We start from the raw sequence: 576716 nt of genomic DNA, 5'->3' as shown, positions 1-576716 counted from the left end.
TGAAATTTTTATATGAAAAACTTCTTTTGTCCATATCTCCTAAACTAAGCGTCCTAGAGCGAAAAGGACTTCAATTCGTGACCACCCCCAAAAAGTTGAAAAATCCACCCAAAACTTTAAAAAATTGAAATTTTTATATAAAAAAATTTTATTTTACCCATATCTCCTAAACTAAGCGTCCTAGAGCGAAAAGGACTTCAATTCGTGACCACCCCCAAAAAGTTGAAAAATCCACCCAAAACCTAGGTTAGGTTAGGTTAGGTTATCTCCTAAACTAAGCGTCCTAGAGCGAAAAGGACGATAATTCGTGACCACCCCCAAAAAGATGAAAAATCCACCCAAAACCTTAAAAAATTGAAATTTTTATATGAAAAACTTCTTTTGCTCATATCTCCTTAAATATGCGTCCTAGAGCGAAAAGGATTTCAATTCGTGACCACCCTCAAAAAGATGAAAAATCCACCCAAAACCTAAAAAAAATTGAAATTTTTATATGAAAAACTTCTTTTGCCTATATCTCCTAAACTAAGCGTCCTAGAGCGAAAAGGACGATAATTCGTGACCACCCCCAAAAAGTTGAAAAATCCACCCAAAACCTAAAAAAAATTGAAATTTTTATATGAAAAACTTCTTTTGCCCATATCTCCTAAACTAAGCGCCCTAGAGCGAAAAGGACTTCAATTCGTGACCATCCCCAAAAAGTTGAAAAATCCACCCAAAACCTTAAAAAATTGAAATTTTTATATGAAAAACTTCTTTTGTCCATATCTCCTAAACTAAGCGTCCTAGAGCGAAAAGAACTTCAATTCGTGACCACCCCCAAAAAGTTGAAAAATCCACCCAAAACTTTAAAAAATTGAATTTTTATATGAAAAACTTCTTTTGCCCATATCTCCTAAACTAAGCGTTCTAGAGCGAAAAGGACGATAATTCGTGACCACCCCCAAAAAGTTGAAAAATCCACCCAAAACCTTAAAAATTGAAATTTTTATATGAAAAACTTCTTTTGCCCATATCTCCTAAACTAAGCGTCCTAGAGCGAAAAGGACTTCAATTCGTGACCACCCCCAAAAAGTTGAAAAATCCACCCAAAACCTAAAAAAATTGAAATTTTTATATGAAAAACTTCTTTTGCCCATATCTTCTCAACTAAGCGTCCTAGAGCGAAAAGGACGATAATTCGTGACCACCTCCAAAAAGTTGAAAAATCCACCCAAAACCTTAAAAAATTGAAATTTTTATATGAAAAACTTCTTTTGCCCATATCTCCTAAACTAAGCGTCCTAGAGCGAAGAGGACTTCAATTCGTGACCACCCCCAAAAAGTTGAAAAATCCACCCAAAACCTACAAAATTGAAATTTTTATATGAAAAACTTCTTTTGCCCATATCTCCTAAACTAAGTGTCCTAGAGCGAAAAGGACTTCAATTCGTGACCACCCCCAAAAAGTTGAAAAATCCACCCAAAACCTAAAAAAATTGAAATTTTTATATGAAAAACTTCTTTTGCCCATATCTTCTAAACTAAGCGTCCTAGAGCGAAAAGGACGATAATTCGTGACCACCTCCAAAAAGTTGAAAAATCCACCCAAAACCAAAAAAAATTGAAATTTTTATATGAAAAACTTCTTTTGCCCATATCTCCTAAACTAAGCGTCCTAGAGCGAAAAGGACTTCAATTCGTGACCACCCCCAAAAAGTTGAAAAATCCACCCAAAACCTAAAAAAATTGAAATTTTTATATGAAAAACTTCTTTTGCCCATATCTCCTAAACTAAGCGTCCTAGAGCGAAAAGGACGATAATTCGTGACCACCCCCAAAAAGTTGAAAAATCTACCCAAAACCTTAAAAAATTTAAATTTTTGTATGAAAAACTTCTTTTGTTCATATCTCCTAAACTAAGCGTCCTAGAGCGAAAAGGACGATAATTCGTGACCACCCCCAAAAAATTGAAAAATCCACCCAAAACCTAAAAAAAATGAAATTCTTATATAAAAAACTTATTTTACCCATATCTCCTAAACTAAGCGTCCTAGAGCGAAAAGGACTTCAATTCGTGACCACCCCCAAAAAGTTGAAAAATCCACCCAAAACCTAAAAAAATTGAAATTTTTATATGAAAAACTTCTTTTGCCCATATCTCCTAAACTAAGCGTCCTAGAGCGAAAAGGACGATAATTCGTGACCACCCCCAAAAAGTTGAAAAATCCACCCAAAACCTTAAAAAATTGAAATTTTTATATGAAAAACTTCTTTTGCCCATATCTCCTAAACTAAGCGTCCTAGAGCGAAAAGGACTTCAATTCGTGACCACCCCCAAAAAGTTGAAAAATCCACCCAAAACCTAAAAAAATTGAAATTTTTATATGAAAAACTTCTTTTGCCCATATCTCCTAAACTAAGCATCCTAGAGCGAAAAGGACGATAATTCGTGACCACCCCCAAAAAGTTGAAAAATCTACCCAAAACCTTAAAAAATTTAAATTTTTGTATGAAAAACTTCTTTTGTTCATATCTCCTAAACTAAGCGTCCTAGAGCGAAAAGGACGATAATTCGTGACCACCCCCAAAAAGTTGAAAAATCCACCCAAAACCTAAAAAAAATGAAATTCTTATATAAAAAACTTATTTTACCCATATCTCCTAAACTAAGCGTCCTAGAGCGAAAAGGACTTCAATTCGTGACCACCCCCAAAAAGTTGAAAAATCCACCCAAAACCTAAAAAAATTGAAATTTTTATATGAAAATCTTCTTTTGTCCATATGTCCTAAACTAAGCATCCTAGAGCGAAAAGGACGATAATTCGTGACCACCCCCAAAAAGTTGAAAAATCCACCCAAAACCTTAAAAAATTGAAATTTTTGTATGAAAAACTTCTTTTGTTCATATCTCCTAAACTAAGAATCCTAGAGCGAAAAGGACGATAATTCGTGACCACCCCCAAAAAGTTGAAAAATCCACCCAAAACCTAAAAAAAAATGAAATTTTTATATGAAAAACTTCTTTTGCCCATATCTCCTAAACTAAGCGTCCTAGAGCGAAAAGGACTTCAGTTCGTGACCACCCCCAAAAAGTTGAAAAATCCACCCAAAACCTACAAAAATTGAAATTTTTATATGAAAAACTTCTTTTGCCCATATCTCCTAAACTAAACGTCCTAGAGCGAAAAGGACTTCAATTCGTGACCACCCCCAAAAAGTTGAAAAATCCACCCAAAACCTACAAAAATTGAAATTTTTATATGAAAAACTTCTTTTGCCCATATCTTCTAAACTAAGCGTCCTAGAGCGAAAAGGACGATAATTCCACCCAAAACCTAAAAAAATTGAAATTTTTATATGAAAAACTTCTTTTGCCCATATCTCCTAAACTAAGCGTCCTAGAGCGAAAAGGACTTCAATTCGTGACCACCCCCAAAAAGTTGAAAAATCCACCCAAAACCTTAAAAAATTTAAATTTTTATATGAAAAACTTCTTTTGCCCATATCTCCTAAACTAAGCGTCCTAGAGCGAAAAGGACTTCAATTCGTGACCACCCCCAAAAAGTTGAAAAATCCACCCAAAACCTAAAAAAATTGAAATTTTTATATGAAAAACTTCTTTTGCCCATATCTCCTAAACTAAGCGTCCTAGAGCGAAAAGGACTTCAATTCGTGACCACCCCCAAAAAGTTGAAAAATCCACCCAAAACCTAAAAAAATTGAAATTTTTATATGAAAAACTTCTTTTGCCCATATCTTCTCAACTAAGCGTCCTAGAGCGAAAAGGACGATAATTCGTGACCACCTCCAAAAAGTTGAAAAATCCACCCAAAACCTTAAAAAATTGAAATTTTTATATGAAAAACTTCTTTTGCCCATATCTCCTAAACTAAGCGTCCTAGAGCGAAAAGGACTTCAATTCGTGACCACCCCCAAAAAGTTGAAAAATCCACCCAAAACCTACAAAAATTGAAATTTTTATATGAAAAACTTCTTTTGCCCATATCTCCTAAACTAAGCGTCCTAGAGCGAAAAGGACTTCAATTCGTGACCACCCCCAAAAAGTTGAAAAATCCACCCAAAACCTAAAAAAATTGAAATTTTTATATGAAAAACTTCTTTTGCCCATATCTTCTAAACTAAGCGTCCTAGAGCGAAAAGGACGATAATTCGTGACCACCTCCAAAAAGTTGAAAAATCCACCCAAAACCTAAAAAAATTGAAATTTTTATATGAAAAACTTCTTTTGCCCATATCTCCTAAACTAAGCGTCCTAGAGCGAAAAGGACTTCAATTCGTGACCACCCCCAAAAAGTTGAAAAATCCACCCAAAACCTAAAAAAATTGAACTTTTTATATGAAAAACTTCTTTTGCCCATATCTTCTAAACTAAGCGTCCTAGAACGAAAAGGACGATAATTCGTGACCACCTCCAAAAAGTTGAAAAATCCACCCAAAACCTAAAAAAATTGAAATTTTTATATGAAAAACTTCTTTTGCCCATATCTCCTAAACTAAGCATCCTAGAGCGAAAAGGACGATAATTCGTGACCACCCCCAAAAAGTTGAAAAATCCACCCAAAACCTTAAAAAATTGAAATTTTTGTATGAAAAACTTCTTTTGTTCATATCTCCTAAACTAAGCGTCCTAGAGCGAAAGGACGATAATTCGTGACCACCCCCAAAAAGTTGAAAAATCCACCCAAAACCTAAAAAAAATGAAATTTTTATATGAAAAACTTCTTTTGCCCATATCTCCTAAGCTAAGCGTCCTAGAGCGAAAAGGACTTCAATTCGTGACCACCCCCAAAAAGTTGACAAATCCACCCAAAACCCAAAAAAATTGAAATTTTTATATGAAAAACTTCTTTTGCCCATATCTCCTAAACTAAGCGTCCTAGAGCGAAAAGGACGATAATTCGTGACCACCCCCAAAAAGTTGAAAAATCCACCCAAAACCTTAAAAAATTGAAATTTTTATATGAAAAACTTCTTTTGCCCATATCTCCTAAACTAAGCGTCCTAGAGCGAAAAGGACTTCAATTCCTTCAATTCGCTTAGTTTAGGAGATATGGGCAAAAGAAGGTTTTCATATAAAATTTCTATTTTTTAAGGTTTTGGGTGGATTTTTCAACTTTTTGGGGGTGGTCACGAATTATCGTCCTTTTCGCTCTAGGATTCTTAGTTTAGGAGATATGGGCAAAATAAGTTTTTCGTATAAAAATTTCAATTTTTTTAGGTTTTGGGTGGATTGAATTGAAGTCCTTTTCGCTCTAGGACGCTTAGTTTAGGAGATATGGGCAAAAGAAGTTTTTCATATAAAAATTTCAATTTTTTAAGGTTTTGGGTGGATTTTTCAACTTTTTGGGGGTGGTCACGAATTATCGTCCTTTTCGCTCTAGGATGCTTAGTTTAGGAGATATGGGCAAAAGAAGTTTTTCATATAAAAATTTAAATTTTTTTAGGTTTTGGGTGGATTTTTCAACTTTTTGGGGGTGGTCACGAATTGAAGTCCTTTTCGCTCTAGGACGCTTAGTTTAGGAGATATGGGCAAAACCACCCAAAACCTTAAAAAATTGAAATTTTTATATGAAAAACTTCTTTTGCCTATATCTCCTAAACTAAGCGTCCTAGAGCGAAAAGGACGATAATTCGTGACCACCCCCAAAAAGTTGAAAAATCCACCCAAAACCTAAAAAAAATTGAAATTTTTATATGAAAAACTTCTTTTGCCCATATCTCCTAAACTAAGCGCCCTAGAGCGAAAAGGACTTCAATTCGTGACCATCCCCAAAAAGTTGAAAAATCCACCCAAAACCCTAAAAAATTGAAATTTTTATATGAAAAACTTCTTTTGTCCATATCTCCTAAACTAAGCGTCCTAGAGCGAAAAGAACTTCAATTCGTGACCACCCCCAAAAAGTTGAAAAATCCACCCAAAACTTTAAAAAATTGAAATTTTTATATGAAAAACTTCTTTTGCCCATATCTCCTAAACTAAGCGTCCTAGAGCGAAAAGGACGATAATTCGTGACCACCCCCAAAAAGTTGAAAAATCCACCCAAAACCTTAAAAATTGAAATTTTTATATGAAAAACTTCTTTTGCCCATATCTCCTAAACTAAGCGTCCTAGAGCGAAAAGGACTTCAATTCGTGACCACCCCCAAAAAGTTGAAAAATCCACCCAAAACCTAAAAAAATTGAAATTTTTATATGAAAAACTTCTTTTGCCCATATCTCCTAAACTAAGCGTCCTAGAGCGAAAAGGACTTCAATTCGTGACCACCCCCAAAAAGTTGAAAAATCCACCCAAAACCTAAAAAAATTGAAATTTTTATATGAAAAACTTCTTTTGCCCATATCTCCTGAACTAAGCGTCCTAGAGCGAAAAGGACTTCAATTCGTGACCACCCCCAAAAAGTTGAAAAATCCACCCAAAACCTAAAAAAATTTAAATTTTTATATGAAAAACTTCTTTTGTCCATATCTCCTAAACTAAGCGTCCTAGAGCGAAAAGGACGATAATTCGTGACCACCCCCAAAAAGTTTAAAAATCCACCCAAAACCTTAAAAAATTGAAATTTTTATATGAAAAACTTCTTTTGCCCATATCTCCTAAACTAAGCGTCCTAGAGCGAAAAGGACTTCAATTCGTGACCACCCCCAAAAAGTTGAAAAATCCACCCAAAACCTAAAAAAATTGAAATTTTTATATGAAAAACTTCTTTTGCCCATATCTCCTAAACTAAGCGTCCTAGAGCGAAAAGGACGATAATTCGTGACCACCCCCAAAAAGTTGAAAAATCCACCCAAAACCTAAAAAAATTTAAATTTTTATATGAAAAACTTCTTTTGCCCATATCTCCTAAACTAAGCGTCCTAGAGCGAAAAGGACTTCAATTCGTTACCACCCCCAAAAAGTTGAAAAATCCACCCAAAACCTTAAAAAATTGAAATTTTTATATGAAAAACTTCTTTTGCCCATATCTCCTAAACTAAGCGTCCTAGAGCGAAAAGGACTTCAATTCGTGACCACCCCCAAAAAGTTGAAAAATCCACCCAAAACCTAAAAAAAATTTAAATTTTTATATGAAAAACTTCTTTTGCCCATATCTCCTAAACTAAGCGTCCTAGAGCGAAAAGGACGATAATTCGTGACCACCCCCAAAAAGTTGAAAAATCCACCCAAAACCTAAAAAAATTGAAATTTTTATATGAAAAACTTCTTATGCCCATATCTCCTAAACTAAGCGTCCTAGAGCGAAAAGGACTTCAATTCGTAACCACCCCCAAAAAGTTGAAAAATCCACCCAAAACCTAAAAAAATTGAAATTTTTGTATGAAAAACTTCTTTTGTTCATATCTCCTAAACTAAGCGTCCTAGAGCGAAAAGGACGATAATTCGTGACCACCCCCAAAAAGTTGAAAAATCCACCCAAAACCTAAAAAAATGAAATTTTTATATGAAAAACTTCTTTTGCCCATATCTCCTAAACTAAGCGTCCTAGAGCGAAAAGGACTTCAGTTCGTGACCACCCCCAAAAAGTTGAAAAATCCACCCAAAACTTTAAAAAATTGAAATTTTTATATGAAAAACTTCTTTTGCCCATATCTCCTAAACTAAGCGTCCTAGAGCGAAAAGGAGGATAATTCGTGACCACCCCCAAAAAGTTGAAAAATCCACCCAAAACCTTAAAAAATTGAAATTTTTATATGAAAAACTTCTTTTGCCCATATCTCCTAAACTAAGCGTCCTAGAGCGAAAAGGACGATAATTCGTGACCACCCCCAAAAAGTTGAAAAATCCACCCAAAACCTAAAAAAATTGAAATTTTTATATGAAAAACTTCTTTTGCCCATATCTCCTAAACTAAGCGTCCTAGAGCGAAAAGGACTTCAATTCGTGACCACCCCCAAAAAGTTGAAAAATCCACCCAAAACCTAAAAAAATTGAAATTTTTATATGAAAAACTTCTTTTGCCCATATCTCCTAAACTAAGCGTCCTAGAGCGAAAAGGACGATAATTCGTGACCACCCCCAAAAAGTTGAAAAATCCACCCAAAACCTAAAAAAATTGAAATTTTTATATGAAAAACTTCTTTTGCCCATATCTCCTAAACTAAGCATCCTAGAGCGAAAAGGACGATAATTCGTGACCACCCACAAAAAGTTGAAAAATCCACCCAAAACCTAAAAAAAATTAAATTCTTATATAAAAAACTTATTTTACCCATATCTCCTAAACTAAGCGTCCTAGAGCGAAAAGGACTTCAATTCGTGACCACCCCCAAAAAGTTGAAAAATCCACCCAAAACCTAAAAAAATTGAAATTTTTATATGAAAAACTTCTTTTGTCCATATCTCCTAAACTAAGCATCCTAGAGCGAAAAGGAGATAATTCGTGACCACCCCCAAAAAGTTGAAAAATCCACCCAAAACCTTAAAAAATTGAAATTTTTGTATGAAAAACTTCTTTTGTTCATATCTCCTAAACTAAGAATCCTAGAGCGAAAAGGAGGATAATTCGTGACCACCCCCAAAAAGTTGAAAAATCCACCCAAAACCTAAAAAAAATGAAATTTTTATATGAAAAACTTCTTTTGCCCATATCTCCTAAACTAAGCGTCCTAGAGCGAAAAGGACGATAATTCGTGACCACCCCCAAAAAGATGAAAAATCCACCCAAAACCTTAAAAAATTGAAATTTTTATATGAAAAACTTCTTTTGCTCATATCTCCTTAAATATGCGTCCTAGAGCTAAAAGGATTTCAATTCGTGACCACCCCCAAAAAGATGAAAAATCCACCCAAAACCTAAAAAAAATTGAAATTTTTATATGAAAAACTTCTTTTGCCCATATCTCCTTAACTAAGCGTCCTAGAGCGAAAAGGACGATAATTCGTGACCACCCCCAAAAAGTTGAAAAATCCACCCAAAACCTAAAAAAATTGAAATTTTTATATGAAAAACTTCTTTTGCCCATATCTCCTAAACTAAGCGTCCTAGAGCGAAAAGGACGATAATTCGTGACCACCCCCAAAAAGTTGAAAAATCCACCCAAAACCTTAAAAAATTGAAATTTTTATATGAAAAACTTCTTTTGCCCATATCTCCTAAACTAAGCGTTCTAGAGCGAGAAGGACTTCAATTCGTGACCACCCCCAAAATGTTGAAAAATCCACCCAAAACCTAAAAAAATTGAAATTTTTATATGAAAAACTTCTTTTGCCCATATCTCCTAAACTAAGCGTCCTAGAGCGAAAAGGACTTCAATTCGTGACCACCCCCAAAAAGTTGAAAAATCCACCCAAAACCTAAAAAAATTGAAATTTTTGTATGAAAAACTTCTTTTGTTCATATCTCCTAAACTAAGCGTCCTAGAGCGAAAAGGACGATAATTCGTGACCACCCCCAAAAAGTTGAAAAATCCACCCAAAACCTAAAAAAATTGAAATTTTTATATGAAAAACTTCTTTTGCCCATATCTCCTAAACTAAGCGTCCTAGAGCGAAAAGGACTTCAATTCGTGACCACCCCCAAAAAGTGGAAAAATCCACCCAAAACTTTAAAAAATTGAAATTTTTATATGAAAAACTTCTTTTGCCCATATCTCCTAAACTAAGCGTCCTAGAGCGAAAAGGACTTCAATTCGTGACCACCCCCAAAAAGTTGAAAATCCACCCAAAACCTAAAAAAATTGAAATTTTTATATGAAAAACTTCTTTTGCCCATATCTCCTAAACTAAGCGTCCTAGAGCGAAAAGGACTTCAATTCGTGACCACCCCCAAAAAGTTGAAAAATCCACCCAAAACCTAAAAAAATTGACATTTTTATATGAAAAACTTATTTTGCCCATATCTCCTAACCTAAGCATCCTAGAGCGAAAAGGACGATAATTCGTGACCACCCCCAAAAAGTTGAAAAATCCACCCAAAACCTTAAAAAATTGAAATTTTTGTATGAAAAACTTCTTTTGTTCATATCTCCTAAACTAAGCGTCCTAGAGCGAAAAGGACGATAATTCGTGACCACCCCCAAAAAGTTGAAAAATCCACCCAAAACCTTAAAAATTAAAATTTTTATATGAAAAACTTCTTTTGCCCATATCTCCTAAACTAAGCGTCCTAGAGCGAAAAGGACTTCAATTCGTGACCACCCCCAAAAAGTTTAAAAATCCACCCAAAACCTAAAAAATTGAAATTTTTATATGAAAAACTTCTTTTGCCCATATCTCCTAAACTAAGCGTCCTAGAGCGAAAAGGACGATAATTCGTGACCACCCCCAAAAAGTTTAAAAATCCACCCAAAACCTTAAAAAAATGAAATTTTTATATGAAAAACTTCTTTTGCCCATATCTCCTAAACTAAGCGTCCTAGAGCGAAAGGGACTTCAATTCGTGACCACCCCCAAAAAGTTGAAAAATCCGCCCAAAACCTAAAAAATTGAAATTTTTATATGAAAAACTTCTTTTGCCCATATCTCCTAAACTAAGCGTCCTAGAGCGAAAAGGACTTCAATTCGTGACCACCCCCAAAAAGTTGAAAAATCCACCCAAAACCTAAAAAAATTGAAATTTTTATATGAAAAACTTCTTTTGTCCATATCTCCTAAACTAAGCGTCCTAGAGCGAAAAGGACGATAATTCGTGACCACCCCCAAAAAGTTGAAAAATCCACCCAAAACCTAAAAAAATTGAAATTTTTATATGAAAAACTTCTTTTGCCCATATCTCCTGAACTAAGCGTCCTAGAGCGAAAAGGACTTCAATTCGTGACCACCCCCAAAAAGTTGAAAAATCCACCCAAAACCTAAAAAAATTGAAATTTTTATATGAAAAACTTCTTTTGCCAATATCTCCTAAACTAAGCGTCCTAGAGCGAAAAGGACGATAATTCGTGACCACCCCCAAAAAGTTTAAAAATCCACCCAAAACCTTAAAAAATTGAAATTTTTATATGAAAAACTTCTTTTGCCCATATCTCCTAAACTAAGCGTCCTAGAGCGAAAAGGACTTCAATTCGTGACCACCCCCAAAAAGTTGAAAAATCCACCCAAAACCTAAAAAAATTGAAATTTTTATATGAAAAACTTCTTTTGCCCATATCTCCTAAACTAAGCGTCCTAGAGCGAAAAGGACGATAATTCGTGACCACCCCCAAAAAGTTGAAAAATCCACCCAAAACCTAAAAAAATTTTAATTTTTATATGAAAAACTTCTTTTGCCCATATCTCCTAAACTAAGCGTCCTAGAGCGAAAAGGACTTCAATTCGTTACCACCCCCAAAAAGTTGAAAAATCCACCCAAAACCTTAAAAAATTGAAATTTTTATATGAAAAACTTCTTTTGCCCATATCTCCTAAACTAAGCGTCCTAGAGCGAAAAGGACTTCAATTCGTGACCACCCCCAAAAAGTTGAAAAATCCACCCAAAACCTAAAAAAAATTTAAATTTTTATATGAAAAACTTCTTTTGCCCATATCTCCTAAACTAAGCGTCCTAGAGCGAAAAGGACGATAATTCGTGACCACCCCCAAAAAGTTGAAAAATCCACCCAAAACCTAAAAAAATTTAAATTTTTATATGAAAAACTTCTTTTGCCCATATCTCCTAAACTAAGCGTCCTAGAGCGAAAAGGACTTCAATTCGTAACCACCCCCAAAAAGTTGAAAAATCCACCCAAAACCTAAAAAAATTGAAATTTTTGTATGAAAAACTTCTTTTGTTCATATCTCCTAAACTAAGCGTCCTAGAGCGAAAAGGACGATAATTCGTGACCACCCCCAAAAAGTTGAAAAAGCCACCCAAAACCTAAAAAAATGAAATTTTTATATGAAAAACTTCTTTTGCCCATATCTCCTAAACTAAGCGTCCTAGAGCGAAAAGGACTTCAATTCGTGACCACCCCCAAAAAGTTGAAAAATCCACCCAAAACCTAAAAAAATTTTAATTTTTATATGAAAAACTTCTTTTGCCCATATCTCCTAAACTAAGCGTCCTAGAGCGAAAAGGACTTCAATTCGTTACCACCCCCAAAAAGTTGAAAAATCCACCCAAAACCTTAAAAAATTGAAATTTTTATATGAAAAACTTCTTTTGCCCATATCTCCTAAACTAAGCGTCCTAGAGCGAAAAGGAGGATAATTCGTGACCACCCCCAAAAAGTTGAAAAATCCACCCAAAACTTTAAAAAATTGAAATTTTTATATGAAAAACTTCTTTTGCCCATATCTCCTAAACTAAGCGTCCTAGAGCGAAAAGGACGATAATTCGTGACCACCCCCAAAAAGTTGAAAAATCCACCCAAAACCTAAAAAAATGGAAGTTTTTATACGAAAAACTTCTTTTGCCCATATCTCCTAAACTAAGCGTCCTAGAGCGAAAAGGAGGATAATTCGTGACCACCCCCAAAAAGTTGAAAAATCCACCCAAAACCTAAAAAAATTGAAATTTTTATATGAAAAACTTCTTTTGCCCATATCTCCTAAACTAAGCGTCCTAGAGCGAAAAGGACTTCAATTCGTGACCACCCCCAAAAAGTTGAAAAATCCACCCAAAACCTAAAAAAATTGAAATTTTTATATGAAAAACTTCTTTTGTCCATATCTCCTAAACTAAGCATCCTAGAGCGAAAAGGAGATAATTCGTGACCACCCCCAAAAAGTTGAAAAATCCACCCAAAACCTTAAAAAATTGAAATTTTTGTATGAAAAACTTCTTTTGTTCATATCTCCTAAACTAAGAATCCTAGAGCGAAAAGGACGATAATTCGTGACCACCCCCAAAAAGTTGAAAAATCCACCCAAAACCTAAAAAAAATTAAATTTTTATATGAAAAACTTCTTTTGCCCATATCTCCTAAACTAAGCGTCCTAGAGCGAAAAGGACGATAATTCGTGACCACCCCCAAAAAGATGAAAAATCCACCCAAAACCTTAAAAAATTGAAATTTTTATATGAAAAACTTCTTTTGCTCATATCTCCTTAAATATGCGTCCTAGAGCTAAAAGGATTTCAATTCGTGACCACCCCCAAAAAGATGAAAAATCCACCCAAAACCTAAAAAAATTGAAATTTTTATATGAAAAACTTCTTTTGCCCATATCTCCTAAACTAAGCGTCCTAGAGCGAAAAGGACGATAATTCGTGACCACCCCCAAAATGTTGAAAAATCCACCCAAAACCTAAAAAAAATTGAAATTTTTATATGAAAAACTTCTTTTGCCCATATCTCCTAAACTAAGCGTCCTAGAGCGAAAAGGACTTCAATGCGTGACCATCCCCAAAAAGTTGAAAAATCCACCCAAATCCTTAAAAAATTGAAATTTTTATATGAAAAACTTCTTTTGCCCATATCTCCTAAACTAAGCGTCCTAGAGCGAAAAGGACTTCAATTCGTGACCACCCCCAAAAAGTTGAAAAATCCACCCAAAACCTTAAAAATTGAAATTTTTATATGAAAAACTTCTTTTGTCCATATCTCCTAAACTAAGCGTCCTAGAGCGAAAAGGACTTCAATTCGTGACCACCCCCAAAAAGTTGAAAAATCCACCCAAAACTTTAAAAAATTGAAATTTTTATATAAAAAAATTTTATTTTACCCATATCTCCTAAACTAAGCGTCCTAGAGCGAAAAGGACTTCAATTCGTGACCACCCCCAAAAAGTTGAAAAATCCACCCAAAACCTAGGTTAGGTTAGGTTAGGTTATCTCCTAAACTAAGCGTCCTAGAGCGAAAAGGACGATAATTCGTGACCACCTCCAAAAAGATGAAAAATCCACCCAAAACCTTAAAAAATTGAAATTTTTATATGAAAAACTTCTTTTGCTCATATCTCCTTAAATATGCGTCCTAGAGCGAAAAGGATTTCAATTCGTGACCACCCTCAAAAAGATGAAAAATCCACCCAAAACCTAAAAAAAATTGAAATTTTTATATGAAAAACTTCTTTTGCCTATATCTCCTAAACTAAGCGTCCTAGAGCGAAAAGGACGATAATTCGTGACCACCCCCAAAAAGTTGAAAAATCCACCCAAAACCTAAAAAAAATTGAAATTTTTATATGAAAAACTTCTTTTGCCCATATCTCCTAAACTAAGCGCCCTAGAGCGAAAAGGACTTCAATTCGTGACCATCCCCAAAAAGTTGAAAAATCCACCCAAAACCTTAAAAAATTGAAATTTTTATATGAAAAACTTCTTTTGTCCATATCTCCTAAACTAAGCGTCCTAGAGCGAAAAGAACTTCAATTCGTGACCACCCCCAAAAAGTTGAAAAATCCACCCAAAACTTTAAAAAATTGAAATTTTTATATGAAAAACTTCTTTTGCCCATATCTCCTAAACTAAGCGTCCTAGAGCGAAAAGGACGATAATTCGTGACCACCCCCAAAAAGTTGAAAAATCCACCCAAAACCTTAAAAATTGAAATTTTTATATGAAAAACTTCTTTTGCCCATATCTCCTAAACTAAGCGTCCTAGAGCGAAAAGGACTTCAATTCGTGACCACCCCCAAAAAGTTGAAAAATCCACCCAAAACCTAAAAAAATTGAAATTTTTATATGAAAAACTTCTTTTGCCCATATCTCCTAAACTAAGCGTCCTAGAGCGAAAAGGACTTCAATTCGTGACCACCCCCAAAAAGTTGAAAAATCCACCCAAAACCTAAAAAAATTGAAATTTTTATATGAAAAACTTCTTTTGCCCATATCTTCTCAACTAAGCGTCCTAGAGCGAAAAGGACGATAATTCGTGACCACCTCCAAAAAGTTGAAAAATCCACCCAAAACCTTAAAAAATTGAAATTTTTATATGAAAAACTTCTTTTGCCCATATCTCCTAAACTAAGCGTCCTAGAGCGAAAAGGACTTCAATTCGTGACCACCCCCAAAAAGTTGAAAAATCCACCCAAAACCTACAAAATTGAAATTTTTATATGAAAAACTTCTTTTGCCCATATCTCCTAAACTAAGTGTCCTAGAGCGAAAAGGACTTCAATTCGTGACCACCCCCAAAAAGTTGAAAAATCCACCCAAAACCTAAAAAAATTGAAATTTTTATATGAAAAACTTCTTTTGCCCATATCTTCTAAACTAAGCGTCCTAGAGCGAAAAGGACGATAATTCGTGACCACCTCCAAAAAGTTGAAAAATCCACCCAAAACCAAAAAAAATTGAAATTTTTATATGAAAAACTTCTTTTGCCCATATCTCCTAAACTAAGCGTCCTAGAGCGAAAAGGACTTCAATTCGTGACCACCCCCAAAAAGTTGAAAAATCCACCCAAAACCTAAAAAAATTGAAATTTTTATATGAAAAACTTCTTTTGCCCATATCTCCTAAACTAAGCGTCCTAGAGCGAAAAGGACGATAATTCGTGACCACCCCCAAAAAGTTGAAAAATCTACCCAAAACCTTAAAAAATTTAAATTTTTGTATGAAAAACTTCTTTTGTTCATATCTCCTAAACTAAGCGTCCTAGAGCGAAAAGGACGATAATTCGTGACCACCCCCAAAAAGTTGAAAAATCCACCCAAAACCTAAAAAAAATGAAATTCTTATATAAAAAACTTATTTTACCCATATCTCCTAAACTAAGCGTCCTAGAGCGAAAAGGACTTCAATTCGTGACCACCCCCAAAAAGTTGAAAAATCCACCCAAAACCTAAAAAAATTGAAATTTTTATATGAAAAACTTCTTTTGCCCATATCTCCTAAACTAAGCGTCCTAGAGCGAAAAGGACGATAATTCGTGACCACCCCCAAAAAGTTGAAAAATCCACCCAAAACCTTAAAAAATTGAAATTTTTATATGAAAAACTTCTTTTGCCCATATCTCCTAAACTAAGCGTCCTAGAGCGAAAAGGACTTCAATTCGTGACCACCCCCAAAAAGTTGAAAAATCCACCCAAAACCTAAAAAAATTGAAATTTTTATATGAAAAACTTCTTTTGCCCATATCTCCTAAACTAAGCATCCTAGAGCGAAAAGGACGATAATTCGTGACCACCCCCAAAAAGTTGAAAAATCAACCCAAAACCTTAAAAAATTTAAATTTTTGTATGAAAAACTTCTTTTGTTCATATCTCCTAAACTAAGCGTCCTAGAGCGAAAAGGACGATAATTCGTGACCACCCCCAAAAAGTTGAAAAATCCACCCAAAACCTAAAAAAAATGAAATTCTTATATAAAAAACTTATTTTACCCATATCTCCTAAACTAAGCGTCCTAGAGCGAAAAGGACTTCAATTCGTGACCACCCCCAAAAAGTAGAAAAATCCACCCAAAACCTAAAAAAATTGAAATTTTTATATGAAAATCTTCTTTTGTCCATATGTCCTAAACTAAGCATCCTAGAGCGAAAAGGACGATAATTCGTGACCACCCCCAAAAAGTTGAAAAATCCACCCAAAACCTTAAAAAATTGAAATTTTTGTATGAAAAACTTCTTTTGTTCATATCTCCTAAACTAAGAATCCTAGAGCGAAAAGGACGATAATTCGTGACCACCCCCAAAAAGTTGAAAAATCCACCCAAACCTAAAAAAAATGAAATTTTTATATGAAAAACTTCTTTTGCCCATATCTCCTAAACTAAGCGTCCTAGAGCGAAAAGGACTTCAATTCGTGACCACCCCCAAAAAGTTGAAAAATCCACCCAAAACCTACAAAAATTGAAATTTTTATATGAAAAACTTCTTTTGCCCATATCTCCTAAACTAAGCGTCCTAGAGCGAAAAGGACTTCAATTCGTGACCACCCCCAAAAAGTTGAAAAATCCACCCAAAACCTACAAAAATTGAAATTTTTATATGAAAAACTTCTTTTGCCCATATCTTCTAAACTAAGCGTCCTAGAGCGAAAAGGACGATAATTCGTGACCACCTCCAAAAAGTTGAAAAATCCACCCAAAACCTAAAAAAATTGAAATTTTTATATGAAAAACTTCTTTTGCCCATATCTCCTAAACTAAGCGTCCTAGAGCGAAAAGGACTTCAATTCGTGACCACCCCCAAAAAGTTGAAAAATCCACCCAAAACCTAAAAAAATTGAAATTTTTATATGAAAAACTTCTTTTGCCCATATCTTCTAAACTAAGCGTCCTAGAACGAAAAGGACGATAATTCGTGACCACCTCCAAAAAGTTGAAAAATCCACCCAAAACCTAAAAAAATTGAAATTTTTATATGAAAAACTTCTTTTGCCCATATCTCCTAAACTAAGCATCCTAGAGCGAAAAGGACGATAATTCGTGACCACCCCCAAATAGTTGAAAAATCCACCCAAAACCTTAAAAAATTTAAATTTTTATATGAAAAACTTCTTTTGCCCATATCTCCTAAACTAAGCGTCCTAGAGCGAAAAGGACTTCAATTCGTGACCACCCCCAAAAAGTTGAAAAATCCACCCAAAACCTAAAAAAATTGAAATTTTTATATGAAAAGCTTCTTTTGCCCATATCTCCTAAACTAAGCGTCCTAGAGCGAAAAGGACTTCAATTCGTGACCACCCCCAAAAAGTTGAAAAATCCACCCAAAACCTAAAAAAATTGAAATTTTTATATGAAAAACTTCTTTTGCCCATATCTTCTCAACTAAGCGTCCTAGAGCGAAAAGGACGATAATTCGTGACCACCTCCAAAAAGTTGAAAAATCCACCCAAAACCTTAAAAAATTGAAATTTTTATATGAAAAACTTCTTTTGCCCATATCTCCTAAACTAAGCGTCCTAGAGCGAAAAGGACTTCAATTCGTGACCACCCCCAAAAAGTTGAAAAATCCACCCAAAACCTTAAAAATTGAAATTTTTATATGAAAAACTTCTTTTGTCCATATCTCCTAAACTAAGCGTCCTAGAGCGAAAAGGACTTCAATTCGTGACCACCCCCAAAAAGTTGAAAAATCCACCCAAAACTTTAAAAAATTGAAATTTTTATATAAAAAAATTTTATTTTACCCATATCTCCTAAACTAAGCGTCCTAGAGCGAAAAGGACTTCAATTCGTGACCACCCCCAAAAAGTTGAAAAATCCACCCAAAACCTAGGTTAGGTTAGGTTAGGTTATCTCCTAAACTAAGCGTCCTAGAGCGAAAAGGACGATAATTCGTGACCACCCCCAAAAAGATGAAAAATCCACCCAAAACCTTAAAAAATTGAAATTTTTATATGAAAAACTTCTTTTGCTCATATCTCCTTAAATATGCGTCCTAGAGCGAAAAGGATTTCAATTCGTGACCACCCTCAAAAAGATGAAAAATCCACCCAAAACCTAAAAAAAATTGAAATTTTTATATGAAAAACTTCTTTTGCCTATATCTCCTAAACTAAGCGCCCTAGAGCGAAAAGGACTTCAATTCGTGACCATCCCCAAAAAGTTGAAAAATCCACCCAAAACCTTAAAAAATTGAAATTTTTATATGAAAAACTTCTTTTGTCCATATCTCCTAAACTAAGCGTCCTAGAGCGAAAAGAATTTCAATTCGTGACCACCCCCAAAAAGTTGAAAAATCCACCCAAAACTTTAAAAAATTGAAATTTTTATATGAAAAACTTCTTTTGCCCATATCTCCTAAACTAAGCGTCCTAGAGCGAAAAGGACGATAATTCGTGACCACCCCCAAAAAGTTGAAAAATCCACCCAAAACCTTAAAAATTGAAATTTTTATATGAAAAACTTCTTTTGCCCATATCTCCTAAACTAAGCGTCCTAGAGCGAAAAGGACTTCAATTCGTGACCACCCCCAAAAAGTTGAAAAATCCACCCAAAACCTAAAAAAATTGAAATTTTTATATGAAAAACTTCTTTTGCCCATATCTTCTCAACTAAGCGTCCTAGAGCGAAAAGGACGATAATTCGTGACCACCTCCAAAAAGTTGAAAAATCCACCCAAAACCTTAAAAAATTGAAATTTTTATATGAAAAACTTCTTTTGCCCATATCTCCTAAACTAAGCGTCCTAGAGCGAAAAGGACTTCAATTCGTGACCACCCCCAAAAAGTTGAAAAATCCACCCAAAACCTACAAAATTGAAATTTTTATATGAAAAACTTCTTTTGCCCATATCTCCTAAACTAAGTGTCCTAGAGCGAAAAGGACTTCAATTCGTGACCACCCCCAAAAAGTTGAAAAATCCACCCAAAACCTAAAAAAATTGAAATTTTTATATGAAAAACTTCTTTTGCCCATATCTTCTAAACTAAGCGTCCTAGAGCGAAAAGGACGATAATTCGTGACCACCTCCAAAAAGTTGAAAAATCCACCCAAAACCAAAAAAAATTGAAATTTTTATATGAAAAACTTCCCAAAACCTTAAAAAATTTAAATTTTTGTATGAAAAACTTCTTTTGTTCATATCTCCTAAACTAAGCGTCCTAGAGCGAAAAGGACGATAATTCGTGACCACCCCCAAAAAGTTGAAAAATCCACCCAAAACCTAAAAAAAATGAAATTCTTATATAAAAAACTTATTTTACCCATATCTCCTAAACTAAGCGTCCTAGAGCGAAAAGGACTTCAATTCGTGACCACCCCCAAAAAGTTGAAAAATCCACCCAAAACCTAAAAAAATTGAAATTTTTATATGAAAAACTTCTTTTGCCCATATCTCCTAAACTAAGCGTCCTAGAGCGAAAAGGACGATAATTCGTGACCACCCCCAAAAAGGTGAAAAATCCACCCAAAACCTTAAAAAATTGAAATTTTTATATGAAAAACTTCTTTTGCCCATATCTCCTAAACTAAGCGTCCTAGAGCGAAAAGGACTTCAATTCGTGACCACCCTCAAAAAGTTTAAAATTCCACCCAAAACCTAAAAAAATTGAAATTTTTAAATGAAAAACTTCTTTTGCCCATATCTCCTAAACTAAGCATCCTAGAGCGAAAAGGACGATAATTCGTGACCACCCCCAAAAAGTTGAAAAATCTACCCAAAACCTTAAAAAATTGAAATTTTTGTATGAAAAACTTCTTTTGTTCATATCTCCTAAACTAAGCGTCCTAGAGCGAAAAGGACGATAATTCGTGACCACCCCCAAAAAGTTGAAAAATCCACCAAAAACCTAAAAAAATGAAATTCTTATATAAAAAACTTATTTTACCCATATCTCCTAAACTAAGCGTCCTAGAGCGAAAAGGACTTCAATTCGTGACCACCCCCAAAAAGTAGAAAAATCCACCCAAAACCTAAAAAAATTGAAATTTTTATATGAAAATCTTCTTTTGTCCATATGTCCTAAACTAAGCATCCTAGAGCGAAAAGGACGATAATTCGTGACCACCCCCAAAAAGTTGAAAAATCCACCCAAAACCTTAAAAAATTGAAATTTTTGTATGAAAAACTTCTTTTGTTCATATCTCCTAAACTAAGAATCCTAGAGCGAAAAGGACGATAATTCGTGACCACCCCCAAAAAGTTGAAAAATCCACCCAAAACCTAAAAAAAATGAAATTTTTATATGAAAAACTTCTTTTGCCCATATCTCCTAAACTAAGCGTCCTAGAGCGAAAAGGACTTCAATTCGTGACCACCCCCAAAAAGTTGAAAAATCCACCCAAAACCTACAAAAATTGAAATTTTTATATGAAAAACTTCTTTTGCCCATATCTCCTAAACTAAGCGTCCTAGAGCGAAAAGGACTTCAATTCGTGACCACCCCCAAAAAGTTGAAAAATCCACCCAAAACCTACAAAAATTGAAATTTTTATATGAAAAACTTCTTTTGCCCATATCTTCTAAACTAAGCGTCCTAGAGCGAAAAGGACGATAATTCGTGACCACCTCCAAAAAGTTGAAAAATCCACCCAAAACCTAAAAAAATTGAAATTTTTATATGAAAAACTTCTTTTGCCCATATCTCCTAAACTAAGCGTCCTAGAGCGAAAAGGACTTCAATTCGTGACCACCCCCAAAAAGTTGAAAAATCCACCCAAAACCTAAAAAAATTGAAATTTTTATATGAAAAACTTCTTTTGCCCATATCTTCTAAACTAAGCGTCCTAGAACGAAAAGGACGATAATTCGTGACCACCTCCAAAAAGTTGAAAAATCCACCCAAAACCTAAAAAAATTGAAATTTTTATATGAAAAACTTCTTTTGCCCATATCTCCTAAACTAAGCATCCTAGAGCGAAAAGGACGATAATTCGTGACCACCCCCAAATAGTTGAAAAATCCACCCAAAACCTTAAAAAATTTAAATTTTTATATGAAAAACTTCTTTTGCCCATATCTCCTAAACTAAGCGTCCTAGAGCGAAAAGGACTTCAATTCGTGACCACCCCCAAAAAGTTGAAAAATCCACCCAAAACCTAAAAAAATTGAAATTTTTATATGAAAAACTTCTTTTGCCCATATCTCCTAAACTAAGCGTCCTAGAGCGAAAAGGACTTCAATTCGTGACCACCCCCAAAAAGTTGAAAAATCCACCCAAAACCTAAAAAAATTGAAATTTTTATATGAAAAACTTCTTTTGCCCATATCTTCTCAACTAAGCGTCCTAGAGCGAAAAGGACGATAATTCGTGACCACCTCCAAAAAGTTGAAAAATCCACCCAAAACCTTAAAAAATTGAAATTTTTATATGAAAAACTTCTTTTGCCCATATCTCCTAAACTAAGCGTCCTAGAGCGAAAAGGACTTCAATTCGTGACCACCCCCAAAAAGTTGAAAAATCCACCCAAAACCTACAAAAATTGAAATTTTTATATGAAAAACTTCTTTTGCCCATATCTCCTAAACTAAGCGTCCTAGAGCGAAAAGGACTTCAATTCGTGACCACCCCCAAAAAGTTGAAAAATCCACCCAAAACCTAAAAAAATTGAAATTTTTATATGAAAAACTTCTTTTGCCCATATCTTCTAAACTAAGCGTCCTAGAGCGAAAAGGACGATAATTCGTGACCACCTCCAAAAAGTTGAAAAATCCACCCAAAACCTAAAAAAATTGAAATTTTTATATGAAAAACTTCTTTTGCCCATATCTCCTAAACTAAGCGTCCTAGAGCGAAAAGGACTTCAATTCGTGACCACCCCCAAAAAGTTGAAAAATCCACCCAAAACATAAAAAAATTGAACTTCTTATATGAAAAACTTCTTTTGCCCATATCTTCTAAACTAAGCGTCCTAGAACGAAAAGGACGATAATTCGTGACCACCTCCAAAAAGTTGAAAAATCCACCCAAAACCTAAAAAAATTGAAATTTTTATATGAAAAACTTCTTTTGCCCATATCTCCTAAACTAAGCATCCTAGAGCGAAAAGGACGATAATTCGTGACCACCCCCAAAAAGTTGAAAAATCCACCCAAAACCTTAAAAAATTTAAATTTTTGTATGAAAAACTTCTTTTGTTCATATCTCCTAAACTAAGCGTCCTAGAGCGAAAGGACGATAATTCGTGACCACCCCCAAAAAGTTGAAAAATCCACCCAAAACCTAAAAAAAATGAAATTTTTATATGAAAAACTTCTTTTGCCCATATCTCCTAAACTAAGCGTCCTAGAGCGAAAAGGACTTCAATTCGTGACCACCCCCAAAAAGTTGAAAAATCCACCCAAAACCCAAAAAAATTGAAATTTTTATATGAAAAACTTCTTTTGCCCATATCTCCTAAACTAAGCGTCCTAGAGCGAAAAGGACGATAATTCGTGACCACCCCCAAAAAGTTGAAAAATCCACCCAAAACCTTAAAAAATTGAAATTTTTATATGAAAAACTTCTTTTGCCCATATCTCCTAAACTAAGCGTCCTAGAGCGAAAAGGACTTCAATTCCTTCAATTCGCTTAGTTTAGGAGATATGGGCAAAAGAAGGTTTTCATATAAAATTTCTATTTTTTAAGGTTTTGGGTGGATTTTTCAACTTTTTGGGGGTGGTCACGAATTATCGTCCTTTTCGCTCTAGGACGCTTAGTTTAGGAGATATGGGCAAAAGAAGTTTTTCATATAAAAATTTAGATTTTTTTATTTTTTGGGTGGATTTTTCAACTTTTTGGGGGTGTCACGAATTATCGTCCTTTTCGCTCTAGGATGCTTAGTTTAGGAGATATGCCCATATCTCCTAAACTAAGCATCCTAGAGCGAAAAGGACGATAATTCGTGACACCCCCAAAAAGTTGAAAAATCCACCCAAAAAATAAAAAAATCTAAATTTTTATATGAAAAACTTCTTTTGCCCATATCTCCTAAACTAAGCGTCCTAGAGCGAAAAGGACGATAATTCGTGACCACCCCCAAAAAGATGAAAAATCCACCCAAAACCTTAAAAAAATGAAATTTTTATATGAAAAACTTCTTTTGCTCATATCTCCTTAAATATGCGTCCTAGAGCGAAAAGGATTTCAATTCGTGACCACCCCCAAAAAGTTGAAAAATCCACCCAAAACCTAAAAAAAATTGAAATTTTTATATGAAAAACTTCTTTTGCCCATATCTCCTAAAATAAGCGTCCTAGAGCGAAAAGGACGATAATTCGTGACCACCCCCAAAAAGTTGAAAAATCCACCCAAAACCTAAAAAAATTTAAATTTTTATATGAAAAACTTCTTTTGCCCATATCTCCTAAACTAAGCGTCCTAGAGCGAAAAGGACGATAATTCGTGACCACCCCCAAAAAGTTGAAAAATCCACCCAAAACCTTAAAAAATTTAAATTTTTATATGAAAAACTTCTTTTGCCCATATCTCCTAAACTAAGCGTCCTAGAGCGAAAAGGACTTCAATTCGTGACCACCCCCAAAAAGTTGAAAAATCCACCCAAAACTTAAAAAAATTGAAATTTTTATATGAAAAACTTCTTTTGTCCATATCTCCTAAACTAAGCATCCTAGAGCGAAAAGGACGATAATTCGTGACCACCCCCAAAAAGTTGAAAAATCCACCCAAAACTTTAAAAAATTGAAATTTTTATATGAAAAACTTCTTTTGCCCATATCTCCTAAACTAAGCGTCCTAGAGCGAAAAGGACGATAATTCGTGACCATGTGATCCAAAAAGTTGAAAAATCCATCCAAAACCCAAAAAAATTTGAAATTTTTATATGAAAAACTTCTTTTGCCCATATCTCCTAAACTAAGCGTCCTAGAGCGAAAAGGACGATAATTCGTGACCACGTGATCCAAAAAGTTGAAAAATCCAACCAAAACCCAAAAAAATTTGAAATTTTTATATGAAAAACTTCTTTTGCCAATATCTCCTAAACTAAGCGTCCTAGAGCGAAAAGGACGATAATTCGTGACCACCCCCAAAAAGTTGAAAAATCCACACAAAACCTAAAAAAATTGAAATTTTTATATGAAAAACTTCTTTTGCCCATATCTCCTAAACTAAGCGTCCTAGAGCGAAAAGGACGATAATTCGTGACCACCCCCAAAAAGTTGAAAAATCCACCCAAAACCTTAAAAAATTGAAATTTTTATATGAAAAACTTCTTTTGCCCATATCTCCTAAACTAAGCGTCCTAGAGCGAAAAGGACGATAATTCGTGACCACCCCCAAAAAGTTGAAAAATCCACCCAAAACCTAAAAAAAATGAAATTTTTATATGAAAAACTTCTTTTGCCCATATCTCCTAAACTAAGCGTCCTAGAGCGAAAAGGACTTTAATTCGTGACCACCCCCAAAAAGTTGAAAAATCCACCCAAAACTTTAAAAAATTGAAATTTTTATATGAAAAACTTCTTTTGCCCATATCTCCTAAACTAAGCGTCCTAGAGCGAAAAGGACGATAATTCGTGACCACCCCCAAAAAGTTGAAAAATCCACCCAAAACCTTAAAAAATTGAAATTTTTATATGAAAAACTTCTTTTGCCCATATCTCCTAAACTAAGCGTCCTAGAGCGAAAAGGACTTCAATTCGTGACCACCCCCAAAAAGTTGAAAAATCCACCCAAAACCTAAAAAATTGAAATTTTTATATGAAAAACTTCTTTTTCCCATATCTCCTAAACTAAGCATCCTAGAGCGAAAAGGACGATAATTCGTGACCACCCCCAAAAAGTTGAAAAATCCACCCAAAATCTTAAAAAATTGAAATTTTTGTATGAAAAACTTCTTTTGTTCATATCTCCTAAACTAAGAATCCTAGAGCGAAAAGGACGATAATTCGTGACCACCCCCAAAAAGTTGAAAAATCCACCAAAAACCTAAAAAAAATGAAATTTTTATATGAAAAACTTCTTTTGCCCATATCTCCTAAACTAAGCGTCCTAGAGCGAAAAGGACGATAATTCGTGACCACCCCCAAAAAGATGAAAAATCCACCCAAAACCTTAAAAAATTGAAATTTTTATATGAAAAACTTCTTTTGCTCATATCTCCTTAAATATGCGTCCTAGTGCGAAAAGGATTTCAATTCGTGACCACCCCCAAAAAGATGAAAAATCCACCCAAAACCTAAAAAAATTGAAATTTTTATATGAAAAACTTCTTTTGCCCATATCTCCTAAACTAAGAATCCTAGAGCGAAAAGGACGATAATTCGTGACCACCCCCAAAAAGTTGAAAAATCCACCCAAAACCTAAAAAAAATGAAATTTTTATATGAAAAACTTCTTTTGCCCATATCTCCTAAACTAAGCGTCCTAGAGCGAAAAGGACTTCAATTCGTGACCACCCCCAAAAAGTTGAAAAATCCACCCAAAACCTACAAAAATTGAAATTTTTATATGAAAAACTTCTTTTGCCCATATCTCCTAAACTAAGCGTCCTAGAGCGAAAAGGACATCAATTCGTGACCACCCCCAAAAAGTTGAAAAATCCACCCAAAACCTACAAAAATTGAAATTTTTATATGAAAAACTTCTTTTGCCCATATCTTCTAAACTAAGCGTCCTAGAGCGAAAAGGACGATAATTCGTGACCACCTCCAAAAAGTTGAAAAATCCACCCAAAACCTAAAAAAATTGAAATTTTTATATGAAAAACTTCTTTTGCCCATATCTCCTAAACTAAGCGTCCTAGAGCGAAAAGGACTTCAATTCGTGACCACCCCCAAAAAGTTGAAAAATCCACCCAAAACCTAAAAAAATTGAAATTTTTATATGAAAAACTTCTTTTGCCCATATCTTCTAAACTAAGCGTCCTAGAACGAAAAGGACGATAATTCGTGACCACCTCCAAAAAGTTGAAAAATCCACCCAAAACCTAAAAAAATTGAAATTTTTATATGAAAAACTTCTTTTGCCCATATCTCCTAAACTAAGCATCCTAGAGCGAAAAGGACGATAATTCGTGACCACCCCCAAATAGTTGAAAAATCCACCCAAAACCTTAAAAAATTTAAATTTTTATATGAAAAACTTCTTTTGCCCATATCTCCTAAACTAAGCGTCCTAGAGCGAAAAGGACTTCAATTCGTGACCACCCCCAAAAAGTTGAAAAATCCACCCAAAACCTAAAAAAATTGAAATTTTTATATGAAAAACTTCTTTTGCCCATATCTCCTAAACTAAGCGTCCTAGAGCGAAAAGGACTTCAATTCGTGACCACCCCCAAAAAGTTGAAAAATCCACCCAAAACCTAAAAAAATTGAAATTTTTATATGAAAAACTTCTTTTGCCCATATCTTCTCAACTAAGCGTCCTAGAGCGAAAAGGACGATAATTCGTGACCACCTCCAAAAAGTTGAAAAATCCACCCAAAACCTTAAAAAATTGAAATTTTTATATGAAAAACTTCTTTTGCCCATATCTCCTAAACTAAGCGTCCTAGAGCGAAAAGGACTTCAATTCGTGACCACCCCCAAAAAGTTGAAAAATCCACCCAAAACCTACAAAAATTGAAATTTTTATATGAAAAACTTCTTTTGCCCATATCTCCTAAACTAAGCGTCCTAGAGCGAAAAGGACTTCAATTCGTGACCACCCCCAAAAAGTTGAAAAATCCACCCAAAACCTAAAAAAATTGAAATTTTTATATGAAAAACTTCTTTTGCCCATATCTTCTAAACTAAGCGTCCTAGAGCGAAAAGGACGATAATTCGTGACCACCTCCAAAAAGTTGAAAAATCCACCCAAAACCTAAAAAAATTGAAATTTTTATATGAAAAACTTCTTTTGCCCATATCTCCTAAACTAAGCGTCCTAGAGCGAAAAGGACTTCAATTCGTGACCACCCCCAAAAAGTTGAAAAATCCACCCAAAACATAAAAAAATTGAACTTCTTATATGAAAAACTTCTTTTGCCCATATCTTCTAAACTAAGCGTCCTAGAACGAAAAGGACGATAATTCGTGACCACCTCCAAAAAGTTGAAAAATCCACCCAAAACCTAAAAAAATTGAAATTTTTATATGAAAAACTTCTTTTGCCCATATCTCCTAAACTAAGCATCCTAGAGCGAAAAGGACGATAATTCGTGACCACCCCCAAAAAGTTGAAAAATCCACCCAAAACCTTAAAAAATTTAAATTTTTGTATGAAAAACTTCTTTTGTTCATATCTCCTAAACTAAGCGTCCTAGAGCGAAAGGACGATAATTCGTGACCACCCCCAAAAAGTTGAAAAATCCACCCAAAACCTTAAAAAATTGAAATTTTTATATGAAAAACTTCTTTTGCCCATATCTCCTAAACTCAGCGTCCTAGAGCGAAAAGGACTTCAATTCCTTCAATTCGCTTAGTTTAGGAGATATGGGCAAAAGAAGGTTTTCATATAAAATTTCTATTTTTTAAGGTTTTGGGTGGATTTTTCAACTTTTTGGGGGTGGTCACGAATTATCGTCCTTTTCGCTCTAGGATTCTTAGTTTAGGAGATATGGGCAAAAGAAGTTTTTCGTATAAAAATTTCAATTTTTTTAGGTTTTGGGTGGATTGAATTGAAGTCCTTTTCGCTCTAGGACGCTTAGTTTAGGAGATATGGGCAAAAGAAGTTTTTCATATAAAAATTTCAATTTTTTAAGGTTTTGGGTGGATTTTTCAACCTTTTGGGGGTGGCCACAAATTATCGTCCTTTTCGCTCTAGGATGCTTAGTTTAGGAGATATGGGCAAAAGAAGTTTTTCATATAAAAATTTCAATTTTTTTAGGTTTTGGGTGGATTTTTCAACTTTTTGGGGGTGGTCACGAATTGAAGTCCTTTTCGCTCTAGGACGCTTAGTTTAGGAGATATGGGCAAAAGAAGTTTTTCATATAAAAATTTCAATTTTTTAAGGTTTTGGGTGGTTTTGCCCATATCTCCTAAACTAAGCGTCCTAGAGCGAAAAGGACTTCAATTCGTGACCACCCCCAAAAAGTTGAAAAATCCACCCAAAACCTAAAAAAATTTAAATTTTTATATGAAAAACTTCTTTTGCCCATATCTCCTAAACTAAGCATCCTAGAGCGAAAAGGACGATAATTCGTGACACCCCCAAAAAGTTGAAAAATCCACCCAAAAAATAAAAAAATCTAAATTTTTATATGAAAAACTTCTTTTGCCCATATCTCCTAAACTAAGCGTCCTAGAGCGAAAAGGACGATAATTCGTGACCACCCCCAAAAAGATGAAAAATCCACCCAAAACCTTAAAAAAATGAAATTTTTATATGAAAAACTTCTTTTGCTCATATCTCCTTAAATATGCGTCCTAGAGCGAAAAGGATTTCAATTCGTGACCACCCCCAAAAAGTTGAAAAATCCACCCAAAACCTAAAAAAAATTGAAATTTTTATATGAAAAACTTCTTTTGTCCATATCTCCTAAACTAAGCATCCTAGAGCGAAAAGGACGATAATTCGTGACCACCCCCAAAAAGTTGAAAAATCCACCCAAAACTTTAAAAAATTGAAATTTTTATATGAAAAACTTCTTTTGCCCATATCTCCTAAACTAAGCGTCCTAGAGCGAAAAGGACGATAATTCGTGACCATGTGATCCAAAAAGTTGAAAAATCCATCCAAAACCCAAAAAAATTTGAAATTTTTATATGAAAAACTTCTTTTGCCCATATCTCCTAAACTAAGCGTCCTAGAGCGAAAAGGACGATAATTCGTGACCACGTGATCCAAAAAGTTGAAAAATCCAACCAAAACCCAAAAAAATTTGAAATTTTTATATGAAAAACTTCTTTTGCCAATATCTCCTAAACTAAGCGTCCTAGAGCGAAAAGGACGATAATTCGTGACCACCCCCAAAAAGTTGAAAAATCCACACAAAACCTAAAAAAATTGAAATTTTTATATGAAAAACTTCTTTTGCCCATATCTCCTAAACTAAGCGTCCTAGAGCGAAAAGGACGATAATTCGTGACCACCCCCAAAAAGTTGAAAAATCCACCCAAAACCTTAAAAAATTGAAATTTTTATATGAAAAACTTCTTTTGCCCATATCTCCTAAACTAAGCGTCCTAGAGCGAAAAGGACGATAATTCGTGACCACCCCCAAAAAGTTGAAAAATCCACCCAAAACCTAAAAAAAATGAAATTTTTATATGAAAAACTTCTTTTGCCCATATCTCCTAAACTAAGCGTCCTAGAGCGAAAAGGACTTTAATTCGTGACCACCCCCAAAAAGTTGAAAAATCCACCCAAAACTTTAAAAAATTGAAATTTTTATATGAAAAACTTCTTTTGCCCATATCTCCTAAACTAAGCGTCCTAGAGCGAAAAGGACGATAATTCGTGACCACCCCCAAAAAGTTGAAAAATCCACCCAAAACCTTAAAAAATTGAAATTTTTATATGAAAAACTTCTTTTGCCCATATCTCCTAAACTAAGCGTCCTAGAGCGAAAAGGACTTCAATTCGTGACCACCCCCAAAAAGTTGAAAAATCCACCCAAAACCTAAAAAATTGAAATTTTTATATGAAAAACTTCTTTTTCCCATATCTCCTAAACTAAGCATCCTAGAGCGAAAAGGACGATAATTCGTGACCACCCCCAAAAAGTTGAAAAATCCACCCAAAACCTTAAAAAATTGAAATTTTTGTATGAAAAACTTCTTTTGTTCATATCTCCTAAACTAAGAATCCTAGAGCGAAAAGGACGATAATTCGTGACCACCCCCAAAAAGTTGAAAAATCCACCAAAAACCTAAAAAAAATGAAATTTTTATATGAAAAACTTCTTTTGCCCATATCTCCTAAACTAAGCGTCCTAGAGCGAAAAGGACGATAATTCGTGACCACCCCCAAAAAGATGAAAAATCCACCCAAAACCTTAAAAAATTGAAATTTTTATATGAAAAACTTCTTTTGCTCATATCTCCTTAAATATGCGTCCTAGAGCGAAAAGGATTTCAATTCGTGACCACCCCCAAAAAGATGAAAAATCCACCCAAAACCTAAAAAAATTGAAATTTTTATATGAAAAACTTCTTTTGCCCATATCTCCTAAACTAAGCGTCCTAGAGCGAAAAGGACGATAATTCGTGACCACCCCCAAAAAGTTGAAAAATCCACCCAAAACCTAAAAAAAAATTGAAATTTTTATATGAAAAACTTCTTTTGCCCATATCTCCTAAACTAAGCGTCCTAGAGCGAAAAGGACTTCAATTCGTGACCATCCCCAAAAAGTTGAAAAATCCACCCAAAACCTTAAAAAATTGAAATTTTTATATGAAAAACTTATTTTGCCCATATCTCCTAACCTAAGCATCCTAGAGCGAAAAGGACGATAATTCGTGACCACCCCCAAAAAGTTGAAAAATCCACCCAAAACCTTAAAAAATTGAAATTTTTGTATGAAAAACTTCTTTTGTTCATATCTCCTAAACTAAGCGTCCTAGAGCGAAAAGGACGATAATTCGTGACCACCCCCAAAAAGTTGAAAAATCCACCCAAAACCTTAAAAATTAAAATTTTTATATGAAAAACTTCTTTTGCCCATATCTCCTAAACTAAGCGTCCTAGAGCGAAAAGGACTTCAATTCGTGACCACCCCCAAAAAGTTGAAAAATCCACCCAAAAAATAAAAAAATCTAAATTTTTATATGAAAAACTTCTTTTGCCCATATCTCCTAAACTAAGCGTCCTAGAGCGAAAAGGACGATAATTCGTGACCACCCCCAAAAAGATGAAAAATCCACCCAAAACCTTAAAAAAATGAAATTTTTATATGAAAAACTTCTTTTGCTCATATCTCCTTAAATATGCGTCCTAGAGCGAAAAGGATTTCAATTCGTGACCACCCCCAAAAAGTTGAAAAATCCACCCAAAACTTTAAAAAATTGAAATTTTTATATGAAAAACTTCTTTTGCCCATATCTCCTAAACTAAGCGTCCTAGAGCGAAAAGGACTTCAATTCGTGACCACCCCCAAAAAGTTTAAAAATCCACCCAAAACCTTAAAAAATTGAAATTTTTATATGAAAAACTTCTTTTGCCCATATCTCCTAAACTAAGCGTCCTAGAGCGAAAAGGACGATAATTCGTGACCACCCCCAAAAAGTTGAAAAATCCACCCAAAACCTAAAAAAAATGAAATTTTTATATGAAAAACTTCTTTTGCCCATATCTCCTAAACTAAGCGTCCTAGAGCGAAAAGGACTTTAATTCGTGACCACCCCCAAAAAGTTGAAAAATCCACCCAAAACTTTAAAAAATTGAAATTTTTATATGAAAAACTTCTTTTGCCCATATCTCCTAAACTAAGCGTCCTAGAGCGAAAAGGACGATAATTCGTGACCACCCCCAAAAAGTTCAAAAATCCACCCAAAACCTTAAAAAATTGAAATTTTTATATGAAAAACTTCTTTTGCCCATATCTCCTAAACTAAGCGTCCTAGAGCGAAAAGGACTTCAATTCGTGACCACCCCCAAAAAGTTGAAAAATCCACCCAAAACCTAAAAAAATTGAAATATTTATATGAAAAACTTCTTTTGCCCATATCTCCTAAACTAAGCGTCCTAGAGCGAAAAGGACGATAATTCGTGACCACCCCCAAAAAGTTGAAAAATCCACCCAAAACCTTAAAAATTTGAAATTTTTGTATGAAAAACTTCTTTTGTTCATATCTCCTAAACTAAGAATCCTAGAGCGAAAAGGACGATAATTCGTGACCACCCCCAAAAAGTTGAAAAATCCACCCAAAACCTAAAAAAAATGAAATTTTTATGTGAAAAACTTCTTTTGCCCATATCTCCTAAACTAAGCGTCCTAGAGCGAAAAGGACGATAATTCGTGACCACCCCCAAAAAGATGAAAAATCCACCCAAAACCTTAAAAAATTGAAATTTTTATATGAAAAACTTCTTTTGCTCATATCTCCTTAAATATGCGTCCTAGAGCGAAAAGGATTTCAATTCGTGACCACCCCCAAAAAGATGAAAAATCCACCCAAAACCTAAAAAAAATTGAAATTTTTATATGAAAAACTTCTTTTGCCCATATCTCCTAAACTAAGCGTCCTAGAGCGAAAAGGACGATAATTCGTGACCACCCCCAAAAAGTTTAAAAATCCACCCAAAACCTAAAAAAAATTGAAATTTTTATATGAAAAACTTCTTTTGCCCATATCTCCTAAACTAAGCGTCCTAGAGCGAAAAGGACTTCAATTCGTGACCATCCCCAAAAAGTTGACAAATCCACCCAAAACCTTAAAAAATTGAAATTTTTATATGAAAAACTTCTTTTGCCCATATCTCCTAAACTAAGCGTCCTAGAGCGAAAAGGACTTCAATTCGTGACCACCCCCAAAAAGTTGAAAAATCCACCCAAAACCTTAAAAATTGAAATTTTTATATGAAAAACTTCTTTTGTCCATATCTCCTAAACTAAGCGTCCTAGAGCGAAAAGGACTTCAATTCGTGACCACCCCCAAAAAGTTGAAAAATCCACCCAAAACCTAAAAAAATTTAAATTTTTATATGAAAAACTTCTTTTGCCCATATCTCCTAAACTAAGCATCCTAGAGCGAAAAGGACGATAATTCGTGACCACCCCCAAAAAGATGAAAAATCCACCCAAAACCTTAAAAAAATGAAATTTTTATATGAAAAACTTCTTTTGCTCATATCTCCTTAAATATGCGTCCTAGAGCGAAAAGGATTTCAATTCGTGACCACCCCCAAAAAGATGAAAAATCCACCCAAAACCTAAAAAAATTGAAATTTTTATATGAAAAACTTCTTTTGCCCATATCTCCTAAAATAAGCGTCCTAGAGCGAAAAGGACGATAATTCCTGACCACCCCCAAAAAGTTGAAAAATCCACCCAAAACCTTAAAAAATTGAAATTTTTATATGAAAAACTTCTTTTGCCCATATCTCCTAAAATAAGCGTCCTAGAGCGAAAAGGACGATAATTCGTGACCACCCCCAAAAAGTTGAAAAATCCACCCAAAACCTAAAAAAATTTAAATTTTTATATGAAAAACTTCTTTTGCCCATATCTCCTAAACTAAGCGTCCTAGAGCGAAAAGGACGATAATTCGTGACCACCCCCAAAAAGTTGAAAAATCCACCCAAAACCTTAAAAAATTTAAATTTTTATATGAAAAACTTCTTTTGCCCATATCTCCTAAACTAAGCGTCCTAGAGCGAAAAGGACTTCAATTCGTGACCACCCCCAAAAAGTTGAAAAATCCACCCAAAACTTTAAAAAATTGAAATTTTTATATGAAAAACTTCTTTTGCCCATATCTCCTAAACTAAGCATCCTAGAGCGAAAAGGACGATAATTCCTGACCACCCCCAAAAAGTTGAAAAATCCACCCAAAACTTTAAAAAATTGAAATTTTTATATGAAAAACTTCTTTTGCCCATATCTCCTAAACTAAGCGTCCTAGAGCGAAAAGGACTTCAATTCGTGACCACCCCCAAAAAGTTGAAAAATCCACCCAAAACCTTAAAAAATTGAAATTTTTATATGAAAAACTTCTTTTGCCCATATCTCCTAAACTAAGCGTCCTAGAGCGAAAAGGACGATAATTCGTGACCACCCCCAAAAAGTTGAAAAATCCACCCAAAACCTAAAAAAAATGAAATTTTTATATGAAAAACTTCTTTTGCCCATATCTCCTAAACTAAGCGTCCTAGAGCGAAAAGGACTTTAATTCGTGACCACCCCCAAAAAGTTGAAAAATCCACCCAAAACTTTAAAAAATTGAAATTTTTATATGAAAAACTTCTTTTGCCCATATCTCCTAAACTAAGCGTCCTAGAGCGAAAAGGACGATAATTCGTGACCACCCCCAAAAAGTTGAAAAATCCACCCAAAACCTTAAAAAATTGAAATTTTTATATGAAAAACTTCTTTTGCCCATATCTCCTAAACTAAGCGTCCTAGAGCGAAAAGGACGATAATTCGTGACCACCCCCAAAAAGTTGAAAAATCCACCCAAAACCTAAAAAAATTGAAATTTTTATATGAAAAACTTCTTTTGCCCATATCTCCTAAACTAAGCATCCTAGAGCGAAAAGGACGATAATTCGTGACCACCCCCAAAAAGTTGAAAAATCCACCCAAAACCTTAAAAAATTGAAATTTTTGTATGAAAAACTTCTTTTGTTCATATCTCCTAAACTAAGAATCCTAGAGCGAAAAGGACGATAATTCGTGACCACCCCCAAAAAGTTGAAAAATCCACCCAAAACCTAAAAAAAATGAAATTTTTATATGAAAAACTTCTTTTGCCCATATCTCCTAAACTAAGCGTCCTAGAGCGAAAAGGACGATAATTCGTGACCACCCCCAAAAAGATGAAAAATCCACCCAAAACCTTAAAAAATTGAAATTTTTATATGAAAAACTTCTTTTGCTCATATCTCCTTAAATATGCGTCCTAGAGCGAAAAGGATTTCAACTCGTGACCACCCCCAAAAAGTTGAAAAATCCACCCAAAACCTAAAAAAATTGAAATTTTTATACGAAAAACTTCTTTTGCCCATATCTCCTAAACTAAGAATCCTAGAGCGAAAAGGACGATAATTCGTGACCACCCCCAAAAAGTTGAAAAATCCACCCAAAACCTTAAAAAATAGAAATTTTATATGAAAACCTTCTTTTGCCCATATCTCCTAAACTAAGCGAATTGAAGGAATTGAAGTCCTTTTCGCTCTAGGACGCTTAGTTTAGGAGATATGGGCAAAAGAAGTTTTTCATATAAAAATTTCAATTTTTTAAGGTTTTGGGTGGATTTTTCAACTTTTTGGGGGTGGTCACGAATTATCGTCCTTTTCGCTCTAGGACGCTTAATTTAGGAGATTTGGGCAAAAGAAGTTTTTCATATAAAAATTTCAATTTTTTAAGGTTTTGGGTGGTTTTGCCCATATCTCCTAAACTAAGCGTCCTAGAGCGAAAAGGACTTCAATTCGTGACCACCCCCAAAAAGTTGAAAAATCCACCCAAAACCTAAAAAAATCTAAATTTTTATATGAAAAACTTCTTTTGCCCATATCTCCTAAACTAAGCGTCCTAGAGCGAAAAGGACGATAATTCGTGACCACCCCCAAAAAGATGAAAAATCCACCCAAAACCTTAAAAAAATGAAATTTTTATATGAAAAACTTCTTTTGCTCATATCTCCTTAAATATGCGTCCTAGAGCGAAAAGGATTTCAATTCGTGACCACCCCCAAAAAGTTGAAAAATCCACCCAAAACCTAAAAAAAATTGAAATTTTTATATGAAAAACTTCTTTTGGCCATATCTCCTAAAATAAGCGTCCTAGAGCGAAAAGGACGATAATTCGTGACCACCCCCAAAAAGTTGAAAAATCCACCCAAAACCTAAAAAAATTTAAATTTTTATATGAAAAACTTCTTTTGCCCATATCTCCTAAACTAAGCGTCCTAGAGCGAAAAGGACTTCAATTCGTGACCACCCCCAAAAAGTTGAAAAATCCACCCAAAACTTTAAAAAATTGAAATTTTTATATGAAAAACTTCTTTTGCCCATATCTCCTAAACTAAGCATCCTAGAGCGAAAAGGACGATAATTCGTGACCACCCCCAAAAAGTTGAAAAATCCACCCAAAACTTTAAAAAATTGAAATTTTTATATGAAAAACTTCTTTTGCCCATATCTCCTAAACTAAGCGTCCTAGAGCGAAAAGGACTTCAATTCGTGACCACCCCCAAAAAGTTTAAAAATCCACCCAAAACCTTAAAAAATTGAAATTTTTATATGAAAAACTTCTTTTGCCCATATCTCCTAAACTAAGCGTCCTAGAGCGAAAAGGACGATAATTCGTGACCACCCCCAAAAAGTTGAAAAATCCACCCAAAACCTAAAAAAAATGAAATTTTTATATGAAAAACTTCTTTTGCCCATATCTCCTAAACTAAGCGTCCTAGAGCGAAAAGGACTTTAATTCGTGACCACCCCCAAAAAGTTGAAAAATCCACCCAAAACTTTAAAAAATTGAAATTTTTATATGAAAAACTTCTTTTGCCCATATCTCCTAAACTAAGCGTCCTAGAGCGAAAAGGACGATAATTCGTGACCACCCCCAAAAAGTTGAAAAATCCACCCAAAACCTTAAAAAATTGAAATTTTTATATGAAAAACTTCTTTTGCCCATATCTCCTAAACTAAGCGTCCTAGAGCGAAAAGGACTTCAATTCGTGACCACCCCCAAAAAGTTGAAAAATCCACCCAAAACCTAAAAAAATTGAAATTTTTATATGAAAAACTTCTTTTGCCCATATCTCCTAAACTAAGCATCCTAGAGCGAAAAGGACGATAATTCGTGACCACCCCCAAAAAGTTGAAAAATCCACCCAAAACCTTAAAAAATTGAAATTTTTGTATGAAAAACTTCTTTTGTTCATATCTCCTAAACTAGGAATCCTAGAGCGAAAAGGACGATAATTCGTGACCACCCCCAAAAAGTTGAAAAATCCACCCAAAACCTAAAAAAAATGAAATTTTTATATGAAAAACTTCTTTTGCCCATATCTCCTAAACTAAGCGTCCTAGAGCGAAAAGGACGATAATTCGTGACCACCCCCAAAAAGATGAAAAATCCACCCAAAACCTTAAAAAATTGAAATTTTTATATGAAAAACTTCTTTTGCTCATATCTCCTTAAATATGCGTCCTAGATCGAAAAGGATTTCAATTCGTGACCACCCCCAAAAAGATGAAAAATCCACCCAAAACCTAAAAAAAATTGAAATTTTTATATGAAAAACTTCTTTTGCCCATATCTCCTAAACTTAGCGTCCTAGAGCGAAAAGGACGATAATTCGTGACCACCCCCAAAAAGTTGAAAAATCCACCCAAAACCTAAAAAAATTGAAATTTTTATATGAAAAACTTCTTTTGCCCATATCTCCTAAACTAAGCGTCCTAGAGCGAAAAGGACTTCAATTCGTGACCATCCCCAAAAAGTTGAAAAATCCACCCAAAACCTTAAAAAATTGAAATTTTTATATGAAAAACTTCTTTTGCCCATATCTCCTAAACTAAGCGTCCTAGAGCGAAAAGGACTTCAATTCGTGACCACCCCCAAAAAGTTGAAAAATCCACCCAAAACCTTAAAAATTGAAATTTTTATATGAAAAACTTCTTTTGTCCATATCTCCTAAACTAAGCGTCCTAGAGCGAAAAGGACTTCAATTCGTGACCACCCCCAAAAAGTTGAAAAATCCACCCAAAACCTTAAAAAATTGAAATTTTTATATGAAAAACTTCTTTTGCCCATATCTCCTAAACTAAGCATCCTAGAGCGAAAAGGACGATAATTCGTGACCACCCCCAAAAAGTTGAAAAATCCAACCAAAACCTTAAAAAATTGAAATTTTTATATGAAAAACTTCTTTTGCCCATATCTCCTAAACTAAGCGTCCTAGAGCGAAAATGACTTCAATTCGTGACCACCCCCAAAAAGTTGAAAAATCCACCCAAAACCTAAAAAAATTGAAATTTTTATATGAAAAACTTCTTTTGCCCATATCTCCTAAACTAAGCGTCCTAGAGCGAAAAGGACTTCAATTCGTGACCACCCCCAAAAAGTTGAAAAATCCACCCAAAACCTAAAAAAATTGAAATTTTTATATGAAAAACTTCTTTTGCCCATATCTTCTCAACTAAGCGTCCTAGAGCGAAAAGGACGATAATTCGTGACCACCTCCAAAAAGTTGAAAAATCCACCCAAAACCTTAAAAAATTGAAATTTTTATATGAAAAACTTCTTTTGCCCATATCTCCTAAACTAAGCGTCCTAGAGCGAAAAGGACGATAATTCGTGACCACCCCCAAAAAGTTGAAAAATCCACCCAAAACCTAAAAAAATGAAATATTTATATGAAAAACTTCTTTTGCCCATATCTCCTAAACTAAGCGTCCTAGAGCGAAAAGGACTTCAATTCGTGACCACCCCCAAAAAGATGAAAAATCCACCCAAAACCTTAAAAAATTGAAATTTTTATATGAAAAACTTCTTTTGCTCATATCTCCTTAAATATGCGTCCTAGAGCGAAAAGGATTTCAATTCGTGACCACCCCCAAAAAGATGAAAAATCCACCCAAAACCTAAAAAAAATTGAAATTTTTATATGAAAAACTTCTTTTGCCCATATCTCCTAAACTAAGCGTCCTAGAGCGAAAAGGACGATAATTCGTGACCACCCCCAAAAAGTTGAAAAATCCACCCAAAACCTAAAAAAAATTGAAATTTTTATATGAAAAACTTCTTTTGCCCATATCTCCTAAACTAAGCGTCCTAGAGCGAAAAGGACTTCAATTCGTGACCATCCCCAAAAAGTTGAAAAATCCACCCAAAACCTTAAAAAATTGAAATTTTTATATGAAAAACTTCTTTTGCCCATATCTCCTAAACTAAGCGTCCTAGAGCGAAAAGGACTTCAATTCGTGACCACCCCCAAAAAGTTGAAAAATCCACCCAAAACCTTAAAAATTGAAATTTTTATATGAAAAACTTCTTTTGTCCATATCTCCTAAACTAAGCGTCCTAGAGCGAAAAGGACTTCAATTCGTGACCACCCCCAAAAAGTTGAAAAATCCACCCAAAACCTTAAAAAAGTGAAATTTTTATATGAAAAACTTCTTTTGCCCATATCTCCTAAACTAAGCATCCTAGAGCGAAAAGGACGATAATTCGTGACCACCCCCAAAAAGTTGAAAAATCCACCCAAAACCTTAAAAAATTGAAATTTTTATATGAAAAACTTCTTTTGCCCATATCTCCTAAACTAAGCGTCCTAGAGCGAAAATGACTTCAATTCGTGACCACCCCCAAAAAGTTGAAAAATCCACCCAAAACCTAAAAAAATTGAAATTTTTATATGAAAAACTTCTTTTGCCCATATCTCCTAAACTAAGCGTCCTAGAGCGAAAAGGACTTCAATTCGTGACCACCCCCAAAAAGTTGAAAAATCCACCCAAAACCTAAAAAATTGAAATTTTTATATGAAAAACTTCTTTTGCCCATATCTTCTCAACTAAGCGTCCTAGAGCGAAAAGGACGATAATTCGTGACCACCCCCAAAAAGTTGAAAAATCCACCCAAAACCTTAAAAAATTGAAATTTTTATATGAAAAACTTCTTTTGCCCATATCTCCTAAACTAAGCATCCTAGAGCGAAAAGGACGATAATTCGTGACCACCCCCAAAAAGTTGAAAAATCCACCCAAAACCTTAAAAAATTGAAATTTTTGTATGAAAAACTTCTTTTGTTCATATCTCCTAAACTAAGAATCCTAGAGCGAAAAGGACGATAATTCGTGACCACCCCCAAAAAGTTGAAAAATCCACCCAAAACCTAAAAAAAATGAAATTTTTATATGAAAAACTTCTTTTGCCCATATCTCCTAAACTAAGCGTCCTAGAGCGAAAAGGACGATAATTCGTGACCACCCCCAAAAAGATGAAAAATCCACCCAAAACCTTAAAAAATTGAAATTTTTATATAAAAAACTTCTTTTGCTCATATCTCCTTAAATATGCGTCCTAGAGCGAAAAGGATTTCAATTCGTGACCACCCCCAAAAAGATGAAAAATCCACCCAAAACCTAAAAAAAATTGAAATTTTTATATGAAAAACTTCTTTTGCCCATATCTCCTAAACTAAGCGTCCTAGAGCGAAAAGGACGATAATTCGTGACCACCCCCAAAAAGTTGAAAAATCCACCCAAAACCTAAAAAAAATTGAAATTTTTATATGAAAAACTTCTTTTGCCCATATCTCCTAAACTAAGCGTCCTAGAGCGAAAAGGACTTCAATTCGTGACCATCCCCAAAAAGTTGAAAAATCCACCCAAAACCTTAAAAAATTGAAATTTTTATATGAAAAACTTCTTTTGCCCATATCTCCTAAACTAAGCGTCCTAGAGCGAAAAGGACTTCAATTCGTGACCACCCCCAAAAAGTTGAAAAATCCACCCAAAACCTTAAAAATTGAAATTTTTATATGAAAAACTTCTTTTGTCCATATCTCCTAAACTATGCGTCCTAGAGCGAAAAGGACTTCAATTCGTGACCACCCCCAAAAAGTTGAAAAATCCACCCAAAACCTTAAAAAATTGAAATTTTTATATGAAAAACTTCTGTTGCCCATATCTCCTAAACTAAGCATCCTAGAGCGAAAAGGACGATAATTCGTGACCACCCCCAAAAAGTTGAAAAATCCACCCAAAACCTTAAAAAATTGAAATTTTTATATGAAAAACTTCTTTTGCCCATATCTCCTAAACTAAGCGTCCTAGAGCGAAAATGACTTCAATTCGTGACCACCCCCAAAAAGTTGAAAAATCCACCCAAAACCTAAAAAAATTGAAATTTTTATATGAAAAACTTCTTTTGCTCATATCTCCTAAACTAAGCGTCCTAGAGCGAAAAGGACTTCAATTCGTGACCACCCCCAAAAAGTTGAAAAATCCACCCAAAACCTAAAAAAATTTAAATTTTTATATGAAAAACTTCTTTTGCCCATATCTTCTCAACTAAGCGTCCTAGAGCGAAAAGGACGATAATTCGTGACCACCTCCAAAAAGTTGAAAAATCCACCCAAAACCTTAAAAAATTGAATTTTTATATGAAAAACTTCTTTTGCCCATATCTCCTAAACTAAGCGTCCTAGAGCGAAAAGGACTTCAATTCGTGACCACACCCAAAAAGTTGAAAAATCCACCCAAAACCTAAAAAAATTTTAATTTTTATATGAAAAACTTCTTTTGCCCATATCTCCTAAACTAAGCGTCCTAGAGCGAAAAGGACTTCAATTCGTGACCACCCCCAAAAAGTTGAAAAATCCACCCAAAACCTAAAAAAATTGAAATTTTTATATGAAAAACTTCTTTTGCCCATATCTTCTAAACTAAGCGTCCTAGAGCGAAAAGGACGATAATTCGTGACCACCTCCAAAAAGTTGAAAAATCCACCCAAAACCTAAAAATATTGAAATTTTTATATGAAAAACTTCTTTTGCCCATATCTCCTAAACTAAGCGTCCTAGAGCGAAAAGGACTTCAATTCGTGACCACCCCCAAAAAGTTGAAAAATCCACCCAAAACCTAAAAAAATTGAAATTTTTATATGAAAAACTTCTTTTGCCCATATCTTCTAAACTAAGCGTCCTAGAACGAAAAGGACGATAATTCGTGACCACCTCCAAAAAGTTGAAAAATCCACCCAAAACCTAAAAAAATTGAAATTTTTATATGAAAAACTTCTTTTGCCCATATCTCCTAAACTAAGCATCCTAGAGCGAAAAGGACGATAATTCGTGACCACCCCCAAAAAGTTGAAAAATCCACCCAAAACCTTAAAAAATTGAAATTTTTGTATGAAAAACTTCTTTTGTTCATATCTCCTAAACTAAGCGTCCTAGAGCGAAAAGGACGATAATTCGTGACCACCCCCAAAAAGTTGAAAAATCCACCCAAAACCTTAAAAAATTGAAATTTTTATATGAAAAACTTCTTTTGTTCATATCTCCTAAACTAAGCGTCCTAGAGCGAAAAGGACTTCAATTCGTGACCACCCCCAAAAAGTTGAAAAATCCACCCAAAACCTAAAAAAAATGAAATTTTTATATGAAAAACTTCTTTTGCCCATATCTCCTAAACTAAGCGTCCTAGATCGAAAAGGACTTCAATTCGTGACCACCCCCAAAAAGTTGAAAAATCCACCCAAAACCTAAAAAAATTGAAATTTTTATATGAAAAACTTCTTTTGCCCATATCTCCTAAACTAAGCGTCCTAGAGCGAAAAGGACGATAATTCGTGACCACCCCCAAAAAGTTGAAAAATCCACCCAAAACCTTAAAAAATTGAAATTTTTATATGAAAAACTTCTTTTGCCCATATCTCCTAAACTAAGCGTCCTAGAGCGAAAAGGACTTCAATTCCTTCAATTCGCTTAGTTTAGGAGATATGGGCAAAAGAAGGTTTTCATATAAAATTTCTATTTTTTAAGGTTTTGGGTGGATTTTTCAACTTTTTGGGGGAGGTCACGAATTATCGTCCTTTTCGCTCTAGGATTCTTAGTTTAGGAGATATGGGCAAAAGAAGTTTTTCGTATAAAAATTTCAATTTGTTTAGGTTTTGGGTGGATTTTTCAACTTTTTGGGAGTGGTCACGAATTATCGTCCTTTTCGCTCTAGGACGCTTAGTTTAGGAGATATGGGCAAAAGAAGTTTTTCATATAAAAATTTAAATTTTTTAAGGTTTTGGGTGGATTTTTCAACTTTTTGGGGGTGGTCACGAATTGAAGTCCTTTTCGCTCTAGGACGCTTAGTTTAGGAGATATGGGTAAAAGAAGTTTTTCATATAAAAATATCAATTTTTTAAGGTTTTGGGTGGATTTTTCAACTTTTTGGGGGTGGTCACGAATTGAAGTCCTTTTCGCTCTAGGATGCTTAGTTTAGGAGATATGGGCAAAAGAAGTTTTTCATATAAAAATTTCAATTTTTTTAGGTTTTGGGTGGATTTTTAAACTTTTTGGGGGTGGTCACGAATTGAAGTCCTTTTCGCTCTAGGACGCTTAGTTTAGGAGATATGGGCAAAAGAAGTTTTTCATATAAAAATTTCAATTTTTGAAGGTTTTGGGTGGTTTTGCCCATATCTCCTAAACTAAGCGTCCTAGAGCGAAAAGGACTTCAATTCGTGACCACCCCCAAAAAGTTGAAAAATCCACCCAAAACCTAAAAAAATTTAAATTTTTATATGAAAAACTTCTTTTGCCCATATCTCCTAAACTAAGCATCCTAGAGCGAAAAGGACGATAATTCGTGACCACCCCCAAAAAGTTGAAAAATCCACCCAAAAAATAAAAAAATCTAAATTTTTATATGAAAAACTTCTTTTGCCCATATCTCCTAAACTAAGCGTCCTAGAGCGAAAAGGACGATAATTCGTGACCACCCCCAAAAAGATGAAAAATCCACCCAAAACCTTAAAAAAATGAAATTTTTATATGAAAAACTTCTTTGGCTCATATCTCCTTAAATATGCGTCCTAGAGCGAAAAGGATTTCAATTCGTTGCCCATATCTCCTAAACTAAGCGTCCTAGAGCGAAAAGGACTTCAATTCGTGACCACCCCCAAAAAGTTGAAAAATCCACCCAAAACCTAAAAAAATTGAAATTTTTATATGAAAAACTTCTTTTGCCCATATCTTCTAAACTAAGCGTCCTAGAGCGAAAAGGACGATAATTCGTGACCACCTCCAAAAAGTTGAAAAATCCACCCAAATCCTAAAAAAATTGAAATTTTTATATGAAAAACTTCTTTTGCCCATATCTCCTAAACTAAGCGTCCTAGAGCGAAAAGGACTTCAATTCGTGACCACCCCCAAAAAGTTAAAAAATCCACCCAAAACCTAAAAAAATTGAAATTTTTATATGAAAAACTTCTTTTGCCCATATCTCCTAAACTAAGCATCCTAGATCGAAAAGGACGATAATTCGTGACCACCCCCAAAAAGTTGAAAAATCCACCCAAAACCTTAAAAAATTGAAATTTTTGTATGAAAAACTTCTTTTGTTCATATCTCCTAAACTAAGCGTCCTAGAGCGAAAAGGACTTCAATTCGTGACCACCCCCAAAAAGTTGAAAAATCCACCCAAGACCTAAAAAAATTTAAATTTTTATATGAAAAACTTCTTTTGCCCATATCTCCTAAACTAAGCGTCCTAGAGCGAAAAGGACTTCAATTCGTGACCACCCCCAAAAAGTTGAAAAATCCACCCAAGACCTAAAAAAATTTAAATTTTTATATGAAAAACTTCTTTTGCCCATATCTCCTAAACTAAGCGTCCTAGAGCGAAAAGGACGATAATTCGTGACCACCCCCAAAAAGTTGAAAAATCCACCCAAAACCTTAAAAAATTGAAATTTTTATATGAAAAACTTCTTTTGCCCATATCTCCTAAACTAAGCGTCCTAGAGCGAAAAGGACTTCAATTCGTGACCACCCCCAAAAAGTTGAAAAATCCACCCAAAACCTAAAAAAATTGAAATTTTTATATGAAAAACTTCTTTTGCCCATATCTCCTAAACTAAGAATCCTAGAGCGAAAAGGACGATAATTCGTGACCACCCCCAAAAAGTTGAAAAATCCACCCAAAACCTAAAAAAAATGAAATTTTTATATGAAAAACTTCTTTTGCCCATATCTCCTAAACTAAGCGTCCTAGAGCGAAAAGGACAATAATTCGTGACCACCCCCAAAAAGTTGAAAAATCCACCCAAAACTTTAAAAAATTGAAATTTTTATATGAAAAACTTCTTTTGCCCATATCTCCTAAACTAAGCGTCCTAGAGCGAAAAGGACTTCAATTCGTGACCACCCCCAAAAAGTTGAAAAATCCACCCAAAACCTAAAAAAAATTGAAATTTTTATATGAAAAACTTCTTTTGCCCATATCTCCTAAACTAAGCGTCCTAGAGCGAAAAGGACGATAATTCGTGACCACCCCCAAAAAGATGAAAAATCCACCCAAAACCTTAAAAAATTGAAATTTTTATATAAAAAACTTCTTTTGCTCATATCTCCTTAAATATGCGTCCTAGAGCGAAAAGGATTTCAATTCGTGACCACCCCCAAAAAGATGAAAAATCCACCCAAAACCTAAAAAAAATTGAAATTTTTATATGAAAAACTTCTTTTGCCCATATCTCCTAAACTAAGCGTCCTAGAGCGAAAAGGACGATAATTCGTGACCACCCCCAAAAAGTTGAAAAATCCACCCAAAACCTAAAAAAAATTGAAATTTTTATATGAAAAACTTCTTTTGCCCATATCTCCTAAACTAAGCGTCCTAGAGCGAAAAGGACTTCAATTCGTGACCATCCCCAAAAAGTTGAAAAATCCACCCAAAACCTTAAAAAATTGAAATTTTTATATGAAAAACTTCTTTTGCCCATATCTCCTAAACTAAGCGTCCTAGAGCGAAAAGGACTTCAATTCGTGACCACCCCCAAAAAGTTGAAAAATCCACCCAAAACCTTAAAAATTGAAATTTTTATATGAAAAACTTCTTTTGTCCATATCTCCTAAACTAAGCGTCCTAGAGCGAAAAGGACTTCAATTCGTGACCACCCCCAAAAAGTTGAAAAATCCACCCAAAACCTTAAAAAATTGAAATTTTTATATGAAAAACTTCTGTTGCCCATATCTCCTAAACTAAGCATCCTAGAGCGAAAAGGACGATAATTCGTGACCACCCCCAAAAAGTTGAAAAATCCACCCAAAACCTTAAAAAATTGAAATTTTTATATGAAAAACTTCTTTTGCCCATATCTCCTAAACTAAGCGTCCTAGAGCGAAAATGACTTCAATTCGTGACCACCCCCAAAAAGTTGAAAAATCCACCCAAAACCTAAAAAAATTGAAATTTTTATATGAAAAACTTCTTTTGCTCATATCTCCTAAACTAAGCGTCCTAGAGCGAAAAGGACTTCAATTCGTGACCACCCCCAAAAAGTTGAAAAATCCACCCAAAACCTAAAAAAATTGAAATTTTTATATGAAAAACTTCTTTTGCCCATATCTTCTCAACTAAGCGTCCTAGAGCGAAAAGGACGATAATTCGTGACCACCTCCAAAAAGTTGAAAAATCCACCCAAAACCTTAAAAAATTGAAATTTTTATATGAAAAACTTCTTTTGCCCATATCTCCTAAACTAAGCGTCCTAGAGCGAAAAGGACTTCAATTCGTGACCACACCCAAAAAGTTGAAAAATCCACCCAAAACCTAAAAAAATTGAAATTTTTATATGAAAAACTTCTTTTGCCCATATCTCCTAAACTAAGCGTCCTAGAGCGAAAAGGACGATAATTCGTGACCACCCCCAAAAAGTTGAAAAATCCACCCAAAACCTTAAAAAATTGAAATTTTTATATGAAAAACTTCTTTTGCCCATATCTCCTAAACTAAGCGTCCTAGAGCGAAAAGGACTTCAATTCCTTCAATTCGCTTAGTTTAGGAGATATGGGCAAAAGAAGGTTTTCATATAAAATTTCTATTTTTTAAGGTTTTGGGTGGATTTTTCAACTTTTTGGGGGTGGTCACGAATTATCGTCCTTTTCGCTCTAGGATTCTTAGTTTAGGAGATATGGGCAAAAGAAGTTTTTCGTATAAAAATTTCAATTTTTTTAGGTTTTGGGTGGATTTTTCAACTTTTTGGGAGTGGTCACGAATTATCGTCCTTTTCGCTCTAGGACGCTTAGTTTAGGAGATATGGGCAAAAGAAGTTTTTCATATAAAAATTTAAATTTTTTAAGGTTTTGGGTGGATTTTTCAACTTTTTGGGGGTGGTCACGAATTGAAGTCCTTTTCGCTCTAGGACGCTTAGTTTAGGAGATATGGGTAAAAGAAGTTTTTCATATAAAAATATCAATTTTTTAAGGTTTTGGGTGGATTTTTCAACTTTTTGGGGGTGGTCACGAATTGAAGTCCTTTTCGCTCTAGGATGCTTAGTTTAGGAGATATGGGCAAAAGAAGTTTTTCATATAAAAATTTCAATTTTTTTAGGTTTTGGGTGGATTTTTCAACTTTTTGGGGGTGGTCACGAATTGAAGTCCTTTTCGCTCTAGGACGCTTAGTTTAGGAGATATGGGCAAAAGAAGTTTTTCATATAAAAATTTCAATTTTTGAAGGTTTTGGGTGGTTTTGCCCATATCTCCTAAACTAAGCGTCCTAGAGCGAAAAGGACTTCAATTCGTGACCACCCCCAAAAAGTTGAAAAATCCACCCAAAACCTAAAAAAATTTAAATTTTTATATGAAAAACTTCTTTTGCCCATATCTCCTAAACTAAGCATCCTAGAGCGAAAAGGACGATAATTCGTGACCACCCCCAAAAAGTTGAAAAATCCACCCAAAAAATAAAAAAATCTAAATTTTTATATGAAAAACTTCTTTTGCCCATATCTCCTAAACTAAGCGTCCTAGAGCGAAAAGGACGATAATTCGTGACCACCCCCAAAAAGATGAAAAATCCACCCAAAACCTTAAAAAAATGAAATTTTTATATGAAAAACTTCTTTGGCTCATATCTCCTTAAATATGCGTCCTAGAGCGAAAAGGATTTCAATTCGTTGCCCATATCTCCTAAACTAAGCGTCCTAGAGCGAAAAGGACTTCAATTCGTGACCACCCCCAAAAAGTTGAAAAATCCACCCAAAACCTAAAAAAATTGAAATTTTTATATGAAAAACTTCTTTTGCCCATATCTTCTAAACTAAGCGTCCTAGAGCGAAAAGGACGATAATTCGTGACCACCTCCAAAAAGTTGAAAAATCCACCCAAAACCTAAAAAAATTGAAATTTTTATATGAAAAACTTCTTTTGCCCATATCTCCTAAACTAAGCGTCCTAGAGCGAAAAGGACTTCAATTCGTGACCACCCCCAAAAAGTTAAAAAATCCACCCAAAACCTAAAAAAATTGAAATTTTTATATGAAAAACTTCTTTTGCCCATATCTCCTAAACTAAGCATCCTAGATCGAAAAGGACGATAATTCGTGACCACCCCCAAAAAGTTGAAAAATCCACCCAAAACCTTAAAAAATTGAAATTTTTGTATGAAAATCTTCTTTTGTTCATATCTCCTAAACTAAGCGTCCTAGAGCGAAAAGGACTTCAATTCGTGACCACCCCCAAAAAGTTGAAAAATCCACCCAAGACCTAAAAAAATTTAAATTTTTATATGAAAAACTTCTTTTGCCCATATCTCCTAAACTAAGCGTCCTAGAGCGAAAAGGACTTCAATTCGTGACCACCCCCAAAAAGTTGAAAAATCCACCCAAGACCTAAAAAAATTTAAATTTTTATATGAAAAACTTCTTTTGCCCATATCTCCTAAACTAAGCGTCCTAGAGCGAAAAGGACGATAATTCGTGACCACCCCCAAAAAGTTGAAAAATCCACCCAAAACCTTAAAAAATTGAAATTTTTATATGAAAAACTTCTTTTGCCCATATCTCCTAAACTAAGCGTCCTAGAGCGAAAAGGACTTCAATTCGTGACCACCCCCAAAAAGTTGAAAAATCCACCCAAAACCTAAAAAAATTGAAATTTTTATATGAAAAACTTCTTTTGCCCATATCTCCTAAACTAAGAATCCTAGAGCGAAAAGGACGATAATTCGTGACCACCCCCAAAAAGTTGAAAAATCCACCCAAAACCTAAAAAAAATGAAATTTTTATATGAAAAACTTCTTTTGCCCATATCTCCTAAACTAAGCGTCCTAGAGCGAAAAGGACAATAATTCGTGACCACCCCCAAAAAGTTGAAAAATCCACCCAAAACTTTAAAAAATTGAAATTTTTATATGAAAAACTTCTTTTGCCCATATCTCCTAAACTAAGCGTCCTAGAGCGAAAAGGACTTCAATTCGTGACCACCCCCAAAAAGTTGAAAAATCCACCCAAAACCTAAAAAAAATTGAAATTTTTATATGAAAAACTTCTTTTGCCCATATCTCCTAAACTAAGCGTCCTAGAGCGAAAAGGACGATAATTCGTGACCACCCCCAAAAAGTTGAAAAATCCACCCAAAACCTTAAAAAATTGAAATTTTTATATGAAAAACTTATTTTGCCCATATCTCCTAAACTAAGCGTCCTAGAGCGAAAAGGACTTCAATTCGTGACCACCCCCAAAAAGTTGAAAGATCCACCCAAAACCTAAAAAAATTGAAATTTTTATATGAAAAACTTCTTTTGCCCATATCTCCTAAACTAAGAATCCTAGAGCGAAAAGGACGATAATTCGTGACCACCCCCAAAAAGTTGAAAAATCCACCCAAAACCTTAAAAAATTGAAATTTTTATATGAAAAACTTCTTTTGCCCATATCTCCTAAACTAAGCGAATTGAAGGAGATATGGGCAAAAGAAGTTTTTCATATAAAAATTTCAATTTTTTAAGGTTTTGGGTGGATTTTTCAACTTTTTGGGGGTGGTCACGAATTATCGTCCTTTTCGCTCTAGGATTCTTAGTTTAGGAGATATGGGCAAAAGAAGTTTTTCATATAAAAATTTCAATTTTTTAAGGTTTTGGGTGGTTTTGCCCATATCTCCTAAACTAAGCGTCCTAGAGCGAAAAGGACTTCAATTCGTGACCACCCCCAAAAAGTTGAAAAAACCACCCAAAACCTAAAAAAATTTAAATTTTTATATGAAAAAATTCTTTTGTCCATATCTCCTAAACTAAGCGTCCTAGAGCGAAAGGACGATAATTCGTGACCACCCCCAAAAAGTTTAAAAATCCACCCAAAACCTTAAAAAAATTTAAATTTTTATATGAAAAACTTCTTTTGTTCATATCTCCTAAACTAAGCGTCCTAGAGCGAAATGGACGATAATTCGTGACACCCCCAAAAAGTTGAAAAATCCACCCAAAAAATAAAAAAATTGAAATTTTTATATGAAAAACTTCTTTTGCCCATATCTCCTAAACTAAGCGTCCTAGAGCGAAAAGGACTTCAATTCGTGACCACCCCCAAAAAGTTGAAAAATCCACCCAAAACCTAAAAAAATTGACATTTTTATATGAAAAACTTCTTTTGCCCATATCTCCTAAACTAAGCATCCTAGAGCGAAAAGGACGATAATTCGTGACCACCCCCAAAAAGTTGAAAAATCCACCCAAAACCTTAAAAAATTGAAATTTTTGTATGAAAAACTTCTTTTGTTCATATCTCCTAAACTAAGAATCCTAGAGCGAAAAGGACTTCAATTCGTGACCACCCCCAAAAAGTTGAAAAATCCACCCAAAACTTTAAAAAATTGAAATTTTTATATGAAAAACTTCTTTTGCCCATATCTCCTAAACTAAGCGTCCTAGAGCGAAAAGGACTTCAATTCGTGACCACCCCCAAAAAGTTGAAAAATCCACCCAAAACCTAAAAAAATTGAAATTTTTATATGAAAAACTTCTTTTGCCCATATCTCCTAAACTAAGCGTCCTAGAGCGAAAAGGACTTCAATTCGTGACCACCCCCAAAAAGTTGAAAAATCCACCCAAAACTTAAAAAAAATTGAAATTTTTATATGAAAAATTTATTTTGCCCATATCTCCTAATCTAAGCGTCCTAGAGCGAAAAGGACGATAATTCGTGACCACCCCCAAAAAATTGAAAAATCCACCCAAAACCTAAAAAAATTGAAATTTTTATATGAAAAACTTCTTTTGCCCATATCTTCTCAACTAAGCGTCCTAGAGCGAAAAGGACGATAATTCGTGACCACCTCCAAAAAGTTGAAAAATCCACCCAAAACCTTAAAAAATTGAAATTTTTATATGAAAAACTTCTTTTGCCCATATCTCCTAAACTAAGCGTCCTAGAGCGAAAAGGACTTCAATTCGTGACCACCCCCAAAAAGTTGAAAAATCCACCCAAAACCTACAAAAATTGAAATTTTTATATGAAAAACTTCTTTTGCCCATATCTCCTAAACTAAGCGTCCTAGAGCGAAAAGGACGATAATTCGTGAGCACCCCCAAAAAGTTGAAAAATCCACCCAAAACCTAAAAAAATTGAAATTTTTATATGAAAAACTTCTTTTGCCCATGTCTTCTAAACTAAGCGTCCTAGAGCGAAAAGGACGATAATTCGTGACCACCTCCAAAAAGTTGAAAAATCCACCCAAAACCTAAAAAAATTGAAATTTTTATATGAAAAACTTCTTTTGCCCATATCTCCTAAACTAAGCGTCCTAGAGCGAAAAGGACTTCAATTCGTGACCACCCCCAAAAAGTTGAAAAATCCACCCAAAACCTAAAAAAATTGAAATTTTTATATGAAAAACTTCTTTTGCCCATATCTTCTAAACTAAGCGTCCTAGAGCGAAAAGGACTTCAATTCGTGACCACCCCCAAAAAGTTGAAAATCCACCCAAAACCTAAAAAAATTTAAATTTTTATATGAAAAACTTCTTTTGCCCATATCTCCTAAACTAAGCGTCCTAGAGCGAAAAGGACGATAATTCGTGACCACCCCCAAAAAGTTGAAAAATCCACCCAAAACCTTAAAAAATTGAAATTTTTATATGAAAAACTTCTTTTGCCCATATCTCCTAAACTAAGAATCCTAGAGCGAAAAGGACGATAATTCGTGACCACCCCCAAAAAGTTGAAAAAATCCACCCAAAACCTAAAAAAATTGAAATTTTTATATGAAAAACTTCTTTTGCCCATATCTCCTAAACTAAGCGTCCTAGAGCGAAAAGGACAATAATTCGTGACCACCCCCAAAAAGTTGAAAAATCCACCCAAAACTTTAAAAAATTGAAATTTTTATATGAAAAACTTCTTTTGCCCATATCTCCTAAACTAAGCGTCCTAGAGCGAAAAGGACTTCAATTCGTGACCACCCCCAAAAAGTTGAAAAATCCACCCAAAACCTAAAAAAAATTGAAATTTTTATATGAAAAACTTCTTTTGCCCATATCTCCTAAACGAAGCGTCCTAGAGCGAAAAGGACGATAATTCGTGACCACCCCCAAAAAGTTGAAAAATCCACCCAAAACCTTAAAAAATTGAAATTTTTATATGAAAAACTTCTTTTGCCCATATCTCCTAAACTAAGCGTCCTAGAGCGAAAAGGACTTCAATTCGTGACCACCCCCAAAAAGTTGAAAGATCCACCCAAAACCTAAAAAAATTGAAATTTTTATATGAAAAACTTCTTTTGCCCATATCTCCTAAACTAAGAATCCTAGAGCGAAAAGGACGATAATTCGTGACCACCACCAAAAAGTTGAAAAATCCACCCAAAACCTTAAAAATTGAAATTTTTATATGAAAAACTTCTTTTGCCCATATCTCCTAAACTAAGCGTCCTAGAGCGAAAAGGACTTCAATTCGTGACCACCCCCAAAAAGTTGAAAAATCCACCTAAAACCTAAAAAAATTGAAATTTTTATATGAAAAACTTCTTTTGCCCATATCTCCTAAACTAAGCGTCCTAGAGCGAAAAGTTGAGAAATCCACCCAAAACCTTAAAAAATTGAAATTTTTATATGAAAAACTTCTTTTGCCCATATCTCCTAAACTAAGCGTCCTAGAGCGAAAAGGACGATAATTCGTGACCACCCCCAAAAAGTTGAAAAATCCACCCAAAACCTTAAAAAATTGAAATTTTTATATGAAAAACTTCTTTTGCCCATATCTCCTAAACTAAGCGTCCTAGAGCGAAAAGGACTTCAATTCGTGACCACCCCCAAAATGTTGAAAAAACCACCCAAAACCTAAAAAAATTGAAATTTTTATATGAAAAACTTCTTTTGTCCATATCTCCTAAACTAAGCGTCCTAGAGCGAAAGGACGATAATTCGTGACCACCCCCAAAAAGTTTAAAAATCCACCCAAAACCTTAAAAAAATGAAATTTTTATATGAAAAACGTTTTTTGCCTATATCTCCTAAACTAAGCGTCCTAGAGCGAAAAGGACGATAATTCGTGACCACCCCCAAAAAGTTGAAAAATCCACCCAAAACCTAAAAAAATTGAAATTTTTATATGAAAAACTTCTTTTGCCCATATCTCCTAAACTAAGCGTCCTAGAGCGAAAAGGACTTCAATTAGTGACAACCCCCAAAAAGTTGAAAAATCCACCCAAAACCTAAAAAAATTGAAATTTTTATATGAAAAACTTCTTTTGCCCATATCTCCTAAACTAAGCGTCCTAGAGCGAAAAGGACGATAATTCGTGACCACCCCCAAAAAGTTGAAAAATCCACCCAAAACCTAAAAAAATTTAAATTTTTATATGAAAAACTTCTTTTGCCCATATCTCCTAAACTAAGTGTCCTAGAGCGAAAAGGACGATAATTCGTGACCACCCCCAAAAAGTTGAAAAATCCACCCAAAACCTTAAAAAATTGAAATTTTTATATAAAAAACTTCTTTTGCCCATATCTCCTAAACTAAGCGTCCTAGAGCGAAAAGGACTTCAATTCGTGACCACCCCCAAAAAGTTGAAAAATCCACCCAAAACCTAAAAAAATTTAAATTTTTATATGAAAAACTTCTTTTGCCCATATCTCCTAAACTAAGCGTCCTAGAGCGAAAAGGACTTCAATGCGTGACCACCCCCAAAAAGTTGAAAAATCCACCCAAAACCTAAAAAATTGAAGTTTTTATATGAAAAACTTCTTTTGCCCATATCTCCTAAACTAAGCGTCCTAGAGCGAAAAGGACGATAATTCGTGACCACCCCCAAAAAGTTGAAAAATTCACCCAAAACCTTAAAAAATTGAAATTTTTATATGAAAAACTTCTTTTGCCCATATCTCCTAAACTAAGCGTCCTAGAGCGAAAAGGACTTCAATTCGTGACCACCCCCAAAAAGTTGAAAAATCCACCCAAAACCTAAAAAAATTGAAATTTTTATATGAAAAACTTCTTTTGCCCATATCTCCTAAACTAAGCGTCCTAGAGCGAAAAGGACGATAATTCGTGACCACCCCCAAAAAGTTGAAAAATCCACCCAAAACCTTAAAAAATTGACATTTTTATATGAAAAACCTCTTTTGCCCATATCTCCTAAACTAAGCGTCCTAGAGCGAAAAGGACTTCAATTGGTGACCACCCCCAAAAAGTTGAAAAATCCACCCAAAACCTAAAAAAATTGAAATTTTTATATGAAAAACTTCTTTTGCCCATATCTCCTAAACTAAGAATCCTAGAGCGAAAAGGACGATAATTCGTGACCACCCCCAAAAAGTTGAAAAATCCACCCAAAACCTAAAAAAAATGAAATTTTTATATGAAAAACTTCGTTTGCCCATATCTCCTAAACTAAGCGTCCTAGAGCGAAAAGGACTTCAATTCGTGACCACCCCCAAAAAGGTGAAAAATCCACCCAAAACTTTAAAAAATTGAAATTTTTATATGAAAAACTTCTTTTGCCCATATCTCCTAAACTAAGCGTCCTAGAGCGAAAAGAACGATAATTCGTGACACCCCCAAAAAGTTGAAAAATCCACCCAAAACCTAAAAAAATTGAAATTTTTATATGAAAAACTTCTTTTGCCCATATGTCCTAAACTAAGCGTCCTAGAGCGAAAAGGACTTCAATTCGTGACCACACCCAAAAAGTTGAAAAATCCACCCAAAACCTTAAAAAATTGAAATTTTTATATGAAAAACTTCTTTTGCCCATATCTCCTAAACTAAGCGTCCTAGAGCGAAAAGGACTTCAATTCGTGACCACCCCCAAAAAGTTGAAAAATCCACCCAAAACCTAAAAAATTGAAGTTTTTATATGAAAAACTTCTTTTGCCCATATCTCCTAAACTAAGCGTCCTAGAGCGAAAAGGACGATAATTCGTGACCACCCCCAAAAAGTTGAAAAATCCACCCAAAACCTTAAAAAATTGAAATTTTTATATGAAAAACTTCTTTTGCCCATATCTCCTAAACTAAGCGTCCTAGAGCGAAAAGGACTTCAATTCGTGACCACCCCCAAAAAGTTGAAAAATCCACCCAAAACCTAAAAAAATTGAAATTTTTATATGAAAAACTTCTTTTGCCCATATCTCCTAAACTAAGCGTCCTAGAGCGAAAAGGACGATAATTCGTGACCACCCCCAAAAAGTTGAAAAATCCACCCAAAACCTTAAAAAATTGAAATTTTTATATGAAAAACTTCTTTTGCCCATATCTCCTAAACTAAGCGTCCTAGAGCGAAAAGGACTTCAATTGGTGACCACCCCCAAAAAGTTGAAAAATCCACCCAAAACCTAAAAAAATTGAAATTTTTATATGAAAAACTTCTTTTGCCCATATCTCCTAAACTAAGAATCCTAGAGCGAAAAGGACGATAATTCGTGACCACCCCCAAAAAGTTGAAAAATCCACCCAAAACCTAAAAAAAATGAAATTTTTATATGAAAAACTTCTTTTGCCCATATCTCCTAAACTAAGCGTCCTAGAGCGAAAAGGACTTCAATTCGTGACCACCCCCAAAAAGGTGAAAAATCCACCCAAAACTTTAAAAAATTGAAATTTTTATATGAAAAACTTCTTTTGCCCATATCTCCTAAACTAAGCGTCCTAGAGCGAAAAGAACGATAATTCGTGACCACCCCCAAAAAGTTGAAAAATCCACCCAAAACCTTAAAAAATTGAAATTTTTATATGAAAAACTTCTTTTGCCCATATCTCCTAAACTAAGCGTCCTAGAGCGAAAAGGACTTCAATTCCTTCAATTCGCTTAGTTTAGGAGATATGAGCAAAAGAAGGTTTTCATATAAAATTTCTATTTTTTAAGGTTTTGGGTGGATTTTTCAACTTTTTGGGGGTGGTCACGAATTATCGTCCTTTTCGCTCTAGGATTCTTAGTTTAGGAGATATGGGCAAAAGAAGTTTTTCGTATAAAAATTTCAATTTTTTTAGGTTTTGGGTGGATTTTTCAACTTTTTGGGGGTGGTCACGAATTATCGTCCTTTTCGCTCTAGGACGCTTAGTTTAGGAGATATGGGCAAAAGAAGTTTTTCATATAAAAATTTAAATTTTTTAAGGTTTTGGGTGGATTTTTCAACTTTTTGGGGGTGGTCACGAATTGAAGTCCTTTTCGCTCTAGGACGCTTAGTTTAGGAGATATGGGCAAAAGAAGTTTTTCATATAAAAATTTCAATTTTTTTAGGTTTTGGGTGGATTTTTCAACTTTTTGGGGGTGGTCACGAATTATCGTCCTTTTCGCTCTAGGATGCTTAGTTTAGGAGATATGGGCAAAAGAAGTTTTTCATATAAAAATTTCAATTTTTTTAGGTTTTGGGTGGATTTTTCAACTTTTTGGGGGTGGTCACGAATTGAAGTCCTTTTCGCTCTAGGACGCTTAGTTTAGCAGATATGGGCAAAAGAAGTTTTTCATATAAAAATTTCAATTTTTTAAGGTTTTGGGTGGTTTTGCCCATATCTCCTAAACTAAGCGTCCTAGAGCGAAAAGGACTTCAATTCGTGACCACCCCCAAAAAGTTGAAAAATCCACCCAAAACCTAAAAAAATTTAAATTTTTATATGAAAAACTTCTTTTGCCCATATCTCCTAAACTAAGCGTCCTAGAGCGAAAAGGACGATAATTCGTGACACCCCCAAAAAGTTGAAAAATCCACCCAAAAAATAAAAAAATCTAAATTTTTATATGAAAAACTTCTTTTGCCCATATCTCCTAAACTAAGCGTCCTAGAGCGAAAAGGACGATAATTCGTGACCACCCCCAAAAAGATGAAAAATCCACCCAAAACCTTAAAAAAATGAAATTTTTATATGAAAAACTTCTTTTGCTCATATCTCCTTAAATATGCGTCCTAGAGCGAAAAGGATTTCAATTCGTGACCACCCCCAAAAAGTTGAAAAATCCACCCAAAACCTAAAAAAAATTGAAATTTTTATATGAAAAACTTCTTTTGCCCATATCTCCTAAACTAAGCGTCCTAGAGCGAAAAGGACGATAATTCGTGACCACCCCCAAAAAGTTGAAAAATCCACCCAAAACCTAAAAAAATTTAAATTTTTATATGAAAAACTTCTTTTGCCCATATCTCCTAAACTAAGCGTCCTAGAGCGAAAAGGACGATAATTCGTGACCACCCCCAAAAAGTTGAAAAATCCACCCAAAACCTTAAAAAATTTAAATTTTTATATGAAAAACTTCTTTTGCCCATATCTCCTAAACTAAGCGTCCTAGAGCGAAAATGACTTCAATTCGTGACCACCCCCAAAAAGTTGAAAAATCCACCCAAAACCTAAAAAAATTGAAATTTTTATATGAAAAACTTCTTTTGCCCATATCTCCTAAACTAAGAATCCTAGAGCGAAAGGACGATAATTCGTGACCACCCCCAAAAAGTTGAAAAATCCACTCAAAACCTTAAAAAATTGAAATTTTTATATGAAAAACTTCTTTTGCCCATATCTCCTAAACTAAGCGTCCTAGAGCGAAAAGGACTTCAATTCGTGACCACCCCCAAAAAGTTGAAAAATCCACCCAAAACCTAAAAAAATTGAAATTCTTATATGAAAAACTTCTTTTGCCCATATCTCCTAAACTAAGCGTCCTAGAGCGAAAAGGACTTCAATACGTGACCACCCCCAAAAAGTTGAAAAATCCACCCAAAACCTAAAAAAATTTAAATTTTTATATGAAAAACTTCTTTTGCCCATATCTCCTAAACTAAGCGTCCTAGAGCGAAAAGGACGATAATTCGTGACCACCCCCAAAAAGTTGAAAAATCCACCCAAAACCTTAAAAAATTGAAATTTTTATATGAAAAACTTCTTTTGCCTATATCTCCTAAACTAAGCATCCTAGAGCGAAAAGGACGATAATTCGTGACACCCCCAAAAAGTTGAAAAATCCACCCAAAAAATAAAAAAATCTAAATTTTTATATGAAAAACTTCTTTTGCCTATATCTCCTAAACTAAGCATCCTAGAGCGAAAAGGACGATAATTCGTGACCACCCCCAAAAAGTTGAAAAATCCACCCAAAACCTTAAAAAATTGAAATTTTTATATGAAAAACTTCTTTTGCCCATATCTCCTAAACTAAGCGTCCTAGAGCGAAAAGGACTTCAACTCGTGACCACCCCCAAAAAGTTGAAAAATCCACCCAAAACCTAAAAAAATTGAAATTTTTATATGAAAAACTTCTTTTGCCCATATCTCCTAAACTAAGCGTCCTAGAGCGAAAAGGACTGCAATTCGTGACCACCCCCAAAAAGTTGAAAAATCCACCCAAAACCTAAAAAAATTTAAATTTTTATATGAAAAACTTCTTTTGCCCATATCTCCTAAACTAAGCATCCTAGAGCGAAAAGGACGATAATTCGTGACACCCCCAAAAATTAGAAAAATCCACCCAAAAAATAAAAAAATCTAAATTTTTATATGAAAAACTTCTTTTGCCCATATCTCCTAAACTAAGCGTCCTAGAGCGAAAAGGACGATGATTCGTGACCACCCCCAAAAAGTTGAAAAATCCACCCAAAACCTTAAAAAATTGAAATTTTTATATGAAAAACTTCTTTTGCCCATATCTCCTAAACAAAGCGTCCTAGAGCGAAAAGGACTTCAATTCGTGACCACCCCCAAAAAGTTGAAAAATCCACCCAAAACCTAAAAAAATTGAAATTTTTATATGAAAAACTTCTTTTGCCCATATCTCCTAAACTAAGCGTCCTAGAGCGAAAAGGACTTCAATTCGTGACCACCCCCAAAAAGTTGAAAAACCCACCCAAAACCTTAAAAAAATTTAAACTTTTATATGAAAAACTTCTTTTGCCCATATCTCCTAAACTAAGCGTCCTAGAGCGAAAAGGACTTCAATTCGTGACCACACCCAAAAAGTTGAAAAATCCACCCAAAACCTAAAAAAATTGAAATTTTTATATGAAAAACTTCTTTTGCCCATATCTCCTAAACTAAGCGTCCTAGAGCGAAAAGGACTTCAATTCGTGACCACCCCCAAAAAGTTGAAAAATCCACCCAAAACCTAAAAAATTGAAATTTTATATGAAAACCTTCTTTTGCCCATATCTCCTAAACTAAGCGTCCTAGAGCGAAAAGGACGATAATTCGTGACCACTCCCAAAAAGTTGACAAATCCACCCAAAACCTTAAAAAATTGAAATTTTTATATGAAAAACTTCTTTTGCCCATATCTCCAAAACCTAAAAAAATTGAAATTTTTATATGAAAAACTTCTTTTGCCCATATCTCCTAAACTAAGCGTCCTAGAGCGAAAAGGACTTCAATTTGTGACCACCCCCAAAAAGTTGAAAAATCCACCCAAAACCTAAAAAAATTGAAATTTTTATATGAAAAACTTCTTTTGCCCATATCTCCTAAACTAAGCGTCCTAGAGCGAAAAGGACTTCAATTCGTGACCGCCCCCAAAAAGTTGAAAAATCCACCCAAAACCGAAAAAAATTTAAATTTTTATATGAAAAACTTCTTTTGCCCATATCTCCTAAACTAAGAATCCTTGAGCGAAAAGGACTTCAATTCGTGACCACCCCCAAAAAGTTGAAAAATCCACCCAAAACCTACAAAAATTGAAATTTTATATGAAAACCTTCTTTTGCCCATATCTCCTAAACTAAGAATCCTAGAGCGAAAAGGACGATAATTCGTGACCACCCTCAAAAAGTTGAAAAATCCACCCAAAACCTTAAAAAATTGAAATTTTTGTATGAAAAACTTCTTTTGTTCATATCTCCTAAACTAAGCGTCCTAGAGCGAAAAGGACGATAATTCGTGACCACCCCCAAAAAGATGAGAAATCCACCCAAAACCTAAAAAAAATGAAATTTTTATATGAAAAACTTCTTTTGCCCATATCTCCTAAACTAAGCATCCTTAGCGAAAAGGACGATAATTCGTGACCACCCCCAAAAAGTTGAAAAATCCACCCAAAACCTTAAAAAATTTAAATTTTTATATGAAAAACTTCTTTTGCCCATATCTCCTAAACTAAGCGTCCTAGAGCGAAAATGACTTCAATTCGTGACCACCCCCAAAAAGTTGAAAAATCCACCCAAAACCAAAAAAAATTGAAATTTTTATATGAAAAACTTCTTTTGCCCATATCTCCTAAACTAAGAATCCTTGAGCGAAAGGACGATAATTCGTGACCACCCCCAAAAAGTTGAAAAATCCACCCAAAACCTTAAAAAATTTAAATTTTTATATGAAAAACTTCTTTTGCCCATATCTCCTAAACTAAGCGTCCTAGAGCGAAAAGGACGATAATTCGTGACCACCCCCAAAAAGTTGAAAAATCCACCCAAAACCTTAAAAAATTGAAATTTTTATATGAAAAACTTCTTTTGCCTATATCTCCTAAACTAAGCATCCTAGAGCGAAAAGGACGATAATTCGTGACACCCCCAAAAAGTTGAAAAATCCACCCAAAAAATAAAAAAATCTAAATTTTTATATGAAAAACTTCTTTTGCCCATATCTCCTAAACTAAGCATCCTAGAGCGAAAAGGACGATGATTCGTGACCACCCCCAAAAAGTTGAAAAATCCACCCAAAACCTTAAAAAATTGAAATTTTTATATGAAAAACTTCTTTTGCCCATATCTCCTAAACAAAGCGAAAAGGACTTCAATTCGTGACCACCCCCAAAAAGTTGAAAAATCCACCCAAAACCTAAAAAAATTGAAATTTTTATATGAAAAACTTCTTTTGCCCATATCTCCTAAACTAAGCGTCCTAGAGCGAAAAGGACTTCAATTCGTGACCACCCCCAAAAAGTTGAAAAATCCACCCAAAACCTTAAAAAAATTTAAATTTTTATATGAAAAACTTCTTTTGCCCATATCTCCTAAACTAAGCGTCCTAGAGCGAAAAGGACTTCAATTCGTGACCGCCCCCAAAAAGTTGAAAAATCCACCCAAAACCGAAAAAAATTGAAATTTTTATATGAAAAACTTCTTTTGCCCATATCTCCTAAACAAAGCGAAAAGGACTTCAATTCGTGACCACCCCCAAAAAGTTGAAAAATCCACCCAAAACCTAAAAAAATTGAAATTTTTATATGAAAAACTTCTTTTGCCCATATCTCCTAAACTAAGCGTCCTAGAGCGAAAAGGACTTCAATTCGTGACCACCCCCAAAAAGTTGAAAAATCCACCCAAAACCTAAAAAAATTGAAATTTTATATGAAAACCTTCTTTTGCCCATATCTCCTAAACTAAGAATCCTAGAGCGAAAAGGACGATAATTCGTGACCACCCTCAAAAAGTTGAAAAATCCACCCAAAACCTTAAAAAATTGAAATTTTTGTATGAAAAACTTCTTTTGTTCATATCTCCTAAACTAAGCGTCCTAGAGCGAAAAGGAAGATAATTCGTGACCACCCCCAAAAAGATGAAAAATCCACCCAAAACCTAAAAAAAATGAAATTTTTATATGAAAAACTTCTTTTGCCCATATCTCCTAAACTAAGCATCCTTAGCGAAAAGGACGATAATTCGTGACACCCCCAAAAAGTTGAAAAATCCACCCAAAAAATAAAAAAATCTAAATTTTTATATGAAAAACTTCTTTTGCCCATATCTCCTAAACTAAGCCTCCTAGAGCGAAAAGGACGATAATTCGTGACCACCCCCAAAAAGTTCAAAAATCCACCCAAAACCTTAAAAAATTGAAATTTTTATATGAAAAACTTCTTTTGCCCATATCTCCTAAACTAAGCGTCCTAGAGCGAAAAGGACGATAATTCGTGACCAACCCCAAAACGTTGAAAAATCCACCCAAAACCTAAAAAAATTTAAATTTTTATATGAAAAACTTCTTTTGCCCATATCTCCTAAACTAAGCGTCCTAGAGCGAAAAGGACTTCAATTCGAGACCACCCCCAAATAGTTGAAAAATCCACCCAAAACCTAAAAAAAATTGAAATTTTTATATGAAAAACTTCTTTTGCCCATATCTCCTAAACTAAGCGTCCTAGAGCGAAAAGGACGATAATTCGTGACCACCCCCAAAAAGTTGAAAAATCCACCCAAAACCTTAAAAAATTGAAATTTTTATATGGAAAACTTCTTTTGCCCATATCTCCTAAACTAAGCGTCCTAGAGCGAAAAGGACTTCAATTCGTGACCACCCCCAAAAAGTTGAAAAATCCACCCAAAACCTAAAAAAAATGAAATTTTTATATGAAAAACTTCTTTTGCCCATATCTCCAAAACTAAGCGTCCTAGAGCGAAAAGGACGATAATTCGTGACCACCCCCAAAAAGTTGAAAAATCCACCCAAAACCTTAAAAAATTGAAATTTTTATATGAAAAACTTCTTTTGCCCATATCTCCTAAACTAAGCGTCCTAGAGCGAAAAGGACTTCAATTCGTGACCATCCCCAAAAAGTTGAAAAATCCACCCAAAACCTTAAAAAATTGAAATTTTTATATGAAAAACTTCTTTTGCCCATATCTCCTAAACTAAGCGTCCTAGAGCGAAAAGGACGATAATTCGTGACCACCCCCAAAAAGTTGAAAAATCCACCCAAAACCTTAAAAATTGAAATTTTTATATGAAAAATTTCTATTGTCCATATCTCCTAAACTAAGCGTCCTAGAGCGAAAAGGACTTCAATTCATGACCACCCCCAAAAAGTTGAAAAATCCACCCAAAACCTAAAAAAATTGAAATTTTTATATGAAAAACTTCTTTTGCCCATATCTCCTAAACTAAGCGTCCTAGAGCGAAAAGGACTTCAATTCGTGACCACCCCCAAAAAGTTGAAAAATCCACCCAAAACCTAAAAAAATTGAAATTTTTATATGAAAAACTTCTTTTGCCCATATCTCCTAAACTAAGCGTCCTAGAGCGAAAAGGACGATAATTCGTGACCACCCTCAAAAAGTTGAAAAATCCACCCAAAACCTTAAAAAATTGAAATTTTTATATGAAAAACTTCTTTTGCCCATATCTCCTAAACTAAGCGTCCTAGAGCGAAAAGGACTTCAATTCGTGACCATCCCCAAAAAGTTGAAAAATCCACCCAAAACCTTAAAAAATTGAAATTTTTATATGAAAAACTTCTTTTGCCCATATCTCCTAAACTAAGCGTCCTAGAGCGAAAAGGACGATAATTCGTGACCACCCCCAAAAAGTTGAAAAATCCACCCAAAACCTTAAAATTTAAATTTTTATATATTTTTATAATTCGTGACCACCCTCAAAAACTTGAAAAATCCACCCAAAACCTTACAAAATTGAAATTTTTATATGAAAAACTTCTTTTGCCCATATCTCCTAAACTAAGCGTCCTAGAGCGAAAAGGACTTCAATTCGTGACCATCCCCAAAAAGTTGAAAAATCCACCCAAAACCTTAAAAAATTGAAATTTTTATATGAAAAACTTCTTTTGCCCATATCTCCTAAACTAAGCGTCCTAGAGCGAAAAGGACGATAATTCGTGACCACCCCCAAAAAGTTGAAAAATCCACCCAAAACCTTAAAAATTGAAATTTTTATATGAAAAATTTCTTTTGTCCATATCTCCTAAACTAAGCGTCCTAGAGCGAAAAGGACTTCAATTCATGACCACCCCCAAAAAGTTGAAAAATCCACCCAAAACCTAAAAAAATTGAAATTTTTATATGAAAAACTTCTTTTGCCCATATCTCCTAAACTAAGCGTCCTAGAGCGAAAAGGACTTCAATTCGTGACCACCCCCAAAAAGTTGAAAAATCCACCCAAAACCTAAAAAAATTGAAATTTTTATATGAAAAACTTCTTTTGCCCATATCTCCTAAACTAAGCGTCCTAGAGCGAAATGGACTTCAATTCGTGACCACCCCCAAAAAGTTGAAAAATCCACCAAAAACCTAAAAAAATTGAAATTTTTACATGAAAAACTTCTTTTGCCCATATCTCCTAAACTAAGCATCCTAGAGCGAAAAGGACGATAATTCGTGACCACCCCAAAAAGTTGAAAAATCCACCCAAAACCTAAAAAAATTGAAATTTTTATATGAAACACTTCTTTTGCCCATATCTCCTAAACTAAGCGTCCTAGAGCGAAAAGGACTTCAATTCGTGACCACCCCCAAAAAGTTGAAAAATCCACCCAAAACCTTAAAAAATTTAAATTTTTATATGAAAAACTTCTTTTGCCCATATCTCCTAAACTAAGCGTCCTAGAGCGAAAAGGACTTCAATTCGTGACCACCCCCAAAAAGTTGAAAAATCCACCCAAAACCTAAAAAAATTGAAATTTTTATATGAAAAACTTCTTTTGCCCATATCTCCTAAACTAAGAATCCTAGAGCGAAAAGGACGATAATTCGTGACCACCCCCAAAAAGTTGAAAAATCCACCCAAAACCTTAAAAAATTGAAATTTTTATATGAAAAACTTCTTTTGCCCATATCTCCTAAACTAAGCGTCCTAGAGCGAAAAGGACTGCAATTCGTGACCACCCCCAAAAAGTTGAAAAATCCACCCAAAACCTAAAAAAATTTAAATTTTTATATGAAAAACTTCTTTTGCCCATATCTCCTAAACTAAGCATCCTAGAGCGAAAAGGACGATAATTCGTGACACCCCCAAAAAGTTGAAAAATCCACCCAAAAAATAAAAAAATCTAAATTTTTATATGAAAAACTTCTTTTGCCCATATCTCCTAAACTAAGCGTCCTAGAGCGAAAAGGACGATAATTCGTGACCAACCCCAAAACGTTGAAAAATCCACCCAAAACCTAAAAAAATTTAAATTTTTATATGAAAAACTTCTTTTGCCCATATCTCCTAAACTAAGCGTCCTAGAGCGAAAAGGACTTCAATTCGTGACCACCCCCAAAAAGTTGAAAAATCCACCCAAAACCTAAAAAAATTGAAATTTTTATATGAAAAACTTCTTTTGCCCATATCTCCTAAACTAAGCGTCCTAGAGCGAAAAGGACTTCAATTCGTGACCACCCCCAAAAAGTTGAAAAATCCACCAAAAACCTAAAAAAATTGAAATTTTTACATGAAAAACTTCTTTTGCCCATATCTCCTAAACTAAGCATCCTAGAGCGAAAAGGACGATAATTCGTGACCACCCCCAAAAAGTTGAAAAATCCACCCAAAACCTAAAAAAATTGAAATTTTTATATGAAAAACTTCTTTTGCCCATATCTCCTAAACTAAGCGTCCTAGAGCGAAAAGGACTTCAATTCGTGACCACCCCCAAAAAGTTGAAAAATCCACCCAAAACCTTAAAAAATTTAAATTTTTATATGAAAAACTTCTTTTGCCCATATCTCCTAAACTAAGCGTCCTAGAGCGAAAAGGACTTCAATTCGTGAACACCCCCAAAAAGTTGAAAAATCCACCCAAAACCTAAAAAAATTGAAATTTTTATATGAAAAACTTCTTTTGCCCATATCTCCTAAACTAAGCGTCCTAGAGCGAAAAGGACGATAATTCGAGACCACCCCCAAAAAGTTGAAAAATCCACCCAAAACCTTACAAAATTGAAATTTTTATATGAAAAACTTCTTTTGCCCATATCTCCTAAACTAAGCGTCCTAGAGCGAAAAGGACTTCAATTCGTGACCACCCCCAAAAAGTTGAAAAATCCACCCAAAACCTAAAAAAATTGAAATTTTTATATGAAAAACTTCTTTTGCCCATATCTCCAAAACTAAGCGTCCTAGAGCGAAAAGGACTTCAATTCGTGACCACCCCCAAAAAGTTGAAAAATCCACCCAAAACCTTAAAAAATTGAAATTTTTATATGAAAAACTTCTTTTGCCCATATCTCCTAAACTAAGCGTCCTAGAGCGAAAAGGACTTCAATTCGTGACCATCCCCAAAAAGTTGAAAAATCCACCCAAAACCTTAAAAAATTGAAATTTTTATATGAAAAACTTCTTTTGCCCATATCTCCTAAACAAAGCGTCCTAGAGCGAAAAGGACGATAATTCGTGACCACCCCCAAAAAGTTGAAAAATCCACCCAAAACCTTAAAAATTGAAATTTTTATATGAAAAACTTCTTTTGTCCATATCTCCTAAACTAAGCGTCCTAGAGCGAAAAGGACTTCAATTCGTGACCACCCCCAAAAAGTTGAAAAATCCACCCAAAACCTAAAAAAATTGAAATTTTTATATGAAAAACTTCATTTGCCCATATCTCCTAAACTAAGCGTCCTAGAGCGAAAAGGACTTCAATTCGTGACCACCCCCAAAAAGTTGAAAAATCCACCCAAAACCTAAAAAAATTGAAATTTTTATATGAAAAACTTCTTTTGCCCATATCTCCTAAACTAAGCGTCCTAGAGCGAAAAGGACTTCAATTCGTGACCACCCCCAAAAAGTTGAAAAATCCACCCAAAACCTAAAAAAATTGAAATTTTTATATGAAAAACTTCTTTTGCCCATATCTCCTAAACTAAGCGTCCTAGAGCGAAAAGGACTTCAATTCGTGACCACCCCAAAAAAGTTGAAAAATCCACCCAAAACCTAAAAAAATTGAAATTTTTATATGAAAAACTTCTTTTGCCCATATCTCCTAAACTAAGCGTCCTAGAGCGAAAAGGACTTCAATTCGTGACCACCCCTAAAAAGTTGAAAAATCCACTCAAAACATAAAAAAATTTAAATTTTTATATGAAAAACTTCTTTTGCCCATATCTCCTAAACTAAGCATCCTAGAGCGAAAAGGACGATAATTCGTGACCACCCCCAAAAAGTTGAAAAATCCACCCAAAACCTTAAAAAATTGAAATTTTTATATGAAAAACTTCTTTTGCCCATATCTCCTAAACTAAGCGTCCTAGAGCGAAAAGGACTTCAATTCGTGACCACCCCCAAAAAGTTGAAAAATCCACCCAAAACCTAAAAAAATTGAAATTTTTATATGAAAAACTTCATTTGCCCATATCTCCTAAACTAAGCGTCCTAGAGCGAAAAAGTTGAAAAATCCACCCAAAACCTTAAAAAATTGAAATTTTTATATGAAAAACTTCTTTTGCCCATATCTCCTAAACTAAGCGTCCTAGAGCGAAAAGGACTTCAATTCGTGACCACCCCAAAAAAGTTGAAAAATCCACCCAAAACCTAAAAAAATTGAAATTTTTATATGAAAAACTTCTTTTGCCCATATCTCCTAAACTAAGCGTCCTAGAGCGAAAAGGACTTCAATTCGTGACCACCCCTAAAAAGTTGAAAAATCCACCCAAAACATAAAAAAATTTAAATTTTTATATGAAAAACTTCTTTTGCCCATATCTCCTAAACTAAGCATCCTAGAGCGAAAAGGACGATAATTCGTGACCACCCCCAAAAAGTTGAAAAATCCACCCAAAACCTTAAAAAATTGAAATTTTTATATGAAAAACTTCTTTTGCCCATATCTCCTAAACTAAGCGTCCTAGAGCGAAAAGGACTTCAATTCGTGACCACCCCCAAAAAGTTGAAAAATCCACCCAAAACCTAAAAAAATTTAAATTTTTATATGAAAAACTTCTTTTGCCCATATCTCCTAAACTAAGCATCCTAGATCGAAAAGAACGATAATTCGTGACACCCCCAAAAAGTTGAAAAATCCACCCAAAAAATAAAAAATCTAAATTTTTATATGAAAAACTTATTTTGCCCATATCTCCTAAACTAAGCGTCCTAGAGCGAAAAGGACTTCAATTCGAGACCACCCCCAAAAAGTTGAAAAATCCACCCAAAACCTTAAAAAATTGAAATTTTTATATGAAAAACTTCTTTTGCCCATATCTCCTAAACTAAGCGTCCTAGAGCGGAAAGGACTTCAATTCGTGACCACCCCCAAAAAGTTGAAAAATCCACCCAAAACCTAAAAAAATTGAAATTTTTATTTGAAAAACTTCTTTTGCCCATATCTCCTAAACTAAGCGTCCTAGAGCGAAAAGGACTTCAATTCGTGACCACCCCCAAAAAGTTGAAAAATCCACCCAAAACCTAAAAAAATTGAAATTTTTATATGAAAAACTTCTTTTGCCCATATCTCCTAAACTAAGCGTCCTAGAGCGAAAAGGACTTCAATTCGTGACCACCCCCAAAAAGTTGAAAAATCCACCCAAAACCTAAAAAATTGAAATTTTTATATGAAAAACTTCTTTTGCCCATATCTCCTAAACTAAGCATCCTAGAGCGAAAAGGACGATAATTCGTGACCACCCCCAAAAAGTTGAAAAATCCACCCAAAACCTAAAAAAATTGAAATTTTTATATGAAAAACTTCTTTTGCCCATATCTCCTAAACTAAGCGTCCTAGAGCGAAAAGGACGATAATTCGTGACCAACCCCAAAACGTTGAAAAATCCACCCAAAACCTAAAAAAATTTAAATTTTTATATGAAAAACTTCTTTTGCCCATATCTCCTAAACTAAGCGTCCTAGAGCGAAAAGGACTTCAATTCGTGACCACCCCCAAATAGTTGAAAAATCCACCCAAAACCTAAAAAAAATTGAAATTTTTATATGAAAAACTTCTTTTGCCCATATCTCCTAAACTAAGCGTCCTAGAGCGAAAAGGACTTCAATTCGTGACCACCCCCAAAAAGTTGAAAAATCCACCCAAAACCTTAAAAAATTGAAATTATTATTATTATTATTATTAGTTTATTTAAAATCATAATAAATTATGAAAATAAATACAAAAAAATGAAGGTACTAACAACTAAGGTTTTCGACCTAAGAAATTTTTATATGAAAAACTTCTTTTGCCCATATCTCCAAAACTAAGCGTCCTAGAGCGGTGGTCAATTCGTGACCACCCCCAAAAAGTTGAAAAATCCACCCAAAACCTTAAAAAATTGAAATTTTTATATGAAAAACTTCTTTTGCCCATATCTCCTAAACTAAGCGTCCTAGAGCGAAAAGGACTTCAATTCGTAACCATTCCCAAAAAGTTGAAAAATCCACCCAAAACCTTAAAAAATTGAAATTTTTATATGAAAAACTTCTTTTGCCCATAAACTAAGCGTCCTAGAACGAAAAGGACGATAATTCGTGACCACCTCCAAAAAGTTGAAAAATCCACCCAAAACCTTAAAAATTTAAATTTTTATATGAAAAACTTCTTTTGTCCATATCTCCTAAACTAAGCGTCCTAGAGCGAAAAGGACTTCAATTCGTGACCACCCCCAAAAAGTTGAAAAATCCACCCAAAACCTAAAAAAATTGAAATTTTTATATGAAAAACTTCATTTGCCCATATCTCCTAAACTAAGCGTCCTAGAGCGAAAAGGACTTCAATTCGTGACCACCCCCAAAAAGTTGAAAAATCCACCCAAATCCTAAAAAAATTGAAATTTTTATATGAAAAACTTCTTTTGCCCATATCTCCTACACTAAGCGTCCTAGAGCGAAAAGGACTTCAATTCGTGACCACCCCCAAAAAGTTGAAAAATCCACCCAAAACCTAAAAAAATTGAAATTTTTATATGAAAAACTTCTTTTGCCCATATCTCCTAAACTAAGCGTCCTAGAGCGAAAAGGACTTCAATTCGTGACCACCCATAAAAAGTTGAAAAATCCACCCAAAACCTAAAAAAATTTTAATTTTTATATGAAAAACTTCTTTTGCCCATATCTCCTAAACTAAGCATCCTAGAGCGAAAAGGACGATAATTCGTGACCACCCCCAAAAAGTTGAAAAATCCACCCAAAACCTTAAAAAATTGAAATTTTTATATGAAAAACTTCTTTTGCCCATATCTCCTAAACTAAGCGTCCTAGAGCGAAAAGGACTTCAATTCGTGACCACCCCCAAAAAGTTGAAAAATCCACCCAAAACCTAAAAAAAATTAAATTTTTATATGAAAAACTTCTTTTGCCCATATCTCCTAAACTAAGCATCCTAGAGCGAAAAGGACGATAATTCGTGACCACCCCCAAAAAGTTTAAAAATCCACCCAAAACCTTAAAAAATTGTAATTTTTATATGAAAAACTTCTTTTGCCCATATCTCCTAAACTAAGCGTCCTAGAGCGAAAAGGACGATAATTCGTGACCACCCCCAAAAAGTTGAAAAATCCACCCAAAACCTAAAAAAATTTAAATTTTTATATGAAAAACTTCTTTTGCCCATATCTCCTAAACTAAGCGTCCTAGAGCGAAAAGGACGATAATTCGTGACCACCCCCAAAAAGTTGAAAAATCCACCCAAAACCTTAAAAAATTTAAATTTTTATATGAAAAACTTCTTTTGCCCATATCTCCTAAACTAAGCGTCCTAGAGCGAAAAGGACGATAATTCGTGACCACTCCCAAAAAGTTGAAAAATCCACCCAAAACCTAAAAAAATTGAATTTTTTATATGAAAAACTTCTTTTGCCCATATCTCCTAAACTAAGAATCCTAGAGCGAAAAGGACGATAATTCGTTACCACCCCCAAAAAGTTGAAAAATCCACCCAAAACCTTAAAAAATTGAAATTTTTATATGAAAAACTTCTTTGGCCCATATCTCCTAAACTAAGCGTCCTAGAGCGAAAAGGACAATAATTCGTGACCACCCCCAAAAAGTTGAAAAATCCACCCAAAACCTTAAAAAATTGAAATTTTTATATGAAAAACTTCTTTTGCCCATATCTCCTAAACTAAGCGTCCTAGAGCGAAAAGGACGATAATTCGTGACCACCCCCAAAACGTTGAAAAATCCACCCTAAACCTAAAAAAATTGAAATTTTTATATGAAAAACTCCTTTTGCCCATATCTCCTAAACTAAGCGTCCTAGAGCGAAAAGGACTTCAATACGTGACCACCCCCAAAAAGTTGAAAAATCCACCCAAAACCTAAAAAAATTGAAATTTTTATATGAAAAACTTCTTTTGCCCATATCTCCTAAACTAAGCGTCCTAGAGCGAAAAGGACGATAATTCGTGACCACCCCCAAAAAGTTGAAAAATCCACCCAAAACCTAAAAAAATTGAAATTTTTATATGAAAAACTTCTTTTGCCCATATCTCCTAAACTAAGCGTCCTAGAGCGAAAAGGACGATAATTCGTGACACCCTCAAAAAGTTGAACAATCCACCCAAAAAATAAAAAAAATCTAAATTTTTATATGAAAAACTTCTTTTGCCCATATCTCCTAAACTAAGCGTCCTAGAGAATAGTTAAAAAATCCACCCAAAACCTAAAAAAAATTGAAATTTTTATATGAAAAACTTATTTTGCCCATATCTCCTAAACTAAGCGTCCTAGAGCGAAAAGGACTTCAATTCGTGACCACCCCCAAAAAGTTGAAAAGTCCACCCAAAACCTAAAAAAATTGAAATTTTTATATGAAAAACTTCTTTTCCCCATATCTCCTAAACTAAGCGTCCTAGAGCGAAAAGGACGATAATTCGTGACCACCCCCAAAAAGTTGCAAAATCCACCCAAAACCTTAAAAATTTAAATTTTTATATGAAAAACTTATTTTGTCCATATCTCCTAAACTAAGCGTCCTAGAGCGAAAAGGACTTCAATTCGTGACCACTCCCAAAAAGTTGAAAAATCCACCCAAAACCTAAAAAAATTTAAATTTTTACACGAAAAACTTCTTTTGCCCATATCTCATACACTAAGCATCCTAGAGCGAAAAGGACTTCAATTCGTGACCACCCCCAAAAAGTTGAAAAATCCACCCAAAACCTAAAAAAATTGAAATTTTTATATGAAAAACTTCTTTTGCCCATATCTCCTAAACTAAGCGTCCTAGAGCGAAAAGGACTTCAATTCGTGACCACCCCCAAAAAGTTGAAAAATCCACCCAAAACCTAAAAAAATTGAAATTTTTATATGAAAAACTTCTTTTGCCCATATCTCCTAAACTAAGCATCCTAGAGCGAAAAGGACGATAATTCGTGACCACCCCCAAAAAGTTGAAAAATCCACCCAAATCCTTAAAAAATTGAAATTTTTGTATGAAAAACTTCTGTTGTTCATATCTCCTAAACTAAGCGTCCTAGAGCGAAAAGGACGATAATTCGTGACCACCCCCAAAAAGTTGAAAAATCCACCCAAAACCTAAAAAAATTGAAATTTTTATATGAAAAACTTCTTTTGCCCATATCTCCTAAACTAAGCATCCTAGAGCGAAAAGGACGATAATTCGTGACCACCCCCAAAAAGTTGAAAAATCCACCCAAAACCTTAAAAATTGAAATTTTTATATGAAAAACTTCTTTTGCCCATATCTCCTAAACTAAGCGTCCTAGAGCGAAAAGGACTTCAATTCGTGACCACCCCCAAAAAGTTGAAAAATCCACCCAAAACCTAAAAAAATTGAAATTTTTATATGAAAAACTTCTTTTGCCCATATCTCCTAAACTAAGCGTCCTAGAGCGAAAAGGACTTCTATTCGCGACCACCCCCAAAAAGTTGAAAAATCCACCCAAAACCTAAAAAAATTGAAATTTTTATATGAAAAACTTCTTTTGCCCATATCTCCTAAACTAAGCATCCTAGAGCGAAAAGGACGATAATTCGTGACCACCCCCAAAAAGTTGAAAAATCCACCCAAAACCTTAAAAAATTGAAATTTTTATATAAAAAATTTCTTTTGCCCATATCTCCTAAACTAAGCGTCCTAGAGCGAAAAGGACTTCAATTCGTGACCACCCATATCTCCTAAACTAAGCATCCTAGAGCGAAAAGGACGATAATTCGTGACCACCCCCAAAAAGTTGAAAAATCCACCCAAAACCTTAAAAAATTGAAATTTTTATATGAAAAACTTCTTTTGCCCATATCTCCTAAACTAAGCGTCCTAGAGCGAAAAGGACGATAATTCGTGACCACCCCCAAAACGTTGAAAAATCCACCCAAAACCTAAAAAAATTGAAATTTTTATATGAAAAACTTTTTTTGCCCATATCTCCTAAACTAAGCGTCCTAGAGCGCAAAGGACTTCAATTCGTGACCACCCCCAAAAAGTTGAAAAATCCACCCAAAACCTAAAAAAATTGAAATTTTTATATGAAAAACTTCTTTTGCCCATATCTCCTAAACTAAGCGTCCTAGAGCGAAAAGGACTTCTATTCGCGACCACCCCCAAAAAGTTGAAAAATCCACCCAAAACCTAAAAAAATTGAAATTTTTATATGAAAAACTTCTTTTGCCCATATCTCCTAAACTAAGCATCCTAGAGCGAAAAGGACGATAATTCGTGACCACCCCCAAAAAGTTGAAAAATCCACCCAAAACCTTAAAAAATTGAAATTTTTATATGAAAAACTTCTTTTGCCCATATCTCCTAAACTAAGCGTCCTAGAGCGAAAAGGACGATAATTCGTGACCACCCCCAAAAAGTTGAAAAATCCACCCAAAACCTAAAAAAATTGAAATTTTTATATGAAAAACTTCTTTTGCCCATATCTCCTAAACTAAGCGTCCTAGAGCGAAAAGGACGATAATTCGTGACACCCTCAAAAAGTTGAACAATCCACCCAAAAAATAAAAAAAATCTAAATTTTTATATGAAAAACTTCTTTTGCCCATATCTCCTAAACTAAGCGTCCTAGAGAATAGTTAAAAAATCCACCCAAAACCTAAAAAAAATTGAAATTTTTATATGAAAAACTTATTTTGCCCATATCTCCTAAACTAAGCGTCCTAGAGCGAAAAGGACTTCAATTCGTGACCACCCCCAAAAAGTTGAAAAGTCCACCCAAAACCTAAAAAAATTGAAATTTTTATATGAAAAACTTCTTTTCCCCATATCTCCTAAACTAAGCGTCCTAGAGCGAAAAGGACGATAATTCGTGACCACCCCCAAAAAGTTGCAAAATCCACCCAAAACCTTAAAAATTTAAATTTTTATATGAAAAACTTATTTTGTCCATATCTCCTAAACTAAGCGTCCTAGAGCGAAAAGGACTTCAATTCGTGACCACTCCCAAAAAGTTGAAAAATCCACCCAAAACCTAAAAAAATTTAAATTTTTACACGAAAAACTTCTTTTGCCCATATCTCATACACTAAGCATCCTAGAGCGAAAAGGACTTCAATTCGTGACCACCCCCAAAAAGTTGAAAAATCCACCCAAAACCTAAAAAAATTGAAATTTTTATATGAAAAACTTCTTTTGCCCATATCTCCTAAACTAAGCGTCCTAGAGCGAAAAGGACTTCAATTCGTGACCACCCCCAAAAAGTTGAAAAATCCACCCAAAACCTAAAAAAATTGAAATTTTTATATGAAAAACTTCTTTTGCCCATATCTCCTAAACTAAGCATCCTAGAGCGAAAAGGACGATAATTCGTGACCACCCCCAAAAAGTTGAAAAATCCACCCAAATCCTTAAAAAATTGAAATTTTTGTATGAAAAACTTCTGTTGTTCATATCTCCTAAACTAAGCGTCCTAGAGCGAAAAGGACGATAATTCGTGACCACCCCCAAAAAGTTGAAAAATCCACCCAAAACCTAAAAAAATTGAAATTTTTATATGAAAAACTTCTTTTGCCCATATCTCCTAAACTAAGCATCCTAGAGCGAAAAGGACGATAATTCGTGACCACCCCCAAAAAGTTGAAAAATCCACCCAAAACCTTAAAAATTGAAATTTTTATATGAAAAACTTCTTTTGCCCATATCTCCTAAACTAAGCGTCCTAGAGCGAAAAGGACTTCAATTCGTGACCACCCCCAAAAAGTTGAAAAATCCACCCAAAACCTAAAAAAATTGAAATTTTTATATGAAAAACTTCTTTTGCCCATATCTCCTAAACTAAGCGTCCTAGAGCGAAAAGGACTTCTATTCGCGACCACCCCCAAAAAGTTGAAAAATCCACCCAAAACCTAAAAAAATTGAAATTTTTATATGAAAAACTTCTTTTGCCCATATCTCCTAAACTAAGCATCCTAGAGCGAAAAGGACGATAATTCGTGACCACCCCCAAAAAGTTGAAAAATCCACCCAAAACCTTAAAAAATTGAAATTTTTATATAAAAAATTTCTTTTGCCCATATCTCCTAAACTAAGCGTCCTAGAGCGAAAAGGACTTCAATTCGTGACCACCCATATCTCCTAAACTAAGCATCCTAGAGCGAAAAGGACGATAATTCGTGACCACCCCCAAAAAGTTGAAAAATCCACCCAAAACCTTAAAAAATTGAAATTTTTATATGAAAAACTTCTTTTGCCCATATCTCCTAAACTAAGCGTCCTAGAGCGAAAAGGACGATAATTCGTGACCACCCCCAAAACGTTGAAAAATCCACCCAAAACCTAAAAAAATTGAAATTTTTATATGAAAAACTTTTTTTGCCCATATCTCCTAAACTAAGCGTCCTAGAGCGCAAAGGACTTCAATTCGTGACCACCCCCAAAAAGTTGAAAAGTCCACCCAAAACCTAAAAAATTGAAATTTTTATATGAAAAACTTCTTTTCCCCATATCTCCTAAACTAAGCGTCCTAGAGCGAAAAGGACTTCAATTCGTGACCACCCCCAAAAAGTTGAAAAATCCACCCAAAACCTTAAAAAATGAAATTTTTATATGAAAAACTTCTTTTGTCCATATCTCCTAAACTAAGCGTCCTAGAGCGAGAAGGACTTCAATTCGTGACCACTCCCAAAAAGTTGAAAAATCCACCCAAAAACCTTAAAAAAATTTAAATTTTTACACGAAAAACTTCTTTTGTCCATATCTCCTAAACTAAGCGTCCTAGAGCGAAAAGGACGATAATTCGTGACCACCCCCAAATAGTTAAAAAATCCACCAAAAACCTAAAAAAAATTGAAATTTTTATATGAAAAACTTCTTTTGCCCATATCTCCTAAACTAAGCGTCCTAGAGCGAAAAGGACTTCAATTCGTGACCACCCCCAAAAAGTTGAAAAATCCACCCAAAACCTAAAAAATTGAAATTTTTATATGAAAAACTTCTTTTGCCCATATCTCCTAAACTAAGCATCCTAGAGCGAAAAGGACGATAATTCGTGACCACCCCCAAAAAGTTGAAAAATCCACCCAAAACCTAAAAAAATTGAAATTTTTATATGAAAAACTTCTTTTGCCCATATCTCCTAAACTAAGCGTCCTAGAGCGAAAAGGACTGCAATTCGTGACCACCCCCAAAAAGTTGAAAAATCCACCCAAAACCTAAAAAAATTTAAATTTTTATATGAAAAACTTCTTTTGCCCATATCTCCTAAACTAAGCGTCCTAGAGCGAAAAGGACTTCAATTCGTGACCACCCCCAAATAGTTGAAAAATCCACCCAAAACCTAAAAAAAATTGAAATTTTTATATGAAAAACTTCTTTTGCCCATATCTCCTAAACTAAGCGTCCTAGAGTGAAAAGGACTTCAATTCGTTACCACCCCCAAAAAGTTGAAAAATCCACCCAAAACCTTAAAAAATTGAAATTATTATTATTATTATTATTAGTTTATTTAAAATCATAATAAATTATGAAAATAAATACAAAAAAATGAAGGTACTAACAACTAAGGTTTTCGACCTAAGAAATTTTTATATGAAAAACTTCTTTTGCCCATATCTCCAAAACTAAGCGTCCTAGAGCGGTGGTCAATTCGTGACCACCCCCAAAAAGTTGAAAAATCCACCCAAAACCTTAAAAAATTGAAATTTTTATATGAAAAACTTCTTTTGCCCATATCTCCTAAACTAAGCGTCCTAGAGCGAAAAGGACTTCAATTCGTAACCATTCCCAAAAAGTTGAAAAATCCACCCAAAACCTTAAAAAATTGAAATTTTTATATGAAAAACTTCTTTTGCCCATATCTCCTAAACTAAGCGTCCTAGAGCGAAAAGGACGATAATTCGTGACCACCCCCAAAAAGTTGAAAAATCCACCCAAAACCTAAAAAAATTGAAATTTTTATATGAAAAACTTCTTTTGCCCATATCTCCTAAACTAAGCGTCCTAGAGCGAAAAGGACGATAATTCGTGACACCCTCAAAAAGTTGAACAATCCACCCAAAAAATAAAAAAAATCTAAATTTTTATATGAAAAACTTCTTTTGCCCATATCTCCTAAACTAAGCGTCCTAGAGAACAGTTAAAAAATCCACCCAAAACCTAAAAAAAATTGAAATTTTTATATGAAAAACTTATTTTGCCCATATCTCCTAAACTAAGCGTCCTAGAACGAAAAGGACTTCAATTCGTGACCACCCCCAAAAAGTTGAAAAGTCCACCCAAAACCTAAAAAAATTGAAATTTTTATATGAAAAACTTCTTTTCCCCATATCTCCTAAACTAAGCGTCCTAGAGCGAAAAGGACGATAATTCGTGACCACCCCCAAAAAGTTGCAAAATCCACCCAAAACCTTAAAAATTTAAATTTTTATATGAAAAACTTATTTTGTCCATATCTCCTAAACTAAGCGTCCTAGAGCGAAAAGGACTTCAATTCGTGACCACTCCCAAAAAGTTGAAAAATCCACCCAAAACCTAAAAAAATTTAAATTTTTACACGAAAAACTTCTTTTGCCCATATCTCATACACTAAGCATCCTAGAGCGAAAAGGACTTCAATTCGTGACCACCCCCAAAAAGTTGAAAAATCCACCCAAAACCTAAAAAAATTGAAATTTTTATATGAAAAACTTCTTTTGCCCATATCTCCTAAACTAAGCGTCCTAGAGCGAAAAGGACTTCAATTCGTGACCACCCCCAAAAAGTTGAAAAATCCACCCAAAACCTAAAAAAATTGAAATTTTTATATGAAAAACTTCTTTTGCCCATATCTCCTAAACTAAGCATCCTAGAGCGAAAAGGACGATAATTCGTGACCACCCCCAAAAAGTTGAAAAATCCACCCAAATCCTTAAAAAATTGAAATTTTTGTATGAAAAACTTCTGTTGTTCATATCTCCTAAACTAAGCGTCCTAGAGCGAAAAGGACGATAATTCGTGACCACCCCCAAAAAGTTGAAAAATCCACCCAAAACCTAAAAAAATTGAAATTTTTATATGAAAAACTTCTTTTGCCCATATCTCCTAAACTAAGCATCCTAGAGCGAAAAGGACGATAATTCGTGACCACCCCCAAAAAGTTGAAAAATCCACCCAAAACCTTAAAAATTGAAATTTTTATATGAAAAACTTCTTTTGCCCATATCTCCTAAACTAAGCGTCCTAGAGCGAAAAGGACTTCAATTCGTGACCACCCCCAAAAAGTTGAAAAATCCACCCAAAACCTAAAAAAATTGAAATTTTTATATGAAAAACTTCTTTTGCCCATATCTCCTAAACTAAGCGTCCTAGAGCGAAAAGGACTTCTATTCGCGACCACCCCCAAAAAGTTGAAAAATCCACCCAAAACCTAAAAAAATTGAAATTTTTATATGAAAAACTTCTTTTGCCCATATCTCCTAAACTAAGCATCCTAGAGCGAAAAGGACGATAATTCGTGACCACCCCCAAAAAGTTGAAAAATCCACCCAAAACCTTAAAAAATTGAAATTTTTATATAAAAAATTTCTTTTGCCCATATCTCCTAAACTAAGCGTCCTAGAGCGAAAAGGACTTCAATTCGTGACCACCCATATCTCCTAAACTAAGCATCCTAGAGCGAAAAGGACGATAATTCGTGACCACCCCCAAAAAGTTGAAAAATCCACCCAAAACCTTAAAAAATTGAAATTTTTATATGAAAAACTTCTTTTGCCCATATCTCCTAAACTAAGCGTCCTAGAGCGAAAAGGACGATAATTCGTGACCACCCCCAAAACGTTGAAAAATCCACCCAAAACCTAAAAAAATTGAAATTTTTATATGAAAAACTTTTTTTGCCCATATCTCCTAAACTAAGCGTCCTAGAGCGCAAAGGACTTCAATTCGTGACCACCCCCAAAAAGTTGAAAAGTCCACCCAAAACCTAAAAAATTGAAATTTTTATATGAAAAACTTCTTTTCCCCATATCTCCTAAACTAAGCGTCCTAGAGCGAAAAGGACTTCAATTCGTGACCACCCCCAAAAAGTTGAAAAATCCACCCAAAACCTTAAAAAATGAAATTTTTATATGAAAAACTTCTTTTGTCCATATCTCCTAAACTAAGCGTCCTAGAGCGAGAAGGACTTCAATTCGTGACCACTCCCAAAAAGTTGAAAAATCCACCCAAAAACCTTAAAAAAATTTAAATTTTTACACGAAAAACTTCTTTTGTCCATATCTCCTAAACTAAGCGTCCTAGAGCGAAAAGGACGATAATTCGTGACCACCCCCAAATAGTTAAAAAATCCACCAAAAACCTAAAAAAAATTGAAATTTTTATATGAAAAACTTCTTTTGCCCATATCTCCTAAACTAAGCGTCCTAGAGCGAAAAGGACTTCAATTCGTGACCACCCCCAAAAAGTTGAAAAATCCACCCAAAACCTAAAAAATTGAAATTTTTATATGAAAAACTTCTTTTGCCCATATCTCCTAAACTAAGCATCCTAGAGCGAAAAGGACGATAATTCGTGACCACCCCCAAAAAGTTGAAAAATCCACCCAAAACCTAAAAAAATTGAAATTTTTATATGAAAAACTTCTTTTGCCCATATCTCCTAAACTAAGCGTCCTAGAGCGAAAAGGACTGCAATTCGTGACCACCCCCAAAAAGTTGAAAAATCCACCCAAAACCTAAAAAAATTTAAATTTTTATATGAAAAACTTCTTTTGCCCATATCTCCTAAACTAAGCGTCCTAGAGCGAAAAGGACTTCAATTCGTGACCACCCCCAAATAGTTGAAAAATCCACCCAAAACCTAAAAAAAATTGAAATTTTTATATGAAAAACTTCTTTTGCCCATATCTCCTAAACTAAGCGTCCTAGAGTGAAAAGGACTTCAATTCGTTACCACCCCCAAAAAGTTGAAAAATCCACCCAAAACCTTAAAAAATTGAAATTATTATTATTATTATTATTAGTTTATTTAAAATCATAATAAATTATGAAAATAAATACAAAAAAATGAAGGTACTAACAACTAAGGTTTTCGACCTAAGAAATTTTTATATGAAAAACTTCTTTTGCCCATATCTCCAAAACTAAGCGTCCTAGAGCGGTGGTCAATTCGTGACCACCCCCAAAAAGTTGAAAAATCCACCCAAAACCTTAAAAAATTGAAATTTTTATATGAAAAACTTCTTTTGCCCATATCTCCTAAACTAAGCGTCCTAGAGCGAAAAGGACTTCAATTCGTAACCATTCCCAAAAAGTTGAAAAATCCACCCAAAACCTTAAAAAATTGAAATTTTTATATGAAAAACTTCTTTTGCCCATAAACAAAGCGTCCTAGAACGAAAAGGACGATAATTCGTGACCACCTCCAAAAAGTTGAAAAATCCACCCAAAACCTTAAAAATTGAAATTTTTATATGAAAAACTTCTTTTGTCCATATCTCCTAAACTAAGCGTCCTAGAGCGAAAAGGACTTCAATTCGTGACCACCCCCAAAAAGTTGAAAAATCCACCCAAAACCTAAAAAAATTGAAATTTTTATATGAAAAACTTCATTTGCCCATATCTCCTAAACTAAGCGTCCTAGAGCGAAAAGGACTTCAATTCGTGACCACCCCCAAAAAGTTGAAAAATCCACCCAAAACCTAAAAAAATTGAAATTTTTATATGAAAAACTTCTTTTGCCCATATCTCCTACACTAAGCGTCCTAGAGCGAAAAGGACTTCAATTCGTGACCACCCCCAAAAAGTTGAAAAATCCACCCAAAACCTAAAAAAATTGAAATTTTTATATGAAAAACTTCTTTTGCCCATATCTCCTAAACTAAGCGTCCTAGAGCGAAAAGGACTTCAATTCGTGACCACCCATAAAAAGTTGAAAAATCCACCCAAAACCTAAAAAAATTTTAATTTTTATATGAAAAACTTCTTTTGCCCATATCTCCTAAACTAAGCATCCTAGAGCGAAAAGGACGATAATTCGTGACCACCCCCAAAAAGTTGAAAAATCCACCCAAAACCTTAAAAAATTGAAATTTTTATATGAAAAACTTCTTTTGCCCATATCTCCTAAACTAAGCGTCCTAGAGCGAAAAGGACTTCAATTCGTGACCACCCCCAAAAAGTTGAAAAATCCACCCAAAACCTAAAAAAAATTAAATTTTTATATGAAAAACTTCTTTTGCCCATATCTCCTAAACTAAGCATCCTAGAGCGAAAAGGACGATAATTCGTGACCACCCCCAAAAAGTTTAAAAATCCACCCAAAACCTTAAAAAATTGTAATTTTTATATGAAAAACTTCTTTTGCCCATATCTCCTAAACTAAGCGTCCTAGAGCGAAAAGGACGATAATTCGTGACCACCCCCAAAAAGTTGAAAAATCCACCCAAAACCTTAAAAAATTGAAATTTTTATATGAAAAACTTCTTTTGCCCATATCTCCTAAACTAAGCGTCCTAGAGCGAAAAGGACTTCAATTCGTGACCACCCCCAAAAAGTTGAAAAATCCACCCAAAACCTAAAAAAAATTAAATTTTTATATGAAAAACTTCTTTTGCCCATATCTCCTAAACTAAGCATCCTAGAGCGAAAAGGACGATAATTCGTGACCACCCCCAAAAAGTTTAAAAATCCACCCAAAACCTTAAAAAATTGTAATTTTTATATGAAAAACTTCTTTTGCCCATATCTCCTAAACTAAGCGTCCTAGAGCGAAAAGGACGATAATTCGTGACCACCCCCAAAAAGTTGAAAAATCCACCCAAAACCTTAAAAAATTTAAATTTTTATATGAAAAACTTCTTTTGCCCATATCTCCTAAACTAAGCGTCCTAGAGCGAAAAGGACGATAATTCGTGACCACTCCCAAAAAGTTGAAAAATCCACCCAAAACCTAAAAAAATTGAATTTTTTATATGAAAAACTTCTTTTGCCCATATCTCCTAAACTAAGAATCCTAGAGCGAAAAGGACGATAATTCGTTACCACCCCCAAAAAGTTGAAAAATCCACCCAAAACCTTAAAAAATTGAAATTTTTATATGAAAAACTTCTTTGGCCCATATCTCCTAAACTAAGCGTCCTAGAGCGAAAAGGACAATAATTCGTGACCACCCCCAAAAAGTTGAAAAATCCACCCAAAACCTTAAAAAATTGAAATTTTTATATGAAAAACTTCTTTTGCCCATATCTCCTAAACTAAGCGTCCTAGAGCGAAAAGGACGATAATTCGTGACCACCCCCAAAACGTTGAAAAATCCACCCTAAACCTAAAAAAATTGAAATTTTTATATGAAAAACTTCTTTTGCCCATATCTCCTAAACTAAGCGTCCTAGAGCGAAAAGGACTTCAATACGTGACCACCCCCAAAAAGTTGAAAAATCCACCCAAAACCTAAAAAAATTGAAATTTTTATATGAAAAACTTCTTTTGCCCATATCTCCTAAACTAAGCGTCCTAGAGCGAAAAGGACGATAATTCGTGACCACCCCCAAAAAGTTGAAAAATCCACCCAAAACCTAAAAAAATTGAAATTTTTATATGAAAAACTTCTTTTGCCCATATCTCCTAAACTAAGCGTCCTAGAGCGAAAAGGACGATAATTCGTGACACCCTCAAAAAGTTGAACAATCCACCCAAAAAATAAAAAAAATCTAAATTTTTATATGAAAAACTTCTTTTGCCCATATCTCCTAAACTAAGCGTCCTAGAGAATAGTTAAAAAATCCACCCAAAACCTAAAAAAAATTGAAATTTTTATATGAAAAACTTCTTTTGCCCATATCTCCTAAACTAAGCGTCCTAGAGCGAAAAGGACTTCAATTCGTGACCACCCCCAAAAAGTTGAAAAGTCCACCCAAAACCTAAAAAAATTGAAATTTTTATATGAAAAACTTCTTTTCCCCATATCTCCTAAACTAAGCGTCCTAGAGCGAAAAGGACGATAATTCGTGACCACCCCCAAAAAGTTGCAAAATCCACCCAAAACCTTAAAAATTTAAATTTTTATATGAAAAACTTATTTTGTCCATATCTCCTAAACTAAGCGTCCTAGAGCGAAAAGGACTTCAATTCGTGACCACTCCCAAAAAGTTGAAAAATCCACCCAAAACCTAAAAAAATTTAAATTTTTACACGAAAAACTTCTTTTGCCCATATCTCATACACTAAGCATCCTAGAGCGAAAAGGACTTCAATTCGTGACCACCCCCAAAAAGTTGAAAAATCCACCCAAAACCTAAAAAAATTGAAATTTTTATATGAAAAACTTCTTTTGCCCATATCTCCTAAACTAAGCGTCCTAGAGCGAAAAGGACTTCAATTCGTGACCACCCCCAAAAAGTTGAAAAATCCACCCAAAACCTAAAAAAATTGAAATTTTTATATGAAAAACTTCTTTTGCCCATATCTCCTAAACTAAGCATCCTAGAGCGAAAAGGACGATAATTCGTGACCACCCCCAAAAAGTTGAAAAATCCACCCAAATCCTTAAAAAATTGAAATTTTTGTATGAAAAACTTCTGTTGTTCATATCTCCTAAACTAAGCGTCCTAGAGCGAAAAGGACGATAATTCGTGACCACCCCCAAAAAGTTGAAAAATCCACCCAAAACCTAAAAAAATTGAAATTTTTATATGAAAAACTTCTTTTGCCCATATCTCCTAAACTAAGCATCCTAGAGCGAAAAGGACGATAATTCGTGACCACCCCCAAAAAGTTGAAAAATCCACCCAAAACCTTAAAAAATTGAAATTTTTATATGAAAAACTTCTTTTGCCCATATCTCCTAAACTAAGCGTCCTAGAGCGAAAAGGACTTCAATTCGTGACCACCCCCAAAAAGTTGAAAAATCCACCCAAAACCTAAAAAAATTGAAATTTTTATATGAAAAACTTCTTTTGCCCATATCTCCTAAACTAAGCGTCCTAGAGCGAAAAGGACTTCTATTCGCGACCACCCCCAAAAAGTTGAAAAATCCACCCAAAACCTAAAAAAATTGAAATTTTTATATGAAAAACTTCTTTTGCCCATATCTCCTAAACTAAGCATCCTAGAGCGAAAAGGACGATAATTCGTGACCACCCCCAAAAAGTTGAAAAATCCACCCAAAACCTTAAAAAATTGAAATTTTTATATAAAAAATTTCTTTTGCCCATATCTCCTAAACTAAGCGTCCTAGAGCGAAAAGGACTTCAATTCGTGACCACCCATATCTCCTAAACTAAGCATCCTAGAGCGAAAAGGACGATAATTCGTGACCACCCCCAAAAAGTTGAAAAATCCACCCAAAACCTTAAAAAATTGAAATTTTTATATGAAAAACTTCTTTTGCCCATATCTCCTAAACAAAGCGTCCTAGAGCGAAAAGGACGATAATTCGTGACCACCCCCAAAACGTTGAAAAATCCACCCAAAACCTAAAAAAATTGAAATTTTTATATGAAAAACTTTTTTTGCCCATATCTCCTAAACTAAGCGTCCTAGAGCGCAAAGGACTTCAATTCGTGACCACACCCAAAAAGTTGAAAAGTCCACCCAAAACCTAAAAAATTGAAATTTTTATATGAAAAACTTCTTTTCCCCATATCTCCTAAACTAAGCGTCCTAGAGCGAAAAGGACTTCAATTCGTGACCACCCATAAAAAGTTGAAAAATCCACCCAAAACCTAAAAAAATTTTAATTTTTATATGAAAAACTTCTTTTGCCCATATCTCCTAAACTAAGCATCCTAGAGCGAAAAGGACGATAATTCGTGACCACCCCCAAAAAGTTGAAAAATCCACCCAAAACCTTAAAAAATTGAAATTTTTATATGAAAAACTTCTTTTGCCCATATCTCCTAAACTAAGCGTCCTAGAGCGAAAAGGACTTCAATTCGTGACCACCCCCAAAAAGTTGAAAAATCCACCCAAAACCTAAAAAAAATTAAATTTTTATATGAAAAACTTCTTTTGCCCATATCTCCTAAACTAAGCATCCTAGAGCGAAAAGGACGATAATTCGTGACCACCCCCAAAAAGTTTAAAAATCCACCCAAAACCTTAAAAAATTGTAATTTTTATATGAAAAACTTCTTTTGCCCATATCTCCTAAACTAAGCGTCCTAGAGCGAAAAGGACGATAATTCGTGACCACCCCCAAAAAGTTGAAAAATCCACCCAAAACCTTAAAAAATTGAAATTTTTATATGAAAAACTTCTTTTGCCCATATCTCCTAAACTAAGCGTCCTAGAGCGAAAAGGACTTCAATTCGTGACCACCCCCAAAAAGTTGAAAAATCCACCCAAAACCTAAAAAAAATTAAATTTTTATATGAAAAACTTCTTTTGCCCATATCTCCTAAACTAAGCATCCTAGAGCGAAAAGGACGATAATTCGTGACCACCCCCAAAAAGTTTAAAAATCCACCCAAAACCTTAAAAAATTGTAATTTTTATATGAAAAACTTCTTTTGCCCATATCTCCTAAACTAAGCGTCCTAGAGCGAAAAGGACGATAATTCGTGACCACCCCCAAAAAGTTGAAAAATCCACCCAAAACCTTAAAAAATTTAAATTTTTATATGAAAAACTTCTTTTGCCCATATCTCCTAAACTAAGCGTCCTAGAGCGAAAAGGACGATAATTCGTGACCACTCCCAAAAAGTTGAAAAATCCACCCAAAACCTAAAAAAATTGAATTTTTTATATGAAAACTTCTTTTGCCCATATCTCCTAAACTAAGAATCCTAGAGCGAAAAGGACGATAATTCGTTACCACCCCCAAAAAGTTGAAAAATCCACCCAAAACCTTAAAAAATTGAAATTTTTATATGAAAAACTTCTTTGGCCCATATCTCCTAAACTAAGCGTCCTAGAGCGAAAAGGACAATAATTCGTGACCACCCCCAAAAAGTTGAAAAATCCACCCAAAACCTTAAAAAATTGAAATTTTTATATGAAAAACTTCTTTTGCCCATATCTCCTAAACTAAGCGTCCTAGAGCGAAAAGGACGATAATTCGTGACCACCCCCAAAACGTTGAAAAATCCACCCTAAACCTAAAAAAATTGAAATTTTTATATGAAAAACTTCTTTTGCCCATATCTCCTAAACTAAGCGTCCTAGAGCGAAAAGGACTTCAATACGTGACCACCCCCAAAAAGTTGAAAAATCCACCCAAAACCTAAAAAAATTGAAATTTTTATATGAAAAACTTCTTTTGCCCATATCTCCTAAACTAAGCGTCCTAGAGCGAAAAGGACGATAATTCGTGACCACCCCCAAAAAGTTGAAAAATCCACCCAAAACCTAAAAAAATTGAAATTTTTATATGAAAAACTTCTTTTGCCCATATCTCCTAAACTAAGCGTCCTAGAGCGAAAAGGACGATAATTCGTGACACCCTCAAAAAGTTGAACAATCCACCCAAAAAATAAAAAAAAATCTAAATTTTTATATGAAAAACTTCTTTTGCCCATATCTCCTAAACTAAGCGTCCTAGAGAATAGTTAAAAAATCCACCCAAAACCTAAAAAAAATTGAAATTTTTATATGAAAAACTTCTTTTGCCCATATCTCCTAAACTAAGCGTCCTAGAGCGAAAAGGACTTCAATTCGTGACCACCCCCAAAAAGTTGAAAAGTCCACCCAAAACCTAAAAAAATTGAAATTTTTATATGAAAAACTTCTTTTCCCCATATCTCCTAAACTAAGCGTCCTAGAGCGAAAAGGACGATAATTCGTGACCACCCCCAAAAAGTTGCAAAATCCACCCAAAACCTTAAAAATTTAAATTTTTATATGAAAAACTTATTTTGTCCATATCTCCTAAACTAAGCGTCCTAGAGCGAAAAGGACTTCAATTCGTGACCACTCCCAAAAAGTTGAAAAATCCACCCAAAACCTAAAAAAATTTAAATTTTTACACGAAAAACTTCTTTTGCCCATATCTCATACACTAAGCATCCTAGAGCGAAAAGGACTTCAATTCGTGACCACCCCCAAAAAGTTGAAAAATCCACCCAAAACCTAAAAAAATTGAAATTTTTATATGAAAAACTTCTTTTGCCCATATCTCCTAAACTAAGCGTCCTAGAGCGAAAAGGACTTCAATTCGTGACCACCCCCAAAAAGTTGAAAAATCCACCCAAAACCTAAAAAAATTGAAATTTTTATATGAAAAACTTCTTTTGCCCATATCTCCTAAACTAAGCATCCTAGAGCGAAAAGGACGATAATTCGTGACCACCCCCAAAAAGTTGAAAAATCCACCCAAATCCTTAAAAAATTGAAATTTTTGTATGAAAAACTTCTGTTGTTCATATCTCCTAAACTAAGCGTCCTAGAGCGAAAAGGACGATAATTCGTGACCACCCCCAAAAAGTTGAAAAATCCACCCAAAACCTAAAAAAATTGAAATTTTTATATGAAAAACTTCTTTTGCCCATATCTCCTAAACTAAGCATCCTAGAGCGAAAAGGACGATAATTCGTGACCACCCCCAAAAAGTTGAAAAATCCACCCAAAACCTTAAAAAATTGAAATTTTTATATGAAAAACTTCTTTTGCCCATATCTCCTAAACTAAGCGTCCTAGAGCGAAAAGGACTTCAATTCGTGACCACCCCCAAAAAGTTGAAAAATCCACCCAAAACCTAAAAAAATTGAAATTTTTATATGAAAAACTTCTTTTGCCCATATCTCCTAAACTAAGGAGAAACGTTGAAAAATCCACCCAAAACCTAAAAAAATTGAAATTTTTATATGAAAAACTTTTTTTGCCCATATCTCCTAAACTAAGCGTCCTAGAGCGCAAAGGACTTCAATTCGTGACCACACCCAAAAAGTTGAAAAGTCCACCCAAAACCTAAAAAATTGAAATTTTTATATGAAAAACTTCTTTTCCCCATATCTCCTAAACTAAGCGTCCTAGAGCGAAAAGGACTTCAATTCGTGACCACCCATAAAAAGTTGAAAAATCCACCCAAAACCTAAAAAAATTTTAATTTTTATATGAAAAACTTCTTTTGCCCATATCTCCTAAACTAAGCATCCTAGAGCGAAAAGGACGATAATTCGTGACCACCCCCAAAAAGTTGAAAAATCCACCCAAAACCTTAAAAAATTGAAATTTTTATATGAAAAACTTCTTTTGCCCATATCTCCTAAACTAAGCGTCCTAGAGCGAAAAGGACTTCAATTCGTGACCACCCCCAAAAAGTTGAAAAATCCACCCAAAACCTAAAAAAAATTAAATTTTTATATGAAAAACTTCTTTTGCCCATATCTCCTAAACTAAGCATCCTAGAGCGAAAAGGACGATAATTCGTGACCACCCCCAAAAAGTTTAAAAATCCACCCAAAACCTTAAAAAATTGTAATTTTTATATGAAAAACTTCTTTTGCCCATATCTCCTAAACTAAGCGTCCTAGAGCGAAAAGGACGATAATTCGTGACCACCCCCAAAAAGTTGAAAAATCCACCCAAAACCTTAAAAAATTGAAATTTTTATATGAAAAACTTCTTTTGCCCATATCTCCTAAACTAAGCGTCCTAGAGCGAAAAGGACTTCAATTCGTGACCACCCCCAAAAAGTTGAAAAATCCACCCAAAACCTAAAAAAAATTAAATTTTTATATGAAAAACTTCTTTTGCCCATATCTCCTAAACTAAGCATCCTAGAGCGAAAAGGACGATAATTCGTGACCACCCCCAAAAAGTTTAAAAATCCACCCAAAACCTTAAAAAATTGTAATTTTTATATGAAAAACTTCTTTTGCCCATATCTCCTAAACTAAGCGTCCTAGAGCGAAAAGGACGATAATTCGTGACCACCCCCAAAAAGTTGAAAAATCCACCCAAAACCTTAAAAAATTTAAATTTTTATATGAAAAACTTCTTTTGCCCATATCTCCTAAACTAAGCGTCCTAGAGCGAAAAGGACGATAATTCGTGACCACTCCCAAAAAGTTGAAAAATCCACCCAAAACCTAAAAAAATTGAATTTTTTATATGAAAAACTTCTTTTGCCCATATCTCCTAAACTAAGAATCCTAGAGCGAAAAGGACGATAATTCGTTACCACCCCCAAAAAGTTGAAAAATCCACCCAAAACCTTAAAAAATTGAAATTTTTATATGAAAAACTTCTTTGGCCCATATCTCCTAAACTAAGCGTCCTAGAGCGAAAAGGACAATAATTCGTGACCACCCCCAAAAAGTTGAAAAATCCACCCAAAACCTTAAAAAATTGAAATTTTTATATGAAAAACTTCTTTTGCCCATATCTCCTAAACTAAGCGTCCTAGAGCGAAAAGGACGATAATTCGTGACCACCCCCAAAACGTTGAAAAATCCACCCTAAACCTAAAAAAATTTAAATTTTTATATGAAAAACTTCTTTTGCCCATATCTCCTAAACTAAGCGTCCTAGAGCGAAAAGGACTTCAATACGTGACCACCCCCAAAAAGTTGAAAAATCCACCCAAAACCTAAAAAAATTGAAATTTTTATATGAAAAACTTCTTTTGCCCATATCTCCTAAACTAAGCGTCCTAGAGCGAAAAGGACGATAATTCGTGACCACCCCCAAAAAGTTGAAAAATCCACCCAAAACCTAAAAAAATTGAAATTTTTATATGAAAAACTTCTTTTGCCCATATCTCCTAAACTAAGCGTCCTAGAGCGAAAAGGACGATAATTCGTGACACCCTCAAAAAGTTGAACAATCCACCCAAAAAATAAAAAAAAATCTAAATTTTTATATGAAAAACTTCTTTTGCCCATATCTCCTAAACTAAGCGTCCTAGAGAATAGTTAAAAAATCCACCCAAAACCTAAAAAAAATTGAAATTTTTATATGAAAAACTTCTTTTGCCCATATCTCCTAAACTAAGCGTCCTAGAGCGAAAAGGACTTCAATTCGTGACCACCCCCAAAAAGTTGAAAAGTCCACCCAAAACCTAAAAAAATTGAAATTTTTATATGAAAAACTTCTTTTCCCCATATCTCCTAAACTAAGCGTCCTAGAGCGAAAAGGACGATAATTCGTGACCACCCCCAAAAAGTTGCAAAATCCACCCAAAACCTTAAAAATTTAAATTTTTATATGAAAAACTTATTTTGTCCATATCTCCTAAACTAAGCGTCCTAGAGCGAAAAGGACTTCAATTCGTGACCACTCCCAAAAAGTTGAAAAATCCACCCAAAACCTAAAAAAATTTAAATTTTTACACGAAAAACTTCTTTTGCCCATATCTCATACACTAAGCATCCTAGAGCGAAAAGGACTTCAATTCGTGACCACCCCCAAAAAGTTGAAAAATCCACCCAAAACCTAAAAAAATTGAAATTTTTATATGAAAAACTTCTTTTGCCCATATCTCCTAAACTAAGCGTCCTAGAGCGAAAAGGACTTCAATTCGTGACCACCCCCAAAAAGTTGAAAAATCCACCCAAAACCTAAAAAAATTGAAATTTTTATATGAAAAACTTCTTTTGCCCATATCTCCTAAACTAAGCATCCTAGAGCGAAAAGGACGATAATTCGTGACCACCCCCAAAAAGTTGAAAAATCCACCCAAATCCTTAAAAAATTGAAATTTTTGTATGAAAAACTTCTGTTGTTCATATCTCCTAAACTAAGCGTCCTAGAGCGAAAAGGACGATAATTCGTGACCACCCCCAAAAAGTTGAAAAATCCACCCAAAACCTAAAAAAATTGAAATTTTTATATGAAAAACTTCTTTTGCCCATATCTCCTAAACTAAGCATCCTAGAGCGAAAAGGACGATAATTCGTGACCACCCCCAAAAAGTTGAAAAATCCACCCAAAACCTTAAAAAATTGAAATTTTTATATGAAAAACTTCTTTTGCCCATATCTCCTAAACTAAGCGTCCTAGAGCGAAAAGGACTTCAATTCGTGACCACCCCCAAAAAGTTGAAAAATCCACCCAAAACCTAAAAAAATTGAAATTTTTATATGAAAAACTTCTTTTGCCCATATCTCCTAAACTAAGCGTCCTAGAGCGAAAAGGACTTCTATTCGCGACCACCCCCAAAAAGTTGAAAAATCCACCCAAAACCTAAAAAAATTGAAATTTTTATATGAAAAACTTCTTTTGCCCATATCTCCTAAACTAAGCATCCTAGAGCGAAAAGGACGATAATTCGTGACCACCCCCAAAAAGTTGAAAAATCCACCCAAAACCTTAAAAAATTGAAATTTTTATATAAAAAATTTCTTTTGCCCATATCTCCTAAACTAAGCGTCCTAGAGCGAAAAGGACTTCAATTCGTGACCACCCATATCTCCTAAACTAAGCATCCTAGAGCGAAAAGGACGATAATTCGTGACCACCCCCAAAAAGTTGAAAAATCCACCCAAAACCTTAAAAAATTGAAATTTTTATATGAAAAACTTCTTTTGCCCATATCTCCTAAACTAAGCGTCCTAGAGCGAAAAGGACGATAATTCGTGACCACCCCCAAAACGTTGAAAAATCCACCCAAAACCTAAAAAAATTGAAATTTTTATATGAAAAACTTTTTTTGCCCATATCTCCTAAACTAAGCGTCCTAGAGCGCAAAGGACTTCAATTCGTGACCACCCCCAAAAAGTTGAAAAGTCCACCCAAAACCTAAAAAATTGAAATTTTTATATGAAAAACTTCTTTTCCCCATATCTCCTAAACTAAGCGTCCTAGAGCGAAAAGGACTTCAATTCGTGACCACCCATATCTCCTAAACTAAGCATCCTAGAGCGAAAAGGACGATAATTCGTGACCACCCCCAAAAAGTTGAAAAATCCACCCAAAACCTTAAAAAATTGAAATTTTTATATGAAAAACTTCTTTTGCCCATATCTCCTAAACTAAGCGTCCTAGAGCGAAAAGGACGATAATTCGTGACCACCCCCAAAAAGTTGAAAAATCCACCCAAAACCTTAAAAAATTGAAATTTTTATATGAAAAACTTCTTTTGCCCATATCTCCTAAACTAAGCGTCCTAGAGCGAAAAGGACTTCAATTCGTGACCACCCCCAAAAAGTTGAAAAATCCACCCAAAACCTAAAAAAATTGAAATTTTTATATGAAAAACTTCTTTTGCCCATATCTCCTAAACTAAGCGTCCTAGAGCGAAAAGGACTTCTATTCGCGACCACCCCCAAAAAGTTGAAAAGTCCACCCAAAACCTAAAAAAATTGAAATTTTTATATGAAAAACTTCTTTTCCCCATATCTCCTAAACTAAGCGTCCTAGAGCGAAAAGGACGATAATTCGTGACCACCCCCAAAAAGTTGCAAAATCCACCCAAAACCTTAAAAATTTAAATTTTTATATGAAAAACTTATTTTGTCCATATCTCCTAAACTAAGCGTCCTAGAGCGAAAAGGACTTCAATTCGTGACCACTCCCAAAAAGTTGAAAAATCCACCCAAAACCTAAAAAAATTTAAATTTTTACACGAAAAACTTCTTTTGCCCATATCTCATACACTAAGCATCCTAGAGCGAAAAGGACTTCAATTCGTGACCACCCCCAAAAAGTTGAAAAATCCACCCAAAACCTAAAAAAATTGAAATTTTTATATGAAAAACTTCTTTTGCCCATATCTCCTAAACTAAGCGTCCTAGAGCGAAAAGGACTTCAATTCGTGACCACCCCCAAAAAGTTGAAAAATCCACCCAAAACCTAAAAAAATTGAAATTTTTATATGAAAAACTTCTTTTGCCCATATCTCCTAAACTAAGCATCCTAGAGCGAAAAGGACGATAATTCGTGACCACCCCCAAAAAGTTGAAAAATCCACCCAAATCCTTAAAAAATTGAAATTTTTGTATGAAAAACTTCTGTTGTTCATATCTCCTAAACTAAGCGTCCTAGAGCGAAAAGGACGATAATTCGTGACCACCCCCAAAAAGTTGAAAAATCCACCCAAAACCTAAAAAAATTGAAATTTTTATATGAAAAACTTCTTTTGCCCATATCTCCTAAACTAAGCATCCTAGAGCGAAAAGGACGATAATTCGTGACCACCCCCAAAAAGTTGAAAAATCCACCCAAAACCTTAAAAAATTGAAATTTTTATATGAAAAACTTCTTTTGCCCATATCTCCTAAACTAAGCGTCCTAGAGCGAAAAGGACTTCAATTCGTGACCACCCCCAAAAAGTTGAAAAATCCACCCAAAACCTAAAAAAATTGAAATTTTTATATGAAAAACTTCTTTTGCCCATATCTCCTAAACTAAGCGTCCTAGAGCGAAAAGGACTTCTATTCGCGACCACCCCCAAAAAGTTGAAAAATCCACCCAAAACCTAAAAAAATTGAAATTTTTATATGAAAAACTTCTTTTGCCCATATCTCCTAAACTAAGCATCCTAGAGCGAAAAGGACGATAATTCGTGACCACCCCCAAAAAGTTGAAAAATCCACCCAAAACCTTAAAAAATTGAAATTTTTATATAAAAAATTTCTTTTGCCCATATCTCCTAAACTAAGCGTCCTAGAGCGAAAAGGACTTCAATTCGTGACCACCCATATCTCCTAAACTAAGCATCCTAGAGCGAAAAGGACGATAATTCGTGACCACCCCCAAAAAGTTGAAAAATCCACCCAAAACCTTAAAAAATTGAAATTTTTATATGAAAAACTTCTTTTGCCCATATCTCCTAAACTAAGCGTCCTAGAGCGAAAAGGACGATAATTCGTGACCACCCCCAAAACGTTGAAAAATCCACCCAAAACCTAAAAAAATTGAAATTTTTATATGAAAAACTTTTTTTGCCCATATCTCCTAAACTAAGCGTCCTAGAGCGCAAAGGACTTCAATTCGTGACCACCCCCAAAAAGTTGAAAAGTCCACCCAAAACCTAAAAAATTGAAATTTTTATATGAAAAACTTCTTTTCCCCATATCTCCTAAACTAAGCGTCCTAGAGCGAAAAGGACTTCAATTCGTGACCACCCCCAAAAAGTTGAAAAATCCACCCAAAACCTTAAAAAATGAAATTTTTATATGAAAAACTTCTTTTGTCCATATCTCCTAAACTAAGCGTCCTAGAGCGAGAAGGACTTCAATTCGTGACCACTCCCAAAAAGTTGAAAAATCCACCCAAAAACCTTAAAAAAATTTAAATTTTTACACGAAAAACTTCTTTTGTCCATATCTCCTAAACTAAGCGTCCTAGAGCGAAAAGGACGATAATTCGTGACCACCCCCAAATAGTTAAAAAATCCACCAAAAACCTAAAAAAAATTGAAATTTTTATATGAAAAACTTCTTTTGCCCATATCTCCTAAACTAAGCGTCCTAGAGCGAAAAGGACTTCAATTCGTGACCACCCCCAAAAAGTTGAAAAATCCACCCAAAACCTAAAAAAAATTAAATTTTTATATGAAAAACTTCTTTTGCCCATATCTCCTAAACTAAGCATCCTAGAGCGAAAAGGACGATAATTCGTGACCACCCCCAAAAAGTTTAAAAATCCACCCAAAACCTTAAAAAATTGTAATTTTTATATGAAAAACTTCTTTTGCCCATATCTCCTAAACTAAGCGTCCTAGAGCGAAAAGGACGATAATTCGTGACCACCCCCAAAAAGTTGAAAAATCCACCCAAAACCTTAAAAAATTTAAATTTTTATATGAAAAACTTCTTTTGCCCATATCTCCTAAACTAAGCGTCCTAGAGCGAAAAGGACGATAATTCGTGACCACTCCCAAAAAGTTGAAAAATCCACCCAAAACCTAAAAAAATTGAATTTTTTATATGAAAAACTTCTTTTGCCCATATCTCCTAAACTAAGAATCCTAGAGCGAAAAGGACGATAATTCGTTACCACCCCCAAAAAGTTGAAAAATCCACCCAAAACCTTAAAAAATTGAAATTTTTATATGAAAAACTTCTTTGGCCCATATCTCCTAAACTAAGCGTCCTAGAGCGAAAAGGACAATAATTCGTGACCACCCCCAAAAAGTTGAAAAATCCACCCAAAACCTTAAAAAATTGAAATTTTTATATGAAAAACTTCTTTTGCCCATATCTCCTAAACTAAGCGTCCTAGAGCGAAAAGGACGATAATTCGTGACCACCCCCAAAACGTTGAAAAATCCACCCTAAACCTAAAAAAATTGAAATTTTTATATGAAAAACTTCTTTTGCCCATATCTCCTAAACTAAGCGTCCTAGAGCGAAAAGGACTTCAATACGTGACCACCCCCAAAAAGTTGAAAAATCCACCCAAAACCTAAAAAAATTGAAATTTTTATATGAAAAACTTCTTTTGCCCATATCTCCTAAACTAAGCGTCCTAGAGCGAAAAGGACGATAATTCGTGACCACCCCCAAAAAGTTGAAAAATCCACCCAAAACCTAAAAAAATTGAAATTTTTATATGAAAAACTTCTTTTGCCCATATCTCCTAAACTAAGCGTCCTAGAGCGAAAAGGACGATAATTCGTGACACCCTCAAAAAGTTGAACAATCCACCCAAAAAATAAAAAAAAATCTAAATTTTTATATGAAAAACTTCTTTTGCCCATATCTCCTAAACTAAGCGTCCTAGAGAATAGTTAAAAAATCCACCCAAAACCTAAAAAAAATTGAAATTTTTATATGAAAAACTTCTTTTGCCCATATCTCCTAAACTAAGCGTCCTAGAGCGAAAAGGACTTCAATTCGTGACCACCCCCAAAAAGTTGAAAAGTCCACCCAAAACCTAAAAAAATTGAAATTTTTATATGAAAAACTTCTTTTCCCCATATCTCCTAAACTAAGCGTCCTAGAGCGAAAAGGACGATAATTCGTGACCACCCCCAAAAAGTTGCAAAATCCACCCAAAACCTTAAAAATTTAAATTTTTATATGAAAAACTTATTTTGTCCATATCTCCTAAACTAAGCGTCCTAGAGCGAAAAGGACTTCAATTCGTGACCACTCCCAAAAAGTTGAAAAATCCACCCAAAACCTAAAAAAATTTAAATTTTTACACGAAAAACTTCTTTTGCCCATATCTCATACACTAAGCATCCTAGAGCGAAAAGGACTTCAATTCGTGACCACCCCCAAAAAGTTGAAAAATCCACCCAAAACCTAAAAAAATTGAAATTTTTATATGAAAAACTTCTTTTGCCCATATCTCCTAAACTAAGCGTCCTAGAGCGAAAAGGACTTCAATTCGTGACCACCCCCAAAAAGTTGAAAAATCCACCCAAAACCTAAAAAAATTGAAATTTTTATATGAAAAACTTCTTTTGCCCATATCTCCTAAACTAAGCATCCTAGAGCGAAAAGGACGATAATTCGTGACCACCCCCAAAAAGTTGAAAAATCCACCCAAATCCTTAAAAAATTGAAATTTTTGTATGAAAAACTTCTGTTGTTCATATCTCCTAAACTAAGCGTCCTAGAGCGAAAAGGACGATAATTCGTGACCACCCCCAAAAAGTTGAAAAATCCACCCAAAACCTAAAAAAATTGAAATTTTTATATGAAAAACTTCTTTTGCCCATATCTCCTAAACTAAGCATCCTAGAGCGAAAAGGACGATAATTCGTGACCACCCCCAAAAAGTTGAAAAATCCACCCAAAACCTTAAAAAATTGAAATTTTTATATGAAAAACTTCTTTTGCCCATATCTCCTAAACTAAGCGTCCTAGAGCGAAAAGGACTTCAATTCGTGACCACCCCCAAAAAGTTGAAAAATCCACCCAAAACCTAAAAAAATTGAAATTTTTATATGAAAAACTTCTTTTGCCCATATCTCCTAAACTAAGCGTCCTAGAGCGAAAAGGACTTCTATTCGCGACCACCCCCAAAAAGTTGAAAAATCCACCCAAAACCTAAAAAAATTGAAATTTTTATATGAAAAACTTCTTTTGCCCATATCTCCTAAACTAAGCATCCTAGAGCGAAAAGGACGATAATTCGTGACCACCCCCAAAAAGTTGAAAAATCCACCCAAAACCTTAAAAAATTGAAATTTTTATATAAAAAATTTCTTTTGCCCATATCTCCTAAACTAAGCGTCCTAGAGCGAAAAGGACTTCAATTCGTGACCACCCATATCTCCTAAACTAAGCATCCTAGAGCGAAAAGGACGATAATTCGTGACCACCCCCAAAAAGTTGAAAAATCCACCCAAAACCTTAAAAAATTGAAATTTTTATATGAAAAACTTCTTTTGCCCATATCTCCTAAACTAAGCGTCCTAGAGCGAAAAGGACGATAATTCGTGACCACCCCCAAAACGTTGAAAAATCCACCCAAAACCTAAAAAAATTGAAATTTTTATATGAAAAACTTTTTTTGCCCATATCTCCTAAACTAAGCGTCCTAGAGCGCAAAGGACTTCAATTCGTGACCACCCCCAAAAAGTTGAAAAGTCCACCCAAAACCTAAAAAATTGAAATTTTTATATGAAAAACTTCTTTTCCCCATATCTCCTAAACTAAGCGTCCTAGAGCGAAAAGGACTTCAATTCGTGACCACCCATATCTCCTAAACTAAGCATCCTAGAGCGAAAAGGACGATAATTCGTGACCACCCCCAAAAAGTTGAAAAATCCACCCAAAACCTTAAAAAATTGAAATTTTTATATGAAAAACTTCTTTTGCCCATATCTCCTAAACTAAGCGTCCTAGAGCGAAAAGGACGATAATTCGTGACCACCCCCAAAAAGTTGAAAAATCCACCCAAAACCTTAAAAAATTGAAATTTTTATATGAAAAACTTCTTTTGCCCATATCTCCTAAACTAAGCGTCCTAGAGCGAAAAGGACTTCAATTCGTGACCACCCCCAAAAAGTTGAAAAATCCACCCAAAACCTAAAAAAATTGAAATTTTTATATGAAAAACTTCTTTTGCCCATATCTCCTAAACTAAGCGTCCTAGAGCGAAAAGGACTTCTATTCGCGACCACCCCCAAAAAGTTGAAAAGTCCACCCAAAACCTAAAAAAATTGAAATTTTTATATGAAAAACTTCTTTTCCCCATATCTCCTAAACTAAGCGTCCTAGAGCGAAAAGGACGATAATTCGTGACCACCCCCAAAAAGTTGCAAAATCCACCCAAAACCTTAAAAATTTAAATTTTTATATGAAAAACTTATTTTGTCCATATCTCCTAAACTAAGCGTCCTAGAGCGAAAAGGACTTCAATTCGTGACCACTCCCAAAAAGTTGAAAAATCCACCCAAAACCTAAAAAAATTTAAATTTTTACACGAAAAACTTCTTTTGCCCATATCTCATACACTAAGCATCCTAGAGCGAAAAGGACTTCAATTCGTGACCACCCCCAAAAAGTTGAAAAATCCACCCAAAACCTAAAAAAATTGAAATTTTTATATGAAAAACTTCTTTTGCCCATATCTCCTAAACTAAGCGTCCTAGAGCGAAAAGGACTTCAATTCGTGACCACCCCCAAAAAGTTGAAAAATCCACCCAAAACCTAAAAAAATTGAAATTTTTATATGAAAAACTTCTTTTGCCCATATCTCCTAAACTAAGCATCCTAGAGCGAAAAGGACGATAATTCGTGACCACCCCCAAAAAGTTGAAAAATCCACCCAAATCCTTAAAAAATTGAAATTTTTGTATGAAAAACTTCTGTTGTTCATATCTCCTAAACTAAGCGTCCTAGAGCGAAAAGGACGATAATTCGTGACCACCCCCAAAAAGTTGAAAAATCCACCCAAAACCTAAAAAAATTGAAATTTTTATATGAAAAACTTCTTTTGCCCATATCTCCTAAACTAAGCATCCTAGAGCGAAAAGGACGATAATTCGTGACCACCCCCAAAAAGTTGAAAAATCCACCCAAAACCTTAAAAAATTGAAATTTTTATATGAAAAACTTCTTTTGCCCATATCTCCTAAACTAAGCGTCCTAGAGCGAAAAGGACTTCAATTCGTGACCACCCCCAAAAAGTTGAAAAATCCACCCAAAACCTAAAAAAATTGAAATTTTTATATGAAAAACTTCTTTTGCCCATATCTCCTAAACTAAGCGTCCTAGAGCGAAAAGGACTTCTATTCGCGACCACCCCCAAAAAGTTGAAAAATCCACCCAAAACCTAAAAAAATTGAAATTTTTATATGAAAAACTTCTTTTGCCCATATCTCCTAAACTAAGCATCCTAGAGCGAAAAGGACGATAATTCGTGACCACCCCCAAAAAGTTGAAAAATCCACCCAAAACCTTAAAAAATTGAAATTTTTATATAAAAAATTTCTTTTGCCCATATCTCCTAAACTAAGCGTCCTAGAGCGAAAAGGACTTCAATTCGTGACCACCCATATCTCCTAAACTAAGCATCCTAGAGCGAAAAGGACGATAATTCGTGACCACCCCCAAAAAGTTGAAAAATCCACCCAAAACCTTAAAAAATTGAAATTTTTATATGAAAAACTTCTTTTGCCCATATCTCCTAAACTAAGCGTCCTAGAGCGAAAAGGACGATAATTCGTGACCACCCCCAAAACGTTGAAAAATCCACCCAAAACCTAAAAAAATTGAAATTTTTATATGAAAAACTTTTTTTGCCCATATCTCCTAAACTAAGCGTCCTAGAGCGCAAAGGACTTCAATTCGTGACCACCCCCAAAAAGTTGAAAAGTCCACCCAAAACCTAAAAAATTGAAATTTTTATATGAAAAACTTCTTTTCCCCATATCTCCTAAACTAAGCGTCCTAGAGCGAAAAGGACTTCAATTCGTGACCACCCCCAAAAAGTTGAAAAATCCACCCAAAACCTTAAAAAATGAAATTTTTATATGAAAAACTTCTTTTGTCCATATCTCCTAAACTAAGCGTCCTAGAGCGAGAAGGACTTCAATTCGTGACCACTCCCAAAAAGTTGAAAAATCCACCCAAAAACCTTAAAAAAATTTAAATTTTTACACGAAAAACTTCTTTTGTCCATATCTCCTAAACTAAGCGTCCTAGAGCGAAAAGGACGATAATTCGTGACCACCCCCAAATAGTTAAAAAATCCACCAAAAACCTAAAAAAAATTGAAATTTTTATATGAAAAACTTCTTTTGCCCATATCTCCTAAACTAAGCGTCCTAGAGCGAAAAGGACTTCAATTCGTGACCACCCCCAAAAAGTTGAAAAGTCCACCAAAACCTAAAAAAATTGAAATTTTTATATGAAAAACTTCTTTTCCCCATATCTCCTAAACTAAGCGTCCTAGAGCGAAAAGGACGATAATTCGTGACCACCCCCAAAAAGTTGAAAAATCCACCCAAAACCTTAAAAATTTAAATTTTTATATGAAAAACTTCTTTTGTCCATATCTCCTAAGCTAAGCGTCCTAGAGCGAAAAGGACTTCAATTCGTGACCACTCCCAAAAAGTTGAAAAATCCACCCAAAATCTTAAAAAAATTAAATTTTTACACGAAAAACTTCTTTTGCCCATATCTCATAAACTAAGCATCCTAGAGCGAAAAGGACTTCAATTCGTGACCACCCCCAAAAAGTTGAAAAATCCACCCAAAACCTAAAAAAATTTAAATTTTTATATGAAAAACTTCTTTTGCCCATATCTCCTAAACTAAGCGTCCTAGAGCGAAAAGGACTTCAATTCGTGACCACCCCCAAAAAGTTGAAAAATCCACCCAAAACCTAAAAAAATTGAAATTTTTATATGAAAAACTTCTTTTGTCCATATCTCCTAAACTAAGCATCCTAGAGCGAAAAGGACTTCAATTCGTGACCACCCCCAAAAAGTTGAAAAATCCACCCAAAACCTTAAAAAATTGAAATTTTTGTATGAAAAACTTCTTTTGTTCATATCTCCTAAACTAAGCGTCCTAGAGCGAAAAGGACGATAATTCGTGACCACCCCCAAAACGTTGAAAAATCCACCCAAAACCTAAAAAAATTGAAATTTTTATATGAAAAACTTTTTTTGCCCATATCTCCTAAACTAAGCGACCTAGAGCGCAAAGGACTTCAATTCGTGACCACCCCCAAAAAGTTGAAAAGTCCACCCAAAACCTAAAAAATTGAAATTTTTATATGAAAAACTTCTTTTCCCCATATCTCCTAAACTAAGCGTCCTAGAGCGAAAAGGACTTCAATTCGTGACCACCCATATCTCCTAAACTAAGCATCCTAGAGCGAAAAGGACGATAATTCGTGACCACCCCCAAAAAGTTGAAAAATCCACCCAAAACCTTAAAAAATTGAAATTTTTATATGAAAAACTTCTTTTGCCCATATCTCCTAAACTAAGCGTCCTAGAGCGAAAAGGACGATAATTCGTGACCACCCCCAAAAAGTTGAAAAATCCACCCAAAACCTAAAAAAATTGAAATTTTTATATGAAAAACTTCTTTTGCCCATATCTCCTAAACTAAGCGTCCTAGAGCGAAAAGGACTTCTATTCGCGACCACCCCCAAAAAGTTGAAAGTCCACCCAAAACCTAAAAAAATTGAAATTTTTATATGAAAAACTTCTTTTCCCCATATCTCCTAAACTAAGCGTCCTAGAGCGAAAAGGACGATAATTCGTGACCACCCCCAAAAAGTTGCAAAATCCACCCAAAACCTTAAAAATTTAAATTTTTATATGAAAAACTTATTTTGTCCATATCTCCTAAACTAAGCGTCCTAGAGCGAAAAGGACTTCAATTCGTGACCACTCCCAAAAAGTTGAAAAATCCACCCAAAACCTAAAAAAATTTAAATTTTTACACGAAAAACTTCTTTTGCCCATATCTCATACACTAAGCATCCTAGAGCGAAAAGGACTTCAATTCGTGACCACCCCCAAAAAGTTGAAAAATCCACCCAAAACCTAAAAAAATTGAAATTTTTATATGAAAAACTTCTTTTGCCCATATCTCCTAAACTAAGCGTCCTAGAGCGAAAAGGACTTCAATTCGTGACCACCCCCAAAAAGTTGAAAAATCCACCCAAAACCTAAAAAAATTGAAATTTTTATATGAAAAACTTCTTTTGCCCATATCTCCTAAACTAAGCATCCTAGAGCGAAAAGGACGATAATTCGTGACCACCCCCAAAAAGTTGAAAAATCCACCCAAATCCTTAAAAAATTGAAATTTTTGTATGAAAAACTTCTGTTGTTCATATCTCCTAAACTAAGCGTCCTAGAGCGAAAAGGACGATAATTCGTGACCACCCCCAAAAAGTTGAAAAATCCACCCAAAACCTAAAAAAATTGAAATTTTTATATGAAAAACTTCTTTTGCCCATATCTCCTAAACTAAGCATCCTAGAGCGAAAAGGACGATAATTCGTGACCACCCCCAAAAAGTTGAAAAATCCACCCAAAACCTTAAAAAATTGAAATTTTTATATGAAAAACTTCTTTTGCCCATATCTCCTAAACTAAGCGTCCTAGAGCGAAAAGGACTTCAATTCGTGACCACCCCCAAAAAGTTGAAAAATCCACCCAAAACCTAAAAAAATTGAAATTTTTATATGAAAAACTTCTTTTGCCCATATCTCCTAAACTAAGCGTCCTAGAGCGAAAAGGACTTCTATTCGCGACCACCCCCAAAAAGTTGAAAAATCCACCCAAAACCTAAAAAAATTGAAATTTTTATATGAAAAACTTCTTTTGCCCATATCTCCTAAACTAAGCATCCTAGAGCGAAAAGGACGATAATTCGTGACCACCCCCAAAAAGTTGAAAAATCCACCCAAAACCTTAAAAAATTGAAATTTTTATATAAAAAATTTCTTTTGCCCATATCTCCTAAACTAAGCGTCCTAGAGCGAAAAGGACTTCAATTCGTGACCACCCATATCTCCTAAACTAAGCATCCTAGAGCGAAAAGGACGATAATTCGTGACCACCCCCAAAAAGTTGAAAAATCCACCCAAAACCTTAAAAAATTGAAATTTTTATATGAAAAACTTCTTTTGCCCATATCTCCTAAACTAAGCGTCCTAGAGCGAAAAGGACGATAATTCGTGACCACCCCCAAAACGTTGAAAAATCCACCCAAAACCTAAAAAAATTGAAATTTTTATATGAAAAACTTTTTTTGCCCATATCTCCTAAACTAAGCGTCCTAGAGCGCAAAGGACTTCAATTCGTGACCACCCCCAAAAAGTTGAAAAGTCCACCCAAAACCTAAAAAATTGAAATTTTTATATGAAAAACTTCTTTTCCCCATATCTCCTAAACTAAGCGTCCTAGAGCGAAAAGGACTTCAATTCGTGACCACCCCCAAAAAGTTGAAAAATCCACCCAAAACCTTAAAAAATGAAATTTTTATATGAAAAACTTCTTTTGTCCATATCTCCTAAACTAAGCGTCCTAGAGCGAGATGGACTTCAATTCGTGACCACTCCCAAAAAGTTGAAAAATCCACCCAAAAACCTTAAAAAAATTTAAATTTTTACACGAAAAACTTCTTTTGTCCATATCTCCTAAACTAAGCGTCCTAGAGCGAAAAGGACGATAATTCGTGACCACCCCCAAATAGTTAAAAAATCCACCAAAAACCTAAAAAAAATTGAAATTTTTATATGAAAAACTTCTTTTGCCCATATCTCCTAAACTAAGCGTCCTAGAGCGAAAAGGACTTCAATTCGTGACCACCCCCAAAAAGTTGAAAAGTCCACCAAAACCTAAAAAAATTGAAATTTTTATATGAAAAACTTCTTTTCCCCATATCTCCTAAACTAAGCGTCCTAGAGCGAAAAGGACGATAATTCGTGACCACCCCCAAAAAGTTGAAAAATCCACCCAAAACCTTAAAAATTTAAATTTTTATATGAAAAACTTCTTTTGTCCATATCTCCTAAGCTAAGCGTCCTAGAGCGAAAAGGACTTCAATTCGTGACCACTCCCAAAAAGTTGAAAAATCCACCCAAAATCTTAAAAAAATTAAATTTTTACACGAAAAACTTCTTTTGCCCATATCTCATAAACTAAGCATCCTAGAGCGAAAAGGACTTCAATTCGTGACCACCCCCAAAAAGTTGAAAAATCCACCCAAAACCTAAAAAAATTTAAATTTTTATATGAAAAACTTCTTTTGCCCATATCTCCTAAACTAAGCGTCCTAGAGCGAAAAGGACTTCAATTCGTGACCACCCCCAAAAAGTTGAAAAATCCACCCAAAACCTTAAAAAATTGAAATTTTTGTATGAAAAACTTCTTTTGTTCATATCTCCTAAACTAAGCGCCCTAGAGCGAAAAAGACGATAATTCGTGACCACCCCCAAAAAGTTGAAAAATCCACCCAAAACCTAAAAAAAATGAAATTTTTATATGAAAAACTTCTTTTGCCCATATCTCCTAAACTAAGCGTCCTAGAGCGAAAAGGACTTCAATTCGTGACCACCCCCAAAAAGTTGAAAAATCCACCCAAAACCTAAAAAAATTGAAATTTTTATATGAAAAACTTCTTTTGCCCATATCTCCTAAACTAAGCATCCTAGAGCGAAAAGGACGATAATTCGTGACCACCCCCAAAACGTTGAAAAATCCACCCAAAACCTTAAAAAATTGAAATTTTTGTATGAAAAACTTCTTTTGTTCATATCTCCTAAACTAAGCGTCCTAGAGCGAAAAGGACAATAATTCGTGACCACCCCCAAAAAGTTGAAAAATCCACCCAAAACCTAAAAAAAATTAAATTTTTATATGAAAAACTTTTTTTGCCCATATCTCCTAAACTAAGCGTCCTAGAGCGAAAAGGACTTCAATTCGTGACCACCCCCAAAAAGTTGAAAAATCCACCCAAAACTTTAAAAAATTGAAATTTTTATATGAAAAACTTCTTTTGCCCATATCTCCTAAACTAAGCGTCCTAGAGCGAAAAGGACTTCAATTCGTGACCACCCCCAAAAAGTTGAAAAATCCACCCAAAACCTAAAAAAATTGAAATTTTTATATGAAAAACTTATTTTGCCCATATCTCCTAAACTAAGCGTCCTAGAGCGAAAAGGACTTCAATTCGTGACCACCCCCAAAAAGTTGAAAAATCCACCCAAAACCTAAAAAAATTGAAATTTTTTATATGAAAAACTTCTTTTGCCCATATCTCCTAAACTAAGAATCCTAGAGCGAAAAGGACGATAATTCGTGACCACCCCCAAAAAGTTGAAAAATCCACCAAAAACCTTAAAAAATTGAAATTTTTATATGAAAAACTTCTTTTGCCCATATCTCCTAAACTAAGCGTCCTAGAGCGAAAAGGACTTCAATTCGTGACCACCCCCAAAAAGTTGAAAAATCCACCCAAAACCTACAAAAATTGAAATTTTTATATGAAAAACTTCTTTTGCCCATATCTCCTAAACTAAGCGTCCTAGAGCGAAAAGGACTTCAATACGTGACCACCCCCAAAAAGTTGAAAAATCCACCCAAAACCTAAAAAAATTGAAGTTTTTATATGAAAAACTTCTTTTGCCCATATCTCCTAAACTAAGCGTCCTAGAGCGAAAAGGACGATAATTCGTGACCACCCCCAAAAAGATGAAAAATCCACCCAAAACCTTAAAAAATTGAAATTTTTATATGAAAAACTTCGTTTGCTCATATCTCCTTAAATATGCGTCCTAGAGCGAAAAGGATTTCAATTCGTGACAACTCCCATATCTCCTAAACTAAGCGTCCTAGAGCGAAAAGGACGATAATTCGTGACCACCCCCAAAAAGTTGAAAAATCCACCCAAAACCTAAAAAAATTGAAGTTTTTATATGAAAAACTTATTTTGCCCATATCTCCTAAACTAAGCGTCCTAGAGCGAAAAGGACGATAATTCGTGACCACCCCCAAAAAGTTGAAAAATCCACCCAAAACCTTAACAAATTGAAGTTTTTATATGAAAAACTTATTTTGCCCATATCTCCTAAACTAAGCGTCCTAGAGCGAAAAGGACGATAATTCGTGACCACCCCCAAAAAGTTGAAAAATCCACCCAAAACCTAAAAAAATTGAAATTTTTATATGAAAAACTTCTTTTGCCCATATCTCCTAAACTAAGCATCCTAGAGCGAAAAGGACGATAATTAGTGACCACACCCAAAAAGTTGAAAAATCCACCCAAAACCTAAAAAAAATGAAATTTTTATATGAAAAACTTCTTTTGCCCATATCTCCTAAACTAAGCGTCCTAGAGCGAAAAGGACTTCAATTCGTGACCACCCCCAAAAAGTTGAAAAATCCACCCAAAACCTAAAAAAATTGAAATTTTTATATGAAAAACTTGTTTTGCCCATATCTCCTAAACTAAGCGTCCTAGAGCGAAAAGGACTTCAATACGTGACCACCCCCAAAAAGGTGAAAAATCCACCCAAAACCTAAAAAAATTGAAGTTTTTATATGAAAAACTTATTTTGCCCATATCTCCTAAACTAAGCGTCCTAGAGCGAAAAGGACGATAATTCGTGACCACCCCCAAAAAGTTGAAAAATCCACCCAAAACCTTAACAAATTGAAGTTTTTATATGAAAAACTTATTTTGCCCATATCTCCTAAACTAAGCGTCCTAGAGCGAAAAGGACGATAATTCGTGACCACCCCCAAAAAGTTGAAAAATCCACCCAAAACCTAAAAAAATTGAAATTTTTATATGAAAAACTTCTTTTGCCCATATCTCCTAAACTAAGCATCCTAGAGCGAAAAGGACGATAATTCGTGACCACACCCAAAAAGTTGAAAAATCCACCCAAAACCTTAAAAAATTGAAATTTTTGTATGAAAAACTTCTTTTGTTCATATCTCCTAAACTAAGCGCCCTAGAGCGAAAAGGACGATAATTCGTGACCACCCCCAAAAAGTTGAAAAATCCACCCAAAACCTAAAAAAAATGAAATTTTTATATGAAAAACTTCTTTTGCCCATATCTCCTAAACTAAGCGTCCTAGAGCGAAAAGGACTTCAATTCGTGACCACCCCCAAAAAGTTGAAAAATCCACCCAAAACCTAAAAAAATTGAAATTTTTATATGAAAAACTTCTTTTGCCCATATCTCCTAAACTAAGCATCCTAGAGCGAAAAGGACGATAATTCGTGACCACCCCCAAAAAGTTGAAAAATCCACCCAAAACCTTAAAAAATTGAAATTTTTGTATGAAAAACTTCTTTTGTTCATATCTCCTAAACTAAGCGTCCTAGAGCGAAAAGGACGATAATTCGTGACCACCCCCAAAAAGTTGAAAAATCCACCCAAAACCTAAAAAAAATGAAATTTTTATATGAAAAACTTTTTTTGCCCATATCTCCTAAACTAAGCGTCCTAGAGCGAAAAGGACTTCAATTCGTGACCACCCCCAAAAAGTTGAAAAATCCACCCAAAACTTTAAAAAATTGAAATTTTTATATGAAAAACTTCTTTTGCCCATATCTCCTAAACTAAGCGTCCTAGAGCGAAAAGGACTTCAATTCGTGACCACCCCCAAAAAGTTGAAAAATCCACCCAAAACCTAAAAAAATTGAAATTTTTATATGAAAAACTTCTTTTGCCCATATCTCCTAAACTAAGCGTCCTAGAGCGAAAAGGACTTCAATTCGTGACCACCCCCAAAAAGTTGAAAAATCCACCCAAAACTTTAAAAAATTGAAATTTTTATATGAAAAACTTCTTTTGCCCATATCTCCTAAACTAAGTGTCCTAGAGCGAAAAGGTCTTCAATTCGTGACCACCCCCAAAAAGTTGAAAAATCCACCCAAAACCTAAAAAAAATGAAATTTTTATATGAAAAACTTCTTTTGCCCATATCTCGTAAACTAAGCATCCTAGAGCGAAAAGGACGATAATTCGTGACCACCCCCAAAAAGTTGAAAAATCAACCCAAAACCTAAAAAATTGAAATTTTTATATGAAAAACTTCTTTTGCCCATATCTCCTAAACTAAGCGTCCTAGAGCGAAAAGGACGATAATTCGTGACCACCCCCAAAAAGTTGAAAAATCCACTCAAAACCTTAAAAAATTGAAATTTTTATATGAAAAACTTAGTTTGCCCATATCTCCTAAACTAAGCGTCCTAGAGCGAAAAGGGCAATAAGTCGTGACCACACCCAAAAAGTTGAAAAATCCACCCAAAACCTTAAAAAATTTAAAGTTTTATATGAAAAACTTCTTTTGCCCATAGCGAAAAGGACGATAATTCGTGACCACCCCCAACAAGTTGAAAAATGCACCCAAAACCTAAAAAAAATGAAATGTTTATATGAAAAACTTCTTTTGCCCATATCTCCTAAACTAAGCGTCCTAGAGCGAAAAGGACGATAATTCGTGACCAACCCCAAAAAGTTGAAAAATCCACCCAAAACCTAAAAAAAAATTAAATTTTTATATGAAAAACTTCTTTTGCCCATATCTCCTAAACTAAGCGCCCTAGAGCGAAAAGGACGATAATTCGTGACCAACCCCAAAAAGTTGAAAAATCCACCCAAAACCTAAAAAAAATTAAATTTTTATATGAAAAACTTCTTTTGCCCATATCTCCTAAACTAAGCGTCCTAGAGCGAAAAGGACGATAATTCGTGATCACCCCCAAAAAGTTGAAAAATGCACCCAAAACCTAAAAAAATTGAAATGTTTATATGAAAAACTTCTTTTGCCCATATCTCCTAAACTAAGCGTCCTAGAGCGAAAAGGACTTCAATTCGTGACCACCCCCAAAACGTTGAAAAATCGACCCAAAACCTAAAAAAATGGAAATTTTTACATGAAAAACTTCTTTTGCCCATATCTCTTAAACTAAGCGTCCTAGAGCGAAAAGGACGACAATTCGTGACCAACCCCAAAAAAATTGAAAAATCCACCCAAAACCTAAAAAAATTGAAATTTTTATATGAAAAACTTATTTTGCCCATATCTCCTAAACTAAGCGTCCTAGAGCGAAAAGGACGATAATTCGTGACCACCCCCAAAAAGTTGACAAATCCACCCAAAACCTTAAAAAATTGAAATTTTTATATGAAAAACTTATTTTGCCCATATCTCCTAAACTAAGCGTCCTAGAGCGAAAAGGACGATAATTCGTGACCACCCCCAAAAAGTTGAAAAATCCACCCAAAACCTAAAAAAATTAAAATTTTTATATGAAAAACTTCTTTTGCCCATATCTCCTAAACTAAGCGTCCTAGAGCGAAAAGGACGATAATTCGTGACCACCCCCAAAAAGTTGAAAAATCAACCCAAAACCTAAAAAATTGAAATTTTTATATGAAAAACTTCTTTTGCCCATATCTCCTAAACTAAGCGTCCTAGAGCGAAAAGGACTTCAATTCGTGACCACCCCCAAAAAGTTGAAAAATCCACTCAAAACCTTAAAAAATTGAAATTTTTATATGAAAAACTTCTTTTGCCCATATCTCCTAAACTAAGCGTCCTAGAGCGAAAAGGGCGATAATTCGTGACCACCCCCAAAAAGTTGAAAAATCCACCCAAAACCTTAAAAAATTTAAATTTTTATATGAAAAACTTCTTTTGCCCATATCTCCTAAACTAAGCGTCCTAGAGCGAAAAGGACGATAATTCGTGACCACCCCCAAAAAGTTGAAAAATCCACTCAAACTTAAAAAAATTGAAATTTTTATATGAAAAACTTCCTTTGTCCATATCTCCTAAACTAAGCGTCCTAGAGCGAAAAGGACTTCAATTCGTGACCACTCCCAAAAAGTTGAAAAATCCACCCAAAATCTTAAAAAAATTAAATTTTTACACGAAAAACTTCTTTTGCCCATATCTCATAAACTAAGCATCCTAGAGCGAAAAGGACTTCAATTCGTGACCACCCCCAAAAAGTTGAAAAATCCACCCAAAACCTAAAAAAATTTAAATTTTTATATGAAAAACTTCCTTTGCCCATATCTCCTAAACTAAGCGTCCTAGAGCGAAAAGGACTTCAATTCGTGACCACCCCCAAAAAGTTGAAAAATCCACCCAAAACCTAAAAAAATTGAAATTTTTATATGAAAAACTTCTTTTGCCCATATCTCCTAAACTAAGCATCCTAGAGCGAAAAGGACGATAATTCGTGACCACACCCAAAAAGTTGAAAAATCCACCCAAAACCTTAAAAAATTGAAATTTTTGTATGAAAAACTTCTTTTGTTCATATCTCCTAAACTAAGCGCCCTAGAGCGAAAAAGACGATAATTCGTGACCACCCCCAAAAAGTTGAAAAATCCACCCAAAACCTAAAAAAAATGAAATTTTTATATGAAAAACTTCTTTTGCCCATATCTCCTAAACTAAGCGTCCTAGAGCGAAAAGGACTTCAATTCGTGACCACCCCCAAAAAGTTGAAAAATCCACCCAAAACCTAAAAAAATTGAAATTTTTATATGAAAAACTTCTTTTGCCCATATCTCCTAAACTAAGCATCCTAGAGCGAAAAGGACGATAATTCGTGACCACCCCCAAAACGTTGAAAAATCCACCCAAAACCTTAAAAAATTGAAATTTTTGTATGAAAAACTTCTTTTGTTCATATCTCCTAAACTAAGCGTCCTAGAGCGAAAAGGACGATAATTCGTGACCACCCCCAAAAAGTTGAAAAATCCACCCAAAACCTAAAAAAAATTAAATTTTTATATGAAAAACTTTTTTTGCCCATATCTCCTAAACTAAGCGTCCTAGAGCGAAAAGGACTTCAATTCGTGACCACCCCCAAAAAGTTGAAAAATCCACCCAAAACTTTAAAAAATTGAAATTTTTATATGAAAAACTTCTTTTGCCCATATCTCCTAAACTAAGCGTCCTAGAGCGAAAAGGACTTCAATTCGTGACCACCCCCAAAAAGTTGAAAAATCCACCCAAAACCTAAAAAAATTGAAATTTTTATATGAAAAACTTATTTTGCCCATATCTCCTAAACTAAGCGTCCTAGAGCGAAAAGGACTTCAATTCGTGACCACCCCCAAAAAGTTGAAAAATCCACCCAAAACCTAAAAAAATTGAAATTTTTTATATGAAAAACTTCTTTTGCCCATATCTCCTAAACTAAGAATCCTAGAGCGAAAAGGACGATAATTCGTGACCACCCCCAAAAAGTTGAAAAATCCACCAAAAACCTTAAAAAATTGAAATTTTTATATGAAAAACTTCTTTTGCCCATATCTCCTAAACTAAGCGTCCTAGAGCGAAAAGGACTTCAATTCGTGACCACCCCCAAAAAGTTGAAAAATCCACCCAAAACCTACAAAAATTGAAATTTTTATATGAAAAACTTCTTTTGCCCATATCTCCTAAACTAAGCGTCCTAGAGCGAAAAGGACTTCAATACGTGACCACCCCCAAAAAGTTGAAAAATCCACCCAAAACCTAAAAAAATTGAAGTTTTTATATGAAAAACTTCTTTTGCCCATATCTCCTAAACTAAGCGTCCTAGAGCGAAAAGGACGATAATTCGTGACCACCCCCAAAAAGATGAAAAATCCACCCAAAACCTTAAAAAATTGAAATTTTTATATGAAAAACTTCGTTTGCTCATATCTCCTTAAATATGCGTCCTAGAGCGAAAAGGATTTCAATTCGTGACAACTCCCAAAAATATGAAAAATCCACCAAAAACCTAAAAAAAATTGAAATTTTTATATGAAAAACTTCTTTTGCCCATATCTCCTAAACTAAGCGTCCTAGAGCGAAAAGGACGATAATTCGTGACCACCCCCAAAAAGTTGAAAAATCCACCCAAAACCTAAAAAAATTGAAATTTTTATATGAAAAACTTCTTTTGCCCATATCTCCTAAACTAAGCATCCTAGAGCGAAAAGGACGATAATTCGTGACCACCCCCAAAAAGTTGAAAAATCCACCCAAAACCTTAAAAAATTGAAATTTTTGTATGAAAAACTTCTTTTGTTCATATCTCCTAAACTAAGCGTCCTAGAGCGAAAAGGACGATAATTCGTGACCACCCCCAAAAAGTTGAAAAATCCACCCAAAACCTAAAAAAAATGAAATTTTTATATGAAAAACTTCTTTTGCCCATATCTCCTAAACTAAGCGTCCTAGAGCGAAAAGGACTTCAATTCGTGACCACCCCCAAAAAGTTGAAAAATCCACCCAAAACCTAAAAAAATTGAAATTTTTATATGAAAAACTTGTTTTGCCCATATCTCCTAAACTAAGCGTCCTAGAGCGAAAAGGACTTCAATACGTGACCACCCCCAAAAAGGTGAAAAATCCACCCAAAACCTAAAAAAATTGAAGTTTTTATATGAAAAACTTATTTTGCCCATATCTCCTAAACTAAGCGTCCTAGAGCGAAAAGGACGATAATTCGTGACCACCCCCAAAAAGTTGAAAAATCCACCCAAAACCTTAACAAATTGAAGTTTTTATATGAAAAACTTATTTTGCCCATATCTCCTAAACTAAGCGTCCTAGAGCGAAAAGGACGATAATTCGTGACCACCCCCAAAAAGTTGAAAAATCCACCCAAAACCTAAAAAAATTGAAATTTTTATATGAAAAACTTCTTTTGCCCATATCTCCTAAACTAAGCATCCTAGAGCGAAAAGGACGATAATTCGTGACCACACCCCAAAAGTTGAAAAATCCACCCAAAACCTTAAAAAATTGAAATTTTTATATGAAAAACTTCTTTTGTTCATATCTCCTAAACTAAGCGCCCTAGAGCGAAAAGGACGATAATTCGTGACCACCCCCAAAAAGTTGAAAAATCCACCCAAAACCTAAAAAAAATGAAATTTTTATATGAAAAACTTCTTTTGCCCATATCTCCTAAACTAAGCGTCCTAGAGCGAAAAGGACTTCAATTCGTGACCACCCCCAAAAAGTTGAAAAATCCACCCAAAACCTAAAAAAATTGAAATTTTTATATGAAAAACTTCTTTTGCCCATATCTCCTAAACTAAGCATCCTAGAGCGAAAAGGACGATAATTCGTGACCACCCCCAAAAAGTTGAAAAATCCACCCAAAACCTTAAAAAATTGAAATTTTTGTATGAAAAACTTCTTTTGTTCATATCTCCTAAACTAAGCGTCCTAGAGCGAAAAGGACGATAATTCGTGACCACCCCCAAAAAGTTGAAAAATCCACCCAAAACCTAAAAAAAATGAAATTTTTATATGAAAAACTTTTTTTGCCCATATCTCCTAAACTAAGCGTCCTAGAGCGAAAAGGACTTCAATTCGTGACCACCCCCAAAAAGTTGAAAAATCCACCCAAAACTTTAAAAAATTGAAATTTTTATATGAAAAACTTCTTTTGCCCATATCTCCTAAACTAAGCGTCCTAGAGCGAAAAGGACTTCAATTCGTGACCACCCCCAAAAAGTTGAAAAATCCACCCAAAACCTAAAAAAATTGAAATTTTTATATGAAAAACTTCTTTTGCCCATATCTCCTAAACTAAGCGTCCTAGAGCGAAAAGGACTTCAATTCGTGACCACCCCCAAAAAGTTGAAAAATCCACCCAAAACTTTAAAAAATTGAAATTTTTATATGAAAAACTTCTTTTGCCCATATCTCCTAAACTAAGCGTCCTAGAGCGAAAAGGACGATAATTCGTGACCACCCCCAAAAAGTTGAAAAATCCACCCAAAACCTAAAAAAAATGAAATTTTTATATGAAAAACTTCTTTTGCCCATATCTCCTAAACTAAGCGTCCTAGAGCGAAAAGGACTTCAATTCGTGACCACCCCCAAAAAGTTGAAAAATCCACCCAAAACCTTAAAAAATTTAAATTTTTATATGAAAAACTTCTTTTGCCCATATCTCCTAAACTAAGCGTCCTAGAGCGAAAAGGACGATAATTCGTGACCACCCCCAAAAAGTTGAAAAATCAACCCAAAACCTAAAAAATTGAAATTTTTATATGAAAAACTTCTTTTGCCCATATCTCCTAAACTAAGCGTCCTAGAGCGAAAAGGACGATAATTCGTGACCACCCCCAAAAAGTTGAAAAATCCACTCAAAACCTTAAAAAATTGAAATTTTTATATGAAAAACTTAGTTTGCCCATATCTCCTAAACTAAGCGTCCTAGAGCGAAAAGGGCAATAAGTCGTGACCACACCCAAAAAGTTGAAAAATCCACCCAAAACCTTAAAAAATTTAAAGTTTTATATGAAAAACTTCTTTTGCCCATAGCGAAAAGGACGATAATTCGTGACCACCCCCAACAAGTTGAAAAATGCACCCAAAACCTAAAAAAAATGAAATGTTTATATGAAAAACTTCTTTTGCCCATATCTCCTAAACTAAGCGTCCTAGAGCGAAAAGGACGATAATTCGTGACCAACCCCAAAAAGTTGAAAAATCCACCCAAAACCTAAAAAAAAATTAAATTTTTATATGAAAAACTTCTTTTGCCCATATCTCCTAAACTAAGCGTCCTAGAGCGAAAAGGACGATAATTCGTGATCACCCCCAAAAAGTTGAAAAATGCACCCAAAACCTAAAAAAATTGAAATGTTTATATGAAAAACTTCTTTTGCCCATATCTCCTAAACTAAGCGTCCTAGAGCGAAAAGGACTTCAATTCGTGACCACCCCCAAAACGTTGAAAAATCGACCCAAAACCTAAAAAAATGGAAATTTTTACATGAAAAACTTCTTTTGCCCATATCTCTTAAACTAAGCGTCCTAGAGCGAAAAGGACGACAATTCGTGACCAACCCCAAAAAAATTGAAAAATCCACCCAAAACCTAAAAAAATTGAAATTTTTATATGAAAAACTTCTTTTGCCCATATCTCCTAAACTAAGCGTCCTAGGGCGAAAAGGACGATAATTCGTGACCACCCCCAAAAAGTTGACAAATCCACCCAAAACCTTAAAAAATTGAAATTTTTATATGAAAAACTTATTTTGCCCATATCTCCTAAACTACGCGTCCTAGAGCGAAAAGGACGATAATTCGTGACCACCCCCAAAAAGTTGAAAAATCCACCCAAAACCTAAAAAAATTAAAATTTTTATATGAAAAACTTCTTTTGCCCATATCTCCTAAACTAAGCGTCCTAGAGCGAAAAGGACGATAATGCGTGACCACCCCCAAAAAGTTGAAAAATCAACCCAAAACCTAAAAAATTGAAATTTTTATATGAAAAACTTATTTTGCCCATATCTCCTAAACTAAGCGTCCTAGAGCGAAAAGGACTTCAATTCGTGACCACCCCCAAAAAGTTGAAAAATCCACTCAAAACCTTAAAAAATTGAAATTTTTATATGAAAAACTTCTTTTGCCCATATCTCCTAAACTAAGCGTCCTAGAGCGAAAAGGGCGATAATTCGTGACCACCCCCAAAAAGTTGAAAAATCCACCCAAAACCTTAAAAAATTTAAATTTTTATATGAAAAACTTCTTTTGCCCATATCTCCTAAACTAAGCGTCCTAGAGCGAAAAGGACGATAATTCGTGACCACCCCCAAAAAGTTGAAAAATCCACTCAAACTTAAAAAAATTGAAATTTTTATATGAAAAACTTCCTTTGCCCATATCTCCTAAACTAAGCGTCCTATAGCGAAAAGGACGATAATTCGTGACCACCCCCAAAAAGTTGAAAAATCCACCCAAAACCTAAAAAATTGAAATTTTTATATGAAAAACTTCTTTTGCCCATATCTCCTAAACTAAGCGTCCTAGAGCGAAAAGGGCGATAATTCGTGACCACCCCCAAAAAGTTGAAAAATCTACCCAAAACCTAAAAAAATTGAAATGTTTATATGAAAAACTTCTTTTGCCCATATCTCCTAAACTAAGCGTCCTAGAGCGAAAAGGACTTCAATTCGTGACCACCCCCAAAACGTTGAAAAATCCACCCAAAACCTAAAAAAATTGAAATGTTTATATGAAAAACTTCTTTTGCCCATATCTCCTAAACTAAGCGTCCTAGAGCGAAAAGGACGATAATTCGTGACCAACCCCAAAATGCTGACAAATCCACCCAAAACCTAAAAAAATTGAAATTTTTATATGAAAACCTTCTTTTGCCCATATCTCCTAAACTAAGCGTCCTAGAGCGAAAAGGACGATAATTCGTGACCACCCCCAAAAAGTTGAAAAATCCACCCAAAACCTTAAAAAATTTAAATTTTTATATGAAAAACATCTTTTGCCCATATCTCCTAAACTAATCGTCCTAGAGCGAAAAGGACGATAATTCGTGACCACCCCCAAAAAGTTGAAAAATACACCCAACACCTAAAAAAATTGAAATTTTTATATGAAAAACTTCTTTTGCCCATATCTCCTAAACTAAGCGTCCTAGAGCGAAAAGGACGATAATTCGTGACCACCCCCGAAAAGTTGAAAAATCCACCTAAAACCTAAAAAAATTGAAAATTTTATATGAAAAACTTCTTTTGCCCATATCTCCTAAACTAAGCGTCCTAGAGCGAAAAGGACGATAATTCGTGACCACCCCCAAAAAGTTGAAAAATCCACCCAAAACCTAAAAAAATTTAAATTTTTATATGAAAAACTTCTTTTGCCCATATCTCCTAAACTAAGCGTCCTAGAGCGAAAAGGGCGATAATTCGTGACCACCCCCAAAAAGTTGACAAATCCACCCAAAACCTTAAAAAATTTAAATTTTTATATGAAAAACTTCTTTTGCCCATATATCCTAAACTAAGCGTCCTAGAGCGAAAAGGACGATAATTCGTGACCACCCCTAAAAAGTTGAAAAATCCACTCAAAACCTAAAAAAATTGAAATTTTTATATGAAAAACTTCCTTTGCCCATATCTCCTAAACTAAGCGTCCTAGAGCGAAAAGGACGATAATTCGTGACCACCCCCAAAAAGTTGAAAAATCAACCCAAAACCTAAAAAATTGAAATTTTTATATGAAAAACTTCTTTTGCCCATATCTCCTAAACTAAGCGTCCTAGAGCGAAAAGGGCGATAATTCGTGACCACCCCCAAAAAGTTGACAAATCCACCCAAAACCTTAAAAAATTGAAATTTTTATATGAAAAACTTCTTTTGCCCATATATCCTAAACTAAGCGTCCTAGAGCGAAAAGGACGATAATTCGTGACCACCCCTAAAAAGTTGAAAAATCCACTCAAAACCTAAAAAAATTGAAATTTTTATATGAAAAACTTCCTTTGCCCATATCTCCTAAACTAAGCGTCCTAGAGCGAAAAGGACGATAATTCGTGACCACCCCCAAAAAGTTGAAAAATCAACCCAAAACCTAAAAAATTGAAATTTTTATATGAAAAACTTCTTTTGCCCATATCTCCTAAACTAAGCGTCCTAGAGCGAAAAGGACGATAATTCGTGACCACTTCTTTTGCCCATATCTCCTAAACTAAGCGTCCTAGAGCGAAAAGGACGATAATTCGTGACCACCCCCAAAAAGTTGAAAAATCCTCCCAAAACCTAAAAAAATTGAAATTTTTATATGAAAAACTTCTTTTGCCCATATCTCCTAAACTAAGCGTCCTAGAGCGAAAAGGTCTTCAATACGTGACCACCCCCAAAAAGTTGAAAAATCCACCCAAAACCTAAAAAAATTGAAATTTTTATATGAAAAACTTCTTTTGCCCATATCTCCTAAACTAAGCGTCCTAGAGCGAAAAGGACGATAATTCGTGACCACCCCCAAAAAGTTGAAAAATCCACTCAAAACCTTAAAAAATTGAAATTTTTATATGAAAAACTTCTTTTGCCCATATCTCCTAAACTAAGCGTCCTAGAGCGAAAAGGGCGATAATTCGTGACCACCCCCAAAAAGTTGAAAAATCCACCCAAAACCTTAAAAAATTTAAATTTTTATATGAAAAACTTCTTTTGCCCATATCTCCTAAACTAAGCGTCCTAGAGCGAAAAGGACGATAATTCGTGACCACCCCTAAAAAGTTGAAAAATCCACTCAAAACCTAAAAATATTGAAATTTTTATATGAAAAACTTCCTTTGCCCATATCTCCTAAACTAAGCGTCCTAGAGCGAAAAGGACGATAATTCATGACCACCCCCAAAAAGTTGAAAAATCAACCCAAAACCTAAAAAATTGAAATTTTTATATGAAAAACTTCTTTTGCCCATATCTCCTAAACTAAGCGTCCTAGAGCGAAAAGGACGATAATTCGTGACCACCCCCAACAAGTTGAAAAATGCACCCAAAACCTAAAAAAATTGAAATGTTTATATGAAAAACTTCTTTTGCCCATATCTCCTAAACTAAGCGTCCTAGAGCGAAAAGGACGATAATTCGTGACCACCCCCAAAAAGTTGAAAAATGCACCCAAAACCTAAAAAAAATGAAATGTTTATATGAAAAACTTCTTTTGCCCATATCTCCTAAACTAAGCGTCCTAGAGCGAAAAGGACTTCAATTCGTGACCACCCCCAAAACGTTGAAAAATCCACCCAAAACATAAAAAAATTGAAATTTTTATATGAAAAACTTCTTTTGCCTATATCTCCTAAACTGAGCGTCCTAGAGCGAAAAGGACGATAATTCGTGACCACCCCCAAAAAGTTGAAAAATCCACCCAAAACCTTAAAAAATTTAAATTTTTATATGAAAAACTTCTTTTGCCCATATCTCCTAAACTAAGCGTCCTAGAGCGAAAAGGTCGATAATTCGTGACCACCCCCAAAAAGTTGAAAAATCCACCCAAAACCTTAAAAAAATTGAAATTTTTATATGAAAAACTTCTTTTGCCCATATCTCCTAAACTAAGCGTCCTAGAGCGAAAAGGTCGATAATTCGTGACCACCCCCAAAAAGTTGAAAAATCCACCCAAAACCTAAAAAAATTGAAATTTTTATATGAAAAACTTCTTTTTCCCACATCTCCTAAACTAAGCGTCCTAGAGCGAAAAGGACGATAATTCGTGACCACCCCCAAAAAGTTGCAAAATCCACCCAAAACCTTAAAAAATTCAAATTTTTATATGAAAGACTTCTTTTGCCCATATCTCCTAAACTAAGCGTCCTAGAACGAAAAGGACGATAATTCGTGACCACCCCCAAAAAGTTGAAAAATCCACCCAAAACCTAAAAAAAATTGAAATTTTTATATGAAAAACTTCTTTTGCCCATATCTCCTAAACTAAGCGTCCTAGAGCGAAAAGGACGATAATTCGTGACCACCCCCAAAAAGTTGAAAAATCCACTCAATACCTTAAAAAATTGAAATTTTTATATGAAAAACTTCTTTTGCCCATATCTCCTAAACTAAGCGTCCTAGAGCGAAAAGGGCGATAATTCGTGACCACCCCCAAAAAGTTGAAAAATCTACCCAAAACCTTAAAAAATTTAAATTTTTATATGAAAAACTTCTTTTGCCCATATCTCCTAAACTAAGCGTCCTAGAGCGAAAAGGACGATAATTCGTGACCACCCCCCAAAAAGTTAAAAAATCCACCCAAAACCTTAAAAATTTGAAATTTTTATATGAAAAACTTCTTTTGCCCTTATCTCCTAAACTAAGCGTCCTAGAGCGAAAAGGACGATAATTCGTGACCACCCCCAAAAAGTTGAAAAATCCACTCAAAACCTAAAAAAATTTAAATTTTTATATGAACAACTTCTTTTGCCCATATCTCCTAACCTAAGCGTCGTAGAGCGAAAAGGACGATAATTCGTGACCACCCCCCAAAAAGTTGAAAAATCCACCCAAAACCTAAAAAAATTTAAATTTTTATATGAAAAACTTCTTTTGCCCATATCTCCTAAACTAAGCGTCCTAGAGCGAAAAGGACGATAATTCGTGACCACCCCCAAAAAGTTGAAAAATCCACCCAAAACCTAAAAAAATTGAAATTTTTATATGAAAAACTTCTTTTGCCCATATCTCCTAAACTAAGCGTCCTAGAGCGAAAAGGACGATAATTCGTGACCACCCCCAAAAAGTTGAAAAATCCACCCAAAACCTTAAAAAATTGAAATTTTTATATGAAAAACTTATTTTGCCCATATCTCCTAAACTAAGCGTCCTAGAGCGAAAAGGACGATAATTCGTGACCAACCCCAAAAAGTTGAAAAATCCACCCAAAACCTAAAAAAATTTAAATTTTTATATGAGAAACTTCTTTTGCCCATATCTCCTAAACTAAGCGTCCTAGAGCGAAAAGGACGATAATTCGTGACCACCCCCAAAAAGTTTAAAAATCCACCCAAAACCTTAAAAAATTGAAATTTTTATATGAAAAACTTCTTTTTCCCATATCTCCTAAACTAAGCGTCCTAGAGCGAAAAGGACGATAATTCGTGACCACACCCAAAAAGTTGAAAAATCCACCCAAAACCTTAAAAAATTGAAATTTTTGTATGAAAAACTTCTTTTGTTCATATCTCCTAAACTAAGCGCCCTAGAGCGAAAAGGACGATAATTCGTGACCACCCCCAAAAAGTTGAAAAATCCACCCAAAACCTAAAAAAAATGAAATTTTTATATGAAAAACTTCTTTTGCCCATATCTCCTAAACTAAGCGTCCTAGAGCGAAAAGGACTTCAATTCGTGACCACCCCCAAAAAGTTGAAAAATCCACCCAAAACCTAAAAAAATTGAAATTTTTATATGAAAAACTTCTTTTGCCCATATCTCCTAAACTAAGCATCCTAGAGCGAAAAGGACGATAATTCGTGACCACCCCCAAAAAGTTGAAAAATCCACCCAAAACCTTAAAAAATTGAAATTTTTGTATGAAAAACTTCTTTTGTTCATATCTCCTAAACTAAGCGTCCTAGAGCGAAAAGGACGATAATTCGTGACCACCCCCAAAAAGTTGAAAAATCCACCCAAAACCTAAAAAAAATGAAATTTTTATATGAAAAACTTTTTTTGCCCATATCTCCTAAACTAAGCGTCCTAGAGCGAAAAGGACTTCAATTCGTGACCACCCCCAAAAAGTTGAAAAATCCACCCAAAACTTTAAAAAATTGAAATTTTTATATGAAAAACTTCTTTTGCCCATATCTCCTAAACTAAGCGTCCTAGAGCGAAAAGGACTTCAATTCGTGACCACCCCCAAAAAGTTGAAAAATCCACCCAAAACCTAAAAAAATTGAAATTTTTATATGAAAAACTTATTTTGCCCATATCTCCTAAACTAAGCGTCCTAGAGCGAAAAGGACTTCAATTCGTGACCACCCCCAAAAAGTTGAAAAATCCACCCAAAACCTTAAAAAATTTAAATTTTTATATGAAAAACTTCTTTTGCCCATATCTCCTAAACTAAGAATCCTAGAGCGAAAAGGACGATAATTCGTGACCACCCCCAAAAAGTTGAAAAATCCACCCAAAACCTTAAAAAATTGAAATTTTTATATGAAAAACTTCTTTTGCCCATATCTCCTAAACTAAGCGTCCTAGAGCGAAAAGGACTTCAATTCGTGACCACCCCCAAAAAGTTGAAAAATCCACCCAAAACCTAAAAAAATTGAAATTTTTATATGAAAAACTTCTTTTGCCCATATCTCCTAAACTAAGCGTCCTAGAGCGAAAAGGACTTCAATACGTGACCACCCCCAAAAAGTTGAAAAATCCACCCAAAACCTAAAAAAATTTAAGTTTTTATATGAAAAACTTCTTTTGCCCATATCTCCTAAACTAAGCGTCCTAGAGCGAAAAGGACGATAATTCGTGACCACCCCCAAAAAGATGAAAAATCCACCCAAAACCTTAAAAAATTGAAATTTTTATATGAAAAACTTCGTTTGCTCATATCTCCTTAAATATGCGTCCTAGAGCGAAAAGGATTTCAATTCGTGACAACTCCCAAAAATATGAAAAATCCACCCAAAACCTAAAAAAAATTGAAATTTTTATATGAAAAACTTCTTTTGCCCATATCTCCTAAACTTAGCGTCCTAGAGCGAAAAGGACGATAATTCGTGACCACCCCCAAAACGTTGAAAAATCCACCCAAAACCTAAAAAAAATTGAAATTTTTATATGAAAAAATTCTTTTGCCCATATCTCCTAAACTAAGCGTCCTAGAGCGAAAAGGACGATAATTCGTGACCACCCCCAAAAAGTTGAAAAATCCACCCAAAACCTTAAAAAATTGAAATTTTTATATGAAAAACTTCTTTTGTTCATATCTCCTAAACTAAGCATCCTAGAGCGAAAAGGACGATAATTCGTGACCACCCCCAAAAAGTTGAAAAATCCACCCAAAACCTTAAAAAATTGAAATTTTTATATGAAAAACTTCTTTTGCCCATATCTCCTAAACTAAGCGTCCTAGAGCGAAAAGGACTTCAATTCGTGACCACCCCCAAAAAGTTGAAAAATCCACCCAAAACCTAAAAAAATTGAAATTTTTATATGAAAAACTTCTTTTGCCCATATCTCCTAAACTAAGCATCCTAGAGCGAAAAGGACGATAATTCGTGACCACCCCCAAAAAGTTGAAAAATCCACCCAAAACCTTAAAAAATTGAAATTTTTGTATGAAAAACTTCTTTTGTTCATATCTCCTAAACTAAGCATCCTAGAGCGAAAAGGACGATAATTCGTGACCACCCCCAAAAAGTTGAAAAATCCACCCAAAACCTTAAAAAATTGAAATTTTTATATGAAAAACTTCTTTTGCCCATATCTCCTAAACTAAGCGTCCTAGAGCGAAAAGGACGATAATTCGTGACCACCCCCAAAAAGTTGAAAAATCCACCCAAAACCTAAAAAAAATTAAATTTTTATATGAAAAACTTCTTTTGCCCATATCTCCTAAACTAAGCATCCTAGAGCGAAAAGGACGATAATTCGTGACCACCCCCAAAAAGTTTAAAAATCCACCCAAAACCTTAAAAAATTGTAATTTTTATATGAAAAACTTCTTTTGCCCATATCTCCTAAACTAAGCGTCCTAGAGCGAAAAGGACGATAATTCGTGACCACCCCCAAAAAGTTGAAAAATCCACCCAAAACCTAAAAAAATTTAAATTTTTATATGAAAAACTTCTTTTGCCCATATCTCCTAAACTAAGCGTCCTAGAGCGAAAAGGACGATAATTCGTGACCACCCCCAAAAAGTTGAAAAATCCACCCAAAACCTTAAAAAATTTAAATTTTTATATGAAAAACTTCTTTTGCCCATATCTCCTAAACTAAGCGTCCTAGAGCGAAAAGGACGATAATTCGTGACCACCCCCAAAAAGTTGAAAAATCCACCCAAAACCTAAAAAAATTTAAATTTTTATATGAAAAACTTCTTTTGCCCATATCTCCTAAACTAAGAATCCTAGAGCGAAAAGGACGATAATTCGTTACCACCCCCAAAAAGTTGAAAAATCCACCCAAAACCTTAAAAAATTGAAATTTTTATATGAAAAACTTCTTTGGCCCATATCTCCTAAACTAAGCGTCCTAGAGCGAAAAGGACAATAATTCGTGACCACCCCCAAAAAGTTGAAAAATCCACCCAAAACCTTAAAAAATTGAAATTTTTATATGAAAAACTTCTTTTGCCCATATCTCCTAAACTAAGCGTCCTAGAGCGAAAAGGACGATAATTCGTGACCACCCCCAAAACGTTGAAAAATCCACCCTAAACCTAAAAAAATTGAAATTTTTATATGAAAAACTTCTTTTGCCCATATCTCCTAAACTAAGCGTCCTAGAGCGAAAAGGACTTCAATACGTGACCACCCCCAAAAAGTTGAAAAATCCACCCAAAACCTAAAAAAATTGAAATTTTTATATGAAAAACTTCTTTTGCCCATATCTCCTAAACTAAGCGTCCTAGAGCGAAAAGGACGATAATTCGTGACCACCCCCAAAAAGTTGAAAAATCCACCCAAAACCTAAAAAAATTGAAATTTTTATATGAAAAACTTCTTTTGCCCATATCTCCTAAACTAAGCGTCCTAGAGCGAAAAGGACGATAATTCGTGACACCCTCAAAAAGTTGAACAATCCACCCAAAAAATAAAAAAAATCTAAATTTTTATATGAAAAACTTCTTTTGCCCATATCTCCTAAACTAAGCATCCTAGAGAATAGTTAAAAAATCCACCCAAAACCTAAAAAAAATTGAAATTTTTATATGAAAAACTTCTTTTGCCCATATCTCCTAAACTAAGCGTCCTAGAGCGAAAAGGACGATAATTCGTGACCACCCCCAAAAAGTTGAAAAATCCACCCAAAACCTAAAAAAATTGAAATTTTTATATGAAAAACTTCTTTTGCCCATATCTCCTAAACTAAGCGTCCTAGAGCGAAAAGGACTTCAATTCGTGACCACCCCCAAAAAGTTGAAAAATCCACCCAAAACCTAAAAAAATTGAAATTTTTATATGAAAAACTTCTTTTGCCCATATCTCCTAAACTAAGCATCCTAGAGCGAAAAGGACGATAATTCGTGACCACCCCCAAAAAGTTGAAAAATCCACCCAAAACCTTAAAAAATTGAAATTTTTGTATGAAAAACTTCTGTTGTTCATATCTCCTAAACTAAGCGTCCTAGAGCGAAAAGGACGATAATTCGTGACCACCCCCAAAAAGTTGAAAAATCCACCCAAAACCTAAAAAAATTGAAATTTTTATATGAAAAACTTCTTTTGCCCATATCTCCTAAACTAAGCATCCTAGAGCGAAAAGGACGATAATTCGTGACCACCCCCAAAAAGTTGAAAAATCCACCCAAAACCTTAAAAAATTGAAATTTTTATATGAAAAACTTCTTTTGCCCATATCTCCTAAACTAAGCGTCCTAGAGCGAAAAGGACTTCAATTCGTGACCACCCCCAAAAAGTTGAAAAATCCACCCAAAACCTAAAAAAATTGAAGTTTTTATATGAAAAACTTCTTTTGCCCATATCTCCTAAACTAAGCGTCCTAGAGCGAAAAGGACGATAATTCGTGACCACCCCCAAAAAGATGAAAAATCCACCCAAAACCTTAAAAAATTGAAATTTTTATATGAAAAACTTCGTTTGCTCATATCTCCTTAAATATGCGTCCTAGAGCGAAAAGGATTTCAATTCGTGACAACTCCCAAAAATATGAAAAATCCACCCAAAACCTAAAAAAAATTGAAATTTTTATATGAAAAACTTCTTTTGCCCATATCTCCTAAACTAAGCGTCCTAGAGCGAAAAGGACGATAATTCGTGACCACCCCCAAAAAGTTGAAAAATCCACCCAAAACCTAAAAAAAATTGAAATTTTTATATGAAAAACTTCTTTTGCCCATATCTCCTAAACTAAGCGTCCTAGAGCGAAAAGGACTTCAATTCGTGACCATCCCCAAAAAGTTGAAAAATCCACCCAAAACCTTAAAAAATTGAAATTTTTATATGAAAAAATTCTTTTGCCCATATCTCCTAAACTAAGCGTCCTAGAGCGAAAAGGACGATAATTCGTGACCACCCCCAAAAAGTTGAAAAATTCACCCAAAACCTTAAAAAATTGAAATTTTTGTATGAAAAACTTCTTTTGTTCATATCTCCTAAACTAAGCGTCCTAGAGCGAAAAGGACGATAATTCGTGACCACCCCCAAAAAGTTGAAAAATCCACCCAAAACCTAAAAAAAAATGAAATTTTTATATGAAAAACTTCTTTTGCCCATATCTCCTAAACTAAGCGTCCTAGAGCGAAAAGGACTTCAATTCGTGACCACCCCCAAAAAGTTGAAAAATCCACCCAAAACCTAAAAAAATTGAAATTTTTATATGAAAAACTTCTTTTGCCCATATCTCCTAAACTAAGCATCCTAGAGCGAAAAGGACGATAATTCGTGACCACCCCCAAAAAGTTGAAAAATCCACCCAAAACCTTAAAAAATTTAAATTTTTGTATGAAAAACTTCTTTTGCCCATATCTCCTAAACTAAGCGTCCTAGAGCGAAAAGGACGATAATTCGTGACCACCCCCAAAAAGTTGAAAAATCCACCCAAAACCTAAAAAAATTGAAATTTTTATATGAAAAACTTCTTTTGCCCATATCTCCTAAACTAAGAATCCTAGAGCGAAAAGGACGATAATTCGTTACCACCCCCCAAAAAGTTGAAAAATCCACCCAAAACCTTAAAAAATTGAAATTTTTATATGAAAAACTTCTTTGGCCCATATCTCCTAAACTAAGCGTCCTAGAGCGAAAAGGACAATAATTCGTGACCACCCCCAAAAAGTTGAAAAATCCACCCAAAACCTTAAAAAATTGAAATTTTTATATGAAAAACTTCTTTTGCCCATATCTCCTAAACTAAGCGTCCTAGAGCGAAAAGGACGATAATTCGTGACCACCCCCAAAACGTTGAAAAATCCACCCTAAACCTAAAAAAATTGAAATTTTTATATGAAAAACTTCTTTTGCCCATATCTCCTAAACTAAGCGTCCTAGAGCGAAAAGGACTTCAATACGTGACCACCCCCAAAAAGTTGAAAAATCCACCCAAAACCTAAAAAAATTGAAATTTTTATATGAAAAACTTCTTTTGCCCATATCTCCTAAACTAAGCGTCCTAGAGCGAAAAGGACGATAATTCGTGACCACCCCCAAAAAGTTGAAAAATCCACCCAAAACCTAAAAAAATTGAAATTTTTATATGAAAAACTTCTTTTGCCCATATCTCCTAAACTAAGCGTCCTAGAGCGAAAAGGACGATAATTCGTGACACCCTCAAAAAGTTGAACAATCCACCCAAAAAATAAAAAAAATCTAAATTTTTATATGAAAAACTTCTTTTGCCCATATCTCCTAAACTAAGCATCCTAGAGAATAGTTAAAAAATCCACCCAAAACCTAAAAAAAATTGAAATTTTTATATGAAAAACTTCTTTTGCCCATATCTCCTAAACTAAGCGTCCTAGAGCGAAAAGGACGATAATTCGTGACCACCCCCAAAAAGTTGAAAAATCCACCCAAAACCTAAAAAAATTGAAATTTTTATATGAAAAACTTCTTTTGCCCATATCTCCTAAACTAAGCGTCCTAGAGCGAAAAGGACTTCAATTCGTGACCACCCCCAAAAAGTTGAAAAATCCACCCAAAACCTAAAAAAATTGAAATTTTTATATGAAAAACTTCTTTTGCCCATATCTCCTAAACTAAGCATCCTAGAGCGAAAAGGACGATAATTCGTGACCACCCCCAAAAAGTTGAAAAATCCACCCAAAACCTTAAAAAATTGAATTTTTTGTATGAAAAACTTCTGTTGTTCATATCTCCTAAACTAAGCGTCCTAGAGCGAAAAGGACGATAATTCGTGACCACCCCCAAAAAGTTGAAAAATCCACCCAAAACCTAAAAAAATTGAAATATTTATATGAAAAACTTCTTTTGCCCATATCTCCTAAACTAAGCATCCTAGAGCGAAAAGGACGATAATTCGTGACCACCCCCAAAAAGTTGAAAAATCCACCCAAAACCTTAAAAAATTGAAATTTTTATATGAAAAAATTCTTTTGCCCATATCTCCTAAACTAAGCGTCCTAGAGCGAAAAGGACTTCAATTCGTGACCACCCCCAAAAAGTTGAAAAATCCACCCAAAACCTAAAAAAATTGAAATTTTTATATGAAAAACTTCTTTTGCCCATATCTCCTAAACTAAGCGTCCTAGAGCGAAAAGGACTTCTATTCGCGACCACCCCCAAAAAGTTGAAAAATCCACCCAAAACCTAAAAAAATTGAAATTTTTATTTGAAAAACTTCTTTTGCCCATATCTCCTAAACTAAGCATCCTAGAGCGAAAAGGACGATAATTCGTGACCACCCCCAAAAAGTTGAAAAATCCACCCAAAGCGTCCTAGAGCGAAAAGGACTTCAATTCGTGACCACCCCCAAAAAGTTGAAAAATCCACCCAAAACCTACAAAAATTGAAATTTTTATATGAAAAACTTCTTTTGCCCATATCTCCTAAACTAAGCGTCCTAGAGCGAAAAGGACTTCAATACGTGACCACCCCCAAAAAGTTGAAAAATCCACCCAAAACCTAAAAAAATTGAAGTTTTTATATGAAAAACTTCTTTTGCCCATATCTCCTAAACTAAGCGTCCTAGAGCGAAAAGGACGATAATTCGTGACCACCCCCAAAAAGATGAAAAATCCACCCAAAACCTTAAAAAATTGAAATTTTTATATGAAAAACTTCGTTTGCTCATATCTCCTTAAATATGCGTCCTAGAGCGAAAAGGATTTCAATTCGTGACCACCCCCAAAAAGTTGAAAAATCCACCCAAAACCTAAAAAAAATGAAATTTTTATATGAAAAACTTCTTTTGCCCATATCTCCTAAACTAAGCGTCCTAGAGCGAAAAGGACTTCAATACGTGACCACCCCCAAAAAGGTGAAAAATCCACCCAAAACCTAAAAAAATTGAAGTTTTTATATGAAAAACTTATTTTGCCCATATCTCCTAAACTAAGCGTCCTAGAGCGAAAAGGACGATAATTCGTGACCACCCCGCAAAAGTAGAAAAATCCACCCAAAACCTTAACAAATTGAAGTTTTTATATGAAAAACTTATTTTGCCCATATCTCCTAAACTAAGCGTCCTAGAGCGAAAAGGACGATAATTCGTGACCACCCCCAAAAAGTTGAAAAATCCACCCAAAACCTAAAAAAATTGAAATTTTTATATGAAAAACTTCTTTTGCCCATATCTCCTAAACTAAGCATCCTAGAGCGAAAAGGACGATAATTCGTGACCACACCCAAAAAGTTGAAAAATCCACCCAAAACCTTAAAAAATTGAAATTTTTGTATGAAAAACTTCTTTTGTTCATATCTCCTAAACTAAGCGCCCTAGAGCGAAAAGGACGATAATTCGTGACCACCCCCAAAAAGTTGAAAAATCCACCCAAAACCTAAAAAAAATGAAATTTTTATATGAAAAACTTCTTTTGCCCATATCTCCTAAACTAAGCGTCCTAGAGCGAAAAGGACTTCAATTCGTGACCACCCCCAAAAAGTTGAAAAATCCACCCAAAACCTAAAAAAATTGAAATTTTTATATGAAAAACTTCTTTTGCCCATATCTCCTAAACTAAGCATCCTAGAGCGAAAAGGACGATAATTCGTGACCACCCCCAAAAAGTTGAAAAATCCACCCAAAACCTTAAAAAATTGAAATTTTTGTATGAAAAACTTCTTTTGTTCATATCTCCTAAACTAAGCGTCCTAGAGCGAAAAGGACGATAATTCGTGACCACCCCCAAAAAGTTGAAAAATCCACCCAAAACCTAAAAAAAATGAAATTTTTATATGAAAAACTTTTTTTGCCCATATCTCCTAAACTAAGCGTCCTAGAGCGAAAAGGACTTCAATTCGTGACCACCCCCAAAAAGTTGAAAAATCCACCCAAAACTTTAAAAAATTGAAATTTTTATATGAAAAACTTCTTTTGCCCATATCTCCTAAACTAAGCGTCCTAGAGCGAAAAGGACTTCAATTCGTGACCACCCCCAAAAAGTTGAAAAATCCACCCAAAACCTAAAAAAATTGAAATTTTTATATGAAAAACTTATTTTGCCGATATCTCCTAAACTAAGCGTCCTAGAGCGAAAAGGACTTCAATTCGTGACCACCCCCAAAAAGTTGAAAAATCCACCCAAAACCTTAAAAAATTGAAATTTTTATATGAAAAACTTCTTTTGCCCATATCTCCTAAACTAAGAATCCTAGAGCGAAAAGGACGATAATTCGTGACCACCCCCAAAAAGTTGAAAAATCCACCCAAAACCTTAAAAAATTGAAATTTTTATATGAAAAACTTCTTTTGCCCATATCTCCTAAACTAAGCGTCCTAGAGCGAAAAGGACTTCAATTCGTGACCACCCCCAAAAAGTTGAAAAATCCACCCAAAACCTAAAAAAATTGAAATTTTTATATGAAAAACTTCTTTTGCCCATATCTCCTAAACTAAGCGTCCTAGAGCGAAAAGGACTTCAATACGTGACCACCCCCAAAAAGTTGAAAAATCCACCCAAAACCTAAAAAAATTGAAGTTTTTATATGAAAAACTTCTTTTGCCCATATCTCCTAAACTAAGCGTCCTAGAGCGAAAAGGACGATAATTCGTGACCACCCCCAAAAAGATGAAAAATCCACCCAAAACCTTAAAAAATTGAAATTTTTATATGAAAAACTTCGTTTGCTCATATCTCCTTAAATATGCGTCCTAGAGCGAAAAGGATTTCAATTCGTGACAACTCCCAAAAATATGAAAAATCCACCCAAAACCTAAAAAAAATTGAAATTTTTATATGAAAAACTTCTTTTGCCCATATCTCCTAAACTAAGCGTCCTAGAGCGAAAAGGACGATAATTCGTGACCACCCCCAAAAAGTTGAAAAATCCACCCAAAACCTAAAAAAATTGAAATTTTTATATGAAAAACTTCTTTTGCCCATATCTCCTAAACTAAGCGTCCTAGAGCGAAAAGGACTTCAATTCGTGACCATCCCCAAAAAGTTGAAAAATCCACCCAAAACCTTAAAAAATTTAAATTTTTATATGAAAAACTTCTTTTGCCCATATCTCCTAAACTAAGCGTCCTAGAGCGAAAAGGACTTCAATTCGTGACCACCCCCAAAAAGTTGAAAAATCCACCCAAAACTTTAAAAAATTGAAATTTTTATATGAAAATCTTCTTTTGCCCATATCTCCTAAACTAAGCGTCCTAGAGCGAAAAGGTCTTCAATTCGTGACCACCCCCAAAAAGTTGAAAAATCCACCCAAAACCTAAAAAAAATGAAATTTTTATATGAAAAACTTCTTTTGCCCATACCTCCTAAACTAAGCGTCCTAGAGCGAAAAGGACTTCAATTCGTGACCACCCCCAAAAAGTTGAAAAATCCACCCAAAACCTAACAAAATTGAAATTTTTATATGAAAAACTTCTTTTGCCCATATCTCCTAAACTAAGCGTCCTAGAGCGAAAAGGACTTCAATACGTGACCACCCCCAAAAAGGTGAAAAATCCACCCAAAACCTAAAAAAATTGAAGTTTTTATATGAAAAACTTATTTTGCCCATATCTCCTAAACTAAGCGTCCTAGAGCGAAAAGGACGATAATTCGTGACCACCCCCAAAAAGTTGAAAAATCCACCCAAAACCTTAACAAATTGAAGTTTTTATATGAAAAACTTATTTTGCCCATATCTCCTAAACTAAGCGTCCTAGAGCGAAAAGGACGATAATTCGTGACCACCCCCAAAAAGTTGAAAAATCCACCCAAAACCTAAAAAAATTGAAATTTTTATATGAAAAACTTCTTTTGCCCATATCTCCTAAACTAAGCATCCTAGAGCGAAAAGGACGATAATTCGTGACCACACCCAAAAAGTTGAAAAATCCACCCAAAACCTTAAAAAATTGAAATTTTTGTATGAAAAACTTCTTTTGTTCATATCTCCTAAACTAAGCGCCCTAGAGCGAAAAGGACGATAATTCGTGACCACCCCCAAAAAGTTGAAAAATCCACCCAAAACCTAAAAAAAATGAAATTTTTATATGAAAAACTTCTTTTGCCCATATCTCCTAAACTAAGCGTCCTAGAGCGAAAAGGACTTCAATTCGTGACCACCCCCAAAAAGTTGAAAAATCCACCCAAAACCTAAAAAAATTGAAATTTTTATATGAAAAACTTCTTTTGCCCATATCTCCTAAACTAAGCATCCTAGAGCGAAAAGGACGATAATTCGTGACCACCCCCAAAAAGTTGAAAAATCCACCCAAAACCTTAAAAAATTGAAATTTTTGTATGAAAAACTTCTTTTGTTCATATCTCCTAAACTAAGCGTCCTAGAGCGAAAAGGACGATAATTCGTGACCACCCCCAAAAAGTTGAAAAATCCACCCAAAACCTAAAAAAAATTAAATTTTTATATGAAAAACTTTTTTTGCCCATATCTCCTAAACTAAGCGTCCTAGAGCGAAAAGGACTTCAATTCGTGACCACCCCCAAAAAGTTGAAAAATCCACCCAAAACTTTAAAAAATTGAAATTTTTATATGAAAAACTTCTTTTGCCCATATCTCCTAAACTAAGCGTCCTAGAGCGAAAAGGACTTCAATTCGTGACCACCCCCAAAAAGTTGAAAAATCCACCCAAAACCTAAAAAAATTGAAATTTTTATATGAAAAACTTCTTTTGCCCATATCTCCTAAACTAAGCGTCCTAGAGCGAAAAGGACTTCAATACGTGACCACCCCCAAAAAGTTGAAAAATCCACCCAAAACCTAAAAAAATTGAAGTTTTTATATGAAAAACTTCTTTTGCCCATATCTCCTAAACTAAGCGTCCTAGAGCGAAAAGGACGATAATTCGTGACCACCCCCAAAAAGATGAAAAATCCACCCAAAACCTTAAAAAATTGAAATTTTTATATGAAAAACTTCGTTTGCTCATATCTCCTTAAATATGCGTCCTAGAGCGAAAAGGATTTCAATTCGTGACAACTCCCAAAAATATGAAAAATCCACCCAAAACCTAAAAAAAATTGAAATTTTTATATGAAAAACTTCTTTTGCCCATATCTCCTAAACTAAGCGTCCTAGAGCGAAAAGGACGATAATTCGTGACCACCCCCAAAAAGTTGAAAAATCCACCCAAAACCTAAAAAAAATTGAAATTTTTATATGAAAAACTTCTTTTGCCCATATCTCCTAAACTAAGCGTCCTAGAGCGAAAAGGACTTCAATTCGTGACCATCCCCAAAAAGTTGAAAAATCCACCCAAAACCTTAAAAAATTGAAATTTTTATATGAAAAAATTCTTTTGCCCATATCTCCTAAACTAAGCGTCCTAGAGCGAAAAGGACTTCAATTCGTGACCACCCCCAAAAAGTTGAAAAATTCACCCAAAACCTAAAAAAATTGAAATTTTTGTATGAAAAACTTCTTTTGTTCATATCTCCTAAACTAAGCGTCCTAGAGCGAAAAGGACGATAATTCGTGACCACCCCCAAAAAGTTGAAAAATCCACCCAAAACCTAAAAAAATGAAATTTTTATATGAAAAACTTCTTTTGCCCATATCTCCTAAACTAAGCGTCCTAGAGCGAAAAGGACTTCAATTCGTGACCACCCCCAAAAAGTTGAAAAATCCACCCAAAACCTAAAAAAATTGAAATTTTTATATGAAAAACTTCTTTTGCCCATATCTCCTAAACTAAGCATCCTAGAGCGAAAAGGACGATAATTCGTGACCACCCCCAAAAAGTTGAAAAATCCACCCAAAACCTTAAAAAATTGAAATTTTTGTATGAAAAACTTCTTTTGTTCATATCTCCTAAACTAAGCGTCCTAGAGCGAAAAGGACGATAATTCGTGACCACCCCCAAAAAGTTGAAAAATCCACCCAAAACCTAAAAAAAATGAAATTTTTATATGAAAAACTTTTTTTGCCCATATCTCCTAAACTAAGCGTCCTAGAGCGAAAAGGACTTCAATTCGTGACCACCCCCAAAAAGTTGAAAAATCCACCCAAAACTTTAAAAAATTGAAATTTTTATATGAAAAACTTATTTTGCCCATATCTCCTAAACTAAGCGTCCTAGAGCGAAAAGGTCTTCAATTCGTGACCACCCCCAAAAAGTTGAAAAATCCACCCAAAACCTTAAAAAATTGAAATTTTTATATGAAAAACTTCTTTTGCCCATATCTCCTAAACTAAGAATCCTAGAGCGAAAAGGACGATAATTCGTGACCACCCCCAAAAAGTTGAAAAATCCACCCAAAACCTTAAAAAATTGAAATTTTTATATGAAAAACTTCTTTTGCCCATATCTCCTAAACTAAGCGTCCTAGAGCGAAAAGGACTTCAATTCGTGACCACCCCCAAAAAGTTGAAAAATCCACCCAAAACCTAAAAAAATTTAAATTTTTATATGAAAAACTTCTTTTGCCCATATCTCCTAAACTAAGCGTCCTAGAGCGAAAAGGACTTCAATACGTGACCACCCCCAAAAAGTTGAAAAATCCACCCAAAACCTAAAAAAATTTAAGTTTTTATATGAAAAACTTCTTTTGCCCATATCTCCTAAACTAAGCGTCCTAGAGCGAAAAGGACGATAATTCGTGACCACCCCCAAAAAGATGAAAAATCCACCCAAAAACTTAAAAAATTGAAATTTTTATATGAAAAACTTCGTTTGCTCATATCTCCTTAAATATGCGTCCTAGAGCGAAAAGGATTTCAATTCGTGACAACTCCCAAAAATATGAAAAATCCACCCAAAACCTAAAAAAAATTGAAATTTTTATATGAAAAACTTCTTTTGCCCATATCTCCTAAACTAAGCGTCCTAGAGCGAAAAGGACGATAATTCGTGACCACCCCCAAAAAGTTGAAAAATCCACCCAAAACCTAAAAAAAATTGAAATTTTTATATGAAAAACTTCTTTTGCCCATATCTCCTAAACTAAGCGTCCTAGAGCGAAAAGGACTTCAATTCGTGACCATCCCCAAAAAGTTGAAAAATCCACCCAAAACCTTAAAAAATTGAAATTTTTATATGAAAAAATTCTTTTGCCCATATCTCCTAAACTAAGCGTCCTAGAGCGAAAAGGACGATAATTCGTGACCACCCCCAAAAAGTTGAAAAATTCACCCAAAACCTTAAAAAATTGAAATTTTTGTATGAATAACTTCTTTTGTTCATATCTCCTAAACTAAGCGTCCTAGAGCGAAAAGGACGATAATTCGTGACCACCCCCAAAAAGTTGAAAAATCCACCCAAAACCTAAAAAAATTGAAATTTTTATATGAAAAACTTCTTTTGCCCATATCTCCTAAACTAAGAATCCTAGAGCGAAAAGGACGATAATTCGTGACCACCCCCAAAAAGTTGAAAAATCCACCCAAAACCTTAAAAAATTGAAATTTTTATATGAAAAACTTCTTTTGCCCATATCTCCTAAACTAAGCGCCCTAGAGCGAAAAGGACGATAATTCGTGACCACCCCCAAAAAGTTGAAAAATCCACCCAAAACCTAAAAAAAAAATGAAATTTTTATATGAAAAACTTCTTTTGCCCATATCTCCTAAACTAAGCGTCCTAGAGCGAAAAGGACTTCAATTCGTGACCACCCCCAAAAAGTTTAAAAATCCACCCAAAACCTAAAAAAAATTGAAATTTTTATATGAAAAACTTCTTTTGCCCATATCTCCTAAACTAAGCATCCTAGAGCGAAAAGGACGGTAATTCGTGACCACCCCCAAAAAGTTGAAAAATCCACCCAAAACCTTAAAAAATTTAAATTTTTGTATGAAAAACTTCTTTTGTTCATATCTCCTAAACTAAGCATCCTAGAGCGAAAAGGACGATAATTCGTGACCACCCCCAAAAAGTTGAAAAATCCACCCAAAACCTAAAAAAAATGAAATTTTTATATGAAAAACTTCTTTTGCCCATATCTCCTAAACTAAGCGTCCTAGAGCGAAAAGGACTTCAATTCGTGAATTCGTAAGCGTCCTAGAGCGAAAAGGACTTCAATTTGTGACCACCCCCAAAAAGATGAAAAATCCACCCAAAACCTAAAAAAAATGGAATTTTTATATGAAAAACTTCTTTTGCCCATATCTCCTAAACTAAGCGTCCTAGAGCGAAAAGGACGATAATTCGTGACCATCCCCAAAAAGTTGAAAAATCCACCCAAAACCTAAAAAAATTGAAATTTTTATATGAAAAACTTCTTTTGCTCATATCTCCTAAACTAAGCGTCCTAGGGCGAAAAGGACGATAATTCGTGACCACCCCAAAACGTTGAAAAATCCACCCAAAACCTAAAAAAATTGAAATTTTTATATGAAAAAATTCTTTTGCCCATATCTCCTAAACTAAGCGTCCTAGAGCGAAAAGGACTTCAATTCGTGACCACCCCCAAAAAGTTGAAAAATCCACCCAAAACCTAAAAAAATTGAAATTTTTATATGAAAAACTTCTTTTGCCCATATCTCCTAAACTAAGCGTCCTAGAGCGAAAAGGACTTCAATACGTGACCACCCCAAAAAGTTGAAAAATCCACCCAAAACCTAAAAAAATTGAAGTTTTTATATGAAAAACTTCTTTTGCCCATATCTCCTAAACTAAGCGTCCTAGAGCGAAAAGGACGATAATTCGTGACCACCCCCAAAAAGATGAAAAATCCACCCAAAACCTTAAAAAATTGAAATTTTTATATGAAAAACTTCTTTTGCCCATATCTCCTTAAATATGCGTCCTAGAGCGAAAAGGATTTCAATTCGTGACAACTTCCAAAAAGATGAAAAATCCACCCAAAACCTAAAAAAAATTGAAATTTTTATATGAAAAACTTCTTTTGCCCATATCTCCTAAACTAAGCATCCTAGAGCGAAAAGGACGATAATTCGTGACCACCCCCAAAAAGTTGAAAAATCCACCCAAAACCTTAAAAAATTGAAATTTTTGTATAAAAAACTTCTTTTGTTCATATCTCCTAAACTAAGCGTCCTAGAGCGAAAAGGACGATAATTCGTGACCACCCCCAAAAAGTTGAAAAATCCACCCAAAACCTAAAAAAAATGAAATTTTTATATGAAAAACTTCTTTTGCCCATATCTCCTAAACTAAGCGTCCTAGAGCGAAAAGGACTTCAATTCGTGACCACCCCCAAAAAGTTGAAAAATCCACCCAAAACTTTAAAAAATTGAAATTTTTATATGAAAAACTTCTTTTGCCCATATCTCCTAAACTAAGCGTCCTAGAGCGAAAAGGACGATAATTCGTGACCACCCCCCAAAAAGATGAAAAATCCACCCAAAACCTTAAAAAATTGAAATTTTTATATGAAAAACTTCGTTTGCTCATATCTCCTTAAATATGCGTCCTAGAGCGAAAAGGATTTCAAAAAATTGAAGTTTTTATATGAAAAACTTCTTTTGCCCATATCTCCTAAACTAAGCGTCCTAGAGCGAAAAGGACTTCAATTCGTGACCACCCCCAAAAAGATGAAAAATCCACCCAAAACCTTAAAAAATTGAAATTTTTATATGAAAAACTTCGTTTGCTCATATCTCCTTAAATATGCGTCCTAGAGCGAAAAGGATTTCAATTCGTGACAACTCCCAAAAAGATGAAAAATCCACCCAAAACCTAAAAAAAATTGAAATTTTTATATGAAAAACTTCTTTTGCCCATATCTCCTAAACTAAGCGTCCTAGAGCGAAAAGGACGATAATTCGTGACCACCCCCAAAAAATCCACCCAAAACCTTAAAAAATTGAAATTTTTATATGAAAAAATTCTTTTGCCCATATCTCCTAATCTAAGCGTCCTAGAGCGAAAAGGACGATAATTCGTGACCACCCCCAAAAAGTTGAAAAATCCACCCAAAACCTAAAAAAATTGAAATTTTTATATGAAAAACTTCTTTTGCCCATATCTCCTAAACTAAGCGTCCTAGAGCGAAAAGGACTTCAATTCGTGACCACCCCCAAAAAGTTGAAAAATCCACCCAAAACCTAAAAAAATTGAAATTTTTATATGAAAAACTTCTTTTGCCCATATCTCCTAAACTAAGCGTCCTAGAGCGAAAAGGACTTCAATTCGTGACCACCCCCAAAAAGTTGAAAAATCCACCCAAAACCTAAAAAAAATTGAAATTTTTATATGAAAAACTTCTTTTGGCCATATCTCCTAAACTAAGAATCCTAGAGCGAAAAGGACGATAATTCGTGACCACCCCCAAAAAGTTGAAAAATCCACCCAAAACCTTAAAAAATTGAAATTTTTATATGAAAAACTTCTTTTGCCCATATCTCCTAAACTAAGCGTCCTAGAGAGAAAAGGACTTCAATTCGTGACCACCCCCAAAAAGTTGAAAAATTCACCCAAAACCTAAAAAAATTTAAATTTTTATATGAAAAACTTCTTTTTCCCATATCTCCTAAACTAAGCGTCCTAGAGCGAAAAGGACTTCAATACGTGACCACCCCCAAAAAGTTGAAAAATCCATCCAAAACCTAAAAAAATTGAAGTTTTTATATGAAAAACTTCTTTTGCCCATATCTCCTAAACTAAGCGTCCTAGAGCGAAAAGGACGATAATTCGTGACCACCCCCAAAAAGATGAAAAATCCACCCAAAACCTTAAAAAATTGAAATTTTTATATGAAAAACTTCGTTTGCTCATATCTCCTTAAATATGCGTCATAGAGCGAAAAGGATTTCAAAAAATTGAAGTTTTTATATGAAAAACTTCTTTTGCCCATATCTCCTAAACTAAGCGTCCTAGAGCGAAAAGGACTTCAATTCGTGACCACCCCCAAAAAGATGAAAAATCCACCCAAAACCTTAAAAAATTGAAATTTTTATATGAAAAACTTCGTTTGCTCATATCTCCTTAAATATGCGTCCTAGAGCGAAAAGGATTTCAATTCGTGACAACTCCCAAAAAGATGAAAAATCCACCCAAAACCTAAAAAAAATTGAAATTTTTATATGAAAAACTTCTTTTGCCCATATCTCCTAAACTAAGCGTCCTAGAGCGAAAAGGACGATAATTCGTGACCACCCCCAAAAAGTTGAAAAATCCACCCAAAACCTAAAAAAAATTGAAATTTTTATATGAAAAACTTCTTTTGCCCATATCTCCTAAACTAAGCGTCCTAGAGCGAAAAGGACTTCAATTCGTGACCATCCCCAAAAAGTTGAAAAATCCACCCAAAACCTTAAAAAATTGAAATTTTTATATGAAAAACTTCTTTTGCCCATATCTCCTAAACTAAGCGTCCTAGAGCGAAAAGGACTTCAATTCGTGACCACCCCCAAAAAGTTGAAAAATCCACCCAAAACCTTAAAAAATTTAAATTTTTATATGAAAAACTTCTTTGTCCCATATCTCCTAAACTAAGCGTCCTAGAGCGAAAAGGACTTCAATTCGTGACCACCCCCAAAAAGTTGAAAAATCCACCCAAAACCTAAAAAAATTTAAATTTTTATATGAAAAACTTCTTTTGCCCATATCTCCTAAACTAAGCATCCTAGAGCGAAAAGGACGATAATTCGTGACACCCCCAAAAAGTTGAAAAATCCACCCAAAAAATAAAAAAATCTAAATTTTTATATGAAAAACTTCTTTTGCCCATATCTCCTAAACTAAGCATCCTAGAGCGAAAAGGACGATAATTCGTGACCACCCCCAAAAAATTGAAAAATCCACCCAAAACCTTAAAAAATTGAAATTTTTATATGAAAAACTTCTTTTGCCCATATCTCCTAAACTAAGCGTCCTAGGGCGAAAAGGACGATAATTCGTGCCCACCCCAAAAACGTTGAAAAATCCACCCAAAACCTAAAAAAATTGAAATTTTTAATGAAAAACTTCTTTTGCCCATATCTCCTAAACTAAGCGTCCTAGAGCGCAAAGGACGATAATTCGTGACCACCCCCAAATAGTTGAAAGATCCACCCAAGACCTAAAAAAAATTGAAATTTTTATATGAAAAACTTCTTTTGCCCATATCTCCTAAACTAAGCGTCCTATAGCGAAAAGGACTTCAATTCGTGACCACCCCCAAAAAGTTGAAAAGTCCACCCAAAACCTAAAAAAATTGAAATTTTTATATGAAAAACTTCTTTTGCCCATATCTCCTAAACTAAGCGTCCTAGAGCGAAAAGGACGATAATTCGTGACAACCCCCAAAAAGATGAAAAATCCACCCAAAACCTTAAAAAATTGAAATTTTTATATGAAAAATTTCTTTTGCTCATATCTCCTTAAATATGCGTCCTAGAGCGAAAAGGATTTCAATTCGTGACCACCCCCAAAAAAATGAAAAATCCACCCAAAACCTAAAAAAATGGAATTTTTATATGAAAAACTTCTTTGGCCCATATCTCCTAAACTAAGCGTCCTAGAGCGAAAAGGACAATAATTCGTGACCATCCCCAAAAAGTTGAAAAATCCACCCAAAACCTTAAAAAATTGAAATTTTTATATGAAAAGCTTCTTTTGCTCATATCTCCTTAAATATGCGTCCTAGAGCGAAAAGGATTTCAATTCGTGACCACCCCCAAAAAGATGAAAAATCCACCCAAAACCTTAAAAAATTGAAATTTTTATATGAAAAACTTCGTTTGCTCATATCTCTTTAAATATGCGTCCTAGAGCGAAAAGGATTTCAATTCGTGACCACCCCCAAAAAGATGAAAAATCCACCCAAAACCTAAAAAAAATTGAAATTTTTATATGAAAAACTTCTTTTGCCCATATCTCCTAAACTACGCGTCCAAAAAGTTGAAAAATCCACCCAAAACCTTAAAAAATTGAAATTTTTATATGAAAAAATTCTTTTGCCCATATCTCCTTAACTAAGCGTCCTAGAGCGAAAAGGACGATAATTCGTGACCACCCCCAAAAAGTTGAAAAATCCACCCAAAACCTAAAAAAATTGAAATTTTTATATGAAAAACTTCTTTTGCCCATATCTCCTAAACTAAGCGTCCTAGAGCGAAAAGGACTTCAATTCGTGACCACCCCCAAAAAGTTGAAAAATCCACCCAAAACCTTAAAAAATTGAAATTTTTATATGAAAAACTTCTTTTGCCCATATCTCCTAAACTAAGCGTCCTAGAGCGAAAAGGACTTCAATTCGTGACCACCCCCAAAAAGTTGAAAAATCCACCCAAAACCTAAAAAAATTTAAATTTTTATATGAAAAACTTCTTTTGCCCATATCTCCTAAACTAAGCGTCCTAGAGCGAAAAGGACTTCAATTCGTGACCACCCCCAAAAAGTTGAAAAATCCACCCAAAACCTACAAAAATTGAAATTTTTATATGAAAAACTTCTTTTGCCCATATCTCCTAAACTAAGCATCCTAGAGCGAAAAGGACGATAATTCGTGACCACCCCCAAAAAGTTGAAAAATCCACCCAAAACCTTAAAAAATTGAAATTTTTATATGAAAAACTTCTTTTGCCCATATCTCCTAAACTAAGCGTTCTAGAGCGAAAAGGACTTCAATTCGTTACCACCCCCAAAAAGTTGAAAAATCCACCCAAAACCTAAAAAAATTTAAATTTTTATATGAAAAACTTCTTTTGGCCATATCTCCTAAACTAAGCATCCTAGAGCGAAAAGGACGATAATTCGTGACCACCCCCAAATAGTTGAAAGATCCACCCAAAACCTAAAAAAAATTGAAATTTTTATATGAAAAACTTCTTTTGCCCATATCTCCTAAACTAAGCGTCCTATAGCGAAAAGGTCTTCAATTCGTGACCACCCCCAAAAAGTTGAAAAGTCCACCCAAAACCTAAAAAAATTGAAATTTTTATATGAAAAACTTCTTTTGCCCATATCTCCTAAACTAAGCGTCCTAGAGCGAAAAGGACGATAATTCGTGACAACCCCCAAAAAGATGAAAAATCCACCCAAAACCTTAAAAAATTGAAATTTTTATATGAAAAACTTCTTTTGCTCATATCTCCTTAAATATGCGTCCTAGAGCGAAAAGGATTTCAATTCGTGACCACCCCCAAAAAAATGAAAAATCCACCCAAAACCTAAAAAAAATGGAATTTTTATATGAAAAACTTCTTTTGCCCATATCTCCTAAACTAAGCGTCCTAGAGCGAAAAGGACAATAATTCGTGACCATCCCCAAAAAGTTGAAAAATCCACCCAAAACCTTAAAAAATTGAAATTTTTATATGAAAAATTTCTTTTGCTCATATCTCCTTAAATATGCGTCCTAGAGCGAAAAGGATTTCAATTCGTGACCACCCCCAAAAAGATGAAAAATCCACCCAAAACCTTAAAAAATTGAAATTTTTATATGAAAAACTTCGTTTGCTCATATCTCCTTAAATATGCGTCCTAGAGCGAAAAGGATTTCAATTCGTGACCACCCCCAAAAAGATGAAAAATCCACCCAAAACCTAAAAAAAATTGAAATTTTTATATGAAAAACTTCTTTTGCCCATATCTCCTAAACTACGCGTCCAAAAAGTTGAAAAATCCACCCAAAACCTTAAAAAATTGAAATTTTTATATGAAAAAATTCTTTTGCCCATATCTCCTTAACTAAGCGTCCTAGAGCGAAAAGGACGATAATTCGTGACCACCCCCAAAAAGTTGAAAAATCCACCCAAAACCTTAAAAATTGAAATTTTTATATGAAAAAATTCTTTTGTCCATATCTCCTAAACTAAGCGTCCTAGAGCGAAAAGGATTTCAATTCGTGACCACCCCCAAAAAGTTGAAAAATCCACCCAAAACCTAAAAAAATTGAAATTTTTATATGAAAAACTTCTTTTGCCCATATCTCCTAAACTAAGCGTCCTAGAGCGAAAAGGACTTCAATTCGTGACCACCCCCAAAAAGTTGAAAAATCCACCCAAAACCTAAAAAAATTTAAATTTTTATATGAAAAACTTCTTTTGCCCATATCTCCTAAACTAAGCGTCCTAGAGCGAAAAGGACTTCAATTCGTGACCACCCCCAAAAATTTGAAAAATCCACCCAAAACCTACAAAAATTGAAATTTTTATATGAAAAACTTCTTTTGCCCATATCTCCTAAACTAAGCGTCCTAGAGCGAAAAGGACTTCAATTCGTGACCACCCCCAAAAAGTTGAAAAATCCACCCAAAACCTTAAAAAATTGAAATTTTTATATGAAAAACTTCTTTTGCCCATATCTTCTAAACTAAGCGTCCTAGAGCGAAAAGGACTTCAATTCGTTACCACCCCCAAAAAGTTGAAAAATCCACCCAAAACCTAAAAAAATTTAAATTTTTATATGAAAAACTTCTTTTGGCCATATCTCCTAAACTAAGCATCCTAGAGCGAAAAGGACGATAATTCGTGACACCCCCAAAAAGTTGAAAAATCCACCCAAAAAATAAAAAAATTTAAATTTTTATATGAAAAACTTCTTTTGCCCATATCTCCTAAACTAAGCATCCTAGAGCGAAAAGGACGATAATTCGTGACCACCCCCAAAAAGTTGAAAAATCCACCCAAAACCTTAAAAAATTGAAATTTTTATATGAAAAACTTCTTTTGCCCATATCTCCTAAACTAAGCGTCCTAGAGCGAAAAGGACGATAATTCGTGACCACCCCAAAACGTTGAAAAATCCACCCAAAACCTAAAAAAATTGAAATTTTTATATGAAAAACTTCTTTTGCCCATATCTCCTAAACTAAGCGTCCTAGAGCGCAAAGGACGATAATTCGTGACCAAACCCAAATAGTTGAAAGATCCACCCAAAACCTAAAAAAAATTGAAATTTTTATATGAAAAACTTCTTTTGCCCATATCTCCTAAACTAAGCGTCCTAGAGCGAAAAGGACTTCAATTCGTGACCACCCCCAAAAAGTTGAAAAGTCCACCCAAAACCTTAAAAATTGAAATTTTTATATGAAAAACTTCTTTTGTCCATATCTCCTAAACTAAGCGTCCTAGAGCGAAAAGGACGATAATTCGTGACCACCCCCAAAAAGATGAAAAATCCACCCAAAACCTTAAAAAATTGACATTTTTATATGAAAAACTTCGTTTGCTCATATCTCCTTAAATATGCGTCCTAGAGCGAAAAGGATTTCAATTCGTGACCACCCCCAAAAAGATGAAAAATCCACCCAAAACCTAAAAAAAAATTGAAATTTTTATATGAAAAACTTCTTTTGCCCGTATCTCCTAAACTAAGCGTCCAAAAAGTTGAAAAATCCACCCAAAACCTTAAAAAATTGAAATTTTTATATGAAAAACTTCTTTTGCCCATATCTCCTAAACTAAGCGTCCTAGAGCGAAAAGGACGATAATTCGTGACCACCCCAAAACGTTGAAAAATCCACCCAGAACCTAAAAAAATTGAAATTTTTATATGAAAAACTTCTTTTGCCCATATCTCCTAAACTAAGCGTCCTAGAGCGCAAAGGACGATAATTCGTGACCACCCCCAAATAGTTGAAAGTTCCACCCAAAACCTAAAAAAAATTGAAATTTTTATATGAAAAACTTCTTTTGCCCATATCTCCTAAACTAAGCGTCCTAGAGCGAAAAGGACTTCAATTCGTGACCACCCCCAAAAAGTTGAAAAGACCACCCAAAACCTAAAAAAATTGAAATTTTTATATGAAAAACTTCTTTTTCCCATATCTCCTAAACTAAGCGTCCTAGAGCGAAAAGGACTTCAATTCGTGACCACCCCCAAAAAGTTGAAAAATCCACCCAAAAACCTAAAAAAATTGAAATTTTTATATGAAAAACTTCTTTTGCCCATATCTCCTAAATTAAGCGTCCTAGAGCGAAAAGGATTTCAATTCGTGACCACCCCCAAAAAGATGAAAAATCCACCCAAAACCTAAAAAAATTGAAATTTTTATATGAAAAACTTCTTTTGCCCATATCTCCTAAACTAAGCGTCCAAAAAGTTGAAAAATCCACCCAAAACCTTAAAAAATTGAAATTTTTATATGAAAAAATTCTTTTGCCCATATCTCCTAAACTAAGCGTCCTAGAGCGAAAAGGACGATAATTCGTGACCACCCCCAAAAAGTTGAAAAATCCACCCAAAACCTTAAAAATTGAAATTTTTATATGAAAAACTTCTTTTGTCCATATCTCCTAAACTAAGCGTCCTAGAGCGAAAAGGACTTCAATTCGTGACCACCCCCCCAAAAGTTGAAAAATCCACCCAAAACCTAAAAAAATTGAATTTTTTATATGAAAAACTTCTTTTGCCCATATCTCCTAAACTAAGCGTCCTAGAGCGAAAAGGACTTCAATACGTGACCACCCCCAAAAAGTTGAAAAATCCACCCAAAACCTAAAAAAATTGAAATTTTTATATGAAAAACTTCTTTTGCCCATATCTCCTAAACTAAGCGTCCTAGAGCGAAAAGGACGATAATTCGTGACCACCCCCAAAAAGTTGAAAAATCCACCCAAAACCTTAAAAAATTGAAATTTTTATATGAAAAACTTCTTTTGCCCATATCTCCTAAACTAAGCGTCCTAGAGCGAAAAGGACTTCAATTCGTGACCACCCCCAAAAAGTTGAAAAATCCACCCAAAACCTAAAAAATTGAAGTTTTTATATGAAAAACTTCTTTTGCCCATATCTCCTAAACTAAGCGTCCTAGAGCGAAAAGGACGATAATTCGTGACCACCCCCAAAAAGATGAAAAATCCACCCAAAACCTTAAAAAATTGAAATTTTTATATGAAAAACTTCTTTTGCCCATATCTCCTAAACTAAGCGTCCTAGAGCGCAAAGGACGATAATTCGTGACCACCCCCAATTAGTTGAAAGATCCACCCAAAACCTAAAAAAAATTGAAATTTTTATATGAAAAACTTCTTTTGCCCATATTTCCTAAACTAAGCGTCCCAGAGCGAAAAGGACTTCAATTCGTGACCATCCCCAAAAAGTTGAAAAGTCCACCCAAAACCTAAAAAAATTGAAATTTTTATATGAAAAACTTCTTTTGCCCATATCTCCTAAACTAAGCGTCCTAGAGCGAAAAGGACTTCAATTCGTGACCACCCCCAAAAAGTTGAAAAATCCACCCAAAAACCTAAAAAAATTGAAATTTTTATATGAAAAACTTCTTTTGCCCATATCTCCTAAACTAAGCGTCCTAGAGCGAAAAGGACGATAATTCGTGACCACCCCCACAAAGATGAAAAATCCACCCAAAACCTTAAAAAATTGAAATTTTTATATGAAATACTTCTTTTGCTCATATCTCCTTAAATATGCGTCCTAGAGAGAAAAGGATTTCAATTCGTGACCACCCCCAAAAAGATGAAAAATCCACCCAAAACCTTAAAAAATTGAAATGTTATATGAAAAACTTCGTTTGCTCATATCTCCTTAAATATGCGACCTAGAGCGAAAAGGATTTCAATTCGTGACCACCCCCAAAAAGATGAAAAATCCACCCAAAACCTAAAAAAATTGAAATTTTTATATGAAAAACTTCTTTTGCCCATATCTCCTAAACTAAGCGTCCAAAAAGTTGAAAAATCCACCCAAAACCTTAAAAAATTGAAATTTTTATACGAAAAAATTCTTTTGCCCATATCTCCTAAACTAAGCGTCCTAGAGCGAAAAGGACGATAATTCGTGACCACCCCCAAAAAGTTGAAAAATCCACCCAAAACCTTAAAAATTGAAATTTTTATATGAAAAACTTCTTTTGTCCATATCTCCTAAACTAAGCGTCCTAGAGCGAAAAGGACTTCAATTCGTGACCACCCCCCAAAAAGTTGAAAAATCCACCCAAAACCTAAAAAAATTTAATTTTTTATATGAAAAACTTCTTTTGCCCATATCTCCTAAACAAAGCGTCCTAGAGCGAAAAGGACTTCAATACGTGACCACCCCCGAAAAAGTTGAAAAATCCACCCAAAACCTAAAAAAATTGAAATTTTTATATGAAAAAATTCTTTTGCCCATATCTCCTAAACTAAGCGTCCTAGAGCGAAAAGGACGATAATTCGTGACCACCCCCAAAAAGTTGAAAAATCCACCCAAAACCTAAAAAAATTTAAATTTTTATATGAAAACCTTCCTTTGCCCATATCTCCTAAACTAAGCGTCCTAGAGCGAAAAGGACGATAATTCGTGACCACCCCCAAAAAGTTGAAAAATCCACCCAAAACCTTAAAAAATTGAAATTTTTATATGAAAAAATTCTTTTGCCCATATCTCCTAAACTAAGCGTCCTAGAGCGAAAAGGACGATAATTCGTGACCACCCCCAAAAAGTTGAAAATCCACCCAAAACCTTAAAAATTGAAATTTTTATATGAAAAACTTCTTTTGTCCATATCTCCTAAACTAAGCGTCCTAGAGCGAAAAGGACTTCAATTCGTGACCACCCCCCAAAAAGTTGAAAAATCCACCCAAAACCTAAAAAAATTGAATTTTTATATGAAAAACTTCTTTTGCCCATATCTCCTAAACTAAGCGTCCTAGAGCGAAAAGGACTTCAATACGTGACCACCCCCAAAAAGTTGAAAAATCCACCCAAAACCTAAAAAAATTGAAATTTTTATATGAAAAACTTCTTTTGCCCATATCTCCTAAACTAAGCGTCCTAGAGCGAAAAGGACGATAATTCGTGACCACCCCCAAAAAGTTGAAAAATCCACCCAAAACCTAAAAAAATTTAAATTTTTATATGAAAACCTTCTTTTGCCCATATCTCCTAAACTAAGCGTCCTAGAGCGAAAAGGACGATAATTCGTGACCACCCCCAAAAAGTTGAAAAATCCATCCAAAACCTTAAAAAATTGAAATTTTTATATGAAAAAATTCTTTTGCCCATATCTCCTAAACTAAGCGTCCTAGAGCGAAAAGGACGATAATTCGTGACCACCCCCAAAAAGTTGAAAAATCCACCCAAATCCTTAAAAATTGAAATTTTTATATGAAAAACTTCTTTTGTCCATATCTCCTAAACTAAGCGTCCTAGAGCGAAAAGGACTTCAATTCGTGACCACCCCACAAAAAGTTGAAAAATCCACCCAAAACCTAAAAAAATTGAATTTTTTATATGAAAAACTTCTTTTGCCCATATCTCCTAAACTAAGCGTCCTAGAGCGAAAAGGACTTCAATACGTGACCACCCCCAAAAAGTAGAAAAATCCACCCAAAACCTAAAAAATTGAAATTTTTATATGAAAAACTTCTTTTGCCCATATCTCCTAAACTAAGCGTCCTAGAGCGAAAAGGACGATAATTCGTGACCACCCCCAAAAAGTTGAAAAATCCACCCAAAACCTTAAAAAATTGAAATTTTTATATGAAAAAATTCTTTTGCCCATATCTCCTAAACTAAGCGTCCTAGAGCGAAAAGGACGATAATTCGTGACCACCCCCAAAAAGTTGAAAAATCCACCCAAAACCTTAAAAATTAAAATTTTTATATGAAAAACTTCTTTTGTCCATATCTCCTAAACTAAGCGTCCTAGAGCGCAAAGGACGATAATTCGTGACCACCCCCAAATAGTTGAAAGATCCACCCAAAACCTAAAAAAAATTGAAATTTTTATATGAAAAACTTCTTTTGCCCATATCTCCTAAACTAAGCGTCCTAGAGCGAAAAGGACTTCAATACGTGACCACCCCCGAAAAAGTTGAAAAATCCACCCAAAACCTAAAAAAATTGAAATTTTTATATGAAAAACTTCTTTTGCCCATATCTCCTAAACTAAGCGTCCTAGAGCGAAAAGGACGATAATTCGTGACCACCCCCAAAAAGTTGAAAAATCCACCCAAAACCTTAAAAAATTGAAATTTTTATATGAAAAACTTCTTTTGCCCATATCTCCTAAACTAAGCGTCCTAGAGCGAAAAGGACTTCAATTCGTGACCACCCCCAAAAAGTTGAAAAATCCACCCAAAACCTAAAAAATTGAAGTTTTTATATGAAAAACTTCTTTTGCCCATATCTCCTAAACTAAGCGTCCTAGAGCGAAAAGGACGATAATTCGTGACCACCCCCAAAAAGTTGAAAAATCCACCCAAAACCTTAAAAAATTGAAATTTTTATATGAAAAACTTCTTTTGCCCATATCTCCTAAACTAAGCGTCCTAGAGCGAAAAGGACGATAATTCGTGACCACCCCCAAAAAGTTGAAAAATCCACCCAAAACCTTAAAAATTGAAATTTTTATATGAAAAACTTCTTTTGTCCATATCTCCTAAACTAAGCGTCCTAGAGCGAAAAGGACTTCAATTCGTGACCACCCCCCAAAAAGTTGAAAAATCCACCCAAAACCTAAAAAAATTGAATTTTTATATGAAAAACTTCTTTTGCCCATATCTCCTAAACTAAGCGTCCTAGAGCGAAAAGGACTTCAATACGTGACCACCCCCAAAAAGTTGAAAAATCCACCCAAAACCTAAAAAAATTGAAATTTTTATATGAAAAACTTCTTTTGCCCATATCTCCTAAACTAAGCGTCCTAGAGCGAAAAGGACGATAATTCGTGACCACCCCCAAAAAGTTGAAAAATCCACCCAAAACCTAAAAAAATTTAAATTTTTATATGAAAACCTTCTTTTGCCCATATCTCCTAAACTAAGCGTCCTAGAGCGAAAAGGACGATAATTCGTGACCACCCCCAAAAAGTTGAAAAATCCATCCAAAACCTTAAAAAATTGAAATTTTTATATGAAAAAATTCTTTTGCCCATATCTCCTAAACTAAGCGTCCTAGAGCGAAAAGGACGATAATTCGTGACCACCCCCAAAAAGTTGAAAAATCCACCCAAAACCTTAAAAATTGAAATTTTTATATGAAAAACTTCTTTTGTCCATATCTCCTAAACTAAGCGTCCTAGAGCGAAAAGGACTTCAATTCGTGACCACCCCACAAAAAGTTGAAAAATCCACCCAAAACCTAAAAAAATTGAATTTTTTATATGAAAAACTTCTTTTGCCCATATCTCCTAAACTAAGCGTCCTAGAGCGAAAAGGACTTCAATACGTGACCACCCCCAAAAAGTAGAAAAATCCACCCAAAACCTAAAAAATTGAAATTTTTATATGAAAAACTTCTTTTGCCCATATCTCCTAAACTAAGCGTCCTAGAGCGAAAAGGACGATAATTCGTGACCACCCCCAAAAAGTTGAAAAATCCACCCAAAACCTTAAAAAATTGAAATTTTTATATGAAAAAATTCTTTTGCCCATATCTCCTAAACTAAGCGTCCTAGAGCGAAAAGGACGATAATTCGTGACCACCCCCAAAAAGTTGAAAAATCCACCCAAAACCTTAAAAATTAAAATTTTTATATGAAAAACTTCTTTTGTCCATATCTCCTAAACTAAGCGTCCTAGAGCGCAAAGGACGATAATTCGTGACCACCCCCAAATAGTTGAAAGATCCACCCAAAACCTAAAAAAAATTGAAATTTTTATATGAAAAACTTCTTTTGCCCATATCTCCTAAACTAAGCGTCCTAGAGCGAAAAGGACTTCAATACGTGACCACCCCCGAAAAAGTTGAAAAATCCACCCAAAACCTAAAAAAATTGAAATTTTTATATGAAAAACTTCTTTTGCCCATATCTCCTAAACTAAGCGTCCTAGAGCGAAAAGGACGATAATTCGTGACCACCCCCAAAAAGTTGAAAAATCCACCCAAAACCTTAAAAAATTGAAATTTTTATATGAAAAACTTCTTTTGCCCATATCTCCTAAACTAAGCGTCCTAGAGCGAAAAGGACTTCAATTCGTGACCACCCCCAAAAAGTTGAAAAATCCACCCAAAACCTAAAAAATTGAAGTTTTTATATGAAAAACTTCTTTTGCCCATATCTCCTAAACTAAGCGTCCTAGAGCGAAAAGGACGATAATTCGTGACCACCCCCAAAAAGTTGAAAAATCCACCCAAAACCTTAAAAAATTGAAATTTTTATATGAAAAACTTCTTTTGCCCATATCTCCTAAACTAAGCGTCCTAGAGCGCAAAGGACGATAATTCGTGACCACCCCCAATTAGTTGAAAGATCCACCCAAAACCTAAAAAAAATTGAAATTTTTATATGAAAAACTTCTTTTGCCCATATTTCCTAAACTAAGCGTCCCAGAGCGAAAAGGACTTCAATTCGTGACCATCCCCAAAAAGTTGAAAAGTCCACCCAAAACCTAAAAAAATTGAAATTTTTATATGAAAAACTTCTTTTGCCCATATCTCCTAAACTAAGCGTCCTAGAGCGAAAAGGACTTCAATTCGTGACCACCCCCAAAAAGTTGAAAAATCCACCCAAAAACCTAAAAAAATTGAAATTTTTATATGAAAAACTTCTTTTGCCCATATCTCCTAAACTAAGCGTCCTAGAGCGAAAAGGACGATAATTCGTGACCACCCCCAAAAAGATGAAAAATCCACCCAAAACCTTAAAAAATTGAAATTTTTATATGAAATACTTCTTTTGCTCATATCTCCTTAAATATGCGTCCTAGAGAGAAAAGGATTTCAATTCGTGACCACCCCCAAAAAGATGAAAAATCCACCCAAAACCTTAAAAAATTGAAATGTTATATGAAAAACTTCGTTTGCTCATATCTCCTTAAATATGCGTCCTAGAGCGAAAAGGATTTCAATTCGTGACCACCCCCAAAAAGATGAAAAATCCACCCAAAACCTAAAAAAATTGAAATTTTTATATGAAAAACTTCTTTTGCCCATATCTCCTAAACTAAGCGTCCAAAAAGTTGAAAAATCCACCCAAAACCTTAAAAAATTGAAATTTTTATACGAAAAAATTCTTTTGCCCATATCTCCTAAACTAAGCGTCCTAGAGCGAAAAGGACGATAATTCGTGACCACCCCCAAAAAGTTGAAAAATCCACCCAAAACCTTAAAAATTGAAATTTTTATATGAAAAACTTCTTTTGTCCATATCTCCTAAACTAAGCGTCCTAGAGCGAAAAGGACTTCAATTCGTGACCACCCCCCAAAAAGTTGAAAAATCCACCCAAAACCTAAAAAAATTGAATTTTTTATATGAAAAACTTCTTTTGCCCATATCTCCTAAACAAAGCGTCCTAGAGCGAAAAGGACTTCAATACGTGACCACCCCCGAAAAAGTTGAAAAATCCACCCAAAACCTAAAAAAATTGAAATTTTTATATGAAAAAATTCTTTTGCCCATATCTCCTAAACTAAGCGTCCTAGAGCGAAAAGGACGATAATTCGTGACCACCCCCAAAAAGTTGAAAAATCCACCCAAAACCTAAAAAAATTTAAATTTTTATATGAAAACCTTCCTTTGCCCATATCTCCTAAACTAAGCGTCCTAGAGCGAAAAGGACGATAATTCGTGACCACCCCCAAAAAGTTGAAAAATCCACCCAAAACCTTAAAAAATTGAAATTTTTATATGAAAAAATTCTTTTGCCCATATCTCCTAAACTAAGCGTCCTAGAGCGAAAAGGACGATAATTCGTGACCACCCCCAAAAAGTTGAAAAATCCACCCAAAACCTTAAAAATTGAAATTTTTATATGAAAAACTTCTTTTGTCCATATCTCCTAAACTAAGCGTCCTAGAGCGAAAAGGACTTCAATTCGTGACCACCCCCCAAAAAGTTGAAAAATCCACCCAAAACCTAAAAAAATTGAATTTTTATATGAAAAACTTCTTTTGCCCATATCTCCTAAACTAAGCGTCCTAGAGCGAAAAGGACTTCAATACGTGACCACCCCCAAAAAGTTGAAAAATCCACCCAAAACCTAAAAAAATTGAAATTTTTATATGAAAAACTTCTTTTGCCCATATCTCCTAAACTAAGCGTCCTAGAGCGAAAAGGACGATAATTCGTGACCACCCCCAAAAAGTTGAAAAATCCACCCAAAACCTAAAAAAATTTAAATTTTTATATGAAAACCTTCTTTTGCCCATATCTCCTAAACTAAGCGTCCTAGAGCGAAAAGGACGATAATTCGTGACCACCCCCAAAAAGTTGAAAAATCCATCCAAAACCTTAAAAAATTGAAATTTTTATATGAAAAAATTCTTTTGCCCATATCTCCTAAACTAAGCGTCCTAGAGCGAAAAGGACGATAATTCGTGACCACCCCCAAAAAGTTGAAAAATCCACCCAAAACCTTAAAAATTGAAATTTTTATATGAAAAACTTCTTTTGTCCATATCTCCTAAACTAAGCGTCCTAGAGCGAAAAGGACTTCAATTCGTGACCACCCCACAAAAAGTTGAAAAATCCACCCAAAACCTAAAAAAATTGAATTTTTTATATGAAAAACTTCTTTTGCCCATATCTCCTAAACTAAGCGTCCTAGAGCGAAAAGGACTTCAATACGTGACCACCCCCAAAAAGTAGAAAAATCCACCCAAAACCTAAAAAATTGAAATTTTTATATGAAAAACTTCTTTTGCCCATATCTCCTAAACTAAGCGTCCTAGAGCGAAAAGGACGATAATTCGTGACCACCCCCAAAAAGTTGAAAAATCCACCCAAAACCTTAAAAAATTGAAATTTTTATATGAAAAAATTCTTTTGCCCATATCTCCTAAACTAAGCGTCCTAGAGCGAAAAGGACGATAATTCGTGACCACCCCCAAAAAGTTGAAAAATCCACCCAAAACCTTAAAAATTAAAATTTTTATATGAAAAACTTCTTTTGTCCATATCTCCTAAACTAAGCGTCCTAGAGCGCAAAGGACGATAATTCGTGACCACCCCCAAATAGTTGAAAGATCCACCCAAAACCTAAAAAAAATTGAAATTTTTATATGAAAAACTTCTTTTGCCCATATCTCCTAAACTAAGCGTCCTAGAGCGAAAAGGACTTCAATTCGTGACCACCCCCAAAAAGTTGAAAAGTCCACCCAAAACCTAAAAAAATTGAAATTTTTATATGAAAAACTTCTTTTGCCCATATCTCCTAAACTAAGCGTCCTAGAGCGAAAAGGACTTCAATTCGTGACCACCCCCAAAAAGTTGAAAAATCCACCCAAAAACCTAAAAAAATTGAAATTTTTATATGAAAAACTTCTTTTGCCCATATCTCCTAAACTAAGCGTCCTAGAGCGAAAAGGACGATAATTCGTGACCACCCCCAAAAAGATGAAAAATCCACCCAAAACCTTAAAAAATTGAAATTTTTATATGAAAAACTTCTTTTGCTCATATCTCCTTAAATATGCGTCCTAGAGCGAAAAGGATTTCAATTCGTGGCCACCCCCAAAAAGATGAAAAATCCACCCAAAACCTTAAAAAATTGAAATGTTATATGAAAAACTTCGTTTGCTCATATCTCCTTAAATATGCGTCCTAGAGCGAAAAGGATTTCAATTCGTGACCACCCCCAAAAAGATGAAAAATCCACCCAAAACCTAAAAAAATTGAATTTTTTATATGAAAAACTTCTTTTGCCCATATCTCCTAAACTAAGCGTCCTAGAGCGAAAAGGACTTCAATACGTGACCACCCCCAAAAAGTTGAAAAATCCACCCAAAACCTAAAAAAATTGAAATTTTTATATGAAAAACTTCTTTTGCCCATATCTCCTAAACTAAGCGTCCTAGAGCGCAAAGGACGATAATTCGTGACCACCCCCAAATAGTTGAAAGATCCACCCAAAACCTAAAAAAAATTGAAATTTTTATATGAAAAACTTCTTTTGCCCATATCTCCTAAACTAAGCGTCCTAGAGCGAAAAGGACTTCAATTCGTGACCACCCCCAAAAATGTTGAAAAGTCCACCCAAAACCTAAAAAAATTGAAATTTTTATATGAAAAACTTCTTTTTCCCATATCTCCTAAACTAAGCGTCCTAGAGCGAAAAGGACTTCAATTCGTGACCACCCCCAAAAAGTTGAAAAATCCACCCAAAACCTAAAAAAATTTAAATTTTTATATGAAAAACTTCTTTTGCCCATATCTCCTAAACTAAGCGTCCTAGAGCGAAAAGGACTTCAATTCGTGACCACCCCCAAAAATTTGAAAAATCCACCCAAAACCTACAAAAATTGAAATTTTTATATGAAAAACTTCTTTTGCCCATATCTCCTAAACTAAGCGTCCTAGAGCGAAAAGGACTTCAATTCGTGACCACCCCCAAAAAGTTGAAAAATCCACCCAAAACCTAAAAAAATTTAAATTTTTATATGAAAAACTTCTTTTGCCCATATCTCCTAAACTAAGCGTCCTAGAGCGAAAAGGACTTCAATTCGTGACCACCCCCAAAAATTTGAAAAATCCACCCAAAACCTACAAAAATTGAAATTTTTATATGAAAAACTTCTTTTGCCCATATCTCCTAAACTAAGCGTCCTAGAGCGAAAAGGACTTCAATTCGTGACCACCCCCAAAAAGTAGAAAAATCCACCCAAAACCTTAAAAAATTGAAATTTTTATATGAAAAACTTCTTTTGCCCATATCTCCTAAACTAAGCGTCCTAGAGCGAAAAGGACTTCAATTCGTTACCACCCCCAAAAAGTTGAAAAATCCACCCAAAACCTAAAAAAATTTAAATTTTTATATGAAAAACTTCTTTTGGCCATATCTCCTAAACTAAGCATCCTAGAGCGAAAAGGACGATAATTCGTGACACCCCCAAAAAGTTGAAAAATCCACCCAAAAAATAAAAAAATTTAAATTTTTATATGAAAAACTTCTTTTGCCCATATCTCCTAAACTAAGCATCCTAGAGCGAAAAGGACGATAATTCGTGACCACCCCCAAAAAGTTGAAAAATCCACCCAAAACCTTAAAAAATTGAAATTTTTGTATGAAAAACTTCTTTTGCCCATATCTCCTAAACTAAGCGTCCTAGAGCGAAAAGGACGATAATTCGTGACCACCCCAAAACGTTGAAAAATCCACCCAAAACCTAAAAAAATTGAAATTTTTATATGAAAAACTTCTTTTGCCCATATCTCCTAAACTAAGCGTCCTAGAGCGCAAAGGACGATAATTCGTGACCAAACCCAAATAGTTGAAAGATCCACCCAAAACCTAAAAAAAATTGAAATTTTTATATGAAAAACTTCTTTTGCCCATATCTCCTAAACTAAGCGTCCTAGAGCGAAAAGGACTTCAATTCGTGACCACCCCCAAAAAGTTGAAAAGTCCACCCAAAACCTTAAAAATTGAAATTTTTATATGAAAAACTTCTTTTGTCCATATCTCCTAAACTAAGCGTCCTAGAGCGAAAAGGACGATAATTCGTGACCACCCCCAAAAAGATGAAAAATCCACCCAAAACCTTAAAAAATTGAAATTTTTATATGAAAAACTTCGTTTGCTCATATCTCCTTAAATATGCGTCCTAGAGCGAAAAGGATTTCTATTCGTGACCACCCCCAAAAAGATGAAAAATCCACCCAAAACCTAAAAAAAAATTGAAATTTTTATATGAAAAACTTCTTTTGCCCGTATCTCCTAAACTAAGCGTCCAAAAAGTTGAAAAATCCACCCAAAACCTTAAAAAATTGAAATTTTTATATGAAAAACTTCTTTTGCCCATATCTCCTAAACTAAGCGTCCTAGAGCGAAAAGGACGATAATTCGTGACCACCCCAAAACGTTGAAAAATCCACCCAAAACCTAAAAAAATTGAAATTTTTATATGAAAAACTTCTTTTGCCCATATCTCCTAAACTAAGCGTCCTAGAGCGCAAAGGACGATAATTCGTGACCACCCCCAAATAGTTGAAAGATCCACCCAAAACCTAAAAAAAATTGAAATTTTTATATGAAAAACTTCTTTTGCCCATATCTCCTAAACTAAGCGTCCTAGAGCGAAAAGGACTTCAATTCGTGACCACCCCCAAAAAGTTGAAAAATCCACCCAAAAACCTAAAAAAATTGAAATTTTTATATGAAAAACTTCTTTTGCCCATATCTCCTAAACTAAGCGTCCTAGAGCGAAAAGGACGATAATTCGTGACCACCCCCAAAAAGATGAAAAATCCACCCAAAACCTTAAAAAATTGAAATTTTTATATGAAATACTTCTTTTGCTCATATCTCCTTAAATATGCGTCCTAGAGAGAAAAGGATTTCAATTCGTGACCACCCCCAAAAAGATGAAAAATCCACCCAAAACCTTAAAAAATTGAAATGTTATATGAAAAACTTCGTTTGCTCATATCTCCTTAAATATGCGTCCTAGAGCGAAAAGGATTTCAATTCGTGACCACCCCCAAAAAGATGAAAAATCCACCCAAAACCTAAAAAAATTGAAATTTTTATATGAAAAACTTCTTTTGCCCATATCTCCTAAACTAAGCATCCAAAAAGTTGAAAAATCCACACAAAACCTTAAAAAATTGAAATTTTTATATGAAAAAATTCTTTTGCCCATATCTCCTAAACTAAGCGTCCTAGAGCGAAAAGGACGATAATTCGTGACCACCCCCAAAAAGTTGAAAATTCCACCCAAAACCTTAAAAATTGAAATTTTTAAATGAAAAACTTCTTTTGTCCATATCTCCTAAACTAAGCGTCCTAGAGCGAAAAGGACTTCAATTCGTGACCACCCCCCAAAAAGTTGAAAAATCCACCCAAAACCTAAAAAAATTTAATTTTTTATATGAAAAACTTCTTTTGCCCATATCTCCTAAACAAAGCGTCCTAGAGCGAAAAGGACTTCAATACGTGACCACCCCCGAAAAAGTTGAAAAATCCACCCAAAACCTAAAAAAATTGAAATTTTTATATGAAAAACTTCTTTTGCCCATATCTCCTAAACTAAGCGTCCTAGAGCGAAAAGGACGATAATTCGTGACCACCCCCAAAAAGTTGAAAAATCCACCCAAAACCTTAAAAAATTGAAATTTTTATATGAAAAACTTCTTTTGCCCATATCTCCTAAACTAAGCGTCCTAGAGCGAAAAGGACTTCAATTCGTGACCACCCCCAAAAAGTTGAAAAATCCACCCAAAACCTAAAAAATTGAAGTTTTTATATGAAAAACTTCTTTTGCCCATATCTCCTAAACTAAGCGTCCTAGAGCGAAAAGGACGATAATTCGTGACCACCCCCAAAAAGTTGAAAAATCCACCCAAAACCTTAAAAAATTGAAATTTTTATATGAAAAACTTCTTTTGCCCATATCTCCTAAACTAAGCGTCCTAGAGCGCAAAGGACGATAATTCGTGACCACCCCCAATTAGTTGAAAGATCCACCCAAAACCTAAAAAAAATTGAAATTTTTATATGAAAAACTTCTTTTGCCCATATTTCCTAAACTAAGCGTCCCAGAGCGAAAAGGACTTCAATTCGTGACCATCCCCAAAAAGTTGAAAAGTCCACCCAAAACCTAAAAAAATTGAAATTTTTATATGAAAAACTTCTTTTGCCCATATCTCCTAAACTAAGCGTCCTAGAGCGAAAAGGACTTCAATTCGTGACCACCCCCAAAAAGTTGAAAAATCCACCCAAAAACCTAAAAAAAATTGAAATTTTTATATGAAAAACTTCTTTTGCCCATATCTCCTAAACTAAGCGTCCTAGAGCGAAAAGGACGATAATTCGTGACCACCCCCAAAAAGATGAAAAATCCACCCAAAACCTTAAAAAATTGAAATTTTTATATGAAATACTTCTTTTGCTCATATCTCCTTAAATATGCGTCCTAGAGAGAAAAGGATTTCAATTCGTGACCACCCCCAAAAAGATGAAAAATCCACCCAAAACCTTAAAAAATTGAAATGTTATATGAAAAACTTCGTTTGCTCATATCTCCTTAAATATGCGTCCTAGAGCGAAAAGGATTTCAATTCGTGACCACCCCCAAAAAGATGAAAAATCCACCCAAAACCTAAAAAAATTGAAATTTTTATATGAAAAACTTCTTTTGCCCATATCTCCTAAACTAAGCGTCCAAAAAGTTGAAAAATCCACCCAAAACCTTAAAAAATTGAAATTTTTATACGAAAAAATTCTTTTGCCCATATCTCCTAAACTAAGCGTCCTAGAGCGAAAAGGACGATAATTCGTGACCACCCCCAAAAAGTTGAAAAATCCACCCAAAACCTTAAAAATTGAAATTTTTATATGAAAACTTCTTTTGTCCATATCTCCTAAACTAAGCGTCCTAGAGCGAAAAGGACTTCAATTCGTGACCACCCCCCAAAAAGTTGAAAAATCCACCCAAAACCTAAAAAAATTGAATTTTTTATATGAAAAACTTCTTTTGCCCATATCTCCTAAACAAAGCGTCCTAGAGCGAAAAGGACTTCAATACGTGACCACCCCCGAAAAAGTTGAAAAATCCACCCAAAACCTAAAAAAATTGAAATTTTTATATGAAAAACTTCTTTTGCCCATATCTCCTAAACTAAGCGTCCTAGAGCGAACAGGACGATAATTCGTGACCACCCCCAAAAAGTTGAAAAATCCACCCAAAACCTAAAAAAATTTAAATTTTTATATGAAAACCTTCTTTTGCCCATATCTCCTAAACTAAGCGTCCTAGAGCGAAAAGGACGATAATTCGTGACCACCCCCAAAAAGTTGAAAAATCCACCCAAAACCTTAAAAAATTGAAATTTTTATATGAAAAAATTCTTTTGCCCATATCTCCTAAACTAAGCGTCCTAGAGCGAAAAGGACGATAATTCGTGACCACCCCCAAAAAGTTGAAAAATCCACCCAAAACCTTAAAAATTGAAATTTTTATATGAAAAACTTCTTTTGTCCATATCTCCTAAACTAAGCGTCCTAGAGCGAAAAGGACTTCAATTCGTGACCACCCCCCAAAAAGTTGAAAAATCCACCCAAAACCTAAAAAAATTAAATTTTTATATGAAAAACTTCTTTTGCCCATATCTCCTAAACTAAGCGTCCTAGAGCGAAAAGGACTTCAATACGTGACCACCCCCAAAAAGATGAAAAATCCACCCAAAACCTAAAAAAATTGAAATTTTTATATGAAAAACTTCTTTTGCCCATATCTCCTAAACTAAGCGTCCTAGAGCGAAAAGGACGATAATTCGTGACCACCCCCAAAAAGTTGAAAAATCCACCCAAAACCTAAAAAAATTTAAATTTTTATATGAAAACCTTCTTTTGCCCATATCTCCTAAACTAAGCGTCCTAGAGCGAAAAGGACGATAATTCGTGACCACCCCCAAAAAGTTGAAAAATCCATCCAAAACCTTAAAAAATTGAAATTTTTATATGAAAAAATTCTTTTGCCCATATCTCCTAAACTAAGCGTCCTAGAGCGAAAAGGACGATAATTCGTGACCACCCCCAAAAAGTTGAAAAATCCACCCAAAACCTTAAAAATTGAAATTTTTATATGAAAAACTTCTTTTGTCCATATCTCCTAAACTAAGCGTCCTAGAGCGAAAAGGACTTCAATTCGTGACCACCCCACAAAAAGTTGAAAAATCCACCCAAAACCTAAAAAAATTGAATTTTTTATATGAAAAACTTCTTTTGCCCATATCTCCTAAACTAAGCGTCCTAGAGCGAAAAGGACTTCAATACGTGACCACCCCCAAAAAGTAGAAAAATCCACCCAAAACCTAAAAAATTGAAATTTTTATATGAAAAACTTCTTTTGCCCATATCTCCTAAACTAAGCGTCCTAGAGCGAAAAGGACGATAATTCGTGACCACCCCCAAAAAGTTGAAAAATCCACCCAAAACCTTAAAAAATTGAAATTTTTATATGAAAAAATTCTTTTGCCCATATCTCCTAAACTAAGCGTCCTAGAGCGAAAAGGACGATAATTCGTGACCACCCCCAAAAAGTTGAAAAATCCACCCAAAACCTTAAAAATTAAAATTTTTATATGAAAAACTTCTTTTGTCCATATCTCCTAAACTAAGCGTCCTAGAGCGAAAAGGACTTCAATTCGTGACCACCCCCAAAAAGTTGAAAAATCCACCCAAAACCTAAAAAAATTGAATTTTTTATATGAAAAACATCTTTTGCCCAAGTTGAAAAATCCACCCAAAACCTTAAAAATTGAAATTTTTATATGAAAAACTTCTTTTGTCCATATCTCCTAAACTAAGCGTCCTAGAGCGAAAAGGACTTCAATTCGTGACCACCCCACAAAAAGTTGAAAAATCCACCCAAAACCTAAAAAAATTGAATTTTTTATATGAAAAACTTCTTTTGCCCATATCTCCTAAACTAAGCGTCCTAGAGCGAAAAGGACTTCAATACGTGACCACCCCCAAAAAGTAGAAAAATCCACCCAAAACCTAAAAAATTGAAATTTTTATATGAAAAACTTCTTTTGCCCATATCTCCTAAACTAAGCGTCCTAGAGCGAAAAGGACGATAATTCGTGACCACCCCTAAAAAGTTGAAAAATCCACCCAAAACCTTAAAAAATTGAAATTTTTATATGAAAAAATTCTTTTGCCCATATCTCCTAAACTAAGCGTCCTAGAGCGAAAAGGACGATAATTCGTGACCACCCCCAAAAAGTTGAAAAATCCACCCAAAACCTTAAAAATTAAAATTTTTATATGAAAAACTTCTTTTGTCCATATCTCCTAAACTAAGCGTCCTAGAGCGAAAAGGACTTCAATTCGTGACCACCCCCAAAAAGTTGAAAATTCCACCCAAAACCTAAAAAAATTGAATTTTTTATATGAAAAACTTCTTTTGCCCATATCTCCTAAACTAAGCGTCCTAGAGCGAAAAGGACTTCAATACGTGACCACCCCCAAAAAGTTGAAAAATCCACCCAAAACCTAAAAAAATTGAAATTTTTATATGAAAAACTTCTTTTGCCCATATCTCCTAAACTAAGCGTCCTAGAGCGAAAAGGACGATAATTCGTGACCACCCCCAAAAAGTTGAAAAATCCACCCAAAACCTAAAAAAATTTAAATTTTTATATGAAAACCTTCTTTTGCCCATATCTCCTAAACTAAGCGTCCTAGAGCGAAAAGGACGATAATTCGTGACCACCCCCAAAAAGTTGAAAAATCCATCCAAAACCTTAAAAAATTGAAATTTTTATATGAAAAAATTCTTTTGCCCATATCTCCTAAACTAAGCGTCCTAGAGCGAAAAGGACGATAATTCGTGACCACCCCCAAAAAGTTGAAAAATCCCCCCAAAACCTTAAAAATTGAAATTTTTATATGAAAAACTTCTTTTGTCCATATCTCCTAAACTAAGCGTCCTAGAGCGAAAAGGACTTCAATTCGTGACCACCCCACAAAAAGTTGAAAAATCCACCCAAAACCTAAAAAAAATTGAATTTTTTATATGAAAAACTTCTTTTGCCCATATCTCCTAAACTAAGCGTCCTAGAGCGAAAAGGACTTCAATACGTGACCACCCCCAAAAAGTAGAAAAATCCACCCAAAACCTAAAAAATTGAAATTTTTATATGAAAAACTTCTTTTGCCCATATCTCCTAAACTAAGCGTCCTAGAGCGAAAAGGACGATAATTCGTGACCACCCCCAAAAAGTTGAAAAATCCACCCAAAACCTTAAAAAATTGAAATTTTTATATGAAAAAATTCTTTTGCCCATATCTCCTAAACTAAGCGTCCTAGAGCGAAAAGGACGATAATTCGTGACCACCCCCAAAAAGTTGAAAAATCCACCCAAAACCTTAAAAATTAAAATTTTTATATGAAAAACTTCTTTTGTCCATATCTCCTAAACTAAGCGTCCTAGAGCGAAAAGGACTTCAATTCGTGACCACCCCCAAAAAGTTGAAAAATCCACCCAAAACCTAAAAAAATTGAATTTTTTATATGAAAAACTTCTTTTGCCCATATCTCCTAAACTAAGCGTCCTAGAGCGAAAAGGACTTCAATACGTGACCACCCCCAAAAAGTTGAAAAATCCACCCAAAACCTAAAAAAATTGAAATTTTTATATGAAAAACTTCTTTTGCCCATATCTCCTAAACTAAGCGTCCTAGAGCGAAAAGGACGATAATTCGTGACCACCCCCAAATAGTTGAAAAATCCACCCAAAACCTTAAAAAATTGAAATTTTTATATGAAAAACTTCTTTTGCCCATATCTCCTAAACTAAGCGTCCTAGAGCGAAAAGGACGATAATTCGTGACCACCCCAAAACGTTGAAAAATCCACCCAAAACCTAAATAAATTGAAATTTTTATATGAAAAACTTCTTTTGCCCATATCTCCTAAACTAAGCGTCCTAGAGCGCAAAGGACGATAATTCGTGACCACCCCCAAATAGTTGAAAGATCCACCCAAAACCTAAAAAAAATTGAAATTTTTATATGAAAAACTTCTTTTGCCCATATCTCCTAAACTAAGCGTCCTAGAGCGAAAAGGACTTCAATTCGTGACCACCCCCAAAAAGTTGAAAAGTCCACCCAAAACCTAAAAAAATTGAAATTTTTATATGAAAAACTTCTTTTGCCCATATCTCCTAAACTAAGCGTCCTAGAGCGAAAAGGACTTCAATTCGTGACCACCCCCAAAAAGTTGAAAAATCCACCCAAAAACCTAAAAAAATTGAAATTTTTATATGAAAAACTTCTTTTGCCCATATCTCCTAAACTAAGCGTCCTAGAGCGAAAAGGACTTCAATACGTGACCACCCCCAAAAAGTTGAAAAATCCACCCAAAACCTAAAAAAATTGAAATTTTTATATGAAAAACTTCTTTTGCCCATATCTCATAAACTAAGCGTCCTAGAGCGAAAAGGACGATAATTCGTGACCACCCCCAAAAAGTTGAAAAATCCACCCAAAACCTAAAAAAATTTAAATTTTTATATGAAAACCTTCTTTTGCCCATATCTCCTAAACTAAGCGTCCTAGAGCGAAAAGGACGATAATTCGTGACCACCCCCAAAAAGTTGAAAAATCCATCCAAAACCTTAAAAAAATTGAAATTTTTATATGAAAAAATTCTTTTGCCCATATCTCCTAAACTAAGCGTCCTAGAGCGAAAAGGACGATAATTCGTGACCACCCCCAAAAAGTTGAAAAATCCACCCAAAACCTTAAAAATTGAAATTTTTATATGAAAAACTTCTTTTGTCCATATCTCCTAAACTAAGCGTCATAGAGCGAAAAGGACTTCAATTCGTGACCACCCCACAAAAAGTTGAAAAATCCACCCAAAACCTAAAAAAATTGAATTTTTTATATGAAAAACTTCTTTTGCCCATATCTCCTAAACTAAGCGTCCTAGAGCGAAAAGGACTTCAATACGTGACCACCCCCAAAAAGTTGAAAAATCCACCCAAAACCTAAAAAAATTTAAATTTTTATATGAAAACCTTCTTTTGCCCATATCTCCTAAACTAAGCGTCCTAGAGCGAAAAGGACGATAATTCGTGACCACCCCCAAAAAGTTGAAAAATCCATCCAAAACCTTAAAAAATTGAAATTTTTATATGAAAAAATTCTTTTGCCCATATCTCCTAAACTAAGCGTCCTAGAGCGAAAAGGACGATAATTCGTGACCACCCCCAAAAAGTTGAAAAATCCACCCAAAACCTTAAAAATTGAAATTTTTATATGAAAAACTTCTTTTGTCCATATCTCCTAAACTAAGCGTCCTAGAGCGAAAAGGACTTCAATTCGTGACCACCCCACAAAAAGTTGAAAAATCCACCCAAAACCTAAAAAAATTGAATTTTTTATATGAAAAACTTCTTTTGCCCATATCTCCTAAACTAAGCGTCCTAGAGCGAAAAGGACTTCAATACGTGACCACCCCCAAAAAGTAGAAAAATCCACCCAAAACCTAAAAAATTGAAATTTTTATATGAAAAACTTCTTTTGCCCATATCTCCTAAACTAAGCGTCCTAGAGCGAAAAGGACGATAATTCGTGACCACCCCCAAAAAGTTGAAAAATCCACCCAAAACCTTAAAAAATTGAAATTTTTATATGAAAAAATTCTTTTGCCCATATCTCCTAAACTAAGCGTCCTAGAGCGAAAAGGACGATAATTCGTGACCACCCCCAAAAAGTTGAAAAATCCACCCAAAACCTTAAAAATTAAAATTTTTATATGAAAAACTTCTTTTGTCCATATCTCCTAAACTAAGCGTCCTAGAGCGAAAAGGACTTCAATTCGTGACCACCCCCAAAAAGTTGAAAAATCCACCCAAAACCTAAAAAAATTGAATTTTTTATATGAAAAACTTCTTTTGCCCATATCTCCTAAACTAAGCGTCCTAGAGCGAAAAGGACTTCAATACGTGACCACCCCCAAAAAGTTGAAAAATCCACCCAAAACCTAAAAAAATTGAAATTTTTATATGAAAAACTTCTTTTGCCCATATCTCCTAAACTAAGCGTCCTAGAGCGAAAAGGACGATAATTCGTGACCACCCCCAAAAAGTTGAAAAATCCACCCAAAACCTAAAAAAATTTAAATTTTTATATGAAAACCTTCTTTTGCCCATATCTCCTAAACTAAGCGTCCTAGAGCGAAAAGGACGATAATTCGTGACCACCCCCAAAAAGTTGAAAAATCCACCCAAAACCTTAAAAAATTGAAATTTTTATATGAAAAAATTCTTTTGTCCATATCTCCTAAACTAAGCGTCCTAGAGCGAAAAGGACTTCAATTCGTGACCACCCCACAAAAAGTTGAAAAATCCACCCAAAACCTAAAAAAAATTGAATTTTTTATATGAAAAACTTCTTTTGCCCATATCTCCTAAACTAAGCGTCCTAGAGCGAAAAGGACTTCAATACGTGACCACCCCCAAAAAGTAGAAAAATCCACCCAAAACCTAAAAAATTGAAATTTTTATATGAAAAACTTCTTTTGCCCATATCTCCTAAACTAAGCGTCCTAGAGCGAAAAGGACGATAATTCGTGACCACCCCCAAAAAGTTGAAAAATCCACCCAAAACCTTAAAAAATTGAAATTTTTATATGAAAAAATTCTTTTGCCCATATCTCCTAAACTAAGCGTCCTAGAGCGAAAAGGACGATAATTCGTGACCACCCCCAAAAAGTTGAAAAATCCACCCAAAACCTTAAAAATTAAAATTTTTATATGAAAAACTTCTTTTGTCCATATCTCCTAAACTAAGCGTCCTAGAGCGAAAAGGACTTCAATTCGTGACCACCCCCAAAAAGTTGAAAAATCCACCCAAAACCTAAAAAAATTGAATTTTTTATATGAAAAACTTCTTTTGCCCATATCTCCTAAACTAAGCGTCCTAGAGCGAAAAGGACTTCAATACGTGACCACCCCCAAAAAGTTGAAAAATCCACCCAAAACCTAAAAAAATTGAAATTTTTATATGAAAAACTTCTTTTGCCCATATCTCCTAAACTAAGCGTCCTAGAGCGAAAAGGACGATAATTCGTGACCACCCCCAAATAGTTGAAAAATCCACCCAAAACCTTAAAAAATTGAAATTTTTATATGAAAAACTTCTTTTGCCCATATCTCCTAAACTAAGCGTCCTAGAGCGAAAAGGACGATAATTCGTGACCACCCCAAAACGTTGAAAAATCCACCCAAAACCTAAATAAATTGAAATTTTTATATGAAAAACTTCTTTTGCCCATATCTCCTAAACTAAGCGTCCTAGAGCGCAAAGGACGATAATTCGTGACCACCCCCAAATAGTTGAAAGATCCACCCAAAACCTAAAAAAAATTGAAATTTTTATATGAAAAACTTCTTTTGCCCATATCTCCTAAACTAAGCGTCCTAGAGCGAAAAGGACTTCAATTCGTGACCACCCCCAAAAAGTTGAAAAGTCCACCCAAAACCTAAAAAAATTGAAATTTTTATATGAAAAACTTCTTTTGCCCATATCTCCTAAACTAAGCGTCCTAGAGCGAAAAGGACTTCAATTCGTGACCACCCCCAAAAAGTTGAAAAATCCACCCAAAAACCTAAAAAAATTGAAATTTTTATATGAAAAACTTCTTTTGCCCATATCTCCTAAACTAAGCGTCCTAGAGCGAAAAGGACGATAATTCGTGACCACCCCCAAAAAGATGAAAAATCCACCCAAAACCTTAAAAAATTGAAATTTTTATATGAAAAACTTCTTTTGCTCATATCTCCTTAAATATGCGTCCTAGAGCGAAAAGGACTTCAATTCGTGACCACCCCACAAAAAGTTGAAAAATCCACCCAAAACCTAAAAAAATTGAATTTTTTATATGAAAAACTTCTTTTGCCCATATCTCCTAAACTAAGCGTCCTAGAGCGAAAAGGACTTCAATACGTGACCACCCCCAAAAAGTAGAAAAATCCACCCAAAACCTAAAAAATTGAAATTTTTATATGAAAAACTTCTTTTGCCCATATCTCCTAAACTAAGCGTCCTAGAGCGAAAAGGACGATAATTCGTGACCACCCCCAAAAAGTTGAAAAATCCACCCAAAACCTTAAAAAATTGAAATTTTTATATGAAAAAATTCTTTTGCCCATATCTCCTAAACTAAGCGTCCTAGAGCGAAAAGGACGATAATTCGTGACCACCCCCAAAAAGTTGAAAAATCCACCCAAAACCTTAAAAATTAAAATTTTTATATGAAAAACTTCTTTTGTCCATATCTCCTAAACTAAGCGTCCTAGAGCGAAAAGGACTTCAACTCGTGACCACCCCCCAAAAAGTTGAAAAATCCACCCAAAACCTAAGAAAATTGAATTTTTTATATGAAAAACTTCTTTTGCCCATATCTCCTAAACTAAGCGTCCTAGAGCGAAAAGGACTTCAATACGTGACCACCCCCAAAAAGTTGAAAAATCCACCCAAAACCTAAAAAAGTTGAAATTTTTATATGAAAAACTTCTTTTGCCCATATCTCCTAAACTAAGCGTCCTAGAGCGAAAAGGACGATAATTCGTGACCACCCCCAAAAAGTTGAAAAATCCACCCAAAACCTTAAAAAATTGAAATTTTTATATGAAAAACTTCTTTTGCCCATATCTCCTAAACTAAGCGTCCTAGAGCGAAAAGGACTTCAATTCGTGACCACCCCAAAACGTTGAAAAATCCACCCAAAACCTAAATAAATTGAAATTTTTATATGAAAAACTTCTTTTGCCCATATCTCCTAAACTAAGCGTCCTAGAGCGCAAAGGACGATAATTCGTGACCACCCCCAAATAGTTGAAAGATCCACCCAAAACGTAAAAAAAATTGAAATTTTTATATGAAAAACTTCTTTTGCCCATATCTCCTAAACTAAGCGTCCTAGAGCGAAAAGGACTTCAATTCGTGACCACCCCCAAAAAGTTGAAAAGTCCACCCAAAACCTAAAAAAATTGAAATTTTTATATGAAAAACTTCTTTTGCCCATATCTCCTAAACTAAGCGTCCTAGAGCGAAAAGGACTTCAATTCGTGACCACCCCCAAAAAGTTGAAAAATCCACCCAAAAACCTAAAAAAATTTAAATTTTTATATGAAAAACTTCTTTTGCCCATATCTCCTAAACTAAGCGTCCTAGAGCGAAAAGGACGATAATTCGTGACCACCCCCAAAAAGATGAAAAATCCACCCAAAACCTTAAAAAATTGAAATTTTTATGTGAAAAACTTCTTTTGCTCATATCTCCTTAAATATGCGTCCTAGAGCGAAAAGGATTTCAATTCGTGACCACCTCCAAAAAGATGAAAAATCCACCCAAAACCTTAAAAAATTGAAATGTTATATGAAAAACTTCGTTTGCTCATATCTCCTTAAATATGCGTCCTAGAGCGAAAAGGATTTCAATTCGTGACCACCCCCAAAAAGATGAAAAATCCACCCAAAACCTAAAAAAAATTGAAATTTTTATATGAAAAACTTCTTTTGCCCATATCTCCTAAACTAAGCGTCCAAAAAGTTGAAAAATCCACCCAAAACCTTAAAAAATTGACATTTTTATATGAAAAAATTCTTTTGCCCATATCTCCTAAACTAAGCGTCCTAGAGCGAAAAGGACGATAATTCGTGACCACCCCCAAAAAGTTGAAAAATCCACCCAAAACCTTAAAAATTGAAATTTTTATATGAAAAACTTCTTTTGTCCATATCTCCTAAACTAAGCGTCCTAGAGCGAAAAGGACTTCAATTCGTGACCACCCCCCCAAAAAGTTGAAAAATCCACCCAAAACCTAAAAAAATTGAATTTTTTATATGAAAAACTTCTTTTGGCCATATCTCCTAAACTAAGCGTCCTAGAGCGAAAAGGACTTCAATTCGTGACCACCCCCCAAAAAGTTGAAAAATCCACCCAAAACCTAAAAAAATTGAATTTTTTATATGAAAAACTTCTTTTGCCCATATCTCCTAAACTAAGCGTCCTAGAGCGAAAAGGACTTCAATACGTGACCACCCCCAAAAAGTTGAAAAATCCACCCAAAACCTAAAAAAATTGAAATTTTTATATGAAAAACTTCTTTTGCCCATATCTCCTAAACTAAGCGTCCTAGAGCGAAAAGGACGATAATTCGTGACCACCCCCAAATAGTTGAAAAATCCACCCAAAACCTTAAAAAATTGAAATTTTTATATGAAAAACTTCTTTTGCCCATATCTCCTAAACTAAGCGTCCTAGAGCGAAAAGGACGATAATTCGTGACCACCCCCAAATAGTTGAAAGATCCACCCAAAACCTAAAAAAAATTGAAATTTTTATATGAAAAACTTCTTTTGCCCATATCTCCTAAACTAAGCGTCCTAGAGCGAAAAGGACTTCAATTCGTGACCACCCCCAAAAAGTTGAAAAGTCCACCCAAAACCTAAAAAAATTGAAATTTTTATATGAAAAACTTCTTTTGCCCATATCTCCTAAACTAAGCGTCCTAGAGCGAAAAGGACTTCAATTCGTGACCACCCCCAAAAAGTTGAAAAATCCACCCAAAAACCTAAAAAAATTGAAATTTTTATATGAAAAACTTCTTTTGCCCATATCTCCTAAACTAAGCGTCCTAGAGCGAAAAGGACGATAATTCGTGACCACCCCCAAAAAGATGAAAAATCCACCCAAAACCTTAAAAAATTGAAATTTTTATATGAAAAACTTCTTTTGCTCATATCTCCTTAAATATGCGTCCTAGAGCGAAAAGGATTTCAATTCGTGGCCACCCCCAAAAAGATGAAAAATCCACCCAAAATCTTAAAAAATTGAAATGTTATATGAAAAACTTCGTTTGCTCATATCTCCTTAAATATGCGTCCTAGAGCGAAAAGGATTTCAATTCGTGACCACCCCCAAAAAGATGAAAAATCCACCCAAAACCTAAAAAAATTGAATTTTTTATATGAAAAACTTCTTTTGCCCATATCTCCTAAACTAAGCGTCCTAGAGCGAAAAGGACTTCAATACGTGACCACCCCCAAAAAGTTGAAAAATCCACCCAAAACCTAAAAAAATTGAAATTTTTATATGAAAAACTTCTTTTGCCCATATCTCCTAAACTAAGCGTCCTAGAGCGAAAAGGACGATAATTCGTGACCACCCCCAAAAAGTTGAAAAATCCACCCAAAACCTAAAAAAATTTAAATTTTTATATGAAAACCTTCTTTTGCCCATATCTCCTAAACTATGCGTCCTAGAGCGAAAAGGACGATAATTCGTGACCACCCCTAAAAAGTTGAAAAATCCACCCAAAACCTTAAAAAATTGAAATTTTTATATGAAAAAATTCTTTTGCCCATATCTCCTAAACTAAGCGTCCTAGAGCGAAAAGGACGATAATTCGTGACCACCCCCAAAAAGTTGAAAAATCCACCCAAAACCTTAAAAATTGAAATTTTTATATGAAAAACTTCTTTTGTCCATATCTCCTAAACTAAGCGTCCTAGAGCGAAAAGGACTTCAACTCGTGACCACCCCCCAAAAAGTTGAAAAATCCACCCAAAACCTAAGAAAATTGAATTTTTTATATGAAAAACGTCTTTTGCCCATATCTCCTAAACTAAGCGTCCTAGAGCGAAAAGGACTTCAATACGTGACCACCCCCAAAATGTTGAAAAATCCACCCAAAACCTAAAAAAGTTGAAATTTTTATATGAAAAACTTCTTTTGCCCATATCTCCTAAACTAAGCGTCCTAGAGCGAAAAGGACGATAATTCGTGACCACCCCAAAAAGTTGAAAAATCCACCCAAAACCTTAAAAAATTGAAATTTTTATATGAAAAACTTCTTTTGCCCATATCTCCTAAACTAAGCGTCCTAGAGCGAAAAGGACGATAATTCGTGACCACCCCCAAATAGTTGAAAGATCCACCCAAAACCTAAAAAAAATTGAAATTTTTATATGAAAAACTTCTTTTGCCCATATCTCCTAAACTAAGCGTCCTAGAGCGAAAAGGACTTCAATTCGTGACCACCCCCAAAAAGTTGAAAAATCCACCCAAAAACCTAAAAAAATTGAAATTTTTATATGAAAAACTTCTTTTGCCCATATCTCCTAAACTAAGCGTCCTAGAGCGAAAAGGACGATAATTCGTGACCACCCCCAAAAAGATGAAAAATCCACCCAAAACCTTAAAAAATTGAAATTTTTATATGAAAAACTTCTTTTGCTCATATCTCCTTAAATATGCGTCCTAGAGCGAAAAGGATTTCAATTCGTGGCCACCCCCAAAAAGATGAAAAATCCACCCAAAATCTTAAAAAATTGAAATGTTATATGAAAAACTTCGTTTGCTCATATCTCCTTAAATATGCGTCCTAGAGCGAAAAGGATTTCAATTCGTGACCACCCCCAAAAAGATGAAAAATCCACCCAAAACCTAAAAAAATTGAATTTTTTATATGAAAAACTTCTTTTGCCCATATCTCCTAAACTAAGCGTCCTAGAGCGAAAAGGACTTCAATACGTGACCACCCCCAAAAAGTTGAAAAATCCACCCAAAACCTAAAAAAATTGAAATTTTTATATGAAAAACTTCTTTTGCCCATATCTCCTAAACTAAGCGTCCTAGAGCGAAAAGGACGATAATTCGTGACCACCCCCAAAAAGTTGAAAAATCCACCCAAAACCTAAAAAAATTTAAATTTTTATATGAAAACCTTCTTTTGCCCATATCTCCTAAACTATGCGTCCTAGAGCGAAAAGGACGATAATTCGTGACCACCCCTAAAAAGTTGAAAAATCCACCCAAAACCTTAAAAAATTGAAATTTTTATATGAAAAAATTCTTTTGCCCATATCTCCTAAACTAAGCGTCCTAGAGCGAAAAGGACGATAATTCGTGACCACCCCCAAAAAGTTGAAAAATCCACCCAAAACCTTAAAAATTGAAATTTTTATATGAAAAACTTCTTTTGTCCATATCTCCTAAACTAAGCGTCCTAGAGCGAAAAGGACTTCAACTCGTGACCACCCCCCAAAAAGTTGAAAAATCCACCCAAAACCTAAGAAAATTGAATTTTTTATATGAAAAACGTCTTTTGCCCATATCTCCTAAACTAAGCGTCCTAGAGCGAAAAGGACTTCAATACGTGACCACCCCCAAAAAGTTGAAAAATCCACCCAAAACCTAAAAAAGTTGAAATTTTTATATGAAAAACTTCTTTTGCCCATATCTCCTAAACTAAGCGTCCTAGAGCGAAAAGGACGATAATTCGTGACCACCCCAAAAAGTTGAAAAATCCACCCAAAACCTTAAAAAATTGAAATTTTTATATGAAAAACTTCTTTTGCCCATATCTCCTAAACTAAGCGTCCTAGAGCGAAAAGGACTTCAATTCGTGACCACCCCAAAACGTTGAAAAATCCACCCAAAACCTAAATAAATTGAAATTTTTATATGAAAAACTTCTTTTGCCCATATCTCCTAAACTAAGCGTCCTAGAGCGCAAAGGACGATAATTCGTGACCACCCCCAAATAGTTGAAAGATCCACACAAAACGTAAAAAAAATTGAAATTTTTATATGAAAAACTTCTTTTGCCCATATCTCCTAAACTAAGCGTCCTAGAGCGAAAAGGACTTCAATTCGTGACCACCCCCAAAAAGTTGAAAAGTCCACCCAAAACCTAAAAAAATTGAAATTTTTATATGAAAAACTTCTTTTGCCCATATCTCCTAAACTAAGCGTCCTAGAGCGAAAAGGACTTCAATTCGTGACCACCCCCAAAAAGTTGAAAAATCCACCCAAAAACCTAAAAAAATTTAAATTTTTATATGAAAAACTTCTTTTGCCCATATCTCCTAAACTAAGCGTCCTAGAGCGAAAAGGACGATAATTCGTGACCACCCCCAAAAAGATGAAAAATCCACCCAAAACCTTAAAAAATTGAAATTTTTATATGAAAAACTTCTTTTGCTCATATCTCCTTAAATATGCGTCCTAGAGCGAAAAGGATTTCAATTCGTGACCACCCCCTAAAAGATGAAAAATCCACCCAAAACCTTAAAAAATTGAAATGTTATATGAAAAACTTCGTTTGCTCATATCTCCTTAAATATGCGTCCTAGAGCGAAAAGGATTTCAATTCGTGACCACCCCCAAAAAGATGAAAAATCCACCCAAAACCTAAAAAAAATTGAAATTTTTATATGAAAAACTTCTTTTGCCCATATCTCCTAAACTAAGCGTCCAAAAAGTTGAAAAATCCACCCAAAACCTTAAAAAATTGAAATTTTTATATGAAAAAATTCTTTTGCCCATATCTCCTAAACTAAACGTCCTAGAGCGAAAAGGACGATAATTCGTGACCACCCCCAAAAAGTTGAAAAATCCACCCAAAACCTTAAAAATTTAAATTTTTATATGAAAAACTTCTTTTGTCCATATCTCCTAAACTAAGCGTCCTAGAGCGAAAGGACTTCAATTCGTGACCACCCCCCCAAAAAGTTGAAAAATCCACCCAAAACCTAAAAAAATTGAATTTTTTATATGAAAAACTTCTTTTGGCCATATCTCCTAAACTAAGCGTCCTAGAGCGAAAAGGACTTCAATACGTGACCACCCCCAAAAAGTTGAAAAATCCACCCAAAACCTAAAAAAATTGAAATTTTTATATGAAAAACTTCTTTTGCCCATATCTCCTAAACTATGCGTCCTAGAGCGTAAAGGACGATAATTCGTGACCACCCCCAAAAAGTTGAAAAATCCACCCAAAACCTAAAAAAATTTAAATTTTTATATGAAAACCTTCTTTTGCCCATATCTCCTAAGCTAGGCGTCCTAGAGCGAAAAGGACTTCAATTCGTGACCACCCCCAAAAAGTTGAAAAATCCACCCAAAACCTTAAAAAATTGAAATTTTTATATGAAAAACTTCCTTTCCCCATATCTCCTAAACTAAGCGTCCTAGAGCGAAAAGGACGATAATTCGTGACCACCCCCAAAAAGTTGAAAAATCCACCCAAAACCTTAAAAAATTGAAATTTTTGTATGAAAAACTTCTTTTGTTCATATCTTCTAAACTAAGCGTCCTAGAGCGAAAAGGACGATAATTCATGACCACCCCCAAAAAGATGAAAAATCCATCCAAAACCTGAAAAAATTGAAATTTTTATATGAAAAACTTCTTTTGCTCATATCTCCTAAACTAAGCGTCCTAGAGCGAAAAGGATTTCAATTCGTGACCACCCCCAAAAAGATGAAAAATCCACCCAAAACCTAAAAAAAAATTGAAATTTTTATATGAAAAACTTCTTTTGCCCATATCTCCCAAACTAAGCGTCCTAGAGCGAAAAGGACTTCAATTCGTGACCACCCCCAAAAAGTTGAAAAATCTACCCAAAACCTAAAAAAATTGAAATTTTTATATGAAAAACTTCTTTTGCCCATATCTCCTAAACTAAGCGTCCTAGAGCGAAAAGGACTTCAATTCGTGACCACCCCCAAAAAGTTGAAAAATCCACCCAAAACTTTAAAAAATTGAAATTTTTATATGAAAAACTTCTTTTGCCCATATCTCCTAAACTAAGCGTCCTAGAGCGAAAAGGACGATAATTCGTGACCACCCCCAAAAAGTTGAAAAATCCACCCAAAACCTTAAAAAATTGAAATTTTTATATGAAAAACTTCTTTTGCCCATATCTCCTAAACTAAGCGTCCTAGAGCGAAAAGGACTTCAATTCGTGACCACCCCCAAAAAGTTGAAAAATCCACCCAAAACCTAAAAAAATTGAAATTTTTATATGAAAAACTTCTTTTGCCCATATCTCCTAAACTAAGCGTCCTAGAAGGTCTCAAAAAAACTCTTGGGATGATTACTGTAGCAGTATTGAGAATACGTCAGAGGCTTCCAGACTACGGAAGGTACTAGCATCCACTAACACCGCTCCAGGTTTCATTAAAACATCGGAGGGAAATTGGACAACGTCCAGTGAGGAGACGTTGGAGGTACTTTTGGACACACACTTCCCTGGAAATCAGAAGGTTGAACCATGTTCCGGCGGTGTAACAGAGGCTCAGCGATCATTTCCTATCGAGGAAATTGTGTCGGAATCTAGAATAAAATGGGCTTTAAATAGCTTTGGACCATTCAAATCCCCCGGACCTGATGGAATTACTCCGGCGGAGTTACAGGCAGTGGCTGAAAGAGTTCTCCCCTGGTTGACGGTGATATATAAACGATGTGTAAACTTAGCATATATTCCAGAAAAGTGGAGGGAAACAAAAGTCGTCTTCATACCTAAAGCAGGAAAAGCCTCTCACTCGAGTGCGAAGGATTTCCGACCAATCAGCTTATCCTCATTCGTACTTAAGACCCTGGAGAGGATGATAGACATGTATCTTAGAACTAGCGTGGATTCAAGTTTGCTCTCGAAACGACAGCATGCATACTCGAAGGGCAGGTCTACTGAGACCGCATTGCATGAACTAGTCAGCTTTATTGAAAGCTCACTATCTGTCAAAGAATACACAATCGTGGCGTTTCTAGACATCGAAGGGGCGTTCAATAATGTCCATCCGAGCTCGATATTAAATGGACTGACAACTCTGAATGTTGATCCAGGTATACTTAGGCTGTTAGACGAACTTCTAATAAAGAGACGTATTTCAGCCACACTAGGGCAAGCAAACATACAAAGGTATGTGAACAGAGGAACTCCACAAGGAGGAGTTCTATCACCTCTTCTTTGGAATGTTGCTATAAACAACCTTCTGGTTTCCCTAGAAAAAGAAAGGATAAAAGTGGTGGCATACGCAGATGATGTGGCGCTAGCAGTCAGGGGAAAATTCCCATCCACAATCAGAGATATTATACAGAGAGCTCTCCGGATGACTGAGAAATGGGCGAAAGATAATGGTCTTGGTGTAAATCCAGCAAAGACAGAACTAGTCATGTACTGCAAAGATCGTAAAACTCCCACGGTTAGGCCCATTTCCTTAGGGGGTACTGAAATTCCCTTTGGTGAGTGTGCAAAATACCTTGGCGTTATTTTGGACAGGAAGCTGAATTTTAGGCTTAATATTGAAGAGAGGGCGAGAAAAGCCACGGTAGCTTTGTACTCGTGCAAAAAGGCAATAGGGAAAAAGTGGGGACTAAAACCAAAAATTGTGCATTGGCTATACACTGCAGTAGTTAGACCTATAATGCTATATGGTGTTGTAGTCTGGTGGCCGGCACTTCAGAAACCGACTTGTTTAGATAAAGTTCAGCGTATGGCGAGCTTATGTATCTCAGGCGCATTTAGTAAGACAGGAACAGACTCCCTTAATGTCATGCTACATCTATTGCCTTTAGACATTTTGGCCAAACAGTCAGCTGCAACAACGGCTGTGCGGTTGCGCGAGCTATCGCTGTGGTCGGAAAAAATGTACGGTCATAGTTCGGTCCTCAAAATAATGCCAGATGTGCCTAACGTAGTGGATTATACCCTGGCAAAACCACTCTTCGACAAAAAGTTTGAAACTCTAATTCCCAACAGTGAGGCGTGGTGTACACAGACCCCGGGGAATAAAAGATATATAGATTTCTATACTGATGGCTCCAAATTGAATGGACAAGTGGGGTTCGGAGTATATTCTAAAGATCTGGAAATTCGAATAGCGAAAAGATTACCTAATCACTGTAGTGTTTTTCAGGCTGAAATATTAGCAATAAGAGAGGTGGCGAATTGGCTGAGAAGTAATGTTCCAACAAATATTGGCATTAATATATACTCAGACAGTCAACCTGCAATAAAATCCTTGGACTCTGTGTTCCTCAACTCGAAAACGGCCATCGACTGCCGCAAATCTCTCAATGAGATGGCTGAGCAGTACAATATTCACCTAATATGGGTGCCTGGCCATAGGAACATACCGGGGAACTGCGAAGCGGATGAGTTGGCAAGGCTAGGGACTACCTTACATATTCCAGGGGAACTGGAATTTGTTGGTATGCCCCTAGCTACCTGCAAGCTCATGCTGCGTGAGAAGGCTGTTAGGATGGCAAATGTTCGATGGGAGAATTGCAAGGGTTGTAACGACACCAAGCAAATATGGCCCCATTTCAACTTAAACCGCACACTAGATATGCTAATGTTCTCGAGACGTCAGATATCACTCCTGATATCTGCTATAACGGGTCGCTGCCTGATAGGCGATTTTGCAAAAACTATTGGCGCGAAGTATAATGACTATTGTATGAGCTGTCATGATGCGGAGGAAAAAGAATCAATTAAACACCTCTTGTGTGAGTGTCCTGCATTTTGTGTAAAGCGCAAGCAACTTTTAGGAGCATATAGCTTCAGATTACTGGCGGATCTGGAAAACGTTAACTTAAGCAGTCTGCTAATGTTTTTGGAACAATCTGGTTGGTTCAACAAAGAAAAATAATCAAGAAGGTTCAGCGGTTAAAACTAGAAGTGCCCATATGTAATAGGTACTTTTAGTTAATGTGGTATCACAATGGACTGAATAGTCTAAGTGAGCCTGAATCTTAATCGGGCTGCCACTTTAACCTAACCTAACCTAAGCGTCCTAGAGCGAAAAGGACTTCAATTCGTGACCACCCCCAAAAAGTTCAAAAATCCACCCAAAACCTAAAAAAATTGAAATTTTTATATGAAAAACTTCTTTTGCCCATATCTCCTAAACTAAGCGTCCTAGAGCGAAAAGGACTTCAATTCGTGACCACCCCCAAAAAGTTGTAAAATCCACCCAAAACCTAAAAAAATTGAAATTTTTATATGAAAAACTTCTTTTGCCCATATCTCCTAAACTAAGCGTCCTAGAGCGAAAAGGACTTATATTCGTGACCACCCCCAAAAAGTTGAAAAATCCACCCAAAACCTAAAAAAATTGAAATTTTTATATGAAAAACTTCTTTTGCCCATATCTCCTAAACTAAGCATCCTAGAGCGAAAAGGACGATAATTCGTGACCACCCCCAAAAAGTTGAAAAATCCACCCAAAACCTTAAAAAATTGAAATTTTTATATGAAAAACTTCTTTTGCCCATATCTCCTAAACTAAGCGTCCTAGAGCGAAAAGGACGATAATTCGTGACCACCCCCAAAACGTTGAAAAATCCACCCAAAACCTAAAAAAAATGAAATTTTTATATGAAAAACTTCTTTTGCCCATATCTCCTAAGCTAAGCGTCCTAGAGCGCAAAGGACGATAATTCGTGACCACCCCCAAATAGTTGAAAAATCCACCCAAAACCTAAAAAAAATTGAAATTTTTATATGAAAAACTTCTTTTGTCCATATCTCCTAAACTAAGCGTCCTAGAGCGAAAAGGACTTCAATTCGTGACCACCCCCCAAAAAGTTGAAAAATCCACCCAAAACCTAAAAAAATTGAATTTTTTATATGAAAAATTTCTTTTGCCCATATCTCCTAAACTAAGCGTCCTAGAGCGAAAAGGACTTCAATACGTGACCACCCCCAAAAAGTTGAAAAATCCACCCAAAACCTAAAAAAATTGAAATTTTTGTATGAAAAACTTCTTTTGCCCATATCTCTTAAACTAAGCGTCCTAGAGCGAAAAGGACGATAATTCGTGACCACCCCCAAAAAGTTGAAAAATCCACCCAAAACCTAAAAAAATTTAAATTTTTATATGAAAACCTTCTTTTGCCCATATCTCCTAAACTAAGCGTCCTAGAGCGAAAAGGACGATAATTCGTGACCACCCCCAAAAAGTTGAAAAATCCACCCAAAACCTTAAAAAACTGAAACTTTTATATGAAAAAATTCTTTTGCCCATATCTCCTAAACTAAGCGTCCTAGAGCGAAAAGGACGATAATTCGTGACCACCCCCAAAAAGTTGAAAAATCCACCCAAAACCTTAAAAATTGAAATTTTTATATGAAAAACTTCTTTTGTCCATATCTCCTAAACTAAGCGTCCTAGAGCGAAAAGGACTTCAATTCGTGACCACCCCCCAAAAAGTTGAAAAATCCACCCAAAACCTAAAAAAATTTAATTTTTTATATGAAAAACTTCTTTTGCCCATATCTCCTAAACTAAGCGTCCTAGAGCGAAAAGGACTTCAATACGTGACCACCCCCAAAAAGTTGAAAAATCCACCCAAAATCTAAAAAAATTGAAATTTTTATATGAAAAACTTCTTTTGCCCATATCTCCTAAACTAAGCGTCCTAGAGCGAAAAGGACGATAATTCGTGACCACCCCCAAAAAGTTGAAAAATCCAACCAAAACCTTAAAAAATTGAAATTTTTATATGAAAAACTTCTTTTGCCCATATTTCCTAAACTAAGCGTCCTAGAGCGAAAAGGACGATAATTCGTGACCACCCCAAAACGTTGAAAAATCCTCCCAAAACCTAAATAAATTGAAATTTTTATATGAAAAACTTCTTTTGCCCATATCTCCTAAACTAAGCGTCCTAGAGCGCAAAGGACGATAATTCGTGACCACCCCCAAATAGTTGAAAGATCCACCCAAAACCTAAAAAAAATTGAAATTTTTATATGAAAAACTTCTTTTGCCCATATCTCCTAAACTAAGCGTCCTAGAGCGAAAAGGACTTCAATTCGTGACCACCCCCAAAAAGTTGAAAAATCCACCCAAAAACCTAAAAAAATTGAAATTTTTATATGAAAAACTTCTTTTGCCCATATCTCCTAAACTAAGCGTCCTAGAGCGAAAAGGACGATAATTCGTGACCACCCCCAAAAAGATGAAAAATCCACCCAAAACCTTAAAAAATTGAAATTTTTATATGAAAAACTTCTTTTGCTCATATCTCCTTAAATATGCGTCCTAGAGCGAAAAGGATTTCAATTCGTGACCACCCCCAAAAAGATGAAAAATCCACCCAAAACCTTAAAAAATTGAAATGTTATATGAAAAACTTCGTTTGCTCATATCTCCTTAAATATGCGTCCTAGAGCGAAAAGGATTTCAATTCGTGACCACCCCCAAAAAGATGAAAAATCCACCCAAAACCTAAAAAAAATTGAAATTTTTATATGAAAAACTTCTTTTGCCCATATCTCCTAAACTAAGCGTCCAAAAAGTTGAAAAATCCACCCAAAACCTTAAAAAATTGAAATTTTTATATGAAAAAATTCTTTTGCCCATATCTCCTAAACTAAGCGTCCTAGAGCGAAAAGGACGATAATTCGTGACCACCCCCAAAAAGTTGAAAAATCCACCCAAAACCTTAAAAATTGAAATTTTTATATGAAAAACTTCTTTTGTCCATATCTCCTAAACTAAGCGTCCTAGAGCGAAAAGGACTTCAATTCGTGACCACCCCCCAAAAAGTTGAAAAATCCACCCAAAACCTAAAAAAATTGAAATTTTTATATGAAAAACTTATTTTGCCCATATCTCCTAAACTAAGCGTCCTAGAGCGAAAAGGACTTCAATACGTAACCACCCCCAAAAAGTTGAAAAATCCACCCAAAACCTAAAAAAATTGAAATTTTTATATGAAAAACTTCTTTTGCCCATATCTCCTAAACTAAGCGTCCTAGAGCGAAAAGGACGATAATTCGTGACCACCCCCAAAAAGTTGAAAAATCCACCCAAAACCTAAAAAAATTTAAATTTTTATAGGAAAACCTTCTTTTGCCCATATCTCCTAAACTAAGCGTCCTAGAGCGAAAAGGACGATAATTCGTGACCACCCCCAAAAAGTTGAAAAATCCACCCAAAACCTTAAAAAATTGAAATTTTTATATGAAAAAATTCTTTTGCCCATATCTCCTAAACTAAGCGTCCTAGAGCGAAAAGGACGATAATTCGTGACCACCCCCAAAAAGTTGAAAAATCCACCCAAAACCTTAAAAATTGAAATTTTTATATGAAAAACTTCTTTTGTCCATATCTCCTAAACTAAGCGTCCTAGAGCGAAAAGGACTTCAATTCGTGACCACCCCTAAAAAGTTGAAAAATCCACCCAAAACCTAAAAAAATTGAATTTTTTATATGAAAAACTTCTTTTGCCCATATCTCCTAAACTAAGCGTCCTAGAGCGAAAAGGACTTCAATACGTGACCACCCCCAAAAAGTTGAAAAATCCACCCAAAACCTAAAAAAATTGAAATTTTTATATGAAAAACTTCTTTTGCCCATATCTCCTAAACTAAGCGTCCTAGAGCGAAAAGGACGATAATTCGTGACCACCCCCAAAAAGTTGAAAAATCCACCCAAAACCTTAAAAAATTGAAATTTTTATATGAAAAACTTCTTTTGCCCATATCTCCTAAACTAAGCGTCCTAGAGCGAAAAGGACTTCAATTCGTGACCACCCCCAAAAAGTTGAAAAGTCCACCCAAAACCTAAAAAAATTGAAATTTTTATATGAAAAACTTATTTTGTCCATATCTCCTAAACTAAGCGTCCTAGAGCGAAAAGGACTTCAATTCGTGACCACCCCCAAAAAGTTGAAAAATCCACCCAAAAACCTAAAAAAATTGAAATTTTTATATGAAAAACTTCTTTTGCCCATATCTCCTAAACTAAGCGTCCTAGAGCGAAAAGGACTTCAATTCGTGACCACCCCCAAAAAGTTGAAAAATCCACCCAAAAACCTAAAAAAATTGAAATTTTTATATGAAAAACTTCTTTTGCCCATATCTCCTAAACTAAGCGTCCTAGAGCGAAAAGGACGATAATTCGTGACCACCCCCAAATAGTTGAAAGATCCACCCAAAACCTAAAAAAAATTGAAATTTTTATATGAAAAACTTCTTTTGCCCATATCTCCTAAACTAAGCGTCCTAGAGCGCAAAGGACGATAATTCGTGACCACCCCCAAATAGTTGAAAGATCCACCCAAAACCTAAAAAAAATTGAAATTTTTATATGAAAAACTTCTTTTGCCCATATCTCCTAAACTAAGCGTCCTAGAGCGAAAAGGACTTCAATTCGTGACCACCCCCAAAAAGTTGAAAAGTCCACCCAAAACCTAAAAAAATTGAAATTTTTATATGAAAAACTTCTTTTGCCCATATCTCCTAAACTAAGCGTCCTAGAGCGAAAAGGACTTCAATTCGTGACCACCCCCAAAAAGTTGAAAAATCCACCCAAAAACCTAAAAAAATTGAAATGTTATATGAAAAACTTCGTTTGCTCATATCTCCTTAAATTTTTATATGAAAAACTTCTTTTGCCCATATCTCCTAAACTAAGCGTCCTAGAGCGAAAAGGATTTCAATTCGTGACCACCCCCAAAAAGATGAAAAATCCACCCAAAACCTAAAAAAATTTAAATTTTTATATGAAAACCTTCTTTTGCCCATATCTCCTAAACTAAGCGTCCTAGAGCGAAAAGGACGATAATTCGTGACCACCCCCAAAAAGTTGAAAAATCCACCCAAAACCTTAAAAAATTGAAATTTTTATATGAAAAAATTCTTTTGCCCATATCTCCTAAACTAAGCGTCCTAGAGCGAAAAGGACGATAATTCGTGACCACCCCCAAAAAGTTGAAAAATCCACCCAAAACCTTAAAAATTGAAATTTTTATATGAAAAACTTCTTTTGTCCATATCTCCTAAACTAAGCGTCCTAGAGCGAAAAGGACTTCAATTCGTGACCACCCCCCAAAAAGTTGAAAAATCCACCCAAAACCTAAAAAAATTTAATTTTTTATATGAAAAACTTCTTTTGCCCATATCTCCTAAACTAAGCGTCCTAGAGCGAAAAGGACTTCAATACGTGACCACCCCCAAAAAGTTGAAAAATCCACCCAAAATCTAAAAAAATTGAAATTTTTATATGAAAAACTTCTTTTGCCCATATCTCCTAAACTAAGCGTCCTAGAGCGAAAAGGACGATAATTCGTGACCACCCCCAAAAAGTTGAAAAATCCACCCAAAACCTTAAAAAATTGAAATTTTTATATGAAAAACTTCTTTTGCCCATATCTCCTAAACTAAGCGTCCTAGAGCGAAAAGGACGATAATTCGTGACCACCCCAAAACGTTGAAAAATCCACCCAAAACCTAAATAAATTGAAATTTTTATATGAAAAACTTCTTTTGCCCATATCTCCTAAACTAAGCGTCCTAGAGCGCAAAGGACGATAATTCGTGACCACCCCCAAATAGTTGAAAGATCCACCCAAAACCTAAAAAAAATTGAAATTTTTATATGAAAAACTTCTTTTGCCCATATCTCCTAAACTAAGCGTCCTAGAGCGAAAAGGACTTCAATTCGTGACCACCCCCAAAAAGTTGAAAAATCCACCCAAAAACCTAAAAAAATTGAAATTTTTATATGAAAAACTTCTTTTGCCCATATCTCCTAAACTAAGCGTCCTAGAGCGAAAAGGACGATAATTCGTGACCACCCCCAAAAAGATGAAAAATCCACCCAAAACCTTAAAAAATTGAAATTTTTATATGAAAAACTTCTTTTGCTCATATCTCCTTAAATATGCGTCCTTGAGCGAAAAGGATTTCAATTCGTGACCACCCCCAAAAAGATGAAAAATCCACCCAAAACCTTAAAAAATTTAAATGTTATATGAAAAACTTCGTTTGCTCATATCTCCTTAAATATGCGTCCTAGAGCGAAAAGGATTTCAATTCGTGACCACCCCCAAAAAGATGAAAAATCCACCCAAAACCTAAAAAAAATTGAAATTTTTATATGAAAAACTTCTTTTGCCCATATCTCCTAAACTAAGCGTCCAAAAAGTTGAAAAATCCACCCAAAACCTTAAAAAATTGAAATTTTTATATGAAAAAATTCTTTTGCCCATATCTCCTAAACTAAGCGTCCTAGAGCGAAAAGGACGATAATTCGTGACCACCCCCAAAAAGTTGAAAAATCCACCCAAAACCTTAAAAATTGAAATTTTTATATGAAAAACTTCTTTTGTCCATATCTCCTAAACTAAGCGTCCTAGAGCGAAAAGGACTTCAATTCGTGACCACCCCCCAAAAAGTTGAAAAATCCACCCAAAACCTAAAAAAATTTAATTTTTTATATGAAAAACTTCTTTTGCCCATATCTCCTAAACTAAGCGTCCTAGAGCGAAAAGGACTTCAATACGTGACCACCCCCAAAAAGTTGAAAAATCCACCCAAAACCTAAAAAAATTGAAATTTTTATATGAAAAACTTCTTTTGCCCATATCTCCTAAACTAAGCGTCCTAGAGCGAAAAGGACGATAATTCGTGACCACCCCCAAAAAGTTGAAAAATCCACCCAAAACCTAAAAAAATTTAAATTTTTATAGGAAAACCTTCTTTTGCCCATATCTCCTAAACTAAGCGTCCTAGAGCGAAAAGGACGATAATTCGTGACCACCCCCAAAAAGTTGAAAAATCCACCCAAAACCTTAAAAAATTGAAATTTTTATATGAAAAAATTCTTTTGCCCATATCTCCTAAACTAAGCGTCCTAGAGCGAAAAGGACGATAATTCGTGACCACCCCCAAAAAGTTGAAAAATCCACCCAAAACCTAAAAAAATTGAAATTTTTATATGAAAAACTTCTTTTGTCCATATCTCCTAAACTAAGCGTCCTAGAGCGAAAAGGACTTCAATTCGTGACCACCCCTAAAAAGTTGAAAAATCCACCCAAAACCTAAAAAAATTGAATTTTTTATATGAAAAACTTCTTTTGCCCATATCTCCTAAACTAAGCGTCCTAGAGCGAAAAGGACTTCAATACGTGACCACCCCCAAAAAGTTGAAAATTCCACCCAAAACCTAAAAAAATTGAAATTTTTATATGAAAAACTTCTTTTGCCCATATCTCCTAAACTAAGCGTCCTAGAGCGAAAAGGACTTCAATACGTGACCACCCCCAAAAAGTTGAAAAATCCACCCAAAACCTTAAAAAATTGAAATTTTTATATGAAAAACTTCTTTTGCCCATATCTCCTAAACTAAGCGTCCTAGAGCGAAAAGGACTTCAATTCGTGACCACCCCCAAAAAGTTGAAAAGTCCACCCAAAACCTAAAAAAATTGAAATTTTTATATGAAAAACTTATTTTGCCCATATCTCCTAAACTAAGCGTCCTAGAGCGAAAAGGACTTCAATTCGTGACCACCCCCAAAAAGTTGAAAAATCCACCCAAAAACCTAAAAAAATTGAAATTTTTATATGAAAAACTTCTTTTGCCCATATCTCCTAAACTAAGCGTCCTAGAGCGAAAAGGACTTCAATTCGTGACCACCCCCAAAAAGTTGAAAAATCCACCCAAAAACCTAAAAAAATTGAAATTTTTATATGAAAAACTTCTTTTGCCCATATCTCCTAAACTAAGCGTCCTAGAGCGAAAAGGACGATAATTCGTGACCACCCCCAAATAGTTGAAAGATCCACCCAAAACCTAAAAAAAATTGAAATTTTTATATGAAAAACTTCTTTTGCCCATATCTCCTAAACTAAGCGTCCTAGAGCGCAAAGGACGATAATTCGTGACCACCCCCAAATAGTTGAAAGATCCACCCAAAACCTAAAAAAAATTGAAATTTTTATATGAAAAACTTCTTTTGCCCATATCTCCTAAACTAAGCGTCCTAGAGCGAAAAGGACTTCAATTCGTGACCACCCCCAAAAAGTTGAAAAGTCCACCCAAAACCTAAAAAAATTGAAATTTTTATATGAAAAACTTCTTTTGCCCATATCTCCTAAACTAAGCGTCCTAGAGCGAAAAGGACTTCAATTCGTGACCACCCCCAAAAAGTTGAAAAATCCACCCAAAAACCTAAAAAAATTGAAATGTTATATGAAAAACTTCGTTTGCTCATATCTCCTTAAATTTTTATATGAAAAACTTCTTTTGCCCATATCTCCTAAACTAAGCGTCCTAGAGCGAAAAGGATTTCAATTCGTGACCACCCCCAAAAAGATGAAAAATCCACCCAAAACCTAAAAAAAAATGAAATTTTTATATGAAAAACTTCTTTTGCCCATATCTCCTAAACTAAGCGTCCAAAAAGTTGAAAAATCCACCCAAAACCTTAAAAAATTGAAATTTTTATATGAAAAAATTCTTTTGCCCATATCTTCTAAACTAAGCGTTCTAGAGCGAAAAGGACGATAATTCGTGACCACCCCCAAAAAGTTGAAAAATCCACCCAAAACCTTAAAAATTGAAATTTTTATATGAAAAACTTATTTTGTCCATATCTCCTAAACTAAGCGTCCTAGAGCGAAAAGGACTTCAATTCGTGACCACCCCCCAAAAAGTTGAAAAATCCACCCAAAAACCCAAAAAAATTGAAATTTTTATATGAAAAACTTCTTTTGCCCATATCTCCTAAACTAAGCGTCCTAGAGCGAAAAGGACTTCAATACGTGACCACCCCCAAAAATTTGAAAAATCCACCCAAAACCTAAAAAAATTTAAATTTTTATATGAAAAACTTCTTTTGCCCATATCTCCTAAACTAAGCGTCCTAGAGCGAAAAGGACGATAATTCGTGACCACCCCCAAAAAGTTGAAAAATCCACCCAAAACCTAAAAAAATTTAAATTTTTATATGAAAACCTTCTTTTGCCCATATCTCCTAAACTAGGCGCCCTAGAGCGAAAAGGACTTCAATTCGTGACCACCCCCAAAAAGTTGAAAAATCCACCCAAAACCTTAAAAAATTGAAATTTTTATATGAAAAACTTCCTTTCCCCATATCTCCTAAACTAAGCGTCCTAGAGCGAAAAGGACGATAATTCGTGACCACCCCCAAAAAGTTGAAAAATCCACCCACAACCTTAAAAAATTGAAATTTTTGTATGAAAAACTTCTTTTGTTCATATCTTCTAAACTAAGCGTCCTAGAGCGAAAAGGACGATAATTCATGACCACCCCCAAAAAGATGAAAAATCCATCCAAAACCTTAAAAAATTGAAATTTTTATATGAAAAACTTCTTTTGCTCATATCTCCTAAACTAAGCGTCCTAGAGCGAAAAGGATTTCAATTCGTGACCACCCCCAAAAAGATGAAAAATACACCCAAAACCTAAAAAAAAATTGAAATTTTTATATGAAAAACTTCTTTTGCCCATATCTCCCAAACTAAGCGTCCTAGAGCGAAAAGGACTTCAATTCGTGACCACCCCCAAAAAGTTGAAAAATCCACCCAAAACCTAAAAAAATTGAAATTTTTATATGAAAAACTTCTTTTGCCCATATCTCCTAAACTAAGCGTCCTAGAGCGAAAAGGACTTCAATTCGTGACCACCTCCAAAAAGTTGAAAAATCCACCCAAAACTTTAAAAAATTGAAATTTTTATATGAAAAACTTCTTTTGCCCATATCTCCTAAACTAAGCGTCCTAGAGCGAAAAGGACGATAATTCGTGACCACCCCCAAAAAGTTGAAAAATCCACCCAAAACCTTAAAAAATTGAAATTTTTATATGAAAAACTTCTTTTGCCCATATCTCCTAAACTAAGCGTCCTAGAGCGAAAAGGACTTCAATTCGTGACCACCCCCAAAAAGTTGAAAAATCCACCCAAAACCTAAAAAAATTGAAATTTTTATATGAAAAACTTCTTTTGCCCATATCTCCTAAACTAAGCGTCCTAGAGCGAAAAGGACTTCATTTCGTAACCACCCCCAAAAAGTTCAAAAATCCACCCAAAACCTAAAAAAATTGAAATTTTTATATGAAAAACTTCTTTTGCCCATATCTCCTAAACTAAGCGTCCTAGAGCGAAAAGGACTTCAATTCGTGACCACCCCCAAAAAGTTGTAAAATCCACCCAAAACCTAAAAAAATTGAAATTTTTATATGAAAAACTTCTTTTGCCCATATCTCCTAAACTAAGCGTCCTAGAGCGAAAAGGACTTATATTCGTGACCACCCCCAAAAAGTTGAAAAATCCACCCAAAACCTAAAAAAATTGAAATTTTTATATGAAAAACTTCTTTTGCCCATATCTCCTAAACTAAGCATCCTAGAGCGAAAAGGACGATAATTCGTGACCACCCCCAAAAAGTTGAAAAATCCACCCAAAACCTTAAAAAATTGAAATTTTTATATGAAAAACTTCCTTTCCCCATATCTCCTAAACTAAGCGTCCTAGAGCGAAAAGGACGATAATTCGTGACCACCCCCAAAAAGTTGAAAAATCCACCCAAAACCTTAAAAAATTGAAATTTTTATATGAAAAACTTCTTTTGCCCATATCTCCTAAACTAAGCATCCTAGAGCGAAAAGGACTTCAATACGTGACCACCCCCAAAAAGTTGAAAAATCCACCCAAAACCTAAAAAAATTGAAGTTTTTATATAAAAAACTTCTTTTGCCCATATCTCCTAAACTAAGCGTCCTAGAGCGAAAAGAACGATAATTCGTGACCACCCCCAAAAAGTTGAAAAATCCACCCAAAACCTAAAAAAATTGAAATTTTTATATGAAAAACTTCTTTTGCCCATATCTCCTAAACTAAGCGTCCTACAGCGAAAAGGACGATAATTCGTGACCACCCCCAAAAAGTTGAAAAATCCACCCAAAACCTTAAAAAATTGAAATTTTTATATGAAAAACTTCTTTTGCTCATATCTCCTAAACTAAGCGTCCTAGAGCGAAAAGGATTTCAATTCGTGACCACCCCCAAAAAGATGAAAAATCCATCCAAAACCTAAAAAAAATTGAAATTTTTATATGAAAAACTCCATTTGCCCATATCTCCCAAACTAAGCGTCCTAGAGCGAAAAGGACTTCAATTCGTGACCACCCCCAAAAAGTTGAAAAATCCACCCAAAACCTTAAAAAATTGAAATTTTTATATGAAAAACTTCTTTTGCTCATATCTCGTAAACTAAGCGTCCTAGAGCGAAAAGGATTTCAATTCGTGACAACCCCCAAAAAGATGAAAAATCCACCCAAAACCTAAAAAAAATTGAAATTTTTATATGAAAAACTTCTTTTGCCCATATCTCCTAAACTAAGCGTCCTAGAGCGAAAAGGACTTCAATTCGTGACCACCCCCAAAAAGTTGAAAAATCCACCCAAAACCTAAAAAAATTTAAATTTTTATAGGAAAACCTTCTTTTGCCCATATCTCCTAAACTAAGCGTCCTAGAGCGAAAAGGACGATAATTCGTGACCACCCCCAAAAAGTTGAAAAATCCACCCAAAACCTTAAAAAATTGAAATTTTTATATGAAAAACTTCTTTTGCCCATATCTCCTAAACTAAGCGTCCTAGAGCGAAAAGGACTTCAATTCGTGACCACCCCTAAAAAGTTGAAAAATCCACCCAAAACCTAAAAAAATTGAATTTTTTATATGTAAAACTTCTTTTGCCCATATCTCCTAAACTAAGCGTCCTAGAGCGAAAAGGACTTCAATACGTGACCACCCCCAAAAAGTTGAAAAATCCACCCAAAACCTAAAAAAATTGAAATTTTTATATGAAAAACTTCTTTTGCCCATATCTCCTAAACTAAGCGTCCTAGAGCGAAAAGGACGATAATTCGTGACCACCCCAAAAAGTTGACAAATCCACCCAAAACCTTAAAAAATTGAAATTTTTATATGAAAAACTTCTTTTGCCCATATCTCCTAAACTAAGCGTCCTAGAGCGAAAAGGACTTCAATTCGTGACCACCCCCAAAAAGTTGAAAAGTCCACCCAAAACCTAAAAAAATTGAAATTTTTATATGAAAAACTTATTTTGCCCATATCTCCTAAACTAAGCGTCCTAGAGCGAAAAGGACTTCAATTCGTGACCACCCCCAAAAAGTTGAAAAATCCACCCAAAAACCTAAAAAAATTGAAATTTTTATATGAAAAACTTCTTTTGCCCATATCTCCTAAACTAAGCGTCCTAGAGCGAAAAGGACTTCAATTCGTGACCACCCCCAAAAAGTTGAAAAATCCACCCAAAAAATAAAAAAATCTAAGTTTTTATATGAAAAACTTCTTTTGCCCATATCTCCTAAACTAAGCGTCCTAGAGCGAAAAGGACGATAATTCGTGACCACCCCCAAATAGTTGAAAGATCCACCCAAAACCTAAAAAAAATTGAAATTTTTATATGAAAAACTTCTTTTGCCCATATCTCCTAAACTAAGCGTCCTAGAGCGCAAAGGACGATAATTCGTGACCACCCCCAAATAGTTGAAAGATCCACCCAAAACCTAAAAAAAATTGAAATTTTTATATGAAAAACTTCTTTTGCCCATATCTCCTAAACTAAGCGTCCTAGAGCGAAAAGGACTTCAATTCGTGACCACCCCCAAAAAGTTGAAAAGTCCACCCAAAACCTAAAAAAATTGAAATTTTTATATGAAAAACTTCTTTTGCCCATATCTCCTAAACTAAGCGTCCTAGAGCGAAAAGGACTTCAATTCGTGACCACCCCCAAAAAGTTGAAAAATCCACCCAAAAACCTAAAAAAATTGAAATGTTATATGAAAAACTTCGTTTGCTCATATCTCCTTAAATTTTTATATGAAAAACTTCTTTTGCCCATATCTCCTAAACTAAGCGTCCTAGAGCGAAAAGGATTTCAATTCGTGACCACCCCCAAAAAGATGAAAAATCCACCCAAAACCTAAAAAAAATTGAAATTTTTATATGAAAAACTTCTTTTGCCCATATCTCCTAAACTAAGCGTCCAAAAAGTTGAAAAATCCACCCAAAACCTTAAAAAATTGAAATTTTTATATGAAAAAATTCTTTTGCCCATATCTTCTAAACTAAGCGTTCTAGAGCGAAAAGGACGATAATTCGTGACCACCCCCAAAAAGTTGAAAAATCCACCCAAAACCTTAAAAATTGAAATTTTTATATGAAAAACTTCTTTTGTCCATATCTCCTAAACTAAGCGTCCTAGAGCGAAAAGGACTTCAATTCGTGACCACCCCCCAAAAAGTTGAAAAATCCACCCAAAAACCCAAAAAAATTGAAATTTTTATATGAAAAACTTCTTTTGCCCATATCTCCTAAACTAAGCGTCCTAGAGCGAAAAGGACTTCAATACGTGACCAACCCCAAAAATTTGAAAAATCCACCCAAAACCTAAAAAAATTTTTTTATGAAAAACTTCTTTTGCCCATATCTCCTAAACTAAGCGTCCTAGAGCGAAAAGGACGATAATTCGTGACCACCCCCAAAAAGTTGAAAAATCCACCCAAAACCTAAAAAAATTTAAATTTTTATATGAAAACCTTCTTTTGCCCATATCTCCTAAACTAGGCGTCCTAGAGCGAAAAGGACTTCAATTCGTGACCACCCCCAAAAAGTTGAAAAATCCACCCAAAACCTTAAAAAATTGAAATTTTTATATGAAAAACTTCCTTTCCCCATATCTCCTAAACTAAGCGTCCTAGAGCGAAAAGGACGATAATTCGTGACCACCCCCAAAAAGTTGAAAAATCCACCCACAACCTTAAAAAATTGAAATTTTTGTATGAAAAACTTCTTTTGTTCATATCTTCTAAACTAAGCGTCCTAGAGCGAAAAGGACGATAATTCATGACCACCCCCAAAAAGATGAAAAATCCATCCAAAACCTTAAAAAATTGAAATTTTTATATGAAAAACTTCTTTTGCTCATATCTCCTAAACTAAGCGTCCTAGAGCGAAAAGGATTTCAATTCGTGACCACCCCCAAAAAGATGAAAAATACACCCAAAACCTAAAAAAAAATTGAAATTTTTATATGAAAAACTTCTTTTGCCCATATCTCCCAAACTAAGCGTCCTAGAGCGAAAAGGACTTCAATTCGTGACCACCCCCAAAAAGTTGAAAAATCCACCCAAAACCTAAAAAAATTGAAATTTTTATATGAAAAACTTCTTTTGCCCATATCTCCTAAACTAAGCGTCCTAGAGCGAAAAGGACTTCAATTCGTGACCACCTCCAAAAAGTTGAAAAATCCACCCAAAACTTTAAAAAATTGAAATTTTTATATGAAAAACTTCTTTTGCCCATATCTCCTAAACTAAGCGTCCTAGAGCGAAAAGGACGATAATTCGTGACCACCCCCAAAAAGTTGAAAAATCCACCCAAAACCTTAAAAAATTGAAATTTTTATATGAAAAACTTCTTTTGCCCATATCTCCTAAACTAAGCGTCCTAGAGCGAAAAGGACTTCAATTCGTGACCACCCCCAAAAAGTTGAAAAATCCACCCAAAACCTAAAAAAATTGAAGTTTTTATATAAAAAACTTCTTTTGCCCATATCTCCTAAACTAAGCGTCCTAGAGCGAAAAGAACGATAATTCGTGACCACCCCCAAAAAGTTGAAAAATCCACCCAAAACCTTAAAAAATTGAAATTTTTATATGAAAAACTTCTTTTGCCCATATCTCCTAAACTAAGCGTCCTACAGCGAAAAGGACGATAATTCGTGACCACCCCCAAAAAGTTGAAAAATCCACCCAAAACCTTAAAAAATTGAAATTTTTATATGAAAAACTTCTTTTGCCCATATCTCCTAAACTAAGCGTCCTACAGCGAAAAGGACGATAATTCGTGACCACCCCCAAAAAGTTGAAAAATCCACCCAAAACCTTAAAAAATTGAAATTTTTATATGAAAAACTTCTTTTGCTCATATCTCCTAAACTAAGCGTCCTAGAGCGAAAAGGATTTCAATTCGTGACCACCCCCAAAAAGATGAAAAATCCATCCAAAACCTAAAAAAAATTGAAATTTTTATATGAAAAACTCCATTTGCCCATATCTCCCAAACTAAGCGTCCTAGAGCGAAAAGGACTTCAATTCGTGACCACCCCCAAAAAGTTGAAAAATCCACCCAAAACCTTAAAAAATTGAAATTTTTATATGAAAAACTTCTTTTGCTCATATCTCGTAAACTAAGCGTCCTAGAGCGAAAAGGATTTCAATTCGTGACAACCCCCAAAAAGATGAAAAATCCACCCAAAACCTAAAAAAAATTGAAATTTTTATATGAAAAACTTCTTTTGCCCATATCTCCTAAACTAAGCGTCCTAGAGCGAAAAGGACTTCAATTCGTGACCACCCCCAAAAAGTTGAAAAATCCACCCAAAACCTAAAAAAATTTAAATTTTTATAGGAAAACCTTCTTTTGCCCATATCTCCTAAACTAAGCGTCCTAGAGCGAAAAGGACGATAATTCGTGACCACCCCCAAAAAGTTGAAAAATCCACCCAAAACCTTAAAAAATTGAAATTTTTATATGAAAAACTTCTTTTGCCCATATCTCCTAAACTAAGCGTCCTAGAGCGAAAAGGACTTCAATTCGTGACCACCCCTAAAAAGTTGAAAAATCCACCCAAAACCTAAAAAAATTGAATTTTTTATATGTAAAACTTCTTTTGCCCATATCTCCTAAACTAAGCGTCCTAGAGCGAAAAGGACTTCAATACGTGACCACCCCCAAAAAGTTGAAAAATCCACCCAAAACCTAAAAAAATTGAAATTTTTATATGAAAAACTTCTTTTGCCCATATCTCCTAAACTAAGCGTCCTAGAGCGAAAAGGACGATAATTCGTGACCACCCCAAAAAGTTGACAAATCCACCCAAAACCTTAAAAAATTGAAATTTTTATATGAAAAACTTCTTTTGCCCATATCTCCTAAACTAAGCGTCCTAGAGCGAAAAGGACTTCAATTCGTGACCACCCCCAAAAAGTTGAAAAGTCCACCCAAAACCTAAAAAAATTGAAATTTTTATATGAAAAACTTATTTTGCCCATATCTCCTAAACTAAGCGTCCTAGAGCGAAAAGGACTTCAATTCGTGACCACCCCCAAAAAGTTGAAAAATCCACCCAAAAACCTAAAAAAATTGAAATTTTTATATGAAAAACTTCTTTTGCCCATATCTCCTAAACTAAGCGTCCTAGAGCGAAAAGGACTTCAATTCGTGACCACCCCCAAAAAGTTGAAAAATCCACCCAAAAAATAAAAAAATCTAAGTTTTTATATGAAAAACTTCTTTTGCCCATATCTCCTAAACTAAGCGTCCTAGAGCGAAAAGGACGATAATTCGTGACCACCCCCAAATAGTTGAAAGATCCACCCAAAACCTAAAAAAAATTGAAATTTTTATATGAAAAACTTCTTTTGCCCATATCTCCTAAACTAAGCGTCCTAGAGCGCAAAGGACGATAATTCGTGACCACCCCCAAATAGTTGAAAGATCCACCCAAAACCTAAAAAAAATTGAAATTTTTATATGAAAAACTTCTTTTGCCCATATCTCCTAAACTAAGCGTCCTAGAGCGAAAAGGACTTCAATTCGTGACCACCCCCAAAAAGTTGAAAAGTCCACCCAAAACCTAAAAAAATTGAAATTTTTATATGAAAAACTTCTTTTGCCCATATCTCCTAAACTAAGCGTCCTAGAGCGAAAAGGACTTCAATTCGTGACCACCCCCAAAAAGTTGAAAAATCCACCCAAAAACCTAAAAAAATTGAAATGTTATATGAAAAACTTCGTTTGCTCATATCTCCTTAAATTTTTATATGAAAAACTTCTTTTGCCCATATCTCCTAAACTAAGCGTCCTAGAGCGAAAAGGATTTCAATTCGTGACCACCCCCAAAAAGATGAAAAATCCACCCAAAACCTAAAAAAAATTGAAATTTTTATATGAAAAACTTCTTTTGCCCATATCTCCTAAACTAAGCGTCCAAAAAGTTGAAAAATCCACCCAAAACCTTAAAAAATTGAAATTTTTATATGAAAAAATTCTTTTGCCCATATCTTCTAAACTAAGCGTTCTAGAGCGAAAAGGACGATAATTCGTGACCACCCCCAAAAAGTTGAAAAATCCACCCAAAACCTTAAAAATTGAAATTTTTATATGAAAAACTTCTTTTGTCCATATCTCCTAAACTAAGCGTCCTAGAGCGAAAAGGACTTCAATTCGTGACCACCCCCCAAAAAGTTGAAAAATCCACCCAAAAACCCAAAAAAATTGAAATTTTTATATGAAAAACTTCTTTTGCCCATATCTCCTAAACTAAGCGTCCTAGAGCGAAAAGGACTTCAATACGTGACCAACCCCAAAAATTTGAAAAATCCACCCAAAACCTAAAAAAATTTTTTTATGAAAAACTTCTTTTGCCCATATCTCCTAAACTAAGCGTCCTAGAGCGAAAAGGACGATAATTCGTGACCACCCCCAAAAAGTTGAAAAATCCACCCAAAACCTAAAAAAATTTAAATTTTTATATGAAAACCTTCTTTTGCCCATATCTCCTAAACTAGGCGTCCTAGAGCGAAAAGGACTTCAATTCGTGACCACCCCCAAAAAGTTGAAAAATCCACCCAAAACCTTAAAAAATTGAAATTTTTATATGAAAAACTTCCTTTCCCCATATCTCCTAAACTAAGCGTCCTAGAGCGAAAAGGACGATAATTCGTGACCACCCCCAAAAAGTTGAAAAATCCACCCACAACCTTAAAAAATTGAAATTTTTGTATGAAAAACTTCTTTTGTTCATATCTTCTAAACTAAGCGTCCTAGAGCGAAAAGGACGATAATTCATGACCACCCCCAAAAAGATGAAAAATCCATCCAAAACCTTAAAAAATTGAAATTTTTATATGAAAAACTTCTTTTGCTCATATCTCCTAAACTAAGCGTCCTAGAGCGAAAAGGATTTCAATTCGTGACCACCCCCAAAAAGATGAAAAATACACCCAAAACCTAAAAAAAAAATTGAAATTTTTATATGAAAAACTTCTTTTGCCCATATCTCCCAAACTAAGCGTCCTAGAGCGAAAAGGACTTCAATTCGTGACCACCCCCAAAAAGTTGAAAAATCCACCCAAAACCTAAAAAAATTGAAATTTTTATATGAAAAACTTCTTTTGCCCATATCTCCTAAACTAAGCGTCCTAGAGCGAAAAGGACTTCAATTCGTGACCACCTCCAAAAAGTTGAAAAATCCACCCAAAACTTTAAAAAATTGAAATTTTTATATGAAAAACTTCTTTTGCCCATATCTCCTAAACTAAGCGTCCTAGAGCGAAAAGGACGATAATTCGTGACCACCCCCAAAAAGTTGAAAAATCCACCCAAAACCTTAAAAAATTGAAATTTTTATATGAAAAACTTCTTTTGCCCATATCTCCTAAACTAAGCGTCCTAGAGCGAAAAGGACTTCAATTCGTGACCACCCCCAAAAAGTTGAAAAATCCACCCAAAACCTAAAAAAATTGAAATTTTTATATGAAAAACTTCTTTTGCCCATATCTCCTAAACTAAGCGTCCTAGAGCGAAAAGGACTTCATTTCGTAACCACCCCCAAAAAGTTCAAAAATCCACCCAAAACCTAAAAAAATTGAAATTTTTATATGAAAAACTTCTTTTGCCCATATCTCCTAAACTAAGCGTCCTAGAGCGAAAAGGACTTCAATTCGTGACCACCCCCAAAAAGTTGTAAAATCCACCCAAAACCTAAAAAAATTGAAATTTTTATATGAAAAACTTCTTTTGCCCATATCTCCTAAACTAAGCGTCCTAGAGCGAAAAGGACTTATATTCGTGACCACCCCCAAAAAGTTGAAAAATCCACCCAAAACCTAAAAAAATTGAAATTTTTATATGAAAAACTTCTTTTGCCCATATCTCCTAAACTAAGCATCCTAGAGCGAAAAGGACGATAATTCGTGACCACCCCCAAAAAGTTGAAAAATCCACCCAAAACCTTAAAAAATTGAAATTTTTATATGAAAAACTTCCTTTCCCCATATCTCCTAAACTAAGCGTCCTAGAGCGAAAAGGACGATAATTCGTGACCACCCCCAAAAAGTTGAAAAATCCACCCAAAACCTTAAAAAATTGAAATTTTTATATGAAAAACTTCTTTTGCCCATATCTCCTAAACTAAGCATCCTAGAGCGAAAAGGACTTCAATACGTGACCACCCCCAAAAAGTTGAAAAATCCACCCAAAACCTAAAAAAATTGAAGTTTTTATATAAAAAACTTCTTTTGCCCATATCTCCTAAACTAAGCGTCCTAGAGCGAAAAGAACGATAATTCGTGACCACCCCCAAAAAGATGAAAAATCCACCCAAAACCTTAAAAAATTGAAATTTTTATATGAAAAACTTCTTTTGCCCATATCTCCTAAACTAAGCGTCCTACAGCGAAAAGGACGATAATTCGTGACCACCCCCAAAAAGTTGAAAAATCCACCCAAAACCTAAAAAAATTGAAGTTTTTATATAAAAAACTTCTTTTGCCCATATCTCCTAAACTAAGCATCCTAGAGCGAAAAGGACGATAATTCGTGACCACCCCCAAAAAGTTGAAAAATCCACCCAAAACCTTAAAAAATTGAAATTTTTATATGAAAAACTTCCTTTCCCCATATCTCCTAAACTAAGCGTCCTAGAGCGAAAAGGACGATAATTCGTGACCACCCCCAAAAAGTTGAAAAATCCACCCAAAACCTTAAAAAATTGAAATTTTTATATGAAAAACTTCTTTTGCCCATATCTCCTAAACTAAGCGTCCTAGAGCGAAAAGGATTTCAATTCGTGACCACCCCCAAAAAGATGAAAAATCCATCCAAAACCTAAAAAAAATTGAAATTTTTATATGAAAAACTCCATTTGCCCATATCTCCCAAACTAAGCGTCCTAGAGCGAAAAGGACTTCAATTCGTGACCACCCCCAAAAAGTTGTAAAATCCACCCAAAACCTAAAAAAATTGAAATTTTTATATGAAAAACTTCTTTTGCCCATATCTCCTAAACTAAGCATCCTAGAGCGAAAAGGACTTCAATACGTGACCACCCCCAAAAAGTTGAAAAATCCACCCAAAACCTAAAAAATTGAAGTTTTTATATAAAAAACTTCTTTTGCCCATATCTCCTAAACTAAGCGTCCTAGAGCGAAAAGAACGATAATTCGTGACCACCCCCAAAAAGATGAAAAATCCACCCAAAACCTTAAAAAATTGAAATTTTTATATGAAAAACTTCTTTTGCCCATATCTCTTAAACTAAGCGTCCTACAGCGAAAAGGACGATAATTCGTGACCACCCCCAAAAAGTTGAAAAATCCACCCAAAACCTTAAAAAATTGAAATTTTTATATGAAAAACTTCTTTTGCTCATATCTCCTAAACTAAGCGTCCTAGAGCGAAAAGGATTTCAATTCGTGACCACCCCCAAAAAGATGAAAAATCCATCCAAAACCTAAAAAAAATTGAAATTTTTATATGAAAAACTCCATTTGCCCATATCTCCCAAACTAAGCGTCCTAGAGCGAAAAGGACTTCAATTCGTGACCACCCCCAAAAAGTTGAAAAATCCACCCAAAACCTTAAAAAATTGAAATTTTTATATGAAAAACTTCTTTTGCTCATATCTCGTAAACTAAGCGTCCTAGAGCGAAAAGGATTTCAATTCGTGACAACCCCCAAAAAGATGAAAAATCCACCCAAAACCTAAAAAAATTGAAATTTTTATATGAAAAACTTCTTTTGCCCATATCTCCCAAACTAAGCGTCCTAGAGCGAAAAGGACTTCAATTCGTGACCACCCCCAAAAAGTTGAAAAATCCACCCAAAACCTTAAAAAATTGAAATTTTTATATGAAAAACTTCTTTTGCCCATATCTCCTAAACTAAGCTTCCTAGAGCGAAAAGGACTTCAATTCGTGACCACCCCCAAAAAGTTGAAAAATCCACCCAAAACCTAAAAAAATTGAAATTTTTATATGAAAAACTTCTTTTGCCCATATCTCCTAAACTAAGCGTCCTAGAGCGAAAAGGACTTATATTCGTGACCACCCCCAAAAAGTTAAAAAATCCACCCAAAACCTAAAAAAATTGAAATTTTTATATGAAAAACTTCTTTTGCCCATATCTCCTAAACTAAGCGTCCTAGAGCGAAAAGGACTTCAATTCGTGACCACCCCCAAAAAGTTGTAAAATCCACCCAAAACCTAAAAAAATTGAAATTTTTATATGAAAAACTTCTTTTGCCCATATCTCCTAAACTAAGCGTCCTAGAGCGAAAAGGACTTATATTCGTGACCACCCCCAAAAAGTTGAAAAATCCACCCAAAACCTAAAAAAATTGAAATTTTTATATGAAAAACTTCTTTTGCCCATATCTCCTAAACTAAGCATCCTAGAGCGAAAAGGACGATAATTCGTGACCACCCCCAAAAAGTTGAAAAATCCACCCAAAACCTTAAAAAATTGAAATTTTTATATGAAAAACTTCTTTTGCCCATATCTCCTAAACTAAGCGTCCTAGAGCGAAAAGGACTTCAATTCGTGACCACCCCCAAAAAGTTGTAAAATCCACCCAAAACCTAAAAAAATTGAAATTTTTATATGAAAAACTTCTTTTGCCCATATCTCCTAAACTAAGCGTCCTAGAGCGAAAAGGACTTATATTCGTGACCACCCCCAAAAAGTTGAAAAATCCACCCAAAACCTAAAAAAATTGAAATTTTTATATGAAAAACTTCTTTTGCCCATATCTCCAAACTAAGCATCCTAGAGCGAAAAGGGCGATAATTCGTGACCACCCCCAAAAAGATGAAAAATCCACCCAAAACCTTAAAAAATTGAAATTTTTATATGAAAAACTTCTGTTGCCCATATCTCCTAAACTAAGCGTCTTAGAGCGAAAAGGACTTCAATTCGTGACCACCCCCAAAAAGTTGAAAAATCCACCCAAAACCTTAAAAAATTGAAATTTTTATATGAAAAACTTCTTTTGCCCATATCTCCTAAACTAAGCGTCCTAGAGCGAAAAGGACTTCAATTCGTGACAACCCTCAAAAAGTTGAAAAATCCACCCAAAACTAAAAAAAAATTGAAATTTTTGTATGAAAAACTTCTTTTGTTCATATCTTCTAAACTAAGCGTCCTAGAGCGAAAAGGACGATAATTCATGACCACCCCCAAAAAGATGAAAAATCCACCCAAAACCTTAAAAAATTGAAATTTTTATATGAAAAACTTCTTTTGCCCATATCTCCTAAACTAAGCGTCCTAGAGCGAAAAGGACTTCAATTCGTGACCACCCCCAAAAAGTTGAAAAATCCAACCAAAACCTAAAAAAATTTAAATTTATATATTAAAAACTTCTTTTGCCCATATCTCCTAAACTAAGCGTCCTAGAGCGCAAAGGACGATAATTCGTGACCACCCCCAAATAGTTGAAAAATCCACCCAAAACCTAAAAAAAATTGAAATTTTTATATGAAAAACTTCTTTTGCCCATATCTCCTAAACTAGGCGTCCTAGAGCGAAAAGGACTTCAATTCGTGACCACCCCCAAAAAGTTGAAAAGTCCACCCAAAACCTAAAAAAATTGAAATTTTTATATGAAAAACTTCTTTTCCCCATATCTCCTAAACTAAGCGTCCTAAAGCGAAAAGGACGAAAATTCGTGACCACCCCCAAAAAGTTGAAAAATCCACCCAAAACCTTAAAAAATTGAAATTTTTGTATGCAAAACTTCTTTTGTTCATATCTTCTAAACTAAGCGTCCTAGAGCGAAAAGGACGATAATTCATGACCACCCCCAAAAAGATGAAAAATCCACCCAAAACCTTAAAAAATTTAAATTTTTATATGAAAAACTTCTTTTGCTCAAATCTCCTAAACTAAGCGTCCTAGAGCGAAAAGGATTGCAATTCGTGACCACCCCCAAAAAGATGAAAAATCCACCCAAAACCTAAAAAAAATTGAAATTTTTGTATGAAAAACTTCTTTTGTTCATATCTTCTAAACTAAGCGTCCTAGAGCGAAAAGGACGATAATTCATGACCACCCCCAAAAAGATGAAAAATCCACCCAAAACCTTAAAAAATTGAAATTTTTATATGAAAAACTTCTTTTGCTCATATCTCCTAAACTAAGCGTCCTAGAGCGAAAAGGATTTCAATTCGTGACCACCCCCAAAAAGATGAAAAATCCACCCAAAACCTAAAAAAAATTGAAATTTTTATATGAAAAACTTCTTTTGCCCATATCTCCCAAACTAAGCGTCCTAGAGCGAAAAGGACTTCAATTCGTGACCACCCCCAAAAAGTTGAAAAATCCACCCAAAACCTAAAAAAATTGAAATTTTTATATGAAAAACTTCTTTTGCCCATATCTCCTAAACTAAGCGTCCTAGAGCGAAAAGGACTTATATTCGTGACCACCCCCAAAAAGTTGAAAAATCCACCCAAAACCTAAAAAAATTGAAATTTTTATATGAAAAACTTCTTTTGCCCATATCTCCTAAACTAAGCGTCCTAGAGCGAAAAGGACTTCAATTCGTGACCACCCCCAAAAAGTTGTAAAATCCACCCAAAACCTAAAAAAATTGAAATTTTTATATGAAAAACTTCTTTTTCCCATATCTCCTAAACTAAGCGTCCTAGAGCGAAAAGGACTTATATTCGTGACCACCCCCAAAAAGTTGAAAAATCCACCCAAAACCTAAAAAAATTGAAATTTTTATATGAAAAACTTCTTTTGCCCATATCTCCTAAACTAAGCATCCTAGAGCGAAAAGGACGATAATTCGTGACCACCCCCAAAAAGTTGAAAAATCCACCCAAAACCTTAAAAAATTGAAATTTTTATATGAAAAACTTCTTTTGCCCATATCTCCTAAACTAAGCGTCCTAGAGCGAAAAGGACTTCAATTCGTGACCACCCCCAAAAAGTTGAAAAATCCAACCAAAACCTAAAAAAATTTAAATTTATATATTAAAAACTTCTTTTGCCCATATCTCCTAAACTAAGCGTCCTAGAGCGCAAAGGACGATAATTCGTGACCACCCCCAAATAGTTGAAAAATCCACCCAAAACCTAAAAAAAATTGAAATTTTTATATGAAAAACTTCTTTTGCCCATATCTCCTAAACTAGGCGTCCTAGAGCGAAAAGGACTTCAATTCGTGACCACCCCCAAAAAGTTGAAAAGTCCACCCAAAACCTAAAAAAATTGAAATTTTTATATGAAAAACTTCTTTTCCCCATATCTCCTAAACTAAGCGTCCTAAAGCGAAAAGGACGAAAATTCGTGACCACCCCCAAAAAGTTGAAAAATCCACCCAAAACCTTAAAAAATTGAAATTTTTGTATGCAAAACTTCTTTTGTTCATATCTTCTAAACTAAGCGTCCTAGAGCGAAAAGGACGATAATTCATGACCACCCCCAAAAAGATGAAAAATCCACCCAAAACCTTAAAAAATTTAAATTTTTATATGAAAAACTTCTTTTGCTCAAATCTCCTAAACTAAGCGTCCTAGAGCGAAAAGGATTGCAATTCGTGACCACCCCCAAAAAGATGAAAAATCCACCCAAGACCTAAAAAAAATTGAAATTTTTATATGAAAAACTTCTTTTGCCCATATCTCCCAAACTAAGCGTCCTAGAGCGAAAAGGACTTCAATTCGTGACCACCCCCAAAAAGTTGAAAAATCCACCCAAAACCTTAAAAAATTGAAATTTTTATATGAAAAACTTCTTTTGCCCATATCTCCTAAACTAGGCGTCCTAGAGCGAAAAGGACTTCAATTCGTGACCACCCCCAAAAAGTTGAAAAGTCCACCCAAAACCTAAAAAAATTGAAATTTTTATATGAAAAACTTCTTTTGCCCATATCTCCTAAAAATCCACCCAAAACCTTAAAAAATTGAAATTTTTATATGAAAAACTTCTTTTGCCCATATCTCCTAAACTAAGCGTCCTAGAGCGAAAAGGACGATAATCCACCCAAAACCTTAAAAAATTGAAATTTTTGTATGAAAAACTTCTTTTGCCCATATCTCCTAAACTAAGCGTCCTAGAGCGAAAAGGACTTCAATTCGTGACCACCCCCAAAAAGTTGAAAAATCCACTCAAAACCTAAAAAAAATGAAATTTTTATATGAAACACTTCTTTTGCCCATATCTCCTAAACTAAGCGTCCTAGAGCGAAAAGGACGATAATTCGTGACCACCCCCAAAAAGTTGAAAAATCCACCCAAAACCTAAAAAAATTGAAATTTTTATATGAAAAACTTCTTTTGCCCATATCTCCTAAACTAAGCGTCCTAGAGCGAAAAGGACGATAATTCGTGACCACCCCCAAAAAGTTGAAAAATCCACCCAAAACTTTAAAAAATTGAAATTTTTATATGAAAAACTTCTTTTGCCCATATCTCCTAAACTAAGCGTCCTAGAGCGAAAAGGACGATAATTCGTGACCACCCCCAAAAAGTTGAAAAATCCACCCAAAACCTTAAAAAATTTAAATTTTTATATGAAAAACTTCTTTTGCCCATATCTCCTAAACTAAGCGTCCTAGAGCGAAAAGGACGATAATTCGTGACCACCCCCAAATAGTTGAAAAATCCACCCAAAACCCTAAAAAATTGAAATTTTTGTATGAAAAACTTCTTTTGTTCATATCTCCTAAACTAAGCGTCCTAGAGCGAAAAGGACGATAATTCGTGACCACCCCCAAAAAGATGAAAAATCCACCCAAAACCTAAAAAAAATGAAATTTTTATATTAAAAACTTCTTTTGCCCATATCTCCTAAACTAAGCGTCCTAGAGCGAAAAGGACTTCAATTCGTGACCACCCCCAAAAAGTTGAAAAATCCACCCAAAACTTTAAAAAATTGAAATTTTTATATGAAAAACTTCTTTTGCCCATATCTCCTAAACTAAGCGTCCTAGAGCGAAAAGGACGATAATTCGTGACCACCCCCAAAAAGTTGAAAAATCCACCCAAAACCTAAAAAATTGAAATTTTTATATGAAAAACCCCCAAAAAGTTGAAAAATCCACTCAAAACCTAAAAAAAATGAAATTTTTATATGAAACACTTCTTTTGCCCATATCTCCTAAACTAAGCGTCCTAGAGCGAAAAGGACGATAATTCGTGACCACCCCCAAAAAGTTGAAAAATCCACCCAAAACCTAAAAAAATTGAAATTTTTATATGAAAAACTTCTTTTGCCCATATCTCCTAAACTAAGCGTCCTAGAGCGAAAAGGACGATAATTCGTGACCACCCCCAAAAAGTTGAAAAATCCACCCAAAACTTTAAAAAATTGAAATTTTTATATGAAAAACTTCTTTTGCCCATATCTCCTAAACTAAGCGTCCTAGAGCGAAAAGGACGATAATTCGTGACCACCCCCAAAAAGTTGAAAAATCCACCCAAAACCTTAAAAAATTTAAATTTTTATATGAAAAACTTCTTTTGCCCATATCTCCTAAACTAAGCGTCCTAGAGCGAAAAGGACGATAATTCGTGACCACCCCCAAATAGTTGAAAAATCCACCCAAAACCCTAAAAAATTGAAATTTTTGTATGAAAAACTTCTTTTGTTCATATCTCCTAAACTAAGCGTCCTAGAGCGAAAAGGACGATAATTCGTGACCACCCCCAAAAAGTTGAAAAATCCACCCAAAACCTAAAAAAAATGAAATTTTTATATTAAAAACTTCTTTTGCCCATATCTCCTAAACTAAGCGTCCTAGAGCGAAAAGGACTTCAATTCGTGACCACCCCCAAAAAGTTGAAAAATCCACCCAAAACTTTAAAAAATTGAAATTTTTATATGAAAAACTTCTTTTGCCCATATCTCCTAAACTAAGCGTCCTAGAGCGAAAAGGACGATAATTCGTGACCACCCCCAAAAAGTTGAAAAATCCACCCAAAACCTAAAAAATTGAAATTTTTATATGAAAAACCCCCAAAAAGTTGAAAAATCCACCCAAAACCTAAAAAAATTGAAATTTTTATATGAACAACTTCTTTTGCCCATATCTCCTAAACTAAGCGTCCTAGAGCGAAAAGGACGATAATTCGTGACCACCCCCAAAAAGTTGAAAAATCCACCCAAAACTTTAAAAAATTGAAATTTTTATATGAAAAACTTCTTTTGCCCATATCTCCTAAACTAAGCGTCCTAGAGCGAAAAGGACGATAATTCGTGACCACCCCCAAAAAGTTGAAAAATCCACCCAAAACCTTAAAAAATTGAAATTTTTATATGAAAAACTTCTTTTGCCCATATCTCCTAAACTAAGCGTCCTAGAGCGAAAAGGACTTCAATTCGTGACCACCCCCCAAAAAGTTGAAAAATCCACCCAAAACCTAAAAAATTGAAAATTTTATATGAAAAACTTCTTTTGCCCATATCTCCTAAACTAAGCGTCCTAGAGCGAAAAGGACTTCAATTCGTGACCACCCCCAAAAAGTTGAAAAATCCACCCAAAACCTAAAAAAATTTAAATTTTTATATGAAAAACTTCTTTTGCCCATATCTCCTAAACTAAGCGTCCTAGAGCGAAAAGGACTTCAATTCGTGAACACCCTCAAAAAGTTGAACAATCCACCCAAAAAATAAAAAAAATTGAAATTTTTATATGAAAAACTTCTTTTGCCCATATCTCCTAAACTAAGCATCCTAGAGCGAAAAGGACGATAATTCGTGACCACCCCCAAAAAGTTGAAAAATCCACCCAAAACCTTAAAAAATTGAAATTTTTATATGAAAAACTTCTTTTGCCCATATCTCCTAAACTAAGCGTCCTAGAGCGAAAAGGACTTCAATTCGTGACCACCCCCAAAAAGTTGAAAAATCCACCCAAAACCTAAAAAAATTGAAATTTTTATATGAAAAACTTCTTTTGCCCATAACTCCTAAACTAAGCGTCCTAGAGCGAAAAGGACTTCAATACGTGACCACCCCCAAAAAGTTGAAAAATCCACCCAAAACCTAAAAAAATTGAAGTTTTTATATGAAAAACTTCTTTTGCCCATATCTCCTAAACTAAGCGTCCTTGAGCGAAAAGGACGATAATTCGTGACCACCCCCAAAAAGATGAAAAATCCACCCAAAACCTTAAAAAATTGAAATTTTTATATGAAAAACTTCGTTTGCTCATATCTCCTAAACTAAGCGTCCTAGAGCGAAAAGGACTTCAATTCGTGACCACCCCCAAAAAGTTGAAAAATCCACCCAAAACCTTAAAAAATTTAAATTTTTATATGAAAAACTTCTTTTGCCCATATCTCCTAAACTAAGCATCCTAGAGCGAAAAGGACGATAATTCGTGACACCCCCAAAAAGTTGAAAAATCCACCCAAAAAATAAAAAAATCTAAATTTTTATATGAAAAACTTCTTTTGCCCATATCTCCTAAACTAAGCATCCTAGAGCGAAAAGGACGATAATTCGTTACCACCCCCAAAAAGTTGAAAAATCCACCCAAAACCTTAAAAAATTGAAATTTTTATATGAAAAACTTCTTTTGCCCATATCTCCTAAACTAAGCGTCCTAGAGCGAAAAGGACGATAATTCGTGACCACCCCCAAAAAGTTGAAAAGTCCACCCAAAACCTAAAAAAATTGAAATTTTTATATGAAAAACTTCTTTTGCCCATATCTCCTAAACTAAGCGTCCTAGAGCGAAAAGGACTTCAATTCGTGACCACCCCCAAAAAGTTGAAAAATCCACCCAAAACCTAAAAAAATTGAAATTTTTATATGAAAAACTTCTTTTGCCCATAACTCCTAAACTAAGCGTCCTAGAGCGAAAAGGACTTCAATTCGTGACCACCCCCAAAAAGTTGAAAAATCCACCCAAAACTTTAAAAAATTGAAATTTTTATATGAAAAACTTCTTTTGCCCATATCTCCTAAACTAAGCGCCCTAGAGCGAAAAGGACTTCAATTCGTGACCACCCCCAAAAAGTTGAAAAATCCACCCAATTCCTAAAAAAAATTTAAATTTTTATATGAAAAACTTCTTTTGCCCATATCTCCTAAACTAAGCGTCCTAGAGCGAAACGGACTTCAATTCGTGACCACCCCCAAAAAGTTGAAAAATCCACCCAAAACCTAAAAAAATTGAAATTTTTATATGAAAAACTTCTTTTGCCCATATCTCCTAAACTAAGCGTCCTAGAGCGAAAAGGACTTCAATTCGTGACCACCCCCAAAAAGTTGAAAAATCCACCCAAAACCTAAAAAAATTGAAATTTTTATATGAAAAACTTCTTTTGTCCATATCTCCTAAACTAAGCGTCCTAGAGCGAAAAGGACGATAATTCGTGACCACCCCAAAACGTTGAAAAATCCACCCAAAACCTAAAAAAATTGAAATTTTTATATGAAAAACTTCTTTTGCCCATATCTCCTAAACTAAGCGTCCTAGAGCGCAAAGGACGATAATTCGTGACCACCATCAAATAGTTGAAAGATCCACCCAAAACCTAAAAAAAATTGAAATTTTTATATGAAAAACTTCTTTTGCCCATATCTCCTAAACTAAGCGTCCTAGAGCGAAAAGGACTTCAAGTCGTGACCACCCCCAAAAAGTTGAAAAGTCCACCCAAAACCTAAAAAAATTTAAATTTTTATATGAAAAACTTCTTTTGCCCATATCTCCTAAACTAAGCGTCCTAGAGCGAAAAGGACGATAATTCGTGACCACCCCCAAAAAGTTGATAAATCCACCTAAAACCTAAAAATATTGAAATTTTTATATGAAAAACTTCTTTTGCCCATATCTCCTAAACTAAGCGTCCTAGAGCGAAAAGGACGATAATTCGTGACCACCCCCAAAAAGTTGAAAAATCCACCCAAAACCTTAAAAAATTGAAATTTTTATATGAAAAACTTCTTTTGCCCATATCTCCTAAACTAAGCGTCCTAGAGCGAAAAGGACGATAATTCCTGACCACCACAAAAAGTTGAAAAATCCACCCAAAACCTTAAAAAATTGAAATTTTTATATGAAAAACTTCTTTTGCCCATATCTCCTAAAATAAGCGTCCTAGAGCGAAAAGGACAATAATTCGAGACCACCCCCAAAAAGTGGAAAAATCCTCCCAAAACCTAAAAAAATTGAAATTTTTATATGAAAAACTTCTTTTGCCCATATATCACATACTAAGCGTCCTAGAGCGACAAGGACGATAATTCGTGACCACCCCCAAAAAGTTGCAAAATCCACCCAAAACCTTAAACAATTCAAATTTTTATATGAAAACCTTTTTTTGCCCATATCTCCTAAACTCAGCGTCCTAGAGCGAAAAGGACGATAATTCGTGACCACCCCGCAAAAGTAGAAAAATCCACCCAAAACCTTAAAAAATTGAAATTTTTATATGAAAAACTTCTTTTGCCCATATCTCCTAAACTAAGCGTCCTAGAGCGAAAAGGACGATAATTCGTGACCACCCTCAAAAAGTTGCAAAATCCACCCAAAACCTAAAAAATTGACATTTTTATATGAAAAACTTCTTTTGCCAATATCTCCTTAAATATGCGTCCTAGAGCGAAAAGAACTTTAATTCGTGACCACCCCCAAAAAAATTTAAAAATCCACCCAAATCCTTAAAAAATTGAAATTTTTATATGAAAAACTCCTTTTGCCCATATCTCCTAAACTAAGCATCCTAGAGCGAAAAGGACTATAATTCGTGACCACCCCCAAAAGTGGAAAAATCCTCCCAAAACCTAAAAAAATTGAAATTTTTATATGAAAAACTTCTTTTGCCCATATATCCCATACTAAGCGTCCTAGAGCGAAAAGGACGATAATTCGTGACCACCCCGCAAAAGTAGAAAAATCCACCCAAAACCTTAAAAAATTGAAATTTTTATATGAAAAACTTCTTTTGCCCATATCTCCTAAACTCAGCGTCCTAGAGCGAAAAGGACGATAATTCGTGACCAACCCGCAAAAGTAGAAAAATCCACCCAAAACCTTAAAAAATTGAAATTTTTATATGAAAAACTTCTTTTGCCCATATCTCCTAAACTAAGCGTCCTAGAGCGAAAAGAACTTTAATTCGTGACCACCCCCAAAAAAATTTAAAAATCCACCCAAAACCTTAAAAAATTTAAATTTTTATATGAAAAACTCCTTTTGCCCATATCTCCTAAACTAAGCATCCTAGAGCGAAAAGTACTTCAATTCGTGACCACCCTCAAAAAGTTGCAAAATCCACCCAAAACCTAAAAAAATTTACATTTTTATATGAAAAACTTCTTTTGCCAATATCTCCTTAAATATGCGTCCTAGAGCGAAAAAGACGATAATTCGTGACCACCCCCAATAAATAGCAAAATCCACCCAAATCCTAAAAAGTTTGAAATTTTTATATGAAAAACTTCTTATATCCATATCTCCTAAACTAAGCGTCCTAGAGCGAAAAGGACGATAATTCGTGACCACCCACAACGAATAACAAAATCCACCCAAATCCTAAAAAAAATTAAATTTTTATATGAAAAACTTCTTTTGGCCATATCTACTTAAATATACGTTCTAGAGCGAAAAGGACGATAATTTGTGACCACCCCCAACAAATAAAAAAATCCACCCAATTCATAAAAAAAATTTAAATTTTTATATGAAAAACTTCTTTTATCCATATCTCCTAAACAAAGCGTCCTAGCGAAGAGGATGATAATTCGTTACCACCCACACAAAATTGAAAAATCCACCTAAATCATAAAAAAAATTTAAATTTTTATATAAAAAACTTTTTTTGGCCACATCTCCTTAAATATGCGTCCTAGAGTGAAAAGGACGATAATTCGTGACCACCATCAAAAAATTGAAAAATCCACCCAAGCCCTAAAAAAATAAAATTTTTATATGAAAAACTTCTTTTATCCATAAATTTTAATATTTATATGAAAAAAAAAATTTTAAAATTTGAATTTTTATATGAAAAACTTCTTTTGGTCATATCTCCTTAAATATGCTTCCTAAAGCGAAAAGGACGATAATTCGTGACCACCATCAAAAAATAGAAAAAATCCACCCAAATCCTAAAAAAAATTTAAATTTTTATATGAAAAACTTGAATGGATTTTACTATTCTTGGTAAAATTAGATAAAATGTACCGTGTACCAATTTACCATTAACTTATTTAACGGTTTTAAACCAATACAACTCAACATATTGATTTGTATACCCTCCAGGATGGGGGTATATTAACTTTGTCATTCCGTTTGTAACACATCGAAATATTGCTCTAAGACCCAATAAAGTATATATATTCTGGGTCGTGGTGAAATTCTGAGTCGATCTGAGCATGTCTGTTGAAATCACGCTAACTTCCGAACGAAACAAGCTATCGACTTGAAACTTGGCACAAGTAGTTGTTATTGATGTAGTTCGGACGGTATTGCAAATGGGCCATATCGGTCCACTTTTACGTATAGCCCCCATATAAACGGACCCCCAAATTTGGCTTGCCGATCCTCTAAGAGAAGAAAATTCCATTCGATCCGGCTGAAATTTGGTACATGGTGTTAGTATATGGGCTCTAACAACCATGCAAAAAGTAGTCCACATCGGTATGTAATTATATATAGCCCCCATATAAACCGATCCCCCGATTTGGCTTGTGAAGCCTCTTAGAGAAGCAAATTTCATTCGATCCGGCTGAAATTTGGTACGCGGTGGTAGTATATGATATTTAACAACCATGCCAAAAGTGGTCCATATTAGTCCATAATTATATATAGCCCCCATATAAACCGATCCCGAAATTTGGTTTTGGAGCCTCTTGGAGGAGAAAATTTCATCTGAGTTGAAATTTGGTACATTGTGCTAGTATATGGCCGTTAACAACCATGCCTAACTAGGTCCATATCGGTCTATAGTTATATATAGCCCTCAGATAAATCGATCCCCAATCACACAAAAATTGGTTATCAAGTTCATAATTGAAGTTTCTACACAATCCATGGTGGAGGGTACATAACATTCGGCGTGGCCGAACTTTCGGCCGTATATACTTGTTAATACAATGAAATGTATACTAACTTGTGTTTTGCCGAACATCAAATTAGAAACGATTACAAAACGATGCTAAAAAGCGAAGACTCCATAAAAAAAATAAATCAAAAGTCATGTGCTCAGTCTATTGAAGAGTGTGCTATCCACCGGTTGTGTTTTATTGTTTTATTTTTGAAATAATAAAGGGTGATTCTTTTGAGGTTAGGATTTTCATGCATTAGTATTTGACAGATCACGTGGGATTTCAGACATGGTGTTAAAGAGAAAGATGCTCAGTATGCTTTGACATTTCATCATGAATAGACTTACTAACGAGCAACGCTTGCAAATCATAGAATTTTATTACCAAAATCAGTGGCAGAAAATCCGCTTTTTTATCGACAAATTTTGTTCAGCGATGAGGCTCATTTCTGGTTGAATGGCTACGTAAATAAGCAAAATTGCCGCATTTGGAGTGAAGAGCAACCAGAAGCCGTTCAAGAACTGCCCATGCATCCCGAAAAATGCACTGTTTGGTGTGGTTTGTACGCTGGTGGAATCATTGGACCGTATTTTTTCAAAGATGCTGTTGGACGCAACGTTACGGTGAATGGCGATCGCTATCGTTCGATGCTAACAAACTTTTTGTTGCCAAAAATGGAAGAACTGAACTTGGTTGACATGTGGTTTCAACAAGATGGCGCTACATGCCACACAGCTCGCGATTCTATGGCCATTTTGAGGGAAAACTTCGGAGAACAATTCATCTCAAGAAATGGACCGGTAAGTTGGCCACCAAGATCATGCGATTTGACGCCTTTAGACTATTTTTTGTGGGGCTACGTCAAGTCTAAAGTCTACAGAAATAAGCCAGCAACTATTCCAGCTTTGGAAGACAACATTTCCGAAGAAATTCGGGCTATTCCGGCCGAAATGCTCGAAAAAGTTGCCTAAAATTGGACTTTCCGAATGGACCACCTAAGACGTAGCCGCGGTCAACATTTAAATGAAATTATCTTCAAAAAGTAAATGTCATGGACCAATCTAACGTTTCAAATAAAGAACCGATGAGATTTTGCAAATTTTATGCGTTTTTAAAAAAAAAAAAAGTTATCAAGCTCTTAACAAATCACCCTTTATATTAACATTATTTTCTTTGCAGTATACTTTAACATATTTAAAATTTAAAATATATGTCCATATGCAAAAGAATCTACATGGTAAAAGTAGGCTTGAAGTCTCCTTGAACTTTTTTGTATATGGGGGATACACTTTACATTTTATGATTTTGTGTATTTTCAATATTTTTATACCCTCCACCATAGAATGGTGACGGGGGTATAATAAGTTTGTCATTCCGTTTGTAACACATCGAAATATCGATTTCCGACTATATAAAGTATATATATTCTTGATCAGGGAGAAATTCTAAGACGATATAACGAGGTCCGTCTGTCCGACCGTCTGTCTGTTGTAATCACGCTACAGTCTTCAATAATGAAGCAATCGTGCTGAAATTTTGCACAAACTCGCCTTTTGCAGGCAGCTCAAGTTCGAAGATGGGCTATATCGGTCCAGGTTTTGATATAGTCCCCATATAAACCGACCTCCCGATTTGGGGTCTTGGGCTTATAGAAATCGTAGTGTTTATCCAATTTGCCTGAAATTTTAAAACTAGAGGTATTTTATGACGGTAAAGAGGTGTGCCAAAAATGGTGAGTATCGGTCCATGTTTTGGTATAGCCCCCATATAGACCGATCTCCCGATTTAAATCCTTGGGTTTGTAGAAACCGTAGTTTTTATCTGATTTGCCTGAAATTGTAAATATTCTGGTATTTTAGGCAATCCGATACACATTTAGACAAAAATGTGTATCGGATTAAGTTTTTATCGGTCCATTTGGTAATGCCTCCATATAGACCGACTTCACTTCTTGAGGGTGTAGAAGGCGCACTGATCATGAAAATGGCTTGAAACTCAATGTAAAATTTCCAGATTTTACTTTTACAGATTTAAGATTTCAAATCAAGACGTTATTTTAAAATTTTCTTGCACACTTACAAGAGATGTTAATGATTCCTCTAAAACTCAAACAAAAATGGTTCTTATAAATCCAGAATCTGATATAGTCCTCATAGGTGAAATCTTTAAATTTATCTTCGGGAAGTGCCCTCAATTCCTCAAGCCCTCCTGAAATTTAAAAGGAAACCCTAATATTTGGTTCATGGTGGTGGGTATTTAAGATTCGGCCCGGCCGAATTTAGTGCTGTATATACTTGTTATTTACTATTGTGGTCTAAACATTCTATCATTCATTCAATTGGAATAGAACATTTTATGCCCTTCTACTTTATACTCATACTAGAGCTACTCTGTTAGACCTGATTTTTACCGCGAATGATTATCACTAACATTCCTATGTCATCACGGGTACAAAAACACATGATGTTGGTATGGGACGAACAGGCCTCATGCCCCATTGATAAAGTAAGCACTCCATGTGACCTGATTTTTATCGCGAATGGTTAGCACTAACATTCCTATGTCACCACGGGTAAAAAAACATATGATCTTGGTATGGGAAGATCAGGCCTCATGATTACAAAAATCAGCACTTCAATCAGGCCTCCTTAACAGTTTTTTACCGCCGCTGGGATCGTATACAGAATATAATGAAATCAGCTGATTACACAGATATTTTGCAAAATACAAATGCTGCCGTATGCCGAAGAAAATATGCAACTAAAATTGATCTTCCAACAGGATAATAACCCAAAACATACAACTAGGTACACAAAGAAGTGGTTCCAAGACAATAAAATCAATGTGTTAGAACGTGTGGTACAGTCCCCAGCATTGAACCCAATAGACAATTTGTGCAACGAAGTTAAAGGGCCAACCAGGGGAAAGTGTACATCAATTTTCGATGAGCTCTGGAATCTAATACAGGAAATACCGCTTTATTTTTGACAAAATTTAGCGATTCAATGCCTGGAAGATGTTCTACTGTTCTGGATAACAAAGGATCCGCAAATAAGTACTAATGTAACACTACGGCTCTATGGAACAATATTCAGTATAAATATATAGTTTTATTTGATTTGGTAATAGGTTTAAACTTTCATGAAGTGTACTTATTTTTTTTTTCACACGTAAATCATGTCAGTTTATAACAAATCACAAAAATATCGAATTACACGTACAAACTATTTTGTTTCTAATTTTGTCTCTACCTTTTAAGAAACAAGTATATACAGCAGTAAGTTTGGCCAGGCCGAATCTTAAGTACCCACCACCATGAATCAAATATTATAGTTTCCTTTGAAATTTCAAGGGGGTTTGATGACAGATATTCTCCCAAAGATTTTACCTATGAAGACGAGATCAGATTCTGGATTTTGTTTGAGTTTTAGAGGAATCATTAACATCTCTTGTATGTTTGCAAGAAACTGATGAAATAACGCCTTGATTTGAAATCTAAAATCTGTAGATTTTCACCCCCATTATTTAAATGTTTACGAGAAGTAAAATCTGGAAATTTTACATTCAATTACAAGCAATTCTCATGATCAGTGTGCCTTCTATACCCTCAAGAAGTGAAATCGGTCTATATGGAGGCTTTGCCAAATGGGCCGATAAAAACTAAATCCGATACACGTTTTTGTGAGTCTAAAATACCATTATATTTAAAATTTTAGACAAATTGGATAAAAACTACGGTTTCTAGAATTCCAAAATATAAAATAATTTCTTGCACACCTTTTTGTAGTCATAAAAACTGCCCAGATTTTAAATTTCAGACAAATTGGACAACAACTATGGTTTCTACAAGCCCAAAAAGTAAAATCGGGTCTATATGGGGGCTATATCAAAACATGAACCGATACTCACCATTTTCAGCACACCTCCTTATGGTTCTAAAATACTTCTTGATTTCCAATTTCATGTAAATTAGATAAAAACTACGGTTTCTATAAGCCCAAGAATTAAAATTGTGAGATCGGTCTATATGGTGGCTATACCAAAACATGGGCCGATACTCACCATTTTCAACACACCTCTTTATGTTTCTAAAATAGCTCTAGATTTCCAATTTCAGGCAAATTGGATAAAAACTACGGTTTCTATAATCCAAAGAAGTAAATTCGAGAGATCGGTCTATATGGGGCCTATATCAAAACATAGACCGATATTTACCATTTCTTGGCACACCTCTTTATGTTTCAAAAATACCTCTAGATTTCCAATTTCAGGCAAATTGGATAAAAACTACGGTTTCTATAATCCAAGGAAGTAAAATCGAGAGATCGGTCTATATGGGGGCTATATCAAAACATGGACCGATACTTACCATTTTTGGCACACCTCTTAACCTCTAGATTTCAAATTTCAGGGTAACTGGATAAAAACTACGATTTTTATAAGCCCAAGACCCCAAATCTGGAGGTCGGTTTATATGGAGACTATATCAAAATCTGGACCGATATAGACCATCTTCGAACTTGACCTGCCTGCAGACAAAAGACGAGTTTGTGCAAAATTTCGACGGACGGACAGACGGACATGGTTATATCATCTTAGAATTTCTCCCTGATCAAGGATATATATGTAACTTTATAGAGTCGCAAATCGAGATTTCGATGTGCTACAAACGGAATGACAAACTTATTATGCCCTCCGTCACCATTCTATGGTGGTGGGTATAAAAATAAATCGTTTAAACAAGAAAGAATTTTCTTTTTTTCTTCGTTTTTTAATGTTATCTAAATGTGGGTAGGCACTGTCCCTATTATTTTTCATATAACTGTATGTGTGCATAAGTATAAAACGCGTATATAAATTAATAGCCACATTTTGGATATTCAAACCACTGTGCGGCGTTTTTAGTTATTGCAGAATCGAAATTATGTTCTTGTTGTTTTTACTTGTTAGCTATAAAGTAATACTGGAATACTAATTAATCCCTATATGGTTATCATAACAAATAATCGTATACTAACTAATATTATTAAGCATTATTTGATTTATGCTCTGATTAGTAAGTTTTTTTTTTTAGAAAGTAATTTGTATACAAAAATGCAAATATGGCAGGCATATAATTTTACATAAAAATAAAAAAAAAATTAAAAAAGTATTACTCGACGAGGATGGGATTCGAACCCACGCGTGCAGAGCACATTGGATTAGCAGTCCAACGCCTTAACCACTCGGCCACCTCGTCACATGAATAATGCATGTCAATGGTTTCTTTTGAATATATGGCAGCCACACAAGCAAACACACACAAGTTATCGGTGTCTATCGTCGTCTCACTGCATTGTGTCGTTCACTATCATTGAGGGTCGTCGGTGTTGTGTTCTCACTCAGTCTACTACATTTCACTCAATTTCATGTTGTTATTCGAACATTGTTGTTGTTGTTGTGGCAATGCTTTTATAATCGTTGAAGTGAGGGGTATCTGTCCCTTGCATGTGTGTCGTTCACTAGTTGATGGTAATGCCACTCAAAGATCTTACCCAAAGAATCATCAAGTACTGTGTACGTCACAATGAGGGTTGGTGTTGGATTGGCTAATTATTGTAGTGTTATCTGCCATCTATGCTTGATGTTTTCATGATAGAGGGTTATACATTTAACACTTGAATGATTGTTGGTGTTTATTCTTCGAATAGAGATTGAAATGATCAGAGTAGAATAGGTTTGTTTGCGTAAATCAGTGAGTAGGAAATACAAGAGGACGAAAAGTTCTCTTTTGCAAAGTAAACAAATGTCAACCGTATACATGTCGCACAATGACCGCAGCTTTTGGTATCATCGGCGCAAACTATATGATATTTGAAACGAAAGCCGAAAAAACCAAAGACAATAAACTCTAGCAAGATAGGAAATTGGTTTGCGTCATACCAAATGTTGCATTTACCATGTTAGCATAGTTCCATACATATTTGTATTTTTTTTATTTTTTATTTGTTTGTTTTGTTTTTATTTTTTAAATGCCAAATTTAATTTTCTTAATGAAACAATGTTAAATTTTAGGCAACAAAAAAAATACATTTTCAGTTTAAGGAAATTTATTTCGTGCAAAGATTATAGATTTGAAGAAGATGGGAGATTGGCTTGCGTCATACCAAATGTTGCATTTAGCAGATTAGTTTAATACATGTTTGTAATGTTTTAGTTTTTATTTTTTAAATGAAAAATTTAATTTTCTTAATGAAATTATGTTAAATTTTAGGCAACAACAAAAAAAATTACATTTTCCCTTTATGGAAATTTATTTCGTGCTCTTAATTTCTTTTTATTTGCATTTTAATCCTATGTCAATACTTGTCGTATACGCGTTTGGTTCGAGTATGAAACTAATGTGGTAAATGGTTTGATGTGCTCAGTACCCAATCTCCCCAAAGTCGGTCTCTGCCGGCTTTACGAAACTTAAGGAAAATAGAATTTAGACAATTTGAAATTATAACTGCCGATGACTTTATAAAGAATTGATCAAAACAGCGCTTCGACCGCAATGTCGGTAATACCAAAGCTGCAGGCATTGTGCGACATCTATACGGTTGACATTTGTTTTCTTCGCAGAAGAGAACTTTTCGTCCTCTTGTGTTTTCATTCTCTCTGGGGTACATTTTCAGCAGTACGACCAGATCTAAAAAACAAAACTTGCAACTAAAGCCTAGTACTAAGATCACGTTTTCGCACGAAAAACTGTTATATTCCATATAAAAAACGTTAGCGCGGAATTAATGCGAAATCTTTGTTTTGCGCATTTTTAAACACATATTTAAACAACCCTGGATTTTTCGCACGAAAAAATAGGCAGGCATAATATTTCGCATAAATAAGTTAACATCCCTGGGTTTGAGACCCTATTTACGGAGATAGATGAAGATATTCGGTTTTCGCAAAAACGAACTTAGTACTAAGCATTATGCTTATCGCCGTAAATAGGGTCTCAAACCCAGGGATGTTATCTTATTTATGCGAAATAATGTTCCTGCATATTTTTTTCGTGCGAAAAATCCAGGGTCGTATAAATATTTGTTGAAAAATGCTCAAAACAAAGATTTCGCATTTATTCCATTTTTTTTTTATATGGACTATAACAGTTTTTCGTGCGAAAACGTGATCTTAGTTCTAGGCTTAACGTTTTCTATATGGAGTATACCAGTTTTTTTGTGAAAACGTGATCTTAGTACTAGGCTTAATGCTAAAAAAACTAAATAGTGGAAAAAAGCTAACAAAAATGCTAAATGAAAATTTTGCGTCTAAATACCAAAAATAAATGCTAAATTAAGCTGGAAAAATGCTAAAATGGTCACTCTGATTTTCAGTAAAAATTAACAGGTTGGCTGATAAGTCCCCGGTCTGACACATAGATGGCGTCGCTAGGATTAAATGCATATTATTTTTATATAGTACCAACCTTCAAATGATTCGTGTCAAAATTTGACGTCTGTAAGTCAATTAGTTTGTTAGATAGAGCGCCTTTTGTGAAGCAACTTTTGTTAAAAGGTGATACGGTCAAAATTTGCTCAATATAAACTTGACGTATTTCTTTCAATTTTGCATTTAAAAAACCTGAACACCCCTCATCTTGAAGGTGTGTGTGTGTAGAATGTTGCTCCTATTTTGATTTTGGAATTCACTCTTCAGTTGTCCAAGCAAGAAGAGCAGCGTATCAAAATTTTGCTCGCGCATCGCGAAAATCCGAGTTACTCGCACGCAAAGCTGGCAAAATCGCTAAAAGTTGCCAAATCAACCGTTACAAATGTAATTAAAGTGTTTGGGGAACGTTTGTCGACCAGGAGAAACGGAAGTCTGGATCGGGGGGAAATCGAAAACCGGAAGCCGCTGAGACGACAAAGAGAGTTGTCGGTAGTTTCAAGCGAAACCCTAACCTCTCTCTCTCCGAGATGCCGCAAATAAGCTGGGTGTATCGTCTACAACCGTGCATCGAGCCAAAAAACGAGCCGGACTATCGACTTACAAGAAGGTAGTGACTCCAAATCGCGATGATAAACAAAATACGGTGGCCAAAGCGCGATCCCGGAGGCTGTACACGACGATGCTGACGAAGTTTGACTGCGTGGTAATGGACGAAGAAACCTACGTCAAAGCCGACTACAAGCAGCTTCCGGGACAGGAGTTTTATACGGCAAAAGGAAGGGAAAGGTAGCAGATATTTTCAAGTACATAAAACTGTCAAAGTTCGCAAAGAAATATCTGGTTTGGCAAGCCATCTGTACCTGTGGCTTGAAAAGCAGCATTTTCATAGCTTCCGGGACTGTCAACCAAGAATTTTACGTGAAAGAGTGTTTGAATAAACGTCTGCTGCCTTTCCTGAAGAAACACGGTTGTTCCGTACTGTTTTGGCCGGATTTGGCATCTTGCCATTACGGTAAAAAGGCCATGGAGTGGTACGCCGCCAACAACGTGCAGGTGGATCCCAAGGACAAGAACCCTCCCAACACGCCAGAGCTCCGCCCAATTGAGAAATACTGGGCTATTGTCAAGCGGAACCTAAAGAAGACCAAAAAAACTGCTAAGGACGAGCAGCAGTTCACGGCAAACTGGCTTTCTGCGGCGAAGAAGGTGGACAAGGTGGCTGTACAAAATCTGATGGCAGATGTCAAGCGTGAGGCCCGGCAATTCGGATTTGGAAAAGCGAAAGCCTAACTGAATATTTTTCCTGAATTTTATACTAATTGAACTTGAAAAAGAAATTTAATTTGATTTTTTAAATAAACGATTTCACCGATTTACACGCGTTTTCCCTTGACCAAATTTTGACCGTATCACCCTTTATTGTGAAAAAAATGGAAAAAAAGGAATTTCGTGTTTTGATAAAATACTGTTTTCTGAAGGGAAAAAATACGGTGGAAGAAAAAACTTGGCTTGATAATGAGTTTCCGGACTCTGCCCTAGGGAAATCAACAATAATTGATTGGTATGCAAAATTCAAGTGTGGTGAAATGAGCACGGAGGACGGTGAACGCAGTGGACCGCCGAAAGAGGTGGTTACCGACGAAAACATCAACAAATCCACCAAATGATTTTCAATGACCGTAAAATGAAGTTGATCGAGATAGCAGAGGCCTTAAAGATATCAAAGGAACGTGTTGGTCATATCATTCATCAATGTTTGGATATGCGGAAGCTCTGTGCAAAGTGGGTGCCGCGCGAGCTCACATTTGACCAAAAACAACAACGTGTTGATGATTCTGAGCGGTGTTTGCAGCTGTTAACTCGTAATACACCCGAGTTTTTCCGTCGATATGTGACAATGGATGAAACATGGCTCCATCACTACACTTCTGAGTCCAATCGACAGTCGGCTGAGTGGACAGCGACCGGTAAACCGTCTCCGAAGCGTGGAAAGACTCAAAAGTCCGCTGGCAAAGTAATGACCTCTGTTTTTTTGGGATGCGCATGGAATACATTTTATCGATTATCTTGAGAAGGGAAAAAACATCAACAGTGACTATTATATGGCGTTATTGGAGCGTTTGAAGGTCGAAATCGCGGCAAAACGGTCCCATATGAAGAAGAAAAAAGTGTTGTTCCACCAAGACAACGCATCGTGCCACAAGTCATTGAGAACGATGAATAGAATTCATGAATTGGGTTTCAAATTGCTTCCCACCCACCGTATTCTCCAGATCTGGCCCCCAGCGTCATTTTCTTGCTCTCAGACCTCAAAAGGATGCTCGCAGGGAAAAAATTTGGCTGCAATGAAGAGGAGATCGCCGAAACTTAGGCCTAATTTGAGGCAAAACCGAAGGAGTACTACCAAAATGGTATCAAAAAATTGGAAGGTCGTTATAATCGTTGTATCGCTCTTGAAGGGAACTATGTTGAATAATAAAAACGAATTTTGACAAAAAAAATTTATTTTTCTTTGTTAGACCGGGGACTTATCAGCCAACCTGTTAGGGCTGTTTTCTTTTCTAAGCCAGGTAGAGCCGGTATCTAAGCGAATTAGCATTCCTCAAAGTGACCACAATAAGGACTAACAATTTCCTAAGTAGACCTCGCGTGGTCGATTTTTCTTTGACATGATATGTTTTTTTACCCAAACTTTACATCTTCCGAGTTTTAAAGAATTCTTTTCCGCTTTCTCAGATTTATTATTACCCCAGGTAAGTTGAGACAACTGAAATCACAAACTAACCCGCCGCCAATATTAAGGAACTTGCCGCCAGTTGTGATGTTTTAGATGCTGTAAACCTCACCTTTAGTTGCCAGCATAGAACGCATCACTGATACAACTCAAAATTCAATGGCGCCAAATATCTTCACAGTTGGATTGGATAAGCTGAACTGTACATTTTGGACAGAAATAATAGATGAAGCAAATGAAAAAAAAACGCACATTCATTCGAAAAAATGCATAGAAGAATATGGAGTACAAGAGAACAAAAAAAAAAACGCAAAGTGCCAAAGGTATCAAATAGATGATAATTTATATCCTAAAACTTTTACCGGTAATCAGAGCAGAGCAACCTTGAAAATATGTGGATTAGGTTTAATCAAAGATCAAAAGAGTAAAAGGGTCAATTTTTAGTCATATATATAAAATTATGACAACGTTTTCTAAAGAAATAAAACTGATACCGAAACAGGCAATTAATGTAAGTTGTCACATGTTGTTGTTGTTGACTGTAGAAACAAAAAGCATTGTTCGATTGTTCACCACTTAGGTGAATTCAAACAAATTAGCTTTCTAAAAATAAATTTCGTGTTGTTGCATTACTGTGTAACAAAAACGAAATAAAAATAAGATTAAGTGACTTGTAGTTATATGAAAAGATGATGTACAGTGGGAGAAAAAATGATTCAATTTGTAAGAGGAAAATTCCCAAATGTTTTCTCCATAAGGAGTCCAAAATTGAGTTATCTCTCCCAGCCAGATCTATACTAAAGGCTGTGAAAAGATTCATTCGCTCGAATCGAAACATGTACAGTCCAGGCGTGTATAGATTTGTATCTGGCGTTTTCTTTTCAATGACTCTATTAGTCACGTTCCTTAATCTAAATCTGTCCATAAAGCTCGATTAATAATTGTAAAATTAGAAATAAAATTTTGACAAAACTTTCTATAGAAATAAAATTTTGCCAAAATTTCCTATAGAAATAAAATTTTGACAAAATTTTCTATGGAAAAAATATTTTGACAAAATTTTCTATAGAAATAAAATTTTGGCAAAGTTTACTATAGAAATAAAATCTTGAACAAATTTTCTATAGAAATAAAATTTTGACAAAATTTTCTATAGAAATAAAATTTTGGCAAAATTTACTATAGAAATAAAATTTTGACACAATTTTCTATAGAAATAAAATTTTGACAAAATATTCTATAGAAATAAAATTTTGACAAAATATTCTATAGAATAAAATTTTGGCAAAATTTTCTATAGAAATAAAATTTTGACAAAATTTTCTATAGAACTAAAATTTTGACAGAGTTTTTTATAGAAATAAAATTTTGACAGAGTTTTCTATAGAAATAAAATGTTGACAAAATTTTCTATAGAAATAAAATTTTGACAAAATCTTCCATAGAAATAAGATTTTCATAAGACTTTCTATAGAAATAAAATGACAAAATTTTCTATAGAAATTACATCTTGAAAAAATCTTGTATAGAAATAAAATGTTAACAAAATTTCTATAGAAATACAATTTAGACAAATTTTTCTATAGAAATAAAATTTTGACAAAAATTTCTATAGAAATAAAATTTTGACAAAATCTTCTATAAAAATAAAATTTTGACAGAGTTTTCTATAGAAATAAAATTTTGACAGAGTTTTCTATAGAAATAAAATTTTGACTAAATTGTCTATAGAAATAAAATTTTGACAAAATTTTCTATAGAAATAAAATTTTGACAAAATTTTCTATAGAAATAAAAATTTGACAGGGGTTTCTATAGAAATAAAATTTTGACAAAATTTTCTATCGAAATAAAATTTTGACAACATTTTCTATCGAAATAAACCTTTAACAAAATTTCTATAGAAATACAATTTTGACAAAATTTTCTATAGAAATAAGATTTTGACAAAATCTTCTATAGAAATAAAATTTTGGCAAAATTTACTATAGAAATAAAATTTTGGCAAAGTTTTCTATAGAAATAAAATCTTGACAACATTTTCTATAGAAACAAAATTTTGATAAAATTTTCTATAGAAATAAAATTTTGACAAAAATTTCTGTAGAAATAAAATTTAGACTAAATTTGCTAGAGAAATAAATTTTTGAACACATTTTCTATAGAAATAAAATGTTGACAAAATTTTCTATAGAAATAAAATTTTCACAAAATTTTCTATAGAAATGAAATTTTGGCAAAATTTACTATAAAAATAAAATTTTGACAAAATTTTCTATAGAAATAAAATTTTGGCAAAATTTTCTATAGAAATAAAATTTTGGCAAAATTTACTATAGAAATAAAATTTTGACAAAATTTTTTATAGAAATAAAATTTTGGCAAAATTTACTATAGCAATAAAATTTTGACAAAATTTACTATAGAAATAAAATTTTCACAAAATTTTCTATAGAAATAAAATTTTGACAGAATTTTCTATGGAAATAAAATTTTGACAAAATTTTCTATAGAAATAAAATTTTGACAAAACTTTCTATAGATATAAAATTTTGACAAAATTTTCTATAGAAATAAAAATTTGACAGGGGTTTCTATAGAAATAAAATTTTGACAAAATTTTCTATCGAAATAAAATTTTGACAAAATTTTCTATAGAAATAAACCTTTAGCAAAATTTGTATAGAAATACAATTTTGACAAAATTTTCTATAGAAATAAAATTTTGACAAAATTTTCTATAGAAATAAAATTTTGACAAAATTTTCTATAGAAATAAAAATTTGACAGGGGTTTCTATAGAATAAAATTTTGACAAAATTTTCTATCGAAATAAAATTTTGACAAAATTTTCTATAGAAATAAACCTTTAACAAAATTTGTATAGAAATACAATTTTGACAAAATTTTCTATAGAAATAAAATTTTGACAAAATCTTCTATAGAAATAAAATTTTGGCAAAATTTACTATAGAAATAAAATTTTGACAGAGTTTTCTATAGAAATAAAATTTTGACAAAATATTCTATAGAAATAAAATTTTGACAAAATATTCTATAGAATAAAATTTTGGCAAAATTTTCTATAGAAATAAAATTTTGACAAAATTTTCTATAGAACTAAAATTTTGACAGAGTTTTTTATAGAAATAAAATTTTGACAGAGTTTTCTATAGAAATAAAATTTTGACAGAGTTTTCTATAGAAATAAAATTTTGGCAAAATTTACTATAGAAATAAAATTTTGACAAAATTTTCTATAGAAATAACATTTTGGGAAATTGTCTATAAAATAAAATTTTGGCAAAATTTACTATAGAAATAAAATTTTGACAGAGTTTTCTATAGAAATAAAATTTTGACAAAATATTCTATAGAAATAAAATTTTGACAAAATATTCTATAGAATAAAATTTTGGCAAAATTTTCTATAGAAATAAAATTTTGACAAAATTTTCTATAGAACTAAAATTTTGACAGAGTTTTTTATAGAAATAAAATTTTGACAGAGTTTTCTATAGAAATAAAATTTTGACAGAGTTTTCTATAGAAATAAAATTTTGGCAAAATTTTCTATAGAAATAAAATGTTGACAAAATTTCCTATATATACAAATTTTTATAGAAATAAAATTTTGAAATACGATTTTTTTGTTTGATAGTTTTATGATAGCTTCAATATTGAAGGTGTGATTACAACAGACAGGCAGACGGACATTGTTAGACATCTTGGAATTTCACCCTGATCAAGAATATATAAACTGTATATAGGCGGAAAGCGATATTTCGATATGTTACAAATGGAATGGCAAACTTTATAGCATCCTATGGTGATGGAGGTATGAAAACTTGAAAGTTGTAAATAGATATTCGTGCTAAAAAATCGAGATTTCGTGCCTAAATAGGGTGAGAGTAATACAATGTTAGGGCCTAAAGTTGCCCATATCCAAAGCCATTTTGTCGTCTGCGAAAAGTGGAAACTTTTTTCTTCTGCTCGCAGATTGAAAATTGTTTTAAAAGAATTTTTAACCCAAGTGAGTATACCAAACAAAAAAAGCCAAAAAACAAAATCTATGAGAAACTTAGAAAAAAAGAGTTTGGAAATTTTAACAAAATTAAGTAACATCGTTCAGTGAGTGCGTGAGTGGGCGGGTGGTTGTATAGGTGTATGTAAGAATCTACACAAATAGAGCACACAGAAGAGCTTCAGTATGTTTTAACTGTGTGTAAGGGTATGTGGGTTTGTGACAAGGACTTGCAGGCGTCATTTGTTGGATTTTTTAAAGGCTTTCATGAAGAATAAAAAATGGAGATAAAAAATTTCTTATTGCATGAAAGTGCATGAAAATAGAGTGGTAAATTCTAACATGGTGGTTTGAGGGTTGCTTTGCAAATTCTTTTACTTTTAAACCAGCAATACGGAGTGGACCAATCAAGCAGGAGAACTGGAAAACTTTCCTTGGGCAAAAAAAAAAATCGTTCTTTTACTCATTGTTCACCAAAAATTCTTTGCGAAAAAATTAATATGAAAAAGTAGTAGAGTTATTCACTTTAACGAACAAATAGTTTTCGATGCATCAGCATCGAGATAGTTGTGAGATATTTTTAGTGAAGTTGGTCCCTTTGCTTCGTTTGTGGGAAACTTTAAACGTAAGCACGCCAAGGGTTTTTGACTTATTTATGCGTTTATAACTTCTAAAAATTATCATCCCCCCATTTGTCAGGGTAAGAGTACAAAAAAAGTTTTCGAAATTTTTATTTAAAAGAGTTGGGGTCGTTTTTGTGTTCTTCGATGACTTTTTTTTTCTTATTTGTTGGTCAAGTTGCTTAAAAGTGTCACAATAAATTTTGAAGCATGTTATCTTCTTCGAGTAGATTTATGGTCGAAATTTCCCCAAAAACTTAGTTTTAGCATAAAGATTTGCGATTTTTTTTTGTTATAGCACTTTTTCATCTTCGTCATCGTTATTTGAAATAAATTTTCTTGCTAGTGTGCATTTAACAAACGGAAATCAGCAAAAATTTATAGAATTTGACATATGAATGTGTGTAATAAAACATTTTCCTAACTTTATTTGCGGTGACAAATAGGTTTTCTTTAAATTTTATTACACAACAAATATTGTTTACAGTTGAAATACGTATGGGGCACAGTGACAACAAGGATGTCAAATTCATTGACAAAAAAAAAAACAGATGTCACCATAGGATGGGGGTATATTAACTTTGTCATTCCGTTTGTAACACATCGAAATATTGCTCTAAGACCCCATATAGTATATATATTCTGGGTCGTGGTGAAATTCTGAGTCGATCTGAGCTTGTCCGTCCGTCCGTCTGTTGAAATCAAGCTAACTTCCGAACGAAACCAGCTACCGACTTGAAACTTGGCACAAGTAGTTGTTATTGATGTAGGTCGGATGGTATTGCAAATGGGCCATATCGGTCCACTTTTACGTATAGCCCCCATACAAACGGACCCACAAATTTGGATTGCGGAGCCTCTAAGAGAACCAAATTTAATCCAATCCTGCTGAAATTTGGTACATGGTGTTAGTATATGGTCTCTAATGACCATGCAAAAATTGGTCCACATCGATCAATAATTATATATAGCCCCCATATAAACCGATCCCCCGATTAGGCTTGCGAGGCCTCTAAGAGAAGCACATTTCATCCGACCCGGCTGAAATTTGGTACATGGTGTTAGTATATGGTCTCTAACAACCATGCAAAAATTGGTCCACATCGGTCCATAATTATATATAGCCCCCATATAAACCGATCCCCCGATTTGGCTTGCGAGGCCTCTAATAGCGATTTCGATTGGGAAAAGAGGTGCAACATTCTCGAAATTGATAGCAAAATATGAAGGACACATATTACACAATATTAGGAATTAACAATAACTTTGGAATGACGCTATCATTTGGTCGAAAATGCAATGAGGAAAAAAGTAGGGTAACACCAAGGCAACATATTTTTTGCGAATCCAAAACGCCATAAGAGAAGCAAATTTCATCCGATCCGGCTGAAGTTTGCTACATGGTGTTAGTATATGGTCTCTACCAACCATGCAAAAGTTGGTCCACATCGGTCCATAATTATATATAGCCCCCATATAAACCGATCACCAGATTTGGCCTCCGGAGCCTCTTGGAAGACCAAAATTCATCTGATTCAGTTGAAATTTGGTATGTGGTGTTAATATATGGCCTCAAACTCACATGCAAAAATTGGTCGAAATCGGTCAATAATTATATATAGCCCCCATATAGGTTAGGTTAGGTTATGTGACAGCCCGATCTATCAGGCTCACTTAGACTATTCAGTCCATTGTGATACCACAGTGGTGAACTTCTCTCTTATCACTCAGTGCTGCTCGATTCCATGTTAAGCTCAATGACAAGGGACCTCCATTTTATAGCCGAGTCCGAACGGCGTTCCACATTCCAGTGAAACCACTTAGAGAAGCTTTGAAACCCTCAGAAATGTCACCAGCATTACTGAGGTGGGATAATCCACCGCTGAAAAACTTTTTGGTGTTCGGTCGTAGCAGGAATCGAACCCACGACCTTGTGTATGCAAGGCGGGCATGCTAACCATTGCACCACGGTGGCTCCCTTATAAACCGATCCCCAGATTTGACCTCCGGAGCCCCTTGGAAGAGCAAAATTCATCCGATTCGGTTGAAATTTGGTACGTGATGTTAGTATATGGTATCCAACAACCATGCAGGAATTGGTTCATATCAGTCCATAGTTATATATAGCACCCATATAAACCGATCCCCAGATTTGACCTCCGGTGCCTTTTGGAAAAGCAAAATTCATCCGATCTGGTTGAAGTTTTGTACGTGTTGGTAGTATATGATATTTAACAACCATGCCAAAAGTAGTCCATATCAGTCCATAATCATATATAGCCCCCATATAAACCGATCTCGAGATTTGGTTTTGGAGCCTCTTGGAGGAGCAAATTTCATCCGAGTCAGTTGAAATTTGGTACATTGTGCTAGTATATGACCGTTAACAACCATGCCTAACTAGGTCCATATCGGTCTATAGTTATATATAGCCCTCAGATAAATCGATCCCCAATCACACAAAAATTGGTCCATATCAAGTTCATAATTGTATATAACCCCCATATAAGCAACCCCCGTATTTCAATTCTGGCTCTCTACGTACAGTGCAAAAGTCCATATTGATTCGTAATTATTTGTAGACTTACCTATACATACCTCTTTTGTTAATATATACCACGTATGGACTAACTCATAATTTAGAAAACGATGTTAAGAAGTTTTAAGATAACACAACCCAAGTAATTCGATTGTGGATGACAGTCTTTCGTAGAAGTTTCTACGCAATCCATGGTGGAGGGTACATAAGATTCGGCCTGACCAAACTTACGGCTGTTTATACTTGTTTTTACTAACATTGTGTTACACCCTAGTGCATTAGCCGACTTAAATTGTGAGTCTATAGATTGTGTAGAAGTCTATCAAATTCTGTCCAGATCGAGTGATATTTAAATGTATATATTTGGGACAAACCTTTATATATAGCCCCCAACACATTTGACGGGTGTGATATGGTATCGAAAATTTAGATCTACAAAGTTGTGCAGGGTATAATATAGTCGGCCCCGCCCGACTTTAGACTTTCCTTACTTGTTTTTCCCAACATTGTGTTCCATCCCAGGGCATTAGCCGACTTATGGCGTTTTCGATTCACAAAAAATATGTTGCCTTGGTGTTACACTATTTTTTTCCTCATTGTATTTTCGCCCAAATGACAGTGTCATTCCAAAGTTATTGTTAATTCATAATATTGTGAGGGATACAGGGTCCAAAATCTTTGATAGTTGCCTTCATATTTTGCCATCAATTTCGAGGATGTTGCCTCTTTTTTCCCATTCGAAATCGCTATTAAATTTAAAGTCTATAAATATTGTAGAACACATTTGACGGATTTGATATGGTGTCGAAAATGTGGATTTACAAAGTGGTGCAGGGTATAATATAGTCGGCCCCGCCTTACTTGTTTGCTTTGTAGTCAAGATACTAAAAGTCAACAAATAAAATTTTTTTTCAGAATTATTAAAGCCAATTTGACGTTAGTTCAATAAAAATTTATTTCATATAAAGATACCCTATTTGAAATCGAATCACTTAACTATAAGGACAAAACGACTTCATTGAAAGTTTGATCGATTTTTGTACTAGGATTCAAAATAACTGTGCTAAATACACCATTCAGTTTTCGAATGCCTCTGGCACCACTGTGCACAATAGATTTGTTTCACATAATAGATCATGACCGCACCTTGTCCTAACTCCTGACACATTTTTAGAGATGTTTTAATGGTCGACTGTCATAACTTTTATGCCATTTAAGACAATTTTTCCCATTTGAGTTTTATTTGAGTGTAGTATTGTCGTAAAATACCAGCCAGCAATGTTTACATTGATGTCTTCTTTACACCCAGGCTAAACACGATGATGAAAATTACGATGCGGTAACGAGAAATGTGGATACCCTTGGTTAGATACCAAAGGCTAAGCTATTGGGTGTCAAAAAGGGAATTGAACAAAACAAGCCCCATCTATCATATGTTTTGTTTGGTTAAGTATTTTTTCCCCCTTTCTCGACTATCGATTGGAGTATTTTGTGGCTTTTGCCATTTTTACGGTTGGTATTTTGTCGTAAAAAAACTATGGCCTTTTGCTTATATTCTCACAACACAATACAATTTCCAACAAAAGAAAAAAAAACAAGAAGCACAAATGTGATGAATTTGCATGAAATGACATTGCTAAAAAAGTCATAAATGAAACCGGAAGAGGGCTAGAAATTCTAAAATGATAGTAAAATTTAAGACCACCTTTCTACGAGCTCAACGTTATAAATTAAATTGAAAAAGAGGCATGGGAAAATGTTTTATCGTAATGAAAACAATGTCAAATTATCGTAAATCGGACATAAATATTATAGGTTTTTTTTTTGGGGAGATTTATTTAATCCACTTTTCGAAATAAGGTCACAATTAGCAAAATATATCATAAATTCCATTAAAAAAACAATTCATAAATACAATGAAACTTTTCATTGTTGTTATGAATTTTTAATTAAATAAGGAATCATTTGATAATCCTAAGAGACATAAAAGATAAAATAACGAGAGATTTTGAAATTATCAGAAGGCCAAGACCAGGAGGTGATTTTTTCTGAGTCGATCGGATCAGATCAGATCAAAGATTCGACCCAATATAGATACATGTGCAAAATTTGAAGTTTATTGGACCAAAATTGCTACCTAGACTTTGATTACAATAATGTGTTCATAACCGGACGGAGAGATGGACATAGCTAGATCGACTCAGGGGCCAGCCCTGAGCATTATTACCATTATTATTACTATATCTTCTCCTTTTGGGTGTTGCAAACATATAATTTGAAAGTACTTCTAAAGGCACAACTTTAAAAGCACATCCAAAAATGTCCTTCCAGACATGTTCTTTATTTTAACTACTCAGGAAGTTATTTTAATTCAATTTTTATACCCTCCACCATAGGATGGGGGTATATTAACTTTGTCATTCCTTTTGTAACACATCGAAATATTGTTCTAAGACCCCATAAAGTATATATATTCTGGGTCGTGGTGAAATTCTGAGTCGATCTGAGCATGTCCGTCCGTCCGTCTGTTGAAATCACGCTAGCTTCCGAACGAAACAAGCTATCGACTTGAATCTACAAAATTTAATGAAGGGAGGAATCTACAAAATTTAATGAAGTATAAGCAGAAGTTACTCAAAATGAGAAGGAAAGATACAAGTGGGAGATACAATCATATTTTAAAGAAAATCAGCAAGATTATAAGGAAAGCATCTCGAGAGGCCAGAAAGAATTATTATTATGATAATTTAGAAAAGTTTGGAACTGATCAAAAGAAATGTTGGTCATTTTTGAATAATATTCTGGGACGAAACTCCAATAAGGAGATTAGACTTATTTCCAATTGTGGACATATTGTTGAAGACAATACAGAGAAATCTAATATTCTGAACAGATACTTTATTGGCTCTGTGGAAACGTTGAAACAAGGGATCCTGAATCATCCATTCGACAACTTCAATTGCCTCAACACACTAACGCGGACATCAAACAGATTTTTAATGTCATCAATTGACTGTGATGATGTGAATTTTGTTATCAATGAATTGAAAGCGTCGGCATCAGCAGGATATGATGGTATAACAGCAAAAATCATAAAGACTTGTAGTGACATAGTTGTGCCAGCGCTTGTTAAAATTTTTAACAAAGTTTTATTCACATCTACATACCCCAGAAGCTTGAAAATCTGTAAAGTGGTCCCAATACCAAAGATAAAACATGCTACATTAGTTGAACATTTCCGACCGATTTCAATTCTGCCAACTGTGGATAAAGTTTTTGAAAAGATTATTTATGCTAAATTAGTAGACTATTTGGATTCTAAAAATCTCTTGTTTGATAGACAATATGGTTTCAAGAAAGGTTGTGGTACGGAAGAAGCTACCTTAAACGTCATAAACTTTATTTGCAGCGGGTTGGATTCTGGACTCCCAGGTGTGGCGGGATTGTTTTTAGATTTCTCGAAAGCATTCGATTTAGTTGACCACGAGATTTTACTGCAAAAATTATCAGTGTATGGTATTTGTGGTCGGGAATTACAGCTTTTTAGAAGTTATCTGTCAAACAGAAAGCAATATGTTCAAGTTCGTGGGTCGAAGAGCGAGATGTTGGATGTAGTTAGTGGCGTACCACAGGGAAGTTATCTAGGGCCATTACTATTTCTAATTTATCTTAATGACTTGCCAAACCTTAATTTATCAGGACGTATTTTCATGTATGCGGATGACGTGTGTTTATTTTATCCATACAGAGACAAGAAAGTTTTAACTGCGACCATAGAGCGGGATATGACCCTGATATTAGAATATGTAAGACTGAATAAACTCGTTCTTAATGCAACAAAAACGAAGCTGATAAGATTTAGACCCCGTTCGTTTCGTGACGAAAATAATTTTTATGTGATCATAAATGAAAATAGGATCAATGAGGTAAATGAGGTTAAATATTTGGGTGTTACCATCCAAAGTAACCTGTCGTGGGAGACACATATATCTAATATAAAGTCTAAAATTGCGTCCGCAATTGGAATGCTATACAAACTGAGATATACTCTAGATACCAGGACCACACTCTTATTATACCAATCACTCATCCACAGCAATTTTAATTATTTGTGTATAGTTTATGGTTTTAAAAAGACAATGATGTTTAAATCTCTGCAGGTTATGCAAAATAGGGCGTTGAAAACGGTCTATAATTTACCAAATCGTTTTTCCACTGAGCTTTTGTATGGGTATATATGTACATCGGTTATGCCATTATACTCTATGTACAAATATCAGCTGATCCTTTACGTCTTCAAAGTTCTTCATTCTATTGGTTATCACACAATTAAATTTCGGCAAAATCAATCTACTTTTCACACTAGAAACCAATGTAACTTAAAAGTAACTAGATGCAGATTGGAGCTAACAAAGCAACGTATTACATGTATTGGCGCTTTTGAATTCAATTGCTTGCCAAATGCAATCAAATTTGTTAATACTATATCATCCTTTAAAAAATATTTAAAGAAATACATTCAGGATAATATAAGATAATTTTATTTTTTTTTTTTTTGTATTACCTTTATCATAACAACATGTCATGAATTTTTGTACATACATAAGATAACAAAAATATTATAGTAGTTAATTGCCAGCTTTACCTCTACTATGCCTTAAGGCGCTGAGGTCACTTTAAATGAATTATAGTTATAATTTTATAAATTAAGAAATAAAATAAATAAAAAAAAAAAAACTTGTCACAAGTAGTTGTTATTGATGTAGGTCGGATGGTATTGCAAATGGGCCATATCCGTCCACTTTTACGTATAGCCCCCTATATAAACGGACCCCCAAATTTAGCTTGCGATTGCTCTAAGAGAAGCAAATTTCATCCGATCCGGCTGAAATTTGGTACATGATTTTAGTATATGGTCTCTAATAACCGTGCAAAAATTGGTCCATATCGGTCCGCTTTTACGTATTGCCCCCATATAAACGGACCCCCAAATTTGGCTTGCGATTACTCTTAGAGAAGCAAATTTCATCTGATCCGGCTAAAATTTGGTACATGGTGTTCGTATATGGTCTCTAACAACCATGCAGAAATTGGTCCATATCGGTCCATAATTACATATATCCCCAATATAAACCGATCCCCCGATTTGGCTTGCGGAGCTTCTTAGAGAACCAAATTTCATCCGATCCGGCTGAAATTTGGTACATGGTGTTAGTATATGGTCTCTAACAACCAAAAAAATGGTTCACATCGGTCCATAATTATATATAGCCCCCATATAAACAGATCCCCAGATTTGACCTTCGGAGCCTCTTAGAGGAGCAAAATTATTCCGATCCGGTTGAAATTTGGTACGTGGTTTTAAGATACCTTGCCATCGGCAAGTGTTACCGCAACCCAAGTAATTCGATTGTGGATGACAGTCTTCAGTAGAAGTTTCTACGCAATCCATGGTGGAGGGTACATAAGCTTCGGCCTGGCCGAACTTACGGCCGTATATACTTGTTTATAACTTAATTTTAACATTTTTTGTTTCAAATATGTTAAAAACAGCGTAATCCTTAATTGTATAAATTAAATTGTATAAATTATTTATATTTTGTCGAAAAGAAATTCTAAATTCATTCTAGAACAAGTATATACAGTAGTAAGTTCGGTCGGGCCGAATCTTAAATATCCACCACCATGAATCAAATATAATAGTTTCCTTTGAAAATTTCAGGGGGGTTTGATGACAGATATTTTCCCAAGCAGATCAGTTCAACTAGTACGCTTCCCACAGATAAATGTAAAGATTTTACCTATGAAGACTAGATCAGATTCTGAATTTATAAGAACCATTTTTTGTTTGAGTTTTAGAGGAATCATAAACATCTCTTGTAAGTATGCAAGAAAATGATGAAATAACGCCTTGATTTGAAATCTATAATCTGTGGATTTTCATCATAATGGGGGACTGTACCAAAACATTGAAAGATACACACAGTATTCAGCACATTTAATTGTAGTTCTAGTATCTAGACCCCAAATCGGTGGCCCGGGTTTTAAGGGGGCTATATCAAAAACTGTACCGGTACTCAATATATGCGGCACACCCCTTTATGGTCCTAGAATACCTCTAGATTTCCAATTTCAGGCAAATTGGATAACAACTACGGATTCTAGAAGCCCAAGAAGTAAATCTGGAGATCGGTCTATATGGGGGGCTATATCGAAATACGGTCCGATAATCACCATTTTCAGCAAATCTCTTTATTTTTAAAATCGGGAGATCGGTCTATATGGGGGCTATATCAAAACATGGACCGGTACTCACCATTTTCGACACACGTCTTTTTGGTCCTAGAATACCTCTAGTTTTCCAATTTCAGGCAAATTGGATAAAAACTACGGGTTCTAGAAGTCCAAGAAGTAAAATCGGGAGATCGGTCTATATGGGGGCTATATCAAAACATGGACCGATACTCACCATTTTCGACACACGCCTTTATGGTCCTAGAATACCTCTAGATTTCAAATTTCAGGATTCTAGAAGCCCAAGAACTAAAATCGGGAGATCGGTCTATATGGGGGCTATATCAAAACATGGACCGATACTCACCATTTTCGGCACACCTCCTTAAGGTCCTAGTATTCCTCTAGATTTCCGATTTGGGGCAAATTGGATAAAAATTACGGATTCTAGAAGACCAAAAATAAAATCGGGAGATCGGTCTATATAGGGGCTATATCAAACCATGGGCCGATACACCCCATTTTCGGCACACCTCTTTATGGTCCTCGAATACCTATAGATTTCCAATTTCAGGCAAATCGGATAGAAAAAAAGGTTTCTAGAACCCCAAGACCCAAATTCGGGGGATCGGTTTATATGGGGGCTATACCAAAACATGGACCGATTCATTAAATTTTTGGCACACCCATTTGTGGTCTTAAAATACCACTAAATTTCCAATTTCAGGTAATTCGAATAAAAACTACGGTTTCTAGAAGCCAAAGACCCCAAATCGGGTGATAGGTTTTTATGAGAACCAAAACCTGGACCGATATAGCCCATCTTCGAACTTGACCTGCGTGCAGACGAAAGACGATTCTGTGCCAAATATAAGGACGATAGCTGCATTATTGAAGACTGTAGCGTAATTACAACAGACAGGCAGACGGAGAGACGGACATGCTTTATATAGTCGGAAATCGATATTTCGATGCGTTACAAACGGAATGTCAAACGTATTATACCCCCATCATCATTATATGGTGGTGGGTATAAAAATTGCGAAATTTTGAAAGTAGTTGAGATCAAGGGTTTCAGACAAGCGTTAGATTGCATAAAAATCATTAAAAAAAATTATAAAAATTAATTATTTGTCAAAATACCACAAATTTTTGTAATTCACATCCAAAACACTGAATTCGGATCACATCTAAAGAAGTGGTGCATATTCAGTGCAACGGCTGTTGAAATGGTGGACATTCGTCCTATGACAAATTTTTGTAATTCACATCCAAAACACTGAATTCGGATCACATCTAAAGAAGTGGTGCATATTCAGTGCAACGGCTGTTGAAATGGTGGACATTCGTCCTATGACAAGCCCATGTTAAATTCATCGCTTCTGCCCCAATTTTGCACCACTTCCGGATCCAAAAAGAACATTTTCACTACTTTTTTTAGCGACGCTTTTTTTACTGGGTAACTTATAATACCCTTTTCGCAAGGTATCCTTGGCACAAGGTATAAATATAGTCTTTATGTCACAAATATCACACATTTGGGGGTTTCGTTGTATAAATGTTGCGAACATGTTTAGAATATTTCCGTGTTTGTAAGAAAGGGAAAATGCTTTTATAAGGAAATGAGTATCTGACCTTTGCAACTAAAGTGGTTTGTATTCTTTAAATAAAGTTTCTTTGAATCTGCTTGTGTGTATCCTATAATCCTGGTCTATAAATAAAACTACCTGACTGTATATACTGTATGTTGGTGCGTTAATGGCTATAGCGATATTTGTATTTTCTTGACAATACCAGCTCTATTGATCCAGTGTGTTTGCTTGCAAAACATAGTTTCTGTGGATTACTTCTCAGTCCGAAAAAAGGCAACAAGAAATATGATTTGATCGAAATCTGCGCCGTAGTTGTAGCCGAATCTTAAATACCCACCACCATGAATCAAATATAATAGTTTCTTTTAACAATTTCAGGGGAGTTTAATGACAGATATTTTCCCAAGCAAATCAGTTTAACCAGTACGCTTCCCGAAGATACATTTGAAGAGTTTACCTATGAAGATTAGATCAGATTCTGGATTTATAAGAACCATTTTTGTTTGAGTTTTAGAGGAATCATAAATCGGATAAAAACTACGGTTTCTATAGAAACCCAAGCAGTTAAAATGGGACACACAGCAGTCAGAATATCTAATTGTATACAGTTTTATCTGTGTACTTCTAGAATCTAGACCCCAAATCGGAATTTGACCTACCTTCAGACAAAAGATGAGTTTGTGCAAAATTTCAGAACGATTGCTTCATTATTGACAACAGCCAGACAGCCAAACGTAAAGACGGACATGGTGATATCGTCTTAGAATTTCTCCCTGATCAAGAATATATATACTTTATGTTGTCGGAAATCGATGTTTCGATTAGAGGTGTGCACGTGACACGAAATTGTCGTGACTCACGAAAATTTTCGTGATTCGTGCGTGAGTCGTGAGTCACGCTAATGACAACAGCGTGAGTGTGCGTGAGCGTGATTAACAAACCAAAATGTCGTGCGTGAGCGTGAGTCACGAAAATAATATCTTCGTGAGTGTGCGTGAGTAACGAATTAGTGTGCGTGAGTAACGAATTACGAAAATATTCCTGCTCACCAACATAAAACGCTTAAGAGTTAAAATCATTTACAATTTTAGTGACACCTGGGATGTTAAGAGTTTAATAACACTCTCGATTTTAATAATGCTCATGTTTTAAGACACTTCGGTAAGGTAAATTAATCATAAAACTGTTCGTGAGTCACGATATTCTTCGTGAGCCACGATATTTTTCGTGAGTCACGGTATTTTGCGTGAGTCACGACGTTTTCGTGCGTGAGTACAAATTTTCTTTTCGTGAGTGTGCGTGAGCGTGAGTCCTACCAAAAAATATCGTGCGTGAGTGTGCGTGAGTATGATTTTTCAGTCGTGAGTGTGCGTGAGCGTGAGTAAAATATTACTCACGTGCACACCTCTAGTTTCGATGTGTTACAAACGGAATGACAAACTTTTTATACCCCCATCAACATTCTATGGTGGTGGATATACAAATGAGACTGGAAAGAGCCAAGTGGAAAGTGGACAGTTACCGAATTTGGTTTTCTTCGATCGAAGGCCTCGAAGCCATTCCCAGTTGAGCAATTCGTGAACAAACAAAATGATCGAGTTTATTTTTCAAAGAGGTTAGCTAGAAATTGGCCGCCAGAACTCAAGCGCCGCCGATGGCAATGGTGTCGCCCGCAGCTCGTATTCATCAACCGTGGAGTCAAACTAAATGCCGAATATTATCGGGAAAATGTCCTAAAGACAGTATTGAAGTCCTGTACTCAGAGAAGACACATGATCACCGTCAAGAGCAAAAATTTTTTGGGTCAATTTTTACCGCACAGTGGCCACCAAAATTCCCAGATCTCAATTCATTGGGCGATTTAAAGATTAAGGTTAGTGCAAAAATATACTAAAGTATCGATACCGCAGAGCCACTTTCATCCAGCATATGAAGATCATCAGCCGTTTGAAGACCATAATTCGTGCCAAAGGTAGTCAATAAATCTAAACTAATTCTAGAATTTTATGTTATGTGCGACATATTTTGCTTTATTATTCCAAGGCAAAAATTAGAACCGTTTTACAAGTTTCTTATTATATTATTTTTTATATTGTTGCATTATATATCAGCCACACTGTACAGCCAATATTGATCTAAAGGTCTTAGAACATACTCATTGCGTGTTAAATCACAGGAAAATTCTTTGGTATTCTCCTTTCTCAATGCAAGAGTGTGGTTATATTCACATCTACGTTGAAAGTTAGCTTTTTCAAAGATCTTAAAAAATTCTAAAGTCGACTTTTTTCCAAAACAAAACATGAAAAACGAGGAAAATATTCGGTTTATCATCCCTATTTCTCATTTGAAGTACTTTTGCTGTATATTCATATAATATTTCTGTATATTCATATTGGCAAAAAACAAAATGAATTTGATGACATAAAACCCTGTAATAGCACACGCCTCTTACGTATTGATTGAATATGCCCATACCAATCAATTTGAGCGCGAACACGTGCATTTCACTTTAATTGGAAGTGGAATTAGGTATGCCTTCAAAGGTCAGTACTACACAATTAGTTCAGTGATCGATGTACGGAATGAAAAGTCTAGAAAATCAAAATCAATATTTATTTGATTTTAGAGATGTCATATGCGAAATCGTTGTTGCTGTTTATCATGATCTCTTAATTCATTTCTCCTAGGGTATAGGGTCTGTAGCAAATCATGGGCTGACGCAAACAGCTTCTCTAAGTGAATTTTCCGTAAGTTGAAACGCCGTTTGAGCTCAGCTATAAAAGATACGTCCCTTATCATTGAGCTTAACATGGAATCGGACAGCACTTAGTGACAGGAGGGAAGTTAACCACTGTTGTATCACAATGGATCGAATAGTATAAGTGAGACTGAAATATCGAGCTGCCACTATATCTAACCTAACCTAGATCGTCTTGGAATTTCTCCCTGACACTGAAAAGGAGAACTTTACGGGTTGTTTTCGTGAGCAGGGAGCAAAGCCAACCTATGGAACGAAATCTCTCGTGAGCCAAAAAAAAGTAGGAGACTATTTGAAATAATCGTCCACTTTGTACTCCGGTAAAATATATGGAAGACGAACAAAAATCCAATAGCCAATAGGAATAAAAGAATGAACACAAAGAAAATGTTTTAGATTTGATGGAATCTATTTGGATTTACGTCTTAACAGTATGCGAGATCAAATCGAATAAGAAGGAAGCATTTAAATTTCGTTCGCACAAAGCACTGAAGCCATGGTTTGGTTTGATTATCGTTAATATTTATCGATTTCGTTAATAGTGTAACTACGAGGATAGATGTGTTTTAAAATCCAAGTAGGGATTACAATAATGGGGATTATTTACATTTAATTTATGTTTGGCATAAACATTGCACCACCCTTGCAGTATACCTGCAATTATTAGCATTTCGGAACCAGGTTTACGATTGCTTTGAACGATTTTTCTTATTTTTTTTTAATAAATACATAATAATATTATTCTAAAAAATATTTCAATAAATTTTGCTTCATGTTAAAAGATAATAAAAATTCATTATAATTCATTATATTATAAATACGATAGAATAAATTCAAATTTTATCCTTGCAATGTTGTTTACGCTTTTTCTTAATTCTCTATTACAAGTGCTTAATTCAGTGAAATTCTTTTGGACGAGTTCAAATACTTTTTTGGTTTTTAAGACTGCAAAAATTCAAAAAAATTGTCTAGTTTCAAGCAAGAAAAGTTCCATAAAGTGACCAGCCAAATATGGTGTTCTGAGCGGTTGGCAATCCCGCTCTATTAATGAACCCCTCGCTGGTTATGCGGGTATAATTGTCAACTCCGAGGATAATATCGACTGGTGCCGATTTATAAAATTCATTGTCTCCTAGCAGAATATTGGAGAATTTTTGTTTTAAGGTAGATGTAATTGATTTGGATGGGGTGTGGATAGCAATTCTTTATTTACGACATTTTATTATTATTGTGTATTTGAATTGGATCTTGAACATGTTATCTAGTCATAGATTCGATGTGCTGGTTGAAAAAGTTTCTGAGCGGACGTTACAATTCATAGACACAATGAAATGATTCTTCATTGGAATGAAGAACAATTTATATTAATGATATTCATCAATCTAAATGCCGAAGAAAATAGTGGCAAATGTAGAATCAAAACTAGCGGAAGCGATGTTAATGCCGAACCAAATATGATAGTTCGAAAGCAAGCTACGTACTGTGAAAGTAAGCTGCCGGAGTAACTTTTGTGGGAGGAACCTGGATTTTGGATCAAGGAAGTTCCGAAGCAGAAAGCAAGACTTCTGTCGGAGTCTTCGATTTGGAAGCAAGCTAATTGATTCATTTTCCTCCGCATCATGCGAGCCATGCAGTAGTCATTCGCGCTAATAGGTTTTGCAAACACGACTATCAGGCAACGACCCGTTAAAGCTGATCTCAGAAGTGATAATTGCTATAGAAAATTTTGTAAAAATTTAACTTCTATTGAAAATTTTTCAAAATTTTATTTATATAGACAATTTTGCCACAATTTTATTTCTATAGAAAATTTTGTCAGACTTTTATTTCTACAGAAAACTTTGTCAGGCTTTTATTTCTATAGAAAATTTAAAATTTTGTTAAAATTTTATTTCTATAGAAAAATTTGTCAAAATTTTATCTCTATAGCAATATTTTGGCACACCTTGTCAAACATTTATTTCTAAAGAAAATTTTGAAAAAATTTTATTTCTTTAGACAATTTTGTCAAAATTTTATTCCTATAGAAAATTTTGTCAAAATTTTATTTCTATAGAAAATTTTGTCTACATTTTATTTCTATAGAAAATTTTGTCAAAATATTATTTCTATAGAAAATTTTGTCAAAATTTTATTTCTTTAGAAAATTTTGTCAAAATTTTATTTCTATAGTACATTTTGTCAAATTTTATTTCTACAGAAAATTTTGCCAAAATTTTATTTCTATAAAAAATGTTGTAAAATTTCTCGTTTCTATAGATTTTTTTTTTTCAAAATGTTATTTCTATAGAAAATTTTGTCTACATTTTATTTCTATAGAAAATTTTGTCAAAATTTTATTTCAATAGAACATTTTGTCAATTTTTTTTTTCTACAGAACATTTTGTTAAAATTTTGTTCCTACAGAACATTTTGTCAAAATTTAATTTCTATAGAAAATTTTGCCACTTACATTTTTTTACATTACATTTTTTGTTAATGTAAGTGAAAAAAGAGAATTCAATGTAAAAGAATGTAAACATGTTTGGCTTATTACGTATTTGTTTTATGTTATTTTGATAGGTTGTCTTGAAAATGCCTTACACATTAAGGCGAAATATCGACAAATAAATAAATAAATAAAAACATAAAGACCTCGAGCTTGACTAATCATTTCATTATATATTGATAAAAGGTCGAATAAAAAGAAAATTAATAAACATTTTTTTTCTATAAAAAATTTTGTCAACATTTGATTTCCAAAGAAAATTCTGTCAAAATTTTATTTCTATAGCAAATTTTGTCAAAATTTTATTTCTATAGCAAATTTTGTCAAAATTGTATTTCCATAGAAAAATTTGTCAAAATTTTATTTTTAAAGAAAATTTTGTCAAAATTTTATTTCTATAGAAAATTTTGTGGAAACTTAATTTCTATAGAAAATTTTGTCAAAATTTTATTTGTATAGAAAATTTTGTCAAAATTTTATTCCTATAGAAAATTTTGTCAATGTTTTATTTCTATAGAAAATTTTGTCAAAATTTTATTTTTATAGAAAATTTTGTCAAAATTTTATTTCTATAGAAAATTTTGTCAAAATGTTATTTCTATAGAAACTTTTGTCAAAATTTTATTTCTATAGAAACTTCTGACAAAATTTTATTTCTATACAAAAATGTTGTAAAATTTCTCATTTCTATAGAAAATTTTGCCAAAGTTTTATTTCTATAGAAGAGTTTGTTAAAATTTCATTTCTGTGGAAAATTTTGCAAAAATTTTATTTCTATAGAAAACTTTGTCAAAATTTTATTTCTACAGTAAATTTTGTCAGGCTTTCATTTTTATAGAAAATTTCGTCAAAATTTATTTCAGTAGAAAAATGTTGTAAAATTTCTCATTTCTATAGAAATGTTTTTTCAAAATTTTATTTCTATAGAAAATTTTGTCAAAATTTTATTTCTATAGAAAATTTTGTCAAAATTTTATTTCTATAGAAAATTTTGTCAAAATTTTTTTTCTATAGAAAATTTTGTCAAAATTTTATTTATATAGAAAATTTTGTCAAAAATGTATTGCTATAGAAACTTTTGTCAAAATGTTATTTCTATAAAAAATGTTCTAAAATTTCTCATTTCTATAGAAATTGTTTTCAAAATTTTATTCTACACTCAAAAAAAGTTTACTTGGATCCAAAGATTATGACCTTCCTTTAAGGATTTTGGTATTGATTCCGAGCCAAAGATGCGGCTTCTTTAAAATAAAGACATTTTTTAGGGACTTCCTTGGCTTTAAATTTAGGATCGATAAAATTAAAATTGGATACAGATCTCAATCATCGAATTTTTATTCTCTGTTTGCGATATATTAATAAAGGTATTCATGTACAAACAAATTCCAGTTTCAAAATCCAAATTATGCCAAGTACTTCAAAGTAAAAACTTAATGCTAAAAAAAAACTTTAAACCAAAGATGCAAATCCTTAAAATAAGTCTTAGCCTATATTTGAAGTATTTTTATCTTAAATTCAAAAATAAAAATTCAATATGTCACTTGAGTTAAAGACGATTTCTTTAAATTAAAAATGTTTTTCTTTATTTTAAGGATCATTTGCCTTACTAAAGATCTACAACTTCAATGGAGGGACGCAAAATTTCAAGATTTGTGTCCTAAATTTTTATTTCTATAATGAAAAAAAATTTTGAAGCAAGGATTAAAAACTTTCTTTTAATTAAAATGTCATTATTTTAAAGAATTTTGTCCTTAGCATTGCGTAAATTTCGAGTCCTAAAATTTAAGTTGCATAATCTTCCATATTAGGTCAATATTTTTTTCAGTGTATAGAAAATTTTCCACCTTAATTGGTAAAATCTTTGTATGGGAATGAGGATTTCTGTTGCTACATATTTTCAGTTTAACTAATACATGTTTTACATTTTCAGAGAACATGGGGGCATAGCTGAATCGAGTACACTGAAAAAAATATTGTCGTGAGGTCAAAGATTTCATGTCTTTAAAATACGAATACAAATTTTGCTTAGCATAGAAGACGCATTTCTCTAAAATAAAGTTATTTTCCTTGTCCAAAAGTCGATAAACTTTTCAATGAAGTCGTATTGTCCTTATAATTAAGTGATTTGACTTAAAAATGGGTATCTTAACATGAAAGAAAAAATTTATAGGCTAAGGTCAACTTGACTTTAATAATTCAGAAAAATTCTTTAAATTTAATGAAATTGTCTTTAAATTTGTTGTCTTTTTGCATCTTGACTACAAAGCAAAAAATCATTTAAATATAGGACATGTTTTTCAACACTTTATTTTAAAGAAGTTTTTTACTTGAAATATAGCATAATTTCTACTTGAAGTCGAGTCTTAATTTGGAAAATAAAGTTGTCGTTAACTCGTTTTTAAAGGACTGTGATAGCATATGAAGAAAAAAAGCTGAAAAAGCGAAAAATTAAAATTTGCTTCCTAGAAGCAAGTACACCAAACCCAAAATTAAAAGAGAATTGTGTCTTAAAAGTATCCTTACTTGTATTCTCCGCATCTTTGGCTCGGAATCAATACCAAAATTTTTAGAGTAAAGACAAAATCTTTGGAACCGGGCATGCTTTTTTTTCAGTGTAATTGAAATTAGTAGGGAAACAAATAATAAGTTTTTGAGGTGAATGTAGGTGTAGGTTTTGAAGACGAAGGACTCCGCAGTAGTCAACATTTAACTGAATCGATTTATAGGGACTTTTATAAGAACATTGGGATAGCTTCCGAAATAATCGACATCTCTAGCTTTAGAATGCGAGCGAACATTAAAGTCAAAAACCTTAGAATCAACCTCGAATACCCTTAATTCCCTACCCCTTACAATTTGTCGATAATGATAATGAGAGATAAGACGAAACTTTTTTTTTTTAGTTCGTACTTTCGTACTTAGTGTCATTTATAACGAGCTGATAAAAGTGAATAACGCGGCCATAGATAAGTTAGCAGAATGCACTTCAAATGTACCATGTAATATTCCTCCTATAAGCAACTACAACTTTTGCCCGGTAAGAATAATGAAATCTGCCCCTCCCCACTCAATCACAAAATTAGAAATCAGCCAGTTGAGAGAGCCAAACGACGATATTCTGCCAAGTAGAAAAGGGGCAAGGGCATTAAGGAAAAACTGATTTCTAATAGATAACAATGACAATGTTGATAAGAGACAAATTGTGCTGAACAAGAGCGGCAAGGGGTGGATATGACCAAAGTAACTCACGGGTCTTGTCTATTTTACCACTTTATTGGACATGTGTGTGTGTGTGAGTGTATAGAAAATTTCCATTGGCCTCTTAATGGGAAAATACGCAAGGAAATCACAATAATTTCTAGCCCATTAAATTAATTGAAGACATATTTTTATGATACATTAGGAGAGAGAGAAAGGGAGAGATTCTCAAATGATGTTAATGACATTGTTGACATGTAAAGGATATGAAGGCATTACGCATTTTTATGGTATTTTTATTCAATTATGGGGACTACATGGAAAAGCTCACATCCTTGAACAATAAGTGTTGCACGAGAGATAGAGGAGCTTCTGCATTTTGAGGGTTATTGAACAAATCATTGGTATCTTAGTAGCATGTAAGTGATATTAGCAACGATATTAGTTCACTCACTTTCATTGACAAAAAAATTCCAGGTAATTCAATTGACAATTCTTTTGTGTTCTGGGGTTGAAGGACACAGTATTCGAAATGTCTAATATTACAGTGATGAGGCATATAAATAAGGGGAAGTGACAAATTTTCATATCCTCTATTATATACACCCAAAGAAAAAATATTTTTGCCTAGGAATAAATGTTTAGACAAACGAAAGCAAATAAATAAGAAAAGTTTCTCACCTACAATCCCTACATTTTCATCTCGTAAAACTGTAATTAGAGTGATCAAAACCGGTCGGTGAAAACCGGTGGACCGGTTTTTCGCTTTGCACCGATTGTCGGTTTTCTATAAAATCCCATTTTCGGTGGACCGGTAGAAACGGTGTTTTTAATATCATAAAAACCCGGTTTCGGTTTTCCATTTTCAAGGTACACTGAAATAAGAAAACATTCCAAATGTATTTTCTGAGCACTTCCAACTCGTTTCTGAACACTTCCAAAATAGTATTCGTCTAAGATGTCAAATAAGATACGTTGGTTTTCTAAAGAAATTCCAGAGATATTTCAATGAAATATAAGCAAATCGTGCTTGTTGAATTAGGAGCGTATATTTTGTTAACAAAATCTATGACATTTCTTACGTTATTATTATTCGACTTAATTTGATGTACCATCCTGTAGAAAATGAGCCTTGTGTGTGTATGCACAAGAAGATTTTTAGTTGCCGAGACTCTTCAACACCGTCTTTAATATAACATTTCAGAAATATTCACAAAAAGCAAATCGAACCAAAAAATAAAAAAACAAGTATATACGGCCGTAAGTTCGGCCAGGCCGAAGCTTATGTACCCACCACCATGGATTGCGTAGAAACTTCTACTGAAGACTGTCATCCACAATCGAATTACTTGGGTTACGGTAACACTTGCCGATGGCAAGGTATCTTAAAACTTCCTAACACCATAATATGTACCACATAGTCCATACGTGGTATATATTAAACTAAAAGGCCGATTAAATACGTATATAATTAAGTTTAAAGTTTCTATAGATATAAAATTTTGACAACATTTTCTATAGAAGTAAAATTTGGAAAAAAATTTCTATAGAAATAAAATTTGGAAAAAATTTTCTATAGAAATAAAATTTAGACAAAATTTTCTATAGAAATAAAATTTTGACAAAATTTTCTATAGAAATAACATTTTGACAATGTTTTCTATAAAAATAAAATTTTGGTAGATTATTTTTGGCTCGAGTGGCAACTATGATTATGAACCGATATGGACCAATTTTTGTGTGATTGGGGATCGGCTATAAATAACTGTAGACCGATATGGACCAATTTTGGCATGGTTATTAGCGGCCTTATACTAAGATTTCAACCGGATCGGATGAATTTTGCTCCTCCAAGAGGCTCCGGAGATCAAATCTGGGGAGCGGTTTTTATGGGGGCTATATATAATTATGGACCAATTCTTGCGTGTTTGTTAGAGACCATATTCTAACACGATGTTCCAAATTTCAACCGGATCGAATGAAATTTGATTCTCTTAAAGGCTCCGCAAGCCAAATCGGGGGATCGGTTTATATGGGGGCTATATGTAATTATGGACCGATATGGACCAATTTTTGCATGGATGTTAGAGGCCATATAATAACACCATGTACCAAATTTCAGCCGGATCGGATGAAATTTGGTTCTCTTAAAGGCTCCGCAAGCCAAATCGGGGGATCGGTTTATATGGGGGCTATATGTAATTATGGACCGATATGGACCAATTTTTGCATGGTTGTTAGAGACCATATACTAACACAATGTACCAAATTTCAGCCGGATCGGATGAAACTTGCTTCTCTTAGAACAATCGCAAGCCAAATTTGGGGTGTCCCTTTATATGGGGGCTATACGTAAAAGTGGACCGATATGAACCAATTTTTGCATGGTTGTTAGAGAGCATATACTAACACCAAGTACCAAATTTCAGCCGGATCGGATGAAATTTGCTTCTCTTAGAGCAATTGCAAGCCAAATTTGGGGTCCATTTATATGGGGGCTATATGTAAAAGTGGACCGATATGGGCTATTTGCAATACCATCCGACCTACATTAATAACAACTACTTATGCCAAGTTTCAAGTCGATAGCTTGTTTCGTTCGGAAGTTAGCGTGATTTCAACAGACGGACGGACGGACGGACATGCTCAGATCGACTCAGAATTTCACCACGACCCAGAATATATATACTTTATGGGGTCTTAGAGCAATATTTCGATGTGTTACAAACGGAATGACAAAGTTATAAAAATCCAACGTTTTAATGTTTATCTACGGTATTGTTACCGCAATTACAGCCAAGAAATTTAATTTTTTACATTAAAACATTGAAGTATTTTTCCTTTATTTATATTGAATTAAGCGTCTTTTGCTACTTTTGGGAAAAACCGGTTGGACCGGTTATTTAATTTTTAAAACACCGCCCACCGATTTTAATAAAATGGTCCGGTTTTTTTTAGAACCAAGAAATTTCAAAAACCCGGTTTTTTTATCACTCTAACTGTAATACTATGATTAAACGAAATAATGATATTGACTATTATGCCAATGGCATCATTTGAGATGTATGCTTTGACGGATATTGACACTTGTTGCCTTTATTATGTATGATAGCAGGTGTGGGGGAAGGAAGACTTATTATTGTGGGCCTATGTCCTTGGAAGACAATATGATCTACATTTGCCCATATTTGGTTTTTTCTTCTTGTTTTGTTCGAAGATGTTCATGTTCTTTTGTTAAGAGTTATTAACTAATTACGAAAGGAAGAAATTTAATATGATGGCCTAATTCAACCATGGCTAATATCACAGTGTAACACAAAAAATCCAAACAAAAAATCACTTATCACAGTCGAAAGTACTCGATAATGAAAGGAGAAAAGTAATTTCTGGATTTTGCTAGATTAGTTGCCGTTCGTTTTTTATGAGCCTCTAAAGTTTTTTTTTCGCCAAATTCGATTTTGAGCACTTTTTTGTGGTGCAATTTGCTATGCTTTCCTTGACCAAATATTGCCAACATTTTTAATCAAGGCGTTTTTCCTTAGAGTTAGGTGATTCGACTTTAGTCAGAATTGGAAATCTTGTGGCATTTTAAGTCCTTAAAGAGCTATGCCAAATTTGCTATATATCGGTATGGCCCCATATAGACCGATCACCCGATCAAAATTGATTATCTTGACATTTGAAATCTGGATGTGTTTTAAGTCATTTGTCAAATTTGGTATACAAGTTGGCTAATATGTAATGCAACAAAGTAAAGCACTACATTTTTATACCCACCATCATAGAATGGTGATGGGGGTATAATAAGTTTGTCATTGCGTTTGTAACACATCGAAATATCGATTTCCGACCACATAAAGCATATACTATATTCTAGATCAGGGAGAAATTGTAAGACGATATAAGCATGTCCGTCTGTCTGTCTGTTGTAATCATGCCACAGTCTTCAATAAAGGAGCTATCGTCCTGAAATTTGGCACAGAATCGTCTTTTGTGTGCACGCAGGCCAAGTTCGAAGATGGGCTATATTGGACCATATTTTGATATAGCCCCCATATAGACCGATCTCCCGTTTTTATACCATCCACCATAGGAGGGGGGTATATTAACTTTGTCATTCCGTTTGTAACACATCGAAATATTGCTGTAAGACCCCATAAAGTATATATATTCTGGGTCGTGGTGAAATGCTGAGTCGATCTGAGCATTTCCGTCCGTCCGTCCGTCCGTCTGTTGAAATCACGCTAACTTCCGAACGAAACAAGCTATCGACTTGGCACAAGTAGTTGTTATTGATGTAGGTCGGATGGTATTGCAAATGGGCCATATCGGTCCACTTTTACATATAGCCCCCATATAAACGGACCCCCAAATTTGGCTTGCCGATCCTCTAAGAGAAGCAAATTTCATCCGATCCGGCTGAAATTTTGTACGTGGTGTTAGTATATAGTCTCTAACAACCATGCAAAAATTGGTCCACATCGGTCCTCTTTTACGTATAGCCCCCATATAAACCCATCCCCCGATTTGGCTTGCCGAGCCTCTAAGAGAAGCAAATTTCATCCGATCCGGTTGAAATTAGGTACATGGTGTCAGCATATGATATCTAACAACCATGCAAAAATTGGTCCAAATCGGTCCATAATTATATATAGTCCCCATATAAACCGATCCCCAGGTTTAACCTCCGGAGCCCCTTGGAAGAGCAAAATTCATCCGATTCCGTTGAAATTTGGTACGTGATGTTAGTATATGATATTTAACAACCATGACAAAAGCGGTCCATATCGGTCCATAATCATATATAGCCCCCATATAAACCGATCCCGAGATTTGGTTTTGGAGCCACTTGGAGGAGCTAATTTCATCCGAGTCAGTTGATATTTGGTACATTGTGCTAGTATATGGCCGTTAACAACCATGCCTAAATAGATCCCCAATCACACAAAAATTGGTCCATATCAAGTTCATAATTGTATATAGCCCACATATAAGCAACCCCCATATTTCAATTCTGCACTCAAAAAAAAGTGAACTCTCTATTTCACTAAAGCCAATTTAACTTTATTTTAGTTCATGAAATTATTATGTTTGGAGAAAGTTTCCTTTACTCTAATAATTTTTTGTTTACGTTAGTTAAATTAACTAAAACCGAGGAAAAAAATAAACTCAAATGAAGCAAAGTGATTAACTAAATTCGTTCCTTCCACAAAATTGTTCAGAATTTCTTTAAATTTGTAAATTTTACCAAAAATGCGCCCATCATGAACTTCGTATGTCACTAAAGACATTCTTGCAATTTTGAACTCCAAATTTTTCCTTCAAACTACAAAATTTTCTTTAACAAGTGAAAAAACTTAGTTATGTCTAATAAGTTTTCTTGAATTTGTCGAAAAATATTTACTTATTTTGATGACATCGGCGTAATGCCAACGTTTGTAATGCTGTTTAGTTAAAATTTTCTACAAATATTCAAAATTTTCTAAAATTAACCGAAACTTTTCTTCCTGGTGGGTTCACTGTTTTTTAAGTGTGGCTCTCTACGTACCGTGCAAAAGTCCATATCGATTCGTAATTATTTTTTATTTTTTAATTACATTTTTGGTCTAATATATACCACGAATGGACTAACTCACAATTTTGAAAACGATGTTAAGAAGTTGTAAGATAAGACAACCCAATTAAGTCGATTGTGGATGACAGTCTTTCGTAGAAGTTTCTACGAAATCCATGGTGGAGGGTACATAAGATTCGGCCTGGCCCAACATACAGCCGTATATACTTGTTACTTCTTGGGTTTCTAGAATCCGTAGTTTTCATCCAACTTGCCTGAAATTTTAAATCTAGAGGTATTCTAGGATCATAAAGAGGTGTGCCCAAAATGGTGATTATTGGACCATGTTTTGATATAGTCCCCATATAGACTGATCTCCCGATTTTACTTCTTGGGCTTCTAGAATCCGTAGTTTTTATCCAATTTGCCTGAAATTTGAAATCTAGAGGTATTCTAGGACCAGAAAGGGGTGTGCTGCAAATGGTCAGTATCGGTCCATGGTTTGGTATAGGCCCATACAGACCGATCTCGCGATTTTACTTCTTGGTCTTCTAGAATCCGAAGGTTTTATCCAATTTGCCTGAAATTTGAAATCTAGAGGTATTCTAGGACCAGAAAGGGGTGTGCTGCAAATGGTCAGTATCGGTCCATGGTTTGGTATAGGCCCATACAGACCGATCTCGCGATTTTACTTCTTGGTCTTCTAGAATCCGAAGGTTTTATCCAATTTGCCTGAAATTTGAAATCTAGAGGTAGTCTAGGACCAGAAGGAGTTGTGCCGAATATATTGTGTATCGGTACAGTTTTTGATATAGCCCTCTTATAAACCGGCCCTCCGATTTGTGGTCTAGATTCTAGAACTAACTGATTTTGAATAAAACACAAACTATTTAGGAAATTATTGTAATTTTATTTTATTATGATATATTGGTATTACTCAATTATGTATGGAACAAATTATCGGCCAAATGGGCGCCGCGACCTCGGTGGCACACCTTCATCCGATGGTCCAAATTTTCGATGACGCTGAGGCATAATGGAGGTTCTATGCCGTTAATGTGCCGAATTATCTCATCCTTTAGCTCTTGAGTTGTTACTGGCTTATCGACGTACACCTTTTCTTTCAAATAACCCCAAAGAAAAAAGTCCAACGGTGTCAAATCACATGATCCGGCGGCCAATTGATATCGCCATTACGTGAGATAACACGGCCATTTAATTTGTTGCGCAAAAGAGCCATTGTTTCGTTAGCTGTGTGGCAAGTGGCACCGTCCTGCTGAAACCACATCCATATCTTCCAATTCGGGCCATAAAAAGTTCGTTATCATCTCACGATAGCGAACACCATTCACAGTAACTGCCTGACCGGCCTCATTTTGGAAAAAATACGGCCCGATGATGTCTCCAGCCCATAAACCGCACCAAACAGTCACTCTTTGTGGGTGCATTGGTTTTTCGACAATCACTCTTGGATTCTCATTCGCCCAAATGCGGCAATTCTGTTTATTGACGAATCCACTGAGGTGAAAATGTGTCTCGGCCCTTACAATTTAACCACTCTTTAAATCGATCCCCAGATGTGACCTCCTTAACCTCTTGGAGGAGCAAAATTCATCCGATTCGGTTGAAGTTTGGTACGTGGTGTTAGTATATGGCCGCTAATAACCATGCCAAAATTGGCCCATATCGGTCTATAGTTATATATAGCAGATCCCTAATCACACAAAAAGTGGTCCATATCGGTTCACAATCATGGTTGCCACTCGAGCCAAAAATAATCTACCAAAATGTTATTTCTATAGAAAATTTTGTGAAAATTTTATTTCTATAGAAAATTTTTTCAAAATTTTATTTCTGTAAAAAATTTTGGCAAAATTTTATTTCTATAGAAAGTTTTGTCAAAATTATATTTCTATAGAGAATGTTGTAAAAATTTTAATTCTATAGAATTCTTAATTATATATGTATTTAATCGGCCTTTTTTAGTTTAATATATACCACGTATGGACTACCTTGCAATTTAGAAGACGGTGTTAGGAAGTTTTAAGATACCTTGCCATCGGCAAGTGTTACCGCAACCCAAGTTGTTAGTTCGATTGTGGATGACAGTCTTCAGTAGAAATTTCTACGCAATCCATGGTGGAGGGTACATAAGCTTCGGCCTGGCCGAACTTACGGCCGTATATATTTGTTATTCTTCGAACATTTGGAACACAATCACCGGTATCTTGTTGATGTGTTTCGAAATTTTAATCTTATATTTTTTCACAAAAATACTGGCAACACTGGTTGTAATCACGCTACAGATGGGCTATATCGGTCCATGTTTTGATATACAAACCCCCATACAAACCGCGCATTTAGACACCGCAATTGTTATCCGATTTGCCTGAAATCGGAAATCTAGAGGTATTTTAGGTCCATCAAAAAGTTTGCCGTAAAAGATGTCTATGGGTCCATGTTTCGGTATAACTCTCATGTATCCCGATTTGATTTCCGCCATTTTATTTCTGATTTACCTGAAATTTGAAATCTAGAGGTATTATAGGTCCACAAGTAAGTGTGCCGAAGATAGTGTAAATTGGTCCATATTGGCCCCCATATAAACCGACCCCCCGATTTTGGGTCTCGAGCATCTAGACAACGCAATTTTTATGTGATTTCCATGTTTCGGTATAACCCCCATATAGGCCCACTCCACGATTTTATTTCTTGGGTTTCTAAACACCGAAATTTTTTATCTTGAAACTAGAAATCTAGAGATGTTTTAGGTCCCTAAGCAAGTGTACCAAAAATGGTGTGTATCGATCCATGTTTTGATACAGCCTCCATACAAAGGTACCCTCCGATTTGGGGTCTCACCCAACTAGACACCGACATCTAGAGGTATTTTAGGTCCGTAAACAAGTGTGACAAATATGGTGTGTATCGATCCATGTTTTGGTTTAGAGGTATTTTAGGTCCGTAAACCAGTGTGCCAAACATTGTGTGTATCGATCCATGTTTTGGCATAGCCCCCTATCAACAGCCAGATCTCCCGATTTGACTTCTTGGGCTTCCACTAGAATGATCAAAAAATTTGGTTTTTTTTAAAACGAGTTTTCTCGGTTTTAAAAACCCGGACTTTTTTCCAAAACCGTGGACGGTATTTTTTGAAACAAAAAACCGGCATAACCGGTTCAAGCGGTTTTCTTAAAAACACATAATTTTGTAGGAAAATTCTTATTTTATTGTCTCATAAAAATTGACGAAAAAATAATTCGATAATTTATTTGCTTAAATTCGATAATTAATTTGCTGGACACCGACATCTAGAGGTATTTTAGGTCCGTAAACCAGTGTGCCAAATATGGTGTGTATCGATCCATGTTTTGGCATAGCCCCCTATCAACAGCCAGATCTCCCGATTTGACTTCTTGGGCTTCCACTAGAATGATCAAAAAATGTATTTTTTTGAAAAACAAGTTTTCTCGGTTTTAAAAACTCGGAATTTTTTCCAAAACCGGCGGACGGTATTTTTTGAAACAAAAAAACGGGCATAACCGGTTCAAGCGGTTTTCTTAAAAACACATAGTTTTGTAAGGAAATTCTTATTTTCACATTGTCACAGAAAAATCAACGAAAAAAATAATTCGATAATTTATTTGCTTAAATTTTGCATTAACTTGGTAATTTTACAATGAAAATATTTATTTATTTATTTTTATTTATTTATTTATTTATTTATTCAGTCTATGGAATACATTCCTTACAGACTAGCAATTCTTAAAATAAATTAAGTCTAAAATAGAATTAAAACTATTTAGGGAAATTGAAAAATCTAAATCAAAGTTATTATTTAAATTATTAAATTCTTTAAGAGATCTTAAAATTGGTTCCGAAGATCCATAGTTTGTTCTATGAGCAGGAATTGCAAAATAATCATGCTTTCGCAAACAATGTATTGGTACATTAAAACCAATCAACTCTAAAAGAGACGGACAATCTATAAATCCATTAATTATTTTATAAATAAACAAAACTGAAAACTTTAATCTACGCGATTGAAGAGAATCCAAATGAATTAGCCTACACCTAGCTTCATATGAAGGCAAAGGATCAGTAAAAGGCACCGACAATAATGCAAACTTTATAAAAACTGAAAGCTGGTTGTTGAGACATTGAAAACACCGGTTCTACCGGTCCACCGAAAATGGGATTTTCACGATAACCGACAATCGGTGTAAGACCGGTCCACCGTTTTTTATCACTCTAGCTTCCACGCACCGCAATTTTAAACCGATCGTATTGTAGGTACATAAACAAGTGTGCCGAATATGGTGTGAATTTAGAGCTGACACATTTTTTCCTGTAGAGAAATTAATCATCTGTCTGAGCCTATTTGCTATGCATGGATCGAGAAAAAGGGATGAGAACAATGGGCAATAGACAAAAGAGGAGAGAAGAATCCTCACAGTACTGCAAGTTTAACACCACTTGGACTGATAAGGCTGGGGAATGGTTTGGTCCCTTTTCAGATATCAAAACTAGCAATTATTCTCCCTTGAGCACAGATCATGGAGGGTTTTTCATAGATTGGGATCTAAATGGCCAACCCTTTCAAATATAGGGTTTAGTTTAACTGTATAAAATCGGGGAAAAAAGGTATTGTTCTAATTTCATCACAGACTCTCTGTAAGCTTATTCACAATTGGAAGCTAATCAGCTCTGTCTTATATATGTCTTCTAGGAAAATATCAATTGAAACATTTTAAATTGCATATCTATAGAGTACAAAAAAAAAAACTAAAAATCTTATTCATAAAAATGTATTTGTTGTCTTATCTCATTTTATCTGTCAATACCTTCAAATCTATAACCAGTGCTGAGGACCTATATTAAATTTAATAATTTTTCCCTAACAACTGTGCAGCACCTCCAACCAAACAAAAACGAAACACACAAAAAAAATCCAAAAGGAAGGGCATATGAGATTTAAAACTGAAATACTGCCAGCCAGTCAGCTCATTAACATATTTATTATACAATTACGACAATGACAAACGAATCAATTCAAGGACATTGCAAATTGACTCTCCCTGGCCATGTCAATACGACAAAAATCGAGCTAGAAAGACCAACCGCAAGTTGGAGACAAAAAAAAAAAAACACATACACACACATACACACGACCAGAGAGAAAAAATTTGTATGATAGTGGGGTCGCAGGCTAACTCCCATATTTTTCCAATAAATACAAATACCGACGGCATTTCACATAGCCTTAGGGGTCCTTGCGATAAGCACCTATGTGATATTGACCAATAACGATTAACATTATTTCATAGGTTCAAAGGCGCAGAATCCTAAATTTTTTGGCACAAAGGTAACAAAAATTATTTGGTCACACCCACCAGTTTAACGAAGTTTCTTCGTAGGACATTTGGTGAAAAATGAATTAAATTTTCTTCCATTGTCAGGACAAAGTACTCTAAAGACCAAAGACTTTCACACTCACACCCAAAGAAATGCATCATCGAACGATGTACATACATCCTAAGACATTAACATACAATAGTTGACTTCGCTTTTCCATGACTTTAGATCTTCGGCCGTTTAACGACTAAGAAAAGCAGGCCGACCCTCTTGGAAATGGCTCAGTAAGTCAGGTCTCTTTCTAACCTTTTAAGAATTTATGGTGACAATTTATAGGTCGGTTTTATTTTAATGACACCAAAAATAAAAAAACACACACACACAAATATCCGTATATTTTAAGGACCACCCTCCCTTTCAATTTTTCCCCATTCGACCAAGTTTTGCTACGCATAAAGATTATAAAGTGTGGTTTTTCCCATTAAGAAAGCCCCTACCACTATTTCACCACACAAGAGAGTGAGTGAGCGAGCGAAAAAGAGTAAGAGCGAGAGTTATATTAAGTGGTGGAAAGAGAATAGCACATATCCTGTATGCAAATGTGTGTGTGTGTGTGTGGGTATTGTGTTTGATGACAGTTTCCTCTTATTTCAACAAGTGTTTGTTTGCTGGTACTGGGCTTAAATGAATGCTCTTTTTATTATTTTATTAATTTCAACTATACAACCAAAGGACATTTATTGAAGAGAGTATTTATGCGAGTTTGAGTGTGTGTGTGTGTCTCACGGTAAAGCGCATGCTTCACCTACATTTAATTTGTTGAATATAAAAAGAGATTTTTTTGGGCGTGTAGTTAGTAGTCACTTATCTATGCTAAGGAATTCATTTATGATCCATATCACGTTCCATTTCTTTGGTCTACAATGGTATGGTAGATCTACCCGTATTCTTGAATTAGTATTTTGGTGGGCATTTCCTAAGGTTATTTTTCCGATTTGCTTCTGTCATATAAACATCTGTTGTTATTTTCGTTAGTGAGTTTAAAGTTAATTCCTATTAACTTGGGTTAGGTTGGAAATAATTTTTGTAGCATGAACACTATGAGTTTGGGACAAATTTGTCTGATATTAAGAAAATAGAGATAAAAATTTGGTTCAGGTGAATATTTACCACACTGAAAAAAACCTTGGTCGGTTTCATGAATATTCTCTTTACACCAACGATTTTGTTATATATAGTCCGAGCCAAATGAATGAATTGTGAATTGTACTAAGAATACATATATGAACCTATTCTCTTCTTTTATGTGAAAGACATCTCGTATTTCTGAATACGTTTTGGTTTTATAGTGAAGTTGCAAAAGTTATCGAATTTAATTTAGGGGCAAATTAAGCTCAAGTATATAGAATTTTCATTTATGTAAAGCTACCATTAAATAAATTCGAAAAAGTCATCACATGCTGCACGACGTGGTTGTGTGTACAAACAAAATGATCGGGTTTACTTTCCGACGAAGTCAGGGGAAAATTTACCCATTTGATTGACCACCAAAACTCAAGTGACGCCGATGGTAATAGTGTGAGCTACTGTAACGCCACCGTGGTGCAATGGTTAGCATGCCCGCCTTGCATACACAAAGTCGTGGGTTCGATTCCTGCTTCGACCGAACACCAAAAAGTTTTTCAGCGGTGGATTAACAGGTTGGCTGATAAGTCCCCGGTCTGACACATAGATGGCGTTGCTAGTATTAAATGCATATTAATGCGTCAAAATTTGACGTCTGTAAGTCAATTAGTTTTGAGATAGAGCGTCTTTTGTGAAGCAACTTTTGTTATTGTGAAAAAATGGAAAAAAGGAATTTCGTGTTTTGATGAAATACTGTTTTCTGAAGGGAAAAAATACGGTGGAAGCAAAAACTTGGCTTGATAATGAGTTTCCTTCCGGACTCTGCCCCAGGGAAATCAACAATAATTGATTGGTATGCAAAATTCAAGCGTGGTGAAATGAGCACGGAGGACGGTGAACGCAGTGGACCGCCGAAAGAGGTAGTTACCGACGAAAACAAAAAAAAATCCACAAAATGATTTTGAATGACCGTAAAATCAAGTTGATCGAGATAGCAGAGGCCTTCAAGATATCAAAGGAACGTGTTAGTCATATCATTCATCAGTATTTGGATATGCGGAAGCTCTGTGCAAAATGGGTGCCGCGCGTGTTGATGATTCTGAGCGGTGTTTGCAGCTGTTAACTCATAATACACCCGAGTTTTTCCGTCGATATGTGACAATGGATGAAACATGGCTCCATCACTACACTCCTGAGTCCAATCGACAGTCGGCTGAGTGGACAGCGACCGGTGAACAGTCTCCGAAGCGTGGAAAGACTCAAAAGTCCGCTGGCAAAGTAATGGCCTCTGTTTTTTGGGATGCGCATGGAATAATTTTTATCGATTATCTTGAGAAGGGAAAAACCATCAAAAGTGACTATTATATGGCGTTATTGGAGCGTTTGAATGGGAAATCGCGGCGAAACGGCCTCATATGAAGAAGAAAAAAGTGTTGTTCCACCATGACCACGCACCGTGCCACAAGACATTGAGAATTTTTTTGAGAATTGCTTCCCCACCCACCGTATTCCCAGATCTGGCCCCAACGACTTTTTCTTGTTCTCAGACCTCAAAAGGATGCTCGCAGGGAAAAAATGTGGCTGCAATGAAGAGGTGATCGCCGAAACTGCGGCCTATTTTGAGGCAAAACCGAAGGAGTACTACCAAAATGGTATCACAAAATTGGAAGGTCGTTATAATCGTTGTATCGCTCTTGAAGGGAACTATGTTGAATAATAAAAACGAATTTTGACAAAAAATGTGTTTTTCTTTATAAGACCGGGGACTTATCAGCCAACCTGTTATCCCACCTCAGTAATGCTGGTAACATTTCTGAGGGTTTCAAAACTTCTCTAAGTGGTTTCACTGCAATGTGGAACGCCTTTCGGACTCGGCTAGAAAAAGGAGGTCCCTTGTCATTGAGCTTAACATGAAATCGGGCAGCACTCAGTGATAAGAGAGAAGTTCACCAATGTGGTATCACAATGGACTGAATAGTCTAAGTGAGACTGATACATCGGGCTGCCACCTAACCTAACCTACTGTAACGCTGGGTGATCATTACCCGCTGGTATTGGTAATGTCTTAAAGATGACAATGAAGCCCTGAGTCCAAGAGGACTCAGCATTATCGCAATCAGCACACGTCAATTAAGAATGACTTAAAAAGGACATTCCTCGTTTTATGTTTATCGCAAAATGGTGACCAAACTCTCCGAGTTTCAAGCCGTTGGATTTTTGCGCATGGATTATTTTTGAGAGTTATGTTGGCGCTGAAAATACAAAAAAAATCTATCATCTCAGACGGCGCTTCGCCGTGAATGGGCCAAAATACCACAGAGCCACTTTCGTGCGGCATGCGATGGCTTTGCCGGCCTTTTTAAGGACATAGTTCGTGCCAATGTTAGCCAAATCGAACAAATCTAAACTGATTCTAAAATTTGATAGTATTTTGGGACATTTTTTGCTGATTGCAGCTTGATAGACTGAGGATATATGCTTGCTAAAATCTTTTGAAACATAATATCTCAACTAATTTTTGCTAATATTTCCGTTTAAATTTTTGTGCGATATTAATTTCCAAGCGTTTTGAGCAAGCCTCTATGAATAGGCTTGCTCAAAACGCTCCCTTAGTAATTGATGCTAAATTTTACTTATTTTTATTGCAAAATAATTATTTTCTTTCAATTCAATTTAAAAATCAATGGCCTTAGAATTTCAATGTAAACTAAAGCGGAAGAAAAGTCATGGTCATGGTTTGGCGCGAGTTTTACTTTTAGTTCATATTTTCTTGTATGCAAAGTAAGATTTCTTTAATTGTAGTTAAATAGCATAGAAGTTCATTACAATGCATTGCAGAAATTTTACAAAATAGAATACAATGTAGTGGATTTTTTTATTTATTTATTTTATGCAATAGTATACTATACATATATAATTTATTGGTATCAGCGCCTTCAAGGCTTTATAGAGACTTTATTATGGGACCTATACAGCTTTAAATCTAGAAAGGAAAATTTTCCTTAGTTTAAAGACATACGACTGTAACGGAGGGACCCAAATTTCCGCGATCCGTGTAAGCGCCTTCAAGGCTATATAGAGACTTTATTATGGGACCTATACAGCTTTAAATCTGGAAAGGAAAATTTTCCTTAGTTTAAAGACATACGACTGTAGCGGAGGTACCCATATTTCCACAAGTGGTGTCGTAAATTTAATGAAAAAGATTACAAACTTTCTTTTAATTAAAAAGCATTATTTTAATTAAAATTTGTGTAAATAACATGTCCTAAAATTTAGGTTGCATAATCTTTCATATTAGGTCAATATTTTTTTTTCAGTGTTCTTTCTCCAAGGTGAACAAACGTCTCTTTATAGCAACATTGCAAGGCAGTTTCATTAAAATATTCTATTTGCTTCCAAAGCATTTTTTGTTAGTATGGCAACTCTAATATCTATCTGAACTCTTAGCTAACCAATGATTGATATCTCTGGTATCAAATTTCAGCAATTGTTGATAAAAAAAAAACAATTTTTGATTACGTTTCTTCAAACATCTCCACAGATAAAGCAGAGGGACTGCTGGTGTCAATGATCCAATATATCAATATGACAAAAACAAACACAAATGTATGTATGTACGTACGAACTACAAGAAAACGGCAAATACTATTCTCCCTCTCTCACACAATGGAAGCGAACAGTAAGCGGCAATAACAACAACAATGACACAAAACAAATACCAGAAAACAATAAACAGAAGAAATGAACTTGAAAAACCACGTGGTCTACAACTGACGACTGACACAGCGTACAAAGCAAATTCGTCGTCATCAACCACAGCGTCTGTAGTTTGCAAGAGAACGAGGCCGTTCATAAAATCCCCAATGTAAAGGCGTTGAAATGAATTGTGGACAATGAGTTCATTTGACATTTGTTTTGATTCTGTTTTATTGTATGTGTGTGTGATTTACTTTTGATGCTTAGTTGGGGTAGTTGGTTGTTGTATCGTTAGGTCGTTGTTCATGTTTCCTCTTTAGCAAACTTTTTAGCATTGTTGGCAATATTGTGAATACCATAATAATAACAGAGAATTGAATGAATCTAAAGAATTTGGCGCTTTTTCCATACCGATAATAACAAAACCCCCACATATTGAGTGGGTGGTGTTTTTTTGTCAGACTATGTGTAGTTGTGTACTTTTGATTTTGTTTACTTTGTGTTATTGTAGCCCGGCTTTCTTGTGGTCTCCATACAAGATTGACCTTTGTGTGTTTTTATTTTTTCCTTTTATTTATCTAATTGCATGGTCTCTTTGCGGTTATGTGAAGCTATGTTTGACAGATTACCGGTGTTGCCTTGGTTATCAGCTAAAACTAGAAATTATGGCAAGATCGCTTGAATATTAACAAATAATAATACCGTGCTCCCATCCAGCATAGATATTCCCAATTTTCAACATACACTCAGACAAAATTTTCAGCATACACTCTGACAAAAATGATCATTCCAAAGATATTTCAAATGCATTATGTTAGATTAGGTATAGTGGCAGCCCGATATTTCAGCCTCGCTTAGACCATTCAGTCCATTGTGATACCACAGTGGTGAACTTGTTTCTTATCACTGAGTACTGCCCGATTCTATGTTAAGCTCAATGACAAGGGACCTTCTTTTATAGCCGAGTACGAACAGCTTTCCACACTGCAGAGAAACTACTTAGAGAAGCTTTGAAACACTCAGAAATGTCACCAGCATTACTGAGGTGGAATAATTAACCGCTGAAAAACGTTTTGGTGTTTGGCCGAAATTGGGTTTGAACCCACGACCCTGTGCATGCAAGGCGGACATGCATACCACTTTTGACAAAAATTTCTACAGAATTAAAAATATAAAATGAATTAAATTTTTAAAAAAATTTCTATAGAAATAAAATTTTAAAAAATTGTTCTATAGAAATAAAATTTTGACATTTTCTAAAGAAATAAAATTTTGACCCAATTTTCTATAGAAATAAAAGTTTGACTACATTTTCTATAGGAAAAAAAATTGAAAACATTTTCTACAGAAATAAAATTTTGACAGAATCTATATATATAAAATTCAATCTATGTTTGTTTATTTGTTTGTTTGTTTGTTTGATTGTTTGTTTGTATGTACCGAGTTGGCTCCGAAACGGCTGATCCGATTTACTTGAAACTTTCAGAGATCGTAGGGGGCGTTCATGTGGTGAAAATAGGGTACCTCATTTTTTGACACCTGGTCGCGGAGGGGGACCTCCCCTTTGGCGGACTTTTTGAAAATTGGACCAAAGTTGACCGATTTGCTTGAAATTTTCATTGAAGGTTGGGGTTGGCATCTAGACAAAGATCCGCTACTTTATATTTCGATATTTGGTGGCGGAGGGGGACCTCCCCTTTATTCGACTTACAGTAAAAAAACTAAAATTCTCTAAATTATCTGAGATTTACAGAGAACATGCGGTGAGGTTATGGAATTAATATGGGGTACTTGATGATTTCATATGTGGACGGGGGAGGTCCCCCCCTTGCCCTACTTTTTGAAACTTGGAACAAAATTATGCGATTTGCTTGAAATTTTCATAGAATGTTGGGGTTGGCATCTAGACAAAAATCTGCTACATTATTTTTTGATATTTGGTCGGGGAGGGGCGCCACCCCTTTGCCCGACTTTTTTTAAAGTACAGTGAAAACAAAACTAAACTCCCCCGACTGAAATTTTACGGAACAAATGGGTGAGGTTATGAAATTTATATCAGGTTCCTGATTTTTTAATAAAAATAAAAGGACATAGGGAGACATCCGCTTCTCTTAAGTACATACAGAGAAACAATTAAACTTTACCGAGTTACTTGAAATTAACAGAGGACTGGGGAGAGGTTACGATATTAATAGTTGATACCTGATTTTGTGATATTTGAATGGAAGAGAGGTCGCCCCTTTAGGCTTATAATTTGCTTTACATTTTCTGGGACGTTTACAAAAGATACGCTACATCACTTTTCGATATTTGGTCGGGGAGGAGGTCCTCCTCTAAAGCTACAAAACAAAACAAAAATTCTTAAGTTTTCTTGAAATTAACAAAAGCAGTGGGGGAAGGTTATGAACGAAGAGGCAACCTTCCTTGCCCCACACTTGAAGGAAAGTTTCAAGAATTTTCAGGGAAAGTTAGGGATCCGTTTTTTTCTTAAATTGAAAGTAGAGGGTTTTCTGTAAATGGGAACTCGATACATAATTTTATGACATATTTTATGCACAGGCTTCTGCCTGACTTCTTTTTAGTAAAGAACTTAAATTTACATGAAATTGGCAGCCAACGTAGAGGGTGCATCATTTTCTAACATTTTAGCAAATATTAATGTGGTAAAATTTTTTAATACTTTTGCTTTTTCCGATTTATTGGATGGGAAACAGCAATTCTTTATATGTTATTATAATATAGTGCTCAATTTTCAGATATGTTGAGAAGAAGGATACCTTTCCTTGACAAACCACACTTAAAATTCACAAGAAATATAGAAGATTGTCCAACTACTTGAATACAGAACATTATTTAAAAAATTTGGAGGAAAGGGTACACCCTCTCCCCGACATTTTTTAAGACGAACTGTTTTACATATGCATATCCGTCGTATTTGTACCTATAAACGAAAAAGCACTTAGTCGGATTTGTTTGAAAGAATTCAAATCTTTTCGAATTTGTTTTCAGCACGAAGGATATGGTTGACTAACTTAACGCAAAATATTCCTACAAATACGCTTTGGAAGGCGCAGCGAAGCGGGCCGGGTTACGCTAGTTTTCTATAGAAATAAAATGTTGAAAAATTTTCTATAGAAATAAAATATTGACAATATTTTCTATAGAAATATAATTTTGAGAAAATTTTCTATAAAAATAAAATTTTGAAAAATTTTTCTATAGAAATAAAATTAGGGTAAAATTTTGTATAGAAATAAAATTTTGACAAAATTTTCAAAGGAAATAAAATTGTGACAAAATTTTCGATAGAAATAAAATGTGGACAATAACATTTTCTATAGAAATAAACATTTTCTATAGAAATAAACTTTTGACAAAATTTTCTACAGAAACAAACTTTTTGATAAAATTTTCTATAGAAATAAAATTTTGGCAACATTTTCTATATAAATAGAATTTTGACACAATTTTCTATAGAAATAAAATTTTGAAAAAAATTTCTATAAAAATAAAATTTGGATAAAATTTTCTTCAGAAATAAAATTTTGACAAAATTTTCAAAGGAAATAAAATTTTGACAAAATTTTCTATAGAAAATTTTCTATAAATAAAATGTTGAAAAAAAAAAATTCTACGGAAATAAAATTTTGACCCAATTTTCTATAGAAATAAAATTTTGACAAAATTTTCAAAAGAAAAAAAAAATTATCAAAATTTTCTATAGAAATAAAAGTGTGACTATATTTTCTATAGAAATAAAATTTTGACAAAATTTTCAAAAGAAATAAAATTTTATCAAAATTTTCTATAGAAATAAAAGTGTGACTACATTTTCTATAGAAATAAAATTTTGACAACATTTTATACAGATATAAAATTTTGACAAAATTTTCTATAGAAATAAAATTTTGACCCAATTTTCTATAGAAATAAAATTTTGACAAAATATTCGAAAGAAATAAAATTTTATCAAAATTTTCTATAGAAATAAAAAAATAAAATTAAAAAATTTTATATAGAAATAAAATTTGGATACAATTTTCTATAGAAATAAAATTTTGACAAAATTTTCAAAGGAAATAAAATTTTGACAAAATTTTCTATTGAACTAAAATGTGGACAATATCTTAACATTTCTATAGAAATAAACTTTTGACAAAATTTTCCACAGAAACAAACTTTTTGACAAAATTTTCTATAAAAATAAAATTTTGGCAACATTTTCTATAGATATAAAATTTTGGCAACATTTTCTATAGATATAAAATTTTGACACAATTTTCTATAGAAATAAAATTTTAACAAAATTTTTTTATAGAAATAAAATTTGGACAACATTTTCTATAGAAATAAACTTTTGACAAAATTTTCTATATAAACTTTTGACAACATTTTCTACAGAAATAAAATTTTGATGCAATTTTCTATATAAATAACATTTTTCCAAAATTTTCTATAGAAATAAAATTTTTAAAAAATATTTGACAAAATTTTCTATAGAAATACAATTTTGACAACGTCTTCTATAGAAATATAATTTTGACAAAATTTTCTATAGAAATAAAATGTGGACAATATTTTGGCAATATTTTCTATACTCGTAGAAATAAACTTTTTGACAAAGTTTTCTATAGAACTAAAATTTTGACAAAATTTTCTATAGAAATAAAATTTGGACAACATTTCTATAGAAATGAAATTTTGACACAATTTTCTATAGAAATAATATTTTGACAAAATTTTCCATAGAAATAAAAAGTGGGCAAAATTTTGTAACATTTTCTATAGAAATAAACTTTTGACAAAATTTTCTACCGAAATGAAATTTTGACAAAATTTTCTACAGAAATAAAATTTTGAGAAAAATTTTCAATAGAGATAATAATTCGATACAATTTTCTATAGAAATAAAATTTTTACAAAATTTTCTATAGAAAAAATGTTTGACTACATATTCTATAGAAATATTATTTTGACAAATCTTTCTAAAGAAATAACATTTTGAGACATTTTCTAAAGAAGTAAAATTTTGATAAAATTTTCTATAAAATTAAAATATTGGCAAAATTTTGTATAGAAATAAACTTTTGACAAAATTGTCTATAGAAATAATATTTTGACAAAATTTAGTGTAGAAATAAACGTTTGAAAACATTTCAATAAAATCTTGACAAAATTTTTCTATAGAAATAAAATTTTGACATTATTTCCGATAGAAATAAAATTTTGATAAAATTCCCAATAGAAATATAATTTTGACAAAACTTTTTAAAGAAATAACATTTTGAGAAAATCTTCTATAGAAAAAAATTTGGACTTTTTTTGCATGGTAAAATTTTCTATAGACATAAAATTTTGAAGAAAAATTTGTAAAGAAATAAAGTTTTGATAAAATTTTCTATAAAATTAAAATATTGGCAATAATTTATATAGAAATAAAATTTTGACAAAAGTTTGTATAGAAATAAAATTATGACAAAATTTTGTATAGACATAATATTTTGACGAAATTTAGTGTAGAAATAAACGTTTGACAACATTTCAATAAAATCTTGACAACATTTTTCTATAGAAATAAAATTTTGACATTATTTCCGATAGAAATAAAATGTTGACAACATTTTCTATAGAAATAAAATTTAAAAAAAAAAAAACAAGTAAGGAAAGTCTAAAGTCGGGCGGGGCCGACTATTTTATACCCTTCACCACTTTGTAAGTCCACATTTACGATACCATATCATTATTATACCGTCCAATGTGTTGGATGCTATATGAATCCATACACATATATTCTGTATATCTGAGCAGATCTGTACAGAGTTCTGCAATACTTATAGATTTTACATTTAAGTCGGTTAATGCGCTGAGGTGGAACACAATGTTAGTAAAAAATATAGGAAACATTTAAATATGAATCAATTTTGAGGCAACTTCGCAAAAGTGTATTTATGATTTATCGGTCGATAGATGTGTAATAGAGTAGTAGGAAAATTTGAGTCATTTTGATAAGTTTTCGACTTAGCAGTGGCGATTTGATAAGGAAAAAGTAGGTATTTCGGCCAGTTTTGCCTAAATAGGAAAAACATATATATGGAATCTATATCGAAATCTGAACCGACTGCAATCAAATTTCACATGCATAATTACTATGTTGAATCTACTCCCTGTGCAAAATTTCACGTAAATCGGATAACAACTTTGACCTCTGTGGTCATATGACGGAAAATCGGGCGAAAGATATATATGGGAGCTATATCAAAATCTGAACCGATTTCAACAAAAATAAACACGCATATGCAGAACCTTAATTCTACTGCCTGTGCAAAGTTTCAAGTTCAATTCTACTTCCTCTGCAAAATTTCACGTAAATCAGGGTAGCTCTTTTGCCTCTGTGGGCATATTAGTCCAAATCGGGCGAATGATATATATGGGAGATGTATCTAAATCTGAACCGACTTCAACTAAATTTTGCACAATTAACGATACTATAAAACGTACTCCTTGTGCAACATTTCAAGCAACTCAGGGCAAAACTCTGGCTTTGGGGCCATATAAATCCAAATCGGACGAAAGATATATATGGGAGCTATATTTAAATCGGAACCGATTTTAACCAAATTAAGCACACTTAACGATACTATTAAACGTACTTGTTGTGCAAAATTTGAAGCAAATCAGGGCAAAACTCTGGCTTTGGGGCCATATAAATCCAAATCGGTCGAAAGATATATATGGGAGCTATATCTAAATCTGAACCGATTTCTACTAAATTTGGCACAATTAACGATACTATTAAACGTACTCCTCGTATATGGGAGCTATATATAAATCTGACCCGATTTAGCTGATATTTGGCAGTTTTGACGGGACTGACAAAACATTCAGATGTACAAAATTTGAAGAACGTCGGTTCATAAATACGTGAATGATGATCAAATCGGTGATAACTATATATGGCAGCTATATCTAAATCTAAACCGATTTTTTCCAAAATCAATAGCGGTTGTCTTCTACCCGAAGAAAGACGTTATGTCAAATTTGAGGACGATCGGACTTAAACTGCGACCTGTACTTTGTGCACAAAATTACATATACAGACAGACGGACGGACAGACAGACGGACATCGCTAAATCGACTCAGAATTTAATTCTAAGCCGATCGGTATACTAAAAGATGGGTCTATGACAATTATTTCTTGGCGTTTCATACAAATGCACAAACTTATTATACCCTGTACCACAGTAGTGGTGAAGGGTATAAAAAATATTCTATAGAGAATCGTCACGGTATATTTTCTAGTTGGCTTTCAATAGCATAATATTTTCCCGAGGGATGTAAGAGGATGATAAGATTGTTGGTTGTCCCGGCATTGATTTCGGTGCTGTTAGAAAAATATGTCGCAGAGACATGTTCAAACCTTTCCATTCTATGGAGCTCTTATGGGTTCTACGAAATCTCTTAAGTGTAGCATTGTTTTATCTAGAAACTGTCATAAAAGTTCCTTTCGTAACTATTCCGTATTTCAGTGTAAAATTCATTGGATTCCATGATGCATTTCATTGTAGTCGTTGCCCTTAATTTTCATTACACGCTTCACATTTACCGCATTCACTATAGAATTATTACGTGTTTTAATCGAACGTGATTTTATGCCTTTAATAAAAGCAACTCATCAAATATTCAAAAATCGTATTGAATTCTCAATCACAAAATTGCCATACTCACCACATTCAATTTTGTGACATGCGTACGACACACATTTCGATCGATAACAAGCAATTTTGTACGAATTACTCGGAATCGTGAGCAATGTATTCAATCGAGGTTTTCGTCAAGAAAAAAAGAGAAGCTTCATGTAATTTACATTGAGTCATGGTGTGTTACTTTTCTAGCAGTGAAACATTTTATTCTGTGAGAATAAAGATTTTCCTCTCTTTCATGTTGTACTAATTAAGTCATTCTTAACTTCATTTTATCTTCAATTTATTCAAAAAATTCCTGGCTTAACGAATTCCATAATTCTAACTACTTCCAAGGTGGGTCAGCTGATGAATCCCATTTTCTCCGATACTGTGGGCTCTGTGTTTACATGCATTCCTTATGAGAAGCCCAAACACGCAACGAAATACGGAAGTGGCTAACAACAATGCGCCACCATTTCCAAAGTCGGTAACTGCCTACTTTCGTGAAAGCGAAGTAACTCTTTGGCTCTTTCCAGTTTAACTTTTTCGCGCATCGGTTAGCTCTTACACTTTTTGGAACTTTTATTGGCTTTATTCCAAGCTCATTTTTCAATATGTGTTGCATCCGATCTCGAGATATGTTCAGCTCAGAGACTGTCGGAAGACGTGTCACGGTGGCGTGGGTCGGTGGCGACTGAACTCACGTGATCCTAGTCGCTGTAACGTCGGCATGGAAGTGGCCAGTGGCTGCTAGGACGCACTCTTCCAATATGTGTCGCAAGTCGTGTCACGGTGACGTGGGTCGGTGGCGAGTGAACTCACGTGATCCTAGTCACTGTCACGTCTGGGTGGAAGTGATACCTGTGGCAGGTGAAGATTCGAGGTATCAAGTCGGTGTCGTGTCTAGGTGAACGTGATATGAGTGGCTGTGAGGACTCGCGGTATCAAGTCGGTGTCGCGTGAACGTGATACCAGTGGCTGTGAGGACTCGCTGTATCAAGTTGGTGTTGGGTCTAAGTGAACGTGATACCATTGGCTGTGAGGACTCGCGGTATCAAGTCGGTGTCGTGTCTAAGTGAACGCGATACCAGTGGCTGTGAGGACTCGCGGTATCAAGTCGTTGTTGGGTCTAAGTGAACGTGATACCAGTGGCTGCGAGGACTCGCGGTATCCTGTCACTGTTGGGTCGTGTCGTGTCCAGGTGTGGTGTTACTAGTGATCAAGTCGGTGTTGGGTCTAAGTGAACGTGATACCAGTGGCTGTGAGGACTCGCGGTATCAAGTCGGTGTTGGGTCTAAGTGAACGTGATACCATTGGCTGTGAGGACTCGCGGTATCAAGTCGGTGTCGTGTCTAAGTGAACGTGATACCAGTGGCTGTGAGGACTCGCGGCATCAAGTCGTTGTTGGGTCTAAGTGAACGTGATACCAGTGGCTGCGAGGACTCGCGGTATCCTGTCACTGTTGGGTCGTGTCGTGTCCAGGTGTGGTGTTACTAGTGATCAAGTCGGTGTTGGGTCTAAGTGAACGTGATACCAGTGGTTTTGAGGACTCGCGGTATCAAGTCGGTGTGGGGCAAAGTGAACGTGATACCAGTGGCTGCAGAGACTCGCGGTATCCTGTCACTGTTGGGTCGTGTCGTGTCCAGGTGCGGTGTTACTAGTGGCGGTGAAGACGCACTGTAATCCAATACTTGTTGTGTCTTGTCCTGCTGGTGTTTTAATCCTTGTCGTGTTTTGTCTTGCTGGTGTCCAAGTGGCGTACGTCTTAACTCACTTGAAATCCTATGATCAAAATCGGATGAAAATCCGACGTCAAATCTAGAGGTATTTTAGGTCCACAAAGAGCTGTACATAATGTGGTATATTTCGATCCATAGGTTTAGTTAGGTTAGGTGGCAGCCCGATGTATCAGGTTCACTTAGACTATTCAGTCCATTGTGATATCACAGTGGTGAACTTCTCTCGTAAAGCATGCTAACCCTTGCACCACGGTGGATCTAATGAGAACAAATTTGTTTGGCGGTCAAATGTTCATGGAATATTGAATGTATGGTGATCCCACTAATGCGTAAGGCTGTCTTAGACTCACGATAGGTATCAAGACGATCATGTAATATCAGGTTCCGGAACAACAACTGACTTTGGACGACCTTCACGATATTGGTCTTGGAGTGAACTACGACCTCGGTTGAATTCATCACCATATCATCGATAACAAGTATAACAGGTTGGCTGATATGTCCCCGGTCTGACACATAGATGGCATCGCTAGTATTAAATGCATATTATTTTTATATAGTCCCAACCTTCAAATGATTCGTGTCAAAATTTGACGTCTGTAAGTCAATTAGTTTGTGAGATAGAGCGTCTTTTGTGAAGCAACTTTTGTTACTGTGAAAAAATGGCAAAAAGGGAATTTCGTGTTTTGATAAAATACTGTTTTCTGAAGGAAAAAATACGGTGGACGCAAAAACTTGGCTTGATAATGAGTATCTGGACTCTGCCCCAGGAAAATCAACAATAATTGATTGGTATGCAAAATTCAAGCGTGGTGAAATGAGCACAGAGGACGGTGAACGCAGTGGACGCCCGAAAGAGGTGGTTACCGACGAAAACATCAAAAAAAATCCACAAAATGATTTTGAATGACCATAAAATGAAGTTGATCGAGATAGCAGAGGCCTTAAAGATATCAAAGGAACGTGTTGGTTATATCATTCATCAATATTTGGATATGCGGAAGCTCTGTGCAAAATGGGTGCCGCGCGAGCTCACATTTGACCAAAAACAACAAAGTGTTGATGATTCTGAGCGGTGTTTGCAGCTGTTAACTCGTAATACACCCGAGTTTTTCCGTCGATATGTGACAATGGATGAAACATGGCTCCATCACTACACTCCTGAGTCCAATCGACAGTCGGCTGAGTGGACAGCGACCGGTGAACCGTCTCCGAAGCGTGGAAAGACTCAAAAGTCCGCTGACAAAGTAATGGCCTCTGTTTTTTGGGATGCAAATGGAATAATTTTTATCGATTTGTCTTACATGCAAAAAATGTAAGACAGTGACTATTATATGGCGTTATTGGAGTGTTTGAAGGTCGAAATCGCGGCAAAACGGCCCCATATGAAGAAGAAAACAGTGTTGTTTCACCAAGACAACGCACTGTGCCACAAGTCATTGAGAACGATGGCAAAAATTCATGAATTGGGCTTCGAGTTGCTTCCCCACCCACCGTATTCTCCAGATCTGGCCCCAGCGACTTTTTCTTGTTCTCAGACCTCAAAAGGATGCTCGCTGGGAAAAAATGTGGCTGCAATGAAGAGGTGATCGCCGAAACTGAGGCCTTTTTTCAGGCAAAACCGAAGGAGTACTACCAAAATGGTATCAAAAAATTGGAAGGTCGTTATAATCGTTGTATCGCTCATGAAGGGAACTATGTTGAATAATAAAAACTAATTTTTCAAAAAAATGTGTTTCTCTTTGTTAGACCGGGGACTTATCAGCCAACCTGTTATATGGCCATAAGTTCGGCCAGGTTTATATGGGGGCTATATATAATCATAGGCCGATGTGGACCAATTTTTGTATGAATATTAGAAGCCGTATAGTAACACGACGTATCGAATTTCAAATGGATCGGATGAATTATGTTGGTTCAAATGTGGCTATACCTAAACGTGGTTCTCTATGGCCCATTTGCATTCCATTCGACCTACATCGATAACAACTACTCATGCCAAGTTTCAAGATGATAGCTTGTTTCGTTCGGAAGTTAGCGTGATTTCAACAGACGGACGGACATTCTTTATGAGGTCTTAGGCCAATATTTCGATGTGTTACAAACGGAATGACAAAGTTAATAAACCCTCCATCATATGGTGGAGCGTATTAAAACTGGTCTTTTATGGACCTTCATGGCCAAAAATTGAATTAAGTTCATCGATGTTCTGTTGTTAAGTTATCCACGTCGAAAGTTGTAAACAGTAATCACACGAAAATGTTCACAATTGAATTCTATTTTCTGGGAGAGATCTATCTTTTAAGTAGCTGTAAACAATACAACTAGGGCCTTGTCTTAGGAAATACACTTAACGAAGAGTTCGCTTACCGCCATGATTGTGTTTACACACAAACTTCATCATTCCTGGGTATATTTCTAATGGAGTTGATATTAAATACATTAGAGGATATGCCAATCACTGCACCACCTTCCACATTTAAATATTCCTTAAGCAGTTAAGCTTCAAATATTCCTTTTGGGGAATTGCATCAGGTCATGGGGCCAATAACCTCAGTATTGAGTTGATGGACAGTATATCAATTGATTTTGAAGGCAAAAGGGAATCCGAAGATTCATGCATACAACCACAGGAATTAAAAGGAGAAAATGCAATAAAAGAAATGCAATAAAATAAAGATACCACGGCATTGATAGGCACAAAATGAAAGCAGTCTTGCAAAGCGACAAGTGCAAAAAATGTAAGACTACCAGTCTCATGTTGGTGGAAGAAATGAATAAGAATAAAAAAACACAGATAGCCATATTAAACCTGATTGAAGACAGCGAAGAACCCAAGTATTTCATTAGTCAATTTAAGTAATTCACCTCAATCAAATTCGAACGAACTAAAAAACGAAACCAGAATATATGATCGAAAGTTTGGCCAAGCCGATTTTAATATTCCCTCCACCATGGGTATACAGTTCTATTAAAGAATGCCATCAGGATGTGGGCTTCCAATCACAAGATATCCTAAAACTTATTAACATTATCTTCTAAATTTTAATCTAGCCCGATTAATTTCTGGCACATTTAGGCTATTCAGTCCATTGTGATACAAATGAAAAAAAAATAATTATGTCTAATAAATTTTCTTGAATGTGTCGAAAAATATTTACTTATTTTTGTGATAACGGCGTGATGTCAGCGTTTGTAATACTGTTCAGTTAAAATCTTCTAAAAATATTCAACAGTTTCTAAAACAAAAACTTTTTCTTCCTGTTGGGTTCACTGTTTTTTCAGTGTATTTTACCATATATGTTTGTTTGGCAAAGTTTTTGTCATCAAAACTACCTAAAATTTACATATATTTTATACTGTCTTTAAGAAATTTTCCCGATAATATTCAGCATTTATTCTGATCCCATGGTCGACGAATACGAGCTGGGAGCAAGCATCAGCGATATTGTCTATAGAAATAAAATGTTGAGAAAATTTTCTATTGAACAAAATTTTGAGAAAATTTTTATAGAAATAAAATGTGGACCAAATTTTCTGTAGAACTCAAATATGAACAAAATTTTCGATAGAAACAAAATTCTTCTATAGAAATACCAAATCTTCTATAGAAATAAAACGTGGACAAAATTTTCTATAAAGGACAATTTTGAAAAAAATTTTATAGAAATAAAATTTTGTCAAAATTTTCTATAGAAATAAAATGTGTACCAAATCTTCTATAGAAATAAAATGTGGACAAAATTTTCTTTGCAGGAAAATTATGAAAAAAAAATTTTATAGAAATAAAATTTTGTCAAAATTTTCTATAGTAATAAAATTTTGTCAACATTTTCTATAGAAATATAGCCTAAGTAGCTAATGCTAGATTTTTCTCTATTATTCTTATATTTACTATAAGTTTAATAAATAAATAAATAAATAAATAAAATTTTGAATTTTTTTTTTTGAAATAAAATGTGGACAAAATTGTCTATAGAAACAAAATATTCTATAAAAGAATATTTTGACAACATTTTCTATAGAAATAAAATTTTGACAAAATTTTTTTGTAGAAATAAAATTTTGACAAAATTTTCTATAGAAATAAACTTTCAACAAAATTTTCTATAGAAATAAAAATTTGACAAAATTGTTTATAGAAATAAAATTTTGACAAAATTTTCTGTAGAAATAAAATTTTGACAAAATTTTTTATAGAAATAAAATGTGGACCAAATTTTCTGTAGAAATAAAATGTGCACAAAATATTCTATAGAAATAAAATTTTGATTTTTTTTTTTTTTTGAAATAAAACGTGGACAAAATTGTCTATAGAAACAAAATATTCTATAAAAGAATATTTTGACAAAATATTCTATAAAAGAATATTTTGACAAAATTTTCTCTAGAAATAAAATTTTGACAAAATTTTTTATAGAAATAAAATTTTGACAAAATTTTTTATAGAAATAAAATTTCAACAAAATTGTTTATAGAAATAAAAATTTGACAAAATTGTTTATAGAAATAAAATTTTGACAAAATTTTTTATAGAAATAAAATGTGGACCAAATTTTCTGTGGAAATAAAATGTGAACAGAATATTCTATAGAAATAAAATTTTGACAAATTTTTCTATAGAAATAAAATTTTGACAAAATTTTCTATAGAAATAACATTTTAACAAAATATTTTATAGAAATAAAATTTTGACAAAATTCTCTATAGAAATAAAATGTTGACAAAATTTTCTATAGAATTAAAATTTTGAGAAAATTTTATATGGAAATAAAATTTTGACAAAATATTCTATAGAAATAACATTTCGACAAAATTTTCTCTAGAAATAAAATTTTGACAAAGTTTCTATAGAAATAAAATTTCGCGAAAAGTTTTAGAGAAATAAAATTTTGACAAAGTTTTCTATAGAAATAAAATTTTATCAACATTTTCTATAGAAATAAACTTTTGCCAAAGTTGTCCATAGAAACAAAATATTCTATAAAAGAATATTTTGAAAAAAATTTCTATAGAAATGAAATTTTGTCAAAATTTTCTATAGAAATGAAATTTGGTCAAAATCTTCTATAGAAATAAAATTTTGACAAAATCTTCTATAGAATTAAAATTTTGAGAAAACTTTATACGAGAATAAAATTTTGACAAAATATTGTATAAAAATAAAATTTAGACAAAATTTTCTATAGAAATAAAATTTTCTATAGGAATAAAATCTCCTGATAAAATTTCTATAGAAATACAAGTTCGAGAATATTTTCTATAGAAATAAAATATAAACTAAATTTTCTATAGAAATATAATTTGACAAAATTTCTATAGAAATAAAATTTCAAGAAAATTTCTATAGAAATAAAATTTCGAGAAAAGTTTTAGAGAAATAAAATTTTGACAAATTTTCTATAGAAATAAAATTTTGTCAACATTTTCTATAGAAATAAACTTTTGCCAAAGTTGTCCATAGAAACAAAATATTATATAAAAGAATATTTTGAAAAAATTTTCTATAGAAATGAAATTTTGTCAAAATTTTCTATAGAAATAAAATTTTGACAAAATTTTTTTGTAGAAATAAAATTGTGACAAAATTTTCTATAGAAATAAAATTTTGACACATTTTTCTATAGAAATAAAATTTTTAAAAAAATTTTCTATAGAAATAACATTTTAACAAAATTTGTTATAGAAATAATATTTTGACAAAATTTTCTATAGAAATAATATTTTGACAAAATTTTCTATAGAAATAAAATTTTGACAAAATTTTTCTATAGAAATGAAATTTTGACAAAATTTTCTATAAAAATAAAATTTTTACAAAATTTTTTACAGAAATGAAATTTTGACAAAATTTTCTATAGAAATAAAATGTTGACAAAATTTTCTATAGAAAAAAAATTTCGACAAAATTTCCCTAGAAATAAAATTTTGACAAAATTTCTATAGAAATAAAATTTCGAGAAAAGTTTTAGAGAAATAAAATTTTGACAAAATTTTCTATAGAAATAAAATTTTGTCAACATTTTCTATAGAAAAAAACTTTTGCCAAGGTTGTCCATAGAAACAAATTATTTTATAAAAGAATATTTTGAAAAAATTTTCTATAGAAATGAAATTTTGTCAAAATTTTCTATAGAAATAAAATTTTGACAAAATTTTTTTGTAGAAATAAAATTTTGACAAAATTTTCTATAGAAATAAAATTTTGACAAAATTTTCTATAGAAATAAAATTTTGACAAATTTTTCTATAGAAATAAATTTTTTTCAAAATTTTCTATAAAAATGAAATTTTGACAAAATTTTCTATAGAAATGAAATTTTTACAAAATTTTTTATAGAAATGAAATTTTGACAAAATTTTCTATGGAAATAAAATGTTGACAAAATTTTCTATAGAATTAAACTTTTGAGAAAATTTTATATGGAAATAAAATTTTGACAAAATATTCTATAGAAATAAAATTTCGAAAAAATTTTCTCTAGAAATAAAATTTTGACAAAGTTTCTATAGAAATAAAATTTCGAGAAAAGTGTTAGAGAAATAAAATTTTGACAAATTTTGCTATAGAAATAAAATTTTGACAACATTTTCTATAGAAATAAAATTTTGACAACATTTTTTATAGAAATAAAATGTGGACAAAATTGTCTATAGAAACATAATATTCTATAAAAGAATGTTTTGAAAAAATTTTCTATAGAAATGACATTTTGTCAAAATTTTCTATAGAAATAAAATTTTGACAAAATCTTCTATAGAATTAAAATTTTGAGAAAATTTTATATGAGAATAAAATTTTGACAAAATATTCTATAAAAATAAAATTTCAACAAAATTTTCTATAGAAATAAAATTTTAACAAAATTTTCTATAGAAATAAAATTTTAATGAAATTTTCTATAGAAATTTAATTTTAGCAAAATTATCTATAGAAAAAGAAGTGAGATGTGGACAAAATTCTCTATAGAAATATATAGTAAATAAAAATAAATAAAATAAACAAAAATATATATTTTTAATTTGGTAGCTTTATGGTAAAATTGTGGTAGATTATTTTTGGCACGATTGGCAACCGTTGTTGCAATACAATCTGATCTACACAAAAATGCCGATAGCTTGTTTCGTTCGGAATCCAGAATATATGTATATACTTTTTGGGGTCTGAGACTAATATTTCGATGCGTTACAAAAGAGATGACATAATTAGTATACCCTCCCATCTCCCCTTTTTAAAGGAACACAAAAAGAAGAGGTGACTGCTATATAACCACAACGAGTCATTACAGAATGAAATGCTGACCATGTAATGATCTTCTGGCTTTTTTTTTTTGTACAAAGAATCGCAGGATTCAGCAGATATCATATGGTTTTTTTAGCCTGAGATCTCGCCTCATCATCCATTAAGAAATTCTTATGACATGAATGGAGAAATTGTTGATCAGCATGGTCCAGAGACTATATTACAAAGGAAGGGGGAAATATGGAATAACTCGAACACCCAATTAATTCGTAAGCATGACTTCTCGTTCACATCTAAGAACCGGTTTCAAAGGCACGTTTCTGAAATGAAACCGAAAAAAGCCATAACATACGCCAACTGTTTTTTCTTTCGTTCTTTTGGTCTAGACGGACGGACACTTGACATGATTACATAAAGCTAGAGTTGATTTATTCAAAAAATGTAAGAGAAATATTTGTAATATTCAAATGGTGGATTTTATGACAGATACTCTGCCAAGCAAACATATATACCAACATTGAAATCGGTAGTCTTAATACATGAGAGCTAAAACATGGACCGATCCACACCATATTCGCTACACCTATTTACGGACCGAAAAAAAAGCTCTGAATTTTGAATTTCAGGCTAATCTGATAAAAATTGCAGTGTCTCGAAGTCAAATCGGGAGATCGGTCTCTATGGGGGGTATATCAAAATCGATCGATACGCCCCATATTCGGCTTACTTACGTGTGGACCCCAAACACCTCCTGATTTTGAATTTCAGGCAAATCGCATAAAAATTGGGACGTCTACACAATTAAGAGGTCAAATCTGTAGATCGGTCCACATGAGGTAAATACAAAAACATGAACCGATACTCACCATTTTCGGCGTACTTATGCGTAGACCCAAAATACCTCTAGATTTTCCATTTCAGGTAAATCGTATAAAAATTGTGGTGTCTAAAAGCCCAAGAAATCAAATCAGGAGTACGGCTATATGGAGGCTATACCAAAACATGGACATACACCATACATACACATATTCGGCACACCTTTATATGGACTCAAAATACCTCTAGATTTTAAATTTCAGGCAAATCGTATAAAAATTGTGGTGTCGGTACACCTTTTTATGGACTCAAAATACCTCTAGATTTTCAATTTCAAGTAAATCGTATAAAAATTGTGATGTCTAGAAGCCCAAGAAGTCAAATCAGGAGATCGGGCCTATATACACCATATTCGACCCACCTATTTGTTGTCCTATAATACCTCTAGATTTCAAATTTCAAGCAAATAGGATAAAAACTACGGTTTCTAGAAGCCAAAGAAATAAAATCGGAAGATCGGTCTATATGGGGGCTATACCAAACCATGTACAGATACACACCATATTCTACACATTTATTTTTGGCCTTAAAATACCTCCAGATTTCAAATTTCAAGCAAATCGGATAAAAGCTATGGTTTCTAGAAGCCCAAGAAGTAAAGTCGGGAGATCGGTCTATATAGGGGCTATAGCAAAACATGGACCGATATACACCATTTTCGACACTCGTCTTTGTGGTCCTAAAATACCTCTAGATTTAAAATTTCAAGCAAATAGGATAAAAACTACGGTTTCTAGAAGCCCAAGAAATAAAATCGGAAGATCGGTCCATATGGGGGATATACCAAACCATGGAACGATACACACCATATTCGACACATTTATTTTTGGCCTTAAAATACCTCTAGATTTCCAATTTCAAGCAAATCGGATACAAGCTATGGTTTCTAGAAGCCCAAGAAGTAAAGTCGGGAGATCGGTCTATATTGGGGGCTACAGCAAAACATGGACCGATATACACCATTTTCGACACTCGTCTTTGTGGTCCTAAAATACCTCTAGATTTCCAATTTCAGACAAATCGAATAAAAACTACGGTTTCTAGAAGACAAAGGCCCCAAATCGGGGGATCGGTTTATATGGGAGCTATATCACAAGGTTCCCTTTACATAAACGACAATTTGTTTTACTTCAGAGACATTTTAACGAATGGAAGCAAATTTCAATTATGAGTATCCTACATTTCTGAATTTTTTCTTTATTTCATAAAGTCATCTCTTAAAGATTTTCAAACACTCGAACTTTCCACATTTGAACGCAAGAAATTACCCTAAATTTAAAAAAATAACCCATATTCCCACATTTTGTTCTCAGTGTAATTCGAATTTCCTATTTCAATCGAAATGAATATATTCTGTGGATTGTATTTAATGAAATCTGATGAAAATGAACTTCAATACAATGGCTCCCCCTTAACCATAGTCAATAGATTGTTTGCTTTGTGGAGCTCTCTCTCTCTCTCTCTCGGTCTCTTTAAACACATAACTCATATTTTCTTTCGGTATGTTGAGATTGCAAGGCAGGCCTTTTTTATTTTCATATTTAATGAAGGGGAGCTCCACATTTGTGCTTATGCTATGGTATGTGCTTGATAGAGCATCATGAACAACGACTGATTTGTTTTTTTGGGGGAAGGGGGATACGAAAAAGAACGAGAAATAACGACCAACTAATACGAGTGGTGGTTGCGTTGTATGGCGCTGCTGATTACTGTGAGTTGGCTTTGGGGAACAGCAACAACAATAACACCACCATTATGGGTGTGTTGAATTCGAAATGTGTGTGACCATCGTCAGTGGGGAAGTTTGCGCTTGTGTGAGGAGGTTTGTTCGGCGGCCTGTTATGTTTTTGTTGTTTGAAACCACTAAATCGAGTCGCCAGTAAACAGCAACGAATCAGTTGTCAGTTCGCCTCCAAGTTGTAAGCAGGTAGAGACCGTATAACACGTTGTGAGCTTAAAAGCCACGAGGTCGTTCGTTTTCATATTTGTGTGTTGATGATGACAAGAAGATAATGATGATGTTGATAATACAAAAAAATACATAAAGTGATCGAATAAAACGTAAAGAATTAAAAAAAAAAAATAAAAAATCTAATAAGAAAATAATGCACAAAAACAAAAGACCAAATGAATTTGTTTTTGCAAAATTGATTAAAAGCTTAAAAGAAATTTCATGAAAGCAAGTGGAATATTCCCGCTGATAAAAACGGCCAGAATCAAATAACCATAATAAAAATAACAAAGAGACTTTTTTCCTTCTAATTAATTTTTTTTTTAAACCGCAATGTTTATTTTTCATCTAAATCGTTTTTTTTTGCTGAGTTCTTGTTGTTGTTTCTTTTACGGCAGTGTTGATGTTATAACCCCCCAAAGAAGTGTGGTCTATACACGGTTAAAGATCTGAGGTGATATTTGCGCGCTCTAACCACCTTTCCACTTTTCGATGAATCTCGAATAGTGGTGGGAGGGAAGGGTAAAAATGCTAGCAGATTTCAGTGATCGATCGTTGAATGTAGAGCGCATGTATGTGAGAAAGTGTCGGTGTATGTGTGTTTTTAGATCATAGGCAAAATAAGGCTAAACCAATTTTTATATTAAAACGAAATATTTTAGAGTACTAGAAAAAAAGAAAAAACGCAAAAGAAAATCAAGAAACAAAGAGTTGAAAAAAAAATAAAACCCATACTACTTAAACTACTCGTATCCCAGCAATGAAATGTCAGTGAGTATGGGGCGAGATGAAATTGAAAAAAAAGAACGCAAAAAACGATCGTGATTATGGTGATTTTCTCGTTTACAATAAACTAGTGAGTGTGTGTTTGCGAGAGTAACGAAAAAAAGAGTGTTCCACACAAAAATTGGGGGAATTTGAAGTAAAGTGTAAAAAAATCCCAAGAAGATTGATGCTCTTATCTTTATTCATTTTTTATTTTTGTGTGAAATTCCAAAGACGGAATATTTTCTTTGCATTTGTTTTGATTTGTGAGTTTCTTTTGATTTTTTGTTACGTGATTGTGTAAAAAAAATAGAAAAAATATAATCAAATCATACCTAGTATGCTTGTTCTTACCCCCCCCCCCCCCATTCTAACCAATATCATCTATAAGAGTATGTGTGTTTGTGTTTATCCCCCACCATTATATGGGGAATATGTAGTAGTGCTGATCGTTTCTTTAGGCAATCGTTGAGAGACGAAAATGAAAGCTTTTTTATTCGTTGATAATGATTCGCTAATTTGTATATTCTCCTAGTCTTCCTCTCTCTGTGTTGCTGTTGCTGTTCTTGTTGTTTTATTGTTTTGTTTAAATACCACTCTCACATTTCTCGGAGAGTATAGGAGATCTCCTCTATCACTACCATTATATTACGTCTCATAATAACTACAGCAACAAATATCAACATCATTATCATCATTTTGGCTAGCGTAACAATCGCAGCAATAAAAATATGAAGAAAACAAAATAAAAAAAAAATTCAACAAGTGTATTTTTTTTACATTCTATTTTAATTCATTTGTTTATTATTTATTAAATTCGTTTTTAATTTTTTTTTGTTTTTGTGTTATTTGCTTTCATCTTAAAGAGAGAAAATGTTGATTTTAAAAATTTATAAGGAATAATATATCAAAAAAACAGAAAACAAAATAAATAATAATATACAAAACTAAAAAAACTTGTTATTTTAATAAATAAAAACTATAAAAAAATCAAATTAAAAACTCAAAAATCCTAAATAACAAAATTTAAAAAAAAAAATGTGCAGAAATAAGATTTCAATACCACAATACACATTTTATATATTCAATAAAACAAATTAAAACATTACAAAATAACAATTCTTAACAATAAAATTATAATTATTTTTATATTTTAATATTTCCAGTGATTGCTAACCTAGAAAAATTTACAAAAAATATATACAAAACGCCAAATCTCACAACAAAAGTCTTCAAAGTGCAGAGAGAAATATCAACAACAAAATTGTATAAAATTAATAAAATGATTTAAAAATATATATTAAGAAAAGCATGAAATCCTAATACTTCAACCTCAAAAGAACCAAAACAAATAAAATAAATAAATCCAAGTACGTTTCGGCACGCGTAGTGGTAGTTCTCATGAACTAAAACTTTAAATAAACGTTATTTCTATTACCAAATTTTGCGATTAATAACCAGAATTATTAACAAAAACAAAACAAAACAATAATAAATAAATAATAAATAAAAAATCATTACAAACGCACAATTTGTAATTTATAACTGTTCCCAAATACTCTCCCCCTCTCTCTCTCTCTCCGAACGTAAATAATACGCAAAACTGCTCTACTAAATTAACCTGTTAAGAACAACAATTAGAAAAATATAAACAACTTTACCGCCAACACAGATTTTTGCAACAGCTTTAAAACAAATTGACCTTTTTTTTGGATTTGTTGGATCTTATAAAGGTAAGTTTTACTGTAGTGAATATAAAAAAATGCTAAAATTGTAAATTGTATACTCACAAAACAATTATCCACATATTTTGATAATGATTACGAATCATAGAGGCAGACTTTATTAAAATTATTTTCAGAAAGCAAATTAACTTTAAATTTTATTTATATAACAATTTTTATATGGGAATTATTTTGGAGCGATTTAAATAGAACGAGTTTATCTTTAAAAGTCGATTCAATAAACAAGTATACATAGACGACCGTAATCTTATGGCAATGTCGATTCGAAAAGAGGTGAAACATTCTCGAAGTTTATCGTAAAATATGAAGGTCGCTGTCATAGCATTTGGATACAGGACCCTTCACAATATTATGAATTAACAATAACTTTGGAATGCAACTATCCTTTGGGTAGGTTATGTTAGGTTAGGTGGCAGCCCGATGTATCAGGCTGCCACCAGGTGAACTTCACTGAGTGCTGCCCGATTCCATGTTAAGCTCAATGACAAGGGACCTCCTTTTTATAGCCGAGTCCGAACGGCGTTCCACATTGCAGTGAAACCACTTAGAGAAGCTTTGAAACCCTCAGAAATGTCACCAGCATTACTGAGTTACGATAATCCATCGCTGAAAAACTTTTTGGTGTTCGGTCGAAGCAGGAATCGAACCCACGACCTTGTGTATGCAAGGCGGGCATGCTAACCATTGCACCACGGTGGCTCCCATATGGGTAGAAAATACAATGAATGACAAAGTATTGTAACACCAAGGCAATACATTTTTTCCGAAACGAATTCGCCCTTAAATGTCCACCACCATTGATCCGCAATGAAAAAAATCTTATTGGATTACAGCAAAATATATAGAATTACATGTGGATATGGTGTAATATACTCCATTAGGAAAATCATTTACAATTTTAACGTGAAAAAAGATAATTTTAAAATTTGACACTATATTAGATTTTGGATCTTTAAGAACAATTGTTTGTTGATTTCTAGATAAATCTTAAATTCCTCATGCAAGCGTTCAATAAAATTAGATGATATAAGGCTTTACATGTGACTCGAGACCAAAACTTTGGAATATGTTAACCCAATTCACGAATGCGAACTAGACATAAAGTGGAGAAGTGTACTTCTAGTTTCAGGCAATTTCGAAATTCTAAATCTATCTAGGGATATCTGTCCGTCTGTTGAAATCTAACTCACGATTGTCACAGTTGATAGAATTCTACCATAAATTGTAGATTTTTTACTGTTTCATTGAAAAAAAAACATGCCCTGTTCCAAAGATTTTGTCTTTACTGTAAAAAATTTGGTATTGATTCCGAGCCAAAGAAGCGGAGAATACAAATAAGGATACTTTTAAGACACAATTCTCTTTTAAATTTAGGTTTTGTGTACTTGCTTCTAGGAAGGAAATTTTAATTTTTCGCTTTTTCAGCTTTTTTCTTCATATGCTATAAAAGTCCTTTAGAAACGAGTTAACGATAACTTTATTTTCCAAATTAAGACTCGATTTCCAGTAGAAATTATGGTATATTTCAAGTAAACAACGTCTTTAAAATAAAGTATTGAAAAACATGTCCTATATTTGAACGATTTTTGTCTTTGTAGTCAAGATGCAAAAAGACAACAAATTTAAAGACAATTTCATTAAATTTAAAGAATTTTTCTTAATTATTAAAGTCAAGTTGACCTTAGCCCAAACATTTTTTCTTTCATGTTATGATACCCAGTTTTAAGTCAAATCACTTAATTATACAATGCGACTTCATTGAAAAGTTTATCGACTTTTGAAAGAAAAAAAACTTTATATTAGAGAAATGCGTCTTTTATGCTATGCAAAATTTGCATTCGTATTTTAAAGACATGAAATCTTTGACCTCACGACAATATTTTTTTCAGTGTTGGTAGATTGGTAGAATTCTTAATATTTTGGTAGATAGAGAATATTCCTCCCTAACTAAGTAGTACCTCACAAATTTAAAGACAATTTCATTAAATTTAAAGAATTTTTCTTAATTATTAAAGTCAATTGACCTTAGCCCAACAAATCTTTCTTTCATGTTATGATACCCAGTTTTAAGTCAAATCACTTAATTATACAATACGACTTCATTGAAAATTTTATCGACTTTTGGACAAGGAAAAAAACTTTATATTAGAGAAAAGCGTCTTCTATGCTAAGCAAAATTTGCATTCGTATTTTAAAGACATGAAATCTTTGACCTCACGACAATATTTTTTTCAGTGTTGGTAGATTGGTAGAATTCTTAATATTTTGGTAGATAGAGAATATTCCTCCCTAACTAAGTAGTACCTCACAAATTGCCTCTAGGCATCAAATTTCTAAAATTTGGCAAAATTTTTTTCTAAAAATAAAATTTTATAAAAATTTTCTATAGAAATCAAATTTTGACAAATTTTTCTATAGAAATCAAATTTGAACAAAATTTTCTTTAGAAATAAAATTTTGACAAAATTTTCGATAGAAATAACATTTTGACAAAATTTTTTATAGAAATAAAATTTTGACAATTTATTTTTTTTTTTTATTACAAAATAAAATTTTCACAAAATTTGTATAAATAAAATCTTGGCAAAATCTTCTATAGAAATAATAAATTTTTTTATAGAGATAAAATTAAAAAAAAAATCTATAGAAATAAAATTTGGTTTAAAATGTCTATAGGAATAAAATTTTGACAAAATTTTCTATAGAAATAAAATTTTGACAAAGTTTTCTATGGAACGAAAATTTTCACAAAGTTTTCTATAGAAAAACAATTTTGAAAAATTTCTATAGGAATAAAATTTTGACAAAAATTTCTATAGAAATAAAATTTTGGAAACATTTTCTATAGAAATAATTTTAACAAAATTTTCTATAGAAATAAAATGTTGACAAATTTTTCTATAGAAATAAAATGTTGACAAATTTATCTATAGAAATAAACTGTTGACAAAATTTTCTATAGAAATAATTTTAACAAAATTTTCTATAGAAATAAAATGTTGACAAATATTTCTATAGAAATAAAATTTTGACAAAAATTTCTATAGGAATTAAATTTTGACAAAAATTTCTATAGAAATAAAATTTTGAAAAATTTTTCTATAGAAATAATTTTAACAAAATTTTCTATAGAAATAAAATGTTGACAAATTTTTCTATAGAAATAAAATGTTGACAAATTTTTCTATAGAAATAATTTTAACAAAATTTTCTATAGATATAAAATGTTGACAAACTTTTATATAGAAATAAAATTTTGACAAAATTTTCTATAGAAATAAAATTGTGACAAAATTTTCTATAGAAATAAAATTTTGACAAAATTTTCTATAGAAATAATTTTAACAAACATTTCTATAGAAATAATATCTTGGCACAATCTCCTATAGAAATAAAATTTTGGTAAAATTCTGTAGATATGAAATTCTTACAAAATTTTCGATAGAAATAAAATGTTGACAAAATTTTCTATAGAAATAATTTTAACAAAATTTTCTATAGAAATAATTTAAAAAAATTTTTCTATAGAAATAATTTTAACAAAATTTTTTATAGAAATAATTTTAACAAAATTTTCTATAGAAATAAAATTTTGACAAAATTTTCTATAGAAATAAAATTTTGACAAAATTTTCTATAGAAATAAAATTTTGACAAAATTTTCTATAGAAATAATTTTAACAAACATTTCTATAGAAATAATATCTTGGCACAATCTCCTATAGAAATAAAATTTTGGAAAAATTCTGTAGATATGAAATTCTTACAAAATTTTCCATAGAAATAAAATGTTGACAAAATTTTCTATAGAAATAATTTTAACAAAATTTTCTATAGAAATAAAATGTTGACAAATTTTTATATAGAAATAAAATTTTGACAAAATTGTCTATAGAAATAAAATTTTGACAAAATTTTCTATAGAAATAATTTTAACAAACATTTCTATAGAAATAATATCTTGGCACAATCTCCTATAAATAAAATTTTGGAAAAATTCTGTAGATATGAAATTTTTACAAAATTTTCCATGGAAATAAAATGTTGACAAAATTTTCTATAGAAATAATTTTAACAAAATTTTCTATAGAAATAATTTTAACAAAATTTTCTATAGAAATAAAATGTTGACAAATTTTTATATAGAAATAAAATTTTGACAAAATTTTCTATAGAAATAAAATTTTCACAAAATTTTCTATAGAAATAATTTTAACAAACATTTCTATAGAAATAATATCTTGGCACAATCTCCTATAGAAATAAAATTTTGGAAAAATTCTGTAGATATGAAATTTTTACAAAATTTTCCATAGAAATAAAATGTTGACAAAATTTTCTATAGAAAAAATTTTAACAAAATTTTCTATAGAAATAAAATTTTGACAAAACTTTCTATAAAAAAATTGACAAAAATTTCTATAGGAATAAAATCTTTACGGAATCTTCTATAGAAATAAAATTTTGGCAAAATTTTCTATAGAAATACAATTTTGACAAAATTTTCTAAAGAAATAAAATTTTGACATAATTGTTTATAAAAATTAAATTTTGACAACATTTTCGGTAGAAAAAAATGGAAAAATTGTATAGGAATAAATAAAAAAACAAAATTTTCTGTATAAAATAAAATTAAATTTTGGTTAAATCTATATATATAAAATTCAAATTACCACCGTGGAGCGCTTTTGTTACTAGCTTAAATTTTCGCCAGACATTACCAGTAGTTCCCCGATCAAATCCTGCAGACGAGTTGAACGCATGCCTGAAGTCGTCATTTCTATGGCGACACGTTAAATCTTTGCAATTGAAAACAAATATGAGAGTTCAACTTCAAAATGATGCATCAGCTGCACAATTTTCAAAATCGCTTTTAAATTTGGGAAACGGACAAAATTCCCGCGGAACCCTCAACTAACTGCATATCATTTCCTCAAAACTTTTGCAAAATGGTGGAATCATTGGAAGATCTAATTTCAAGCGTATTTCCTAATGTTCAAACTAACTTCAAAAATCAAGATTGGTTACAAGAGCGAGCATTACTAGTGGCAAAGAATTTGGATGTTAATATTACCAATAACAATATATTGCAAAGAATTTCTGGATGTGTCACTACTTATAAATCAATAGATACAATTACACGTGAAGAAGATATTGTAAATTACCCTGTTGAATTTCTTAACTCATTGGATTTACCCGGATTTCCACCTCATATATTGCAACTTAAGGTAGGTGTACCAATCATTTTGCTACGGAATATTGACCCACCTCGCCTTTGCAACGGAACCAGACTAGCAGTTAAAAAGCTGCACAACAATTTAATAGAGGGAACAATTATAACAGGAAATTATAAAGGAACCGATGTTCTCATTCCCCGCATTCCAATGATCCCAACTGATTTACCCTTCGATTTCAAAAGGCTGCAATTCCCTATTAGATTAGCATTTGCCATGACGATCAACAAAGCCCAGGGGCAATCTCTTCAAGTATGTGGCTTAAATTTAACGAACCCCTGCTTTTTCGCATGGACAACTATATGTAGCATGTTCACGAGTAGCCTTCGGATCTTTATATATTAGCACCTGATGGTAAAACTAAGAATATTGTATACCCAAGAGCACTCCAATAAAGATATCCTCCCACACATTCAATAAATAGTGTTTGTCTTACAATGCACAATAGTTCAATTTACACATTCAATTCTTCGATAAAGGTAAAAAGGCACAGCGAAGCGGGCCGGGTAAAGCTAGTTTTTTATAAAATCAATATTTTTAAAAATTTTAATTTTTGTTGAGGTCGGCACTTAGGATTTTTTTTAGTGGTACCCGTAGTATCCAAAATTCCAAAAAATTGAGACCCGCATTGTTTGGTGGCCAATGTGTGGTAGAAATGAAGTGAGAAACTTCAGTTTTAAGCCATTCTTGGTTGACGCGTACTGAGTGCGATGAGTCCTGTTGCAATGTCCATAGTCTGCGACTGAAACATTTTTCTGTAGGACAGTTTTCCGATCAATTATTTTGACCACACGGTCGATGACTATGATCGGGGTGCGACCATCGGCCATTATGGCGGCCCACCATCGGCGGCTCTTGAATTCTGGAGACCAGTCGAAGGTGTAGATTTTCATCTGACCTCTTTGACAAATAACCCCGATAATTTTTTTTTTCGTTTACAAACTGCTCAATTTGGAATGGCTTCTCATGGGAGAAAACCAAATTCGGTAACTGTCCACTTTCGTGCAAACGAAGCACATCCTCCTTGGCACTTTCCAGTTTAATTTTTTTTTTGTGTATCATGAAGCTCCTACACTTTTTCGAAATTCCCAAAGTGAAATTGGTGGAAATCGTCACTAGCGGACCGGACTGACGCACAATCTATTGTTCAATCAATGTTCAAATTGAACAAGTTTCTAAGCTTCAATACTGGTTCATTAGGACCTTTCTATTCGTTAGTCTTACTAAATTATCCCATAATGTGTCCTTTGAAAAGAGTCCAAGTCGTATCCCAAAGTGCAAATTTACGCCGTCAATTATAGACCAATACACACAAAGAAAATTTCATTAAAACTCAGCCAACGAAAAATGTTCATTGATATATCGAAACATTTTCATTAATACAATGAAAATATTCGTTAATAGTACGAAAGGTTTTTAACAGAAAATTCGTTATAATAACGAAAAATTTCGTTTTATTAACGAATTTGTTTCGTTGGCTGACTTTTAACGACACATTTCGTTAATATAACGAAACTTTTTCTATTAGTGTACAGAAAAATGTTTGTATGGTTTTATATTGACACCATGTACAAAATTTCAACCGGATGGGATAAAAAATTACACTACATGAAGCTAGCAGATCGATATGAAGCAATTTCTGCAGGGTAGTTGGAGGACAGATACTGACAACACATTTCAAATTTCAACCAAATCGGATGATTTATTCTCCTCCATGAAGCTCGGTTTATATGGGGGCTATACCCAAAACTGGTCCGTTGTGGCTTACTCGCAATACTATCCGATATCAATACATCAATAACAACTACTTTTGCCAAGTTTCAGATCGATAGCTTGTTTCGTTCGGTAGTTAGAGTGATTTCAACAGACGGACTGACGGACATCAATAGATCGATTCAGAATTTCAAGAATATACAGTAAAACCTTTCAGGAGTGGACCCCTACGTTCGCCTAACATCTGTCCCCATTTATGAAATGTACAATTATAAGATCTTAATATTGTTGTGAAAATATATCAAACGCCTCGCGAAACGGCAAAATTGGTATACCCGTCATTCTATGGTGGAGGCAATAAAAATGTATATATCGATATTTCACAAAAAATGCATTTCTATGTATTAATTTGCAATTCCGGTATGGGAATATTTAAAAATTCTACTTAATATTCGTGATTTGAAAGGATCGATGACCGTTCGTATTTGGGGATGATGCAATTTTAAATAAAATTTCGTAGAATAATGTTAAAATTCTTTGGAATAATGTTAAAATTCTGGAACATTTTGTTTTCAAATATTTTCTAGGATTCTTCTTTCGTGATTGTTGTTATGCTGCATTATGCATATTCAATTAAATGTAAATGTCACATTGATGATATAGAAAATTCATTATCTCTATCTATAGTTAGAAAAGGTCATGTTCATAGATTTTTCTAATCTATATTTCAATTTTCCTATAGAGATTTGTACGAATGGGTTATGATTTTTACCTATATGTGTATATATGTATATGAACAAATGCTTGAATATAAAAGTTTAACAGATAAGCAGCATTAATGAGATGTCTTTATACCCTTCACCACTACTGTGGTACAGGGTATAATAAGTTTGTGCATTTGTATGTAACGCCAAGAAGGAGAAATCATAGACCAACCTTTTAGTATACGGATTGGCTTAGAATTAAATTCTGAATCGATTTAGCGATGTCCGTCTGTCTGTCTGTCTGTCCGTCTGTCTGTCTGTTGATGTATTTTTGTGTGCAAAGTACAGCTCGCAGTTTTAGTCCGATTGTCCTAAAATTTGGTATAGGGTCCTGTTTCGGCTCAAAGACGATCCCTATTGATTTTGGAAAAAATCGGTTCAGATTTAGATATAGCTGCCATATATATTTTTCACCGATCTGGTCATAATTGGCGTGTATATCAACCGATCTTCCTCAAATTCCGTACATTCGAACATTTTATGAGTCTCGAAAAACTTGCAAAATATCAGCTGAATCGGTTCAGATTTAGATATAGCTCCCATATATAGCTTTCGCCCGATTTACACTCATTTGCCCACAGAGGCCAATTTTTTGCTCCGATTTAGTTGAAATTTTGCATATGGAGTAGAATTAGCATTGTAACTATGCGTGCCAAATTTGGTTGAAATCGGTTCAGATTTGGATATATCGCCCATATATAGCTTTCGTCCGATTTACACTCATATGATCACAGAGGCCAATTTGTAACTCCGATTTAGTTGTAATTTTGCACAGGGAGTAGAATTAGCATTCTAACTATGCGTGCCAAATTTGGTTGAAATCGGTTCAGATTTGGATATATCTCCCATATATAGCTTTCGCCCGATTTACACTCATATGACCACAGAGGCCAATTTTTAACTTCGATTTAGTTGAAATTTTGCACAGGGAGTAGAATTAGCATTGTAGCTATGCGTGCCAAATTTGGTTGAAATCGGTTCAGATTTGGATATATCTCCCACATATAGCTTTCGCCCGATTTACACTCATATGACCACAGAGGCCAATTTTTAACTTCGATTTAGTTGAAATTTTGCACAGGGAGTAGAATTAGCATTGTAGCTATGCGTGCCAAATTTGGGTGAAATCGGTTCAGATTTAGATATATCTCCCATATATAGCTTTCGCCCGATTTACACTCATATGACCACAGAGGCCAATTTTTAACTCCGATTTAGTTGAAATTTTGCACAGAGAGTAGAATTAGCAGTGTTGCTATGCGTGCCAAATTTGGTTGAAATCGGTTCAGATTTAGATATAGCTCCCATATATATGTTTTTCTGATTTCGACAAAAATGGTCAAAATACCAACATTTTCCTTGTTAAATCGCCACTGCTTAGTCGAAAAGTTGTAAAAATGACTCTAATTTTCCTAAACTTCTAATACATATATATCGAGCGATAAATCATAAATAAACTTTTGCAAAGTTTCCTTAAAATTGCTTCAGATTGAAATGTTTCACATATTTATACCCTTCACCACTACTGTGGTACAGGGTATAATAAGTTTGTGCATTTGTATGTAACGCCAAGAAGGAGTAATCATAGACCAACCTTTTAGTATACGGATCGGCTTAGAATTAAATTCTGAGTCGATTTAGCGATGTCCGTCTGTCTGTCTGTCCGTCTGTCTGTCTGTCTGTCTGTCTGTCTGTTGATGTATTTTTGTGTGCAAAGTACAGCTCGCAGTTTTAGTCCGATTGTCCTAAAATTTGGTATAGGGTCCTGTTTCGGCTCAAAGACGATCCCTATTGATTTTGGAAAAAATCGGTTCAGATTTAGATATAGCTGCCATATATATTTTTCACCGATCTGGTCATAATTGGCGTGTATATCAACCGATCTTCCTCAAATTCCGTACATCCGAATATTTTATGAGTCTCGAAAAACTTGCAAAATATCAGCAAAATCGGTTCAGATTTAGATATAGCTCCCATATATAGCTTTCGCCCGATTTACACTCATTTGCCCACAGAGGCCAATTTTTTGCTCCGATTTAGTTGAAATTTTGCATAGGGAGTAGAATTAGCGTTGTAACTATGCGTGCCAAATTTGCTTGAAATCGGTTCAGATTTGGATATATCTCCCATATAAAGCTTTCGCCCGATTTACACTCATATGACCACAGAGGCCAATTTTTAACTCCGATTTAGTTGAAATTTTGCACAGGGAGTAGAATTAGCATTGTAGCTATGCGTGCCAAATTTGGTTGAAATCGGTTCAGATTTAGATATAGCTCCCATATATATGTTTTTCTGATTTCGACAAAAATGGTCAAAATACCAACATTTTCCTTGTAAAATCGCCACTGCTTAGTCGAAAAGTTGTAAAAATGACTCTAATTTTCGTAAACTTCTAACACATATCTAAAGAGTAAATAAACTTTTTCGAAGTTTCCTTAAAATTGCTTCAGATTTAAACGTTTCCCCTATTTTTTTACTAACATTGTGTTCCACCCTAGTGCATTAGCCGACTTAAATTTTGAGTCTATAGATTTTGTAGAAGTCTATCAAATTCTTCCAGATCGAGTGATATTTATTAATTAAATTTATGTATTTGGGACAAACCTTTATATATAGCCCCCAACACATTTGACGGATGTGATATGGTATTGAGAATTTAGATCTACAAAGTGGTGCAGGGTATAATATAGTCGGCTCCGCCCGACTTTCCTTACTTGTTTTTTACTAATATTGTGTTCCACCCTAGTGCATTAGCCGACTTAAATTTTGAGTATATAGATTTGTAGAAGTCTATCAAATTCTGTCCAGATCGAGTGATATTTATATGTATGTATTTGGGACAAACATTTGTATATAGCTCCCAACACATTTGACTGATGTGATATGGTATCGAAAATTTAGATCTACAAAGTGGTGAAGGGTATAATATAGTCGGCCCCGCCAGACTTTAGACTTTCCTTACTTGTTTTATATGGAGGATGGGGGATGGAGGACGGTGAAATAAATTTGCCATTACATTTGTAACAGATTGAAATAGGAATTTTCGATCTGATCTTTGTAATTCACTGGATCACAATAGAATTGTAAGATGATCTAGCAATGTCCGTCTGTCTGTCGATATTGTTTAAATATGTGTTTGGTGAAATAATATCATATATATTTCAACTTGCTCTTAATAAATATTTTTCATATTTCTTTTAGTTTATTATCATGTTCATTATGTCCTATACGATATTCACTTGAATAAAATATTTCTACTTAACAGTCATTGAACTAAATATAGTATTGGGCACTACTGATTGATAATAGTGGACTAAATAGTCTAAAAGAGCCTAAAATAACGGTCCAACTCAACTTAAACGAATAGGTTGCGGACCATCGTTGCCAAGTAAATTAATGAAATAAAATTTATTAAAAAAAATAGAATTGTGAGAAAAAAAATAAATACAACTTTTTTGGAGTCCTTTTTGGAACTCAACAAACGAAAGGGAAGTTTTGCAAGAATATTATTCAGCTATGTGGTGAGTTGGACTGACCTATTTGGAAGGGAATGGTCAAAGATCTATTATGGTTCTATGTGGGAGCTATGAATGTAATTGAGCATAGAGTTACAAACCCGGAAAATCTACGGGAAGGAACGACAGAAACTCCGGTAAGGGATCACAAGAAACGTTAAGATTTCTACAGAAAGCCAACGTTAATGTGAAGATTCTGATCACAAGCACAATAAATGACACATTTTTTCATCTGGTTAATGCATAAAGAATTTGCTTATGGTGTTTGGCAATTCAGTAGTTTGAGGCAACATCAAGGGATTCTTCGAAATGTTCAAGTAAATCTGGATGATGATGATGACAAGATATCTACTTTGCTTTTATGAAAGAAATTTCAAGAAGGCAGATGGTCCAATTTCGGAAAACAGGAGGTATTAGTTGTGCATGAGAAGAAACTGAAGAATAAAATCAAGATACATGATGATCCAACGACTTGAATGGAGAACATAATTAGAAACAATATTTGGTGGAAAAGGACCACATCTTCCCGAACATAGGCATGCATTGTCATTGGAAATATTTTTCTCCGTGTATTGAGACTTATAGACTTAAATCAAATCCCACCCATGAAAGAACAAAAAAAAAATCGCATGTTATATGCTTAAAAGAATTTTTCGGTGAATGAACTTGGGAATCCTTAGATTTGTCATAATGCCTAGATGTGCGTTAATGGAATTCAATTGGTTCTCTATTTCCATATAATCGAATACGTGGATGAAGTCGATACGGCAACGTCATCATATTACCACAATGTTACAACTTTACAACTAACTCAATTACAAATAATTAACACTTGACCAAGTGTGTGTGTGTGTGTATTACTCCACTCTTTTCCGCTGTTATTATTAGTTCGCCCTGTTGCTTTTTTCCCCATTTTCCATTCAGAATTGAATATTCTGTGACTTTGGACCTCATCAGTTTGTCTGTTTGATATTGCGTGACATTGCGAATGCGAGTTCATGTTAACATAGTTTAGCCACATGTGCGTCTTATGTTACATTGATGTATGATGGTGCACAGTAGTTTACCAAGTCCATATCTATTATGCATTTTAAATATAGCGAAATTAGTTTTAAAAATATTAATTTAATTTCCTTGCATGAAAGTTCTTCGTGAGCGAGTAACTTTTGTTGAACTTGACTGATCTTGAAACCCCCATACAGTCGACTGCTATTTACTACAATGCCCTATTTAGTACAATTTCAAATATTCAGTTCTACTTGAAAATGATTTCGAAGTCCTAGCGCCAAAACGGGTTATATGGTTTCTATATAATAATTTTCGTTTGGTGGTGTGTAGTGCACCCATCGACAAAAATTGACTGATATCGACAGTGTTGCGAACTCCCCAAGGCCAAAGAGCACCAAAAATATATTATAAATTCTAACATACCACCTTCCACCACAAAATCGAAAACTAAATGCTCTACTAAAAAAAAAAAACAAAAAAAAAAAAAAAAAAACTTCCGAAGATGTACCTATTATAGAACTTTTGTGAATTGAATTTTAAGACGTTAAGGTGGGTATTAAGATCGAGTTTAGCTGCTAAAATAGTCATTTTTTGACAATTACAATTTCTTTAATAATTCATTTTAAGGAATACAAACATTGTGAAAATTTGCTTTTGGCTATTCCCCATCAAGTTATAATAAATTTTGCAGCAAATATGCATAATTTTATGCCTTTTTTACTGATATAGTTTTCACTTTAGCGGCAAAACTCGAACTTAGTACTCACCATTATGAACCGCTATTCAAGTATACACTTTGATCAGTTTTAATGCTTTCGTCCAATTCATTTTGATCAGTGATGTTTTCCAACTTTCAAAATATTAATATATGGAAGGAGTCTATATTAATATATGGAAGGAGTCTTATGTCAGTTGTGCGTGCTTTTGTGAATTTAATACAAACGTTTTTAATGACATCTTTACCAAATTCGAAAATTCGACTCTCATTGCTCGACTTTCCTACAGAATACCCTAAATAACAATATTAATTAAAAAATAATCAATACCAACTTCATAACAATCAAATTCTATATTTGGCAATAAATTTGAGTTTCTTCGGCTCTTGAAAGTCTAATCAAAATTTTTGTATCAATTAAACTTAATACTGTTCAAAATAAAAAAAAGCACCAAAAGCACTAAATGAAAATGCCAGAAAGCACCAAGTTGGTGCTTTTTTTGAAAAGGCACCAAAAAGGCAATTTGGTGCTTTTTAGAAATCATAAAGCACTAAATTTGGTGCTAAAAGCACCAAATTGGCAACACTGGATACCGATCATCTGACAGTAAAATACAACATTTCGGTAAAATAAATGCAAAATCTATATTGAAAACACCACATATGGAGTCCAAATAGACCATTTTTTCAATATTCTGAAATGGACTAAGAGAAGATATATTTATGATTTTATGAAATATTGCCATGAACTTAAGTCTTGATACTGAGGCAGACGAGCTGATGTGGAATCTTGAAATTTTGGTAGATTTTGCGAAATATTCCTCTGCAACTAAAAGGTAATTCACAATTTTAGAAATAAAATTTTAAAAAAATTTTCTATAGAAATCAAATTTTCAATAGAAAATAATTAATCAAGCTTGAGATCGTTTATGGTGTGTATTGGTTTCTTTCTTAAAACCATGCATTGACTAAACTACAAGTGTAGCTTAACCAACAGAGTAAAAGACTGTTTGACAAATTTATTTGGACAAAACCCTATAGACTGCAAGATGGTTGGAAAGACGCACGTTTCGGAATTACCACATTCCTCATCAGCATCCTCTTCTTGCAGCAAAACTATCAACCAAGTATCAGAATAAATTCAGGCAGTTCCCTAAAACCAAAAGTGAACCACACTTGAACCTTCCGAAAAAAGGTTTTATATGATAGCCGGCTTATGCCGAAATAAATTCGTACAAACATATCTCTTTTCTTTGCCACCGTCAAATCATCGATTTGAGTGCAGTTGGCTGGGTTTTATTTTGAGCGTGCTTCCTCTTGTTTTTTTTTTCATTCGTTTTGTTTTGTTTTGTTATTGTTGGTTTTTTTCTTTTAATCATTGTTGTTGTTTTTGATTTCAGCTTAAAACCATGACTAAACTACAAATTAAATTTGACAAATCAAATTTTGACAAATTTTTTTTTATAGAAATCAAATTTTGAAAACATTTTCTATAGAAATCACATTTTGACAAAGTTTTCTGTAGAAAATAAATGTTGAAAAGTTTTCTATAGAAATAAAATTTTGACAAAACTTTCTACAGAAACAAAATTTTGACAAAAGTTTCTATAGAAGTAAAATTTTGACAACATTTTCTATAGTAATAAAAATTTGACAAAATTGTCTGTAGATATAAAATTTTGACAAAATTTTCTATAGAAGTAAAATTTTGACAAAATTTTCGAAAGAAATAAAATTTTCTTTAGAAATAAAATTTTGACAAAATTTTCTATAGAAATAAAAAAATGTTCTATCAAAATAAAATTTTGACAAAATTTTCCATAGAAATAAAATGTTGACAAAATTTTCCATAGAAATAAAATTTTGACAAAATTTTCCATAGAAATAAAATTTTGACAAAATTTTCTATATATGTTAAATAAAATTTTGACAAAATTTTCTTTAGCAATAAAATATTGACACAATTTTCTACATAAATAAAATGTTAACAAAAATTTCTATAGAAATAAAATTTTGTCAAAATTTTCTACAGAAATAAAATTTTGACAAAATTTTCTACAGAAATAAAATTTTGACAAAATTTTCTATAGAAATAACATTTTGACAAAATTTTCGATAGAAATAAATTTTTGAAAAATTTTATGTACAATTTTATGTTTTCTATAGAAATCAAATATTGACAAAATTTTCTACAGAAACAAAATTTTGACAAAAGTTTCTGTAGAAATAAAAATTTTAACAAAATTTTCTATAGAAATAAAATTTTGACAAAATTTTCTATAGAAATAAAATGTTGAAAAAGAAATTCTATAGAAATAAAATTGTGACAAGATTTTCTGTAGATATAATTGTTTGACAAAATTTTCCATAGAAATAAAATTTTGACAAAAGTTTCTATAGAAATAAAATGTTGAAAAAGAAATTCTATAGAAATAAAATTGTGACAAGATTTTCTGTAGATATAATTTTTTGACAAAATTTTCCATAGAAATAAAATTTTGACAAAAGTTTCTATAGAAATAAAATGTTGAAAAAGAAATTCTATAGAAATAAAATTGTGACAAGATTTTCTGTAGATATAATTTTTTGACAAAATTTTCCATAGAAATAAAATTTTGACAAAATTTTCTATATATGTTAAATAAAATTTTGACAACATTTTCTTTAGCAATAAAATATTGACAAAATTTTCTACATAAATAAAATGTTAACAAAAATTTCTATAGAAATAAAATTTTGTCAAAATTTTCTACAGAAATAAAATTTTGACAAAATTTTCTAAAAAAATGACAAAATTTTCGATAGAAATAAAATTTTGAAAAATTTTATATACAAATAAACTTTTGAGAAAATTTTCTATAGAAATAAAATGTTGACAAAATTTTCTATAGAAAAAAATTTAACAAAATTGTCTGTAGAAATCAAATATTGACAAAACAAAATTTTGACAAAAGTTTCTGTAGAAATAAAATTTTGACAAAATTTTCTATAATAATAAAATTTTGACAAACTTTTCTATAGATGAAAAATTTTGACAAAATTTTCTATAGAAGTAAAATCTTGACAAAATTTTCTATAGAATTTAAAATTTTATAAAAATATTTATAGGAATAAAATTTTGACAAAGTTTCCTATAGAAATAAAATTTTGACAACATTTTCTGTAGAAATAGAATTTTGACAAAATTTTCTATAGAAATAAAAGTTTGACAAAATTTTCCATAGAAATAAGATTTTGACAAAATTTTTTATAGAAATCAAATTTTAAAAAATTTCTATAGAAATCAAATTTTGACAAAGTTTTCTGTAGAAATAAAATTTGGAAAAAAATTTCTATAGAAATAAAATTTGGAAAAAAATATCTATAGGAATAAAATTGTGACAAAATTTTCTATAGAAATAAAATTTTCTTTTAATGTACAACCAAAAAGGCTCTTCTAGAGATGAACTTTATTCACAAGAAGTTCTTTTGAGATTATTTAAATGTTTTGTTTTTGTTCGAAATAAATAAGTTAGGTTAGGTTAGGTGGCAGCCCGATGTATAAGGCTCACTTAGACTATTCAGTCCATTGTGATACCACATTGGTTAACTTCTCTCTTATCACTGAGTGCTGCCCGATTCCATGTTAAGCTCAATGACAAGGGACCTCCTTTTTATAGACGAGTCCGAACGGCGTTCCACATTGCAATGAAACCACTTAGAGAAGCTTTGAAACCCTCAGAAATGTCACCAGCATTACTGAGGTGGGATAATCCACCGCTGAAAAACTTTTTGGTGTTCGGTCGAAGCAGGAATCGAACCCACGACCTTGTGTATGCAAGGCGGGCATGATAACCATTGCACCACGGTGGCTCCCTCGAAATAAATATAGGCAAGGAAAAATAAAATAATTGAAATTTCCAAAAAAAAAATATGTGAAAAGGGAACCTATGTGTTTTTTTTGGCAGACGTGGATTTTGAAATGAAATAAAAATTATTCAAAACATCTTTATGTAGAGAAAAAAAGTGCAAAAAGCTAAGAAATATTGTATTTTTCAAGTTTTTCCTAATTTGGTTAAATAAAATCCGGCATACTGAAAAATCATCACATCTGAGGAGCTAATGCGAAATCAATATAGCGTATGGTTTAAAAATGTGACTTTGGGTCTATAATAAGTCCAACTCAAATTCATTGCTTCTGAGTCAACCACTTCCAGATCGAAAAAGAACAATTTTAATTTTTTTTGTTGGGAACAAAAATAAGATAACATTTTTGTTTTCCTTGTAGTGTTTGCTTACAAAGCTTTAATGCCTTTATTGCAACAAATATTTCACGAAAAATGTGTTAAAGATACAACAGACTTTTTCACACTTTCTGCAAGTGTTTGACCATTCTGTGTGATGTCCACTGTGTCTAATACCACATGTAGCCAGAGTATACAAACAATTGGGAAGGAAAGAACCTGTGAAGAAAATCGTAATGCAAAACCAAAATAAATCGTCTTATAATTGCATGGCGATTTGCAAATGCAGTTACAATGTAACCGATGATATTGGTTTGCTGGAATTAAATTGGTTGATAGGTTGGCTGACTACTTACTACCCCATTGAAACAATGTAGCCGGTCTATCGTTGTAATTTACACGTGTAGACGTGCTGAATTTGTAGGCTGGCTGCTTGCTGGGCTAGTAAGCCTTTGGCGGGGCTTATACAAAAAAAAAAAAAAAACACCTGTCACACGAAACGAAATTTCGTAATTTCATTGAAGTTTTCTTTTCTTGTTAAATTTGACGCCTTAAAGGCCAATAAATCTTTATTTATCATAACCCTTGCCTCATTTGTCCCTTTGGAATTTTTATTGCCTAAATGAAACATCGAAAGAAAATATACACAGAAAAAGATATCACCAAAATATGTTCAATAAAAATTTTAAATGAATTTTATAAAAAAACATTCAATTCAATATTTAATTGATTCAATTCAATTATTTTAAGTGACATTGAAAACTTCATGATTGAAGACAAAAAACCAAAATTTTTCGCTGTTGGTCCAATAAGAAATTGAGTTTTTTTTTTTTCAAACCCACTGAGCATTGTAGCATAAATGGAAAACATTATTAAAATTACTTCTGTATTTACGCATTAATTATGCATTTGTATGGTTTTTGTTTTATTTTTTGTGGATTTCTCCATAATTGTTTTCGTTTCAGAGTTTTTTTTTTCAAATTCATTTCTGTGCAAAGATTACATGCCTCGATGACTGAAGTTAAACATCAAAACAAACAAATAGTTAAGATGAAAAGGTAGAAACATTGATGTAGAGTATTGGAGAGTAGAACAGGGATTTGATTTTAAAATAAAATGCTTCAATTCATATGGAACTATCATGTGTGGAAGCTATAAAAATGGGAAGCGGTTATTAAAAAGAACTCTACGATTTAAAAAAGGTGCGAGCCTATGATTAAAATTGTAGATAACCAGTGCTTAAGGCATTTCCCGTGTTTTTTCTTCAATTACATTCTACTGATGAATACACAAGTGGTGGATGAACAGCCATAATTTCTCAGAGTTCTAGAAAAAAAAAAACTTGACATACATATTCAGTTTTTCCATACTTCGCAGTTTTTTGCAACAATTAATTTCATTAATTCTTTTTTTATTCAAATGAAAAAGCAAAAACTACATTGTTTTTCGACCAGCATCTGGTTTCATTAAAGATTTTTGAATCTGGTCGATCTAGACAGAAAAAGTTCAAATTACCCATTATGAAAAAAGCGGGCTATAAAAAAATTGAATTAAATTAACTTTCTGTGTATTAAGCAAATTTTTGAAAGAACGTGAAATTAAGCAAATTTTTGAAAGAACATTTGTGGAAGTGCTTTTAAAGTTGTGCCTTTAGAAAAATTGCCAATTTGTTTTTTTTTGCTAGAAAATATTAGCCATTGTCGAAACTTTTGTATCTTTAATTCAAAGATTTAGCATTTTTGTTAAGGATTTTCATAAATTTGATCTGCCATAAAATTTGCCTACCAGAAATGTTTCTGGTATTGCGATAAAGCTCACATAATGTTCCGTAAAGTTCATAAATATTAAAATGCGGCTTATCTCCCAAACTTATATCAATGATACCCAACAAATGCTTAATTTTTTTGGTGTTTGATCAATCTAGGATTGAACCCATGACCCATTGTATGCAAGACGGGCATGCTGACTATTGCTCCATGGAGGTTCAATAGGGGATATAAAGCAGACTTTTAGCCAGATTGCCTGAAACTTGAAGAAACTTGACTGATCAATCGAAGTAACATCACCAGGTCATGCGTAATCTTTCGGAGCAATGTCTGGGCTATACGGCCGCTGGGATAGAACTTCCAATTTGATTGTTTCCAAATAAGTTTTTACGGGTTTCAAAATTGCCCCATCAAGTCAATCCAAATATTGTGGCCATTTATCACGCAATATTCGGCTCAAACGCATCAATTGATTTCGATACAAAGCTCCCGATCCCGTGATCGTTTCACTCGGTTTCAGCTGCTCACCACTCTTTTTCTTTAACCCATTAACGCCCAAAATGAAACTGCCGGGCAAAAATTGATATTAACTCAGTAGCGAATAAATAAAAATATTTAAATAAAATAAATATGTACGGCCGTAAGTTCGGCCAGGCCGAAGCTTATGTACAGAATGTCATCCACAATCGAATTACTTTGGTTGTGGTAACACTTGCCGTTGGTATATATTAAACTAAAACAAGTAAGGAAAGTCTAAAGTCGGGCGGGGCCGACTATATTATACCCTGCACCACTTTGTAGATCTAAATTTTCGATACCATATCACATCCGTCAAATGTGTTGGGTGCTATATAGGTTTGTCCCAAATACATACATTTAAATATCACACGATGTGGACAGAATTTGATAGACTTTTATAAAATCTATAGACTCAAAATTTAAGTTGGCTAATGCACTAGGGTGGAACACAATTTTAGTAAAAATTGCGAACTAGACTTTGATCACAAAAATGTGTTCACAGACAGATGGACGGACGGACGGACGGACAGACGGACATGGTTATATCGACTCAGGGACCCACCCTGAGCATTATTGCCAAAGACACCATGTGTCTATCTCGTCTCCTTCTGGGTGTTACAAACATATGCACTAACTTATAATACCCTGTTCCACAGTGCGGCGCAGGGTATAAATATGGGAAACATTTAAATCTGAAACAATTTTAAGGAAACTTCGCTAAAGTTTATTTATGATTTATCGCTCGATATATATGTATTAGAAGTTTAGGAAAATTAGATTCATTTTTACAACTTTTCGACTAAGCAGTGGCGATTTAACAAGGAAAATGTTGGTATTTTGACAATTTTTGTCGAAATCAGAAAAACATATATATGGGAGCTATATCTAAATATCAACCGATTTCAATCAAATTTGGCACACATGACTGTATTACTAATTGTCCTCCTAGTGCAAAATTTCAACCAAATTGGGCCAAAACTCTGGCTTCTGGGGCCATATAAGTCCATATCGGGCGAAAAATATATATGGAAGCTATATCTAAATCTGAACCGATTTCAATCAAATTTGGCACACATGACTATATTACCAATTGTACTCCTTGTGCAAAATTTCAAGCTAATCGGGATAAAACTCTGGTTTCTGGGTCCATATAAGTGCATATCGGGCGAAAGATATATATGGGAGCTATATCTAAATCCGAATCGATTTCAACCAAATTTGGCACGCATAGCTATAATGCTAAATCTACTCCATGTGCAAAATTTCAACCAAATTGGGCCAAAACTTTGGCTTGTAGGACCATATTAGTCCATATCGGGCGAAAGATATTTATGGGAGCTATATCTAAATCTGAACCGATTTCAATAAATTTTTGAACACGTGACTATACTACTAATTGTACTCCTAGTGCAAAATTTCAACCAAATTCGGCCAAAAATCTGGCTTCTGGGGCCATATAAGTCCATATCGGGCGAAAGATATATATGGGAGCTATAACTAAATCTGAACCGATTTCTTCCAAAATCAATAGGGTTCTATTCTGACCCAAATTAGGAACATGTGCCAAATTTGAAGGTATTGGACTTAAATTGCGACCTAGACTTTGATCACAAAAATGTGTTCACAGACAGACGGACGGACGGACGGACAGACGGACATGGTTATATCGACTCAGGGACCCACCCTGAGCATTATTGCCAAAGACACCATGTGTCTATCTCGTCTCCTTCTGGGTGTTACAAACATATGCACTAACTTATAATACCCTGTTCCACAGTGTGGCGCAGGGTATAAAAATGCCGATTAAATACTTATATAATTCAGTTTGACAAAATTTTCTATAGAAATAAAATTTTGACAAAATTTTCTATAGAAATAAAATTTTAACAACATTTTCTATAGAAATAAACTTTTTACAAAATTTTCTATAGAAATACAATTTTGACAAAATTTTCTTTAGAAATAAAATTTTGACAAAATTTTCTTTAGAAATAAAATTTTGACAAAATTTGCTATAGAAATAAAATTTTGACAAAATTTTCTATAGAAATAAAATTTTGACAAAATTTTCTATAGAAATAGAATTTTGACAAAATTTTCTTTAGAAATAAAATTTTGACAAAATTTTCTATAGAAATAAAATTTTGACAAAATTTTCTATAGAAATAAAATTTTGACAAAATTTTCTATAGAAATAAAATTTTGACAAAATTTTCTATAGAAATAAAATTTTGGTAGATTATTGTTGGCTCGAGTGGCAACCATGATTATGAACCGATATGAACCAATTTTTGTGTAATTGGGGATCAGCTATATATAACTATAGACCCTTATGGGCCAATTTTTGCGTGGTTGTTAGAGACCATATACTTTCAACCGGATCGGATGAATTGTGCTCCTCCAAGAGGCTCCGGAGTTTTAATCTAGGGATCGGTTTATATGGGGGCTATATATAATTATGGACCGATATGGACCAATTTTTGCATGGTTGTTAGAGGCTATATACTAACATTATGTACAAAATTTCAACTGGATCGGATGAAATGTGCTTCTCTAAGAGGCTCCGCAAGCCAAATCTGCGGGTCGGTTTATATGGGGGGCTATACGTAAAAGTGGTCCAATATGGCCCATTTGCAATACCATTCGACCTACAACAATAACAACTACTTATGCCAAGTTTCAAGTGGGTTAAATGAGACATTGCAAACTTCTATAAATGAATTAATATTAAACGTATGAAAATCCAGAATTTTTTGGAGTTCTGCTGGAAATTTTCTATTTTTAAAAACCACTAACACATATTATTTTCTCTCACGGTTTTGGTTGCTTATAAAATGAAACTTTCAAATCACTTGCCCTATCTCCAATATTGAAATATCAGCTGCTTAGAAAACAAGGATCCCAGGAAACATTTCCCATAATACTTCAGTTTGTGTTTTCAAATCTTTTCATAAATTAAACCTTTATTAACCAGTACTTTAGTACTTTACTCTCTCCCTCTCTTTCTTTCACCCCAGCTTATATATAATAGATGCTCACACTCTTGATAACACTAAAGGTTGCTATCCTTTTTGCCTTCATTGACTCGACTCATAAATATGTAAGCCTTTGGCGAATATCATAAAATAACATGCGTACCACCACATAATTCGTAATACCCTCAATCACTATCATCTTCATCATCATCATCATCGTTCACGACCATCGTTACCATTTTCATAACCATTAATGAAACATTGTATTGTTTCATCAAGAATTCAGAAGAAACAAAAACTAGCCCTAACTTGATTTACGGAAATCAATCACAATATCTGCGGTGAGGCTCGATTAAAAAAAAAACTACTAGAATGTACATACGCGCTAAATGTAGGTAGGTAAGAAATGATATCAATCAAAGTCAAGGGAAATGCATGACTGAAAGGGTAACATGATCAACAATACGGATAGCCAAGAACCTACAGCTGCCAACAGTGTTGCCAACATCCACAGAGGTTATATAAATAATTCAAGTTGTCAGTTATAGGGAAATTTATCGAAAACAGGTGATATTTCTTCGATTAAAAGCAGTTGTGTTATAAGGAATTTTTAATCGACAAAGCCACCACAAGCTTCACAAAAGTCACTCATTCCACGCGAAGCGCCCTCGTGATATAGCCGAAGCTTTGGTATTTTTTAGTGCCAACCTTATGGATTGAGATCTGGAGGTTTTGTGAATATGCTGCTGTACACAGAAAAAAATTTCACGAAAAATTTTCCAATTAAAATTTTAAACGAGTTTTAAAAAATATTCAATTAAAAATTTAATTGAATCAACAAATTTTTTAATTGAAACAAAAATCAATCACAAAAATTAATAGTATAAATAAATTTTTTAATTGGATCAATTAATTTTTAATTGACCTTCAATTAATTTTTTAATTGACCTTCAATTAATTTTTTAATTGATACTATTGTTTCTGTGATTGAAGACATTTCAATTAATTAAAAAATTAATTGGATCAATTAATTTCGTGATTGAATCAGAATTTTTTTTTTGTGTGTAGAAATGAATAGAGGAAGCTCCTAACTTTTGCCAAAGTAGAAGTCGATTGGACTAAAACTGCGACCTAAACATTGGCTAGATCGACTCAGGAGCCGGGCATGAGCTTTATTGCCAAAGACTATTTTTTCTCCATCTGGGTGTAGCAAGCATATGCACTAATTTATAATACCATGTCCCACAGATTGGCAAAAGGTATAATGAGCTTCAGTCCAAGCTTATTTTGTTTTCAATCTGTGTTGCATTCGTTCTTTCGATATGTTCAGCTCCCTAACAAGTTTTCTTCACTGCGACAATGAATTCGATCAAATCTGCCCTTCACTTTTCGGATCATTTGTGGGTGTGGTTACCGTTTTTTCGACCCCTGTTTGGACGCGATCCAATTTTGTCACGGTAACATTAAGGGCTGGAGGACTCTAACGATAGCCACTTGTGGTTTTCCAGTCAAATATAAAGCAATTATACAATCACGCTTAAATTTCATCACAAATAACTTTATTTCTGAGCGCAATATATCAAAATGCTTTTATAGGCATGTAAACAAAAATATGTCAGACATGTAATTTGGAAATGAGAGCAACCTATAGTTGGTTGCAATACCTTCCAGCTAATTTTTATATAGTCTAGCCAGAGAATGAAGTCGACCCATTTTGTCGGCGGCGGCTGACACTAAATTTTTGACTCCGGCGGCGGCGGTTTGACGGCTAAGCAGCGAATGAAGTCGACCCATTTTTGTCGGCGGCTGACACTAAATTTTTGACTCTGGCGGCTTGACGGCTAAGCCGATATAAATTTGTCCATTCGGCGGCGGACAATTATCCATAATAAAATCAATTTGAAGTTATTCGAAATGTAATGAGATTAGTTGTACAACCAATCTTACATTCAATTTTACATTTCGTTAAAAATTTCTGAGTTAAATTTTTGCAAAACTGTTATAGCAGTTTGAAATTGATTGATTGTGGGTCGAAGGTTCAAAATTTTGTCGAAGCCGTCGCCGAATTTGTCGACTCATCTCGACTCAAAGTTAGCCGCCAATTAATCAAAAATATTAATTTGAATCAGAAAAAATTATTAATAATGGTTGCATTTTTTGTCAAAATGTTTAACTTTCCACCCAAAATCCGTCAGTATCAAGTTGCTATAATAATTTTGCAAAAATTTGGCTCAGAACATTTGAATTATGTGTAAATGTGATTGTAAGATAAGTTGTACAACTAATCTCATTACCATTCGGATAACATCAAATTGATTTTATTATGGATAATTGTCCGCCGTCGACAAGACAAATTTATATCGGCTTAGCCATCAAGCCGCCGCCGCCGGAGGCAAAAAATTAGTATTAGCCGCCGTACATTGGGGTTTTTGATACCAAAAATGGGAATTAATTGAAAAATGAAATTTAGGAGAACCGAAAAAATTTTTATAGTCGGTAAAAGTACACAAAATTCCACATCACTAGCGCAAAAATTGTGTCTTTGACAAGTACCGTTGTGTCACTATATATGTTTGAAGTTGGAGTTATTTTACGTTTTCCTTGCGTGCGATATAAATGTAAATTATTGGTGTCTTAAAAATTAGTTTTGAGTGTTTTCTAAAGCGATAATTAAAAAAATAATAATGGAACCTTCATCCTCAGGTTAATAAGATTATTTTTGTGTTTTTTATTTTTATATTTGACTTGTGTTATTATATGAAATTTAGTTTCGCTCGTAAGTCTTTAAATTAGAGGATTTCGAGAAATATGTCGACAAATAGTTGTGAATAAAGCCAAATTAAGTAAAAAAGTTTATTTTTTCTAAAACAATAAACTCTTTTGAAAGCATAGATGAAAAAGTTGTCTGCACTTTTTTGCACATTTTGAAATTAAATGGAAATACATTTTTCAACCACTGGTACTATATGTCCCCAACTGTTCACAAATATTTATTACTTGGAGCAGAAATAATTAACCACGCTTTACTTCCAATTGGACAGTTGTCGGAAGAAGCGCAAGAAGCTAGAAACAAAGATTTTAAAAATTTTAGAGAGTATTTTTTGCGAAAATGTTCTATGGAATAGTCAAATGAAGAGATATTTAAAAGACTGTTAATTAACATACTTCGGATCCAGTTATATCAGAAATGAGAAATTAAAAGAGAAGAAACCCCACAATTTGCCTATGGAAGCAATTCAAATGTTGATATTTGAGTCAAATCTTGATGGTGATCAAAATGCCAGTGTTGATGATAATGATACATATAGCAATTTTACTGACGATGATGATAATAATTGTTAAGAATCAGATCAAAAAGCAGATATTCATTCTCTTTTTTTTGTTGCAAATTAACTAATGGAAAACAAATAAAATGTGGACTAAAAAATATTTAAAATTTGATTGGTTTTATGTCTTTTAGTGAATTTGGCCGAAAAAAGTTAAAACTATAAACAGGGAAAGCTACTTCGAATTAATTCCCACTTTTGACATCAAAAACCCCACTGTGCGCAACCGACAAAAATGGGTCGGCTTCATTCTCTGGTCGACATATTCAGCGGCGGCGTCGAGTGGCAAAAAATGGTCGTCGGCGACTTAAATCAGCGGCGCGGCTCGGCGGCTTCATTTTCTGAGTCTAGCCTGTGACATTTTTTCCCCCTCTCTAGGTTTATTAAGTATAAAAGTATGAAAATTGATCGTAATTCACAAAATATGTACTCTAAAAAAAAAACAATGCCTCGCGTTAATTAGTTTCAATTTTTAGATTGACTCTAATTTGAAATTGTCAATTTGATTTCCTATTTCTATGCGAAACTATCTCATTGGCCTCTCTTCGTTTCTCACTCGCACGCTCTCTTCCCTTTATTCATTTACAATCAATATTGAGGTCATCATGAACGCCGCCCCACATTGGCATCACCGGTTGAATGCAATGCAATGTGCGATTACGAGTGCGATGTACGATGTGTTGTAGTCTATATACGAGCGAAGAGTTTACAATGAGAGCAACAACAAAAACACAGGAGCCATATCGGCAACAAAATAACATTTTCTTTATTTAGTTGCTGTTCTTGTTGTGGTTGTTGTTGTTTAAATTTCTTTTAAACTGTATCAAAAGACAAGCGAAGACGTATATATGGACAGACGGACGGACGGTCGTACAAACATACCACAGCCAATACAAAAAAAATGCAAGTGGTGAAAGAAGGAATAGAAAAGATGGGTAAAGTGAAATGGAATATAATGCAACAAAACAAAAAAATGAAAATAAAAATAAAAATAAAAACAAAAACAAATTTCAACCACAATACAGAAATGTACCGACAACAACATTGAAGAAGAGTTGGAATTATGCATTGAGTATGGCAAGGGCTTTTTTATGCTCTCCATTTACATTTCTCCATACGCAATAAGAGTTTGTCTCATATACGATGATATCAGGTATAGGGGGAGACGTGCTCTTGAGTATAAAGTGGGGGTAATTGATGATCATTGAGATAATGTGATGATGTTAACTTCATACATACGATGATTGAAACTAATGTTGAGGCACCCTGATTAACTTCGACAACTGTTATACTTTACACCACTATAAAATCAGGGGATTTGTAATCCCCTGATTTGACCCTCATGACATTGTGTCTACGAGCAGAATCGACCTAGAATCTATCTTTTTACGAGGGTCACCTTTTATATTTCAGGATTAGTGAACAAAAATAAACATAAAATCGCTTTATTATTTTCAACAAGTATATACGGCCGTAAGTTCGCCCAGGCCGAATCTTATGTACCCTGGATCCCTGTACCATGGATTGCGTAGAAACTTCTACTAAAGATTGTGATTGTGGTAATGCTTACCGATGGTCAGGTATCTTAAAACTTCTTAACACCGTCTTCTAAATTGTAAGTTAGTCCATTTGTGGTATATATTAGACAAAACAAGTAAGGGAAGTCTAAAGTCGGGCGGGGCCGACTATATTATACACTGCACCACTTTGTAGATCTAAATTTTCGATACCATATCACATCCGTCAAATCTGTTGGGGGCTATATAAAGGTTTGTCCCAAATACATACATTTAAATATCACTCGATCTGGACAGAGTTTGATAGACTTCTACAAAATCTATAGACTCAAAATTTAAGTCGGCTAATGCACTAGGGTGGAACACAATGTTAGTAAAAAACAAGTAAGTAAAGTCTAAAGTCGGGCGGGGCCGACTATATTATACCCTTCACCCCTATGTAGGCCAAAATTTGTGTTACCATTTCAACTACTTCACATTTGCTGGAAGCTATATAAAGGAGACAATTTTTTACTTCTACAAAATCTCTAGAATTAAAATTTAAATCGGCTAACGCTATCTAATTAATTGTAGGAAACTTCCATTGAAAATGTGTCTAAAATGTGTAACAGTCCACCATATTTCCCCAACTCTGGTATACGTATATATGGGAGCTATATATAATATGAACCGATTTTGACTAAATTTGACATGTATAGTTAGAAAAATTATTCTGCTATCTATGCGGAATTTCATGTAAATGGGAGTATAACTTTGCCCCCCCCGGTCATATGAGTGCAAATCGGACGGAAGATATATATGGGAACCATATCTACATCTGAACCGATTTCAACCAAATTTTCCACAATTACCGATACTACTAAACGTACTCCTTGTCCTGAATTCTGAGGCCATATAAGTTCAAATCGGACGAAAGATATATATGGGAGCTATATCTAAATCTGAATCGATTTTGACGATATTTGGCACATACAATAGTATCGTTAAAAGTACCGCTTGTTCCAAATTTGAAATAAGTCAGGGCAAAACTCTGGCTTTTGAGACCATATAAGCCCAAATCGGGCGAAAGATATATATGTGAGCTATATCTGCTATATCTATATCTATATATTTGACACACTTAACGATACTATTAAACGTACCCCTTGTACAAAATTTGAAAAAAAACAGGGCAAAACTCTGGCTTTTGTGGCCATATAAGTTCAAATCGGACGAAAGATATATATGGGAGCTATATCTAAATTTGAACCGATTTCAATCAAATTTACCAAGCATTGGTAGAAGTAAATTCTACCCTCTATGCAACATTTCACGAAGATCGGTAGTAAACTTGGGCCTCTGTGGTCATATGAGTCTAAATCGGACGAAAGATATATATGGGAGCTATATCTAAATCTGAACCGATTTGGCTGATATTTTGCAAGATTTTTGAGTTTCATAAAATATTTGGATGTACGGTTGTGAAACACGCTAACTATGACCAAATCGGGCATAAATATATATGGCAGCTATATCTAAATCTGAACCGATTTTTTCAAAAACCAATAGCGATTGTCTCTGTCCCAAGAAACGGCCCTATGCCAAATTTGAGGACGATCGGACTTAAATTGCGAGCTGTACTTTGTGCACAAAATTACATATACAGACAGACGGACGAACGGACAGACAGACGGACATCGCTAAATCGACTCAGAATTTAATTCTAAGCCGATCGGTATACTAAAAGATGGGTCTATGACCACTATTTCTTGGCGTTACATACAAATGCACAAACTTATTATACCCTGTACCACAGTAGTGGTGAAGGGTATAAATATGGGAAACATTTAAATCTGAAGCAATTTTAAGGAAACTTCGCAAAAGTTAAATATGATTTATATATATGTATTAGAAGTTTACGAAAATTAGTCATTTTTACAACTTTTCGACTAAGCAGTGGCGATTTTACAAGGAAAATGTTGGTAACATATTTTGACCATTTTTGTCGAAATCAGAAAAACATATATATGGGAGCTATATCTAAATCTGAACCGATTTCAACTAAATGTGGCACGCATAGCTACAATGCTAATTCTACTCTCTGTGCAAAATTTCAACTAAATCGGAGCAAAAAATTGGCCTCTGTGGTCATATGAGTGTAAATCGGACGAAAGCTATATATGGGAGCTATATCTAAATCTGAACCGATTTCAACCAAATTTGGCACGCATAGCTACAATGCTAATTCTACTCCCTGTGCAAAATTTCAATTAAATCGGACTAAAAGATTGGCCACTGTGGTCATATGAGTGTAAATCGGGCGAACGATATTTATGGGAGCTATATCTAAATCTGAACCGATTTCAATAAAATTCGGCACACTTGACTATGCTACTAATTGTACTCCTAGTGCAAAATTTCAACCAAATTGGGGTAAAACTCTGGCTTCTGGGACCGTATTAGTCCATATCGGGCGAAAGATATATGGGAGTTATATCTAAATCTGAACCGATTTCTTCCAAAATCAATAGGGATCTATTCTGAGCCAAAACACATACTTGTGCCAAATTTGAGGTCGATTGGACTAAAACTGCGACCTAGACTTTGATTACAAAAATTTGTTCAAGGACAGACGTACAGACGGACATGGCTATATCGACTCAGGAACCCATCCTGAGCATTTTTGCCAAAGACACCATGTGTCTATCTCGTCTCCTTCTGGGTGTTGCAAACATATGCACTAACTTATAATACCCTGTTCCACAGTGTGGCGCATGGTATAAAAAGTGTTGTTCCACCAAGACAACGCACCGTGCCACAAGTCATTGAGAACGATGGCAAAAATGCATGAATTGGGCTTCGAATTGCTTCCCCACCCACCGTATTCTCCAGATCTGGCCCCCAGCGACTTTTTCTTGTTCTCAGACCTTAAAAGGATGCTCGCAGGGAAAAAATTTGGCTGCAATGAGGAGGTGATCGCCGAAACTGAGGCCTATTTTGAGGCAAAACCGAAGGAGTACTACCAAAATGGTATTAAAAAATTGGAAGGTCGTTATAATCGTTGTATCGCTCTTGAAGGGAACTATGTTGAATAATAAAAACGAATTGTGACAAAAAATGTGTTTTTCTTTGACCGGGGACTTATCAGCCAACCTGTTACTTTATGGGGTCTTAGACCAATATTTCGATGTGTTTCAAACGGAATGACAAAGTTAATATACCCCCATCCTATGGTGGGGAAGGAAAGAGGATTATATAGGTCTTTATCCTGCATTTTTTATCTAACAAGACTATATTATGAAGGTTTAATATACCTGGCTATCGGTAACTGTTACCATAACCCAAATAAATCGATTGTGGATGACAGTCATCAGTAGAGCTTTCTACGCAATCCCTGGTGGAGGATACAAAAGATTCGGCCTGACCGAACTTATATTTCTTTGAGTTTAGTTAATTGTTTTAGAGATGCATTTTTACTATAACATTATGACTTTGGAATAATATAATCGAACTTTGGCTTTTAGATATTAATTCTTATTACAGTAAAAAACTTCAAAATTCATTGAATACGAGTATTAGGATTATATATCAAAAGCATTGACCTTTGCTATTATTCCCTTCATATATTTTTATTCCAATTCATCCCACTGTGCTATGTCACCAACTGTGAGGGATTGACCATCTTTGGACTACCACTCCTTCATAAGTTGACAGATTTAAAGAACAAAAAATACTACGTTTTATTTTTTTTATAGCATATATTTAGTTTTTTTTTTTATATTTTTTCTGTTGTTGTTATATAAAAGCTTTGTCCGGCATCTTTTGGCCTGGCTTTGACTTAGTTTACCTAAAAATGCGGTCGGACAAGTTTTTCCCTCTGCTTGTGAGCTTAACTTTGTGCCATTGACTGGTCATTATATATTCTCGTATCCCATAAAAATGTGATAATCATGACATGGTAATGATCATTAAAATATTTCACTTCGTTTTATTAGGGTATAATATTGTATATATCTCGTTAAGAATATGTAATTTTACAATGGAAATTTCTAAATATATTTTGTTGTTTATTAAATATTCGTGATATTTTAGTTACCAACATGTAGTAGAGTTTTTGGCCACACAGATTTCTTAACAGAAAAAAAACTTAATTATACAATAAATTTTTCAATGATATATTCTCCAAATCTCGGCCGCTCTGTTATGGAAGAAGTTGAAGATTTTAAGTTTGCTTTCGATAGAAATCCTTATTTTAATTTAACATAGAACGGAAAAAAATGATAGTCAATAGGTGTCAGAACCGGAAAGTACGGTGGATGCTGAAGACCCTTTTACTAAACCCAAAGAAAAAAAATACTTTCCTCTGGAATGAAATTTTAGACAAACGAAATTCTCCTTTCTTTGAAAGTATGTTCTTTTAAAGCAAATAAACTCTAATTTTTGATAAGCGATTTAACGATTATCTCTAAACTTTTTTAATTGATTTTAAAGAAATTTTTTTAGCGTCAAAAGAAAACTTTGCTTGCGTAAAATTTCGTTCCTCAGAAAAGAAAACTCTTCTTTCAATACAGAGCTCTTGGTGTGCTGTTTTGACGATTTGGGAAACACGGCCTGGTCGTTATGAAGTAAGAGGACTTGACCTTGTCCATCGGGTCTTTTTTAGGGCGTAAAGCCTCATTTACACGGTTCAGTTCCTTGTTGAAAGTGATGTTTCGTTCGAGCATTTCCCTGTACACCATACTATGCCTTCCCGGACCCATCAAAAGCTGATAAAGGCCTTTTTTGGTTGAATACACACAGAAAAATATTTCACGAAAATTTTTCCAATTAAAATTTTAATTGAGTTTTAAACAATATTCAAATAAAAATTTAATTGATTCAAAAAATTTTCTAATTGAAACAAAAATTAATCACAAAAATAATAGTATCAATAAATTTTTTAATTGAATCAATTTATTTTTTAAGTGATACTGTCATTTCTGTGATTGAAGACATTTCAATTAAAAATTAATTGGATCTATTAATTTCGTGATTGAATCAGAAACATTTTTTTGTGTGTATTGCTGGACTCTTGGCTTTGGCGGCACCTAGTCCTTTCTTAACACTAACGTACAGACACTATCATGATTCAATAAAAAATCGCTTCTTGTGTTCTCTCGTTGAGATGTTGAACAGTAATTTGAAGATGTTCTGCTTTGTTTTCTTCGTTAAAATCGTGAGGCATGTGATGCTCCGAGTTTTTGAGTAAACCCAATAAATTAAACGTGGCGAGACATTGTTATTGCACTGATGCTAATTTCTAGAGCAACTCACGATTTTTTCGGGAATATCTTCCTTCAGTAGTGTCCTCAGGTCTTCGTTGAATACTTCAGATCAATTGCTTTGAGGCGAATACCCAAGATCAAAGTTTCAATATTTGTGCTGTAGACCTGCTAAAACCCCTATCCGTACCCACTACATATGTCCCAAGCGGTTTCGGATGATTTTTGACATCGATGAAACGCTAAAGTTGAAACTTCTGATTTTGTCTTTCTGGATATTTTATTCCTGATGCTGAAACACGACTAACAACAAAATGTGGTTAATATTTGTGATCTTATTTCGACTGCCAAGGACATCAATTTTCAACATGTTGCGGAACAAGCGGAGTGATTAAATTATGGATAATTTGGGGTTGTGTTGGCTGCACTTGCTTATATCCTAACACCAATACACTCTGCTTAAAGCAGAGACTTCTGCACAAATAATTCAAGACCACAATTTTTTAAGTTCGTACAATACCTTCTCTTTTAACTCAGTTTGCGTAGACTCTATCGTCCTTTGCCTTTTCTACATTAACCTCCAGTACAGTTTTGTTAACATTTCATACAGCAATTTTTTTTTATAGGAAATGTTGTCAAAATTAAATTTTTTATAGGAAATTTTAACCAAAATTTCGTTTCTATGGGAAATTTTCTTCAAGTTTCATTTCTCTGGAAAATTATGTCAAAATCGGGTTTCTATAGCAAATTTTATGAAAATTTCATTTCTATATTAAATTTTGTCAAACTTTCATTTCTATTGATTTTTTTTCAAAATTTCATTTTTATGGGTAATTTTGTCAACATTTTATTTCAATAAGAAATTTTGTCAAAATTTCATTTCTATAGGAAATTTTGTGAAAATTTCATATCAACAGGAAATTTTCTGAAAATTTCATTTCTATAGGAAATTTTGTGAAAATTTTTCTATGTTATAGGAAATATTGGCAACATTTCATTCCTATAGGAAATTTTAATCAAAATCTCATTTCTATGGGAAATTTTTGTCCAAATCTGGTTTCTATGGTAAATTTTATGAAAATTTCATTTTTATAGGAAATTTTGTCAAAATTTCAGTTCTTTAAGAAACTTTGTCAAAATTTCATTTCTATTGGAATTTTTGAAGAAATTAATTTCTAAAGGCAATTGTGTAAAAATTACATTTCTATAGGAATTTTGCTCGAAACTTAATTTTTATAGGAATTTCTTGTCAAAATTTCATATCTGTAGGAAATTTTGTCCAAATTTCATATTTACAGGAAATGTCAAAATTTAATTTCTCTAAGAAATTTTGTCAAAATTATATTTCTATAGAAAATTTTGAAAAAATTTCATTTCTATAGGAAGCTTTCGCAAGCTTTCATTTCTATAGAAAATTTTGATAAAAATTCATTTCTATAGGATTTTTTGTCAAAATTTTATTTCTATAGAAAATTTTGTCAAAATTTCATTTCTGTAGAAAATTTTCTGAAATTTTTATTTCTAAAGCAAATTTTCTGAAAATTTTGTTTCTATAGAACACTTTCTGAACATTTCTTTTATACAAGGTTAGGTTAGGTTATGTGGCAGCCCGATGTATCAGGTTCACTTAGACTATTCAGTCCATTGTGATACCACAGTAGTGAAATTCTCTCTTATCACTGAGTGCTGCCCGATTCCATGTTAAGCTCAATGACAAGGGACCTCCTTTTTATAGCCGAGTCCGAACGGCGTTCCACATTGCAGTGAAACCACTTAGAGAAGCTTTGAACCCCTCAGAAATGTCACCAGCATTACTGAGGTGGGATAATCCACCGCTGAAAAACTTTTTGGTGTTGGGTCGTAGCAGGAATCGAACCCACGACCTTGTGTATGCAAGGCGGGCATGCTAACCATTGCACCACGGTGGCTCCCTTTTCTTTTATACAAAGTTTTCTGAAAATCTCATTTCGATACGAAATTTTCTATACGAAATTGTCTCAATAATTTTTTTTTCTATTGGAATTTTTGCTCATTAATTTCATTTCGATAGAAAAATTTCAGAGTATTTCATTTCTATAGAGAATTTTCTGAAAAATTCATTTTGATTGAAAATTTTCTGAAAATTGAATTTCTATAAAAAATTTTCTGAAAATTTCATTTCTATAGAAAATTTTGTCAAATTTTCATTTCTGTATACAATATTTCTATGGAAAATTTTCTGAAAATTTCGTTTTTATACATAGTTTTCTGAAAATTTCATTTCTATACGAAATTTTCTGAAAATTTCACTTCTACAGAACATTTTTTCAAAACTTTTTTTCCATAAAAATTTTTGCTTATTAATTTCATTTTGATAGGAAAATTTCTGAGTATTTCACTTCTATAGAGAATTTTCTGAAAAATTCTTTTCTATAAAAAATTTTCTGAAAATTTCATTTCTGTAGGAAATTTTGTCAAAATTTCATTTCTGTAGGAAATTTTGTCAAAATTTCATTTCCGAAGGAAATTTTGTCAAAATTTCATTTCCGTAGGAAATTTTGTCAAAATTTAATTTCTGTAGAAAATTTTCTGAAAATTTCTTTTTTATATATAGTTTTCTAAAAATCTCATTTCGATACTAAATTTTCTGAAAATTTCACTTCTATAGGAAATTTTTTCAAAACTTTTTTTCCATAAGAATTTTTGCTCATTAATTTCATTTCGATAGGAAAATTTCTGAGTATTTCTTTTCTATAAAAATTTTCTGAAAATTTCATTTCTTTAGCAAATTTTCTGAAAATTTCTTTTTTATATATAGTTTTCTCAAAATCTTATTTCGATACTAAATATTCTGAAAATTTCACTTCTATAGGAAATGTTCTCAAAATTGTTTTTCCATAGGAAATTTTGTTCATTAATTTCATTTCGATAGGAAAATTTCTGAGTATTTCATTTCTATAGAGAATTTTCTGAAAAATACAGTTTTCTGAAAATCTCATTTCGATACGAAATTTTATGAAAATTTCACTTCTATAGGAAATTTTTTCAAAACTTTTTTTCCATAAGAATTTTTGCTCATTAATTTCATTTCAATAGGAAATTTTCTGAGTATTTCATTTGTATAGAGAATTGTTTTGAACAATTCTTTTCTATAAAAAGTTTTCTGAAAATTTCATTTTTGTAGGAAATTTTGTCAAAATTTCATTTCTATAGGAAATTTTCTGAAAATTTTATTTCTATAGCAAATTTTCTGAAAATTTCTTTTTTATAGCAAAATTTCTGAATTTTTTTTTATACATAGTTTTCTGAAAACCTCATTTCGATACGAAATTTTCTGAAAATTTCACTTCTATAGGAAATTTTCTAAAAATTGTTTTTCCATAGGAAATTTTGCTCATTAATTTCATTTTGATAGGAAAATTTATGAATATTTCATTTCTGTAGAGAATTTTCTGAAAAATTTATTTCTATAGGAAATTTTCTGAAAATTTTATTTCTATAGGAAATTCTCTGAAAATTTAACTTCCATTTTTTCAATTTTCTGAGTATTTCACTTCTATAGAGAATTTTCAGAAAAATTCTTTTCTATAAAAAATTTTCTGAAAAATTCATTTCTGTAGAAAATTTTGTCAAAATTTCATTTCTGTAGAAAATATTCTGAAAATTTTATTTCTGTGGAAAAATTTCTTAAAATTTTGTTTTTATACATAGTTTTCTGAAAATCTCATTTCGATACGAAATTTTTTGAAAATTTCACTTCTATAGGAAATTTTCTCAAAACTTTCGTTTTTTATAGGAATTTTTGCTCATTAATTTCATTTCGATAGGAAAATTTCTGAGTATTTCATTTCTATAGAGAATTTTCTGAAAAATTCTTTTCTATAAAAAATTTTCTGAAAATTTCATTTCTGTAGGAAATTTTGTCAAAACTTCATTTCTATAGGAAATTTTGTCAAAATTTCATTTTTGTAGAAAATTTTCTGAAAATTTCTTTTATACAAAGTTTTCTTAAAATCTAATTTCGATACCAAATTTTCTGAAAATTTCATTTCTATAGGAAATTTTCTCAAATTTGTTTTTCCATAGGAAATTTTGCTCATTAATTTCATTTCGATAGGAAAATTTCTGAGTATTTCATTTCTATAGAGAATTTTCGGAAAAATTCATTTTAATAGAAAATTTTCTGAAAATTTCATTTCTATAGAAAATTTTCTCAAAAAAAATTTTTTTTCAATAGGAAATTTTGCTCATTAATTTAATTTCGATAGGAAAATTTCTGAGCATTTCATTTCTGTAGAGAATTTTCTGAAAATTTAATTTCCATAAGAAATTTTATGAAAATTTAATTTCTATAGGAAATTTTCTGAAAATTTGATTTCTATAGGAATTTTTCTGAAAATTTAATTTCCATAGGAAATTTTCTGAAAATTTATTTTCCATATGAAATTTTCTGAATTTTATTTTTTATAAACAATTTCCTGAAAAGTTTATTTCTATATGAAATTTTCTGAAAATTTCATTTTTATAGGAAGTTTTCTGAAAATTTCATTTCGATAGGAAATTTTCTAATAATTTTATTTCGATATTTCCTCAATTTAAATTAAGACTCCCCACAAAAATCCCCAATAAATTTTTGACAAATTTTTTGAAAGAAATGAAAGGAAAGGTCTCTGCTGTAGAAAACCCGTAATACTTCGAAAAATTGAAAACAAATATATGCAATTTTTGTTGAGTTACACAGAAAATAATATTATAATTTTTGAGCTAACAATAAATTTTTGTTACAGAAAATTTTTAATTTTAACAAAATTTTTGTTGATATAACAAAATGATTTTGTTGATATAACAAAATTGGTTGCTAAAGTGACTAAAATCATAATTGTATTTACAAATTACGTTGTTAGCTAAAATTTAAACATAATTTTAATTGTATTGACAATCAAATTAATTGATATTTTGTTGTGTGTACTATATGATAGAGATTTCAAAATATAAAAGAAGGAGACGGGTGTTCAAGATATCTGCCTATACAAGCCCTAATCAGAAATTTAGAAGTCATCGAATTTTTATCTTATGGAAGGTAGTATTGTATGGATACGGCAACACTTTAACTTTCGAGTCCTTCAAGGATCTTTCTCTGTTCAATGGGACCAACCGTCATTATCTTAAAATATTCTAAAATAAACCTAAATTTTTTTTAATGATGGGTTCACTTTTTTTGGGTTTATTGAAATAATGCTTAAATACCTTGTAAAATTTTTGCGAGAAGAAACAGAACTAAAAAAAGAACTTGAACTAGTTCCCTGAAGTGTTTACTTCCAGCAGCGAACTAGGTTCATTTGGGAACCAACCAACTCAAGTCAAGTCAAAAACTGAGTTTTACACAAATATATTTTGTATATCTTCGTTCTAGCTGGCATGTTTATGGGTCATATATCATTCATCCAACTCAATCTCAATCAAACAATTACAGGTAACTGGAATCAATAGGAAATTTATAAAGCATGCGGATTAACATGCACAATATCTGCTATTTAAGAAAACTTGTCTTTGTAGTTTTTCACTAGATGTTTGAAACATTTTTCCATTGAATCTTACTGTGTCAACAAACAAAACAAAAAAAAAAAAACGATAGCCAATTTAATAACAAACAAACATCTGCAGAAAGACAATTTAATAATAGCTTCGCTTTAACAACAGGTATTTTTCATCATTTTCCAGGTTAAAAATAAACGTTAGCTTCCTTTAATACAACATGTGTTATATGAAATTGACACCCATAAATGATCCAGCCATCACACCAAACAAAGTATCTTCGGGATCAATGAAGTCTAAACGTGATTTAATAGACACATCATCTTTGGCTACCATTACAAGTTTGCCAGTTCTAAAAATAAATTCCGATATCTTTGCGATGTAAACAAAATACCAAGAAACTGAAGAATTGTAACAATTGCCAATGATGAAATGTCGTGTTTACATTCGCTTTGATAGAGTTGGAGAATTTCTTTGTTTGAAATGTCATGTCAAAATACTTTCTAATATGCACTGAGACAAATTAGTTGTTTAATGATCATGTAATGATCATGAAGGGCTTTACCAAAACATGGACCGATATAAGCTATAATTTGCACACCTATATGGGGACTATCCCGCAAAAATAGTAAATAAGAAGATGTTCCACAAACATTTCTTTTGAAACGCATCCCCGAATTCCCCATTAATTTTTTCCACTTCCGATGCAGTCCTTTTGGACAAGTCCACAAACATTTCTTTTAAAACGCATCCCGGGATTCGCTATCGAGTTTTTCCACTTCCTATGCTGTGCTTTTGAACAAGTCCACAAACATTTGTTTTCAAGCGCATCCCGGAATTCGTTATCGAGTTTTTCCACTTCCGGCGCAGTACTTTTGAACAAGTCCACAAACATTTCTTTTCATTCGCAAACCGGATTTTTTTCCACTTCCGATGCAGTCCTTTTGGACAATTCTTAGAAAGTACGGAATTAGGGCCGTGTTAAGTGAAAATTTAAGTATTGGACAATTAAAATTCGCAAAAAAGAATAGAAAATCAATAAAAAAGTAAAAAAAAAAATATTATAAAAAATTCATCCCCACCAGAATTTGAACCTGTGCCCTTTGACTTTTCACTTCCATGGAAGTTCTTTTGAGAAGATCTTGCAAATTGCAATCGTGTTTAATTTTCTGTTGATTTTTAATGGGAAAAAATATTTATACGAAAATATATGCCGAAATAATAAAATAACAAGTATATACGGCCGTAAGTTCGGCCAGGCCGAAGCTTATGTACCCTCCACCATGGATTGCGTAGAAACTTCTACTGAAGACTGTCATCCACAATCGAATTACTTGGGTTGCGGTAACACTTGCCGATGGCAAGGTATCTTAAAACTTCCTAACACCGTAATATATACCACATAGTCCATACGTGGTATATATTAAACTAAAAAGGCCTATTAAATACGTATATAATTAAGTTTGAAGTTTCTATAGAAACCAAATTTTGACAAAATAAAATTTTGACAACATTTTCTATAGAAGTAAAATTTGGAAAAAATTTTCTATTGACATAAAATTTGGAAAAAAATTTTCAATAGAAATAAAATTTTAACAAAATTTTCTATAGAAATAAAATTTGGAAACAATTTTTTATAGAAATAAAATCTTGAGGCTCCGAAGATCAAATCTGGGGAACGGTTTATATGGGGGATATATATAATTATGGACCGATATGGACCAATTCTTGCGTGTTTGTTAGATACCACATTCTAACACCATGTTCCAAATTTCAACCGGATCGGATGAATTTTGCTCCTCCAAGAGGCTCCGGAGGACAAATCTGGGGATCGATTTATATGGGGGCTATATATAATTATGGACCGATATGGACCAATTTTGGCATGGTTGTTAGAGACAATATACTAACACCACGTACTAAATTTCAGTTAGATCGGATGACTTTTGCTCGTCCAAGAGGCTCCGGAGGACAAATCTGGAGATCGATTTATATGGGGCTATATATAATTATGGACCGATATGGACCAATTTTGGCATGGTTGTTAGAGACGATATACTAACACCACGTACCAAATTTCAATTGGATCGGATGACTTTTGCTCTTCTAAGAGGCTCCAGAGGTCAAATCTGAGGATCGGTTTTTTTTTGGTGGCTATATATAATTATGGGCCAATGTGGACCAATTTGTGCATGGTCATTAGAGAACATATACCAACACCATGTACCAAATTTCAGCCGGATCGGATGAAATTTGCTTCTCTTAGAGGCTCCGCAAGCCAAATCGGGGGATCGGTTTATATGGGGGCTATATATAATTATGGACCGATGTGGGCCAATTTTTGCAGGGTTGTTAGAGATCATATACTAACACCATGTACCAAATTTCAGCCGGATCGGATGAAATTTGGTTCTCTTAGAGGCTCCGCAAGCCAAATCGGGGGATCAGTTTATATGGGGCTATATGTAATTATGGACCGATATGGACCAATTTCAGCATGGTTGTTAGAGACCATATACTAACACCATATACCAAATTTCGGCAGGATCGGATGAAATTTCCTTCTCTTAGAGCAATCGCTGTATGTAAAGTGGACCGACATGGACCAATTTTTGCATGATTGTTAGAGACCATATACTAACACCATGTACCAAATTTTAGCCGGATCGGATGAAATTTGCTTCTCTTAGAGCAATCGCAAGCCAAATTTGGGAATCCGTTTATATGGGGCTATACGTAAAAGTGGACCGATATGGCCCATTTGTAATACCATCCGACCTACATTAATAACAACTACTTGTGTCAAGTTTCAAGTCGATAGCTTGTTTCGTTCGGAAGTTAGCGTGATTTCAACAGACGGACGGACGGACGGACATGCTCAGATCGACTCAGAATTTCACCAAGACCCAGAATATATATACTTTATGGGGTCTTAGAGCAATATTTCGAAGTGTTACAAACGGAATGACAAAGCTAATATACCCCCATTGTATGGTGGAGGGTATAATAATAAAAATATTGTTAAAACTAAAAAATTAAATTGGTGAAAAAAATGTTTATACGTTTATTTGCACTAATTCCGCATCTGATGTTGGGGATTTAAACTACCTTGTTTGAAGAACTTTTTGTGGTCCGTTCTTAAACCTCCTGGTTTAAATTTAGTACGTGATTGTAAATATATGCCTTCTAACAACTATAGATCCTCGATATAAGCCGATCAAGAACGAAAGCTGCATATTAGGCAGTTGATCTGCTTTTTTATTTAACATAGACTCCATATGGACTCAACTCATAATTTAGTTTCCGATCGATGGTAATTCGTAATTCGATTATGGATGACTGTCTTTAGAAGAACTTTGTAGATATATATGGTACATACGATTCAGCCGTATATACACGGGCGAAAAAGACTGTTTTTCATATGTTTGGACGTAAAAATTATATGTTTGGAACTCAAATATTTTAAACATTATTTTTAAGTGCAAGCATATTATGCTGATAAACTAGCATAACATGTTTGCGACATATATGTTAATATGTTAGAACATATTATATATGGGACATAACATTTTTCTAAATATAATATGTTTGGACGCAAACATATATTTATTTAAAAATACCGTATATTTGTTTAGAAAGAGAGCGAGACCTAGAGAGTAAGCTGCAAGTAAAAGAATAGAAGTAACCAATTGGCGCCTTGAAAATTAATATACACACAAAGAAAATTAAATTTTTTTTCTACCAGTGTATTCCTAAGGTGAAACATAATAATACAATACAAACAATATTTTGTTTGGACCAATCCTGAAAATGTAGTGCAGGCTTCAAGCTAAATTTGTGTTTGGGGTATATGTAACAGAAAAAAATTTTTGTGTAGGGATGTACTTGTTTATTTGTAGATTCGGAAGAAAAATTTAGTTATAATTTGTAATCTTTGTGAAGAATGCCTCGAAAAACTGAACTTTCAGATGAAACATGCGAAAAAAAGTAGGGAGAACTGCCCATTGGCCAAAGGGCAAAGCGACATATTCGCCAACCTGAAGCTAATAAAACAATATGAGATGTAGAGAAAAGAACTGAATGTAACAAGACAATGAATTCTTGCTAAATATGATTTTAAAATTTCTAGCAAAAATCGCAAGAAAGAAAAATTCATTTAATATAATCTTCATTGTTTTAATGAAATCTTACATTCAATTCTTGTCTATACATTGCCACAAGCATATCCAGATAGCATATCTTATCTATAGTTCCACTTTAAAAGCATTAATAAACTCAACATTTTTATAGACATAATGGCGTGTAGTCAAATAAATTCCAAAAAGTAGTGCAAAAAAAAAGAAAAAAGCAAAAAACAAATAATAGCTATAGCAAGTTGGCTAAAACAAAAAAAAAATTATAATCCCATGGAAAAAGCATTTGTTTAACTTTTAATACGGAAGCCTTTATTTATCTCCAATATGCATAGATTTTTTTTGGGTTTATCTTAATTTCCCATTCTTCTAAGTGGGGAGATTAACATTCATGACAGCCCTTAAATATTAATGAACTAGAATTGTAAAAAAAAAATCTAATTGTTTTTAATGATAACGATGTTGTCTAGCTGGCAATTATTATTCCCTTTAAATCATAAAATTAAGAATAAGAGTGTACAATTAAATAAATTTAAGAATGTGAATGAATATAAAATGACCAGCAGAAAAAAAATGCTGCTTGCATGCTTCTCTAGAATAATCATGGCTTATTCTTGGATACTATATGATAATTTATTTCAAATAAGCTGGCTACATAGAGATATAAGCAGAGACAAAAATATTACATGATTTTCGTAAAAAGGTAACATTATTCTCTTGAAATATGTTTGAGGTAATTATATCTCCTCAATGGATGTGGAGATCCATAATATGATTATGCGGATCATTTTATTTATAGATACACACACTGAAAATAATATTTTCGTGATATTAAAGATTATGCAAACTAAATTTTAGGATGTGCAATTTACAAAATATTAAAGACAAATTTCGTTAATATAACGAAATTTTAATTAAATAAAATATGATAATGTTTGCTGCTAAAATTGCGTCCCTCCGTTAAAGTCTTTGAACTAAGGCAAATTGTTTTTAAAGTAAAGAAACACCGTTTTAATTTCAAGAAATCGTCCATAAATTAACTGAAATACTGAATACTGAAATACTGAATCTTAAGATTTAAGCTAAAAACGCTTCAAATGTAGACTAAGACTTATTTTAAGGATTTAGTTTTTTTTTTTTGAATTTAGAAAACATTTTTAGTTTGAAGTATTCGTTATAATTTAGATTTTTAAACTGGCATTTGTTTGTACGTAAATAGCTTCTCAGCAAAAGCATTAGAAGTTCTTCTAAAGGCACAACTGTGAAAGCACTTCCAAAAATGTCCAAATATGTTCTTTATTTTGACTACAGAGGTTGTTCTTTTAGTTAAATTTTTTATATTTCGCTTATTTGATATTTTTAATAAGGAATTTTAACTGTTTCTATTTCAAATAGGTTAAAAAACTAAATTTTAATTTTACTGATCCTAGGCTTAAATCCAGGTAGGCCGCTAAAATGACTTTATTTTAAAGAAGCTGCATCTTTGGCTCAGAATCAGTAGCAAACTCCTTAAGGGAAGGTAAAAATCTTTGGATCCAAGTAAACTTTGTTTTTGAGTGTCATCTTTAAATTCCTATAAAAATATAGCCTGCCAGCTTTGGGTTCACTGGATTCTTAATAAAAACTCTCAAACTTTGATGGACAATTTGGACCAAGCAAACCTAGGATAGTTTGAAGTTGCGCATGAGAGCTATAAACCTAGCAATATTTTCAATAAATACACATTTTTCGCATTTTTTGTATCAAGGAACCAAACTTAATTAAATTATTCCATATGGGGCTATATACTAAATACGTATATAATAAAGTTTGACAAAATTTTCTATAGAAATAAAATTTTGACAAAATTTTCTATAGCAATAAAATTTAGACAAAATTTTCTTTTTTATAGAAATAAAATTTTGACAAAATTTTCTTTTTTATAGAAAAAAAAATTTGACAAAATTTTCTATAAAAATAATATTTTGACAAAATTTTCTTTTTTATAGAAATAACATTTTGACAAACGTTTCTTTTCTATAGAAATAAAATTTTGACAAAATTTTCTTTTCTATAGAAATAAAATTTTGACAAAATTTTCTTTTCTATAGAAATAAAATTTTGACAAAATTTTCTATAAAAATAAAATTTGGACAAAATTTTCTATAGAAATAAAATTTAGACAAAATTTTCTTTTTTATAGAAATAAAATTTTGACAAAATTTTCTATAAAAATAAAATTTTGACAAAATTTTCTATAAAAATAAAATTTTGACAAAATTTTCTTTTTTATAGAAAAAAAAAAATGACAAAATTTTCTATAAAAATAAAATTTTGACAAAATTTTCTTTTCTATAGAAATAAAATTTTGACAAAATTTTCTATAGAAATAAAATTGTGACAAAATTTTCTATAGAAATAAAATTTTTACAAAATTTTCTATAAAAATAAAAATTTGACAAAATTTTCTTTTTTATAGAAAAAAAATTTTGACAAAATTTTCTATAAAAATAAAATTTTGACAAAATTTTCTTTTTTATAGAAGTACGATTTTGCAAACTTTTCTTTTCTATAGAAATAAAATTTTGATAAACTTTTCTTTTCTATAGAAATAAAATTTTGACAAAATTTTCTATAGAAATAAAATTTTGACAAAATTTTCTATAGAAATAAAATTTTGACAACATTTTCTATAGAAATAAAAATTTGACAAAATTTTATATAGAAATAAAATCTTGACAAATTTTTGTATAGAATTAAAATTTGACAAAATTTTCTCCTCCAAGAGGTTCCGGAGGTCACATTTGGGGATCGATTTATATGGGGGCTATATATAATTTTGAACCGATATGGACCAAATTTTGCATGGTTGTCAGAGACCATATACTAACACCACGTACCAAATTTTAACCGGATCGGATGAATTTTGCTCCTCCAAGAGACTCCGGAGGTCAAATCTGGGATCGGTTTATATGGGGGCTATATATGTAATTATGGATCGATTGGACCAATTTTTGCATGGTTATTATAGACCATATATTAACACCACGAACCAAATTTCAACACGATCGGGTGAATTTTGCTCCTCCAAGATGCTCCGGAGGTCAAGTCTGGGGATCGGTTTATATAGGGGCTATATATAATTATGGACCGATTGGACCAATTTTTGCATGGTTATTATAGACCATATACTAACACCATCTACCAAATTTCAACCGGATCGGATGCAATTTGCTTCTCTAAGAGGCTCCGCAAGCCAAATCTGGGGGTCGGTTTATATGGGGGCTATACGTAAAATTGGTCCAATATAGCTCATTTGCAATACCGTCCGACCTACATCAATAACAACTATTTATGCCAAGTTTCAAGTCGATAGCTTGTTTCGTTGGGAAGTTAGTATGATTTCAACAGACGGACGGACATGCATAAATCGACTCAGAATTTCACCACAAGAATATATATACTTTATGGGGTCTTAGAGCAATATTTTGATGTGTTACAAACGGAATGACAAAATTAATATACCCCCATCCTATGGTGGAGGGTATAATTAGGTTAAATGTATATCGCATAAGAAATTAAGAGGTCTGTGAAGTGAGTGCATATTTAAGTAAATCTTCAGGATCAACCGTGGACATTAGTTGTGGCATAGACCTGGGGTTAGGCTTTTTAACGAAAGCCTTCATATGTGTCAATTTATTAAAAAAATTAGTTTGAGTGTAACATTTTATAAAATTAAAATTAAAAAAAAATGTTTTAAGAATTTTTATTTTGAGTCGCATACTCCAACCAAATCTACCAAATCTACCAAAATTTGAAGAAAGAAATTTGACAAACATCTCTTTCCTACTCATTAGTTGTCGAAATTTTATTTCTATATAAAATTGTTCAAAATTTTATTTCTCAAGAAAATTTTTTCAAAATGTTATTTCTATAGAAATTTTTGTAAAAATTTTATTGTTATAGAAAATTTAGTCAACATTTTATGGTTATAGAAAATTTTGTCAAAATTTTATTTCTATAGTAATTTTTGTCAAAATTTTATTTCTGTAGAAATTTTCTATAGATTATTTCGCTAGAAAATTTTTTTCCAAAATTCTATTTCTATAGAAAATGTTATTTCTGTAGGAAATTTTGTCAAATTTGTTTTTCTCTAGAAAATTTTGTCTAAATTTCGTTTCTATAGAAAATTTTTTCAAAATTTTATTTCTATAGAAATTTTTGTCAAAATTTTATTTGTATAGAAATTTTTGTCAAGATTTTATTTCTATAGAAATTTTTTCCAAAATGTTATTTCTATAGAATTTTTTTCCAAAATTTTATTTCTATAGATATTTTTGTCAAAATTGTATTTCCATAGAATTTTTTTCCAAAATTTTATTTCTATAGAAAATTTTGTCAAAATTGTATTTCCATAGAAAACATTTCCAAAATTCTATTTCTATAAAAAATTTTCTCAGATGTTTATAGAAATTTTTGTCTAAATTGTGTTTCTATAGAAAATTGTTTGCACATTTTTTTCAAAATTTTATTTCTATAGAAATTGTTTCCAAAATTTTATTTCCGTCGAATTTTTCCCAAAATTTTATTTCTATAGAAATTTTTGTCAAAATTTTATTTCTATAGAATTTTTTTCCAAAATTCTATATCTATAGAAAATTTTCTCAAAATTTGATTTCTATAGAAATTTTTGTCCAAATTTTATTTCTATAGAAATTTTTGTTAAAAATTTATTTTTATAGAAATTTTTTCCAAAATTTTATTTCTATAGAATTTTTTTAAAAGTTTATTTCTATAGAAATGTTCCTAAAATTTTATTTCTAAAGAAAATTTTCTCCAAATTTTATTTCTATAGAAATTTTTGTAAAAATTTTATTTCTATAAAAATTTTCTATAGAAAAAAAATTCCACAATTTTTTTTTCTATGGAAAATTATTTCCAAAATTTTATTTCTATAGAAATTAAGAGGTCTATGAAGTGAGTGCATATTTAAGTAACACTCCAGGATCAACCGTGGACAGTAGTTGTAACATAGACCATGGGCTAGGCTTTTTAATGAAAGCCACAAATGAAGTCAATTTATAAAAAATTTCGTTTGAGTGTAACATTTTATAAAATTAAAAAAAATATATTTTAAGAATTTTTATTTTGAATCGCATACCCCAACCACGGTTGGCATTTGTGCCAAAAATAATCTACCAAAATTTGAAGAAAGATATTTTACAAACATATTTTTCCTCTGTTGGGTAAGTTACTCATTTAGTTGTCAAAAATTTTATTTCTTTATAAATTTTTGTCAAAATTCTATTTCTATAAAAAATTTTGTCAAAATTGTATTTCAATAGAAATTTTTGTCAAAATTTTTTTGTTATAGAAATTTTTGTCAAAATTTTTTTGTTATAGAAAATTTAGTCAAAATTTTATTTCTATAGAAATTTTTGTCAAAGTTTTATTTCTATAGTAATTTTTGTCAAAATTTAATTTCTGTAGAAATTTTCTATAGATTATTTCGATAGAAAATTATTTCCAAAATTCTATTTCTATAGAAAATGTTATTTCTGTAGAAAATTTTGTCAAATGTGTATTTCTATAGAAAATGTTGTCTAAATTTCGTTTCTATAGAAAATTTTTGTAAATTTTTTTTTCTGTAGAAATTTTTGTCAAGATTTTATTTCTATAGAAATTTTTTTCAAAAATTTCATTTTTATAGAAATTTTTTCCAAAATTTTATTTCTATAGACATTTTTTCCAAAATCTTATTTCTATAGAAATTTTTCCAAAATTTTATTTCCATAGAAATTTTTGTCAAAATTGTAGAAAAAATTTCCAAAATTCTATTTATATAGAAAATTTTCTCAAAAATTGTGTTTCTATAGAAAATTGTTTGCAAATTTTTTCCAAAATTTTATTTCTATAGAAATTGTTTCCAAAATTTTATTTCCATCGAATTTTTCCCAAATGTTATTTCTATAGAAATTTTTGTTAAAATTTTATTTGTATAGAAATTTTTTCCAAAATTCTATTTCTACAGAAAATTTTCTCAAAATTTGATTTCTATAGAACTTTTTGTCAAAATTTTATTTCTATAGAAGTTTTTGTCAAAATTTTATTTCTATAGAAATTTTTGTCCAAATTTTATTTCTATAGAAATTTTTGTCCAAATTTTTTTTCTATAGAAATTTTTGTCCAAATTTTCCTAAAATTTTATTTCCATAGAAATTTTTGTAAAAATTTTATTTCTATAAAAATTTTCTATAGAAAAAATTCCACAATTTTTTTTCTATGGAAAATCATTTCCAAAATTTTATTTCTATAGAAATTTTTTCAACATTTTTATTTCTATAGAAATTTTTTCAAAAATTTTACTTCTATAGAAATTTTTGTCCAAATTTTATTTCTATAGGAATTTTTGTCCAAAACTTTATTTCTATAGAAAATTTTTTAAAAGTTTATGTCTATAGAAAATTTTCCCAAAATTTTATTTCTAAAGAAAATTTTCTCCAAATCTTATTTCTATAGATTTTTTTTCCAAAATTTTATTTTTATAGAATTTTTTTCCAAAATTTTATTTCTATAGAAATTTTTGTCAAAATTTTATTTCAATAGAAATTTTTGTCAACATTTTATTTCCATAAAAAAAAAATTCCGCAATTTCATTTCTATAGGAATTTTTCCCAATTTTTTTTTTCTATGGAAAAATTTTGTCAACATTTTATTTCTATTGAAATTTTTGTCAAGATTTTATTTCTATAGAATTTTTTTTTCAAAATTTTATTTCTATAGAAAATTTTTCCAAAATTTTATTTCTATAGAAAATGTTTCCAAAATTTTATTTCTATAGAAATTTTTTCCAAAATTTTATTTCTATAGAATTTTTTTCTAAAATTTTATTTCTTTAGAAATTTTTTTCAAAATTTTATTTTTATAGAAATTTTTTTCCAAAATTTTATTTTTATAGAAAATTTTTTCCAATATTTTATTTCTACAGATAATTGAAGTACCTCTTACATGGAAAGGAATGCTTCGCAAAATTCTAACAATCTGCCAAACAGTAAAAAATCTACCATTTTTGTTAGATTTCTACCAACTATGACTCCAACCCTAATGAGAAACACGAGTTACTTAATTGAGTATACTAACTTTTTCATTTCAATATGACAAGACATCGCTACCCAAGTAGTTGTACAAAAACGGTTTTCCTGAACAATTTTTGGTATTTATGGTAATTAAGCACTGATGAGGTGATTGTTATGTTATGATTAATGATGCGTTTTGCTTATTGATGGATTTAGAAAATTTTCTATTAAATTTTAATCTGCAATTAAGAGGTTAACACGATACTTCAGCATAAATGCTAACTCATTGTCTTCCACATTAGAGTGCATCATAATGGAGAGCAAAAAAAAAAATTAAGAAAATTTCAATTTATTGCTAAAATTGCGTAAAACAAAGGATTTTTATATATCACCTCAAAAGAACTTCTTGTGGAGTGAAAATTAAGTCCATCTCTAGACGAGACTTTTTTGATGTACATTAAATGTGGTGGGGTATGTAGATTTCGTACTCATTCGAACTCTTTCATAGAAATCTGGAATATCCATCTCAAAAAAAAAAAAATAATAAAGAATGCATGGAATGGAAAATTGTTGAAAATTTCGTTTTGAAAATAGAATTTCTCCTTCGTTTGGGGGAAAATGAAGAAATATTTTTGATGTCTAATGTAATTGCCAAAATTTGAAAAATATTAAAAGCTATTGGCCATATCATCAAAATCAATCCAAATGCCTCTCTCAAGTATTTCCAAAATTCATGATTCAAGGACGCCGCTTCTGTGTAATTTTTTTTCGACAAAAATTTACAAATGTTCTTCACACACATACGTATACCAATAGTCCACAATAAAATGTTTGAATTGCCTTTGATATGGATACGTGTTTCCTTTTTATTTCGATTTTTTTACTAAAAATAGGTACTTTGAATTCTTCACTATTTTTGAGTTTTATTTGAATTTCCTCAGAAGCTATTCAACGAATGCCATGATAAATTGTTGTCACGTTTGCAGCCAAATTCATTTGGGGGTCTTATCGCCTCTTAACTATTTGATTATATTATAGGCGAAAAAAAAGCATTAATTATTTATGATTCTTTTTTATTTAAAGAACATTCACACTAAGACAGCCAGTTCACAGAAAAGAGATGAAAAGAGGAAAGAAGCATGATTACCATTGCGTTTTTTCCTCTGTGGTTGTGGTTTGTGGTTTCATGTGTGCTCACCAATGTGGCGCTTGTATTACAGTGGGTCAAAGAAATTATTTGTTTAAGAAATTTAATTTCTTTTTTTTATAAATAAATCTAAGGAAAGAAACACATGTTGATTAATAAATTATTTAAATAATAAATTTAATAAATTAGTTAAATAATAAATTAAATTAAAATAAAATAACATAAAATTAATTAATGAATTGAGTTTTTGGTTTCCATAAACTTTCACTGTTCCGTTATTAGACTTAGAATTCGTAGTATTTTTATGTTTCTTCACATTGCTTTTGATACATTTCTAGAAAGTATGCGAATGATTTTGCTTCAAAGTTGTAATTCTATCCCGTTTCTTTTTGATTTGCTAAAAAAAAAAATTAATTAAAAAATTAATTAACTTAAACCGCACACTAGATATGCTAGTGTTCTCGAGACGCCAGATATCACTCCTGATATCTGCTATAACGGCGATTTTGCAAAAACTATTGGTGCGAAGTATAATGACTATTGTATGAGCTGTCATGATGCGGAGGAAAAGGAATCAATAAAACACCTCTTGTGTGAGTGTCCTGCATTTTGTGCAAGGCGGAAGCAATTTTTAGGGGCATATAGCTTCATAGCAGTCTGCTAATGTTTTTGGAACAATCTGGTTGGTTCAACTGAAGAAAATAATCGAGAAGGTTCAGCGGTTAAAACTAGAAGTGCCCATATGTAATAGGTACTTTTAGTTAATGTGGTATCACAATGGACTGAATAGTCTAAGTGAGCCTGAATCTTAATCGGGCTGCCACTTTAACCTAACCTAACCTAACCTATGTCTCCTAGAATGTTACACTAGTAGATTGGCTGAATCGATCCATTTTAATGCCCACCGCCATAACAATTTATTTGAAATATTTCGAACAATCGAATATTGAAAGATTTTTTTTTTCAAAAATTTATTTCTATAGAAAATTTTGTCAAAATTTTGTGAAAATTTTATTTATATAGAAAATTTTATCAAAATGTTATTTCTAGAAAAATTTGTCACATTTTTTTTTTATAGAAAATGTTGTCAAAATTTTATTTCTATACAAAATTTTGTGAAAATTTTATTTATATAGAAAATTTTGTCAAAATTTTATTTCTATAGAAAATTTTGTCAACATTTTTTTTCTATAGAATATTTTGTCAAATTTGTATTTCTAAAGAAAAGTTTGTCAAAATTTTATTTCTATAGAAAATTGTGACAAAATTTTATTTCTATAGAAAATTTTGTAAACATTTTATTTCTATACAAAAATAGTCAAAATGTTATTTCTATAGAAAATTTTATTTCTATAGAAAATTTTGTCAAAATTTTATTTTTATAGAAAATTTTCACAAAATTTTATTTCTATAGAATATGTTGTAAAAATTTTATTTCTATAAAAAATTTAGTCAACATTTTATTTTTATACAAAATTTTACAAAATTCTATTTCTATAGAAATCTTTGCAAACTTTTCTTTCTATAGAAAATTTTCACAAAATTTTATATCTATAGAATATGTTGTAAACATTTTATTTCTATAAAAAATTTAGCCAACATTTTATTTCTATAGAAAATTTTGCAAAATTCTATTTCTATAGAAAACTTTGCAAACTTTTCTTTCTATAGAAAATTTTGCAAAATTTTATTTCTATAAAAAAATTTGTCAAAAAAAAAATTTTTTTTATAGAAAATTTTGTCAAAAAAAATTTTTTTCTATAGAAAATTTTGTCAAAAAATTTTTTTTCTAAAGAAAATTTTGTCAAAAAAAATTTTTTTCTATAGAAAATTTTGTCAAAATTTTTTTTATAAAGAAAATATTGTAAAAATTTTATTTCTATACAAAACTTTGTGAAAATTTTATTTCTATAGAAAATTTTATAAAAATTATATTTCTATACAAAATTTTATCACAATTATATTTCTATAGAAAATTTTGTCAATTTTTTTTTCTATAGAAAACTATGTCAAAATTTTATTTCCAAAAAAAAAGTTTGTCAAAATTTTATTTCTGTACAAAATTTTATTTCTATAGAAAGTTTTTTCATTTTTTTTCTATAGAAAATTTTGCCAAAATTTTATTTCTATACAAAATTTCGTCTAAATTTTATTTCTATAGAAAATTTTGTCAAAATTGTATTTCTAAAGAAAATTTTGTCAAAATTTTATTTCTATACAAAATTTTGTCAAAATTTTATTTCTATACAAAATTTTATTTCTATAGATAGTTTTGTCAAAATTTTATTTCTATAGAAAATTTTCACAAAAAAATTTTTTTTTCTAAAGAAAATTTTGTCAAAAAATTTTTTTTCTATAGAAAATTTTGTCAAAATTTTATTTATAAAGCAAATATTGTAAAAATTTTATTTCTATACAAAATTTTGGGAAAATTTTATTTCTATAGAAAATTTTATTAAAATTATATTTCTATAGAAAATTTTATCAAAATTATATTTCTATAGAAAATTTTGTCAATTTTTTTTCTATAGAAAACTATGTCAAAATTTTATTTCAAAAGAAAAGTTTGTCAAAATTTTATTTCTGTACAAAATTTTATTTCTATAGAAAGTTTTTTCATTTTTTTTCTATAGAAAATTTTGCCAAAATATTATTTCTATACAAAATTTCGTCTAAATTTTATTTGTATAGAAAATTTTGTCAAAATTGTATTTCCAAAGAAAATTTTGTCAAAATTTTATTTCTATACAAAATTTTGTCAAAATTTTATTTCTACAGTCGACTCCGCTTTACTGAAACGTTAAAAATGCAGCCATTTAATTTCAGTTATCCGAAGTTTTTGCTAAAGCGGACTACGGATAACTGAAAAAAACTTCCAGTAATGCGAACTTCGGATAACTGAAAAAGTTTCAGTAAAGCGGACTCCGTATAACTGGAAAAAAATCCACTCAATTTCAGTTAACCGAACTTATGACCAATGCTATGTACATAAAATAATAAAAACAAGGTGTTTGATTCCGTGTGTGTGCCATCTACAATTTTACCTTTCAGTTGATTTTATTTACAGAGTGATTTAAACTGTTTTGAAAGTGCCATCTTCACTTGAAATAAAGCGTTCTCAATACGGAGAAGAAAATGTACTCTCTCTCAATAGCGAGAATGTGGCATTTTCAGTAAAGCGAAGTCATACTAATGTGACGAAACTCATTTGAACACAAAAAACTTTTCAGTAATCCGATTTTTTCAGTTAAGCGGAGTTTCACTAAAGCGGAGTAATTTAAATGAAATGGACAGAAAAAACAACTGGGGAATGCGATCGATTGCAGTTATCCGAGGTTTTTCAGTAAAGCGCATTGCGCTAAAGCGGAGTCGACTGTATACAAAATTTTGTCAAAATTTTATTTCTATACAAAATTTTATTTCTATAGATAGTTTTGTCAAAATTTTATTTCTATAGAAAATTTTCACAAAAATTTTTTTTCTAAAGAAAATTTTGTCAAAAATTTTTTTTTTCTATAGAAAATTTTGTCAAAATTTTATTTATAAAGAAAATATTGTAAAAATTTTATTTCTATACAAAATTTTGTGAAAATTTTATTTCTATAGAAAATTTAATAAAAATTATATTTTTATAGAAAATTTTATCAAAATTATATTTCTATAGAAAATTTTGTCAATTTTTTTTCTATAGAAAACTATGTCAAAATTTTATTTCAAAAGAAAAGTTTGTCAAAATTTTATTTCTGTACAAAATTTTATTTCTATAGAAAGTTTTTTCATTTTTTTTTTCTATAGAAAATTTTGCCAAAATTTTATTTCTATACAAAATTTCGTCTAAATTTTATTTCTATAGAAAATTTTGTCAAAATTGTATTTCCAAAGAAAATTTTGTCAAAATTTTATTTCTATACAAAATTTTGTCAAAATTTTATTTCTATACAAAATTTTGTCAAAATTTTATTTCTATACAAAATTTTGTCAAAATTTTATTTCTATAGATAGTTTTGTCAAAATTTTATTTCTATAGAAAATTTTCACAAAATTTTATTTTTATAGAAAATTTTGTAAAATTTTATTCTATGGAAAGTTTTGCAAAATTTTATTTCTATAGAAAATTTTGCAAACTTTTATTTCTATAGAAAATTTTGCAAAATTATAATTGTATAGAAAATTTTTATTTCTATTGATAATTTTTTCAAAAAATTGTTTCTATGGAAAATTTTGTCAAAATTTTATTTCTAAAGAAAATTTTGTCAAAATTTTATTTCTATACAAAATTTTGTCTAAATTTTATTTCTATTGAAAGTTTTGTCAAACTTTTATTTCTATAGAAAATTTTCACAAAATTTTATTTCGATAGAAAATTTTGTAAAAATTTTATTTTTATATAAAATTTAGTCAAAATTTAATTTCTATAAAAAATTTTTCAAAATTTAACTCTATAGAAAATTTTGCAAATTTCTATAGAAAATTTATATTGATATTTTTCAAAAATTTATTTCTATAGAAAATTTTGTCAAAATTTTGTTTCTATAGAATACTTTGCAAATTCTGTTTCTAAAGAAAACTTTGCAAAAAATTATATAGAAATTTTTGCAAAATTTTATTTCTATTGATAATTTTTTCCAAAAGTTATTTCTATAGAAAATTTTGTAAAAATTTTATTTATAAAGCAAATATTGTAAAAGTTTTATTTCTATACAAAATTTTGTGCAAATTTTATTTCTATAGAAAATTTTATCAACATTATATTTCTATAGAAAATTTTATCAAAATTATATTTCTATAGAAAGTTTTTTTCAATTTTTTTTTCTATAGAAAGTTTTGTCAAACTTTTATTTCTATAGAAAATTTTCACAAAATTTTATTTCTATAGAAAATTTTTTAAAAAGTTTATTTCTATAGAAAATGTTGTAAAAATTTTATTTCTATAAAAAATTTAGTCATACTTTTATTTCTATAGAAAAATTTTCAAAATTTTATATATAAAGAAAATTTTGTCAAAATTTGATCTCTATACAAAAATTTGTGAAAATCTTATTTGTATAAAAATTTTGTCAAATTTTTTTTTCTATAGAAAATTTTGTCAAAATTTTATTTCTAAAGAAAAGTTTGTCAAAATTTTATTTCTTTACAAAATTTTATTTCTATATAAATTTTTTCAAATTTGTTGTTTCTATAGAAAATTTTGGCAAACTTTTATTTCTATACAAAATTTCGTCTAAATTTTATTTCTATAGAAAATTTTGTCAAAATTTTATTTCGAAAGAAAATTTTGTCAAAATTTTATTTCTATACAAAATTTTGTCTAAATTTTATTTCTATAGAAAGTTTTGTCAAACTTTTATTTCTATGGAAAATTTTCACAAAATTTTATTTCTATAGAAAATTTTGTACAAATTTTATTTTTATAAAAAATTTTGTCAAAATTTAATTTCTATAAAAAATTTTTCAAAATTTAATTCTATAGAAATTTTTTCAAAATCTAATTCCATAGAAAATTTTGCAAATTTCTATAGAAAATTTCTATTGATATTTTTTCAAAAATTTATTTCTATAGAAAATTTTGTCAAAATTTTATTTCTATAGAAAATTTTGTCAAAATTTTATTTCTTTAGAAAATTTTGTAAAAATTTTCTTTCTATAAAAAATTTAGTCAAGATTTTATTTCTAAAGAAAATTTTTCAAAATTTAATTCTATAGAAAAATTTGCAAAATTTTATTTCTATAGCAAATTTTCTCAAAATTTGAAGTATACAAAGTTGCGCAGAGTATATTATAGTCGGTCCCGTCCAACTTCAGACTTTCCTTATATGTTTTTTACTAAAATTGTGTTTCGTCCCTTAAAGTTAGATTAAAATTTTAAGTACATAAATTTTGTACAAGTATATACAATTTTGTCTAAATCGGTTCAGGTTCAAATTCGCGCATATGGGAATATAAACCTTTATATAGCTCGCATTTACGGTACCAAAAATATGTTTTTTTTGCGTGAACGATGAAGTTTGTTTGTTCCCCTGAATATATTTCTATTTGCACCAAAAAGCATAATAATAAAGAAGAGATTAAGTGGTCTTCATTTTTCCTCCATCTGGTAGTTGTATCGCAGCTGGAGTCATCGAGGATGTGGACATTACTGTGGTCGATTATCTCTTGAGAAACAAAATCTTCTCTTCATGACTATTGTAGGAAGGAAATTAAGACTATCGTATACCCGGCCTCGCCCCATTTAATGTCTCTTTTCACACACGAATTTAATTGAGTCAGTTAATTTTTTAGTTGATATGTTTTCAATTATGAAAATGATAGTATCAATCACAGTTTTGAATGGGCATAACATTTTTTTCGATTAAAGAATTAATTGATTTGAAAATTTCAATTAATTTTTTAATTGATTCAATTAAAAATTTAATTGATGTTGATAACAAAACTCAATTAATTTTTTGAATTAAAAACCTAATTATTTTCAATTACTTTCTTATCTGACTTTGTTTGATTAAAAAATTGTTTGTTTGTAATAAATTTGTATTTAAAAATTTCAAAAAAAATCATCATTTTTTCCAAGATTGATTAAAAAGTTAATTGCAACAATTAATTTTTTAATTAAAATATAAAAAATTTTCAACCACTGACTTAATTAATTGTATCAATTAATTTATTAAATTTAATTGATACAATTGATACAAAATTAAAAAAAAATGTTCAACATTAATTAACTTTTTAATTGGATACTTTTTGGTGATATTTTTTCTGTGTTGAAGCAGTTGAGTCAATTTCTGGAATAAAATCAATAAGAAAATTTCCCGCCTTCATAAGAAAGAAAAATCTTAGAACCTTGCGCTAATTTTAGATGACTGCCAATATTTTATCTCTCTCTATTGAAAGTTTCGTAATAATAACAAAGTCCACCGGCCGCCTGGCGTCATTTCATGATGCCCTAGCGAGACTTGCCACATGTATGAATTAAATTAATAAAAAAAAATTAAATATTTATTAGAATAGCAATCAATATGACGATCACATTTTCACATTTCAATGTTAGTCGATTTTTGTGTTTGGTTTTATTTCAGATCGTTTGGTTTTTTTTTGCCTCCTCCTCCACTTAGATCAACCACTCGGCGGTTGTGGGACATATTTAGCAGTTATCAGATAATTAATAGACAATTCGTATTTTTCATACGATTTGGCATTGTCTATGATTCGTGCGATCGAGTGGACTGGCTCTGCCCAAAAAAAAAAAAAAGAATTATGATGAGTCTCCAACAATCCCTGTGTGTTAATGTTAAGCGTATTCGATGTTTGTTGTTGTTATTGTTGTAGCTATTTTAGGTCATTGAGCTGTCAATAAATTGTATAAATAAATGCTATTAAAATTTCTAGGCTCTGGCGACAGAGCGTGGCCGCTCGTCACTTGGCACAGTGGTATAATTTATGGGTCATTATGAAAGTGCAAGTATTAAGGCACAATTTTTATGGTCTTATAGATTTTTCAATTCAACCGTTCCGTTCGACGGACGTGTTTTTCAATAGCGGATAAACTCATCGTAATAGGTACCTACTACGAATTTCAAGTGTGGTGGGATATTAAGCCACCATGCAGCGAAATTCCAAGTCATCCACTGGGTTGCTAACTTCAGGGCCCAGTGGACGGGTATCGACTGGAGTTATAAATCTGGGCAATGACCAAGAGTTAGGCCCAATTAGTCGACCTGTAGACGGGTCGACAGGTGGCGACACTCTGACAAGTCGATCTTTTTCTAAGGTAACGACATCAAAAGGAGGTAATCCCTCGCGAAAGAGATTCAAGGAACGCAGAAATGCTTTGTTTATCCTAAAGAAGTTAGGATCAGTCGACCCAAGCACGCTGTCGGCTAAACAAAGCGATTCCTTAAAATGGGCTCAAGGAATTCTTGAAACTGGAAAAAGGGAACGATCGCCGGATGAGCTGCCATCCTCCAAAAGGGATCAAAGATCGTTTGCCTCAGTTGCTAAAGATAGCCTTGTGATGGCTATCATTAATAAAGGAGCATTGGACGGTATGATTCCAAAGCAGAAATGGGGGGAAATTGAGAATGCTCTGTCTGTCGTCTACTCACAGGTGCTGGAAAAGTTTCCCGGCCCAGATCCTCGACACCAAGAGGCTGGTTGGTATCAAGGACGATTTAAGCTAGTCGCATTTGAGGACCAGAGGTCTATAGAATGTTTTAAAGCTGCTCTGATACTAATTGGTGAAGTTTGGGAAGGAGCTGCTCTAGAGTTAGTCGAGAAGAAAGACATACCGGCTAGACCTAGAGCACATGCCTGGATACCTGCAAACCCTTCTGACCCTGAATCTATTTTAAATAGACTGAAACGATGCAATCCAGATCTTCCAACAGCTGATTGGAAGGTTGGCCGTTTGGATGAAGTGGATGGACCAAGACGGCATGCAGTGTTTATATTGAACACTCAGTCTTTGCCACATCTGGCAAAGTCCCAGGGCCGTGTATGTTATGGCTTTCATTATATCCAAATGAAGGTGTATAAAAACGATCAGCTAAAGGATTCAGAAATGGACAAGCCTCTGTCTGAATCAGAAGTAAGCGGATCCTCTTGCGAAGTCGAGGGAGATACCAAAGTTGAAGACATGGATAGATACCGTATGCGTGAGGAGGCTTCTATTGCCTCAGAACTCACCAAAGTCGAACCTATGGTTATTGCGAGAGTCACCGATATCTCTGAAGAGGACATTCTTGATGACTCGATTGAAGCGGCTGATGTGACGGTTGTTGAAAATCTCGATGGTCCTACGGATCCTCCAGATAAATCTTCATCATTGTAAGGCTGCATGTGCTGCCTTAAAAGTTCTCCTGATGAAAGGGGACATAGACATAGTTCTTATTCAAGAACCATATGTTTATAGAAACAAAATATGTGAATTAAGTACTCCGGGGTTCAAACTATTGCAGTATACTGGTAATGATGTAATTCGAGCCTGTATAATTGCTAAAAACGAGCTTAACTTGTTTCTGCTTCCTTCAATGTGCAATGCAGACACTGTCGTTGCCAATTTAGAAATAGCCAAATGCAAATATTGGGTATCTTCGGTCTATATGGGACATGACAGGGAGATGCCTCCATGTGCCGTTAAGACCTTAGTTGAGGAGTCACTGAAAACAAAGACGAAACTCATTATGGGATGCGATGCGAATGCGCATCATAGTATATGGGGAAGTAGTGATACTAATGCAAGGGGAGAGTCGCTAATAGAGTTTATTTTGCGTACTAATCTGGTAGTTTGCAACAAGGGAGATGCCCCAACCTTTGTCACTAAAAACAGGCAAGAGGTTTTGGACATCACCTTGGCCTCGCAAGAACTGAATGAAATGATATCTGAGTGGCATGTTTTAAGTGAACACAGCTTCTCAGATCATCGCTACATCAGTTTCAAATTTGATGTTCATATCACCAAGACCATATTTTCGCCAAATGTTAGGAAAGCTGACTGGAATAGGTATAGGGAATCGTTCAATATGAGGATACCGGAAATAACAGAGACAAATATGAGAAATGTGCAAGATATCGAACACGCAGTGGAGCGGATTACTAAGGCCTTCAACATCTCACTGAAAGCTGCATGCCCTAGAGGAAAGCCAAGGGGGAAACATCGACCACCATGGTGGTCTACGGAATTAAGTAATATGAGGAAATCCTGCAGGAAGCTCTTTAACAAGGCAAAGTCCACCAGAGCCCCTGAGGACTGGGACGCTTACAAGAGGAATCTGAGAGGATACAAGCGAGAACTGAGAAAGGCTCAGCATAACTCTTGGAATGACTACTGCAGCAGTATTGAGAATACGTCCGAGGCTTCCAGACTACGGAAGGTTCTAGCATCCACCAACTCCGCTCCAGGTTTCATTAAAACATCGGAGGGAAATTGGACAACGTCCAGTGAGGAGACGCTGGAGGTACTATTGGACACACATTTTCCTGGAAATCAGACGGTTGAACCATGTACTGGCGGTGCCACAGTTGCTCAGCGGTCGTTTCCTGTCGAGGAAATTGTATCGGAAACTAGAATAAGATGGGCGCTAAATAGCTTTGGACCATTCAAATCCCCCGGACCTGATGGAATTACTCCGGCGGAGTTACAAGCTGTAACTGACAAAATTATCCCCTGGTTGTCAGTGATATATAAAGGATGTATCAACTTATCATATATCCCAGGAAAGTGGAGGGAAACAAAAGTCGTTTTCATACCTAAAGCGGGAAAAGCCTCTCACTCGAGGGCGAAGGATTTCCGACCAATCAGCTTATCCTCATTCCTACTTAAGACTCTGGAGAGGATGATAGATATTTATCTTAGAACTAGCATCGATTCAAGGTTGTTCTCGAAAGGACAGCATGCATACTCGAAGGGCAGGTCTACTGAGACCGCACTACATGAACTAGTCAGCTTTATTGAAAGCTCACTATCTGTCAAAGAATACACAATCGTGGCGTTTCTAGACATCGAAGGGGCGTTCAATAATGTCCATCCGAGCTCGATATTAAATGGACTGACAACTCTGAATGTTGATCCATGTATACTCAGGCTGTTAGACGAACTGCTAATGAAGAGACGTATTTCAGCCACACTAGGACAAGCAAACATACAAAGGTATGTGAACAGAGGCACTCCCCAAGGAGGAGTTCTATCACCTCTTCTTTGGAATGTTGCTATAAATAGCCTTCTGGTTACTCTAGAAAAAGAAAGGATAAAAGTGGTGGCATACGCAGATGATGTGGCTCTGGCAGTCAGGGGAAAATTCCCATCCACAATCAGAGATATTATTCAGAGGGCCCTCCGGATGACTGAGAAATGGGCGAAAGACAATGGTCTTGGGGTAAATCCTGCAAAGACAGAATTAGTCATGTACTGCAACGATCGCAAAACTCCCACGGTTAGGCCTATTTCCTTAGGGGGTATTGAAATTCCCTTTGGTGAATTTGCAAAATACCTTGGCGTTATTTTGGACAGGAAGCTGAACTTTAAGCTTAATATTGAAGAAAGGGCGAGAAAGGCAACTGTAGCTTTGTGCTCGTGCAAAAAGGCAATAGGAAAAAAGTGGGGACTGAAACCAAAAATTGTGCATTGGCTATACACGGCAGTGGTTAGACCTATAATGCTATATGGTGTTGTAGTCTGGTGGCCGGCACTTCAGAAACCGACTTGTTTAGATAAAGTTCAGCGTATGGCGTGTTTGTGTATTTCAGGCGCATTCAGCAAGACAGGAACAAATTCCCTTAATGTCGTGCTGCATCTATTGCCTTTAGACATTTTGGCCAAACAGTCAGCTGCAACAACGGCTGTGCGGTTGCGCGAGCTATCGCTGTGGTCGGAAAAAGGTTACGGTCACAGTTCTGTCCTCAAAATAATGCCAGATGTGCCTAACGTAGTGGATTACACTTTGGCGAGTCCACTTTTCGACAAAAAGTTTGAGACTCTAATCCCCAACAGTGAGGCGTGGTGCACACAGACCCCGGGGAATAAAGAATATATAGATTTCTACACTGATGGCTCCAAATTGGATGGACAAGTGGGGTTCGGAGTATATTCTAATGATCTGGAACTTCGAATAGCGAAAAGATTACCTAATCACTGTAGTGTTTTTCAGGCTGAAATATTAGCAATAAGAGAGGTGGCGAATTGGCTGAGAAGTAATGTTCCAAAAAATGTGGGCATTAATATATACTCAGACAGTCAACCTGCAATAAAATCCTTGGACTCTGTGTTCCTCAACTCGAAAACGGCCATCGACTGCCGCAAATCTCTCAATGAGATGGCTGAGCAGTACAATATTCACCTAATATGGGTGCCTGGCCATAGGAACATACCGGGGAACTGCGAAGCGGATGAGTTGGCAAGGCTAGGGACTACCTTAATTATTCCAGGGGAACTAGAATTTGTTGGTATGCCCCTAGCTACCTGCAAGCTCATGCTGCGTGGGAAGGCTGTTATGATGGCAAATGTTCGATGGGAGAATTGCAAGGGTTGTAACGACACCAAGCAAATATGGCCCCATTTCAACTTAAACCGCACACTAGATATGCTAATGTTCTCGAGACGTCAGATATCACTCCTGATATCTGCTATAACGGGTCGCTGCCTGATAGGCGATTTTGCAAAAACTATTGGCGCGAAGTATAATGACTATTGTATGAGCTGTCATGATGCGGAGGAAAAAGAATCAATTAAACACCTCTTGTGTGAGTGTCCTGCATTTTGTGTAAAGCGCAAGCAACTTTTAGGAGCATATAGCTTCAGATTACTGGCGGATCTGGAAAACGTTAACTTAAGCAGTCTGCTACTGTTTTTGGAACAATCTGGTTGGTTCAACAAAGAAAAATAATCAAGAAGGTTCAGCGGTTAAAACTAGAAGTGCCCATATGTAATAGGTACTTTTAGTTAATGTGGTATCACAATGGACTGAATAGTCTAAGTGAGCCTGAATCTTAATCGGGCTGCCACTTTAACCTAACCTAACCTATGGTCTTATAGAGTGAAGCGGGTTTGGTTTTTGTGCAAGAATTTTCTAAAAATGTTGCCATAAGAAAAGTGGCGGAGCATATGGGAAATTAAATTAAATTTACTAAAAAGTAAAACGAAATATGAATATTTTGTAATTTTTCTTGATTTGATAATTATTTCCGCAATTATTATTAATGCCAATAAATTATCATACGATGTCTCAGACTAGTAAATATTTTATCAAAAAAAAAAATAGAACACATTTAAAAAATATGATTAAAAAAAGTTTACTTGGATCAAAAGATTTTGACCTTTCATTAAGGATTTTGATGTTGATTCCCATTCAAAGATGCAGCTTCTTTAAACTATGTAATTTTTTTAGGTACCTACACTTAAGCCAATATGAAAGATTTTGCAACCTAAAGGATGCGCAATTTATACAATATCAAGTACAAGATTCTTTACAAAATACATTTATAGTAAAAGAAAGTTCATAAACCTTGCATTTGTTTCCTTTAAATGTAGGACGCGAATCTTTGATATCAACGTTCCTACGTTAAAGTCAAATGTTTTTGATGTAAAACATATTTCCCTTAACCCTTTGACTATCGATGTTCATTACAGAGGACATTAGAAGACGGTACCAATGGAAATAAAAACATGAGAAAATTTTCTATAAAATAAAATTTTGAGAAAATTTTCTATAGAAATAAAATTTTGAGAAAATTTTTTATAAAAATAAAATTTTGACTAAATTTTCTATAGAAAGAAATTGAGAAAATGTTCTATAGAAATAAAATTTTGAGAAAATTTTCTATAGAAATAAAAATTTGAGAAAATTTTCTATAGAAATAAAATTTGGACGAAATTTTCTATAGAAATAGAAAATTGAGAAAATTGTCTATAGAAATAAAATTTTGACAAAATTTTCTATAGAAATAAAAAATTGAAAAAATTTTCTATAGAAATAAAAAACTTGAGAAAATTTTCTATAGAAATAAAAAACTTGAGAAAATTTTCTATAGAAATAAAAAACTTGAGAAAATTTTCTATAGAAAAAAAATGTTGACAAAGTTTTCCATAGAAATAAAATTTGGACAAAATTTTCTATAGAAATAAAATTTTGACTAAATTTTCCATAGAAATAAAATTTTGACGAAATTTTCTATAGAAATAAAATTTTGACAAAATTTTCTATAGAAATAAAATTTTGACTAAATTTTCTATGGAAATAAAATTTTGACAAAATTTTCCATAGAAATAAAATTTTGACAACTTAATCTGTAGAAATAAAATGCTAACAAAATTTTCTATAAATTCAATATAAAACATTTCTTTGGAATAAAACAACATTTTTGTTATATACTAACCAAAAAAAATTTGATCAACAATTTCAAAATATTTTTTTTTTAATTTGGTAGATTTTTGGTAAAATTTTCTTCGAATTTTGGTGGTAGCTCCTACATTATGAAATTGTTTAGCAAAAGCTCTCTTTTGCTGGCTCTAACTGCTTCTATTCAAAATTTTTGAAATGAGCTAATATCGTAATTTTTGGGGCAAAAATCGGAAAATCGGCATTTTTTAGGATAAAAATACCGTCAAAATGTCTATAAATCGGAAAAATTGGCAGGCCTGTATATGACTCGTGTATTGTTGTTGCTTTTCCATTTGTACACTACAGCTGATTTACTAAAAAGAAAATTTTCAATTATCTAGCGCCGCGGAGACCAGAATACCAGAAGAAAAAAAAATTATAATAAAATCGAAATGAAAAATAAATAATAGATAGAAATAAAAATAAATAAATAAACGCACTAAAAGTTTATCTGACGGCGAAAAAAATCTGCAACAACATTGCTATTGTTTAGTAAACAATGTTTATAAATTCAGTTGTTTTTTTTTGTGGTTGCCCATTTTTGTTCGTTTGTACACCCAGGGTGTTCAGCAACATTGTGGCAACACCAAAAAATCTGTACAACAGGAATACAACGCAATCACCATAAAATTCGCTACGACTGACCTTTAACAAAACATTGTAGAAATCTTAAAGAGACCAGTGCAATTTAGTCAATGTTCACGCATACACAGAAAAAAATTTCACGAAAATTTTTCCAATTAAAATCTTAATTGAGTTTTAAGAAATATTCAATTAAAAATTTAATTGAATCAAAAAATTTTTTAATTGAAATAAAAATCAATCACACAAAATAATAGTATCAATTAATTTTTTAATTGGATCAATTAATTTTTTAATTGACTGTCAATTAATTTTTTAATTGATATTATCATTTCGGTGATTGAAGACATTTAAATTAAAAAGTTAATTGGATCAATTAATTTCGTGATTGATTCAGATAAAAATTTTTTGTGTGTTACGAATTTTCTATTAATCAACGTAACGTTTTGTACTATTAACGAATTTTTTCATTGTATTTATGGAAATGTTTCGATATCAATGAACATTTTTCGTTGGCTGAATTTTAATGAAGTTGCCTTTGTGTGTAATAAAATCCAAATTATAGCAGATACTTCAAAGGCCTTTAGTTGTAGCATCCGTTTTCCTGTGTAGTAGTTAATTTTCCCATCAATTAATTGAGTATATGAAATGGAAATAAATTTAATTAGTTGATGTAAAAATTTAATAAAATTACCAGACGTTTTCTTCTCATCCATTTTGTTTCACTGTTGACTATATTGAAGTTATCAGTCTCTACCGGTACCAAGCAGACATTCATTTACAATTTCTTGGAATTAAGAGAAGATAAGACATTGTTCTCTTCTTAGAGAATAATCCCACTCTTTTCGTTATAGGCTTCAGGTTCCCCCATAATGTTCTCGTTAAGTCTCCCACCCTCACGGTGTTATGATCTTACATATACTATATCGAAGGGACATACTCTTGCTCTCTCTCTCTCTCTCTCGCCACGTGTTGTGAAATGCAAATATTCCAGAACTAAGTATAATGGCTCTGCCCTGATTATCAATAAAACTTGTTTTAATATTTACATCTATCAAACAATTAATATTAGCAAGTGAGCTTTTACTTGACGGTAATTATTTAGTAAAATAACGAATTTATACCATTTTTATTGATATTCATCCATTTGAATTTAATTTCACAATTAATTGTATTGCAATTCAATTTCAAAGGTAATTAATTTCAGTGTTTTTTCTTTTCTCTTTTTAGCAAAACTTGAGTTGGAGTTGAAGTGTCAGCTCCACTACAACTAAATCCGGTCTATTTATAAAACAAAAAACCCTTTCGTCTATTAACCACCCATTGATCACATTGCTTGACGCCATCGACTACGCCAGTTAACCACAGCGTTCAGTTTATAGTTAATAATTAAATTTTGTGAATATTAAACAGCATAAAACTGCAACTATTAAACGATCCATATCCCATTATAATGGACGGCTTTGCCCATGAATGGACAACGCCACCCCGCAACGATACCAGTGCCCTACATATGGATCTTGTGGCAGAGTTGCATGAGAGCGGTTTTGAGCCACAGACAAGAGCCCGTTCGAATACATGGCCATGTCCTAGACCAGAGAATTTCGTAGAACCATCAGATGAGTTGGAGAGTACAAAAGCCAGCAATCAACAGTTGGCCGGAGGAGGTAGGTAGTAAAAAAAAACATATATTTTAAAAAAAACATACAGTTTGTCAAGAAAGTGTTTTGACAATGGGATCAAAATTATGTTTTGTTCCAAAATTAAATATAATGAAATTTTAAAATAATATTTTATTATGTATTTTGCAAAGTATACATACGTACACAGAATTAAAAATTTAATAAAATATTTAATATTTCAATTTTTTTTTTGGATTTGAAATAGTTGGCAATGTCAAAAGACTTTCTTGACAGACTGTATATTTTTAATGAGTGAAACTTCGCAAAATTCACCCTACATACTAGGGTTGCCTTTTATATATCGGGATTAGAGAACAAAAGCAAATAATAATAATCGAATATCGCTTTACGGGTTTTCAAAGTATTTGTATACCCTCCACCATAGGATGGGGGTATATTAACTTTGTCATTCCGTTTGTAACACATGGAAATATTGCTCTAAGACCCCATAAAGTATATATATTCTGGGCCTTAGTGAAATTCTGAGTCGATCTAAGCATGTCCGTCCGTCCGTCCGTCTGTTTAAATCACGCTAACTTCCGAACGAAACAAGCTATCGGCTTGAAACTTGGCACAAGTAGTTGTTATTGATGTAGGTCGAATGGTATTGCAAATGGGCCATATCGGTACACTTTTATGTATAGCTCCCATATAAACGGACCCCCAGATTTGGCTTGCGGAGCCTCTAAAAGAAGCATATTGCATCCGATCTGGCTGAAATTTGGTACATGGTGTTAGTATACGATCTCTAACAACCATGCAAAAATTGGTCCGTATCGGCCCATAATTATATACAGCCCCCATATAAACCGATCGCCAGATTTGGCTTGCGGATCCTCTAAGAGAAGCAAATTTCATCCGATCCTGCTGAAATTTGGTACGTGGTGTATGTGCATGGTCTCTAATCACCATGCAAAATTTGGTCCATATCGGTCTATAATTATATATAGCCCCCATATAAACCGTACCCCAGATTTGGCTTGCGGAGTCTCTAAGAGCAGCAAATTTCATCCGATCCGACTGAAATTTGGTACATTGTATTAGTATATGGTCTCTAACTACCAAGCATAAATTTATCCATATTGGTCCATAATTATCTATAGCCCCCATATAAACCGATCCCCAGATTTGACCTCCGGAGCCTCTAAGAGAAGCAAATTTCATCCGATCCGCTTGAAATTTGGTACGTGGTGTAATTATATAGTCTCTAATAACCATGCAAAAATTGGTCCACATCGGTCCACAATTATATAAACCGATCCCTAGATTTGGCTTGCGGATCCTTTAAGAGAAGCAAATTTCATCCGATCCGGCTGAAAATTGGTACATGGTGTTAGTATGTGGTCTATATTAACCACGCAAAAATTGGTCTACATCGGCCCATAATTATATATAGCCCCCATATAAACCGATCCCCAGATTTGGTTTTGAAGCCTCTTGGAGGAGTAAATTTTATCCGATTCAGTTGAAATGTTGTGTTTTTGTAACAATATGGACACTAAAAACCAAGCAAAAATTAGTCCCTATCGGTCCATAATTATATATAGCCCCCATATAAATTGGTCTAAAGATTTGACCACCGGAGCCTTTTGTAGAAGTAAAATTCATCCGATCCGGTGGAAATTTGGTACGTGGTGTTAGTATATGGTCTTTAACAACCATGCCAAAATTGGGACATATCGGTCCATAATCATATATAGTATTACCACAACCCAAGTGATTCGATTGTGGATGATAGTCTTTAGTAGAAGTTTCTACACGGATGAAAAAGACAGTTTTTCATATGTTTGGGTGTACAAATTAAATGTTTGGAACTCAAATTTTTTAACACAATATTTTTAAGTTCAAGCATATAATGTTCATAAACTAGCATGACATGTTTGGAACATATATGTTAATATGTTAGAACATATTATGTTTTGGACATAAAATGTTTGTAAATATAATATGCTTAGATGCAAAGATATATTAATTTGGAAATAGCCTATAAACATATATGTGTTTAGAAAGAGAGACCTAGAGAGTACGCTGCAAGCAAAATAATTGACGCCTTAAAAATATATCCACATAAAGAAAATTTCAGTAAAAATTTTTACTACCAGTGTTTTCCCTAATGTGAAACATAATATGTTTGAGCAATACAAACAATATTTTGTTTGGACCAATCCTGAAAATATATGTGCTTGAAGCAAAATGTTTTTGGGGTATATGTTACAGAAGCGATTTCTTTTGAGGGTGTACGTAATCCTTGGTAGGGTGTGCATAAGATTCGGCCTGGCCGAACTTAAGGCCGTATATACTTGTTACCATTAAGATCTTTGAACGCCTTCAACTTCTTCTTCTGGTGTCGGAAAATGTTGATCTCTCATTATAACCTTCACCACTACTGTGGTACTGCGTATAACAAGTTTTTGCAATATGAGTGAATTTAGCGATGTCTGTCTGTCTTTTGTGTGCGCAAAATACAGCTCGCAGTTTAAGTTCAATTGTCCTCAAATTTGGCATGGGGTCTTATTTCGGCTCAAAGACAATCCATATTGATTTTCTTCTCCAAATTTTGTATGTTTTGTGAGGTCCTTAAAGCTTGCATATTATCTCCCATATATATTATTCGCTCGATATACGCTTATATGGTCCCAAAGGCCAGAATTCCATATTGATTTCGGGGTACATTTGATAGTTCTGTCAAATGTACCTAATTTTGTTTAAATCGATCCATATTTAGATTTTTGCGTCACATATTTAGAATAACACTGTGACGTAAAATTCAACCTTTTGACTCCAAACAAAAAATTACTTATCCCATCCGAAAGTACTCGATGAGAAAAGAAAAGTTATTCCTGGATTTTGTTACATTGGTTGCCGTTCGTTTTCTAAAGTTTTTTTTTCTCGCCAAATTTGATTTTAGACACTTTTTTGAAATTTTCACATAGCCATAGTTCGAAAAATGCTGTGAACTTTTTTGCAGTCTTCAGCACAGTTATAGCTCTTGACTCGGCCAACAAAAATGCTGAATATATTAAGTCGCAAAATTTTCATCTTCATGTTCAAGACCGCAAAAATTTCCACTTTTATCATCGATTTTTTCGGTTTTTGACATCAGCTCTTGAACTACGAAAATTTGACCAAACAATCAAAGGAGAAAATGTAGCCTATAAAATTGGTCAGTTTTTCGACATTTTTGCGGTTTTGAGTTTAATATATTCAGCATTTTTGTTGGCCGATTCAGCTACAACTTTGCTAAAGGCTACAAAAAAACCGGCGTTTTTCGAACTATAACCAAGCGAAAATTGCTAAAAAGTGCTCAAACCTGAATTTAGCGACAAAAAATTTAGAGGCTCATAAAAAACGAACGAAACGAACGGCAACCAATCTAGCACAATCCAGTAATTATTTTTCTCCTCTCATCGAGTTCTTTCGGCTGGAATAAGTTATTGTATGTTTCGAGTCAAAAAGTTGAGTTTTCCATCACAATGTTATTCTATTATCTCTGGAAAATTTCACCTGAATCGGCAGCTCGACTCGGCGCTTCATTCTTTGAAAACGTCATGCCTTGTTTTAACCAAACACTTGGAAGTTAATTCTTCCTTAATTGTATTCATGAAATCTCGATATATATTTATGATTTTCTTTTTCATATATTTTTTTAGAATCACAACAAACAAATGTTCCTAGTGTGAATGCCGCCAAAAAAAATTCATCACGTCGTAATGCCTGGGGTAATCTCTCCTATGCTGATCTAATAACACATGCCATTGGATCGGCCAGTGAAAAACGCTTGACCCTAAGTCAAATATATGAATGGATGGTGCATAATGTTCCATATTTTAAGGATAAGGGTGATTCGAACAGTAGTGCGGGCTGGAAGGTAAGTAATTATGGCCAATGTCAATTATTCTTTATTGATTTAGCAGATGGTGTTCATCTAATATTATAATCCTGAGAAATTTGTCCAAATAATTTAAGTACATAATATCATCCACATGGGAGCCACCGTGGTGCAATGGTTAGCATGCCCGCCTTGCATACACAAGGTCGTGGGTTCGATTCCTGCTTCGACCAAACACCAAAAAGTTTTTCAGCGGTGGATTATCCCACCTCAGTAATGCTGGTGATATTTCTGAGGGTTTCAAAGTTTCTCTAAGTGGTTTCACTGCAATGTGGAACGCCGTTCGGACTCGGCTATAAAAAGGAGGTCCCTTGTCATTGAGCTTAACATGGAATCGGGCAGCACTCAGTGATAAGAGAGAAGTTCACCAATGTGGTATCACAATGGACTGAATAGTCTAAGTGAGCCTGGTACATCGGGCTGCCACCTAACCTAACCTATCCTAACCTAACATCATCCACATCTGTATTGGACGATACATTTTCCGTTCGTTTTTTATAAGCCTCTATAATATTTTCTCCAAATGCGATTTTAAGCACTTTTTGCAATTTACTTCTATTTTTCGCATGACCATAGCTTGAAAAAATAAAATTGGAGTGTCGTTCGAAGTTGGTGTGATCTAAAAAGTTGTTCATAATTTTATACGCTACATTTCTTACCTCGATTGTTTGGTAAAATTTTCTGTAGTTCAAGACCTGTAGTCGAACAACCGAAAAACAAATCGGTGAAAAAATTTGTAATTTGTCGACATTTTTGGGGTTTTATATGCAGCATTTTTGTTGGCCGTGTCAAGAGTTACAACTTTGCTGAAGACTAAAAAAAATTTACACAGTTGGTAAAATTCTACCAAAAGTGATAAATTTTCTATTAATTGATAGAATTTTTGACGATTTGGTAGATTTAGCAAAATAATTTCCCCTAAATTTAAAAGTTACTTCAATTTACTATAGAAATAAAATTTTGTCCAATTTTTCTATAGAAATAAAATGCTTACAATAATTACTATAGAAATAACATTTTTACTAAATTTTCTATAGAAACAAAAATGTTGACAGTATTTTCTATAGAAATAAAATTTTGACAATATTTGCTATAGAAATAAAATTTTGCACAACTTTCTAAAGAAATAAAATTTTGACAAAATTTCCAATAGAAATAAAATTTTAAGAAAATTTCCTATATGAATTAAATTTTGATAAAAATTTCTATAGAAATAAAATATTGACAAAATTTTCTATAAAAATAAAATTTTAATAAAATGTTCTATAGAAATAAAATTTTGACAAAAATTTCTATAGAAATATAATTTTGACAAAAAATTCTATAGAAATAAAGTTTTGAGAAAAATTTCTATAGAAATAAAATTTTGACAAAATTTCCTAGAGAATGAAAATGTTGACAAAATTTTCTATAAAAATAAAATTTTGCAAGAATTTTCTATAGAATTAAACTTTTGATAAAATTTTCTATAGAATTAAAATTTTTGATAAAATGTTCTACAGAAATAAAAATTTGATAAAATTTTCTATAAAATTAAATTTTGAAAAAAATTTCTATAGAAATAAAATTTTAATGAAATTTTCTATAGAAACAAAATTATGCAAGAATTTTCTATAGAATTAAAATTTTGATAAAATTTTCTATAGAAATAAAATTTTGACAATATTTTCGATAGAAATAAAATTTTGACAAAATTTTCTATAGAAATAAAAATTTGACAACATTTTCTATAGAAATAAAAATTTTATAAAATTTTCTATAGAAATAAAATTTTGACAAAATGAAATCATTTTAAACCACTAACCCTGGAAAGTAATCCTTATTTTTTGTACACTAACGTCATTCTTCGTCATTGTGGCTACGGCTTATTTCACGACGCTATAATTGCCCAGCAAAAAAAGAGCATCCAAAAAAGTAGTTGGGATCCCCAATCTGTGATCAGGAAGTAGTGCAAACTTCGATCATCTCCAATGAATTTTACATGGCCGCGTCATAGGATGGAAGTACTCCCTTTTTGGATCCTTTGCATTGCTTTAGGAGTTGTGCTCTGGAAGTTAATTTGAATGAAGAAATTTAAAAAGCAAAAAAAAAAAAAACAATTTTTTTCAACCAATTTCACTTTTTTTCATCCATATGTTTTATTACACAATTATTTTCCTATTATCTAATTTTTACAATTTGAAAAACTTTTTCACTCCGAGCAGGGGATGAACCTGGGTTTGCTGGCACCATAACAGAACGCCTTGGCACACTAAGCCACAAACGCCATTGAATATTAAGCGTCGAAAGGTAAATTCAAATGTGATATGATCGTAATACGACACCAAGGAATAACATTCTAATTGCTTCTCGAGAAGTTCTTTATTTGTATGAACGAAAAAGTAAGAAACGCAGGTTCAAATCTCACCAGCGGCAATATTTTATCAAATATTTTTCTAAAAATTTTTCGGGGATTAAATTTATTTTTTATTGTTATATTTTTTTACTTTTTTATTAATCTTCTATTTTTTTATTTTTTTTTATTAGTTTTCTATTTTTTTTTTTAATTTAATTGTCAAAAATTTGCACTTAAAATACACTGATTGCGTTGTTTCTAATACTTGTCCAAAAGGACTGCATCGGAAGTAGAAACAAATCATTGGGGGATCCCAAGATGCGATTTAGAACAATTGTTTGTGGACTTGTCCAAAAGAACTGCATCGGAAGTTGAAAAAACTCGATGGGGGATCCCACGATGCGCTTTAGAAGAAATGTTTGTGGACTTGTCCAAAAGAACTGCATCGGAAATTGAAGAAACTCGATGGGGGATCCTGGGATGTTCTTTAAAAGAAATGTTTGTGGAACAACTTCCATTTTTTTTTTGCTGGGTGGCATCGTTAGCAAAAACTAGAACCACAATTTAGTTTATTTCCTTATTCAATTTGGTTTTAATTAGTATAAGACAGAAATTCATAAATGATTGTATTGGTATAACTTAAATTTATCATTTCCCAATCGACCAAAATACATTTTAAATCGAAAATGAAATTACGCGTCGTCATTTTGACGAAGGATGACTGTCCAGGGTTAAAAATTCGACATATGTACAACTCCAGGCATATATTTACACACCCAAAAAAATGTTTGCTACTGGGAAAAATCATAATATATAATATTGAATGATATATAATATATAGTATTATAATATACATATATTAAAATAAAATAATAAATCATTTCATTCGAAGAAAAAACATTTTCTTTCATACTAAGCACAAACATTTGGTCAAGAACTTTTTTTGTTTTTAAATTTGGTAGATTTTTGCTAAATTTTTCTTCAAAGTTTGGTAGAATATTTTTGATACGAATGGCAACCGTGATTGTCATGCGAAAAATAGGAAAAATATCAAAACAGAGCTCAAAATCGAATTTTGCGAAAAAACTATAGAGGCCCAGCAAAAAAAAAAAACGTCACCAAAAAAGTAGTGAAAATGTTCTTTTTGGATCCGAAGGTGGTGCAAAATTGGCACAGAAGCGATGAATTTAACATGGGCTTGTCATAGGACGGATGTCCACCATTTCAACAGCCGTTGCATTGAATTTGCGTCACATCTTAAAGTGTAATGCGAATTCAGTGTTTTGGTTGTGAATTAAGAAATTTTGTGATATTTTAACAAATAAATAATATTGATTTTTTTTTATGATTTTTAATGCATTCTAATACTTGTCTGGAACGTTTGACATCAAATATTTTCAAAAATTCGCAATATTTCGAGAATGGATTTAGCATTTTATACGGCAAAATTTAAATAATTTTTACCTATTTATTAATTCTTAATCTGCTTTTATCTTATTTGAAGCAAAAAAAAAAAATTAAATTTCCCATTAGAAATATGAAAAAAAGCGAGTTATAAAAAAATTGGCTCAAATGAATTTCCCGTGCAGTTAAAATAAAGAACATCATGCTTTAAAAGTTGTGCTCTTTAGAAAAACTTCAAAATTTTTTTGTTGAAGGCTCATAAAAAACGAACGACAACCAATCTAGCAAAATACAGAAATTTCTTTTCTCCTCTCATAGAGTACTTTCGGCTGCGATAAGTGATTTTTTTTTGGAATTTTTGTGTTACATTGTGAGATTTAATGTGACTATATTTCTCATGGCATTTCATGTTTCTTTGTATTTGCTTACATTTCTTACGGGTGGGAAAAATTTAGCTTGAAGCGTATACCAAGCTTTAATAGTAAACAATCTAACAATTTTCTTCCAATCGAAAATATCTAAATTCTGATCGTCCTATTCAAAAATTAAACATCTGGTAACCTTGCCCATGAACTTGAACTTTTTTTTGGGGCATATATGTTTATTGTTTTGCACTTGAAAGATCGGCGTATTATAACAAATATGAGAGCATAAAATAAAGATCAAGACGGAGAGAGAGGAAGAAAACGTGAGAAAGAGAGTACACAATGTAGAGCAACTAACAAATAAACCAATATGTAAAAACAAACAAACAAACACATCCCATGTGTTTGCATCAACTAACAATAGGAATAACCTGAAAAATGTTGGGTATATAGGGAGGTGGTTTGAAGTCCCATTCCCCCTCCAAAGAGATGAGAGAAAAACAAATAACGGCAGTTAAAATGTAAACAAACATTGACACACTCATCTAAACCAGAAAACAAATCATAACAAACCGCAAACATAATCAAAAAAACATAATGAAAAAAAAAACAAATAAAAGCAAACAAAAACAAACACTTGACTTTTCCCCCATGCTTGCGTATACGATGATGTTTATCATCGTCATCAAATTTGATGGGCTTTTTAACCCTGGACAGTCATCCTTCGTCAAAATGACGACGCGTAATTTCATTTTCGATCTAAAATGCATTTTAGTCGATTGGGAAATGATAAATTTAAGTTATACAAATGCAAATATTTTATGAATTTTTGTTGTATACTAATTAAAAACAAAATGAATAAGAAAATAAATTCAATTTTGGTTCACATTTTTGCTCACAGTGCAAATTATCGCATTTTGAAATAAGCCGTAGTCAAAATGACGAAGGATGACGTTAGTGTACAAAAAATAAGGATGACTGTCCAGGGTTAAATTCACATACCAAATTTCTTACTCATACACATTTTAGGTATTGCGCTATTGAAACGGTATTATGGCTGATTAGAGTCTTAGTAAAATTAAGACCAGGTTTGAAGTTTTATTAATAGGTTTATTGATGACATAATTTTATTTGAGGATACAATTCAATGAAATAGTTTTTCATAATAATAAAAAAATATATATAAAAAATTTGTTCTATCTACAAAAATCAAAAGATATTACTTATATAAAATTTAATAAAAATTCACGTAAATTAAAATGACCTAACATAAATATGACTCCCAAAAAAATGTTGGCCTTTTATTTAGTTATTTTTTCCGATTCTGATGCAAGTGTTCATCATTTCTACTCAAGTTTATACACTATAGGATGGTGGACGGCATGATGTTAGTAAACGTCGAAATATTCGTCTCAGATCCCTTAACGTATTTTGAGTCGATCTAGCGAAGCCCATTCGTCTGCTAAATCACACAAACTTCCGAATAAAACAAGCTATCGGCTTACAACATAGAGCAAGTAGTTGTAATTGACCACCTTTAGGTAGGGTTTCCATATGGATAATTTTCAAAAGAGAACTTTCGCTTTTAACCCTGGACAGTCATCCTTCGTCAAAATGACGACGCGTAATTTCATTTTCGATTTAAAATGCATTTTAGTCGTTTGGGAAATCATAAATTTAAGTTATACTAATTCAACCATTTTACGAATTTTTGTTTTATACTAATTAAAAACAAATTGAATAAGAAAATAAACTCAATTTTGGTTCTCATTTTTGCTTACGATGTAAATTATAGCGTTTTGAAATAAGCCATAGTCAAAATGACGAAGGATGACGTTAGTGTATAAAAAATAAGGATGACTTTCCAGGGTTAAAAAAGAGAACATTTTAACTAAAAAAGAGCTTACAATAAAAAAATTCTTTATTAAATAATTAATAATATTATTGATGTTAAAATTAAAATAATAATAATTTCTAATGATAGAAACAACGAAATAAATATATAATAAAACAATAAAAAACAAAAAGAATCACATTTTTTTAAAAAATAAACAAAATAAATTGACGACGACAACGTATTTATGTCGTACGTTCAATTACATCTATTTCTAATTTTTACACCGTACGTCGAAACGTCGCAATTGTGTTCCGGCCTTTAATTTGTCAACAGATTTAACCCAGTAAACAATTAGTGGCGAATTCCTACTAAATAAATAAAATTCCATCAATCTAGGATTTTTTTGAAATAGAGTACATAAAGAGCACTGTTGGACACAAAAATACGGCACCAAAAAAAGAGAGTGAACAAAAAGATACGAACACAAAAAGAGAACATGTTCTCTTTAAAAGAGATGTAATGGACAGCCTACCTTTAGGTATAGACCCCAAATAAACCGACTCTATGATTTGACTTGCGGAGAATCTTGAAGGAGCCAATCTCATCCGCTCAGGTAGAAATTTGGTACGTGGTATCAATATACGATGGTTGCATTTTATATTTTGGGATTAGAGACAAAAAAATCTTATTTTGAACAATTTTATTTCTATAGAAATTTTTTTGTCAAAATTTTAATTCTGTGGAAAAATTTTTGTCAAAATTTTATTTCTATAGAAAACTTTGTCAAAATTTTATTTCTATAGAAAATTTGGTCAAAGTTTTATTTTTATAGAAAATGGTCTTAAAATTTCATTTTTATAGAAAATGCTGTCAAAACTTTATTTCGATAGAAAAATTTTTATAAATTTCTATAGAAAAATTTGGCAAAAATTTATTTCTATAGAAAATTTTGTCAAAATTTTATTCCTATAGAAAATTTTGTCAAAATTGTATTTCTTTTGAAAATTTTCAATAGAAATAAAATTAATATTTTATTTCTATAGAAAATTTTGTCAAATATGTATTTTTAAAGAAAATTTTGTTAAAATTTTATTTCTATAGAAAATTTTGTTGAATTTTATTTCTCTAGAAAATTTTCTCAAAATTTTATTTCTATAAAAAATTTTGTCAAAATTTTATTTCTCTAGAAAACTTTGTCAAAATTTTATTTTTATAGAAAATTTTCTCAAAATTTAATTTCTATAGAAAATTTTCTCAAAATTTTATTTCTATAGAACATTTTCTCAAAGTTTTATTTCTATAGAAAATGTTCACAAAATTTTTATTTCTATTGAAAATTTTGTCAAAATTTGATTTCTATAGAAAATTTCTTCAAAATGTTTATTCTCAAAATTACTCAAAATTTTATTTCTATAGATAATTTTGTTAAGATTTTACTTCTATAGAAAATTTTCTCAAAATTGTTTTTCTATAGAAAAGTTTGTCAATAATTTATTTCTATAAAAAATTTCTATAGAAAATTTTGTCAAAATTGTATTTCTATAGAAAATTTTGTCAAAGTTTTATTTTTATAGAAAATGCTGTCACAATTTTATTTTTGTAGAAAATGTTGTCAAAATTTTATTTCGATAGAAAAATTCTTAAAAAATTTCTAAAGAAAAATTTGGCAAAATTTTATTTCTATAGAAAATTTTGCCAAAATTTTATTTCTATAGAAAATTTTGTAAAAATTTTATTCCTATAGAAAATTTTATCAAAATTGTATTTCTATTGAAAATGTTATACAGAAATAAAATTAATATTTTATTTCTATAGAAAATTTTGTCAAATTTGTATTTTATTTCAATATTTTATTTCTATAGAAAATTTTGTCGAAATTTTATTCCTATAGAAAATTTTGTCAAAATTGTATTTCAATTGAAAATTTTTTCAAAATTATATATATAGAAAATTTTGTTAAAATTTTATTTCTATAGAAAATTTTGTCAAAATTTTATGTCTATAGAAAATTTTCTCAAAATTTTTTTTGTTATAGAAAATTTTCTCAAAATTTTATTTCTATAGAAAATTTTCTCAAAATTTGATTTCTATAGAAAATTTTGTCAAAATTTGATTTCTATAGAAAATTTCTTCAAAATGTTTATTCTCAAAATTTTTTAAAATTTATTTCTATAGAAAATTTTGTTAAAATTTTATTTCTATAGAAAATTTTGTTAAAATTGTCTTGCTATAGGAAAGTTTGTCAATAAATTATTTCTATAGAAAATTTTGCTAAAATTTTATTTTAGCAAATTCAAAATTTTATTTCTATAAAAATTTTTGTCAAAATTGCATTTCTATAGAAAATTTTGTCAATAATATATTTCTATAGAAAATTTTTCAAAATTTTATTTTTATACAAAATTTGGTCAAAATTTTATTTTTATAAAAAATTTTTGTCATAATTTTATTTTTATAGAAAATTTTCTCAAAATTTTATTTCTATAGAAAATTTTTTCAAAATTTTATTTCTATAGAAAATTTTATCAAAATTTTATTTCTATAGAAAATTTTGTCAATAAAACTAGTTTACACTCAAAATGTACACTTGATGAAAATCAACTTTTGTATTTTGAACTGCTGAATTCGAAAAAAAAATTTTTTAATTTTTTTTATGGAACAGTTTTTGAGATATCATTCAATTTTTGAGATATCATTCAATTGCTTATAAATTTTTCATTTTTCGGTCGTTTTTCTTCTAGTTGGTCTTATTACTTACGTTAGAGTATCTTCTATACGACCATGAAGAGAAAAACATTTTTTTTAAAATGGTTTATACTTTTCTGACGGAAAAAGTCCATTGTAAAATACGATTTTTTTTTGAAAATTTTGAATTTTTGCATTGATATTTTTTGAACCACTTCACTTATCACAGATCCAATTACAATCATCGTATTACATTTCATTTAAGTACCAACAACGTTATAATCGGACATTTCTAACTCGAGATATATTGTGTTTAGTGAAAAAAAGAGCGAAAATTTAAAAATATCTCAAAAACTGTTCCATAAATTTTTTTTACAATTTTTTTGCGAATTCAGTGGCTCAAAATACATAAAAAAAGTTGATTTTCATCAAGTGTACATTTATAGAAAATTCCTATAGAAAATTTGGTCAAAATTGTTATTTCTATAGAAAATTTTCTCAAAATTTTATTTCTATAGAAAATTTTCTCAAAATTTTATTTCTATAGACAATTTTCTCAAAATTGTTTTTTTATAGGAAAGTTTGTCAATAATTTATTTCTATAGGAAAGTTTGTCAAAATTTTATTTCTATAGAAAATTTTCCCAAAATTTTATTTTTATAGAAAATTTTCTCAAAATTTTATTTTTATAGAAAAGTTTCTCAAAATTTTATTTCTATAGAAAATTTTATCAAAATTTTATTTCTATAGAAAATTTTATTAAAATTTTATTTCTATAGAAAATTTTGTCAATAATTTATTTCTATATTTATCTATATTTTGTCAAAATTTTATGTTTATACAAAAATTTGTCATAATTTTATTTCTATAGACAACTCAAGTAATTCGATTGTGGATGACAGTCTTTAAAGGAAGTTTGTACGCCATGGTGGTGGGGTACAATAGATTCGCCCTGGCGCAACCTTCGGCCTTATGCACTTGCAACTTATAGTTGTCGTTGTGGGGAAGTAGAAATTCTCAATATTCGTTAGTACAGGAAAAAATTGTTTACTCATATGCATTTGAATTATTAATTATTGTGACCATGGACATTCATACAATAAATACTCTTGATTTATATCATATTAAGTGAATTAGTTAATAATGAATGATAGAATTTGTGATGCAAGTGCAAAAGCATTTTAATGAAGCATCCAAGCAAAAAATACTTTAGCAGTAAGAGTTTAGTTGGGCTTTTTGGTATACAATAAAGTAGGTAGTGCATCCACACTGTATGAATCGGTGGCAATAACGTAAATGAGTTATCAAACTAGTTTATGATAATTCGTTTACGTTATTGCAAGCAATTCATGCAGTATAAATGCATGAAAGGTAGTGCTGTTTTCCTTCACGCCAACAATGCTATACTCAAGATTATATATCACTTCTGAGCAATATTTCTACTAAAATGAGCAATTATATCAGCGCTATGCAGAAGCTGCTCTGAATCGGAACATTGCCCACAAAAATCAGCGCTGATTGGTACTGCCTCTCTCTCTTACAATCCTGCTGAAATAGTGCTCCATTTTTTGCTGGGATGCAGCAGAGAGCAAATATGAACTAAAAAACGGTTGAAAATGCGACTGTCTGATCAAAACTCATGTAAATAAGGCCAAAGGTTCGTTCAGACCGAATATAGCCACCATCATGGAAATACAATAATTATCTATGAAAATATCTCATTTTAATGGATTATCATATACAGGATGGCCGATATGTAATGCACCTAAGTAAATTTTATTGCTCTTTGACTTTAATAATTGTCTGTGTACGTTAGAAAATTAACAAAAAAAGGTGGAAAAATTTACTAAATTCGTATTGTGAACTGCAATAGTTTTCCTTTGAACTACAAAATTTTCTTTTACAACTCAATAAAAAACAAAAAAAAAGAACAAGTATATAAAGCAGTAACTTCGGCCGGGCCGAATCTTAAATACCCACCACCATGAATCAAATATTATAGTTTCCTGTGAACATTTCAGGGGGATTTGGCGACAAGCAGATCAGTTCAACCAGTACACTTCCCGAAGATAAATTCAAAGATTTTACCTATGAAGACTAGATCAGGTTCTGGATTTGTAAGAACCATATGTGTTTGAGTTTTAGAGGAAACATAAACATCGTGTGCAAGTGTGCAAGAAAATGAAATGAAAATGAAATAACGCCTTGATATAAAATCTAACATCTGTAGATTTTTACCCCCATTATTTAAATGATTACCACAAGTAAAATATGGAAACTATAATTCAGTTTCAAGCAATTTTCATTATCAGTGCACATGGACCGATATTCACCATACTTTTAGATTTAAAATTTCATGGAAATTTGATAAAAACTATGGTTTCTAAAAGACCAAGAAGTAAAATCGGGAGATCGGTCTATTTGGGAGATAAACCAAAACATTGACCAATACACGCCATTTTCGGCTCTCATATTTAAGGTCCTAAAATACCTGAAGATTTCTCATTTCAAGCTAATTGGATACAAACTACGGATTCTAGAAGCCTAAAAAATAAAATCACCTATTTGTATTCCTAAAACCCTCCAGATTTTCGATTTCAGGCAAAGTGGACAACAATAACGCTTTCTAGAAGCCCAAAAAGTAATCGGTCTATCTGATGGCTATATCAAAACATGGACCTATACTCACCATTTTCGGCATACCTTTTTATAGTCCTAAAATACCTCTAGATTTCCAATTTGAGGCAAGTTGGATAAAACTACGGTTTCTATAAGCCCAAGAATAAAATCTGGAGATCGGTCTATATGGGGGCTATATAAAAACATGGTCCGATACTCATCATTTTCAGCACACCTCTTTAGGGTTTTAAAATACCTCTAGATTTCTAATTTCAGGCAAATTGGATAAAAACTACTGATTCTATAAGCCGAAGACCCCAAATCGGGAGATCGGTCTATATGGGTGATATACCAAAACCTGGACCGATACTCACCATTTTTAGCACACATCTTTATGGTCCTAAAATACATCTAGATTTCAAATTTCAACTAAATTGGATAATAACTATGGATTCAAGAAGCCCAATAAGTAAAATCGGGAAATCGGTCTATATGGGGGCTATACCTAAACATCAACCGATAGTCTCCATTTTTGGCACACCTCTTTATGGTGCTAAAATACCTCTAGATTTCCAATTTCAGGCGAATTGGATAGAAACTAAGTTTTTTTATAAGCCCAAGACCCCAAATCGGGAAATCGGTCTATATGGGGACTATATCAAAACTTGGACCGATATAGCCCATCTTCGAACTTGGCCTGCCTGCAGACAAAAGACGAGTTTGTGCGAAATTTCAGCACGATTGCTTTATTATTGAAGACTTAAGCGTGATTACAACAGACAGAAAGACAGACAGCCAGACAGACAGATGGACATGGCTATATCGGACGGACATTATAATTTCTCCCTGATCAAGAATATATATATACTTTATATAGTCGGAAATCGATATTTCGATGTGTTACAAACGGAATGACAAACTTATTATACCCCGTCACCATTCTATGGTGGTGGGTATAAAAAACTATTCAAAATTTTATGGGGGTGGCTAAACCTGGTCTGGCTCCGCCGATGGGAGCAACTCAAAAAAAAAAATATTTAAAATTTTATGGGGTGGCTAAACTCTTCCCAGAAAAAATTTTCTGGCTCCGTCAATAGGGGCAACTCTGGAACAGTGTGAGAATTATTTTTGTATTATCTATAGAATTTATTTAGGTATAGACGGACATATTCCTTGATGTAAAAAAATTGAAAATTTAAATTTTATTACTGTTCTTTGTTTTGTTTTTAAAATTTTTATTAATATGTCTTATAATCTTGGATGATCTTTTTTGATCCATCCATCCGGACTAATATGAAGCCAAATGAACTTGATACTTTTTTGTAGCCATACCAAAAGGAGACTATTGTCCAATGAAGTTCAAGTCCATGAAATGCCAGAAAATCAAAAACAAAGCAAAAAACAAAAAATGAAAAAATCCCAACAACAACTGTAGACCATATCAAATTTAATTTCATCGTCATCATTATGATTGTTAACATTTCCATAATGATGATCAAAATACTACAACATTATCACATTACAACTTAATTATTATGATGTTAATGATAATTATGATGATGGTATATGACAACGTCATCATGCCAACATGTTCGATGTTTGGTGAATGCCATAAAACCGGCATTTTAATCGTCATCGACAATGTCGTTGTCTTTGTTGTTATTGTTGGTGGTGTTGTTGTTGTAGCTGTAGTTAACGCTTTTGGATTTAAATCGGCCACAACCACTGCCAAACCCCCTCGCTACCACTATGATCACTAGTGACTGGTAGTCAATGGAAAATTTTTACAATCATGCCAGCTATTACACAAAGTCACATTTGCACGCGCTCCATTAAGCTTTTGAGAAAACCGGTACAATTCACTTGTAAACCTAACACTCTATGTAGTCAAAGGTGATTATCAATCAGAGTATTAATAAACGAAGTGGGTATGTAAATTATTATCAGAGTTTTATAAGAAATAGGAGAGGCACTTAGTTGACCCACAGCGTTACTTACATTCTAGCCGCATTCACCTTGCCATCTTTCTGGCAATATACTGATACCGTACGAAGAGTTACAAATTTTCTAAAGAAATAAAATTTTGACAAAATTGGCTATAGATAAGAATTTTATATAGAAATAAAATTTTGACAAAAAAATTCTATAGAAATGAAAGCTTCTCTACAAATAAAATGTCTACAACAATTTTCTTAGAAATAAAATTTCACCAAAATTTTCTACAGAAATAAAATTTTGACAAAATTTTCTGTTGAAATAAAATTTTAACAAAATTTTCTGCAGATATAAAATTTTGACAAAATTTTCTGCAGAAATAAAATTTTGACAAAATTCCCTATAGAAATAAAATTTTGACAAAATTCCCTATAGAAATAAAATTTTTTACAAAATTTTCTTAGAAATAAAATTTCACCAAAATTTTCTACAGATATAAAATTTTGACAAAATTTTCTGCAGATATAAATTTTCTGCAGATATAAAATTTTGACAAAATTTTCTGCAGAAATAAAATTTTGACAAAATTCCCTATAGAAATAAAATTTTGACAAAATTCCCTATAGAAATAAAATTTTTACAAAATTTTCTATAGAAATAAAATTTTGACAAAATTTTCTGTAGAAATAAAATTTTGACAAAATATTCTGTAGAAGTAAAATTTTCTACAGAAATAAAATTTTGACAAAATTTCCTATAGAAATAAAATTTTGACAAAATTTTCTGTTGAAATAATATTTTAACAAAATTTTCTGCAGAAATAAAATTTTGACAAAATTTTCTATAGAAATAAAATTTTAACAAAATTTTCTGCAGAAATAAAATTTTGACAAAATTCCCTATAGAAATAAAATATTGACAAAAAATTCTATAGAAATAAAATTTTGACAAAAAATTTCTATAGAAATGAAAGCTTCTCTACAAATAAAATTTCTACAACAATTTTCTTAGAAATAAAATTTTACCAAAATTTTACAGAAATAAAAATAAGACAAAATTTCCTATAGAAATAAAATTTTGACAAAATTCCCTATAGAAATAAAATTTTGACAAAATTTTCTATAGAAATAAAATTTTGACAAAATTTTCTGTAGAAGTAAAATTTTCTATAGAAATAAAATTTTGACAACATTTTCTATAGAAATAAAATTTTGAAAACATTTTCAATAGAAATGAATTTTTTTCAAAATTTCATTTTGACAAAATTTCCAATAATCAAATTTTTGACAAAACTTTCTATGACAAGTATATACAGCAGTAAGTTCGGCCGGGCCGAAACTTAAATACTCACCACCATGAATCAACTATTATATTTTCCTTTGAAAATTTCAGGGGGTTTGATGGCAGATATTCTCCCAAGCAGATCAGTTCAATCAGTAAGAAGATAAATTTAAAGATTTTACCTATGAAGACTAGATCAGATTCTGGATTTATAAGAACCGTATTTGTTTGAGTTTTAGAGATTTTTACCTCCATTATAAAATGGGTACGAGAAGTAAAATCTGGAAATTTTACATTCAGTTTCCTGCAATGCGCCTCCTTTACCCTCAAGAAGTGGAATAACGGTTGGCAGATAAGTACCCGGTCTAACAAAGAAAAACACATTTTTTGTCAAAATTGGTTTTTATTATTCAACATAGTTCCCTTCAAGAGCGATACAACGATTATAACGACCTTCCAATTGTTTGATACCATTTTGGTAGTACTCCTTCGGTTTTGCCTCAAAATAGGCCTCAGTTTCGGCGATCACCTCTTCATTGCAGCCAAATTTTTTCCCTTCGAGCATCCTTTTGAGGTCTGAGAACAAGAAAAAGTCGCTGGGGGCCAGATCTGGAGAATATGGTGGGTGGGTAAGCAATTCGAAGCCCAATCCATTACTTTGCCAGCGGACTTTTGAGTCTTTCCACGCTTCGGAGACGGTTCACCGGTCGCTGTCCACTCAGCCGACTGTCGATTTGACTCAGGAGTGTAGTGATGGAGCCATGTTTTATCCATTGTCACATATCGACGGAAAAACTCGGGTGTATTACGACTTAACAGCTGCAAACACCGCTCAGAATCATCAACACGTTGTTGTTTTTGGTCAAATGTGAGCTCGCGCGGCACCCATTTTGCACAGAGCTTCCGCATATCCAAATAGTGATGAATGATATGACCAATACGTTCCTTTGATATCTTTAAGGCCTCTGCTATCTCTATCAACTTCATTTTACGGTCATTCAAAATCATTTTGTGGATTTTTTTGATGTTTTCGTCGGTAACCTCCTCTTTCGGGCGTCCACTGCGTTCACCGTCCTCCGTGCTCATTTCACCACGCTTGAATTTTGCATACCAAACAGTTATTGTTGATCTCCCTGGGGCAGAGTCCGGAAACTCATTATCAAGCCAAGTTTTCCACCGTATTTCTTTCCCTTCCAGAAAACAGTATTTTATCAAAACAAGAAATTCCTTTTTTCCCCTTTTTCACAATAACAAAATTTGCTTCACAAAAGACGCTCTATCTCACAAACTAATTGACTTACAGACGTCAAATTTTGACACGAATCAATTGAAGGTTGGTACTATATAAAAATAATATACATTTAATACTAGCGACGCCATCTATGTGTCAGGCCGGGGACTTATCGGCCAACCGTTAGGTCTATAAATCCGATACACGTTTTGTGGGTCTAAAATACCAGTATATTTACAATTTCAAGCAAATCGGATAAAAACAATGGTTTCTAGAAACTCAAGGAGTTAAATCGGGAGATAGGTCTTATAGGGTCTGTGCCAATAACATGAACGGATAGACAAAATATTCAGGTCATCGAATTGTAGTTCTAGAATCTAGACCTCAAATCGTAGGGCCGGTTTATAAGGGGGCTATATCAAAAATTTTACTGATACACAATATATTCTGGATACCTATTTAACATAGGGTCCTAAAAGACCTCTAAATTTCCAATTTCAGGTATATTTGATAAATACTACCGATTCTTGAATCCCAAAAAATAAAATCATTTCTTGTGCACCTATTTATAGTCCTAAAAAACCTCCAGATTTTCAATTTCGGGGTTGATATGGGGGTTATACTAAAACATGGACCGATACACACCATACACTTCGATACACTTTTTATGGTCCTAAAATACCTCTAGATTTCTTATTTCAGGCAAATTTGATAAAAACTACGGTTTCTACAAGCCCAAGAAGAGATCGGTCTATATGAGGGATATACCAAAACATGGACCGATTAACACCATTTTCGATACACCTATTTGTGGTTCTAAAATATCTCTAGATTTCTATTTTCACACAAATCGGATTAAACCTACGTTTTCTAGAAGTCCAAGAAATCAGGAGATCGGTCTATATGGGTTCTAAAATACTTCTAGATTTCAAATTTCAGGCAAATTGGGTAAAAACTACGGTTTCTACAAACCCAAGAATTAAATTGGGAAATCAGTGTATATGGGGGCTATACAAAAATATGGACCAATGCTCACTATTTTCGGTACACCTCTTGATTTCTAATTTGAGGCAAATTGGGTAAAAACTACGGATTCTAGAAGCTTAAGAAGTAAAATCGGGGGATAGTTATATATGGGGGCTATATGAAAACATCGACCGATACTCACCATCGGTCGATGTTCGGCACACCTTTTTATGGTCTTAAAATAACCCCAGATTTTCAATTTCAGGCAAATTGGATAAAAACTACGGTTTCTATAAGCCCAAGATCCCAAATTGGAAGATCGGTTTATATGGGAACTATATGAAAACGTGGACCGATATAGCCTATCTTCGTACTTGACCTGCTTGGAGCCAAAAAACGATCTTGTGCAAAAATTAAGCAAGATAGCTTTATTATTGAAGGCAGTAGCGTGATTACAACAGACATCCAGACATACAAACGGACATGCTTATATCGTCTTAGAATTTCTCCCTAATCAAGAATATATATACTTTATATAGTCGGAAATCGATATTTCGATGTGTTACAAACGGAATGACAAATTTAGTATACCCCCATCACCATTCAATGGTGGTGGGTATAAAAATAAAATGTTGAGAAAATTTTCCATAGAAATAAAATTTGTAAAAAATTTTCTATAGATATACAATTTTGACAAAATTTTCTATAGAAATAAAATTTTTACAAAATTTTCTATAGAAATAAAATTTTGACAAATGTTTTTATAGAAAAAAAAATTTTGACAAAATTTTCTATAGAAGTAAAATTTTAACAAAATTTTCTATAGAAATAAAATGTTGACAACATTTTCTATGGAAATAAAGTTTCGACAATATTTTCTATAGAAATAAAATTTTCAGAAATTGTTCTACAAAAATAAAATTTTGACAAAATTTTCTGAAGAAATAAAATCTTGGCAAAATTGTTTATAGAAATAAAATTATGACAAAAGTTTCTATAGAAATAAAATTATGACAAAAGTTTCTATAGAAATAAAATTTTGACAAAATTTTTATAGAAATAAAATGTTGACAAAATTTTTTATAGAAATATAATTTTGAAAAAATTTTCTACAAAATAAATTTTCCAAAAAAGTATATGAAACAAAATTTAATTACAAAAAAATATATATAGAAATAAAATTTTGCCAAATTTTTCTATAGAAATAAAATTTTCTATAGAAATAAAATTTTGTGAAAATTTTCTATAGAAATAAAATCTTGACAAAATTTTTTTATAGAAATAAAATTTTGAAAAATGAATTTATAAAACAAAATTTATTAAAAAAAAACTATAGAAATAAAATTTTGCCAAATTTTTCTATAGAAATACAATTTTATTTGTAGAGTTTGTAAGGCTTGAGGTCATGTTGTAATAAAACAAAATAAAATCTTTTTATTATTAAATCTTTTTATTATTAAAACCAGTAAGGAAAGTCTAAAGTCGGGTGGGGCCGACTATATTATACCCTGCACCACTTTGTAGATCTAAATTTTCGATACCATATCACATCCGTCAAATGTGTTGGGGGCTATATATAAAGGTTTGTCCCAAATACATACATTTAAATATCACTCGATCTGGAAGAATTTGATAGACTTCTACAAAATCTATAGACTCAAAATTTAAGTCGGCTAATGCACTAGGGTGGAACACAATGTTAGTAAAAAAATATGGGAAACATTTAAATCTGAAGCAATTTTAAGGAAACTTCGAAAAAGTTTATTTATGATTTATCGCTCGATATATATGTATTAGAAGTTTAGGAAAATTAGAGTCATTTTTACAACTTTTCGACTAAGCAGTGGCGATTTTACAAGGAAAATGTTGGTATTTTGACCATTTTTGTCGAAATCAGAAAAACATATATATGGGAGCTATATCTAAACCTGAACCGATTTCAACCAAATTTGGCACGCATAGCTACAATGCTAATTCTACTCATTGTGCAAAATTTCAACTAAATCGGAGTTAAAAATTGGCCTCTGTGGTCATATGAGTGTAAATCGGGCGAAAGCTTTATATAAGAGATATATCCAAATCTGAACCGATTTCAAGCAAATTTGGCACGCATAGTTACAACGCTAATTCTACTCCCTATGCAAAATTTAAACTAAATCGGAGCAAAAAATTGGCCTCTGTGGGCAAATGAGTGTAAATCGGGCGAAAGCTATATATGGGAGCTATATCTAAATCTGAACCGATTTTGCTGATATTTTGCAAGTTTTTTGAGACTCATAAAATATTCGGATGTACGGAATTTGAGGAAGATCGGTTGATATACACGCCAATTATGACCAGATCGGTGAAAAATATATATGGCAGCTATATCTAAATCTGAACCGATTTTTTCCAAAATCAATAGGGATCGTCTTTGAGCCGAAACAGGACCCTATACCAAATTTTAGGACAATCGGACTAAAACTGCGAGCTGTACTTTGCACACAAAAATACATCAACAGACAGACAGACAGACAGACAGACGGACAGACAGACAGACGGACATCGCTAAATCGACTCAGAATTTAATTCTAAGCAGATCCGTATACTAAAAGGTTGGTCTATGATTACTCCTTCTTGGCGTTACATACAAATGCACAAACTTATTATACCCTGTACCACAGTAGTGGTGAAGGGTATAAATATTAAAAATGTAAATGTCCTAGTAAAAATTTTTGTAAAATAATTTTTAAATATTTGTCTTTCTGTTTGGTTAATTTGTGTTTATTTTCTTTTGTTAAAGTTAATTTCCCTGAGGACGGACAACGATGGTGTTCGAAATATTGGAAAAAAATTAAAAATAGAACACTAAAAAAAATTAAAAAAAAAACTATAGAAATAAAATTTTGCCAAATTTTTCTATAGAAATAAAATTTTATTTGTAGAGTTTGTAAGGCTTGAAGTCATGTTGTAATAAAACAAAATAAAATCTTAGTTATTTATTATTAAAAATATTAAAAATGTAAATGTCCTAGTAAAAATTTTTGTAAAATAATTTTTAAATATTTGTCTTTCTGTTTGGTTAATTTGTGTTTATTTTCTTTTGTTAAAGTTAATTTCCCTGAGGACGGACAACAATGGTGTTCGAAATATTGAAAAAAATTAAAAATAAAACACTATAAGAAACTAAGATTTTATTTTATTTTATTTCAACATGACCTCAAGCCTTACAAACTCTATAAATAATTATACTAAAAGGTCAACCATACAACAACTACAAGAAATAAAATTTTGATAAAATTTTCTATAGAAAAAAATTTTGAGAAAATTTTCTATAAAATAAAAGTTTGAGAAAATTTTCTATAGAAATCAAATCTTGACAAAATTTTTTAAAGAAATACAATTGTGACAAAATTTTCTACACAAATAAAATCTTGACAAAATTTTTTATAGAAATACAATTGTGACAAAATTTTCTACACAAATAAAATCTGGACAAAATTTTTTACTGAAATAAAATTTTGACGAATTTTCTATAAAAATAAAATGTTGACAAGGTTTTCTATAGATATAAATTTTTGACAAAATTTTCTATAGAAATAAAATGTTGACAAGATTTTCTGTAGAAATAAACTTTTGACAAAATTTTCTATAGAAATAAACTTTTGACAAAATTTTCTATAGAAATAAAGTTTTGACATTCTGATAGAGCCATCCCCATTTCAAAATACATTAAAAATTCCACAATTTTAAATAGTATTACATTTAAATGGCTGACAATAGATTTTCACATTATGTATGCATGAAGCGCATATTCTTGGAATTGAATATTCAATTAATTTTATAAATGCAATAAATTCTAGTTCTGACACGTTTTTATATGTATTTGCGAGTCCTACAATGTCGACGGAATACAATGAGTCAGATAAACAAGACATTTGTTGCAACTCAGGGGAACCTTGAGTTAGGGGAGCCGACCACAAGGTGAAAAAAGCAATTATTTAATAAAAAGGATTTATCAAATTTGTTAAAATAAAATATTTCTATGTCAAAGGAATTTGTCCTTAATTAAAACAAAATAAGTCCCCAAAAATTTTGACTAAGTAATTTTTGAAAATAAATTAATATTTTTCTCAGTGTAGAGTTAGAATGCACAATAAGGAAATTGTTTAGTTGTACGTCTTCTAGATGGAGAGAATACGTCTTCTTCTGTCAATCCAGCCAAACTCAACTAAGTATCTTTCGGGTCGCAAGTTACAATATTTACAGGCTACCACATACAAAAAAGTAAAAACTAATAAAGTTATATGGGAAAAATGAACTTAGTGCGAAATAAAATTTTTCTGGAAATATTTTTCACTACATTTGCTTCTGTATTATTGTCGTCAATGCAGTGGTGGAACACCAAGTGCTCCGCACCTCCAACGCATTGTTTATTGTCCATTTTATTGATAATCAGCTTTCATCGTTGTTCCAGCTGATAAGTAGACCTATTTGCGTTCTGATTAATATTTATATTTTGTATATATTTAAATATGGAAAAAATTTTTAACTCACTCCCTTCAGCTGAACAAAAACTCTCGATGATTGTTGCAAATATTGCACTGATCATATATAAATGGAAAATGACGTAAGTAAATATTAGCATAGCAACGAAAGAAAATTCAAATGAGCAGAGTTAAATGAGATAAATTTAACAGAGCTCAACGTCTTGTTTTTTCGTGAACTATCTGGTTTGCCCTACCAAAGGTGGCGTTGGGTGATAGATTTACACCGTGGTTGTTGGTGATACACATATTTACAGAAAAAATAATTCATCCATTTTATGAATAGGTTTCCCAAACATTTTCCAATGTTAAAATCAACAATTATATAAACAAATGTGAGGTTTGTCCAAGAAGTGCAACAATCCCACGGGAAATATAAACCGTACATGCCACTGACCCCATCTGCAGTCACTCAACATTTACGCACCACCTCCACCGTTGCCACAGTTGGTAGAATTCTACCAAAAATGGTAGCTTTTTTTACTGTTTGGTAGATTGTTAGAATTCTTGATGTCTTGGTAGATTTTGCAAAACATTTCTCTCCAACTAAGAAGTACTTCAATATTCTATATAAATTGAATTTTGATCTAATTGTCTATAGAATTTTCTAAAGAAATTGAGAAAATTTTCTATAAAAATAAATTTTTGGCAAAATTTTCTATAGAAATAAAATTTTGACAAAATATTCTAGAGGAATAACATTAAAAAAAACCTACAGAAATAAAATTTTGACAAAATGTTCTATAGAAGTAAAATTTTGACATAATTTTCTAGAGGAATAACATTAACAAAAAATTTCTACAGATATTAAAATTTGACAAAATTTAAAAAAAAAAATCTACAGAAATAAAATTTTGACAAAATTTTCTATAGAAATAAAATTTTGACATAATTTTCTAGAGGAATTAGGATTAGATTAGGTTAGGTGGCAGCCCGATGTATCAGGCTCACTTAGACTATTCAGTCTATTGTGATACCACATTGGTGAACTTCTCTCTTATCACTGAGTGCTGCCCGATTCCATGTTAAGCTCAATGACAAGGGACCTCCTTTTTATAGCCGAGTCCGAACGGCGTTCCACATTGCAGTGAAACCACTTAGAGAAGCTTTGAAACCCTCAGAAATGTCACCAGCATTACTGAGGTGGGATAATCCACCGCTGAAAAACTTTTTGGTGTTTGGTCGAAGCAGGAATCGAACCCACTACCTTTTGTATGCAAGGCGGGCATGCTAACCATTGCACCACGGTGGCTCCCTTCTAGAGGAATAACATTAAAACAAAATTTCTACAGATATTAAAATTTGACAAAATTTTCTATAGAAATAAAATTTTGACAAAATGTTCTAGAATATTCTACAGATATTAAAATTTGACAACATTTTCTATCGAAAAAAGATTTGACAAAAGTTACTGAGGAATAACGTTTCGAAAAAATTTCCTTTAGAAATAAAATTTTAGCAAAACTTTCTATAAAAATGAATTTTTGACAAGATTGTCTGTAGGAATGAATTTTAGACAAGATTTTCTGTAGAAATAAAAGTTAGACAAACATTTCTATAGAAAAATATTTTGACAAAAATTTCTATAGAAATAAAATTTTCACAAAATTTTCTATAGAAAAAAATTTTGACAAAATTTTCTATAGAAAAAAATTTTGACAAAATTTTCTATAGAAAAAAATGTTGACAAAATTTTCTATAGAAATAAAATTTTGACAAAAATTTATATAGAAATAAAAGTTTGACAAAATCTTCTATAGAAATAAAATTTTGGGGAAAATATGTACGAGTAGAAATAAAATTTTAACAAAAATTTTAATAAAAACAAAATTTTGAGAAAATTTTTCTATAGAAATTAAATTTTGACAAAATTTTTTATAGAAATAAAATTTTGATAAAAAATTTTCTATAGAAGTACAATTTTGAAAAAAAATTATGTAGAAAGAAAATTTAAACAAAAATTTCAACAAAAATAAAATTTTGACAAAATTGTTCTATAGAAATGAAATTTTGACAAAATTTTTTATAGAAATAAAATTTTGAAAAAAAAATTGAAAAATTTTTACAAATTTTTCTATAAAAATGCAAGTTTGACAAAATTTTCTATAGAAATAAAATTTTGACATAATTTTTAGGGGAATAACATTAAAACAAAATTTCTACAGATATTAAAATTTGACAAAATTTTCTATAGAAATAAAATTTTGACAAAATGTTCTAGAATATTCTACAGATATTAAAATTTGACAAAATTTTATATCGAAATAAGATTTGACAAAAGTTACTGAGGAATAAGGTTTCGAAAAAATTTCCTTTAAAAATAAAATTTTAGCAAAACTTTCTATAAAAATGAATTTTTGACAAGATTGTCTGTAGGAATGAATTTTAGACAAGATTTTCTGTAGAAATAAAAGTTAGACAAAAATTTGTATAGAAATAATATTTTGACAAAAGTATCTGTAGAAATAAAATTTTGACAAAATTTTCAAAAGAGTTTCACAAAATTTTCTGTAGAAATAAAATTTTCACAAAATTTTCTATAGAAAAAAATGTTAACAAAATTTTCTATAGAAATAAAATTTTGACAAAAATTTATATAGAAATAAAAGTTTGACAAAATCTTCTATAGAAATAAAATTTTGGGAAAAATTGTCTATAGAAATAAAATTTTGAAAAAAATTTATGTAGAAATAAAATTTTGATAAAAATTTTTTATAGAAATGAAATTTTGACAAAATTTTTCTATAGAAATAAAATTTTGACAAAATTTTTCTATAGAAATTAAATGTTGAGAAAATTTTTTATAGAAATAAAATTTTGACAAAAATTTTCTATAGAAATACAAATTTGAAAAAATTTTATGTAAAAAAAAAAAAAAAAAAACAAAAATTAATTTTTGTTCTAAATTGTTCTATAGAAATAAAATGTTGACGAAATTTTTTTTCTATCGAAATGAAATTTTGACAAAATTTTTTTTAAAGAAATACAATTTTTAAAAAATCTTCTATAGAAATAAAATTTTGACAAAATTTTGACAAAATTTTCTATAGAAACAAAATTTTGACAAAATTTTTTTAGGGAAATACATTTTTGACAAAATTTTCTATAGAAATAAAATTTTGACCAAATTTTCTATAGAAATAAAATTTTTACAAAATTTTCTATGGAAATACAATTTTGGAAAAATTTTCTATAGGAATGAAGTTTTGACAAAATTTTCTATGGAAATACAATTTTGACAAAATTTTCTATAGAAATAAAATTTTAACCAAATTTTCTATAGAAATAAAATTTTGACAAAATTTTCTATGGAAATACAATTTTGGAAAAATTTTCTATAGGAATGAAGTTTTGACAAAATTTTTTATAGAAATAAAATTTTGAAAAAAGAATCTACACAGAAAAAAATATCACCAAAATATTTCCAATTAAAAAGTTAATTGAAGTTGAATGTTTTTTCAATTAATAAATTAATTGATACAATTAATTTTTAATCCAGATAGAAACATTAGGTTAAGTAAGTCAATGATTGAAAATTTTAAAATTTCTAATTAAAAAATTAATTGATAGAATTAACTTTTTAATCAAATTCAGAAGACTAAGTCAGTTAAAACAAGTATATACGGCCGTAAGTTCGGCCAGGCCGAAGCTTATGTACCCACCATCATGGATTGCGTAGAAACTTCTTCTAAACACTGCATTCCACAATCGAATTACTTAAGTTGCGGTAACGCTTGCCGATGGCAAGGTATCTTAACACCTCCTAACACCATCTTCTAAATTGTATGTAAGTCCATACGTGGTATATATTAAATCAAAAAAGATCGATCCAATACGTACAGTTTGTCAAGAAAGTGTTTTGACAATGGGATAAAAATTATGTTTTGTTCCAAAATTAAATATAATGAAAAATATTTTATTATGTATTTTGCAAAGTATACATACGTACACAGAATTAAAAATTTAATAAAATATTTAATATTTCAATTATTTCTAGAATTTGAAATAGTTGGCAATGTCAAAAGACTTTCTTGACATACTGTATATAATTCAGTTTGACAAAGTAGACATAAAATTTTGACAAAATTTTCTACAGAAATAAAATTATATCAAAATTTTCTATAGAAATAAAATTTTCACAAAATTTTCTATAGAAATAAAAATTTTCACAAAATTTTCTATAGAAAGAAAATGTTGACAAGAATTTCTACAGCAATAAAACTTTAACAAAATTTTCTTTAATTATAGAAATAAAATCTTGGTAGATTATTTTTTGGCTCGAGTGGCAACCTGATTATGAACCGAATAAAATTTGAACAAAATTTTCTATAGAAATAAAATTTTGACAACATTTTCTATAGAAATAAAATTTTAGCAATGATGAAAATTTTATTATGAACGGAATAAAATTTTAACAAAATTTTCTCTAGAAATAGAATTTTGACAAAATTTTCTATAGAAATAAAATTTTGGTAGATTATTTTTGGCTCTAGTGGCAACCATGATTATAAACCGATATGGACCAATTTTTGTGTGATTGGACCAATTTTGGTATGGTCCTTAGCGACCATATACTAACACTACGTTCCTAATTTGAACCGGATCGGATGAATTTTGCTCCTCCAAGAGGCTCCGGAGGTCAAATCTGGAGAACGTTTTATATGGGGCCTATATATAATTTTGGACCGTTATGGACCAATTCTGGCACGGTTGTTAAAGATCATATACTAACACCATGTTCCAAATTACAACCGGATTGGATGAAATTTGCTTCTCTTGGAGGCTCCACAAGCCAAATCTGGGGATCGGTTTATATGGGGGCTATATATAATTATGGACCGATGTGGACCAATTTTTGCATGGTTGTTAGAGACCATATACCAACATCATGTACCAAATTTCAGCCGGATCGGATGAAATTTTCTTCCCTTTGTGGCTCCGCAAGCCAAATCTGGGGATCGGTTTATATGGGGGCTATATATAATTATGGACCGATGTGGACCAATTTTTGCATGGTTGTTAGAGACCATATACCAAATTTCAGCCGGATCGGATTAAAATTGCTTCTCTTTTAGGCTCCGCAAGCCAAATCTGGGGATCGGTTTATATGGGGGCTATATATAATTATGGACCGATGTGGACCAATTTTGCATGGTTGTTAGAGACCATATACCAACACTACGTACCAAATTTCAGCCGGATCGGATGAAATATGCTTCTGTTAGAGGCTCCACAAGCCAAATCTGAGGGTCCCTTTATATGGGGGCTATACGTAAAAGTGGACCGATATGGCCCATTTTCAATACCATCCGACCTACATCGATAACAACTACTTGTGCCAAGTTTCAAGTCGATAGCTTGTTTCGTTCGGAAGTTAGCGTGATTTCAACAGACGGACGGAAGGACGGACGGACGGACATGCTTAGATCGACTCAGAATTTCACCACGACCCAGAATATATATACTTTATGGGGTCTTAGAGCAATATTTCGATGTGTTACAAACGGAATGACAAAGTTAATATATTCAGAAAGTAGTTGAAAATAGTTACCTTTCTAAATAAAAAAGTAAATTTTTAATTGAATCAATTAAAAAATTAATTGAAAATTGCTAATGACATCAATTAATTTTTTAAGCAAGGATTTTTTCTATGCCCAATTAAAACTGTGATTGATACTATCATTTTCGTGATTGAAGACATTTCAATTAAAAAATAAATTGGATCAATTAATTTCGTGATTGAATCAGAAAAATATTTGTTTGTGTGTATATATAAATCTTTTAGTTGTCAAATAAATATTACAAGGAAATAATTCAACAGGGCAGTTAAACCGGTTCAAGGCTCTGTCTGCAAGACCTCTTCACACCTGAGGTATTCAGGCCTCAGAGATTCAGACAAATATACCACTGATTTTGTTAGAACCTGCTGTCGGAGAACCCAATAGCTTAGGATAGGCCTTTCATTGACAATAGACGTGACTATGCAACAATAAACAATTTTTCCTTGTTAGCGCATACTTTATCCCAGCCAAGTCGGCCGGGTGCAAAACTCGAACCATACTGATAGGAACCAGTTGAGTGGCCTCCAGATTCTTCAGTGAAACTGTTGCAAGCTAACTGAAATCAAGAGCCTTCGTTGTCGATACCATTATACGCTGGAATTTTTTGGAAACTGCTGCCGGAGAACCCAATAGCTTGACTGGACACGCAATAGTTGATTCGTCTTTATCAGCACATACCGCAGTCTAGCCGAGTGTAACTACCCCCACTAGATGTTCCTAATCCAAAAATAAAATTGTGCTCTAGGAGTTGATCATATTCCTTTTTTTTTGTTACCTGTAGTTCCGCTCAAGAGATAGTCCAGCTTGGTGCTACATTCGATTCACATCACGATGCATCTCTTAGCGTGTCCTGCCAACCCAACAGACCCTATACTTACATCACTCTGGACTCATGCTGTAGGGACAGCTTGCTTCCTCGAACTGATTGTAGACGCTTAAAGTGCCAAACCCATAGGTATGGACTAATGTACTTATTGAACTCGTTTTTTTCTTTGATTTCATTTCTTTGTTATTTTTCTTCAGTAGACACATTGTCCTTGATAACGGTCCAATAACCTTACTCAATCTTGAGTACTGAGTATTAGTCTGCCAGCATTTTGCGCGAACAGACATTTTGTCTATGATAGCCGTTCATCGAACTTAATAACCTAATATCATGTATGCTATGTACTCTGGTCGGGTCAAAACGGAGGCCTAATTGAAATTTCATTAAAATCGTATTAACGAAATATTTAATGATTATGTCATTCGCGGAAATTTATCTAAACTTGACGACAACTGAAGTGCTGTGAACCAGACCACAACACCATATAGGATTATAAGTCGAACCGCTACCGTATACAGCCAATGCATAATTTTCTGTTTCAGTTCCTGTGAATTTTCTCTTGTCCAAGGTATTTTTGCATAGTCATTAGGCCAAGTAATAGCTCGTTTTTGCGTCACGTCAACTCCCACAATGATTTAGAATAAACAAATTTCTTGTTCTGATAAACGTTAACCATATGTTCATCTCGCCAAACTCCCCATTGATTGTCGTGTAGTTTATTTATAATTCAACCGCGCAAAAATTATGCCAAACCACAAAACTACGCTTCATAGAAATTTTATGGATATTTACGTTTTATAAACATTTATTATTGTTATTACTAGTGTGCTTGTTTTTTTGTTAAGTAAATTTTATTTAAACTATTGGGAGCAAACCAAGAATTTTCAAACATGAAAATTGCTGCGCAATACATAGAGCACTCGACCAGAAAACAATATAACTGTAGACGCCAATTGTCGACTACAAAAAAAAACGGCATTCTTTGACCACTGCAATGGTTTTCACGATCTATCAATCGATTGATCGTCAAAAGTTTAAAATGCATATTGAAAGTACGCAAGTACTCAATGGTCAAGTATTAGAGGGGCTCGACTCGAGTCACTATAAATAATACATACGAATAACATGAAACGTAATGAAATGAATTCAGCATTCACACGAAGCAAATTAAACGAGAGTGTATTATATGACTCTCTACTGCGAGTCCAAAATTCACTTATATGTGAGTATACAGAGATTTCTTTATGTGTGTGTGTGTGTGCATGCATGCATTTCCGCATTTTTTACAACGCAAAAATTATAGAAAACGTTAAGGGAATTGCAAGAGAGTATCTCTGGGTTTGAGAGTCCCCATTTAATAAAAAAATGTGCTTAACACTAAAGCTCACTCATGCCAAACATACACACATATGCACATACATAGTGGGTTACACAAAGCGCCACTCACTACCTTATTGTAGTAGTCTCTTACAATAGCAAAACCACTGAGTACACAAACCAATGAATAGCAGCATGCACATTTCATGTAGCTACTGATGTTTGCAATTACTGCGCCACTTAATGTAAATGCGACCCCATTTGTAAGCTATCATGTGACCGACTAACAACTGACTGTCAAAACGTCGTGGCTCATTTTTTTACATCGGTGCATGTGTATACACACACACACACACATACGTACATCACTTATTGGGGGTGTGTTAGCTCAAGGTTAGAGAGACCCATTCATATACATACATCTGCAAATATCGAATACCAATTTTACACTGAATTCAACATGTCATGCACCTGCTTTTTTAGTCTTTCATTGTGTCTGACAAATGCTACAATTATTTCGTTTTATGGCTGTGATTAGTTACGTTTAGCACCCATGCCACCATGATGGCGTATACATTTTAGCGCCACAACTTGTCATAGATTTTTGACAGAAAACAAAAAGATCCAAAACGAATACGAGAGGTTTTGTGGGAAATTTTAGCAGAACAAAAAAACAATTTATGTCAAAATTTCATTTCTATGGGAAATTTTATCAATATTTCATTTTTAAAGGAAATTTCAATAAAATTTAATTTCTATAAGAGATTTAGCCAAAATTTCATTTCTATAGGAACTTTTGACAAAATTTAATTTCTATAGGAAATTTTACCAAAATTTCATTTCTACAGAAAATTTTGCCAAAATTTCATTTCTATAGAAAATTTTGCCAAAATTTCTTATGCTGTAGGATATATAGTCAAAACTTCATTTCTGTAGGAAATTTTAACCAAAATTTCAATTCTTTAAGAAACTTTGTCAAAATTTAATTTCTATTGGAAATTTTGATGAAATTTCATTTCTAAAGGCAGCTGTGTCAAAATTGCATTTCAATAAGAAGGTTTTCTCGAAATTTCATTTTTGTTGGCATTTCTTGTCAAATTTTCACATCTGTAGGAAATTTTGTCAAAATTTAATTTATCTACGAAATGTTTTCCAAATTTCATATTTACAGGAAATTTTGCCAAAATATCATTTCTATAAGAAATTATGTCAAAAATATATTTTTATAGAAAATTGTGACAAAATTTCATTTCAATAGGAAATTTTGTCAAAATTTCATTTCTATAGGATATTTTGTCAAAATTTAATTTCTATAGGAAATTTTGTCAAAATTTCATTTCGATGGGAAATTTTGTCAAGATCACATTTCTATAGAAAATTTTGTCAAGATCACATTTCTATAGAAAATTTTGTCAAGATCTCATTTCTATAGGAAATTGTGTCAAGGTCTTATTTCTCGCAAATGTTGATAAATTTTTTTTATAGGAAATTTTGATAAAATTTTATTTCTATAGGAAATTTTGTCAAAATTTCATTTCTATAGAAAATTTTGTCAAAATTTCATTGCTATAGGAAATTTTGTCAAGATTTCATTTCTATAGTAAATTTTGTCAAAATTTCTTTTCTTTAGGAAATTTTGTCAACATTTCATTTCTTAGAATATTCTTTCAAGATCTCATTTCTAGAAAATTTTCTCATTTCTAGAAAAATCTTATTTTTATAGGAAATTTTGATAAAATTTTATTTTTGTAGAAAATTTTGTCAAAATTTCATTCCTATAGGAAATTTTGTTAAAATTTCATTCCTATAGGAAATTTTGTTAAAATTTCATTTCTATAGGAAATTGTGTCAAGATCTCATTTCTCGAAAATGTTGATAAAATTTTATTTTTATAGGAAATTTTGATAAAATTTTATTTGTATAGGAAATTTTGTCAAAATTTTATTTGTATAGGAAATTTGGTCAAAATTTCATTTCTATAGGAAATTTTGTCAAATTTTCATTTCTTAGAAAATTTTGTCAAAATTTCATTTCTAGAAAATTTTGATAAAATCTTATTTCTATTGGAAATTTTGATAAAATTTTATTTCTGTAGAAAATTTTGTAAATTTCATTTCTATAGGAAATTTTGTTAAAATTTCATTTCTGTAGAAAACTTTGTCAAGATTTCATTTCTATAGTAAATTTTTTCAAAATTTCATTTCTTTAGGAAATTTTGTCAAAATTTCTTTTCGATAGGAAAATTTGCCAAAATTTCATTTCTATAAGAAATTTAGTCAAATTTTCATTACTATAGAAAATTTTGTCAAGATTTCATTTCTTAGAAAATTTTGTCAAAATCACATTTCTATAGAAAATTTTGTCAAAATTTAATTTCTATAGGAAATTTTGTCAAAATTATATTTTTATAGGAAATTTTGACAAAATTTCATTTCTATAGAAAATTTTGTCAAAATTTCATTTCTTTAGGAAATTTTGCCAAAATTTCATTTCTATAGGAACTTTTCTCAAAATTTCATTGCTTAGAATATTCTGTCAAGACCTCATTTTGATAAAATTGTAATTTTATAGCAAATTTTCATAAAATTTTATTTTTATAGGAAATTTTGATAAAATTTCATTTCTATAGAAAATTTTGTCAAACTTTCATTGCCATAGGAAATTTTGTTAAAATTTCATTGCCATAGGAAATTTTGTTAAAATTTCATTTCTATAGAAAATTTTGTCAAAATTTCATTTCTTAGAAATTAGAGATTCTTAGAATATCTAATTTCTATAGGAAATTTTGTCAAGATCTCATTTTGATAAAATTTTATTTTCATAGGAAATTTTGATAAAATTTTATTTCTATATAAAATTTTGTCAAAATTTAATTTCTATAGGAAATTTTGTTAAAATTTCATTTCTATAGGAAATTTTGTTAAAATGTTATTTTTATAGGAAATGTTGATAAAATTTTATTTCTGTAGAAAATTTTGTCAAAATTTCATTTCTATAGAAAATTTCGTCAAATTTTCATTTCTAAAGGAAATTTTGTCAAATTTTCATTTCTTAGAAAATTTTGTCAAAATTTAATTTTTATAGGAAAATTTGCCAAAATTTCATTTCTATAGGAAAATTTGCCAAAATTTCATTTCTATGGTAAAATTTCTCCAAGTTTCATTTCTTTTGAAAATTTTGTCAAAATCTGCTTTCTATAGCAAAATTTTATCAAAATTTCAATTCTTTAAGAAACTTTGTCAAAATTTCATTTCTATTGGAAATTTTGATGAAATTTCATTTCTATAGGAAATTTTGCCAAAATTTCATTTCTAGAGGAAATTTTGTCAAATTTTCGCTTCTTTGAAAATTTTGTTAAGATCTCATTTCTTTAGAAAATTTTGTCAGAATTTCATTTCGATAGGAACTTTTCTATAAATTTCATTTCTATAGGAACTTTTCTAAAATTCCATTTCTATAAAAATTTTTCTGAAAATTTTATTTCCATAGGAAGTTTTTCTGTAGAAAACTTTGTCAAGATTTCATTTCTATAGTAAATTTTTTCAAAATTTCATTTCTTTAGGAAATTTTGTCAACATTTCTTTTCTATAGGAAAATTTGCCAAAATTTAATTTCTATAAGAAATTTAGTCAAATTTTCATTACGATAGAAAATTTTGTCAAGATTTCATTTCTTAGAAAATTTTGTCAAAATTTTATATAGTCAAAATTTCATTTCTATGGGAAATTTTCTCTAAGGAAAATTTTGTCAAAATCTGGTTTCTATAGGAAATGTTGTCAAATTTTCACTTCTTAGAAAATTTTGTTAAGATCTCAATTCTTTAGAAAATTTATTTATAGGAACTTTTCTAAAAATTCCATTTTTATAAAAATTTTTCTGAAAATTTTATTTCCATAGGAAGTTTTCTAAAATTTTCTCCAAGTTTCATTCTTCTGGAAAATTTTGTCAAAATGTCATTTCTTTAGAAAATTTTCTCAAAATTTCATTTCTATAAATTTCATTTCCATAGGAAGTTCTCTGAAAATATTATTTCTATAGAAAATTTTCTGAAAATTTTATTTCTATTGAAAATTTTCCGAAAATTTTATTTCTATAGAACATTTTCTGATAATTTCATTTTTATAAAAAGTTTTCTGAAAATTTCATGTCAATACGAAATTTTCTGAAAATCTATTTTCTATGGGAAATATTCTGAAATCATTTGTATAGGAAATTTTGTCAAAATTTCAATTCTTTAAGAAACTTTGTCAAAATTTAATTTCTATTGGAAATTTTGTCAAAATTTCATTTCCAGAGGAAATTTTGCCAAATTTTCATTTCTTAGGAAATTTTGTCAAAATTTAATTTCTATAGGAACTTTACTATAAATTTCATTTCTATAGAAAATGAAAATTTAATTTCTATAGGAACTTTTCTATAAATTTCGTTTCTATAAGAAATTTCCTGAAAATTTCATTTCCATAGGAAGTTCTCTGAAAATATTATTTCTATAGAAAATTTTCTGAAAATTTTATTTCTATTGAAAATTGTCCGAAAATTTTATTTCTATAGAACGTATTATGATAATTTCTTGCTATAGAAAATTTTCTGAAAATTTCATTTCTATAAGAAATTTTCTGAAAATTTGTTTTCTATAGGAAATATTCTGAAAATTTCTTTTCTATAGGAAATTTCTGGAAATTTTCATTTCCATAAAAAAAATTCTCTAAATGGCATTTCTATAGGAAATTTTCTTAGTATTTCATTTCTATAGAACATTTTCAGAAAATATCATTTCTTTAAGAAATTTTCTGAAAATTTCTTTTCTATAGAAAATTTTCAGAAAATGTCATTTCTATAAGAAATTTGCTGAAAATTTCAGACAATGTCATTTCTATAAGAAATTTTCTGAAAATTTATTTTCTATAGGAAATATTCTAAAAATTTCTTTTCTATAGGAAATTTCTGGAAATTTTCATTTCTATAAAAAAAATCTCAACATTTCATTTCTATAGGAAATTTTCTTAGTATTTCATTTCTATGGAAAATTTTCAGAAAATGTCGTTTCTATAAGAAATTTTCTGAAAATTTCTTTTCTATAGAAAATTTTCAGAAAATGTCATTTCTATAAGAAATTTGCTGAAAATTTCAGAAAATGTCATTTCAATAGGAATTTTTTTTTAAACATTTTTTGCTATAGAAAATTTTCTGAAAATTTCATTTCTATAAGAAATTTTCTGAAAATTTAATCTCTATAGAAAAATTTTACAAAATATTGTGTCGAAAAAAAAATCGTGCCTTAACATATTGGAATTGCTTTATACTTTCTAGCATTTTATTTCCTTCTTTCCATTTATTGGATTGCATTAATTCATTTGTTTAAATAGCTGCACCCATAATTTTATTATTCTTAAACCAGTTTTGAGCTACGTTATTAATTTAATACTTTAATGATAATAATAATACGTATAAAACAACTGAGATCGGGCATTTAGAAAAAAATTTGCATAATTTATAGAAAATAAAATGTTGAAGCTCAATTCATTATTAATTGGATTCACCAAAACACGACCTTACACGGAGTAAATGACGTTGTAATTTTGCACAAATCTAGTCGCAATATAGTACCATAGTAATTAAATCACTCATTTCAATTAAGAATTATTAATAGAGTTATAAATATTTAGATTATGATAATCTCTCAATAAGGTTGGTTGTTAATATACATTTTGATAACAGGTATTGGATTAATAACATAAGTACATAAGAAGTTAGTTCTATTGAATAGTCTTTGTAGATTTTATGATCGTAATAAATATCTCTGATATTTACAAATTTACCATAAATTACAAATATTTACACAAAGAGTTTTCTTTTAAACTTGTTATGAAATTCTGGAAAATACAACCGAAGAAAAAATACTTTCCTCCGGAACGAAATTTTAGTCGAACGAAATTCCCATTTCTTATAATGTATTTTCTTTTGGAGCACCCAAAACTCGAATTTTTGATAAGCGATTCAACGATTGTGTGTGATATTTTTTTATTTGCTTTAAAAGACAATTTTTTAGCGTCCAAAGAAAACTTTGCTTGTCTAAAATTTCGTTTCTCTGAAAAGAAAACTCTTCTTTCTGTGTATTACCAGCATTACTGGGATTTTTAGTTGTCAATGAAATATTTCACTAGATAAAAGTAAACGACTTTAGGCGTCATTTTAATATTTAAATTTGCTTAATTTTATAGGCCATTTAAAATATTTAAAATATTAAAAGAACATTTTATTTCCACTATTTACCTCTTTCCATTTGATTGTAGATGCGTAATCTTTCGGGAGATTAATTTATTGTTCATTCTGTGTAATATAAAATGATTACCGCCCCATGTTGGGCGCCACTTCGACCTTAGAGAATTAATTTGAATAGGCCTGAATTATTGGTTTAGAAAAAAGAAAATTCAAACACTTCCAAATGGTGTATTGGCAATCGTATGTTTGAACAAATTCATTATTTTTATATATTTAGAAAAATAATTGAAAACATATATAAAAATCGGCTTTTGCTAATATTTACATTGAATTTATTTCCTGTTTTATGTTTTCTTTGTTTTTCAAAATATAATATATTTACCTTATGATAATAGTTCACACTAAATTGGTTTACCTACATAAAACATGTACTAACATGAGGAAAACTAAATACTGACCTTGGTCAAGGGCTTTTTAGTTAGTTTAACAAAAAATAAAAACATAATGTAAAACACGTTGCCATAAAATATCATGCCAATATGTAGGAAGTACAAGCGTGTAAGTGAGAATTTTCCTATTAAGTACAAGCACTAAATATTTATGAACAAAAAAAAAAAAAACTGAAAATGACAAGGTCATATAAAGCGGCTAGACAATCAGCTTTTCTCATGACTTCAATGGCAATAACCCACAAATATTTTTATTAGGGTAAACTTCTAGCTTAATAAATATAAAATATAAAATAAATTTAATTTTAATAAAATTGATTGGTAGTTTTTCTGTACACTAAAAAAAGCATGCCCGGTTCCAAAGGTTTTTTATCTTTACTTTGACAATTTTGGTATTGATTCCGAGCCAAAGAAGCGGAGAATACAAGTAAGGATATTTTTAAGACACTATTCTCTTTTACATTTGGGTTTTGTGTACTTGCTTCTAGGAAGCAAATTAGAATTTTCCGTTTTTTCAGCTTTTTTTCTTCATATACTATCTAAATCCATTAAAAAAAACGACAACTTTATTTTCCAAATTCAGTCTCGACTTTCAGAAGAAATTATGCTATGTTTCAAGTAAAAAACGTCTTTAAAATAAAGTTTTCAAACACATATCCTATTTTTGAACGATTTTTTGTTTTGTAGTCAAGATGCAAAAAGACAACAAATTTAAAGACAATTTCATTAATTTTAAAGATTTTTTTCAGAATTATTAAAGTCAAGTTGACCTTATATATAAGGACAATATGACTTCATTGAAAAGTTTATCGACTTTTGGACAAGGAAAAAAACTTTATATTAGAGAAATGCGTCTTCTAATGCTAAGGTAAATTTGCATTCGTATTTTAAAGACATGAAATCTTTGGTCTCAGTACAATATTTTTTTCAGTGTAGAAAGAAGGTGTTGATGAAAATAGTACATTTCGACTTTTCCGAATTTTGAGTCAATTTATTGTTTGCACAGAATCGTGGATATAAAAGTCGATCATTCGAACCTTTTGTCAAGAAATTTCCAGAAATCTAAAGTCAAAATCGATTTTTATACCCTGCTCCACACTGTGGAACAGGGTATTATAAGTTAGTGCATATGTTTGCAACACCCAGAAGGAGACGAGATAGACACATGGTGTCTTTGGCAAGAATGCTCAGGGTGGGCTCCTGAGTCGATATAGCGATGTCCGTCTGTCCGTCTGTCCGTGAACACATTTTGTAATCAAAGTCTAGGTCGCAGTTTTAGTCCAATCGACTTCAAATTTGGCACAAGTATGTGTTTTAGCTCAGAATAGATCCCTATTGATTTTGGAAGAAATCGGTTCAGATTTAGATATAGCTCCCATATATATATATTTCGCCCGATATGGACTTATATGGCCCCAGAAGCCAGAGTTTTACCCTAATTTGCCTAAAATTTTGCACAAGAAGAACAATTAGCACTATAGTTAAGTATGCCAAATTTTATTGAAATCGGTTCAGATTTAGATATAGCTCCCATATATATCTTTCGCCCGATATGGACTAATACAATCCCAGAAGCCAGAGTTTTACCCCAATTTGGTTGAAATTTTGCACAGGGAGTAGAATTAGCATTGTAGCTATGCGTGCCAAATTTGGTTGAAATCGGTTCAGATTTAGATATAGCTCCCATATATATCTTTCGCCCGATTTACACTCATATGACCACAGAGGCCAATTTTTAACTCCGATTTAGTTGAAATTTTGCACAGGGAGTATAATTAGCATTGTTGCTATGCGTGCCAAATTTGGTTGAAATCGGTTCAGTTTTAGATATAACTCCCTTATATATGTTTTTCTGATTTCGACAAAAATGGTTAAAATACCAACATTTTCCTTGTAAATCGCCACTGCTTAGTCGAAAAGTTGTAAAAATGACTCTAATTTTCCTAAACTTCTAATACATATATATCGAGCGATAAATCATAAATAAACTTTTGCGAAATTTCCTTAAAATTGCTTCAGATTTAAATGTTTCCCATATTTTTTTACTAACATTGTGTTCCACCCTAGTACATTAGCCGACTTAAATTTTGAGTCTATAGATTTTGTAGAAGTCTATGAAATTCTGTCCAGATTGAGTGATATTCAAATGTATGTATCTGCGACAAACCTTTATATATAGCCTCCAACACATTCGACGGATATGATATGGTATCGAAAATTTAGATCTACAAAGTGGTGCAGGGTATAATATAGTCGGCCCCGTCCGACTTTAGACTTTTCTTACTTGTTTTTTTTAAATAAAGTCAAATCGTACAATCAACTTCTGATGTTGATCAAAATCGACCAATTGCCTTATGGTAGTGTGCAAAATCGATAAAAACAAGCTTTAAAGAAAAAAATCAATAAGGGATTGTGATGAGCTCTTTTTATGCTATCAACAAGTTGAAAAATCGAAGACAACTTTTTGTAATCGACTTTTGATTCATCAAAAAGTCTAAAGTCGCAATATCCAAAATAGACTAAAAATTTACTTTGTTACATTTAAACAAATTAAAAGTCAATTTTTCTAAATTTCGAAAATTCACAATTTTTATACCATCTACCATGGGATGGGCGGGGGAGTATATTAACTTTGTCATTCCGTTTGTAACACATCGAAATATTGCTCTAAGGCCCCATAAAGTATATATATTCTGGGTCGTGGTGAAATTGTGAGTCGATCTAAGCATGTCTGTCCGTCCGTCCGACTGTTGAAATCACACTAGCTTCCGAACGAAACAAGCTATCGACTTAAAACTTGGCATAAGTAGTTGTTATTAATGTAGGTCGGATGGTATTGCAAATGAGCCATATCGGACAACTTTTACGATCCCCAGATTTGACCTCCGGAGCCTCTTGGAGTAGCAAAATTCATCCGATCCGGTTGAAATTATGTACGTGGTGTTCGTATAGGGTCTCTAACAACCATGCAACAATTTGTCCATATCGGTCCATATTTATATATAGCCCCCATATAAAGCGATTGGGAGCCACCGTGGTCCAATGGTTAGCATGCCCGCCTTGCATACACAAGGTCGTGGGATCGATTCCTGCTTCGACCGAACACCAAAAAGTTTTTTGGTATTCGGTCGAAGTGTTTCAAAGCTTCTCTAAGTGGTTTCACTGCAAGGTGGAACACCGTTCGGACTCGGCTATAAAAAGGACGTCCCTTGTCATTGAGCTTAACATGGAATCGGGCAGCACTCATTGATAAGAGAGAAGTTCACCACTGTGGTATCACAATGGGCTGAATAGTCTAAGTGAGGGTGATACATCGGGCTACCACCTAACCTAACCTATAAAGCGATTCCCAGATTTGACCACCGGAGCCTCTTGGAGGAGCAAAATTCATCCGATTCGGTTGAAATTTGGTATATTGCGTTAGTATATAGCCGCTAACAACCATGCCAAAATTGGTCAATATCGGTCCATAATTATATATAGCCCCCAAATTAACCGATCCCCAGATTTGACCTCCAGAGTTTCTTGGAGGAGCAAAATTCATACGATTTTGTTGAAATTTGTTACATTGTGTTAGTATATAGCCTCTAACAACAATGCCAAAATAGGTCAATATCGGTATATAGTTATATATCCCAAATATATCCCAAATCACAAAAAATTGGTCCATATCGGTTCACAATCATGGTTGCCACTCGAGCCAAAAAAAAATTTACTAAAATTTTATTTCTATAGAAAATATTGTCAAAATTGTATTTCTATAGAAAATTTTGTCAAAATGTTATTTCTATAGAAAATTTTTTCAAAATTGTATTTCTATAGAAAATTTTGTCAAAATTTTATTTCTATAGAAAATTTTGTTAAAATTTAATTTCTATAGAAAATGTTGTCAAAATTTAATTTCTATAGAAAATTTTGTTAAAATTGTATTTCTATAGAAAATTTTGTCAAAATTGTATTTCTATAGAACATTTTGGCAAAATTTTATTTCTATAGAACATTTTGGCAAAATTTTATTTCTATAGAAATTTTTGTTAAACTTTTATTTCTATAGAAAATTTTGTCTAAATTTTATTTATATAGAAAAAAACGAAAATCGCAATCTCAAAAGTATACGCCAAAAAAAAATGTTGACTTGTATCCGAAGATTTTGACCTTCACTTAAAGATGTTGGTATTGATTCCGAGCCAAAGTGGCGGCTTCTTTAAAATAAATAATTTTTTTAGCAACCTATGTGCCTTTAAATCTAGGATCAATACAATTAAAATTAGGATAGAGATTTCATTTTTCGAATATGTACAAACAAACGCCACTTTAAAAAACCAAATTATAAAGGGTGTTTCAAAGTATAAAAGGTTTTCTTAATTCCAAAATAAAAAAAAAAAAAAACTTTTACCTTAAACTTTTGTAAATTGTGCATCCTACAATTTAGCTTGCGTTATTTTTAATAGCTCGTTAATACGTTTTTCAGTGTACTTCTCAAGTATTGCAAAATTCTAAAGTCGATTACAACATTTTTTTTTAAATTTTCAAAAAAGCAAAAAAAAATCCACTTTTGGACTTTTTAATTGTCATTACTATGTCCCATACAATAAGCAATTTTTGTGGATTCTTTTTCACCGTCTTTCCTCTTCAGCCACTTTGCATTAAATCAATTGTTTTCTAATATCATCCAAAATAATTGTGTACAATTTTATTGGCAAATCGTAGTAAAAATCCATTGATAAAATCCTCTCTATTTTATTTATTCAACCACAAATTAGATTTCACACTTCCTATACAAATTTCTGGCCGACCCAAATATGAATGGCCACCAGCTAAGGACCATTAACTGCCCGTCCACATATATGAAATATTAAAATACAATTTACTTTAGCCTAAGGACCCACCGCGCCACCAAAGCTAGCAAGTGGACATGAAAACGAATGCTAAAATTATGGCAATAAAATTTTAACAACTTCATCATAAAAAAAAGATAATAGCACCAACTAAAAGAAAAAGAGGAAAAGGGGAATTTTACACACATGGCAGTAAAACAAAATTCCAGTGAAGAAACTTTCGCCATAAATGGTGGAACGATGATGGTGTGGAGGAAACTTAAGCAATTGACCAGTGTCTGGAAGAAACTTTAGAGGATTAGCATTGGATATGAAATCGATCGAAAAGAGCACGCGACCAGAGTCCATAAAAAATAATAAAAAGCCATATGAAGACACTCATTCACACACTTCACATACATACTCTCATGTAAGGGAAGTCCAACAATCTGCTATCCTTTGTCGAGAAGTAGTAAATGGGGGCTGAACTAAAAGATATATAGTATGCGAGGTTATAAAGTGCTAAAGATAAATAGTTTTTTTATGGACCCTTCAACAGTTTTAAAAGTACTTAACATTTTCTTTCTTTCGTTCCATCTGAACATGGTCCTCTCAAATGATGATTGGACGAGTGTGAGCTTTAGAGTTTCTTTCGTTTTTGGCCAAAAGTTATGTGTGCTGGCAAAGCGGAATGGTCGTGTCTGCAAAATAATGCAATAAAATTTGCTTTCGTGGCTAGAGTGGGTTCGAAATGGTCAACTCGTAAGTCTTAAAGACATTCTCCATATACTTGGTCTTATTTTATGGTTGCGCTTGAATGAGTGCATATTTCATAAAGAATCATAAATTTGGAAGAAACTGTTGAGACATAATTACTGTATTTTTTTAACTTAAAAGGGAGTTATTTTAAGATTATCTAAGAAAAATAAAAACAAGTATATACGGCCGTAAGTTCGGCCAGGCCGAAGCTTATGTGCCCTCCATCATGGATTGCGTAGAAACTTCTTCTAAACACTGCCATCCACAATCGAATTACTTAAGTTGCGGTAACGCTTACCGATGGCAAGGTATCTTAAAACCTCCTAACACCATCTTCTAAATTGTATGTCCATACGTGGTATATATTAAATCAAAAAAGATCGATCCAATACGTATATAATTCAGTTTGACAAAGTAGACATAAAATTTTGACAAAAATTTCTACAGAAATAAAATTTTAACAAAATTTTCTATAGAAATAAACTTTTGACAAAATTTTCTATAGAAATAAAATCTTGGTCGATTATTTTTGGCTCGAGTGGCAACTATGATTATGAACCGAATAAAATTTGAACAAAATTTTCTATAGAAATAAAATTTTGACAAAATTTTCTATAGAAATAAAATTTTGACAATGATGAAAATTTTATTATGAACCGAATAAAATTTTAACAAGATTTTCTCTAGAAATAAAATTTTGACAAAATTTTCTATAGAAATAAAATTTTGGTAGATTATTTTTGGCTCTAGTGGCAACAATGATTATGAACCGATATGGACCAATTTTTGTGTGATTGGACCAATTTTGGTATGGTTGTTAGCGACCATATACTAACACCACGTTCCTAATTTGAACCGGATCGGATGAATTTTGCTCCTCCAAGAGACTCCGGAGGTCAAATCTGGAGAACGTTTTATATGGGGGCTATATATAATTATGGACCGATATGGACCATGTTCCAAATTACAACCGGATTGGATGAAATTTGCTTCTCTTGGAGACTTTGCAATCCAAATCTGGGGATCGGTTTATATGGGGGCTATATATAATTATGAACCGATGTGGACCAATTTTTGCATGGTTGTTAGAGACCATGTACCAAATTTCAGCCGGATCGGATGAAATTTGCTTCTCTTTTAGGCTCCGCAAGCCAAATCTGAGGGTCCCTTTATATGTGGGCTATACGTAAAAGTGGACCGATATGGCCCATTTTCAATACCATCCGACCTACATCGATAACAACTACTTGTGCCAAGTTTCAAGTCGATAGCTTGTTTCGTTCGGAAGTTAGCGTGATTTCAACAGACGGACGGACGGACGGACATGCTTAGATCGACTCAGAATTTCACCACGACCCAGAATATATATATATATACTTTATGGGGTCTTAGAGCAATATTTCGATGTGTTACAAACGGAATGACAAAGTTAATATACCCCCATCCTATGATGGAGGGTATAAAAATACGAAACCAAAAACCGACCCGGTAAAAAATTTGGAAGTTCTTTCCAAGTACTACCTTTGATGGGAAATCAAAAATTTTCAAACATTCCTTTTTTTTGGTAGTTATTTTACCAAAAAACTACAAAAAAAAAATTTTGTCAAAATTTTATTTCTATATAAAATTTTGTCAAAATTTTATTTCTATATAAAATTTTGTCAAAATTTTATTTCTAGAGAAAATTTTGTGAAAATTTTATGTCTAGTGAAAATTTTGTCAAAATTTTATATACAAATAAAATTTTGATAAAATTTTTTTTTATGTCTAGATAAAATTTTGTCAAAATTTTATTTCTAAAAAATTTTGTCTAAATAAATGTAGAGACTATTTTACCAAAAAACTATCAACTAAAAGAAAAAACATAAAACTTTGACAAAATTTTCTGTAGAAATATTTTGGACAAAATTGTCTATAGAAAGAAAATTTTGACAAAATGTTCTATAGAAATAAAATTTTGACAAATTTTCTATAGAAATAAAGTTTTGAGAAGGGTTTCTATAGAAATAAAATTTTGACAAAATATTCTCTGGAAATAAAATTTTGACAAATATTTCTCTGGAAATAAAATTTTGACAAAATCTTCTCTAGGAATACAATTTTGACAAAATGTTTTTTTTTTGTTTGGAAGTTTTCTGGTAAAATATTCTCTAGATTTATTTTGACAAAATTTTCTCTAGAAATAAAATTTTGACAAAATTGTATCTAGACATAAAGTTTTGACAACATTTTCTCTAGACATAAAATTTTGATTAAATTTTCTCTAGAAATATAATTTTGACAAAATTTTTTGTAGACATAAAATTTTGACAAAATTTTTTCTAGAAATAAAATTTTGACCAAATTTTATATAGAAATAAAATTTTGAAAAAACAACAACATTTTAAAAAACAACAACATTGATTTTGACAAAATGTTTTTTTTTTCTGCTTGGTAAAATATTATCTAGATTGATTTTGGATCGGGTAGCAACCTTGAGCCCATCTCAACATTTTTGGATATACATTAAAAGGAATGTTTGAAAATTTTTGATTTGCCTTCAAAGGTAGTACTGGGACAGAACTTCCAAATTTTTTACTGGATCGGTTTTTGGTTTCGTATTTTTTTTTTTTATATTTCTTAGAAATTTTGTAAAAATTTTATTTCTAGAGAAAATTTTGTCAAAATTTTATTTCTAAAGAAAATTTTGTCAAAATTTTATTCGTAGAGAAGATTTTGTCAATATTTTATTTCTAGAGAACATTTCGTAAAAATTTCTTTTCTAGAGAAAATTTAGTCAAAATTTTATATCTAGAGAAAATGTTGTCAAAATTTTATTTATAGAGAAAATTTTGTCAAAATTGTATGTCTAGATACAATTTTGTCAAAATTTTATTTCTAGAGAAAATTTTGTCAAAATAAGTGTAGAGAATATTTTACCAAAAAACTACTAAACAAAACAAAAAAACAAAACATTTTGTCAAAAATTTATTCATAGAGAAAATTTTGTCAAAATTTTATTTCTAGAGAAAATTTTGTCAAAATTTTATTTCCAGAGAATATTTTGTCAAAATTTTATTTCTATAGAAACCTTTCTCAAAATTTTATTTCTATAGAAAATATGTCAAAATTTTATATCTATAGAAAATTTTGTCAAAATTTTATTTCTATAGACAATTTTGACCAAAATTTATTTGTAAAGAAAATTTTGTCAAAATTTTATTTTTATAGAAAATTTAATTTTGTCAAAACTTTCAAAATTTTATTTTTTTTTAAATTTTATGTCTAATAAAATTTTCACAAAATTGTATCTAAAGAAAATTTTGTCAAAATAAATATAGAGAATATTTTACCAAAAAACTACCAAACAAAACAAAACATTTTGTCAAAGTTTTATTCGTAGAGAAGATTTTGTCAAAATTTTATTTCTAGAGAAAATTTTCTAAAAATTTTATATCTATAGAAAATTTGTCAAAATTTTATATCTATAGAAAATTTTGTCAAAATTTTATTTCTATAGACAATTTTGTCAAAATTTTATTTTTATAGAAAATTTTGTCAAAACTTAAATTTTATTGAAACTCTTGTCAAAATTTTATTTGTAGAGAAAACTATATCAAAACTTTATTTCTATAGAAAATTTTGTCAAAATTTTATATCTATCGAAAAATTTTATATCTATAGAAAATTTTGTCAAAATTTTATTTCTATAGACAATTTTGTCAAAATTTTATTTTTATAGAAAATTTTGTCAAAACTTAAATTTTATTGAAACTCTTGTCAAAATTTTATTTGTAGAGAAAACTATATCAAAACTTTATTTCTATAGAAAATTTTGTCAAAATTTTATATCTATCGAAACTGTTGTCAAAATTTTATTTCTAGAGATACATTTGACAAAATTTTATATCTATCGAAACTGTTGTAAAAATTTTATTTATTTTATTTCTATTTTAGTTCTAGAGAAAATTTTGTCAAAATTTTATTTCTAGAGTAACTTGTGTCAAAACTTTATTTTTATAGAAACTGTTGTCAAAATTTTATTTCTAGAGAAAAATTTGCCTAAATTTTATTTCTATAGAAAATTTTGTCAATATTTTATTTGTAGAGAAAATTTTGTCAAGATTTTATTTGTATAGAAAATGTTGTTAAAATTTTATTTCTATAGAAAATTTTGTCAAAATTTTATTTAAAAAAAAATTGTAAAAGTTTTATTTTTAAAGAAAACATTCTGTTTAGCTGAGCCTATCGCGGAAACTAATGACTGAAAAATACTGGAAAAAACGAAGGAGTTACATCGCCTGCTCGTTTGTGGCCAGTAACCGAATTTGCGTTTGTCCTAAGAGACGATTCCTGAATTTTAACTCTTCGACATTTCCCCAATTTTTTTTCCTTACCATTCTTATGTTTAAAATATTCCTGTGAAACATTTTTTTTAATGACACCACACATACTCGTATTTATAACTGCATTTAGACATGTCCATAGAGTCATAAAATTCAAACATTTAAATTATTTCGTGAACTTTATTTCCTACAATTCAATTTGCGTTTTCATGACGAGTAGTCATTAATAATGACAGTAATTATAGACTGTGATTTAGGGGAACCAACTCAATCGACAGACAGTAATCATAAAATTTATTTCAAATTCCTTACATTTGCAGTTACTGTGCCACACCCAATCGACTAAAAAGATAACAAGTTAATTACAGATTATAGCGAATGGGAAATGTTTATTAGAGAGGAACTTTTGTACCGTAGGATTTTGGGTCAAAAGAAAAAAAAAACAACAGATCAGAGAATATATAGGAGTTTGTGAGAGATAGAATTAGAAAAAAATTGATGTATACAGCTTTGATCCAAACTCAAGATCGCTGTATTAAATCATTTAAATTACCAATTGTTTTATGTTAACAGAAAACATTGACTAGAAGTTATTTGTTTATCAGCGGAAAATTTTTTATAAAAATAAAATTTTTACAAAATTTTCTATAAAAACAAAGCTTTTGACAAGATTTTCCATAGAAATCATATTTTGACAAAAATTTCTCTAGAAATAAAATTTTGACAAAAATTTCTATAGAAATGAAGATTTCATAAAATTTTCTAGAGAAATAAAATTTTGACACAATTTTCTATAGAAATAAAAGTTTGACAAAATTGCCTATAAAAATAACATTTTGAAAAAATTTCTATAGAAATAAAATGTTGACAAAATTTTCTATAGAAATAAAATTTTGACAAAATTTCCAATAGAAATAAACTTTTTACAAAATTTTCTATAGAAATAAAATTTTGACAAAATTTTATATAGAAATAAAATTTTGACAAAATTTTATATAGAAACAAGTGAGGAAAGTCTAAAGTCGGGCGGGGCCGACTATATTATACCCTTCAGATCTAAATTTTCGATACCATATCACATCCGTCAAATGTGTTGGGGGCTATTAATAAAGGTTTGTCCCAAATACATACATTTAAATATCACTCGATTTGTACAGAATTTGATAGACTTTTACAAAATCTAAAGACTCAAAATTTAAGTTGGCTAATGCACTAGGGTGGAACACAATTTTAGTAAAAAAAAATATGGGAAACACTTAAATCAGAAGCAATTTTAAGGAAACTTCGCAAAAGTTTATTTATGATTTATCGCTCGATATATATGTATTAGAAGTTTAGGAAAATTAGAGTCATTTTTACAACTTTTCGACTAACCAGTGGCGATTTAACAAGGAAAATGTTGGTATTTTGACCATTTTTGTCGAAATCAGATAAACATATATATGGGAGCTACATCTAAATTTGAACCGATTTCAATCAAATTTGGCACACATGACTATATTACTAATTGTACTCCTAGTGCAAAATTGCAACCAAATTGGAACAAAACTCTGGCTTCTGGGGCTATATAAGTCCATATTGGGCGAAAAATATATATGGAAGCTATATATAAATCTGAACCGATTTCAATCAAATTTGGCACACATGACTATGCTAGCAATTGTACTCCTTGTGCAAAATTTCAAGCTAATCGGGATAAAACTCTGGCTTCTGGGTTCATATAAGTGCATATCGGGCGAAAGATATATATGGGAGCTATATCTAAATCTGAACCGATTTCAATAAGTCCATATCGGGCGAAAGATATATATGGGAGCTGTATCTAAATCTGAACCGATTTCAATCAAATTTTGCACACTTGACTATACTACTAATTGTACTCCTAGTGCAAAATTTCAACCAAATTCGGCCAAAAGTCTGGCTTCTGGGGCCATATAAGTCCATATCGGGCGAAAGATATATATGGGAGCTATATCTAAATCTGAACCGATTTCTATCAAATTTTGCACACATCACTATACGAATACGTGTTATGTTTTTACAAAATTTCAAGAAAATCGGTATAAAACTCTGGCTGCTGGGTCCATATTATGGCATATCGGGCGAAAGATATATATGGGAGCTATATCTAAATCTGAACCGATTTCTTCCAAAATCAATAGGACGGACAGACGGACATGGTTATATCGACTCAGGGACCCACCCTGAGCATTATTGCCAAAGACACCATGTGTCTATCTCGTCTCCTTCTGGGTGTTAGAAACATATGCTCTAACTTATAATACCCTGTTCCACAGTGTGGCGCAGGGTATAATAAAATTTCGAAAAAATTTTCCTTAAAAATAAAATTTTGACAAAATTTTCTATAGAAATAAAATTTTGACAAAATTTTCTTTAAAAATATAATTTTGACAAAATTTTCCTTAAAAACAAAATTTTGACAAAATTTTCTTTAAAAATAAAATTTGGCAAAATTGCCCAGCAAAAAAATTTGGAAGTTCTTCCAAAGGCACAACTTTAAAATCACTTCCAGAAGATGCACTCCTAATGATGTTCTTTATTTTACCTACCCAGGAAGTTCTTTTAATTCATTTTTTTACAACTTGGTTTTTTCATACTTTTAATGGGAAATTTTAACTTTTTTTGTTTCAAAAAGGTTAAAAACAGAGTAAGAATTCATAAAATGGTACAAATTATTTAAATTTTGTCGAAAAAAATACTAAATTCAATCTGAAAAATTGTGAATTTTTGAAAATATTTGAGGTCTAACGTTTCCGACAAGCGTTAGAATCCATTAAAAATTATAAAAAAATATGAAAATTATTTATTTGACAAAATATCACAGAATTTTTTAATTTACATCCAAAATATTGAATTCGGATCACACCTAAAGAAGTGATGCAAATTCAGTGCAACGGCTGTTGAAATGGAGGACTTCCGTTTTATGACAAGCCCATGTAAAATTCATCGCTTCTGCGTCAATTTTGCACCACTTCCGGATCCAAAAAGAACATTTTCATTACTTTTTTGGCGACGCTTTTTTTGCTGGGTGCCTATAGAAATAAAATTTTAACAACATTTTCTCTCTCTTTCCTTCTCTCTGATATCTCTAAATATCTATATGTTTATGCGAAACTTCTAAATGAATATTAAGATTCGAAGTCCAAAACACAATATGTTCTAAAATATATTTCCCAAATATTTTATACTTAGTTTACGCTTGCACGTAAAACTACCCAGCAAAAAAATTTGGAAGTTCTTCCAAAGGCACAACTTTAAAAGCACTGTCGGAAGATGCACTCCCAATGATGTTCTTTATTTTAACTACCCAGGAAGTTCTTTTAATTCAATTTTTTATAACTTGGTTTCTTCAAACTTTTAATGGGTAATTTAAACTTTTTTTGTTTCAAATAGGTTAGAAGTATAGTAAGAATTCATAAAATGGTACAAATCATTTAAATTTTGTCCACAAAAATGCTAAATCCAATCTGGAAAAATTGTGAATTTTTGAAAATATTTGAGGTCAAATGTTTACGACAAGCGTTAGAATCCATTAAAAATTATAAAAAATTATAAAAATTATTTATTTGACAAAATATCACAGAATTTTTTAATTTACATCCAAAACATTGAATTCGGATCACACCTAAAGAAGTGATGTAAATTCAGTGCAACGGTTGTTGAAAGGGAGGACTTCCGTCGTATGATAAGCCCATGTTAAATTCATCGCTTCTGCGTCAATTTGGCACCACTTCCGGATCCAAAAAGAACATTTTTATTACTTTTTTGGCGACGCTTTTTTTGCTGGGTAATTAAGGCCCAAGAAAGTAATTAAGTCCCAAACACATATTTTTTGCACATATGTTATGAGAAATACCTTTTTCTGTCTGGAATCTTAGTCTTGGTTTCAGAAGTCTTACGATACTCTTTTTTCCATACCAAATAACGCATTTTTCTATAGAAATAAAATTTTGACAAAATTTTCTATAGAAATGAAATTTTGACAACATTTTCTCTACAAATAAAATTTTGACAAAATTTTCTCTAGAAATTAAATTTTGACAAAATTTTCTTTGAAAATAAAATATTTGACAATATTTTCTCCACAAATAAAAGTTAGACAATATTTTCTCTAGAAATTAAATTTTGACAAAATTTTCCTTAAACAAAATTTTGACAAAATTTTCTTTAAAAATAAAATTTGGCAAAATTGTCTATAGAAATAAAATTTTAACAACATTTTCTCTCTCTTTACTTCTCTACATGTTTTGCGAAATTTCTAAATGAATATTAAGATTCGAAGTCCAAAACACAATATGTTCTAATATACAGTGAGTCACAGTGAAAATGGCCCACCCACACAAATTTAGTTGTTAGAATGAAAACCTCATTTTCTTGCAAATATATATTTCAATTTATTTTATTTTCTTAAAATATAGATAAATACAAACTAAATAATATATTAGAAAGACCTTAAAATTCTATCAATTCATAAAACAAAAATGTTTTTAAGGAAAACAAAAAAAAAAACTCACGCCACAGTGAAAATGACCCAAAATGTTTAACTAAATATTTTAATTCAATAAATTATATCTAATATTTAGTGGAAAATCCTTTTTGTTTAATGACTGATTTTAAGCGTCATGGCATGGATTCGACCAATTTTGTTGTGTAAGAAGGGCTTATTTTTGCCATTCTTCCACTAGTGCTCTCTTCAAGTCTTCCTTGCAGGATATATGATATTTTCGAATTTCCACTTCAAGTTTATACCACAAATGTTCTATTATATTTAAGTCCGGAGACTGGGCTGGAGTTTTTATGACACGCGGACAATTATAAATCAGCCACTTTTTTACAACATGAGCTGTATGTTTTGGGTCGTTGTCTTGGTAAAAATGAAATCAGCTACCAATGCCCAGCTTTTCCGCACTTTGCTTCAAATTATCTTTCAAAATAGACAGATATTGCATCTTGTCCATGTTGCCTTCAATAAAAATGAGATTTCCAACACCCGCAGCAGAGCAAGAACCCAAAACCATCACATGCCCTCCGCCGTGTTTAACAGTTGGCCGTAAATGCTTTGGGTGCAGTTCTTCGTTTGCTTTTCTCCACACATTTCTTCTACCATCTGACCCAAAAAGGTTGAATTTCGATCCATCTACGAATAGAACATCTTTCCAAAACGAAAATTCCTTTGCTGTATACGCATGGGCAAATAGTAATCGGTCTCCCTTATTCTTAGCACTTACGAACGGTTTCTTTCTTGCAATTCGTCCATGTAATCCTGATTTGTGGAGAACTATTCTGATGGTTTCTGCATGGCAATTCACTTGGAGATGTTTGGCCACCAAATCTCGAATATTTGGAGCACTTAGTTTGGGGTTAGATCGACATTTATTTACTATCCATCGTTCATCTCTGTCAGAAAACAGTTTTTTTGAACTGGATCTCGGCGTATCAATGATCCGATTTTCATCGGTATACCTTTTAATTATATTTTTAATGGTTCCACGAAGGACTTGAACCATTTCTGCAATTCGCCTTTGAATTACACCGTTTTTAAAATGATTTATTATTAAATTTCGCATCTCAAACGAAGTGTGAGGTCCCATTTTTCGATTGTTTTATCTTTTTTTTAAGAACATTTTAATCGACCACTTTGTTGCGTGTTTGAAATGCTGGAAGAAAACCGTTATATTTTTGTCATTTCTTTTGGTGGGCCATTTTCACTGTGGCATGATATTTCTGACATTTCTCTTAAATGTCTGATTCCAATAATTTATAGCTGAAACCTGAACTTTATACTCACCAAATATTGTTATTAATTAGATTTACCTAAGAGAAAACTAACATTTGGATCTCTGATTGGCCAAATATGAGATAAAATTTCAAAATATTTACATTTACTCTGGTGGGCCATTTTCACTGTGACTCACTGTATATTTCCAAAAATATTTTATACTTAGTTTACGCTTGCACGTAAAACTAATTAAGGCCCAGGAAAGAAATTAAATCCCAAGCATATATTTTTTGCACATATGTTATGAGAAATACCTTTTTCTGTCTGGAATCTTAGTCTTGGTTTTAGAAGCCTTACGATACTCTTTTTTCCATACTAAATGCTAAATAACGCATCTCTCTGTTAATCTTCAGTAAATCTATGTAAGTTTAACCGATTTATATTTACGTACTTCTTAAACCGTCATCATTTGGTGTAAATCACCATAGACAATCCCATACTCCCTACAATGTTGCAGAGGGAATATTATTTCCTCCTTTTCTGGTGAAGACATCATCATTGTTTGTGGTTTCTTTCGTTGGGGATTGACTTTGTAGCTCGATTATCACTGTAGCAATTGCACTTGTTTGGAATGTGAAGCCCCATGTCCTCGTCCATAGTGTCATTACTGTCATCACTGTCATTGCCTTTGTAGATAAATATTCCATGGAATGTCGTTCTTTGGCGCGTTTTTTTTTTTGTGTTTTATTTTTGCTTTGCATTTTTTTCTTCGCTCGTTTTCTTTTTGTATTCTTGTAATGATTTGTAAATCCGTTTTTACTGTCTTTATATGATGTTCAATGCTTTGCTGGTGGACAAAAGAATTTTCAATTCATGGAGTTTACTCTTGGGTCCTTTTCCCTCGCTCTTGGGTCCTTTTCCTTCGTTGTTGGTTAACTTTCCTCTTTCATAGAGTTTGTCTATTGACCAATAATCCTCCACCAGCAGTTAGCAGGAAGTTGAACAAATTGACAAATGTTTAGCCATTGAATGGAGTGTCATAAATTTGTAGTTCCTTTATTTAGTTTCCCTTTGGAGGGAGATGGGGGCATGTAAAGAAGGATGGCCCGGAGATGATGTGTAAATTGTATTCGGATGTTATTTAGATAATATAAATCTATGTTTAATAGTGACCGGTCAGCGAAATAAATGATGTTGTTAATGTCCTTATGGACGGGAGTTGAAGAGGAATTGGAGGAATGATAGGGAAGACAATTATACAAACATAAATTATAGCAACATTTTATTAAATGTTTGTATAATTAAAGGGCAAACGAATAGTAAAATGACAACGGTAGAGTATTACAATAACCCAATTTTATTTTAATGTAAATTAGCCGCCAATGGCTATTTAAGAAGTAGGTTTCAAAACTCGCGAAATTTAAGTAATATAAATTTATATAAATAATATTATTAAATAAATAAAATTCACAGAAGCATGCACTGGATGTTAACTCTTCACCACTACTACAGGATATAATAAGTTTGTGCATTTGTATGTAACGCCAAGAAGGAGCAGTCTTAGATCCATCGTTTAGTATATCGATCGTTTTAGAATTAAATTCTGAGTCGATTTAGCGATGTCCATATGTCTTTCGGTCTATCTGTCTGTTCATGTACTTTTGTGTGTAAAATAAAGCTCTCAGTTTAAGTCTGGTTGTCCTCAAATTTGGCACTGGGTCTTATTTCTGGTCAAAGATAATCGCTATTGAATTTGAAAAAAGAACGGTTTAGATTTAGATATAGCTGCCATATTGTGTTATCACCGATATACTCATAATTGGCGTGTTTATCAACCGATCTTCTTCAAATTTCCGTGTACTTATATATAGAAGCTAAAGTTTTATCCTGATTTCTTTCAATAGGGAATACAATTGATATTGTCGTCAAATTAAGTTGAAATCGGTTTAGATGTAGATACAGCTCCCATCTTTCGACCAATATGGATTTAATTGGTCCTAGAGGTTACACTAAAAAAAAAAAACAAGTATATACGGCCGTAAGTTCGGCCAGGCCGAAGCTTATGTACCCTCCATCATGGATTGCGTAGAATCTTCTTCTAAACACTGCCATCCACAATCGAATTACTTAAGTTGCGGTAACGCTTGCCGATGGCAAGGTATCTTAAAACCTCCTAACACCATCTTCTAAATTGTATGTAAGTCCATATGTGGTATATATTAAATCAAAAAAGATCGATCCAATACGTATATAATTCAGTTTGACAAAGTAGACATAAAATTTTGACAACATTTTCTACAGAAATAAAATTTTAACAAAACTTTCTATAGAAATAAAATTTTCACAAAATTTCCTAAAGAAATAAAAATTTTGACAAAATTTTCTATAGAAAGAAAATTTTGACAAAAATTTCTACAGAAATAAAATTTTAACAACATTTTCTATAGAAATAAACTTTTGACAAAATTTTCTATAGAAATCAAATCTTGGTAGATTATTTTTGGCTCGAGTGGCAACCATGATTATGAACCGAATAAAATTTGAACAAAATTTTCTATAGAAATAAAATTTTGACAAAATTTTCTATAGAAATAAAATTTTGACAATGATGAAAATTTCGTTATGAACCGAATAAAATTTTAACAAAATTTTCTCTAGAAATAAAATTTTGGCAAAATTTTCTATAGAAATAAAATTTTGGCAAAATTTTCTATGGAAATAAAATTTTGGTAGATTATTTTTGGCTCTAGTGGCAACCATGATTATGAACCCATATGGACCAATTTTTGTGTGATTGGACCAATTTTGGTATGGTTGTTAGCGACCATATACTAACACCACGTTCCTAATTTGAACCGGATCGGATGAATTTTGCTCCTCCAAGAGGCTCCGGAGGTCAAATCTGGAGAATGTTTTATATGGGGGCTATATATAATTATGGACCGATATGGACCAATTCTGGCACGGTTGTTAAAGATCATATACTAAAACCATGTTCCAAATTACAACCGGATTGGATAAAATTTGCTTCTCTTGGAGACTTCGCAAGCCAAATCTTGGGATCGGTTTATATGGGGGCTATATATAATTATTAACCGATGTGGACCAATTTTTGCATGGTTGTTTGAGACCATATACCAATATCATGCACCAAATTTCAGGCGGATCGGATGAAATTTGCTTCTCTTTGAGGCTACGCAACCCAAATCTGGGGATCGGTATATATGAGGGCTATATATAATTATGGACCGATGTGAACCAATTTTTGCATGATTATTAGAGACCATATACCAACACTATGTACCAAATATCAGCCGGATCGGATGAAATATGCTTCTCTTAGAGGCTCCACAAGCCAAATCTGGGGATCGGTTTATATAGGGGCTATATATAATTAAGGACCGATATGGACCAATTTTTGCATGGTTGTTACAGACCATATACCAACACCATGTACCAAATTTCAGCTGTATCGGATGAAATTTGCTTCTCTTTTAGGCTCCGCAAGCCAAATCTGGGGATCGGTTTATATGGGGGCTATATATAATTATGGACCGATGTGGACCAATTTTTGCACGGTTGTTAGAGACCATATACCAATATCTTGCACCAAATTTCAGGCGGATCGGATGAAATTTGCTTCTCTTTGAGGCTACGCAACCCAAATCTGGGGATCGGTATATATGATGGCTATATATAATTATGGACCGATGTGAACCAATTTTTGCATGGTTGTTAGAGACCATATACCAATATCATGCACCAAATTTCAGGCGGATCGGATGAAATTTGCTTCTCTTTGAGGCTACGCAACCCAAATCTGGGGATCGGTATATATGAGGGCTATATATAATTATGGACCGATGTGAACCAATTTTTGCATGATTATTAGAGACCATATACCAACATCATGTACCAAATTTCAGCCGGATCGGATGAAATTTTCTTCTCTTTGAGGCTCCGCAAGCCAAATCTGGGGATCGGTTTATATGGGGGCTATATATAATTATGGACCGATGTGAACTTATTTTGGCATGGTTGTTAGAGACCATATACCAACACCATGTACCAAATTTCAGCTGTATCGGATGAAATTTGCTTCTCTTTTAGGCTCCGCAAGCCAAATCTGGGGATCGGTTTATATGGGGGCTATATATAATTATGGACCGATGTGGACCAATTTTTGCACGGTTGTTAGAGACCATATACCAACACCATATACCAAATTTCAGCCAGATCGGATGAAATATGCTTCTGTTAGAGGCTCCACAAGTTAAATCTGAGGGTCCCTTTATATGGGGGCTATACGTAAAAGTGGACCGATATGGCCCATTTTCAATACCATCCGACCTACATCGATAACAACTACTTGTGCCAAGTTTCAAGTCGATAGCTGGTTTCGTTCGGAAGTTAGCGTGATTTCAACAGACGGACGGACGGACGGACATGCTTAGATCGACTCAGAATTTCACCACGACCCAGAATATATATACTTTATGGGGTCTTAGAGCAATATTTCGGTGTGTTACAAACGGAATGACAAAGTTAATATACCCCCATCCTATGATGGAGGGTATAAAAAGTGAAATCTCTAACTAACTTTTACTACAAATGCGTCCATCATGAACTTCTAACGACATTCTCAAAATTTTGAACTCCATTTTGTTCCTTCAAACTACAAAATTTACTTTAACAAGTAAAAAAAAAATAATTATGTCTAATAATATTTCTTGAATTTGTCGAAAAATATTTACTTATTTTTGTGATATCGCCGTGATGCCAGCGTTTGTAATACTGTTTAGTTAAAATTTTCTAAAAATATTCAAAATTTTCTAATATTAACCAAAAGTTTTATTCCTTGTGGGTTCCTTGTGGGTGTAGATTTTTGCATTTATTTCCATCAAATTTTGCGCAAAGAGTACAATTGATGGTAGTGTCAAGAATGCTAAATTTCGTTGAAATCGGTTCAGATTTAGATATTTCTCCCATATATATCTTTCGACCGATTCGAAATACAAGCGGTTATAGACAGAAGATTAGAAAAAAATTGCGAAGTTTTAAAAAATATTCGATGTCAAACATTACACACAAGCGTTAGAATTACGGTTGCCACTTGGGCAAAAAATAGTCTACCAAAACTTTAAGAAAAATTTACCAAAAATCTACCAACTTAAAAAATGAAATTTTTGATCAAATTTTGGTCAAAATTTACATGTTATAGAAAGTTTTTGTCAAACTTTTATTTCTAGAGAAAATTTTCTAAAAATTTTATTTCTATTGAAAATGTTGTCAAAATTTTATTTCTAAAGAAAATTTTGTCATCATTTTATTTCTAAAGAAATTTTGTCAACATTTTATTTCTGGAAAATTTTCATAAAATTTTATTTAAATAGAAAATTGTGTCAAAATAGATTTTAGATTTTTTAAATTTTAATTTTAGATTTTTTTAAATTTATAGATTTTTTAAATTTATAGATTTTTTAAAATTTTAATTGCTATACAAAATTTTGTCAAAATTGTATTTCTATAGAAAATTTTCTTAAAATTGTATTTCTATAGAAAATTTTCTCAAACTTTTATTTCTAAGAAAATGTTCTCCAGATTTTATTTGTATAAAAATTTTTGTCAAAATTTTATTTTTATAAAAATTTTTGTCAAAATTTGTTTCTATAGAAAATTTTATCAAAATTTTATTTCTATAAAAATTTTTGTCAAAATTTGTTTCTATAGAGAATTTTGTCGAAATTTAATTTTCATAGAAAATTTTGTCAAAATTTACATTCTATAGAAAGTTTTTGCCAAAATTTTATTTCTTTAGAAAATTTTGTCAAAATTTTTTTCCATAGAAAATTTTGTCAGAGTTTTATTTCTATAGAAAATTTTGTCAAAATTTTATTTCTATAGAAAATTTTATCAAAATTTACATTCTATAGAAAATTTCGTCAACATTTTATTTCTACAGAAAATTTTGTCAAAATTTTATTTTTATAAAAATTTTTGTCAAATTTTGTTTCTATAGAGCATTTTATAGAAATTCTATTTCTATAGAAAATTTTGTCAAAATTTACATTCTATGAGAAATTTTTGTCAAAATTTTTTTCTATAGAAAATTTTGTCAAAATTTTATTTCTATAGAAAATTTTTGCAAAATTTTATTTCTATAGACAATTTTAGCTAAATTTTAATTTTATAGAAAGTTTTTCAAAATTGTATTTCTATAGAAATTGTGTCAAAATTTTATTTCTACAGAAAATTTTGGCAAAATTTTATTTTTATAAAAATTTTTGTCAAAATTTGTTTCTATAGAAAATTTTTGCAAAATTTTATTTCTGTAGAGGATTTTGCTAAATTTTATTTCTTTAGAAAATTTTTGCAAAAATTTATTTCTGTAGAGGATTTTGCTAAATTTTAATTCTATAGAAAATAGTGTCAAAATTTGATTTCTATAGAGGATTTTGCTAAATTTTAATTCTATAGAAAATTGTGTCAAAATTTTATTTCTATAGAAGATTTTTTCAACATTTTATTTCTATAGAACATTTTGTCAAAATTATATTTTTATAAAAATTTTTGTCAAAATTTGTTTCTATAGAATATTTTGTCAAAATTTTATTTTTATAAAATTTTTTTGTCAAAATTTGTTTCTATAGAGAATTTTGTCGAAATTTAATTTCCATAGAAAATTTTGTCAAACTTTACAACCTATAGAAAGTTTTTGTCAAAAATTTATTTCTATAGAAAATTTTTATTTCTATAGGAAATTTTGTCAACATTTGTTTCTATAAAAAATTTTGTCAAAATTTTATTTCTATAGAAAATGTTTGCAAAATTTTATTTCTACAGAGAATTTTTGCTAAATTTTAATTTTATAGAAAATTGTGTCAAAATTTTATTTCTATAGAAAGTTTTTCAAAATTTTATTTTTATAGAAATTTTGTCAAAATTTTATTTCTACAGAAAATTTTGGCAAAATTTTATTTTTATAAAAATTTTTGTCAAAATTTGTTTCTATAGAAAATTTTTGCAAAATTTTATTTTGCTAAATTTTAATTCTATAGAAAATTGTGTCAAAATTTGATTTCTATAGAAAAATTTTTTAACATTTTATTTCTATAGGAAATTTTGTCAAAATTTTATTGCTATAAAAAATGTTGTCAAAATTTTATTTTTATAAAAAATTGTTAGCAATCGATGTAATAAATGAAAGTCAGACTAAGTACATGAGAACAAAAAGGAAACTTTACTATACAAAAGTTGTTACAGAAGTGAGTCTTAGATTACAAAATCGATAACTTAATCTATGGAACATATAGAGTTCACACGTAGGTACTAAAATCATATGATAGTTGTTGGGTTGTAATACATAACAGGGTGATATATTTTACATACTCTACCTCAACCCAAGTACTATCGTATTAAATTCAAATTAATACATTAACAATTTACAAAACTGGAAATGTTTTTCTTTGGACAAACATTTTGTAAATAAATCGGCTACGTTTTCATTCGTAGGTACATATTCAATTTCAATATCATGATTTTCAAATCGATCTCTAATAAAGTGATATCGTATATCGATATGCTTGCTCCTTTTGTGAGCAACTGGATTTTGAACCATGAATTGGGCACTCTGGTTATCGCATCTGATCTTAGTTGGAGTTTTGATGTAGTCTTCAAGTCCAATTTCGGCTAACAGACTTCTTATATAAACGACTTCCTTCGTTCCTTGACACATCGAAATATATTCAGCTTCCATTGAACTGAGCGCAACGATTTTCTGTTTTTGCGATTCCCAGGAGATTGGACCTCCACCAAGAAATATTACAAAGCCACTATAAGACTTTCGATCCACTATGTTGGAACCCCAGTCGGCATCTGTATAACAAACCAAACCATTAGTAGAATTAAAACACAACGTACCTTTTGGTTTGTGTTTGAGATATCTCAACACGTTTTTAGCCGCATCAAAATGTTCCTTTTCTGGATGACTGTTAAACTGCGAAAGTTTTGAAACAGCATGTGATATGTCCGGGCGCGAAGCTACAGCAAGATATGTCAACGACCCAATTAATGATTGATATCTCTTCACATCGTAGCCTTCACAATTCTCCTTTGAGCATTTGTTCAAAACAGTTCCGACAGCTAAGGGTGTGTGTGATGGTTTGCAATTTTCCATTTTCCATTCTCGAAGAAAATTTTCCGTAAAAGTACTTTGATGGACAGATATTGGTCCACGAAGGCCATCTCTTTCTATCTCCATTCCTAGATAGTACTTTACTGGTCCTCTGTCGATAGCATCCACATATTTATTCAAATTTGTCACTATTTCATTTAAAGTGCTTTCGTTGGAACATGACAGCAATATGTCATCGACATATAGGGCTAAGAAAATCTTTTCATCACCTTTATCCATCACGTACAAACAATTATCGGTTTTGGTACGAACAAATTTTAGATCAATTAAAATTTTATTTATTTTACGGTACCAATCTCTACCGGCCTGCTTGAGACCGTATATTGATCTCTTCAGCTTACACACTCGTTCGGGGAATTTCTCATCAACAAACATGGGTGGTTGTCTCATATACACCTCTTCTTGTAGATCCCCATTTAAAAATGCAGAAACAATGTCAATATGGTTGACCAAGAGTTTTCGTTGAGCAGCAATTGCAAGCAACATTCTAACAGCTGTGAATCTCACCACGGGAGAGTATGTGTCAGCATAGTCAACTTTGAATTTTTGGGAGTAACCCTGAGCGACAAGACGAGCTTTGTGTTTGATCACATCTCCACTTGGATCTCTTTTGGTGACATACACCCACTTGCATCCAACTACGTTTTTGCCTTCAGGTTTCTCAACAAGTTCCCAAGTTTTATTTTTTAAAAGAGAATCAAATTCTTTCTCCATAGCACTTCGCCATTCATTGGCTCTCTCGGATTCCATCGCCTCCTCAACCGTATTCGGATCATTGTTTATTCCTTTTATTTTGTTTATTGTTTCAGATTCTACAACAAAAACTTTTCTTGGACGTCCTCTTTGTCCAGTTTTCACCTTTTTCGGTCTGCCTCTTTTTCGTTTTTCGCCTTCTCTCACTACAACCACATCATCCTCGGATGTTTCACTATCACCAGAATCGTTTATTTCCAATCCATTATCTGACGTTTCCATGGGTTGACATTCGTCAGGAGGTGGAGTAGGAGGTTTCATTTCTACGCATAACCAATCATCACCATTGTTGTTTTTGTTGTTGTTGGGGGCATCAGCTGATCCACAGGTGAAATTGTTTTCAAAAAAGATGACATCTCTGGCTATCGTTATACGTTTGCTTTCTTTTTCATAAAGACGATATGCCTTCGACTGATGTGCATACCCAACAAACACATATTTTTTACCTTTTGGCTGCAATTTTGAACGACCAGGCTTTTTGTCCAACGCCACAACATCACATCCAAAAGTCCGTAAATGAACCACTGTAGGCTTTTTACCGAACCAGCACTCATAGGGGGTTCTATTTTTCAAAACTTTTGTAGGACAACGGTTCCTGAGATAAGTTGCTGTATTCAGGGCTTCAGACCATAGCGAGTGTGGTAGACCAGAGTCCAGCAACATACACCGTACCATTTCGACTAAGGTTCTGTTTAACCTTTCCGCTGTTCCGTTTTGTTGCGGGGTGTAACAAACGGTCATTTGGTGTCTAATTCCTGCGGACGATAAGTACAATTGAAATTCATTAGACTTATACTCACACCCATTGTCACTTCTTATGGTTTTCAACGTGAACCCTGTTTGCCTTTCTGCTACACTGCGAAACTCTCGAAATGCCTTGAATGCATCTGACTTTTGCTTCAAAAAGTACACGGAAGCAAAACGGGAATAATCATCCATAAATGTTATGAAGTACCTGGATCCACCTTCGCTCGCCACACGCATCGGACCACAAATATCCGTATGCACCAGCTCCAAGGGATTTCTTGTGAAACACTCACCATAGCTAGGAAAAGGTTGTATAGTGACTTTTGACATAGCACATGTCATACACGAAATATTTTCTTTTGGATCCACTGACAATCCTCGTACCATATCATTTTTGTACATTTTTACCATGTCATTATAATTTAAATGACCTAATCGTCGATGCCAAATTTCATTTTTATTTTCAGCTGTTACCATCATCGCTTTTTCATTTGAAAGAAATGTTGTTGTAAAAATACCACCATTAGAACGGGCTTCAAAAATCATATGGTTATCTTTATTTTTTGCATAAACCTTCTCATTCGTAAATTGCACACTATGTCCATGCTCAATTATTTTGTGGACAGACAAAAAATTGGCATTTAATTTCGGCACGAAGAGAACATTGTATAGAATAATGTCGGTGTACTCCGATTTAATATTTACATTACCTATACCCTCTGCAAGTACATAATCACCAGATGCCAGTTCTACATTCTGCTTGTGTTCTCTTAATGAAGAGAAAATACTTTTAACACCTGTCATATGTGATGAGGCTCCACTATCAATAATCCACTCGTTGTGATTTGGGCTTAAGCTGCTCTTAAATCTAGCACTCATTAACATAGCTTTGTTGTTGTTGCCACTGTTATTGTTACAATTCGCCTTAATGTGGCCTCTCTTCCCACAAGCGTAACATCGAACATTTTTGTGTCTGCTATGCTCCCCACTCTCTTTGCTTTGTTTGCTCTTATGCTTATACCTGCGTGTTGAATTCGCCCCAAATACTTGTTCATCACTTACAGCTACTCTTTCCCCACGACGTTGGTGTTCTTCCAATATTTTGACCTTCAGCTGATCGAACAAGGGCATTATATCTCTACTTTCCATCGCTACAATGAAACTCTCATACTCGTCTGGAAGACTGCACAACAGCAAAATGCTTATAAAGTCATCGGGGACAGACACATCGATCTCCTTTAATGACTCAACCAAAGCGCTAAACTCATTCAATTGTTGTTGGTAACCAATGGAATCTTGGATTTTGAAGCGAACAAGCTTTTTGAACAAATTTACCTTTCTAGCAGGGCTTTTTGCTATATAAGTATCACTCAACTTATGCCACGCTTCAAAAGCTGTTTTACATTTCTTGACGTGAATCAACTCGGATGGTTTTATCCCCAACATAATTGTTGCTAAAGCTTTAGAATCAATAGATCTCCACGCTGCTTTTTCCTCCGCCGTTGCTGCCATCGGGCACATTTTCTCGACCACATCCCAGTAGTCCAAAGTGATTAACAGGCTCCTCATGTGGACCGACCAACTCACATAGTTGTCTCCAGCTAATTTTTCAATTTGAGCCGAACTTGCCATTTTACAAATATGGACAAACAATCACGATCAACAAAGTTTACTCGACGATAACTTCTCAACCGACTTAGACTTTCAATCAAAATTACATGTGCACATGGGCAATGACTGGGCCCATAACCTATGTTAGCAATCGATGTAATAAATGAAAGTCAGACTAAGTACATGAGAACAAAAAGGAAACTTTACTATACAAAAGTTGTTACAGAAGTGAGTCTTAGATTACAAAATCGATAACTTAATCTATGGAACATATAGAGTTCACACGTAGGTACTAAAATCATATGATAGTTGTTGGGTTGTAATACATAACAGGGTGATATATTTTACAAAAATTTTGTCAAAATTTGTTTCTATAGAAAATTTTGTCGAAATTTTGTTTCTATAGAAAATTTTAGCAAAATGTTATTGCCATAAAAACTTTTCTCAAATTTTTATTTCTATAGATAATTTTCTCAAAATTTTATTTCTATAGAAAATTTTCTCAAAATTTTATTTCTATAGAAAATTTTCGCAAAATTTTATTTCTATAGAAAATTTTGTCAACATCTAATTTTTGTAGACAATTGTGTCAACATTTATTTCTATAGACAATTGTGTTCAAATTTATTTCTATAGAAAATTTTGTCAAAATTTTATTTCTATAGAAAATTTTGTCAAAATTTTATTTCTATAAAAAATTTTTATTCCGATAGAAAATTTTGTCAAAATTTATTTGAATAGAAAATTTTGTAAAGATTTTATTTCTATAGAAAATTGTGTCAAAATTTAAGTTCTATAGAAAATTTTGTGAAAATTTAATTGCTGTAGACAAAATTTTAGTTCTATAGAACAAAAAAATTTTATTTCTATAGAACTAAGACTTAGCCAAAATTGGTATTCTATTGTATTTCTATAAGAAAATTTTAAGTCTACCAAAACTTCAAGGATTCTACCAAGATACCAAATGGAAAAGATACAAAAATCTACCATTTTTGGTAAAATTGAATGATGGAAAATTTTGTCAAGATTTTATTTCTATAGAAAATTGTGTCAAAATTTTAGTTCTGTAGAAAATTTCGTCAAAATTTAATTGCTGTATACAATTGTGTCAAAATTTTATTTCTATTGAAAATTTTGTCAAAATTTTATGTCTATAGAAAATGTTGTCAAAATTGTATTTATATTAAAAGATTTTTTTTTGATGCAAAATTTTGTTAAAATTTTATTTGAATAGAAAATGTTGTCAAAATTTTAGTTCTATAGAAAATTGTGTCAAAATTTTAGTTCTATAGAAAATTTTGTCAAAATGTTAGTTCTATAGAAGACTTAGCCAAAATTTGTATTCTATTGTATTTCTATAAGAAAATTGAAAAATCTACCAAAACTTCAATCTACCAAATGGTAAAAAATCTTCCACTTTTGGTAAAATTCTACTAACTGTGACAACTGTGATTAGTATGCATTACAAGTCATAAATGTTTGTAAAAACTATTTATTTGGTAAAATATTACAAAATTTTTAATTCACATCCAAAATAGTGAATTAGGTTAACATCTTAATAAGTGACACAAATTCCAATGGTTATTGAAATGGTGGACATCCATCCTATGACAAGCCCATGTTAAGTGCATCGCTTCTGTGCCAATTTTGCACCACTACCGGATCTACAAAGAACGGTTTTGCTTTGAATGGACTGAAATATTGTTTTTTTTGGCGTGAGTAGTCAAATTTGGCATCGAAGTGGCACAACTAGAGGTAGTTCTTAAAAGACTAGCTCCTCAAAAATCTTGTCAACGAAATTACTTAAAACTTACCAATACGTTCATAAAATATTTTAGTAAAAAAAATTTAAAAAAAAAATGAGTTATTTTGATCAAAGCTTCAATTGTTAAATTTATATATTTTTTATTCTCTTTTCAGGTATGTTCTTCTTTGGATTTAAATATTCTCATGCAAAACGTAAGTCATTCCACAAGTGATTGATCCATGAAAACCGGTAACTTCAATGATATGGACACCACTGTTATATCCAATGTCAATGTTTTTGTGATGCAATCTAAGCTTTAGTTCTCCTCTGGGGGATATTCAACCACATTCCATTCTTCCTACTTAATATTGCCTTCATAATTTGCAAATGTCAAATCAATTCCTTAACAGACATTTCCTATTACAGTACACTCTCCCTCACTCTATCTTGGAATGCATATTCGATTCGAGTAATAAAAAAATATATTCCATAACTTATGGAGAGAATATGCACACGATTATTTAATGAATTCATTGTTCATTCCTAATTTTTTTGTGGTGTTGTTGCTGCCGATATATGCCAGTACAGAAATACAGCGAAATAGTGGGGCGGTAAAGCGGATATTCTTTCTATTTCTTGGCATAAGTTCAATGCCCATTAAGATGTTTGTCATTGGAACGATGATACGTAACCGAAATGACTACCAGAGGAAAGCGCAACAAAAAAATGCTCATCGAAACGATAGAAGAGTGCTGAGTGAGTTTGATCAGGAAAGACAGCAAATTAAATTTAGAAATTCTCGGTTTCCTTTTCGTAACGATATAACCAGAGAAAAAAAAAACACACACACAAAAATTGAAAATGCAAAAACAAAACACAGAAATTAAATAAATACAAGATGACATACGAGAAACGGTGACAAATTGTATGCAGTCGCGTAGTATAAGAAATGTTGCATAACTTCAGTCGTTGGATTTTTTTTGTTGCCGCTGCAAACTGCTCATTCATTCAAAGTAAAATTATGCTAACCTAAGCTGATGATATGGGGATGGATAGCTAAAGATAATGATTGAATGTCATATGAAATTTTATAGGAACATCTTTATGGAGGGGAAAAATGTCCAACTAACAAGTACATACAGTAGTAAGTTCGGTCGGGCCGAATCTTAAATACCCTCCACCATGAATCAAATACATATAATAGTTTACTTTGAAAACTCTTCGCCGTAGAGGGTTACTTGATAATATTTAGAATTGCAGGGGATTTGATGACAGATATTCTCCCAAGCAAATCAGTTTAAACAGTACGCTTCCCGAAGATAAATTTAAAGATTCTACTATGAAGACTAGATCAGATTCTGAATTTATAAGAAACAATTTTGTTTGAGTTTTAGAGAAATCATAAACATATCGTGTAAATGATGACATAAAGCCTTGATTTGAAATCTTAAATCTGTAGATTTTTAGCGACATTATTTAAATGATTATGAGGAGTAAAATTTTACTTTCAGTTTCAAACAATTTTTATGACCAGTACGCCTGCTTTACCCTCAAGAAGTGAAATCGGTCTATATAGATGCCTTACATAATGGGTAAATGCGATACAAATTTTTGAGGGTTTAAAATACCAGTATATTTACATATTTGGGCAAATCGAATAACAACTACGGCTTCTAGAAACCCAAGGAGTTAAATCGGGAGATCGGTCTATAGGGGGGCTATACCTAAACATGGCTCGATACACACCATATTTGGCTGACATTTTTGTGGTCCTAAAATACCTAGGTTTCCAATTTCAGGCAAAGTGGATAAAAACTACAGATTCTAGCAGCACAAGAAATAAATTCGGGAGGTAGGTCTATATAGGGGCAGTACCAACACATGGACCACTTCCCACCATTTTCGACACATCTCCTTAAGGTCCTCATATACCTCTAGAATTCAAATTTCAGACAAATTGAGTAAAAACTACGAATTCCACAAGTCCAAGAAGTAAAATCGGGAGATCAGTCTATATGGGGGCTATACCAAAACATGAACCGATACGGACCATTTTCGACACACCTCTTTATGGTCCTAAAATGCTTCTAGATTTATAATTTCTGGCAAATTGGATAAAAACTACGGATTATAGAAGCCCAAGAAGTAAAATCGAGAGATCGGTCTATATGGGGGCTACACCAAAACATGGACCGATACTGACCATTTTTGACACATCTCTTTATGGTCCCAAAATACCTATCGATTTCCAATTTCAGGCAAATCGGATTGTAAATATAGTTTCTAGACGCCCAAGAAATAAAATCGGGGCTATACCAAAACATGGACCGATACACCCCATTTTCGACACACCAATTTGTGGTCTTAAAATACCTCGAGATTTTCAATTTCAGGCAAATCGGTTAGAAAATACACTTTATAGACGCCCAAGAAGCAAAATTGGGGAATCGGTCCGATATACACAATTTTCGGTACAATTTTTGATGGTTCTAAAATACCTTTAGATTTCCAATTTCAGGCAAATTGGATAAAAACTACAGTTTTTATAAGCCCAAGACCCCAAGAGCGGGAGGTCGGTTTCTATGGGGACTATATAAAAACTTGGACCGATATAGCCCATCTTCGAACTTGACCTGCCTGCAAACAAAAAATGAATCTGTGCCAAATTTCAGGACGATAGCGCCAGTATTGAAGGTTGTAGCGTGATTATTTACAACAGACAAACAGATGGACAGACGGACATGCTTATATCGTCTTAGAATTTCTCTCTGATCAAGAATAGATATATACTTTATATAGTCGGAAATCGATATTTCGATGTATTACAAACGGAATGAAAAACTTATTATACCCCCGTCACCATTCTATGGTGGTGGGTATAAAAAAGCACTTCCAAAAATTGACCTCCCAAATATGTTTTTTTATTTGAGCTACACAGGAAGTTCTTTTATTTCCATTTTTTACAACACGATTTTTTCATATTTTTAATTTCAACTTTTTTTTTAACAGAGTAAGAATTAATAAAATGGCACACATTATTTAAATTATGTCGAAAAAAATGCTAAAAATTACGAATTTTTTAAAATATTTGAGGTCAATCGTTTCAGATAAGCGTTAGAATGTATTGAAAACTGTTACAGTTTAGGAAATTTTGGAAATGAATAGACACACTGTTTTATCTCAAACCACAGAAATCTTTATTGTAAGTTCAAACTCTAAATAAAAACTAAAATCTAAATGAAAAAATATGTATCCATTGGTATACAAAACTCAATGGTAAGTTGATGGAAAATCAATGATAGTTTGTTAAAATTAATTATATGAATTGCAAAGTGCTGTATTTGCAAGTGACTCTAACATCTCCCTTTGTTTTTTTTTTTTTTATTCAGTAAATCCATACCAAACTGGCGCTTTTCTGGCTCTGGTTGGTCTGGAACGTGGGGCAGATTCAGATGCTTCTGGAGTACTAAAAGTTTCTGGCGATTGTAAAAGAAAGTGACCCGCAGGACTGGAGGATTCATTATCTTGAAACCCATTGGCTCTTTGTTCAGAATGAGAGTTCTGCTCCTGAGATATTTCGGGAACAATGTTTGCTGATCGAATTGTTCCTTCGAAATCTTGTTCTAAATCCACTGACTGTTGGTTTTCTGATGGTTTTAGTCCAAACATTTCGAAAATTATGTGAAGTGGTTCCAAATCCTGTCCGGTTTTTGACTCATCCGTCCTGGCTATTAATTGGTTTACATGAAATCGCATTAATTTTGTTTTATTGTTTTCGTATATGTACACGTTATAGTTCACAGTTCCAACTCTTTCCACGATTGATGCTGGTAACCATACCAGTTTACCTTTTCTATAAGCTTTCGCATATACTAAGTCATTGGGCTTGAAATTTCTCTCCTTAGCTCCATGTTTCTTATTAAACTGTGCTTCCATCTTACTGTCATGTATCCGAGGTTTAGGCTGACAAGTTGGTTTTAATAAATCAAGGGTTGTTTTAATTTTCCTATTAAGAAATAGTTCAGCAGGTGATTTGGATGTTTCTTTGGGAGTAGAACGGTAGGTTTGGAGGAAAATCTCAAGTATTTCCCGATTGTCTCCCTCATCCTTAAGTTTATTAAGAGCTCTTTTCAATGTACCAACGAAACGTTCGGCTTGCCCATTTGATTGGGGATGGTATGGAGCAGATTTGATACGAACTGTGTTCCATTGTCAGAGACTAAAGTATCACAGTTTCCAAATCGAGCAAATACTTCGGTAAGTTTTGAAATGATTGTAGCTGAGTTTATATTATGAACTTGGAAAATTTCTGGCCACTTTGAAAACGCGTCGACCATTACCAGGTAGTATAACCCATTGCAGGGGCCAGCTATATCTACATGTATGCGTTCCATTGGTTTAGATGCCAAGGGCCATGACTTTAGTGAGTGTTTGACGGGGTTTGATGACGTCACTGCACACTTATGACAGTTTCTCACATATGTGGTAATATCTTCATCTATTCCAGGCCAAAATACATGACATCTTGCAAGTGTTTTCATTCTCTCCTTACCTGGATGCCCACGATGTAAATCTTTAAGTAATCTGTTCCTAAGACATTCAGGGATAACAATTCTGTCATTGTACATCACACATCCTTGAACGATACTGAGATTATCTCGCTTTACATGATAGGGTTTTAAATCTTGTGCTAATTTGGAACCCCATCCATTTTTAAGTGAATTGACTACAGTTTGTAATGTTTTGTTTTTGAGTGTTGCTTGTTTTACCATGTTGAAAGTTATGGGAAGCTTGCTGATATGTCCTTGTAATGATGCCGCACAATCTTCTTCCAATGTCATACAAGCGATAACAATATCCTCATCTACTGTGGAGGTATTGCTAATAAGTCTTGATAGCATATCAACGCACCCAAAATCCTTTGTATTTATGTATTGTATTTTGAAATTGTACATCATGAGAGTTAACGCCCACCGTTGCAACCTGTTTGCTGTATATACAGGTATACCCTTTTTACTGCCGAATATTGAAAGAAGTGGTTTATGATCAGTACACAGCGTAAATTCTCGTCCATAGATGTATCTATGGAACTTCTTTACAGCATATATTAACCCCAAAGCTTCTTTCTCTATCTGTGAGTAGTTCTTTTCAGCTGGTGTTAAGGTGCGAGAAGCATGCTCAATAACCTTTTCCGAGTTGTCAGGGAAAACGTGGCAAATATATGCTCCAATTCCTTTCCCAGAGGCATCCGCAGCAACTTTTATTGGTAAGTCAGGGTTAAAATGTGTTAACAGTAGATCCGAATTTAAGATTTCTTTGAACTTTTTGAATGATTGTTGACATTCATTATTCCATTCGAATTCAACATCCTCGTGAAGTAAGTTGTCCAAAAGTGATCTTAAATTTGTTATATTATGAATATACTTGCCATAGTAATTGACAGACCCGAGAAATGATCTAAGTTCAGTTTTATTTGTTGGTGGAGGCAATTCTGTGATAGCTTTGATTTTGTCTGTATCTGGCCGTAGTCCTGATGGTGTCATGATATTCCCCAAATATTTGACTTCTTTTGCGAAAAACTTACATTTATCGTACTTAATATGAAAATTGTACTCGCGAAGTCTGTTAAGTACCATGCGAACATTTTGTAAATGCTTTTCTGTCGTTTTTCCACCTATGATTATATCATCTATGTAGGCTGCGGTATCATCTATTCCCGCCAGCATGGTGTCCATAAGCTGTTGGAATGCTCCTGGAGCACTCTTAACTCCTGGAGCAAGACGATTGAACATGAATAAACCCTTTGATGTGTTTATTGTGAGGAGTTTTGCTGAATCAGGGGTGACTTCTGTTTGCAAGTAGGCATCGGAGAGGTCAATGTGGGAAAACATACAACTGTTTCCAACTTTTGCGTATAAGTCTTCCGGACGATGCAAAGGATATCGATGTGGTTCTAAACTATCGTTAAGTCCAGAAGAATAGTCACCACAAATGCGCACCTTGCCGTTGGATTTCTTTACAGCAACAATTGGTGCCGCCCACTCTGAATATTCAACTGGGGTAATGATTTGTAAAGACTGGAGCCGTTGTAATTCTTCTTCGATTAGAGGAAGCATAGCGTAGGCTACGAGTCTCTTCGCTCTAAACACTGGCTTGTCATTTGGTTTTAGATTAAGCTGTACTTGGACCTTTGTACATTTCGATGGTGTATCTTGGAAAATGTCCGCAAATTCTGTTTTGATTTTAGTTAGTTCCTGGTTTGTTGACTGTTTTGACTGAATTTGACAACATACGCTACTTAAGGGTTTGTCCCATAGTCCAAAAATGTTACACCAATCTGCACCGAAAACGCAAAGAGAATCAATGTCTACAACGGATAAATTGCATTGTTTTACTTCACCTGATAGCCGAACGATACACACAGAAAAAAAAGTGTCTTGTAAATTTAAGGACCATTTTGACTTCCACATAGTTCAACAAATTTACTGTAATATAGTTCATTTTTCGTAACCACAACGAAAATTAACTTAGCTAAAGCAAAACTTATAAAAATTCAGTAAATGTTTTTTAGTTCACTAACTATGAAATGGGAAGGATTTTTCCTTAAATAAATTTCCAACACAGTAGTTAATGCATCGTTGATTCTATTATAAAAATACATGGGCAATATAAAAATTTTACTACGAAATGTGGACAATTTACTAAGAAAAAAATTTGTATGGAAAAAAATTTTTGTAGTAAAAATTAACTTAACGACATTACCGATTCGTACGATGGCTACCTACAGATTATTTCCCTTTTTATTATATGTTGGAGTGTTTTTACTCACATTGAAAATTTTAGATAAAGTATAATAAAAAGTAGTTAATATAAACCTTGACGGGTGTATATAATTTTTTATAGATTCCTCATAGATTTGGTATATATTTTACCTTAACTTATAGATAGAATTCCAACTAATCAATAAACGTGCTACTGGAAAATGTGAGTGCATCATGCGAAGGAGTTTTTAGAGACATTTTGTGTATATCTCGTATGATTGTTTGTGTTTGTTATTGCGTCATTTATGCTGTTGTTGGTTGTTTTGATTCTAGAGACAATGGAATGTTCCTTGTGTGTTGTTGGTATCTTTTGTGGTGAGAGTTGTTTTTTTGCAATAGCAAGATCAGAAAGGGATCGTGTGTGTGTGTGTGGAGTTGTTTTTCTTTACGGCAGGTATGTATCCCTTATGACTATTTGTGTTTTGAGTGTTATTGTTGCATTCAGTTATGTTGATGCATTTATGAAGTGCACACGTGGATTTAATTTTGCAAAATTGTACGTGCGGTATTGGTGTTTATTAATGAAAATACATTTATTTCGAAACATTTTAGAAACTGAGAAGTGAATGATGTGATGTTAGAAGAATCAAAAACGCTTTTTATTGATAAAAAACAAATAACAGATTAAGGAACTGTATATTTCTGTTAATATGTTAGTTTAAAATTAGTGCGGATTTTAAATTGATTTACATAAAAAATATACAACATGAGTGGTAATAGGATGATTTATATTTATTCTACATCTGGATCACAGGTTGAGAAGCAACCATTTTTTTGAATCTACAGTATGTCAAGAAAGTCTTTTGACATTGCCAAATATTTAAAATTCCAGAAATAATTGAAGTAAAAATCGAGTTGTTAATTCGTTTTGAGAAAAATAAAATATGTATACTTTGCAAAATACATAATTAAATATTTTTTAAAATTAAATTATATTTAATTTTGGAACAAAACATAATTTTTATCCTATTGTCAAAACACTTTCTTGACATTCTGTATATTTTTGATGTTACAGCAATTCCTACAGGTGAGTACTAAGTTCGAGTTTAGCCGCTAAAATTAAAAATAAATCACTAAGCAAAGTATAAAATTATACGTCTTCGATACAAATTTAAATATAACTTGATGGAGAATAGCCCAAATCAAGTTTTTTATAAAGATTATTTTTTATAATGGATTATTAAAGAAAACTTATCATGGAAATTGCAATTTTAGCCGCTAAACTCGAACTTAATATCCATCTTAAATACTAAATGCTTTACTGACAAGTGGAAATTATGTCTAATTTTATAATATTTTTTATTTCAAATATATTCTTAGAATAATTTCAATAACGTCCCATTTGTCCATGGATATGATTCCAATAGTGTACCTACTGGATGGATTTTTCAATGTGGTAAGTTATTCTATAAACGGTATTTTGTCCGTTTTTAATAAAACCAAAATTTCAATTTATTAAAAATTATTTTTTTCACTTGCAGGTAGACAGGTCTCGTAATGGTAATTTTTTGAATATTCTTACTGTTTAATACTAATTAAGCTGATATCCTTATTGGCTCTAGGAAATACTCTTGAAAACCGTAAGTTAAAGATCAATATGAACGATAGAATTAATTAATTAATAATATTTTTCTTATATTTTGTATAAATTTGCAATTTCAGATGCTTATAAGCCAGATCCGCCCAACAAAAGTTAGCCAAAATCGATGAAATTGGACAATTCAATTAAATATAGCAACGTATGCCACATATATCTTTCATATGGATAGAAAACATGGAAATTTAAATTAATTAGTTTAGTCCTAATAACATAGAATGTTACTCTTTTGAAGAAGCAATTACTAACTACCGACAAGTAAATGCGTCCAACGTACTAATAAAAATATTTCCTTTATTGTATATCATAAGCCATAGTTTTGTGTAATATAATAATAATTTTTTGAAATAAAATACTGGTGGTTATAGAAAATTTACGTGTTTTGTACGAAAAATTTCTTAGTTGTATACAGGCTTGTTGTACCTTTGATTCCTCAATTTCTCTACTTTTTTTAAAATTATACCGACAAACAGTTTATTTCAAACCAATTTCTTAATACAGGTTTCCCAAAAAATTGTTAATTTTTCCGGATAGCAGGAATATTTTGAATGAGTTTAACTATATTCTTCCCACAGCATAGTAATAATGAACTAAAATACGATGTAATACATGAACTAATTTATAAGAAAATCATGAACTTATCTAGATGAAAAAAATCTTTGGCGCCAAATCATGGTCATTCTTACTATGGGTTAGTTCATTTTTCATAAAAAATAGTAAACTTTTTTTTCGGTGCATGGAACTTCGGCGATAAGTCGTATTTCATTTTTAGAAGCGCTTGTCACATGTTTATTCGTTACCTCCAGCCCTGGTTTTCCCATTTTAATCCATTGGCTTTTACCGACAATTGATACATCGGATGCGGTATCGATTTGCATTTTAATATCATAATCCTGTTGAATAGCCGTGGAATTTTTGATTGGGTTGATGTTGACCGTAACATATCGTCGATTTGATGCATAAGAAACTTTGTTGATTTGAACCACGCTCGTTCTTGGGTTATTTGATTTCTTCTTGTACTTTTGAGCTTTATGAGTTTGTCCTTGGTTGTTTTGCGGTTTATTTTGTTTTGGACTCTTACAATATCCTTCTTTATGACCAATGGTATTACACTGTGTGCAATTATGTTGAGCGTAGTTGCAGTATTTTGAATAATGCATCGCTCCGCAGTTCCAACACGGGGTCTTTGGAACTGTTGTTGTTTTTGATTTCTGTGACTTTCCAGTGGCTTTAACTGAATGCACATTTAGTGGCGTATTTCCTTGAACTAAAGCTGTATCATGTTTCAAATTCAGCAATCTCTGTGCCCCTGTCACCAACTTATTCAGATTGTGGTTAGAATCGTCTTCAAGAAGGGATAAGCATCTCATCCGGACTTCGGAATCATTGTGAGCTTGTAGTCCACAGACAAATACTAAACTCTTGAACTGATCCGAATTCATTTCCGAAAGCTTAAAATTTTCACACGCTACATTCACTCTCGCTGCATACGTTACCAAATCTTCTTGAGGGTTTTTTATGGTTTGCAAACATTTGTATCTGGTACTGAAAAGACTTTCCTGTATTCCGAATATTTCATTAAGTATCTTGACTGTCTCCGCAAATGTTAGATCTCTTGCATTCCTTGGTAAGATGAATGATGAATATTTGTTATACGCTACAGAGTTTAGCTTGCGCATTAACAATCTAACTTTAGCACCATCTTCCAAAGATGCGCCTTCCACAAGGAAAATATCTTCATATCGGGTGTACCAATTGTTGAAAGTGAAGCCATCTGATACATCATAGCAAAATTCTGTGATGCTATTCGATAGCTTTTCCATTAGTTGGTCTTGGTTTAAAGGCGTGCCTTTTGTTAAACTCTCAAGGAGTTTGCCTTGTAATGTTAGGAGCTGCAGAATTTTTTCGTCCGCCATAATCCTCGTCGCCAAAATTTGTTACAGTTTAGGAAATTTTGGAAATGAATAGACACACTGTTTTATCTCAAACCACAGAAATCTTTATTGTAAGTTCAAACTCTAAATAAAAACTAAAATCTAAATGAAAAAATATGTATCCATTGGTATACAAAACTCAATGGTAAGTTGATGGAAAATCAATGATAGTTTGTTAAAATTAATTATATGAATTGCAAAGTGCTGTATTTGCAAGTGACTCTAACAAAAACCATAAAAATAAAAAACTTATTTAGTTCGCAAAATATCATAAAAATGTTAAATTCACTTCCAAAGCACTGAATTCGGATCACATCTTAAGAAATGATACAAATTCAGTGCAACGGTTGTTGAAATGGTTGACGTCCATGCTATGACAAGCCCATGTTAAATTCATCGCTTCTGCGCCAATTTTGCACTACTCCCGGATGAAAAAGGAAAATTTTCACTACTTCTTTGGCGACGCTTGTTTTGCTGGGGAATAGTTTCCCAGCAAAAAGGGCTGCCAGTAGTTTGGATCCCAAACTTGTGATACGAAAGTAGTGCAAACATGGATCATCTCCAATGAATTTTACATGGGCTTGTCATAGGACGGAAGTTCTTCGTTTTCGGATCCTTTGCATTGCTTTAGAAGTTGGATCTTGGAAGTGAAAAAATCCGCTGCGGTGAACTTTTTTATTTTATTTTATTTTATTTTTTTAATTTTTGTTGATTTTCTATTCTTTTTTGCGACATTTTATTGTCGAAAATTTCAATTTTTAATTTAAACCGCGAAATATCATATTTTCCAAGACTGGTCTCAAGAACTTCATTGGAAGTGGACAAAAATTTATGGAGGGATGCTTTTAAAAAGAAATGTTTGTGGAATAACTTTTCATTTTTTTTTTGCTGGGTCATTACAGACTTTAAATAGTTCACTAAGAATATTCCTATAAATCTTTTCTACGAAAATCGTTCATTATGAGCTTTTCTATAGAAAAAATTATATTTTGAAGGTTTTGTTGATCTTACAGGAGATAACCTTGTGCTAAATTTGAGTACGATCGGTTTATAAATGAGGCCACTAAAAATAAGGTTCTAAGGTGCAAATTTTTAAAAATTGGGCGCTACATATATATGGGAGCTATATCTAAATGTGATCAGATTTTTTCCAAATTCAATAGGGTTCGTCCTCGTACCAAAAAAACACCACATACCAAATTTTATCAAAATCGGTTAATAATTGCGACCGGAATCCTGCGAACAACAAATACATAGACGGACGGTTGGACGGACACCAAGCGATAGATCGTCTCAGGTGGTGCTGAGTCGATCGGTATATATTTTATGGGGTCTAAAATCAATATTTCTGGTAGGCACATTTTTTTGTCAGATCAAAGTTATTATACCCTGACCACTCGTGAACTTTTCTATGAAAAATTTTCATTATGAAAAAAATTATTAACTCTTCTATAAAAAAAAGGTCATAGGGAAGTTTCCTCTAAAAAAAAATCATTATGAGTTAAATAAAATAAATAAATAAATAAAATAATTGCGACCGGAATCCTGCGAACAACAAATACATAGACGGACGGATGGACGGACACCAAGCGATAGATCGTCTCAGGTGATGCTGAGTCGATCGGTATATATTTTATGGGGTCTAAAATCAATATTTCTGGTAGTGACATTTTTTGGCAGATCAAAGTTATTATACCCTGACCACTCGTGAACTTTTCTATGAAAAATTTTCATTATGAAAAAAATTATTAACCCTTCTATAAAAAAAGGTCATAGGAAGTTTCCTTTAAAAAAAATCATTATGAGTTTTTCTATCACAAACGTTATAATTAACTTTTGTATAAAATGTTAATTATAAACTTTTCTATATAAAAGTTCATCATGAACTATTCTATGAAGAAGATTATAGTTTCCTAAGAAAAAATTCATTATTAACTTTTGTGAAAAAGTTCATTGTGAACATTTGTATGAAAAAAGGTCATTGGAAAGTTTCCTATGAAAACAAGTTTATTACTTTTCTATGAAAACAAGTTTATTACTTTTCTATGAAAAAAACGTTATGAACTTTTCTATGAAAAAAAGTTCATTATGTAATTTGCTATGAAAAAAAGTTTATTATGAACTTTTCTATGAAAAAAAGTTCATTATGTAATGTGCTATAAAAAAAAGTTCATTATGAACTTTTCTCTGAAAAAAGTTAATTATGTAATTTGCTATGAAAAAACCTTCGTTATGAACTTTTCTATGAAAAAGAGTTCATTATGAAATTTTTTATAGAAAATAGTTCATTATAAACTTTTCAATGAAAAACGTTTCTATAAGAAAATCTTTTATGAAATTTTCTATAGAATTTTTCTATGAAAAAGAGTTCATTATGAATTTTTCTATGGAAAAAAGTTCATTATATGAAACACAGTTCGTTATGAACTTTGCTATGAAAAAAGTTAATTATAAAATATTTTATAGAAAATATTTCATTATAAACTTTTCTATGAAAAACGTTTCTATAAGAAAATCTTTTATAAAATTTTCTATAGAATTTTTCTATGAAAGAGAGTTCATTATGAATTTTTCTATGGAAAAAAGTTCATTATATGAAACACAGTTCATTATGAACTTTTCTATGAAAAAAAGTTCATTATGAAATATTTTATAGAAAAAAGTTCATTATAAACTTTTCTTTGAAAAACGTTTCTATAAGAAAATTTATTATAAAATTTTCTATAGAATTTTTCTATGAAAGAGAGTTCATTATGAATTCTTCTATGGAAAAAAGTTCATTATATGAAACACAGTTCATTATGAACTTTTCTATGAAAAAAAAGTTCATTATGAAATATTTTATAGAAAAAAGTTCATTATAAACTTTTCTATGAAAAACGTTTCTATAAGAAAATCTTTTATGAAATTTTCTATAGAATTTTTCTATGAAAACGAGTTCATTATGAACTTTTCTATAGAAAAAAGTTCATTATAAACGTTTCTATAAAAAACGTTTCTATAAGAAAATCTATTATGAAATTTTTTATAGAATTTTTCTATGAAAGAGATTTCATTATGAACTTTTCTATGGAAAAAAGTTAATTATGAAATATTTTATAGAAAATATTTCATTATAAACTTTTCTATGAAAAACATTTCTATAAGAAAATCTTTTATGAAATTTTCTATAGAATTTTTCTATGAAAAAGAGTTCACTATGAACTTTTCTAGAAAAAACGTTTCTATAAGAAAATCTATTATGAAATTTTCTATAGAATTTTTCTATGAAAGAGAGTTCATTATGAACTTTTCTATGGAAAAAGTTCATTATATGAAACACAGTTCATTATGAACTTTTCTATAAAAAAAGTTAATTATGAAATATTTTATAGAAAATATTTCATTATAAACTTTTCTATGAAAAACGTTTCTATAAGAAAATCTTTTATGAAATTTTCTATAGAATTTTTCTATGAAAAAGAGTTCATTAGGAACTTTTCTATGGAAAAAAGTTCATTATATGAAACACAGTTCATTATGAACTTTTCTATGAAAAAAAGTTCATTATGAAATTTTTTATAGAAAATAGTTCATTATAAACTTTTCTATGAAAAACGTTTCTATAAGAAAATATTTTATGAAATTTTCTATAGAATTTTTCTATGAAAAAGAGTTTATTATGAATTTTTCTATAGAAAAAAGTTCATTATAAACTTTTCTATAAAAACGCTTCTATAAGAAAATCTATTATGAAATTTTCTATGAAAAAAGAGTTAATTATGAATTTTTCTATAGAAAATAGTTCATTATAAACGTTTCTATGAAAAACGTTTCTATAAGAAAATCTATTATGAAATTTTCTATAGAGTTTTTCTATGAAAAAGAGTTCATTATGAACTTTTCTATGGAAAAAAGTTCATTGTATGAAAAATGGTTCATTATGAACTTTTCTATGAAAAAAAAACTTATGATCCTTTCTATAAGAAATTTTCTATAGAAAAGTTCATTATTTGCTCTTCAAAATTTATTTGAAAACCTTCATCTCTATTACCAGACCTCCTAAGATTCCGTTGGACACATCCGTATCCAGACGTAAGGCATCCTTCCCCCATATTTCTCGTGACGTTGCAAAAGATACATAGAATTCATGAATTATGCACCATTGCAAGTATTTCGCAGATATTAATAAGGCAGAATGTAAAAAAACCAACAACAGCTACAACAAAAGTAAGAAATCCATCTGTATATCTTACATGAATATTGTTATGGAAACTCATTACCAAGACACCAGGAACCTATTTAACCATAGATTGTCATGTCAGTATGTCTGTCTGTCCACGCGTGGTGTTGTCTGCGGCATGAATGCTAACCAGCGGCTAGCCGTATTGAGCGGAAATCGCCCAAAGCAGCATAAAGAAATACCACCCGAGTTCAAATATTAGACACGTGCAGTTAAAATGGAATGTGGGCTAAGCGATATTAAAAGAATTTCCCTTATTTCACGATGCTGTCGATTTAATAATTGGCAATATTTCAATGAAATTATCTAATTTCGTTTATCAAGGACTCAATTTAAGATGAAAGAGATGCAGGTATAGGAATTTCTACTATATATGAAAAAAAAAGAATCGGCCATGTGGTTTCAGGCAAAAATTTCCATTAGACGCTAAAATCGCTAAAGTGAAAACTAAATCAATAAGAAAAAGGCATACAATTATACATATTTGTTGCAAATTTTTTTATAACTTGATGGGGAAAAGCCCAAAGCAAATTTTCACAAAGTTTGTATTCCTTACAATGGATTATTAAAGAAAAGTAATCATGAAAAAATTACGATTTTAGCGCCTAAACTCGAATTAATACCCACATTTTCCTTATAAAATCGCCACTGCTAAGTCGAAAACTTGTAAAAATTACTCAAATTTTCCTATTACTCTAATACACATACATATATCGACCGATAATGATAAATACACTATTGCGAAGTTGTACAAAAAATCGGTTAAAATATAAATATTTGTATATGGGAATATAAACATTCGTGAAGGAGTTGAGATGGTAACACAAATTTTGGTCTACAAAGTGGTGAAGGGTATAATATAGTCGGCCCCGCCCGAATTTAGACTTTACTTACTTGATTATAATTATACTAGTTGGGCCCGGTTCGCGTTGCTGGCCGCATTCAACAATACACAAAACAAGAGAACACAAAGTCAATTGAATCGATCGTCCGCAAAACACGTCCTTACCTTCAAACACAATTCATCAACTGGTTTATTTTTACTAATACCTCTTCGAACAAAATTGTTGGTTCGTAAGAAGTCGTGATAAAAAAAAAACACAAAATGCTCTTCCTTACAGAAGTGCAACTTGGTAAGCGAAGGAGGAAGCACCCGCTTACTCTAGTGTAACGGAATTGCTCTAATTTCAGCACTTCCATACTTTAACAAATTTTGCGTCGCCCGCTATAAACGAAGTGCTTAGTTAAATCTTTAGAAGAAATAGCGCTGAATTCTGCACCTAAAACTTTGCGCAGAATAGTAGTTCGTACAGTATGAACACTAATATTTAAGTGATTCCAATTTTATAATCAGTTTTTTGCTGGGTCCTTTATGATTTTTATACCCTGCGCCACACTGTGGAACAGGGTATTATAAGTTAGTGCATATGTTTGTAACACTCAGAAGGAGACGAGATAGACACATGGTGTCTTTGGCAATAATGCTCAGGGTGGGTTCCCGAGTCGATATAACCATGTCCGTCTGTCCGTACGTCCGTCCGTCTGTCTGTGAACACATTTTTGTGATCAAAGTCTAGGTCGCAATTTAAGTCCAATCGCCTTCAAATTTGGCACATGTTCCTAATTTGGGTCAGAATAGAACCCTATTGATTTTGGAAGAAATCGGTTCAGATTTAGATATAGCTCCCATATATATCTTTCGCCCGATATGCACTAATATGGACCCAGCAGCCAGAGTTTTATACCGATTTGCTTGAAATTTTGTACAAACATAACACTTAGTCGTATAGTCAAGTGTGCAAAATTTGATTGAAATCGGTTCACATTCAGATATAGCTCCCATATATATCTTTCGCCCGATATGGACTTATATGGCTCCAGAAGCCAGATTTTTGGCCGAATTTGGTTGAAATTTTGCACTAGGAGTACAATTAGTAGTACAGTCAAGTGTGCAAAATTTGATTGAAATCGGTTCACATTTAGATATAGCTCCCATATATATCTTTCGCCCGATATGGACTTATATGGTCCCAGAAGCCAGATTTTTGGCCGATTTTGGTTGAAATTTTGCACTAGGAGTACAATTAGTAATATAGTCATGTGTGCCAAATTTGATTGGAATCGGTTTAGATTTAGATATAGCTCCCATATATATGTTTTTCTGATTTCGGCAAAAATGGTCAAAATACCAACATTTTCCTTGTTAAATCGCCACTGTTTAGTCGAAAAGTTGTAAAAATGACTCTAATTTTCCGAAACTTCTAATACATATATATCGAGCGATAAATCATAAATAAAGTTTTGCGAAGTTTCCTTTAAATTGCTTCAGATTTAAATGTTTCCCATATTTTTTTACTAACATTGTGTTCCACCCTAGTGCATTAGCCGACTTATATTTTGAGTCTATAGATTTTGTCCAGATCGAGTGATATTTAAATGTATGTATTTGGGACAAACCTTTATATATAGCCCCCAACACATTTGATATGGTATCGAAAATTTAGATCTACAAATATACCCTGGTGCAGGGTATAATATAGTCGGCCCCGCCCGACTTTAGACTTTCCTTACTTGTTTTTTACTAAAATTGTGTTCCACCCTAGTGCATTAGCCGACTTAAATTTTTAGTCTATAGATTTTGTAGATGTCTATCAAATTATGTCCAAATCGAGTGATATTTAAATGTATGTATTTGGTACAAACCTTTATTTATAGTCCCAAAGACATTTGACGGATGTGATATGGTATCGAAAATTTAGATCTACAAAGTGGTGCAGGGTATAATAAAGTCGCCCCCGGCCGACTTTAGACTTTCCTTACTTGTTTTTTATAAAAAAAGTTCATTACGAACTTTTTTCCTATGGAAAATTTATCATAAAATGTTATAGAAAAGCTCGTTGTGAACGTTTCTTCGTATAGAAACATTCATTTCGAACTTTTTCTCGTTATAGAAAGTTTCACTATAACTTTTTCATATAGAGCAGTTCGTTATGAATTTTTTCTTATAGAAAAGTTCATTATTTCGATTTACCGATTCGACCAGTTTTTGCATGGGTACAGTATGGTGAAAATGGTCATGATTTGGTGCCAATGATTTTCTTCTTTACTTTTAGTTCACTTCTTCTTGTATGAGAGGGTGATGTTTTGTGAGTTTTAGCTAAAAAGTACACCAGGGCAACACATTTTGCTGATTTTTACAATGCTTTGTGCAAATCTCAAAATGTGGAGTATAATTTAATTCAATTTTTGCACAAGGTTCTTCATTCTTCCTATAAGTTTATTTTGAATATTTTTATTTTTTTTTTTAATTTGTTTATGATTTTTTTTATTCTTCTAATAGGAGAACCCTTTGTTCTACACAAATTGGAAAATTTGTCTGATATGTATACCTTCCATTCCATTCCCTTAGTTTTGTTTGTTCTTTTGAAGACACTAACCATACATATGATAGCAATCAAAGTATCTCGCCAAATGAATAAAAATAAAGACCTTGGATGTTGTCTAATAACTGTCATAGTTGTGGCTAGCAGACAGTCTACATTTTGTCGAAATAATGAACCCAAAAGAAAAAGTTAAATTGTCCTCCATTTCTTAACAAGCAAAAAGAAAACTTCATAAGATTTATAAAGCAATGGTCGATAAATGATGGTAATCCCAAGTTATGACAGCATAAGACATCGACCATCAGCCTGCCGGTCGCAGCAACAGGACATTGGCCTCTAAGAATAATAAAAGGATATGGTTTTTTATATACCATTTAATAAGGAAGTGTTATACATTGAGACATATAGAAGGATTTTTTTAGTGTGTTGGATAAGAAATTTCATTTGGTTTTTGATGTAGAGCAAAGGATTTGGAATAAAATCGATGACACATATTCTGCTTTTGAGGATATAGCGTGGAGTGTCATTGAGTTTCGGAGGGTTTTCTTCAAATAATTAAATTAAATATGTTCGTGTTAAGAGGCCGATTTTCTTCTCCCATTTTTAAAGCCGTAAAAATTATCATACCTCAACTCATTTTGGCTTTAAAATGTTGTCCTTAAAAATATATTTTTTTTCTGCGAAAAACTATTCACCAAAAATAAATGTAAGCGAACAGAATTATATTAAGCCACAAATAGAAATACTAGAAATGACGTTATCGCATTATTAAGATGTAAAAATGTAAAGCGAAAATCTTCAAGTCGTGAGAAATATTCTTATCATAGGATATAAAGGCAATGCCAAAAAGAAAAAGGATGAAAAACTTTAGCAATTCTTTTTCCAGATTGTCTGTGAAATCATCCGAAACTGTTGCTGTCGTTACTATTGGCCTTCTTTGTCGCCCCCTTTTTGTATTTGAGTTCAATAGTAACGAGACGAAAAATATAAGCATTTCTATCTATTTTTTTTTTTGTTTTCAATACGATTAATCCGTTAAATAGTCCAAAGACTATTTGGCGCCACTCATACCCTATAGATTTGTGTGTTTCTTTAGCCCTTTTGGCCCCTTTTGAAATTTCGCTAGTATTACTATGTACACCGCTTTGCGTTGGCGAAACTAATGACAAAACTTCGTGGCTCAACGGATGTTGTAGTATGCCGACAAAACGGAAACGGAAGTAGAGTAATATCTTTTATTAAAGGAAATCAAAAGAAAGTGTCTTTTTGCATGAAAACAGAGGATGGAATATTTTGTAACAAACATACAAATAAGAGAGACACTAAGCTTATATACTCTCAATAATCGAAACAAAGTTTACTGGGATCTAAAGATTTTGACCTTTGTTTAAGAATTATTCGTATTGATACCGAATGAAAGAAATGGCTTCTTTAAAATATAGACATGCACTAGGGAGCTAAGTAGAATTAAATGTCAACATTTTATTTCTATAGAAAATTTTTATCAAAAGTTTTGTTTTCTATATAAAATTTTTTCAAAATTTTAGTTCTATAAAAAAATGTTATCAAAATTTTATTTCTATAGAATATTTTGTCAAAATTTTATTTCTGTAGAAAATGGTGTCAACATTTTATTTCTATAAAAAATTTGGTAAATTTTTGTTTTCTATAGAAAATTTTGTTAAAATTTTTATTTTTATAGAAAATTTTATTTAAATTTTATTTCTATAGAAAATTTTGTCTAAATTTTATTTCTATCGAAAATTTTCTCAAAATTTTATTTCTATAGAATTTTTTTTTCAATAGAACATTTTGTCAAAAGTTTATTTCTCTAGAAAATTTTTTCAAAAATTTATTTCTATAGAAAATTTTGTCAAAAGTTTATTTCTATATAAAATTTTGTCAAAAGTTTATTTCTGTAGAAAATTTTGTCATTTTTTTTTTTCAACAGAAAATTTTTTCGAAAATTTTTTTCTATAGAAAATTTTGTCAAAAATTTATTTCTATAGATAATTTTGTCAAAACTTTATTTCTATACAAAATGATGTAAACATTTTATTTATCTTTTAATGACTTCTTTAAAATATAGACATGCGCTAGGGAGCTGACTAGAATTAAATGTCAAAATTTTATTTCTATATAACATTTTATCAAAATTTTCGTTCTATATAATATTTCATCGAAATTTTATTTCTATAGAAGATTTTGTCAAAATTTTATTTCTGTAGAAAATGGTGTCAAAATTGTATTTCTATAAAACAAATATTGTCAAAAATTTTTTTCTATAGAAAAATTTGTCAAAATTTCACTTCTATAGAAAATTTTGTGAAAATTGTATTTGTATACAATTTTTTTAAATTTTATTTCTATAGAAAATTTTGTCAAAATTTTGTTTCTATAGAAAATTTTGTCAAAATGTTATTTCTATAGAAAATGTTGTCAAAATTTTATTTCTATAGAAAACTTTGTTAAAATTTTATTTCTATAGAGAATTTTGACAAAATTTTAATGCTATAAAAAAATTTGGCAAAATTTTATTTCTATAAAAAAATTTGGCAAAATTTCATTTCTATAAAAAAATTTGGCAAAATTTTATTTCTATAGAAAGTTTTGTAAAAAATTTATTTCTATAGAAAATTTTGTCAAAAGTTTATTTCTATAGAAAATTTTGTCAAAAGTTTATTTCTATAGAAAATTTTGTCAAATTTTTTTCAATAGAAAATTTTTTCAAAAATTTATTTCTGTAGAACATTTTGTCAAAAATGTATTTCTATAGATAATTTTGTCAAAACTTTATTTCTATATAAAATGATGTAAAAATATTATTTATTTTTAAATGACTTCTTTAAAATATAGACATGCGCTAGGGAGCTAACTAGAATTAAATGTCAAAATTTTATTTCTATATAACATGTTATCAAAATTTTCGTTCTATATAATATTTCATCGAAATTTTATTTCTATAGAATATTTTGTCAAAATTTTATTTCTGTAGAAAATGGTATCAAAATTTTATTTCTATTAAAAAAATTGTCAAAAAATTTTTTCTATACAAAATTTTGTTAAAATTTTTATTATTAATTTTATAGAAAATTTTACCTTCATTTTATTTCTATGGAAAATTTTTTAAAAATTTTATTTCAATCAAAAATTTTATCAAAATTTTATTTCTATAGAAAATTTGTTTTCAATAGAAAATTTTTTCAAAAGTTTATTTCTATAGAAAATTTTGTCAAAAGTTTTTTCTATAGAAAATTTTTTCAAAAGTTTATTTCTGTAGAAAATTTTTTTAAAAGGTTATTTCTATAGAAAATTTTGTCAAAAGTTTATTTCTATAGAAAATTTTGTCAAATTTTTTTCAATAGAAAATTTTTTCAAAAATTTATTTTTATAGAATATCTTGTCAAAAATGTGTTTCTATAGATAATTTTGTCAAAACTTTATTTCTATACAAAATGATGTACAAATTTTATTTATTTTTAAATGACTTCTTTAAAATATAGACATGCGCTAGGGAGCTAACTAGAACTAAATGTCAAAATTTTATTTCTATATAACATTTTATCAAAATTTTCGTTCTTTATAATATTTCATCGAAATTTTATTTCTATAGAATATTTTGTCAAAATTTTCTTTCTGTAGAAAATGGTGTCAAAATTTTATTTCTTTAAAAAAAATTGTCTAAAATTTTTTTCTATAGAAAATTTTGTTAAAATTTTTATTATTAATTTTATAGAAAATTTTATCTTAATTTTATTTCTATAGAAAATTTTGTCTAAATTTTATTTCTATCGAAAATTTTTTCAAAAGTTTATTTCTATAGAAACTTTTGTCAAAAGTTTATTTCTATAGAAATTTTTTTCAAAAATTTATTTCTATAGAAAATTTTGTCAAAAATTTATTTCTATAGATAATTTTATCAAAACTTTATTTCTGTACAAAATGTTGTAAAAATTTTATTTCTATAGAAAATTTTGTCAAAATTTTATTTCTATAGAAAATTTTGTCAAAATTTTGTTTCTATAGAAAATTTTGTCAAAATTTCGTTTCTATAGAACATTTTGTGAAAATTGTATTTTTATAGAATTTTTTTTTTTAATTTTATTTCTATAGAAAATTTTGTGAAAATTGTATTTTTATAGACATTTTGTTAAATTTTATATCTATAGAAAATTTTTTCAAAATTTTATTTCTATAGAAAACTTTGTTAAAAATTTATTTCAATAGAAAATTTTGACAAAATTTTATTTCTATAAAAAATTTGAAAAAATTTTATTTTTACAGAAAAATTTTTCAAAGTTGTATTTCTATAGAAAATTTTTTAAAAATTGTTTTTCTATAGAAAAATTTCTCAACATTTTTATTTATATAGAAATATTTGCCAAAATTTTTATTTTTATAGAAGATTTTATATAAATTTTATTACTATAGAAAATTTTGTCTAAATTTTATTTCTATAAAAAATTTTGTCAAAAGTTTATTTCTATAGAAAATTTTGTCAAAAGTTTATTTCTTTGGGAAATTTTGTCAAAATTTTATTTTTATAGAAATTTTGTTTTCAAAATTTTATTATATAGAGAATTTTGTCAAAATGTTATTGCTAGCGAAAATTTTGGAAAAATTTTATTTCTGTAGAAAATTTTAGCACAATTTTATTTCTATAGAAAATTTTATCAATATTTTATTTCTATAGAAAATTTTGTCGAATTGTTATTTGTATAGACATTTTTCTGAAAATTTCAATAGAATATTTTCTAAGAATTTTATTTCTAGAGAAAATTTTGTCAAAATTTTATTTCTAAAGGAATTTTTTTCAAAATGATATTACTATAGATAATTATAACAAAATTTTATTTCTATAAAATTTTAGAAAAGTTTTATTTCTATAGACATAAAAATTTTGCAAAATTTAATGTCTATAGAAAATGTTGTCAACATTTTATTTATATAGAAAATTTTTTCAAAATTTTATTTCTGTAGAAAATTTTTTCAAAATTTTATTTCTATATAAAATTGTGACAAAATTTAATTTCATTCGTTTTGTTTTGTTATTGTTGGTTTTGTTCTTTAATCATTGTTGTTGTTTTTTGATTTCAGCTTAAAACCATTGTGTTGACTAAACTACAAATGTAGCTTAACCAACAGAGGAAAATAATGTTTGTCAAATTTATTTGGGCAAAGCCCTATAGACTGCAAGATGGTTGGATGGACGCACGTGGTAATTGCGAAACGTGCGTCCATCCAACCATTTTGCAGTCTATAGGGCTTTGCCCAAATAAATTTGACAAACATTATTTTCCTCTGTTGGTTAAGCTACACTTGTAGTTTAGTCAATTCATGGTTTTAAGCTGAAATAAAAAAAACAACTACTAAAATTTAATTTCTATAGAAAATGTTGTAAAAATTTTATTATGATAGAAAATTTTGTTAAAATTTTATTACGATAGAAAATTTTGTTAAAATTTTATTTCTATATAAAATAATGTCAAAATTTTATTTCTATAGAATTTGTTAACATTTTATGGCTATAGAAAGTGTTGTCAACATTTTTTTTTATAGAAAATTCTAACAAAATTTTATTTCTAAAGAACATTTTGTTATAATTGTTTTTCTAACGAACATTTTGTCAAAACTTTATTTCTATAGAAAATTTTGCAAAAATTGTTTTTCTAAAGAACGTTGTGTCAAAATTTTATTACGATAGTAAATGTTGTCAAAGTTTTATTTCTATAGAGATTTTTGTCAAAATTTTATTTATATAGAAAATTAAAATTTTTTGTCTATAGAAAATTTAGACAAAATTTTATTTCTTTAGAAAATTTTGTCAAAATTGTTTTTCTAAAGAACATTTTGTCATCATTTTTTTTCTTAAGAAAATTTTTTCAAAATTTTATTTCTTTATGACGCGCATTTATTTTATCATAGATGAATATATATTTTATGAGGTTGCATTGGAATGAAAAAGTTTCATTTGCAATCAAAAAATCTTATTGGATTTTAAAAAGTCTGCATTTGTTTTGAAAAAAAAAAAAACAAATTAATTTAAAGTCAAAATCCTCAAACTATACTAGAGGTTACATGAAAAGTTGAAAATCTAAATAGATAGCTTGAAAGCTCTATTTCTAGTAGGTCATTTCAATAAAACACAAACAGCTTTTAAGTTTGAATTTGTTTCAAAAATTCATATTGATCTCCTTTTTTGTTTGGAAATAAATATTTTCGTGTTTATATTCTAGGGGAGCATGCAAATTTCTCTTTTGTTTCTTCATGTCTTCATTTTCCTGCTTTCAGTGTGTGTTTGGAATTTGCAGCATGTTTTCAAGCCCTTGACATTGCCTCCAATGGATAATTACGAAAAATTTTGCATTTTATTGCTTTGCAATTTGTGTGGTATTCGAGTTCATTGGAACAATTAAAAAACAATTTTTGGTTAATAAAAGTCAATGTCACAAACAAATATGCCAAGTGAATTATGAAGACCATTGGCCCCACCTCCCTTGATTTTGATATCAAAACAAAAAATCCAGGAAAAAGATGGGAAGGGGCTTGCAAAGTTTGATTTTAAATATTGAACAAATAAAAAAAAAAAAAAAACAAATTATAAACAAATTTCAATGAGTTGGCCGAGTTTTAGATTAACGAAAATTTGTGACAAATCTCTCACGCTTAGGAAATGTAAACAGATTGGGAGACAACACGATCGACAGACATAATGGCAATAAGAAATCGTAACAAACTTGGATTTGATTGTGTTTATTTACCGCTATAAGAGGGGGCATAATAAGTTTCTCATTCCACTTGTAACACATGGAAATATCGATTACCGACCTTCTAGAGTATATACATTTTTGATCAGAGTTAAATTCTAAGACGATATATAAACTTGGACATACACTAGTCCTGAAACTTATGTAGATTTTATATCATTGACTCTCTAAAGATGGCTTGAGTTAAAGAATTGTTCATTCAACCTAATCTTTGGATCCAAGAAAACTTTTTATGGCTGAACCGATTTACTTCAAATAGTCAAGGAAGGTGGAGAATAATAATGTGCTAAAACTGGGGTAGCTGATATTTTGATATCTGGTCGGGGAGGATGACCTCCCCCTGTCTATACTTTTTCTAAAAGCAATATTTAAAACAACTAAAATTCTCCGTTTAAATAACATAGAGAACAAAAACAAACATCAATCATTGAAAATAGCTTTATTGGTTTTGAAAATATTTCCCATTAAGATCTTTTGCCTGCTTTTGTACCAATTGCGCAAACACTTTTGGCACTATGACTGATGTATTTCATCCGATCCGGCTGAAATTTGGTACATGATGTTGGTATATGGTCTCTAGCAACCATGCAAAACTTGATCCACATTGGTTCATAATTATATATATCCCCCATATAAACCGATCCCCAGATTTGGCTTGCGGAGTCTCTAAGAGAAGCAAATTTCATCCGATCCGGTTCAAATTTGGGATATGGTGTTAGTATAGGGTCTCTAACAACCATGCCAGGATAGGTCCATATCGGTCCATATAAACCGTTCCCCAGATTTGACCTCCGGAGCCTCTTGGAGAAGCAAAATTCATCCGATCCGGTTCGAATTTGGAACGTGGTGTTAGTTTATAGCCGCTGACAACCATACCAAAATTGGTCCATATAGGGGTATAGTTATATATAGCCGATCTCCAATCACACAAAAATTGGTCCATATCGGTTCATAATCATGGTCCATAATTATATATAGCCCCAATTTAAACGATCCCCAGATTTGACCTCCCGAGCCCCCTGAGGGAGCAAAAATTTGGAACGTGGTGTTAGAATATTGGTCCATATCGGTTCATAATCATGGTCCATAATTATATATAGCCCCAATTTAAACGATCCCCAGATTTGACCTCCCGAGCCCCCTGAGGGAGCAAAAATTTGGAACGTGGTGTTAGAATATGGCCGCTGACAACCATACCAAAATTGGTCCATATCGGTCTATAGTTACGTATAGCCGTTCCCCAATCACACAAAAGTTGGTCCATATAGGTTCATAATCATGGTTGCCACTCGAGTCAAAAATAATCTGCCAAAATTTGTTTCTATAGAAAATTTTGTCAAAATTTTATTTTTATAGAAAATTTTGTTGAAATATTATTTCTATAGACAAGTTTGTCAAAATTTTATTTCTATATGTCAAAATTTTATTTCTATAGAAAATGTTGTCAAAATTTTATTTCTATAGAAAATTTTGCCAAATTTTATTTCTATAGAAAATTTTGCCAAAATTTTATTTCTATAGAAAATTTTGTCAAAATTGTATTTCTACAAAAAAATTCTGCCAAAATTTTATTTCTATAGGAAATTTTGTAAAAATTTTATTTCTATAGGAAATTTTGTCAAAATTTTATTTCTATATCTCAAAATTATATTTCTATAGAAAATTTTGTCAAAATTTTATTTCTGTAGAAAATTTTATTTCTATAGAAAATTTTGTCAAAATTGTATTTCTATAAAAAATTCTGTCAAAATTTTATTTCTATAGAAAATTTTGTCAAAATTTTATTTCTACAGAAAATTTTGTCAAAATTTTATTTCTATAGAAAATTTTGTCACCATTTTATTTCTAAAGAAAATTTTTTCAACATTTTATTTTTATAGAAAATTTTGTCACAATTTTATTTTTATAAAAAATTCTACCAAAATTTTATTTCTATAAAAAATTCTGTCAAAATTTTATTTCTATGAAAAATTGTGCCAACATTTTATTTGTATAGACAATTTTGTCAAAATTTTATTTCTATAGAAAATTTTGTCAAAATTTTATTTCTATAGAAAATTTTGTCAAAACTTTATTTCTATAGAAAATTTTGTCAAAATTTTATTTCTATAGAAAATTTTGTCAAAATTGTACTCCTATAAAAAATTCAGTCAAAATTTATTTCTATAGAAAATTTTGTCAAAATTTTATTTCTATAAAAAATTTTGTCAAAATTTTATTTCTATAGAAAATTTTGTCAAAATTTTATTTCTATAAAAAATTCTGTCAAAATTTTATTTCTATAAAAAAATCTGTCAAAACTTTATTTCTATAGAAAATATTGTCAAAATTTTATTTATACAGAAAATTTTGTCAAAATTTTATTCTATAAAAAATTCTGTCAAAATTTTATTTATATAAAAAAAAATTGTCAAAATTTTATTTCTATAGAAAAGTTTGTCAAAATTTTATTTCTATAGAAAATTTTTGCAAAATTTGTACGAATGTGTTTGGACGAATTTATTTCGGCATAAGTCAGCTGTCATAAACCTTTTTTCGAAAGGTTCACGTATGGTTCACTGTGGGTTTAGTGAACTGCCTGAATTTTTTCTGATAATTGGTTGATAGTTTTGCTGCAAGTAGAGGATGCTGATGAGGAATGTGGTAATTCCGGAACGTTCGTCCATCCAACCATTTTGCAGTCTATAGGGCTTTGTCCAAATAAATTTGACAAACATTCTTTTCCTCTGTTTGCTACACTTGTAGTTTAGTCAATGCATGGTTTTAAGCTGAAATGAAAAACAACAATAAAAATTTTATTTCTATAGAAAATTTTCTCAAAACTTTGAAAATTGTTGCAAAATTTTATTTCTATAGAATTTTTTTGCAAAATTTTATTGCTACAGAAAATTTTCTCAAAATGTTATTTCGATTCATAATTAAATGACGTAATGTGACTGTGGATGAACATTGCTGAAGACACTTTTTCAGTGTGAGGACGTACTCAAGTCCACCTCAAAATTTTATTTCTATAGAAATTTTTGTCAAAATTTTATTTCTATAAAAAATTCTGTCAAAATTTTATTTCTATAGAAAATTCTGTCAAAATTTCATTTCTACAAAAAATTCTGTCAAATTTTATTTGTATAAACAATTTCGTCACAATACTATTTTTATTGAAAATTTTGTCAAAATTTTATTTCTATAGAAAATTTTGTCAAAATTTTATTTCTATAGAAAATTTTGTTAAAATTTTATTTCTATAGAAAATGTTGTCAAAATTTGATTTCTATAGAAAATTTTGTCAAAATTTGATTTCTATAGAAAATTTTGTCAAAACTTTATGTCTATAGAAAATTTTGTCAAAATTTTATTTCTGTAGAAAATTTTGTCAAAATTTTATTTCTATAGAAAATTTTGTCAAAAATTTATTTCTATAAAAAATTCTGTCAAAATTTTATTTCTACAAAAAATTCTGTCAAAATTTTATTTCGATAGAAAATTTTGTCAAAACTTTATTTCTATAGACAATTTTGTCAAAATTTTATTTCTATAGAAAATTTTGTCAAAAATTAATTTCTATAAAAAATTCTGTCAAAATTTTATTTCTATAAAAAATTCTGTCAAAATTTTATTTCTATAGAAAATTTTGTCAAAATTTTATTTCTATATAAAATTTCGTCAAAATTTTATTTCTACAAAAAATTCTGTCAAAATTTTATTTGTATAGACAATTTCGTCACAATACTATTTCTATTGAAAATTTTGTCAAAATTTTATTTCTATAGAAAATTTTGTCAAAATTTGATTTCTATAGAAAATGTTGTCAAAATTTTATTTCTATAGAAAATTTTGTCAAAATTTTATTTCTATATGTCAAAATTTTATTTCTATAGAAAATTTTGTCAAAATTTTATTTCGATAGAAAATTTTGTCAAAAATTTATTTCTATAAAAAATTCTGTCAAAATTTTATTTCTACAAAAAATTCTGTCAAAATTGTATTTCTATAGAAAATTTTGTCAATATTTTATTTCTATAGAAAATTTTGTCAAAATTTTATTTCTATAGAAAATTTTGTCAAAATTTTATTTCTATAGAAAATTTTGTCAAAATTTTACTTCTATAAAAAATTCTGTCAAAATTTTATTTCTATTGACAATTTTGTCAAAATTTTATTTCTATAGAAAATTTTGTCAAAACTTTATGTCTATAGAAAATTTTGTCAAAATTTTATTTCTGTAGAAAATTTTGTCAAAATTTTATTTCTATAGAAAATTTTGTCAAAAATTTATTTCTATAAAAAATTCTGTCAAAATTTTATTTCTACAAAAAATTCTGTCAAAATTTTATTTCTATAGAAAATTTTGTCAAAACTTTATTTCTATAGAAAATTTTCAAAATTTGATTTCTATAGAACATTTTATCAAAATTTTATTTCTATAGAAAATTTTGTCAAAATTTTATTTCTATAGAAAATTTTGTCAACATTTTATTTCTATAGAAAATTTTGTCAAAAATTAATTTCTATAAAAAATTCTATCAAAATTTTATTTCTATAAAAAATTCTGTCAAAATTTTATTTCTATAGACAATTTTGTCAAAATTTTATTTCTATAGAAAATTTTGTCAAAATTTTATTTCTATATAAAATTTCGTCAAAATTTTATTTCTATAGAAAATTTTGTCAAAACTTTATTTCTATAGAAAATTTTGTCAAAATTTTATTTCTATAGAAAATTTTGTCAAAATTTTATTTCTATAGAAAATTTTGTCAAAATTTTATTTCTATAGAAAATTTTGTCAAAATTATATTTCTATATTGCTATGAAATATTAAGGAGAAAAAAATACAATGAACAAATTACTATTTTCGCCCGATACATCTAATTTAATACCAGTCTTAAGTCTAAAACATGAAATGCAAATATCATTTCCGCCTTTTTTAATATTTTTTAACCGATTTTCCAATACTTTTGTTGGTCTATGGGTTGCGGTATCAAGATATTTGGCGAATGCTTTTGGAAATTAGTTTAACACCCATTTTGGTCAAATATACGCTTAGCCTATATATTCAAGGTAATCCTAAAATTTGTATTATATTTCATATAGGGTCAATATTTTTTTTTTCAATGTAAGAGAGTGTTTTCTTCGTACGTAATGACCAATATCACAAATAAATAACCAAGGCGCATCGAAGTGCGCTGGAAAGTGAGACGTTTGACGACATTAATATTAGCTTCTCATAATTGGATACCTCCCAAATATGGACAAAATGTAGACTTCCATGAGTGTCCACTTCTGAGAGATCCTTCTGTAGTGTCATGTTAAACGCTACGTAGAGGTTTTTGTATAGCAAAAACCTATCCATGGTGATGGGTATTTAAAATTCGACGCGGCCGAAGATACGCCTTATAGGAGTATATTTGTTTTTCACAACAATTCCTAATTTATATTGAAATTGGTGGTGTCATCAAATTAAAAAACAAACATATATTTTAAAACCTTAAACTATGTGTGAATATTCCTATCTTACAATTGTGTTGTTGTGTTTTTTTCTGTTTGGTATTAAGACATGGAGTATTTTGCTTTTATTTGTAAATAAAGTTGTCTTGACCACCATACCGAAAATGATTATCATAATTGGCTTCTATGAACTAATTCAAATCAAATTGTTTCTTATATAGGATAAGACTGTTGTCTGTTGTTGTTTTTTTTGTTTATTAAATAAGGCGAAAATTTCAAAGAAAAGAAGATATATCAACAGCTTTTCAAAGGTCAAGCAAGAAATTTTAGCAGTATTTAATCCTAATGCATTGAGTCTTTTTTTCTGATATGGGGTCTTTGTGATTTAAGGATTTGTAGTCCTAGTTACCAAGAACAACAACCATTAGGTTTTCCAGCTTTGTATGAAAGTTGCCTTGCTAGCCAATTAATTCATTTCTCTCTTGTCTAAAATATTGACAAGTATCGTGTTTTACCTTCTTCTTCTTATAGGACAGGAAATTGCGCATCAGTTATACGATGCTTATTGCCCTGGTTACGTATGGATGTGGATGGGAGAGTGATAAAAACAAGTTTGAATATAGACTGTTGTTCAAAATACTTAAAAACAAAAAAAAAAATCATTAAAAAAAATTAGCTTATATTTTATATATCAATGGGGAAGAAAATCAAGGTGGACTTGAGTACATCCTCACATTGAAAAAGTGTCTTCAGCAATGGTCATCCACAGTCACATTACTTCATTTAATTATGAATCGAAATAAAATGTTGAAAAAATTTTCTGTAGCGATAAAATTTTGCAAAAAATTTCTATAGAAATAAAATTTTGCAAAATTTTTCTATAAAAATAAAATTTCAACAAAATTTTCTATAGAAATAAAATTTTGCAAAAATTTTCAACGGAAATAAAATTTTGCAAAAATTTTCTATAGAAATAACATTTTGCAAACAATTTTTATTATATGAATAACATTTTGATAATATGTTCCATAAATTGAATTTTAACAAAACTCGTGCAAAATGCTATTGCTATAGAAAATTTTATCAAGATTTTATTTCTATAAAAAATTTTGTTAAAATTGTATTTGTATAGAAACTATTTTCAAAATTTTATTTGTATAGATTTTTTTTCAAAATGTAGAAAATTATTGCGAAATTTTATTTCTATAGTAAATTTTTTCCAAAATTTTATTGTTTCAGAAAATTTTCCCAAAATTTTATTTCTATAAAAAATTTTTGCAGAATTTTATTTCTATAGAAAATTATTGCAAAATTTTATTTCTACACACAAAAAAATTTTTTTCTGGTTCAATCACGAAATTAATTGATACAAGTAATTTTTTAATTGAAATGTCTTCAATCACAGAAATGATAATATCAATTAAAAAATTAATTGATACGATTAATTTGTGTGATTGATTTTTGTTTCAATTAAAAAATTTGTTGAATCAATTAAATTTTTAATTGAATATTTCTTAAAACACAATTAAGATTTTAATTGGAAAAATTTTCGTGAATTTTTTTTCTGTGTATGGAAAAATTTTGCAAAATTTTATTTCTATAGAAAACTTTCTCAAAACTTTGAAATCATATAGGGTCAATATTTTTTTTTCAGTGTTAGAGAGTGTTTTCTTCATACGTATGGACCAGTATCGCAAATAAATTAACAAGGCGCATTGAAGTGCGCTGGAAAGTGAGACGTTTGCTATAGTATATTATATTATTTCTATAGAAAATGTTTGCAAAATTTTATTTCTATGGAAAATTACGGCAAAATTTTATTTCTATACAATATGCTTGCTTGAGAAAATTTTCTATAGCGATAAAATTTTGCAAAACAAATTCTATAGAAATAAAATTTTGCAATATTTTCTAAATTTTTAGAAAATTTTCTTTAAAGTGAGGTCAAACATTTATTTCCATGGAAAAATTTGTCAAAAATTTATTTATATAGAAAATTTTGTCAAAATTTGAGAATACAGTGAAACCTCTCAAACTTGGACATTCCGGAATTCGGACACCTCCCAAATATGGACAGTTGTCTGGGGACGTTTGCTATATTAACCCATTAAAATTAACCTCTCGAAGGTGGACAAAATTTGGGCGACCGTGGGTGTCCACCATTCAGACGTTTCACTGTTTATATTTCTGGAGAAAATTTTCTCAAAATTTTAGAAAATTTTTGCAAAATTTGATAGCTATATGAAATTTTTGCAAAATTTTATTTCTATAGAAAATTTTTGCAAAATTTTATTTCTACAGAAAATTTTCTCAAAATTTTATTTTTACGGAAAATTTTCTCACAATTGTATTTTTCCGAAATTTTTCTCAAAATTTTATTTCAATAGAAAAGTTTTGTAAAATTGTATTTCTATAGAAAATTGTTGCACAATTTTATTTCTATAGAATAAAAGGTTTCACTGTATATATTTCTAAAGAAAATTTTAGAAAATTTGTCAAAATTTTCTTTCTGTAGAAAATTTTTGCAAAATTTGATAGCTATAAGAAATTTTTGCAGAATTTTATTTCTATAGAAAATTTTTGCAAAATTTTATTTCTATAGAAAATTTTTGCAAAACTTTATTTTTACAGAAAATTTTCTCTAAATTGTATTTTTCAGAAAATTTTCTCAAAATTTTATTTCAAGAGAAAAGTTTTGTAAAATTGTATTTCTATAGAAAATTGTTGCACAATTTTATTTCTATAGAATAAAAGGTTTCACTGTATATATTTCTAAAGAACATTTTAGACAATTTGTCAAAATTTTCTTTCTATAGAAAATTTTTGCAAAATTTGATAGCTATAGGAAATTTTTGCAAAATTTTATTTCTACAGAAAATTTTTGCAAAACTTTATTTCTATAGAAAATTTTTGCAAAACTTTATTTCTACAGAAAATTTGCTCATAATTTTATTTCGACAGAAAATTTTCTCAAAATTTTATTTCAATAGAAAGGTTTTGTAAAATTGTATTTTTATAGAAAATTGTTGCACAATTTTATTTCTATAGAGAAAGGTTTCACTGTATATATTTCTAAAGAAATTTTTCTCAAAATTTTAGAAAATTTGTCAAAATATTCTTTCTATAGAAAATTTTTGCAAAATTTGATAGATATAGGAAATTTTTGCAAAATTTTTTGCAAAACTTTATTTCTATAGAAAATTTGGTCAAACACTTATTTTTATAGCAAATTTTGACACAATTTTATTTCTATAGAAAATTTTGTCAAAATGTTAGTTATGCAAAATTCTATTTCTATAGAAAATATTTGCAAAGTTTTAATTCCATAGAAAATGTTGACAAAATTTTATTTCTATAGGAAACTTTGTCGAAATTTTATTTCTATAGGAAATTTTGTAAAAATTTTAATTCTTGTCAAAATTTTATTTCCATAGAAAATTGTGTCAAAATTTTATTTATATAGATTTTTTTTTTCAAAATTTGAGAATATTTATTTCTATAAAAAATGTTTTCAAAATTTTAGAAAATTTTGTCAAAATTTAATTTCTTAGAAAATATTCTCACAATTTTATTTTAATTATTTTTCATATTATCCTGATACCGAAACAGGCAATTAACGTCCAAGTGCATGATATCTTTAATTTTATAATTATTATTCGAGCTAAATGGACAATTTTAGATTAAGGATCTTTTTATTAATGAGTCATTGAAAAGAAAACGCCAGATACAAAACGCCAGATATACTGTATATGTTTCGGTTCGGGCGAATGAACCTTTCCACAGTCTTTCCACAGTCTTAATAAAAAGTTCTAAAATTGTCCATTAAGCTCGAATAATAATTGTAAAATTAAAGAATTTTATTTTAATTGCACAATTTGTCAAATAGTTTATTTCTATAGAAAATTTTGTCAAAATTTTATTTCTGTAGAAAATTTGTCGACATTGCATTTCCCTAGAAATTTTTGTCAACAGTTTATTTCTATTTATTTATTTTAATTAAAATTTCTATATCATAAAGAAATAAGTCCTTAATATTTTGTAAATTCCGCATCCTAATATTAAGGTTTCGTAATCTTTAGTATCACGTAAATATTTTTTCAGTGTGTAATACATTTTCGGATCCTTTGCATTATTAAATTGAAATATTTACATTTACATTTATATATTATACATACAAATGCTTGTTGCAAACATGGTTGCAAACATTATTTAATTGTTTTTTATAATTTCCATATTTACTATATTTTTTCCTTTACCAATAATATAGTAAAACATATGGTCAGAATTCTAGTTCAATTTGTATAATTCATTTTATTTAACTGGATCTGTCTCTACTCACCACCAAAACGGAGGAGTAGACAGAAATAAATGTGATTTTTTTTAGTATTTTATCACCTATTTCGATCTAAATGTAATTTGGTCGCCAACATCGTTGAATGCAATGCATTTGGCCAGTACAAATTACTATATGGAGTGTAAGCGTTTTTCTATTTTTTGCAATGTATTTTAGTTTTTTTTTTTTATACTTGTCTGTCCGTTGCTTTGCCCGGACCTTAGTAACGTAAAAGCGTGTTGAGAATATTCACAGCTGGCCTTTTTCATTGTGACAGGTTGGCAGTGGTTCTAGCCGTTTTTTGTTTTTGTTGATCGCCGCCCTACCTCATGATAAGTTCTTTCATTCACATTCATTTCTTTTTTTTGTGATAATTTTTTATCTGTTGAAAGATTATAAATTGCTGTTGGTTGTTGGTTGAGTTGACAACACTCTGTAATTTGTTGAATGAATGAAATTTCAATGCCATTTGAAGGGCTGATTGAAGTTTTGCTAAAATAAAATACGGAATTTTTAAATTTTATTTATTTTGCTTTTTGAATAAAATATAGGAGGCCTTTATAAAAAGTTAATTTTAAACATGATACAACAATTATAGAATATCAATCTATTTATAGAATTCTTTGAGTTGAGATCTTCTTTTGTTTCTAACAAATTCTCATATATAAATCAAACCTGTTTGTCTATCTAACCCATTTTAAAAATGTCAGTTGTATAACTTTAACTAAGACTTTAATTTGAAATTGAGTTTGTATTAAATTAAATATAGAATATTACCCATTAACTTTGCTTTGCTTGTACAATTTACAAAAGTATTGATTCAAAGCAATTAAAATGGTTTGATTTATTTTATTGATTATTGACACTTAACGTGACTTGCATAATGTGAAATCATAATCGTCAGCCCTTAGTGAAGATTTAAGAAATAATCTAGAAGAATTGTAATAAAATTATGGACCGATATAGATCAATCAATACGCACGATTTTTAGGGGGCATATATTAACATTACGTACAAAATTTCAATCGGCTCGAATGAAATTTGCTTCTCCGGGGGCTTCTCCGGGAGCGCTATACATAAAACCGATCCGATATATGGCCCATTTGCAATCACGGTTGCCATTCGTTCCAAGTATAATCTACCAAAATTTAAAGATAATTTTACTACAAACGTACCAAATAAAAAAATAAATTTGACAAACATACTTTTCCTCTGGTGGTTAAGCTACTTTTGCAGTTTAGTCAACACATAGTTTTAAGCTAAAAATCAAATTAAAAATTTTATTTCTATAGAAAATTTTTTCGAAATTTTATTATTATTGCCTTGATTTCAGCTTAAAACTATGTGTTGACTAAGCTACAAGGATAGCTTAACCTACAGCGAGAAAATGAAAAATTTTATTTCTATAGCACATTTTGTCAAAATTTTATTTCTATAGAAAATTTTGTCGAAATTTTATTTTGATAGAAAATTTTGTCAAAATGTTATTTCTATAGAACAACTTTTTTCTATAATTTTATTTCTATAGGAAATTTTGTCAAAATTTTATTTCTATAGACAATTTTGTCAAATATTTATTTCTATAGAAACTTTTGTCAAAATTTTATTTCTATAGAAAATTTTGTCAACATTTTGTTTCTATAGAAAATTTTGTAAGAATTTTATTTTTGCAGAAAATTTGTCAACATTTTATTTCTAAAGAAAATTTTGTTAACATTTTATTTCTATAGAAAATTTTGTTGCTACAGAAAAATTTTCTCCAAATGTCATTACTTTAGAAAATTTTGTCAAAATTTTACTTCTATAGAAAATTTTGTCAACATTTTATTTCTTTAGAAAATTTTGTCAAATATTCATTGCTACACAGTTAGAAAAATATGTTTTTCATATGTTCCTAAACTAACACTAAATGTTTGGGACATCTATGTTAATATGTTAGAATATATTATGTTTGGGGCATGAATGTTTCATAAAAATCATATGTGTGAATGTAAACATATATAAATTTACAAATTTCGACTAAACATACATATGTTGTGATATTTTATTCAAAGCTACAGAGAGAGAGAGAGTATAGAGAAAGAAATAGAGATGGATATCAACATAACACAGCGAAAGAATCAAAAGAGAACAATTTCTGTGAAACCGCTTGTATGTTGTTTCGGAAAACTGTTTTATGATAAAGCCAAAAATTTGATATGCTAAGTCTAAATATTATTTAATTTGAATAAAGAGAATAGACATTTGGAACCACGAGAATAGACATTTGAAAAACAAACAGCATATGTTTTCGCCTTGAGAGCAGCATTTTATGTATGTATGGACATGTGTTTTGTTTATCATTTTGGCATTATGGGCACAATTTTTTTCTTGGTTCGTTAAAAGAAAGCAGGGGTCTTCATAAAAATAACGAAAGGGCACTATACTCTTTTTAGAGTTGGGACAGTAAAATGAAATAAGGAGGAAATAGTGAAAAATTACACAGTAAAATGTATAAAAACAAAGTTTAGTTCCTCTTTATTAATAAGTAGTCCACGAGGACTTAACGGACACCTTCAAACATAAAAGCGGGCATTAAGTTCGAGTTTTGCAGCTAAAACAATTTAAAAAGTTTATTTTCTTTAAAATAAATTATTAAAGAAAAATAAAAGGCATTTTAGAGCGATGGTGTTAAATGCTAGTACAAAACTGTTCACCCCTAAAAAATTTATGTTTATATTATAAAATTATTTATATATATTTATACTCGACTCCACGTTCTTCTTTTGTTACAGTTTTTGAATTCCTTCCAAATTTTAAAGTTTTGTACCAAAAACAGTTTTTTGTTACAAAATTGTAATTTTTGCAATAAAGAAATAATATTTTATCAAAAAAGCAGTCAATTTCGTTTATATCAAGCACTGTTACTGATCATAAATCTTTAATAACCCACATTTCGAAGTTTCATTATAAAAATTTAATATAGTATAAATATAAATGTGTAAATTAAAATAAAAAAGTGTTCGGTCGGAGCAGGAATTGAACCCACGACCCTTTGCATGCAAGGCAGACATGCTAACCACTGATCCACGTGGCAAACAAATGTATGTTTCTGTTAAATAATGTTATGTTTGCATGGGTTCGTGGGCGCTGCAAACTATGCTATATAAATGTAACTTATAACGATAATTATCTACTGGTGACTATAACAGCTACGTAGTCCAGTGCATAGTGTGTTGGCTTACAAACTGTATGGTCCTCGGTTCGATTCTCCGTGCAGGCGAAACGTAAAAGTTAAAAAATTTATAAAAGTGAATAATTTCTTCAACATTATTTGTATTACAGAAAAAGGTGCCAAGAACTAAAATATTTCGTGGAAGTGAAAATTACGAGTATGTTAGGGTATGAGCACAATCGTCTTTGGGAAAAATTCTTCCAAGCATATAATATTTTTGGGCTCAAAATGCTTCCAAACATATAATATGTTCACATAAAACAAACATATTAATGTTTCGGCAGTATCCTATAATATATGTGCTTCCTGCAAAATATGTTTGGAACATATGTTAAAGAATCGATTTTTTTTGAGGGTGTATAGAAAATTTTGCCAACATTTTTTTTATTTTAGGAATTTTTTTCAAAATTTTATTTTTATAGAAAATTGTGTGAAAATGTTATTTCTATAAAAAAAAAATTGTCAATATTTTATTCCTATAGAAAATGTTGTCAATATTTTATTGCTATAGAAAATTTTTTCAAAATTTTGTTTCTATAAGAATATTTTTGTCAAAAATTTTTTCTATAGAAAATATTGTCACAATTTTATTTCTGTACACATTTTTTTCAAAATTTTATTTCTATAGGAAATTTTGTCAAAATTTTGTTTCTATAGAAAATTTTGTCAAAATTTTATTTCTATAGAAAATTTTGAAAACATATTATTTCTATGCCAATTTTTCTTCAAATTTTGTTTCTATAGAAAATTTTGTCAACATTTTATTTCTGTAGAAAATGTTGCCAAAATTTTATTTTTATAGAAAATTTTGTAAAATTTGATTTCTACAGAAAATTTGGTCAAATATTTATTTCTACACAAATTTTGTCAAAATTTTATTTCATTCGAAAATTTTGTCAAAATTTTATTTTGTCAACATTTTATTGAAAATTTTCTTCAAAATGTTATTTCTTTAGAAAATTTTGTCAAAATTTTATTTTTTTCGAAAATTTTGTCAAAATTTTATTTCTATAGAAAATGTTGTGAAACTTTTTTTACTATAGAAAATTTTGTCAAAATTTTATTTCTATAGAAAATTTTGTACAAAGGTTATTTCTTTAGAAAATTTTGTCAAAATTTTATTGCTACAGAAAAAAATTTCTCAAAATGTTATTTCTTTTGAATATTTCGTCAAAATTTTATTGCTACAGAAAAAATTTCTCAAGATGTTATTTCTTTAGAAAATTTTATCAATTTTTTTTACTTTAGAAAATTTGCCAATATTTGATTTCTATAGAAAATTTTGTCAAAATTTTATTCCTATAGAAATTTTTGTCAAATTTTTATTTCTATAGAAAATTTTGTCAAAATTAAATTTTTGTAGAAAATTTTGTCAAAATTTTATTTCTTTAGAAAATTTTGTCAAAGTTTTATTTCCTTTGAAAATTTTGTCAAAATTTTATTTCTTTTGAAAATTTCGTCAAAATTTTTTTGCTACAGAAAAATTTTCTCAAAAAGTTATTTCTTTAGAAAATTTTGTCAATTTTTTTACTTTAGAAAATTTGCCAATATTTCATTTCTATAGAAAATTTTGTCAAAATTTTATTTCTATAGAAAATTTTGTCAAAATTTTATTTCTTTCGAAAATTTTGTCAAAATTATATTTTTATAGAAAATTTTGTCCAAATTTTATTTCTTTAGAAAATTTACAAAATTTTATTTCTTTAGAAAATTTTGTCAATGTTGTATTTCCTTAGAAAATTTTGTCAAAATTTTACCTTTACAGAGAATTTTCTGAATATTTTATTTCTATAGAAAATTTTCTTAAAATTTTGTTTCTATAAAAATTTGGATTATTTCGCTAAATTTGCTAAAACATTAAGAATTCTACCAATCTACCAAACAATAAAAAATGTACCATTTTTTGTAAAATTCTACCAATTGTGGCGATCGTGCGTAGAGGTCAAACTTTCGCAGTTTGGGTGAAAACAGTTCGATCTCATCTCGCGGTAGCACTCACATTATAAGTAATGTCCAATGATGTCCCCAGTTCATAAATCGACCCAAACTGTGACTGTTTGTAAATGCATTAATAACTTTTGCAATTTTTTCGGCTGATCTTCACTCCAAAATCGACAATTCTGCTCATCTATGTATCCATTGAGCAAAAGAGGGGTGCAGATCATTACCCTTTGAGATTGCCCTTTGGTTTGGCATATGTATGACTATAACTTGTAGAATTCAAAGTCCACAATTCATAGTCACTATGATAAATTCTATATGCATTGCAATGCCGGCTTTATGAATTTAATTTGCTCCAATTTCCTAAAAAAAAATTGACCTCATATCACAATTCCTATTGCACATGAATTTGATAGCTATTGAATGAGTACCAGTATGATTATCGCTATCACAAAAAGTTGCGATAATTTTGTTTTTATTTTTCAATTCGGAGCTGGTTTCAAATCTCCATATTATAGATATTCTGAATGCAGTCAGTTCATGATTTTCATTTTGTATAAGAATTAAATGTGATCGTGAATTTAAATATGGTGAACCTGATTCTAGTTATCATTTCATTTGTCTTAGATCGACCATATACATATAGTATATCCATAAATTCTATAGCTCAATTAGCTCTTGGCAACACGCCACTTAAACAGTAGTTAAAACAATGGAATATCTGAAACGTAGATTTTCTTAAATTAAGTGACTTTAAATTTTATGTTATCAAGTTTTTATGGTCCACCATAGAATGAGGGGTATAATAACTTTGTCATTCCTTTTTGTAGCACATCAAAATACCGAGTCCGTCCGTCTGTCTGCTGAATCACGCTAACTTCCAAACGAAACAAACTATTAGATGTAATGTATCGGACACATCTTACGTATAACCGCCATATAAACCGATCTCCAGATTTATTTTCTGAAATAAAATTTTGTACAGAAATAAAATTTAGGCAAAATTGTCTATAGAAATAAAATTTAGGCAAAATTTTTCGACAGAAATAAAATTTAGGCAAAATTTTTCGATAGAAATAAATTTTTGCAAAAAATTTTCTATAGAAATAAAATTTTGCAACAATATTTTATAGAAATAAAATTTTGGCAAATTTTTTACAGAAATAAAATTATGACAAAATTTTTTACAGAAAAAAAAATTTTGACAAAAATTTCTATAAAAATAAAATTTTGACAAAATTTTCTACAGAAATAAAATTTTACAAAAATTTTCTATAGAAATACAGTTTGCAAAAAATTTTCTATAGAAATACAATTTTGCAAAAATATTTTATAGAAATAAAATTTTGAAAATATATTTTGTAGAAATAAAATTTTGACAAAAATTTCTATAAAAATAAAATTTTGACAAAGTTTTCTACTGAAATAAAATTTTGACAAAACTTTCTATAGAAATAAAATTTTGCAAAAATTTTCTATAGAAATAAAATTTTTCCATAGAAATAACATTTTTCAAAAATGTTCCTATAGAAATAAAATTTTGCAAAAATATTTTATAGCAATAAAATTTTGATAAAATTTTCTTTAGAAATCAAATTTTGACAAAATTTTCTATAGAAATAAAATTTTGACAAAATTTTCTATAGAAATAACATTTTGACAAAATTTCTTATAGAAATAAAATTTTGACAAAATTTTCTATAGAAACAAAATCTTTAACAAAAATTTCTATAGAAGAAAAATGTTTACAAAATTTCCTATAGAAATAAAATTTGGCATAATTTTCTGCAGAAATTAACTTTTGACAAAATTTTGTACAGAAATAAAATTTTCTAAAAATCATCTTAAAGAAATAACATTTTGGAAAAATTTCTTTAGAATTAAAATTTGGACAAAATTTTCTGTAGAAATAAAATTTTAGCAAAATTTTCTATTGTAGACATAAAATTTTGCAAATTTTTTTAAAGAAGTAAAATTGTGGCAAAATTTTATTTAGAAATGAAATTTTGCAAAATTTTTCTATAGAAATAAAACAAACAAAATTTTCTATAGAAATAAAATAGAAATAAAATTTTGCAACAATTTTCTATAGAAATAAAATTTTGCAAATTTTTTTTTAGAAATCAAAATTTTTACAAAATTTCTATAGAAATAATATTAAAAAAAAATATGGAAATAAAGTTTTGATAAAAGTTTCTAATGAAATAAAATTTTGACACAATTAAATATCACCCACTTTGTATATGTTTTAATTTAATAGTCTACAGTGATCTTGTCCAAACATAGTGCTTGCCTCTTTGTTAATCTTACTTGTCGAATTTGTATTCGCGCATTAGAATTCATACATTTGAAAATGAGTTGAAATAAAAGAGAAGCCTAAATCATTACCCTCTCTATTATATACAATCAAATTACATTAATGCTTGACTCATAAAAATACTTTTAACCCAATTAATGCCGAGTATGAGTATTCCATAAATATACATAAAAGTAATAATAAAAATAACTTTAATTTTGTGATGTCGTTAAGGGAAAGGGTAACTGTGTGGGGGTGAGAAAGAGAAGATTTGATAAAAGTACATCGACATTAAATTCATTCATAAAGTGGTCATATACATTTAGCCTCTGCTGGAAAACCATACGCATTGGATAAATATCATTTAACAAAGTGACCAAGTGACTCACGACTCCTGAGAACATTCATAATTGATGATTTCCCAGAATGCAAGTCCGCAAGACAGCTGAGATATAGAGACATATACGAGTCATCATAGATTATGAGTTACTTTATCGCCAATCCGAAGCTGGGTCGTCATACAAAATAGCTAGTGGCATATCGGCATTCCTATAAATATTCTTGTTATCACTGCAGCCTTAAGGGGGGATGTAACACCCACATCATCCTATACATGGGAGAAATGTTGACTCGGTTACATTAAATTATGAATGAATGAGAAATTTGCCTGTTCCAATGTCTTAGCCTATTGTGCTTATGCACCCACCCTAGGGTGTTTTCTAGTCCTAACACAGACTGAAATTGACATTTTCACATATGACATCACTGATGACATTTCTTTAATGGGACATGACATTTGAGTATGCAATTTGTTTTCTTGATTTTATACCCAAGGCTTGAATTTTACTTTAAATTGAATTGAAAATTGTTTATATTAACACAGAGAAAATTCTTACTTATTAACATTTACACAATTCAGAAAAATAACTCCATTTGATATTCATGAAATTGTATGTAAACTCGTGGGGCCATGCGATACTTTCTGTCAACAACAGGTAAAAGTCGCACTGATTTTGGACCGAGCGGAAGATACACTCTTCCATGGATTTGAGACACTTAGAATTGTAATCCGAATTTACAAGTAAGGAAAGACTATAGAAATAACAATCTTTAGAAATAAAATAATAAAAAAACAATTGCTACAGAAATAAAATTTCTAAAAATTTTTAAAATTTTTTTATAGAATTAATTTTTTTTAAATTTTCTATAGAAATGAAATTATTAAAAAAATTTTATAGAAAAAAATGTTGAGAAAATTTTCAAAAGAAATAAAATTACGGGAAAGTTTTCTATACAAATAAAAATTTCTATTACAATAAATTTTTGACAAAATTTTCCATATAAATAAATTTTTGACAAAATTTTCTATAGAAATAAAATTTTTACAACATTTTCTATAGAAATAAACTTTTGACAAAATTTTCTATAGGAATAAAATTATGAAAAAAATTTGTATCAAAATAAAATTTTGACAAAATTTTCTTTAGAAATAAAATTTTAACAAAATTTTCTTTAGAAACAAAATTTTGAAAAAATTTTCTATAATAATAGATTTTTGACAAAATTTTCTATAGAAATAAAATTTTGACAAAACTTTGTACATAAATAAAATTTTGACAAAATTTTCTATAGAAATAAATTTATGAAAAAATTTTGTATCAAAATAAAATTTTGACGAAATTTTTTTTAGAAATTTTAACAAAATTTTCTTTAGAAATAAAATTTTGACAAAATTTTCTATAGAAATAAAATTTTTACAACATTTTCTATAGAAATAAAATTTTGCAAAAAATTTTTGTAGAAATAGTAAGTTTACAAAAATTTCTATAGAAATAAAATATTGACAAAATTTTTTGTAGAAATAAAATTTTGACAAAATTTTCTATAGAAATAAAATTATGAAAAAATTTTCTATAGAAATAAAATTATGAAAAAATTTTGTATAGAAATAAAATTTTGACAAAATCTTGTTTAGAAATAAAATTTTCTATAGAAATAAAATTTAGAGAAAATTTTCTATAGAAATAAAATTTTACCAAAATTTTCTATAGAAATAAAATTTTGACAAAATTTTTCATATAAATAAAATTTTGACAAAAAATTTCTACAGAAATGAAATTTTGATAACATTTTCTATAGAAGTAAAATGTTGTCAAAATTTTTTACAGTAATAAAATTTTGACAAAATTTTCTATAGAAACAAACTTTTGACAAAATTTTCTATAGAAATAAAATTTTGACACAATTTTTTATATAAATAAAATTTTTCCATTTGTTTTGTTTTGTTATTGTTGGTTTTGTTCTTTAAGCATTGTTGTCGTTTTTTTATTTCAGCTTAAAACCATACATTGACTAAACTACAAGAGTAGCTTAACCAACAGAGGAAAAGAATGTTTGTCAAATTTATTTGGGCAAAGCCCTATAGACTGCAAGATGGTTGGATGGACGCACGTTTCGGAATTACCACATTCCTCATCAGCATCCTCTACTTGCAGCAAAACTATCAACCAATTATCAGAATAAATTCAGGCAGTTTATTAAACCCAACAAAAACCACACTTGAACCCTCCGAAAAAAGGTTTTACATTGATAGCCGGCTTATGCCAAATGAATTCGAAACAAACATATCTCTTTTCCTATGCCACTGTCAAATCATCGATTTGAATTCACATGGCTGGGTTTATTTTGAGCGTGCCTCCTCTTCTTTTTCCATTTGTTTTGTTTTGTTATTGTTGGTTTTGTTCTTTAAGCATTGTTGTCGTTTTTTTATTTCAGCTTAAAACCATACATTGACTAAACTACAAGAGTAGCTTAACCAACAGAGGAAAAGAATGTTTGTCAAATTTATTTGGGCAAAGCCCTATAGACTGCAAGATGGTTGGATGGACGCACGTTTCGGAATTACCACATTCCTCATCAGCATCCTCTACTTGCAGCAAAACTATCAACCAATTATCAGAATAAATTCAGGCAGTTTATTAAACCCAACAAAAACCACACTTGAACCCTCCGAAAAAAGGTTTTACATTGATAGCCGGCTTATGCCAAATGAATTCGAAACAAACATATCTCTTTTCCTATGCCACTGTCAAATCATCGATTTGAATTCACATGGCTGGGTTTATTTTGAGCGTGCCTCCTCTTCTTTTTCCATTTGTTTTGTTTTGTTATTGTTGGTTTTGTTCTTTAAGCATTGTTGTCGTTTTTTTATTTCAGCTTAAAACCATACATTGACTAAACTACAAGAGTAGCTTAACCAACAGAGGAAAAGAATGTTTGTCAAATTTATTTGGGCAAAGCCCTATAGACTGCAAGATGGTTGGATGGACGCACGTTTCGGAATTACCACATTCCTCATCAGCATCCTCTACTTGCAGCAAAACTATCAACCAATTATCAGAATAAATTCAGGCAGTTTATTAAACCCAACAAAAACCACACTTGAACCCTCCGAAAAAAGGTTTTACATTGATAGCCGGCTTATGCCAAATGAATTCGAAGCAAACATATCTCTTTTCCTATGCCACTGTCAAATCATCGATTTGAATTCACATGGCTGGGTTTATTTTGAGCGTGCCTCCTCTTCTTTTTCCATTTGTTTTGTTTTGTTATTGTTGGTTTTGTTCTTTAAGCATTGTTGTCGTTTTTTTATTTCAGCTTAAAACCATACATTGACTAAACTACAAGAGTAGCTTAACCAACAGAGGAAAAGAATGTTTGTCAAATTTATTTGGGCAAAGCCCTATAGACTGCAAGATGGTTGGATGGACGCACGTTTCGGAATTACCACATTCCTCATCAGCATCCTCTACTTGCAGCAAAACTATCAACCAATTATCAGAATAAATTCAGGCAGTTTATTAAACCCAACAAAAACCACACTTGAACCCTCCGAAAAAAGGTTTTACATTGATAGCCGGCTTATGCCAAATGAATTCGAAACAAACATATCTCTTTTCCTATGCCACTGTCAAATCATCGATTTGAATTCACATGGCTTTTCCTCTGTTGGTTAAGCTACTCTTGTAGTTTAGTCAATGTATGGTTTTAAGCTGAAATAAAAAAACGACAACAATAAAATTTTGACAAAATTTTGTATAGAAATAAAATTATGAAAAAAAAAAAATTTTATTAAAATAAAATTTTGACAAAATTTTCTTTAGAAATAAAATTTTAACAAAATTTTCTTTAAAAATAAAATTTTGACAAAAGTTTCTATAGTAATAGAATTTTGACAAAATTTTCTATAGAAATAAAATTTTTACAACATTTTCTATAGAAATAAAATTTTGCAAAAAAATTTTGTAGAAATAATAAGTTTACAAAAATTTCTATAGGAATACAATATTGACAAAATTTTTTGTAGAAATAAAATTTTGACAAAATTTTCTATAAAAATAAAATTAATGCAAATTTTTGTATAGAAATAAAATTTTGACAAAATCTTCTTTAGAAATAAAATTTTCTATAGAAATAAAATTTTACCAAAATTTTCTATAGAAATACAATTTTGACAAAATTTTCCATATAAATAAAATTTTGACAAGAAATTTGTACAGAATAAAATTTTGAGAACATTTTCTATAGAAGTAAAATTTTGACAAAATTTTCTATAGAAATAAACTTTTTTTGATTTTTTATCTCATAATCTCGGCTATAGGTCTATAAATTAAACTTGAAATTGTTGGTTTCTTGTTCTTTTATTTTCCGATATTTTGGTTGAATTCGTCAGAACCGTTTTCAAGGCTACAAATTACAAAATTGTACAAAAATTAATTACAAAATTCACAAAATAAAATCAAACTATCTATTCTACTTTACATTTTCTCCGCTGTTACTTCGCTGTCTGTTTTTTCTACTGGTGATTACTTTCTCTTGTGTTTTGTATCGTATGCCGCTATTTTCTCGCGCAGTTCTCAATATCTTTCTGATAATTTATTCTCTCGTTAATTGGAGTGTTAATGATGTGTAACATCTCCAGAGTAAATCTTCGTCTGTAGTTGCTTTCCTTGCTTAGGATTTCTACGTTAGGTTTGTGACCAGTCAAATAAACTTTTGACAAAATTTTCTATAGAAATAAAATCTAGAGAAAATTTTCTATAGAAATAAACTTTTGACAAAATGTTCTATAGAAATAAAATTTTCACAAAATTTTCTGTAGAAATAAAATTTTGACAAAATTTTCTGTAGAAATAAAATTTTGACCAAATTTTCTATAGAAATAAAATTTTGAGAAAATTTTCTATAGAAATAAAATTTTTAAAAATTTTATATAGAAATAGTATGTTTACAAAAATTTCTATAGAAATAAAATTATGAACAATGTTTGTATAGAAATAAAATTTTGACAAAATCTTTTTTATAAATAAAATTTTGACAAAATTTTCTGTAGAAATAAAATTTAGAGAAAATTTTCTATAAAAATAAAATTTTAACAAAATTTTCTATAGAAATAAAATTCTGATAACATTTTCAATAGAAATAAAATTCTTATTGTTGTTTTTGATCTCAGCTTAAAGCCATGCATTGACTAAACTACAAGTGTAGCTTAACCAACAGAGGAAAATTATGCTTGTCAAATTTATTTGGGCAAAGCCCTTTAGACTGCAAGATGGTTGGATGTACAGCTGTTTCGGAATTAACACATTCCTCATCAGCATCCTCTACTTGCAGCAAAACTATCAACCAATTATCAGAATAAATTCGGGTAATTCACTCAGCCCAAAGTGAAATACACTTGAACCTTCCGAAAAAGGGTTTAATAGTCGGCTACTGCCTAAACAAATTTGCCAGCATATCTCTTTTCCTTTGCCAAACTCAAATCATCGATTTGTGTTTAGTTGGCTGGGTTTGTTTTTGAGCGTGATAACATTTTCTATAGAAATAAAATTTTGACAAAATTTTATATAGAAATAAAATTTTGAAAAAAAAAATTGTTTAGAATTAAATTGTGACCAAACTTTCTATAGAAATAACATTTTTACAAAATTTTCTATAGAAATAAAATTTTTACAAAATTTTCTATAGAAATAAAATGTTGACAAAGTTTTCTATAGAAATAAAATTTTGACAAATTTTCTATATAAATAAAATTTTGACGAAATTGTCTATATAAATATTTTTTCTACTTTTTTTTAGTTTTCCTATTCTTATTTGCGGAACTTAATTGTACAAAATTTAGATCTAGCTCATATTTTAAATAACCAGATTGTTTTGTGAATTTACCTGATATTATTAAAATTTTGTCCTATTTAAAGGCTCTTAATCAATCGAAATATAAACGATTCGTTTTTTTTTTGGGTTTTTAGACCCAATTTACATTATTATCCATTCCATAATAAAATGTATATATTAAATATACAATTTTTATTAATAAATTTCTATCCAATTATTATGAAAATAATAAACAAATAAATATTCTTGAACAACCACTTTACTGTAAATGTTTGAAGATTTAACCCACCCATCAACTTTATGAAGATGATAAATTATCTAAATTGTATTAAATTTATATTTATGGAAATTGTAATTGTAATGAATTACTATCATAATTTCCCAATATTTACGTGTAACCCCATGAGCTTTTCTCCCCACCCCTCAATTTCTAATGCCGTAAAGGCCTTGAGATGTAGTTTGTCTATTCTATATTTAAATAAATATGCTTAAATATGCTAACATCCTTTAATAACCTTAAAAGTAATGTGTAAAGGTTTTCAGGATAATGTTCGAAAACTACTAAGTGATGTCTATGTCTCGCAAAAGTGACGCCAAGAAAAAGTTTGTGTAGGATTTTTGTTGATATCGCCCGCCGCCAAAGGGGACTGTAGAGCGACAGTAGAACAGTTGTACTTTATCCCCATCATGCTAGCATCCTGTGTTCCCATTTGGTTTTCTACTTCAACGGGGGTAACTAAATGTAAAGTTATGATTTCGTTTTATTTTATAGATTTCTTCTTTTTTCGGATTCATGTAGTGGGAAATGTTCGTATTCTAATGTATAGAAAAGTAGTCTGAGGACTGATGAAAATATTAGAGGGCCTTATGGAGGCATATAAAGGGACGCATATAAAGGTGTTTAGACCAGGGGCTAAATAATAATGCGGATAATATTTCTTAGCAAGTCTGCCTTCAGAATGTCCTCAAAATAAATGGTGCCTGATCCCAGAGTTAGGAATCGGCTATATAAAAAATGGATTAGTCATCGCTGAGCTGTAAAAAAATCTCGGATATGATTGATATGAGTGAAATTCTCCCGTGCCGAATGTGGGATATTTAAGTTAGTTTTTCTATATTGAAGCGAATTTACTGAAATGAAAGTCTGTCAAGAGTCTACATAGTATTATACAATATTTCAGGATAGGTCCAGAATGCGACATAGAAATATGTAAAAAAAAAATCTCCTATCAATTATTGCCGGTTTTTTCATAAATGCCAAACAAAAAAAGCGTTGCCAAAAAGTAGTGAAAAAGTTCAGAAAATATCACAAAAATTCAGAAGATTTTGTGATATTTTGACGAATAAATAATTTTTAAAATTTTTATGATTTTTAATGCACCATAACGCTTGTCTGGAACATTTGACATGAAATATTTTCAAAAATTCGCAAATTTTTCTAGAAAGGATTTAGCATTTTTTTTCGGCAAAATTTAAATAATTTGCACCGTTTTGTTAATTTTTAATCTGTTTTTAACCCATTTGAAACAATAAAATTTTAAATTTACCATTAAAAATATGAAAAAAGTGAGTTATGAAAAATTTACTCAAATGAACTTCCTGTGCAGTTAAAATAAAGAACATCTTTGGGAGGACATTTTTGGAAGTGCTTTTAAAGTTGTGCCTTAAGAAGAACTTCCAAATTTTTGCTGGTTGTTATTATGATTTTTTTTTTGCCATAGCTACAGTACCGGGTGGCAGATATATAATGTAACAAAGTAAAACGCTATATGTTTTCTATTTATTTTTATACCCTCCATCATAGGATGGGGGGTATATTAACTTTGTCATTCCGTTTGTAACACATCGAAATATTGCCGTGGTGAAATTCCGAGTCGATCTAAGCATGTCCGTCCGTCCGTTTGTTGAAATCACGCTAACTTCCGAACGAAACAAGCTATCGACTTGAAACTTGGCACAAGTAGTTGTTATTTATGTAGGTCGGATGGTATTGCAAATGGGCCATATCGGTCCACTTTTACGTATAGCCCCCATATAAACGGACCCCCAGATTAGGCTTGCGGAGCCTATAAGAGTAGCATATTTCATCCGATCTGGCTGAAATTTGGTACATGGTGTAAGTATATGGTCTCTAACAACCTTGCACAAATTGGTCCATATCTGTCCATAATTATATGTAGCCCCATATAAACCGATCCTCCGGAGCCTCTTAGAGGGGCAAAATTCATCCCATCCGGTTGAAAATTGGTACGTGGTGTTAGTATATGGTCGGGAGCCACCGTGGTGCAATGGTTAGCATGCCCGCCTTGCATACACAGGGTGGTGGGTTCGATTCCTGCTTCGACCGAACACCAAAAAAGTTTTTCAGCGGTGGATTATCCCACCTCAGTAATGCTGGTGACATTTCTTCTTCTATAAGTGGTTTCACTGCAATGTGGAACGCCGTTCGGACTCGGCTATAAAAAGGAGGTCCCTTGTCATTGAGCTTAACACGGAATCGGGCAGCACTCAGTGATAAGAGAGAAGTTCACCAATGTGGTATCCCAATGTACTGAATAGTCTAAGTGAGACTGATGCATCGGGCTGCCACCTAACCTAATCTAACCTATCCTAGTATATGGTCTCTAACAACCATGCAAAAACTGGTCCATATCGGTCCATAATTATATATATAGCCCCCATATAAGTCGATCCCCAGATTTGAAGAGTCTCGGGAGCTCTTGCAGGACCAAAATTTATCCGATCCGGTTTAAATTTGGTACGTGGTGTTAGTATATGGTCTCTAATAAACACGATATGGACACGAATTGGGCCATATCGGTCCATAATTATATATAGCCCCCATATGAACCTTTCTCCAGATTTGATCTCCGGAGTCTCCTGGAGAAGCAAAATTCATCCGCTCCGGTTGAAATTTGCCACGTGGAGTTAGTATGTGGCCGCTAATAACCATGCCAAATTTGGTCCATATCGGTCTATAGTTATATATAGCCGATCCCCAATCACACAAAAATTGGTCCATATCGGTTCATAAACATGGTTGCCACTCGAACCAAAAATAATCTACCAAAATTTTATTTCTATAGAAAATTTTGTCAAAATTTTATTTCTATAGAAAATTTTTTCAAAATGTTATTCCTATAGCAAATTTTGTCAAACTTTATTTCTATCGAAAATTTTGGCAAAATTTGATTTCTATAGAAAATGTTGTAAAAATTTTAATTCCATAGGGAATGTTGTCAAAATTTTAATTCTATTGAAAATTTTGTCAAAATTTTATTTCTATAGAAAATTTTGTCAAAATGTTATTTCTATAGAAAATTCTGTCAAAATTTTATTTCTATAGAAATTTTTGTCAAAATTTTATTTCTATAGAAAATTTTGACAAAATTTTATTTCTATAGAAAATTTTGACAAAATTTTATTTCTATAGAAAATTTTGTCCAAATTTTACTTCTATAGAAAATGTTGTCAAAATTTTATTTTGTCAAAATTTTATTTCTATAGAAACTTTTATCAAAACTTTATTTCTATACAAAATTTTGTCAAACTTAATTATATACGTATTTAATCGGCCTTTGTTAGTTTAATATATACTACGTATGGACTACCTTGCAATTTAGAAGACGGTGTTAGGAAGTTTTGAGATACCTTGCCATCGGCAAGTGTTACCGCAAAGCAAGTAATTCGATTGTTTGTGACAGTCTTCAGTAGAAGTTTCTACGCAATCCATGGTGGAGGGTACATAAGCTTCGGCCTGGCCGAACTTACGGCCGTATATACTTGTTTTTTTAATTTTATAGTTCAAAATCAAAAAATGTCTGAAATAACATCAATCTTTAGAAACAGGTTAGATTTGATGTAATTAGCTTCCTTTGGCACGAATTATGGCTTTAGGTTTGGTTGAGTATTCAGTTCATTGGGACCACAGTGGTAAACTTCACCCTTCTCTCTGAGTGCTGTCCAATTCCATGTTTAGGTCAATGGCAAAGGACCTCCCCTTAATATAAGCTACTTTATGGTGGAACCATTTGCAGAAGCTTGGAAACACTCAGTAATGTGCATCCCGACCGAACGGCATTTAAGATTACGGTTTTGAAGCAACAGTATCACATGAAGATATAATTCACCGTCAATTCACTGCATAATCCACTTCGCGCCTATGGCCTTCAAACGGCCGAGAAACCCTTCAGACGCTGTACGAAAGTAGGTTAGGTTAGGTTAGGTTATGTGGCAGCCCGATGTATCAAGCTCACTTAGACTATTCAGTCCATTGTGATACCACAGTGGTGAACTTCTCTCTTATCACTGAGTGCTGCCCGATTCCATGTTAAGCTCAATGACAAGGGACCTCCTTTTTATAGCCGAGTCCGAACGGCGTTCCACATTCCAGTGAAACCACTTAGAGAAGCTTTGAAACCCTCAGAAATGTCACCAGCATTACTGAGGTGGGATAATCCACCGCTGAAAAACTTTTTGGTGTTCGGTCGTAGCAGGAATCGAACCCACGACCTTGTGTATGCAAGGCGGGCATGCTAACCATTACACCACGGTGGCTCCCTCCCTGTACGAAAGTAGCTCTGCGGTATTTTGGCCAATTCATGGCGAAGAACCATCGTGAGATGATGGACACTTTGTCACTTTTTAGTGTCTTCCTCTCCAAAATGTCCCAGGGTCAAAAATCCAAAGGATTGAAATCCGGTAAAAATGAAGCGAGGATCTTCTCCTTAAGTCATTCTTGATTGACGAGTGCAAAAGAATGTCCATGGTCTGCAGTCGAAATGTTTGTCTGCCCAGGGCTTCAATATTGTACTTTTCCCGATATGTTCGGCCTTTACTTTCACCCCACGGTCGACGTATACGATTTGGGAGTGACCAACAGCCGTTACGGCGTTTGAGTTCGGTGACCAAACGAAGGTGACCTACATAGCTAGTAAAACTGATCAAACTGCTCAATTTGAAATGGCACATGATTGAAGAACACCAAATTCGGTGACTAGCCACTTTCGTGCAAGCGAAGCAACTCCTTTGCTCTTTCCCGTATAACTTTTTTTATGCATCGGAGATTTCTAGCACTTCTTGGAACTTGGGTGGCTTTAGTTTAAGCTCATATTTTAATATGTGTTGCATGCATTCTCGCCATATCTTCAGGTCACTTACTATCACTTCGAGGTGGATTTCCGACAAATATGGCCGAATAATTTCTGGTGCTGATCACTGTTTGATCAGTATCACGGTAATGAGCAATGGTACGAGAACATTTTTTTTTACAATTTAATTCTAGAGGGCTCTAACAATAGCCACTTATGAATTTCCCGCCCCATATAAAGCAATCACACTATCACATTTGAATTCCATTGCGAATAACTTTATTTCTGAATATAATAGATCAAAATGTTTTTGTAAGTTTGCAAACAATAAAATGAGTTGTCATTGCACGTCATCAGACGAGCTATTTAGAATTGATAGGAAACTCAATTTCGTAGCACTACATATTAGCCACCCTGAATATCTACTTATTTTAAAGAAGCCACATCTTCGGAATCAATATTTTTCATATTTCGAGTCTATGATAAGGCCTCAGATTAGATGATCCCAAAAACTCTTTTTACCGCTGCTTGACTTGAATAAATGAATGAATGAATTGGGTGTATGGATGTGTTTGTGTTTGTACGCGCTCTCAATGAATCCTTTACTTTAGTGGAAATGCGACTAAACGTGCGTATGTATGTGGGTGGTTGGTTGTATATTTTTGGCTTATTTCTGGTTGGGGTATAGCACACGTTGATGTATGGCGCCAATAAGGCGAAATCGTAGGAGAGCTTAACAGCAAAAAAAAAAAACAACAACCTACAAACCGAAACGTCGTCCCAGTCAAAGGACATTTGCTAAAGTTTTCTTGGTTGTTTTTTTTTTTAAGAATGGGAAAAATTGGGTTTTATTCACTCACGTATCCATGTGGCTGTCTCCATATGTATGAATCGCAAATATTCTCTCCCAATTTGGCTGATGGTTCATATGTACCTTTCTCCATGTATGTGTCCAATGATATGTGTTGCCGGGTGCCTTTCCATTTTTGTCTCCAGCCAAGAAATAGAAGACGTAGAAAAATCGCTAATGTAAGGTGGTTTTTTGACTATCAACACAAATTCCCGTTTAGTTTTATGACTGTTACAGTTCTTGGCTTCCTCCTTGTAGTTCCCTCATACATTACATTGCTAACGCTGATGCTGATGCTGTCTTTTTTTCCTGTCGTCACTGTGGTGATCACCTCGGACTTTATGCCACCATTTCCACTCCAATCTCACCCTCCCCTCCCAATCTGCTGAAATACCCATTGTGTGGAAATGTTGGTTCTCTATGGATTCTGGTACATTTGTCGTATTTATGACTGCGTGTTATAAAATATGAATTGACAGTTTAAGTGATGATTGGGTTTGTGTCTATGGGAAACCAAAACTAAAGGAAAACTGAGGAAAACTCCGTGAGCAATTTTAGTAGCTAAGATAATAATGTTTGATGATAATGATGATGCTGATGTTGTCGATTCTTTGGCTTCTGCTGCTGCTGCTGATGATGCGTCTTATACCACGAGCCAAGAACACCCAATTAGTAGGTCTTTGCTACTCTGTCGATTTTTTCTCCATTTTTGTTTTTTACAATCAATTTATTCCGGGACAAATGAAGATGAGCACAGACTTTATTATAAAAAAAAAGACGGTCGTAAGACACTTGAATGGCATTTGAGACACCGCGAACAATTGCTATGTACCAGGTTTTTTTCTTTACAGAATACTTTCTTGGCATTCAGACCAGAAATTTGAAATTTTTTTCATAACTGGTACTGAAAATCACTTTTCAGACGACATGAAACTTCAATTAGAAGAATTTGTCCAATGAAATATATTTTTCTCAGTGTTATGAAAGGACTTTGTATTAAAATTAATTCAGTCAAAAAATAAATAAGTATTGTGAGCGCAAATTAAAACTGCGGCATTGTATTTTCAAATGTTTGAGAATTTATTCCGAAAAAATGTGAAAAACAGACCAATCACAATATTATTCATTTAATCAATTTTTCAATTAAAAAGTTAACAGATGTTTAAAACGTAATCAATTAAAAATTTAACTGATTCCATTAACATTAATCAAATTAAAAAAAAAATTGCCAAGAAAATGAGAAATTTTTATTTTTTTAATTAAAATATTAATTATCTCAATTAATAAAAATATTTCCATTAAAAATATAATTTATAATTTTGTTTGAAAATAATTTCGTAAAATTTTGACTCAAATACAAATACGTATGAAAGTAGAAACTCTTAATGATCCAAAAAGAACATTTTCACTACTTTATTGGCGACGCTTTTTTGCTCGGCTCAAGCTGATCAAACAAACAAAATTCATATTTTGCAAAATATTATTTCTATAGAAAATTTTATCAAAATTTTATTTCTATAAAACATTTTCTCAAACTTTTATTTCTATAAAAAATTTTGTCAAAATTTTATATCTATAGAAATTTTTGTCAACATTTTGTTTCTAATGAAAATTTTCTCAAAATTTTATTTCTATAGAAAATTTTGTCAAAATTTTATTCCTATAGAAAATTTTCTCAAAAATGTATTTCTATAGAAGATTTTGTCAAAACTTTATTTTATAAAAGATTTTGTCAAAATTTTATTTCTATAGAAAATTTTATTTCTATAGAAAATTTCATTTTTATAGAAAATTTTGTCAAAATTTTATTTCTATAGAAAATTGTGTCAAAATTGTATTTCTATAGAAAATTTTATTTCTATAGAAAATTTTGTCAAAATTTTATTTCTATAGAAATTTTCGTCAAAATTTTATTTCTAAACAAATCTTTGTCAAAATTTTATTTCTAAAGAAAATTTTGTCAAAAAATTGTGAAATACGTCTGTTTTCAAAATCTATCAAAAGATCAAGAATTGTACCAGTCTACCAAAGAGTAAAAAATCTAAAATTTTTTTAGAAATCTACCAACTGTGGCAACAGTGACTGCAAGCCCTAAGGTTTCGGTGTTGGAACTGTAGGCCCGAATGCCAAGGTGGTGGAACTGTAAGCCGATGTAGGACTGTATGTGCACGTGACACGAAATTGTCGTGACTCACACGAGTGTCGTGAGTCACGCTCATGGCAACGCTTAAGAGTTAAATTCATTTACAATTTTAGTGACACCTGGGATGTTAAGAGTGTAATAATGCTCTCGATTTTAATAATGCTCATGTTTTCAGACACGTCGCTAAGGTCAATTACTCAAAAAATTGTTCGTGAGTCACGATATTTTTCGTGAGTCACGGTATTTTTCGTGAGTCAGGACATTTTCGTGTGTGAGTACAAATTTTCTTTTCGTGAGTGTACGTGAGCGTGAGTCCTACCAAACAATATCGTGCGTGAGTAAGATTTTTCCGTCGTGAGTGTGCGTGAGCGTGAGTAAAATATTACTCACGTGCACACCTCTACTGTATGACCAAACGACTTAGTGAGAAACCCGAAGAGCTCAGCTGTGGAACTGTAAGCCCGCACCTCTTAGTAGAGGATCTGTAAACCAGAAGTTCTAAATGATGAAGCTTAGGCCCGAAGGTGGAACTGTAGACTTTATGTTAAAGTCTTAATGTGGAACTGTAGCCCCGAAGTTCACAGTGGGAAGCTGTAGGGTGAGTGGAGCAACGCCAGAAGGCCTCAGTAATCCCGAAGTTCTTAGTAGAAAAACTGTAAACCCGAAGGTCTCAATGAGATCTGTCTCTTAGGTGGAACTATAGGCCAGAAGGTCTTAGTGGAAGAACTGTAAGCACGAAGGTGTAATAGACGATCTATAGGCCCGAAGATCGAACTGTAGACCCAAAAGTCTCAGTGGCTTAATAGTAGGCGCGTAGGTCTCCGTGGGAAAATGTAGATCTGTAGGTTTCAGTGGCGCAACTGTAGGTCAGAAGGTCTCAGTGGACGAACTGCAGACTGGAAGGTTTTAGTGGTAGAACTGTAAGCCCGAAGGTCTTAGTGGAAGAACTGTAAGCTCGAAGGTTTCAATGAGATCTGAAGGTCTCTTAGGTGGAACTGTAGGCCAGAAGGTCTTAGTGGAAGAACTGTAAGCACAAAGGTGTAATTGACTAACTATAGGCCCGAAGGTCTCCGTGGTGGAACTGTAGACCCAAAAGGCTCAGTGGCTTAATTGTAGGCGCGTAGGTCTCGGTGGGAAAATGTAGATCTGCAGGATTCAGTGGCGCAAGTATAGGTCAGAAGGTCTCAGTGGACAAACTGCAGGCTCGAAGGTTTCAGCGGTAGAACTGAAAACCCGAATGTCTTTATGGAAGAACTCTAAGCCCGAAGGTCTAAATGACGAAGGCCCGAAGGGCTCCGTGGTGAAACTGTAGGCTTGAAAGTCTCTATGTGGAACTCAAGGCCGGGCTCACTTAGACTATTCAGTCCATTTTGATAACACAGTGGTGAACTTCTTTCACTGAGTTTTGCCCGATTCTGTGTTAAGCTTTTATATCCAAGTCTGAACGTCGTTCCACATCGCGGTGAAATCTCTTAGAGAAGCGTTTAAACACCCGGAAATGTTACAAGCGTTACTGATAGGCGATAATCCACCGCTGAAAACTGTTTAAGTCGAAACTGTGTTTAAACCCACGACCCTGTTTTTGCATGCGGGCATGCTCACCAGTGCACCACGGTGGCTCCCTCATCCGATTGACACCTAATTGCAAGCAGAACGATGATGTGTTTCCAAATTCCCAGTCAGTTGCCTTTCCGAGTCTCCCTTTCGTTTCAAAAGGGCAGCAGTCTCAGTGGCTTAATTGTAGGCGCGTAGGTCTCCGCGGGAAAATGTAGATCTGCAGGTTTCAGTGGCGCAACTGCAGGTCAGAAGGTCTCAGTGGACGAACTGCAGACTGGAAGGTTTTAGCGGTAGAACTGTAAGCCCGAAGGTCTTAGTGGAAGAACTGCATGCCCGAAGGTTTCAATGTGATCTGAAGGTCTCTTAGGTGGAACTGTAGGCCAGAAGGTCTTAGTGGAAGAACTATAAGCACAAAGGTGTAATTGACGAACTATAGGCCCGAAGGTCTCCGTGGTGGAACTGTAGACCCAAAAGTCTCAGTGGCTTAATTGTAGGCGAGTAGGTCTCGGTGGGAAAATTTAGATCTGCAGGTTTCTCTATGTGGAACTCAAGGCCGGACTCACTTAGACTATTCAGTCCACTTTGATAACACAGTGGTGAACTTCTTTCACTGAGTTTTGCCCGATTCTACGTTAAGATCAATGACAAGACACCTCCTTTTTATACCCGAGTCTGAACGTCTTACCACATCGCGGTGAAATCATTTAGAGAAGCGTTTAAACACCCAGAAATGTTACAATCATTACTGATAGGGGATAAAGGGTGATACGGTCAAAATTTGGTCAATATAAACTTGACGTATTTCTTTCAATTTTGCATTTAAAAAACCTGAACACCCCTCATTTTGAAGGTGTGTGTGTGTAGAATGTTGCTCCTATTTTGATTTTGGAATTCACTCTTCAGTTGTCAAAATGCCGTCCAAGCAAGAAGAGCAGCGTATCAAAATTTTGCTCGCGCATCGCCAAAATCCGAGCTACTCACACGCAAAGCTGGCAAAATCGCTAAAAGTTGCCAAATCAACCGTTACAAATGTAATTAAAGTGTTTGGGGAACAGGAAGTCTGGAACGGGGGGAAATCGAAAACCGGAAGCCGCTGAGACGACAAAGTGAGTTGCCGGTAGTTTCAAGCGAAACCCTAAACACTCTCTCCGAGATGCCGAAAATAAGCTGGGTGTATCGTCTATAACCGTGCATCGAGCCAAAAAACGAGCCGGACTATCAACTTACAAGAAGGTAGTGACTCCAAATCGCGATGATAAACAAAATACGACGGCCAAGCGCGATCCCGGAGGCTGTACACGACGATGCTGACGAAGTTTGACTGCGTGGTAATGGACGACCTACGTCAAAGCCGACTACAAGCAGCTTCCGGGACAGGAGTTTTATACGGCAAAAGGAAGGGGAAAGGTAGCAGATATTTTCAAGCACATAAAACTGTCAAAGTTCGCAAAGAAATATCTGGTTTGGCAAGCCATCTGTACCGGTGGCTTGAAAAGCAGTATTTTCATAGCTTCCGGGACTGTCAACCAAGAAATTTACGTCAAAGAGTGTTTGAATAAACGTCTGCTGCCTTTCCTGAAGAAATACGGTTGTTCCGTACTGTTTTGGCCGGATTTGGCATCTTGCCATTACAGTAAAAAAGCCATGGAGTGGTACGCCGCCAACAACGTGCAGGTGGTTCCTAAGGACAAGAACCCTCCCAACACGCCAGAGCTCCGCCCAATTGAGAAATACTGGGCTATTGTCAAGCGGAACCTAAAGAAGACCAAAAAACTGCTAAGGACGAGCAGCAGTTCAAGGCAAACTGGCTTTCTGCGGCGAAGAAGGTGGACAAGGTCGCTGTACAAAATCTGATGGCAGGTGTCAAGCGTGTGGCCCGGCAATTCGGATTTGGAAAAGCGAAAGCCTAACTGAATATTTTTCCTGAATTTTATACTAATTGAACTTGAAAAAGAAATTTAATTTGATTTTTTAAATAAACGATTTCACCGATTTACACGCGTTTTCCCTTGACTAAATTTTGACCGTACCACCCTTTAATCCACCGCTGAAAACTGTTTAAGTCGAAACTGGGTTTAAACCCACGATCCTGTGTTTGCAAAGCGGGCATGCTCACCATTGCACCACGGTGGCTCCCTCATCCGATTGACACCCAATTGCAAGCACAACGATGCTGTGTTTCTAAATTCCCAGTCAGTTGCCTTTACGAGTCTCCCTTTCGTTTCAAAAGTGCAGCAGTCTGATGGACGTGTTGAAAATTAATTCCTCTGTCATTAATTGTTTAGGTTGATCAAAATCAGGTTCCCACAGCCGCCAAGCTATTCAACGTGAAATTATGCTGGCTGACTAATGATTCACTTGTGATTCCGGTGTAATATTCTATTATATCCGAGTATATGTTCGTAAAGTGGACGATTAATGAAAGGTAAAAAATTTTATGGAGAACAATTTTCATGATACATTGAACCAATTATTTTGGAGATTGAATTTAAGAAATATTTTTAGTGAACTAATCAATTGATTTTTTATTAAAAAAAAAAATACTTCGATGATTTCTTGATTAGAATTTTCAATTTGAAAATTTTAAATTTTTGATTGAAGCCAAATAAATTATTTTTCTATGAACTTCATATCCTCCCATACGTTTAGTTGTAATTTGGAATAAGGCATAAATAATTAACAAAAATACATTTTCAATGTTAACTAATTTCCTTTTTGCACTCTCTTCTTTTGCAGAACTCAATAAGACACAATCTCTCTCTACACAATCGCTTTATGCGTGTACAAAATGAAGGCACTGGCAAATCATCCTGGTGGATGTTGAATCCTGATGCAAAACCAGGCAAATCGGTGCGTCGACGTGCCGCCTCAATGGAAACGTCACGTTACGAAAAGAGACGGGGGCGTGCCAAGAAACGTGTTGAAGCTCTCAGGCAGGCAGGCGTTACTGGTATCAATGACAATACTCCATCGCCAAGCAGTAGTATAAGTGAGGGCCTAGATCATTTTCCCGAAAGTCCTTTACACAGGTAACTATCCTAGAGAAATTTTATCTAAAAGATTAGCTCAAGTTTTTTACAAAAGTTTTGCAGTAGTTTTGTTAATTAAATAATCTACATTTTTTCGAGATAAAAAAACAAATTAACTAAATACATTTTATCTTTTTGGCATTTTTTAAAGCAGTAGTGATTTTTCTTAGAAATGCTTGAAATTTTTTATTTTTGAGTTTTAAAAAATTTTCGTTTTTATTCAATTTATACACTTTGTTTTCGTTCGAGATTGCATACATTTTCAGATAGCATAATTCATTTTTGAAAATGTTTAAAATAAGCAGAATTCTTCGTGCTCACTGTATTTGGTATTTGGTTACTATATAGAGAAATGTCTTAAGGGTAGTTTTATACAATTAAAATATTAATAGAATTTGAAAAATTAATCAATTGAAAATAATAATTTTAATCAAAGTAAAATTCAATGCAAAAATTCATTTCATTTGAAATTAATGGAATCAATTTTTTTAGTAAACCATTTTTTATACCCTCCACCATAGGATGGGGGGTATATTAACTTTGTTTGTAACACATCGAAATATTGCTCTAAGACCCCATAAAGTATATATATTCTGGGTCGTTGTGAAATTCTGAGTCGACCTAAGCATGTCCGTCCGTCCGTCTGTTGAAATCACGCTAACTTCCGAACGAAACAAGCTATCGACTTGAAACTTGGCACAAGTATTTTTTATTGATGTAGGTCGGATGGTATTGCAAATGGGTCATATCGGACCACTTTTACATATAGCCCCCATATAAACCAACGCTCAGATTCTGCTTGCGGAGCCCCTTGGAGGAGCAAAATTCATGGTATCTAACAACCATGCAAAAATTGATCCAATTCGGTCAATAATTATATATATCCCCCATGTAAACCGATCCCTAGATTTGGCTTGCGGAACCTCTACGAGAAGCAAATTTCATCCGATCCGGCTGAAATTTGGTACATGGTGTAAATATGTGGCCTTTAACATCTACGCAAAAATTGGTCCACATCGGTCAATAATTATATATAGCCCCAATATAAACCGATCCCCAGATTTGATCTCCGAAGCCCCTTGGAAGAGCAAAATTCACCTGATCCGGTTGAAATTTTATACGTAGAGTATATGGTCTCTAACAACCAAAAATTGGTCCACATCGGTCAATAATTATATATATATCCTCCACGTAAACCGATCCCCAGATTTGGCTTGCGGAACCTCTACGAGAAGCAAATTTCATCCGATCCGGCTGAAACCTTGTACATGGTGTTAGTATATAGTATCTAACAACCATGCAAAAATTGGTCCACATCGGTCCATAATTATATACAGCCCCCATAAACCGATCCCCAGATTTGACTCCGAAGCCCCTTGGAAGAGCAAAATTCACCTGGTCCGGTTGAAATTTGGTACGTGGTGTTAGTATATGGTCTCTAGCAACCATGCAAAAATTAGTCCATACCGGTCTTAATTATATATAACGCCCATTTAAACCGATCCACAGATTTGAACTCCGTAGCCTCATGGAAGAGCAAAATCCACCTGATCCGGTTGAAATTTGGTACGTGGTGTTAGTATATGGCCTCTAACAACCATGCAAATTGGTCCATGGTTAGGTTAGGTGGCAGCCCGATGTATCAGGCTCACTTAGACTATTCAGTCCATTGTGATACCACATTGGTGAACTTCTCTCTTATCACTGAGTGCTGCCCGATTCCATGTTAAGGTCAATGGCATGGGACCTCCTTTTTATAGCCGAGTCCGAACGGCGTTCCACATTGCAGTGAAACTATTTAGAGAAGCTTTGAAACCCTCAGAAATGTCACCAGCATTACTGAGGTGGGATAATCCACCGCTGAAAAACTTTTTGGTGTTCGGTCGAAGCAGGAATCGAACCCACGACCTTGTGTATGCAAGGCGGGCATGCTAACCATTGCACCACGGTGGCTCCCAAAATTGGTCCATACCGGTCTTAATTATATATAACCCCTTTTAAACCGATCCCAGATTTGTCAAAATGTTATTTCTATAGAAAATTTTGTCAAAATTTTATTTTTATAGAACATTTTGTCAAAATTTTATTTCTCTAGAAAGTTTTGTCAAAATTTTAATTCTAGAGAAAATTCTGTCAAAATTTTATATCTATAGAAAATTTTGTCAAAATTTTATTTCTATAGAAGATTTTGTCAAAATTTTATTTCTATAGAAAATTTTGTCAAAATTTTATTTCAATAGAAAATTTTGTGAAAATTTTATTTTTATAAAAGATTTTGTCAAAATTTTATTTCTATAGAAAATTTTGTCAAAATTTTATTTCGATAGAAAATTTTGTCAAAATTTTATTTCTCTAGAAAGTTTTGTCAAAATTTTATTTCTAGAGAAAATTCTGTCAAAATTTTATATATATAGAAAATTTTGTCAAACTGCATTATATACGTACTTAATCGGCCTTTTTTTTGAGAAAATGGTGTTACGAAGTTTTAAGATACCTTGCCAGCGGCAAGTGTTACTGCAACCCAAGTAATTCAATTGTGGATGACGGTCTGTAGTAGAAGTTTCTACGCAATCCATGGTGGAGGGTACATAGGATTCGGCCTGGCGAACTTCGGCCGTATATACTTGTTGTTTATTGTAATTGAAGTCGGTCAGTGATACTATTATTTTGGTGATTGGTGAAAGTTGGGTGCGATTGGTGAAAATTCAATTAAAAATTAATTTCGTGAGTATTTTTTTTTTGTGGTAGTGAACAAGATCAAGATCAGAGTGGGTTATCTAAAATTGGGTGGGGCGTCTAATAGTTTATGAGAGCCTGAAACTTAGATCGGTCGATATATAAGAAATCATACACCGATACACACCATGTCTGGCCTAAAAATCCTCGGGATTTTGAATTTTATACAAATCGGATAAAAATTGCGGTGTCTTGATGGTCAAGGCCCCGAATTGGGAGATCTGTTGATATGAGGGCTATATCAAATTATGAACCGATACACACCATATTCGAACTTGACCCGCCTGAAGACAAGCGATGAGTATGTGCAACATTACAGCACGATAGGTTCAATATGTTAAAAACAGGGTAAGGATTAATAAAATGGTATAAATTATTTAAATCTTTTCGAAAAAAAATCTAAATTCGTTCTAGAAAAAATGCGAAATTTTGAAAATCTTTGAGGTCAAGGGTTTCAGACAAGCGTTATAATGCATTAAAATCATAAAAGAAATTAAAAATTATTTATTTGTCAAAATATCACAAATTTTCTTAATTCACATCCAAAACATTGAATTCGACTCACACCTTAAGAAATGATGCAAATTCAGTCCAGCTGCTGCTGAAATGGTGGACATCCGTCCTATGACAAGCCATGTTAAATTCATCACTTCTGCGTCAATGTGGCACCACTTCCAGATCCAAAAAGAACATTTTAACTAATTTTTTTGGCGACGCTTTTTTTTTGCCGGGATGTATTAGAAATATAGGAAAATTTAAGTCATTTTTAAAAGTTTTCGATCCAGCAGTGGCGATTTTGCAAGGAAAATCGTGGTATTTTTTTTGGCATTATTGTCGAAATCAGAAAAACATATATAAGGTAGTTGTATCGAAATCTGAACCGATTTCCCCAAAATTTTGCATGCATAGTTATAATGTTAATTCTACTCCCTGTTGAAAATGTAAAGCAAATTAAGGCAAAATTCTGGTTTCTGGGGCCATATAAGTGCATATCGGGCGAAAGATATATACGTGAGCTAAACCTAAATCTGAACCGATTTCAACCATATTTAGAAAGGAGTAATAGAATATGAAGTCTACTCTCTACACTATAGAAAAAGTTTTGTTATATTAACGAAATGTGTCATTAAAAGTCAACCAATGAAACAAATTCGTTAATACAATGAAATTTTTCTGTTAATCAACGTAAATTTTCGTACTACTAACGAATATTTTCTTTGTATTAATGAAAATGTTTCGTTATATCAATGAAATTTTTTCGTTGGCTGAATTTTAATGAAATTTCCTTTGCGTGTATGTAAAATTTTACGTGGATCGGTGTTAAAATTTGACATCTTTGGTCATATGAATCTAAATCGGGCGAAAGATATATATGGGAGCTGTATCTAAATCTGAACCAATTTGGCTGACATTTTGCAGGTTTTTCGAGACTCATAAAATATTCCGATGTACGAAAATTGAAGAAGATCGGTTGATAAACACGCCAATTATCATCAGATCGTTGATAAATATATATGGAAGATATATCTTAATCTGAACAGATTTTTTCCAAAATCAATAGCGATTGTCTTTGTCCCGAAAAACGACCCTATGCCAAGTTTGAGGTCGATAGGACTGTTACTTTGCACACCTGTACTTTGCAACCTGAACTTTGCACACAAAAATACATGAACAGACAGATGGACAGACGGACGGACATAGCTAAATCAACTCAGAATTCAATTCTGAGACGATCGGTATACCAAACGATGGGTCTCTGACTTTTCCTTCTTGGCGTTACATACAAATGCACAAACTTATTATACCCTGTACCACTATCACAATGGACTGAATAGTCTAAGTGAGCCTGAATCTTAATCGGGCTGCCACTTTAAACTATCCATACCCTGTACCACATTAGTGGTGAATGGTATAATAATAGGATCAAATCAATTTCATGATTAAATCAAACAACTAATTCTCTGGAGCTAATAATTCGAATTGGGCTAAATGAAATCATGTTTATGAAATCCGCTTTTTATACCCACCACCATAAAATGGTGACGGGGGTATAATAAGTTTGTCATTCCGTTTGTAACACATCGAAATATCGATTTCCGACTATATAACGTATATATATTCTTGATCAGGGAGAAATTCTAAGACGATATAAGCATGTCCGTCTGTCCGTCTGTCTGTCTGTCTGTCTGTCTGTTGTAATCACGCTACAGCCTTCAATAATGGCGCTATCGTCCCGAAATTTGGCACAGATTAGTTTTTTGTTTGCGGGCAGATAAAGTTCGAAGATGGGCTATATCGGTCTAAGTTTTGATATAGTCCCCATATAAACCGACCTCCTGATTTGGGGTCTTGGGCCTATAAAAACCGTAGTTTTTATCAGATTTGCCTGAAATTGGAAATTCAGAGGTATTTTGGGACCATAAAGAGGTGTGTCGAAAATGGTCCGTATCGGTCAATGTTTTGGTGTAGCCCCCATATAGACCGATCTCCCGATTTTGCTTCTTAGGCGTCTAGAAACAGTATTTTCTACCCGATTTGTCTGAAATTGAAAATCTAGAGGTATTTTAGGATCATAAGGAGGTGTGTCGAAAATGGTCCGTATCGGTCCATGTTTCGATATAGCCCCCATATAGACCGATCTCCCGAGTTTGCTTCTTGGGCGTCTAGAAACTATATTTACCATCCGATTTGCCTGAAATTGGAAATCTAGAAGTATTGTGGAACTATAAAGAGGTGTGTCGAAAATGGTCCGAATCGGTCCATGTTTTGGTATAGCCCTCATATAGACAGATCTCCCGATTTTGCTTCTTACGCGTCTAGAAACAGTATTTTCTATCCGATTTGTATGAAATTGAAAATCTAGAGGTATTTTGGGACCATAAAGAGGTGTGTCGAAAATGGTGTCCATCGGTCCATGTTTTCATATAGCCCCCATATAAACCAACCTCCCGATTTGGAGTCTTGGGCCTATAAAACCCGTAGTTTTTATCCAATTTGCCTGAAATTAGAAATATAGAGGTATTTGAGGACCATAAATAGGTGTGCCGAAAATGGTGCCCATCGGTCCATGTTTTGGTATAGCCCCCATATAGACCGATCTCCCGAGTTTGCTTCTTGGGCGTCTAGAAACTATATTTACCATCCGATTTGCCTGAAATTGGAAATCTAGAGGTATTTGAGGACCATAAAAAGGTGTACCGAAAATGGTGCTCATCGGTCCATGTTTTGATATAGCCCCCATAGAGACTGAACTCCCGATTTTGCTTCTTGGGCTTCTAGAAACTATATTTTCTATCCGATTTTCCTGAAATTGAAAATCTAGAGTTCTTTTGGGACCATAAAAAGGTGTGCCGAAAATGTATGCCGAAAAGGTGTGCCGAAAAAGGTGCCCATTTTTTGGTATAGCCCCCATATAGACTGATCTCTCGATTTTTACTTCTTGGGCGTCTAGAAACTATATTTTCTAGCCGATTTGTTTGAAATTGAAAATCTGGAGGTATTTTAAGATCACAAATATGTGAGTAGCAAATGGTGCCTATCGGTCCATGTTTTGGTGTAGCCCCCATATACACCGATCTCCAGGCTTTATTTCTTGGGCTTCTAGAATCCGTAGGTTTTATCCGATTTGTTGGAAATTAGTAATCTATAATAAAATTTTAGACAAACGAAATTTCTGTCTCTTATTAAGTGTTTTCGTCTATTCAACGATTGTCTCTAAAATTTGTGTCAAAAGAAAACTTTGCTTGTCTAAAATTACGTTTCTCAAAAAAGAATACATTTCTTTCAGGGTATAGCAGACGCACTGATCATGAAAATTGCTTCAAACTGAAAGTAAAAGTTCCAGATTTTACTCATCGTATTTAAATAAATGCGGAAAAATCTACAGATTTAAGATTTTAAATCCAGGCGTAATTTCAACATATCGTGTATATGTTTATATTTTCTCTAAAACTCTAACAAAATTGGTTCTCATAAATCCAGAATCTTATCTGGTCTTCATAGGTAGAATCTTTAAAGTTTGTCTTCGGAGGCTGGCTCGTTTGGGAGAAGATTTGTCATCAAACCCCCTACAATTCTATATATTATAAAGTAACCCACTACGACGAAGAGTTTTCAAAGTAAACTATCATATTTGGTTCATGGTGGTGGGTATTTAAAATTCGGCCCGGCCGAATTTAATGCTTTATATACTTGTTTTATTTTCATTTTGATATCTAATGATTAGATGAAAGGATAACGTATGAATGGACAAATGGACGGACGGATATATTGGACAAACAGTGGGTAAACGGTTATCGCTAGGTCATCTCAATATTATATCTTGATCGAAAAAAAAAAATTACTTTCAAAAAAGATTGACAGACTTAAAATAATCCTCTTCAATGGTGAGGGTTATATGTAAGTCAACCTAATTCAAAAAATTAAAATAATTTTAATTTAAAAGAAACCCAATAATTTCTTTACAATTTAAAATTATTAGAAATTCAAAAATCGAAATCTAAAACATCATCCAACTGTTCCATTGTCTACTAGATATTATACACGCCTAAATGTATGCAATAAAAACAAATCAAGAAAAAAATCATTTCTGTTATTTTAAAATGCCTTTAGTCCTGCAACTAATATTTAAAAACAAAAACGCCAATAATGTAGTTCGTTTAAAGTTTTTTGGCATGAACATCTTATAATACCTTCAAATATTCCAATAAATTTGAAATTTCATTTTGTTTTCTTTTTGATTGAGTTATTCTTCATTTTTTTGCGTTGAATTAAATTCACTTAACCCCCCAAAGAGAAAAAAAAAACAACCAAAACCAAAAACGATTATGATTTGTGCTTTTGTTTCATTTTTGTGTTCTTTTTTTATATCACCATCATTTAACAAATGGAAATCGACTATTAGTGGGTTTCCAATGTCACCAGATTTTCGGCAACGAGCTTCATCAAATGCCAGTTCCTGTGGACGTTTGAGTCCAAGACCAACTCTAGTGGGGCTGGAATATGATTGGGGTTTTCCCGATTATCAAAATTCGGCATCGGCAGCCACCATGGATAAATTGGCTGGTTCAATGGCTGAGGAATTGACACTACAAAAGGACCTGATGCAACAACAACAGCAGCAGCAACAACAACAACAAGGGTCAGTTTTTCTTATGATTTTGTGATTGTTTTTTTTTGTTTTGTTTTATTTTTGATTTCAGTTTTCGTTTAGTTTTTCTGTTGATCCTTTTTTGTGATTTAATTTTTATGGGATTCGACCCAAAACATTTTGTATATCCATGGTTTTTGTTGTTTGTTGTTAATTCACAGCAAAGCCATTTAACCACTAATGCATGATAATCACATAGTTGCTTGCATAGTCATGTCTTCTTTTTTTTTGGTAATTTATATAAACAATCAATAATCACTGCATGAGTTTCCTAAATGGTCCTTAAGGATATTCCATAGCTATTGTTATTGTGAATCACCCATATATTGCTCGCCAGATGAATAAAGTCAAGTGTCTTTCCTTTGATCTCTTTTTGAAACCAAACGGTCATACGGTTGGCACAGGTTCAGCACAGCCACGGGTATGCCTACACAACCCCCACCGCCATATCCCAGTAACAATCAACAGCCAACCTACACGCTCAATGGGCCCATGACACAGGGCTATAGTAATCTAAGCCCTCAGCAATGTATGCTACATCGTTCATTAACCTGCACCTGTTTGCATTCAACGCGTGAGGTAAGTAGTCCTTGCGAGGCTCAGACACAAAACTTCGAAATTAACACTCCTTTCATTTCATTTAATTAAGGGTCTCTCACCAAACTCAGTTCAAACCATGTCACCCGCCTATCCAAACAGTGAACCCTCATCGGATTCCCTAAACACCTATGCCAATGTGGGTATAGAGGGTGCGTCTGGGGTATCCTCTGATGGCAGTGGCTCCAATCACTTAATGGTACATCCCCAGCAAAGACAACTACAACAACACCAACAGCAACAGACACAACCACAACATAGCTCAAATTTAGAAGGTAAGTTGGCGAGGCAATCATTTGGAAAAATCTGAAAGATGATGATCGTTTTTTTCCCTCCCCTTCACATATTAGTTTCCCCCAAAAAAATAATTTTGAAATTGTCTTTCAATTTCCAGATAATAATTGCGCATCAACACTTATAGGACAATATTTGGGTGCTCTTAATAATGAGGCAGCGCCAATTGACGAATTTAATATAGAAAATTTTCAAGGTGGTCTCGAGTGCAATGTTGAAGAGGTGAGTTTATTTAAAAAATATCCACAAAATATTTGCTTCGACAACAACAAGAAAATCTTTCCCTCCGACACAAAATTTCAAATCAATGAACATTGTTTTTGAATTTTTTGGCAAAAGTTTTCTTGGGTGAAAACATATGTGATTTGAAATCTTAATTCGGTACCCAGCAAAAAAATTTGGAAGTTCTTCCAAAGGCTTTAAAAGCACTTCCAGAAGATGCACTCCCAATGATGTTCTTTATTTTAACAACCCAGGAAGTTCTTTTAATTCATTTTTTTATAACTTGGGTTTTTCATGTTTTTAATGGGTAATTTTAACTTTTTTTTTTTTGTTTCAAATAGGTTAAAAATAGAGTAAGAATTTATAAAATGGCACAAATCATTTAAATTTTGTCGAACAAATTGTTAAATCCAATCTGGAAAAATTGTGAATTTTTGAAAATATTTGAAGTCAAACGTTTCCGACAGGCGTTAGAATCCATTAAAAATTATAAAAAATTATAAAAATTATTTATTTGACAAAATATCACAGAATTTTTTTATTTACATCCAAAACATTGAATTAGGATCACACCTAAAGAAGTGATGCAAATTCAGTGAAACGGCTGTTGAAAGGGAGGACTTCCGTTCTATGACAAGCCCATCTTAAATTCATCGCTTCTGCGTCAATTTTGCACCACTTCAGGATCCAAAAAGAACATTTTCATTACTTTTTTGGCGACGCTTTTTTTGCTGGGTAATTACTCCAATAAGAAGGAGAAGTAAAAAACGGGAAATTTCACTTTTACTTTGGATTATCAGAGCGCTTACTATCCCATAAAGAAGTTAAATCGGGAGAATAGTTTACAGGCAGGCAGATGTGTAATGCAACAAAGACGCTTAAATTTTTTTTATATTTATAGCCTCCACCAAAGGAGGGGGGGGGGGGGTGGTTATATAAACTTTGTCATTCCGTTTGTTACACATCGAAATATATCTCTAAGACCCCATTAAGTATATATATTCTGGGTCGTGGTGAAATTCTGAGTCGATCTAAGCATGTCCGTCCGTCCGTCTGTTGAAATCACGCTAACTTCCGAACGAAATAAGCTATCGACTCCAAACTTGGCACAAGTAGTTGTTATTGATGTAGGTCAGACGGTATTGCAAATGGGCCATATCGGTCAACTTTTATGTATAGCCCCCATATAAAGGGACCCTCAGATTTGGCTTGGGGAGTCTCTAACAGACGCATATTTCATCCGATCCGGTTGAAATTTGGTACATGGTGTTGGTATATGGTCTCTAAAACCGTGTTATATACGACCGTTATATACGAGGGCGGTTCGGAAACTTCTTAGCCTATCAATGAAAGAGAATAGTTAGTTTTCCAAAAATATTTTTATTATACCCACCACCATAGAATGGTGACGGGGGTATAATAAGTTTGTCATTCCGTTTGCAACACATCGAAATATCGATTTCCGACTATATAAAGTATATATATTCTTGATCAGGGGGAAATTCTAAGACGATATAACGATGTCTGTCTGTCTGTCTGGCTGTCTGTCTGGCTATCTGTCTGGCTGTCTGTCTGTTGTAATCACGCTACAGTCTTCAATAATGAAGCAATCGTGCTGAAATTTTCAACTTAAAAAAAAAATATTCATATAATCTCATGTGTAGAAAATTTTATTTATGCATAGGTATGTATACAATATTTTTATAATATTAAATTGAGCCGACGGGCTTTTTGGGCAGCAAATAAATCAATTACTTCTTCAGTCGGTACATTTATTCGGCGATGAACCGACATTAATGCCAATCCATTGAGTCTAGTCTCGCTAGTCGAATTTCTAAGATACGTCTTTAATCTCTTCATTGTTGAAAATGAAAGTTTGGATGAGTACGTAGTAACTGCAGGGATGGAAAATGCAGTACTATAGTACTTTTTTCAATACTTTTTCACCCCGGTCAGTACCGTAGTACCCCCGCGAATGATTTAGTAACTTTTGTGTAGACATTTTTGAGTCGATATCAGATTTATGGTACAATAGCTTTGACAAAATATATTAATATTTTGAGAAAGTCTTTATCAATCTTATTTGCTAATAGTCTTTTACAAATATGGCAAAACAGACATGTTCATGTGGGAAGAAAATCTCGATTTTGTAAAAGACATAGTCAAAAACAGGATTTTATTGAACTTCAAGAATGTTTTAGTCGAAAAAAGAATGCGATTCTATATTATCGATTTTTTATTTCGGTAGAAAATGTTATGAAAATTTTATTTCTATATAGAATTTTTGCAAAATTTTATTTTTATAGAAAATTTTGTCAAAATTTTATTTCAATTGAAAATTTTGTACAAATTTTATTTCTATAGGAAATTTTTGCAAAATTTTATTTCTATAGAAAAAATTTTGCAACATTTTTTATCTACAGATTTTTTTTGCAAAATTTTATTTCTATAGAAAATTTTTGCAAAATTTTATTTATATAGAAAATTTTGTCAAAATTTTATTTTCTTTACAATTTAGTCTCTTGACAATAATTTTCCAGTGAAATTTTTGTGAAATTTAGTAAAAAGTACCTTTCCGCTCAAAAAAATACCTTTTTTGTACTTTCTTAAAAATTGTATTTTCCATCCCTGAGTAACTGGCAAAGTGACCAACATTTTTAAAAGAATATGCACATTTGGACATATCTCTTTATTGCACTCTCCAAGTGCTTCCATCGCTGAATTAGGCAGGTTCTTTTCGCAGGTTTTGCGCCATTTTATTTACACATGTGTGTTTGGCAGGGATGGAAAATACAATTTTTAAGAAAGTACAAAAAAGGTATTTTTTGAGCGGAAAGGGACTTTTTACTAAATTTCAACAAAAATTTCACTGGAAAATTATTGTCAAGAGACTAAATTTTAAAGAAAATAAAATTTTGACAAAATTTTCTATATGAATAAAATTTTCTATAGAAATAAAATTTTGCAAAAAAATCTGTAGAAAAAAAATGTTGCAAAATTTTTCCAATAGAAATAAAATTTTGCAAAAATTTCCTATAGAAATAAAATTTGTACAAAATTTTCAATTGAAATAAAATTTTGACAAAATTTTCTATAAAAATAAAATTTTACAAAAATTCAATATAGAAATAAAATTTTGACAACATTTTCTACCGAAATAAAAAATCGATAATATAGAATCGCATTCTTTTTTCGACTAAAACATTCTTGAAGTTCAATAAAATCCTGTTTATACCCTAAACCACATAGTGGTTTGGGTATAATAAGTTTGATCGGCCAAAAAATGTGCCTACCAGAAATATTGATTTTAGACCCCATAAAATATATACCGATCGACTCAGAATCACCTCCTGAGTCGATCTAGCGCTTGGTGTCCGTCCGTCCGTCTGTCCATGTATTTGTTGTTCACAGGATTCCGGTCGCAATTATTAACCGATTTTGATGAAATTTGGTACAGGGAGTTTTTTGGGCACAAAGACGAACGGTATTGAATTTGGAAATCGGATCAAATTTAGATATAGCTCCCATATATATGTATCGCCCGATTTCTACAAATGGGGTCACGTTGCGCGTTTTTTCAAACGGATCGTCACCAAATTTGGCAAAAGTTAATCTTTTCCATCGCCCTTCAAGTCTGCAAAATTTCATCCAAATCGGTTCAGATTTAAATATAGCTCTCATATATATGTATCGCCCGATTTTCCCAAATTTGGCCACAAAACCTTTATTTATCAACCGATCTTACTCAAAGTTGGCTAAATATAATCTTCTATAGCACTAACTATATGTGCAAAAAATTATCGAAATCGGTTCAGATTTAGATATAGCTCCCATATATATGTATAGCCCGATTTTCCCAAATTTGGCCATAGAACCCTTATTTATTACCCGATCTTACTAAAAGTTTGCTAGATCCAGTCCTCTATAGTACAAACTATATCTGCAAAATTTCATCGAAATCGGTTCAGATGTAAATATAGCTCCCATATATGTATCACCCGATTTTGAAAAAATCGCCCCTAATAACCTTATGTTTGACCATACAGGCCTCATTTCTTAACTGATCTTACTCAAATCTTGCACAAGGTAACCTTTTGTGGTATTAATCAAACCCGCAAAATATTATGCAATTTGGTTCAGATTTAGATATAGCTTCCATATATATGCATCGCTCTATTTTCCCAAATTTGGCCATAATATTCTTATTTATTAACCAATGTTACTCAAATTTCAAATTTTGATGTACTAGCCGATCGTATTTATACGTACTTGTAGCTCTTACATAAGAATATTGCTCGATTTTTACAAATTTGTATTTATTACCCACACTAATTTAACGATTTTCTCTTTTTTAATAATGGGCTCAATATTAGTGACATACTAACTCCGTAGGCGCAATATCAACACAGCCAGTGTTGCTAGAAGTAGGGGAAATTCCCTATATGTAGGGTTTTTCTAATATTTAGCGTAGGGCCACAATGTAGGACATTTTCACTCAATACAATTTGTAATAATTTTTACATTTTGGTGGCTCTAGAGGAGGAAATTAGAAGCCGGCAAGGCTTGATCTTTAACAATGTGTGGTAAACTTTTTTCCTGTAGAAAATTTTGTCAACATTTTATTTCTATAGAACATTTTGTCAAAATTGTATTTCTATAGAAATTTTTCTCAAAATATTATTTCTTTAAAAATTTTTCTCAAAATTTTATTTCTGTGGAATTTTGTCTCAAAATTTTATTTCTATAGAATTTATTGTCAAAATTTTATTTCTATAGAAAAATTTCTCACAAAAATTTGTTTATAGAAACTTTTTCCAAAATTTTATTTTTATGAAGATTTAACAAAAAATATTACTAATTTGGGTAGAATTCTACCAACTGTGGCAACCGTGGTCGTAATACAAATTTATATTCTAAGTTATATACGTTGCATATTCATGTTTTATGGTAATAAATACTTAGAAACATTTTTGTTTTGTAAAATTTTTTAAATTTAATGAAAAATATAGTAGGGAAAATTGGTTGGGAATGTATGGGAAAGTAGGGAACTTTTTTGTCCTTGTAGGGTAAACCGAACATTTTCCCTGGCAACATTGACTATGAGCTATAGTCAGATTGGCACAAAGCACCCATAGACATGTACCCCTTAATTTTCTTAAATATGCAACTGCGGTTTATCTCCCAGACCTATATGTTACCCCACAAATGCTTATAATTACTAATTCTGTAATGGTGGTTTAGGGTATGATATAGTCGGCCCCGCCCGACTTTCTACTTTACTTACTTGTTTATTTTTATACCCACCACCATAGGATGGGGGGGGGGGGTATATTAACTTTGTCATTCCGTTTGTAACACATCGAAATATTTCTCTAAGACCCCATAAAGTATATATATTCTGGGTCGTAGTGAAATTCTGAGTCGATCTAAGCATGTCCGTCCGTCTGTTGAAATCACGCTAACTTCCGAACGAAATAAGCTATCGACTTGAAACTTGGCACAAGTAGTTGTTATTGATGTAGGTCAGACGGTATTGCAAATGGGCCATATCGGTCCACTTTTACGTATAGCCCCCATATAAAGCGACCCTCAGATTTGGCTTGCGGAGCCTCTAACAGACGCATATTTCATCCGATCCGGTTGAAATTTGGTACATGATGTTGGTATATGGTCTCTAACAACCGTGCAAAAATTGGTCCACATCGGTCCATAATTATATATAGACGGTTTAATTTTGGAACATGGTGTTAATATATGATCTCTAACAACCGTGCGAGAATTGGTTCATATCAGTCCATAACTATATATAGCCCCCATATAAACCGTTCTCCAGATTTGAACTGCGGAGTCTCTTGGAGGAGCAAAATTCATCCGATCCGGTTCAAATGTGGAACGCGGTGTTAGTATATAGCTTCTAACATCCATGCAAAAATTGGTCCACATAGGTTAATAATTATATATAGCCCCCATATAAACAGATCCCCAGATTTGGCTTGCGGAGCCTCTAAGAGAAGCAAATTTCATCCGATCCGGTTGAAATTGGGAACAGGGTGTTAGTATATGGTCTCTAACAACCGTGCGAGAATTGGTCCATATCAGTCCATAACTATATATGTTATAGCCCCCATATAAACCGTTCTCCAGATTTGACCTCCGGAGCCTCTTGGAGGAGCAAAATTCGTCCTATCCGGGTCAAATTTGGAACGTGATGTTAGTATATGGCCGCTAACAACCATACCAAAATTGATCCATATCGACCTATAGTTATATAGCCGATCCCCAATCCCACAAAAATTGGTAAAAATTTTATTTCTATAGAAAATTTTGTCAAACTGAATTGTAGACATATTTAATCGGTCTTTTTAATTTAATATATAACACCGTATGGACTTATTTACAATTTAGAAGACGGTGTTAGGAGGTTTTAAGATACCTTGCCATCGCAACTCAAGTAATTCGATTGTGGATGGCAGAGTTTAGAAGAAGTTTCTACGCAATCCATGGTGCAGGGTATATAAGCTTCAGCCTTGCCGAACTTACGGTCGTATATACTTGTTTTAATGTTATTATTCAACAAGTATATACAGCAGTATGTCGGGCAGGCCGAATCTTAAAAACCTACTACCATAAATCAAATATAATAGTTTCCATTGAAAATTTTAAGGGAATTTGATGACAGATATTCTCCCAAGCAGATCAGTTCAACCGGTACGCTTCCCGACGATAAATTTAAAGATTTTACCTAGGTTAGGTTATGTTAGGTGGTAGCCTGATGTATCAGGCTCACTTAGACTATTCAGTCCATTGTGATACCAAATTGGTGAACTTCTCTCTTATCACTAGTGCTGCCCGATTACATTGCAGTGAAACCACTTAGAGAAGTTTTGAAACTCTCAGAAATGTCACCAGCATTACTGAGGTGGGATAATCCATCGCTGAAAAACTTTTTGGTGTTGGTCGATGCAGGAATCGAACCCACGACCTTGTGTATGCAAGGCGGGCATGCTAACCATTGCACCACGGTGGCTCCTATGAAGACTAGATCAGATTCTTGATTTATAAGAACAATTTTTTATACCCACCACCATAGAATGACGATGGGGGTATAATAAGTTTGTCATTCCGTTTGTAACACATCGAAATATCGATTTTCGACTATATAAAGTATATATATTCTTGATCAGGGAGAAATTCTAAGACGATGTAACCATTAGGGAGACCGCAACTTATATGGGGCAAAAAAAAACAAGTATATACGGCCGTAAGTTCGGCCAGGCCGAAGCTTATGTACCCTCCATCATGGATTGCGTAGAAACTTCTTCTATACACTGCCATCCACAATCGAATTACTTAAGTTGCGGTAACGCTTGCCGATGGCAAGGTATCTTAAAACCTCCTGTTCCCAAAAAAGTAGGTTCGCTATGGCCTGATTAGATTTAAAAACATTGGTTCAATTCAGTGAAATATTTATTTCGTGACTATCTTTATTGACACAACCAAATGTTTAAATTCCTTTAATAACAAATTAAATTCATTAATTTATATTTTGTAATGGTTCACGAATTTTAATAAACTTACTTATTTGGTATCAAAACCATAGACAAATTAAAATTTTATATATTAATACTTAGCGTATTCTACGCGCAACCAACTTTTTAGAGAAAAAGAATAATTTTCTGTAACATAAGAATGATGTACAAAAGAGAATCGATAAATAAAATCGATAATATATTCGATAATTATTTGATAAAAATTCAATAGTTTTAGGGTGTGTTACCACTAGCGATGTTTTATAGTTGTGATTGAGATTTGGCGGTAACACCCCCGCGCAGTATGAAAATAAGTTTTCGCATTCATACTCCTAATTGTGAGCCACATCTAAAATCGCCAACTTCACTGCAGGTCGAACTAATAGTCCACCAGATGTTAAAACTTTTGCTTTACGCACTTGACCATCCTTCGCTAGCATAGTCTCAATTACCTTGCCCCTCGGCCACACGTTTCGTGGATTAGATGGATCGACTACAACGACCAAGTCGCCGACTTCTATAGGTTTAGCCTTTTCGTGCCACTTCGATCGTCGTGTTAAATTTGGTAAGTACTCCTTTACCCATTTTCTCCAGAAATTATCGGCAAACTGTTGTGACATCAACCAATTCTGTTTTAATGTATGACCACTATCATCGTACATAGCTAAAGGTTTCATCCCATTCGACGAGCCAAGCAACAAGTGGTTTGGTGTAAGAGCTTCTTCATTTTCTGTGTCTAGAGGAACGTATGTGAGGGGACGGGAATTTACAATATTCTCTACCTCTGCTAACATTCCTCGTAGTGTTTCTTCTGATGGTGTTTTTGTAGGGGCAATCTTGTACAAAATGTTCTTTACCGATCTCACCATTCTCTCCCATGCGCCACCCATATGTGGTGATGAAGGGGGGATGAAATTCCACTTGGTTACGGAGGTGGTGAAATTACGTACAAGCTCGTCTTTATTCACCTCTTTTATTGCCTCTCGAAGCTCTTTCTCTGCACTCACGAAATTCGTACCATTGTCGCTGTAGAACTCCTTATGTGTACCACGTCTGCATATAAAATTCCGAATGGCTAGCAGACACGAAGACGTATTAAGTGTATTTACTACTTCGATATGGACAGCTCTAAGAGTTAAGCACGTGAAGAGAGCTCCGTAGCGTTTCTCTTGATGCCGACCAACGGATATCATTAAGGGGCCGAAGTAATCTACTCCGGTGTATGTGAATGGGCGAGAGAAAGAAGCTAGTCGTGCTGTTGGGAGCTTAGCCATTTGTGGATACGATGGTTTTGTTGTTTTAATTTTGCAGTGTTGGCATAGTTTCGATAATTTTTTCACCACAGTTCTTAATTTCGGAATATACCACTGCTGTCTGATTTCATTGACAACGGTTTCATTGTTGCCATGGTGATATTTACTGTGGTAGTGGAGAATAAGTAAATAAGTGACATAGCTATTTTTGGGCAATATAATTGGATTTTTTGTATTTGCCGACACGAGTGCATTTTCTATTCGTCCGTCCACTCTAAGTATGTTATCCTCGAGTTTTGGTGTTGCTTTATAAAGAGGGCTTGATTTTGGCAATGTCATGTTGGACTTTAAAGCATATATTTCCTCAGAGTAAAATTCATTTTGTGCTTGACGATATAAAACCATTTCAGCTCGTTCCAATTCAGCAGATGTGAATTCACCATAATCTTTTCTCTTTGTTTTAAGAATGAGTATAAATCTTATGACGTAGGCTACGCACCTTACAGCTCTGGTCCACTTTGAGAAGCGTTTTATATCGATAAATGATGTATTTTCTTCATGTTTGAGAACAACTTGATTCGTTTCCATAGCCGTAGGTTCTGGAATAAATTCGCTCTTTGGCCATTCACATTCAGATTTTAATAAAAATGGTGGTCCATTAAACCAACGACTTTGCTCAGTAAGGTCAGGTCGTTTGGCCCATTTAGTGGCTTCATCCGCTACATTGAGTTTACCCGGAATCCAAAACCATTCATGTAGATCAGATGATTCAAGTATTTCACCTACACGTAAAGCTACAAATTGGTGGTACTTTTTGTTATTGTAGTTTAACCAGCTGATAACCGTCTTTGAGTCCGACCAAAAATATTTTTTCATTATTGGAATTGAGTGATTTTCAATAACAAATTTTGCTAATCTGCAACCTATTAGTGCCGCCATTAACTCGAGTCGTGGTATTGAGTTCATTCGCAAAGGAGCTACTCGGGTTTTCGAACCCACTATGGAGCAAATTATTTGGTTATTGAACTCAATGCGCAAATAGGCAACTGCTGCGTATCCATTCTCACTCGCGTCGACGAATGTATGAAGTTGCAGGTTAGTGTTATTATAGTTACCAAGTGATTTTAGGTAACATCTTGGAATTTTAATGGTTTCTAAGTCTGGAAGATATTGGAGCCATTTTCTCCATTTTACCAATTGGTCATCTTTTATGGGTTCATCCCAACTCACACCGCTTCTCCAAATCTCTTGGAGTAATATTTTTAAGTACATAAGGAAATTTCCTATAAGGCCTAGAGGGTCAAAAATCGTCATTAGAATTTTTAAAATTTGACGTTTTGTGGCCGGTTTATTCCCCTGGATGACTTCGTTATTTCGTATGTGAGGTGATATCTTAAATATGAAAAAGTCATTCTTTGGATTCCAAAATATTCCTAAGACTTTCTCTGTTTGTTCATCTGGACCTATGTCTAGTGGTTTGTCACTTTCTGAAGAATTTCCTAGGCATGAAATTACATCTGATTTGTTTGAAGTCCAGTTTCGAAGATTGAAGCCTGCTTGTCTTTGAATATATTGTACCTGCTTTGCGATCTGAACGGCTTGATCGACGGTATCAGTAGAATAAAGGAAATCGTCCACATAATGATTTTCTATTACGGCAGAGGAGGCCTCAGGAAGCTTGTTAATAAATTTGGAAGCGTTTTTATTTTTCACGTACTGTGATATGCAGGGTGCACATGACGCACCGAATATCATTACGTTCATTACATAAATATCAGGTTCCTTTTCTACGTTACAATTTCGCCACAAAAAACGTTGGACCTGTCTATCTTCATTCCTAATATAAACTTGGTGAAACATCTGCTCTACATCGCCACATAATGCAACAGATTTTTCACGAAATTTAAATAAGATGGCTGGTAAAGATGATAAAAAATCTGGTCCTTTGTACAGCATTGTATTTAAAGAAATTCCATTATATTTTGCAGCCGCATCCCAAACGATTCTACATTTCCCAGGTTTGTTTTTGTTAAACACTGGGAAAATCGGAAGATACCATACGTTTCCACACGATTCTGAATTTTCAATTTTGCTAATAAATCCTTTGTTTATGTAGTCAGAAATAATATCTTGAAAAGTAGAATGAAGAACTTTATCAGCCAAAAGCTTCCTCTCAAGGCAAACTAGACGTTTCAAGGCCATATCGTAATTGCTAGGCAATTTTATATTGTCATATTGCCATAACAGACATGTTTCATAATGGCCGTCTTCTCTTTGTGTCGTGTATTTTTCTAAAAGCTGCAGAGCTCGCTCATCGTTTTTGTTCGATGGGATCTTTGAGCAAGATACACCAATATTTTCGATCCTATAAAAATCTTTAACCATTTCGTGTAATTTATTATCTCTCTCGCTACAGTCACACATGTGAAAGTTGTAGTGCTGCGCTCTTACATTTTCACAAGGCCCATAAATAGTCCATCCCAACTTTGTCTTTATACCAATGGGTTCATTGCTTTTCCCTCCTTTTGATTTGCTTGACGTCAAAACATTTATATTGTCCAGCCCAATTAAAACCTTTGGAACTGCATTGTTATAACTTTCAACTGGGATCCCTTTAAGATGAGAAAATCTGCTAGAGATTGTCTTATAATCAAGAGATTGTTTCGGCAGTAATAATTCTTTTACAGAACGAACTTCTAACACAAACTCTTTGGAGTTCCCACCTCTCACACGTATATTTAAACGTTGGGAATTGTTCTCCATTCGTTTTACATTTGATGTCCATTTCAAACATAACTGCTCTGGTTCCCCCTTCAAACCCAGTTGATTGAAAATCCCCTCGTCGATGAGTGAAATGGACGAGCCATCATCCAAGAATGCAAACGTTGAAATATTGTTGTTGTTGTCTCCATAGATAGTTATGGGTACAACTTTGAAGAGAATATTTTGTCGGTGGTTGTTGTGTGTTTGCAAATTCTCTTCGATTGCGTTCTCTTGCTCTCTTTCACTGCTATTGTTTTTATTCTCTCTATTCTGAGCCAATTGAACGGTGTTACCTGTATTTGTTTTGGATCCATGTAGCAAATAATGATGTTTGAATTGACAACTGTCTACATTGCATACCTTTTCTTTGTTATAACAACTACCAGAGTGTTTTCGTAAACAATGCCTACATAGTGCAAAAACATTCACCATATTCCATCGCTCTTTGCGATCAGCTGACAAAAACTTTTTACAGTTTGGAACATTCTGACATTCTTCGCTGCAAATTATGCATTTCTTTTTGTTTGTTTTGGTGTGGGAGTGAATATGCACATTCCGTTGTTTTCGATTAGAAGAAATGTCAGAACTTACATTGCTTTCATTATTTACTGTACTGGCCGACAAACCAAGATCAAAAATCCAATTTGAGAACTCGACCAAATTTGCTTTTACATTGTTTTGTTGGAGATATAATTTCTGAGTTCCCCAATGTAGTTGGTAATAAGGTGGTAGCTTTGACACAAGTTCGTGCATTAGAGTGGTGTTATTTATTTCATCCGTAAGCCCGCAGGCTTCGATGGTAGATAGTAAACCTTTTACATGCACGGCGAAATTGGTGATGGTTTCCATTTTATTGGGATTAACTTGTGGCAACGATTTAATTTTATTTTTAAGAGAGAATACAATTTTCTCTGGTTGCCCGAACAATACTTTTAGAGTAGATATGGCGTGCGGTACACATGTTGGGTGAATTAGAATTTTTTCCACAGACTCCAGAGCACTGCCACGTAATGAACGCTGTAGTCTGATTAAATTTTCTGCATCGGTGAGGCCACACACAGCTGTTGACCAATCGAATGTAGAGCTGAATAGAGGCCATTCCTCCGGGTTTCCTGAAAATATCGGTAGTTCTTTTGGAACAGTTTGGCGTGCATAAAGTTGCTCTTGCGTTAAATTCCGTCGTCGAGGCTGTTGTTGTTGAATATATTCTTGGAAACCACGGGCCTGTTCGGGATTTATGAATGACTGATTATTGGTGCCATCGAGGGGCTGTGGGTTGGTGTTTAAATTTATGTTCGCTGTAGATTGCATTGATGTTGTATTTGGTATAAATTGAAACGGATGAGAGCTATTATGTGTATTATCTTGGTTTAGTAGAGATTGGTGAACGGCAGCTGAAGTTACTGGGTTAAAATTTGAAGTGTGAGGAATGATAGAAGTGTTTGAGATTATGTTCGGAAGATCGTTAATTGGTTCTTGCATTGTTGTATTTTCGGCTATGGGGGTGTTATTTTGGTCTGGGATATTTTCTTGCAAAATTTCTTGGAAATTGTTTGTGGTTTCTTCGTCTATTTGTTGGAGAATGCTATATTTCCTTTCCAAGTATTCTCTGTCACGCTTCTCTTTCAGTTGTCTTTCTTCTTCTAGCTTTTTTAGCTCAAGCTTCTGTTTAGATGTAAGTGACGTGGAAGAAGAAATGGATGAGATGCTTGAATTTCGAGAACGTTGTTTCTTACTGGAACACAGAGGACATACCCAAGGACTTTCTTGAGGGGTTATTGAATTAGCGCAATGCTCATGGTATGGTTGGCGACATTTGCCGCAGAATATGGTTTTTTCGTTAATATGTTCGTGGCAAAATTGGCAAACAGGAGGTGGCGAGTCGACTTGGTCTTGTGGCAGATTTTGGTTTATCGTAGGAGACATGGTTAAGGCGTACTTACGTGTGGCAGAGACTGCGATCAAAGTTGATGTGGGGTCGATGCTGTAGAGGTTATGTAATCCACGTTGATGGTCAGTTGCTCGGGATATATATGGAGAGGATTAATTACAGATTTGGTTTCCAGCTGCAACAGTTTGCTCTTTAATCCTTCACTTTCAGCAAATAAGAATTTAAAATTGTTCCCAAAAAAGTAGGTTCGCTATGGCCTGATTAGATTTAAAAACATTGGTTCAATTCAGTGAAATATTTATTTCGTGACTATCTTTATTGACACAACCAAATGTTTAAATTCCTTTAATAACAAATTAAATTCATTAATTTATATTTTGTAATGGTTCACGAATTTTAATAAACTTACTTATTTGGTATCAAAACCATAGACAAATTAAAATTTTATATATTAATACTTAGCGTATTCTACGCGCAACCAACTTTTTAGAGAAAAAGAATAATTTTCTGTAACATAAGAATGATGTACAAAAGAGAATCGATAAATAAAATCGATAATATATTCGATAATTATTTGATAAAAATTCAATAGTTTTAGGGTGTGTTACCACTAGCGATGTTTTATAGTTGTGATTGAGATTTGGCGGTAACACCTCCTAACACCATCTTCTAAATTGTATGTAAGTCCATACGTGATATATATTAAATCAAAAAAGATCGATCCAATACGTATATAATTCAGTTTGACAAAGTAGACATAAAATTTTGACAAAATTGTCTACAGAAATAAAATTTTAACAAAATTTTCTATAGAAATAAAAATTTTGACAAAATTTTCTATGGAAAGAAAATGTTGACAAACATTTCTACAGAACTAAAATTTTAACAAAATTTTCTATAGAAATAAACTTTTGACAAAATATTCTATAGAAATAAAATCTTGGTAGATTATTTTTGGCTCGAGTGGCAACCATGATTATGAACCGAATAAAATTTGAACAAAATTTTCTATAGAAATAAAATTTTGACAAAATTTTCTATAGAAATAAAATTTTGACAATGATGAAAATTTTATGATGAACCGAATAAAATGTTAACAAAATTTTCTCTAGAAATAAAATTTTGACAAAATTTTCTATAGAAATAAAATTTTTGACAAAATTTTCTATACAAATAAAATTTTGGTAGATTATTTTTGGCTCTAGTGGCAACCATTTGGGTATGGTTGTTAGCGACCATATACTAACACCACGTTCCTAATTTGAATCGGATCGGATGAATTTTGCTCCTCCAAGAGGCTCCGGAGGTCAAATCTGGAGAACGTTTTATATGGGGGCTATATATAATTATGGACCGATATGGACCAATTCTGGCACGGTTGTTAAAGATCATATACTAACACCATGTTCCAAATTACAACCGGATTGGATGAAATTTGCTTCTCTTGGAGACTTCGCAAGCCAAATCTGGGGATCGGTTTATATGGGGGCTATATATAATTATGAACCGATGTGGACCAATTTTTGCATGGTTGTTAGAGACCATATACCAATATCATGTACCAAATTTCAGGCGGATCGGATGAAATTTGCTTCTTTTTGAGGCTTCGCAAGCCAAATCTGGAGATCGGTTTATATGGGGTCTATATATAATTATGGACCGATGTGGACCAATTTTTGCATGATTGTTAGAGACCATATACCGACACAATGTACCAAATTTCAGCCGGATCGGATGAAATATGATTCTCTTAGAGGCTCCACAAGCCAAATCTGGGGATCGGTTTATATGGGGGCTATATATAATTAAGGACCGATATGGACCAATTTTCGCATGGTTGTTAGAGACCATATACCAACATCATGTACCAAATTTCAGCCGGATCGGATGAAATTTTCTTCTCTTTGAGGCTCCGCAAGCCAAATCTGGGGATCGGTTTATATGGGGGCTATATATAATTATGGACCGATGTGGACCAATTTTTGCATGATTGCTAGAGACCATATGCCAACACCATATACCAAATTTCAGCCGGATCGGATGAAATATGCTTCTGTTAGAGGCTCCACAAGCCAAATCTGAGGGTCCCTTTATATGGGGGCTATACGTAAAAGTGGACCGATATGTCCCATTTTCAATACCATCCGACCTACATCGATAACAACTACTTGCGCCAAGTTTCAAGTCGATAGCTTGTTTCGTTCGGAAGTTAGCGTGATTTCAACAGACGGACGGACGGACGGACATGCTTAGATCGACTCAGAATTTCACCACGACCCAGAATATATATACTTTATGGGGTCTTAGAGCAATATTTCGATGTGTTACAAACGGAATGACAAAGTTAATATACCCCCATCCTATGATGGAGGGTATAAAAAAAATGTCGGAATCGGAAACCTTAAACCCACAAAACGAATCCCCTTTCCAGATATTGGGATAGCCAAAATTTGAGCCTGATTAAACGACGTTAACACGTGCCGCTCGTCGCTCAAAATTTGAAAAAAAAAGAATGTTTTGGCCAAAAAGTTGACGTATTGAGCCATAACTCGAGAACGGTAAATAATAAAAACACGCACGATATCACAAACGATAGCTTATTTTTTGCCCCATATAAGTTGCGCCATATAACCATGTCCGTCTGGCCATCTGTCTGTTGTAATCACGCTACAGTCTTCAATAAAGGAGCTATCGTCCTGAAATTTGGTACCGAATCGTCTTTTATCTGCACGCGGGCCAAGTTCGAAGATGGCTATATCGGTCCAGGTTTTGATATAGCTCCCACATAAACCGATCCTCCGATTTGGGGTCTTGGGCTTTTAGACACCGTAGTTTTTATCCAATTTGCCTAAAATTTGAAATCTAAAGGTATGTAAGGACCATAAAGAGGTGGGAGGGAAATGGTGAGTATAGGTCCATGGTTTGATATAGCCCGCATATAGACCGATTTCCCGATTCTATAGAAAGTCGGGCGGGCCCGACTATATCATACCTTAAACCACCCCTACTGAATTAGTAAAGATAAGAATTTGTGGGGTATAATTGAAATAGGTTTGGGAGATAAAGCGTATTTATGAAAATTAAGGACACATATTTATGAGAGCTCTATCTCAATCTGAGCAGAAATGTCTGATATTAGGAGCTATAGTTGATTTTGCACTTACAGAATTAGTATGCCACTAACATTGAGTCCCTTATTAAAAAAGAAGAAATCGCTCAATGGGTGTGGGCAATGAATCAAAATTCGGGAAAATCGGGCAATATTATTATAAAAGAGTTACATGCAAGTCGAAATACGATCGGATAATACATAAAAATTTGAAACTTGAGTAGAATTGGTTAATAAATAAGAGTATTATGGTCAAATTTGGGAAAATCGAGCGATGTATAGGGAGCTATATATAACTCTGAACCGATTTGGATGGTATTTTCCAGGTTTGGTTGATACCACAGAGTGCTACTGTGTGCTAAATTTGAGTAAGATCGGTTAATAAATGAGGCGACTACACTGGTAGAAAAAGTTTCGTTATATTAATGAAATGTGTCATTAAAATTGAGCCAATGAAACAAATTCATTGATATAACGAAAATTTTCGTTATTATAACGAATTTTCTGTTAGTCAACGAAACGTTTCGTACTATTAACGAACATTTTCATTGTCTTAATGAAAATTTTTCGTTGTATCAATGAAAAATTTTCGTTGGCTCAATTTTAATGAAATTTTCTTTGTGTGTATGGTAATAATAACGTTATTAGGGCAAATTTTTCAAAATTGGGTGCTATATCTAAATCTGAACCGATTTGAATGTTATTTTGCTGGTTTGGTTAATATTACAGCATATTACCTTGTGTTGTATTTGAGGAGTAAGATCGGTTAATATATGAGGTCACAATGGTCAAAAATAAAGTTATTGTGGACAAATTTTTCAAAATCGGGCGATGCATATATATTAAAATCTGAACCGAATTAGATTATATTTTGCAGGTTTGGCAGCTATCTCAGAAGGTTACTGTGTGCCAAATTTGAGTAAGATCGGTTAATTAATAAGGCTATTAAGAGCAAATTTTCGAAAATCGGGCGATACATATATATGGGAGCTATAGCTAAATCTGGACCGATTTCGTTCAATTTTCGCACATATAGTAAGTACTATAAAAAATTAGATTTGGCCAACTTTGAGTAAGAGCGGTTTATAAATAAGGGACTTATGGCCAAATTTGGGAAAATCGGGCGATACATATATATGGGAGCTATATCTAAATCTGAACAAATTTCGATGAAATTTGACATACTTAAAGGGTGGTCAATTGGATTACTTTGTAGCAAATTTGACGCGGATCGGTTAGTAAATGAACACAATCTGACCCCATTTATCGAAATCGGGCGATACATAACAGGTTGGCTGATAAGTCCCCGGTATGACACATAGATGGCGTCGCTAGTATTAAATGCAAATTATTTTTATATAGTACCTACCTTCAAATGATTCGTGTCAAAATTTGACGTCTGTAAGTCAATTAGTTTGTGAGATAGAGCGTCTTTTGTGAAGCAACTTTTGTTATTGTAAAAAAAATGGAAAAAAAGGAATTTCGTGTTTTAATAAAATACTGTTTTTCGAAGGGAAAAAATACGGTGGAAGCAAAAACTTGGCTTGGCAATGAGTTTTCGGACTCTTCCACCCCAGGGAAATCAACAATAATTGAAAAGAGCACGGAGGACGGTGAACGCAGTGGACGCCCGAAAGAGGTGGTTACCGACGAAAACATCAAACAAATCCACAAAATGATTTTGAATGACCGTAAAATGAAGTTGATCGAGATAGCAGAGGCCTTAAAGATATCAAAGGAACGTGTTGGTCAAAATGGTCAAAACAACAACGTGTTGATGATTCTGAGCGGTGTTTGCAACTGTTAACTCGTATACACCCGAGTTTTTCCGTCGATATGTTACAATGGATGAAACATGGCTCCATCACTACACTCCTGAGTCCAATCGACAGTTGCCTGCGTGGACAGCGACCGGTGAACCGTCTCCGAAGCGTGGAAAGACTCAAAAGTCCGCTGGCAAAGTAATGGCCTCTGTTTTTTGGGATGCGCATGGAATAATTTTTATCGATTATCTTGAGAAGGGAAAACCCACCAACAGTGACTATTATATGGCGTTATTGGAGCGTTTGAAGGTCGAAATGGCGGCAAAACGGACCCATATGAAGAAGAAAAAAGTGTTGTTCCATTGAGAACGATGGCAAAAATTCATGATTTGGGCTTCGAATTGCTTCCCCACCCACCGTATTCTCCAGATCTGGCCCCCAGCGACTTTTTCTTGTTCTCAGACCTCAAAAGGATGCTCGCAGGGAAAAAATTTGGCTGCAATGAAGAGGTGATCGTTGAAACTGAGGCCTATTTTGATGCAAAACCGAGTACTACCAATATGGTATCAAAAAATTGGAAGGTCTTAAAAACGTTGTATCGCTCTTGAAGGGAACTATGTTGAATAATAAAATCGAATTTTGACAAAAAATGTGTTTTTCTTTGTTAGACCGGGGACTTATCAGCCAACCGTCATATATGGGAGCTATATCTAAATTTCATCCGATTTTTTCCAAATTCAATAGCGTTCATCCTTGTACCAAAAAACGCCACATACCAAATTTCATCAAAATCGGGCATTAATTGCGACCGGAGTCCTGCGAACAACAAATACATGGACGGACGGACATACACCAAGCGCTAGGTTAGGTTAGGTGGCAGCCCTATGTATCAGGCTCACTTAGACTATTCAGTCCATTGTGATACCACAGTGGTGAACTTCTCTCTTATCACTGAGTGCTGCCCGATTCCATGTTAAGCTCAATGACAAGGGACCTCCTTTTTATAGCCGAGTCCGAACGGCGTTCCACATTCCAGTGAAACCACTTAGAGAAGCTTTGAAACCCTCAGAAATGTCACCAGCATTACTGAGGTGGGATAGTCCACCGCTGAAAAACTTTTTGGTGTTCGGTCGTAGCAGGAATCGAACCCACGACCTTGTGTATGCAAGGCGGGCATGCTAACCATTGCACCACGGTGGCTCCCAAGCGCTAGATCGACTCAGTCGGTGATCGGTATATATTTTATGGGGTCTAAAAACAATATTTCTGGCAGGCACATTATTTGGCAGATCAAAGTTATTATACCCTGACCACTATGTGGTTTAGGGTATAAAAAATAACATGTTGAGGCAAACATATTACATGATCACAATCAAAAAATATAATTTTGCTCTTGAAACATATTTTAGGTGCTCATATTCCTTCTCTGGGTGTGGACATCGTAGTTTCTTCCCAAATTGCCTGAAATTGGCAATTTAGGTCCACAAATAGGTGTGCCGATTATGGCCTGAATCAGTCCATGTCCATGTACGAGACACTGCAACTTTTATTCGATGGTCCATAAATAGGTGTTCCCCATATAGTGAGAATCGGTCCATGTTCATATAGACCGACCTCCCGATTTTAATCCTCGTCCATCTAGACACCGCAATTTGTATTCGGTTAACCTGAAATGAGAAATTTAAAATTATTTTCCATCCATAAAGAGAGTTTTCAATTTGGGTTTGTATCGTTACACCGGTCCAGTGTTGCCAGGTTAGGGGTTTCCCCCCCAAATTTAGGGGTTTTTTTTCACGTTTAGGGAGATTTTTAGGGGTAAAATTTATTTGGGGGGATTTTTGGGGGTAAAAAATTATTTCAGACCTTATAAAGTGGAGCAATTCTCAAGCAAATTCGGAACAATTCTAGCATGAGTTATGAGAAAAAAGATGCGGAAAGTAAAGAAGAAGATCCTAAATACAAACCAGTATCCAATAGCATTATTTTCGTTATCTTTTTTAAACTCGCCTGTTGAAAGGGCATTTTTAATATTTGACAAAATTAAAAACAATCGTATTTTAACTTAGCAGCTGAAAGCTTTTTAAGAGTAAACCCGCTTTTTAAATTGATATACATATTGTATTATTACGTCCACAGAAAAAATAATTTCCTCACGGATGAAATTTTAAACAAACGAGAATCTCTTTTGTTTTAAAGTATTTTCTTAAATAGCAAATTTTATTTTTTATTTACTTCAAACGAAAAAGTTTTAGCATCAAAAGAAAACTTAGTTTTTCTAAAATTTCGTTTCTCAGGAAAGAACTCTTCTTTCAGGATATATATTTGTGTTAAATTTAATTTTTAAAGTGTATCACTACAGGATTTTTCAGAATATAAAAGGCCACTTTTGTACTTTTATATTCTGAAATTTTTTGGTTTTTGAAAAAAGCTTAGACCAATTTAGCGGTTGTTTTCTTAAGATTTGGGGGGAAGAATCAAAAATCACCTGGCAACACTGCACCGGTCTCCCATCAATAAATAATTTTTTTCCTTTTTACTGTTCGAGATCATTCACATAATGTGAATAAAAGTCTATAGAATATAGATCACAAGCTATTTGACAGATATTCTGATATTCTTTCAAGCATAGACGAGAAGTGTAAGATTCCCCTAAAGCTAAAAAATGGTTCTTATAAATCCAGCATATGAGTGGAAATTTTAAATTTAACTTCGGGAATCGTATCATTTGAGTCGATATAGAATCGGTTGTCTGATAAGTACTAAGCCTTTTTTCCCCCATTAAGGTCATAAGCCAAATAGGTGGAATATACCGCAAACTTTCCAAATTCATCTTAATATGAATATTTCTCTGTTTACAATTGCTCCAGAACAATTCATGTATTCTTGCGATGAAATTGTCCATGTTATTTGGAATTTAAAATTGTTTTAATATGAATTGAATAAATTTTTTAATGAATTATTTTTTTTTGTGCTCCCATTTGCAGCTTATGAAGCAAGAAATCGACATTGATGGTATGCTGGACATTAATATACCGCTGACAACGGTCAATAATAGTGGCGTTAGTAATAGTGTCTCAAATGCTGGTCATCTGGGAACGGTGAATAATGCGTCATCGCCAACATCAATAACGGCTACAACCGCTGTATCGTTGGCCACACATCAACAACAACTAAATCAATTGCATGCCCATTTACAACAGCAACAACAACAGCACCAGCAACAAATGCAACATCAACAGCAGCAACAACAACAACATCTTCAACAACAATTGCCACCAATGCTGAATAACAATAATAATTCACCTATGACAACCGGCCTGGAATTGCCGGCTCAAACCTCAACCTCAAATCTAAATGCCATAGTACAATATCCTCAACAGAATGTGGTCACACCACCATCCTGGGTGCATTGATACAGTCGAGTGGTTCAGTACTTTCCCTACCCTGAACATCCCTATAGCAATAATACCTCCGCCAACGCCACGACCACCACCACCACCAACACCCCTTACTGCAACTACAATACCAACCCCGACAAATATCGAGGAGAGCGCTACTACCGCTACAGCAGCAATCACAAACAACGAAAGCTAAGCTTTCGATATTTGTGTCGGCGAGAGGAGAATACAGTGGTTCAGTATTTTCTGCCACCTCCACCTCCATCGCCATCCAATTACCAGTGAAGATCTTCCGTTTGAAGGACTCCTCGAAGAACCTGCCTGGTGATGTGGACCCAAGGAAGCATTGTCGAAGCAAAGCTGGAACAAATTGTTTTTCTTTCTTTGATTTGTTTGCCGCCTAGGGCAGCCAACAACTATAACCAGGATAAATAATGAAAAAAGGATAATTTAAGGACAATAGTGTAAAATATTAATTAAATAAAACAACAAATCTTGTACAGAACAAAATAATTCTCGATTATTACATGGAGAGAAAATTTCATAAAAATTAAATCAACTTCAGTTTTTTGATGGACATACTGAAAATGTTCATTAAAGGTATGAAATGTTTCATTTTTTAATAGACAACAATCAACTATAATTGCTATTAAGTCATATAACAACAACAACAACAAAAATGTAAGTATTCGGTTTTTTAGAGGTTTGTATTCCAACGAAAACGAATGGAAGTCAATATTAGCCATATCCTATGAGGATATTTAAAGAAATGCCCTTAGAGAAATATTTTGGTGATTAAGATAATATGTTGGCATCCGTTTCTTTCTTTGGCTTGATGAAAAAGAGGACAATGGGAAGTGTGTTTGCTGAACATTGCGACAGAAGGACCTAACACATGACTGGTACCGATTCTTCAGTCTATCGCAATTTTTTAAATTTTTCCTCCTGCGGCACAATGAAATTAGTATATATGTTTGCAACACCCAGAAGGCGACAGGGTTGACACATGGTGTCTGTGGGAATAATTCTCAGTTCCGGCCCCTGAGTATAGTTGCCACTGGAGCTACAGATTATCTACCACAATTTGGAGAAAATGTTACAAAAAAAAAAAAAACTACCAAACAAAAAAAAAATATTTTGCTAAATTTTATATTTTTAGAAAATTTTGCCAAAATTTTATTTCTATAAAAATTTTTGGAAAATCTTATTTCTATAGAACATTTTGTCTAAATTTTATTTCTATAGAGAACTTTGTCAAAATTCTATGTCTGTAGAAAATTTTGTCAAAATTTTATTTCTATAGAAAATTTTGTCAAAATTTTATTTCTATAGAAAATTTTTGCAAAATTTTATTTCTATAGAAAATTTTTGCAAAATATTATTTCTGTAGAAAATGTTGTCAAAGTTCTTTTTCTATAAAAAATTTAGCCACAATTTTATTGTTAATTTTTTTTTTTTCAAAATGTTACTGCTATAGAAAATTTTGTCAAAATGTTATTGCTATAAAAAATTTTGTAGAAAATTTTGTCAACATTTTTTTTTCAATAGATGATTTTGTCAAAATTTTATTTCTAAAAAAATTTTGTCTAAATTTTATTTCTATAGAGAACTTTGTCAAAATCTAATTTCTGTAGAGAAATTTGTCAAAATTTTGTTTCTATAGAAAATTTTGTCAAAATTTTATTTCTATAGAAAATTTTGTTAACATTTTATTTATATAGAAAATTTTTGCAAAATTTTATTTCTATAGAATAATTGTCATAACTGTATTTCTAAATAATTAAATTTTAGCAAAATTTTATTTCTATAGAAAATTTTGTCTAAATTTTATTTCTATATAGAACTTTGTCAAAATGTTATATCTGTAGAAAATTTTGTCCAAATTTTATTTCTATAGAAAATTTTGTCAAAATTTTATGTCTATAGAAAATTTAGCAAAATTTTATTTCTATATAGAACTTTGTCAAAATGTTATATCTGTAGAAAATTTTGTCCAAATTTTATTTCTATAGAAAATGTTGTCCAAATTTTATGTCTATAGAAAATTTAGCAAAATTTTATTTCTATAGAAAACTTTGTCAAAATTTCTTTCCTGTAGAAAATTTTGTCAAAATTTTATTTCTATAGAAAATTTTGTCAATTTTTTTTTTTCTATGGAAAATTTTGTCTAAATTTTATTTCTATAGACAATTTTGTCTGAATTTTATTTCTATAGAAAACTTTTTCAAAATTTTATTTCTGTAGAAAATTCTTTCTATAGAAAATTTTGTCAATTTTTTTATCTATAAAAAACTTTGTTAAAATTTTATTGTTAATTTTGTTTTTCAAAATTTTACTGCTATAGAAAATTTTGTCAAAATTTTATTGCTATAAAATTTTTTTTAGAAAAATTTCTCAAATTTTTTTTTTCTATAGAAAATTTTGTCAAAATTTTATTTCTAAAAAATGTTGTCCAAATTTTATTTCTATAGAGAACTTTGTCAAAATTTAATTTCTGTAGAAAAATTTGTCAAAATTTTATTTCTATAGAAAATGTTGGTAACATTTTATTTCTATAGAAAATTTTTGCAAAATTTTATTTCTGTAAATTTTTTGCAAAACTTTATTTCTATAGAATAGTTGTCAAAATTGTATTTCTATTTTGTCAAATTTTATTTCTATAGAAAATTTAGCAAAATTTTATTTCTATAGAAAACTTTGTCAAAATTTTATTTCTGTAGGAAATTTTCTCAAAATTTTATTTCTAAAGAAAATTTTCTCAAAATTTTATTTCTATAGAAAATTTTGTCAAAATTTTATTTCTATAGAAAAATTTTTCCAAAATGTTATTTCTGTAGAAATTTTTGTCTAATTTTTTATTTATAAAAAATTTAGTCAAAATTTTATTGTTAAATTATTCTTTGTTTTCAAAATTTTACTGCTATAGAAAATTTTGTCAAAATTTTATTTATATAGAAAATTTTGTCAAAATTTTATGTCTATAGTAAATTTTGTTTAAATTTTATTTCTATAGAGAACTTTGTCAAAATTTAATTTCTGTAGAGAAATTTATCAAAATTTTATTTCTATAAAAATTTTTGCAAAATTTTATTTCTATAAAAATTTTTGCAAAATTTTATTTCTATAAAAATTTTAGCAAAATTTTATTTCTATAGAAAATTTTGTCAAAATTTTATTTCTATAGAAAATTTTGTCGAAATTTTATTTCTATAGAGAACTTTGTTAGAACTTTAGTTCAAAAAAAAGTTTTGCAAAAAATTTTATTATACCCTGCGCCACACTGTGGAACAGGGTATTATAAGTTAGTGCATATGTTTGTAACACCCAGAAGGAGACGAGGTAGACATATGGTGTCTTTGGCAAAAATGCTCAGGATGGTTCCCTGAGTCGATATAACCATGTCCGTCTGTCCGTCCGTCTGTCTGTGAACACATTTTTGTGATCAAAGTCTAGGTCGCAATATAAGTCCAATCGCCTTCAAATTTGGCACGTGTTCCTTTTTTGGGTCAGAATAGAACCCTATTGATTTTGGCAAACATAACACTTGGTCGTATAGTCAAGTATGCAAAATTTGATTGAAATCGGTTCAGATCTAGATATAGCTCCCATATATATCTTTCGCCTGATATGGACTTATATGGCCCCAGAAGCCAAAGTTTTTGCCCAATTTGGTTGAAATTTTGCACCAGGAGAACAATAAGTACTATAGTCAGTGTGCCAAATTTGAGTGAAATCGGTTCAGATTGAGGTATAGCTCTCATATACATCTTTCGCCCGATATAGACTTTTATGGCCCCAGAAGCCAGAGTTTTAGCCCAATTTGGTTTAAATTTTGGACTAGGAGTAAAATTAGTAGTGTAGTCAAGGCATATATATCTTTCGCCCGATTTTCCGTCATATGACCACAGAGAGCAAAGTTGTAGTCCGATTTGCGTGAAATTTTGCACAGGGAGTAGAATTAAAATATTAAGTATGCATGTCAAGTTTGGTTGAAATCGGTTCAGATTTCTTTTATAGCTTCCATATATATATATATATATATATATATATATATATATATATATATATATATATATATATATATATATAAAACTTGCAAAATATCAGCCAAATCGGTTCAGATTTAGATATAGCTCCCATATATAGCTTTCGCCCGATTTACACTCATTTGCCCACAGAGGCCAATTTTTTGCTCCGATTTAGTTGAAATTGTGCACAGGGAGTAGAATTAGCATTGTAGCTATGCGTGTCAAATTTGGTTGAAATCGGTTCAGATTTAGATATATCTCCCATATAAAGCTTTCGCCCGATTTACACTCATATGACCACAGAGGCCAATTTTTAACTCCGATTTAGTTGAAATTTTGCACAGGGAGTAGAATTAGCATTGTAGCTATGCGTGCCAAATTTGGTTGAAATCGGTTCAGATTTAAATATAGCTCCCATATATAGCTTTCGCCCGATTTACACTCATATGACCACAGAGGCCAATTTTTCCCACCGCTTTAGTTGAAATTTTGCACAGGGAGTAGAATTAGCATTGTTGCTGTGCGTGCCAAATATGGTTGAAATCGGTTCAGATTTAGATATATCTCCCATATATAGCTTTCGCCCGATTTACACTCATATAACCACAGAGGCCAAATTTTAATTCCGATTTAGTTGAAATTTTGCACAGGGAGTAGAATTAGTATTGTAGCTATGTGTGCCAAATTTGGTTGAAATCGGTTCAGATTTAGATATAGCTCCCATATATATGTTTTTCTGGTTTCGACAAAAATGGTCAAAATACCAAAATTTTCCTTGTAAAATCGCCACTGCTTAATCGAAAAGTTGTAAAAATGACTCTAATTTTCCTAAACTTCTAATACATATATATCGAGCTATAAATAATAAATAAACTTTTGCGAAGTTTCCTTAAAATTGCTTCAGATTTAAATGTTTCCCACATTTTTTTACTAACATTGCGTTCCACCCTAGTGCATTAGCCGACTTAAATTTTGAGTTTATAGATTTTGTAGAAGTCTATCAAATTCTGTCCATATCGAGTGATATTTAAATGTATGTATTTGGGACAATCCTTTATATATAGCCCCCAACACATTTGACGGATGTGATACGGTATCGAAAATTTAGATCTACAAAGTGGTGCAGGGTATAATATAGTCGGCCCCGCCCGACTTTAGACTTTCCTTACTTGTTTTTTACTAACATAGTGTACTATCCCAAGGCATTAGCCGACTTAAATTTTAAGTCTATTGATTATAAATTTTGTTCAGATGGAGTCAGATTTAACTGTATGTATTTGGGACAAGCTTTATAACATATATAGCACCCAACACATTTGACGGGTTTGATATAGTATCGAAAATGTGGATTTTCAAAGTGGTGCAGGGTAAAATATAGTCGGCCCCGCCCGACTTTAGACTTTCCCTACTTGTTGTTTCATTAAAAAATATGTCAAAATTTTTATTTCTTTAACAAAGTTTGTTTCTATAGTCAATTTTCTAAAAATTTCATTTTTATGGAAAATTTTGTCAAAATTTCATTTCTACAGAAAATTTTATTTCTATAGAAAATTTTGTCAAAATTTTTATTTTTTTAAAAAAGTTGTCAACATTTTTATTTCTTTAAAAAAATTTTGTTTCTATAGACAATTAAAAAAAAAATATTTTTATAGAAAATTTTGTAAACATTTTATTCCTATAGAAAATTTTGTTAAAATTTTATTTCTATAGAAAATTTTGTCAAAATTTTATTTCTAAAAGAAATTTTGTCAAAAAGTGTTGTCAAAATTTTACTTCAATACAGAACTTTGTCAAAATTTTAATTCTATAAAAAGTTTTGTCAAAAATTTTATTTGCATAAAAAATTTTGCAAAATTTTATTTCTGGAGAATATTTTGTCAAAATTGTATTTCTATAGAAAATTTTGTCAAAATTGTATTTCTATAGAAAATTTTATTAAAATTATATTTCTGTAGAAAATTTTGTCAAAATTTTATTTCTGTAGACAATTTTTTAAAAATTTTATTTCTAAAGAAAATTTTGTCAAAACTGTATGTTTATAGAAAATTTTGTCAAAATTTTATTTTTACAGAAAATAAAAATTTTATTTCTATAGAAAATTTTGTGTAAATGAGACAGCTTCTTAATAAATCTTCTGTAATTAGTTCAATGGCTCCTGTCTAAGGTCTGATCCCAGTACACTGTTCCATAATGTGGACTTTGGACTAAATCGAAGTTAGTTCCTAAAGTGTTAAAGGTCCACCACTTCCTTACCAAAACTGGGACAGGTTCACAAAAACAAGGTGCTAGTCCTGTACCGATTCGGAGGTTAATTCATCTTCCGTAGAGTGGTATTTCCCCGTTGTGTGAATGGATATTTAGATTCTTATCTTCAAAATGCATGGACTCAGCATTTTCTACTCTCTTTGAATTTCCTTCTCTTATCATAATTTCCATCTCTATGCCGTCATCTTCCCTTGCATATGCAATTATTTTTTGTGTGTTTGAATGAATTCTTTTGCTATCGAGGGTGGATCAATTGACGTTCCCGCTTTAATTCTTACATTAATTTAAAATGACATTTACACATAAATTATGTTAATAAAATAATATGGTCTACTGTTTTTCCCTTCCTCCACTTTGTGTTGGCCGTCATCATCTTGTAAAGTTATAAATTATGAATGAATATGAATGAACCTATTTTGGATAGCAGAAAATGCTGAATAAATTAAATTTGTCCCTTAAGATTTTTGTCGCTTTCTTGTACGATTCACCAAACTACCACCATTGCCATTATTCTTTCTCCTTTAAAACAATGTCCTTATTCATGGTCTTATTCATTCATTCACTTAAGTAAATTATATGGAACTAAATGATTACTAATATGAAAGCCCTCTAGATATTTATAAGCAGTAACAAAGTAAACCGTTGTAGAGAATTGTTGTAGCTTTAAGTAAATTTCAGTAAAGATTTTTCTATTAGAACTTAAAATCCAAAAAACGTCGTTGAGGGATACCAAAATACTTTACTATCCCTGCAAAAAAATTTGGAAGTACTTCTAAAGTCACAACTTTAAAAGCACTTCCGAAAATGTCCTTCCAGAGATGTTCTTTAATTTAATATAACAACTCAGGAGGTTCTTTTAATTAAATTTTTTATAACTCACTTTTTTCATACTTTTAAACGGCAATTTTAACAGATTTTGTTTCAAATATGTTAAAAACAGGGTAAGGATTAATAAAATGGTATAAATTATTTAAATCTTTTCGAACAAATTTCTAAATTCATTCTAGAAAAATTGCGAAATTTTGAAAATATTTGAGGTCAAGGCTTTCAGACAAGCGTTAGATTACATAAAAAATCATACAAAAAAATTATAAATATTAATTATTTGTGAAAATAGCACAAAATTTTTTAATTCACAACCAAAACACTGAACTCGGATCACATCTAAATAAGTGATGCATATTCAGTGCAATGGGTGTTGAAATGATGGACATCTGTCCTATACAAGCCCATGTTAAATTCATCGCTTCTGCGCCAATTTTGCACCACTTACGGATCCAAAAAGAACAATTTCACTACTTTTTTGGCGACGCTTTTTTTGCTGGGATGATTATTGTATTTTATGACCAAAGACTTCCAACGGAATTTTGTATAGAAATTGTGCATGGAAACTTTAGTTGCAATAAATTCTATACGACTACAACATTTTTCAGCACTTTTCAATGAAAATCTACATAAAAAATATGCAACGTCATTTTCTATAAAAAAACTTGTTCTAAAGTTTCAAAATTAATTTTCAAAAAAAAGTTTTAGAATTTCTGTAGAAATAAAATTAAAAAAAAATCTATAGAAATAAAATTTAAAAAATTGTCTATAGAAATAAAATTTTCATAAAATTTTCTATGGAAATTAAATTTTGTGAAAATTGTCTACACAGAGAATACAGATTGGTTGTGACAATCGAATTTATTGCCAACCTCCTTTTGGCAGTTGTAGCAACTACCAAATATGGTGTTGGTTAGGTCTGCCGACGATATTGGTTGTGACTACCTTCATCATTCGGTTGTGTTGCTCAACCTAAATAATACTCATGACCTAATTAAAAATATATTTAAAATCAATTACTTCACAATTAAATATTATATTTTATTTTATTTACATATAGGTATAGTGGTACAAATAAATCTAAATACGCTAAATGTATGTAATTAGTAGATAAAAATTTTTGTCTAGAATCTCTACTTATTGCATCAAACCCATATTCTTAGAGCAAACATTCTTTTTGGCTGTGAACATGTAGCATGGTTACCGCAACCCTGTTATCTTCTCGGACATTATGTACCTGACTTCGACAGCATCAAAAATATATTGTCCTTTTTTATGGGTATCAATAATTGAATATACGTGGTGTGAGAAAATTGATAAAATCGTGCAGATTTAGTAAGATTTTCCACATCCAACTGCTTTCGTATCCGAAATGTAACTTCTTAAAATCCAGGACTATATCGCTGGTTAACCAGAGTTGATTTCTCTGCCCAAGCTGACGTCCAGAGTACATAGTACTGCAAATACAATTACAAAGTTAGGGGGTATAGGTATCACTGCTAGAGTTTAGAAAATAATTCCAGAACTTACCCAAAAATATATCATATCTTCGAAGATTGGTGTATAGGCAAAAGTCTACATCAAAAATGGTCCAAAGCTATTACCAGATACAAAACGGCAGGTTCAATGAAAAGTTAAAAACCACTGCTAATGTTGTCATTCTTATCCTATATACAATATATATGCGTTTCTTTTTTAAACCAATTTGAAGCCAACAAAAATATGCCTTCCTTTGATAGTAAACTATTTGTTAAAATAAAAATTACATTTGAGAATTCATCAACCGGAATTCGGCTGAGAATACCAAATATCAGTTAGAATTACTAAATGACAGTTACGAAATTTATTTAAGGTAGGTCATATCTACCGAATTCAAATATTTTTTCTTTTTTCAAAAGAGAGGCAATTAGTTGCTACAACCATTTGGAAATAGATCAGCACAACTTATTAATTCTGAGTGTACAATTTTCGTTAGTACAACTGATTTCCAAACAATTTGTTTTCTTTGTGTATAGAAATAAAATTTTGACAGTTTTTCTATAGAAATAAAATTTTGACAAAATTTTCTATAGGAATTAAATTTTGACAAAATTTTCTATAGAAATAAAATTTTGACAAAATTTTCTATAGAAATAAAATTTCGAGAATTTTTCTTTTTTTTGGGAAAATTTTTTATAGAAATAAAATTTTGACAAATTTGTCTATGGAAATAAAATTCGAACAAAATTTTCTATAAAAAGAAAAGTTTGACAATTTTCTATAGAAATAAAAGGGTTTACAATATTCTATAGAAATAAAAGTTTTGACAATTTTCTATAGAAATAAAAGATTTGACAACTTTCTATGGAAATTTTCATAAAATTTTTTATAGAAATAAAATTCTTACAAACTTTATATAGAAATAACATTTTGACAAAATTTTATATAGAAATAAAATTTTGACTAAATTTTCTATAGAAATAAAATTTTGACAATATTTTCTATAGAAATAAAATTATCTATAGAAAAAAAAAATTCATAAAATTTTCTATAGAAAACAAATTTTTGGCAAAATTTTCTGTAGAAATAAAAATTTCATAAAATTTTCTGTAGAAAATATTTACTAATAGTAAATTAGTGTGTTTTATGACCAACGGCTTTCAACGGAATTTTGTGTAGAAATTGTGTATGGAAACTTTAATTGCAATAAATTCTGTTCGACTACTAAATTTTTAAGCAGTTTTCTATGAATATGTAATTAAAAACAAGTACATAAGCTTCGGCCTGGCCGAACTTACGGCCAGGCCGAAGCTTATGTATCATCCACCATGGATTGCGTAGAAACTTCTTCTAAACACTGCCATCCACAATCGAATTACTTAAGTTGCGGTAACGCTTGCCGATGGCAAGGTATCTTAAAACCTCCTAACACCATCTTCTAAATTGTATGTAAGTCCATACGTGGCATATATTAAATCAAAAAAGATCGATCAAATACGTATATAATTCAGTTTGACAAAATTTTGTTAAAATAAAATTTTAACAAAATTTTCTATAGAAATAAAATGTTCAAAACATTTTTTATAGAAATAAAATTTCGACAAAATTTTCTTTAGAAATAAAATTTTGAAAACATTTTGTCCAGAAATAAAATTTTAACAAAATTTTCTATACAAAGAAAATTTTAACAAAATTTTCTATAGAAATAAAATTTTAACAAAATTTTCTATAGAAATAAAATTTTAACAAAAATTTTCTATAGAAATAAAATTTTAACCAAATTTTCTATAGGAATAATAGATATGGACCAATTTTTGTGTGATTGGAGATCAGCTATATATAACTATAGACCGATAAGGACCAATTTTGGTATGGTTGTTAGCGGCCATATACTAACACGACGTTCCAAATTTGAATCGGATCGGATGAATTTTGCTCTTCCAAGACGTTCCGGAGGTCAAATCTGGAGAACGGTTTATATGGGGGTATATATAATTATGGACCGATGTGGACCAATTTTTGCATGGTTGTTAGAGACCATATACCAACACCATGTACCAAATGTCAGCAAGATCGGGTGAAATTTGCTTCTCTTTGAGGCTCCGCCAGCCAAATCTGGGGATCGGTTTATATGGGGGCTATATATAATTATGAACCGATATGGACCAATTTTTGCATGGTTGTTAGAGATCATATACTAATACCACGTACCAAATTTCAACCGGATCGAATGAATTTTGCTCCTGCAAGAGGCTCCATAGGTCAAATCTGGGGATCGGTTTATATGGGGGCTATATATAATTATGGACCGATATGGACCAATTTTTGCATGGTTGTTGGATACCATATACTTACACCATGTACCAAATTTCATTCGGATCGGATAAAAATTGCAATACCATCCGATCTACATCAATAACAATTACTTGTGCCAATTTTCAAGTCGATAGCTTGTCTTAGAGCAATATTTCGATGTGTTACAAACGGAATGAAAAATTTAATATACCCCCCATCCTATGGTGGAGGGTGTAAAAAACCAAATTTTTCATATAATTCAATTCAAAAATGAATTTGAAATCCGATGTAGACACTTTAACTACTACCATTATAATAGTAAGCATGGACTATAAAAATACACGTGTAATTGCCCACAAATTACCATAATTTTCATTTTCTATTCCCTGTTTCATACTCTCTCTATCTCTCTGCGACAAAGTCCAATTACAATTTTATTTCATTTATAACAATTGTAGCCGGATTTGCTATTATTATAATGAAACAAATTTAATGGAACTCAAAACGAATCGTTGACGACCAAACGACCAAACATTTATTTCAACGATACTCGTATTTCTCTTCAAGAGCAATTTTGAAATTCAATTGAAAGCTTTTGAGTTTCATTTCTATCACATTTCATAATTCGCGCAAGGGTATCCAAGGAAATCGGTATGCTATGATCTTAGTGGCATATCCAGGAACAATAGCTCTGCGTTGTTGGCATTTCAAGGACTTTTTGAATTGCTTTGTGGAGATGTTGTTGGATTTTTTGTATTGTATTTAAGCTGAAAATGTCCTGTTGTTTCCTCTCAAACACTATGTGTTTTCAAACATGAGGTTTTTCCATCAAAAATTATTATAATTGAAATGTACAAAGCAAGAGAAACAAGAATGAAGGGACATTTTGCAACCCCCTGAACAGAGATCCCTATGCCCTATATAAGTATTCGAAATATTTTGAAGGGGAAAATATGAACAAAAGACGATATGATTTATACTTCATTAACTAGGAAGTCAATTCACCCTAGAAAATGTTTCCATTAAGAATCGGGGTCGGGGAATATTTAGGGAAACGGAAATGAGTCTAAATGCTATACATGAACTAATTTGTAAAGTGGTTGCAAGTATCAAAATTCATGGCCAAACTGAAAAAACACCACCATGATATGGGTCAGGCTTGGAGAAGTGCTACATAATGGGTCAGGGATTTTGAACTTTCGAAATATTATGTGCATATTTAAAATTGTGCCAAAAATTAAAGTAAAACAAGTAAGGAAGGTCTAAAGTCGGAAGGGGCCGACTATATTATACCCTGCACCACTTTGTAGATCCACATTTTCGATATCAAACCCATGAAATGTATTGGGTGCTATATAAAGGGTTTTGTTCCCTTATACACACATTTAAATCTGACTCGATATGGACAAAACTTTTTAGACTTCTAAAAAAACTGTAGACTGTACAAAATTTAAAGTACATCAGGATGAAATTCTGGCTTCTGGGGCCATATTAGTAGATATCGGGCGAAAGATATATATATGGGAGCTATATCTAAAACTGAACCGATTTTTTTCCAAAATCAATAAGGTTCTATTCTGACCCAAAATAAATACTTGTACCAAATTTGAAGTCGATTGGTCTCAAATTGCGACATAGACTTTGATAGCAAAAATGTGTTCACAGACAGGTGGACAGACGGACGGATAGACATGACTAGATCGACTCAGGGGCCGGCCTTGAGCAATATTGCCAAAGACACCATATGTCTATCTCGTCTCCTTCTGGGTATTGCAAACATATGAACTGACTTATAATACCCTCTTCCACAGTGTGGCGTAGGGTATAAAAAATTGTAGTTTTGAGGACCTACTTCAATTGGGTATATAAGTTTGTTCCAAAGAAACCTTACGAAAATAAGCTCTATTTAACATATTATATTTACCAAAGTATTAGAAATAAATAAAATAAAAATAAAAAACAAGTATATACGGCCGTAAGATCGGCCAGGCCGAATCTTATGTACCCTCCACCGTGGATTGCGTAGAAACTTCTACGAAAGAATGTCATCCACGATAGAATTATAGGGTTATGGTATCTTAAAACTTCTTAATATCGTTTTCTAAATTGTGAGTTAGTCCATACGTGGTATATATTTGACAAAAAAGTTATGTATAGGTAAGTCTGCAAATAATTACGAATCGACATGGACTTCTTGCACGACACGTAGAGAGCCAGAATTGAAATATGGGGGTCGCTTATGTGGAGGCTCTATACAATTATGAACTTGGTATGGACCAATTTTTGTGTGATTGGGGATCAATTTATCTGAGGGCTATATATAACTATAGACCAATATGGACCTAGTTAGGCATGGTTGTTAACGGCCATATACTAGCACAATGTACCAAATTTCAACTGACTCGGATGAAATTTGCTCCTCCAAGAGGCTCCAAAACCAAATCTCGGGATCAGTTTATATGGGGGCTATATTTGATTATGGACTGATATGGACCACTTTTATGTACCAAATTTCAGCCGGATCGGATGAAATTTGCTTCTCTTAGAGGCTCCGCAAGCCAAATCGGTGGATCGTTTATATGGGGGCTATATATAATTATGGACTGATGTGGACCAATTTTTGCATGGATGTTAGAGACCATATACTAACACCATGTACCAAATTTCAGCCGGATCGGATGAAATTTGCTTCTCTTAGAGGCTCCGCAAGCCAAATCGGTGGATCGTTTATATGGGGGCTATATATAATTATGGACTGATGTGGACCAATTTTTGCCTGGTTGTTAGAGACCATATACTAACACTATGTACCAAATTTCAGCCGGATCGGATGAAATTTGGTTCTCTTAGAGGCTCCGCAACCCAAATCGGGGGATCGGTATATATGGGGGCTATATGTAATTATGGACCGATATGGACCAATTGTTGCATGATTGTTAGAGACCATATACTAACACCATGTACCAAATTTCAGCCGGATCGGATGAAATTTGCCTCTCTTAGAGCAATCGCAATCCAAATTTGGGGGTCCATTTATATGGTGGCTATATGTAATTACGGACCGATATGGACCAATTTTTGCATGGTTGTTAGAGACCATATACTAACACCACGTACCAAGTTCCAGCCGCATCGGATGAAATTTGCTTCTCTTAGAGGCTCCGCAACCCAAATCGGGGGATCGGTTTATATGGGGGCTATATGTAATTATGGACCGATATGGACCAATTTTTGCACGGTTGTTAGAGACCATATACTAACTCCATGTACCAAATTTCAGCCGCATCGGATGAAATTTGCTTCTCTTAGAGCAATCGCAAGCCAAATTTGGGGGTCCGTTTATATGGGGGCTATACGTAAAAGTGGACCGATATGGCCCATTTGCAATACCATCTGACCTACATCAATAACAACTACTTGTGAAAAGTTTCAAGTCGATAGCTTGTTTCGTTCGGAAGTTAGCGTGATTTCAACAGACGGACGGACGAACGGACGGACGGACATGCTCAGATCGACTCAGAATTTCACCACGACCCGAATATATATACTTTATGGGGTCTTAGAGCAATATTTCGATGTGTTACAAACGGAATGACAAAGTTAATATACCCCACTCCTATGGTGGAGGGTATAACAAGTGAGTAAAGTAGAAAATCGGGCGAGGCCGACTGTATCATACCCTAAACCACCCCTACTGAATTAGTAAACATTGTTTGTGTGGTATCAATGGTACAGGTTTGGGGAAAACCCGCATTTCCATATTTAAGAACACTAATGGGTACATGGTTATGGAGTTTTATCACAATCTGAACAGAAATGTCTGATATTAGGAGCTATAGTTGATTCTGGACCTACAGAGTTAGTATGCCACTAATATTGAGTCCATTATTAAAAAATAGGAAATTGCTCAATTATCCGGTTGGCTGATAAGTCCCCGGTCTAACAAAGGAAAACACATTTTTTTTTTCAAAATTCGTTTTTATTATTCAACATAGTTCCATTCAAGAGCGATACAACGATTATAACGACCTTCCAATTATTTGATACCATTTTGGTAGTACTCCTTCGGTTTTGCCTCAAAATAGGCCTCAGTTTCGGCGATCACCTCTTCATTGCAGCCAAATTTTTTCCCTGCGAGCATCCTTTTGAGGTCTGAGAAGAAGAAAAAGTCGCTGGGAGCCAGATCTGGAGAATACGGTGGGTGGAGAAGCAATTCAAAGCCCAATTCATGAATTTTTGCCATCGTTCTCAACGACTTGTGACACGGTGCGTTGTCTTGGTGGAACAACACTTTTTTCTTCTTCATTTGGGGCCGTTTTGCCGCGATTTCGACCTTCAAACGCTCCAATGACGACATATAATAGTAACTGTTGATGGTTTTTCCCTTCTCAAGATAATCGATAAAAATTATTCCATGGGCATCCCAAAAAACAGAGGCCATTAATTTGCCAGTGGACTTTTGAGTCTTTCCACTCTTCGGAGACGGTTCACCGGTCGCTGTCCACTCAGCCGACTGTCGATTGGACTCAGGAGTGTAGTGATTGAGCCATGTTTCATCCATTGTCACATATCGACGGAAACTCTCGGGTGTATTACGAGTTAACAGCTGCAAACACCGCTCAGTTGTTTTTGGTCAAATGTGAGCTCGCGCGGCACCCATTTTGCACAGAGCTTCCGCATATCCAAATATTGATGAATGATATGACCAACACGTTCCATTGATATCTTTAAGGCCTCTGCTATCTCGATCAACTTCATTTTACGGTCATTCAAAATCATTTTGTGGATTTTTTTGATGTTTTCGTCGGTAACCACCTCTTTCGGGCGTCCACTGCGTTCACTGTCCTCCGTGCTCATTTCACCACGCTTGAATTTTGCATACCAATCAATCCCTGGGGCAGAGTCCGGAAACTCATTATCAAGCCAAGTTTTTGCTTCCACCGTATTTTTTCCCTTCAGAAAACAGTATTTTATCAAAACACGAAATTCCTTTTTTTTTCATTTTTTTCACAATAACAAAAGTTACTTCACAAAAGACGCTCTATCTCACAAACTAATTGACTTACAGACGTCAATTTTTGACACGAATCATTTGAAGTTTGGTACTATATAAAAATTTAATACTAGCGACGCCATCTATGTGTCAGACCGGGACTTATCATCCAACCTGTTACCTTGCAAACATAAGCATTATACGTATATAAGGTCAAATAAATAAAGATCGTACTACTATTATTATATACACACAGAGAAGGAATATCATCACCTCAAACATGTTTCAAGAGCAAAATATTATTTTTGTATGGTGACCATGTAAATGTTTGTCACTAAAATGTTATTTTGTCGTCAAATATAACCTGCTTGCCGAAATCAGATACATGATTTCCTAGAAAATAACATGGTTGCGAAAAACATGTTACATGGTCACCACCCAAAAATAACATTTTGCTCTTAGAACATGTTTGAGGTGATCATAGTCCTTCTCTGGGTGTAAATACCACCAGATCGTATGTTCTTAATTTAAGTTTCGTGGGTCTTTAAAGTTGATTCTGGACGACCACTGGTCTACCTCAGCCGACGACAAAAACACGTTACAAGATCCAAGTGAATTTTTTTGTGAGTGTACATTTTTTACCCCATCTCCGTCCCCTACTAAATTTGTCATGACTTCCAATCCCCATGCCACCCAGAAAAAAAGACATCGTTTTAAATATTTCAAGTATTCAAATTGCCTGTAATGGGCAATTTCTTATGCTTACCTGCCTGAAAAATGTGCCACTTAAAAATTTCCGACAATGAAATTAAGTGATAACTTGACTTCCTTTTACCTCCCCAACGTCCTCCTCGCAAAAAAAAAGTTAACATAATATTCTAGGCCATAGTAGCCAATGGTCTTCAAATAGACTACCAAGCCATATGCTCTGTGCTGTTTTCTTGTCTAAGCTTATGAAAAATTAATTATATCCTTAGGGTGGGTTTATGAGCACCAGAAGGACAACATGGTACTGGCGTTCAAGTTAGTCGACAAATCCCCTCACTTAAACAATGAAAGAAATTAATGGGAATGGGCGATGAGCAAAGAGAGCATGGCGAATAGAAAGAAGAATAGCCTGGGATGATACTTGGTTTTAACTGATGGATGGTGGTAAATGGGTACCTGTCGTTGTCGGGCATATAAAACAAATCAGCCATAAAAATGGTAAAAATAGCCCCAAAAGGATAAAAATGATGCCAGCTGAAAGAGAACATTCTTCGAAACCTACATTGTACCTTACATCTTTTTTTTCGCAAAAAAGAATAATGTAAAAAAGTTTTTCCTTTGATCGCTTAAGTTAACGCCTGTCCTTAAAAGGACTCATAGTTTTTTTTTTGTTGCTGCCTTTGCCACTTTCTGGCTAGGAAAAAAATCTAAATTATTCAAATTCTTTGTAAGTTTCTTAACTTCGTCCACTTTGTATCTTCATCATTTCAAGAAACTGCATCTACGGAGTGCTCTTTGTATGTCAGTTCTTTTTTTGTTTCTATCTTTTACTGATAAATTAATTTACGACAAACAATTTTAACGGCCAACGGAATTTAGTTGCCAACATTACCACCAACATCTTTGATTGTTGGTTGGCTAGTCAACTGTCGACATCAGATTTTTTTTTGCGATTATTTGAGGGAAACTTTGGTTTCATTATTCTGATGTTTATCTCAAATTCTATGCCCTACATTAGGTATAAGGTTGGTTAGGTTAGGTTGGGAGCCATTGGTGGTGCAATGGTAAATTTGTAAATTTTTCACATTTTTTCTTTTTGACCATCTTGGTGAAATGCTGAGGACTTGTTAGAAAAAATTATATCTCTGAATTTCGGGGCCGTAGCCCTCTCCTTTATTTCGGCAGTATCCAAAATTATATCTCTGAATTTCGGGGCCGTAGCCCTCCCCTTTATTTCGGCAGTATCCAAGAATATAACGGCGTTCTGCTAAATTTTTTTGGAACGTGTGTTAGAGAATCGTGCATCAACACCTACTTAACCGGAATTGTTAATAGCGTAGACGAAAGAAGCTATGAATATGGGCCCCATGCAAATAGGCCCACAACCCAAATGGAACAGGGCCACAAATGTGGGGCGAAGTTTCATAATGAATATGAGCCCCTGAAAATGAGTCACAACAAAATGTAGCTGACAATCGACTCCAAAAATAAAATTAGGCTCATCTTCACTTAAGATTTAAGACACCATGTGAAAATGAAACAACTGATGGAAAGAATGTGAAATTTTAAGAAAAGAAAAATTAAATATGTTTTACTGAATATCTCTTGGGAATTGCGTGAGTCCACTTTGGACTCTGACCACAGGATAAGGTCTTAAATCCCGTCCAAAGTCAGGTCACACAAAAAAAATCTGATGCAGGACAATAAAAAAGTATGTATATTTGCTATCGTTATCAAGTCTCAGAACGCAAAATAGGCCCCACTTGAAAACGACGCACAAATACGGTTGCCACTCGTGCCAAAAATATACCAAATTAAAACAAAAATCTTATTTAATATCAAATTTTTGCAAAAAATTGTTATCTTGTAATGAGTGAATAACCCCTCCTACCAGCTACAAGTTTATGTGTATGAAATACAAGGAAAATAAAAAGTAAAAATTTATTGAAATTGTAGAAAATGTCAAAATTTCATTTCTATAGAACATTTTCTTAAAATTTTATTTCTATAGAAAATATTCTCAAAATTGTAATCCTTTATAAAATTTTATTTCTGTAGAAAATTTTGGCAAAATTTTATTTCTATAGAAAATTTTTTCAAAATTTTACTTCTAAAGAAAATGTTGGGAAAATTTTATTTCTATAGAAAATTTTGGCAAAACTTTATTTCGTTAGAAATGTTTGGGAAAATTTTGCCAAATTTTATTTATATATAAAATTTTGTCAAAATTTTATTCCAGTAAACAATTGTCTCAAAATTTTAATTTCATATACAATTTAAAAAAAAATCTATATAAAGTTTTCTCAAAAATGTATTTCTATAGAAAATTTTGTCAAAATTTTATTTCTATATAAAGTTTTCTCAAAATTTTATTTCTATAAAAAATTTTGTCAAAATTTTATTTCTAAAGAAAATTTTGTCAAAATTTTATTTCTGTAAACAATTTTCTCAAAATTTTAATTTCAAATACAGTTTAAAAAAAATGTAATTCTAATTCAAAATTTTATTTCTATATAAAGTTTCTCAAAATTTTATTTCTATAGAAAATTTTGTCAAGAAGGGGCGTTTAGGCAAAGATCAGCTACTTTATTTTTCGATATTTCGTCGAGGAGGGGGGCTCCCCTTTTCCGACCTTATTTAAAAACAGTGAAAAAACTAAAATTTTCGACTTACTGAAATTTTACGGAGAACTTGGGGGAGATTATGAAATTTATAGGTGATTATATGTGATTTTTTAAAATTTGGTCGGGGAAAAATAAAAGGGCACAGGGAGACCTAATCTCTCCTCAAGTAAATACCGTGAAACAAATAAACTTTTCCAATTTACTTGAAATTTACAGAGGATATGGGTTACGTTATATGTATTACTATAATGGATATCTGATTTTGTGATATTCGGAAGGAAGGAGGAACTATATATAGAAAATAGAAAATTTTGTTAAAATTTAATTCGATATAAAATTCAGTCAGTTTTAATATCATAAAAAAATTTTCTAAAAATGTTAATTGTTTTATTTATAATTCTTTTTTTATTTTATATACAATTTTAAAAAAAATAAATTCTATATAAAGTTTCTCAAAATTTTCTATAGAAAATTTTCGAAAAATTGTAATTCTACATAAAATTTAGTAAAAAATTTAATTCTATATAAAGTTTTATCAAAATTTTTATTCTATATAAAATTTTCTAGAAATTGTATATAAAGCTTTCTCTCAATTTTATTTCTATAGAAAATTTTCCCAAAATTTTATTTCCATAGATAATTTTCTGAAAATTTTTACTTCTATGGAAAGTTTTGTGAAAATTTTTTTCTATAGAAAATTTTAATACTATATAAAATTCTGTCAGTTTTAATATCATATAAAATTTTCTAAAAATTTTAATTCTATATAAAAATTTCTCAAAATTTTAATTCTATATAATATTTTGTAAACATTTTAATTTTATATAAAACTTTCTCTCAATTTTATTTCTATAGAAAATTTTGTAACAATTCTATTTCTATAGAAAATTTTGTCAAAATTTTATTTCTATAGAAAATTTTGTCAACATTTTATTTCCATAAAAGATTTTTTTTTTAAATTTTATTTTTATAGAAGAGTTTGTAAAAATTTTATTTGTATTTGTAACAATTGTCTCAAAATTTTAATTTCATATACAATTAAAAAAAAAAGTAATTCTATATAAAGTTTTGTTAAAATTTGTATTTCTATAGAAAATTTTCGAAAAATTGTAATTCTACATAAAATTTAGTAAAAAATTTAATTCTATATAAAGTTTTATCAAAAATTTTATTTTATATAAAGATTTTAATTCTATATAAAATTTTTTAAAAATTTTATATAAAGTTTTCTCTCAATTTTATTTTTATAGAAAAATTTCTCAAAATTTTATTTCTATAGACAATTTTCACAAAATTTTATTTCCATGGAAAGTTTGTCAAAATTTTTTTTCTATAGAAAATTTTGTTAAAATTTTAATTCTATATAAAATTCTGTCTGTTTTAAAATCATATAAAATTTTCTAAAAATTTTAAGTATAATTTAATTGCTCAAAAATTTTAATTCTATGTAAAATTTTGTACAAATTTTAATTTTATATAAGGCTTTCTCTCAACTTTATTTCTATAGAAAATTTTGTCAAAATTTTATTTCTATATAAAGTTTTCACAAAATTTTATTCCTATAGACAATTTTGTCAAAATTTTATTTCTTTATAAAGTTTTCTCAAAATTTTAATTCTATAGAAAATTTTGTTAAAATTTTATTTGTTTAGAAAATTTTGTCAAAATTTTATTTTATAGAAAATTTTGTCAAAATTTTATTTCCGTAAATAATTTTCTCAAAATTTTAATTTTATATACAATTTAAAAAAAAATTAATTGTATGTAAAGTTTTCTCAAAATTTGTATTTCTATAGAAAATTTTCGAAAAATTGTAATTCTACATAAAATTTAGTAAAAAATTTAATTCTATATAAAGTTTGGTCAAAATTTTAATTCTATATAAAATTTTTTAAAACTTGTAAATAAAGTTTTATTTCAATTTTACTTCTATACAAAATTTTATTGCTATATAAAATTTTCTCAAAATTTTACTTCTATAGAAAATTTTGTCAAAATTTTATTTCTGTAGACAATTTTGTCAATTTTTTTTCTATAGAAAATGTTGTCAACATTTTATTTCTATATAAAGTTTTGTCAAAATTTTATTTCTGTATAAAATTTTGCAAAACTTTTAATTTTATATAAAGCTTTCGCTCAGTTTTATTTCTATAGAAAATTTTGTCAAAATTTTATTTCTACAGTAAATTTTGTAAAAATTTTATTTCTACAGTAAATTTTGTAAAAATTTTATTTCTATAGAAAATTTTGTAAAAATTTTATTTCTATAGAAAATTTTGCAAAAATTTTATTTCTATAGAAAATTTTGCAAAAATTTTATTTCTATAGAAAATTTTGCAAAAATGTTATTTCTATAGATAATTTTATCTAAATTTTATTTCTATAGAAAATTTTGCAAAAAAGTTATTTCTATAGAAAATTTTATCAAAATTTTATTTCTATAGAAAATTTTGTCAAAATTTTATTTCTACAGTAAATTTTTTAAAAATTTTATTTCTCTAGAAAATTTTCTCAAAATTTTATTTCTATAAAAATATGATCAAAATTTTATTGCTATAAAAAATTTTCTCAAAATTTTAGTTGTATATAAAATTTGGACAACATTTTATTTGTATAGACAATTGAAGTATCTCTTCGTTGGACAGGAATGTTTTGCAAAATCTACGAAGATATCAATACTTCCACCAATCTACCAAACAGTAAAAAATCTACCAATTTTGGTAGAATTCTACCAACTGCGGCAATCGTGACCACAATCTGAAAAAGGAAATTGGGGTTTATTTTCATTTGAAATATTGGGATTTATTGTCATAATGTAAACGAGCCCCACAAATAATAAGAAGCTACTCCCACAAAAAAACAAATGGTATTGTTGTTTTCCATATAACTTTTTGGGGTCCTACTTTAGGTTCGGGGGCTAATTTTCATAATTTGGCGATTCCATAACAACAGCAACACCATTCGAAATTGGTTCAATCAGATAGGGATATCTAATGCGGTTTGGAATATATAGAATAGGGATATCTAATGTGTTTGGAAAATATATGGAAAATAACTTTCGGTGTTTACCTCTGCTCAATCTATGCACCAGGACCAATGCTCTGGGCAAACTTTTACTAGCTGTCAGTAGGAATTCCTTTGGCCACTTTTTCTCGACTTTCTGTTATATTCAGCTTTGTGTGACAGAAAAAAATGTTTCGTGTTCAAAGAATTTTCTTACTTCAGTCTTTCGTAAGTGTCGTAAAAGAAAGTTTTGTCTTTTAGGGTGAGAGTTAGTTTTTTTTCTCCCGTTACCAACATCGTCACTTCAGTCGGCTGCGACAGTTAAAACATTGTTGGCCAACAAATTGAATTTTTCCACAAAAAAACTCCTGTGTAATCCAACAATTAGTTGAATTCCTTCCACTGGCTTTAGCTTTAGGGTTTCTCATGATGGTGGTGGTGGTGTCGTAAACTTTTTTTTTTTTTTGAAATCAGAGGAAAAGCAAAAAAAAGTTTGACACAAATCATGCATCTCATAAAAAATCCAAATATTCGAAGGAAGACAAAAAAGTTTAGCACTTTGTTCTATTTCTTTTTTAGCCATTTTTTTATTCAAATTCAATTTGAGTGAATTAATTCTCAAGTTGAATGAAATACTCTGGCTGGTTGCCCGTCTGACAGTTGTCATAGCCAACCAAAAACTGCAAAAAAAAAAAATTAGTCTTCTTCATGTCTAAAATCCACTAATGGACCATTACTGCTGTTGCCCATCATTTAATTTTGTAAAAAGATTAGGAGGATTCCAAGAAACTTTTCTTACCTTTGTTGTAAGTAACAGTCAAATTGGAATTATGGAAATTTTTCTACAAAAGTTTTTATTTTGTGAGAATTAAAGATGTGCCAAGGTATGATTTTAATATGAAAAATTTTAACGCAACATATTCGTATTTGAAGTAAATTTTCGAAATTGATGTTGGCAGTGAATTGAAGCAAAGACTTATTGGCTTTTGCAGCACTATCCATTTTTTCAGATTCGCATATTAAAGTTTTCTATATATACATTCAAAAGTCTAGCGACTAAAAATTTACTATCATCATTCCAGTACAAACCTCAAAAATTTTATAAAAATTTACAAAATGTGATTTATTTAAATACTAGCGTAACCCGGCCCGCTTCGCTGCGCCTTCCGAAGCGTATTTGTAGGAAAATTTTGCGCTAACTTAGTCAACCATATTCTTTGTGCTGAAAACAAATTCGAAAAGATCTGAATTATTTCAAACAAATCGGACTACTTGCTCTTTCGTTTATAGGTACAAATACGCCGATCATGCATATGTAAAATGGTTCGTCTCAAAAAATGTTCTGTATTCAAGTAGTTGGACAAACTTCTACATTTCTTGTAAATTTTAAGTGTGGTTTGTCAAGGAAAGGTATCCTTCTCCTCAACATATCTGAAAATTAAGCACTATATTATAATATCATACAAAGAATTACTGTTTCCCATCCAATAAATCGGAAAAAGCAAAAATAGTAAAAAAATTTACCACATTAACATTTGCTAAAATGTTAGAAAATGATGCACCCTCTGCCAATTTCATGTAAATTTAAGTTCTTTACTAAAAAGAAGTCTGGCAGAAGCCTGTGCAAAAATCATAAAATTCCCATTTACGGGCAACCCTCTACTTTCAATTTAAGAAAAAAAAAAATCGGACAAAAGGGAACCCTCTCCCCACCTTCGCTCCACTCTGACCTGATATCGGACTATCACGTACAATATATTAACATAATTTCATAACTACTCAATGGTCCCTATATTTAAATTGAATCGAAGTAAATCGACAAAGTTTATTTTAATTTTCCCCTTCTCTAACCAGATATCGAAAAATCATATAGTAATTTAAAAATCATGTATAAATTTAATCACCCCCTCCCAAGTTCCCTGTAAATTTCAAGTAGATCGGAGATGTTTAGATGTTGCTTATTGTTTCAAAGGGACGCCACTTTCCCCGATACAATATCGACAAACACCGTAGTGAATAGCACCCCTAACCTTCCCTGAAAATTCTTGAAACTTTTTGCAGTTTTAGAGAAGGACCTACTTCCCGACCAAATTATAAGCCTAAAGGGGCGGCCTCTCTTCCGTCCAAATATCACAAAATCAGGTATCAACTATTAATATCGTAACCTCTCCCCAATCCTCTGCAAATTTCAAGTAACTCGGTAAAGTTTAATTGTTTCTCTGTATGTCGTTACTTAAGAGAAGCGGATGTCTCCCTATGTACTTTTATTTTTATTAAAAAATTAGGAACCTTATATAAATATAATAACCTCACTCATTTTTCCGTAAAATTTCCTTCGGGGTACTTTAGTTTTTTTTTTCACTGTACTTTAAAAAAAAGTCGGGCAAAGGGGTGGTCCCCCTCCCCGACCAAATATCGAAAAATAATGTGGCGGATTTTTGTCTAGATGCCAACCCCAACATTCAATGAAAATTTCAAGCAAATCGCATAATTTTGTTCCAAGTTTAAAAAAGTAGGGCAAGGGGGAGGTCCCCCTCCCCGTCCACATATGAAACCATCAGGTACCCCATATAAATTCTATAACCTCACCGCATGTTCTCTGTAAATCTCAGATAATTTAGAGAATTTTATTTTTTTCACTGTACTTTAAAAAAAGTCGAACAAAGGGGAGGTCCCCCTCCGCCACCAAATATCGAAATATAAAGTAGCGGATCTTTGTCTAGATACCAAACCGAACCTTCAATGAAAATTTCAAGCAAATCGGTCAACTTTGGTCCAATTTTCAAAAAGTCCGACAAAGGAAAGGTCCCCCTCCGCGACCAAGTGTCAAAAAATGAGGTACCCTATTTTCACCACATGAACGCCCCCTACGATCTCTGAAAGTTTCAAGTAAATCGGTTCAGCCGTTTCGGAACAAACAAACAAACAAACAAATAAACAAACATAGATTGAATTTTATATATATAGATTGTAATTTGTTATATTATTACAATTTTAATATGAGCTAATTGGACATGAAGATTAAGGAATTCGTATTATTAAGCAATTGAAAGAAAATATCAGATATCCATCTTACAAGCCTGACTATACATATGTTTCAGTGTCGGCCAATCTACATTTCCATAGTCTCTAGTAAGATCTGGCTGGGTGAGATGATTCAATTTGTGTCTTATATGCTACTTTCTTATGACAATTACATACGATTTTTTGTTTGAAAAATTAGCGACACATTTTGATCGAGACAACGCAATATATCGCGATTTTCCTGAAATTGGAAATGTTGAGATATTTTAGGTCTTTTAAGAGATATATCAAATTTTATTTCATTTAATTTCTTTATGGGATAGAATGCTCATCCAGCTTATCCGCCTTGCATACAAAGAGTTCTGAGTTCAATCCCTATTTCGACCAACAAACAGATTTTCGGCGGTGGGTAGGGGTAGCCCCTTTGACAAGAATTACAGCCTTCTAATGGTCGACAAAGCCATCACACGCTGCACTAAAGTGACTCACGGCGAATCGCCGTCTTGATTTGGTGGCACTTTGTAGTGCCAACATTACTCTCAAAATGGATCCAGCCGCATAAGTCCAACAGATGACTTCTGAAGATTTTGGTTGCCATTGTGTGGTAGAAATGAAACGACGAACTCCAACGTATAGCCCCCATATAAACGGATCTCCAGATTTGGCTTGCGGAGCTTCTAAGAGAAGCAAATTTCACCCGATCCGGCTGACATTTGGTACATGATGTTGGTATATGGTCTCTAACAACCATGCAAAAATTGGTCCACATCGGTCCATAATTATATATAGCCCCCATATAAACCGATACCCAGATTTGGCTTGCGGAGCCTCCAAGAGAAGCAAATTTCATCCCATCCGGTTGAAATTTGGTACATTTCGCTAGTGTATGGCCGGTTACAACCATGCCAAATTTGGTCCGTATCGATCCATATTATACATAGCCCCAAATAAAGCGATCCCCAATCAGAGAAAAATCACGATTGATACTCGAGTCAAAAATAATCTACTAAAAATTTATTGCCATAGAAAATTTTGTCAAAATTTTATATTTCTATAGAAAACTAGCGTAACCCGGCCCGCTTCGCTGCGTCTTCCGAAGCGTATTTGTAGGAACATTTTGCGTTAACTTAGTCAACCAGATCCTTCATGCTGAAAACAAATTCGAAAAGATTTGAATTCTTTCAAACAAATCGGACTACTTGCTTTTTCGTTTATAGGTACAAATACGGCGGATATGCATATGTAAAACGGTTCGTCTTAAAAAAAGTCGGGGAGAGGGTTTACCCTTTCCTCCAAATTTTTTTAATAATGTTCTGTATTCAAGTAGTTGGACAATCTTCTATATTTCTTGTGAATTTTAAGTGTGGTTTGTCAAGGAAAGGTATCCTTCTTCTCAACATATCTGAAAATTAAACACTATACTACAATAACATACAAAGAATTACTATTTCCCATCCAATAAATCGGAAAAAGCAAAAGTAGTAAAAAATTTTACCACATTAGCATTTGCTAAAATGTTGGAAAATGATGCACCCTCTACGTTGGCTGCCAATTTCATGTAAATTTAATTTCTTTACTAAAAAGAAGTCTGGCAGAAGCCTGTGCAAAAATCATAAAATTATGTACCGAGTTCCCATTTACGGACAATCCTCTACTTTCAATTTAAGAAAAAAAAGGACAAAAGGGAACCCTCTCCCCACCTTCGCTCCACTCCGACCTGATATCGGACTATCACGTACCCTATATTAATTTCACAACTACTCTATCCACCCTATAAATTCCATCGAAGTAAATCGACAAAGTTTATTTCAATTTTCCCCTTCCCCAACCAGATATCGAAAAATCATATGCTAATTTAAAAATCATGTATAAATTTATTCCCCTCCTCCCACTTTCCCTGTAAATTTCAAGTAGATCGGCGATGTTTAAATTTTGCTCTATTGTTTTAAAGGGACGTCACTTTCCCCAATACAATATCGACAAGCACTGTAGTGAATAGCACCCCTAACCTTCCCTGAAAATTCTTGAAACTTTCCTTCAAGTGTGGGGCAAGGAAGGTTGCCTCTTCGTTCATAACCTTCCCCCACTGCCTTTGTAAATTTCAAGAAAACTTAGAGGAGGACCTCCTCCCCGACCAAATATCGAAAAGTGATGTAGCGTATCTTTTGCACCCTCAAAAAAATCGCTTCTCTAACATATGTTCCAAACATATTTTGCAGGAATCACATATATTATTGGATACTGCCGAAACATTAATATGTTTGTTTTATGTGAACATATTATATGTTTGAAAGCATTTTGAGCCCAAACATATTATATGCTCACATAATTTTCCCTTCCACGAAATTTTTTAGTTCTTGGCACCTTTTTGTGTAATACAAATAATGTTGAAGAAATTATTCAATTTTTTAAATTTTACCTTTCGCCTGGACGGAGAATCGAACCGAGGACCATACAGTTTGTAAGCCGACACACTATCCACTGAGCTACGTAGCTGTTATAGTCACCTGTAGACAATTATCGTTATAAGTTACATTTATATAGCATAGTTTGCAGCGCCCACGAGCCCATGCAAACATAACATTATTTAACAGAAACATACATTTGTTGGCCACGTGGAGCAGTGGTTAACATGTCTGCCTTGAATGCAAAGGGTCGTGGGTTCAGTCCCTGCTCCGACCGAACACCATTTTTTTTTTAATTTAAACATTTGTACATAATTTCATTTTTACCTTTAAGGCCGGTATTAAGTTGGCATTATCACTCTAAAATGGAAATGTTTTGCCTTTTACTTTTCTTTAATAATTCATTTTAAAGAAAATAATCGTTTTCAATTGTTTTAGCTGCAAAACTCGAACTTAATGTCCGCTTTTCTACTTGAAGGTGTCCGTCAACTCCTCTTGGACTATTCTCTTGGTTCCGAATGTCTATTCTCTTTACTCCGAATACTCATTCTAATATTCAAATTAAATAATATTTAGACTTAAGCATATTAATTTTTTGGCCTTATCATAAAACAGTTTTCCGAAACAACATACAAGCGGTTTCACAGAAATTGCTCCCTTTTGATTCTCTCGCTGTGTTATGTTGATATCTTTCGTCAACCCTCCCGGTTTCCATCTCTATACTCTCTCTCTCTCTGTCGCTCTCTGAATAAAATATCACAACATATATATGTCTACTCGAAATTTGTAAATTTATATATGTTTACATTCACACATATTATTTTTATGAAACATTCATGCCCCAAACATAATATATTCTAACATATTAACATATGTGTCCCAAATATTTAGTGTTAGTTTAGGAACATTAAATGCTTGCACTTAAATATATTGTGTTTAAAAATTGTGCCCGAAACACATTTTGTTTATATCGGAACATATGAAAAACATATTTTTCTAACAGTGTGTAAAGGTCCCAGAGAATGTCAAGCAAATTATAAGCCTAAAGGGACGGCCTCTCTTCCGTCCAAATATCACAAAATCAGGTATCAACTATTAATATCGTAACCTCTCCCCAGTTCTCTGTAAATTTCAAGTAACTCGGTAAATTTTAATTGTTTCTCTGTGTGTACTTAAGAGAAGCGGATGTCTCCCTATGCCCTTTTATTTTTATTAAAAAATCAGGAACCTGATATAAATTTCATAACCTCACCCATTATTTCCGTAAAATTTCAGTCGGGGGAGTTTAGTTTTCACTGTACTTTAAAAAAAGTCGGGCAAAGGGGTGGTCCCCCTCTCCGACCAAATATCGAAAAATAATGTAGCGGATTTTCGTCCACATGCCAACTCCAACCTTCAATGAACATTTCAAGCAAATCGGTCAACTTAGGTCCAATCTTCAAAAAGTCCGACAAAGGGGATGTCCCCCTCCGCGACAAGGTGTCAAAAATGAGGTACCATATTTTCACCCCATGGATGCCCCTACGATCTCTGAAAGTTTCAAGTAAATCGGTTCAGCCGTTTCGGAGCCAGCTCGGAACATATAAACAAACATAGATTGTATATACAGATATGATATATATATATATATATATATATATATATATATATATATATATATATATATATATATATATATATATATATATATATATATATATATATATATATATATATATATCTTCCAAAACATCACGAATTCTACCAATCTACCAAACAGCAAAAAATCTGCCATTTTTGGTAGACTCGTGGTCATAATTGTATATAGCCTCCATATAAAGCGATCCCCATTTTTCAATTCTGGCTCTATAATTACAGCACAAAAGTTCATATCGGTTCGTAATTATTTCTTCCCTATATATATCGCTCAAGGACTGAATATATACGTATTTAATCGACCTTTATTTTGTCTACTATATATCACGCATGATGTTAAGAAGTTTATAGAAGATGATGTTAAGAAGTTTATAGATGCCTTGCCATCGGCCGCAACCCAAGTAATTTAATTGTGGATGACCGTATTTAGTAGAAGTTTCTACGCAATCCATGGTGGAGGGTACAGAAGCTTCGGCCTGGCCGAATTTATGGCCGTATATACTTGTTACTTAATCGAACGGTCACGAAAAGAATGTTGCATATGAGGATTGTATAAAATCCTTTTCGATGTAAACAAATTCAAATTCTAGATATCCATTTTCAGAAAAGTCTTATAAAAATTGCGGTTTCTAGAAGCCCAAAAAGTCAAATAGGTCTATATGGGGGAATACAAAAGCATAGACTGATACACACCATTTTCGGGATAGATTTTGAATTTCTAGCAAATCTGATAAAAATTGCGGTGCCTGGAGGCCCAAGAACACAAATGAAGAGATCATTATCGGACTGATACACTTCATATTCGGCACACTTATTTGTGGACCTAAAATACCTCTAGATTTACAATTTTAGAAAAATCGGATAAAAATTGTGGTGTGCTTAAGATGTAAAATCGGTAGATCGATTTATTTTGGAGCTACATTAAAACCTGGAGCGTTACAGCCCATCATCGAACTTGGCCAGCGTGCACATAAAAAAAAGTAATCTGTGCCAAATTTTAGGACGATAGCGGACATATCTCTTATATCGTATTATAATTTCTCCCTGACCAAGAATATTTATAGTTTATATAGTCAGATCTGGATATTTCGTTGTGTTACGAACGGAATGGCTGTCACTGGAATTAATCTGTCAGCTGGTTGCTAAGTGGTTTAGAAACCGCAAGACATCCCAAAGAAACGGGTAGGTTAAGTAGGGTGGTTAAAATTTCAAGGGCCCATGTTTATTTTGAATAAAACACAAACTATTTAGGAAATTATTATAATTTTATTTTGATATATTGGTATTACTCAATTATGTATGGAACAAAATATCGGCCAAATGGGCGCCGCGACCTCGGTGGCACACCTTCACCCGATGGTCAAAATTTTTGATGACGCTGAGGCATAATGGAGGTTCTATGCCGTTAATGTGCCGAATTATCTCATCATTTAGCTCTTGAATTATTGCTGGCTTATCGACGTAAACCGCACCAAGCAGTCACTCTTTGTGGGTGTATTGGTTTTTCGACAATCACTCTTGGATTCTCATTCGCCCAAATGCGGCAATTCTGTTTATTGACGAATCCACTGAGGTGAAAATGTGCCTCATCACTGAAGATGATTTTCTTCGAAAATTGATCATCCACTGTTGCCATTTCTTGGAACTATTTAACACGTTGTTGGATTGTGTATCTATCCTTGGTTCAAATTGAGTAAGTCTGAAATAGAGAAATGTCAAATAAAATTCGGAAAAAAAAGTTGGCGTTTAGGTGTGGTTCACATTCAACATCGGCCCTTACAATTTAACCACCCTTTATATTGGCTTAGACTATTCAGTCCATTGTGATACCACAGTGGTGAATTTCTCTGTCGACACTGAGTGCTCCCAGATTTCATGCTTAGCTCAATGAGAAGGGACCTCCTTTTTATAGCCAAGTCGGAACGACATAGGGGCATGTTAACATTTTCTCCATGGTAGTTTCCTTGTTATATGCTAGTTAGCTAACTATTGACCGGATCCGAGGTTGATACTCCAAAAAATTAAGCATTTTGTTTTTATTCCCGTCCCCATTAACCCACCCGCTCAGAATAACCATAATAATAAAATCAATTAATTTATGTAGTGTATATCCACCGACATGTATAGGGTTTCTACAATCTAACCAAATCCGTAAAGTATGCAAAATTTTTATTTAAAATTTTACAATAGTTTTAAGAGTTTTTATTAAGCAGGCAGACCTTTATAGTTCTAAATATCTTTAACACTTTCCTGCACGGGGTTCAAACAGTCTCGTTTAATACCCATGAATTGTATCAATAACAATTCACTTGACAATCGTTATCATTTATAAATAATAAATCAAAATGAAATTCAATCAATTACATATGTCCCCATAAAAGCTAACCGTTATTATCCAACACACTAAACTGTATGACTCTCATAAAATCTCTATATAAAAAGAAATGACAATTTCGCTTGTGCCATCATCAAAAAAAAGGAGGTATATACCACTGAAATCAAAGTAAAACATCTATGCGTAAGTGAAATGCCAAAAAAAAATCTATTAAATTTTTATGATATCACTAAAAGTGTGAGGGTGGTAGGAGGTGGATGAAGTGAAGAAAAATTATTTGAAATTGTTAGCAATTTATGTTTATTGTGACACTCACTTGGTGTTTCTATTTTTTTTTTTTGTTTTGCATCATACTATACGCAATGTTATGTCCCCAAACAGTAAAGATTGCTTGGAGTGTTAAGCTATGATGGAATATAGTAAAAATTTATAGCATAATTTTTGGCGCTTATTTATGAATTGTTTTTTTTTTGTGGCACTTCACTTAGGCGTATTTTATATGCAAATTATTTTGGTGTAGATGGCTGATTCCCCTATTTCACGTCTAGTTTTTTTTTAAGAGTACAGAAGTCTCATTTATGTCCTCCTTATCTGGTAACTCATGAATATTTTTGTCACATTTGCTTATCATTAACACCATAGCATGGCCTTTGAATTCTAGTATAAGAGGGAGAAAAATTCCATGTCTCTCCAAAGAGGACATATTGGTGAATACGCATACTATGTAGTACAGAGACATTGTAGATTGTCTGGAAAAAAGTGACAAGTGATGTTATTAATATTCAGTAGTTATCAAAGACCATTTAGTAGCCAAATGATTTTTTGACATTTGCATAAATTGGAGGATGAGAAAGAAGAATATTTTGTGGAATGACGATAAAAAAAATTGTAGTGGTCGTTATGTATAAGCAATGTCTTGTTTGTGATATTGAGGGTATATTCGAACAAATGGACATCAATTGTTAACGCATTATTATATTATCAATTTAAACAAGTATATACGGCCGTAAGTTCGGCCAGGCCGAAGCTTACGTACCCTCCACCATAGATTGCGTAGAAACTTCTACTGAAGACTGTCATCCACAATCGAATTACTTGGGTTGCGGTAACACTTGCCGATGGCAAGATATCTTAAAACTTCCTAACACCGTAATATATACCACATAGTCCATACGTGGTATATATTAAACTAAAAAGGCCGATTAAATACGTATATAACTAAGTTTAAAGTTTCTATAGAAATAAAATGTTGACAAAATAAAATTTTGACATTATTTTCTATAGAAGTAAAATTTGGGAAAAATTTTCTATAGAAGTAAAATTTGGGAAAAATTTTCTATAGAAATAAAATTTTGACAAAATCTTCTATAGAAATAAAATTTGGAAAAAATTTTCTATAGAAAAAAAAATTTTACCAAAATTTTCTATAGAAATAAAAACTTGACAAAATTTTCTATAGAAATAACATTTTGACAAAATTTTCTATAGAAATAACATTTTGACAATGTTTTCTATAAAAATAAAATTTTGGTAGATTATTTTTGGCTTGAGTGGCAACCATGATTATGAACTGAAATGGATCAATTTTTGTGTGATTGGGGTCGGCTATATATAACTATAGACCGATACGGACCAATTTTGGCATGGTTATTAGCGGCCTTATACTAACACCACGTTGCAAATTTCAACCGGATCGGATGAATTTTGCTCCTCCAAGAGGCTCCGGAGATCAAATCTAGGGAACGGTTTATATGGGGGCTATATATATAATTATGGACCGATATGGACCAATTTTTGCGTGTTTCTTAGAGACCACATTCTAAAACCATGTTCCAAATTTCAACCGTATCGGATGAATTTTCCTCCTCCAAGAGGCTCCGGAGGACAAATCTGGGGATCGATTTATATGGGGGCTATATATAATTATGGACAGATATGGACTAATTTTGGCATGTTGGTTAGAGACAATATACTAACATCACGTACCAAATTTCAATCGGATCGGATGACTTTTGCTCCTCTAAGAGGCTCCGGAGGTCAAATTTGGGATCGGTTTATATGGGGGCTATATATAATTATGGGCCGATGTGGACCAATTTTTGCATGGTCATTAGAGAACATATACCAACACCATGTACCAAATTTCAGCCGGATCGGATGAAATTTGCTTCTCTTAGAGGCTCCGCAAGCCAAATCGGGGGATCGGTTTATATGGGGGCTATATATAATTATGGGCGGATGTGGACAAATTTTTGCATGGTTGGTAGAGACCATAAACTAACATCATGTACCAAATTTCTGTCGGATCGGATGAAATTTGGTTCTCTTAGAGGCTCCGCAAGCCAAATCGGGGGATCAGTTTATATGGGAGCTATATGTAATTATGGACCGATATGGACCAATTTCTGCATGATTGTTAGAGACCATATACTAACACCATGTACCAAATTTGGTTCTCTTAGAGGCTCCGCAAGCCAAATCGGGGGATCAGTTTATATGGGAGCTATATGTAATTATGGACCGATATGGACCAATTTCTGCATGATTGTTAGAGACCATATACTAACACCATGTACCAAATTTCAGCCGGATCGGATGAAATTTGCTTCTCTTAAAGCAATCGCAAACCAAATTTGGGGGTCCGTTTATATGGGGGCTATACGTAAAAGTAGACCGATATGGTCCATTTACAATACCATATGACCTACATCAATAACAACTATTTGTGCCAAGTTTCAAGTCGATAGCTTGTTTCGTTCGGAAGTTAGCGTGATTTCAACAGACGGACGGACGGACGGCATTCTCAGATCGACTCAGAATTTCACCACGACCCAGAATATATATACTTTATGGGGTCTGAGAGCAATATTTCGATGTGTTACAAACGGAATGACATAGCCCCATCCTATGGTGGAGGGTATAAAAATTGTGACTTTCGTCTCTCTAACAACCTTCTTATTTTCTTCACCCCATGTAGGCTCTAACTCACCTTTATCAAAGTTGACGCTACTAAAACCATACACTTAATTAGATTTGGCAAACATTTCGAATCTCACCAATATGTATACCTTCGACGAAAGTAGCGAGCCATAATTTATTTGACATAAGCAAAACATGAAACTTCCAGTAATTTCTAAGTGGTTTCATCGCAGTACTCAGTAATAGGATAGAGGTGATCACTTCAAACATGTTTCAAGAGCAAAATGTTATTTTTGTATGGCGACCATGTAACAGGTTTGCCACTAAAATGTTATTTTCTAGTCAAATATAACCTGCTTGCCGAAATCAGATAAATGATTTCCGAGAAAATAACATGGTTGCGAAAACCATGTTACATGGTCACCACCCAAAAATAACATTTTGCTCTTAAAACATGTTTGAGGTGATCATATTCCTTCTCTGGGTGTATATCTAAACTAACCTATTGGTTGCCTGTGGCCGACACTAGAGGCGTGCTCGTGACTGAAATTTCACTCACGCACATTCACGAAGCAAAATGTTTATTCACGCACGCTCACGCACGATAAGTGTGCAAGCCAATCCCACTCACGGACATTCACGAAATGAAAACCAGTACTCACGCACGCTGATGCACGAACTACTTTTAAAGACTCACGGCCACGCACAATTCACGACTAATTCACGAGACGGAAATCAGCAGAGGTAACAAAATTCAAAAAATAGAATATAGTTCGAGAGCTAAATTAATTTCGGTTAACATACGAGTATGAATTAAATCTTGATTTTTTCGCGAGCGTGATTTTTCAGAAATTTTATTCACGAACCGATTTTATTTCTCACACACGCTCACTCACGACAAGTTTATTTTAGTGCCATTCACGCACATTCACGAGAGTTGCTTTGGATTTTGTTTACGACTCACGTGATTCACGCGTGAATCACGCGTGTCACGAGAATTTCGTTTCACGCGCACACCTCTAGCCGACACATAGAAACATATCTTGGGACTCGGGTTCGAATCCTGCCATCAGATATCATGTTTTTGGTAGCCTCCATCATAGGATGGGGGTATATTAGCTACCCAGCAAAAACAAAATCTGGAAGTTGTTCTAAAGGTATAACTTTAAAAGCACATCCAAAAATGTCCTCCCAAATAAGTTTTTTATTATTACTCGATTTTTATACCCTGCGTCACACTGTGGAACAGGGTATTATAAGTTAGTGCATATGTTTGCAACACCCAGAAGGAGACGAGATAGGCAAATGGTGTCTTTGGCAATAATGCTCAGGGTGGGTCCCTGAGTCGATCTAGCCATGTCCGTCTGTTCGTCTGTCCGACCGTCCGTCCGCCTGTGTGTGAACACATTTTTGTGATCAAAGTCTAGGTCGCAGTTTAAGTCCGATCGCCTTCAAATTTGGCACAAGTTCCTGTTTTGGGTCAGAATAGAAACCTATTGATTTTGGAAGAAATCGGTTCAGATTCAGATATAGCTCCCATATATATCTTTCGCCCGATATGCACTTATATGGACCCATAAGCCAGAGTTTTACCCTGATTTGCTTGAAATTTTGCACAAACATAACACTTGGTCATATAGTCAAGTATGCAAACTTTGATTTAAATCGGTTCAGATTTAGATATAGCTCCCATATATATCTTTCGCCAGATATGGACTTATATGGCCCAGAAGCCAGAGTTTTACCCTAATTTGCTTGAAATTTTGCACCAGGAGAACAATAAGTACTATAGTCAGGTGTGCCAAATTTGATTGAAATCGGTTCAGATTGAGATATAGCTCTCATATACATCTTTCGCCCGATATAGACTTATATTGCCGCAGAAGTCAGAGTTTTAGGGATACCTTGTCATCATCAAGTGTTACCACAACCCAAGTAATTCGACTGTGGATGATATCCTTTAGTAGAAGTTTCTACACAATCTATGGTAGAGGGTACATGTGATACGGTCAAAATTTGGTCAAAGGAAAACGCGTGTAAATCGGTGAAATCGTTTATTTCAAAAATCAAATTAAATTTCTTTTTCAAGTTCAATTAGTATAAAATTCAGGAAAAATATTCAGTTAGGCTTTCGCTTTTTCAAATCCGAATTGCCGGGCCTCACGCTTGACACTTGCCATCAGATTTTGTACAGCCACCTTGTCCACCTTCTTCGCCGCAGAAAGCCAGTTTGCCTTGAACTGCTGCTCGTCCTTAGCAGTTTTTTGGGCTTCTTTAAGTTCCGCTTGACAATAACCCAGTATTTCTCAATTGGGCGGAGCTCTGGCGTGTTGGGAGGGTTCTTGTCCTTGGGAATTTTAACCACCCTGTTTATTGCTGGTTACTTTATAATGTATAGAATGATAATAAAGGGTGGTTAAAATTTCAAGGGCCGATGTTGATTTTGAATAAAACACAAACTATTTAGGAAATTATTGTAATTTTATTTTATTATGATATATTGGTATTACTCAATTATGTATGGAACAAAATATCGGCTAAATGGGCACCATATTCGGCGCACCTGTTTGTAGTCCTACATACTTTTAGATTTCTAGTATAGTAAAATCAGGAGATCCGTCTATATGGGGACCATTTTCGACACACCTATTTGTGGTTCTAAAATATCTCTAGATTTAGAATTTTAATCAAATCGGATAGAAAATAAGGTTTCTAGAAGCCCAAGACCCAAAATCGGGGGGTCGGTTTATATGGAGGCTATACCACAACATGAACCGATACACCTCATTTTCGACAAGCCTATTTTTGATCCTAAAATAACTATGGATTTCCAATTTCAGGAAAATCGGATTGAAAATACGGTTTCTAGAAGCCCAAGAAGTAAAATTGGGAGATCGGTCTATATGGGGGCTATACCAAAACAGTGACCGATAAGCACCATTTCGGCACACTTATTTATGGTCCTAAAATACCTCTACAGTGGTAGAAAAAGTTTCGTTATATTAATGAAATGTGACATTAAAATTGAGCCAATGAAACAAATTCATTGATATAACAAAATTTTTCGTTATTATAACGAATTTTCTGTTAGTCAACGAAACGTTTCGTACTATTAACGAATATTTTCATTGTCTTAATGAAAATGTTTCGTTGTATCAATGAAAAATTTTCATTGGCTCAATTTTAATGAAATTTTCTTTGTGTGTAGGTTTTCAATTTCATGCAAATCGGAAATACGGTTTCTACAAGCCCAAGACCCCAAACCCAAATCGAGGGATCGGTTTATATGGGGGCTATACCAAAACATGGACCGATATAGCCCATCTTCGAACTTGACCTGCTTGGAGGCAAAAAACGAGCTTGTGCAAAAATTAAGCAAGATAGTTTTATTATTGAGGGCTATAGCGTGATTACAACAGACATCCAGACAGACAGACAGACGGATATCGTTATATCGTCTTAGAATTTCTCCCTGATCAAGAACATATATATATATTATATACTCGGAAATCGATATTTCGATGTGTTACACACGGAATGACAAATTTATTATACCCCCATACCATTCTATGGTGGTGGGTATAAAAAATATTTACTGTGATCTAAAAATATTTGACCTTTCTTAAAAAATTTGGTATTGATTCCGAGCCAAAGAAGCGATATCTTTAAAACAAGGATACATTATAGAGACATACGAGTATCTAGCTTTAACTATGATCAATACAGATCTGATTTGTCATTCTCTTTTTGCGATATATTAATAAAGCTAATCACTTGAACTTGAAGGTTACATATAAATTACAATCATCGAATTTATATCGCATTAAAAAATAACCTTCCCACTCATATTGCATTCTATATTTCATGTTTAAGACTTAAATTAGGTTAATAAAATTCAGCACGTTTCTTTTCTTTATTTATTTGATTTAATATGAAAATTTTATCCTAAAGCCAATGTAAACTTTGAACCATTACTACAGTTTTCGCTCACAATATGACGATGAAAACAAAAAAAATCTACAAGTATAGATATATGTCTCATAAATTATTAAAGTAAAAATATGCTTCAGTTCATGCATATTTACAACAAAATTCCAGGTAATCAAATCTAAATTACATGCTTGACTGCTCAGCAAATATGGCAAAAAATGTTAGCAAGTGGTTTGATGACATCTAAGCAACGACGACAGCAACGCCAACGATTTACAAATAATGCGCTGAATCCTACTTTACATTCCCAATGAAGGATGTACGTGTAATAATGAGAAATCTAGAGAGTATATGTGAGGGTGTGTGACAGGGAGAGAGAGAGAGTGCGAATGAGAGGGTGTTAGGTAGAGTATCTAATATTTGTGGTTGTGTGACATGCAATCATCGCCACATAATATGACATTTTTATGCTCTGTTTGCTTAGCACCTTTTATTTTCATCAAACAGTGGCAGTGGCAAAAGCTAACAGTACTACAGCAAAACTTGTGAGAAGTGTGAGAGAATTTATACCGGGATTGCCAACCCATCGTATTTATAATACGATTGGGTTGAGAGAATCCTACCCAAGCATTTTTGTATCGTTATATCTCCTTAAGGGTTTATTATTTTCCGTCACAGTTGAAGACACCCTTGGCTGATGTGTAAACAAATGTGTGTGTGTGCAATGCTCCTTCGCCTCATGCTTTCACTCTCTTGTGTTTATGCCTTTTAATATTTTTATATTGGTGCAAATTTCGCATAAGGTTATCCCTTATATCATTCACCACTAATGTAAAGAGGCCTACAATGACGATGTGAATTTGGATGCAATTCCAATGAGGAGTCCGCGTATGATTTTCATAGTTTTCGACTTACACAAGGGATGGAAAATGCAGTACTATAGTACTTTTTTCAATATTTTTTCAACCTGGTCAGTACCGTAGTACCCCCGCGAATGATTTAGTACCTTTTGTGTAGACATTTTTGAGCCGATATCAGATTTATGGTACACTAGTTTTGACAAAATATGTTAATATTTTGAGAAAGTTTTTAACAAACTTATTTGCTAGTAGTTTTTTACAATTTTGGCCAAACAGACAAGTACACGCGGGAAGAAAATGTCGATTTTGTACAAGCCATAGTCAAAAATACGATTTTATTAAATTTCAAAAATGTTTTAGTCGAAAAAAGCATGTGATTCTCTATTACGCTTCCACACGAATACTTTATAGATAAGAAGTTATTGATCGCCTACTAAAAAAATGCGAACCATTCAAGGTCGAAACTTGAGAAAAAATAAACTACCGACATTTGGAGAAAATATTACCAAAAACTACCAAAAAATATTATTTTGCAAAAATGTTGTTTATTTCTACAGAAAATTTTGTAATTTTTTTTTTCTTTTGGAAAATCTTATTTTATTTTTTGTCAAAATTTTGATTTCTAAAGAAAATTTTGTCAAAATTTTATTTCTGTAGAAAATTTTGTCAAAATTTTGATTTCTATAGAAAAGTTTGTCAAAATTTTGATGTCTATAGAAAATTTTGTAAAAATTTTGTTTCTATAGAAAATTTTGTCAACATTTTGTTTCTATTGAAAATTTTGTCAAAATTATATTTCTAAAGAAAATTCTTTCAAAATTTTATTTTTATAAACAATTTTGTCAAAATTTTATTTCTGTAGAAAATTTTGTCAAAATTTTGATTTCTATAGAAAAGTTTGTCAAAATTTTGTTTCTATAGAAAATTTTGACAAAATTTTGTTTTTATTGAAAATTTTGTCAAAATTATATTTCTATAGAAAATTTTGTCAAAATTTTATTTTTATAAATAATTTTGTCAACATTTTTTTTATAGAAAATTTTGTTAACATTTTTTTATAGAAAATTTTGTCAAAATTTTTTTATAGAAAATTTTGTCAAAATTTTATTTCTATAGAAAATGTTGTCAAAATTTTGATTTCTATGGAAAATATTATCAAAATTTTGATTTCTATAGAAAATTTTGTCAAAGTTTTATTTCTGTAGAAAATTTTGTCAAAATTTTGATTTCTATAGAAAATTTTGTCAAACATTTTTTTCTATAGAAAATTTTGTCAAAATTTTATTTTTATAAATAATTTTGTCAAAATTTTCTTTTTTTATAGAAAATTTTGTCAAAATTTTATTTCTATAGAAAATATTGTCAAAATTTTGATTTCTATGGAAAATATCAAAATTTTGATTTCTATAGAAAATTTTGTAAAAAAAATATTTCTATAGAAAATTTTATTTCTATAGAAAATTTTGTCAAAATTTTATTTCTATAGAAAATTTTGTAAAAATTTTATTTCTATAGAAAATTTTGTCAAAATTTTATTTCTATAGAAAATTTTGTCAAAATTGTATATCTATAGAAAGTTTTGTCAAAATTATATTTCGGTAGAAAATATGTTCAAAATTTTATTTCTATAGAAAATTTTGTTAAAAATTTATTTCAATTTATCTACAGAAAATTTATGAAATACCATGAATTCTTTGTAAGCGGATATATAACTAAAAAAAATTAAAATTGTGGATTCGACAAACAAAATTTTATTTTCTTAAAAATTCACTCTAAAGGTGCTCTTGACAATAATCTTCCAATGGGATTTTTGTTGAATTTTTGTGAAAAGTACTTCTTCGCTCAATAAATACTTTTTTTGTACTTTCTTAAAAATTGTATTTTCCATCCCTGACTTACACACAACGAATTAATTCATTTAGTTTATGGATAGTGTTCACAAAAATAAGCCAATTCAGTTCTTCGTCGGTTTATGTAGTGCAATGTAAAAATAATTATGAACCGATATGAACCCAATCTGGGAATCGGCTTATATGTCCAGCAAAAAATACTTCAGCAGTAAGAGTTTAGTTGCGTTTTTTTTTTGGTATACAATAAAGTAGGCAGTTCATCCACACTGCATGAATCGGCAATAACGTAAATGAGTTATCAAACTAGTTTATGATCGTTCGTTTACGTTACTGCAACCAATTCATGCAGTATAAATGCATGAAAGGTAGTGCTGTTTTCCTTCACGCCAACAATGCTATACTCAAGATTATATATCATTTCTAAGCAATATTTCTATTAAAATGACCAATTAGATCAGCGCTATGTAGAAGCTGCTCCAAATCGGGACATCGCTCACAAAAAATCAGCGCTGATTCGGTTGTTTTGTAAGCAATTGGTACCGCCTCTCTCCCTTACAATCCTGCTGAAATAGTACTCAATTTTTTACTGGGTGGAGTATACTTATAATTATGGACCGATATTGACCAAGTTTTCCGTGATTATTATTATACTCACATCACGTACCCAATTTAAACTGAATCGGATGAAATTTGCTTGTCCAGGAGGCTAAAAACGTAAAATCTGGGGATCGCTTTATTTGGGCGCTATATAATTATGGACCGATATAGACCAATTTTTTTGCATGGAAGTTAGAGCCATATATTGACATCATGTATCAAATTTCAACCGGATATAATTACATTTGAACCTCCAGGAGGCTCTGCAATCCAAATCTGCTAATCACTATATCGGGGGCGTTATGTAGTTATGGACCGATATGGACCAATTTTTGCGTGGTGGTTAGAGGCCTCACTATTATTTCCAGAGGCCTTACATACCAAATTTTAACCAGATCAAATAAAATTGGTTCCTCCAAGAGGCTCCGCAATCGAAATCTGGGGATCGGTTTATAAGGGGGCTATATATAATTGTGGACCGATATAGACCAATATTTGCATGGTACACCCTCAAAAAAAAAATCGCTACTGTAACATATAGCCCAAACACATTTAGCTTCAAGCATATATATATTCAGGATTGGTCCAAACAAAATATTGTTTGCATTCTTCAAACATGTTATGTTTCACCTTAGGGCATACACTGGTAGTAAAAAATTTTAATGAAATTTTCTTTGTGTGGATATATTTTTAAGGCGCCAATTGGTTACTTCCATTATTTTACTTGCAGCATATTTATGTTACTCTCTAGGTCTCTCTTTCTAAACACATATATGTTGATAGGCTATTTCCAAATTAATATATGTTTGCATATAAGTATATTATATTCACAAAAACTTTATGTCCCAAACATAACATTACTTACCAAATTTCAACCAGATCGGATGAAAGTTGCTGTTAATTACCTGCAAACACAAACGGGATTCCCAAAAGAACGCAAGTGTGCAGGATTTTACCGTTGGAGTTTATTACCGCGAATGGGGCAAACGCAATTCTTTTCGAAGGAGCAAAATGTGGAGCATTAATTTCGACCGGGCCGAATCTTAAATACTCACCACCATGGATCAAATATAATAGTTTCCTTGGAAATCTTTTTGTCGTAGGGAGTTACTTAATAATATATAGAATTCCAGGGGGGTTTGATGACAGATATTCTGCCAAGCAGATCAACTCAACCAGTACGCTTTCCGAAAATAAATTTAAAGATGCTATCTATATATATATCAAAATCTATTGCGATATACAATATATTCGGAACACCTATTTGTGGTCCTAGATTTCCAATTTCAGGCGAATTGGATAAACCTACGGTTTCTAGAAGCCCGATACACACTATATTCGGCACACCTAATAACGATCCAAAAATACATCTAGATTTCCAATATCAGGGATAGCGTAAAGAAACTATGGTTTTTATCCTCTATTCTTGAAATCGGTCTACATGGGGGTCATACCAAAACATGGACCGATAGGCATAATTTTCGACACACCTATTTGCGGTCTTAAAATACCTGCAGATTTCCAATTTCAGACAAATCGGATAGAAAAAATTGGGTTTCTAGAAGCCCAAGACCCCAAATCGGTGAATCAGTTTATAAGGGGCTATATCAAAACCTGGACCGATATAGCCCATCTTCGAACAAAATTGCAGGCAAAATTTCTGCACGATTTCTTCATTATTGAAGACTGTAGCGTGATTAAAACAGACAGCCAGACAGACCGACAGACAGGTGGACATGGTTATATCGTCTTAGAAAATCTCCCCGATCACGAATATATATACTTTATATAGTCCGAAACCGATATGTCAATGTCCCTACGGGAAATTGGTGCGAATTGCCACTGACGGACCTATCACAGGACTGGTACCGGTGATCCAGTTTGTCGCTGTTTTTAAATAGTCATAAACTCTTAGACATAAAAATCTTACTGGATCTACACATTTAAAGGGTGATACGGTCAAAATTTGGTCAATATAAACTTGACGTATTTCTTTCAATTTTGCATTTAAAAAACCGGAACACCCCTCATTTTGAAGGTGTGTGTGTAGAATGTTGCTCCTATTTCGATTTTGGAATTCACTCTTCAGTTGTTAAAATGTCGTCCAAGCAAGAAGAGCAGCGTATCAAAATTTTGCTCGCGCATCGCGAAAATCCGAGCTACTCGCACGCAAAGCTGGCAAAATCGCTAAAAGTTGTCAAATCAACCGTTACAAATGTAATTAAAGTGTTTGGGGAACGTTTGTCGACAGCCAGGAAGTCTGGATCGGGGGGAAATCGAAAACCGGAAGCCGCTGAGACGACAAAGAGAGTTGCCGGTAGTTTCAAGCGAAACCCTAACCTCTCTCTCCGAGATGCCGCAAATAAGCTGGGTGTATCATCTACAACCGTGCATCGAGCCAAAAAACGAGCCGGACTATCGACTTACAAGAAGGTAGTGACTCCAAATTGCGATGATAAACAAAATACGACGGCCAAAACGCGATCCCGGAGGCTGTACACGACGATGCTGACGAAGTTTGACTGCGTGGTAATGGACGACGAAACCTACGTCAAAGCCGACTACAAGCAGCTTCCGGGACAGGAGTTTTATACGGCAAAGGGAAGGGGAAAGGTAGCAGATATTTCAAGCACATAAAACTGTCAAAGTTCGCAAAGAAATATCTGGTTTGGCAAGCCATCTGTACCTGTGGATTGAATAACTTCCGGGACTGTCAACCAAGAAATTTACGTGAAAGAGTGTTTGAATAAACGTCTGCTGCCTTTCCTGAAGAAACACGGTTGTTCCTTACTGTTTTGGCCGGATTTGGCATCTTGCCATTACGGTAAAAAGGCCATGGAGTGGTATGCCGCCAACAACGTGCAGATGGTTCCCAAGGACAAGAACCCTCCCAACACGCCAGAGCTCCGCCCAATTGAGAAATACTTGGCTATTGTCAAGCGGAACCTAAAGAAGACCAAAAAACTGCTAAGGACGAGCAGAAGTTCAAGGCTTTCTGCGGCTGGCTTTCTTGTTCAATATATTTCAAAAATTGTCATTTCTGGTGCGATTCGGATAACTAAACTCAAACAGATTCCTAAAAGTTTGTCAGAGACTGGTTCATGGGGACCTGTCTATGGAGTGCTACTACTAAAATGTCTCAGAACGTGTCCTAAGGAACGAGTCCAAGACGTGTCATAAAATGTAAATTTACCCCGTCAATGACAAACCCATGTTAAAGTGACCGGTCCCTTCCATACGTCTTGACCAGAACTAGGACTGGTCCATGCACACTAGGGACTAGTCCTGTACCGGTCCTGTGGTTGATCCATTTCCCATAGGGGCGTTACAAACGGAATGACAAAGTTGTTATACGTCCACCACCATTCTATGGTGGTGGAAAGACATGAAAAGGGGATTTTATCCCAGTCATGGCCCATCATCGACGACATTCCGGAATATCTATGGAAAGAAGCTTTTGTTGTATATTTAGTGGGACCGCCTAGGTGTGGCGTACTATGAGTTCGTGCATCCGAGTGAAACGATCATAAGAGCTTTGTAGCGAACGCAATTGATGCGTTTGGGCTGAGAATTGCGTGACATGACAAGGTGATATTGCAGCACGACATGGCTCGGCCACATGTTGCAAAACCTGCAAAAACTAATTTTGGAACACTCAACGTTCCACCCCAACCGTCATTGACCGTAGCAGAAATTTCTGCATAAATGGGGAGGAGTGCTAACATTTCTGGCTGAGTTAGTTTCTCTTTGTTTTCATTCCATAACAATATTGAAAAAAAAAAAATCTTCATGCCCATATTTTTAGTTCCCTTCATTTATGTCATGTGGTCGTATTCAATTTTCCCCCAGTGTAAGGCAAATAAAATATTTGCATTTCATATTTCCTTTATTTCGATGATATTTGACTTAGCTCACATGATATGGAAGTCCTTGTGCTTAAACACTTGCTTGCCTCCATCTATTGTCTTTCGTGTTGAAGATTTTGTACCTCGGCATTGTCAACAGAAAAATTCCCAAGAGTGTCAGAGAGTGAGGAAGGGTAAAATGAAATCAGGTTTTTGAACCATTTTGCCTTTTGACATTTTAATGCTTCAACTTTAACCCGTACATTGATTGTTATCCTTGTTCTTGGGCGATCCCTTAAAAATTCACCATAAGACAGATGTCACATAGCCAAAGCCACATCAGCAACAAGTGTTTCAACCTCGCATTTGTAGTTTCTGGCATATCCTTGGTATGTTTCATGGAATTTCTCTTTGCCCAGTGAAGTGAGGAAGCTCCAGGACTATATCCTTGTAGTTGTTATTAATGTCCTTGTTGTTATTGCTGCTGTTTCAGTTGTTGAGTTTTGTGGTTAGTCACAAAAAAAAAGGAGAAAAAGAAACAGAAACAAGGGAACATAAGTCCTTAAGGATTTTAAGAAGCTTGTCAAGATTGTCTGTCTGGTCTTTAGTGTTACAGATTTGTGAGTGGATGAGTTCTGTGTATGTGTGTGTGTGTGTTCTCTTTGTTACACTTATAGCTCCTTCTTTTCTTGGGATTGTATACTTAACTGATTTAAACACTCCAGTTGTTGGTTAGCTTGAAAAACTTGCCAACAAATGGGAAAGCCAGCAAGCAAGCAACTCACCAACCAACAAAACTCTTCCAATGGATTCACTGTCATCCTTATACGAATAGAGAGGGTATTTAATGTTCTCACCTTGTAATCACTGAGATTTAAACATATTGCCAGATATCCTTGTAAAAGGATAAACTTGTACTGATAACACTTAGACAACAATGATTTCCTGTTTAGTGTCATAATAGCGATGAGGGGGAGGGGGAAGATTTGTTATCTACCCCAAATCAAATTGTAATGGTTTGTTTAACGTTTACAATTAAGATAAGCGGTTTTATTAATAGGAATAATGACATTTCCATTACAATTATCCTCCTCCTCTTTATCTTAAAACGTCAGAAGTCGGAAGGCCGACCAAGTAGAAAGGGATACTGAAGGAGTTGACTTGTGAGAAAAGGATATGATCTTGACTTAATATGTTGCCCCTATCTCAATAAGACTTAATATGTTGCCCCCATCTCGATTCCGGTCTTTTATCATGCTCAATGGAAAAACCTACTAAACACTGTTTTGAGAATCGCAAAAGGAGGCCACTCAAAAACGCCTAGGTATCACCTCCAGGATTAGAAATACAAATGCCCAAAATCGACTTCTTGTCGAAAAGAAGCGAAGTCGACTTTTTATAATTTTCAATTTCCACTGATCGATTTTTGATATTTTGGCTTACAAATATTTTAGACTAATTGGCTTGCAAATATATCTATGCTAACTCTGAGAGTACTTGTATGTGGTAATAGGTATATGATAACTAGCGTAGCCCGGCCCGCTTCGCTGTGCCTTTCGAAGCGTATTTGTAGGAACATTTTGCGATAACTTAGTCAACCATATCCTTCGTGCTGAAAACAAATTCGAAAATATTTGAATTCTTTCAAACAAATCGGACTACTTGCTTTTTCGTTTATAGGTACAAATACGGCGAATATGCAAAATGTCGGGGAGAGGGTACACCCTCCAAATTTCCACCAATTTTTTTTAAATAATGTTCTGTATTCAAGTAGTTGGACAATCTTCTATATTTCATGTGAATAAGAAGAAGAAAATAGGTGTGGTTTGTCAAGGAAAGGTATCCTTCTCCTCAACATATCTGAAAATTAATTATAATTATATTATAACAACATACCAAGAATTACTGTTTCCCATCCAATAAATCGGAAAAAGCAAAAGTAGTAAAAAATTTTACCATATTAACGTTTGCCAAAATGTTGGAAAATGATGCACCCTCTACGATGGCTGCCAATTTCATGTAAAATTAAGTTCTTTACTAAAAGGAAGTCTGGCGGAAGCCTGTGCAAAAATCATAAAATTATGTACCGAGTTCCCATTTACGGACAACCCTCTACTTTCAATTTAAGAAAACAAAAAACGGACGAAAGGGAACCCTCTCCCACCTTCGCTCCACTCCGACCTAATATCGGACTATCACGTACCCTATTTAATTTCACAACTACTCAATGGTCCCTATAAATTCTATCGAAGTAAATCGACAAAGTTTATTTAAATTTTTCCCTTCCCCAACCAGATATCGAAAAATCATATACTAATTTAAAAATCATGTATAAATTTAATCACCTCCTCCCACATTCCCTGTAAATTTCAAGTAGATCGGAGATGTTTAAATTTTGCTCTACGTAACGTAACTTTCCCCGATACAATATCGACAAACACCGTAGTGAATAGCACCCCTAACCTTCCCTGAAAATGTCCTTCAAGTGTGGGGCAAGGAAGGTTGCCTCTTCGTTCATAACCTTCCCCCACTGCCTTTGTAAATTTCAAGAAAACTTTTTTTTGGCAGTTTTAGAGGAGGACCTCCTCCCGGACCAAATATCGAAAAGTGATGTAGCATATCTTTTGTAAACGTTCCAGAAAATGTCAAGCAAATTATAAGCCTAAAGGGGCGGCCTCTCTTCCGTCCAAATATCACAAAATCAGCTATCAACTATTAATATCGTAACCTTCTCCCAGTCCTCTGTAAATTTCAAGTAACTCGGTAAAGTTTAATTGTTTCTCTGTATGTACTTAAGAGAAGCGTATGTCTCCCTATGCCTTTTTATTTTTATTAAAACATCCGGAATCTGATATAAATTTCATAACCTCACCCATTTTTTCCGTAAAATTTCAGTCGGGGGATTTTAGTTTTGTTTTCACTGTACTTAAAAAAAAGTCGGGCAAAGAGGTGGTCCCCCTCCCCGACCAAATATGGAAAAATAATGTAGCGGATTTTTGTCTAGATGCCAACCCCAACATTCAATGAAAATTTCAAGCAAATCGCATAATTTTATTCCAAGTTTCAAAAAGTAGGGCAATGGGGGAGGTCCTCCTCCCCGTCCACATATGAAATCATCAGGTACCCCATATTAATTCCATAACCTCACCGCATGTTCTCTGTAAATCTCAGATAATTTAGGGAATTTTAGTTTTTTCACTGTACTTTAAAAAATTCGAACAAAGGGGAGGTCCCCCTCCGCCACAAAATATCGAAATATAAATTAGCGGATTTTTGTCTAGATGCCAACCCCAACCTTCAATGGTGATTTCAAGCAAATCGTTCAACTTTGGTCCAATTTTCCAAAAGTCCGACAAAGGGTTCCCTTCCGCGACCAGGTGTCAAAAAATGAGGTACCCTATTTTCACCACATGAATGCCCCCTACGATCTCTGAAATTTCAAGTAAATCGGTTCAGCCGTTTCGGAGCCAACTCGGAACATACAAACAAACAAAGAAACATAGATTGAATTTTATATATATAGATTTTTTTTATTTCAAAATGTTTAAAAAGTCGAAAAGTCGACTTTTTTTAATACTTAAAAAAGTCGACTTTTCAAAGTCAAAAGTTTGAAAATCATTTGACCGAACTTAACGTGTTTTTTTTTTTGTCAAATTTTTCTTCTGGACATTTCCATTGGGATGATTGGGGTTTGGTTTCAATGAATTGTCGTTGATGATATTCAGCACCACCAGAGCTATGTCAATGCGACCTTGATTTTTTTCTCAAATTAGAGCAATTTTGAAACAATCATCGCTGCCGCACGTTTCATGTCTAAAGCATTCATAAAAATTGTTTATCCCACCCAGAGAAGGAATATGATAACCCCAAACATATTTCAAGAGCAAAATGTAATTTTTGGACGGTGAACATGGAACATGTTTGTCGCAACCATGTTATTTTCTCGAATATATTGTATCTGTGTATTTTTTTGCCGTGTATTTTTTTGTGTATTTTTTGTTTGTTCACCGTTTAACATTACCTCTTAAAACATGTTTGGGTTGATTATATTTCTTCTCTGCGTGCATATGCCGAAATGTGCTGCTTCGGATGAATTGTGCGGCTGCCATGATCTCAAGAAGTCAAATCAAGAGATCGGTCTATATGGAGGCTATTTGAAAACATAATCCGAGACATAGCAAACTTAGCTTAGCTCGACACTGACTTAAAATTATCCCAGAAGAAAATTGAACTAAATACTCCACACTTTGAGATTTTCACAAATCGTAGTAAAATCCAGAAAAATGTAATGCCCTTTTGTACCTCATAGAATAAAAATGAACTGAAAGTAAAGAAGAAAATCATTGGCGCCAAATCATGACCATTTTAACCATACAGTAGTTCATTCTGGTGAACGTCTCTCTTATCAATATTTACTACCCAATTCCATGTTTGGCTCAATGAAAAGGCACCTCCTTTTGATAACCGGAGGTCCCTTGTCATGCCCACCTTACTCTCAAAAATGCCCCAGGGGCAAAAGTCCAACGGATTGAGATCCGGAAATTTTGGTGGCCATTGTTAGAAATTAAGCTAGGAACCATTTTTTCTGAGCCATTCTTGGTTGACGCGTGCTAAGTGCGATGGTATTGGCTTGTCGTTTCAATACTGCCTTTAGGACATTTTCCCCATAATAGTCGGCATTTATTTTGACTCACGGTCGATGAATACGATCAGGGAGCGACTTTCCGATCGGCAGTTACGGCAGATTCGAGAAGTAATCCTTTAATTTGGAATGACTTCTCGTCGCAGGAGACAAAATTCAGCAACTAGCCACTTTCATGCGAGCGAAGCAACTCCTTGGCTCTTTCCACTCTAGCTTTCTTTGTGCATTGATGAGCTCTTGCAATTTTTGGAAAATAAGAGGTGTATCCGTTGCCGCGAAATATTCAGCTCACGGCCAAATTTTCTACCACTGCGGCGTGGATTTCGAACAAATCTGGCCTTCATTTTTGGGATCTGGCTTTGGTGTTTCGTCCACTCTTTGGAGGCGATGCAACACTGCCAACAATGGTACGAGAAACAAAAGATTTATTCACATTTAAATGCTGGAGGGCTTTAACGACAGCCACTGCCAAGCTCAATATGACCATTTTTTTTAAATTGTAAATTTCTCTATAAATACAATTATGTAGAGCTTTAGAATATTTTGTGGAAATGGAGACAAAAAATTATTTTAATATATCATTTATGTGTTTTTTATGACATTTCAATCATTCTAATTTCTACAGAAAGGAACTAAACTGAAACCCACTTGTTATTTGTCTATCGCTAACATTTGCCTTTTTGTTACATAAGGCCCTTCCTTTTTTTTTCTTGTCATCATTAAAATCAAATTAATTTCATAAATTGAAATGTCGCTTCACCCTCCCAGGTCCAGGGGACTCCCCAAGGTTATAAGAGTACTTTAATTTATTGGCTTTCGAAAAAAAAGAACCACCACAGCAGAATTGTAAAACGCAAGCTGGGGGTAATACCATGTGCACAGCATCAATAAAGGCGATCTACTTCGCGACTTACCTACCATAAATGTCAACGTTAACTTGCCAAAGTTGTTATAACAAATCGTCCCATTAAATGTTGTCATGGTGCTAATAAACCTCCAATTGAATGGGAAGCAGTGACATTGTGTTTGCGTGAGGGAAGCAGTATTGTACGCGATGGCTAACGGAAGCGACCAAGGCCGTTTCGTATATTTCAACGAAATGTATATGGTGTGTTTTATATAATTAGCTACGAAAGAGGAAATTGGACAAAATTAGGTACGATAAAGGTAATTAGGCAAAACAGAGAAGACATTTTGACAAAATTTCCTATAGAAATGCAATTTTGACATAATTTCCTATAGAAATGAAGTTTTGACAAAATTTCCTATAGAAATGAAATTTTGAAAAAATTTCCTATAGAAATGAAATTTTGACAAAACTTCCTACAGAAATGGAATTTTGACAAAATTTTCAATAGAAATAAAATGTTCACAAAATTTCCTATAAAAATTAAATTTTCAGAAAATTTCCTATAGAAATGAAATTGGGACACAATTTCCTATAGAAATGAAATTTTGACAAAATTTCCTATTGACATGAAATTTTGACAAAATTCCCTATATATATAAAATTTTGACAAAATTTCCTATAGAAATGAAATTTGGACAAAACTTTCGACAGAAATAAAATTTTGACAATATTTTCGATAGAAATAAAATTTTGACAAAATTTTGGATAGAAATGAAATTTTGACAAAATTTCCTATAGAAATAAAATTTTGAAAAAAATTCCTATAGAAATTAAATTGTGACAAAATTTCCTATAGAAATGAAATTTTGACAAAATTTCCTATAGAAATGAAATGTTGACAAAATTTCCTATAGAAATGAAATTTTGACAAAATTTCCTATAGAAATGAAATTGTGACAAAATTTTCTATAGAAATGAGATTTTGGCAAAATTTTCTATAGAAGTGAAATTTTGACAAAATTTCTCATAGAAATGAAATTTCGGCAAAATATTCTATAGAAATGAAATTTTGACAAAATTTTCTATAGAAATGAAATTTTGACAAAATTTGTTATATAAATGAACTTTTGACAAAATTCTTTTTGAAATGAAATCGTGACAAAATTTTCGATAAAAATGAAATTTTGACAAAATATCCGATAGAAATAAAATTTTGACAAACTTTCCGATAGAAATAAAATTTTGACAAAATTTTTGGATAGAAATAACATTTTGACAAAATTTCCTATAGAAATGAAATTTTGACAAAATTTCCTATTGACATGAAATTTTGACAAAATTCCCTATATATATAAAATTTTGACTAAATTTCCTATAGAAATGAAATTTTGACAAAACTTTCGACAGAAATAAAATTTTGACAATATTTTCGATAGAAATAAAATTTTGACAAAATTTTGGATAGAAATAAAATTTTGACAAAATTTCCTATAGAAATAAAATTTTGAAAAAATTTCCTATAGAAATTAAATTGTGACAAAATTTCCTATAGAAATGAAATTTTGACAAAATTTCCTATAGAAATGAAATTTTGACAAAATTTCCTATAGAAATGAAATTTTGACAAAATTTCCTATAGAAATGAAATTTTGACAAAATTTCCTATAGAAATGAAATTTTGACAAAATTTCCTATAGAAATGAAATTTTGACAAAATTTCCTATAGAAATGAAGTTTTGACAAAATTTCCTATAGAAATGAAATGTTGACAAAATTTCCTATAGAAATGAAATTTTGACAAAATTTCCTATAGAAATGAAATTGTGACAAAATTTTCTATAGAAATGAGATTTTGGCAAAATTTTCTATAGAAGTGAAATTTTGACAAAATTTCTCATAGAAATGAAATTTCGGCAAAATATTCTATAGAAATGAAATTTTGACAAAATTTTCTATAGAAATGAAATTTTGACAAAATTTGTTATATAAATGAACTTTTGACAAAATTCTTTTTGAAATGAAATCGTGACAAAATTTTCGATAAAAATGAAATTTTGACAAAATATCCGATATAAATAAAATTTTGACAAACTTTCCGATAGAAATAAAATTTTGACAAAATTTTTGGATAGAAATAACATTTTGACAAAATTTCCTATAGAAACTAAGTTTTGACAAAATTTCTTATAGAAATGAAATTTTGACAAAATTTTCTATAGAAAAGAAATTTTGACAACATTTTCTATAGAAATGAAATTTTGGCAAAATTTTCTACATAAGAGAAATTTTGACAAAATTTCTTATAGAAATGAAATTTTGACAAAATTTCGTATAGATATGAAATTTTGAAAAAAAAAATCTTATAGAAATGAAATCTTGACAAAATTTTCTTTAGATATGAAATTTTGACAAAATTTTCTATAGAAATGAAATTTTGACAACATATCTATAGCAGTCACCTTTTGACAAAATTTCCTATACAGAAATGAAATTTTGACAAAATTTCCTATAGAAATGAAATTGTGACAAAATTTCCTATGGAAATGAATTTTTGACAAAATTTCCTATAGAAATGAAATTTTGACAAAATTTGCTATAGAAATGAAATTGTGACAAAATTTCCTATAGAAATGAATTTTTGAAAAAAGTTCTATAGAAATGAAATTTTGACAAAATTTCCTATAGAAATGAAATTTTGACCAAATTTTCTATAGAAATGAAATTTTCTATAGAAATGAAATTTTGACAAAATTTCCTATAGAATGAAATTTTAACAATACTTCCTATAGAAATGAAATTTTGCCAAAATTTTCTATAGAAACGAAATGTTGACAAAATTTCCTAGAAAAATGAAATTTTGACAAAATTTCCTAGAAAAATGAAATTTTGACAAAATTTCCTATATAAATGAAATTTTGACAAAATTTCCTAGAAAAATTAAATTTTGAGAAAGTTTCGTATAGAAGTGAAATTTTGACAAAATTTCCGATAGAAATAAAATTTTGAGAAAATTTTCGATAGAAAAAAATTTGACTAAATTTCATACAGAAATGAAATTTTGACAAAATTTTCTATGGAAATGAAATTTTGACAAAATTTTCTATAGAAATAAAATTTTGACAAAATTTTCTATAGAAATGAAATTTTGAAAAAAATCTATAGAAATGAAATTGTGACAAAATTTCCTATAGAAATGAAATTGTGACAAAATTACCTATAGAAATGAAATTGTGACAAAATTTCCTATAAAAATGAAATTTTGACAAAATTTTCTATAGAAATGAAATTTTGACAAAATTTTCTATAGAAATGAAATGTTGACAAAATTTTCTGTAGAAATGACATTTTAACAAACTTCTTATAAAAATGAAATTTTGACAAAATTTCCTATAGAAATAAAATTTTGACAAAAGATCCTATAGATATGAAATTTTGACAAAATTTCCTATAGAAATGAAATTTCCTAGAAAATAAAATTTTGACAAACTTTCCGACAGAAATAAAATTTTGACAAAATTTCCGATAGAAATAAAATTTTGACAAAATTATGGATAGAAATAAAATTTTGAAAATATTCTCTAGAAATAAAATTTTGACAACATTTCTTTTAGAAATTAAATTTTATCAAAATTTCTTATAGAAATGAAATGTTGACAAAATTTCTGTTGATGATGAAATTTTCACTAAATTTCCTATAAGGATGAAATTGTGACAAAATTTTCTATATAAATGAAATTTGACAAAAGTTTGACTAATTTTTCTACTTAAAAGGAATTTTTGAGAAATTCTCCCATAGAAATGAAATTTTACAAAAACATGTCTATTGTTTATAACAAATTATAGCTATAAATTTCTACTTAGTCGTATCCTTGGTAAGGTAAGCTCGACACAATGGTGTAATTTTGCAACTAAAATGCTCCTCAGCAGCATCAGCAAACAACCACAATATCATCTTAACCTCAGCACCACCTCCATCGAACAATACGACGACACACCTTTATTAAAAAAAAATCCTGAGGAAATAAAAGGACCGTGGAAATCGCGATGACGGTGTTTTTGTTAATTTAACATCTTGTAGCAATTTTCCCCAAGAGAAGACGTAATAGAAAACCCCCTGAGCTTTCAGAAGGTAGCAGGGAAAAAAGAAAAAAACGAGCTTTTTAACAAACCACAATGAAAAGTTGACATATATTTTGGGTTTGTTGAGAACAAAAAAAAAAAACACGCGAACCACAAGAGTATATTAATTTTTTTTTGAAATTTTTAAGAGATGTCAAAGATGTGTGACAAAAACCTAATGTCGTGGGTGTAGGAATTATTTATTTTTTTAAAGGCCTTTTTGAAGTCGATGGTAAGACAGATAAAAGATCCCACATTTTAGCTGAACAAAAGTGATTTAATTACCCGAAATATATTTAGTTTCATGGTCATCGGATTAGGTAGCAGATATGCGTTTGGATATAGGACGTCGCCCAAAGTGCTGCAAATTTAGATGGTTTGAAGTGAACCAAAAGAATTAAAAAAAGATTTCAGATTGTCCTGTGCGTTCGAATGTCTTCATCCCATTGTACTCTGTGTCTCTGATCCTAGCTGATCCAGATCCGAATCACATCTTTACCGATATATTTAACTCTTTGCTTTGATATAGGTAGTGTTTCGAGGTCTCAATATTCTCAAAACACGCCCTGCATGCACCATCCTCTGCTGCTCATATTCGACACTTTCACTTCTAGTTACCCAGTCATTATTCCCACGGCCCTCCTGACCGTCGTCTTACTCTCCTTAAGTAGTTATCCAGTCTGTTTCTTATCTGGGTCACCCCATAGTATTTTCGTCGTCCTGCTATTAGTCCAAATCGCTTTATGTGTCTCCCGATCCCATTCATTCAACTCGGCCCGCATTGCCTTTATTGTTTTTGCGTGCTCTGAGTTAATTTCATTATGTGTTCTGGCTCTTATCGCCAGTTCATTTCAGTGTTGCCAGGGAAATTTTTCAGCTTACCCTACAACGAAAAAAAGTTACCTACTTCCCCTACATTCCCAAAAAAATTCCCTACAATTTCCCCCTACAATATTTTTCGTTCTATAGAAATAAAATTTTGACAAAATTTTCTATAGAAATAAAATTTTGAAAAAATTTTCTATAGAAATAAAATGTTGACAAAATTTTCTATAAAAAAATTTTGACAAAATTTTCTATAAAAAAAATTGGCAAAACGTTACATCTATAGAAATAAAATTTTGACAAAATTTTCTATAGAAATAAAAATTCATAAAATTTTCTATAGCAATAAAATTTTGACAAAATTTGCCATAAAAATAAAATTTTGAAAAAAAATCTATAGAAAATTTTTCTATAGAAATAAAGTTTTGACAAAATTTTCTATAGAAATAAAATTTTAAGAAAATTTTCTATAGAAATAAAATTTTCGATAGAAATAAAATTTTGACAAATTTTTCTATAGAAAAAAAAAAATGTTGACAAAATTTTCTATAGAAATAAAATTTTGACAAAATTTTCTACAGAGATAAAATTTTGATAAAATTTTCTATAGAAATAAAATTTTGACAAAATTTTCTATAGACAAAAATTTCTGTAGAAATAAACATGTGACAAAATTTTCTTTAGAAATAAAATTTTGACAAAATTTTTTATAGAAATAAAATTTTTATAAAATTTTCTATAAAAATAAAATTTTGACAAAATTTCCCATAGAAATAAAATTTTCTCTCTAGAAATAAAATTTTGACAAGATTTTCTTTATCGATAAAATGTTGACAAAATTTTCTATAAAAATAAAATTTTGAAAAAATTTTCTATAGAAATAAAATTTTGACAAAATTTTCTATAGAAATAAAATTTTGACAAAATTTTCTATAGAAATAAAATTTTGACAAATTTTGAAAAAAAATTCTATAGAAATAAAATTTTGACAAAATTTGTTGTAGAAATAAAATTTAGACAAAATTTTCGATAGAAATAAAATTTTGAGAAAATTTTCTATAACTATAAAATTGTCATAAAATTTTCTATAGAAACAAAATTTTGACAAAATTTTCTGTAAATTTGTGGTAACATTTTCTTCAAGTTTTGGTAAATTGTTTTTGGCACAAGTGGTAAGCGTGGTTACAACACATTATTAAAGATCAGGCTTTGCCCGCTTCCTGCTAAAGAGCCCTAAAATGTAAATATTATTAAAAATTTTGTTGAGGAAAAAAGTCCCTACATTGTGTCCCTATGTCCCTAAAAGACGCTAAATATTAGAAAAAAATCCTACATGTAGGGAATTTCCCCTACTTCTGGCAACACTAATAATTCGATTTTTAGGGTTAATATTTTTCTGTTTATGTGGTGAAAATTGGCACCTCATTTTTTGATATCTGGCTTGAAATTTTCAGCGAACGTTGGGCGTGTCTTCATGACAAAGATCCTATGCTTTGTTTTTCAATATTTGATCGAGTAGGGGAACTTCCCATTGGCAGTATTTTTTAAAATATATTGACAAACCCAAACGTTTCCGATTTAGATTGAATTTGCAGAGACCATAGTGGAGATTATTAAATTAATAAGGGGTACGTGATTTCTTGAAATTTCGGCGGACTTCTTCCCTGCTGTTGTTTTTCAAAATTTGGCAAGTTGTCCGATTTGCTTGAAGTTTTCATGGAAGTTTGGGGTTGGCCTCAAGACAAAGATCCCTCATTTAATTTTTCAATATTTGGTTGAGGAGGGGTTGACCGATTTTTTTTAAAGTATTTTGAAAAACATAAACTTTAGGTTAGGTTAGGTTAGGTGGCAGCCCGATGTATCAGGCTCATTTAGACTATTCTGTCCATTGTGATACCACATTGGTAAACTCTCTCTCCTTTTTATAGCCGAGTCCGAACGGCGTTCCACATTGCAGTGAAACCACTTAGAGAAGCTTTGAAACCCTCAGAAATGTCACCAGCATTACTGAGGTGGGATAATCCACCGCTGAAAAACTTTTTGGTGTTCGCTCGAAGCAGGAATCGAACCCACGACCTTGTGTATGCATGCCCGCGCTAACCATTGCACCACGGTGGCTCAATTTGAAATTTGCAGAGAACATGGGTGAAATTATAGAATGAAATTTGGACCGGAAGGGGGTGCTTCTGCTTGCTTGTCGGATTTGCTTAACATTTTCATGGAAGATTGGCGCTGGCCATCCAAATCGTCCAGCCAGACGGACGTGTCAGGAACATTCGTATCAGATCATTTTTTGGAGACGTAGAATCACCAGAATCAATCAAGATCATATCAGATAACCGTAAATCCATCCGTCCGTACATGTAAAAGTTATAATGTTGCTGTCAGGCATTTAATCCACTGGCACAAAAGGTTGACAAAATTTCTTATAGAAATGAAAATGGTGACAAAATTTCCTATAGAAATGAAATTAAAAAAAAAAATCCTATAGAAATGCTATTTTAACAAAATTATATAAATAACACTTCGAAAAAATTTCATATAGAAATTAAATTTTGACAAAATTTTCTATAGAAACGAAATTGTGACAAAATTTCCTATAGAAATGAAATTTTGACAAAATTTCCTATAGAAAGGAAATTTTGACAAAATTTCCTATAGAAAGGAAATTTTGACAAAATTTCCTATAGAAATGAAATTTTGACAAAATTTTCTATAGAAATGAAATTTTGACAAAATTTCCTATAGAAATGAAATTTTGACAAAATTTCCTATAGAAATGAAATTTTGACAAAATTTCCTATAGAAATGAAATTTTGACAAAATTTCCTATAGAATTGAAATTTTGATAAAATTTCCTATAGAAATAAAATTTTGATACAATTTCCTATAGAAATTAAATTTTGAAAAAATTCCTATAAAAATGAAATTTTGAAAAAATTTCCTATAGAAATGAAAATTTGAAAAAAATTCCTGTAGAAATGAAATTTTTACACAATTTCCTATAGAAATGAAATTTTGACAAAATTTCCTATAGAAATGAAATTTTGACAAAATTTCCTATAGAAATGAAATTTTGAAAAAATTTCCTATAGAAATTAAATTTTGACAAAATTTCCTATAGAAATGAAATTTTGACAAAATTTCCTATAAAAATGAAATTTTGAAAAAATTTCCTATAGAAATGAATTTTTGACAAAATTTCCTATAGAAATGAAATTTTGAAAAAATTTCCTATAGAAATGAAATTTTGAAAAAATTTCCTGTAGAAATGAAATTTTGACAAAATTTCCTGTAGAAATGAAATGTTGACAAAATTTCCTATAGAAATGAATTTTTGACAAAATTTCCTATAGAAATGAAATTTTGAAAAAATTTCCTATAGAAATGAAATTTTGACAAAATTTCCTATAGAAATGAAATTTTGAAAAAATTTCCTGTAGAAATGAAAGTTTGAAAAAATTTCCTATAGAAATTAATTTTTGACAAAATTTCCTATAGAAATGAAATTTTGACAAAATTTCCTATAGAAATGAAATTTTGACAAAATTTTCTATAGAAATGAAATTTTGACAAAATTTCCTATAGAAATGAAATTTTGAAAAAATTTCCTGTAGAAATGAAAGTTTGAAAAAATTTCCTGTATAAATGAAATTTTGACAAATTTCCTATATAAATAAATTTTTTACAAAATTTCCTATAGAAATGAAATTTTGACAAAATTTCCTATAGAAATTAAATTTTGACAAAATTTCGTATAGAAATGAAATATTGACAATACGAAATTCTTTACTAAAATTGAGTCGACCATACAATTTCATAAATACAATGAAATTTTTCCTTTTCGTAATGAATTTTCCCTTTAATTTCATAATATGTATGAACATATTCATTATCCCAATGAATAACTTCCGTTATGTCAATTGAAAAATTTCGTTGCTTCAAATTTCTTGATTTTTTTATGTAGACAACTTCACCCATTTTTGGTTCTTTCTTATTTTGTCTTAAGTCTTAGATAAGGCCTTTCCATTGTAACACCCCCCATATCACCTCACTGAATCCTTAAGAATTAAAATGTGTGACACATTGTCACTCACTTAAATCAAGAATGCTTAGGTGAACATTTGTACCCATAGGCAACCTCAGGGAATATAAAAACGTTGTTGGTGGAAAAATGATGAACCCAAAAAACAAAATCTAAAAAAAAGGCCGACAAAACTGAAAAATCATTGGAAACCATGTCTTAGCATCACCCCTAACTACTTTTTTATGATGCTTGACGACTATCATAGAACCAAAGGCCTCTTATGCTAGATTTGTATAGAGGTGAATGAGATGGGTTGTGTGTTGCTCAGGAAAAAAAGTTTCCTCAAGTATTTGAATGATATTCCTTCAAGTGTCAAATGCATACTTTGACATTTTTTTCTTTTTCAATTTGAATAGACTTGAGGGGCTTGAGTTTGCAGCTTTCCAACATTAGCTTCATTTCGCTGCCTCAAATATGCGGGCGTATCATTATTTTAATGAAATTCTTATGCTTGGACGGACACCAAGGACAGACTGAGTACAGAGAAGGCGTTTTTTTTTATTTCTTTTCATTGACATTCCGTGAATAATTCGATAAAATGTTTATAAAAAAGTTGTCATGTAGTTGTTGTTTTTTTATTTCGTATTCTGAAACATTGAGAAATGAAATATTGGGATATACTACACTTAAAAAAAAAACAACAACAACCAACAAACGTGAGCCCACCACAAAGAAAGAAAATTTGGTTAATTTTATAAATTTTAACTGACCAGTATTACATGTTCCGATATCATAATAATAAATAATTTGTTTTTCGACCTATTCAAGAAATTTTATTAGACATAACATAACATACATGTTTAATTTGTTTTCACTTTTGAAATATGGAGAAATGAAAGGTTTGGGTGTGCTACACTAAAAAAACATACGAAAGGTTTGGGTATACTACACTCAAAAAAATCTGAATAGATATAAACCATATTCCATTAAGATTTCGAATTTTCTGCAAATCGTGTGTCTAGAAATCGAAGAAATTAAATCAGAAGATTAGTTTATGTGGGGGCTCACCAAAAACTGGACCGATGAAAACCATATTCGACTCAGGTCTTTTGGATCTAAAATACCCTTTGATTTCTAATTCCCTCCAATGAAAAGTCTTAAAATATTCGTTAGAGGTTCTAATGGCAAACTCGTCGGTGGTGCAATGAGCTAAGGCGACTGTTAACGCGTATGGGGCACAATTTTTGTACCCTCCACCATAGGTTGGGGGTATATTAACTTTGTCATTCCGTTTGTAACACATTGAAATATTGGTTTACCACCCCATAAAGTGTATATATTCTGGGTCGTGGTGAAATTCTGAGTCGATCTAAAGGGTGACACGGTCAACATTTGGTCAATATAAACTTGACGTATTACTTTCAATTTTGCATTTAAAAACCCTGAACACCCCTCATTTTGTAGGTGTGTGTGTGTGTAGAATGTTGCTCCTATTTTGATTTTGGAATTCACTCTTCAGTTGTCAAAATGCCGTCCAAGCAAGAAGAGCAGCGTATCAAAATTTTGCTCGCGCATCGCGAAAATCAGAGCTACTCGCACGCAAAGCTGGCAAAATCGCTAAAAGTTGCCAAATCAACCGTTACAAATGTAATTAAAGAGTTTGGGGAACGTTTGTCGACAGCCAGGAAGTCTGGATCGGGGGGAAATCGAAAACCGGAAGCCACTGAGACGACAAAGAGAGTGCCGGTAGTTTCAAGCGAAACCCTAACCTCTCTCTCCGAGATGCCGCAAATAAGCTGAGAGTATCGTCAACAACCGTGCATCGAGCCAAAAAACGAGCCGGACTATCGACTTACAAGAAGGTAGTGATTCCAAATCGCGATGATAAACAAAATACGACGGCCAAAGCGCGATCCCGGAGGCTGTACACGACGATGCTGACGAAGTTTGACTGCGTGGTAATGGTACGTCAAAGCCGACTACAAGCAGCTTCCGGGACAGGAGTTTTATACGGCAAAAGGAAGGGGAAAGGTAGCAGATATTTTCAAGCACATAAAATTGTCCAAGTTCGCAAAGAAATATCTGGTTTGGCAAGCCATCTGTACCTGTGGCTTGAAAAGCAGCATTTTCATAGCTTCCGGGATTGTCAACCAAGAAATTTACGTGAAAGAGTGTTTGAATAAACGTCTGCTGCCTTTCCTGAAGAAACACGGTTGTTCCCTACTGTTTTGGCCGGATTTGGCATCTTGCCATTACGGTAAAAAGACCATGAAGTGGTACGCCGCCAACAACGTGCAGGTGGTTCCCAAGGACAAGAACCCTCCCAACACGCCAGAGCTCCGCCCAATTGAGAAATACTGGGCTATTGTCAAGCGGAACCTAAAGAAGACCAAAAAAACTGCTAAGGACGAGCAGCAGTTCAAGGCAAACTGGCTTTCTGCGGCGAAGAAGGTGAACAAGGTGGCTGTAAAAAATCTGATGGCAGGTGTCAAGCGTGAGGCCCGGCAATTCGGATTTGGAAAAGCGAAAGCCTAACTGAATGTTTTTCCTGAATTTTATACTAATTGAACTTGAAAAAGAAATTTAATTTGATTTTTTAAATAAACGATTTCACCGATTTACACGCGTTTTCCCTTGACCAAATTTTGACCCTTTAGCTATGTCCGTCCATCCGGCTGTCCGTTCGTCTGTCCGTCCGTCTGTGGAAATCACGCTAATTTCCGAACAAAACAAGCTATCGACTTGAAACTTGTTATTGATGTAGGTTGGATGGTATTGCAAATGGGCAATATCAGTCCCCTTTTACGCATAGCCCCCATATACACGGACCCCCAGATTTGGTTTTAGAAGCCTTTTAGAGAATCAAAATTTGTCCGATCTGGTTGAAATTTGGTGCGTGGTGTTAGTACATGGCCCCTAACATTTTTGCAAAAATTGGTCCATATCGGTCCATAATTATATATAGCCACAAATAAACCGATCCCAATTTGGTGCTCGGTGTTAGAATATCGCACCTAACATTTGTGCAAAAATTGGTCCATAATTTTATATAGCCCCCATATAATCCGATCCCCAGATTTGACCTCCGGAGCCTCTTGGAGGACCAAATTTCATCCGATTCGATTGATATTTGGTACATGGTGTTAGTCTATGACCTCCAATACCCGTGCTAAAATTGGTCCATATAGCTCCATAATTATATATAGCCCCATATAAACCGATATGCAGATTTTGTTTGTGAACCCTCTTGAAGGAGCAAATTTCATCCGATCCGGTTAAAATTTGGTACGTGGTGTTAGTATTTGGCCCCTAACATTTGTGCAAAAATTGGTTCATATCGGTCCATAATTATATGTAGTCCTCGCGAAAAGATTTCACAATTGTAGAAAAAATGTCTTGGTCAAGCTGAGTAAAATTATAAATTAGCGCTAGAGACCCCAAAATAAAATCTTTATAGCCCATATGGTACATTTGCACCCTATCGTATGCCGTAAAAAAATGTTGATCTCACAAATATCCCCAAATTTATAGAAATTCCCCAACAAGTCCCCAAGCCCCCAAATCAAAAAAAATTTATATTTATATTCGAAAAATCCCCAATTTGGAGAAAATCCCCAATACTGGCAACACTGAATCGGAATGTCACGTGGAAAAAGCTTATCAAAACCATATACCTGTCTAGCGATACTAAATCGACTCTTCGACCAATAGACTTTTTGACAAAAATAAAAAGAGGCAAAAGAAAAGTCGTATTACAGTCCACTGTGCCAGGTAATAGCTAAAACCTTTATCATGGTGAATGAAGTCGTGGGCCAAACAAATTAAGTTGAAATTAATTTGATGATAAAATTTTCATTTTTCTACCTACTTGTCAAGTCTTTTTTTTTTTTGCTTCTTGATTCCATGGATGTCCTCAATCGTTCGGTTTTTTTCTTATCATATCTCTATCTTTTTGGGTAAAAGGACAATTTTTTCCCTTTTGGCAGTTTTGTCATTCACATTTTGTGTGAAATGATGCAACATCATTAATAAATTCTGCTTGAATTAACTCGATAAATAAATGATGCTAAACATTTTGGTGAGACTTTTTTTTCGTACATCTCTAGAAGGTTCTCTCTTTTCCAATGGTGGATGTTTACAGGCAGGCGGGGGGGTTGGTTGATGGTCATGGTTGATTGGTGATGGTCTTGACGTCAATAGGTTGGTAGAAATGAAGGTGTACGTGTGTGCGTTTCTGTGCGAGAGTTTATCTGTTTATTATCCTTGGCTGATGTCCTTAGCTGCCAATTCATAAGAGTGTCCTTGTGGTGTTACCTTAGTTTCAGTTTCATGGTAAATATCACATTAAACGCTGTCAAATGTCCCATTTTTTCCAAAGTGATTTTTTTATCACTTTAGTTTTATCCTTAGTTTCTCTGATGAAATGTGGAATGAAGGCTTTATTGGCTAGAGTATGTTTATTTTTAATTTTTCTTCCGCCAAACTTAATTTAATTAAGATACTTGATGGTTAAATTTTTAATGAAGTCCTGAGGTAATGGTGAATATTTTTTTAATAGTTTTAGTTTTAAAGCTGAAGCATTTTAGTTTGCTGTATGGATTAATCAATATTTACTTGAATTCAAAGGTTTTGAAATTTTGGTATTGATTTAAGCCAAACAATTTTGTCAAAATTTTCTATAGAAATACAATTTTGACAAAATTTTTTATAGAAATAAAATTATGACAAAAATTTTCTAAAGAACTAAAAGCTGGACAAAATTTTCTTTAGAAATAAAATTTTTAAAAAAATTTATGACGAAATAAATTTTTTTATAAAAATATAACTTTGACAAAATTTTCTATAAAAATAAAATTTCAACAAACATTTCTATAGAAATATAATTTTAACAAAATTTTCTAAAGAACTAAAATCTCAACAAAATGTTCTTTAGAAATAAAATTTCGACAAAATTTTGTATAGAAATAAAATTTTTGCAAAAGTTTTCTATAGAAATTTAATTTTGAAAAAATTTTTAATAGAAATAAAACTTTGACAAAATAGAAATCAAATGTTGACAAAATTTTCTATTGAAATAAAATTTTGACAAAATTTTCTACAGAACTAAAATTTTAACAAAATTTTCAATAGAAATAAAATTTTGATAAAATTCACTGTAGAGATAACATTTTGACAAAATTTTCTATCGAAATAAAATTGAGACAAAATTTTCTATAGAAATAAAATTTCGTTATTGATGTTTTCGATTTCAGCTTAGTGAAATAACCGAATTTATTCTAATAATTGGTTGATAGTTTTGCTGCAAGTAGAGGATGCTGATGAGGAATGTGATAATTCCGAAACAGCTGTCCATTCAACCATCTTGCCGAACTAGGCTTTGCCCAAATAAATTTGACAAGCATACTATTCCTCTGTTGGGTAAGCTACACTTGTAGTTTAGTTAATACATGGTTTTAAGCTGAAATCAAAAATAACAATAATGATTGAAGAGTAAACCAACAATAATAAAAAAACGAATAAAATTTCGACAAATATTTCTATAGAAATAAAATGTTTACAAAATTTTCAATAGAAATACATTTTTGACAAATATCACTATAGAAATACAATTTTGACTCAATTTTCTATAGAAATAAAATTAAAAAAAAAAATCAATAGAAATAAAATTTAGAAAATTTTATAGAAATAATGTTATGACAAAATTTTCTATAGAAATAAAATTTTGTCAAAATTTTCTATTGAAATAAAAGTTTGTTAAAATTTTCTATCGAAATGAAATTATGTTAAATTTTCTATCGAAATAAAATTTTGACAAAATTTTCTATAGAATTAAAATTTTGACAGAATTTTCTACAGAAATAAAATGTTGACAAAATTTTCTACAGAAATAAAATTTTGACAAAATTTTCTATAGGAATAAAATTTTGACAAAATTTTCTATAGAAATAAAATTTTGACGAAATTTTCTATAGAAATAAAAATTTGATAAAATTTTCTCTAGAAATAAAACTTTGACAAAATTTTCAATAGAAATACAATTGTGACAAAAATTTCTATAGAAATAAAATTTTAACAAAATTTTCAAAAAACATAAAATTTTGACAAAATTTTCTATAGAAATAAAATTTTGTCAAAATTTTCTATAGAAATGAAATTTTGATAAAATTTTCTATAGAAATAAAATTTTGTTAAAATTTTCTATCGAAATAAAATTTTCACAAAATTTTCTATAGAAATAAAATGTTGACAAAATTTGCTATAGAAATAAAATTTTGACAAGATTTTCTATAGAAATAAAATTTTGGCAAAATTTTCTATAGGAATAAAATTTTGACAAACTTTTCTATAGGAATAAAAATTAGAAAAGATTTTCTGTATAAATAAAAATTCGACAAAATTTTCTAAAGAACTAAAATCTCGACAAAATGTTCTTTAGAAATAAAATGTTGACGAAATTTTCTATAGAATTAAAATTTTTAAAAAATTCGCTATAGAAATAAAATTTAAAAAAAAAATCGCTATAGGAATAAAATTTAAAAAAAATCGCTATAAAAATAAAATTTTGACAAAATTTTCAATAAAAATAAAATTTTGAAAAAATCTTCTATAGAAATAACATTTTGACAAAATTTTCTATAGAAATAAAAATTTGACAAAATTTTCTATAGAAATAAATATTTGACAAAATTTTCTATAGGAATAAAATTTTGACAACATTTTCTATAGAAATAATGTTTTGACAAAATTTTGTATAGAAATAAAATTTTGACAAAATTTTCGATAGAAATAAAATTTGACAAAATTTACTATAGAAATAATGTTTTGACAAAATTTTCTATAGAAAATTAAGCTGTAATGATAAAAACTTCAGCATCATGAACATTTGTTTCAATTCTAGAGGTAGTGATAGATGGATACACACAAATGCATGCAGCAATTTCTAGCTTGCCGTACCACGCAGTACACTGAAAAACCGCGTAACGATATCCAAAGATTTTGTCATTCTTTAATGACTTTGGCATTGACTCCAAGCCGAATAAGCTACGAATTACTCTAAGGATACACTTTACAAGCAATTTAATTTTAAAATCAGGTTTTGAGTACTTGCTACTGGGAAACAAATATTAATTAATTTGTTTTCTTTTTCAGTTTATACATAACTAGCCAAACTCGGCCCTCTTCTCTGCCACTGTTGTCATTTGAGCCAAAAAATATCTACGAAAATTTGGAGAACATTTTACCAAAAAAAAAAATCTTTTATGCAACATTTTATTTCTATAGAAAATTTTTTCAACATTTTATTTTTATAGAAAATATTCTCAAAATTTTATTATTATAAAAAATTTACTGAAAATTTTATTGTTATAGAAAATTTTCTGAAAATTTTATTTGTATAGAAAATTCTCTGAAAATTTTATTTGTATAGAAAATTTTCTCTAAATTTTATTTGTATATAAAATTTTGTACAATTTTATTTGTATATAAAATTTTGTACAATTTTTTTCTATAGAAAATTTTGTCAAAACTTTATTTCTATAAAATTTTTGTCACAATTTAATTCCTATAGAAAATGTTGTCAAAATTTTATTTATATAGAAATTTCTGCCAACATTTTATTTCTACAGAAAATTTTTGTTAAAATTTTATTCCTATATCAAAATTTTATTTCTATATACATTTTTTCAACATTTTATTTCTATAGGTTAGGTTAGAAATAAAATTTTTAAAATAAGATTACGTTAAAAAAGAAAATTGTATTAATTTTTAAGTTTAATAGAACTTAAATACCTGTTATTTATAATGTTTTATAAAATTTTGCTTATTATTTCTTTGTAAATAGATTGCAAATAAATGAGTTTGAGAAAAAAAAAAAAAAAAAGAAATAAAATTTTGACAAAATTTTCTATAGAAATAAAATTTTGACAAAATTTTCTATAGAAATAAAATTTTGACAAAATTTTCTATAGAAATAAAATTTTGACAAAATTTTCTATAGAAATAAAATTTTGACAAAATTTTCTATAGAAATAAAATTTTGACAAAATTTTTTATAGAAATAAATATTTGACAAAATTTTGTACAGAAATAAAATTAAAAGAAAAAAATGTATAGAAATAAAATTTTGACAACATTTTCTACAGAAATAAAATTTTGACAAAATTTTCTATAAAAATAAAAGTTTGACAAAATTTTCTATAGAAATAAAATTTTGACAAAATTTTCTATAGAAATAAAATTTTGACAAAATTTCCTATAGAAATATAATTTTGACAAAATTTTCTATAAAAATAAAATTTTGACAAAATTTTCTATAGAAATAATGTTTTGACAAAATTTTGTATAGAAATAAAATTTTGACAAAATTATCTATAAAAATAAAATTTTAACAAAATTTTTTATAAAAATAAAATTTTGACAAAATTTTCTATAGAAATAAACTTTTCACAAAATTGTCTATGGAAATAAAATTTTCACAAAATTTTCTATAGAAATAAAATTTTCACAAAATTTTCTATCGAAATAAAATTTTGACAAAATTTTCTATAGAAGTAAAATTTTGACAAAATTTTTTATAGAAATAAAATTTTGACAAAAATTTCTATAGAAATAAAATTTTTACAAACATTTCTATATGAATAAAATTTGTACAAAAATTTCTATATAAATAAAATTTTTACAAAAGTTAGTTTAGAGAAAATTTTCGTTAGAAGTAATTTTTTAAGGAAATTTTCTATAGAAATAAAAATTGTGACAAAATTTTCTTTATATTAAATACGCTTAAAAATTTTAATTTCGTGTTGGTCCAATCCCTTGTTGGTAAATTGTCAAAACATTTAAACATCGACACATTAATAATTCAAGGGGCACTTATTCACCCAAAAATTATATTGAAAATACTGTAATAAACTTCTAAAATAAAATTATAAAACATTTCTTTCAAAAAACTAAGCAAACCGCAAAATGTTGATTAAAAACAAAAAATATTTTTTTAAATGTAGTACAATTTTCTTAAAATTGTGGTAGATTATTTGAGTGACAACCGTGTTCCCCAATCGAAATATGCAACGGAGAAGTAGGTTAGATATTTTAAGCTGTTGCCAAGTCAACAATTTAATCTGGCAACAATCAAACTGCACATGGTTGTTGTCTTTGCTAGATAAGTGTTAACATTCTAAAGCTTTGTAGCTTTTTCTGGTTATTCCAATTTATTAACACAATTAGTTTGTATTTGCAT

The 576716-nt window shown here is 32.5% G+C and overlaps 2 protein-coding genes, 1 long non-coding RNA gene and 1 other non-coding gene across 7 annotated transcripts; 3 read left to right on the top strand and 1 right to left on the bottom strand.

The window, feature by feature from the left end:
* Nucleotides 1-215088: 215088 nt before the first annotated feature.
* Nucleotides 215089-215170, bottom strand: TRNAS-GCU (transfer RNA serine (anticodon GCU)). The gene has a single exon. It is a non-coding gene; the product is annotated as a tRNA-Ser (tRNA).
* A 63448-nt stretch (nucleotides 215171-278618) lies between these two features.
* Nucleotides 278619-507911, top strand: foxo (forkhead box, sub-group O). 4 transcript variants are annotated; one of them, XM_075292276.1, is made up of 10 exons: nucleotides 278619-278729; nucleotides 280685-281251; nucleotides 347308-347744; nucleotides 351410-351627; nucleotides 476402-476694; nucleotides 484334-484570; nucleotides 484984-485158; nucleotides 485229-485451; nucleotides 485571-485692; nucleotides 506985-507911. In XM_075292276.1, the coding sequence occupies exons 3-10, from the start codon at nucleotides 347531-347533 to the stop codon at nucleotides 507411-507413; spliced, it is 1911 nt and encodes a 636-aa protein (XP_075148391.1). In that variant the 5' UTR covers nucleotides 278619-278729; nucleotides 280685-281251; nucleotides 347308-347530; the 3' UTR covers nucleotides 507414-507911. The 4 variants fall into 4 exon arrangements, with proteins under 4 accessions (XP_075148391.1, XP_075148389.1, XP_075148390.1 ...); XM_075292274.1 differs by lacking the exon at nucleotides 278619-278729 and adding an exon at nucleotides 278743-278863; XM_075292275.1 differs by lacking the exon at nucleotides 278619-278729 and adding an exon at nucleotides 279591-279613.
* Nucleotides 286213-319275, top strand: LOC142233531 (ATP-dependent DNA helicase Pif1-like). Its single transcript, XM_075304495.1, has 4 exons — nucleotides 286213-286749; nucleotides 292525-292629; nucleotides 308050-308214; nucleotides 319174-319275. Exons 1-4 carry the CDS (start codon nucleotides 286213-286215, stop codon nucleotides 319273-319275), a joined length of 909 nt encoding a protein of 302 aa, XP_075160610.1.
* Nucleotides 424040-424690, top strand: LOC142222255 (uncharacterized). Its single transcript, XR_012718288.1, has 3 exons — nucleotides 424040-424117; nucleotides 424203-424301; nucleotides 424384-424690. It is a non-coding gene; the product is annotated as an uncharacterized LOC142222255 (long non-coding RNA).
* Nucleotides 507912-576716: the final 68805 nt, after the last annotated feature.

The sequence above is a fragment of the Haematobia irritans genome, chromosome 1 (assembly GCF_050003625.1).
Source record: "Haematobia irritans isolate KBUSLIRL chromosome 1, ASM5000362v1, whole genome shotgun sequence".
In the NCBI taxonomy this organism is placed as follows: Eukaryota; Metazoa; Arthropoda; class Insecta; order Diptera; family Muscidae; genus Haematobia; species Haematobia irritans.
This window is presented reverse-complemented; position numbering and strand designations above follow the sequence as displayed.

Coding starts and splice junctions, on each gene's coding strand:
- foxo (XM_075292276.1), top strand. CDS start 347,531: ATGGACGGCTTTGCCCATGAATGGACAACGCCACCCCGCAACGATACC. Junction 347,745..351,409: donor TCAACAGTTGGCCGGAGGAG/GTAGGTAGTAAA, acceptor ATATTTTTTTAG/AATCACAACAAACAAATGTT. Junction 485,693..506,984: donor TCGAGTGCAATGTTGAAGAG/GTGAGTTTATTT, acceptor TCCCATTTGCAG/CTTATGAAGCAAGAAATCGA.
- LOC142233531 (XM_075304495.1), top strand. CDS start 286,213: ATGGTGGAATCATTGGAAGATCTAATTTCAAGCGTATTTCCTAATGTT. Junction 286,750..292,524: donor CCCAGGGGCAATCTCTTCAA/GTATGTGGCTTA, acceptor CCTATTTGGAAG/GGAATGGTCAAAGATCTATT. Junction 292,630..308,049: donor AAGGAACGACAGAAACTCCG/GTAAGGGATCAC, acceptor ACCACAATACAG/AAATGTACCGACAACAACAT.